The 569,161-nt window shown below is 41.0% G+C and overlaps 43 protein-coding genes and 1 long non-coding RNA gene across 81 annotated transcripts in view; 27 read left to right on the forward strand and 17 right to left on the reverse strand.

Annotated features, from left to right (window-relative positions):
- Positions 1-25,464: 25,464 nt before the first annotated feature.
- Positions 25,465-33,728, reverse strand: ythdf3 (YTH N6-methyladenosine RNA binding protein F3). 4 transcript variants are annotated; one of them, XM_078280213.1, is made up of 6 exons: positions 33,621-33,728; positions 33,299-33,522; positions 32,849-32,873; positions 32,417-32,496; positions 30,408-32,081; positions 25,465-26,140 (listed from the first exon to the last, which is right to left on the reverse strand). In XM_078280213.1, the coding sequence occupies exons 2-6, from the start codon at positions 33,320-33,322 to the stop codon at positions 26,117-26,119; spliced, it is 1,827 nt and encodes a 608-aa protein (XP_078136339.1). In that variant the 5' UTR covers positions 33,323-33,522; positions 33,621-33,728; the 3' UTR covers positions 25,465-26,116. The 4 variants fall into 4 exon arrangements, with proteins under 4 accessions (XP_078136339.1, XP_078136336.1, XP_078136338.1 ...); XM_078280210.1 differs by lacking the exon at positions 25,465-26,140 and adding an exon at positions 26,147-26,526; XM_078280212.1 differs by lacking the exon at positions 25,465-26,140 and adding an exon at positions 26,147-26,526 and having other exon boundaries at positions 33,606-33,663.
- A 1,255-nt stretch (positions 33,729-34,983) lies between these two features.
- abhd10b (abhydrolase domain containing 10, depalmitoylase b) lies at positions 34,984-39,510 on the forward strand. The gene is made up of 5 exons (XM_078280910.1): positions 34,984-35,096; positions 35,536-35,722; positions 37,055-37,166; positions 38,489-38,626; positions 38,741-39,510. Exons 1-5 carry the CDS (start codon positions 35,003-35,005, stop codon positions 39,080-39,082), a joined length of 873 nt encoding a protein of 290 aa, XP_078137036.1. The 5' UTR covers positions 34,984-35,002; the 3' UTR covers positions 39,083-39,510.
- Positions 39,511-41,947: 2,437 nt separating this feature from the next.
- Positions 41,948-43,907, forward strand: tagln3b (transgelin 3b). The gene is made up of 4 exons (XM_078280653.1): positions 41,948-42,148; positions 43,005-43,179; positions 43,300-43,402; positions 43,510-43,907. Exons 1-4 carry the CDS (start codon positions 41,969-41,971, stop codon positions 43,649-43,651), a joined length of 600 nt encoding a protein of 199 aa, XP_078136779.1. The 5' UTR covers positions 41,948-41,968; the 3' UTR covers positions 43,652-43,907.
- Positions 43,908-45,843: 1,936 nt separating this feature from the next.
- Positions 45,844-47,203, forward strand: c1qtnf9 (C1q and TNF related 9). Its single transcript, XM_078280734.1, has 3 exons — positions 45,844-46,030; positions 46,141-46,203; positions 46,434-47,203. The coding sequence occupies exons 1-3, from the start codon at positions 45,844-45,846 to the stop codon at positions 47,201-47,203; spliced, it is 1,020 nt and encodes a 339-aa protein (XP_078136860.1).
- Positions 47,204-48,338: 1,135 nt separating this feature from the next.
- Positions 48,339-63,671, forward strand: spata13 (spermatogenesis associated 13). The gene is made up of 13 exons (XM_078280264.1): positions 48,339-48,834; positions 54,555-56,117; positions 57,813-58,286; positions 58,951-59,095; positions 59,285-59,412; positions 59,672-59,851; positions 60,438-60,617; positions 60,857-61,036; positions 61,132-61,364; positions 62,009-62,138; positions 62,274-62,649; positions 62,802-62,876; positions 62,993-63,671. Exons 1-13 carry the CDS (start codon positions 48,826-48,828, stop codon positions 63,172-63,174), a joined length of 3,855 nt encoding a protein of 1,284 aa, XP_078136390.1. The 5' UTR covers positions 48,339-48,825; the 3' UTR covers positions 63,175-63,671.
- Positions 63,672-63,750: 79 nt separating this feature from the next.
- Positions 63,751-74,387, forward strand: tmprss7 (transmembrane serine protease 7). Its single transcript, XM_078280268.1, has 18 exons — positions 63,751-64,099; positions 65,034-65,238; positions 65,367-65,497; positions 65,589-65,656; positions 65,836-66,029; positions 66,105-66,140; positions 66,228-66,456; positions 67,560-67,684; positions 68,209-68,321; positions 68,412-68,518; positions 68,780-68,916; positions 69,345-69,452; positions 69,536-69,643; positions 69,729-69,845; positions 72,613-72,805; positions 73,486-73,754; positions 73,917-74,053; positions 74,177-74,387. Exons 1-18 carry the CDS (start codon positions 64,028-64,030, stop codon positions 74,336-74,338), a joined length of 2,511 nt encoding a protein of 836 aa, XP_078136394.1. The 5' UTR covers positions 63,751-64,027; the 3' UTR covers positions 74,339-74,387.
- Positions 74,388-75,209: 822 nt separating this feature from the next.
- Positions 75,210-84,841, forward strand: LOC144536924 (suppressor of tumorigenicity 14 protein homolog). Of its 2 annotated transcripts, none has more exons than XM_078280266.1 (19): positions 75,210-75,588; positions 76,179-76,365; positions 76,488-76,612; positions 77,713-77,780; positions 77,920-78,113; positions 78,513-78,608; positions 78,820-79,039; positions 79,361-79,503; positions 79,709-79,806; positions 80,014-80,123; positions 80,326-80,459; positions 80,620-80,724; positions 80,901-81,011; positions 81,092-81,205; positions 81,358-81,477; positions 81,581-81,764; positions 81,842-82,113; positions 82,238-82,374; positions 83,440-84,841. In XM_078280266.1, the coding sequence occupies exons 1-19, from the start codon at positions 75,511-75,513 to the stop codon at positions 83,605-83,607; spliced, it is 2,664 nt and encodes an 887-aa protein (XP_078136392.1). In that variant the 5' UTR covers positions 75,210-75,510; the 3' UTR covers positions 83,608-84,841. The 2 variants fall into 2 exon arrangements, with proteins under 2 accessions (XP_078136392.1, XP_078136393.1); XM_078280267.1 differs by having other exon boundaries at positions 81,095-81,205.
- Positions 84,842-85,328: 487 nt separating this feature from the next.
- flt1 (fms related receptor tyrosine kinase 1) lies at positions 85,329-143,317 on the forward strand. Of its 2 annotated transcripts, XM_078280194.1 has the most exons (30): positions 85,329-85,917; positions 98,471-98,567; positions 99,520-99,725; positions 102,204-102,328; positions 105,669-105,834; positions 105,981-106,117; positions 107,463-107,634; positions 107,795-107,912; positions 108,260-108,429; positions 108,531-108,678; positions 114,337-114,460; positions 115,309-115,417; positions 118,267-118,566; positions 122,602-122,748; positions 122,823-122,954; positions 123,996-124,102; positions 124,455-124,590; positions 125,048-125,152; positions 125,246-125,359; positions 125,521-125,609; positions 126,028-126,112; positions 126,207-126,304; positions 126,416-126,538; positions 127,303-127,414; positions 127,555-127,654; positions 127,808-127,913; positions 128,050-128,147; positions 128,447-128,516; positions 128,696-128,787; positions 137,786-143,317. In XM_078280194.1, the coding sequence occupies exons 1-30, from the start codon at positions 85,860-85,862 to the stop codon at positions 137,952-137,954; spliced, it is 3,813 nt and encodes a 1,270-aa protein (XP_078136320.1). In that variant the 5' UTR covers positions 85,329-85,859; the 3' UTR covers positions 137,955-143,317. The 2 variants fall into 2 exon arrangements, with proteins under 2 accessions (XP_078136320.1, XP_078136321.1); XM_078280195.1 differs by lacking the exons at positions 114,337-114,460; positions 115,309-115,417; positions 118,267-118,566; ... (15 more) ...; positions 128,696-128,787; positions 137,786-143,317 and adding an exon at positions 110,715-111,026 and having other exon boundaries at positions 85,334-85,917.
- Positions 141,320-161,997, reverse strand: pan3 (poly(A) specific ribonuclease subunit PAN3). Of its 5 annotated transcripts, none has more exons than XM_078280198.1 (19): positions 161,838-161,992; positions 161,337-161,695; positions 159,790-159,911; positions 159,418-159,490; positions 159,247-159,317; positions 158,965-159,109; positions 158,549-158,766; positions 157,928-158,032; positions 157,778-157,835; positions 157,184-157,345; positions 155,708-155,824; positions 155,171-155,272; positions 153,729-153,894; positions 152,707-152,794; positions 149,885-150,024; positions 147,571-147,700; positions 144,846-144,910; positions 144,622-144,760; positions 141,320-143,788 (listed from the first exon to the last, which is right to left on the reverse strand). In XM_078280198.1, the coding sequence occupies exons 1-19, from the start codon at positions 161,855-161,857 to the stop codon at positions 143,648-143,650; spliced, it is 2,421 nt and encodes an 806-aa protein (XP_078136324.1). In that variant the 5' UTR covers positions 161,858-161,992; the 3' UTR covers positions 141,320-143,647. The 5 variants fall into 5 exon arrangements, 4 of the variants coding, with proteins under 4 accessions (XP_078136324.1, XP_078136323.1, XP_078136325.1 ...); XM_078280197.1 differs by having other exon boundaries at positions 161,337-161,698; XM_078280199.1 differs by lacking the exon at positions 161,337-161,695 and having other exon boundaries at positions 161,838-161,989.
- A 674-nt stretch (positions 161,998-162,671) lies between these two features.
- On the forward strand, positions 162,672-173,031 carry LOC144536887 (receptor-type tyrosine-protein kinase FLT3-like). The gene is made up of 24 exons (XM_078280196.1): positions 162,672-162,780; positions 164,114-164,196; positions 164,738-164,889; positions 164,990-165,114; positions 165,242-165,353; positions 165,496-165,635; positions 165,860-166,038; positions 166,218-166,356; positions 166,492-166,669; positions 166,865-166,965; positions 167,180-167,303; positions 167,436-167,632; positions 167,722-167,834; positions 167,960-168,092; positions 168,403-168,507; positions 168,596-168,706; positions 168,870-169,026; positions 169,201-169,310; positions 169,448-169,569; positions 170,439-170,561; positions 170,668-170,779; positions 170,890-170,989; positions 172,003-172,108; positions 172,204-173,031. Exons 1-24 carry the CDS (start codon positions 162,753-162,755, stop codon positions 172,411-172,413), a joined length of 3,060 nt encoding a protein of 1,019 aa, XP_078136322.1. The 5' UTR covers positions 162,672-162,752; the 3' UTR covers positions 172,414-173,031.
- A 1,718-nt stretch (positions 173,032-174,749) lies between these two features.
- On the forward strand, positions 174,750-176,186 carry urad (ureidoimidazoline (2-oxo-4-hydroxy-4-carboxy-5-) decarboxylase). 2 transcript variants are annotated; one of them, XM_078281085.1, is made up of 3 exons: positions 174,750-174,879; positions 175,153-175,502; positions 175,670-176,186. In XM_078281085.1, exons 2-3 carry the CDS (start codon positions 175,322-175,324, stop codon positions 176,017-176,019), a joined length of 531 nt encoding a protein of 176 aa, XP_078137211.1. In that variant the 5' UTR covers positions 174,750-174,879; positions 175,153-175,321; the 3' UTR covers positions 176,020-176,186. The 2 variants fall into 2 exon arrangements, with proteins under 2 accessions (XP_078137211.1, XP_078137210.1); XM_078281084.1 differs by having other exon boundaries at positions 174,750-175,502.
- An 85-nt stretch (positions 176,187-176,271) lies between these two features.
- pdx1 (pancreatic and duodenal homeobox 1) lies at positions 176,272-180,053 on the reverse strand. Its single transcript, XM_078281083.1, has 2 exons — positions 179,654-180,053; positions 176,272-177,093 (listed from the first exon to the last, which is right to left on the reverse strand). The coding sequence occupies exons 1-2, from the start codon at positions 180,051-180,053 to the stop codon at positions 176,708-176,710; spliced, it is 786 nt and encodes a 261-aa protein (XP_078137209.1). The 3' UTR covers positions 176,272-176,707.
- A 1,340-nt stretch (positions 180,054-181,393) lies between these two features.
- LOC144537354 (uncharacterized) lies at positions 181,394-184,549 on the reverse strand. The gene is made up of 3 exons (XM_078281027.1): positions 184,410-184,549; positions 183,825-183,899; positions 181,394-182,682 (listed from the first exon to the last, which is right to left on the reverse strand). Exons 1-3 carry the CDS (start codon positions 184,433-184,435, stop codon positions 182,346-182,348), a joined length of 438 nt encoding a protein of 145 aa, XP_078137153.1. The 5' UTR covers positions 184,436-184,549; the 3' UTR covers positions 181,394-182,345.
- Positions 184,550-185,374: 825 nt separating this feature from the next.
- Positions 185,375-197,129, forward strand: lnx2a (ligand of numb-protein X 2a). Its single transcript, XM_078281049.1, has 11 exons — positions 185,375-185,473; positions 187,834-188,392; positions 191,357-191,592; positions 191,733-191,870; positions 192,062-192,261; positions 192,668-193,081; positions 193,205-193,378; positions 193,854-194,031; positions 194,123-194,348; positions 194,711-194,869; positions 196,342-197,129. Exons 2-11 carry the CDS (start codon positions 187,989-187,991, stop codon positions 196,475-196,477), a joined length of 2,265 nt encoding a protein of 754 aa, XP_078137175.1. The 5' UTR covers positions 185,375-185,473; positions 187,834-187,988; the 3' UTR covers positions 196,478-197,129.
- A 117-nt stretch (positions 197,130-197,246) lies between these two features.
- On the reverse strand, positions 197,247-199,544 carry gtf3ab (general transcription factor IIIA, b). Its single transcript, XM_078281050.1, has 9 exons — positions 199,431-199,544; positions 199,201-199,295; positions 199,012-199,108; positions 198,797-198,885; positions 198,631-198,704; positions 198,481-198,561; positions 198,159-198,391; positions 197,586-197,639; positions 197,247-197,494 (listed from the first exon to the last, which is right to left on the reverse strand). Exons 1-9 carry the CDS (start codon positions 199,542-199,544, stop codon positions 197,360-197,362), a joined length of 972 nt encoding a protein of 323 aa, XP_078137176.1. The 3' UTR covers positions 197,247-197,359.
- Positions 199,545-205,120: 5,576 nt separating this feature from the next.
- rpl21 (ribosomal protein L21) lies at positions 205,121-210,149 on the reverse strand. Its single transcript, XM_078280100.1, has 6 exons — positions 210,056-210,149; positions 209,272-209,350; positions 209,069-209,130; positions 207,974-208,086; positions 206,034-206,184; positions 205,121-205,244 (listed from the first exon to the last, which is right to left on the reverse strand). The coding sequence occupies exons 2-6, from the start codon at positions 209,336-209,338 to the stop codon at positions 205,155-205,157; spliced, it is 483 nt and encodes a 160-aa protein (XP_078136226.1). The 5' UTR covers positions 209,339-209,350; positions 210,056-210,149; the 3' UTR covers positions 205,121-205,154.
- A 282-nt stretch (positions 210,150-210,431) lies between these two features.
- Positions 210,432-216,223, forward strand: usp12a (ubiquitin specific peptidase 12a). The gene is made up of 9 exons (XM_078280098.1): positions 210,432-210,810; positions 211,863-211,943; positions 212,029-212,242; positions 212,468-212,703; positions 212,925-213,001; positions 213,307-213,390; positions 213,484-213,681; positions 215,150-215,228; positions 215,348-216,223. Exons 1-9 carry the CDS (start codon positions 210,763-210,765, stop codon positions 215,447-215,449), a joined length of 1,119 nt encoding a protein of 372 aa, XP_078136224.1. The 5' UTR covers positions 210,432-210,762; the 3' UTR covers positions 215,450-216,223.
- Positions 216,224-216,950: 727 nt separating this feature from the next.
- gpr12 (G protein-coupled receptor 12) lies at positions 216,951-223,008 on the forward strand. Its single transcript, XM_078280099.1, has 2 exons — positions 216,951-217,200; positions 218,107-223,008. Exon 2 carries the CDS (start codon positions 218,119-218,121, stop codon positions 219,142-219,144), a length of 1,026 nt encoding a protein of 341 aa, XP_078136225.1. The 5' UTR covers positions 216,951-217,200; positions 218,107-218,118; the 3' UTR covers positions 219,145-223,008.
- Positions 223,008-234,596, reverse strand: wasf3b (WASP family member 3b). Its single transcript, XM_078280097.1, has 9 exons — positions 234,462-234,596; positions 230,058-230,214; positions 228,177-228,311; positions 227,642-227,795; positions 226,637-226,754; positions 226,243-226,424; positions 225,844-226,119; positions 224,901-225,214; positions 223,008-224,101 (listed from the first exon to the last, which is right to left on the reverse strand). The coding sequence occupies exons 2-9, from the start codon at positions 230,188-230,190 to the stop codon at positions 223,944-223,946; spliced, it is 1,470 nt and encodes a 489-aa protein (XP_078136223.1). The 5' UTR covers positions 230,191-230,214; positions 234,462-234,596; the 3' UTR covers positions 223,008-223,943.
- Positions 234,597-235,843: 1,247 nt separating this feature from the next.
- On the reverse strand, positions 235,844-244,129 carry cdk8 (cyclin dependent kinase 8). Of its 2 annotated transcripts, none has more exons than XM_078280733.1 (13): positions 243,669-244,129; positions 242,167-242,242; positions 241,585-241,695; positions 240,832-240,972; positions 239,482-239,539; positions 239,259-239,390; positions 239,021-239,164; positions 238,176-238,245; positions 237,894-237,966; positions 237,634-237,731; positions 237,361-237,439; positions 237,064-237,222; positions 235,844-236,890 (listed from the first exon to the last, which is right to left on the reverse strand). In XM_078280733.1, exons 1-13 carry the CDS (start codon positions 243,794-243,796, stop codon positions 236,765-236,767), a joined length of 1,395 nt encoding a protein of 464 aa, XP_078136859.1. In that variant the 5' UTR covers positions 243,797-244,129; the 3' UTR covers positions 235,844-236,764. The 2 variants fall into 2 exon arrangements, with proteins under 2 accessions (XP_078136859.1, XP_078136858.1); XM_078280732.1 differs by having other exon boundaries at positions 237,352-237,439.
- Positions 244,130-244,733: 604 nt separating this feature from the next.
- rnf6 (ring finger protein (C3H2C3 type) 6) lies at positions 244,734-252,800 on the forward strand. The gene is made up of 4 exons (XM_078280478.1): positions 244,734-244,832; positions 245,947-246,102; positions 246,308-246,472; positions 249,122-252,800. The coding sequence occupies exons 2-4, from the start codon at positions 245,961-245,963 to the stop codon at positions 250,972-250,974; spliced, it is 2,160 nt and encodes a 719-aa protein (XP_078136604.1). The 5' UTR covers positions 244,734-244,832; positions 245,947-245,960; the 3' UTR covers positions 250,975-252,800.
- A 1,515-nt stretch (positions 252,801-254,315) lies between these two features.
- Positions 254,316-304,433, forward strand: atp8a2 (ATPase phospholipid transporting 8A2). 13 transcript variants are annotated; one of them, XM_078281222.1, is made up of 37 exons: positions 254,316-254,545; positions 260,671-261,025; positions 261,794-261,938; positions 265,282-265,381; positions 266,156-266,254; positions 266,398-266,443; positions 266,677-266,717; positions 268,158-268,231; positions 268,701-268,770; positions 269,181-269,308; positions 269,741-269,852; positions 270,225-270,393; positions 270,511-270,638; positions 270,742-270,819; positions 271,432-271,520; positions 271,817-271,861; positions 272,079-272,151; positions 272,260-272,448; positions 272,525-272,574; positions 272,666-272,735; positions 272,821-272,905; positions 274,526-274,665; positions 275,679-275,817; positions 276,639-276,703; positions 284,573-284,745; positions 289,149-289,332; positions 291,813-291,923; positions 293,453-293,527; positions 293,876-293,998; positions 294,559-294,637; positions 294,760-294,821; positions 295,330-295,386; positions 296,789-296,896; positions 298,706-298,794; positions 298,992-299,096; positions 302,249-302,340; positions 302,957-304,433. In XM_078281222.1, exons 3-37 carry the CDS (start codon positions 261,838-261,840, stop codon positions 303,049-303,051), a joined length of 3,444 nt encoding a protein of 1,147 aa, XP_078137348.1. In that variant the 5' UTR covers positions 254,316-254,545; positions 260,671-261,025; positions 261,794-261,837; the 3' UTR covers positions 303,052-304,433. The 13 variants fall into 13 exon arrangements, with proteins under 13 accessions (XP_078137348.1, XP_078137344.1, XP_078137345.1 ...); XM_078281218.1 differs by lacking the exon at positions 260,671-261,025 and having other exon boundaries at positions 261,761-261,938; XM_078281219.1 differs by lacking the exon at positions 260,671-261,025.
- A 1,470-nt stretch (positions 304,434-305,903) lies between these two features.
- Positions 305,904-312,476, reverse strand: shisa2b (shisa family member 2b). Its single transcript, XM_078281232.1, has 2 exons — positions 311,507-312,476; positions 305,904-307,277 (listed from the first exon to the last, which is right to left on the reverse strand). The coding sequence occupies exons 1-2, from the start codon at positions 311,808-311,810 to the stop codon at positions 306,715-306,717; spliced, it is 867 nt and encodes a 288-aa protein (XP_078137358.1). The 5' UTR covers positions 311,811-312,476; the 3' UTR covers positions 305,904-306,714.
- A 3,037-nt stretch (positions 312,477-315,513) lies between these two features.
- spice1 (spindle and centriole associated protein 1) lies at positions 315,514-321,784 on the forward strand. Its single transcript, XM_078281038.1, is given in 19 exon segments — positions 315,514-315,655; positions 315,929-316,024; positions 316,250-316,297; positions 316,506-316,646; positions 316,842-316,944; positions 317,127-317,245; positions 317,852-317,940; positions 318,107-318,215; positions 318,217-318,250; positions 318,374-318,499; positions 318,627-318,901; positions 319,436-319,567; positions 319,653-319,767; positions 319,857-319,970; positions 320,071-320,504; positions 320,908-321,094; positions 321,210-321,279; positions 321,471-321,534; positions 321,625-321,784. Coding segments are annotated over 18 exon segments (2,313 nt in total). The 5' UTR covers positions 315,514-315,655; the 3' UTR covers positions 321,682-321,784.
- A 21,676-nt stretch (positions 321,785-343,460) lies between these two features.
- boc (BOC cell adhesion associated, oncogene regulated) lies at positions 343,461-368,224 on the forward strand. Its single transcript, XM_078281186.1, has 18 exons — positions 343,461-343,688; positions 355,255-355,383; positions 356,106-356,378; positions 359,607-359,753; positions 360,582-360,725; positions 361,298-361,591; positions 362,450-362,722; positions 362,811-363,079; positions 363,201-363,366; positions 363,583-363,648; positions 363,959-364,168; positions 364,508-364,683; positions 364,810-365,032; positions 365,144-365,329; positions 365,415-365,620; positions 365,703-365,788; positions 366,815-366,966; positions 367,179-368,224. Exons 2-18 carry the CDS (start codon positions 355,272-355,274, stop codon positions 367,346-367,348), a joined length of 3,153 nt encoding a protein of 1,050 aa, XP_078137312.1. The 5' UTR covers positions 343,461-343,688; positions 355,255-355,271; the 3' UTR covers positions 367,349-368,224.
- Positions 368,225-368,549: 325 nt separating this feature from the next.
- On the reverse strand, positions 368,550-378,384 carry usf3 (upstream transcription factor family member 3). Of its 4 annotated transcripts, XM_078281183.1 has the most exons (8): positions 378,271-378,384; positions 378,032-378,085; positions 377,656-377,770; positions 377,537-377,568; positions 377,314-377,396; positions 377,092-377,188; positions 371,997-376,969; positions 368,550-371,023 (listed from the first exon to the last, which is right to left on the reverse strand). In XM_078281183.1, exons 3-8 carry the CDS (start codon positions 377,697-377,699, stop codon positions 369,227-369,229), a joined length of 7,026 nt encoding a protein of 2,341 aa, XP_078137309.1. In that variant the 5' UTR covers positions 377,700-377,770; positions 378,032-378,085; positions 378,271-378,384; the 3' UTR covers positions 368,550-369,226. The 4 variants fall into 4 exon arrangements, with proteins under 4 accessions (XP_078137309.1, XP_078137308.1, XP_078137310.1 ...); XM_078281182.1 differs by lacking the exon at positions 378,032-378,085; XM_078281184.1 differs by lacking the exon at positions 378,032-378,085 and having other exon boundaries at positions 377,656-377,801.
- Positions 378,385-378,613: 229 nt separating this feature from the next.
- naa50 (N-alpha-acetyltransferase 50, NatE catalytic subunit) lies at positions 378,614-382,541 on the reverse strand. 2 transcript variants are annotated; one of them, XM_078280855.1, is made up of 5 exons: positions 382,334-382,541; positions 380,913-381,046; positions 380,439-380,558; positions 380,290-380,356; positions 378,614-380,070 (listed from the first exon to the last, which is right to left on the reverse strand). In XM_078280855.1, the coding sequence occupies exons 1-5, from the start codon at positions 382,339-382,341 to the stop codon at positions 379,893-379,895; spliced, it is 507 nt and encodes a 168-aa protein (XP_078136981.1). In that variant the 5' UTR covers positions 382,342-382,541; the 3' UTR covers positions 378,614-379,892. The 2 variants fall into 2 exon arrangements, with proteins under 2 accessions (XP_078136981.1, XP_078136980.1); XM_078280854.1 differs by having other exon boundaries at positions 380,913-381,049; positions 382,334-382,540.
- Positions 382,542-384,322: 1,781 nt separating this feature from the next.
- atp6v1ab (ATPase H+ transporting V1 subunit Ab) lies at positions 384,323-393,113 on the forward strand. Its single transcript, XM_078280548.1, has 15 exons — positions 384,323-384,438; positions 386,936-387,038; positions 387,276-387,404; positions 387,955-388,169; positions 388,260-388,397; positions 388,495-388,646; positions 388,735-388,897; positions 388,976-389,084; positions 389,540-389,662; positions 390,334-390,448; positions 390,545-390,608; positions 390,712-390,915; positions 391,073-391,167; positions 391,342-391,513; positions 392,395-393,113. Exons 2-15 carry the CDS (start codon positions 386,957-386,959, stop codon positions 392,485-392,487), a joined length of 1,854 nt encoding a protein of 617 aa, XP_078136674.1. The 5' UTR covers positions 384,323-384,438; positions 386,936-386,956; the 3' UTR covers positions 392,488-393,113.
- A 517-nt stretch (positions 393,114-393,630) lies between these two features.
- Positions 393,631-406,830, forward strand: gramd1c (GRAM domain containing 1c). 2 transcript variants are annotated; one of them, XM_078280327.1, is made up of 18 exons: positions 393,636-393,806; positions 394,398-394,500; positions 395,061-395,184; positions 396,294-396,394; positions 397,135-397,230; positions 397,321-397,401; positions 399,349-399,467; positions 399,553-399,709; positions 399,791-399,953; positions 400,050-400,193; positions 400,373-400,491; positions 400,678-400,820; positions 400,903-401,006; positions 401,715-401,885; positions 402,941-403,007; positions 403,162-403,281; positions 405,108-405,210; positions 405,502-406,830. In XM_078280327.1, exons 2-18 carry the CDS (start codon positions 394,411-394,413, stop codon positions 405,565-405,567), a joined length of 1,968 nt encoding a protein of 655 aa, XP_078136453.1. In that variant the 5' UTR covers positions 393,636-393,806; positions 394,398-394,410; the 3' UTR covers positions 405,568-406,830. The 2 variants fall into 2 exon arrangements, 1 of the variants encoding a protein (XP_078136453.1); XR_013503793.1 differs by lacking the exons at positions 402,941-403,007; positions 405,502-406,830 and having other exon boundaries at positions 393,631-393,806; positions 405,111-405,201.
- A 1,032-nt stretch (positions 406,831-407,862) lies between these two features.
- zdhhc23b (zDHHC palmitoyltransferase 23b) lies at positions 407,863-418,118 on the forward strand. Of its 5 annotated transcripts, none has more exons than XM_078280146.1 (6): positions 407,863-408,049; positions 413,981-414,135; positions 415,011-415,700; positions 416,143-416,310; positions 416,841-417,110; positions 417,615-418,118. In XM_078280146.1, the coding sequence occupies exons 2-6, from the start codon at positions 413,999-414,001 to the stop codon at positions 417,835-417,837; spliced, it is 1,488 nt and encodes a 495-aa protein (XP_078136272.1). In that variant the 5' UTR covers positions 407,863-408,049; positions 413,981-413,998; the 3' UTR covers positions 417,838-418,118. The 5 variants fall into 5 exon arrangements, with proteins under 5 accessions (XP_078136272.1, XP_078136270.1, XP_078136271.1 ...); XM_078280144.1 differs by having other exon boundaries at positions 407,864-408,114; XM_078280145.1 differs by having other exon boundaries at positions 407,864-408,110.
- Positions 417,778-430,723, reverse strand: ccdc191 (coiled-coil domain containing 191). Its single transcript, XM_078280152.1, has 17 exons — positions 430,491-430,723; positions 429,819-429,857; positions 429,467-429,602; positions 429,188-429,346; positions 428,170-428,348; positions 427,805-428,028; positions 426,623-426,767; positions 426,294-426,514; positions 425,854-426,103; positions 424,829-425,268; positions 423,813-423,904; positions 423,385-423,467; positions 423,165-423,266; positions 422,866-423,009; positions 420,015-420,167; positions 419,633-419,787; positions 417,778-418,375 (listed from the first exon to the last, which is right to left on the reverse strand). The coding sequence occupies exons 1-17, from the start codon at positions 430,560-430,562 to the stop codon at positions 418,234-418,236; spliced, it is 2,736 nt and encodes a 911-aa protein (XP_078136278.1). The 5' UTR covers positions 430,563-430,723; the 3' UTR covers positions 417,778-418,233.
- A 315-nt stretch (positions 430,724-431,038) lies between these two features.
- Positions 431,039-440,242, forward strand: qtrt2 (queuine tRNA-ribosyltransferase accessory subunit 2). Of its 2 annotated transcripts, none has more exons than XM_078280150.1 (8): positions 431,039-431,599; positions 431,694-431,749; positions 432,691-432,767; positions 433,406-433,615; positions 434,470-434,669; positions 437,038-437,207; positions 439,007-439,121; positions 439,258-440,242. In XM_078280150.1, the coding sequence occupies exons 1-8, from the start codon at positions 431,382-431,384 to the stop codon at positions 439,496-439,498; spliced, it is 1,287 nt and encodes a 428-aa protein (XP_078136276.1). In that variant the 5' UTR covers positions 431,039-431,381; the 3' UTR covers positions 439,499-440,242. The 2 variants fall into 2 exon arrangements, with proteins under 2 accessions (XP_078136276.1, XP_078136277.1); XM_078280151.1 differs by having other exon boundaries at positions 437,038-437,189.
- Positions 440,243-463,385: 23,143 nt separating this feature from the next.
- Positions 463,386-477,577, reverse strand: drd3 (dopamine receptor D3). Its single transcript, XM_078280499.1, has 7 exons — positions 477,252-477,577; positions 473,208-473,320; positions 471,139-471,275; positions 469,104-469,297; positions 467,629-467,694; positions 465,729-466,101; positions 463,386-464,410 (listed from the first exon to the last, which is right to left on the reverse strand). Exons 1-7 carry the CDS (start codon positions 477,537-477,539, stop codon positions 464,214-464,216), a joined length of 1,368 nt encoding a protein of 455 aa, XP_078136625.1. The 5' UTR covers positions 477,540-477,577; the 3' UTR covers positions 463,386-464,213.
- Positions 477,578-481,491: 3,914 nt separating this feature from the next.
- Positions 481,492-483,242, reverse strand: LOC144537371 (thiosulfate:glutathione sulfurtransferase). The gene is made up of 4 exons (XM_078281048.1): positions 482,998-483,242; positions 482,304-482,426; positions 482,058-482,220; positions 481,492-481,702 (listed from the first exon to the last, which is right to left on the reverse strand). The coding sequence occupies exons 1-4, from the start codon at positions 483,224-483,226 to the stop codon at positions 481,648-481,650; spliced, it is 570 nt and encodes a 189-aa protein (XP_078137174.1). The 5' UTR covers positions 483,227-483,242; the 3' UTR covers positions 481,492-481,647.
- Positions 483,243-486,577: 3,335 nt separating this feature from the next.
- LOC144537245 (uncharacterized) lies at positions 486,578-489,848 on the reverse strand. Of its 3 annotated transcripts, none has more exons than XR_013503836.1 (3): positions 489,670-489,848; positions 488,882-489,031; positions 486,578-488,552 (listed from the first exon to the last, which is right to left on the reverse strand). It is a non-coding gene; the product is annotated as an uncharacterized LOC144537245 (long non-coding RNA). The 3 variants fall into 3 exon arrangements; XR_013503834.1 differs by having other exon boundaries at positions 489,510-489,848; XR_013503835.1 differs by having other exon boundaries at positions 489,485-489,848.
- Positions 489,849-490,140: 292 nt separating this feature from the next.
- On the forward strand, positions 490,141-491,954 carry LOC144537244 (cystatin-B-like). The gene is made up of 3 exons (XM_078280808.1): positions 490,141-490,278; positions 490,391-490,492; positions 491,616-491,954. Exons 1-3 carry the CDS (start codon positions 490,207-490,209, stop codon positions 491,742-491,744), a joined length of 303 nt encoding a protein of 100 aa, XP_078136934.1. The 5' UTR covers positions 490,141-490,206; the 3' UTR covers positions 491,745-491,954.
- A 2,006-nt stretch (positions 491,955-493,960) lies between these two features.
- LOC144537212 (cystatin-A1-like) lies at positions 493,961-494,844 on the forward strand. The gene is given in 4 exon segments (XM_078280737.1): positions 493,961-494,120; positions 494,123-494,157; positions 494,257-494,358; positions 494,539-494,844. Coding segments are annotated over 4 exon segments (321 nt in total). The 5' UTR covers positions 493,961-494,083; the 3' UTR covers positions 494,686-494,844.
- Positions 494,845-498,284: 3,440 nt separating this feature from the next.
- LOC144537381 (cystatin-A5-like) lies at positions 498,285-499,518 on the forward strand. The gene is made up of 3 exons (XM_078281061.1): positions 498,285-498,533; positions 498,619-498,720; positions 499,273-499,518. The coding sequence occupies exons 1-3, from the start codon at positions 498,426-498,428 to the stop codon at positions 499,393-499,395; spliced, it is 333 nt and encodes a 110-aa protein (XP_078137187.1). The 5' UTR covers positions 498,285-498,425; the 3' UTR covers positions 499,396-499,518.
- Positions 499,519-503,766: 4,248 nt separating this feature from the next.
- mix23 (mitochondrial matrix import factor 23) lies at positions 503,767-507,466 on the reverse strand. Its single transcript, XM_078281095.1, has 5 exons — positions 507,376-507,466; positions 506,557-506,682; positions 506,307-506,453; positions 504,183-504,242; positions 503,767-504,088 (listed from the first exon to the last, which is right to left on the reverse strand). The coding sequence occupies exons 1-5, from the start codon at positions 507,424-507,426 to the stop codon at positions 504,038-504,040; spliced, it is 435 nt and encodes a 144-aa protein (XP_078137221.1). The 5' UTR covers positions 507,427-507,466; the 3' UTR covers positions 503,767-504,037.
- A 758-nt stretch (positions 507,467-508,224) lies between these two features.
- On the forward strand, positions 508,225-511,691 carry fam162a (family with sequence similarity 162 member A). Its single transcript, XM_078280275.1, has 5 exons — positions 508,225-508,396; positions 509,170-509,268; positions 509,864-509,975; positions 510,534-510,642; positions 510,832-511,691. Exons 1-5 carry the CDS (start codon positions 508,354-508,356, stop codon positions 510,946-510,948), a joined length of 480 nt encoding a protein of 159 aa, XP_078136401.1. The 5' UTR covers positions 508,225-508,353; the 3' UTR covers positions 510,949-511,691.
- A 269-nt stretch (positions 511,692-511,960) lies between these two features.
- On the reverse strand, positions 511,961-520,002 carry kpna1 (karyopherin alpha 1 (importin alpha 5)). Its single transcript, XM_078280273.1, has 14 exons — positions 519,920-520,002; positions 519,070-519,203; positions 518,706-518,819; positions 518,495-518,594; positions 518,032-518,126; positions 517,699-517,830; positions 517,420-517,508; positions 517,204-517,303; positions 516,843-517,006; positions 516,554-516,632; positions 516,318-516,443; positions 516,066-516,193; positions 515,297-515,472; positions 511,961-513,930 (listed from the first exon to the last, which is right to left on the reverse strand). Exons 2-14 carry the CDS (start codon positions 519,193-519,195, stop codon positions 513,743-513,745), a joined length of 1,617 nt encoding a protein of 538 aa, XP_078136399.1. The 5' UTR covers positions 519,196-519,203; positions 519,920-520,002; the 3' UTR covers positions 511,961-513,742.
- Positions 520,003-520,117: 115 nt separating this feature from the next.
- Positions 520,118-523,963, forward strand: LOC144537134 (uncharacterized). 2 transcript variants are annotated; one of them, XM_078280590.1, is made up of 9 exons: positions 520,118-520,272; positions 521,447-521,644; positions 521,755-521,868; positions 522,025-522,169; positions 522,274-522,387; positions 522,754-522,898; positions 523,002-523,150; positions 523,260-523,396; positions 523,607-523,963. In XM_078280590.1, exons 3-9 carry the CDS (start codon positions 521,769-521,771, stop codon positions 523,756-523,758), a joined length of 942 nt encoding a protein of 313 aa, XP_078136716.1. In that variant the 5' UTR covers positions 520,118-520,272; positions 521,447-521,644; positions 521,755-521,768; the 3' UTR covers positions 523,759-523,963. The 2 variants fall into 2 exon arrangements, with proteins under 2 accessions (XP_078136716.1, XP_078136717.1); XM_078280591.1 differs by having other exon boundaries at positions 521,525-521,644.
- Positions 523,964-528,868: 4,905 nt separating this feature from the next.
- Positions 528,869-540,194, forward strand: LOC144537203 (uncharacterized). Its single transcript, XM_078280724.1, has 17 exons — positions 528,869-529,192; positions 529,726-529,769; positions 530,163-530,227; positions 530,320-530,465; positions 530,903-530,963; positions 531,080-531,284; positions 531,433-531,522; positions 531,754-531,825; positions 532,353-532,526; positions 532,942-533,645; positions 535,413-535,937; positions 536,200-536,731; positions 536,822-536,892; positions 538,700-538,840; positions 539,329-539,489; positions 539,635-539,725; positions 539,914-540,194. The coding sequence occupies exons 1-17, from the start codon at positions 529,169-529,171 to the stop codon at positions 539,994-539,996; spliced, it is 3,189 nt and encodes a 1,062-aa protein (XP_078136850.1). The 5' UTR covers positions 528,869-529,168; the 3' UTR covers positions 539,997-540,194.
- Positions 540,195-568,112: 27,918 nt separating this feature from the next.
- Positions 568,113-569,161, forward strand: part of vipr1b (vasoactive intestinal peptide receptor 1b) — a 49,319-nt gene continuing 48,270 nt past the window's right edge. For both annotated transcript variants that reach the window (XR_013503845.1, XM_078280991.1), the window contains exon 1: positions 568,113-568,317. Coding sequence is in view for 1 of the 2 variants with exons in the window: in XM_078280991.1 (XP_078137117.1) it covers positions 568,264-568,317 (54 nt within the window). In the remaining variant the exon portion in view is untranslated. The remainder of the gene's footprint in view (positions 568,318-569,161) is intronic.

The following is a 569,161-nucleotide window of genomic DNA, read 5'->3' on the forward strand; positions in this document are numbered from 1 at the left end:
ACTGTGGAGTTGTTTAACTACCTCAGCAACCTCCACCAGGGAAATTGATGCCAATCCCCTCTCATCCTCCAGCTCTGCCTCTACCATAGAGGGCGTATTAGTCGGATTTAGGAGTTCCTCAAAGTGCTCCTTCCACCGCCGTATTACCTCCTCAGTTGAGGTCAACAGCGTCCCATCCTTACTGTACACAGCTTGGATGTTTCTCCGCTTCCCCCTCCTGAGGTGGCGAACGGTTTTCCAGAAGTACCTTGGTGCCGACCGAAAGTCCTTCTCCATGTCTTCTCCGAACTTCTCCCACACACGCTGCTTTGCCTCTTTCACGGCAGAGGCTGCAGCCCTTCGGGCCCTTCGGTACCTTGCAACTGCCTCCGGAGTCGTCTGGGATAACATATCCCGGAAAGACTCCTTCTTCAGTCGGACGGCTTCCCTGACCACCGGTGTCCACCACGGTGTTCGTGGGTTACCGCCCCTTGAGGCACCTAAGACCACAGCTCCTCACTGCAGCTTCAGCAATGGAAACTTTGAACATTGTCCACTCGGGTTCAATGCCCCCAGCCTCCACAGGGATGCACGAAAAGCTCCGCCGGAGGTGTGAGTTGAAAGTCTGTCGGACAGGGGCCTCCTCCAGACGTTCCCAATTTACCCGCACATTTTTAAATTATTATATATTTTCCTAAACGTGTTTGATGATTTTTTTTTTTTTAAATCACCAGCACCAATATAGACAAGTAAAAAGCCACAGTGGTCACAGTCTTGTCCTGATCATGTATTTTGATGAAAATGTTGTGGTTGGCGGAGCAGCTCGAGCTCACATCCATGGAGACAATGCACTCTCGTCTCTCCTGTGGTTAATCGCTGTTCATGTTACTCCAAGTGAGGCACCCCTTCCCTATATCAGCCCTCAGCCAATTTACATCTTATTATGTATATCTGAGTGTGCTGAGACCTAGTATCTCAAATAGAGAGGAAAATTACTCTCCATTTCTGGGGGAAGTAGTGACTCGTTCTTGTCACCCCAACATTGATGCATAAATTCTAACCATGCAGTATGGACATTGTTCCATACTCTCACTCCATTATTAAAACCGTAATGTCATTAACCGCACAAATTAATGGCTAGTTTGCAAAATAACTGAATGATGGAGGGTGAATTTAGCTCCTGCATCAAAAACCCACATACAGTAGAGGTATGTTAGGTGTTTCACTTTAAATCACTTGACTTTATTTGATCTGTGCTCATATGTTTGAGGAAATGATACTGAGATTGAAAGTTATTTTTTTTCTTTCTCTTTCATAATATAAAGTAAGTAAATTAGAATATACTCACATGCCAAGTGTTAAACAATTATCTGCGCCACATTTCCTACATCATTTTTATTATTCACACATCTTGCAGTGTTTGCATTTAAGTCACGTTTGAAAAACAGTATTGACTATTATTAGTATTTGACTGCTAGAAAGCAAAGACGTTTGAACATAGTCATCCTTATATAGCATGTGTTGGAAACCAACGTTCCCATACAAGTGAACGTTCTCCTCTTTGATAATTATTGCTTAATTAAACCGATTTCATGTTGCAAACAAAGCCAACACTTGAATGATGGATACTTGTGTGTTAGATATCTGTTGGTTAGTTAGATCTTGCCAGGCTTTGTGTTTAAGTCATGAATTTGTGATGAAGTACTGTATTAATAAACTTGACTGAGAGAGGAAAAGCCCTCTGATAGAACAATTATTTTTGTTTTAGGCAGCGTGCATGTGGGAGGACAACTCCGCCACCTCGATTTCCACTTACCAGAATTGAGTGACAAAGCCTATCTATTAAGGGCAGCTAGAATTTTATCAGCGTTCACAATCAATCGTGTGCCCTGCATGGCCTATAAAATAATGCATCGTAATGAGGGGTGGGGACCTTTGATGAATGACAGAAAACACTGTCTAAGTGACATCCCAAAGTTGTAGGATGTTTCGATTTTATTCTCAATTTCAGGCGCACAGTAAAGCATTCTGTTATAATTAAATTTCCATCAAACTCCCGCGTACACATGACTGTCAGTGACATCCCAATCAGTGTTGGAGACATTATTCCAGACGAATGTCTTAAAAACATGCAAGGGTGTTGAAGACGCTGTAATTGTTTCTGATAACTCGATCAAATCGTAAACATAAGCAAATAAAGGGGGTTGCAAATAGTAAAACATGGCGCACATTTTAAAAGTTTTGATGGCATTGTGTGTTATTAATTGTAATTAGTTTATCATGTTTATTGATTAACGTACATACAGTATAGCTACATTAAACTCATAAACATGTATTTACTTTACTATCAACTACATCATACTATTCAGATTTCTGAAAATATCACTTGTGGAAAAAAATGTTGTAGCTTTATTGACTTTGGGCAGCTATTAGATTGCATATGTTCGCTCTGTCTCTCTCTCATCTACATGTTCACACACACAGCGGTGGTGAGATGGGATCCTCTGATTCAGCAAATCAAAGGCCTCTCCTCCTGTCCATATTATCAATGCTGCTGGAGGGCCGTCGAGGATGCCGGGGCACAAGGCAGGGTGGGGGTGGGAAGAGCTGGCGGATCTGTGGGGGGCAGGGCAGGCAGGGCTGGAGCTGCAGATTATTCTGGAAATTGCCAGCTGCAGTGTCTGCAATCAGGATCAAACCGGTTCCGGGTGGGGGAGGAGGAAGTCACTGTCGATTTTTGTCAAGCCAGCCCGTGCCTGTGTGTCTCCCGGGTGAGTGGGATGACATTCGCGAGGGCGACGGTGGAAATGTCCCACCACCTCATCCTCTCCTTAATAATTCATCCGCCTGCCTGGGCTCTCTGCAGGTCTGTGGCTGTAGCCATGCTGCCTGCCTTTTAATGGAGCTGCTGATTACAAACACCGACATCTTAACATTTAAATAATACACAGACACCAGGCCAGAGCAAAATCAATAGCACATAGAGTGTTATGAAGAGCACAGCACATCCATCAGCCATCTTGCCTACTACAGGATATACACAGCGCGTAGATGCAAAAACACATCCAGCGCTGCTTGCTCTACACGCTACCTCCCCCACCCTATTCCCAATGATACTATGAGCTCTTCTTCTTTTTTTCTCTCATCCTCCTCCCTATATCCTGCCTCTTTTACACTCCTCTCTTTTTCTTGTTTCTTCCTCTCCTTCTATCTCTGCTTCTCCTGCTCTCAGGATTGCAGGGCTCCTGAGGCGAAGCAGCAGAGCCCTGGGACAGACTCTGATTAAAACTGCCTGTTAATGACAAAGGCCCCAACGCTGCAGCTCACGCTCTAATCCTAATCTGTATGCATCCGCAGCAGCACACATTTCCTCCCTTGCTCAGTCCTCTGACACCAGACAAACGGAAACACAGAGGCAGCCATTTTGGAACAGCTTCATAGAGCTTCATGTAATGGAGGACCCAGGACACCAACGTAGAAAAAAACGCTACAACAAATCCACTTGTACTTGTCTGTGACCACGTTATGCTCTTCTCATCCCTCCAGGTCCATGGGTGCCAAATTTGTTGCTACATAAGGAAAAAAAGGGAGCACTCCACCGCAAGGTGCATGATGTTACCCTGCAGCTTTTAGCTTTCAGTTGTTTTAGCGGGTTGCTCGAGTCAAGCATAAGCCGCCATTTCATTTGCACTGATTTTAAATGGCATACAGAGGAAGCTTGAGAGCACAGGAGAAGCAGCCGTTCACCTGAAAGCAAGACTGATGGGTTAACAATACAGGGAGAAGGTGAGCAGTTTACTTTAGCGGGGGGGACACTGCATGTCTCCAGTGATGCAGGGATGATTTCTTTCGGCAGGCCTCCGAGTGCCCTGAGGCGAGAGGGATAAGGGCCATAGAGGAGAGGGGAAGAGAAAAAATCTGGCCTGGAGAGACTTTGCAACATGAGGGCGCTGGAGCCATTAAAATATAATACGAGATGAGTGTAACAGTGTATATTTAGCTGTGGAGAAAGAACCCGCTACGACTTGTTGTGTATTACGCTGGTGGTTTGTATCTTTTGGTCACTGCAGGAGCTCAAATCAAAGCAGAAAAGCGGTGAAAGATGAAAAACAGCGAAGAAGCAAACGGAGGTGTTTATCAGTTGTTGTTGCTGCTGCTGGTGTGTAGAAGCAGCACATCACATCTGTGAAGCAACAACTTGCACCCAGTGCAATAACAAACAATGGAGTTTTAAAATGGACAGGGGGATTGGCTCAGTGCTTAGAATTATGGATGCTGGGAAAGGATCTTGGCTGTGGGAAAGAAGAGAGGGGATTATGAATTTCAGCAAATCAGAGAAAAGCATGTGGAGAAATCTCAGCATCTCTTTGTTTTTTATCTCTCCATTCTTCCCTCCTTTCTCACTCTTTAATTTTCTCTCCCTCGCTCCTTTGTTATTTATTCCAACCTCTTAATTCTCATTCTTATAAAATCATCAATCTGTTCAGCTAGCCTGGTTCTGTCCAAAGCCAGGCTAGCTGTTTCCCCACTGCTTTCAGTCTTTATGCTAAGATAACTATCAGCTGAGCTATCAGACAGATTTGAAAACGGTATCAATCTTCTTATCTAACTCTTGGCATGAAAGCGAATAAGCACTTTACCCAAAATGTCAAACTAGTGAATAGAACTGGTCATTACGTCTCTTCATCACACGACTGCAATTTTTTCCCCATTTATTTCACAACAACTTTGACTGATCTTTTATTGGTATTTAATTAAAAAAGAAATCCGCACACTACTTACAGTACAATCATGCTATCTACCAGGATACAGAAGTCCATCATACTCACAGGCATTTTCATTCTGTCCACTGATGAATAGGAGATGCTACTTGTAATTACAGGGTGCTTTGCACAGTGTGATTGCAGCGCACTGAGGGACAGCGAGAGCAAGGTTCAAGCTTCTTGATATTTCCCAGGGAAATAAATATAACCAAGAGGTGTGCCCGGGTTCCTGCGGATCACAAAGCAGAGGTCCCCTCTGTGTAGCCGCCTTTGGCTTCAGAGAGTCAAGGTAATGATTATCTGAGATGGCTCTGGGGTGCTAGAAAGGTAGTGACAATCACAGAAAAATTAAAGGGTAGAGCTTCTTTAATCCACGCTGTCGGCAACCTCTGTACGGCAAAGTGTATGGAGAATTGAGCAGATTGGTTTGGAGCCAAAAAGCGTTGTGCTGTATCAGCCGGGGGTTTGTTCTCTCAACGCGAAGAGGTTCAATAGGTGAAAAAAAGTTTTTCCTCTGAGCCAGCTAGGTGGAGCACATACTGTATGTTTGGAGCATGACATGTCGCTAAAAGGAAGACTTTCTGCTTCGAGAGCGACATTATTCTCTCAACTCAAATTAAGCTAATTTAAAATGACTCCTGTGAGCAGCGTGCCTCCACAGATAATACAGAGGTGTTTGGTGCATACCGGAATCTCCATTTTCTAACAAAGCACAAGTGGATCTCATATCCTCTTCTTAACAGCAATAGTGGAAACATCAAATATTGAACTTGATAATTTGATGTTTAAATTGCATGAACTTCTAGATAGAGGCAGAAGACAAGCTCTCATCCTACCTCTTCACATGTGTAATTTAAATCATTGGTCGCCATTCTCTTACTCTCAATCTGCAATCAGGGCTGAGGGTTGTGAAATATTTTCAGCTCTAACCTGTCCATTTGAATATGAATAATACACAAGGTAGAGTGCATTATGATAATAGCCTAGATATCTGCATATCTACATTTTACTTCTTGAATGGCGTGGAGAGGAGTATTAGACTTCTGAGGGCACTCTGTACATGAGAGCAGCATGAATGTTGGAACGTCATTTCTCTCCTGCCTCCGGTCGCTTGCTTAGCATCACAGCCTGCTTCAATCAATATCAATGAATTATCACGGCTACTTCAAAATGATAAATGCTTTTTATCTATCACTTCACAAATCAGTGGCTTCACTGTTACCATGCTAACATTTCCCTCAATATCTGACTCAATCAATTGAAAAGTCACAGTGGGCAATTTACATTGAAGATGTACGATGATGATAATATTATTAGTAACGAGAGTAAAGGGGAGTGTGATGTCTGTGACGAAGAATTTAAGAACAGGCTTTAACATCAACGACTCTTAAATTGTGTCACAGTAGATCAAAAACAGAGTGACCCGCATTGATTATAACAATGTCCTTGTCTGGCCTCCGTGCAGCCATACATCACAGCTACTGTAATTCTTAGACTTTGCTCAGGTGGAACATCTGACAGAATGTTAAGTCAAATGTTTATCTTTACACACTGGACATGTTTTCCTGTCATGCAGCATTTGTAGCTCATGCCTGGTATGGAGTTCCCCACAGATTTCTGTGACCATGGGATCAAGAACCCAGTGACCTGCTGTAGATGGTGTCTGACCCCCAGGGTCAGGATGTACGGGGTGAGTGTGACAGGCGACGCCTCTCCTTGACGCTATACTGCTGACCTTTAACATTTAGTTTGAAAGCTTGGCTTTCAAGAGTAGCTGCATAAATCTTTACGAGAGATGCTAACGTTCGTTTTTACAGTATAGGCTTTGCAGTTATTTAAGATGAGGGCGTATTGTCCCAGTTACTTGAATCACTCAAATTCAATTTACCTTTTTGCCACTGCAAGCAAATATATATATATATATATATATAAAATGTCACCCATATAACCAGTGGTGGGAAAAGTACTCAGATCCTTTACTTGAGTAAAAGCACCACTTTTGATACTTAAAGTATTAAAAGTAAAAGGACTTACTCTGCAAAAACAAAAATGGCATCTGTGAGGGATATATAATTAAGTATCACATTATTAGGTTTTGATGAAAACTTTGGTGAACACTTCCTTTTGTTTGGCTACAAAAATGTATATTCATTTTTCAGACTTTTTTCTAATCCTTCTCTAATCTTAGCTATTTTTTGTGTGACGTGTTTATATCTTTGGGTCTCAAACTGTTTTTAAATAACAAGAAACAAAAAGTTGGGAACCACTTGTTCAATCTTTAGCAAAGCATTGTATTTTATAAGATTATCTCATATTTTTTATGTAAAATTGGGTGAAGTAAAAGTATGAAGTGGCAGAAAATTGAAACACAAGTAAAGCACAGGTATCTCAAAATGTATACAGTACTTATATATACTTACTTAGTTACTCTGATGACTTTGGTGTGAAGTACTTTTTTATGCTTTTGCTATACTACAGTTCCATGCAGAACAAAGAAGAATATATAAATATATAAATAAATAATAAATATATATCAAACATCAATCATGGTATAGACAAGCAAATGGTGAGGAGTGTTTACTATAATTAGCTCCTCTACAGCATTGTTCTCTCCTACTTTAGGATCATTAGGGATGGAGAGAGCTTCAGCTTTACATTCTGATAAATGTCATTATGCCTGAAGTGGGCAAAAGTTTCTCTTTTTGCTTTTAATGTGAGAACACTGTTTTCTCCACACAACGCGTTTAGGTCTCTATGCATATTTGCTTAATTTGGACGGAATAATTGTCTAATTACTATGATTATACATGTTTCTATGGAAACCCATGAGTTTAGGTTTGATTTATTATGTTTTACCTCTCAGGCAGTTTTAATTGTTGTAATGCGAGATAAGAAATGGCTGTTGGCATTTTCATCTACCCTACAATTGGCTTTTAACAGCTCCATCGGAGTTGCACGTTGTGTCAGCCAGGTATTACAATGTAGCACCCACACACCTGTCGAGGAACCAGTGGATGATTATTCCAGCAGTATAGGGATGTAAACTTTACTTGATGTAATGTGTCCTGCATTACATAACAGCTTAATTCTGATAATGTATCACTAATCTAATAATAGGTTAAAAAAATATATATATATATATTATGTTTACCTTATTTTATTATTTATAATTTTTGTATTGTAAATTCTATATACATCTTTTGATAGAAGCTTTCAGGTACATAGAAAGATATCCCTTTTTTTAGTTATGATGCCTGTGTCACCGAGCCTTTATATGTTCTGAAATAATTAAACTATAATAGAGCGAACTATGTTTCCAATTACAGCAGTTTGTATTGAAATATATATAAAAAGTCACTTAAATGGTCAAATTGAAAATATATCTCACATTCTACACACTTATTGCTTGTGTTCCTTAACTTTCTTCCAAAGTAATTACACCATGCGAGTCCCAGGCGAGCAGTTTCCTTCACAGCACTTTGTGTCCACTGATTCTTCTGCCTCTGAGTCCACAGAGGACAGGACTCAGATCCTCACATGTAAGGCAACAGGTCTCAATCAGTCACGGTGGCTGGAGTGTGGACCTGGACACACATCCCTCGCTATTACAGAGCTATTGGTCCTTTAATTACACAATATTGGTCAAATTTCCCATGAGAGATGACACTGTAAAAAAAAAAAGGAGTGAGTCAAAACAAATAGATGACAGAAGAAAGTTTGAGAAACTTTAGAAAGATTACTGATTTATCCGCACATCCTGGCAGATGAGCACTAATTTTAATGTTGCATTACATTAGTGAAAATAACCATAGTCTAACTAAAAAACTAACCATTTTAGTCATACCATATAACATGGTATGACTTATGACTCAAAGTTAATAGTTGCCTCAAGTGAACATTGATGTTAGTAGCTGAATGTAACTGAGTGGAATATTGCTCTGAAAGCTTGTTATATAAACTCCTTTCTGTGAATTGTGTGTTGGAATCACTGTAGGCTGTTTCAGAACGTTCTCCAAATCCCTCATCTGGTGAAAAGCTTTCAGGCAACACAAATATGCAGTTTCTCGTCACAGTGTGCTACCTGTGAAGCAAAGGTGACTGAATAGTGAAATCCTAGCTCTGTTATTTATGTGCTCTGTCCCTCCCTGTCTCTGTCTCCCTCGGCTGAGCTATTTTCTGCTCTCCCTCTGCAGCCCGGCCCTAGCTCAGGCAGGCTCCGGCTCCTGGCTCTAATTCTGCAGCACTCACCGACGTCCTTCATTTGACCTTGGCGCACCACGATGCCCTCTGCCGCCGCCGTGCTGCGAGTCTCACTGTGCCCCTATAGCTCACCAACGCATCAGTACAGACACACACTCACACATATTGCCATCCCGCTAATCAATAGTGCATTGGGCTCCAGTCACGTGGAGGGGGCCTCTGGGGAAAAATCATTGGATTTGCAGCGCTGTGACTGGTCACACATGTATGCCTGTGTATGCTCACAGCTGCTTGTGTGTGTTTTCAGTAATGAGTAGGGTGCAAAGGCTTATTTCAATGATGACCTGTTGGTTGCTTCACCGTTTTGAGTTTGTGTATGTGGGTTGTTTGATCACATATATGGTTTGCTGTGTGTGTTAACATAATGTAGGCTTCTGCACCTCCTCTATGGAGGTTACACTTCTATCATTTAGTCCTCCCCCTCCACCTCGCTGTGCCCTGCTGCTGAACAGGAGCACTTAACACCCGTGTGTATGTTTCTACCTACCTTAACTGCTGGAAACAGAAAACCAGCTTTTTGCTTACTGTGACTCAAAACGTTGAGCAGCTGCTTGCAACATTGCAATGTGGCTATTTCAGTCTTTGTAAGAATTAACCCCTGCTCATGCTTGTATACTGCTTACTGCGCATAGATGCAGCATGTTATGCAGAGCATAAAAATGCCAGTGATTAATATAATATTACATGAGTCTACATTTTAACAGTACTCATTATTAAACTGCATCTGTATAAAAGGCTGACCAGTGAGATAGAAGAGTGCGTGGCATTCGGCTCTATCTTTACCGCTCCATTCCACTCATCTGTCCCTAGGGCCAGAATCAGAGCGGCGGGATCAAAAGTAAAATCAGAGCGGAGAGCTGTATCCAATCGTGTCAGTCGGAGAGGTCTCTCCCTCTACTGTAGTCTGGCAACGTCCAGGGCTGAGGGCACTGATCTCTATCAACGAGGATAAATTCAGTCAAGCCTCTAATATTTGTGGCGGTGGACCTCAAGTGATTTAAATCATTAAAATGAGGCCAGCTGCATCATGCAGTCGGAGCACGAGGTGGGGGCATCCAGTAGCCTGGTACAGAGAGAAGAGTGCCATCATCTGGCCCCTGCTGATACATCTATCCCACTGCAGAGTGCCTGTGTGTGGAGAAATGCAATAGCAGATCAGTGTAGGCTTTAGTGTAGGAATTTGAATGTGTATGGGGATATAATAAAAAGGGTTTGGTCTAGAGAGTTCTTAGACATATACACCCATCTTAAAGGTACAGTCTGTACCTTTTAAGTAGAAGTACTCGGAAGTCTACATGCATAATGGATGTGTCCAGTGCTGTACAAGAAAGAATATATCACTGTCATCGAAGTGTTTGCTTTTTAGTTTGAGGCCCATTCTAGGTAATCTGTGTAAAAGCACGGTTGTCAGTGCAGATTCAGTGTGGAACGTGTGTGTTCAGGAGAAAAGGTGCACTAGCCTGACAGCATCTTAAGAAGGAACCAACAGCTTTTACCCAAGACAGACAACAATCACACATCAACTGTTCCATTTTGCAAATAATAGAGCAGCGCCTCCTGCAATCATTATATGGGCCTGCAAGAGAGTGTGTGCGCCTTGTATAATTGTAGGGTTACAGGCATATGTTTGTGTTCATTCTGCTCATTGTAAAAGGGTTGTGAGGTGTTGATTTACCGTTCAGCATGTAATTGAAAAAGAAAATCGCTACAAGTCACTCGCGCTTGCGGTCTTCAAGAAAAAAAATGTTTTTGGGGAGTGAAATGAACCAACTTGCATTAGTGCTCGACTCAGCTTTCTCTGGCTTTTGTGCTGGCAGTAGACAAATGTCTACACAGCGCGGCTCACGGATTTAAACTTTTAACAGTTTTATGAAATGTACAATGATTTTAGCAGTCTCTTTTTAAACATAGCCTACTTGCGTGTTTTCTTTGTCTCCTCACACACACACTTAAAAATAAAAAGAGAAACGTAAGCAAAGCACAGTATGTCCCAATGCAGAGAAAGCTTAAAAAATCACATCCTTGGGCTTCATGAAATCTTTGCTAAACTTGAGTGTCCTGCTAACGACCGGAGCAAAACAAACAAAGGTGGAATTATCTATGACGCTAGCAGACAGCAAAAACACACAGGAGCATCTCAGTCAATCAGCAATCACGCCTGTCCCGAGCATAAACACACCTATTACACACGCCAAGCGGTGTCAGTGTAAACAATGCAGAACAATACACTCTGCATTCCTAGCTGCAGTGGCTCCTCTGATTGGCTGGATCGATCGTAGGAGGCATTTAATGTTATAGGAGGAGAGGCGAGGCATATTGATCGAAGGATAATCAGAGTCAAGCCGGCTTGGTCCTCTTCAATAATTCAAAGGAAGGATTTGGGGTGAGATTCCCTTAGATCGGTGGTGTGATGTACATTTCATAGCCTGAGAGTTTGGGGATCTGCACGTGTGTGTGTGTGTGTGTGTGTGTGTGTGTGTGTGTGCGTGTGTGTGTGTGTGTGTGTGTGTGTGTGTGTGTGTGTGTGTGTGTGTGTGCGTGTGTGTGTGTGTGTGTGTGTGTGTGTGTGTGTGAGTGAGTGAGGGATGGGGGGGGTGGAGGTCACGTGAGCTCAAACATGAGACATCTTTTAACCAATCGCAATAGTGAACTAATGCTGTTCTCCATCTTCTACAACTATGAAAACTATAGCGACAAAAAAATACCATTAATTGTATCTTACATGCATGTGCTTGCATTTGTGTGCTCGTGTTAACCTACTTAATGTACATATTTCCCACTTTGGAGGCTTTTTGCAGCATTCCTGAGGCAGAATGTAAACCTCTTTACCTCACCCAAAGGACCTTACACTGCAATCCAACCATTGATTTTCCTCTAACACCTTCAGCTCTGTATGTGTGACTAAGCCAGTTTTACCAGCCGTGATATTGCTGTGAAAAACAGAACAAGCATAAAAATGTTACCTACTTTCTTTCGTCTTCGCTGTATGCATTACATTTAGGATCAACACACTGCTTTTGGAACCCAAATTAGATAATTGTTGAACTTGTTGGAACGTCAGTTTGCATCAGATCAGCGAGCATGTTGAGTCGAATTAACTTTGATTACTTGGATGCAGAGTTTAAAGGTTTAGTTATGGAGCTTTGATCATATAACTCTGACCTGTCTACGTGTGTGTTTTTGTTGATCTGTTAGAACACGTTTCTTTCCTTAAAGGATGTGTTTCCAAGTCCAGTTTTCAAACAAGTGCAAATGTCACAGAATTTTTTCAAATATCAGTTTTTTCATAGAATAAAAAATTGCTACCTGGCTGCTCTCTGGACAATACACGGTGTACATAGAATACTTTACATCACCACAGTATAGTTACATGAATAAATTAATTCAGTTTGTATTATTTTGTCATGCAAACAACAATGCCCAGCCCACATCTTACAAGACACCACAAATGAATACAAGCTGGATCCAATATTCTGCAAAAAAGAGTTTTAAAATAAAGAAAACCAATTTAAATACATTAAAGACAGAATTTTGTCTTCATGTGTACAGAAAAATTCATAACTCACTTACAAAACTAATGATGTTTATTAGCTGCCTTAATTTCCTCTATGGTAAGTAATACTATTTAATTAATTAAAACAGTACTTGGTTGCTCATAGCTAAGTAGCATACCTGACTCATAACATTTTACCCATTACATTATAAGCAAGGTAAATGGTAAAAACAACAGTGTGATGCTATGCAAATGCTATCACACAATCAAAACGGATTTAGACTTGCTGTACATTCTACACATCAATTTAAGATAATAGCGATACAATATTAAAAAAGATGTATCTTTTCCCAGCAGACGTTGTGTGAATTAATTTGCATTCAAGGAGAGGATTGTGGGAGTTGTGTGAAAAATACCAGCCAAGAGACATGAGTTCTGGAAAATAATTTTCGGGGAGGGTGATACCACCCATAAAGTTGTGAACCACTCTCTACTGAGATTCTTGAAAACATTTGGCCTGTGACCATTATTATGGTGTAAATATAACAGTTTCAGCTGCTTGGAAATATCTTTTGAAAGCCAAGCTTAAGGTACTTTTGGGGTGAAGACCTGCAGTGGCATTAGTGTCTTCATATTTTATACCACCATGACCTGTGCTGTGGATCTATGTGGCGCTAGTCATACGTGCCTGGAATCAGACTGCAGCGATGCTTCTGCAGCCCTGGCGAAAGGTCACACAGGGGGCTTCCTCCACAAAGCCTTGTTTTCTCCCAACGCTTATCTCCTAATCACTGCAATTACTATGGCAACACTTGTTTGTTTGTTTGCTGGAATGGTGCATTAGTGTGATGTATCCCGCTGACCGGTGCAGACGTGTCAGTCGGGTGTCTAGGGAGGGACACTGCGGTTACAGGCTATATGCTGACTACAGATGTGGGATTTAGATGAAGGAGCTGCCACCCTCATCATCATCTTTAACATCATCATCTTGATCTTGTCTCTCTATCATGTCTCTCTGACTCAAAACTCTCACTGTCAAAGTGAAGCACATACTGGGGAATTACTGCACCAGGTCATCTGTCAGTCTCCGTACTGCACCACACCCTATACACCAAAGATGCTCCCTAAAGTGTATTGAGCTGTTATGGTTATGCCTTGAGGCTATATGTTTACAACCAGCCCTTACAGTACATTCCTCTTCTTTACTGTCTTTACATTTTGCCACTAAATCTTTCTTTACTCAAATTTTGTTGTTCTCCTCTTGTCTATTTTTTCAACCTACACTGGAGTCTTGTGATATCTTGTTCTTATGCTGCCGCCCTTTGTCTTGCTCAGCCTCCGACACCAGCGGTGGTGAGCATGTAGACAAACGTCCTCTCCCGTGCTCTTTGTCACCTCTTACCTGGAATCACATCTCCATACACACTCTAATTATCCCATTTGGTGAGAAGCGGGGCTACTCCGCTGCGGCTGCTGCTGCTGTTGCTGCTGCTCTGGCTCCAGAGCCTAATGTCTTCAGCCCTAAGGAAGATATAAGGCCTCTCTCCCACTCATTGCTGCAGAAGATACCTGGCTAATTACAGTCCTGTGCTTCTGTAATAGAGACATACCTGGATAACAGGGTGACTGGGAGTAGCAGAAATTGCTGGAAAAGAAGAATAAGGAAGAGAGATTAACAAAGGCATCAGACTGCTTATCAGACTTTGGAAGACATTAGATATATACGATCTGGCGAAGACATTTTATTTTTAGTACAATTTTAAATGTATTATTTGTAATTTTGGTTTGATTTTTTTTTTTATGGTTTCTTGATTTGTTGTTCTTAATTCAAACCATATTTCACAAAAAATAGTTAGTTTCACTCATTCCCAGTTAATATAAAAATATATTCAGTCCCTGAATTCTCATAACACAATGTGAAAATCAAAGTGTGAAGTAAAACATAGCATCCAGAGCTCAATATTTTTTGGATGGAAGAGGTGGTGCCAACATTAACTAGCATTTTCTATTCCAACCTACACAGTGCAGAGCTTCTCGGATTATTTCCGCTTGACCTTGATCGGAAAACTGTAGGTGAGCTGGCACGGCAGGTTCAACACACACATACACAATGTACCGTGTGTGTGAGTGAGGGATGGGAAGGGGGTGGAGGTCATGTGAGCTCAAACATGAGACATCTGTTAACCAATCGCAATAGTGAACTAATACTGTTCTCCATCTTCTACAACTATGAAAACTATAGCGAAAAGAAATACTATTAATTGTATCTTACATGCATGTGCTTGCATTTGTGTGCTCGTGTTCACCTACTTAATGTACATATTTCCCACTTTGAAGGCTTTTTGCAGCATGTGTACGTGTACATCTTCTCTATGACCTAGCATGTCTTCTTTCCATCATCTCCAGTTTTTTTCCCTCCCATCATTGTAATGGTTCTCTGCGCTGCCTCTCTGGGTTTATGCAGCATCATTCACAAACATCAACCCAGTTCTCCTCCTCCATGTCCTTCCCCTCACTCACTCCCTTGTCCTCTCATTCTTTTGAAGTCCTTGATTCACGTATATTCTCCTGAAGAGCTCCTATATGTCAGCCCACCAGCCACAGAGACAAAGGCAGGCCTGAGTTAATTACCTATCATTTAGAGCAGATGGCTGCAGATGATATGTAAATGCTTGTGTGTGCGTATGAATTTGAAAATGTGTGTGTGTATCTGTGTGTTTGCTCCTGTATATGTGTATTTAAGTGATTGTGAATATGGTATTTACATCCAACTATTTTTTCTTATGTATCAAAAAAAAACTACATTCTCACACACAGGGATGGACAGGAAGGCTTTTAATTTCTGCGAAGAGATTTGGAATTTGAATTGTGTTATGAATTGCTTTATTCCACCCAGATAAAGTGTTAATGACTGAGACCATAATTATGGGTTGCAATTTTTCTGCAATTACTCGCAGCCCTCTTTAGGCTGCCTGCATATTTATTCAAATGTTTAACAATCTGTTTCTTCATCTAAGAATTATAATACTGTGTTGTACATATGCTTTTAATTATTTGAGCTCCATATTTTGCACCCTGATCGTTTCACACATAACGGATGAAAGATAATACGCAAATATTTTTTTTAGGAGGTATCCGCTCTAAATTCTAATGCTCTGAGGCTGCAGAGCACTCATTTGTATCTAGGCCATAGTAAGTCAATGGAGGCGTTTGTTTTTTAGTCTATTTTTGTTTGTCGGCTTCTCATCTTGAGATTGTTTTATTTTTAATTTTTTTTGAGAAGCCAGCTCACTTGATGCCAAATATATAAGCTGTGTCCTGTTTCTTAGCATGAAGCAAGAGGCACGTTAAATCAATGATGAATGTGCAATGAAACAGAGATATATGTTACAGTGCACTCCATGACACAGGAAGCAATGTAACCACAGAGGGAGGGCCGCAAGAATGGCGAGGTGAGGGTTGGGGGTTCTCAGTCAGATCAATAGTACTGCTCGAAAGACCTGTCCGTTTGTGACTTAACACTAAATTAAGCCTTCTCTGTGCCAACATTTTCTCAGCAGCGAGTGTGTGAATTAAAGTGTATATGCGAGCTATAATGCACCCTTTTGTGCATTGTGCTGTAGCTGCTGTAACGTGTGTGAAATAATCTGTGTATGTTTATTCTCCACCAACACACCCAGCAGGAGTCTGTGAATAAAGTCAGCATGTGTGACTGTAAGTTTGCAATGCCACAGATGGAGACCCACTAATTTACTCATTATGGAGATTTAATATTAGAGAATGCTGCTACAATGATCAGATGTAACTAATACACAGCATCGTCATTCAATTTGAGCTTGATTCACATTCAGATCCATCTGCCCTCTAGCTGCATTTCTCTTATTTTATCCAGTCATAAATGCCCCCAAAATTAAATAATTTTCTTTTTCTATTTGCACAGATTTGTTTTTTTTTTTATGCTCAGGCATGACACGATCAGTGCAGCAGCAGCAAATGGAGCCAATTCATGTGATGGTTAGTCCCCTATTGGCTCCCTGGTGAGCAAAGCTCTTTCACAGCTCTGAGAAGTTAACGCTGCTTCAGGCCTTTTATGGCATGATGGCAAATAGAGCAATTTGGCTTCATACAGTACATGTTAAGAGTCATTTATTAATTCAGTTGGTCTTTAGATATAGTGCACTCTACTGTTCCATCATGTCAGCATGTTAAATCAGATTATATATTTTTTTTAAATTTAGCAAACATAGAACATTAGGAATTGTGCAAATTAACTCAAACAGAATACAAAGAATAATTGCAATGGCTTGTTGGTACTGCAGGAATTATAAAATGTATGTTGAAATATTAGATTACGAAAATCTAATATTATTAAAGTTAAATCTGTGAAATGTGAATATTCGGTATGACATTTATTTCAATGCATTTAGAGGCATTGAATCAGCATTGTCTCTGGAATCAAACCAGTGTGTGGCTGCTAGAAAATGGAACCGACCATCGCTGAGCTTTATGTTATAACAACGAGGCCCTCTACTGGCAACAAGAGCCTCTGCACCATGTTACAATGTGACATGAAAAATACAACCAGGATCTCCTCTGTAATTCTTTTCAGTGCTAGTCCTTAGGGATTTTTTTAGTTAGGGTCCTTATTTATCCCCGGTTTAGCCTCAGTCGCAATACTACTGACTGGGGTAAAAAAAAACACTTGTTATCCTAATTTTACATTCTGAAGACATTCTCACTGTTTCTGTCCACTACTGCTGAACGAATGTAGAGGAAACACTGATATACACCAAGGACACTCCTGCAATTAGCATACTTCATGTGTCTTTCAGTCTAAATATATCTGCTCCAAAATAAAATGTCCTATTGTGGTAAAATGATGGCGACCTCATTAGTCCATTAATAGCACTGCAAAATGAGGCAAAATAGGATTCTGATTAACCTTTGGCTCTAACTTTTTGTGTTAGTTCGGCTCTTAGTTACATCCTTCTGAATGATAGTCTGATGCATTTGAGATTGACTGACTGCACATGTTAACTCATTTTCACACGTTTTCGCACAAACGCACAGTAGCCCTCATATCCCCCTGCAGAGAAAAGTGTTTGCACCTTTGATCTGGTCCTGCTCGTGGTCTATATCTCTCCTGAAGCAGAAATCCATTACATACACTTTGTGTCCAGATACACTTGTCATGCAATGGGGAACTCAGATCCCAAGAAATCAAAGGTGTGGGTGATGCCTCCAGAACCTGCATTAATATGCATGAGAGTGGGAGCTGCCCTATGATGTAATTGCAGTAGCGGCGAAGGTCAGTGCCTTTGCCCAGCCTGTGCACAATATCAAAGCCCAGATGTACACACACCAATTAGGTTTCTTTATGGTAATCTCCATGCATTTTGAAGACGGAGGATGACTCTGCTGATAGGGGTGTGTAAATAGACGAAAATCTGTTTTTAAATTGTGTTATCGCCAAACTTTTTATGCTCTCAGGGATCTGACTCCCATTATAATGTGGCACTCTCATGTTCTCTCCTTGGACACACCTCACAGCGAGCCTCTCATCCAGGGAGTGAAGCTGTGTACAAGCCTCCCACCCACCCATGTGGTCCTATTCTCAAGACTCTGCCGGTTGTGAGTATAATGGACCTTCCTTTTTATTCATCTTCCAGCTCTGGCCCTGATCTGGCCCCAAAGATTCTACTGTATATCAAAGCATATATATATATATATATATATATATATATATATATATATATATATATATATATATATATATATATATAATTGTTAAATGTATAATATGCCTTGGAAGAGAAATCCAACATGTTTGCCTTTGTAGTGAGTGATTCATCCTGTGGTGAATTGATGTAGTTTCAGTTATTCTCTCTCTGTATTGTTTCCTGGTTGTTTGGGGTCCTGTGAATCCCTCACTGGTGCAGCTGATTGATAGAACCAGGACAGGGAGAACAACTTCTATCACACAGCTATGACTGCTATCAGACCCAGTTCTGTCACCACATATGACTTTACTTTAAATAAATAACAATATGTATTACAGTATTTATCATGGAATCAAACTTGTCCTTAAGGCATGTAGAGTTTCCATTCAGTCAAAAAGGACTATGAAATGATGTCAGTCAAATAATCAGGCCAAATCTTTGACTTGATGACCATCATGTAAATTCAATTCGAGACACTCAACTCACACAGCTGCAGGTTTATTTGATGTCAACTTTTTCTTGCATATAATGCCAAATCAGTTTTGAACGGCGGTGTAGAGGACTAAAGTCAGGACGAATATACAGTCATGCTAGCGGCTCTTTAAAATTCCATGGTAATCCATTCACTAGTTTTCAAGACATTTCAGTCTAGACAAAAGGAGTAGACCGCCAGACCAGCGTGGCTAAAAAACTTAAAAACTGACCCTTAAGGTACCAGACGGCTTTAAGATAAAGAGTTTCTGATAGGGAATAGGTTGCCAGTTCTGTGGAAATCCCCCTGAATTAGCAGCATAGAAGGACACTTCCTGTACAGTTGCAACTAAAAAGATTTCCATGAGCCTCTGTCAATGCTAATAACCACAGTGGTCTCACGGAAAGCTCCCCAAGGGCTATTTGACCATGCAAGCAATGGGAGGGGATGATGTTCGGAGAGGGGGGGTAGTCTATGGGTTTGAGCTGATTCCTCTCAGACTGTCTCAACTCATTTAGCTCTTCAAGGCACGACCGATCCATCTCTCTCATGTAGAAATAAGGCTCATCATAACCCTGCTGTGTTTGGAGATGACTGGAGATGGTGAGAGCACAGAAGTGAGGAATGGGTAAAATGCGTGAGTGGACAGAGAGGCCGGAAGACAAAAATACAGACAGACACGCAAGCAGATATTCAGAGGCTTGCCTAGGGGGTCTCAGGGTCTTCTGGGTATGTCCCAGTGCTGACATCAGCAGAGGCAAAGCAACCTCCACAGAGCACCGTGAACCACAAAGGGTGGGCGAGAGGAAAAAGAGAAGGGAGGGGCAAGGAGGAAAGAAAGATGGAGGGGGAGGGGATAAGGATGGGGTACAACGCTTGTAATCGGATCATTGGCTACAGTGGGTTGAGTCGATGTGATCAATAGAAACTGCACATGCAGCAGAGAGCCTTTAATGGCCCTTAATCTCCATCAGGCCTGAACAGGAGGGTGGAAGAGGAAGTCACAGGAGCAAAGGCAGCTTGCATCACATTACACACTCAACCTGTACTTGCACAAAGCTGTGCACTTAGATTCTCTCTCTCACACATACAATATACACACACATACATATACAGCTGAGTATAGACCGGTGAGTCCCAGGACTCCAGGCCATGTCATATTTCATTCCTCTGCACCTTTCCATTTCATTTCAAATGCATTACATTTCAGACCCTTCCATTCCGCGCTATACCCCCTGCGATGCAAAACATTGCCTTGAACACACTATCCCAGAACAGGACATATTCCAACCTTTGAATTCAATAAGCAGCCTGACCACAGCTAGTGTGTCTCCACTCATCTCTGCAGCACAAGAAAGGTTGCAGTCCAGTTATGAAGTATAAATGTGGTGCCAAAGCGCTGCATGCAGCGCTTTCTCTTATTCCTTCAGTTCATATATTTTACTCATCTGGTCCATAGATTAAAGATTCATATTTATGAGGCCCTGCGCTGGGTGTAGCCAAATGTCCTAAAAGGGCAATGCAGCATAATATACATACAGATAGAAATGAGTGAATAATAAAAAACAGAAGCAATCCTCTCAATCTCTTCTTCTTTATTTTACTCATGCTTTCTCTCTCCACTTTGCACTTTATACCTCCATACTGCTTTTACTTATCCACAAATTAAAGATTGAAGATATTGGACTGACAATAACCTGGAACGTCAAGGCAGAACTGTAAAATGAACGATGGCCCAGATATGCTCTGATGATCTTAGATAAGACACCTTTGGAATTTGCTCCAAGTATGGTTTCTTTTGTTTGTGCATTATCTCTGTTTTCCCCCCCACCATTAGCCATATGCACTCACTCTCCAGTAGATTTTAAAGCATCGTAAAACAGGATTGATGAAAGCTGTCTTTTCTCAGGTCTCTTTAGTGTACATTTTAGATCTCTGAAGGACAGCAGGAAATGCAAGTATCTTAACTGCAGCGGATACACAGGCACTCCTCTTTACACAAAGACCTATCCACTTATATTAGTGATACACAGGAAAAATGTTTTTCTTACCCAAGGAGTTGCATCAACATTGTGGCATTGATTTGATAGGTGCTTTGTGTTGCCAGGAAACATTTGAAGAGATTAATAACCCTATAGGCCTTGAATTATTCCCTGTTGCTTTGAACACTGCCTATATGTATTACATAAACATTTAATTTGTCCAACAAACTTAGAGTTGTGAAGAGTGCTCTTACAGATTGCTGACTAACACACTGCATTAGTTAGTCCTACTGAAAAGCTTCATAAATCAAATGAATATAAAATACCTTCCTTGTATTTGCAGTATTGGTTTAAATTGTCAGTTTCATCCATGCTTCCAGTTGAGTAATGCAAATAATAGTCACCCACGTATCATTTGTGTGCTGTACTTTTTTAAGGTTCTCTAAAATCCTTTCTTTAAGGGGTAATCCACACCATTTTATGATGTCATTAGGGTTATCTCGGCTCGGTATTGAGACTTAACATTTTTAAAAGAAATTGCGTTACTAACTGTAGGTGTGGGGTTTGAAAGAAGTAGGCATATAGAAAGCAGTGGGGGTCTAATAAAATGTTGTTGCATCGATTATGGATTTTGGAGCTTGACCCATACTGGGGACTAAAGGATATCATGGCCTCTGCTGCTTTGCTTTTGGTTGGGGGTCTAATAAAATGTTGTTGCATCATGGGAAATGTAGTGTTCAGCGATTTTGGAGCTTGATCCATACTAGGGACTAAAGGATATCATGGCCTCTGCTGCTTTGCTTTTGGTTCTAAATTGAGTTTTTTTTTTTTTTTTTTTATCTTTTTTGGATGTGTCTCTTCTGAGTGCCCCAACTTTATGGAAGTACAATAATAAGTAGTACCCTTGGTGTGAGAAAGTGTGAGATATATGTTAAGGTGAACATTCAAGAGTCTTAGACCCCTTAAACTCATCACTAACTCCCATAGTTGAGGGCAAGTTCTCTCAAAGTTATATATCTAATAATCTCTAAATACGAAGTGAGACATACAAATGGATATGTACAAACTCCTGTATCATGTATATGTATGTATGTTTAAAAAATGTATGGCCTTATAGAAGTAGGTTTAAGTCCGTTTCCCTTTAAAGGATGGCGCCTCCCTGTGGGCATCAGAGACAATAACAACTCTTAAACCAAGATGTGCAGCATAACTGCTCTTTGAACCTTCATTCTTTACTGTAAAAACAGAAACAATTAAAAAAAAAATATGAAACATGATATTAAATAAAACCATGTAGATCTATTCAAATCAGAATGTCATTTATGTGATAATTATTTGCCCTATTCAACACCTGCATTTACAAAATTACAAGAAATATTAAGAAAAAATCGGATTGCAAATCTTTCATTTCGCTTTCATTGTATGCAGAACAATCAAGCCATCCCAGCTTAGATCTACATCATATCATTGTGTTCGGTAAAATGCTCAGCCTCTACTTTCAGTTCATAGCTAATGATATAACCATGGCAACAGAGACACCTTGGAAAAGGGCAGGAAGAAAACTTCGACATTACTGTCAGTCAGAACCCATTTTTTTCTTATTGAAAATAAAAACAGCTGATCATTTCACCTGACTTGCTGACTAACACCTTAAAACTTAAATGTAGCTTTGAATATAAAACTCAACTGTGAGTCCCATTACATTAATCATTGTTGATGTTCTTTTATTTTTCACTTACCCCACCTTGCACTGACAACTTTAAGCTACATGTGTAGACGCTTCCCTACAATATACAAACAATGCTAATCAGCAAACCAGACACACATATTTAAAATAATTTCAGGTTCCTCTGATCAACTGCATGTCAGTTAACATAGTCATCAATAGGACTAATGTTCTGTGAGGACTGATTGAGTGACACGCCATGGCCCAGAGTGTGAAAACCTTCAAAACATCGAAGTGATGATCGAAGTGCCAACCCTGAGACGTGCCCTAACCTTGCCTTGAGCCATGTGTTGATGAGTCTTTAGTGTGACTGAAATTTCAAAGGCATTTCAGCTCACTAAAGCAGAGGGTGCTCCTTCTCTCTCATCTTCACTCAACTGAATCCTTCTCCAGAAAGACATTTTGATGGCTTGCAAAAATAAAAAAATAAAAAAAAAAGAAGGAAAGGTTTTCTTGGCACTTTCTTGGAACAGCTATGACCACTGTGGATGTGGGCAAATTCAATTCTGCTAACATTAAAGTCGTTAACCAGTTAGTTTGATCCTAAAATGGTTAACAACAACATGACAAGCCATTGAAGTTAGATGAAAGAAGGGAGTGGGCTTGCAGTGCATATATTTTCCTATTTAATTTCTTGATTTAAGCAGTGTACAATATTCATGATAAAGCAAAAAGACCTGGAAATAAATGTTATACAGCACTTTTCATTCCATAAACAAAGGAAAATCAGCATCACACCAGAGCACTCTAATTAAATCAGTGTTTTGCATATTTGAGAATTTGTACAGTTCGGCACCATCAAACACCACTAGTAATGGTGAGGGCGTTGTGAGGCGAATAAATAGCGAGTTCCTTGTTTAGTTTTGTGTTCACAGACAAATGAAGGCAGGAAAAGTGTGATCTTTTCAAAGGGCGCCTGCAAAAACCTGATGGATGCACAAATTAAAAGACAGAGGAAAGAGGTTGCAATCCAAAGCCTCCCATGTTATAATTACAGCTCTTTCTTCCTCCTTGACAAACAAAGAGGGATTTTTCTCACTCCCCGCTCGCATCCTCTTTCTCCCTCTCTTCTCCACCTCTCACTGCACAGCTTGGCGAGCTGGCTTTAATTGCCCCAAAGAAGCTGTGGAAGCACAACAAGTACTTCTCATCCTGGTATAATTGTGTCTGTATGATTTGGAGGGCTTGAGAAGAAAGAGGGCTTTGCTGCTTAGGAAAGGCTTTGTTGTATGTCTTGGGAGCTGTTTAAAAGAACCATGATATGATGGCGCACTCTGGTGGGCAGACAGTGAAAGTAATGTTATTCATTTCAGGGTGAAATAAATGTGTACGGAGAATATGAAAAGCAAGTCATACATAAGAGTTGTTTGATATGATAAAATCACTCATTGTACAGCAGAATCTGGGAGTACTAATTAATAATGTCAATTTATTTTCCTGTGGATTAAGAAAAATATAATACAATACATAACATGCACAATAGACCCCAACATGTTACACAATTTGTCCGCAAGCTTAATGTACATAATAGATGGGATTATCAGAAATGTACCACTTATGAGTTTGTAATGTAACAATACGTCATTACAAGTAAAAAGTCCTGCATTCAAAATTCCATACAACTAGGCTACAGAAGCATTATCAGCTAAATGTACTTTAAGTATCAACTAAATATATTCATTATGCAGAATGGCCCCTTTGACTAATGTATTATTATTATTATATGTGACAATATTAGATTGTTAATATTGATGCATCGTCATAAGCAGCATTTTACTGTAGCAGTTGGTTGAGGTGGAGCTAGTTTTAACTACTTCACACACAGTTAGATAGTTTAGTTCAGTGGTTCCCAATCTAGGGGTTGGGCCCAAAGGGTCACAAGATAAATCTGAGGGGTCTTGAGATGATTAATGGGCGAGGAAAGAAGAAGAAAAAGGTCCGTTACACATATCTGTTCCCATTTTTTTGGACTTGTCTTTAATCTTTGTGTTTTTGTGAAATATTGGATAATTATATTTTAATAAGTTATTTAAATGAAACAATCTGAGAAGTTTGGAGGGGAAATTTCATGGGCCAAATAGCCTGCAAACAACTGGTTCAATCTGTAACAATGCGTTTGTTTTATACGATTATTGTATGTTGTCTGTTTTTTTGGTTTATCATAACCTTGAAAGTGACGATCAAATAAATGTGGTGAAGTAAAAAGTACATTGCCTCCGAGATGTGGAGTAGAAGTATAAAGTGGCAGAAAATAGAAATACTCAAGTAGAAGTACCTCAAAATTGTGCTTTAGTACAGTACCTGAGTAAATGTACTTAGTTACTTTCCACCACTGCCTGTATGACCATGTCCTTGTCACACATTTCAATATTGGTTGTTAACCCTGCAGTTGTACTGTGATGCAAACCCCCTTTAGGCTGGCAGGGCTACCTCCCACATAGCAAGCATGTTGATGTGGTGTCATCTTCAAGTCTATTTATTGTACACCTTTGACTATATGGTCAAACCCTCCCCCCTAAACACCAACACACGTTACACTTATTGTTAGTTATATGCTGCAATGCAAAGCAGATGTGGAAGTGGAGCTGCTATATACACTCGCTTATTTAGAGGCCCATATGCCAAATAGAAAAGGGAGGATCTGCTTGTGCTGCAAAAGTTTACATGTGAGTGTGTGATACTGTGAAGCATAGAAGTAATGCATACATTTCTGAGGCAAATGAGTAAAAACACAAAAGCACGGTTTGCGCTAAAAACATGGGTCATTTTTATTTAGCTAGTGAGTTACCTAGAGGAGAAAACTGTCACATCCTTGCAGTTGATGTCTTGCCGTTTTGGGAAAATCCCAGTCAAGCCAAGCAGGAGGAGTGATGGGATTCTCCCAAAAGTGCTCAGAGTTGTTGAGGACAGACAGTCTGATTGAGCCTGAGGTACGGTAGAGTACATCAACATCAGAGCAAAGACAGTCTACCACAGGGCCCAAGGAGGCCACCGCTAGTTCTACCAGAGCAGCAGGTTTCTCCTCAGACAAATGCACTTAAGAATGACAGAATCACGAGAGAGACAGTGCACTGGCCAGTACTTGCCAGCCTGCTGCATAATTGTAATCTTTTGGTACACAGAAACAGATGTAGAAAAGGAAGGGTAGAGGGAGGATACATCCAATGATTGGCATGATTGTGGCTGTTTCCTAATTATTCCGTCCCACCTGTCAATCATCCAAACCTCTGTCTGAGGAGGATCAGATGGCTGAATACAGATTCAAGTAATAGATTAATTCATACAGATCATCTATAATTCTCTTCAGGAGCTGAGGAAGCTCACCAATATCCCAACATTTGAGGCATTAAAAAAAATTACAAATAAGCCTGATGAAATCTGACTACTTCTGTTAGTCAGTTAGTTGCTCACAAACAAAATCAAAGAAGAACACAGAGTTAGAGAGTTAAGGGTATTGGTAGAGGCTGTTTAGGACTGAAAGTGCTTTAACCACAGTTTTTAAAGTGGTTTACGTTCTTTTTCTTGTGAGACAGGAACACAGGGTTTGATGCACCAGTCAACAGATACAGATGAGTCCATCTACTGTCATGTTCAAGTGTTCAAATACATTGTTGTCTTGAGCGGAAATTTGTGAGAGCCTTTCCTCCTTGTGGTTAAGCAAATTTTGTTTAAGGTCCTACGTCATTAGTGTTGCAGTTCTAGCAGAGAGCTTGCTTGAAGGTTACTGTTTATTTCTATTGCGCTCCTGGCGAGAGAGAAAAAACAGAGATAATCAGTAGATGGTACTGAACAAGAACAAGGGACACACACAAATGTAAGCAGTAGCTAAAATTAGGAAAATGTAACAACTTAATGTTTCATTCACACACTCTTATCACATCGTAGGAAAGCACATTGCTATCGCCAGATGAGTGACAACTTTGTTTGGCTGATTTTCTGTAACCAGTGTATGATGAAGGCACGTTGGGTGGGTGGAATTAGCAAGCTAACATTAGCTAACGAGCCAGCAGCAGGCAGTTCGAGCTCGGTCACTCCACTCCCCAACGTAGGGAGAATTCTTTGCGGAGAGAACGGATGACAGCCTGGGCAAGGGACAGTCTAGTTAGCCATCTCCCGGGGTCCGCTGTCGTCCTGCGGGTAGTGAAGCAGAGGGATGTAGACTCTGTTCTGTTCTGCCGCTGTTGATTCAGGCAAACGCTGTTTGTTGTGGGTATCATAGCAACGTTTGTATCCGGTTTCCTTTTTTGAATGACAAATAGATTACCGCCGTCTGCTGGTATGGAGAGTTATTTTCTCTTACGCAGGCGCAGAACGTACGTGGTATTGGGCCATCGGCTGTAGTCTTTGCAGTGTGTTCCAGTGCTAATTTTTGGCCAAGACAAAGGCGACGAAGGCCGATTGTGGCATCGCCTCACGTCGGCCCACTAGTTCCTGGCCGTCAGCTTGGTGTGTCAGGGCCTTTAGAAGATGTGACACTTGATTTGTGAGTCCTAAAGGTGTGATCTAGTGTCAGAGATGATCAAAAGCCATTTATGAAGGCAATTGATATTGATTTTACTCCTTAGAAGAGATGTATCGAATTAATGCCTTTTTGTGTCCATCTGCACTCAGCAAATCTCATTAATTACTTAGGATTTATTGAATGTTTCTATTTTGAGTACATTCAAATGTGCTTTTTGAATTATACATATAATAATATATTATTTGTAGGGAACTTTTTTTTTTTTAAATCAATTCCAACTCAAAGTCTAGTAATGAGTTAACAGCATCAGTCAAATTGGGGACTGATTGCTGCTGAAAGTAAACTAAAAATAAATGTTTTTCCATCAATTCTGACTATTTGAATACAGCTGTCACTTCAGAAGTCTAAAACTAAATGCATTTTTCATGTCATGTGTTGTTCTATTTTGTACAGTTTGACTTTCTGTTCTCTATAGAAAGTACTGGTTTCCAAAGCCAAATTATGTTATGTAAATTTTCCCGAGGATTAATAAAGTATTGTATTCTATCTATTGTTCGTCTCAAAGATTATATTCCAATATGAGCACAATTTAACTTAATTAAAGACATCTCAAACAATCATGTAAAAATAAAAATCATGGTTTGTCATTTACAGAAAAAAGCATTTACAGGCTCCTCAATTGAAAACATTTTAGGCATGTCAATAGTTCTCACTGTTGATATACTGCGTTACACTACACTGGCAGGAAAACTAATCAATCACTAACGTAAGGATACCTTTACTTTTTCTGTTTAGTGTTAAAGTTGTAAAATAGGTGAGACACGCAAGCGCAAGAGAGTATCCGCTGTAAGAAAATCAGAGAAAAGGCCTCAGGTATGTACGAACCAAAATGTTCGGATGTGTTTACACTGCAGCCACTACACTAAGCTTGTAGTAACGTTGGTCAGCCTTGCGGATAAACACAACGTGCTTACTCAATGAAACATAAGTAATCACAACGCACCTCAAATATCAAATGTGCAAGGGAGTGTCATGAATTACAATAAAAGAGGAATACACCGTCCTTTTTGAGGAGTGGTTGTCCATGTCAGCGGTCTGGGAAAATCCCTGTGAGACCAGTGTAACTCTATCCTCAGAATGGCTGCTCAGACTGGGCTGTGGCTCTGGGGACAGCAGGCTGATATTCACCCTAACACAGCATGAGCTTCCTTATTACAGTGCATCCAGGGGAAGGAAGGCGCTTACCTCTAAGTATTAATTGCCAAATTAGCTATGCTAATAAAATCCTGCAACAACATTTAGATCCAAAGTTATCTTTAAAAAAAACACTTTGGGAAGGTGTTATAGTGCAGGTAGCTGTGCTGGTTTGACACCTCTCAAAGTTCGGGAAGGACAGGCCAAACAATAGAGAACAATTAACCTTGTCAGGCGAAGGAGGGTGAGGCCTCGGCTGAGCCGATCCTGTCATGTAGGAGGTCAGGGCTACAAAAGCAGCACAGCGCTATGCCTGCACAATGCAAGATGAAACAGGCTTTCTACTGACAGGTTGTTTTCAGAAGCCTGAAAACATTGAGTTGAAATATTTATGAGAAAGTAACCCAGCGCATATTAACAAGGTCAGCACAGAGGAGTCAATACAGCATCAATGGAGCAACAGCAGTGGGGGAGTGGGAGGAAAGGAGGGAGCGGGTCATGGGGGGGGGGGGGGGTTTCTAAACACAATTAGATTAGCATACTGGTGAATCTAAGACTGGATGCAGCAGAACGCTAGTAGTGAGAACATGTTATTCTCTCCTTAGGTGCTTTCCGGCCGGATAGTACTTGTACTTTTTAGAGGAAAAGTACACTTCTAAGCAGTTCTAAGAACTACTCTCCCCCAAAATCTTTTTTTCCGTTTGCATTCCCACTGGCCAAGTGGCCATAGGGACTGGTAGGAGGGGTAAGGGAGTGACGCAAGCACGGCAACGGTCTTTATAGCATCGTCACTAGACCTTAGTGCCACATACAACAACAACAACAACAACAACAAAGCAGCGTTCTGTCCATTCTCGTAGTAATTCACGTAATGTTTTCCTCAACACAGACGGGGCTTTATTATACTCGGAACAGACCCCGCCTCTGCCTGCTGCGCTGTGGACGTGTGGACGTGTGTGTGTGTGTGTGTGTGTGTGTGCGACGGCCGGCGAGTCGCAGGACACGCTTGTGGAGTTTAACTCCGAAAAGACAGTTAACCACAGGTTATGTGTTGTGATATTTAAATAAACGAACCGTCAACGGTGAAATAAAAGCCTCTTATTTACGAGAGCGGTCTGAGAGACCTCCAGCTCACAGCGAGGTGTCTGAGCATGACTGGCCGAGCGACGAGCTAGAGGCCGGGGCAGGCGCTTGCTGGCTGTCGCCTCACTTCATCGAGCTTCTCAACTCCGAAAACTTTGAAGCAAATTGTCAATTCGGCATCAATTTTCGCAAGACTGCCTATATTCGAAATCTAAACAGTTAATTTCTCGCCTAAAACGTTGTCAGAAGTGAATTTAATGATGAATAAGATGGTGAAAATTGTTAAAAATGTCCCGTTGTTGCTCTGTCTGCAAGTTCCGTTGGCAGTGGGCGTGACTTATAAGTTCGACCAATCAAGTACACCTAAGAAAAGGGAAAAGACCCTGCTCTGAAGTAGGAGCTAAAAAAGTACGCTACTGCGGCCAGAGGAACTTAAAAATCCCCAAATTTTTCCCGTCGGAACACGATGAAAAAAGTGTTCTAGCAACGTTTAGTTCTAAGAACTGCAAAAAATCCCTCCGGTCGGAAAGCCCCTCTTGGCTGCTGTTTTTTCACAGCAGTAGCATCCCACAGAGTTTTTACCACTTAGACTAACATTTGTGGTACACCACTGTTATTACCAATGCAACATATTTAAGTTTCCCCTCGGAGGACGCACACAGACAAATGTAATCATGCATTTTTATCATGTTTTTTACTGGGAAACATTTCTTTTTAAATCAACCATTTAGAACATCTGAGGCAAACTGTACCAACTCTGAGGTACGTTGCAGCCAGCATGCAGGCCGAGGGCTTATGTTGTTAAAGACTAATAAAGCATGAGGAGCCTGTGGAAAGCAGAGCGGCTTGGCGTTCAAAGGGAGATCAGAGCCTACATCTGCCTCTGTCTGAAATGAGGAATGCCAGGAATGTGGGCTATTTCAGGAAACCTCTATGCATCTAACTCCACTTGGGAAGATCGTCACAATCTCAACAGCACAAGATGGCTGATGAGGAATCAGGGTTTCCTGAACCTGCCTATGAGTAACGGTGGCATGTCAATCTGCTGAGAGGCCTCTGGGGACTTCCATTTACACCAGGCTGCAACAGGATGTTACAACCTCTGTCTAAAGAGCAGGTGGAACAAGATCAGCTGATTACACTCTGGCTACAGCCTGTAGCAGTGACTCAGGGAAAGCTACATACCTTTAAAGGCTAACTAAACTGATACTCTCATGTATACAAACAAGCTATTTACAGTTGACAGGGCTATGTTATTGTATGTTTATCTCACCTTCCTCAGAGCCTCCTCCTCTTCCTGACGTTTCTCATAATGTGCAAAGTCATCAAAGATTGAGGTGGTATGCTTGTAAGCGGCGATAATTTTAAGCACTTGTTTGGCCTTTTCCAGAGGCACTTCCTGAGTGTCCCTGGAGTTGGTCACTGGCTTGTTGTCATTGTTCTCCAGCCGGATGTGTCGCAGCTGGTTGTTGGGCACGTCTTTGATGAACGCCCACTTCACCTCAAACTTGCCCTTCCACTTGTCCTGAGACCAGACGCCTGCATAGGCATTGTAGTCCACCGGTGAGCGCATCTCAGCCACGCCACAGAAGTGCCCACTCCCGTTGACACTGAACAACAGATACAGGGGCCCCTTGTTGCCCAGTGAGCGGTAGGCACCATCCAGACGCTTGTTGCCATGTTCTGTACTGCACCAGATAGAGTACTTGATTGAGCGGTGGATGTCATCTTCAGAATAACTCTTGATGATGAAAACACGTCCATTTTTCAAGTTCCAGTCGAAGTCTTTGGGGTTGTAGTTGTTGAGGGCACGGAGTTTCTCCAGCACGGGATGCACTTCTCCAGAACAAGGAGAGGCACTCAGTGGGACTCCCCCACCCAGACCGAAGCCCTCACCCCGGTTCCGGGGAGCCACCCAACGATTGGGGGGTGGACCAGGCTGCTGGGGTTGTTGCTGATGAAGGGGATGTGGGGGGCCAGGTTGAGAGGACAGGTGCATGTGTGGAGGGCCAGGGGGCATAGGCTGGGCGTGTTGGGAGGACTGGAGAGAATGGAGCTGGAAGGGCTGGTGTTGGTGTTGGTGTTGGGGCTGGTGTTGGTGTTGGTGTTGAGGCTGAGGGGGCAATGGGTTCTGCAGTAAGGGCTGGGGCTGAGCTAGGAGAGGCTGCTGCACCATAGGCTGCGGGGGCATCATAGTCTGAGCTAATGGGGGCTTGTTCAGAGAGCCTTTATCGTCCCAAGTACCAATGTTCATATTGTGCTTTATGGGGGGTGGGGGAATGGCGCCTCCCCCCATCCCCATGTTGGCTTTGGGTTTGACCTTGGGCTGTGGCTTGGCCGGCTTCTTGGCAATGGCTGCCCAGGAGGCAGGTTTAGGTGCGGATGAGCTGACCGACAGAGGGAGGCTATTGGCTGCCATACTGCTCATACCTGCTGTGCCTCCAAGGGGTGAGCCCACGGTTTTGGTGACAGCTGCCACCATGTCCGTACCCAGTTTTAAGCCCGTCATACCTTGCTCAATGCTGTTCAGCACCGGGACTTTAGTATGCTGGTTGTCGCTTCCAAAGCCTGCCTGTCCGTCCGTGATGGCCCGACCCAGCGAGCTGGGGGCGTACCCATAGCTGTTACTGTAGACTGAGCTCTGCGTGGACTGACCCTGAGAGACACTGGTACCCCAGGTGGAAAAGTCTGCATTACCAGGGAAGAAGTTGAAGCCATGCTGACCCAGGAAGGGAGGGGTGTTCCCCAGGGCACCTGGCTGGCTGAACACACCATCAGGGATGAAGTGCGGCTCGCCATTGCTCATCTGTCCATAGGTAGTTAGGTAGGGCATAGGAGGGTCTCCTGCTGTGGACCAAGCAGCCTCTCCCAGAGAGTAAGGGAAACCAATGGATGGAGCATAGTAGCTTGGCATGTAGGGGTCAGACATTTGTGGATAGCTGTTACTCTGTGAGGCATAGGGAGAGACAGTTAATGTACTATTCATGATGACAAGTAATACAATTAACAAATAAGCAAATAATTAAACATGATAACATCATATTATGAACAGTAAAGATAGAATGTGAGTTGAGTTATAGGAACATTTGTCATCTTTAGGAACAAACAAGAAAATCACAGTGACAGTGGAATGACTGTATTGATGCGTTTCGTGGCTGACACCTACAATATGCAACTAATTTGTCCATAACATGAGGTTTTAGGCTAAATACTGGCCACAAGCACTAGGTGATGCATTGTCAGTCTGGACAGAACATATTATGGTTTATTGTAGGACATTACCTGATTTGTCTGGCCGCTTAGATAAGGCTCAAAATCATCATCATTCACACCATCCTTTTGATGCATTGATCCGTTTTGCACTAAGAATGGAAATAGAAGACAGTAATAATACTGTAAATGGGAGTCACAAATAGTTCAGGCTCAAGATGTCAGCTCATTATGTTTGGTCATGGGTGTGTATTGGTCAAATCTAAAACATGACAGGATCTCAGTGTGGTGTAACATTATAAAACAAAAGCAGAATTAGGTCAGTCAACAATGGGAACATAAATAAGCTGCAGTTTAGGTTACAGTTCCAAATCACAATCACTAAGCAGATAGCATGTTAGCTAATTAATCAATAATCAAAACAGACGGTACCGCCACACTGAAAAACAATTTAAAAATAAAGGGCTTGTGCACAATTTAATCATCAGTGTTAAAAAGCCTTACCTTTATTTCCTTGTCCTTTAGGTCTCTGAAATAATTTGCAGCACAGGAAAAAAAAAAGAGACTTATCAGATCACGACAGGAAACGAGAATCACACAGAGAGCAGGCTGTATCCTCCTCCGTTGATAAATATAACAGTCGATAGTAGTAACCTAGGCTAAAACCATCAGCCCGGATGTTAACATTTAACTACAGGTTGCTTCGCGTTGTTGACCGGATGTCAAACGCTCTGACATCCAGTAACTAAACGGTGCCGCAATGGCAACCGGCTACAGCTAGAGTTGGTTGACAATACAGTCGGCCTACATTACCGCTAATAGCTACAACATATCAAAGACGTTTTAGCCTCTTTGATCTGGCGTGCCAAACCAGATCAAACTGTTGTCGGCAAAGTTTCATTTCACCGCACCGCTAATACATTTATAGCATCTTTCGCCTGTCAATACACGAACCTGATCGACTGTGGTCGCAGACATCCTCCAGGAACCGAAACTGATAGCTGTTTGTGAGACTGTCCACTGCTTTCTTCTGCCTCTATTTGCACTTGGGTGCTTTCCTGGCTCGTCTCTCGGGTTGTCCAATCACTCTGTTACGGGTACAAGGCGGCGTTTTCCTCCCGTGGTGAGATCTGACGATGATCTGATTCTTCTGGTTGTTACAAACGGCGACTTTATGTCTGTGGAGAAGGCGTCAGTTAAAATGTACGATCCTGCCACAGATAGTATTTTACAGTCAATCTGAAACTGTCTAGTGTCTTACTGGAATATCCCTTACCATTTTCCACAATGGCGGACAGGCTTTTTACTCCCGCTTCCGTTCCGTTCTGCTGCTCCGTGACCTTCCGCCTGTGACGCTCTGAGTCATGTTACAAACTGACACTTCACATGACAGTCACAAACACACAAGTTCCCTGCTACTTAACATTATTCTCAATCTTTATACCGAAATAATCTTTTTACATAACAAGTATTATCCTATCTGATATCAAAACAATAGTCACCTCTGCATTGGGGAGCCTCTTTTAGCGTAGCCACCCAGTAATGCCTGAATTCCCATGTGGATAAAATAAAATAACAATAAAAGAAAAGAAAATGCATGCAAAAACACTACTGTACTGTAGGTTACTGAAGTACAATTTTGAGATACTTTTATTTTCTGCTACTTTCTATTTATATTCCACTGCATTTCATCAGGAAATATTGTAGGCCTACTACAGATAAAAAAAAATCTAAACATATAACTTATAAAATATGATTTAGCCTATTGTTATAGATTATAGCCAATAGTATATAAAGTACATAAAATTAGCCTCACCTCAACCACAACATTAAATTGACCCTTATACATTAATGCATCAATATTAAAAATGTAATATCATACATAGGCCTACAATAGAACACTAACAAGCCATTTTGAATGCAGGATTCTCACTCAGAGTATTTTTATAGTGTGGAATTTCTAGCCTACTGTTAAAGGATGTGAATACTAATTCCACCACTATCTATAAATTGTCAAAATGAATTAAAAAAAACACTCATATAGACTATATTGAAGAGTAACTAAGTCCGGGGTTTTTTTCACTTTAGGCTTTTTTTTTAGGCTTATAATACCACGCAAAAGGCTACTACACTTAAGTTGGCTACAGTCTTGAGGCATGTTGAGGCTACTTTACTTTTTCATTTTTTGCTACTCCACTGCATTTGTCTAAAGGCTGTAGTCACCTTCTTTTGCATATACAAAACATATGGTCAGATAATGAGATATGATGAATTGTGAAGATCAACTGCCCGACAGTATATTAAATCAGCTACAGCATTAAAAGGCTGCATACACATTTATGTATCAATACAATTTAATTAATACTGTTATAATAAAGCATTGGGCAAGGGCCATTCTGGCATAATTTTTCTTTTTATACATTTTTTGATAATAGCCAGCCTACTTACGCAAAAGTATGAATGCAGGACTGGAGTAGTTCTACTTTTTCACTGTAGCATTGCTACTTTTACTTAAAAGATCTGAATACTTTCACCACAGAGCTGTGCTGTTTGTAATGTAGGCCTAATGGACTACAACCATAGATTAAGAGAAAGACTACAATTGATGTGCTCTGTGAGTGACTCTCGCGATACTTCCTCAGTGGGTCGCGGAGCAGTATGGCAGCCGTCGCGCTGAGGTCCTGCCGCAGAGGACTTTCACATATTTTAAGTAATGGAGGGCTCGCAGCTTTGTCTTCACAACGTCTGGAAGGTTTGTTCAAGTCTCCGCTTTTGGCACAACTAATTAACAACGTTTAAGTCTCAAAAAAGAGTATTTAAACGCAGAGGAGGGGGTGTGGCTCACACAGACTGCGTCGTCTTAAAAAATTAGGGCATATAAGTGGTTGGGGGTTTGCGCTTGTTCATGCTTTTGTGCCGTCTACGTTGATTCTCTTAGTTTATGAAACCGCATCGACATTAATTGGCCTCATTTAGATGTGTATGTGGCCAAATGTTTGGTATCTTTGGTCGATGTGAAAAAATTAGCACGCTGATTCCCCAGTATCCATGCGCGGTTTAAGTTTGCGTCAAGAGAAGCCTTGTTTTATAAAATGGAGTGTGTGACATTGTATTTAGCTGTTGTAGTACTGTGAATCATTTAACGTTACACGTTTTTCCATAGCAATAATACTTTTCACTGTGTCAACCAGGAGTCAAGAGACACAAGTCCACAGTTCAGTACGCTTCACGACCAGACCTTCCCAAGCTGGCCTACAGAAGAGTGAAGGGGAAGAGCCCAGGTGTGGTCTTCCTCCCAGGATATGGCTCCAACATGAATGGGCAGAAAGCTGAGGCACTGGAGGAGTTCTGTAGGTCACTAGGGCACGCATACCTTAGGTAAGCTATCCAAACACACCACTGACGAGTGTGCATACTAAGACCGTGCCATGCTAATTTAATACTAAATACAGAATAGATCAGATCAAATAGATATACCTCATACGTACAGTGTTGGTCTTGAATGTCCATAGGTTTTGAGAAACACCTGCAGTACCTTCAAAACAATACAGCTTTTGCGCTCAGCAATTAAACTCGATTCATATAGCTCTTAAAACTGAACACGGATGATCCAAAGTGTGTTACAGATTTGCATGAGCAAAAATAAAATGCATGAAATGGAAAAGATGCATGCACCCACCACACACCCACAGTTACACTTCTACAGCCTTGATCAAATAACAGGAGAAGCACAAGTAGACAATATTTAAAACAGTTTTAAGCGGTTTGTTCCAAACCTCTCATTGTCATTCAAAGCCTCTATTCCTGAGGTGATTGGATATAAAAGGCATGGCTCCATCATACTGAATGCTCAAAGGCCTCATCTTATGTTCAGTGTAGTATATAACTGATTTACTGTACTCATAATGTCTTAAACAAATCTAAACTAATGGCTTTCATGGCTTGCCTTTGTTTTACCCAAGGGGGTAAGCCAGCCTCCACAAAGCGTACCTCTTATGGAGCCATTTTGATGCTAACAAGCCATCATCCCCCGTTAGCATTCCATTGACTGCCATTTATTTTGACGTCACTTTGACAACGAATAACTTTACATCTGAAGCATTTAAAGACTCTATTTGTCCATTGTTTTTCTAAAGAAACACGACAATGTATAAAAGGCTCCATTACCTTGTATCTCACGTTATGGCTCCGTAGCAGACGTATTTGTATTAGCCTATTTGTATTATTTGTAAAAAAAAAAATAAAAAATAGGCTAATGATTGTGTCATAACCACCCGACTTTCTGTCGCATAGTAGATAAATTACTGTATAGTACAGGAGAAGCTTGCAGGCAGTTTCAACTTAAATTAGCTGTTTAAGTTTAATTACTAATGTTAACTAGCATTTTAGTTATCAATAATTAGCCTGTGCCTATGTTATCTCCTTACATATACCTACGCTCTTCCTCTCAGTAAGATTCGGAATGCTTGAGATTTCTCTTGGCACAGCTACCAGAAGACTTACAACTTTCAGACAGGTTGCTCACGTCACATTTACGTCGGCAAGCTCAGTTTGAGGCTGCGTAGTAACGCTCAGCCATCACCGGAAAAGTGCTTCTAATGGCCTTCACTGGTCTCCGTCGAAAACAACGGCGTCACTTTGTCCATTTCTTTTACTGTCTATGGGTTTACCCTCTGATACCCATGGGCTGCTTTATTTATGTTTTCCCAGGTTTGACTACACAGGACATGGGGCCTCAGACGGGGTGCTATCAGAAGGAACTATTGGTACCTGGAAAAAAGACGTCCTTTTTGTGTTGGATGAGTTAGTAGAGGGGCCACAGGTAAATATTTCCTAGGGTCATCATGCCTCTTTGCGAGTTTCTGGTGTTTAGTAATCAATGAAGTTATAAAAACTTTGCTCAGTTGGGATGGGTCAATGAGTCAGTTCCCATTTAGAACAGGTTTAATGTCAGAATTCATGCTCTCAGGAACGAACATTGTCTTAACTTTTCATTTGAGACTAGCGTCATGAAAGGAAAACCTTAAAATGTATGGATGTGATTTAACAAGCTGGAAAAGGGCAAAATGCAAGAATATTAAAACATTGATTTCAGTTGAATTACAATTACAGGGTTATAGTTGTTGAGTATACATGCATTAAGTTACAAGAATATGATGCTTTTATTTAACTTATAGCCAAATGGTGCGTCCTCCCCCAGTAATACAAGTGTATCTTCTAAAATCAACTAGTAAAAATGTTTAGATACTCTATGAGAGAGCCACACAGGCACGCCTGTGAAAAGAGAAACCAAAATGGAAAAAATGGTGTTGTGCAAACACACTATAAATATTCTAATGTTAAAATCTGTCTGTAGTTCTACTAGCACTAGTGAATTATTGCATTTTACTTAGTTTTTAAGTAGATCTTAAATAGTTTTTTGTTTGAAGATCCCCTTCAAACATACTTTAAGACCTATAAGAATTAAGTTTGATATGGTTTTTCCACAAAAAAAGTTACCAAATACCTACAAATACCTCGTTAAACTATTGAAATGACATCTAATCATTTCCCCTAATATATAAATGGCCATGATTAGCTCCAAACAAAATCCTGCTGGTATGTTCATGTGTTAAACTCAGATGTAACGTGAGTACAGAGAAACTTAAGCAGATGAATGTAAAACACAGCCTTCTAGTATAAAACTCTGCATGTTAATCATTCAGCACAGTGAAGCTCAAACATCAAAGTGACGCAACAATATTCAAAACACATTTTTTGAGTGTGGGGGGGCTTTAAATGTTTGTATTTTATATTATATGTTAATCATCAAGCGATACAATTAGCAAACCATAACTCATCTTGCCCTCAATAAATTACCAAAAAAAGGGCAACAGCAGAATCCATGATATAATTGTAATAATGAAGTCATCAACCCCCATTTTTTGTATTCATTGTATGTTCCACTACGTCTCCAGAAGATGGCACTGTGTTGCCACATTTGTGGTCTCATTTTCCACTACCATGGTTGTTCTGCAGGAGTCTGGTGTTGTCTTTATGTAGTGTTTTTTAATGACATTTGTAATATATTATTTTTCATTAATCAGTAGACCAGTTGGTCTTTTTTTTTTTTTTACAGTCTATGGTGTTTTTGCTTACTTGTAGATAATGGTGGGTTCCAGTATAGGTGGTTGGTTCATGCTTCTTGCAGCCATTGCAAGACCAGAGAAGACTGCAGCACTGGTGGGCATCTCCACTGCTGCTGATCACATTGTCACATTGTTCAACTCTCTTCCTCTGGAGGTAGGAACATAGAATATTATTACATATATCACCTTTTTTAGCATTCTGTTTGAAACTTTGCAGGCATTTACATTTAAATGTTTTTCTGATTTGGATTTGTTCATGTTTGTGCAGACACGCAAGGAGTTTGAGGAGAAGGGGGAGTGGACACTGCCCACCAAACACTCAGAGGAGGGTCATTACAAGTTTAGCATGGACTTTCTGAAAGAGGCAGAAAATCACTGTGTGCTCCAGAGTCCCATCCCCATCACCTGTCCCGTACGCCTCATTCATGGGCTCAAAGATGAGGACGTCCCCTGGCACATCTCTTTGCAGGTTGCAGAACGCGTCCTCAGCCCTGATGTGGATGTCATCCTTCGACGACATGGCCAACACCGCATGTCTGACAGGGATGACATCAAGCTCATGGTCTACACTATTGATGATCTCATAGACAAGCTGACCACTCTGGTCTGAGTTAGGGATGGATGGATGAGTGAGCATGAGAGGTTGCTGAGATAAGGAGAGGACTGTGTTTACTGGGAAGTCAACCTTCAAGAAATTTACCAAACAATGGCATGTTTGTCTGCCAAATATGACCTTTCATCCATCTGTTTTTCTCCCCCGTACTTTATCTGTCATTTGAACATGCTGTTACAGTGCATACTTTTTTAAAAGGGAGCTTTCCTGCTAGCTGTTCCCTTTATATATTCAGGTTGCATTTGTATGTGTTCCAGGTTATCATATGGAGTGTTATGTTGGCCTTAATTAGGTCCGCGGTTGCTGCTGTGCCAGCCGCCTTTCTTACTGTTTGACTGTTTTTCCCTCCCACTTATTTAGTCGCATAGTTTTCCTGTGCCTTTTTGAATCACCCTTTTTGGCCAATAAAACCTCTGCACACTAGAGTGCAGGTCTCCGTCTGTTACCACAACTAACCTAACATAATCCACAACAGTTTTTATGAATTAAAAGAATTAAGATGTTGAAATGCATACACAATACTAAAGTTCTAAAAGTATATACAATTTTAGGAAATCTTTAGTTAAAAGTTAAGCGCTCTCAAGTGTTGTGTTTTTTTATGAAAGTGTCAAAATCAGACCCCAATTCAAATCACCGTGATTACTAAACAGATAAAAAGGGTATTTCAAAACTAGGACATTTCTTTTACACAAATCCAGATGGAGTAAACCGTAGAACACTGAAGAAAAACACAATTTGCCAGGCACTAACATGTCAACACAATGAATCATGGTTCTATATTATGAGTCCAAATCATCAAGGGTTGTTGGCTGCAGCCGTGGGAGGTTTATGTTTGTTAGAACATTCTGTTACATGACTCCTCATACCTGTTGGCCTTTAGCCATAGAGAGGCCTGCTGAATGGAGCCACTGGACTGTTGATTATTAACATGTGATTGGCCACTATAGCTGCACTATGCTCAATGGGGCAAAACCAACCACTTAACTGCAGCGGTGACCTTTAACTCATGGTTGAGCTATGTAGTCCGTTATTTTGTGTGTCAAAACTAAAGTCAAACATCAATTTATGGGAGCGTACAACACGACTGCCATAATGCAAGCAGAAGAGATGGTGCAAAAAAGGCATTGCATATGCCGATGTTTATGGGCTCCCTTTGCTATAGTTTTTAAATAAAGCATATTTTTGCACCACAGATATTTGTTTACCACCAAAAGCTTGTAAGTACTTGTCTTATTGTCTAGCTGTGTAAAATAAGGCAGCAGACTTTCCATATTGAGCCGTAACACTCAGCAAACAGCATTTCTCTTATTCAACATTTATCCACCACATTAAAACTCATAATTTAGTAAGCGAAAGAAAATTGTCTCATCACTGAAACTAAGAGACAGATGCTGTAACAAGCACTAAGGCTTAGTGTTTTCCTTTTGTAGAAGCCAAACAAACTAATAAGTCAGGAGGGAGACCGGTTAGAGCAGATATTCTAACAAGATAACATAAGCAAACATCCACTCTGCTTAAGTACAATTGAGCAAGTCACTGAATCTACAAGTCACAGTGATGTAAAAGGGGGATTTTTAAATTGTATGTGGTGGGTTGATATCCAGCATTAACTTGAAGTCTCAGCCAAGAGTTTAAAAAGAATTAAGTTAAGTTAGCACCATCATGTGCCGGTTTGCTAAGGGTCACTTCACGCTTCCTAAAGCTGAGCATGCACCACAGTGACCACTGTACGGAAGCGGAGTCACGTCGCATTCTGTGTTGAGACTCTCGGGACCCCTCCTTGGAAGCTGGCATATAAAACGAGTGACCCGCCCCTCCCGGACAAATGAGATCCAGTCCGGCCCCACGCGCCTATGCTGCGTTTAATGGATGCTTCAGCAGTTCAGCATCCTCAGCCCTGCCCAGCTCAGCGGAATTGACACTGTGACTCGGCCAAATCTGACGGCTCTCTCCTCTTCAGTAAGTGTAGTCTTTATTGAATAAAACAGCTTTGAGTGCATGACAAATTGGATATAATATTTATGCGTCCAATTCAGTGTCGCAGCTAGTGTGTGAGCTTTGCGCAGTTGCCTTTGGGTTTGTAAAATGTTTGTTTTAAAAGGCTGCAGGATGCGCAGCAATGTGGTGTCGTCACATTAGATGGCGGGACTTTCTCTGAATTTACTGAATTTAACTGACAGAATTGCGCCCAACAACAGATGCAGTAAAGACGCTGAAGAATGAACTCAAACCTTTAAATGCGGCACACAGGGCTGACGTAATTTAATTAAACGGTATTGCAGGCTAAATATAGAACTGTTGTACAATGTATGAATGCATGTTTTGTAAGAAGGAAAACTTTCTGAAAATAGCCTACATGTGATTATTTAATTCGCGTCATGATGACTGCCAATTGGAGGTCATACTTGAGCCATCATCTTATGCAGCGCGTCACTGCACACAGCGTGCCGGAAACTGGCTTGGCTGTTACCATAGCAACAAGAGGGTTTGTCCCTGTTCGGGACAGCATCCATGGACCACACCCTTCCCCGCTAAAGCCTCCAGAGATGCGCCTGGGTGGACTGCTGAGCTGTAAAGGGAGAGACTAAAACCTTGCTTTTCTTCAAACATTGACATGGTTTATTTTAGTGCTCTAATGCTATAGATTTTCACTGTAGTAAACAAAAAGAAATTAACTCTAAAAAGAATCCATGAAGCCATTTAATCAGGATACAAAATAGTCACTAAAAACTTACTAATTTACTAACATGTTATTGGAAATTTGAGTTTTTTTGTCAGAATATTTTTGTAGTAATGCTATATTAGCCTCATGGGTAGCTGCTATTTGTTCTCTTCAGGGCTACTATACGCTATATACTGTACTAGAGTGTTGCGAGAGCTGCCATGGCGAACAGAGGGCCCAGCTACGGACTGAGCCGAGAGGTGCAGGAGAAGATCGAGCAAAAGTACGACCAAGACCTGGAGCAGCGGTTGGTAGACTGGATAGTTGCACAGTGTGGAGGAAACCTGGAGAGGCCACAGACGGGCAGGGAGAACTTCCAGAAATGGCTGATGGATGGAACAGTGAGTGGCTGCAGTACCTGTACTTAAAATAGAAGTTACCATTGAATTATTTAAGATACAACATAATAGAGCTCTGTCAGAAGAGCCTATGAAGTCAAAAGGCTAAAATAAGCAACCAGATATACTGTATGTGCCCAGTTATTTGTGAAAGCTTCAGTAAAGAATAATGTTCTGCATTTATAGTATTGAGAAATTATATTTGGTAACTATTTGGAATAATAGACCATTATCATCACGCCTAACAGAAAGAGGGGTCCAACTGATAGTGTAGAAAAGAGGACTGTGTTTTGTCTTACTAAAAAATCATTTTCAGCAAACAGTGAGTTTTAAATTGTCAACTGTTGTGGTACTTGCTTTGCAAATGTAGAATGTTGTACCTGGTCATTCTGGGAGCCTTTGTTAGAAAGCTCCTCTGACTTCCCTCAAAATTCTTGGTACTATAAGACTTAATTGACAACCGATTATAAAATGGACCCTGCATGATGCAGCAATATCCTCTTACTGTACTTGACACTGCAGCTGACTAATCATTCAGAGAAAGGCAGAAACATCAATTTCTGCACCAGCACGTTACTCCCCAGACAATAACACAAATGCAGCCATGAAACATGTCGCATTTTCACTGATGGAAATGACTCTCACAATTTTATAAATGCTATTAGCTTTTACAACTAAATCCGAATGCCTTTTTTATACCCCCGCAATAACAGCATAACTACCCCTAACCCTAACAAAAATATTAAGCATGACAAAATAAAATTGTTAGGGTAAACTAAAACCCACAACTGTCATTACTGTGTGGTCAGTGTGTCAGTTTAATATGATCAAGTCAGATTTCTGACCTCCTCTGTTGCAGATCCTCTGTAGGCTTATCAACAGCCTTTATCCGAGGGGGAAGGAGCCTATTAAGAAGATCCCAGACACACAGATGGCCTTCAAACAAATGGAGAAGATCTCTCAGTTCCTGCAAGCAGCTGAAGCTTATGGAGTCACAACCACTGACATATTTCAAACTGTGGACCTCTGGGAAGGTAATTTTACCTCTGACTCCATCTACTGCTGGAGTGATATATGTTAAAAAAAAATTTTTACGATGATAATTACTTTTCACTACACGTCATGACAAAATGATCCTTTTGTTCTGGCTATAGGAAAGGACATGGCAGCAGTGCAAAGAACTCTTATGGCTCTGGGGAGTGTGGCTGTCACTAAGGACGATGGTCATTACAGAGGTGACCGAGACTGGTTCCACAGGTAAAGAGAGACCTCACTATAACAGAGGAACTTCACATTTTCACAACTGCATGCCCATGATGCTTCATGTGCCGCTACCTCACCTTGTTACTGTTGTTTATGTGTAGGAAAGCCCAAGGGTATCGGCGAGAGTTCAGCCAAGAGCAGCTTCGCCAAGGTCAGAGTTTGATCGGCCTGCAGATGGGCAGCAACCGCGGGGCTTCCCAATCTGGTATGACGGGCTACGGTATGCACCGTCAGATCATGTAGACTACTTACTAACCTGCTGCCCTGCTTCCAGACCTTGTTTTCTACTAATACCACAAAAGGTGTAGCCCCAAAACCCCCATATCCTTTGTAGCACCTGCCATGTTAACCTCAATTTCCCTGGAATTGCTGCTTTCCCTAACAAAGTGTTCTATCTTTAAAAAAATGATGTCAAATGCTGTAGATCTTCTTCTTCAAACTTTCTTCTTGTTCCTCTCTACCCTTTTGCCATGTGCTGTTCCCCCTCTAGCTTTGTTTACTTTCCATGTCCAAATTATTACTTAATGTGAAACTCAACATCAATTTAGTCTTACATCTTAAAATCTCTATACAAAACAAGCCATCAGTGTTATTCACATTTTAAATACTGTAAGCCACTGTTACAACATGCTATATGCTATTTATTTGTATTTATATACACTTTAATTCACATTTATCATTGGTCACTGTTTTAGGATGATCTGTTACTGTCAAAGTATTTAGCCTTAAACCTAATGGAACTCGATGACTGACGATGTCTCTGCTATCTTGTCTGAAGACCTCACCTTTGGGCTGGTTATGGGACTACAGAGACTGGGTCATGATATATTGGCTTTACATTTTAAGTAAGTTGCATTCATTCTGAGCCATACCCTTGTTATTTGTTTGTTAGATTACATCTTTGTCCATGGTGTGTCCATTTTGTGTCCACGCAAGTAAATGTGCAGCAGTCAACTTGTATGACAGTGAAGTTTCCATATCTGGTGCCAGGTAAAGTCATTGAATGTGCACTTTTATGTATTGTCATGTTTATATTTTTAAATATATTTATATCTGGAGGCTTGTGAGAAGAACTATTGAAAAAAATAAAGTATGTGAACATATATTTGTGTCTGTTTGTGTAACACAAGCTGGGTATCTTTATAAGTGGGAAGTCAGGGGTGTATGCTGTGTTCTCAGAGGGTTGTGTTTTTTTTTCTTATCTTGGTTTTATTGACAGCTCCTCCCTTGTGCCCATCCCTCCTGTCTCTCCTCACTGTACACAATCTAATAAAGGGGCAGCAGCACGGCATAATAATTAGGTTGACGGTCCCTTTACCAGATTTCCCTTGTGATTCAAGCCTGTGTGCCACAAAATCTTTGCTTCGCAGACCCTGAGTAAGATATTAAACCCCTTGCTGATCAAGTAATGCTGTTTAATAGCTGATCTTACCTTAGTGGAGAGTGTAGCAAAAACAGAAGAGTCACCAAAACTGCTAAACAAATGTTTTTAAAACCCTATAATGTACTGTAGTTGTGGTTCTCTATTTATTTTGCATGGCTTTTACCCTCCTATGGAAACTCAGTAATCAAATGTCCAATCTAAACATGGTTAACATTAAAATCAGTCTAGCAGATAACATGTAAAGGGCACTGTCATTAAGATAAGCAGTAACCTTTGTCTAAGAGGCATGCCTGTGAGGTTGGGCTTTGGGCCACAAAAGGTCACATTTTTATGTCAGTGATCCAGTTTATGGGGTCAATTGTTCCTGACTGTTGATATTTTATAAAGCACATATGAGAAAAGCAGGCATGAATTAACGTTTTAGTTTGATGTTAGTATCCAGTGACTAAACAGAGCCCATTACAATGCTATCCTTAGAATCTTGGACAAAAAAACTATACTGCTAATATTATTCTATAAGGCATCCATTCCTAATGCCATGTTTTTATTGCTCAATTAAAAATGAGATATTCTGCCATGCAGACAGAATGTGATCATTTGTTAAAATATCCTGTTTGCTTCACTGTATAGGAAAGCAGCACATGTGAAACTGTGGCCTTCTGCATATCTGGCCCTGACACACACTCTATGCTTATTATTAGCCTGAGCTAAACTGGAGAAGCATGTAAAGGGGCACAAGTAATGTGTAACTGACAGACACAATAAGTAAGCCACAAACCCAGTCGGACCAATGAAAGGACTGAGTTCACTCTTGTCCAAAGTTCTTGTACAGCATTTGTTTTCTTTCTTTGGTGTCTTGGTTGTCTTTTGTTCCACAGTGCTCCTATTGAGTAGGCCTGTTTGAAGACAATTTGATTCATTGCTGCGTGTTCGCATATGAGTAGGGCATGTGGTTATGAGGCAAACTATGCACTGGCTTTAACTTCTTTTAGTCTAAAAGTTGTTAACATAGTTGGATATTAGTTTTTTTTAGACAGGTGCATCAGGTACAATGTTGCAGATGAGGCTTAGAGTCACTCTCCTGCTCCTTCTATTGGCAGTCAGGTGTGTAACACAGGAAGAAACCCAAATTAAAGGCTGTTTTTGTGGACACCCTGGAATACCAGGCGATCCTGGACACAATGGTACACCTGGCAGAGACGGCCGAGATGGACTCAGAGGTGACAAAGGTGATCAAGGTAAGCTTAGAAGAGAAGACTTCTCCTTTAGAGCTTGACTATATGAACGTTTTCCAAAATGTCTCATTACAATTTATAATAACAATCATTTATAAATCACCCATTAAAAGGTCAAGTTGGCCCTATTGGACCAGCAGGCAATGATGGCCTTAAGGGAGACAAAGGAGAACTTGGTATGTATCTTCAGAATTAACTGCACCACTGTAAAATAAACAAATCTGTAAAGTAACCTGCGTTAAAACAATCAATTATTACCAACTTTATATACTTTATTTGCACAATGTATTCATATATTTGTTGTCCCTTGTCTGGCCTTCTAAAATATGTACTGTATGTAGGTCACTGAATAGTAAACACTGAGCCTAGTTTATGAGCGGGTTTATTGTGTGCGTGTCATCTACAGGTGCAGTTGGCCCAGCAGGGCTCAAAGGAAAATGTGGAGACAATGGAGAACGGGGGCCTCCTGGGAAAATGGGGCCCCAAGGAGTCCAAGGGCCCATTGGCCTGAAAGGAAATAAGGGAGAGCTTGGGCTGCCTGGACCCCAAGGACCTAAAGGTGATTTGGGGCCTCTTGGACCTGAGGGTCCGAAGGGGGAAATTGGTCTTCGAGGTGACAGAGGGATTCAGGGACCACTGGGACCCCCCGGCAGGCCAGGCCATAAGGGTGAAATTGGTTTTCCAGGTCAAAAAGGCAATATCGGTTATCGTGGTGACAAAGGGACCCAAGGAGAGAAAGGTGATATAGGTGAGAAGGGAGATGCACCTGTTATCCCTAAAAGTGCCTTCTCTGTGGGACTCACAGCACAAAGTAAACTCCCAGCAGCTAATGCACCGATCCGGTTTGACAAGATCATTTACAATGTACAGAATCACTATGATTCACAAACAGGAAGATTCACATGCTCTGTAGCAGGAGCCTATTTCTTCACCTACCACATCACTGTCTTCTCCAGAAACGTGAAGGTAGCTCTAGTGAAGAACGGTGCAAGGATCATCCACACCACGGATACCTACCAGAGCAGCGAGGATCAGGCAGCAGGGGGCGCTGTGCTGCACCTTGACGTGGGGGACAAGGTGTGGCTGCAGGTGGCTGGAGGAGAGCTGTTCAATGGACTCTTTGCTGATCAAGATGACGACACTACCTTCTCTGGGTTCTTAATCTTTGGGTCTTAAATTAGGCATAATTTCTTTATATTTCTTATATCTGGAGAATGTTTCAGAATAGAAATCAGCTCGCCTCTAAACTTTAGTTGATTGTATAATGCATTGTGCAATGTAACTACTAGTACTCCACTACTGTACTTAAGTACAAATCCATTTTATGCTACTTTAATACTAACTACTAGTACTTCTACTCACATCATACTTCTTACTCCACTGGATTTATTTGACTACTGTGGTTACTTTGCCAATTAAGATTGTACATGTAAATCATATGGCAGGCTTATAAAGTACAATTTATTGTTACAGGTGAACAACCCAGAATATACAGTACTTCAAAACAGCTCCAAACAGTAAAATATAATATAGACAATACAACACTCACATATACAACACTCACAGGGGCAATTTCACTGCAGTACTTTTCTTTTTGATACTTCAAGTAGGCTACATTTTGCTGAGAATATTTCCATTCTTTTACTTTAGTACAATTTTAAATACACTGTTGTATTACTTTAAATGTTCTCCCACTGTTAACATTGTGTGTGCATTATGTGGTTAAATCAATTAAATTAGCTTTCTTGCAGGATCTTGAGCATGTAATTCTGTTGACGTGAGAGCATCAGCCTGTAAATGAAAAAAAAAGCGACATTAAAAAGATGAAATACAGGTGTGGTGTCATTTTTGTCACAGGCAAAAATCAGTTTTGTTGTTTTCCATTCCACTATTTTGGTTGTTGTTTTAAAATACAACATTCAATATGTAATATTTCCTTTGGTATTTGGGGATGGACATGCACAATAGAAATACCCGAGACATTACTTGTTTTGGTATGATACAATGACATGACACGAGGAAGACAGTGCAACACAGACTGGGCATGATACAATGACATGACACGAGGAAGACAGTGCAAAACAAACTGGAAGATCCAGTCTTTTTTTGTCTTCAAAAAGCCGCAGGAAGTGAAGAGCAGCATTCTCTTTTTTTATTCTTCAATGAAGAGCGTTCCACCTTGGGCGTGGTTTCGGGGTCACGGACTCATCTACTTAATTATGATTGGCTGTCCGCCGTATGGTCACGTTGTGGTCAACCAGTAACCTGGATCGTAACCTCTCGAAGCCCCGCCCCTTGGAAACACTGCAACAAGTGCATTAATGATGCTCGCTCTCTCAATGCTTCAAGAAAGACCGATTTGAACTGGACTAATCAGCGAAATGAGGAGCTTTTCTTGAGTAACTTCGGAAGATATCGCATGACTCAGTATTTATTTTGTGCACTTGAGTCACTTGGCTACCATCAGGTTTTGCCGGTTGGTGAAAGCGAAATAAAAAACCGCAAAGCTTGCGCAGTTTAGAAGTTTATCAGTGAGCTCGTTAGCTAGCTCGAGTTGCTAGCCCAGTGTGTTTAAGAAGTCAGCCAGCCATTTGTCTTAATATGTTGCGGGGTAACTAGTTAGCAGGGGCCAGCACAGTTGATGTGGTTTTTGTACCCGACATGTTTTTGCGAGAGGACGACGAGTGCGAGGCAGCAAGTCGTTGGACCTCGGAGAAAGTACTTCACTATGGCTAAACCACAAAAACAGCTGCTCTGTTGATGTGAGGATAAAGGTGAGGAGGACAACATCAGCGACTATGAGCAGGGTGAGCAAAAGTTTTAGTTTCTATTAACTGCGCAATGACTGCTAATTCAATTTAATTCACAGCAAAAAACAAGTGATAATATAATTCCTTTAAATTATTCATATTACTCGTGTAACGTTATCATATTACAGTTGTGGTGATTTTCCCTCTTCTGTTCTTATTTGAAATGGGACCAGAGGGGGGGGTTATTGTAGTGCATTACAGCCGTGGTTGTTATAGTGATGTGGGAGATGCCAGGCTGTGCAGGGAGTTGGTGAAGGAGGGGTTGGGGGGCACCTAACGTTACTACAAAGAGCTTTATGGCCAAAGAAAGTTAATTAATGCAGAAATAAATAAGCAGTTTGGCCCCGAGTTCTTTATGGACTTAGAAAACTACTCAGTGTAATCCCCTTCCATAGCTCCTTGTTTTCAAATTCTGCTTCATTCTTAGCACTAACTTAGCTACACTAACTGTAGGAGTCTGCAGCCATCACAACAGGTTACTCACAATTAATTAGAATAGAATATATCTTTATTTTCCACCAGGGTGGCGATTTGTCTTGTTTTTATGGCTCCCCAGATGAGATTTTATACTAGAGGTAAACTGTGGTGTCTAGATCATTCAGTGTTAAATATTCACAGGTCACAGTCCTCTGCTTTATAGAACTTTCAGTATTGCAATAAGACCAAACAACTGTAATAATATTTTACAATATGCTACCTTTTATTTCATACATGGTTGTAATTCTGTCTCATGGGACACAACATTGAGCTTTGTGTCTGTAGTTAATGCAAATATTCTGCATTAGTTTACCTTCTTTTTGTACTTCAGTCCATAGACAAAGACAACAAAGACGTCACTTTAACCAGCCATTTTTAGTGCTGTGACTCAGTCAAAAAGGACATTTGCGCAGGGAAATACTGTGTGAACTATTTCAAGCTCACAAACCAATGTTTAAGATTGTCTCATATCCCTATATACTATTAGTGGATTTGTGCTCTTGAGAAGCTTTCTGTTTTCATGGTTTTTGAATGTTGATAGAGCAACCTTTTGGTTAATGTTGCATTGCTGTCAGGTTACACTGTTGACTATTGACAACGAGGCTCAGTGGTGTTTTGTCCTCTCTAAGCCTTGTACACTGTGTGGTGTTAGATTTCTGTCTTCATGACAGTCCACAGCAGATCAGGTGAGTAAGTGGCTGCCTGTGTGAGAGTGCTGACACTCCCTGCTTTACCTGTACTTCCCACGGTCTATTAAAAGGGGAGTGGCGTCCCCAATGTTCTTCGATCTGCCAGATCAAAAATGAGGAACTAGGTCATCAAAAATATGAGCCTTAACCCAGAAAACTGAACCGGTAGCATATTTGCTCACCTAATCCAGATGGGACATGTTGTCTGTTTCAAAATCATGTGACCACAAAAGAGGTGACATATTTGTTATCGATAGTGTTTGTGGAATTTTAGCGTTTATCTCTTAATTTTCACTCTTAACATGTAAAATGCACATTGCCAAGTTGCCCCCTAGAGTCAATTCCTGGTGGGCTGTTTACAAGCTTTGGGTGTCACTCTCAGTCAGTGCTGAATAGCCTGGTTGTCACCCTGATTAGGCTATCCTGTATCGATGAAACCAGTCCTGAACACAGACTGGTAAAGCTTTGCTAATCAGATTATTACTGGGATGGAAGAGAAATAGGCTGTACACACACAAACACACACACACTCCCGCTCCCACACACTGTTCTGAGTTTTCTTGCTAACGCTTTAATCTTTGCTAGGAAACAGACTGTAAGGTCAGATAACAAGCATCAAGGCTAAAATGATGCTTTTACAACCACAAATGTGAACTCATTCACTTGAAAGACAAAATTCAATGAACTTTTTTCTCTAGTACTGAACATATGTGCAGCCAGAACCCTAGTTACGCACACTGATTTAGCTAATCAGCCAATCTTTTCTTTAAAACATTATGGCGTGTTGTTTTAGGACATCATAGAGGTATGCCTTCCTCACAGCTTTCATTCCTCGAGACAAATAGACGACCAGTAAAGTGACAGCTTACAAAGGAATGGCGATGTTGCTCCGGGGTGCTTGTGTTTGTCTCAGAGTTAAGCCAGAGAAGGGAAAATGACAGAAAAACGTACTTTCACTTAATACTCTGTCTGGTGGTTTTTCAATTTAATGCTTAGTTCATTTTGGCCGATGAGTTTCATCCTAGCCTCAGGCAGGACATACTGCAGAGGTGAACTATGGGTAGGTAGGAGGTCACCTTATCCCTATGCATTTATGACTCCTTACATTAATGCCTGGGTTTTCTAGCCAAACAGGAAGGGAGGCAATGTTTTAACTGCCTTCCTCCCTTCTCAGCTCTGTGCACGTATGCGTGTGAGTGCACATGCACACACATGGAAATGGGCCGTGCACTGTGAGAAAGGATGCTCTAACTAATTGTGCATGTGTTTTTGGAGTGCATGCTTTTAGCCCTTGTATACAATGTATCTGGGTGAGTGTTCATTGTGTGTGTGTGTGTGTGTGTGTGTGTGTGTGTGTGGGGAGGGGGTGTGTGGGCTCTTAATTAACTCTGGACCAGGTCACCAGTGCGCCGCTCCCATCCACAGCCAAGCAGGAGGACGCTGGAGAGCAGCAGTGATCCTGGTACACAGGCAGAGCAAAAATAATATAGGAAAGTTCATAGTAAAAGTGATCTGCTTACAGACAGTAGGGCGTGCTAATAACTTGTATGTAAGTAATATTTGTCAGGATGTTGCTACATGCATAGCTGTAGACATGGACGTATCATTTACATAGTTTATTTTTCTGTCATTTCAGAAAATATGGAGGAAAAGAAAATGATGCCAGAGTTTAGGTTTGAGATAAATGAACAAAATGAAAGAGGTTTTCAGAATAGTATACCATATATATATTTTATCTCTGAAAATAAAAAACGCTTTTCATCATTAAGAAAAGTGTGTGTGTCAGTGTTGAATTTGCTTTGTAAAATTGGTAGTTATAGATTGCCAGCAGACCTGCCGTTTCACCAGTAAAACAAATGCCATGCACATCAAAGCGAACATTGTCATTGAAGTTGATGCATTGAGTCTAGACTAGAAATGTAATAAGGCTTATAAATCCATCACCAGTTTTAAAGGGCATAGTTAAAAGTCACGGAAACGAAGCTGTACAGTTAACGGAGTAAAAACCATATTGCATATAAGTTGAAGTTTTTGTGAAAGTCACCACCTGCGTCAGCTTGGTTCGGCCAAGTATTAGTAGATGCCAACTGGCCTGTGACAGTTGGCGCCAAGTTTAGGGAGAAGGCAGAAAGGTGTTGAAGGATAGCACAGTTGGTAGAACGGGCGATAAGACAAGAGTATTCAAAACAAAAACAAGCTACTCAAGCTGCAGAAATTCTTTTCCTATCTTCAGTCGGTCTGCTTGGAAAATAGATGGAAAAATTGATCCTGTCTTTTTTTTTTTTTTCCTGTTGCTACTTAATATGACTCTTCCCGTGGCCAATGCGGAGAAAGTACAAGAAGACAATTCAGCATAGCTTTGAAAGCAGCACATTGTTTGCAAGGAGTGTTTACTGTCTGTCAGCAGCGGTGCTTGGCAGCGGTGGCTCTGTGTTTACATAAGTGTTCGGCATGATGGAGAGAGCTGGTTGGAGTGACAGCAGATTCCACAGAGAGTTTGACTGAGAAAGCCCATCTGCTGCTGGACACGCATGAGGATGGGAGGTTTGGGAACGTTCCAGGATCCCTGCAACTCCCTGCATGTGTACATAGCAGACAGTGGAAGCAAAAAATGGCTTCAGTTTGTGTTGTGACAAAATCACAACATTTTAGTTGAATACCTAAAAAAAATATGACAATATATTGGGAGTGACCTTTTTGTTGTTAGGAGACAGTTTTCTTGTAATAAATGTAAAACAATCAGCAGTCATGTCATCCCCTATTTAGCATTTATAAGCAGTGTATAATTAATTAATGGTTTATAACGCACTGTAATGTAGTTGTAATGTCTTTAAGTGTATATTGATGATGTAGTTTATCATCTGTATTTATCATTTATATCCTGCTTATAAATAATAAATTGTGTTGCGTGGGCGTGGGTGTTGAAGTAAAATAATCCATAAAAATGTTCCATTTTAACTGCAATTTAAAATATTCAAGCGGTTTGCTATATTATGTTACCCTATATTTAGTCTGTAAGACTATTCATATTTGCTTCACTTGATGCAGGGACATGGTGAATGAAAACTTGCATGTAAATTAGCAAGTAAAGCACAAATTGTTGTTTTTAGAGATTTATTTGTAGGTATGGAAAAGTATATGGGATGATATTTTATAGTCATTCATTCATACTATATTGTTATTATTGTCAATATACTGTAGTCTCTATAGACGAGTCATTTTATAGTTAAACTTTTGTTTTTATTTTAGATCATTTGTAAGTCAGTTGGCAAGTTAGAAGTACTTTGATGTGTCATTTTGTGGCCTTTTGAACACACTTTTTGAATTCAGGCATAAAAGAAACCTGGAGACAGGGTGACACAGAAGACATTTTGACATGTCTACGAAGGAAAAGCACGGCTGTAAATAATAAAATGAATGATGCCTGAATTCCATTTAGCTGCTTCAGTTTCAGGGTCCTGGTATTGTGCATGCTGACTCACTGTCAGTCATGTCATGGCTTACTGGGACACTTGAATAGTACAGAGCCGTTGTTAATGTTATTAGTAACACCTCTTCTTTTCTTACTATGACATGCTAAATGTACTCCGTGAAAAGGCCTATTTAGTATATATGTATTTCTCCAAATGATTTGTATATGCGACCGGAAGATGTCTGTTAAATAGGTTTGTGGTGTCTTGTAATCCCATATGGGATGGGCCAAGTGTTTAGCATGACACAGAAATAAAATAAAACTAACTAAGTATGAATCCTATATAGGCAAACACTGAGGACTCGGTGTATTACTATGTTCACTAATTTGAAGACCACACAACCCTCCCCTCACCGTCACTTTATCTTCTACATAATCTGAAGAAAACTGGGCAATTTATTGCATTAATCACAATGGATTAGCAAGTTTCATTGCTTAGTCACGCTCACAAAGCCCCACTTCAAAGGCTCAGCTGCATTTACCACTGCCCTGAAACACACACACACACACACACACACACACACACACACACACACACACACACACACACACACACAGCTGAACTTAGCACAACACCACCCCGACCTGGGCCTCAGCTCTATGGACATTGAAATACAGCACCAAGGACAAATGCATGTAGTGTTCTCGGCGAAAGATGTTTTACTCCTCTGGATCCTTGCACACTGAGGGATGCGTCTTTCTGTTGATCTGTGTCTCTCCCTTTCTTCTCTCTGTTCCTCCTCTCTTACATACAAACACAGAGGACACTGTACTGTAAACACATAATAGTGCATTCTCATACTCCCATCCCTTTAGGCATTCTGTATGTCCTTTTCATGCTGTTCTTCTCAGGATTGAAATTTCCCAGCCTTCCCTAAAACATTCTTACTGTAAAAAAATCTTTTATTTTATTCAGTTCATTTTGAAAAACAAATACATATTTCTTTTTCAGTTATCTGGAGTTGTCGTATCTGCTTTTATCTGATCAATTTCATTTCTACGTAGTAACCTTTGAATTGGACCTTTCATTCTTCTATAATGCAAAGATTTCTGAAATGAATCTGTGTTTGGTTTTGCAGACAGAACAACAGGACCGAGTCTTGTCCACAAGCGAAGACTCTCTTCTGTGCCTCCACCACTGTAAAGCTGACCCGCTGATCCGAAGCCGACCCCTCAGTGACATATACCCATTCCACAGTCATGCTGACAGAAGTGCAGTCCCATGTCTGCTGTCTGGTTGTGTTGCCCAAGTACAGCCGATGACCGCAGGTCCAGACGAAAACAGATTAAATGGCATCAACTCCTCTGCCTGGACCAACCCTGTTATAGGTCAACCTGAGGGAAAGCCTTACTCCTCAAGAATTATGAGGCTTTTTTCTAACTCGAGGAAGGGCCCTGTCCCTGCTCACAGTCCAACCACTGACCGTACCACCTCAACCGACAGCAGCGACAGCAACAGCGTCCCTCAGTCCTGGTCAGGACTTTCAGGACTGGGTGTTGTGGACTCCTTCAAAAAGCTCCGCTCCTCTGTGCTCCAGGGTATACAGAGTAGAGGGGCGGTCACCCACGATGGAGAACATGACCCATCAGATCAGGAAATGACTAATGGCACTGGTGTGCCCAACATTGACCCTGGTCTAGATGATGCAGCAAATCATTTCAATTTTGCAGAAGGATATAGTGTGTCTAATGGAAATTTTGCTGGCCAAAAGTTGGCTGTGATAAGCCGATGTGGATCAGATATTGAGGACTACGATGATGAGGAAACTGATGAAGGAGATGGGCTCACGCGGAACACACGATTGTCAAGGAGTATTAGGAGAGCGTATGGAGCAGGACGCATCTCTTTACTCGACACAGGGAACAGGAGACTAGCAGGAAGGAGCACAAATGAAGCTACGGACAGTCAGAAACCAGATCAGACATCCAGGGTCAATGTCCAAACAAAGAACATGAATGACAACACAAATGTGAAGGTGGTGAGCAGACTGAGCAAAAGTGCAGAAAATCTTCATATATTTAAGGCCCCTTTTAGACGTAAAGCCCAATTTCCAGGACCTCCTTCGCTCCAGGAGGAACCCAAGAGGACTAGCACGTCAAGCGAGACACCAAACATCCAGAGGACAGCCAGCGCCTCCTCAGTGGACCTCCGGGACCACGCTGTTAGCCGCAGGAAGAGCCCTGTGATGACCAAGGGGCCGATGCTAAAGTTAGTAGGCAGCATGACTGACCTGACTGTCCGACGCAGGCGAAGTCCCTCCCCCAGCCCCACCTCACCCTTGTCACCCCTGACCCGTCTCCATGACGACTACTCCCGCCGTGTGCCTTGCCTAACAACCAGTGAGCGACAGCGCCGGCCTTCGCCTGTCAGAGCCCGGGTCATGTCTGTTGAGCACACCCCTCTGGTTCATCTACAGCCTGAATCCGATGCCAGCCCACAGCAGCACCAGGTCCTTATCAGCCAGGTTTCTATGGAGCCCCCAGTGGGAACAGAGCAGACTTCACCTGCTCAATATGAATTACTGACTGTGGCCACAACAAGTAGCTATAAACAGACAGCAGAATGTGATTCATCTCCTCTCTGCCAGAAAGAACATTCCCAACAACAAGAAGAGACTGAGGTTAACATGCTACCAAACGAGGTAAGAGAGGAAAATCATGTGTGTAAAAGGTCTGATGTGAATAATTTAATTGTCTTGGCACATACTGTATATAGTAATTATATATAGAGTAATGTTTCTATTAGCAGTCAGTATTGCTCCACCTATTTCTCCCTGCTTATTAGCACAGAAGATGCAGATATTCTGACACAATGCAGGACGTGTGTAAAACACTAACTAAGACATCAGCTAGGGTACTATCTTTTGTGCAACTTGTCTCTTTGATTACAGAGCTTTTCACTGCTTACATATATATGATGTGCTGCAGCTGAAAGAGAACAAAGCTGCAAAATGTTTTGCACTATCACACATTAGCAGCACCTTTATCATTGACCTCGGAACATGGGATTGGAAATCATTAGATTACAGGCTATCTGTAAACTTTCAGAGCGGAAGGAAGTACTGATATCTATCTATAATCTAGAACATGAGAGCATGATCATTAATGGATTCCAATCTTCCAGTTGAATGGCATTGACCCTTGTCTTTGGAAATAAAGCATCACACCTCTAAGAAGTGATCTTTGAATCTGGCATGATTCTAACCCACTGAGATAAGTTCTCATGTTAACGTGATGCTTGTCAGTATTGTGCTTGTATGATTTAAAAAAAAGGTGTGTGTGTCCAAAGTCCCCTTCAGTGTCAAATAAATAATGACGTAGGCATAAGTTGTTCTTCACTGTCCTTTTTCCTGTCAGTTGTGTATGAATTACTGACTTCTGCTGCAGCAGGGTCACATGCTGAAGCCAGCTGTTCTGTGCTACCAGGCACACTGAAGAGGCAGAGTTAATGATTAGGCTTTGTTTATGATTAGTGGCTCTTGCGCAAAACCACTCCATAGTCCTGTTGCTATGAGTGAGCACAGCCCTCCTCACATCTCCCCTTTCCCTCTAGCTGAAGTACAGTAGATCAAAGTCCAGCACTGAGGACACTGGGCCTTGGACAGCTAGCAGCACCACCAGGTAGACAGGTCCGTAAACACACTGTTATAGTGATGTGTTTTAGTCTAAAAGTAGGATTTTGCCTTTAAAGATGATGCGGAACAATCTGATTTTGTTTACTTTAAAAATCAAGTGGCTATTAGTAGCCTCACAAAATAATTAGGTCTTGGGGACACATGTCAGTCTGTGTTTGATTGGTTTCACAATGGTGCTAGTCCATTGTGTGCCTCTCCAGTGTATATGCCGGGGACCGGACCCAGATCGAGAGAACCAAGAGGTGAGGTTTGATTGCTGGCTGAGTAAGAAAGACTTAGACCAACAATTTCCAAAAGAGTAACCATTAGCCAATATTTGACCGTGAGTATACAATACCTGCTGACATACATACAGAATGATAACATTTGATTGTGGAATATTTGTGGAATTTCTGTTGCAGTTCTTGTTTGAACTTGAATACTTTCACATGATAATAAAGTTTCTCACGAGAATCCTGATAAAGGTCATTGAAATAGTTTCCCATTGATTCTTGTGGGTTCTGCATTGAGATCCAACCAAGACAGTTGCTTCGAGTTGGAACTTTTGAGACTGGCAGTACCATTTTGGTCTGTTTCTGATTAACAGATGTTCTTCCCAGCAGACATTATGTTCTACATATTTGTGCTTTGCTTATCATTGAACAGGAGAAAATTAATATCATCAACCTTATTGAGTTTTAAATTTGAGTTTTTGATCCCTAGGCAACATCAGACCAACAAGGTCCAGAAGCATTCCTCCAAACAGAGGAAGTCTCTCCAACAACCAGCAACACCCCTCCTATCTCTTCAACATGCCTTTCGGAGTCACCCACATCGCGCACATCACCCACATCGCGCACATCACCCACAGATGCATCCACGGAAATGGCCTCCGTCAAGCCCAGACGAAGGAGTGAGCGCCCAAGACCTCGGCCCATCTCTGACTACGGGCAGCTCATTTCCAGGAAGCACTCCATTCCTGAGGAAGTGGCAGTAGTGCACGCTGAAGAAAGGACAGCAAATACATCATTGACTAAAGACTGCAGTGGAAATGATGCATGTGGGAATGGCGATATCCCTGAGAACTGCAGCATAAACAGAGACGTTCAAGGCATGAGGCAGCGTCCAATATCAGTGATAGGAGCTGTGGATCTGTTCTCTTCTGATGCTGAGGAGAAGGACGACCGCTTTCCTTCTGTAAGCCTTTACAGTTTAAACCTACAAGAAGTGAAAAGGCTAAGATGAATTCCCATCTGGTGTATATAAACTGGAAATATGGTTGTGTACATTTTGTTTCAATCAGTAATGAGGAATCATGGTTGGCTTCAGGCTAATATATTTGCTAATAAAAGAGTCCAAATAATGAAATTTGCAGTTATAACTATATTTGAACTATGTCTATCCTCCAAATTGTTAGGGAAGAAAACAATATTTTTTCCTGCCAATGCTAGCCATGTGAGTGGTGGTTTATACATAAGGCTGACCGTTTTTGTTTTACAGTTTCACTGAAAAATACATCTATCTATATATAATTTTAAAGGGAGCAGATCAGTATGTATACATTAATTTTTTTTAAAAACATTTTCCTGCCTTCTCTTCAACTGATTAATGCTAAATTTAAAAAAGAAAATAATGAGCACTATTAACTGTACAAACAAAGACAAGTAGCCAGGGCGTCCCCTTGTTTTTTTTTGTACTACTGTCTACTGAAATCCAAAATAATTGATCTTGGTTATGAATGTTATCTGTCATGAAGTCGCTGACTTTATTTCTATGTGACATTGTCACCAGGTAGGTGGTGAAAGCCTGAGAATGTGAGCTCTTCCTAAATCCCAGGATGTTTCTTGTCTCTTCTCTGCAGCCCCTGTCGCGGCCGCCCATCCCCTCCCACCAGGTTCCCCCCTACAGAGCAGTGTCTGCCAGGTTTCGCCCCTCCATCCTCTCCCAGAGCACTCCCATCGGACTGGACCGTGTTGGACGGCGTAAGCTCCACAGAGTGCTCAGTGGTGAGAACTGGCGTTGTTGTTGATCACAAATTTTAGTCTGTGGGAAAGCTGACTCTGGGAATGTCAATAAGCATGTTGAAGGAAAATGTTGGTGTGGGTGTGCCTCCATCTGCGGCTTGTTTCTGAATTATTTAGTCAGAATGTTCTCAGCTCCATACATTGTTTTTAACCTCTGTATATGTGTTGCAGATGGTGCGTCTGAGTGCCTGGCGACACTTGATGACAGCGTGAGTGAGGAGGAGGAGGGCAGCTTTGATGAGCTCACTGATGTCACCACCTACCTCCAGCCAGGGGTGGAGCTCTCTGTGCTCAACGAGGTAAGGCTGAGGAGGGAAACTTGTCATGTTGCAACACTCAAACATCTTCTCCAAAGATGTCTTTTGAATTTACAATTAAACATTTATCTTGTTGCATGCGTGCCTTGTGAACAGCAATGTGAAAATGTGTGTTTTCAAGATGTTTGGCAGAACAGACAACCATTGCAGTATCTATAAGTCTAAACATAATCTTACATGTTAGACATGGGCTTAGCATGCATGTAATTGTATCTTTATCTTATCTGTGTGTGCTACTCAGTGGATAAGCTCCGGCCACACAGTGTATGCTGAGGCTCTCTGGGACCATGTGACCATGGAGGAGCAGGAGCTGGCCTTCAAGGCGGGAGATGTTATCCATGTCCTGGAAGCCTCGCATAAGGACTGGTGGTGGGGCAGGGGTGCTGACAAGGAGTCCTGGTTCCCTTCCAGCTTTGTGAGGGTAAGTGGACTTCCTGACCTATGTGTTTAACGCATGTTTGCTCTCCAGCAGCACAAAAAAAGACCCGCAAACTGGCTTAGGTCCAAATAAACCTCATCAGCCCTCTTAAAAGTGTGTGTGGAAAGGTTCAAACCTCAGAGGTTCAGCTGGTTTCTGTGGTTACCAGAGCTGATTGACAGTTAAGTCTTAATTAGACAGGCTGTGGTAACCATAGTGAGGTTATTTGATTGGCAGATGGCCGTCTGCTGTGTAATTGCTTGGCGCTGAACCAATGTTGCTGAACAAGAGCTGGTTAAACTTGCACATGTTGTTACCATAGTAATGTGGAGTTGTTGTAGTCTAAGTAGTTATTGTTCTCCTTTTTGTAATGTTTATGTCACTTATGAGCTTAAAAAAAATCTTATTTGATTTTATTGAACACATAATATGTTCATAGGGGCCATATTCGTTTTATTTGTTTGATATTGTGGGGACTGGGGGGGGGGAATATTTGGATTTGAATATTGGTTAGCTTTGAGGAAACACACTTATTTATGATTTGATTGCTGCTTATGAGGACCCATTCTGTGTGGTGGATGTGTTTTAGGTGCGAGTGAACCAGGAGGGCTCGAGTGCAGAAAGTGTGGAGAGTGTAGCGGACCAGGAAGCTCCAACTCCCAGGGACACACACAGCGCTCAGCACAAGGAGCAGATGAGAACCAATGTGGTTCAGGAAATTATGAATACTGAACGCATCTACATCAAGCACCTAAAAGACATCTGTGAGGTACGGGCCTTAATATTTACATCTAGGGCTGCTGCTTCTAATCGAGATGTAATTCACAGCTCGCAAGCATTCCTACATTCTAATGAATGTCAACTCTTTGTAATAAAATATTTAGAATAAGCTACATTTGGATTTCAGAAATTACTAAACTGTTTAGCACCTCCTGTTGGCTAGTGTTTGAACTGTTTTCATACCTTCTGTTAGTGTAGTCAGCATACTGGTTTTGTGTTACTTTTTAGGGTTACATCCGTCAGTGCCGTAAACACCCGGACATGTTCACTGAGCTGCAGTTGAAGACCATCTTCAGCAACATAGAGGACATCTACAGGTTTCAGAGGCAGTTTATCAGAGACCTGGAGAAGAAGTACAACAAAGACCAACCACATCTCAGTGAAATAGGCTATTGTTTTCTCTTGCAGGTAACCTTCCCCAATTGACTTAATCACTGTGTAACTCATTTATTTACCTGATTCAGTTCTAAATTTTCATTGAATGTTTCTCTTTTTTTAATAAGGGAGAGGGCTTCTCTATCTACTCAGACTACTGTAACACTCATCCAGCAGCCTGTGCTGAGCTGCAGCGCCTCATGAAGTCGGGCAAATATAAGCATTTCTTTGAGGCCTGCCGGCTCCTCCAGCAGATGATCGACATTTCCATTGCAGGATTCTTGCTCACGCCCGTCCAGAAGATCTGTAAATACCCCCTGCAGCTGGGTGAACTGCTTAAGTACACCCCCAAAGACCACAGGTACTCCTCTGGAAATTTATAACTTTACTATTTATACTACTCTTTTCCTCTTTGCGCTTATTGTACATTTTGAGAATCTTTATATAACTTCTCTCATACACACTCTGGTGCAGGCATGCAAAGATGGCAGCTTTACTGCACTCTAGCCTACATTATTATTTTTCAACCACCCCACATTAACATATAAAATAGAATATGGGTCATAAGCCATCTACTTCAGTGTTGTCACTTCTGGACCCAACGATGCTTGTCGCTTTGGATACATTAAAATCTACAACAACCACATCTTATACCAGTTAATCACATAATGTAGATACCTTGACTCAATGAAGCTGTTGTCTGTCGAGCATTACTTTATCTTGGCTGTACAATGAAAGCTATAAGCAAATGGCTGCAATGCTACTTACAGTGTGTATATAGCCTAGCATCAACAAACATTAACCAATTTAAAAACTGTTAATGGTCCATTCATTCATTCACCTTCAAATAAAGAATTCATGGTGGTCCCAATGGTTTGATTACTTATTTTTCACGATTGAGATTGAAGTAGTGTGTCTATAAATGGAAATGTGTTTCAATCCAATCAATTTTATGGTTAAGGCGGCAGACACTATGCTCATTGTTCCTTTGCTGATTTATTGCAGTGACTACAGCGGAGTGAGCAAAGCGTATGAGGCTATGAAGAATGTGGCCAGTCTGATAAATGAGAGGAAGAGACGGCAGGAGAGTGTCGACACCATTGCTCACTGGCAGGTGGCAATTCTACACTGGGAGGTGATGATGACTAATCAATATTCTTCCAATTTGTTCTCTGGTTATTCATTAAAAGTAGCCTATATGATTTACCAACATTCTGTAAAGAATATTATATACATCTTGACTTTGTATCTATGTCATTGGTTGTTGCAGGGGCCTGATGTGCTGGAGCGCAGCTCAGAGCTGATCCACTCTGGTGAGCTGACTCGAGTCATCCGACAAGGCAAAATGCAACAGCGCAGCTTCTTCCTTTTTGACCATCAGTTGGTCTTCTGTAAAAAAGACATCCTGCGCAGAGACCTGCTCCACTACCGTGGACAGCTAGATATGGACCAGACCGAGGTGGTGGACGTGCCCGACGGGCGGGACCTAGACCTGGGCCTGACCCTGAGGAATGCTCTGCGCCTACGCAACGCATCCACTCTGGAGTTTATGTGTGTGCTGTGCTGCAGGAAGGCCCAGGACAAGCAGAGGTGGTTACAGGCCTTTGCCAAGGAGAGATTCAGAGTCAAGGAAGACCAAGAGATGGGTGAGTCGTGCAGAATTCCTTTCTTTCATGACGCAAAACTGATACTGTGGGTAGATGTCAAATGAAAGATGAACAGGGTAAGAAGATTGTTGGAAGAAGGGGGTGGTTGGAAATGTTTTGACCGGAGGGTGTATTTGTGTGTTTCTTGGCAGGAATGGAGATCAGTGAAGAGCAAAGAAGACAGGCCATTGTTAATGCCAGAAGAGCCAAACAGAAGAAGAGCAAAAGTAAGGAAATATTTTGCTTACTGCCGTTTAGCCTCTTCATTTACATTTTTTATCAACTTTTTTATTCTAATTTTGATTTTCACTCATAATTTTTGTTTTTCCTGTTCACCTTTTAGCCATTGGTTACTCTGGTTCTATCCCCCCACACCACCAAAACCTTCACCCACTTCACCAGCGTCACATCACCATTCCAACCAGCGTGCCTCAGCAGCAGGTCTTCTCACTGGCCGAGCCCCCAAAACGAAAGCCTTATCACCTGTTGTACAGCATCACCCGCAATGCCTTCTTCAGAAAATGAGGCTTTGCTCCCTCATCTTTTTTCTACCTGTGCATGCTTAGAGCCACCCAAACTGTCCTGAAGACTCAAAGTACACTTTACTTTTTTTCCTGTATTTTTCCTGTAAAGTTCTGTTTTTGTGCCTCATGTGTCTTTCTCTTTGTTTGTTTTTTGTTGCATCCTGAAGTCCAGTGCCTACAATTTGGAAGGGGCATGACAAAAGTGTTAAAATACTGACTGTCCATTTTGTTGGTGTGTTAAAGATGCTGCTCATTTAAGAGACTCCCACCCCTTTGTCTTTTTAATTCCAACTGAAATATATTTTTTTAAATGTTAATTATTACAACAATGTATATTCTGCTTTTACGTTGACATACATGGTTTTAGTTTATTTCACAGAGGCTGGCATTTTTTGCTGCGAGTCTGTCAACTCTGAGCACAAAACAGCCAGAGAATAAATTAACTGACACAGTCACCTACCTTGTTAACACTGTAAATAAAACTCTTGTACAAACATACCTAACAAGATTGTTGTCACTTTAAGATAATTGTGTTTACTTATCCAGTTGTTTTGTTTTTTTTTAGAGTTTTTTTAGTTTGTGGCTGTTGAATATTGGTTTATGTAAATTTGATGGCTGCGATAGAAGCTAATGAATGAAACATTAGCTGTGGGACTGGAGGAGGTACGTTTTTCCAACACCAGGATTTGGTTTCACACACCTGTCGACATCCAAACACTGTGCTGTGTGGCTCTACGTTATTCGTGGGTCCGCTTATTTTATAAGGCAGTTTTTGTTCTGAAGGAAAAAAGAATGGATCTTAAACACCGGAAATCAGGAATTAGATGATAGAGGTTTGAAGGGATGCCTGTGTCATGGGCACAGAGCGAGAGGCGAACGAGACGACAATCGGAGATGAGGATGTCTCTCAAACAGACGCTGCCAGTGTAAGTAAGATGTATCCTAATGTAGTGTTATTTTTTTAAAAGCATGGTGACTTAAACTACAACATTTTAAATCCTGTCACGTTTGAAATGGGAATAAAGCTGTTTCTCCAGATGAAACCCTGGAGATTTAAGTGGACATAACATCAAAACCTTTTAACTCACATCTTTTGTCCTGTTGGTTTAAATATGTGTAAAATAGATTAAACTTTTTTTTCCCCCGTGGGAATCTATATCCTGCTAACTTGTGATGCCGCTTGCACAGTATGGGATGACACTGAATGAATAATATATGTGCATTGGGTAACTCAATGAGAGCCGAGCGCTGCATCTGATGGAGTAGCTGTCAGGCATTCTTCACAAGCTAAAAGTGACCAGTAATGGAGCGTCATTACCTGTAGACACAAGCTTGCGTCATTGTTTTCAGACCAACAGCTAAATGTGATGGTTTTGTTTAACTTTATCAACATTGATGTTCTTTCAGTGTATGCTGTGACCCTGTACTATGTAAACACTTGCTGGCCAACCATCTCTGTGCATTTGGGACTGATTAGCTTATTTTCCAACCCACTGTAATCTAAACTAACTGACCTGGATAAGGTACAGTGATGCAAAGAATGGTAGAGGCATGGTTATGCCCTCTTGATGTTTTCCGCAGTAATTTAACCTACTTATGGTCCTCAAAGAGAGCCAGCATCGCTCTCTTGTGCCCTTTTGCCCCAACACTGAATCCTGAGATCTCTAATACACTTGATGAAGGATCTACAGTATCAAGAGACACTTGTTTGTGCTTTTCACATCATTTCAGCATCATTAACCACATCCCTATTAGAATCCATACAGATTGAAGTGACAACACGAAAGGGCAAGTAGAATTTACTGCTCCCATATTGGCATTTTGCATTAGAGTGTGAATGTGTTCCCTCCCTGGCTGTAGATTGCAGATGTGTCTGTGGAGGTGGCCACAGTTGATCACACTCTGCAGAGGCTCTACAGGAAGTACAGGAAGACGAGACGTAAGCCCAAGGGACTCAAGAGGCTGTGGGCCTATCTGCTGAGCATCAGGCACCTCACGGTCATCATCACAGCAGTGGTGTTTGTGGTGGTGGTTATCATGTGGTCGCTGCTATGGGTCTTCATATGTAAGTGAGAGGATTCTTTTAATTAAATCTCATTAAAAAAAAATGTATATCTTTCCAGTGCATAATTACAATACTACATTACACTGATACTGCACCATATAATGCACATTTTGACAAGATGTCTTTAGTTCGCAGGGAAAGCAACAGTGGAGTGTATTTTGCCGGGATGTTCCGTGTTGCCAACGTGGAGTTTATCCCCGAGTACCGCCAGGAACAGTCCAGTGAGTTTGTATCCATGGCAAACAAAATACAACACGTGGTATGTATGGCTGTAACCCAGTTATTTACATGATGGTTAGTGCTGAACATGAGATCTGAGTGTCTTACGGTTAATTGCTGGTGTCTCGTAGGTGAGCAATGTGTACAAGGTGTCCTCAGTGGCCAGACTCTACAAGCAAGCTGTCATTTCAGACCTCAGGTAGCCTACAGTGTCTGTTAGTCATCATCATCATCATCATGAAGCAAAAAGAGGTCCAGCTGATATTTATGATTCAGATTGTGCTTTTGATGCCAGTTTTAAGCATCAAGACTTATTTACGACTGAGCAACACACCCTGTTTTTAAAGTTCAAATGTAAACTCTGTTTTCCTCACCCAGTAACAACAACAAGGGCGGTGTGCTGGTTCACTTCTGGATGGTGTTTGTGGTTCCTCGACTGAAGAGCCCAGCAGTGTGTGAGGAGTGTGTAGGAGCCATTTTCAGAGACTCGGTCCACACCAGCATGATGAACAGGTCCTCTGTAGGCTACCTGCTGGGTCTCCCAGTGGATATCGACTCCATCCTCATCAATGGTGTGTCAGTGTGTTTACATGTGCATCCTAAAACTGTGTATCAATGCAGAGATTACTAATTGTGTCTTCCTGCAGCTGTTCAGCGATCAGATTATTCATCAAATGGAGCAGGTAGGTGAAAATACTAAAGTTATATAAAAGTTACACTGTATGTCATGTAGTGTGTCCATGAGTTTTTTTTTCTTCCTCTCCTCCAAGGCTCTCAGTGTGTAGATAAGCTGTATGCTAACCTTCCTGGGGCGAGTGTACCTTTAAACGTCTTCTCATCATGGGGTGGTGTGAATTGCCATGTAAAACTCACCGCTGCCCCCGGCTCACTGATCCGTCTGACCGTCACCTCGCTCCTCATTGAGCCCAGCGACTGTGTGAATGATGCCCTGACTGTGTACGACGCTCTGCTGCCCATGAGAGGGCGCATTCTGCACAGGTGAGTGTAGCTTCCAGACAGCTGATTTCTCGCCTTATGTGATTAGGCAGGCCTGTTGCCTACATGACAACGGCCTGTTTTCCCTCATATTAAAGCTGCAAGCAAATCAAAAGGCTTCTTGCCATATGCCACTGTATTTTTTCTAAAACATAAACCTTGAATATACTAATACCCTAACATTCAAAAGTCATGTAAAAAAGGTGGCAAATAAAGTTAAATTCAATTTGCAGAATTGTAATCAAATTAGGCCATTTCTTGACACCAAAGCTGCCAAGTTGTTCTTATATACTATGATCTTTTCACATATTGAGTATTGTTTTACAAACTGGTCATTAACTAGCATAACTACTCTTAAAAGCATTGAATCTCTATTTAAGAAAGCCATAAAAACCTTTGATAAAAAGACATTGTCATTTCACCATTGCGATATCTTAGAGAGACATAAATGTTTAAGCTTTGACAATTTCAAACATTTCAAGTATGTTTGTTTGGTATATAAAGTGTTACATAATCTTGCCCCCCCCCCCCCTCCGCTGCATGGCTTTTTCCAAAGACTTGAAAGCGGAGGTAGTACACGGGCCTCTGTAAAAGGGGAATGTGTGATACTATTTAGACACACCACTTAACCACTTCTCAATAATAGGAGGTAAACTCTGGAATAGCTTGCCCCTCCCAATAATAGGGTGTGTCCTACATTCAACACCTTTAAAACTCACTTAAAACAGTGGCTCCTAGAAAACCAGAGATGCACTCACTTTCAACTGTCACACATTTCATCACCCATACACTTTCACTGTTAAATTGAATGCAGTATAGAGGTGGATGAATAATGTATTTTTGTTTTTGTTTTGTTTGTTTTGTCAATGTATATGTCATCATTATGTGTACCTTTTAATTTATAGTGAATAAGTGCTGTATGACTGCTGGCTGTCTCTGTGTTAGTCCTATGTCACCTGCCTAGGGACTGCAGATGTAAAGTAGTTATTTTTACTAATTCTGGCATATTTACATGGTGTTTTTTATACAACAATGTTCATAAATATGCATGGTCCCTATCAAATAAACCAATACAATAAAAAATAATGTGTATCTCTGTGCTGCAGGCTGTGTGAGTCAGTGTCCAGCTCCTTCTCCCTGGTGTCTACCTCCAATGTCATGTTGCTGTCCTTCAGAATGACCAATGGCAACAAGAGCTTCAGAGGACACTTTGAGGCCATTGCTGAAGAAGGTATGACACAATTACATTGTTACTGTATATGCCAGTGGTTTCAAACCTTATTATTATTATTATGTATGACCCCTCCACACAGATTAAATGTCTATGATCTGTGAGCAGTTGCATAAAATGATTATTTTCCTTCTCAAATGTTTTAGTTTTTTTTTTTTTTTAAAGGCCTGATTGAATAAAACTACCTACAATTTCACAAGAAAGAAGGAAAATAATTTTGAGAATAACAAAAACGTTTTTGACTCTCCCTTGTTTTATTTATCACTTTGCATGTTGCACTTTCATTTGGCTCTTTGTAGTTTGGCTTATTTAAAGCTAATGTACTTGCACTTACTACTGGAGTTTGTACCTTCAAGGTTGAAAGCACTTAATTGGAAGTCGCTTTGGATAAAAGCGTCAGCTAAATGACATGTGATGTAATGTAATGTAATCATCTTTTCACTGAGATTTATCTTAAGAACACTGCTGGCCGGGCTGAAAGTATAATCCTTAAGTCTGTCTCTGTCTGTCTCTGTCTGTCTCAGTGTGTATGTCTGAAATTGAGACCCACATAAAGCCTGACGTCACTGGTCAAATCTACAGCCCCTTCCACCCCAGCCTTCTGCCCCCACAGTGCTTCTGCACCTGGAAGTTTGAGGTAGAGCACACACACACACATACTGTACATGACAAACTGAGGTATAAATATCTTTTATTGATTGTGTATTCTGTTTGTATTTTATTCTAGACCCCTAACAGTGCTTTAGGAGTTGCTCTGCAGTTTCAGAACTATGTATTGAAACCAAAGGCCATGGAGGGCTGTGAACACGGCTGGTGGAAGGTCAATGAAATCATGTATGTGGGTGCAGAAGAAGAAGAAGACGACAGACTTTAATGATCCCCAAGGGGAAATTACAGCTGCATGCATATAAAGGAAAAATCCAACTCAAAACAACATTTACACTCAACTATTTCATATATTTTTGTCCATTTTTACAAATATCTACAACCATAGATAATGTCTTTGGATATATTATTTAGTAGATAAGGTATTTCAACATTGTATTCACAACAACATCCTGTGATGGTTTGTTGATGGTTGCTTTCCCTCCACAGTTTCTGTGGCAGCTACGTGGGACACCACACGGTGTTTCGGATTGCTGACCACAGCCCAGAGGTGGAATTTCGCAGCAGCTCACGTAACTCTGCTCAGCCTTTTCAGGCGTCTTACAGCAGCTACAATATCAGCCAGCGTAAGCACTGCAGGCCCAGAGTATGACTCATTGTAACAGCCTGGATACACTGCAGTAAATGACAGATCATAGGTGTTTCATTGTACTCCAGGGTGGATGTGAGTTAATGATTTTGTTTTTGAAGTGTAATCTAAAAAATACAATCTACTTTACAGAGTAAAAACATTGGAAAAATAGACATAAATACATTGTACGGACATTTTGAAACTTCATGTGAAACATGCACAGAGAAAAGATGAAAATAATTAAGTCAATTTATTTTGTCAATGTTTTTGTGTCATTCACATAGTTAGCATAACCATTGAAGCACCTTGTGGTGTCATTTAGTCGGTCACTAGAGTAGAAATGAAGTGCAGCAAAGGCAACTTTTGTTTATGCACTTAACTGGTCTATTTTAACCTCTCTTTCCCCACTCATGTGTGCACCAGCCTGTCCAGAGAGCCACTTCCTGTGCTCCACAGGACTGTGTGTAGAGAAAAGTCGACGTTGTGACGGCCTGGACGACTGCCAGGATGAGAGTGACGAGGTCTTCTGCTGTAAGTCGTCGTACAAGTTACATAGTACTGGTTGTTTAAGAACAAATGGCACTGCACTGGAAAAATGTTGCATATCTTTACAGCGAGGCCGACAAAGAACTGTGGTGGCAACAGTCCTCTGCATCCTTTGTATGTATGCAATGGAGAGACAGACTGCACCAATGGAATAGATGAGATCAACTGCACTCAGGGTATACTTTTTTTTTTATTTAATATGTATGCCCTTTCACTGTTTAACCACTAATAATTATATAATATGTTCTCTACTTTTGTCAGAAACAACCTGCTCTGAAATCAGGTATCAATGCAACAGTGGCTCCTGCATCATGAAGAAGAACGCAAAGTGCGATGGTATCCATGACTGTCAGGACCACAGTGATGAGGCCAATTGTGGTGAGCGCTCTGCATTATACTCCATGTGCGCATCTTGAAGTTGCAGCAAAAAGAAAAGAAACTTCAATAATATCACTACAGATTGTTTTATAATCCCACCTCCACCTTTTTTTCTAGTAATATATAATGCAACTTCATTATCTTTAAAGTGACTCCAGTGCCAACATGTTGTATGATGCAATGGTGCAAAACCGTTTATCCTTTGTAAGACACTGCACTCACAAGATTCATTTTCTAAATTTTAGAAAGCTCACCATTATGCATCAAACATCTTTCATATTTTTAACAACTCTTAACCGTTTTGCTCTGCGTGATTTATAATGTAAGCATCCAGTTTTAACTAAATATATGATGAATTCTGGAGATAAGATGCTGTTAAAATGCCATTTCCTCCAGCTTTTATCACTACCGCTGCCTGTCAAGAACATGTCTTCAAGTTGTTTCACTAAAGAAAATGGTTCAATGATTTATCAGCTTAAGCCACATCAACACATTTGGTTATGTCCCACCTGAATGGTTGGCTATTTACATTACATTACATGTCATTTAGCTGACGCTTTTATCCAAAGCGACTTCCAATTAAGTGCTTTCAATCCTGAAGGTGCAAACTCCAGACAACAAGTAGTAAGTGCAAGTACATTAGCTTAAGCAAAACTACAAATATGTGTGTGTGTGTGTATATATATATATATATATATATATATATATATATATATATGTATTATTTTATTTTTTATTTTTTATTTTTTTTCTTCCATGTTTATTCGAGGTGTAGTCGGAAGAGATGTGTTTTTAGCCTTCGGCGGAAGATGCGTAGGCTTTCGGCCATTCCACCATTTGGGAGTCAGGACAGCGAACAGTCGGGATTTTGTTGAGTGATTAGTTGTCCCTCGCTGTGAGGGGGCAGCAAGCAGGTTGGCTGATGCAGAGCGGAGTGGACAGGTTGGGGTATAGGGTTTGACCATGTCCTGGATGTATGCTGGGGCTGATCCATTTGTTGCCCTGTATACAAGTACTAGTGTCTTGAAGCGGATGCGCCCAGCAACTGGTAACCAGTGAAGAGAGCGGAGGAGCAGTGTAGTGTGAGAGAACTTGGGGAGGTTGAAGACAAGTCGAGCTGCTGCGTTCTGAATGAGCTGCAGGGGCCGGATGGCACATGCAGGCAGGCCAATCAGGAGGGAGTTGCAGTAGTCTAGACGTGAGATGACTAAAGCCTGAACCAGAGCCTGAGCCGCCTTCTGCGTTAGAAGGGGACGTATCCTTCTGATGTTATGCAGCATTTATCTACACGATCAGGTAGTTGCAGCAATGTTGGCAGTGAAGGAGAAGTGGTTGTCAAGTGTCACACCCAGGTTTCTAGCAGTCTGGGTGGGGACTACCACAGAGTTGTCAATTGTTATAGTCAGGTCTTGGGTAGGAGAGCCCTTCCCTGGAAGGAAAAGGAGCTCAGTCTTGTCAAGGTTGAGTTTCAGATGGTGTGTGGACATTCAAGAAGAGATGTCAGTCAGACAGGCCAAGATACGTGCTGCTACTTGAGTTTCAGACTCCGGAAAGGAGAGAATTAGTTGGGTGTCATCTGTGTAGCTGTGATAAGAGAAGTCGTGTGAGTGAATGACAGACCTGAGAGAGTTGGTGTACAGAGAGAAGAGGAGGGGACCCAGGACTGATCCCTGAGGAACCCCAGTTTTGAGTGGGCAAGGTTCTGAGGTAGATCCTCTCCAAGTTACCCGGTAGCTTCGGTTTGTCAGGTAAGATGTGAGCAAAGAGAGTGCAGAGCCTGAGACACCCAGATCCTGGAGTTTTGAAATGAGGATCTGGTGGTTCACTGTGGCAAAGGCAGCAGAAAGGTCCAGAAGGATGACGACAGAAGAGAGAGAGGTTGTTCTAGCGATGTGAAGCTGCTCAGTGACAGCAAGGAGGGCAGTTTCTGTGGAGTGGCCAGCCTTGAAGCCAGACTGGTGGGGATCAAGAAGGTTGTTCTGGTGGAGATAAGTAGAGAGTTGATTATAAATGGCACACTCAAGAGTTTTGGATAGAAATGGTAGAAGGGAGATGGGTCTGTAGTTATTTACCTCAGACGAGTCTACTGTACTGTGGGGCTCTTAATGAAGCAATTGATACATAGTGATTATACTGCCACTACACTGCCAGTTATCTGCCAGATCCTTTATGTGGCTTCATGAGAACATTATTTTATAATCCACTGGGCAGCGTGCTCCAAATCTGCTGACCTGCAGCACTGAGGTGACCCAGCTGTAATAGCTCTCTCTGTTAGCTGTTATTTTATCATGATGGGATCTAAAGGTGATGGGAACAGTCTTGTCTTTGATCACTCACTGATACTTGGCAATACTGTTCATGGGCATGCGTGTGTGTGTGCACGCACATATCAAAGCTCTACTTTTTAATAAGGCGGCAGTAGACCTCTCTGTCACGGTAATGACTCAGTGTGTCAGCATAGAAAACACACACTCATATTGTAAACTTACACTGATACAGGGACACTGTGCACACATAAACCCCTATTAGAGCTATAAACTGCACATAATCACAATAATAGTAATATTAGTATAGTATAATAGTATCTCTCACTGGGGGATACTCTTTTGTTAGTGGCAGTAATGTCTTGAATTTTAACGACAGTTTGACAATATGTAATATCCTGCACATGTCCATATATTCTGCGTTCTGTGCTCCAACAATAAATCCAATGCCCAGTATAATTTAACCAGTAAAACAACACAATCCCTCTCTGTGTGCTCCTCAGCCTGTGGTCATCCCTCCTTGAAGAAGGTGGGTTCATCTTCAGGAGCTGAGCGTATCGTTGGTGGAGATAACTCTGTGGAGGGGGAGTGGCCGTGGCAGGTCAGCCTCCACTTCTCTGGTAACCTGTACTGTGGGGCTTCTGTCCTCTCCTCTGATTGGCTCATCTCAGCAGCACACTGCTTCAGCAAGGAAAGGTCAGTCACTCTCACCGCTGATTAACAACTTCCTGTAATTGTTATATGATCACTGTAATGGCTAATGTATGAAAAAAAAACAATAAAAAAACACAGAGCAGTGCAGAAGGCTCTGATAATACAGTGGTTCCCAATCAAACACCCATGACATGTTATGCTTTTTGTGTGGACATGAGTTGTGAACATTTCAACCAGTGTTTTTTTCATTCTTAGATTACTTTATTTAAAAAAAATTAAATTAAATTCAGATGCCTAACAATGTAAAAGTATGCAGTATTTCACAAAAAATAAAAGACAAAATCAGAAAAAACTAAACATAATTTTGTGTAGAATAAATAACTTGTATTTACTATTTTTTAATTTATTTTTTATTCATCTTGTGACCCTTCAGATTTATCTGGGGAACACTTGCAGGGTCCCAACCCTCAGGCAACCCTCATCTGGCAGTTTATTACGTCACCAGTCACATTTCAACCCATTTATATCATTTTATCATATCATGACATATTGATTCATCTGGTAATTATTACATTATCAGGTAAAAGGCTTCTGCCTCATATTTTTTTGAACAAACTGCCACTTACTGTTCATATCAACTCATCTGTTTTCAAGTTTTATTAGACACAGTATATTCTACAAAATGTCCTCCTTCAGTATTCCCTGATATATATCTCAACCAGGCTGTCTGACCCACGATACTGGAGCGCCCACCTCGGCATGCTGACACAGGGCAGTGCCAAACACGTGGCTGAGATCCAGCGGATTGTGGTGCATGAGTATTATAACACGTACACATTTGACTATGACATCGCCCTGCTGCAGCTGAAGAAGCCCTGGCCTCCCTCCCTCAGCCCGCTGGTCCAGCCTGTGTGCCTGCCACCCCCCTCCCACACTGTCACAGACAACCACCGCTGCTTGGTCACCGGGTGGGGATACCGCTCTGAGGAGGGTGAGCAATGCCTCGGATAGAGCTCAGTTACTTTTATACTTTAATATAACTATTTTATCGCTGAGGGGGTTGGTCTGACAGGGCTGGTTTACATGCAGTGTTCTAAAAACATAACAGTAATATGTCAGTTGCATGATATATGTCCACATATTGCCCCTGCAGACAAAGTGCTGCCCTCAGTGCTGCAGAAAGCACAGGTGTCCTTACTGAGCCAGACTGACTGTAAGAAGAGCTATGGACCTGTCTCCCCACGCATGCTGTGTGCTGGGGTCCCCTCTGGAGAGCAGGACGCCTGCAGGGTGAGCTCCCATCTGACTGAATCACCCACAATCACCTGTATTTAATTTATACTAGCAGATGTGAAGCATTAAAAGTTTTGAATGTGTGTTCTTTCTGCATCAACTGCTCTCTTTGTGTCTCAGGGCGACTCAGGGGGTCCTCTGTCCTGTCAGGCAGCGGGTGGGGGTCGCTGGTTCCTGATTGGCATCGTCAGCTGGGGGGCGGGCTGTGGCAGACCAAACCTGCCTGGGGTCTACACCAGGGTCAACAAGTTCACCTCCTGGATCTACAGCCATATCAGCTGACACAATGAAACTCTTATTCATCCAGTGACAGCAGATACCTAATAATAAAAGCATCATCAGATACTGTGTATTTTTTTTTAAAGCCACTTGTTAAAGGTGTCTAAGTCACACTTTTAACATATTTCTCCTATGCAATCACATTTCTTATATATCCCAGCCAAGTTATTAACACATTTAAAGCTCTGCCACTGGCAGTCCCCAGCATTGCAATTAGAATGCTCTATCACATTCTAGTGTGACTATTTAACATAAACCCTTGTACAACACCGACATGACTACTGAGAGCAAAGACAAAAAGACAAAAACCATCAAGTATTTCAACTTTGTTTCTGTATTGTAACATGTATTGAAACATTAAGATTGTAACTTTATTGTTTCAAAGATTGCTACTTGCTGGAAATGCATTCATACATCATTCAGTAACATTTTTAGAGGCAACATTTTTAAATGGTAGAAAGATACAACCCATTCCACAATTGTGACAAACCTTAAAACACACCTTTTCGCCTACTTTTCCATGAACGTTTTAATAAATAATGATTGATTATTTCAAAGGGTTAATGACACATGATTTTGATATTTTTAAAACTCGGGATTAAATGGGTCAATAGCACTTTGTAATATCAGTAAAGGGGAAGCAGGAAAAGTGCCTTGAAAGATTTTAATTCCCTTCAGGTATCTTCTATTCCTCCATCCAAGTCTGGGACTAAAGCCTAAGAACATGTTATGTCCTGTTACAGCCTTTGTGCCAAAATTTGTAATTGCAGGTTCTGTCCTGCTTTGCCCCCCTAGCATCCAAAGGCACAGCAGCCAAACTCCAATTGTAATACCTCGCACACGTTTCCCTCAAGCACCCCTTTGTCCCTCCTAGCTTTACTCCCGCATACACAGCGAGGAAGTTTGCCCACAATATCTGTCGCACGGACGGTTGTGCGGATTGTATCCCTTCATAGAGCTCCCATTGTCCCCGCACTGCATTCTGGGGCTCCGTGTGACACCTGCCGCCCAGTTCAGGTAAACGGGAGGCGGTGAATGCCCGCCGCATCCGAGCCGCTCAGGTCGGATTTCTGCGCTTTTTTCAAGGAAAGCGACAGCGGGGGTTTCCTCTCTCTCCATCGTTTCTATGAGGTATTGTTGCATATCGCCTCTCCGGAGCTAAACGGGACAGTGCTATGAGGACTCTCCCCAAAAGCAAAACTTGCGAAGTGTACTGCGTCTCTGGGCATGGACATTCAGGCTGCACCGCACAGGTAAGCCTCCACTGTGCTCTTTTCATTGCGCGTAAAACGACGATTGTGCCAATCGGGACTTGGGAACTATTTTCTCAATATATTCTATATGTATATGGCGAAATGAGTTTGTTTATTTAACTTTGTTTTTTTTTATTGCAATACCTGAAGGATGCATAATAATCAGAACCTATCAAACCGAGTCAGCCATGGTTCATCTTAATTGCAAAAATCCGTCTCTATGGGTATGTGGGTGTCTTTCTCATGAATGTCCATATCTGGGTGAGCCACTTGATTGAGTGCTGACACCGCAGAGCCAGGCCGTGGGAAAGCAGACTCGTCTAGCCACGCTTTGTCTGCTCCCCCAGGGAATCCTGCCAACCCCTTAAATGTTTTAGGAGATCCTTTCAGCTCAAAGATGTTCACCGTTACTGTCCCTAAATCAGTGTCTGCTCCGCCATTAAATCAATGTCTCAGTGATTTGGGCAGACAGGCTTCATTTTCTTTATTGCCGTGGTCACATAAGAATAAAATGCCAACAATTAGAAGCAACTTGAGCACAGACATCAAACGCTGGTATGATATTTGAGTCATGTCCTTGTCTCTGGAAGGGAGAGGGGCAGTTGAAGGAGCCCACCCAGTCACTGAGCCCCCCCACAAAGCCTAAGGATCAGGCAGAGCAGAAGGTAGAGGGGGGGCGACCTCCAGCCTGTGGCTCCTGGAGGAGATGGATGTTAGGTGTCCTGCCTTTCTTTCCCTTTGCTGCTGTCATTGCACTGACTCTCCACTTCTTTACATGTGAGTACAGATCTGCTTTGGTGTTTCAGACATGTCTCCTGTCCTTAAAATGTATTTATTTTGACGTACACCTACAGTCACACAATTGCACCTGTCTCAAATCTCTACCTCCTTCTCTCCAGCTCCGCCCTCCTCAGTGTTCTTCCTTGGTGGCAGCCTGGAGTTCCCAAACCTGAGCTTCTCCTCAGAGCTGACTGACTCCACCTCCCCTCAGTTCCGCCTGCAGGCTCAGGCTTTGAACCATTATGTAAGTGGAACGATGGACTTGTCCGTTAGTGAATGACACTTTAGATCAGGCCTGATCTTGCTGCTCTTACTTGATATGGTTGACTACAGCAGCTACTAGTGTCTTTTCTGCTGCCCTGTTTCTCCTTTCCATCATCCTCTTTTGTTGTCTGTCTTTGCATTCTTATTTGTTTACTTTCCTTTTTAGCAGCTTTGTCCTCCTTTTTTTTCCTTTCTTTTTTTGCACACCACTTTTCTCTCCTCTGTCCCTCGCTCTGTCTCTCTCTGGTGGTGTTAAATGTAAAGCTGAAACGGGAGCTGGGCACAGTGTGTGTGCGAGTTCCCGAGACCCCCAGGGACAGGGCCCTTTCAGGGCTGAGGACAAGCCTGGCATTTGTGAGCCCAGCTAGGCCCAGGCAGCAAGAGTGAGAGGAAGAGCAGGCCTTCAATAAAAACATTGTCTGTGTACCTTTCACACAATCAGCCACTCTGTGTGCCGTACACTACAGAGAGGAGGTGAACCTCAGTTTGACGCTGGGGTTGAGAGGGAGAGACAGGGCAGTAGGGCAGGCTGGGGGGAGGGATTGGGGGATGGACAGAGATATAAGAAGGGGAATTTGGATATTGCAGCAGAAGGTCAGATGCATGGCTGAACATTCTTGCTGAGCAGTAGAGAAATGGCGAATTGGTAGGTGTAAATCCCTGAAAATCTACACTGACATAGTGTAATGCTCCTTTAATCAGGGTGAGTTAGCAGGCTTGTTAAATGGTTAGAGTATCTGTATGCCCATCTGTTCATTAAAGAACAGGTGAACTCAAGGCTAGAAGTCCATACCACCCAGGGTCCTACCTCTACACGGCCACCAGGTAGAGACACAATGGAGCTCTGTGCTGCTCAAAGTCAACACACACACACATACACAAACACACACACACACACACACACAATGCTTAATGCTTTGGTTGAACTCTGGCTGCATGTTCGAACAGGTGTGTTCATGTGTTGCTTACACGAGAAAAGTGACCTCACTTGCACTACTGTGATGTCACACCTACAGTACTGTAGTTTACAGTATGTGGTCAACCCTCCTTTTTTGCCTTTTTGTATTTTTTTGAAAACAGTTCTCAGAACTCTACGATTCCTCACCGTGGAGCTCTTACTACCTGCACTCAGGAATTACTGCCTTTAGGTATGATGCACCAACAAAAAGCTTACTGATGAAACAAAATGTGCAGCAGTTCATACATAAAAGGGACATGCATGACAACAACATACTCAGCTGTATGTCCCCTGCAGAATAGCAACATTGTAAACCCTTTGTGTGACAGTGAAGGAGCGGAAGGGCTCAATGTCTTCTACTGGAGTAAATTCTCTGCCCCGGACAATGTTGCAGTGGCGATCCGGAGGTCCGGCCCAGAGAGGCTGCAGCGCAGGCTTCCTGGCAGCAACAAGGTGCTGCGGGACAGCCGCAACGAGCAGCGCTATTACATGGAGCAAGATGACGACATGCTCCACCTGCTGGGTAGAGACTCTCACTGTACAGTACATGCATATTAACCACACACATATGCACATGTGTAGGTTTTTGTCTAAAACTTTTGGGCTGTGTAGTTTCATCAATATGCATATATTAGCATATATTACACTATACAATAACTACTAATACATAGGTTAAAAAAAGAATCATACATACATTTAAAAACTCCACAAATGCTTAACACAGCCTCACATCAAATAGAAACACTAATTAACGCTTTGTAACTGCTTTATAAATATTTTACCCATGTTTTATCAGTTGGACTTAATTTTATAAATAAGCATTAATTATGAATTTCTATCTGTGCATTGCTGTAGAGTGATACTGAATTTCAAGAGTATGTTGACTGTATGTTGAGCTGTTGTGTGTGTATTGCGTATGTAGGTTTGGACCCTGACGACTTTGAATCAGAAGAAAAATCAGACAAGAGTAAGAATCCAAACAGCATCCAGAGTGGGAAGTGGCAGCTTGGCTTCCAAGGTGAGTAGAGCATACGTCCGACATTATGTTACAAAACGTAAAGATCTGGTTTCTAAAAATAAAAAATCTGAGAAAAAGTGTTATTGACCACTTTTATGGTTGCCATTAATGCAGCTTTCAAGGCCTGCATGCCAGGTCTGCTGACAGGACAGGAAAAAGTGCACTAGACATCATTCATCTTGTAAATATTTCCATCCCTTTCTCTATCTAGCGATGTCCTTTGACCTCTATGCCAAATATGGCAACAACCGCACCCTGAGCCTTGTGAATCCCAAGAAACCGTACTACCAGTGGCGTCTTCGCGTGCCGTCAGGTCATGTGGTCCGACTGGTCATCCTCACCCTGCATGGTGCCACGCCAGGAAGCTGCACTGCCCACAAGCTCTCGGCTTACGACTTCTTACTTCCATTACAGAACAAGATCATCGCACGGTAAAGAATTTTTTTTTTTCTCTGGTGTTGCACTGAGCTCATCTCTGTAATATATGTGTGAATTTATGTACATATGTGTATGCATATGAATATGTATATTATAATTTCTTTACAAACTTATATCTGTACATCATAGTCAAATGTTTTTGTTCACCCTGTTCAGCTTTGTTGTTCTTATTTTTTTAGCCGTTATGTGTATTTCTTTGTATGAACTTTGAGAGCAACAAAAAGCCATAGTCAAATTTCCTGTATGTGTTATCACTGACTCTGCCAAAATAACATTGTATGTATACATATCCTGGATCCATTTACCTGTCGCAGGTGGTGTGGGCTGCCTATTTCAGGTTCATCCCCTGTTATGAAGCTGACATCCTCTGGAAATGTGATGTTGGTCACCTTCTCCTTCAGCAGACAGAGGGATGGAGCAATCTTCAAAGCTTACTTCCAGGCCATCCCAAAAGCAGGTTTGAGTGCTCTCACAAACAGACAAAAGCATGCGCAGCACTGTCTATGTTCTACAAATTTTGTGTGATATGTTCACGTTCGTGCTGGAATGATTTATTTCCACTGATTAGCATATATAGAGCAAAGTTGCCTTGGAAGGGGAGGGACTTAACCTCTTTATTGTGTATTCTGTGCACTTGACTGTGTCACCATCTCCCCCTGCAGGTTGTGGAGGGTCGATTTCCTCCTGGAACGGCTCAATTTCCTCTCCCTACTACCCTTCCTATTATCCTCCTAACATAGACTGCACCTGGACACTACGGGTGAGTGTATGCATACACAATAATAATAATACTAATAATAATAATAATCTCTCTTACATACCTGTGAGTGTGAGGTTTAACAATGGAATAAGAAAGAGAAAGTGGAATGTAAGAGAGGGAAAGAGTGAATCATCCCTTTGTCATTTGCCCGTCCACATTCCAGCATGTGAGCGCTTTCTTCTTAGTCATCTTTGGTTACTTTATCAGGCGCCGTTGCCAGGATACCTGATCTCCATGACGGTCGTGACGATAGATATTCAGGATTCCTCGTCATCAGACGGCTGTGAGAAAGACTGGCTGGACATCGGAGGGGTCAAGTGAGTTGTGAAACTGTGGCCCATCAGTAAGGGTTAGGGTTAGCATTTCATCCACATCAATCATATAAAAAAAATGTTTACACTTGCTGTAAGTGACATGATCTCATTATCTCATAATTGTTTAAGACAGTCCATGTTTTTGTAGCTGCATATGAGTAAAAAGTCAAATTCCTTACTTTTTTACTCTCTATTCTGCATCAAGACTGTGTAATCCAGTGTCAGACAGCAGCAAAAAGCAAGTCTACTCCTCTCCTCTCTCCCTCCACTTCCATTCGGACGAATCTCTCACTCACAAGGGCTTCTACTTGCTCTACCGAGCCTTCTCTCCAGAGGGCAGTAAGTAAAATCTGACACTTTCAAATAAGTAGCCCTCTCTCATTGTAATTTGCTAAGTAACAGGGTTTTTTTTGTTTCCTAAGCTCTACACATATCCACATCTACGCCAAAATTGTAATTCCAGAGAGTACATTTGAGTTTCATCCCTGTCTATCTCCAGCCTGTCCTCGCCATTTTCGCTGTGGAGATGGACGCTGTATCCCTCTGAGGAAGGTGTGTGATGGAGTAAAAGATTGCTTAGATGGACGAGACGAGGCTAAATGCTGTAAGTCTATTGCCTAAAGACACTATTGTAGATACAAAAGGGCTGTACACTTGACCCACACAGTCTTTTATTCTTAACATTTAATCTGAAAGACATGACCTTTGTGCTACACTCAGATTTGTATGCGTTTGTGTGTTTCTATGTGCATGTTTTGCACATATGTGTAAAACATGTAGCATCCTGCAGGCCAGGTGAAGTGCTGTGTGGGAATGGCCAGTGTAAGCCTCAAAGCAGCCAGTGTGTGAGCCAGAGCAGCTGTGCAGACAGCAGTGAAGAGGGCGCCTGTGGTGAGTAGACTGTCACCGTCGCAACACATGCATGTGCTTGTTTGTAGTTTGATGATTAAAACGTATGTGTTTGTTTCCAGCAGGTAAATGTTACCACGTGTGTCCCAACAATGTCTGTTTGCCAAAGTCTTCAGTGTGTGATGGTGTTATTGACTGCAAAGACCGCAGCGATGAACTCAACTGTACCAGAGCATGTGAGTTTTCATGACGTCAGACATCACTAGTTACACTGACTGATCGATTTAAGTGTATTTTATTGCAATATGTTGTATTTATAAGTACATTTCTCTTTATTTTAAATGCCATTTTTTTCACACTGTCTAATTATGTCATTCGTTCTCTTAAGACCTTAAAGGCTGCTCCTCATCTTCATACAAATGTGCCAACGGAAAGTGTCTAAGTAAGGTTAACCCTGAGTGTGACGGAGTCAAAGACTGCGTGGACGGCTCTGATGAACTGCGCTGTGGTAAGTTCTCACTCACAAAACAACCTAGACTCCTAAAAACTGAAAATGCTCTAAATTTCTATCATAATTTTTGTCTCCTCCTCTGTCTCCCTGTGTGTCCCAGGCTGTGGCACCAGGCCCAGGAAGCGCACTAAAATAGTGGGTGGCTCTGATGCTGTGGCTGGGTCATGGCCGTGGCAGGTCAGCCTCCAGATGGATCGCTACGGCCACGTATGTGGAGCCACACTGGTCGCCAACCGCTGGCTCATCTCTGCAGCTCACTGCTTCCAGGACTCAGATGCCATTAAGTAAAAAAGACACCTGGAAGGCTCATTATGTTAACCATAATTCATGTGTGATGTCTTCATGCATGTTGTGTCTGCAGATACTCAGATGCCCGTGCATGGCGGGCCTACATGGGAATGCGTGTGATGAATACGGGGAACAACGGCGCAGCCACCAGACCAATACGCCGGATCCTCCTCCACCCGCAGTATGACCAGTTTACCTCCGACTACGACATTGCACTTCTCGAGCTCAGTGCTCCTATCTTCTTTAATGACTTGGTGCAGCCCGTCTGCGTCCCCGCGCCCTCACACACCTTCACAACGGGGACCAGCTGCTACGTCACAGGCTGGGGGGTACTCATGGAGGACGGTAAGACCTGAAGTTTGTTTTGAAACAAACGTAGATTGCGGACAATATAGACAAGCATCACGGCATGGTCAAATGTTTCATAGTACCACATGATGTTTCCATTTTATGTTTGTTTTAATTATAGGTGAACTGGCCTCTCGCTTACAAGAGGCCTCAGTGAAGATCATCAACAGGAACACTTGTAACAAGCTGTATGATGAGGCTGTCACTCCCAGGATGCTGTGCGCTGGGAACCTGCAGGGAGGGGTGGACGCCTGCCAGGTGAGTGTGTGCATCACTGAACTTTTGGAAAAATAACTTGCCTCAGTGAATTCAATTTCAGTTTGATTTCCCAGAGTTTCTCTCTTAACCACAACAGAATGTCTACAATCAGAACAATTAAGACATTCATATTTCTCTTGGTCTTCATGCTCTACGTCTTCTGCATTACTACTTCCAATACAGGTTGAAGACTAAAGTTGGCCAATGTGAAACTGTGAAAACATTATTGGACAACAAATGTATTGATAGTATCATTCCGCTCCCAGTTTCTGGGTTAGCACTCTACCAATCAGATGGAATTTGAGTCCGACTGCCGGCAGTGCCCGCCCCGCTGATTATACGTGTCAAATTGGCCAAAATGAAGGACGGCGGCCCGTCAGACGGATGACTGCACGGAACACACCGAACAGACTCGAGTCACAGACCTCGCCAGACTGTCCAACGGCCGATTATCGGCTCTGTGTGTCCGGGCCTTAACGCTACATACAGACACAAAATCAAGCATTTTATCTGTATCCGTATAGAGATATCTCAAAGTAAAATTCCCATCAGCTCGATCTGGGCCGCTTGATTGCATTTGGCATAAATGTCATTATATAATTGGTGCACAACAGTAGTAGCATCAGCTGATATAACCATGCGAGTGACGGCTAGTTTGACTGCAGTGCATGATGGCATGGCACTCCTGATCTCTGATAAACATAAATAATAAGAAGAAACAATCTTTTCTGATAACAAATATCAGCAGTAAGCAGCAATTACCAGTTAGCTTATTAAGAAATCACAATAAAAAAAAAGAACCTTTATTAAAAAAGAAGCCTACAGATAATGCAGCTATAAGTGCATTTGTGAAGTAGATAAAAGAAGTGCTGAAGCTACCGGCTGGTGGCAGAATACTGCTTATGATCAAGTAGCTCACATATTCTCTCATTGGATTTCTCTCTGCTTGTCTTGAACTTTCTGTTATGAAAAGTCACTTCAGCTGCTCTGAAAATGTTTTAATGTCCTTTATTTTCATATTTTTTTTGTCTGAATGTGTATCACTGTGCATGTCTGTGGTCTCAGGGTGACTCAGGAGGTCCGTTGGTGTGTCTGGAGCGAGGCAGGCGGTGGTTCCTGGCGGGGATTGTGAGCTGGGGTGAGGGCTGTGCGAGGCAGAACCGTCCCGGTGTCTACACACAGGTGGTCAGGTTCACTGACTGGATCCATCAGCAGACTAAAGGACAGGTGTGACTGAACACCACACTCACATGAATAAAAAATGAGACAGACTTAACACACAGGACCATGGTTTCAGACTTGGAGACCATCTTCAGATGGTTGTCATGATTGCATGACAACACATTCAGTCAGTTTTTGGAAGTGAGTCCATGGCAACGACCAGCAGGGGCATCATCCTTGCTCCACACCAACCAGCTTCCCCTTACAATCTCCAAAGATTGACAGTGGCTATGTTGACATGCACAAAATGCAGTAACTAACCTGGTTATTAAACTAATGTTGAACCTGTGCAAATTACACATGATACTTTAAAATAAAAACACTCTATTAGCTTTTAGTTTTCACTATGTGCACAAATGTAGACTGAACTATGGGTCGATATTTATGGCTCTACAATTTTGACAGAGAAAGCTTAAGTCTCCTTAATCAAATGGACAGATGAGGCCAAAGTACAACAAATAGCTAATTTATCCTGTGCATGTAAATGTAGCCAATCACTTCCTGTTTTCCTACCCACCCTCTTATTCCTGTCACAGCTATATTTTTCACTACAGAGGTAGTGACCATGTCAGGTGTTACAGACAAAAATCACAACAGTCCTTTTATTGAATGTGGAAAGAGTTCTCTCCTCACACACATGTAACCGTATATTTGTGCCCTTATCTACATTCGTCCATGTACTGTATATGTGTGTTCATGACCGACTGTATGTGTTTAAGAGTTGTTATTGTGCTGTATGTGTATGTATGTGCATTTGTATATCATGAGTTTATTCTTATGTTCAATATATTCTGTAACTGTAGAAAAGTGAATAATCCCTCAGTAGGAGGTGATAATATATTTTGCATTTCACTTTTACTGTGATTTAATTTATCTTTATGGTGCCACCTTTGCACTTGATGCTCCATGAAAAGCATGATAACAGCTCCCCTTACAACCATGATGCAGTGGATGCTGACATAAGGAACAAATAAATTAATCAGGAGAAAACCTTACCAATCTTTGTCTATGCAGACACCCATGCATGTTCCCGTGTCTCCTGCTGCCCCTCACATCACCACCTGGTGGCCAATCTGCGCCATTGTTCATTTTATGTCCTGAGGGAATGATGCGCCTTACACCCAAAGGATTTAAAACATACAGTTTGCATAATTGTTTTATGATATCAGATATGCTTTTACATTAAAGACACAATTTACCAACGCAGCAGGTCTCCAAAAAACTGTTGCGTTTATTGCTGCATTTGTGTTATGACATTTATATTTTTTCGTTTTTTTCTTACTATAATGTCCAACAGTGAAATTTGCCTTTTTTACCTTTATTAATGTAATGTTGGGCTGGTAAATCTCTATTGCTTCAGTTGTTATTGGTGCTTTTGACTGAAAAGAGTACAATATGCGAGGCGCCTGTACAGTACAGCAGTTTGGAGTCAGTACTTTTATATAAATCATCATCTGATGACGTTATGGTGCGAGCAAGACGTCACCTTTAAACTAAGGTTACCTGTCTAAGTGGTGAGATCAGTATTTGTCTAGTTGTGTAATGTGTGGTATGCTCTTCCAAGCAGAAAACTTGTTTATTATCGTTTTGGAGATAAAAAAAAAAAGATCGCAGTTTGAAATGTGAGCAACGTGACTGTCAAGTTGTTGATGAGGACAAACCCGTTTATTCCCATGCCTACGTGCTGATAATCCCGTGCACCAACCGAGAGTACACAAGATTTAAGCACAGAGCTGCCCAGCTACGCATCTTCTCGGTATGGTGCCAATTTCAAGCCCGACTGGAAATAAGATCATTTGCAGATTATTAGATAGGAAGTGGCAATTTCATGTTAAAATGAACATGTTTAAAAGTGTGTCAAAAAGAAAGGGTTATTTTGGACCGTTTCTTTCATTAACACCTCACTGGTCTATTGCTTGGGGAGAACTAAAAGGGGACTGCTGTTACGCGCCTCGGGTGTGTCAGTGGACGTGACGGAAGTCCGCTATCCGGTGGCTGCACTGTGGGAACTGTATAAAACCGCGCCACTATCCAAAACGATGGGAAAAAGTTGCACTGGAGTTCAAGCGTGGTGTCCTGTTGCGTGATCTCCCGCAGCTATCCTCAGGAAACCAACAATCTCTATTCACTGACGATCAGCGCTGAGCGCCACAGCCAAGTGCGCTGTTTTAAGTCTACTCTGGAGGGGGAAAACCAACAGCAGGAATAAAACTGGTTTCATAATTTAGATTTGAAACCCGCTCGCTGCATCGGAGTCACCAGAGATGATGAATTTTATCCCCATCTGCCTGCTATGTGGATTGTATGGTGTTCTTGCAAAAGGTGAGTAACACGTTTACATGTGTTGATGCAACACCGCACAGAGCACCTGCTGTAATCATTTGAGCTGGTGTTGATAACTTGTTTAGCTAGCCTATTTAAAGTTCTTATCGAGTTTTTAGTTGTTAGTACACTCCAAACGGCTGTAAACTGAAAAGGAAACTAGTTAACCTTTAGTTTACATTAATTGCATTTTACGCACGAGTTTTTTTATGGATATTATTTTCCATAGAGGGTCCTCTAGGGTCAAAAGGCATCTTGACGCTCTTTAAAAAAGAATTTTATTTCCATAACCAAGGAACAGTCTTTTCTTTGAAGAAAAAAAAAAACTAAACAAAAGATGACTCACAAATGCGCCTCTTTATTGTGGCGAGCTGTGGTGCGGCTGCTCATTTAATTGGTCAATTAAGTCGTCGGTGCGGTCGGCTGTTTAGCTTGTAAATCTATATTAGCACCGAGTGCAGTGAGGGAGATAAGCGCTATCCTGCGGGACACTTGTTTGGATAATGCGGACCTCTGTGGCCCGGCTTCTTTTGCGCTTGGCCCCGGTTAAATGGACACACGCAGGGCGTTGTTTCCTGAGACTGATGAGTGTGTCTAATGAAAGTTCTGATTTAAAAGAACGAGGGGTCATGACCGACTGAAGGAAAAATATCCATTGGGCAGGAACCGGGGTTAATCTGTGCTTATTGCTGAAAACAGTCGGCAGGTTGCTTTTATGTGCCCTCTGTGGTATTATTACGGTGGCCGACAGGGGCAAACGCCCTGCAACTTAAGAAAACACACACAAATAGACAAAACACAAGCAAATTAAGAAAACAACTTAATTAATTTGACAACACATGCGCAGCATTCAGCAAACGCGCTGCAAATACACACAACCAAATACATAAACGCACTGCAACACAGAGAGAGAGAGAGAGAGAGAGAGAGAGAGAGAGAGAGAGAGAGACAGACACTGTAAATATTAAGTCTATGTTTGAGATATGTTTTCTCTTGTTTGGTGGGTGTGTCTCGGCTCAGGTCACAGGTGATAATCAATCAGCAGAGACGTCTGTAAACTCGTGGTAATAAAACATTTAAAACTGTATCAGCGTTTAACGTTGACGTTTGTTTAAGCCATATTACATGAGAGGGTTTCATTTCGAGGTCCGAAAGGCGCATTACTCAAGTGTAATATTGTGATTATACAACAACGGTTACCAACAAAATAAGTGATCAATCTGTATTCATATTGTGGAGCAATTCGCTCTTGAAATACAGAAAACAGACAGGATTTATAGTCCCTCCCTGTTTAGTAAACCAGCCAATTTACCGTGGGATTTATCAAACTGAATAAATCCCGCTCGCACATATAAAACACAAAACCGCTTTGCTAACTCCAACGTGTTGTAAGTAAGACATCTGCTGAAAAAGTTACTGTATTCATTAGCATGATTGCCGTACTGTTTAGTTCACAAACATCCAACACACCAAAGTACTGTAATATACCGGTCGGTCAATAATTTAAAATACTGTAGCTCAGTGCTTTCCAACCCTTCTGGTCTGAGGTTCCCCCACAGCCCTGTCATATAAACTCACATACCCCGCCCTATCAATTCCCAATGTGTTCACACTATTTATCATATTAAAGTGAATATTCTTACATTTTCATGCAACTGAACTGTAAACATTTAGGTTGGTTTGGTCAGAAATTCTACTAACTAGACCTTTTACTTGAAGTGTGGTTAATGTTTCAAAAGTCATCCATTACTTTTAGCTAATCATTTCAACTGTTAGCTAAGTCAGTAGGCCACTTTTAGCTATTTTTTTCTACCATTGATTACTTCGCTATATGTTTTAACATATGTGTTGAGTTGTTTTAGCTATTATATTGTTTTAAATCAATCATAATTCAATTATTATTTTTGATTAGTTAAGCTGCTCCACAATCTTTCCAAGTACCCACTGGCTACAGCAGAGATATCCCTTGCTGGGGCATCACTGGGTGCAGCGCGATTTGAAGCCACTGCAGTGGGCGTGGTTTCCTTGGGGATTTGAATATTTTCTAAATATTTAGCTTTACACTTGGCGACACATTTAGATATAACATTTAGATTTAACATTTAACATTTAGATATATATTTAAGATTTAGATATAATATTTAGATATATATTTTAGATTTAGATATAATATTTACATTTAACATTTAGATATAAATTTAACATTTAGATTTAGATATAACATTTAGATTTAACTTTTAACATTTAGATATATATTTAACATTTAGATTTAGATTTAACATTTAGATATAAATTTAACATTTAGATTTAGATATAACATTTAGATTTAACATTTAACATTTAGATATATATTTAACATTTAGATTTAGATTTAACATTTAGATATAAATTTAACATTTAGATTTAGATATAACATTTAGATTTAACATTTAACATTTAGATATATATTTAACATTTAGATGTATATTTAACATTTAGATTTAGATATAACATTTAGATTTAACATTTAACATTTAGATATATATTTAACATTTAGATGTATATTTAACATTTAGATTTAACATTTAACATTTATATATATATATATATATATATATATATAATTTCTGTCTCAAATGTGAGGAAAATGCGCTAAATGTGAGGAAAGTGAGCTAAATGTTGAAAATTTATCAGCTAAAAAATTGTAACCAAACTTTTACATTCGGCACCCCATAGAGGTCTGGAGAACTTCTGTTGTGTAATCTGGATGCTGCGTTTTTTTGTTGCATTTGTTTTCTGGGTTTGTGTGCTTTTCTTTTTGCATCGTTTCATATTTGCAGTGCGTTTATCTATTTGGTTGTCTTGTGTGTATTTGCAGTGCGTTTATCTATTTGGTTGTGTGTATTTGCAGTGCGTTTATGTATTTGGTTGTGTGTATTTGCAGTGCGTTTATGTATTTGGTTGTGTTGTGTGTATTTGCAGTGCGTTTATCTATTTGGTTGTGTTGTGTGTATTTGCAGTGCGTTTATGTATTTGGTTGTGTTGTGTGTATTTGCAGTGCGTTTATCTATTTGGTTGTGTTGTGTGTATTTGCAGTGCGTTTATGTATTTGGTTGTGTTGTGTGTATTTGCAGTGCGTTTATCTATTTGGTTGTGTTGTGTGTATTTGCAGTGCGTTTATCTATTTGGTTGTGTTGTGTGTATTTGCAGCGCGTTTATGTATTTGGTTGTGTTGTGTGTATTTGCAGTGCGTTTATGTATTTGGTTGTGTTGTGTGTATTTGCAGTGCGTTTATGTATTTGGTTGTGTTGTGTGTATTTGCAGTGCGTTTGCTGAATGCTGCGCATGTGTTGTCAAATTAATGAAGTTGTTTTCTTAATTTGCTTGTGTTTTGTCCATTTGTGTGTGTTTTCTTAAGTTGCAGAGCGTTTGCCCCTGTCGGCAACCGTATGTCATTGGTCTTTGGTCGCCAAAAGGGGAAAACAAACTAATTTAGTTTTTTCCCAGCAAAACGAAATAATGATTAACATCAATCAACGTCAAGTTAACAACTTCATACGCATAACCTGATATTTTAACATGGTAAATACAGATATGTCAGCAACACAATCTGTGACTTATTAACTATTAATTTATTTTTAAATATTTGTTTTAAATGTTGTCTCTGTTATATATATATATATATATATATATATATATATATATATATATATATAATTTTTTATTTTTTTTATTAAAGTAATCAAATTATGACGAGATCACGTGACCGTCGAACTGCATGGCTGTTCGAGAGCTCTACGTCCCATCTCTGTATTTTTATTAAAACTCAGGTCTATTCTTTTTCATTCGACGCCAATCCTTTGATTTGTCACCACGGTAACTTAGCAGAATGCCTGCAGGAGCGAAAAAGCAGACCCCGCTGCAGTTTAACCAAAGAATTCTGCCAACGACGCTAGCATGGCGGCTAGCGAGGTTTCTAATGCTAACGCGGATCTACGTATGGAGGAGGCCATGGCCAGGGTCCTGGAAAGGCAACAAAGCGGACTTCAATCAGCGGTACGCATCGCGGTGAAGGAAGCGTTGGCAGAAATTGACACCTCGCTTCAACACATCAGGACAGAGCTGGAGAGGCAGGGAACTAGCTACAGTAAGAGATCTATTTCAGCGACTAGACGAGGTGCAGAAGCAGGGGCGGATCTAGCTAGAAAAATATTTATGGGGTGGCGAGAGGGGGGCAGGGATTTTTGAGGGGTGGCAACATATGGCAGACGTATATATACTGAATTTTAATCACAGTTATCACAGTTTGATGATAAATAGTATGTACACTACAAAAGGGCACAGGCTGCCATTTACAAACTCATACAGACAAACTTAATCTCATGCAATCAATGTCTTGCATTTGAGGTTTCATGCGAAACAGTTCATAGTACCGCAGTTAGAAGTATGATAGAAGTAATGGGCATTATCACAGGAAAGGCATTAAGGTAAGACACAGGTGATGAGTGGCAGATGTGTGAGAGGGGAAGCAAACAGTTTTTGACTGTGTGAAAGAGGCAGCATTGCAGGCAGCATTTATACAAAAAGAAACTATACAAAGAAAAACGTAACCATAAAGATCTATGGAGATTGTTGGTGATGGCCCAGGCACTCTCTTTTCCCTTTCACTGTCTGAGCCCTGCACGTTATCTTGTCTCTCGCTTTCTCCCTCCTCATCTTGGTGATGCTCTCCCTTCATATCTTCACCGCTGTGGTGTTCTCCCACCTCCTCCTGTCCCTGGTCGCCTTGGCCATGTATAGTCGGATAGTTAATCGTTTTTTACCTCTTTCCTCATGTCTCTCCTTTCCTTGCGACTCCTGGCTCCCTCGCTTCGCGCCACTCAGTTTTCCAAACAAATCAGTCTCTTGCCGCTATGGCGTCATCTTGTGCTGCATTCACTGCAGTCGGACATTGGAGATTCACGCTCGTAAATTGTCAAATTGGCCATAACTTTTAATTCGTTGCTGCCAACTGGGGTGGCAGCAGGGGTGGCAAGGCTTTCTTTTAGGGTGGCATTTGCCACCCTATGCCACCCCGCTAGATCCGCCCTGCAGAAGGACAACAGACAGATAAGAAACACAGTGAAAGCCTGCAGAAGAAATAACATCCGAGTCACTGGGCTGAAAGAGGGTAGCGAAAAAGACGATCCAATTGGATTTTTGCAAAAACAGTTGCCAAAGTGGATTCCATCCTTACAGAACAGGGCTACCATCGAAATTGACAGGGCACACAGAATCTACAGCAAGGGGACAGCAACACGGACGCTGATACTCAGGTGTCTAAGATATCAGGACCGCCAAGCAATTATTCAGGGGGCGAGGAAAGTACAACAGGAAGGTCCAATTCGTGATTCCAACGCAACGCTGCGCTTTGAGCCTGACTACAGCACTTTCACTGTACAACGGTGCCAGAGATTTATAGGAGTGCAGAATAATCTGCATGCTAAAGGCATCCCAAACTTTCTCATTTATGCGGCAACTTTGAGAGTGAACCACAGAGGGAGAACGCTCACATTCACTGCACCCAAGAAGGCGGACAAGTTCTGTCGAGATTTGGAGATGAAGGAAGGAGACGTGGCGCTCACACTGAGTGCCATGCGACCGGACTGGGAGCTGTTATCGGGCCCGGAGGGCGGTGTGCGGGCCTCCGGTGCGGGAAGCTGAGCGGACGGACCCGAGGACTGTGGATTGGCGTATCTGGAAAACTGTGCAAGTTTAACCGAGGACACTGCATGTAAGTTTAGCAAACTGACTTTGGAGGGATCTTTGATGAGGCTGAAAGCATGACGGACATGGACTGCTTACTTTACACAGCCTAAGAACATAATAAACACTTATCTTATAATCTATATTACCACTCTTACATGGTTTGTTTCCCACATAGTCTATTTCAGAGCGTAATAGCTGGTCGAAATTATAGTGTATGAGCTTGGGAGCCGAGTTATAAGGAACATCTGATTAGACTACATTTTATAATCTATGTCTTACTTACTCCTACATGGCTGATTTGTTTTTTATACAGTTTATTTCAGAACTTAATAGATGGTTGGGACTTAGTTTCAGGGTTTTTTTGTAACATTGTTCATGTTTAACATAGGAAAGCATTAGACCTGTTTCAGTTAACCTGTGACTTTAGACAGGAGGGGTAGTTTTGAGCTGGAGTTTTTGTGCGAGTTGCGTTTGATGCGGCCACGTATCCTACAGAGAGGGAAGGGGGTCTGCGGTCTCGGAGGGCTAAGGGATTTATTTCATTTTTTTGTGTTTTCACCACACTGTGAAAGATCTAACAGCTCACCCTTTGCTACAGATTTATCAGTGAATTCCGGTAAGGTACTTGAGACATATATACACGTAAATTTTGAAAATGGCTGAACTTTCAATTCTTTCTGTTAACATCAGGGGGCTAAACGGACCGATCAAACGAGCTAAATTCCTGGACTATTTAAGAAGGAAGAACATAGACGTGGCGCTTATTCAAGAATCACATTTGTGTAAAAGAGATGTAAATCGTCTACAAAATAAATATTTCAAAGTTGCTGCTGCTGAACCAAGGGCTCCATTGTTTTGCTGTCACATAGCTGCACACTCACCATAGACAAAAGTAGTAAAGACTCTTCAGGCAGGATAGCATATATATGTACTACGATAAGGAGTAGGAAAATAGCGTTTGTCTCAGTATATGCACCGGCTACATATGATGAAAGCTTTTTCGCGCCTAACCAATGAATTGCTCTCTATCAATGAATACTCATTAATTATAGGGGGAGACATGAATGCGGTACTGGACTTGAATCAGGATAGATCAGGGGTCAACCACACGAAAGCCCAAAAATGCATATCCGACATGTTTAATGCAGTTGTGGAATCCCACGATCTTACAGATATATGGAGAATGCACAATCCTACTAGCAAGGATTACATGTTTCTTCCACACATCACCTCACCCACTCCCGCATTGATTATTTTTTGTGCTCCAGTGAACTTAAGGCAATGTTCCACACAATAGCAATGGAACCAGCAATCCTGTCGGACCACAATGCACTGATAACCACATTCTGTTGTGATATGTTAGGCGAAAAATCTAGAAGGTGGCAATTCAATAATTCCCTTCTCCAAAACACAGCTTTTGATACAGAATTTGGAGCCAAACTAGCGGAGTTCATATCAATCAATACTGACTCAGTTTTGGACCCGGCGTACATCTGGCAAGCCACTAAGGATTTATTAGAGATTTCACATCTTCCTTTGCAGCAAATTTGAAGAAAAAGAGAGAGGCAAGGATTGCGGAGTTGGAAGAACGTTGTAAATCGTTAGAGCAATCTCTCACACAGTCTCTAGTCACAAATCGAGCAGAGCTAAATTACTCACAATGCACAGAGTGAGGCAAAATTACTATTTTAATGGTTGTAAACCAAGCAAACTGCTAGCTCTGAAATTAAAACAAAGCGAGTCCAGAGCTGCTATCAGTAACATCCGCACGGACCAAGGTATCTCAACGAATCCTAAAGAGATCACTGCCACTTTCCAATCCTTTTATTCAAAGCTGTATGAATCCTCCTGCAATCCAGATCAGACACAGTGCCAAAAGTTCCTAAAAGGGCTAAACCTGCCTTTTCTTGACCCAGAGGAGGCAGAAGAACTGGATCAACCTATTACGTTAGAGGAACTCAAATCAGCATTAAAAACAACTAAGAAAGGGAAAACACCAGGTTTGGATGGATTTCCATCAGAACTCTTACTACAGTACTTTGGCACACTATCATTTTACAAACTTTAACCTCGGCCATAGAGAGGGGCACCTTTCATCAACAAACCAACACTGCACTAATTTCGGTCATACACAAAAAGGGCAAAGATCCTACGGAGTGCGCAAATTACAGGCCCATTAGCCTCATTGGGACTGATATTAAGCTTTATTCTAAAGTCTTGGCACTACGTCTAGAATGCTTCATCGAGAAGCTAGTCCACCCTTACCAATCAGGGTTTATACCAAAGCGTCAAGCTGCAGACAATATACGCAGATTACTCCATGTAATAGAAGAAGCCAAAAACCTCCCAACAACAGCAGCAGTTTTATCACTGGATGCTGAAAAGGCTTTTGACCGCCTAGAATGGAACTACTTGTGGCAAGTAATGGAGAGGCTTGTTTTGGGAGCCAAATTAATTGACATGGTAGTACTTTATATGCGAATCCCACGGCCATAGTCTCAACCAATGGCCTGCATTCACAACCATTCCCCATCACGCGGGGCTCGCAACAGGGATGCCCGCTCTCTCCCATGCTATTTGCAATCTCTCTTGAACCGTTAACCCAGGCAATAAGGCAAAATAAAATGACAATATGTAATGTCCAGATTAAATCTAATAACAACTCAATATCATTATTTGCAGATGATATTTTACTGTACATATCTGACCTTGAAGACTCTGTTCCAAAAATCCATACGATCTTTAACGAATTTGGCTCAATCTCCAGCTATAAAATCAATTGGAATAAATCTAATCTGGGGAACATGTGACATCAGCTATTAGTGATACAATATCAACCAAAAGCAAAATTACATATTTGGGCATTACCATTCACGCATCGCTACAGCGAGTTGTCCAGGACAACTATGAAACTATATTAAGTAGTGTTCAAAGGGATCTGACTAATTGGTCTGCGCTGCCGACATCGCTACGGTCCAGGATTGCGGTTGTTAAAATGAACATAGTTCCTCGAGTGAATTTCTTAAGTACAATGATCCCCTTACCCCCACCAATAAATTTCTGGAAGAATCTTGATACCGTAATCCGGCAGTATATTTGGAATAGTAAACAACCTAGGCTAAAATACTCTACCTTGCAGCATACCACAAACACGGGAGGCCTGGCCCTCCCCAACCTTAAAGTGTACCACAGAGCTTTTCAGGTACAGGCCCTCAGAGTGTGGATGGACCCCTCATCTACAGTTCCATGGAGAGAAATAGAGCAAAGCCTCACTGGAAGTCTAAGACTGCAAGACCTCGCCTTTGCAGGTGTGTGTCCAAAAAAGTGTATGCTAGCCTATGGCCCTATTATCACCAACACATTGACCAACTTTAAACAGGTGGAGGAGCAACTACGCTACACCAATAAGTGGCATTTGAGCACCCCAATTTGACACAACATGCACTTAATGTCTGGTAACAAACCTTTTGTTTGTAACCAGTGGAGTGACAGAGGTATTTATACTCTAGACCAGTTATTCAATGGGGAAGGTATGTTGAGTTTTGAGGACCTGAGAACTAGCTTTGAGATCCCTAGGACATCCTTTTTCCTTTATCTTCGTTTAAGATTAGCCCTAAAATGTTATGGCGTACCATGGGGAAACAGTCTTGAGACCCACCCAATCATTAAAGGGCTTGTTGATTTTCCTGCAAGAGGATTAGTCTCCAGGATTGATGCTAAACTGATGCAAGTATCTGTAGGAGAACTCCCAATAGTAAAGAAATGGGAGTGAGAGCTGAGCCCAGAGGGGAACGTCATTAATTGGGAGACAGTTTGGGACAACATTTCCCATTGTTCCAAGAACCCAAATCACCAGCAGATCCACTTCAACATATGTCATACTTTGTATGTACTGTTACTTAATGACGACTCTAAATTAAATCTGCTTGGGAGACAAAAGAAAGTTTGGTTAGCCGGCTCAACCGCGACCAAGAAAATGATAGCTTAACGCTGAAAAAAAAAAAGAGAGGAAGAGGGATGAGCGTTAAACTGAGTAATATTTTCCTAAGTGCAATACCAGTTGGTATACAAGGTGGAAAAAGAAGGCAGAACACAACAGAAATCCTCAGCTCGCTTGCTACTGTACATGTGACAGGGGACTACTGAGCTGGTTCGCGATTAGGAAATTATACTTGAGCAATCTATTATTTGGTTGTGAAACATAGACCACTGCTGTTCCACATTTTGTCATGTTGTCAAATGATGTAACTGGGGAACTGTCAGCTGTCACCAGGGCAACGAGTACACATATAGCATCCTTTTGACCCTTTGAGGTTTTGCAATTTCTCACGGTATAGTTAAACATGTGTGATTGAAGTAGAAGGTTATGAGACATGAGAAAAATCTGATTCTGAGCAGACACAGTAGAAGCAGCCGGAAACGCAAGCCATTAGCATTTCACAATCATGTATCTTCTGGTCACAAACACAGTGACAAGTGAACAGAAAATGATTTACACAAATAAAGATGTTTTAATGTCTTGCATGTTTTGTAAAAATTGTATCATTCACACCTACATTTGAGGAAACATTCATTATAAGCAAAAGCTTGAGATTTTTTGGAATTGTGATGTTTACTTACTTTTCAGGGGACAGTAGCAAGCATTTTAATATCTTGTGTGAGTTTAATGCACTGCAGCTGTTGGAAAAAATCCTAATGTTAACAATGTTAGATACAGTCAACAAGAGACCAACCTTTCCCACCAAAAATAACTTTAAAGGCAGTTTATATGGTTGATTAAGTTCAGGGTCAAAAATGATTAACATGCAGGCAGACACACTTGCAGGAATTGGAGTGGAATGGCAGTTTCCCAATGAATTTTAGTGATATTCTTCTGTGTTTTTTATTTATTTATTACCCATGTTCTACTGTTTGTTTTAATGTTTCGTGTGTTGCATGTTATGTGGTGGTCTACAAAGTTTTAAGGATGTCCTGCCTCTTAGACTATAAACCTAGTTTACCTACGGGTACCAATAAAGTAACCTGAACCTGAAAAAAAAAAAAAAAAAATCTATCTCAGGCCTAGTAGTGTAATTTAATTAGGCAAGATTTTAGGGAACTAACGTTAATTATATACATTTTCGATATGCATTTTGTCAATGTACTGATCTGTCAATCAACAACTATTTTTGGGGCAATTACTGCAATAAATATATAATGATGATAATAATTGGCTGTTGAGAATGCCAGGAGAGAGGTTTAACATACATCATCATACATTCATATGCATTTCAGATGGATACTTATTCATCTTCGTCAGTACCCATCCCAATGTCCTTGTTGCCATTGTTAAGATATTACAATAAACCTTATTAGTTTTAATAAAGATGATAATATCTGATAGAAGACCATTTTTAGAAACCACTCAATATAAAATGCACACCTAAATGTGACATAATACGTATATATTGTCAATTTATTGACATTTTAATTATTATTACTGTAAGTGTTTGGCTCACTTGTTGCATGATCACATCAAACTGCAGGAACTTGAAGGTATTAGATTAATTCTCTAGAAATTATTTCCAATTATTTTTTTGAGTTTACTTGCAGTGATTTCAGTACAAAAACCTTGAGGTGCATGTTTATTCAGTGTTGAAAATCACTTTTGTATGATTGTATTAACATCTGTGTCATCAAGTGTTTCTTTCAACATTCCTAATAAGGTATCGAAGGTATTTTCTCCAGTGGTGATGAGTGAGTGTGTGGAAAACTGCCAAAAAAGAATGATGGGCGTTTCAACAGAACTTTCTAGTTTTTAAGCAGAAAACTTGTGTGTATATTGCCTACTCACACACTGTGAAATCCAAGGAAATAGTATAGGAAGTGCTAGCAGTGTGAGTATTGCTAGATCTGCTCAATGGGGAATCCACGGAGAACAATGATGCTGACAATGAATGGTAATAATGGACTTTAGTGATAAACTAACTCGCTACTGTACAAATGATTTAACTACTGAGCGGTGAGACAGTTGTGTTCTGAGGAGTGTTTTGAGCTCTGTGTTGCACACTCTGTAAGAAGCAGTCACAGAGAAGGACGGACTTCCCTGAATGATGTTTCCGCTGTTGGAAGGAAGGAAGGGCGGACAGTCGTCTTCATTTCTCATTAATAAACTTCAGCGATGGAGTGGAGAAATGCCTTTATTTGATAAACAAGAGGGACACTGCTTACGCATTTCCACACAAGTTGTCAAGTGGCCTGAGTGAGGAGATGTGGAGGGGGTCACAGATACTGTATACTGATACTGGATGGAGTACGTGCTGTGGAGCTGGGACTCACCAAGACGGGTTCTGCAATCAGTCAAAAGTCCGGTTTAGTCCGGTTTGTAATGGGCAGAGTTAACAGAAACTGTCCAAGATATTTATTGGTTGTAAAGTGTTTTGTCTTCCTGAATTTCCTTGGAAAGTGATCTCATAGAGATCTGAGTCACCACAAAGGGTGGTGTACCATTCATGACTCCCAATCATATGATTAGAATTTAATATAAAAGCATCCAACATTTTGCCATATTAATAAACTAGACATTCTGCTTCAGTGGAGTCCCAGTGCTCAAGCCCCCAATTCAGAAAGTAAACATCCTGCCAGATGTCCCTAAAGAATACTGTATAATGAAGTCTTACAAGCTGAACTTGACCTCTGACCTCTCTGGAGATGTCCATATGTTGATGAATAAATCCTTATCACCTTATAATTATTAGTATCTACCCATACTCCAACTTGTTTAGTGATGGAGTTGCTGCCACTACAAATGTCTTCTGATTTTTCATCCTCTTTCCTGCCTCTGCAGACAAAGATCAAAAGGGGAAGTACAGCGTTCCTATCCTGGATGTGAAAACCCGGCAGCTGGTCCTTGACACCAACCAGACACTACAGCTCAGCTGCAGGTGAGTTTAAGGTAGATAGATCCAGGCCATGAAAACCTTAATTTGGGCAATGGTGAAGCATGGCAATCACAATGATTGATACCTGTGAATCAAAGCAAACACACCCCTTAAACATTCCCATCTTAAACCTTAATAACTTAGCATTAATAGAAAAATCATTGTCAAAATCACCACCAAGACACTTATTAGAATGTAATGTTAGACACCAAGACGAGGTAGAAGCAATTTTCTGACCTTTTTACCAACTTAAATCTTTATTGCTAAGAGATTTGCAACATTAAATACTATGGTAACAGAGAACATTCACATTTTTTTCCATCATTCATGCAGTCTTATTGATGGATTCATTTTTAGCTACATACAGATATTTCTGTTTTGAATCTTGTATAATGGCAATTCTTCCCATTGTCCTTCCAGATGTGCTTCTTGTACTCTCAATATATACGTTTTTCTATTTTCTTCAGCAGTTACTGCCCAGTGGTGCTGTGTCAGGGAAGTTATTCGTCCCCAGCTCGTCTCAATATCTTTTTTACTTGCATTTGATAGTATTTTAGCCAAAAATCTGTTCCTTCCTTACACTCTCAAAAGTGTTGTTCTCATTTTCCACACTCAACACAAAAAACAACAAAATCAGAATGGGCGCCCGCTCCACCAGGTGAGCTACCCAGGCGCCTACCTTTATAGCATATCTTCATTAGCAGAATGTGAATGCACATACAAAGACGGCCAAGTTTTGGGTGCCCTGGTAGCTCTGGAGTACCATTAAGGCTTACTGCAGTGGCACAGGTTCAAGTCCAGCCCAGGGCCCTTTGCTGCATGTCTTCCCCTCTCTCTCCCCCTACCTTTCCTGTCTGTCTCTCTCACTATCAAATAAAGCAGCAATGCCAAAAAAATAATCTTTGCAGAAATTGTTTTCTAAGCAAACTATCAACCCCTTGTAACTTTTGACCAGGGGTCGCTGGGAGCTGACATGGGCGTTCCCATCAGGTTTGGCCAGAGATCAGGTGCAAGTGGAGGAGTCTCGCTGTGGGAGGACAAGCCAGCAGTACTGCAGCCGTTTGATGGTCATCAGCACCCAGACCCAGCACACTGGCCTCTTCCGCTGCCGATACCGACACCGAACCCAAAAACAGACCTCCATCTATGTATATGTCACAGGTAAGACACTGCTGCCTGAGGTCAAAAGAACAGCACTTATTTTCTTATCTGTCTTTCTTTCTAGCTGCACTCATTGAGCAGCCCCTCACACCTTCACCCCCTTATGCGTATTGTTTATATCAGGTTAAACAGGATGTGGTGGGTGCTAAATACAGACCAATGCCAGAGAGCCAATTATATCCAAACACTTTTTGTCCCAACAACACATCCTTCTAGATGACTCTGGCACAGTTTCACCCACCCCCACCCCCTCTCCTCCTCTTTTTTCAACCCGGGCCTACCTCCCTGTTGTCTATATATAATTCCTTTTTTACTTTCGTTTACGTGCTACCTCGAGGCCAGGAATAGCCCAGCTGCTGAAAGGCTCAGGCCTGGGCAGAGTTTCCCAGGGCATCAGCCTTATCTGCTCTGCTCAGCCTTGCTTGAAGCATCCTGTGCTTGGGGGAGGAGGGGAAGCGCTTGAAGGGGGTGTGCTGGGAGGGGATGTCGCTGTGTCTCTACAAGGTGGTGGTGGGGAGGTGTGTCGAAGTTTGTGTATGTGTGTGTGTGTGTGAGGAACTGAGAAGGATAAGATGAAGGCCAGTGGCTCAGTGGTATCAAGGGGCAGAGGAGGCACGATGTCTACCCGGCCCGCTCCTCCCTGTCCTGGAGGGTGGCTCTGTTCAGGCTGGGCTGTGCTGGGCACGGAGCTGGGCTGGAGGCCAGGGTCACAGGGCACGCTACTGTTTGGCCAACAGGACCCTCGGGGGCCATCAATTGCTCAGGTCACCATGTCCATTAAGCATCAGACTTGGCCTGCGGCTCTGCTCAGACATTGCCTCCCTCCCCGAGTCCTCTATTAGGAATCAAAGCAAGAGAAGGAAGCCCTCAGTCCGTTAGTCCTTTGGGTACTTTTGTTCGAATGTTCAGAGATTTGCTTCTTGAATAACACCCTACGGTAACAAACAATACAGTGAGCAACACCCAGACTTTTCAATGGCACAGAACTATTACAGTAGTTGAGCTGGGAGGAGAAAGTTCAGCGAGGCCGTTTGATGCTTCTAAACAATCTATGTGTTTATTGTTGACTACAGGCTGTCATTTGCTGAAAGGGTATTGAATGAATGGGTGTGGAGGACAGAGTATGTTTAGGAGTGTGTGTCTGTTTGTTTTTGTTTGTTGCTGAGATTGATACTTGGGAGTGTGTGTGTGTTTGTGCATAAAGGCAGGTGATTTGTTTTCTTTCCTTTCTGTGTGTGCATGAAATTAAGGGGTCAGTTCACAGAAAATTACAGATTCTTTTTTTAAAACTGAACATAGGGCTGATCAAAGAACGTGCAAATGTTGTTCTTTAGGTTAAAAAGAAAAACAATCTGTCAAAGATAAGATAGTGAAGCTCAGTGCACTTTATATTAAATATGCAAAAACACCACACACACACACACACACACACACACACACACACACACTTCTGAAACCAAACTTGCCATGCTGTATGATTGTATTGATTTTAGGAGTCCATATTTTGAGATATTTGTCTTTTTTTATTTCTATATACAACAGCAGCATCTTTTTTTTTGTCTCCTTGTAAAACGTTTCAATGGAACTATTCTCTACCAGAAAAATATGTTTTATAAAAACTGTTGGCAGTTATGTCGGTGGATTATCCAGAGTAACCAGTTTCTGGAAAGAGATGTTCTTGTTGAATTTCTTAAATGTCAGTTTTCAATGCTGTTAAAGCTGGAGTGGGTAGAAAGCAAAAAGAAACCCACCAGAATTTGTAGTAGAGTGAGACATCTTCTTGCAGCTCTCCCTCTCCCCTCTGTCACACGGGCTTATACATGTGCAGAACAGCCAATAGGAACTTCCTATTGGAATTTCTGAAATGACCTGTGATCGGTCCGAGTCTCCTGTCACAGGCTAGATTTTCTAAAGCCTTAAAACCAGAGCTAAGAAAGGTGCAGAAGTCTAGTTTTTTTCTCAGACCACGTGAATTACAATATCCTGAAAGGTTATTATGAAGTTTTTGCCAACATTGCCAAAAAAAAAATTCCTACCACAGCTTTAAAGCCTAAAACCTAATTTTATTCACCTCCTGGTATGGAGGCCGAAACAATGAATAGAGCTGAAATAATGAATCAATTAATTGAAAAGTCCATCTACAAAATGTTTATATATGCACTAATTTGGATAATTGATTAATAATTTCTGTCCTTTTTCCAGCAAAAAATATCAACAATTCTCTGTTTCTAGCTTCTTAGGATTTTCAGATTTTCTCTCTTTTATATCACTGCAAATGTTATATATTTCAGTTTGGTTGTAGAAAACAAGACATTTGAAGATGTCAACTTGTGATCCGAGAAGCTGTTATGGGCATTTCTGTGAACTGACCTTTTAAACTGTACACATGGTTGTATACTTTAATTTATGTGATATTAAAAAGAGTCATGCTTATTATCTGTACCCTATGTGTCCCTGACCGCAGTGTTTGGGTTTCAGACAGCCAGCAGCCATTTGTGGAACATCCGGGTATGAGCCCAGATGTGTTGTACATGAAGGAGAAGCAGCCGCTGGTCATCCCCTGCCGGGTCACCCACCCTAACACCAGCACCACACTGGTCAAGGTCAGTGCAGGAAATATGAATGAAATGACAAGTGACAGTTTGAATATCTTTATAAATTCATGTTTGGGTGCAGAGATCTGCTCTGCATCATGATCGCCACATGTAGTAAGTGTATATTTCTCTTCCCAATCACACCACTCACATTCTCTGCATATTATCACTTCCCAGTTTTTTCATCGGTGCTCACATATGCACACAATGCACCGTCCCGTTGTTTCCCCCTCTCCAGATCATTCACCACATTGTTCTTATCTTGGCAGCCATTTCTCTGTGGCGTGTGGGTCCGTTTGTTTGTGTCCGTCTGCGGATATGTGTGAAAGTGTGTGCGGATATGGTTGTGAGTGTTGGTGCTTGAGTGCTGAGTGATACTAAGTGCAAAGGGGATCATTTAGAGTGCTTGTTGTCTGCATGTGTGTCTGCTTTTGTATGTTTCTGTATGGATTTCATTTGCCTGTGAATGAAGCAAAACCACCTGTCTGCTTAAATCTCCAAGGAAACCTTCTGCTCAAAGATGCCCCTTTCTTTACTTACTTTTTCCGATGGAGCGGCGCCCACAGCGTCCTGTTGGCACTGTTTCTACCGCTGGAGACAGGACATGGGATCTGGAGTGCCCATTTGGCCCCTGGCCAGCACCAGTTTCCACATCTCATCATCTACCTCTTGTAGTAGGAATCCTGGCTGCCAACTTCCCCCAACTGATGCTTTAAACAGCTGGTTTGTCAGAAGGAGGAAGCAGAGGTAGCTACTGTTGGCCCCAATAGATCAAAGTAAAGAAAATTCCCTTTAATCACGAATGCTGATCATTAATATGACGGCCTGTGCGTCACTGTGAGAAGCTTATTATAGTATAAGTACAATAGAGTAGTTGTAAAACATACAGAAGGCTCTGGACTAGACTGTATTTGTATGTATTAGATGCACAAGACACTCCAACAATGTAGCATCACACTTCTATAAAGTGTAATGACTTGCAAGTGACAAATTAAAACAGAATGGTCAAAATTGTTGCAGCATTTCCTGACTCTTAGACGCTAGTATGGTTTAAAGTTACATCCTAGGTCATACACTTTCCATTATACAACTCTAAACTTTGTTAGACCCTCTCTGCCTGGTAAATGTCTTTCAAACTCCTCACCACCACACACTTTCTTTTAATAATTAGTTATATCAAAAGTCTGAGGATTATCAAAGTTATTACAATTCATCCTGAGGTGGAACATGAATGTCTAAACTAAATTTCATATGAATCCATCCTATAGTTGTCGAAACATTTTTTTTCAAAACTACAAATGTACCTTGTGTTAGGCAAGAGGAAAAGTCAGGGGATGGTCAAAGTCGGAAGGATTCATTCTGGTCTGAACTAAATTTCATGGCAATCCATTTAATGGTTGTTGAGATATTTCAGACCAACATCGCCATCCATAGAGCCACAGTGCTAGTATGGCTAAAAGACAAGAGGAAATCTGCAACAGGAGGAAATATCTCGGAACTTGAATTTCTCTGTTTTTGGGATCCAGGAAGTGCAAAAACATCATTTGGACAAACCAGACCATGCATGACATGTCCTTCTAGTTCTAACTGTGATCTGGTCCTTAAAATAACATGGCTGGACACCAACACACACATGTGTTTTTTGTCTAGCTTCCATCTCCTCACAAATGCCTGGAACCTCAAAAGTAATTATTCTAAAAATAGCTGTTCTCCTCCTTTGTCTCCCTTTTCTAACCCTGTGCTGGCCCAACCATAATTCCACTGCCTGTTACACTGCCCTCTGGAGTGTTTTTTTCCTGGAGGGATTTTGCACTTTGTCTGGCTCTCTAATATGACCCTTCTCAGCGGGAACAATACCCAGGAGGCTCTGCTCTCTCGCTCTCACTGTGAAAGTGACCAGGAGGTCCGGGATGATGGGGTTGACCTGGGGTTCCAGTCTAAATGTCTATATCCTGTAGTAACAGGATGCGAGGAGATGGACTGGAGTCACGTTGCTCATATCCTGACTCCTTTTACTAATTCGCTCCTCCTCCTGTTTCTCCACCTCCACCTTTGCATAACCTCCATGTAGGTTTGCTGGATGAGGGTAAGAGGGGCAGAGAGGGTACTAAGGGTGCTCAGACTGGGGGGTGAGTGAATTTGGGAGGACGGAACAGTGGGAAGCATCTACTTTACAGGACGGAGAGAGGAGGCGGAGCTCAGTTGCGTCTGAGAGGATCGCCTCATTCTGGGAGGGGGGATATCAGCCAGTTCACACTGGGAGTGCAGGAGTGGGGGGAATGTGTGTGTGGTGGTTGTGTGTGTGTGTGTGTGTGTGTGTGTGTGTGTGTGTGTGTGTGTGTGTGTGTGTGTGGGGGGGGTCACCTGTTCCCTTGAGAGTGGGTGGGAGGCTTCCACTGTGTCACAGAAATTCTAGTAAACATTTCCTTGAGGCTGCCTCTGAGAAAACAACAAGGTTACACAAGTGTCCATGTCAAGGTAGCCAAGTATTATGAAACCAACACTGTGAGAATACAGGCAGCATCATCTGGGGTTTCATTTGACATATTTTACTCTCTGATTCCAAACCGGACCTGCGGCTGTCTTAATACAACCTGAGGTGGATTGGTCCAGTAAAAGTGAAAATGAAAACTCACACCGAGCCAAGAGGAGCTGGATTTGAGCCCCTGGAACAGTGAAAAATAAAATAAACAGCACACACTTTGAATATTTATAATGAGGTCTATGCATTAAAATGATGCATTTGTGAAAAACACAAAATACAGCTTTGTGAGGAAAATCTTCAAATACGTTGTCATTTTAAATTCAATATTCAGGGCCTGAAAGACGTGCAGTTGACTTGGCATTTTTTTATGAAGACTTGTGCCTTCACTTGAGACTTGCTTTTACAAGACTTAAAAATTGACTTGGACTTTTTTTAAATTATTTAAGATTTGAGGTCCATTTAGTAGCTGTTGTGGAGTTTTCAATCATACTTGAGATTTGACTCCAACTTGCCCCCCAAAAGACTCAATGGATTTTTTATTGACATGTATTGCTTGCTTTTGGGGGTAGAGGCAATGCATCTTAGGATTTATTTTCTGTCTGGCAGCAAATAATGCAGAAGAACGCGGTTTTCTCTTATGTATTTTTTCACCGGTAGTGTTGCACATCACATGTGACCATGTTCCTTCCCTATTTGCAATGTTTTAATGTTTAATCATTGGGATGGTTTTCTGTAGCTTGTTCCTTAATTTCTCCACTTGCACAGTACAAGTACGTGAGATTGGTGTAAGTGTGTCCTTGTTGGCATGCTTCTGGTAGAGTAAAACATTTGATGGGTGTTGTCTTCTCCTCCCTCCTCCCACAGTTCCCCAATCACAGCCTGAGTCCAGACCAGAGGAACATCATTTGGAACAGCAAGCAGGGCTTCACCATCCGAACTCCCACCTTCTATTACATTGGCCTCTTCTACTGCCAGACAATCACTGACGGCGTCACACACAAGTCACGTATATACTTTGTACACAGACCAGGTCAGCAGTGCATGAATTCCTTTTAGATATAAACATACATAAACATGTATGTATGTCTCAGTGGTGTCTATGCAAAAACCCTAGTCCACTCTGACTATATATATACATTTTAAACATAACTATATATTTTTTCTTTCTTGTCACAGTGAGTAACATCATGGAGGTCTATCTGAACAGCACTGGACCTGTGCAGGCCCTGAAGGGAGAGAGACTAGTCTTGAACTGCACTGCCACCGGGGAGTTGAACACCAGAGTCAACATCACCTGGGACTACCCCGGAAAGGTCAGACCTGCATTAAAGTCTGCAGAGACAAATTACCTTTGGCAGAGACTGAGCAGCGGTGTATAGTTCTATTAACATTCAGTTCCTATTCAAGTAAACAGACTAGTTATTTTATTGATATTTAAAAGTAGAAAATACTTATTTAAAAGTTTGTTTGAGCAAAAGTAAAAGATCACTCATTTAAATGTAGCGTAAGTAAACCAATTCGAAATAATCCACAAAAAGTGCACAATTTAAAGAAAGCAAGCTCACTCTTTATTTACTATCAATTCTTTCACTTCAATTTTTCGAAGTTCACAGAAGCTGATAACATTTTTATGTTGCAATCGATGTGATCTTAACTGAAGTACCAGTGCTGTACCACTTTCTAATAAGGCCTATGTCATTAGGGGTTTATTAGTCTATATCCACAACCTTCCACTTCCGGAATTGCCCCGTTCCTGCCGGAAATTCCGCCATATGTCCATCTTTCGGCTGGATGTCCGTTACCTTCAGTTTTCTTTGTGTTGGAATTTTAAACTCCGGTGGACTTATGAGGACTCCTCAGATCTCTGCAGAGTAAATCCAGGCAGCTAGCAGACTACCTGTCCAATCTGAGTTTTCTCTCGCACGACTAAAACAACTTTTGAATGTACACGTTCCACCAAAACAAGTTCCTTCCCGAGATTGTAAAAAAATATTATATTAGATTGACTACATGCTGCAGAGCATTTTTTCCATTATTAACAAATTTACATTTACAACTCGGAACTTGATAGATCATTACAATTAAAGAACCTTTATTAATGACTTGCCCATTATCTAACAGGCTTTTAAGTAAGTCATTTATAAAGGCCTGTGGGTTTCTGACTAATAATAATATACTTTTTAATAATAAAAATCTTACTTTTTAATCTTTCTTTGATAGTTTGACAGTAGAGACAGACAGGAAAAGTGGGGGTAGAGTGAATGGATGACATGCAACATCAAGTGGAATCAAACCAAGGATGTGGTTAAATAAAACGACAATTTCAGTTATGCTAGATGAGGATATGAATTGTCTTTATTGATGCCATATTACAGGTGTATAAGAATTAAAACTTCACTTATTAACCATTAATAAAGCATTTAATTACAACTTTTAAACCCTTTACAAACTATAATTTATCAGAAAATGGTCCTTACATACCTTAAATAAAAAATAAGAAACGTAAATGTGAAAAATTCAGTCAAGAGGTGACATGCTGCACTGTTGGTTAAAAAAGTTACCAGCACTTGGGTTCAGATGTTTTCAAAATAGATTTAAGAACACACAGATGAGTCTTCAGTGTTAATTATGTGGCTCTTCATCTCTCTGCACCTTCAGAATAACAACACAGGCTCCACTTCCAAGAGGCTCTTGAAACACAGAACGCATATGTTGTTCTACAATATTCTGACCATCCCGAAGCTCCAGCGTTCAGACCGAGGCCTCTACACCTGCCGCGTGACCAGCGGGGAAAAATCCAAACAACAGAAAGTCACTGTTACAGTCTATGGTGAGTGTAACTGACTCACCCTGACATTTATGTGATTCAACCGCAGACAGATTGTCTGGAGTGTGGTGGATAGATGTCACAACAATGATCAAACTTTTCCATTCACTTTCTTAATCTTACACAAATATGTGCATGTTTTTCTTAAATTTTTAAATTTTAGACCGTCCGTTTATTCGCCTGAAGTCCAGACATGGATCTATGATGGAGGTACAGGCAGGACAGAAATCTTACAGAATCTCTCCCAAACTACGAGCGTTCCCTACCCCTGAAGTCACTTGGTAAGAGATCACCTTGATCCCAAAAATGAAACCTAACTGCCTTGTTTTTTGTCTTTAGTTTTTTTTTGCCTCCCTTTCCTAATGTCTAAATAAAGCTTGTTTGCGTACCGTATCTATTTTAATCTCTGGCACACTTTCTCAACACAATTTCCTTTGAAAGGCCTTGGGATGATGTTTGTTTTAGCAACCAAGCATTGCTCATCATATTACATGTATTAATTAATTAAAATGATTGAAGTAATTCTGTAATTTTAGACTTTCAAATGATTTTCCTCCTTTAAACTTTGGTTTATACTGACAATCATACAGTCCCTGAAACTTTGCTCAGAGGTCTTTTTTTCTGACAGGTTAAAGGATGGCATGGTGGCAGCAGAGCAATGCTCCAGATACCACATGGATGGGAATTCCCTGGTGATCAGGGATGTGGCAGAGGAGGATGCTGGGAAGTACACTGTCCTGGTACGAATCCAGGAACATGGACTCTACCAGAATCTCACACTCACTCTTGTGGTAAATGGTGAGAAATTAAATTCTTCACCCACCAACGACCTTTAGCTTTGTCTTCAACTTCCCTCAGTGTTAAAACTTTTGTGTTTATTTGGGCTTCTTGTCTGACAGTGAGTCCTCAGATAGGGGAGAAAGCGGTGTCGTTGCAAGACCCGGGCTCGGTGCCACAGGGGAGCAGACAAGCCCTCCATTGCACATCCCACGGAGTCCCTCCTCCACACATCCAGTGGCTATGGCATCCCTGCCCATCCAAAGGCCTGTAAGTAGCCCAGAAGACTAAATGCAGTGCAGTGTGCACATTCAAATCCTGCCTCTACAATGAGCTGTAAACCATTTAAAATTGCACCAGCTGGAATAAGCTTCAATATAGTATAAAAGTCTTAAAAAAAAAAAAAAAAAAAAATAAATATATATATATATATATTATTTTCAAATAGTTAAATTCATAAAATGGCACATTGTTGCTGTTTTTAGTTGATATCAATTTAAACTTTCAATATTTTGTACATCTTTTGGCTGCAAAGGCTAAAAATAATATCAATGCCATAATGTTACAAACATCACAAAAAATGATGTCCTGCTATGTTTGTCGGCTTTTGGTGTTGGTGTTGGTGTGTTGGTTGTGTTGGTTGTGGTGGTGGTGGTAGTGGTGGGTGTGTGTGTGTGTGTGTGTGTGTGTGTGTGTGTGTGTGTGTGTGTGTGTGTGTGTGTGTGTGTGTGTGTGTGATTTTTAAAAATGAGACATGTTTTGTCTATTTCAGCATGGGTTCAGACAGCATTTCCTTCTTGTAACCAGAACAGATGCCTTTGGGGGCCTTTTGTGTGCGCGAATGTCTGAACATGTGTGTGCGTTTATTTGTGTGTGTGTGTGTGTGTGTGTGTGTGTGTGTGTGTGTGTGTGTGTGTGTGTATGTACATGTATGTGTGTGTGTCTCATCATGTCTGTGTTTATATGTTTGCTTGTTTGTGCAACTCTTTCATATGTTTGTTCTCTTACTGTCCGTATTTCCATTTTTTTGTTTGTTTAAGTGTATACAAATGTGTAGTGTGTGTGTGTGTGTGTGTGTGTGTGTGTGTGTGTGTGCCTGGTGCATTCACAGACAGTACACCGTGTATCTTAGACTTGAAAGGACAGAGAAAAAAAACACACTTCAATAGAAGCCAGTTCCGTGCTCTCAGTCACGATTTGTTGGTTTCTAAATCAAACGCTATGATTTAATGAATTTCCTGTCCAGGACGCAGGGTAAGAGGCCTGTTTATTATTGTGATTGCACACCGCATCCTGTGATGCCTTTTCTTATATCTGACACACACACTATATATAAAGTTCTCATGAGAAATGGCCCAACCCAGTGATACCGAGGGACAGTCATTTGGTCAATAACACACACGAGTACTCAAGCAGGCACTTGGCAGAAACATTGATTGAGTTGTTCTTGGAGGTCAGACACTTATTGTGTTGCTTATGACCAAGTCAGAAAGGTTAAGTATTACCTGAGAGCACCACAGCAGCCGCCCATACTCTATTCCCCCTCTGAGACACACTGACATCATCAGTGTACTTGACCCTTAACACCGGCACTCTCATATGGCGCCATGCCGTGGTGCCTCCAGTGTGGTTTAATCTGTCCGTCTCTGCCAAATGTAACCTACACAATGTACATGAATATCTCTTTATCACCAGCTGGTGATGCTTAAGTATCTGATATTTATTCTGAATCTAGGTAGAGTGATATAAACTCTTTATCCTGCAGAAATTTCAACCTTTACCTAGAAGATCTGTTGCATATTCAGAAAATATATTTAGATTTTCAGGTAAAAACTATAATGAAATTTTGCTTCTGTTGTACCTAATTATGGTTTCATAGTGTAGACGCACAGTATGTATGAGAGCAGAGTTGATCTTGTTTCATCATGATGAGAGTCACATGCAATCTGCACATGAGAAAAAACTGCCAATTTTATAATTAATTTGGTGATTCAGTGCTTGATGAATCAATTGAAATTGATTCTGATTGCGGTGTAAGTCAAATTTCAATTTGAAATGTATTCAGTCTATAAATTACACAAACAATTTGGCATAAAAGAAAACATTTCACTGAAGCACTGAAGCTGCAGTTTATTAACATTAAGGAACTAAAGTATAATTGCACATTATTATGTTCCAGCAGATTACATTTGGTCTCTTCACTGGCTGATTTACGGTCCTTTGTAAAGCTCTGTTCTGGTTCGCATTGAGTGTATTTCTTTAGTTAGTTTTTGGCTGGATCCTCACAAGGCCCTTGTTCTTTGCAGCCCGGCTGCACCACAAGCCTGACGCCGCGCTGGAGAAGGCCCAGGGATAGTGGACCAGGCTGGGCCAGGCTGATGGGGGGCCTCACGCCTGGGCCCTGGGCCACTCCTGGGTCTGGCCCTGGGAACCGCAGCGCTCTTATCTGGCCTGGGCAGGAGGCGCACTGGGCTTCCTGTGCAAAAATCAGAGCGCTTTTCCTCTAGTTGTTTGGCTTCCTCTCCGACGCGAGACGCTTCCCAGCAGCGTGATTGTCCCTTCGTCTTCAAACGTGGCACAGTCCGCTTCCTCAAGAGCTTGATCTATTCTTGAGAGCCCCCCCCACACACACACACACACACACCCCTTCCCCCAACTCTGCTGCCCCCCACACATACATCTCCAACCCCTTCCCTCACCAGTTCTGCCCTTCACCCCAACCAAGCATCAAGAACAACTCCCCATCGCCTCCCACCCTGGAGCCCATCCCCTCCACCACCACCACCTCCACACACTCATCAGTGCTTCTCCACAGCAGCCAGAACCCTCAGTGACATTACCAGTGATCCCATATGATGATTCTGTGCTTGCTAAACTGGTGTGGAAAGTGAGGAAAGTGACTTGAAACACTGCTGAGCAGTGAAAGACCAGGAGACAAAGGAAACAAGGGGGAAAATCAGCCACATCACTAAGGATATAAGGACACCTGCTTTACTGATTATTTATTTCCTTCATTTCCCCAATTTAAGTCATCCCCTCGCACCCAGCCATGCTGTAGTTTTATGCTTTTTTTACATTACACAGACATTTTGAGCCAGAAGAAGTGCAATTCCATTCATCCACCAGCCACATTTCTGGAGCTGCTTTGCTTGTTTTTTGTGTCCTAGAGTGGTACTATAATGGGTGTATGAACCGTGCCTGTCCCAAGCCCTAATCTGATTCTGACATCCACAAAAGCTGTGAGTTTCTTTTCCGATTTCTTAGCCACTGGTAGAAGGTCAAATGTGCTCACCTTGGACGGGCAAAACAGGAGAGAGGACAAGCTTTGTGTTGTTCACTATGGGATGCTTACAGTTCTCTATTATTAAAGACTGACGGTCAGCAGACGCCTACCATGTAGGAAGTCTCCACAGACCAGAGACTATGACCATCCTCTATCATATTATGTCATCCTTTGTCGTCTAGTGTTATCCCATGTCAAAATGTCTTGTTTGTCAAATGATGTCAGTATAACAGCCTTGTTGTCTTTGTATTGAAAGTTTATTAATGGAAAAAAGCTTCCGCACACTCAAAAGTTAATTAAAACCTAATGTATGAGTGCCATAAGTGTTTTAGTAAAGTCCATATCTACAGTGTGTGTGTGTGTGTGTGTGTGTGTGTGTGTGTGTGTGTGTGTGTGTGTGTGTGTGTGTGTGTGTGTGTGAGTGAGTGAGTGAGTGAGTGAGTGAGTGAGTGAGTGAGTGAGTGAGTGAGTGAGTGAGTGAGTGAGTGAGTGTGTGTGTGTGTGTGTGTGTGTGTGTGTGTGTGTGTGTGTCCCATTCTACGGGTGTCTCCCAATGTGATCCATTCCTCGTATACAGATGTTCTATGAGTAATATATTAATCTAATATTTAATAATTTTATACAACTAACTTACATACGACAAATGACAATATTTGCCAACTTTGTATGAATCTGTATTGAAGTGTTATATCAGTTGTTTGTGTTTTTGCATTAAACTTTGCTTATATTTGTGTATTGGTTTATACTGCAGTGTGGTTATTTTGGGGTTGAGACAGAAACGGACAGGGACAGCGGTAAAAGTGTATTTTAGGTAGTGAAACAAGACAGGAAGAAAAGGCAGGAGATGACCCCCACTGATACACAACTCATTCATATTTCCAGGCGGCTGCTGCTTACCTTGTTCAGAGGCACACACTGTGTGAATGTGGTTGTGGTATGACTGTGTATATATGCATTTTCATTATCTGTTTCTAACCACATGTACTGTATGTCCACACATCTATCTGACTAATCATATTTGTGTGCAACTTTGATTGAGAAAGCTTTTCCTGGGAAGTGTGGGAGTGTTAGCTAGTGTAATCTGTGCCTGTGTGCATGTGTGTGTGTGTGTGTGTGTGTGTGTGTGTGTGTGTGTGTGTGTGTGTGTGTGTGTGTGCGTGCGCATGTGTGAGGCCCGTGGTGTCATGCACAGGGTGGGTCGTTTGTGCAGTCGCACACTATATGCCAAGAGGAAGAGCAATCAGGGAGCAAAGAGGAACCAACCTCAGGGAGGATCTCAGAACGAACAGAAAAGGATACAGACAGAGATAGGGAGTAGAGAGGGGCTGTGACACATCCATAAACAAGCAGAGGATCAATGATCATAGTGGAAATTACAGTTTACAGTAGGGATGATGGTCTGTGTGGTAATGTCTAAATAATGATAAATTAATTTCATTATGAGATCTGTCTACATTATACTGCCAGATAGATAGATAGATAGATAGCATTTTTGGCCTGCCACAAAATGTATCCCCTCTCTATAATATATCCCTGCTATCAAGTTTTTTTTATTTTGTATATACTTCAGATCATGCCTAAAAACCTTGGTGAATATGGATACTGCATTTTCAGTCTGTATCATCTGTGCTTTATAGAGAGGGGATACATATTTTGGCAGACCGAAACTGCAGTCTGAAAGTATTTGTATCATACTATAATTCTTGCTAGGACTAAGTAGAAACTTCTCCATATTAACTTAGGTTATTATGCATAATTTGAAGTATGAATAAAATAAAATACTTGATAGTAGGGCGTCATCTGTGCATTATATGTTTTGGCTGACTTGAAAAATACAGTCTGAAAGAATGTGTATCCTCCCAACTTTTGCTAGAAAAAAAGAAACTTCTTCATATTCACCAAGGTTATTAGGCATGATTTGAAGTATATACAAAATAAAATACTTGTTGCTGTAGATGGTACTTGCTACATTTTCATTACATTACATTTATCATCATATTTGATTTAGATAAACAGTTCAGCATTGCTTATACTGTTATCAGACATGGAAAAGTAAATTAAATATACACCTTTTCCCTCAACTTTGAAAATAATTGATCAGGCATTGTGTGTTTTAGGCCCCACCCCAGTTCCTGTATGATTTCAGAGTTTTTCATCATAAGGAGATGTGCATAAATAAACCGCAAAGCAGTCTGCATGAGCTCTAGTTCCCACAGTTCTACTTGTGTGTAACCTATGGATTTAGACTTGTGAGAGTCATTGAGAGGGGCAGGAACAGGAACTATTGTCCTGGAAATGTGGGATGAATTGTTAAGAACGGAAGGAAGTTGATCCACAGCATTACAATACCACCTCTGCATCCTCTATAGATGAACAATCCAGAATGACATAGCACTCCAAAGATCCACTATTGTCAGCCTGCAGGACAGGGTAAGAGGATGTGATGTTATTGATAAAAATGGTTTGGTGATGATGATTATGTGAATGAGAATAACATCATGCAGCCATGATCAAGGCGTTTCCCTGATGTTCTGGTCTTCCTCCTGCCGAGCACAGCTGGGAAAAACACACACACATACACCTGAAGGCAGCATAAAATGACTTGTGTCAACACAGCTGAATCCCTATCGTCTTCCTTCTTCAAGGTGTGTGTGTCCAACATCCTCCTCCCTTTGGAGCCCTGTTACAGAGAGGGTCCCTGCCACGTTCACAAGCAACCACATCCTGAGTATTACACACAGACAGGAAGTGCTTCAAGGGAAGAAAAAGGTAGGTGAAGCACTGAAAGACACACTGTGACTGACAGGAGAGCCATGTTGAAAATGAAGTAAAAAAACACAAAATAGCATACTGATGTGGATAAACTCAAAGGTACAATAACTACAGTTGGTCCTGGAAAAATATTTGAATCAATTATAAACAGACAGAGGCGTCAGACTGGGGGGAAAAAGGGGACTAAGTACCCAAGGCCCTCATGTGAGGAGGGCCCAAAAATATGCAAAAATGAATAGCTGTGGATGCGGGGAGGGGCCCAGAATTTTATGCTACGCCCCTGTAAACAGATAATAACAGATTTGATGGAAATTGGCCAAGAATGCACCAATCTGAATAGAAGGTGGATGTCACAACTACCATAATCAGAACAGAAAAATACTTTACACATCTATAACATGAGACAGGTGCGTCAGAGAGGGACGAGTAGGTCAAAAGTAGCAAAGAAACTCCAGCACACTGCCCAACTTGCAAAGATAAATTTAATAGCTGGCAACATTTCGGTGTAGACCTTTGCCTGATTAAGGTCTTTCTCTCACAATATCATCTTTACTCTTACTGCCCTTCTTTGCTCACTCTTCCCACACTCACATATTCACTTTTATTAATATGTATTGACAGCTTGCATGTTGAGCTGCCCACTGGGACAGGAGATCTGGCTCAGAGAACCCTATTGTCTGTTCAGTGGGCCCATGGAAAATATGATTCCTGCCATCAGTGGCAGAGGTAACGGGCCTGAACCTTAAATATGTGCATGAACGTGTGTGTGCATGCTTGCGTACATGCGCGTGTGTGTCTGTTTTTCAGTGCTGGTTTGATAATGCGGATGTTTGTGTTTTCTGTAGACAGTGGGGGTCCTGACTGTGGCAGAGGCCTTTGTGTCTGGAGTGTATCGCTGCACTGCCTCTAACTCTGCAGGCACAGACCAGCTAGACCTCCACTTCTACGTCACAGGTGAGAAATCATCTCCTCAGATATACACCATGGGCGGTTTTTTTGTGCCCACATATGGGATTTTTAAATAAGAAATTACAGTGAACATCTATTTTCCCTGCAATCTTTTCCCTACAACATTCACTTCCCAGAATATTAAATAACTAGTTTCTGTCTTCTTCCTGTCATATGCTTTTTCCCACTTTTACTCCCTCCTCAGTTTCAAAATGTCAGCTGATCCACTTGATGGATTGACAAATCATTTTTGTACTGATATTCTATTCAAAATAATGAGTGACGATGGGAAATAATACAATAATTTTAATTATTCTGTTCGGTGAGGATTATCTGTTTAAAGTTTTACTCAGTAAAATAATTATGCAAGAAATTCTTTTTCAACATGAAACTCATTGATAGGATGTGTTTTTGTAAAGAACATACAGGTGCTGGTCATATAATTAGAAGATCATGAAAAAGTTGATTTATTTCAGTAATTCCATTAAAAAAGTGAAACTTGTATAATGTATACATTCATTCCACACAGACTGATATATTTCAAGTGTTTTTCTTTTGATAACTGACAACTAATGAAAACCCCAAATTCAGTAGCTCAGAAAATTAGAATATTACTTAAAACCAATACAAAAAAGGATTTTTAGAAATGTTGGCCAACTGAAAAGTATGAACATGAAAAGTATGAGCATGTACAGCACTCAATACTTAGTTGGGGCTGCTTTTGCCTGAATTACTGCAGCGTGGCATGGAGTTGATCAGTCTGTGGCACTGCTCAGGTGTTATGAGAGCCCAGGTTGCTCTGATAGTGGCCTTCAGCTCTTCTGCATTGTTGGGTCTGGCGCATCGCATCTTCCTCTTCACAATACCCCATAGATTTTCTATAGGGTTAAGGTCAGGCGAGTTTGCTGGCCAATTAAGAACAGGGATACCATGGTCCTTAAACCAGGTACTGGTAGCTTTGGCACTGTGTGCAGGTGCCAAGTCCTGTTGGAAAATGAAATCTGCATCTCCATAAAGTTGGTCAGCAGCAGGAAGCATGAAGTGCTCTAAAACTTCCTGGTAGACGGCTGCGTTGACCCTTGACCTCAGAAAACACAGTGGACCAACACCAGCAGATGACATGGCACCCCAAACCATCACTGACTGTGGAAACTTTACACTGGACTTCAAGCAACATGGATTCTGTGCCTCTCCTCTCTTCCTCCAGACTCGGGGACCTTGATTTCCAAAGGAAATACAAAATGTACTTTCATCAGAGAACATAACTTTGGACCACTCAGCAGCAGTCCAGTCCTTTTTGTCTTTAGCCCAGGCGAGATGCTTCTGACGCTGTGTCTTGTTCAGGAGTGGCTTGACACAAGGAATGTGACAGCTGAAACCCATGTCTTGCATATGTCTGTGCGTGGTGGTTCTTGAAGCACTGACTCCAGCTGCAGTCCACTCTTTGTGAATCTCCCCCACATTTTTGAATGGGTTTTGTTTCACAATCCTCTCCAGGGTGCAGTTATCCCTATTGCTTGTACACTTTCTTCTACCACATCTTTTCCTTTCCTTCACCTCTCTATCAATGTGCTTGGACACAGAGCTCTGTGAACAGCCAGCCTCTTTAGCAATGACCTTTTGTGTCTTGCCCTCCTTGTGCAAGGTGTCAATGGTCGTCTTTTGGACAGCTGTCAAGTCAGCAGTCTTCCCCATGATTGTGTAGCCTCCAGAACTAGACTGAGAGACCATTTAAAGGCCTTTGCAGGTGTTTTGAGTTAATTAGCTGATTAGAGTGTGGCACCAGGTGTCTTTAATATTGAACCTTTTCACAATATTCAAATTTTCTGAGATACTGAATTTGGGGTTTTCATTAGTTGTCAGTTCTAATCATCAAAAGTAAAAGAAATAAACACTTGAAATATATCAGTCTGTGTGGAATGAATGTATACATTATACAAGTTTCACTTTTTGAATGGAATTACTGAAATAAACAAATTTTTTCATGATATTCTAATTATATGACCAGCACCTGTATATAAGAACATATTTTCCCTAATACAAATGCTAGAATCACCCCAAACCATTTTTATGTCAGATTGAAGTAATGCAATCAGGCATAAAACCCAAGTGACCCTGCATATTTGAGCATTTTCCATCGAAAAATGTGAACTATCATACCAGATACAATAACTCAAATAGATGTTTTAAATACTGGAAAATTGTTAAGTGTTACAGAAGAAGTACACACACATTAATCTAGGTTAAAATCCTTGGCACAACAAAGTAGCATACGTGCACTGGGTACATACTGTTGTTTGTGTGACGTGAGGTTAGATTTGTTACTAGGCGTACAGGTAAAGGTCTTTTTATTGTGTTTATTTGTGTGCTTGAGTGTGTGTCTGTGCATTAGGCTGTGCTGAGTTGTTAGTGTGTGAGCAAGAGCGAAACAGGAACCTGGTGCTCTTATCGTTCTACTTCCCTGTGCAGCGCACTTCCTTGGACTGGCAAGTCGGCTTTATTTCGGGAGGCCTTGGGGTGTTCGGGAAAGATAAACACTATCTGCCATCAGGAAACTCTCGAGCCGTTTCCACGGGAAGTTTCAAATGGCTAAAGTAAATAAAAAGGCTTTTCACTGTATTCTACTAGCTGCTTTTACCCACAATAGCCATTCAACATTGTCGTCAAAGGTTACAAAAATGGAGGATCCGTTGGATCAGCTCTCCTGGTTTCAGGCACCAGACAGGATCCACATACACTTGTCGAGAAACGGAGAGGGCTTATTCATCATACAGGAGATCAGTGAAGGTTTACATTTGTTCACGTTCCCTCTCCCTCACCTTTCTTCAACATCTTTTCATCTCTGCTTCCCTCAGATGTCCCAGGAGGCTTCAGTGTGAGCCAGAGGGAGGAGCCTAGAGAGGGTGGAGACCTCCATCTCACCTGTGTAGCCAATAAGTACCTGTACACAGCGTTGTCCTGGCAACGAGTGAATGACACAGAGGGCGCCCAATCCCACAGCCCTGCCCTGCAGCTCACATTGGGGGAGTTTTCCAGTTCTCTGGTCCTGTTGCTGAGCAACCTAACAGCCAAAGACTCCGGCGCCTACAGATGCTCTGCCCACCACCTGATCATCGGACAGGAGGCACACCTGGACACACAGGTGGTGGTCACAAGTGAGTAGTCGCAGCTTTATGATCTCATCTTCATCGTCCATCTATAAGCCTATAGTCAATACTGTGCATTTGTGGGGACACTTACTTTAAAAGAAATTAATCATTCGACTTTGTTACTTTTATAAACAATAATAGATGAAGTAATTATCTCATTTATATCAAGCATTTTTGGATTGTGTTTTTAGCTTGTTGTCTGCACACAATGATTGCTATTATCTGATCTTTTTTTTAGATTGTGCAAAAAATAAATATTCCTAATTACATTTTTTAACAACTAAATTTCAAATGTAGATTTAAGTTGCACTCTCTCGATTTAAAACTCACAGCCTCCCCATGTTTTCTGTGAACATATGTTGCACACACATACATACATACATACATACATACATACATACATACATACATACATACAAACAAACAAACAAACACCCACACTCTCTCACAGAGTTTCGCTGCTTGGGAATTGGGTCCCCTTGACTTCCTGGGGCCCCACCCTGCCTTTGCTCTTGCGCTCCAGCTCAGCACCTCTTTCACGTGGGAATGAGCTCTTGTCTGGAGGAAGAGCACACAATGGCACTTTCCACAATGCCACATTTACAGGCCCCCACACAGGGCCGGAGTAACAATCAGCCAATCAGACACTGTCAGACCCCAGCCCCGTGGACAATCATCAATTGTTGACCAGGAGGAAGATAGGGGAAACAACAATCAGTCGCCTTGGTTAAGTGACTTTTCGTCATGTATTTTACTGCTGTTATACAATCAGGGCTCAACATGTCAACTTCCTCCCCTGGGACCCCCACAAGGGAACTACTAGAGAGACAGGGTGACCAGAAAGAGAGAAGTTGGGGAGCTAAAACGAGAGTAAAGAGGGAGAATGTAGGAAAAAATAAAGCATGGGAATAAAGAGACTCAGGGGTGATCTGATCTAATTATAGTGTACGAGTAATGTAGTGTAATTATGGTGCATGAGAAGGAAACATAAAAACTGCATTTAACGCATTGTGTGCACTCATATGCCAATAACTGCCCACATGATGAAATACTACATTGTTGTTGTTTTTTAGAAATGGGTTTGTATTGCAGGGTATTTCAGGGTGAGTAAGTGGCCCAAGAGAAACGTCAGCTGACCCACAGGTTGAAGCCAAGGCCACTCTTCTGGAAAAATGTGTCACTACCAGTGCACGATTATTGTCCAAAAGTGGCACTGGTCCAGAAAATAGTGGGAAAAAATAGCACTGCTTTCACTTTCACAAAATCGGTTTCAGTCTAACTACAACTGTAATAAGTTATTTCAGGTTTAAAGTATCAAAAGTAAAGTACTCATTATGCAGAATAATATTAATATTATGCATTAATGCAAAGGTCAAGGAGAGACGGAGCAGGGACCCCCACTATATATTGTATGAAATTTTGTTACATTTTAAACTGGGCCCTACAATAACGTGTTGGGCGGCATAAAGCTTTTACACATACCTTTTTATGGTGCATACAATACTAAGCTATTAAAATAATAATTATTGACATACTAATATATTTATACATCATGTTATAATGTTAAACATACATGTAGCACAGTGAATCCTTAACTGTGTCTGTGGATGGCTTAGTGGCTACTTTACCTACAATAAGGACAATAAGCCTATCATCAATGTTGTGTAAAACAAATCACAAATAGGCCGATTTATCATTGCTATAATATGTTGGATTCATGTTTATGTATATGTTCAGACATTACTTTTTGAAAAAAATAAAATAAACAATAACGTGGACGCCCTGCAGTAACTATGAGGACCCCCTGATAAAGATCTTTACATTAATGTATTACTGTATATTACGCATTTAGTTGGTCAAAGTGGAAATAGTTTTGACTACTTTGTATTCTGTTCTATAGTGGAGTAAAAATGACAATATCCCCCTGAAATGTAGTGGATTTGAAGTATAAAGTGGCATGAAATGGAAATACTGTAAGTAAAATACAAGTACCTTAGAATTGTACTTAAGTGCAGTACTTGGGTTGGGTTAGTTACATTACAGTTTTTCACGACCGCTATGACAATTTTTTCAATACTTTTAACAACGCACCAACACACCTACAACACACAATTGGCAAAACAGTAAATTTCATGCTCAAAATCACACATTGTAAACATTGTTCATCTACAGTATATTGTTCAAATAGGACCTCTTTCTGTATGTACTACCATATGATCATGCGATTGAAAGAACCTCAACACCTGAGTGTGTTTCCCAGAAGGGAATCAGCTGTGATTGATCTATTTGCATAGCTTCAATCAGCTGTTTCTCAATAAATGCATGTATAAAATGCAGGGGATATATTTGTGTTTCAATTTACAATATGAACAGCTGTTCACTTTGACTTTAGCCTATAAGTTAGGTTTAGAACATGATGTCATCTGTTCTGACATACAGTGTGAAAGCATTTGTAAATTTGGCAATAAAAATCCATTGTTTTGGTCTTGGTGGAGCTTGTGTGTAAAAGAAGTTCATCCATCCATCCATCTTCGTCCACTTATCCGGTGTCGGGTCGCGGGGGGAGCAGCTCCAGCAGGGGACCCCAAACTTCCCTTTCCCGAGCCACATTAACCAGCTTCGACTGGGGCATCCCGAGGCGTTCCCAGGCCAGGTTGGAGATATAATCCCTCCACCTAGTCCTGGGTCTTCCCCGAGGCCTCCTCCCAGCTGGACGTGCCTGGAACACCTCCCTAGGGAGGCGTCCAGGGGGCATCCTTACCAGATGCCCGAACCACCTCAACTGGCTCCTTTCGACGCAAAGGAGCAGCGGCTCTACTCCGAGCTCCTCACGGATGACTGAGCTTCTCACCCTATCTCTAAAGGAGATGCCAGCCACTCTCCTGAGGAAACCCATTTCGGCCACTTGTACCCTGGATCTTGTTCTTTCGGTCATGACCCAGCCTTCATGACCATAGGTGAGGGTAGGGTACGAAAACTGACCGGTAGATCGAGAGCTTTGCCTTCTGGCTCAGCTCTCTTTTCGTCACAGCGGTGCAATAAATTGAATGTAATACCGCCCCCGCTGCGCTGATTCTCCGACCAATCTCCCGCTACATTGTCCCCTCACTCGCGAACAAGACCCCAAGGTATTTAAACTCCTTCACTTGGGGTAAGGACTCATTCCCTACCTGGAGTAGCCCCTCCACACCCAGAGCCTTGAGCATTTCTGGACGGATCTCATCAATCCCAGGGGCTTTGCCACTGTGGAGTTGTTTGACTACATCAGTGACTTCTGCCTGGGAAATTGACAACAATCCCCCATCATCCTCCAGCTCTGCCTCTAACATAGAGGCCGTATTAGTCGGATTCAGGAGTTCCTCAAAGTGCTCCTTCCACCGCCCTATTACCTCCTCAGTTGAGGTCAACAGTGTCCCATCCTTACTGTACACAACTTGGATGGTTCCCCGCTTCCCCCTCCTGAGGTTTTCCAGAAGCACCTTGGTGCCGACCGAAAGTCCTTCTCCATGTCTTCTCCAAACTTCTCCCACACCCGCTGCTTTGCCTCTTTCACGGCAGAGGCTGCCACCAGACGCTCGCTGACAAGCCCTCCATCTGGGCCTGGCTCCAGACGGGGGCCCCGGGCTTCCTCCGGGCAGGGTCACTCTATCTCTTCTTCAGTCACTCATAGGGTTTCTTAACCATTCTTCGTCTGGCCCCTCACCTGAGACCACTTTGCCTTGGGAGACCTTACCAGGAGCACAAAGCTCCAGACAACACAGCCCTCAGGTTCATAGGGACACACAAACCTCTCCACCACAATAAGGTGATGGTTGAAAAGAAGTTCAAGCGTTTTAAATTTGTGTAACTGTATGCATTTTGTGTCAAAGCAACAAGAAATGTGTTAATTGTATAGCCTACACAGACAGATGTTGTGCTAACTGTGTTAAGAGTTTAGGAAAGTTGTTAAAAGTATTGGAAAAAGTGTCATAGTGATCGTAAAAAACTGTAAACCACTAGTAATTTGCCAGTTCTCATATTTCTGTGTGTTTCTCCTTTCAGTTTTGGAGCCTCCAGTGCTGCTTAATAATCTGACAGATTGTACTGTCAACCTCAGCAGCTCAGTAATCCTTAGCTGTCCCTCTGAAGGAGTCCCGACCCCAATCATCATGTGGTACAAGGATGAACGTGCTCTGTCTCAGGGATCAGGTAAAAAGAAATACCATAAACATGCAAACTGTAGCTGTATTCAAGTGAGTAAGAGTTTGTGCCACCATCTTTAGGTATTGTGATATCAACAGAAGATGGGACCCTCCATATTGATCGAATCACAGTCGAGGACCAGGGCATGTATACATGCCAGGCCACCAATGAGAGGGGATCTGTAGAGAGTTCTGCCTATATATGGGTAAACCGTAAGTATCTGTCAACCACTGGTACTTTTCAATTACATTTTTTGATCTACTGTGTTTACTTCTTCTCAAAGATAGGACTCTTCCATATATGGGTATGTCTGAATGTCTATTGTTCCCAGTTCTGTAAATAGATATATAGTCTGGATGTACAGACATATAGCACTATGTATCACATTGTTTTTATGGATGTAGTATTTATAACCAGAGGCATGGTGTTTCAATTCTATTAATGGAAGATGATATGTCTGCTTATCAATTCCTATGTAAACACGGATCAAAGAACGTCTTAACATGTGGGACACACTCCTTTTGTCTAGTTTTTTTCATTTACACACCCACACACATACACTCAGTCATACATCCGGTGGTGGTAGAATAGGGAGGCCCCCGTGTGGTTATACCCCACAGTTTGAGCATCATTCCCTGGCAGAAGTGGTGGACACGATTCCCAGTCAGGGTCTGCAGAGAGAGGAGTGGCTGTGTGTGTGTGTGTGTGTGTGTGTGTGTGTGTGTGTGTGTGTGTGTGTGTGTGTGTGTGTGTGTGTGTGTGTGTGTGTGTGTGTGTGCGTGCGTGCGTGCGTGCGTGCGCGTGTGTGCATCTGTGCGTGTGTGCGTGTGTATGTGTGTGTTTTGTTCTGATCACTCAGGAAGGAAGCTGTCTCCCGTTTTTATTTCCTCCAGAAGGGCCCAGCCTTCATCTCAGAGAGGATTTAATAAGGAAGATGAATCATAGTGTTTCTGGATTATGGCATGACAGTAAAACACAGCCCCCATTTGGAAAGGTGGAGAAACATTTAAACATCAAGCACCTTATTGAAATGATTTACTGTAATTCCCACCAAGTATCTCTGATGTATCTGCAATTTATTTCTTTGATGCTCTGAATTGAATGAAAAGTTTTATTTGTTTTTGTTGTTTTATCTAAAGCTGATTAAACACTAATGTGTGTGTGTGTGTGTGTGTGTGTGTGTGTGTGTGTGTGTGTGTGTGTGTGTGCATGCGTGCGTGCGTGTGTGCGTGCGTGTGTGTGTGTGTGTGCAGGTGCCTCAGAAGCCTCATTTCTGGAGATTCCCACACTTACCTGTACCTGTGTGGTGGCCACTCTGTTCTGGCTTTTGCTGACGCTCTTCATACGCAAACTGAAACAGGTTAGAGGAAACCCAATAAAGTTGTTTTCTGGTACAATAAAACAAATATGTTCAGGTTTGTATATGTACAAATATTCTTATATTTATTTTAACTGGATTGAGAGTTTAGTTTTCACTATGTAATTTCACAATTCCTGATTAATTCATTCAGCCTCCGATGATTGATTTTTTAAAAATTTAAATAACTCATAAATACAATGTTTTTCAGATCTCACTGTTGGAGTTTCCCATAAGCACCTGAATGCATTAGCAGTCCCTGCTTACAACTCTCTACAAAATACTACGAAACTACGCTGTTAGTATAGTACAGATATGGGTTCTAATTACCAAATACACTCTTCTTTCTCCAAAGCCCAACAGCTCAAACACCAAACCAGAGTACCTGTCAATCATTCTAGACAGAGGGGAGGGGCCAATAGAGGAGCAGTGTGAGAGACTACAATACGACCCCAACCAATGGGAGTTCCCTCGGGAGCGGCTTAAATTAGGTACCCTAATGAAAATAAAAAATGCATAAATGGATGTTTTTAAGATGAGTGACTTTGACTTGATGTGAAACTTGAAGGATTATGGGAATGTAATGCTACCAATGGGAGAGAGGGAAGGTATTTAAGATCGCATAACAGATAGAAGGACTTTCTCAGTGGTCTTATCAGATTATTATTGGGAGTGACTTTCATTCCATTTATCAGACTTTGTGTTGTCTGTGGTGAGCTAATCAACTCCAGCAGAGGACTGTAAACTGTTGACTGGAACTAATCAGCACACTTGGGTGGGATTCAGTTAGATGAACTGTTGATGGGGTCTAAAGTCTTCGCTTATCAGCATCTCACGTCCAGGATGGATAATAATAGTAATTAATAAAGTAGCTCAATTAGACACAAAAACACACCTCCATTCCCCCGTCAGTCTCAATCACAGCCTCACTCTTTCTTCCTCTCTCAGGGAAACCTCTGGGCCGCGGAGCCTTTGGTAAGGTGATGCAGGCAGCTGCGTTTGGTATAGACAACGACACCAGCTGCAGGACTGTGGCTGTTAAAATGCTCAAAGGTACAAGATCGGGTCCCTGGTATACTGAGAAAATAAGATTGCAATTCTGTGTGAAAACATTTGTGCCACTTTTTTCTGCCTTTTGTCCACCAGAGGGAGCTACAGCCAGCGAACACAAAGCTCTGATGACTGAACTGAAAATCCTCAACCACATTGGACATCATCTTAATGTAGTCAACCTACTGGGAGCCTGCACCAAGCCGGGAGGTGTGTATGTTTCCTACGCATTTGTGCTCTACATATACCTAATGATATATGTACAAGATCCTTTTTGTGCATATTTATGTGTACTATGAGCTAGTACTGTATTTATGTGTGCCCTCACACTTGTCACAACTATAATGTGTATGTGTTTTCTGTGTGTGCAGGACCACTGATGGTCATTGTGGAGTACTGTTGCTATGGAAATCTTTCTAACTTCTTGAAGGGCAAGAGAGAGGTGTTTGTGCACAACACGGTGAGTCTACAAACATACTTAAAGATGGTGTCATGATAGCCGTATTTCCCACAAAACAGGACCTCCATGACGTGGAGAAAGATTTCACAGTAAGAGTACCTGCACTTCTCCTTGCACTTGAGAAAGAAAAAAATCTCCCCTTTGTGCTGCACATAATTACAAAATCATACACTCAAAAACTCACTTCTGCAATCTGTTTGAGGTTCAAAGATGTTATCAGTTCTCGAGCAGGCTATCTACTTCCCTAATTTCTTCACAGGTTTAGACACAACTAAACCCTGTGGCCTCAAAGGTCATTTCCTACAGAGCAAAACATGTTGCACAAAAAATATCTGAAGACACATAAACCTAATTTTGTCCTAATTGTCACTCCGTCAAACAATATTTAGAACAACTAACTGATTTCTCCCCTTCTCAGCCGGCCGGAGGAAAGGATGGAGGGCCAGGTTGTTTCGGCAGCGTGTCTGAGTTTGATGAGAGAGACAAGAAAGCGAATCAACTTGGTAAGACAGGAGCTTAGTGAACTTTTTTTTAAATGTTTGTGCATAATCAAAGTGCTTTATTATACCTTTATGCCCCCTCTCTTTTTTCCTCTAGATCCCAAATCTGCCTCTAACTCCCCTTTATTCCTGGAGGACCTCATCTCCTTTAGCTTCCAGGTGGCGCGAGGAATGGAGTTTCTGGCCTCTCGCAAGGTCTGCGTGATTGCGTGCATGCGTGCGTGTATGCGTACATGTGCGTGTGTGTATGCAAGTACATGTGTGTTTCATTTTTTATGTATATATCTCTGCTTTTTTCTTGATCAGTGTATTCACCGAGACCTGGCAGCCAGAAATATTTTGCTTTCTGACAATAAAGTGGTTAAGATCTGTGACTTTGGCCTGGCCAGAGACATCTACAAAGACCCTGACTATGTCCGCAAGGGAGATGTGAGTACATGTGAGCAATGTGGTTCCAAAATCAAAATCTGATAGTATTGCACTTGCATTTTGTTGCAAAATCCTAATTAAGCTCATTAATGTAGCAAAATGTGGGGGGTTCAGTGCGTTCTTTGCATTTCTTTCAACATATAAAAATGAATTGAATTGAATTGAAACGGAACGAAAGATCAGTAATTTCATTAATAGTTCACATTAAGGGCGACCTCTAGCTCACCCGGTAGAGCGTGCGCCCCATGTAGGCTGAGTCCTTGGCAGCAGTCTGGGTTTTCTGCATGTCATCCCCTCTCTCCCCCCTTTCCTGAGTATCTGTACTGTCTAATAAAAACCCATAAAAAGCCCCAAAAATAATCTTTAAAAATATATATAAATAGGCTGTGGATTTAGCATTTTATACCTGCTACACTGAGTATATTTACAAAATAAACTGCTTTTGCAGTCACTTTCTTAAAAGAAAGCGGGCAAAAAGGGGGTTTTATTCATAAATCCCTCTGTAAATTACAATATTTTTAGTTATTCATGTGGTTGAAACAGGACTATACATTAAACCACATTACAAGACTAGTTTTAATAAATCTTAAAGGATTTATGCAACCATTAACTTCTTCTACTTCTACTACTTCTGTTTTGGAAATATTAAGCAGCAAACATCAACTTTTTCCTCAAAAGGATCTGTGGCCTAATGACTTTTCAACCAGAGTTTCCTCACAAATGGCTTTTTGTAACTCTGCTCCTGTGATCTGATTGGCTGACAGGCCCGCCTCCCTCTAAAGTGGATGTCTCCAGAGTCCATCTTTGACAAGGTGTTCACCACGCAGAGTGACGTGTGGTCCTACGGCATTCTGCTGTGGGAGATCTTTTCTTTGGGTAAGAGCCCTCTCACCACAGTTTTGTTAAATACTTTGATCTGATACCTTATGATACCTTGTGTTTGGATGATGCATATCCAATTATTTGGGTGTGCAAGTTCACATATTGATGTATTGACATGTGTGTTTGTCCAACAGGAGCTTCCCCTTACCCTGGTCTTCACATAGATGAAGAGTTCTGCCACAGACTAAAGGGGGGAACAAGGATGCGAGCGCCTGAATACAGCACTCCTGAGATGTGGGTAGATAGGTTTTCAACACTGTTACTGAAATCAGTAGGGGGGAGCAGGAAATAGAGGTCCAAAAAGTAGGAAGGTCCCAAGGGGGAAAAGCATCATTCAAACCTTTATATCATGTCTCCTTATGTAGACCTGTATATTTGTGTTTGCAGTTACAGCACAATGCTGGCATGCTGGGAGGCCAGTCCCTCAGATCGACCCACCTTCACTAACCTGGTGGAGACCCTGGGAGACCTGCTGCAAGCGAGGGTTCAGCAGGTCAGGCTTTTGATAGATCTTACTCCTTCAGGCTTATGATTTATTTCTTGTCCAGCAAAATGTTTCTCAACATATGGATAAGCTACACAAAAGGACAGGATGTCTTACACCCGGATTTGTTCCCTCTCTTTAACAGGATGGAAAGGATTATATTCCTCTGGGATCTTTCATGACTGGAGACACTGGTCACAGCGAGACCTTCAAAGAAAACCTGCTTGCAGTCACAAACATGAGGTAAGAAAACATGAGAGATAAAATAAAAACACTATGCGATTTAATATACAGCATGGCGGTTTGAGTCTGAGTCAGTGCACCTTGACTGAAGATGTTATATATGATTTATCAAATATGGTAGGTAAGTGCTGTAGTATAATGAATACAAGAAAAGGGAGAAAATGGGCATGACAGGTATAGATGTGAAAGTGATGAGAGCTGTGTGAGGTAACTGAAACTTAATTCAGAAACAACAGGAAACAGGTTGAGAAAGGAGAGAAATGTCCAACTTTTAATGTTTTTAATCTGAATGTATGTAGTTACATGAGGGGTATGGCCACACTTCAGACGTTTGAGGAACTGCCCTGCGAGGAGCCAGACAGCCCTGACGTAAGAAAACACCTACACTTCTGCTTGCATACAGACATACAGGGGATGAGACAAAAATGCATTCTCACTTTGTCGGAATTGATTACTTTCAGTGAAAACAGACACAAAAATATAAACACAGACAATACAAACCCAGTAACTCTCTGATAAGCTGCATGTTTGCATTCTCTCTGCTTTAGGATGAGCAGAGTGACAGTGGCATGGTCCTCCCATCTGAGGAGCTAAAGCGTCTGATGTGGAATAACGGCACCAAGAACGGGAAACTCAGCAGGTGGTCACCTCTAATTTCTGACCTCTAAACCCTTGACCTGCCTCCTTACAGTCCAGACATCTTGTCATCTTTAAATAATTGCACGGCAGAACACAATACATTTTTGTGGAAAAAGTGTGAAAACAGTGTAGATATGTTGATTCTATGAGGCGACTTTAATCGACATATGACTTTTTATGACTTTTTTCACATACTAAACTATGACTTTTTTTCAGACTTACTATACTGACTTTTTTCGACTTTTTTGACATATGATGGCTGTGGCTCAAATGGTGGAGGAATCATCTACTAATTTGAAGGTTGGTGGTGTGAACCCCTTGTCCTATGGTCCCATGACAAAAAATATGACTTTTTTGACATACTATACTGACTTTTTTTCGACCTTTTTCGACATGCTATACTATGAGTTTTTTAACATGCTATACTATGTTTTTTAACATGCTATACTATGACATTTTTCGACATACTATGCTATGACTTTTTTGACTTTTTCAACACACTATACTATGACTTTTTGACTTTTTTCAACATACTATTCTACTATAATATGATTTTTTTCAAAATACTATATTATGACTTTTTTGTCAATATATAACATTTTTTGACTTTTTTCGACATTACTTTTTTCTTTTTTCAACATACTATACTATGACTTTTTTAACATACTATACTATGACTTTTTTAACATACTATACTATGACTTTTTTTAACATACTATACTATGACTTTTTCATTTTATACTATACTAATAAAGAAGGAATGCAACACAGCAACAATTTTCTTTCAGAATATTTTATTTTCATTTTTTTTACAAATTACAGAACAGATGCACACAAGAAATACTATAACTTCCTTTCGACATGCTATACAGACCAACTATACTGTCTTTTCAACATAGTAACATGGTTGTCCTACCAGGGATTTGAATCAGCAGCCCTCTGGTTCCCAAGCCAAGTCCTGACTGAGATACAGTACTGTGTTTTTTTCCACTTTTTTTCAACACACTAAACTATGACTTTTTTCTGACTTTTTCAGACTTTTTTCGACATACTATTCTACTATAATGTGATTTTTTTCGAAATACTATATTATGACTTTTTTTCGGAGCCCCTAAGGGGACATGAGCAAAAAAAAAATGTAAACTTTAGTTTCATGTGCTCACATGAAAGTTTCACTTGCACATGAAACTAAACTTTTTTTTGCTCATGTCCCCTTAGGGACTCCGTATGAATGCAACACAGCAACAATTTTCTTTTGGAATATTTTATTTTCAGATTTTTTATTTTACAAATTACAGAACAGTACACAAGACACTTTTTTCTACATACTATACAGACTGACGATACTGACTTTTTCTATATACTATGACATTTCTTCCGATATACAATACGATGACTTTTTCTTTTGACTTTTTTCAACATTTTTTCAACATACTATACTATGACTTTTTGCCACATACTATACAAGGACTTTTTTCGACATACTATGCTAATAGGCTTTTTTTTTGCATTTTTCGACATACTATACTATGACTTATTTTCACATTTTTTTCAACATACTGTACTATGACATTTATCGACATACTGTACTATGACTTTTTGCGACTTTTTCCGACATACTATACTATGACTTTTTTTTTTTACTTTTATCAACATCTTTTTTTCTACTTTTTTCGACATATTTCGACATACTATACTATGTTTTTTTGCGACTTTTTTCCGACATACTATACTATGACTCTTTTTGACTTTTTTCGACATACTATACTAGGACTTTTTTTCAACATACAATACGATGACTTTTTTCGACATATTTCGACATACTGTACTATGACTTTTATTGACTTTTTTCGACATATTGTACTATGACTTTTTTCGACTTTTATCGACATACTATGCTATGTCTTTTTTTTTTTTACTTTTTTCAACATACTATTCTATGACTTTTTCATTTCAAACTATACTAACAAATAAGAAATGCAACACAGCAAAAATTTTCTTTTGGAATATTTGGTTTTGGAATTTTTTTACAAATTACAGAACAGATGTACACAAGACATACTATAACTTTTTTCTACATGCTATACAGACTGACAATACTGACTTCTTCTTGCATTTTTTCCGACATGACTTTTATCAGCTTTTTTCATCATACTATACTGTGACTTTTTTCGGGTGCGTTGCCACATGGGTGGCAGTGAAGGTCAGGGGCCTCGACGGACCAGACCCGGGCAGCAGAGGCTGGCTCTGGGGACGTGGAATGTCACCTCTCTGTGGGGGAAGGAGCCGGAACTTGTGCGGGAGGTGGAGCGCTACCGGTTAGATCTGGTGGGGCTTACCTCTACGCACAGTCTTGGTTCTGGAACCATACTCCTGGATAGGGGTTGGACTCTTTTCTTCTCCGGAGTTGCCCAGGGTGTGAGGCGCCGGGCGGGTGTGGGGATACTCACAAGCCCCCGGTGAAGAGAGGGGCGGAGCTGTCAACCGATCACCATCTGGTGGTGAGTTGGGTCAGGGGGTGGGGGAAGACTCTGGACAGACCTGGTAAGCCCAAACGGGTAGTGCGGGTAAATTGGGAACGTCTGGAGGAGGCCCCTGTCCGACAGACTTTCAACTCACACCTCCGGCGGAGCTTTTCGTGCATCCCTGTGGAGGCTGGGGGCATTGAACCCGAGTGGACAATGGTCAAAGTTTCCATTGCTGAAGCTGCGGTGAGGAGCTGTGGTCTTAGGGTCTTAGGTGCCTCAAGGGGCGGTAACCCACGAACACCGTGGTGGACACCGGTGGTCAGGGAAGCCGTCCGACTGAAGAAGGAGTCTTTCCGGGATATGTTATCCCAGAGCGACTCCGGAGGCAGTTGCAAGGTACCGAAGGGCCCGAAGGGCTGCAGCCTCTGCCGTGAAAGAGGCAAAGCAGCGTGTGTGGGAGAAGTTCGGAGAAGACATGGAGAAGGACTTTCGGTCGGCACCAAGGTGCTTCTGGAAAACCGTTCGCCACCTCAGGAGGGGAGCGGGGAACCATCCAAGCTGTGTACAGTAAGGATGGGACGCTGTTGACCTCAACTGAGGAGGTAATAGAGGCGGTGGAAGGAGCACTTTGAGGAACTCCTAAATCCGACTAATACGCCCTCTATGGTAGAGGCAGAGCTGGAGGATGAGGGGGGATTGGCATCAATTTCCCTGGTGGAGGTTGCTGAGGTAGTTAAACAACTCCACAGTGGCAAAGCCCCAGGAATTGATGAGATCCGTCCAGAAATGCTTAAAGCTCTGGGTGTGGAGGGGTTGTCTTGGTTGACACGCCTCTTCAACATTGCGTGGAAGTCTGGGGACGGTGCCTAAGGAGTGGCAGACCCGGGGGTGGTGGTTCCCCTTTTTAAAAAGGGGGGACCAGAGGGTGTGTGCCAATTACAGGGGTATCACACTTCTCAGCCTCCCGGTAAAGTCTACTCGAAGGTGCTGGAAAGGAGGGTTCGGTCGATGAGTCGAATCTCAGGTTGAAGAGGAACAATGCGGATTCCGTCCTGAGTCGTGGAACAACGGATCAGATCTTTACTCTGCAAGGATCCTGGAGGGAGCCTGGGAGTATGCCCAACCAGTCTACATGTGTTTTGTGGATCTGGAGAAGGCGTATGACCGGGTGCCCCGGGAGATACTGTGGGAGGTGCTGCGGGAGTACGGGGGTGAGGGGTCCCTTCTCAGGGCCATCCAATCTCTGTACGACCAAAGCGAGAGCTGTGTCCGGGTTCTCGGCAGTAAGTCGGACTCGTTTCAGGTGAGAGTTGGCCTCCGCCAGGGCTGCGCTTTGTCACCAATCCTGTTTGTAGTATTTATGGACAGGATATCGAGGCGTAGTCGGGGTGGAGAGGGGTTGCAGTTCGGTGGGCTGGGGATCTCATCGCTGCTTTTTGCAGATGATGTGGTCCTGATGGCATCATCGGCCTGTGACCTTCAGCACTCACTGGATCGGTTCGCAGCCGAGTGTGAAGCGGCTGGGATGAGGATCAGCACCTCTAAATCGGAGGCCATGGTTCTCAGCAGGAAACCGATGGAGTGCCTTCTCCAGGTAGGGAATGAGTCCTTACCCCAAGTGAAGGAGTTCAAGTACCTTGGGGTCTTGTTCGCAGTGAGGGGACAATGGAGCGGGAGATTGGTCGGAGAATCGGCACAGCAGGTGCGGTATTACATTCAATTTATCGCACCGTTGTGACGAAAAGAGAAAGCTGAGCCAGAAGGCAAAGCTCTCAATCTACCGGTCAGTTTTTGTTCCTACCCTCACCTATGGTCATGAAGGCTGGGTCATGACCGAAAGAACAAGATCCAGGGTACAAGCGGCCGAAATGGGTTTCCTCAGGAGGGTAGCTGGCGTCTCCCTTAGAGATAGGGTGAGAAGCTCAGTTATCCGTGAGGAGCTCGGAGTAGAGCCGCTGCTCCTTTGCGTCGAAAGGAGCCAGTTGAGGTGGTTCGGGCATCTGGTAAGGATGCCCCCTGGGCGCCTCCTTAGGGAGGTGTTCCAGGCACGTCCATCTGGGAGGAGGCCTCGGGGGAGACCCAGGACTAGGTGGAGGGATTATATCTCTAACCTGGCCTGGGAACGCCTCGGGATCCCCCAGTCGGAGCTCGTTAATGTGGCCCGGGAAAGGGAAGTTTGGGGTCCCTTGCTGGAGCTGCTACCCCCGCGACCCGACCCCGGATAAGCGGATGAAGATGGATGGATGGATGGTTTTGGAATTTTTTTACAAATTACAGAACAGATGTACACAAGACATACTATAACTTTTTTCTACATGCTATACAGACTGACAATACTGACTTCTTCTTGCATTTTTTCCGACATGACTTTTATCAACTTTTTTCATCATACTATACTGTGACTTTTTTTGACATACTATACTATGACTTTTTTATTTCATACTATACTAACAAATACGATACAAATACAGTATTTTGACATACCGTACTATGACTTTTATTGACTTTTTTTGACATATTGTACTATGACTTCAACCAGCGACCCTCCTGTTCCCAAGCCACGTCCCTACTGACTGAGCTAAAGTAACGTCTTTTTAAAAAAAATGTCAACATACTATACTATGACTTTTTTCGACATACTATACTATGACTTTTTTTTCAACTTTTTTCGACATACTATACTATGACTTTTTTTTCGACTTTTTTCGACATACTATACTATGACTTTTTTATTTCATACTATACTAACAAATACGATACAAATACAGTATTTCGACATACTGTACTATGACTTTTATTGACTTTTTTCGACATATTGTACTATGACTTTTTTCGACATACTATACTGTGACTTTTTTGCATTTTTTTTCAACATACTGCACTATGACTTTTATCGACATACTGTACTATGACTTTTTTTCGACTTTTTTCGACATACTATACTATCTGACTTTTTTCGACTTTTTTTGACATACTATGCTATGTCTTTTTTTTTTACTTTTTTCAACATACTATGCTATGACTCTTTCATTTCAAACTATACTAACAAATAAGAAATGCAACACAGCAACAGTTTTCTTTTGGAATTTTTTTACAAATTACAGAACAGATGTACACAAGACATACTATACTAAACTTTTTTCTACATGCTATACAGACTGACAATACTGACTTCTTCTACATACTATGACATTTATTCGACTTGGTCCGTCTGGGGACTTGAACCAGCGACCCTCCTGTTCCCAAGCCACGTCCCTACTGACTGAGCTAAAGTAACGACTTTTTAAATTTTTTTCAACTTGCTATACTATGACTTTTCTCGACATACTATACTATGACTTTTTTCGCATTTTTTCCGACATACTGTACTATGATTTTTATCGCATTTTTTCCGACATACTATACTATGACTTTTTTCGCATTTTTTCCGACATACTATACTATGACTTTTTTCGACATATTTCGACATATTATACTATGACTTATTTTTGACTTTTTTCAACATACTATACTATGATTTTTTTCGACATATTATACTATGACTTTTTTATTTCATACTATACTAACAAATACGATACAAATACAGTATTTCGACATACTGTACTATGATTTTTATCGCATTTTTTCCGACATACTATACTATGACTTTTTTCGCATATTTTCCGACATATTATACTATGACTTATTTTTGACTTTTTTCAACATACTATACTATGACTTTTTTCGACATATTATACTATGACTTTTTTATTTCATACTATACTAACAAATACGATACAAATACAGTATTTCGACATACTGTACTATGACTTTATTGACTTTTTTTGACATATTGTACTATGACTTTTTTCGACATACTATACTATGACTTTTTTTCGACTTTTTTCGACATACTATACTATGACTTTTTTTCGACTTTTTTCGACATACTATACTATGACTTTTTTTTACTTTTTTCAACATACTATTCTATGACTTTTTCATTTCAAACTATACTAACAAATAAGAAATGCAACACAGCAACAATTTTCTTTTGGAATTTTTTTACAAATTACAGAACAGATGTACACAAGACATACTATGCTATAACTTTTTTCTACATGCTATACAGACTGACAATACTGACTTCTTCTACATACTATGACATTTATTCGACTTGGTCCGTCCGGGGAACCAGCGACCCTCCTGTTCCCAAGCCACGTCCCTACTGACTGAGCTAAAGTAACGTCTTTTTAAAAAAAAATTCAACTTGCTATACTATGACTTTTTTCGCATTTTTTCCGACATACTGTACTATGACTTTTATCCGACTTTTATCAACATACTACACTATGACTTACTTTTGACTTTTTTCGACATACTATACTATGACTTTTTTATTTCATACTATACTAACAAATACGATACAAATACAGTATTTCAACATACTGTACTATGACTTTTATTGACTTTTTTCGACATATTGTACTATGACTTTTTTCGACATACTATACTATGACTTTTTTTCTACTTTTTTCGACATAGTATACTGTGACTTTTTTGCATTTTTTTCAACATACTGCACTATGACTTTTATCGACATACTGTACTATGACTTTTTTTCGACTTTTTTCGACATACTATACTATCTGACTTTTTTTCAACTTTTTTTGACATACTATGCTATGACTCTTTCATTTCAAACTATACTAACAAATAAGAAATGCAACACAGCAACAGACATACTATACTATGACATTTATCGCATTTTTTCCGACATACTGTACTATGACTTTTTTTCGACTTTTTTCGACATACTATACTATGACTTTTTTTTTACTTTTTTCGACATACTATACTGTGACTTTTTTCAACATGCTATACTATGACTTTTTTATTTCATACTATACTAACAAATACGATACAAATACAGTATTTCGACATACTATACTATGACTTTTTTCGCATTTTTTCCGACATACTATACTATGACTTTTTTCGCATATTTTCCGACATATTATACTATGACTTATTTTTGACTTTTTTCAACATACTATACTATGACTTTTTTCGACATATTATACTATGACTTTTTTATTTCATACTATACTAACAAATACGATACAAATACAGTATTTCGACATACTGTACTATGACTTTTATTGACTTTTTTTGACATATTGTACTATGACTTTTTTCGACATACTATACTATGACTTTTTTTCGACTTTTTTCGACATACTATACTATGACTTTTTTTAGACTTTTTTTCGACATACTGTACTATGACTCTTTTTCAACATACTGCACTATGACTTTTTATCGACATACTGTACTATGACTTTTCTCGACATATATCTTGACTTTTTGATTTTTCAACATACTGACTAGACTTTTTTTTGACATACTGTACTATGACTTTTTTTCGACTTTTTTTGACATACTATATATGACTACTTTTTTGACATACTATGCTATGTCTTTTTTTTTTTACTTTTTTCAACATACTATGCTATGACTCTTTCATTTCAAACTATACTAACAAATAAGAAATGCAACACAGCAACAGACATACTATACTATGACATTTATCGCATTTTTTCCGACATACTGTACTATGACTTTTTTTCGACTTTTTTCGACATACTATACTATGACTTTTTTTTTACTTTTTTCGACATACTATACTGTGACTTTTTTAGCATTTTTTTCAACATACTGCACTATGACTTTTATCGACATACTGTACTATGACTTTTTACGATATACTATACTAGTGCGTCAAACGCCCTGGCCCTGCACTCCCACAATATAAAAATACTATGATTATTTTTGACATACTATACTATGACTTATTTTTGACTTTTTTCAACATACTATACTATGATTTTTTTCAACATGCTATACTATGACTTTTTTATTTCATACTATACTAACAAATACGATACAAATACAGTATTTCGACATACTGTACTATGACTTTTATTGACTTTTTTCGACATATTGTACTATGACTTTTTTCGACATACTATACTATGACTTTTTTTCGACTTTTTTTCGACTTTTTTCGACATACTATACTATGACTTTTTTTTTACTTTTTTCGACATACTATACTGTGATTTTTTTGCATTTTTTTCAACATACTGCACTATGACTTTTATCGACATACTGTACTATGACATTTTACGACATACTATACTAGTGCGTCAAACGCCCTGGCCCTGCACTCCCACGATATAAAAATACTATGATTATTTTTGACATACTATACTATGACATTTTTTCAACATACTATACTATGAAATTTTTTCAACATACTATACTATGACTTTTTTCGACATACTGTACTATGACTTTTTTATCGACGTACTATACTGTGACGTTTTTATGACCTTTTCAACATATGCTATGAAGGCTGTGGCTAAGGTGGAAAAGTCTACCAATACTATACTATGACTTTTTACAAAAATATCAGTCAATACATGGATGCAATATTTTATCTTAATGCATAATAAACAAGATAATAACTCTTAATTTGTATGTTTTTAGGTTCTTTGCCTTCACTAACTGCCGGGACAACCAGGTGCCTTTCCTGTGCAATGACATCACAGGTGTCTGTGATGACAAGCCGTCTATCTTGCCGTGTGATTGGGAATCTGACGAGGGTGGCTCCCCTCCTCCGGATTACAACTCTGCTTTTCTATACCCCTCCCTCTAGCATGTGTTCCTGAACCGATTTACACATGGTATATATTTTCTTGCTCATAATATTTAGTCAACTGAAACATAATCTGCTTTTCAACTTCAATCCTCTACCTCATTATAATATCTGCATGTATTCATCTGTCCTCCTTTTCCTCCTTCAGCCAAATTCAGAGATAATTTCTCTAGATTTAACACAAAACATCCCTTTGTTTTTATTCAGTTCCCAAAACCATATGCTTACATAAGACTTACCAAGTATTATCTTGCATTACAACACACAACCCCTTCCAAGAGCAGCTAAGTATTACCTGATAGTACTTATCATATGCAGTTATGCAGAATGTATTTACTGACCTACAACTATTAGAGCTTATTGTATTGGTACCTCATGTGCTGAGCTTTGTGAAAAGGAACACTGCTGTATGAAATAATAGTTCCTTCTACACAGCTACTATATGCTGGAAAGAAAGTTATTATATACCGAATTATAGTATGTGTTAGACAGGATGTCTCAGTCTGTATTTATTGTAATGCTGTAATCATTTCATGGATGAGGCTGCATCTCACTGTGAATGTTAATATCCACTCAGTTTAATTTTGGTTATAAGGTTATAATGTTCAGTTTTACTGAAACAAACTTAAAAAGGTGATGATTTGTCCACCCCAATAGTATCAATGGAGGTGGAGGTCTCAGTAATACAAACTACAGTCTGCAAAATCACCATAGAGTTGAATAATTTCTCTAAAACAGCTTCAACAAAAACATTGTAAGCCTCATAAACATAGCATGAATTTCAGGGCTGCTATATTAGACTGCACTGCATAAATAATGAGGTGGCAACTGATTGGATATTTAATTCTATATTAAATTATCCTTCGATATAGAATCAAGTCAAATTATTCAGATTTGACAAAAACGTATAACATATACACTTCATCAGGCAGTTTTTTGCTATACAGGTGCTGGTCATATAATTAGAATATCATGAAAAAGTTGATTTATTTCAGTAATTCCATTCAAAAAGTGAAACTTGTATAATGTATACATTCATTCCACACAGACTGATATATTTCAAGTGTTTATTTCTTTTACTTTTGATGATTAGAACTGACAACTAATGAAAACCCCAAATTCAGTATCTCAGAAAATTTGAATATTGTGAAAAGGTTCAATATTGAAGACACCTGGTGCCACACTCTAATCAGCTAATTAACTCAAAACACCTGCAAAGGCCTTTAAATGGTCTCTCAGTCTAGTTCTGGAGGCTACACAATCATGGGGAAGACTGCTGACTTGACAGCTGTCCAAAAGATGACCATTGACACCTTGGACAAGGAGGGCAAGACACAAAAGGTCATTGCTAAAGAGGCTGGCTGTTCACAGAGCTCTGTGTCCAAGCACATTAATAGAGAGGCGAAGGGAAGGAAAAGATGTGGTAGAAAAAAGTGTACAAGCAATAGGGATAACTGCACCCTGGAGAGGATTGTGGAACAAAACCCAATCAAAAATGTGGGGGAGATTCACAAAGAGTGGACTGCAGCTGGAGTCAGTGCTTCAAGAACCACCACGCACAGATATATGCAAGACATGGGTTTCAGCTGTCGCATTCCTTGTGTCAAGCCACTCCTGAACAAGACACAGCGTCAGAAGCATCTCGCCTGGGCTAAAGACAAAAAGGACTGGACTGCTGCTGAGTGGTCCAAAGTTATGTTCTCTGATGAAAGTACATTTTGTATTTCCTTTGGAAATCAAGGTCCCCGAGTCTGGAGGAAGAGAGGAGAGGCACAGAATCCACGTTGCTTGAAGTCCAGTGTAAAGTTTCCACAGTCAGTGATGGTTTGGGGTGCCATATCATCTGCTGGTGTTGGTCGACTGTGTTTTCTGAGGTCCAGGGTCAACGCAGCCGTCTACCAGGAAGTTTTAGAGCACTTCATGCTTCCTGCTGCTGACCAACTTTATAGAGATGCAGATTTCATTTTCCAACAGGACTTGGCACCTGCACACAGTGCCAAAGCTACCAGTACCTGGTTTAAGGACCATGGTATCCCTGTTCTTAATTGGCCAGCAAACTCGCCTGACCTTAACCCTATAGAAAATCTATGGGGTATTGTGAAGAGGAAGATGCGACGCGCCAGACCAACAATGCAGAAGAGCTGAAGGCCACTATCAGAGCAACCTGGGCTCTCATAACACCTGAGCAGTGCCACAGACTGATCAACTCCATGCCACGCTGCAGTAATTCAGGCAAAAGCAGCCCCAACTAAGTATTGAGTGCTGTACATGCTCATACTTTTCATGTTCATACTTTTCAGTTGGCCAACATTTCTAAAAATCCTTTTTTTGTATTGGTTTTAAGTAATATTCTAATTTTCTGAGATACTGAATTTGGGGTTTTCATTATTTTTCAGTTATCATCAAAAGAAATAAACACTTGTAATATCAGTCTGTGTGGAATGAATGTATACATTATACAAGTTTCACTTTTTGAATGGAATTACTGAAATAAATCAACTTTTTCATGATATTCTAATTATGACCAGCACCTGTATATTATTTACAAAAATATTGAATGTACTATGATTAATATAATTAAATGTTTTTCCTTAATGATGAAATGATTAGTCCATAGATAGAAAATTTACTATTTTAACAACCAATTTGAAAACATTTTTCAAGCAAAAATACCAAACATTTCCTAGTTCCAGCTTCTCAATTGTGAGATTTGTTGCATTTCTGTCTTACGTGACACTAAATTGATTTCTGGGTTTTTCGACTGTTAACAGATGAAACAAGACATTTGAAGATATTTCTGACAAAATATAGACCGAATGATTAATCACAAGATAAATCATTTAAAACAATTAGTTGCAACCCTATAAAACATAAAATCAACAGATACATCCACTACAATATTGGCATCTAACCCACTTCATAAACATCTGCTTCCTGACAGTGTTAACATGCAATCTGTCTGGATAGTGAAAACACCATTGAACTGCATTTACATGTTTTTTAGATAAGGTATCCAGATATAGATTGCATGTTAACCCCATTCAAATGCAGTCCAAGTGCCACAGTGACAAGTAGGTGAGAATGTTATATACAGTTAAGGATGATAAAGCCATCTCACTATGTAATAAGTGAGCAATGACTACATTTAAAGATTTCTAGTACAAAACAATGTTTCTGCAGTCTTGGTAAAGTGTTTTCTATTTGCTTGTATTTTCCATGGAAAGAGGATTAATCATTGAAGAATTGTTAATTTAGTAAAATCCTTCCCATATGTTGACAGTGTTTTTATAAACTTGTTTTAAAATATTTCATTTAGAAAAGCTGTAATGTACCCAATTGCAAGACAAGACAAGACCCTGCATGTATCAGTTTTGGTATTCTTTATTAAAATACTGCTGTACACACAAATATTGCAAAATTTGAGACAATGAACACAAGAGGGGCATAAAACATACTATGATGGTGAATGTTGGTATGTTGATGTGGGGGAGGAGAAGAAGGTCATCACTAATTTTAACTGGAGTGTTTGTGTTGTGATGTGGAAGTTAGTGATATGAGCACTGACATTGTGTGGACCGATTTAGGTGGTGTGTGTGTGTGTGTTTTTTTTCCCCTAATGCACCACATTCACCAAATATGTTTTAGTCTGTTCATTTCACTGAAACGGAGGAAGTAGTACATGATCCAACACAGCCAGCTCCCTGCAGGTTGGTTACCCTCAAGTACAGACCACTTCCATGACAACTTATGTTTACGTAAAAGCCAAAACACTGTTCCTGTTTACACCATCCACCTTAATTTGTCTCTTATCTGACAGTGTGCTTCATACATGAGACCCTGTTTTTCTACAGTCTTACGTATGTACACGCTTGTCAAAAGCTACGGAGAACTAGGCTAAGGCAGAGAAATCAAGAACAGTGGTTAGAGCTTGGATTGATCTCTTTATCTGGGTGAAGCAGGTTTGCACCAAATTTATTTTTAAGAGATTCAAATCATCAACGGAATATGAACCGTACTTTAGGGCAACATGAAATCCCTCACAGCGTGATCTCCACAGTGCCGCTTACTTCCTAAAACCTCCACCTGAAGACGGCCCACCCACTCCACTGTAGCCCATCTGACTAGACAGGGGGCGACCAATGACAGCCAAACACATTCAATCATTGGGCCCCACCAGCTGTTAGTCATCCTGAGAGAAATCCAAGCCATCCGAGTAAATGCTGGAGACTGCTTTGTCTCCAGCACGTTTGTATTTCATGATCTTTAAAAGTCAAATAAAACAAGACAAAAAAAAACTTGTGGTGCCTTGTTTCTCCTTCGCCATCCATCCCTTCCCCTTTCCCAAAACCCCTGCTGGATTTGGTCCACAGAATAATAAAGTTGAATTGAGGGAAAAATGAATTTCCCTCCCAGTTCCCATCATGCATTCCTGCACAATGTCTGGCAAAGAGAAAAACTAGCTAGAAAAATCACAAAAAGTGTCACTTTTTTCTCAAATGTAGAGGGACCAAGACCCCCAAGGGGAAGGGAAGATTGGGATAAAAGCAGGAAGAAGAGGGGAGAGTAAGAGAGAGACAAAGAAAGGGGAGGTTGGTGGAGGAGGACAGGTGGGGGACAAAATAAGGACATTCCACAAAGAGGCAGCTGTGGCTCCACCTCAACAAGAAGCCCCACCTAAGGGCTACGACCAAGTGCTGGACAGCCAAACAAAAATGATCCATCCTTAAGCAGTTCATGTCACGATAGCGTCCAATAACCAAAGGTGGTTGCTGCATATGTAACAAACACCTGTTAGACAGCATCCGGAGAAGACACGCCTTCCTCAGTGCCAACAAAAAAAACATGTTTTCCCCTCCAAATTCCAGTCCATGATAGCCCACCCATCCACACATATGAGCAGGATGTTCCACAATCTCCTGAACTAAAATGTCAGAAATCCATTGATCATTCTAGTTTAAACACCCCCCCAAGTGGTTTGTCCTTTCTGAAGGGGAACCAACAACCAAGGCAAAGGTGGGCTGGCCCATTTTATGAAACAGGTGCCATCCTGCACCAATGCAAGCCTCGAGTGGTGTATCCCGTCTCCTAGTGCGTCAGAATGAAGGGGTGTGGTCTCTAGCCGGGAGAGAGACGTAGGAAATAGAAAGCTGGATTTTCTTTTTGTTGTTTGCTTGTTTGTTTTAACTCTTAGTCTGCTCTGGTATTTATGTCTGTGTGTGACTTCAGCTCTCTGTACACCCTGTAGGGCACTCACACATATTGATAAAAATAACAAAAATTAACAAAAAAATTAAAATCTTAGTGCATCCTCCTCACAAAAATAAACCCCAAGTGTAGAAATAAACAATAAAAGCCAGAAAAAAGTTCCAAACCACATGGTTTGTTTCTTGTTTTGTTCCCCAAATCTAAAAAAATGTCATCATACTCGTTCGTCACAGGTTCCGTTTTTGTCCATTAACATTATTGTCCTTTTGTTTTACGATTTTCAGCTGCGGGGTTTAGGAAAACTAAAAAAAATACACTTTAGAAAAAGCCTTCCAGGTGGACACGGTCAGTGTATGTGACTGAGGTTCACGAAGCCCTGCCCCGCTGCCTTTGCCATGCTGATGTTATCTCCATGAGCCTGGTCCTCTGCTGTAGTGCAATAGTGTGCTCCAGGTACGGACAGTACCATCCTGGGCCCAAAGAGGGCGCTACAGAGAGCCGGAGGCTGCAGCCTGCAGCTCCTGGAAGGTACTGTCGAAGCAGCGCTTCAGGTCCGAGTAGGTCACAACCAGGACGCTTTTCTCATCCCGAGACACCAGGCTGATCTTCTCAGGAACGCCCGCGTCCAGCTGCGTCAACACAGGAAGATACAAATTGACATTTGGATTTAAATATTTTTAAGGATTTTAAGTAGAACTGCAACCATTAGTTGATAAGCCAATTAGTCAATTGTCAAAAATCATTTTGCAACTATTTTTAATTGAATCAATTAAAGTCATTTAAAAAAATCACACTGAGCTTTAGGAAATTGTGATTTTTCAGTATTTAATGACATTCTTGGACCAAACGATTAATCAACATTTAGCAGATTATTCAATGATGAAAAACAATTGTTCGTCAAAGCGATAATGGATAACTTCTGTATACCCAGATGATCTTACAAATCTAAGATAAGCTATGTAGATTCGTTATTGCTTGTAGAGTCATGTAAAGGCTTGTGAAGTATAGAAGGTCACAGCTTTAACGGTCTCCAGAGTTAAAAGAGGAACAACAGAAGTGAGAAAAGAAAAAAATGTGTCAAATATGCTAGGGCTGCTTAAGGATGTTGGTTAAATTTGGAATTTAAGATATGGCTTGTTTGTATAATTCATAGTTCAGTAACATTCTGAGCTTTCTGTTGGTTTTAATTATTAGCAAAATGCTGCCGTTTAACGCAAAATTCTAAACAATTTTTTGGTAGCTCTGGAAAGCTGCTCCTACCCATGACCAGCTGCGAACCAAATACCAAATAGAAGTACCAGATAGAAGTAGGCCAATTATAGACCTACATTTACTCTCTGTTCTGCAATTGGTTGGTAAATGCGTGCACGTTTGACTAATTCATAGGCATAAACAGTTGATTAAATAGACAACTTATCAAATGTCCGCGTAAATAAAAAAGAAGAGAAGAAAGCTCACTGACTTTGTTGAGACAGGAGACGATGTGACTGAGGTCGATCCATGGCGTCCCAGCTTCTGTCACCTGGTGAAACAGGTGATCCCGGAAAAGCTTCAACAGGTAGCGGTCGCCTGTCTCCGACCACGTTGGGTCCTTCTGAAACCTGATTTACATAACACAAGGTTACAGAGTAGTAACAGAACCACAAATCACCCATACAAGTGCATCTTTGTACAAGTGCTACTTACTCTGGCCGCTCGTTGATGGTGCCCAGTTTGGCCAACAGCCGGAAGAGACGACCATTTTGCACCTCCTGCAAATAAATGATGACTGACATCAACCAACTTTTTATTTTTATTTTATTTTTTTTATTTTAATTAATTAATTATTTATTTATTTTTTATTTATATATATATATATATATATATATATATATATATATATATATATATATATACACATACACACACACACACACACACCTTTATTGGACAGTCAGTAGTGAAGAGGTAGGCAGGAAACAAGGGGAGAGAGAAGGGTATGCCATGATGCAACATGTCCTAGACCAGAATCTGACCGTGGATGTTGCAGTTATGTGGCATGTGCCATATAACAAACATCTTTTATGTTAAAGGCAGAAGCATATGTGACAATTCCTCCTTAAAATGGACCCCTTTAAAATAACAAGACTACTCATCCCTGCAGGGAAACACTGTCAGAAACGTAAACCTCTGTCACTTGACCATTTTCTCGCAGGTTCCAGAAGACACTTCCTCCTTACTGAAAGTCAACCAGAAACTGCATTTTACAACCTGCATTTTCTTTTGAATACATCTATTATTGTGTGCAATCTCATCTGATTATTATTGGAAATCCAAAACAATATTCACAAGCTCTAAAATCACTGATGAATTCAAAAAGCTCCTTAACATCAAAAGCAACTGTGAACAGATGTCAGCTAACTTATTTGAATGTTTAGCTGCAGTCATATTATAAAATATGAGCAACTCCAGATGAAAATGTCTGTTTTTGACTCCATATCAGATTACCGTCAACAAGTTGTAGCTCACCTTTCACCTTTGCAGATATAATTTACTCCTGCCTCTCCCTTTTCTTCCTCCTCTCTGCCTGTCTCACCCTGTCAAACGATTTCTGCACTGTTGGACAAAGTGAAAATTATTGAAAACCAATCCACCGATTATGTTGGCATCCTCCAACACTAGTTGCTCTAGAATTACTTGTGTGGAAACAAGTTCATCAAAATTGGATATCTAACGACAATTTAAGATCTTACTTTTCAGTACAGATGGTGTCTTTTTGGAGCCAACATGGCTGTTACAACTGCATCCCGTGATCCTTTGCTGCCTGTCAATCCCCTCTCACTCTCTTTTTTCCCCCCTTTCCTGTTTCTGTACTGCATCTAATTAAAGTGCATAAGAAAGCCCAAGAAAAAAATAATCTAAAAATAAAAATAAAACATTAGCTGTTTTATGACTGTCGTGACTCCAAGTTTCTGCTCATTGATCTGCTCTTGTTACAACGAAACAAGAAGACACAGGAGTTGACTGAACAGTGTGAAAGTTCTACTTTTGTTTCTACCTTCAGATATCTGGATGTCAAGAAACAGCCAGAATAGGTATGTGTGGAGACTTCCCTGCTCTATCTGAGCTGAAACTGATTATTTAACTGGATGTCCGTGATCTACTTAGTTAAAGCATCTAGCACTGACAGTCCATAGCTGTGTGGGATAATCTATTTTTTTTAATGTGGACAGCAATGACAGCTTTGCAGGTGGTGCATGTCTTTTATTATTCTTGCTCAAATTTATTTGTTTGTAAAAGTCAAAAGCAGGGCTCAGGACCATTTCTTGAGACAGTGCGAGTACGGAGTTCCGAGTACAGCGGAGGACTAATCCTTTTACAACTACTCGCACATGTGCGACCTGCAAATTTGAAAACTTTTTCTTTTTTTTATTTCATGTTGAAAAACAAGGAGAGAGTCTGCAAGAGTTGGTCAATGTGTGTGAGAGTTAGGGTCCGTGAGCGATTAGTCAACTGTGTGGGTAACACATGCTTCAAAATCATGATGTTGCAGTCCATAATCCATTTATAAGTGGTAGGGGTGGTACGGTTCACAAAATCCACGATTCGGTTCATATCACGGTCACGGTTTTCAGTTCTGTACGGTTCTTATTTCTTCTTTTAATCTTCAACACTCCAGAAATATACTTCAGCATATGATATATAGCTAAAATTAGCATATTGAATGCATTTTGCACAATATATGCACACAGTGGCAGTTCTATTATTTTATTTCCACTGTCATCATAGGTAACATACTGTCTATGGTCCGTGAGCGTGTGTGTGGTGCGGTTCGGATGTTTTTTCATGAACCGTACCACCCTTAATAAGTGGTGATCAGCAGCTGAAGTTCATCCATTTTGTTTGCTAAAGACTGTACATTGCAGCAGATCACAGGCAGGTTTGGCTACCCTATTTTTCTAGTACAGTCTGGCATTTTCTTGTTCTAATCATTAGTTGTTTTCTGAACTTATGTTGCCAATATCTTGTGAGACCTGCTGGACATCTAACAAAGGCAGAAACAGAAATCATTTGCAATTAGGAGGTAAAAACTAACACAAACTACTTTGTTTAGTGATTGCGTACAGAGTCGGGAGGAAAGGGGAAGTTAGGGAATAAACGAGAAGAAAGATGAGGTGATGGTCTGTTGTTTCACACATTTTAATTTCTATCACAGCTTAGACTAAATTCAAGACAAGACTGCAAAGCCTACAATGTACTGTACAACATCCTGTGTGCACACAACTTCCCTCTTAGCTGACTAAACCAAAGGACTATTTCCAGCCACCACCCGAGAATACTCACACACGATTTCTGCTCTATGTCTTGTGACATACAAACTCTGTGTTTTTTTAAAGTATTGCTGAACAAAAATGCAGAGTCCTTCACATACCTTGGCCAGGTCCTCCTCAATAACATCATTTCTCATCTGCGATGCATCCAGTTGTGTGTAGAATCGAGCTCCAATCATTGGCATAATGTCATTGACGCTGCGCAGACGAGACTGTTCAGTCAGCAGATACCTGCACAGACACAAAAACATCAGTTTGCCTTCAGGTGAGGCTGGATCATAGGTGTAATTTACAGGGGGGGGTTACAGGGGGCCAGTGCCCACCCCAAAAACCCATTATAGTTTCCTTTACATAAATAAAGACATTTGCACCATAAATTGATGCAGAAAAGGCACAAATTGTTGCAGAAAAAAATTCACCAGATTGCAGAAAATGAAGTGTTTGACGCACTGTTCAAAAGTGGAGCTCTCAACCCCCCCCCAATGTTGAACCCAAAGTTAGGCCCTTAAGCTGGATACCGCCTCTTCCACGAGGAAACACTGCTAAAACTTGACAGGTTATATTTTTAACTGGCAGTTTCAGACTCATTTTAATGGATCAACTATAAACTAATGAAGTTTGACACCTAAAATCCTTTCAAACATATACTGTATGTTAACAGCATTGCTAGTGTAAAACCTGAACTTAGCAGGTATGCCTACTTCATTTAAAAGAGCAATGTTACTGGCCAACCAGATTCAAGCTTGTTACACCTAGCATTGACAGATTTTGGATGACTGGGTGGCTATAAATTATGCACAACCAAATCAGGTCTAAACTCAACCAACCCAAATCTAAGAAGTACAGTGAATTAATCAAACCACCTTTAGAGGTCGTATAAGCACAGTGATCAGAAGTTTAGGTGTAAAAGCTTAAATATATTAGTGTTGTCAAGACAAAAATGTCAATTTTTAGCTCCTCTACAGTACTTGAGACCCTTCGCACACCCTGAAATGTGCACGGACATTTCCTGCATGCCAACTTCACCTCAGGACCTAACAACACTCCATGGAAAATTATGGAATGCTGTGGTGTGACTGCAAGCAGAGACATTGCAGGGATAAGTACTGTTGGGCTGTCATTTCCCCCCCATCTATTCTGGCATTGCCATGGCAAGTGTGAAGAGGTGCGAGGCAAAAAAGTTCCTGAATGTGGCTGCATGTGTAAATAGTGAAAATCACTAGCAGTGCCTGAAAGGTTATCCCAGTAATTTACTTGAAACTATGTGTGAAAGAGGCTTAGAAGTGCTGAGTCAAAGGCAATTGGATTTACAATTTAAATTTATTTATTTAATAAATAATTTGCCTTGGACTTCGCACTTCTAGATAAAATCACTACTGCTGATGCAATGACCATCATGAACTACACAACTGATGAGGGTGTATGACAACATAATTAATCTGAGTTCCAGGAAATAGACATTGATATACAGTATTTGTGACAGTATATAGTCACATACTGTATATCAATAACGGTCTGAAAATAAACTAAATAATATAACCTGTATCCTAAGCCACAGTATTTCTGAAACCGCATATTGATTCTTTGATTATAATTTGACGGTTAATGCTGTTGATTTATGGCAATATTTGTTATAAAACTGGTGATTTGTACTGCATCTTACACATTTATTAAATGATATCCTGGGCTGTCATGCGAGAGTGAAACAATGGGATAATTTGTGGCAAAGTTACAGCATTACTGCCATGCAAACATGGGACTACGTCTTGTGACCTGAGGAAAATTAATCAAGTTGCTTGTTGCCAACAGGTGAGGAAGTGAACTGATGCGTTCGATCATGTGGATATGGGGAGGTTAACAGATCTTTCCTGTTAACATGCTACATATACAAGGACATTGTCCGAAACCTGAGCTGACTAAAGCCAGGTAGTAGGCATAAACTTTTTAGTCCAACTTTAAATCAGGACAAGTCTCGATACAAAAATTGTACAGGCTGTGTCTGAAATGGATAGGGCTGTGACGGTACAGATTGTTTCTTCACCGCGGTGAAGTTATTGTGAAATAATTCACAATAATCGGACACACAAAAGAAATCCTCCATATATTTAATGGACTGTCCATCCTCTTGTGTAAAGCTGAAGTTTTTTTTACTCCATAATCTCTTGAATATAGGATAGACGACAGTCGATGAGGATAACTAAACAATGATTGTTTTCATTATATTTCATATCACATAACATCTGTCCTGTAACTTTCACCAGCAAAAAAAATTTAAATAAAAAAAAAAAGAATGCGGTGATGATGTCATCACAGCTGTAGAGTCACGTCACCGCTGGTATGGTGATGCAGTTATCGTCACAGCCCTAGAACTAGATAACACATTCTGATTCATGCTGCACCCCCTCCCTTTCTTACAGAATGAGGTTCTTGAGGTCTGAAGAGTAGTTGATAGATACCAGCTCCATGGCCTTCTGCAGGTTCTCCCTTTGAATACCAGCCAGGGAGTTACATGCCAACGCCAGCACCACCTTGCCCAGCGACACTAGGTCTGCTTGCTATAACAAAAACACATCACAGAAATGCATATATCAATGATATAAAGTCTGATTTTGAAAAGTGCTTTAACCACACATGCTGAAGTTAAGTACATTACATGTCATTTAGCTGACGCTTTTATCCAAAGCGACTTACAATTGCTATATATCAGAGGTCAATCACCTCTGGAGCAACTAGGGGTTAAGTATCTTGCTCAGGGACACATTGGTGGATGTATCGCAGTGGGAATCGAACCCAGATATAAGGTTGGCTAACGTTAGCTAATCTCCCTCTTCTTATGTCACGTCTGATGAACAATAAATTACGGGAGTGAGAAACACAAGGCATTGTGAGCTAACGTTACGTACCGAGTAACATTAGTACAGGGGGGGGAGTGACAGGCTGCGGCTGGAAAAAGGATGGGAAATAGTTTCAACATGACTTTAAAATCGACATCCACCGAGCCAAAATGCTTATGTTATCAATAGTCAGCTCGTTCTGGTTTCCTAACTACATCGCAAGTTAAAAAGGAGCTTAGCCAGGAGCTTCATGGAGACAGCTAAAGACTACGTTAGCTGTCCTACAGCTTTCAGAGCTGGCTTCGACTTTATATTACCTTATAACAGCTGTATTCTCAGTAACGTGACAATCTGCAAGAAACAGGTTGCTTTTAAATCACTAAAATAGTAGTGACAGCACGGTTTGGCTTAGTTGTCAATGCCGTTAGCATCGTCGCTAACACTTTTGTTAGTGTTACTTAGTTTATGACAATTCGTTTCGGCTGACCGAGCAACGTTAGCCTTTACAACAGAGTCGCTTCAATACACTTGTTAGATAATGTTTCATTACAGAGTTTTCCATTTTGTGTTTGTCGCTGTGTGCATGGTGGAAAATAATGTAAACAGAGAGTGGCGTGCCAAAAATGCAATGCGCCATGATATAGATCCCCTTCAAGGACAGGCTGATGTTGGAAGTCCCTCTAGTGGACAGAACGTGTAACAACAACCACATGCTTATAGTGGCATTGACAATGCATAAGCCTTAGTAGTGTAGTACATATTTATAACAAGCTGCATATGAGCATTAAAGGGGTGATAGAAAGATTATATAGGGTATTTCACACTGTTCCTTAAGGTCTCCTAATAGGGTACGCAACATTGGTTGGGCTGAAAATTGCCCGATTGCTATTTTATGGGCCCTTAACTACCCTGTGAATATGGCCCCATTTGTAACAAGAGCTTTTTTTCCAAATATGGTATGCTCATGAATATTTAGATGAGCTGCGCTCTGACTGGTTTGAGCGAACCACATACAAACACACTGGAGACGAGACATCAGGTCTCATATTTCAGACACTGCAAAGTTATACATTGTCTACTATTTCGTTATTAAATTCACTTCTGAGACTTTCATGCGAGAAATCAACTATATAAAACTGATGGCTAATTGCAAATTTGGTAAGACATGTCGGACTTTAGGAGCTCCACAGTCTGACGAGAAAGCGGCAACCTCCATACCCAGTAAAAGTCACTGTTTCTCGGTTAGTGGACTACCGGGGCTCCGCGGAGCTGGCCGGTTGCGTATATTTAGGTTGAGTATATTTACAGTTTGAATTTCATCACACCACTTATACTATAGCTACCTCAAGGTCTTATAAAGCTAACAATTGTGTCTGAGTTCAATTTAATGCATTTTTGTGAATTTCAGAGGTCTAGAAGGAGGCTAGCTAGCTCTCATTGATAGAGCTCTATCAATGAGACCCGCGGACAAGAGGCGTTTATTTCCCCAATAATTTTTTTAAATAACTCAACACACATCCATTATAAGATTAACTGGAACCTGTGGTAAGAGATTGCGGGCGTAACAAGCTCGCTGACCACACACACACACACACACACACACACACACACACACACACACACACTTTAGCAAGAAGAGGGAAGCTGCAGGCCCTGGAGCTCTGTCAGGGCAGCGGCGCTTGGTAGTCCACTAACCCAGAAACGGTGACTTTGTGCAGGTATGGAACACCGTGGGCTGCCAGCCGTGACAGAGCTCCATCTAGCTCACAGCAGGCCGGGGTCTGTGAAGGAATACAAGCCGGGCGGCGAGGCAGCAACCCAGGCAGCACAGGCCGCTGAATTCCGACACACAGTCGGACAAAATTTGCAATTAGCCATACATTTTCGTAAAACGGCCCATATTTGACTTCTACATAGTTCATTTCTCGCATAAAAAAGTCTCAGATGTGAATTTAGTGGTCTGCGCGACCTATTCAGAAGACTACCTGATCTCAGATCAGTGGTGTAGCCTATGTAAATGTTGGGGCGTGACAAAGATAGAGACTAGAGCCAAATGAGGAGGAGCTCGTTGAGATCTACCGTTTTCAGAGGCAGTTTCAAATTGTGAGATTTACAGAGGAAAGAGGTGTCAATGGGATTTTGAGGTTCTATGTATGTCCTATTTACCCACCAAACAGTCGTTATTCAACTATGACAAGGTAAAATCGGTTTTGCATTCTATCACCCCTTTAAATATTTGAACATAAAAAATTACAAATAGAATTTGAATGGTATTATAGAGGAAGACTGACAGCTCTAATATATATATATATATATATATATATATATATATATATATATATATATATATATATATATATATATTCATGTGTAATTGACCACAAACTATATCATGGAAAGTACCTGGTACTGTGGCATTAGGGCAAGATGATTGGTCTGACTGTTGTCAAAAGTTAAGACATCAAACACCCCAACACAGTTCACCCGTAACCTGCAGAGATAAGAGACCATTATCATCAATAGTTTATGTGCATGTCTGAGTGTATTGAGTGCGCACAACCACATGGTTGTGGAAAAAAGGAAGCATCAATTGAAAATACTCTTCCGCTTGTAATGTATTTACAGTTAACATCTACACCTTCTGAGCTGGAAATTAAAATTCATGCTGTTCATTACACTATTTATGTTATGAGCTATAATCAACAACATTCATCTACCCATGCTGAATGATAATGTGTGTGTGTGTGTGTGTGTGTGTGTGTGTGTGAGAGAGAGAGAGAGGACTGTTGGAACAAAATCCAAAAGTCAAATATAAATAATAAATCAAATAAAATCAATACTAATCGAATGCTGAAATTACTATTCTAATGTGATTTTTTTATAAATATGTTGGCCAACGTTAGCTAATATCCCTCTTCTCACCTTGGCCTACCCACATGTGAAAACGAAATGCTTTTGTCACGTCTGATGAACAATACGTTGGCGGGAGTGAGAAACACAAGGTGTTGTGAGGTCTTAACATCACGGAGCACGTAACGTTAGTACAGGGAGAGTGACAGGCTGCGGCTGGAAATCGGAAGAAGGATGGGAAATAGTTTTAACATGACTTTTAAATCAACATCCACTGAGCCAAAATGCTTATGTTATCATTAGTTAGCTCATTCTTGTTTTCTAACTGCATCGCGAGTTATAGGAGCTTCATGGAGACAGCTAAAGTTAATGTTAGCTGCGCTACAGCTGTCAGAGTAGCTTCGACTTCATATATTACCTTCTAATAGCTGTATTCTCAGTAACGTGACAATCTGCAAGAAACAGGTTGCTTTTAAATCACTAAAATAGTAGTGACAGCACCGTTTGGCTTATGAAATCCGAAAGGTATTATAGAGGAAGAATGACAGCTCTAGTGTGTGTGGATGTGGGGGTACCTGGTCTTGCCAGTAATAACAATCTTGCTGGGGTCCATGACACGGCAGGCCAATCCGGCAGTGTGGATGGTGCGCAGGGCCGAGCTGAGCTGGACAATGTAGGCCCATATCAGAGACTCTGGGAGCAGACCTGCATGCTGCCGTGGCGGTGGGGGTTCATGTTGTCCTACACACGGAGACATGCTTTATCACACAAACGCAGCCTGACGTGTTAGACATTACTCATGAACTAAACCATCAACTTCCCTCGAAATTTTATCTTCAAGATAAACCGTCTCTCACGGCTGTGACGTCAGTTAGACATGTCAACTCCAGTCAATCTAACCCAATCATTTCTCTAACCTAAGTCACGCCTAACCTAATCTGCTGATTGTTCTCTAGAAGGTCAAAACAGTAAAAAGAAAATACCCATCATAATTTCCTAAAGCCCAAGGTGACATCTTGAAATTAATCATTTTGTCTGACCAACAGTCCAAAACCCAAAGATATCCAATTTACAATTATATTAAAAGTGAAATCCTCACAGTTGAGTATATGGACCTTAGAGCTGTTTGACATTATTAAAAATGTAAAACAATTAAATGATTGAAATATGTAATTTATATTATAATAATTGCTGATTCATTTTTTGTCAATTGTTTTAGCTCTAGGATGAACAAAACAATTAGGAAATTCAACTCACTTTTTCCAGAACTTATGTTTATCAGTTCAGAACTTTGTATTGCTTGTAATTTTCTATAACTCTTACCCAAAACACTCAGGTGACATGTGGCGAGTATCAGGGTGTGTACTACACAACAAACACCACAATTTCACACTGACAACGCTGTGATGGCCAATATGTTTCCCTAAAGAAATTAATTTGCACTAAATGATCCAGTGCTTTTGAGGTATTTTTTTGTATGTGTGCAATGCTATACAACTCACTTATTGTGATTTGTTATCAGGGTTTGCTACTGACTAGACAAAGCCCAGGGTCTGGATGGTTTTGCTTCCTCTGTCTAGATTCCTGTAGGTAGGCCTGACAGCACCTGCCCTAGGATCAGTTTCAGCCACAGTTTCCTCCAAGTTCCCACATCTCTCTCGCACAGATACACACATGCCAACTGTCAAACTAGGACATTTCACAGACTCCTAACACATGAATCTTTTTGAAGCTTCAAGACATCTACAAGAGTAGTTTTAGACCTTTAAACTTCTTGGGGAAATGTTTTTTTTTTTTTTATTAAGTAAAGTGGTTTTGTATATACAGTCCAAGCCATGAAACACCGGATGAGAGCACAACTGCAAGCAATGCAAACCTGAAAATGCACACCCAAATAGACACAGGGTTGATGACCTCATTAGCAAACAAGTAAAACAAACTCAAAATGTGTGAAACAGAAGGGTGCAAATGGGCGTAGAGGTGATGCTTCAGTGCGAGTGCGGGAAGACCAACTCACCCCACTTCCTCTTGGTAAAATACGAGTCTGCTGCTGGGTCATTAAAGTGTCTGCTGAACATGGTTTCTGCACCCGCATGGAAGTCATATGAGAACACCAACGCTAGGACAAAAAGATGGAAACGAAACAGTCTATACATACTTGTATTCAAAATATTATTGACACTTTGTCCTGCATTGTACTCCCTAACGTGTTTGTCTTTCCCATCAAATGGGAGAATAAAGTACAATATCTAGTTTCTTTCAGCCAGCTGGGTACTTAATCACTTCTGCTAACTTCTGAAAGCTAAGAAAGCAAAAATTTGGTGAAAATGTACCATTAAATAGAGCTTGAAGGCAAGATTAAACCATTCCACCTTATATTTTAGCATTTTTAGTTGAATGCCAAGAACGGTAAATGTAAAACAATTATTACAATTGTGAAGCAGGTTAGGTCTGGATCATGTAAAAATGTACCATATCAAGAGACACAAACATGAAATTAAATTTGCAAACAAGTACTGTACATACAAATTGCTTATACACAATACACACTCACAGTGGTCTCCAAAGGCCTTCGTGGTGAAGACCTCCCTCAGTGTTACAGAGTTTGAGTGCTGAATCTTCTTCCACATGTCCACCAGCATCATGCACTTGGTGTTAACAAGGCGGAAACCTGGACACATAAAGATACACAACAGACATACAGGCAATTAGAAATTAATAAAATATATCTTCCACTATCACAGCATCCTATGCCACCTTTAAATATGATAACAGCAGTGACAACACATGAATTTCATGTTTATTCTAATGCAAGTAAGGGCTCATCACACGTCCTGCACTGCTCAACAAAAGTTACTATTAATAACTTAAATCTTAACTTTTATGCACAACAGCAATGCATTATTTTCCCTGTAAAAGGGAAAGCCAATGGGGTTTTCTTCCTGACAATAAAAAAAAAAAGAAAAAAGATAAGGGCTTATCTATTTCTTTTATTAAAACAAGTTAACATTATATCAAATCTGATAACTACTTACTTTCAATGCCGTTTTAGTTGCTCAAGCTATATTTCTGAAAATATCCATCAATGTGGTTGAAAAGGGCTAATTTAAGAATGATTACTTCACTAGAATCACTAAAACTTAATTTAAAAAGAAAAATGTTGGGTATACTTTGAAAGCAAGTAATTATCTATGCCAGCAAGTTGCTTTTATACTTATTAAATAGTTAATAATAGGGAATACTTCACCCTCAAAATGACCATTTGTATATCAATTACTCAGAGTGTTGCCTTAAAATTATAAAGAAAACTTATTGTCACATGCCTCTACGGTGAACTCAGAATCAAAAAACGGGGAAAAGTCTTGATGCATTAAAGTAATAGGGGTCCACGATTAACAACAGCAAAACTACATTAAACATCAGTTTACAAACTCACAACTCGTGCAGTAACTGTCTACAAATCTTCTGCTACTCATCTGAGAAGCGTGTGCAGGCCACTAATCGTCTGTGCAAGTGTGGATAAGTAGTGTGCATGCGCAAGCTGGAGACTATGTGGAAGGGTTGTAAACAGTAATGTGTATGGGAAGTACAGAGCATACGACTGGCTAAACTAGACTTGAATAATACTGCATGAGTTGTGTGAGAGCTTGTAAACGGATGTTTTTATATAGTTTTGCTGTTGTTAAACATGGGACCCTATTACTTCAATGCCTCAAGACTTCTCAATTTTTTTATTTTCCGTTCACCGTGAAGGCATGAGACAATAACTACATTTTATTCATGAATTCATTTTGAGGGTGAAAAACGTTGGTATTTCGCGTATTGGGTTAGGGTTAGGGGGTTAGTCTGTGAGAGCCGTGTGAAGGAAATCCCAGCCTGCTGGTTTTATTTTTTTTTTTCTCAGTGTTTCGAGTACAGCCCCTTTAAGAGTCAATACACAATTACATAATTTGTCACACTGGCTATTTTGTTGTGGGATATCTGTGTTATGATTCTTTGGAAGACAATTTCTTATCGCCACAATAATTACCGTGTATCCTCCTTAGGCAGTAAGGCAGGTCATCCTTGCTGTTGACCGCCTTGTAGCAGGAGGTAATGTAGCTGAAGTTGCTGGTCTTCTGCATGCGGTTTGGTGGGGGGAGGGGCTCAAGGGGGAAGAGGCTGTGGTAGCTGTCCACCTCAGATGGTACATCTGCCAAAGACAAATGTAGTTTCAGAAGAAGGAAAAAAATGTGCGCACAAAAACACAATCAAAAATGGATCCAACAACTTTAAGTAGACTATGGCATAGCCCATATGAACAATTACTTGTACATTTTCACAAAATTCACAATTTTAGCCCTTTTTTGCATGCCTGGCAACAGACAAAAAAAACTGGAAGCAAAACCCCTAAAAACCAAAAACATTTCAACACACTTACACAATAACATGAGGAAATTTGTTTAAGTAAGCAATGCCGGTTTGTTATCTTGTAAACCAACAATAGCATCAAAATGGTCCTTTGTTCAATACATAGCACACTTTTCCTAAACTGTAAAAAAAAAAAAATAATAATAATAATTTGCAATGGTTATTATACAATTAATAACAACCCCTTGTTGTGATAACAGAGTAGACCCTTTACCTGGGTTCTCTGAATGGTCAATCTGGGCCATGGTTATCAGATGTCTGTTTATCAACTCCTGGAGGACAAATAAGAGGACATCACATCAGACACTACCAAGACAAGGGAGATTGTTAGTGGGAAAAAAAAAGTTGGGGGGGGGGGGAATACCTGTCGAAGTTCATCAGCCATGAAGAAGGACGGGGCGTTGGCTTTTGGCTGCATGTAAGCCACATGGGGCGCAGTGGGAGGATAGATATGGTAGGTAGGAAACACCTGTGAAGAAACCAATAAACACAGCTTCCTATTTATTGAGAAATAAAAACCAGTGGGATGTTATTTTTTTTCAGCTCATAGCTATGCAAATGAATGTGATGGAACAAAACTCTTATTATGATTTTAATTAAGTGTTAAGAAGGTTACACAATGCCACCTGTACCCAAATTATACCCCCTTATTGGCCACATTGAGTGTGGTTTTCTTAAGATTGTGGAGTGTCTGCATCAAAAAAGTACAGCTCACAGACTGAAGTGTAGGGTAATGTGCAGGAATTTAGGAGTCAAAGCTTTTGCTTCTCAAAAGCACCTAAGATCAGAGCAAGATTTAAATGTAGTCAGATTTAAATGCAGTTTCCTTGTTTACAATGCATTTCTACAAATGTGATGAATTATGTGATGTTGCTTTTTTTTGTATGTTTGGTTAGGATTTTAAAAGTATTCTACAGTATTCCCAGCTTTAGTCTGCAATTATTTCCAAACTAAAATAAAGAGTAGCACAGTTTGCAGCACATACCATCCCAGCCATTGGTGCTGGGGTGTTGTCTGTGTAGAAGTAGGTGGTCCCCCCTACAGTCTCTTTCTGGATTATGTGAGTACCCTGGTCAGCTGCAGTGGTGGGCACCATATAGTTGGCAGGGTTTGGGGTGTGACTGCGGCGACGAGGAGCAGGTGAGGTGTGCGGTGTGATTTTTGGGGAGTGGAGAGGAGAAGATCCGGCAGACAGAGACATGCCTAAAATTGGAGACAAAGAGAGTCTGCTTTTGTTTCATCAGTAGCACGTGGTGCTGTCCACTAGAAGGAATTTCCAAACTTGCTGAACTATACAATTTTAAAGCTAAAGATGGAAAACAAAACTGAGCCATGTAGAATGTAGAGCAAAGCAGATATTACAGGGTGATTTCTTTGTTGGTGATGCTCCCAAAAACTCACCAGGAGCAAGTGCAGCAGCTGTTGAGCTGCTAAGGCCAGGATGTGGGAAGAGAGGCGAGGGGAATGCCTGGACAGTGGACTGAGCCATGGTGGCCATTCGTGGAGCTCCCTTAGGGATGAACTCACTTGCTGTAGGGTTTGGAGTCTGGTAGCACAAAAAACATGTAAGAGTTACATGAAATCTACCACTCCTGTTAGAAGCAATAAAGACAAAGATGGAAATTAAACGTATCCTAGTTAAGTCTCAAGTACATGTCTTGGACGGGATGCTTGTGTGTTCACCTTTCTCCTTTGGGAAATGCTAAGAGCACCAAAATCACTGAACAGTGAAGATGTCGGGGAGTTCACTGGATCTGTGGAGACCAAAGAGTGTAAGGAGTTGAGCAGTGGCACTTTCAATAGTCAATAGATGAGTACTGAACACATCTCAACAGAGCACTCTAACAGTCTTACCATGAGTGCTGTGGCTAAAGTTTTTGGCACCATCGTTGAGAAGACTGGGAGAGCTGCTGCTGGTAGTCATTCGCTAGAGAGGACAGCATCAAGAACAGATGTGTTACAGAAGGTACTCTAATGTGCATTTTATCAATAAATTAGCACCAAATATTAGTGTGTTATGATAAAATGTGTGTATTTAATTAAAACATTGTAACTAGCTATATAGTAAATAACTACATACATGCAAAGGATTTCAATAACTAATGTCGTGCCTCAGTTTATTTGAGGACCTTAAACAGCAATGTGACCACACTAACATCAACTTTCAAAGCACTTTTTGCCACACTGAATGTTAACACTAACTATATATCTACAGCTTCCCTTTACCTGCATCATTGAGTATTTAGACTCTGCTGGGCTTCCAAACCCATTGACCCCAATAAAGCTGCTGCTGAAGTACGAGTTTGTGAGATTGGCATCGCTCAGGGTTGCGCCCTCCATCCCTGGGACTGTGGATGACAGAAACTAAAGTTTAGCAAATACAAACTGCAGCAAGATATAAAATAGCCAATTCTGTGATTTAACAGAGACCAGAAGGTAAAGAATGCATGTTAATGTCAGCACTACCGCGTGTTTACTAAGACAAAAAAATCACAGATCCAATTAAAAAGCATGTAAACAGTTCTACAACTGCTGCAGAATGAGCCACTACTAATGTCAACCACAGGCAATATCCACTAGCTAGTATCATCTAATAATAAACGTTTAAGTAACAATGGTTACAGGTTAAAGATGACGTAGTTAGCGTTTGAGTTGCATGTCAATTTGAGTAAACGTTACTTGTCGTTTGTTTACGTTGGGGGGGGGGGAAACACACGCTACGCTAATGCCGCGTTCTATTTACCTTAGAACTCGGAGCTGGGAATGACGTCAAACCCGAGTTGAATGCATTCCGTTTAAAAAGTCGGATTTTCATTGTTTTCATTAGCTCTAGCCCGGTTAGCTATTGTCAGCAATACAAGTTGATAACAACGCATTACGCCGTTTTTTGTGCATGCAAATAGCGTAACAACATGTCCACAGATAGAAGTTGAACATGCCTGTGTGAACGATTGATTTTGTGACACAAATAAGACAGAAGTGCTTATAACTTTGTTACTGCAGCTTTTCACAACTGTTGATACAGGGGGCAGCCATGTTGGATTCTGAACTCGGGCTACTGCGAGGTTGTACGAGTTCCGAGCTCGTAAATCCGAGGTCAGGGGGCGTGTTTACGATTTTGACCTCGTTAAAACCGAGTTGCGAGGTAAATAGAACGCGGCATAAATAAATGCCCCGTGAACAACTAGCGTGGCTAACGTTACGCTAATGTTAGCAAACATTAAACTTAAGCTACATCTTAACAGTAACACTACAATACACATGAACAAAATTTAACTTGAGAAAAACTAACGGCACTAGTACTAAAATTGATAACGCCTACCTGAAGGCAAAGCCAAACACATTAAAGTTAGTTAAAGCGGCCAATTTAACGCTAATTTAGCTAACGCTAGCTGGCTAATAGCTAGCTACACTAGCTAGTGTGTCGCGGATTGTGCCCACTCACAGCTGTCATACAAAACAGCAGGCCTCCTCCGTGTGAGCTGCAACAGCATGGCTAATGTTATATATTGTTACAAAACATAACAATACAACCTGAAGACAAAGCTAACGTTATTCACAGGACAGCTAAAGAGCACGTGTTTGCTGGCTGCATACTGATGGCTTTAGACAATGTTTGGCAGGTAAATGTAACGTTAACCCACGTTGTTCAGGGGTGAAGAGGCCTCACTGAATCCTCGGACTAAATTTTAACAAAGCCCAACAAGGCCCAAAAGTAAAGTCACAGTCGGCCACCTCGTATAAGGCCTTGCCTTACTGCAATTGTTACTCACTGGTTAATAGCTGCCCCTCCAGAGACGTGCCTGCAGGGCCCAATGTTTCGCTTTTCTTGGACACACCAGTCCCCCCGCCACCCTGGCAGGCCGCCGCGGAGCTGCCAAGGGAATACACCGCTGGCGTCCCGCCACCCCCAGCCATGGACAACGGGACGGGGCTACCGCCGCCGTGCAGCGACAGGCTTCCCATGGACGGATCGTCATGCAGGAACTGACACTCGTCTCCATAAAAGCAGGTTTTGTCTTTCGCGTAATATCGGCAAAACTTCACCTTCACATTGGGTATCCCGGCACCCCCGAGCGAAGCAGCTGAAGCTGGGAGTCCACTGTTCATGGCACCGCTGCTGCCGCCACCGCTGCTGCCGGAAGACACTCAAACATAGAGAGACGCAAATAGCTAGCGAGCTAGCCAGCTAGCCTGCAAACAGTTTTCCCTTAAAGGAACGGATTTAAATCACTTCAGCTGGTGAAGAACATTTAAAACGCTACAGTACTCACATTATAAGGCTAAGATGCATTTTGGTTTGAGATAATTCTCTGCATGCGTGAAAGCCTGGTCGTCAGTGTTGTCGCTATCCATGCAGCTGCCTTCTTCTCAGAGTAGCCTGTTGTTGTTTTTTGCTCGCAGTCAGGCTGCTCTGCTAGGGACCAGCTAGCATAGCTTTGCATTGTGGGTACCGCGTTTGGCAACGTTTACTAGCTGCTGCAAATGCAAGCCGCACTGAGATATTGTGAATGCAAACGAATGTTGCTGAATGGTAGAGGTCTTTTTAACCAAGTTTGCAGGATAAATGCTCTTCTGTGCTTTCATGGGTTAAAATGATTAGTTGTAGTAACCGAAGCAGATTATGATTATTGCTACATTTAACTTAAAGTAAGTTGCAGCCTGCACAGAAAAAAACAGATGCATGAGAATACAACTGCAGGACAAAAACCAAGGCATGGGCTAAATAATAATAGGCAGGAGAAGTAAGTATAGCCTAGTGTCCATTGAAACTTTAACTCAATTAAAAGTATTTGAGATATTTTATATTTCACCATTTTACTCAAAGGGGGAAAACAAGCAGTCACTACTGTATTATAAAATATTTTAAAATAAATCCAAAAGGGACTTTAAATACGACTTTATAACACCTTCAATGTACATTTTTGCATTTGTATAGTATTTTTGCTCCCATAATGTTAGAAAAGTCTATTCATTGTGATATTATAATAAATAGCCTAGTTTCTTTCACATTTTCGGTTATTCTTCGGTCTTTTTACTATATTGCAACCAGGCGTGGCTGAGAACGTCACGGTTCCAGTTATACTTCCCCTGTTTAAAAGGTAGGCTACTCGCACACATTTTTTACATCAAAGTTTCGCTGTCTGACCCGGTAATGAGTATGTGACACTGACAGAAAGAAAGCATAAATGCGGAGGCAGAGAAATATGATTGCGGGTAAGTTAGACCGCTTCTAGTTTCTGTTCTGTGGGCTGAGTAATTGGCCGTGTTGGCAGAGTGAACTAAAAGAAATTGTCCGGATTTAAGGATATTGATACTGTAGGCTACATATTTTATTCGGCTGTTTAGCCTAATATTTAAAAAAATATATATGATAGGACATATTGCATTTTGGGGATTTAATCACTTGAGAATCGTCACTCTACCTTGGAACCAAATTATGAAACATTTGGTTCAAAGTCGACATGCAGCTGTAATTCAATAATACAGTATAAGGGAACCTTTTAGATCAAACGTGTCTAACATGTGGTCAGAGGCTGACATTGTTTGTTCATCATACAAAGTGAACATGATGCTCTATTGAAATAAAGAATTATCAAAAATATAAACCATAGTTTCTGAGTGTCCCTGTAACCGAATGAGTTATCAGGTTTTAAAAAAGTTTTAAAAATATAGTCTATGTATTATTTAACCCTTGTGTGGTGTTCATATTTTTGTTACACAGCCAATGTTCCCGGGTCTGGTGGACCCACCACATTATTAGGCAAAAACAATTTATGTAAAAAATACTTAACAGATGTTTCCTTTAGCTCAATTACCAATGATATATATACATCATTTATGGTTCATATTTGCCATTTGCCTGTGAGATCACATTTATGATTTCATTTTCGTTTTTTGTGAGAAAACAAGGAAATTCAATTATAAAAAAAAGGTAGAAACAAGATTTTTGATTATTATTGGTGCTTATTTCTTAGAACTTGACCAGAACAGGTGAAAGTGCTTGAAATGTAACAATTTTGTAACTTTGTGTGGGAATAGCAGGTGCAGAAAGACAACATTCCCGCACACAGACACCTACACTCAGACACGCACACATACAGACGCACAGACACACACACAGAGACACACACACACACACACACAGCAGGCCCGGTTAGGAGGAGGACACTGTTACGTTTCATAGCACCTACAATTATTACACTCGGGTCCAGTAGACCCGAACACCTCATATGTAATAGTTATATGTAGGGGGGGTGTACCGTATGCAGTCATTGAAAATAAGTTATTTTTTATGTTCTTCACAGAAAATGAACCAAGGCTAATGAGTTTGAGTTAGAAGAAATGAAATATAATAATAATAATAATAATAATAATAATAATAATAATTACATAATAATAATCTTTCTTTTAGCAAAAAAAGACCCAAACAAAGCAATTTACTTATCTTTATGACAATTTTGTTTTTATGATTGCATTTATTTTGTGTTTCTTTAAAACACATTTTTTATTGCATTTGAAATAAGGTAAAATGTTTCTGTCTTTGTAGTTGTCTTACTGCTGTGCGCTGTCAAGCTTCACTGCTCTGATGGTGTGTCAGAGCAGGATCAGGACTGTGTGCCCAGTCATGAGGTAAAAGCTGATGGAATCCTTTAACTGAACAATTCAAATACATTATACATATACAGTATGCATTAGTCTTTTTGAGTTACTGTATATTTCTGAAACATTATTGAGTTAAGGGAAACTGTTATTCCTTGGTAAGCTCCAGTGAACATGCTGGGACATACAGTACATTTAGATGGCAGGTTTTACAGATCATAATGTTATTTAATGTTTGTTTTTTACAAAGTGCGTTGGTCCAGCATATACATTGTTGTCATGAATGTCATTGCCAGTGTCTTCCATACATACAATCATATTATCAGACTAAACAAAGATACTATACTTGGTCAAAAACTATACTATACTTTGATTGTCTTTTAGAGTGCACAGAATGGATTCACTTAGAAACAGACAAACTATACTGCAGAGCAAAAAGAGGTTGTGAAACATCAGAGAGGGAAATGGCACAAACTTGACTTAATGTACTTGTTTTTATTTCTGCTCATCCATCCGGTTATGTGTCATATAACCTTTAAAAAGGTGGTTAATGGTGAGTCATATTTTTCAGGTGGCATGTTTTGAGCCAGCTGACTATTTGAATGCGTCTGGTACTGTGGACGTAGAGGTGTATGTTGGTAAGAAACTCATCATCTCCCTGAAGCACTTCTCTGAATACCCCGTCTGCCACTGGATCAGAGGAGCACACCTAGTACAGACAGTGTAAGTGTGTGTGTGTGTGTGTGTGTGTGTGTGTGTGTGTGTGTGTGTGTGTGTGTGTGTGCGAGAGATTAAACTGTGGCTTTTTCTTAAACCTCTTCAGTAATGGAAATCAGTCCATAGTCCTACCGCCGCTTTCTGAGACAGATTCAGGGGAGTACACACTGTGCTTTGAAACTAGCAATGGGACCAGGTCCTCAATGACCATATCTCTGCATGTAGTAATGAGTAAGTAATAGCTCTCTCATATCTCATCACCTTTTTACTACAATGCTCAGTCAGCGCTCAACACAGCAAAAAAACACTAGACTGTTTGATGCTGATAAAACTATGTTAACAATTTACTTCTTTCTAGAACGTCCCACAAAACCGAAGCTGACACTGGACAGAGTAGATGTCAAAATGACTTCCCCTTCTTTCACATGCATCTCTGAGGGCTATCCGAAGCCCACACTTAAATGGTCCGGGTAAGATGTTATTCATTACATTTGTATGCATGATTCAGAGAATGTTTAAATGATAACAATGCAGTCTACTGACACTAACTTTATCAAAAAAATATATTTTTATTGTGATGATTTTCTGAATAATGATCCTCATTTTGAACAGAAACAATGATGGGATAGATGTTCCTTTAAAAGGTGGATTGGCAACTATTACAACATCCAGTAGTGCATATTCTGAGAAAGGAGTGATGTGCTGTGCTACTAATGCTGAAGGACAAGAATGCTCCCAACTGTATGACTATGGTATTTAAATATTTTAACAAATTCATTAAATTCATCCTAAAAATAGTTTAATCATAATAAATGATCACATATGGAAGCTACTTTGCTCAGTTTTCACTTCAACCATCTGAAAAGGTTGGAGGAAAAACAGTTTACACCCCAGGGACTAATTAATCATGCCATAGCAAAGACTTATTAGAGTAAATAAAATAAATGAATTAACCTGAGGCCCCACTGTGTTTCAGACCTAGAGAGTGACTTTATGAAAAATGATGAGGTATCTAATGTTACTGTGAGCCCTGGTCAGTCTTTACTTCTTCGCTGCCGAATACAACATTATGGGAAGCTGTCACTTGTGTGGGAGAGTGGCAGCAAAACAATGGATGCCGAAACATTAGCATGCTCTTCTAAAGTGAAGAAGGAGGTACAGTAATTCCCACTAATACCATTGAGATTTTCTTTTCATTTTCATGTGAACAAATTAGAATTTTTTTTCCTTTATGTTTGTCTTAAAACTTACTTACCATTTTCTTAGGCTAAGACACAAATCACAAACTACTGCAATAATCTTTCCCATTTTAATCAGCTATTTTTTTGTCCCAGATCTGCATTAAAAATGACCGACATAGTGAAAGTCAGATGACCTACCTGTTCATTGAATCACTTCATGTGAACCACAGTGGCACATACATCTGCAGGAGACAGAACAACAAAACAAAGTCTGTTAACATTCATGTCCAAGGTTATTAGAACAAGTTTCCCTTATTTTCTCTCTCTATATGTGTAGTAATTTCAACTGTCACCAATGAATGGCTGTTTCTTAGTTAGTCCTGTTTGTACTGTGTCATGTACTGATTTACTTCTTGTGTTGCCTCAGCTGAGGGTTTCCTCTCTGTCCAGCTGGATAAGAATAGGATAATACCAGCTCAGAATGCATCCCACTCCTGTTTGGAAGCCAGTGTTTCCTACCACCCTGTGCTCCAGCACTGTTCCTGGGAAGCTCCTGATAAAAACATGACTAAATGCATCAGGGACACTTTGGTAACAAAACACAGGTAGTTGCATGAAGCGATATTCCTGGAGCTGAACTCCTTAACATGTTGCATAGTTGTCTATTAATGCTCATACACATGTGTGCATGCTGATGGTCAGTGAACCAGCCTTTTGGAAAATATAATCATATGGTATGACGTGTATTATTAAAGAGGTATGACTTTTGGACGGTTTTTAAATAAGTGCTGTCTTCTCAGGACTGTGAAGCTATGTGGTGTACTCAAATCAGGAGATTATAAATTATATTTGGAGGCTGGAGGACAAAAAGAAACAAAGACCATATCAGTGTGTGTTGTAGGTAAGAGATAGTTATTGTGTGCGTCTTGTATTTTTCACATCTGGTATTAACTTAAGCACTTTGTGACTGTCTGTGATAAGTGCTATACTGTATAAATAAACTTTACTTATTTAACGTCTGTACAATTGTATCACTTTTAAAACATTATAATTAGATTTAAAATTTTAAGTTGTTGCAATTGTGCAAGTTTTATTGTCCACTGACTTTGTTTCAGGCGAACCAAAGTTCACATTCAGGAATAACGACCCCTACACATCACTACCCTACACAATTGAGACTGCGAGTCTTGTGCCAGCAAACTATACCTGGAAGTCTTGTTCTTTGTCCAACAATGACAGGTATGGTCACTGTCAGAGCATTGCATTGTAGCCCTGTTGCGCACACACACACACACACACACACACACACACACACACACACACACACACACAGATTCAGATTTCCTCAAGTCCCTGCTCTTTGTCTCAAAGCTGTGAAACTGATTCTTCCTGGATGGAGATCCCAGGTGCCTCTCAAACAGACCCTGATGTCTTTTGTAAGAAGACAATCAAGAGCTCTGTGAGCAGAGATCTAGTGGAAGGACGCCATTTAAGGTTTTGCCTGACAAACTCAGTTGGCTCCTGGTGCCAAACTCAATACTTAACATACTCACTCAAGGTCTCCACAGGTAGCAAGATTAATTTCACATCAAAATCATGAAGTTAAATAGTTGTTTTTTTATGACTGGCTTTAAAAACTGTCCATCATTGTTTATAGGTGATCCAAATATTCATAATGGCAGCTTGATGGTGCTAAAAGTAGGCAGTACGCTTCTGCTCCTGGCTTTGGTGGTAGTTAGCGTGGTGCTCTTGTACTTTGTCAAAAAGAAGGTATGCATTATATATTAACACACACACACACACACACACACACACACACACACACACACACACACACACACACACACGCAAACACTCATGAGGACATGATGCCAACCCTTTTGTGTTTCCAATAGAAACCCAAGTATCAGCCCCAGCTTCAGATGATTCAGATGGTTGGACCCAATGACAATGATTACATCTACATCAACTTTGAGGAGTTTGGGTATGACCAGAAATGGGAGTTTCCCAGGGAGAACCTGGAACTGGGTACGAACTACACCAAGCATTAGATATGATACCAGAAATACTTCATTACAAGCAATTTGTAAAAGTAACAACCCTGCATTTAAAATCACACTTAGTACAAAAGTATTACCAGCTTAATTTACTTAAAGTATTAAAAGTAATTATTTACTCATGTGGTCCAAACATAGAATACACATCTTAGCTGTCGTAAGATAAAGGATGGGAAAGGAAAGAAGAAAAAACTAAGTTTTGCTACACCAATTGTATTGTTCCGAGTTTCATTACAATGTGCCTGTAATGGTAATATGTTTCTGTGTGTCACTTCCCCCAGGTCAGGAGCTGGGTTCTGGGGCCTTTGGCAAGGTGGTCCAGGCTACAGCTTATGGCATCAACCAGCCTGGAGTCTCACAGCAGGTGGCTGTCAAGATGCTGAAAGGTCAGTATTTCATATATTTATTCCGCGAGCGAAATGCAAAATGTTATGGAGGTCATGTCAGTAGCTGATGTGATATTTGACGCTGCAGAGAAACACCAGACAGTGGAAAAGGAGGCTCTGATGTCGGAGCTCAAGATGCTGACTCACATCGGTCACCATACCAACATTGTTAATCTGCTTGGGGCATGCACAGAATCAGGTTCAGTTACCACTGCGAATTACACACATGCACAACAAATGTGTATACGCTCATTGCATCTGATTTCATCGCAAGTAGGCTTTTGTCATATAGGATGTTGGCTAGCGCCATGATTTCAGTTAATCTTGACCACCCCCATTTATTATTTGTTTTCCCCGTACAGGACCCATATACCTGATTTTCCAGTACTGCCGTCATGGAGATCTACTAAACTACCTAAAGACAAACAGAGAGTGCTACCACAAGTCTGTGACCGATGCTTTCAACAAGGAGTATTTCAGCAGCCTTTACCACAACCTGCAGCCCAGGAAAAGCTCTGGGTGGGAACAATGGGAAACAAGGGGTGGGAAGAGCAATAGTGGGAATAATGTGGTGATAAGGGTATATCAAACATAAAGACACGATTCTATATAAGTGCAGGCATATTTGTAAACCGAATCTGTTGAAAGTTTTTACTTTGCAATAATAATCACGTCATATTTGTGTTTTCTCAGTGAGCAGGTCACAGCAGGGGGAAATTACGTGCCCATGTTCAGCTCTACCACCAGAGGGCAGGAGGACATCGCCCTCCTCACCATCAGCTCTGATGACATTGACGGTGAAGGTGAAAAAATACCACCTGAAGAACATGCATGTTGTCAAACAGTTTTGCTAATATGTTAACACCTTCAGTTGTCAGAGCAGAGAGTAAGAGATCCCTCTGAGCCGTGTCGATCCTAACTGATCCCAGTTTATCTGCAGACCCAGCGACCTGTGACGACCCGGACGATCAGACAGATGACTTGCAAACCCTGACCTTTGATGACCTGCTCAGCTTTGCCTTCCAAGTGGCAAAAGGCATGGAGTTCCTCTCCTCCAAGAATGTAAGAGACCAAGGGCCACACATTGTAGAAACTCTCCCCATTTATATCTGTCAACCCCACACTCTTGACAAAGACAACTATTTTGATGATTGATGATTAATAATCATTAAGAACATTTATGGGTGGTGATGGCGCAGTGGATATGACACATCCCTTTGGTGTGGGAGATCTGGGTTCAATTCCCACTGCGATACATCAACCTATGTGTCCCTGAGCAAGACACTTAACTCATAGTTGCTTCAGAGGCGTGCAGCCTCTGACATATATAGCAATTGTAAGTCCCCTTTGGATAAATGCCTCAGCTGAATGACATGTAATGTAAAAGCAAAACACCAAACAGTTCCTACTTCTGTCTTCTCTCTTTTTTTCGTATGACATCGGGCATAGAAAGTTAATCTATAGTTCGGGGGTTTTGGACAAATAATCTGACAAAACAAGCTATTAAAGACATTAACTTTGGTATTTTGCAGTATTGTATGGCATTTTATAGACCAAACATTAATCAATGAATCTAGAAAATAATCAGCATCTGTATTATTGTAAATTGCAGCCCTTAACATCACACTTTGAATAAAAAGAATTTTTGTGAAAGTTTGTGAAGAGATAGTTTACCAATATGTTCTCAAAATATACAGTTTTGGATTGTAGTTATGAAAACTATTTTAAAAACATTTCTAACCTATTGTATCTCCAACTGCTGGTCTGTTTTAGCCAGATATTTATGGACATTATAAAACATGAATGTAAAATTGTTGTTAGCCTCCAAAACTCAACAACAACAGAACACAACATGTTCAAATGTCAAACTGCAGTCACAGGCTTGGTCTTGGACCATAATTGAAGTAAACATTGGTCCTTTTTGTCTGCAGTGTATCCATCGAGACCTGGCAGCTCGAAACGTGTTAGTGACAAATGGCAGACTGGTGAAAATTGGTGACTTCGGACTGGCCAGGGACATCGACAACGACTCCAACTATGTTGTTAGAGGAAATGTATGTCAGATGATACTTTTATTTTACAGCATTCATTGGTTGCTAAGTTCTGTATATGTTTTATCACTTCTCTCTCTCACATTATGTGGTTGACATGGCTTTGCAGGTGCGTTTGCCAGTGAAGTGGATGGCACCAGAGAGTACCTTTCAGGGGATCTACACCATAAAGAGTGACGTCTGGGCTTATGGCATTCTCCTCTGGGAAATCTTCTCACTTGGTAGCCTTTGCCAGCACTTTCCATGAGCAGTAGCCTACATTTAGAAAAGACAAGCACATAATCAATTCCTATGCAATGATTGATGCTAACTCTGTCTGTGTAACTTTCAGGTGTTACTCCATACCCTGGCATGAAGGTGGATCACACGTTCTATTCAATGATTGAGAGAGGATTTAAGATGGAGTGTCCATACTACGCCAACGAGTCTGTGTAGGTGTCTTCTGTCTGTATGCAACCATTATGTTTCTTTAGTAAATATATTTAAATCGATTTTAGACACTGCCTGAGTATATAACAGGCTACATCTTCGAGCAGTGGTGGAAAGTAACTAAGTATATTTACTAAAGTGCTGTACTTTAGTACAATGTTAAGGTACTTGTACTTTTGTACTATTTTTTGCTACTTTATCCTTGTACTTCACTACATTCCAGAAGGAAATATTGTCCTTTTTACTTTACTACAGTTATTTAAAAATGTTGTTTTTGAAGACAGGTTCATATGGATCAAAAACAGGTTGAACTAAATACACAGATGTTTTCGCTTAAACAAAATAAGGTTTTCAGGACCCAATTGTAGCCCAAATTGTATAAGATTGGGACATTTCTACTGTTAGAGTATAAAATAGTTAAACTAGCTCCACCTCAGCTACCACAGCAAAATGCTGCTTACACATACAGTACTAAAGTAAAGATGATCCAAAAATATAATACAGGTGCTGGTCATATAATTAGAATATCATGAAAAAGTTGATTTATTTCAGTAATTCCATTCAAAAAGTGAAACTTGTATAATGTATACATTCATTCCACACAGACTGATATATTTCAAGTGTTTATTTCTTTTAATTTTGATGATTATAACTGACAATTAATGAAAATTCAACTTCAGTATCTCAGAAAATTAGAATATTGTGAAAAGGTTCAATATTGAAGATACCTGGTGCCACACTCTAATCAGCTAATTAACTCAAACACACACACACATATATATATATATATATATATATATTACTATGAAATCCACCATTTAACGGTACTTTTGATGCTTTACGTAACTTTTGTTGTATTAGTACTTTCACTTAAGTAAAGGATCTGAGTAATTCTTCCACCACTGTCTTTAAGACGAAACACAACAGTGCAGCTTCCTTTGACTTCTAGTTATGATGGATAACTGATAATCCAAATACAGAAACTGTTACAAAATATGTTATCTTTCTTCTCCAGGTACGGAATGATGTGTAAGTGTTGGGCTCTGGATCCCTGCAACCGGCCATCTTTCTCCAAACTGGTGTCCTTTATGTATGATCAGCTGACAGACAGAGAGGAAAAGGTAGGCAGAGTTTTATCCTTTTCACCTCCCAACTGGACAGACATGTAAATATTTGTATCTGATCTACAAGGAGCATTATATTCTTCCTCTTTCAGCTCTACCATAACATGCTCGACCAGACATCCAGCGAATACCAGAACCCATCGGCCATTCTGGACATTTCCGCCTTGACAAAACAGAATGAGAACAAGACAGCCAATGATTACTGTCAAACCCATGCGACTGAAGAAAGCAAAGCAGAAGTGTCTGACTCAGACACTGTGGCAGCTGAGGAGAAGCTTGTGAAGCCTTCTGATACGGAGTGATAACATATCACTGAATGCATGTTGATCAAATGTTCAAACCATTTTGTCTATATATTAAAAAAAGACAGTATTTAAGATTATTTAAGATTTTTCACATAGTGACAGTAGAATGCACTTGCTTTTTGTTAGAATATGGTAACAAAACAAGGTTTGAATTATGTATATGGAATTTCGATGAATTATATTGTTACTATGAAAATGGGATCTGAATGTAAAAGAAAATAGTTTATTGTGCAGCTAAAAATGAAAGGTTTAATAAAAGGATCCTAAACAGTCTCAAGACTAGACATGTAAGGTGAGTTATAATTTTTTTTTTCTCCATTAGGCCTTCATACTGTGTAGCAACTGATCATCTTTTGGTTTTAGATTTGATCATATACATACCATATATCATATATATATATTGTTATGCAGTTAAATGTGATGGTAATTATTTTTGTTGTGGTCTCTTATATTATGTCGATAGCTATTACTTGCAGATTAAACCCAATGTTTGTACACATTTTATATATATTTTTCAAAACAAGCTTTCCTTTTTTGGAATATTTTAGTGGATCTTTTTATTATGTGTATTTGTTTAAGCATTATACCTGCAATATATGTGATTTTCACTTCTCAGATTGTTTTATATGAGTTATTTCCAAAAGCCTAAAGAGGAGTAACTATTCAGAATTAAACAAGAAAAGAGAAAAATTACAGAAATGATTACATTCTAACATGACACACACCATACATATTTACTATATACACACTATAAATCAGTGATGGAAGACATATTCAGATTCTTATAGCAATACCACACTGTGAAAATGCCTTAGCCCCTGCATTCAAAACCTTATTCAAAGATATGTAAGTATTATCAGCTAAATGTACTTAAACATCTTTTGGATGAAGTGTCAGACTCAATCTGAACGCTCCCAGGAGATTGAAGTTGCTGCAGAAGACATTGCTCAGTCAATTACTGAAGTGAAGAGTTTAAACGGGACAGATGCTGCAGACCTAAGTCCAAGATCCGAACTGAAGTGCAAACTGTCTACAGTATGAAAGGACTAGGAAGCAAGATCGAGACCTATTTTTGCAAAGCTCTTTGCCAAAGTTTGGATTCATCATATGTTGGTGCAACTGAAGACCAAATTCTACCAGGATTCCAAATTTGAAAAAAGGCACTCAATGCTAAAACTCAAAAGCTCAAACTCTCTGTTTCTGACAACTACAGGGTGGAAATGAGGTTTCTGTGTTGTGAAAATTGAAGTTCCCAGGCCTGACATTCACACGGGAACTTAGTGATCTCCTCCCAAGGCACAGAGGCCATCATTCAGCATCCGTTTGAAAGAACATGGGCTAAAATCAAGGGTGTAGATTTTGATACCACCCCAAAAACTTAAAAACCTCTACAAGGCCATTTTCCAGGACATAGGTGCTGGTCTCTATGAGGTTAGAGAAAACTTTATTTCCTCCTCTGTCAAAGATTACCTGATGGAACCACCAAAAATGTGTAGCTGCAGGTTCTTCTCATCTTTGGGCAAAGCCATCTCAAATTTCTGCAGATGTATAGACATTGGTGTTATGTGTTGCAAGTGGAATGTGCTGTATCTACTTTGCAAGGGTTTTCTCAATTAACTTGTAAGAGTCCATTAAAGAGAAAAAGAGAGAGAGAGAATAAAAACCTTCTTTAAGACAACAATAACCTCTGAAGAACAATTAAGTAGCCTAGCCAAAGCATTCTATTCTATTTGTATTTCATTTAGCAAATAACTAGAGATCATTTAAAATAGATTGTTTTATCATTGTTGATATAATTATAGAAAATTGAGCAGTGTTTTCTGGTAGCACTCAACTTATCTCACTGTTGTTTTGTTGCACTGTAGCAGACACGCTTTGAATGTGTTATTTGTTCAAATTTCAAGTAAAACTCTGTGTTCAGTTATTTCATTTGTTGAGTTGAGTTCACTTCCTGTTGAATTATATCGGAAGGATTGCAACAACTGCTACCTTTAAGTGGCGAAAAATCAGTTAATGCAGGTTAAAGAGGTGTGACGTGTTTAATGTGACGTCAGGGTGACTGAATATACTAGAGAGGTTAAGTTCATGAATGAATTGGGGGGGGGTCAGGACTCCTGACTCACAAAATGTGCTAAAAAAGAACAACAAACGACACAGAATGAGTACAAAATATCCGAGGCACAACATGACTACAGAGATCCGACCACAAAGACGTTATGACAGAAAATAAACCAAAACATGTAAGCTACTCAGTGACTACAAAGAGTAGTAAACTGTGGACAGCAGGGGGCGTAGTTTTACCGTCTCTCAGAGCAGTGAGAGCTCGTGGAAAATACAGGAAGTGCAACTGGAAAGGCTGCTGTTGCAGACGGTGGCAACATTTATGAATTGTCCTGGATGAATAATTAGAAATACAATACAGTAAACAAGCACGCAAGTAGCCTACTTATAATGTATTTAGAAGTATGGACACATTTGTTTCCTCTGTAAAATTAAGTTGTTTCTAAGTTTGATGGTTAGCACAAGTAGCCTACTCTATAGTGATTTTACAGGGCGGTGTTGTGAATGTATTAGTGTTTTCCACCATAGAGGAGCCACATAGCCGCATGTGTGCTGGATTTCTTTGTGTTTGTCTTGAACAATAGGCTACCTGTTTCTTTTTGTTAATTGGAAACCATGTATTTCAGTGGAAGCCGAGCTTTATTTTACTTTTTATTCTGCCCTTTACCTCTCCAGCAATCTCCTCTTTTCAACATCAAATGATTGGCAGTTGATCTGACATGTATAACCACAGCCAGGCGGGGGTTTGTACTGTGTGTCCAACAGTGCATTAACCCTTGTTACAAAGCCCTGTCCGAAGATCAATAAACGTTGCCTGTCCAACTCCTACTGACGAGAACCCCACATGAACATGGATATCGCCACAGTAAATGCTCTTCCTTACGAGGATTTTGTGAATATTTTGGGCAATGTGGTGGAGAAATGTCCCATTATAACAGCTGCTGTGTGGTCGAGGCGTCCCTTTGTGAACTTGACTGCTTTGGAGACTGCAATCAGCGAATTCATCGATGCTCTCCCAGAATCAGGTGAGTCATACAATACCTAACCTACATTTCGTTAACTTTTCATTTCCTTTGTTATATTTTGTATTGTGGGTAGCTTCCTCAAGGGTTGTTCGGCCCTAAAATTTGATTTAGGCTAATCCACACTCAATGGCACTGATAAGACATTACGTATATCCGTTTGTGTCCAGGTAAAGAGGGGATCCTCAGGTGTCACCCGGACCTCGCGGGCAGGGATCTCCAGAGCGGCACCCTGACCCGGGAGTCGCGCGAGGAGCAGGCAGGATCTGGGATGGATGCGCTGAACTCCGCGGAAGCCTCGCGCATGGCCCGGCTCAACGAGGAGTACAAGGAGCGCTTCGGTTTCCCGTTTGTCATCTGCGCCCGGATGAACGACAAGGCGAACATATTACGGCATCTGTCCGAGCGCTTTCCGAACGAGCGCGGGGTGGAGAGGGCGCGCGGCATCGAGGAGGTGAAGAAGATATGTCGCCTGCGTCTTCAAGATATCGTGCTCATTGACGCTCCTAACAAGTTATGAACCTTAACAACGAGTTTATACTCATTTTTTACTGTGCCTGTTCAACAACCCGGATGTCCTGAGGACTGTAGGCCTATAGGCTGTGTGATATTTGCTTTATTCCAAATGTAATGTGCTGGTATTCATGCATCACACTGTACAATTAATTATTTAAACAATAGAATATGTGTAGCCTACCTTTGATTCCAATTTAACAATGTACACGATAATAGCTTAGGCTTATATACAAGTGGCAAATATATTGTGTTACGCATAGGCCTATATACATTCAGAAACTTGATTATACTCACATGTCTGAGATGAAAAACAATTCACTGTAAAACTTTATTAGACCATGCAACAGTTTGTGCTGAGCCCATGTTGCTGGGGGGCAAGGGGGGAGGGGTTAAGAAATGTCCCTTCAGTCCAGTAAATGACAGTGGCAGTGGTAGGATATCCCATAAGGAAGAGGTCCCTTCAAGGGGATTCCTGGATAAGGAGCACTTTATTTAAATGTCATAACTCTAAGAGAGACTCATAGGTTTCACTCTCCAATATCGCCCTATTTATGAATCTAAGGATTCTTAAAACATATATATCCTCAAATAGGACTGCCTTAAAATGTGGATTTGAAGTCTATTTATATTTGTTTCCATCGGAACCAATTAAAAAGATCCTTGCAATATGAGTCTCAGAACCTGCTGCGGGTCTATGCGAGCTCCCTGGCCTTAGGTGCGGAGAGGACGGGACCGTGCAGCGGGGAAACGGGGGGTGAGGTGGTGTGAGCTCCGTTCGTAGAGGTGACCCCTCCCGCGGCCTCCCCTTGGTCCCCAGAGCTGATGGAGGAGTCCTGGTCCGGGTCAGCCCCCCTCGCCCTCCTCCGGTCCTCCTCCTTCTTCCACTTCATGCGCCGGTTCTGGAACCAGATCTTGATGTGGCGCTCGGTGAGGCTCAGGGTGAGCGCCAGCTCCACGCGGCGCGGCCTCGAGATGTAGCGGTTGAACAGGAACTCCTTCTCCAGCTCCAGCAGCTGGGCTCGCGTATACGCAGTCCTCGTGCGTTTATTTTCCTCTGATTCCGCAATCACGTATGGGCCTGTAGACAAACAGATATTTAGTGTTCTCACAAATGATATACAACTTCATAGAAGTCATTTGTCAAAGGCATTTGAATGTTTATTATTAGTGTTTGTTTGGTCTAAATTCCAAGCAATGTCATTATAAAGTCATTTGATTAATTATCATAAAGGGATTTTTACTGGAAATGACTATAGGGCTTATTAGAAGTGCATGGATCAGATTTTGACCCTCTCAGCAGGCACCATAGTGCATAATTTTCTTCTTATAGCCAGTAAAATAAACATGTATTCACTTGTAGTTTTACAAGGAATTCACAATTAAACTACTTGAAATGTACCCAAAAATAAGGCTAATTCCTTAGTCAAAATTTGACATTTGGAAGCCAGGTGATATGAGGACACGCACGTTTGTTTGTTTGTTTGGTTTTTCAAGATTATGGGGTAAATTGTTCTGCGGATTGAGATTTTGGTAAAGGTATGGTCAGGGTTCAAAATTAGCACCATCCACCAGCCAAATGCTGGTAAAATATACAAGTGGCTTGTAGATTTGCTTCACTCACCACCCAAAAAAACCCAATTGTAATCCATTGAGTGGCTGGTAAAATTTGAACATTCACTTGCCATTTGACTGGTGGACGAAAAGGTTAATTTTAAAGTCTGGGTAAGGTTGTGTATAGGTTGTTGTTTCCTCCTACTGCAGACAAATACTATATAAAATAACAGTCTAATATTTTCCCCAGCTGTGTAGCCTACAGTGGTGAACCATTTCAAATGTATACCAGTGATCTGATTTTACAAATATGATAGATCAGTTTGTGAGATCTGAGATCCTTTTGTTTTGGCTTAGTCACTGAGACTTTCACACATTTTTTTTCTATGGCTGAATTGCTGCAGTAGGCTATGTTTTTAGAAGGCAACGGCGGTGAGTGTGGAACAAGTAGGCTACCCTAACATTTTACATGCCAAAAAGCCACCACATTTCTCCGTGGTTTCTCCGTAACGTCCTCAACTGATGAGGACCACCGTTTAGTTAATTGACTCAGTTCAGTAATGGCCTGTCCTAAATTTTACCGATGGCTTCAACATTTCACCATATCACATATCAAAATCAAAAAATAATTTATTCCATTATTTTTTGAAAGTAGCCTACAAATAAATATAGGCTGCTGCATTTTGCAGTTAATCTTTTTGTCATGCATCAGTTGCTTTAAAATTGTGCACTCTATTTTTTTGCCTGTACAAACCTAAAATCAATAAACGAATCACTCAGCTATACTGTAAGGACTAGCACTGTAGCAGGATAGAAGAGTGCATATGTGACAATATATATTTAGCCTACCTATAGAAATGTATTTTTGTGTTGATTCAAATTGAAAGTTAAATGGAGACTATGTCCGAACAGTTAGATATACTTTAGCAATTTTTCAAAAATTATAAGTAGGTTGTATAAGTTTATTTATAGGTTTAATTGCAACAATTTGTGTGAATGCAAGCCATTAACGGTATAAATGCCCAATTTATCAAGGCACGAATGACAGCTTTGACCCTTGGCATCCAGCTAATGGGGATCCTAATAATAATAATTAGTCTTGTAGGTTTTGCATGTCAGCCTCTTTGTAATGAACGTGTCATCTTGTTAGTTTCTAAACTTAAGTGTACCTACTGGAATTATGCTATTAGCTATTTATATCATTGGCATGTCTTCAGTACACGTAACAACCACAACAACTGTGCGCAAAATAAACCAAAGGTAGGCCGTAATGTCACAGGTGAGGACACGGAGTACAATATGAATCAATAAAATGTCTTAAACCAAATCAATGACGCAGAATAAAAAACAAATGTTGAATGGTCTGAAACTTTTCTCTGATTTGAGAAAAGTCTGAGAACTTCATAAATAGATATTTTAGTTTAAGAAACTTTGTAGTCTACGTTCACATTTTTCTCTAGAGAAAACATGCTTAAACGAACCTGAATTTGGTAGGCCTACTGCCTAATTAATGCTACTTTATTTAAAATGCCTCCATGTGAAAGAGGAAAAAAAGCTAACTTAAATGATTTAGTAATTTAATTTAAACATAAGATTTGGTGAAAGTCTAGCAATGCATTGCTAATATAAAATATTTATTACCAGGACCACATCAATCAGAACCGATAGCGGTAGGTGTGTTTTTTAACGGCCTATTATAGGCCTACTCTATTATACAGGCTATTGATGGTTTAAGATACGGCGATTTGTGAATATGTTTTGTATAGACAAAACCCACATTTTTGTGACGATAAGACCTGATAAAAGCAAGCGCTGACCTTCTACAAATTGACTGACAAGGTAAACTGAAACAACCAGGATCATATTGTTGGGCGCATGATGTCATTGTAGGGCCTCAGTGCTATGACTACATAGTAGACTAATGCTGTAAACACACCTGTATTTTTAAATAAGATGATAAATGATTGCAGCCAAATCTGCTTTGAGAAGCAGATTCAGCTTTCCATTCAGTGATTGCCTTTGTTATTATGATCTGAAACACATGACATTTACTTATTTGTAGCGGTTTGGAGAAAAAAAAATAATACCTGCCCACTGTCCCTTCCAAGTGTGTGAGTGAGATTTTGTGGTTTTCATCCAGGGGAAAGGGAGGTGATATGTGCTCTGTTCCCCCGTGTCTCCATAGCCTGCAGCAGGCGGGAGAGGATGCTGCTGGAGCCCCTGAGGATGGTGGAGCTGAGGCACACCTGGATCTTCCCGCATGGGTATACTGTAAGAGGGGGCAATGTCAGGAAGGCTGGCCTGCTCCAAGGCTCCCATGGACGGTGGTGTGTAGACAGAGTGGACCTGCCTGCTCATGTAGAGGCAGGGCGGCGGGCTGTGGCTGTAGTCCTCGCCGTGTGCTCTCTGGTAGGCACATGAGTCTTTAAAAACCTGAGAAGGATAAAAATGATCTTCCCGATTCATGGCGTCCGCGGACCCGCACATGTACCGTACCTGCGCCCTGCCTCGGCGTGGACCTTCTGCTCTACCGGTCTCTGGCGCAACTGCGAGGCCCTACAGCTGTACACAGGTGTGTCCCTCTGCCACCATGTGACTCTGCAGCGCCAAAGCCATTGGTTTCACTGTTTGCAGACCTATAGCCCTCAGTGCCCAGGATATTCTGCAGCTTGTGGGATTTTTCAGTAAATTAAACAGGACGGCAGTCAGCGCGTAAATCAATGGCACTCTGTAAATACCGCAACGTTTACCTGGCTGGCACCCACCTGTGTTTGCCCCCACAGCAGCAACAGACAGTGAACAGGTGAATCTGTGAGACCCTGCCTCCAGAAAGAGGTCCCAAATGGTCTAGAGCGCACGACACGTTGTAGGACACGTCGGATTGTCCTCAAACAACGTGGCATCGACACTTTATATGGACATATCTCTCGTCTGCACTCTGCGGCTGATAAATTGATATGTATGGGCGCAAACATTGGTTGACCTGCCAGATAAGAGACCCGGATGGAGAGACAGTTGTCTTGGATACTCGGGCGAAAAGCTCAAACACCATACTTTGTTTCCACAACCTTTTTTCATTTGTCTACACCTTTCTGACTTTTAAAATGTACCCATTACAATTCTGTAAATGCATCATTTAACACCATTTAGCGCGCGTGGGCATACGGTCCCTACACGAAGTGCCCTCGGCGATAACAAACACAGAGCCTCTGCGGTCGCTGCACTCTCGCCATGTTTGCTTGCCATTAGCCTTTAGCAGGTGTGTGTTCGCCCCATTAAACAACAGCTCTCGTGGTAAACCAATTAAGGTTGGAGTGAGCAACAGAACTCAATTAACCGGTGTGCGCGTGGAGCGTGTCTCCACCACCCGCGAGCTCACCTGCGCGTTTATGCAACAATTTGAGCCTCTGCCACGCGACCGGAGTGATTTACCTATTTTTCATGTAATTTGAACAGGACGTTTACCTTTACCTTGATAGTGTGTATCAATAGACTATTTGCACTGAGTTCTTCAAAAGTAATTATGGCACTTTCCACGGTATCTTAATGGGGCACTCAGCGATGCAATAAAGTTCAAGTAAACCTATTCTATATAAATCGCCCCCTGCACTATGGCTTAATGGCGTTTATATTTGATCACTGTTTCAAAGAGGAAGGAAACAGTTAACCCAAGCTATTCTCCACTACAGTGGAGCTGGACAACGTGATTTATGAAGCATGAGGGGCGTTAAACGCATTTTAGCTGACTTTCCAAGCAAAATTTGGCGTAATGGCTCGAGCGAGGATTTAGATAGCTAGATCTATGGGTAATCATGACCAAAGAGAACGACAGTTTCCACGTTTATAAAACGATGTGTAGAACAATAAAAGAGTGAAAGCTTACACACATGGAGACAGGCCAAATGGGATTGATATAAACAGCAGCAATTTCTATGCTTGAGCACGTCCATCTGTTGTGCTGAAACCCCTGTAAAACACGTGGAAATACCGCATGTATGTAAGAGTTTAATCATTAGATTATGTTTAATTATTATTTTATTGCTATTGTTGTTATTACAGCCTTATTAAATTACTACTAATCCATTGCTGGAAACCACTTGTTCACAGAACACATAGGAGTGTCAGGAAAACAACATTTGTTTTCTCCTTTGGCAAACGAAACTGTTTCTGATAGCCGGTATATACATGTCCAAAAAGTCGGACACGCGATAAAATACTGCTTACTCAGTGGCGACACGGCATGGCTTATGTAAACATTATGGCTGTGAATAGTGACAGAAGAATGGTAATGTCATTATAATTGAAATCAAATCTCTTCTACTGTAGGTGAAACAGAATTACACCAAAACATAAATCATATGAGAGGCAAGGGCATGAAAATGTTGGCTAATAAAAAGTTCTGTGAAAAATCCTCCTGATTTCCTGGACTATAAGGGCCACTTGGACGTTTATTTACTCCAATGTAGGTAGAAAATCAGAAAAGAGAACTTAATCTTGGCTACTGGCTTTATGAGCAACACATATAGCTAACCAACTACAAAATTGTTGTTAATTCAAAAGTGAACTGTCAGGAAACTACAATGTAAGAACATCCTCAATCAGCACAAACTTAAATGACTGTCTTCTCAGATAGGGGACAGGACAGGTCTCTCGGTTTGCTAGCAGTTCTGTAAGGTGTGTTAGCTAGTCAGAGAGCAGTTTCAGGAGTGTCCACCTCTCTGCTGCCTGGACAGGGAGTGGCTTCTGTAAAATCAGCGTTCCTCCCCCAGACAAAAGTCTTTATTTATGAAGTCTGTCTTTGTCTCTGTTCTGGCCATCCCTCCCATGTCTCCGCTCCCTGTTGTCTTTGTGCCTGTAACTCCTCTCCTGCTTCTTATCTTTGTTATTGCAGCTGTCTCTGTGATGATGTTTATGGTCTGTGTGGCCTCCATTACTTCTGTGATCTCTGGGAGGTGTTCTGCTGCGGTCGCGGCTTCTGTCTGGGGACTCGCTGCTCCGGCGCCCTCTCGTGGGGGGGTGTCTGTCTCTGGACTCACTGGGGCGTCGCTGCAGGCCGGTGGAGCGCAGGGTGTTGAGGAGGAAGCGCTTGTTGGTGCTCCGCAGGGGACACTTTAACCTGACAGTGTGAACAAACAAACCTTTAAACTTTGACAGTTGTTGCACTTATCTCTGAGACCTATAGATGGTCATCACTGGCTTCTAGAATGCATAATGTCTTTTTGTTTAAGCTGACTAGATACCCGGAAATGTAACATCCATTCAGAGCTAATAACAATGACACCAGATCACAAACATTTAAAAGTTGTTGTTTTTGTTTTTTTGGTTGTTTTTTTAATTTTTTTTGAGGGGGAGATTACATTCTACGATTAAAAAACTAGCTTGATTTGGCTTTGAATAAGTCATATCTTAGTATTATTTCATTTTGAGAAATACAATCTATAAAGTATATTGAACAGAACAAATTAACAAAACAAAAAAAAAATGATCCTGATGAATATGACCTTGTTAATACAAACTGAACAGGAACAAGACCAGTACTATACACACTGTAATTATTGAAATGAAATGCAACACAACCTGAAGTTAGAGACACTCATTCTTCTGAGGGACCTAAAAGTTCTAGTGGTTGATATTTCTAGAAATAGTATTGTGACTGAATAGTTTTGTTTTGATGTTGTACACATGTAATTTGCTCTTAGGTTTTTTCTTTTAAAAGGAGATATTGATCTCAATGAGACTTCCTCAATAAATACAGATTAACTAACTAAAAGCAATCCATTCAATTTGGTTTGACTATTTTAAATGACATATACACCAAGACAAAACAACAAGGGTGAGAAACCAATGCATTTAGCTGTGTATTCTGGCAAATTCATCATTTATCTGTATCATTATGGAGACATTTTGGGAGGTGGCCAATATTAACACAATACAATTTTGACAAAACACTGGTAACCTGGCTGTAATCATGTTTATTTCACTCATCTGGAACAATATGGTAAAAATGGTATATGATATATATTTTAGGTAAACATGCTGTTTACCTAAAATATATATAAAATATAAAATATATATCATATTATGTGGAGCTATCTTTTGTACTATAGTTAGTGTAGTTTTGTCTCAAAACACCACAAATAGGCGACAGACAACGAACAAAAGTTACCCGAGTGATAGTACAGCTAAACAGCAGTCAGATGTCCACAATGTCAGATGTGTGCAGGCTGATACAGATGACATGTCAAACACAGTGCTCACCATCCTGCAGGGCCCATGGTCTCTGCTCTCACTCGAGCCCTGTCAGTCTCCTTTAGGAGCTCCTCTACTGCACGCCTACATAGATAAATAAAGAAACGTATGAATGATAGTGAGTCATGTGAATGAGAGGAAATAGGGAGAAGTTGAGGACAAAGACAGTACAACACCTGAAGGGGGAGCCAAGGGGAGAATCATTTAATTAAGTGAAAGAAAACAGAGTGATGCAGAGTACAAAGGGGGAAAGTGAATCATTAGTGAGTGAATGAGGGACAGCGGCAGTGTCCTGGTTTGACCCGAGCTGCTGAATCAGCAGAGTATCGGCAGAAGAGACTCACTCATTTAGCCGACCTTTAACCACAGAGCACAGGCAGCTAATGGTAGCTGTAATGGTGGAAGGGTTACCTTACAACCACTACACACTATTCTTACAACACAGTAAATACAATAGCTGTCGACCAAAAATAAAAATAAAAATTCCCACAGTCCCTAGTGATGGAGGAGTGTTACGGTTTCGGCAGAAAACTAGCTTGAATTGTAAGCAGCTGCTTACGTTAACTGAGGATTAACAGTAGAATAGTTACATACCTTTCTAGTTCATTATCCTCTGACATCGTGTCGTGATGAATTGCACGTTGGAACAAAGTTTATTCGACTAAAATCGATGATTGTAGTTTAATTAACGCTGGCATACATATTTTTTTCTGTTTACGTCTCTGCGTGGTCCTTCAACCGAGGACCCTGTGTTTTTAGCTGTCCTTAGCGATGCCTGGAAGTTTCCAACATCCACTTTTAAGCCTTTTGCGACACAACTAACTTGATAAATCATTTTAAGGATCACAAATAGCCTAAACGCCTTAAATGCTACTTTATACTCTAGTTTTGAGTTTGAGTTTTGTCTAGTGCAGTTTAAATCAAATACAAACGGTGGTGGAAGAAGTATTCAGTAGCCTATTCCTTTACCTAAAGTAAAAGCAGCAATGTTATACAATTCTCACAATAAAAAAAAAGAAAGAAAGTTTTTTACATAAGTAAAAATAGGTTGAGTAGACTACACATTATCATTATTATTGGTGATGCATCAATATGTCAGCAACGTTAATGTTGTTTAATGAGCTATGTTAACTAGCCTACTTTGGACAGTTTAATATAGGCCTATCAGCTGCATCGTATTTTAGAAATTGACGTTTATGTTTTGTATGCAAATTTCTTAATCTTGAAAGTAACTAGGCTATAACAATGCACATTATCAGACACATCCTATTAACATGCATAACTGACAGATAAACTAAAACCTTTTATTAAAAACAACAACATCACCATTACCAAAAAACTAATCTGCAATATTATATTTAATAAATGTAAAATTGTACAACATTACAAAAATCCCATTGTTGGGATTTTTATTTTTGAGCAGGTCTTTACGAGCCACCCCTAAGTCTGCTCTGGCTGGGATTGACAGCCACAGGCCCCGCCCAGGCCAGTTGACGGACAGTAGTAGGCGGGGTCAGCGCCGTCAAAGGCACGGGGGCGTTTTCGTGCGGGTTTGCGGAACGAGCCGTTGCAGTGAATGCGTGATTGAGGTCCCGCAGCTAATAATCATCCCCCTTTTTGGGGCCGGACTGCACGGCGCGGAGGAGCGGCCGGAGTAGGTAATGTTACATCTGCTTATATTCAGTGCCTCTTTGAACGGTGTCAGTGTGTGGCTGCATGGCTTTGCATTGATATTGCCATTGTCGCTTCATCTGTCCTAGCTTTTCCGCTTGTGGAGGGTGGGATGGAGTCAGACAGATGGGGGCAATGATTTCAAAAATGCTCTTGCCTAAACAAATGTGTTCAACGCCTTCGGGTATCTTATAAATCATGACACTTCAGTTGGTTCGTTGCCATGGTAAATTAGGACTATGACAGTGGAAAAAAATGATTTGAATTATCAATTTAATCAGTGTCAGTTTTTGTTGTTATCACTGAATGTCTGACTGTTGTGGGGAAAAAAAAGCTGCTTATTGCAACAGACCTCGCAGAGCAGCAGGCCTGTGCAAGTGCGATCAGCCTTTCTAGATTTTGTTAAGACAAGAGACGATGAGATGGGGGTTTATGAAAATGTAGGCTAAGCCGACAGGACCTAAGATTTTAAATCTGTGGCCTAAAACATCATCTCATCATATTTGAAAATGCCATTCCTGCAGGCGAGATTGTTCATGGCTTGTCTTGTGTTGTAAGATTAGATTGTCATCTCTGAAAAATAAAAAATAAATAGCAGAGACAGGTGCAGGGCCAAGTCTGGTATTTATTCATATAGAAAGCAGTGCAATGACAATAACAGCATGGCCTTGGACTCACACACACACACACACACACACACACACACACACACACACACACACACACACACACACACACACACACACAGAGGGATTAAAAGAGAGATATTTCACAAGCATTTGCTAGTCTTCATTTGACTTGTGTAAAAGAATCTGTTGCTACAGAGTCCAGATATGTTTAAAATAGATTTAAGTGCTTTTCATGGCTGGGCTCTAAACTGCTGCCACAGTGAAAACCTGAAGACTTTACTTATTAATAAAGGCTTTTAGCAGGATCTGGTACCTAAAAAGCTTGAGCATGATGTGTAGGCCTATGTGTTTTTGCTTATAGACTTATACTTGCATGTCTACAAGTCTGTGTGTGAATGTGTGTGTGATGTGGTGATGTCACATCTTTGTTATAGGAACAGAGAAGCCTTGTGTCCTCATGATTAATTCATGTCCAGCTGCGGGATAGAGACAGAAGCAGCCAGTCACACACAGACAGGAGCACGTACTTAAAGGAGGCTGAAATAAGTAACTACCGGTCCAGTAGCCAAGGAGACAGGATCAGACAGGTTGTCACAGAAATGGGTAGCTACAGAGATGAGACGAATAAAGCAGCTAAAAAAAGGGGGCTCTCATCATCGTCTGCGCTCTCTGACAAGCTTTCAGGCTGTACCAGGGAGGAGCAGAGCATCCTATTGAGAGAAACGCATCTCTTGTGTGGCTCCTCTGCATCCTTCTCCGGCTACACTCTGAATGTCAAGCCCCACTGAACAGAACAGGCTCCAGGTCGTCATGGAGACAAGAGCAGACCCCCGCTGCAATAGAGCCAGGTAGTCACTGTGGCTTGGCTGGCCTGCTGTGAGCTTAGGCACGCCCTCTGCTGTCCACTGATTGCATCATGCCCACAGGGGCTCGGCTAATAGAGCGTCTGAAGGTCTGAGTAGCTTTGGATGCGAAACACTGTGGAAATGATGAGCGCACACAGTGCATTAGCTCTGGGGACTCACTCCCCTCGTGGAGTGCTATATTTCAAGGCTTTGCTTTAGGCATGTTCTCTTTCTGTTGCAGAGGAGACTGAGTGCATCTACTGTTCATGGCTTGAACCAGAAATATCAAGTGTGTAAAGAATTTATACATTTATCTTCTTGTCTGTTTTGTTTTCATCTCTTTCATGGATGTGACTGCCTTTCAGAGCCTCACACATCCTCTCTTCTGTCTCATTTTCCTTTTCTTGTTTCATGCCTCTTTCAGATTTTTACATTCCACTTATCTCTTTCGCCCCTCCTCTTATCTCTTGTTCGTCTTCCTCGCTCTGCCTCTGCTCCTTTCTACCCCTGGTTGGTTTCCCTCCCTGTTGCTTTTCCAATCCCACTTCCTCTGATCTGTGTCCTCTCTCTGCCTCAATTCCAGATAATTCCCTCTCTGTGGAATTGGAAGATTGCAGCAGGCGAGAGCAAAAGAGAGATTATACTGCCAGATTAGTGGACAGGAGCAGCAATACATAATCTCAGCACACTCACTGACACACACACACACACACACACACACACACACATTGCCACCCTCGATCTCATGCTGACACGTGGGCCCACGTGCACAAAGCATTTGCCACATAAATAAATGCACCAGCACATAATCAGACACTTGTTGTTTTTCTGAAACAGCTGTTTAACCCTCTTTCGTTGCCCTCTGACCTGCAGGGTGATGTGCCATCAGCCACTGGGGGGCATCTGTCCTCTCTGAAACTTCTTCATTCTGTGAAGCTTATGGGATAGGAGTGCCTGTGCCCCTTCCCAACACTGCAGCCCCACTGGAGTCATTTGTGCCAAAGCTGAGTTGTGTCAAAGGAGCAGAGATGGGCAGCCCAGGCTGCGAGGTGGGTCTAGCCGGGCCAGTGGAGCCAGCCTTAGAGGCTCTGTGTCCTGAGTGTGGCCAGATCCACCGCAGCTGGGAGAACCACCTTTACAACTACCGTCTGGAAGTGGACGACGACCTTGTGTGCCACATCTGCCTGCAGCCACTGGTGCAGCCACTGGACACGCCGTGCGGACACACTTTCTGTGCCCGCTGCCTGCGTAGCTTCCTTCAGGAGAGGGACTTCTGCCCGCTGGACAGGACACGGCTGCAACTACAGGCGTGCCGCAGATCCAGCATACTGGTGCACAAGCTGCTGGACAAGCTGTCCGTCTCCTGCCCTTTGACCCCAGTCTGCTCCCTCAGCATGCCACGATGTGACCTGGAGGCACACCTCAAGCACAGGTAATAAAGCTTACATACACGCATAATAGATTCATGCTTTCATGAGGCAACCAGGATTTCATAAGCCTTATACAGATAATGTAGCTTTATTGTAGCTGTATTGGAATCAATCAGAAAATTACCAAAGACAATAATTACTAGTGTTTACCTTCATATCTGAAAGGATTAGTAAATGAATCGATTAGTCGATCGACAGACAATGAATCGGCAACAGTAGCTAATGATTACTCGTTTAGGTTTACTCACAAAAATGCCAACAATTCATTGGTTCTAGCTTCTGAGGAGTGTGAATTTGCTGGTTTACTCTTCTATAGTAGTAAACATTTTGGTTTTGAATGGTTGGTCAGAGGAAACAAGCAAGTTGAACACATCACTTTGGGCTCTGGGAAATTGTAACGTTGTTCCATTTTCTAAAAAAAACATTCATGGAGAAAGTAATTGACAGATTAATTGATAATGAAGACAACTCTAGTAACCTTTGTATAACTTTGAAAAGTTGCATTCGAAACCTCTCCATCCTCACGATTGGCTTGTTTTTGTCAGGAACTTTTAGAGATGTCATAGTTCTTAGTCCAAAATGGTTAGACTTACCCACCATCCTTAACCTCAAGGGGTTCACTCTTTGGCTTTTGGCCCATTTGGACCAGGTGCTGTGAGACCCTGAGGGGATTATTTGGCTGTAGGTCATGTGACGGGGGATTAGTGGTTCCCTACAGCAGTCATGGGTTGGCTGACCAGGAGCTCCATGTTCTCATTCTGCAATCATGCTGAGCAACTTCAACACCAGGGACCTTTTCAACCATTTCTTCTGTGAGACAGCCAAAGGCAACCCTGGCCTGTGGTGAGTGTGGATGTGGGTCAGCGGGACTTGGGATGGCACAATGGCACCATTCTCTCACTGGTCTCCTCTACATTTCCTTCTGTGTGTCTCTCAATTTAATTTATTTCTTGCTCTCTCTTTCTTGCGTTCTCTGTTGCCCTGTCCTGCACTGAAATGCAAGATGTGTGTGTGTGTGTGTGTGTGTGTGTGTGTGTGTGTGTGTGTGTGTGTGTGTGTGTGTGTGTGTGTGTGTGTGGCCATAGGGTAACCCAGGTTAGGCTGTTACATGGATGGAAGTAGTGTAAAAGTGCTTGGAGAATATACGCAGCATAGAGCAATTTTACTTTGCTTTACTATAATCACCATTATTGATTTGGGAGCAAACTTCTATATAGTTTTTTTTTTTTTTTTAAGATGGTGTCTGTTGCTAAGGAGCCATTGGTGTTTTGACGCTTGCTTATTGATGGCAACACCTTAGTTAAGTCAAGGAGATTTAACCTTAACAAGCTCACACTAACAAGCTATCACTAACAAGGTGTTAAAAGCTTTTCTGAGTCAGCTGTTTTTACAGGAGACCGCTGCCACTTACGGTACTTTGTGTCCTTTAAGCGAGATAAACTTTTGCTGAATGACGACCCCTGTAGCTACAAGTTACAATTACGAAACAGTAAATGGTAAAACATAGTGTAACAGTAGAATGAGTAGAGAAGAGTTATTTAAACTGACTTGGTTAATAATGGTGGTAACACAGCAATATCTGTCTAAATTTAGCCAGCGTTAGCTGACATTAGCCACGATAGGGATCGGTCACTGGACATTAGATTAAAAGACGAGAGTGCCAGCCAGACCACAGTGTTCCACGGTGGTCAAGGTGGGCAGGTTGATCTTGTTACTGATGGTGTGTACGTGTGAGAACTGAGGCGCTTTCACTGTTCCTGAACCAAAGAACTGGAATTGAAGCCTTAATATGAGCTCAACCTGTCAAGCTCATTACATATTGGTTAAAAAAGTTTCCTCTCAAAACTATTTCTTCTTCGCTTTGGAAACGGTCAAAGGTACAGTAGATGTGAAAGAGAGTTAGAAATTAGACAAGAAATGGTAAGCGTAAAATGGCCACATAGCATTACAACACCTGTGGTTGACTAGTTCTCTAGTTTAAATATTGCAAGGGAAAATTATTGTGGGACAGCAATATCTGTTTTCCATGGTCCTGTTTTTCTTAGAAGCATTTAATAATGCAACCAGCACATAGCGGCCACTTACAGTAAATACTTCAGAGTCAATTAAGGGTGAGACCACATTGATCCCTTGAGTCTGTCTGAGTTTATTTTTAATTGTCTTTCAGTGAAGACTTTCTATTTGTGGGACAGAATTGATGCATCCGTCTCCTCCAGAGTTGTTTGTTTTCATGGAAAGAACATCTCTGAGTGGCTGAACTTTTTGCGACTGACCTATTATATGTTATTATCCAATCATTTAAGTAATTTATAATAAGCAAAAATGCCTAACTTATGCTGGTTTTAACTCCTCAAATGTGAGTATTTGCTGAGTTTCTCTGTTTTATAGCATTGTAAATTGAATATCTTCAGGTTTTAGATGGTTGGTTAGTCGAAGCAAGCACACTCACAAGACATTGTGGAGTTTGGAAAATTGTGATAGACATTTGTCACTCTTTTCTAGTATAAATGGATTGATTTATTAAAAAAAGAATTATTGATAGAAAACGTGTTTTCACAGCCTGCACATGTACAGACGTGTCTGACATGGAAAGCATAAAGATATACGCAATATACACATGGTCATATATGCACATATATATATATATATACTTGTATGATTTTTTTAGTCAAGCCCAACATCAAATGTATATAAAGAAATCAAGATCAGAGCAGCAATGATCTCTCTAATCCGTGACAGTTCAGTGTGCCTCCACCATTGGGAACTTTCCTACAAAAATTACTTTTTCACTTTACTCACTGAATCCCTCCCAGCTACACGTGACCCTGCACTCTGACCTTCTCTAAGGAGAAAATAGACTCTCCCTGATGGGATCAATTGCATCACATTAAATTAACTGATGCTGAACCTGATTTTCTTTACATGTCAGATGGACTAACAAACTGACGCCTGTTGCTTGGTGAAAGGTGTCCCGGGACGAGGTGTCAGCAGACGAGCGTGGACGGCCCGCGATGTGAGAGCGGGGATGAGCGAGCAATGGTATCCAGCCCTCCCAAGTCTCCCCGCTCCCCACAGACAGACCTAAGGGGCCGCACACCCTCTCCACCCTCCGGACCTAATAACACCAGCGGCAATGGGCCCGTGTGGATGGACGACGCCGGCCTCGACAACCCTGCCTTTGAGGAGAGCACGGAGGAAGAAAGTGAGTGGACCCACTGTCCTTTGTGCGAAGTGAAGAGATTTAGATTGTCAATAATGTCAATACAGTTTAGACTGAGAAGAATTCTATTGATAAGACCCAGCAGAAATGGCATCCATCTCTTCATGTCGATCTGTCTTTAGGTGTGGTAGGGTTGGAGTGTGTGGTCCCCAGGGTGAAGCGGCCCCTCAGTAATCCCTGCATCCACCTCCACCGCTCTGTCAGCTCCACCTCCTCTGGCTGGGACTGCCCTGAGTCTCCGCCTCTCTCCGCTGAAGAGGGTATGACATCACTTCCTCCACTTGACTGAGCATCTTTCTAAAGGGCTGAATACTAGAGATCTGTGATATTGCAGCTTCTTGCAATTGTAAGAGCTGTAACGACAGGATAATCACATTCAGGCAACATTAGGAAGATGTGGAAATTAGATTCTGAAATGCAGCTGTGTGATGTGATTTGTGTGTCAATAAAGGCTGTGTGAAGTTGCCCTCGCTTCCTGAAGGAGAGATAACTGCCATAGAGGTCCACCGGGCAAACCCGTATGTTGAGCTGGGCATCAGCGTCGTGGGGGGAAACGAGACGCCTCTCATTAACATCGTGATTCAGGAAGTGTACAGAGACGGGGTCATTGCACGAGACGGGAGGCTGCTGGCTGGGGATCAGATACTACAGGTAAAACCAATCGCTCTACCTTATTTTCATACAAGACTGGAGCTTCCAAAACATTCTTTTGGCTTCACTTTAACTATTAGTGGTTGTTTTTACACAATATTCATGTTAACAGTAGCTGTTAGGGCAAACAGTAGTATCAGTTTATAGTATTGTATATTATATTAGTAATTTACTACCTTTTTTATTTGTTAAATTGAGTTTTATTATCTGAATCATTTCTTGATATTTTTTCTTTCCTATACCTCACAAAATATCTTGTTCACTTTTTTCTTAAATCAACTTTCTATTATTATTAATATATATATTATATATATAATATAATGTCAATGACCAAAAAAAAAAATCAATTAATGCAGGTTTGAACATTAATTGTCCATAATTTCCTTTGACATATCTTTATTACAAGGTGAACAACATGGACATCAGTAACGTCCCCCACAGTTTTGCTCGCTCTACACTTGCACGTCCTTGCACCACTTTGCAGCTGACTGTGCTTAGGGAGCGTCGTTGTGCCTCCCGGGCGCCTCCCTCCTCTTCCTCCTCCACCCCAGCTGTGCCCCACGCCCCCTGCTCCACCCCAGAGGGTGCCCCGTCCAGCCCCGCCACCCTGAGAATCACCCTGCACAAGCGGGACTCAACAGAGCAGCTCGGCATTAAGCTGGTACGGCGAACAGATGAGTCAGGAGTGTTTGTGTTGGATCTGTTGGAGGGAGGCCTGGCAGCAAAGGATGGCAGACTGCGGAGTAACGACCGCGTGTTGGCTGTCAACGACCAGGACCTACGCCACGGCACCCCGGAGCAGGCTGCACAGATCATACAGGTGGAGATGCATTTGGTCATTAAGGCTTCTTTTGGTATTGTTATTTTAAGTTAAACATGAACAACAAAGTAGGAAATGTGAGTGAGAAATAAAGTCCCTAAAAGACTAACTCTGTCTGCCTAGGCCAGCGGAGAGCGAGTCCACCTGCTGATTGGCCGACCCACCAAACCAACTCCTCCTCCACCGCCAAAATCAAGCTCCACCAGAGACCTCTACTGCCTTGATCACTTCCTGCCTAACCACAGCTCTACTCCAAGTCCTGTGCCCTCACACCTCTCCCGCACCAGCACTCACAGAGTGAGCAGAGTTTAATAGTGATCCCATTGATACTCAAACATTATGAACGTCCATGACTCTTTCCTCCACATTGATTGATTCAGGCTTTGAAACTGTCACCCAGGCGTCTTGCAGTATGCGTCCCTATCTGCCTATCTATTTATTGTTGAATCATTATCGTTAATATAAACATTAGCGTGAAAATTAGACCTTAGAACTTGAATTTGTATTAAAAAAATTTTTTTGCTTTTATACATTTTTAGGACTACATTTCTTTACTTTTTTATTAGTGGAGGTATTTTTCTGAGATGAAAATCAGTTTAAACTAGTTTAAAACTAGTTTAAACTAAACTTTTCTGGTGAAAATGTCTTGGTGAAAATCTATAAAACTGAAAATGATGTGCAAAGACTGTAAGTAGACTGAAGAACTTGTGAATAGACATTTTCTGTGACTGAACCTGTGTTTGTGTGTGTTGCCTCTTGTGATTATACCCAGGACCTTTCCCAGTGTGTGACCTGTAAGGAGAAACACATCACTGTGAAGAAGGAGCCCCTCGAGTCTCTAGGCATGACTGTCGCTGGAGGGCGGGGCAGTAAGAGCGGGGAGCTGCCAATCTTTGTGACCAGCGTCCAACCACACGGCTGCTTGTCGAGGGACGGGAGAATCAAACGAGGTGAGCACTCCCTCCGAAATGACGGTAACGAGACCAATTCTGATCAAACATTACATCAGAAATTGCAGCGTCTCCCTCCTCTCTTTTTCAGGTGATGTCCTGCTGAGTATCAACGGGCAGGACTTAACCTACCTGAGCCACAGTGAGGCCGTGGGCACCCTGAAGGCCAGCGCTGCCTCGCCCTCAGTCCAGCTGCGGGTGCTGGAGGTCAGCATGGTGGAAGAGCCCGACCATGACGAGCTGCTGCCTCACACACATGACAGTGACTTTGATGCCAACTGGTCCCCCTCATGGGTCATGTGGCTGGGCTTACCCAGGTGAGCACATATTTGTCTTCAAATATTGTATAGTTCTGGATTTAAATGTGCTTTTGTCACGTGTGAGTACTATAATGATGAAATGCTTTGATGCATTGCTATGACTGGATGTCACTTGATAATTATTTACAAATTGCAAGACGTGCATTTATTTAGAGGACTTCAAACAACTGATTATCATTTTAAAAAAGGGTATTGTGGTTTAACTGGCTATACTAGTACTTGCTTTTAGAATTTTTTTGAAACATGTTTGGAGGTGAAATTATCCCACTTACGTAGATAGTTGCAGTGGGGTAAGCGGATATTTTCCCATCTGTTCCCATCAGCCCTCCTTCACTCTGCTCTCTGTTTTCTTCTTGCAGCTACCTGCACAGTAGTCATGAGATTGTACTGCGCAGGAACCACCCGGGCAGCTGGGGCTTCAGCATTGTTGGGGGATACGAGGAAAGTCACGGCAACCAGGCGTTCTTTATCAAGACCATTGTCCTCGGCACACCTGCGTACTACGATGGTCGCCTCAAGTGAGTGATCAGTTGTTCTTCATGTGTCTGTCTGTGGCTTCTGTTAGCAGTGACATAGTGGTGAATTAGCAGGTAGATAAACTGTGACCCCCAGTAGTTAATTGTTAAGAGTGGCGTGATGATAGGCCACGCCTACAGAGTGCATTACAAGAACAAAGCCGTATTAACTATTAAATGTACCTTTTTAATATGAAACAACTGCATGATGACCATTTAGATTCAAGATAGAATACCAATTTGTTTGAGCATTTTCTATTAGTAAATAAGGTTTCATTTATATACTGAACTTCATACCAACTCTGTCATATATTAACTATTGTCATAATGCAAACAGCTACAAAGAAACCAAATTTGATTCTGTTTGACCCTATCTTTGTACACATGGGATATGAATATGATATAAAATGATATGAATACATTATCTATTGTAGGTTAAAATCCGGCTAAACCCTGTTCTGCATTTCAAAATGGAGATGAAACATTTAGTAAATGGGCACCTCTGCTCTCTGGGGGATTCTCTTATTAATCTGAAAGTTTCAGAGCATGTCCCAAAGATAGCATTTCTGTTAAATGTAATTTCCCACAACTAAACTGGGGTTACATTTAACCCCTGGGTCTTCCTTTTTTCTGCATCATGTCTGTCCCTGCAGTATAAAAACTATAAGCTATAGGCCATTCTCTTCTAAAATAATCTATATATTTACTATTGCCATCAAATTATACGAAAAGACCAAAACCAGCAATACATTGTTCCTACTAAGTACTGTCTGTGAAGCCAAAGCTTAACTATTATAATAAACATGACCACTGTAGTTTATTTTGAGTCCATCCTTCATACAACGTCCTGCTGCTGTAAATACTCACTAGAATACTAAATGTGTATTAATCCACGTCTGAAAATAGTCCAACAAATAAACTATTTACTCTTGTTTGAGTGATGTTTGCTATAACGGACTCAGGGCTAGAGAGAGGATCGACCAGTGCACAAATGCATTTGTGGTTTACTAACTGCAACTAACAATTCTTTTCAATATTAATAAAAGTGCTGATTATTTCCTTGATTCATTATTGTTAGGTCTGTAAAATGTCAGACAATCCCCATCACAATTTCCCAGAGCCCAAGGTGATGTCTTCAAATGGCTTGTTTGATCTAATTAACAGAAATATATATTCACTTTACTATTAGAGAAGACTATAAAAAAAACAGTAAATATTGAACCATCAACCTTTGGTATTTTTGCTTATTCACTGTTCATTGATTAGTTGACTAATATCAGGGATAATTGTCGACATTAACAAATAAACCTACTTTTTGCTGTATTTTCAGCCTTCCTGTCACACCATATGTTTCCGTCATCTTTAATGTCTTCATATGATGTTCCATAATGTAGAGCTATTTGGATGGCACGTCACTCCAAGCTGTCAGGTCCTGTTTATAATCCATACTGACCTGTCTCTTGGTGTCACCCTAGGTGTGGTGACATGATCGTGGCAGTCAACAGCCTGTCGACAGCAGGAATGAGCCACTCAGCGCTGGTGCCCATGCTGAAGGAGCAGCGCAGCCGGGTGGCGCTTACTGTGGTCTCCTGGCCTGGCAGCCTGGTGTAGCTGAGCCAGACTATAAGCAGCCTGCGCACCACACAGAGTCCACCCAGAATGTTCTATATTGGGAATGACCTTGGCCAAAGTGAACTGGTACACGCTACTGTACATCGCTCCATACCGGGCTTAATCCAGGACCAAAAGCATTCAGAACTGTAGTAGACCCAGCAGGACCAAGGCTGTCTTGACCAGGTGGGAACTGATCCAAATCGTGCCACGTCACTCGACAGACTGCACTCAAACACACTGCTGTGTTCATATGGTCATGTTGTCATCACTCCCGCTGGGAGAAGTGGTACTGCAACTGTTAACAGGCGATCTGTGCTGTGTTCACCGCACCAGGCAGTTGTAGAATCCAGGGCTGTATTCAGGTGGATGCATCGTTGCAGGTAGAGATAGATTAAAAATTTAAAAAGTAGCCGTTATCCTTTGTCATCTAGGATAATTACCTGTAATCACTTTAATAATCAAGATTAATTGGCAACACCAGCGCTGTATCCAGCTGAATAAGCCTCAGGCCTTATTAGAAACCTGCCACACCCTGGGGGCTCAACTGCCCTTAGGCCTCATCACCATGACAACCAGCGGTCCCATCAGCTGGAGTTTTATACGTGTGTCAGTGTGTGTTCTGTTTGTTTAATAAACATTTCCTTCCAAGGACTAATGGTTCTTCAGTGCGCTTTTCCACTTTGCTTGTGGGAATTGTCTGTTGGAAGGCAGTTATGAGCAGGAGGCCGTTCAGTAACTGGAAAGATTGCTAGTATGGTACTGCTGTATTAATGAGGCTTTATTTTCATATTTGCACAAAAAAAAAAATAAACAGAAAAATTGTGATTTGCTTCACCATTAATGAACACATCCAAGCCGATTTAATACAATTATGCAGCCTCAAGATTTGTTATCCTTCAAAGTTGTATTGTGCAGCTTTGCAGCAAGCTTGTCGATCTCCGCTTGATTGGCTGCAGCTGCCTGTCTGACCTGCTGTGCCACACGCCAGGGCTGATTCTTTTTAGGACGCAGTTTCTGGAAGGGGAACAAATATTTAAAAAATGTGTACTACCAAAAAAGGAAAGTCACATTTACTATAAAGAAAAAGTTGACAAGGACACATTACCTTCACCTTTTTCTTTGCTGGGTCATGCACTGCTCCATGTCGCCACAGGTTTTCCTGATTAACAATGAGACCAGTTACCAACTAAACTATTAGAAATTACAAACAACCTCACTTCTCATGGTGACTAGCCATGTATATAGTTCAGTTTTTGTGCCCTGCTTTTTGAAATACTTACCACCCAAGTATAATGACAGTTACTTGAATTGAGTGTGTGTAGTGTTCAAAACACTACAAAATTTGAAAATTTTGTAAGCTGTGCACCTTGCCAAAAATCAATTCTGTTACACGGTTAACCCATTCCCTCTGTAGAGGAAAATAAGCCATACAGCAAGGTCTAGATTATCCATCGCTGCAAGGAAATGTTTCTCATCACTCCGAGCGCCACAAACTAAATTCCATTCTCCTCTTGTTGTATTGGGGTTGCAGCAAAGTGTCAACATGCATACAGGAAATCATTTAGCAAGTAAATAGCCAAACTATCAGCATGACTGGATACCACTAGTTTTGAAAGAGTAGTTTGTGATTTGACACATTTAACATTCAATGTGTCAAATCACAGAAGTGCAGGTTTACCTTCATGGCGAAGCTCTTCCCACAGCCAGCAAATGCACAGCTAAAGGGCTTCTTGCCCTCATGGTCTCCCAGTACGTGACTCTCCAAGTTGAAGCGACGAGTGAACTTTTTATCACACCCTTCCTTGGGGCACGACAGCTTCTTTCTCTCCCCAGAGTGGACACGCAGCGCATGCTGGTGCAAGAACCAGGTGTTGTTAAACTGCTTTTTGCACTCGCTACACGGCACCTTGACTGAGAACAAAGACGACATTAAAATATGCTTGCCATTTGTGCAATTCAACAAAAAAAAAGTCTAACACTTCCCTGCATTACATTCATACCTTTGTGTTCTTTTCGGTGCTTCAGATATTCTGTCCACGTCTTTCCCTGAAAAGAACATGCTTCATTCTCACAAGGGTAACCTGCAGCAGAGAGTTTTGTTAACACAATACAATTAAAAAGAAATAAGAGTGGTCTGTTTATCGACCAACCTTCATGCACTCTCTCATGATGCTTCAGTTTACCACGAGAGGGAAATTCTCTTGTGCAGCCACTGAAAGTACAACTACATCAAGAGATAAAGTTCAGATTTGAGATGGCCAAGGACAGATAGATACAAATTTCAGTTATTCTTGCATCAGATTTGTAGCCACTCACTGAAATGGCAGAATCTGTTGGTGCTCACACATATGGGCTTTCAGTTGGTTCCTCTTGTTGAAATCCTTTCCACAGCCGTGATGGTCACACTGAAAAAGAATAGGAACAAAAGCAAGCCAGTACATCATTACAGTAAACTCCATACTACTTGTATACAACAAAGTAAAAAAAAAAAAAAACACCCCAAACAAAAGAAAACTTCAGGATTATTTTACTTTATATTGCTTCTCCTTGTGCTGGTGAACTCGAGCCATGTGGTTCTTCATTCTGGTATTTGTGACAAAGGCCTCAGAGCATCCATCCGCCAGACACCTGGAGACCAGAGCGGGTAACTGATCAAGACAGACCACCATGGTTACATTTTACTGATCCAAGTCATTTCAAATAGGAATCAAGTGGCTTACTTGTGTGGCTTTTCCCCACTGTGAATGAGCTCATGTCTGGTGAGTTGATAACGAGTGCAAAAGCTCTTGTCACAGTTCTCACAAGAGAACGGTTTCTGAGGGGAACATTTGACACATAATCCCAACAATGTTAACTGGAGATTAAAACACAATATCAACTGTTATGGGTCTACTCTGTACTTGTTATATAATTTGTTCCGTTTGCCTTGTAACAGTTCAGAGCCACTTACCAATCCTGTGTGTTTGCAAAGATGAGCCTCTAGCTTCCACGACTTACTAAATGTAGCTTTACAATCAAAAAAAGAGCAAACGTAGCTTTTTTGACATTGCAACCTCTCCCCCATCTTTAATACGATATGTCAGATGTGGTGTTGTGGTCACAGACAAAACTAGTAGTAAAGGGGCAGGACACTTACTGGCCTACAACCAGCAGCCCACCTGTGCTTAATTTATCTTATTGGAATGTACCAATTAGAGCAGGAAAAGGGGGTGTCCTATCTCGCTGAAACTAAAACATATGCAAGAGATTTGATATTTTAACATTTTTACTACAACAAATGCATATGATTTTTTTAAACCTATACTTATAAAACCTCATGTTCAGCAGTGACCTACACTCGATGATTTAGGCCCCATGAGTTTAATAGTGATCCAATTGATACTCAAACATTATAACGTCTATGACTCTTTCCTCCACTTGATTGATTCAGGCTTTAAAAATGTCACCCAGGCTCCTTGCAGTATGCATCCCTATCTGCTGTGTGTGTGTGTGTGTGTGTGTGTGTGTGTGTGTGTGTGTGTGTGTGTGTGTGCAAGCAGGGAGAGAGGCGTCTGTCTCCATTAATCACACACAGAATTTACTGCTCTAATCTTATCAACCCTCCAATATTGTTTTCTGATATGTGTGCTTTATTGTTGTCAGAACGTAATCTTGAGTGAGATCCTTTGTGACCCACAAACCTGAAACTAAAATCAACCTTTCTCAGCCCTGCACAATGTGACTATATAAATGGCCCATTATTTTCTCTTACAAAAGGAAAATGTAATTCATTAAACAATAAGAACCACTATTTTGCTGTATAACACACATTACTTTGTCACTTAGCTAAATCGCCCGTAGGCACAGTGGCAGTGGCCGCTGTTCAGCAATGGTTACACAGTCTCACATTAAAGCTAGACTAACTTTAGCTGAACAGTAGCCACTGTGGCCACAAGTTACAATTACTATATAGGAGAATACTGAAGGAAATGCTAAAACTTAGTGTAACAGTAGCACAAGTAGAGAAGAGTCATAGAAATGTGACTCAGTAACTGACTCAGTTATTCAGCAATATTCAACTAACGTTAGCTAACATTAGCCGCCGTGAGCTACTGGTCATACCAGATGAAGTGGTTATAGCAAAACTCCTGAGTGTAATAAACTGAGCAAGTGTGCCTTTATTATTTAAATGCAATTAACTTTTAAATTGTCAGAAGAGGACATTTAGTTTTCTTTTAAGTTACATACCAGTAGTTTTGCTTTAAGTCAATGTAAATGCTAAAACTACCATTTAATTAAATGGTTAATTAAAAAAAAATTAAATAGCCTATTAAGGATTATACCAAACTGCTTAAAGCGAGACTTTGTAACTTCTGGTTAAATGCCAAAACATTGTGTAACAGCAGTACAACTAAAGAAGAGTCATAAAGTCAACAAAACAAACTGTTAGCAATGTCTGATATACAGTAACATCTATTTTGAAAGTTTGCTAACATTAGCTAAGACTAGCCACCATTAGCTACTGGTCATACCAGACCAAGTAAGCCTGTAGCAGCAACACCCCTGAGTGTATTAAACTGAGCAAGATTGTGCATTTGTTTGAATTAATGAATTCAACTTTTCATTTGTATGAGATATTCTTTCTATCGAAACATACATAGATTCGCTTTAGATAACAAAAAACAAACATTTTAAGACTCTAGAAAAAAGACAGAGACACTGACAATCCAATCACACTATCTGCTTGTCCAAACATTAGAGATCACCCTCTGAGCCCATGCCATGCTCTCATGTGAAACCTTTGACTGACTTTTGTGAATAAGGCCTATTGAGAGCCTGTTGGGGCGTTACCTTGGTGCCCTCCCACGCTTCAGGTAAGCATGCCTGGGTCAGTTGACACCTTTATCAGCCTCCTGCTCTTCTCATCTGCCCCCCACATGTCTGCTGTCAGGGCCAGGATCAATACAGCTGGCCCAATATCCACATATATGACCATGCCTCCCCCCCCGTCTCTGATAACCACACAGACTCTATCACTCCACCTATCACACACACAGATACAGCATGCACTCTGTTTGACTGCAGTGGGATTTCCTTGTGCCTTTGTCAAATCTCCAGGCCTTTCCCAAACACACACACACACACACACACACACACACACACACACACACTGTGTGGGCCTAGACACTGTCACACCCACACTTTCATCACAGTCACAAAAATGACTCTGAGGAAAAGAGTTTAAAGGGTTGGTTCACCCAAATTACAAAAAACATATTTTCTCAATTACAAAATGTGTGTTTAAAAAAAATTAAATTAAAGACTTAACCCCAACACAAAATAAATTAATGGAATTCCATATGTGGTGGAAATTGAAGGTATTTGTAGTTTACCTCAGTATTTCATTTTATGTTAAGTACTTCTACTTCATTTCCTTTTTAAATTAAATCCCATTTATTCCCATTGTCCTCAGATTTTTCAGATGTCTTAAAATCTGGGCACAAGGCCCAAAAATATTTATGTGGCTTGATAACACTAAAGATTTGTGAAAAAACATGTTTTTGTGATTTGGGTGAACCTGCCCTTTAAATTAAGTGTAATCAGGTGAGGTAGCAAGGCTGATAATTGTGAAATTTCATATGGTGCAACATTTCCACACACTACTCCTCTTGCATCAGCGGCGTTCATATCCAATTATCTACTGTGTGTGTGGTTAATATGTTACAACCTGGGTCGATACGGCTGCTGCCTGAGCTGACAGACTCAATCTGTGTGTGTCAAACATGTGTGATTAAGGAGTTCATAGTGCTCCATGGCTTTTATCCACCATCCTCGTCTTTTTGCCCTCCTTTTTGCCTAGCTTGTTTTCCTTCTCTTTCTCTCCCTCTCTGTTTACTTTTTCCTCCTTCAATCAGTAACTTTCATGAGTCAGTGCCACACATGACACTCTGGTGTATCTGTGAGAACACACACAAATACAAAGGACTTACTGTAGATGTATAGGCAGGGTGGATCAGATTATGCTATAAGGAGAATACAGTATAGATTCATACACACTTGAAAAATAAAAATTGAAGCACTAAAAATGCATGATAAATTATTTTCAAAGCAAATTTTTTTATTTTGAACAGGGTTGCTAAAAGTTGTGGGGATATACAAAAATGTAGAGGCACCATTTGTCTTATCTAAATACTGCTGGCAAAATCCAGATCAATACCAAGGGCTTTGGCTGCCAACTCGCTCATTGATTGATTGCATTTTATTCTTCCATCTGTTTCTCCTGGTTTTATCTCCTCAGGTTGTTGGATACTTACTACTCTGTCATGATAAGACCTGTGTCTGAATTCCCTGACCTCAGGCCTACAGGGTTATAAGGGTGAAGAAAGACAACCTCTGCAGGTTTATCTTGACACCGTTGTCTAGGTGGAGATTACAGCATTCATTTTGTGTCTTTCTGTCTTTTTTGAATAAACTTCACTTCCTCCACACATCTCTTCTACTCCCAAGAAAATTCAGATGCATCCAAAGAAATTAATTATAATCCTTGGACTGATCCACTGTTGGCCTTCCCTCTCCTGATCTCGCACAAACACACACACTTCATCCTGTCAGCTGCTCCCTATCTCTGTAAACTGGTCCTAATTCGTGTAAATATTGGGTAAAGTACTGAGGTGCGATGAGATAACCTATTTGTCACATAACCAGCCAGCCATTCAGCCTCTACTGATTAAACAGCACACATCAAGTGGTCCACACACACACACACGCACGCACGCACACACACACACACACACAACTGAGATATATAAAAAATGTATCCAGAAGAAAATACAAAATTAAAAAACTGGTCTCGCAAAAATATGGTGTACTTAAAAAATTTAAGAATGTTACCACTATGTCTCATTAAATGGTGAACCCTGTAACTTAGCAAATCTCTTATGATTTTATATATCTTTTATCAGTCTCTTATTCACAAAGACGTTCATTGCAGCTGACAGATATTCAATAGAGATATAGTTACATAACATAAAAAAGTAATTTTATAATGGTATATCAGAAGTAGATTACGCATGTTTAGAATTACTATTTTTTAACTATATAGTTGAGAGTACAATTGCCATTCTCACTTGTATAAAATGTAAATTTCAATCAATCATTCAACATCAAAATTGTAGATCCTTTTATGCAGCTAGTATCCATGTTCCTGTTTTTGTTGCATTACATTTCACCTTACACTGGAAAGCACTTTATGCTACTCGTGTCAAAAGTTCTATACAAATAAAATTAGTGCATATATATATATATATATATATATATATATATACACACACACACACACACACACAGTGGTTAGGTGGGAATTTAGAGAAACTGCTGAATCATGGTCTGCCCAAAACCCAAACATATGTCAACTAAAGTTGAGACAAGTCGTAGCTAAACCATATCTGTGGCTATAATCAAAACAGGGTTTACAATTCAATAAAGCACAATCATTAACCCACTCACATCCCAATGTAGTAGTCTACAGTAGGCTTGCTATTGTACAGCAAGGGTCCTGTTTATTCTAAGCTTGATGCATATCCTGGTGCACACTGCCACCTACCGCACAAGCACAGTAGAAACTCTACCTGTGCCATCCACTACAAGAATGGGACTGAATTATAGGTTTATTTAAATATTAAATAAAATGGCACTATATTGCTGAAATACATTCATAGTGCAGGAAAGTTGGCTTGGTTCCTGACCATTTGTTCTTATGGATATGAAATGTTCCAAGAGTTGGCCTATATGATGACACTGAAAAAAATATTTTTATGGTTGCACCATCCAATAAGTTTCTATTTTGTTGCACATCATTCGATACATATTTCTCCATAATTTAGGATCATGTGTGGCATCTTTACAGACTTCAGAATCTCCGATAGTTTTGTGGGTTTGAGCAATGCAAAGACAGCGCGAGTTTGTAATGGCTGTCCCACTGGTACGGAGGTTTGACTGCAAGTTGCGCTCTGAAACTATGGACATCGTCAATGCTGTCTTGAGTGATCAATTTCAAATGCCATGCACAACCACACAGCGGTTTTCAATAACTATTTGATCAGACCTCTACGCAGATTACGGTTGAGCATCAGTCAGTCTTGAATGAAAAGAACAGGTTAAGGATACCATACCATGGCTCTCATCTATTAAAGTGTTCCAGTAAGACTTGTCATTAAGCCAGCATGCACAATAAAGTAGCTGAATGGAAATCAATGAATAATGTAATTTTTATTACTTACACCTATGCTTTGTTTTCATACAACTAGTCAAAATGTCTTAGGTGAAAAAGACCTGTTACAATCGACATGATAAAGATGTTGCATAGTTCTGCTTTTGCCTGGGTACATACCTTTGAATTCACCCACTTCAAAGATGGAAACCCAAATTCTGTCAGCTATCAGGTTAAATTGACAGTGCAAATTCAATTAACCTTGTAGACCCGACAGGATTTAAGTGTCGGGATGTAAAATGCTTGTGACACATGTACCAGTCACTCTCAGATCACCGGTGAAATAAAAAGTGCATTTGATTTCATTTAGCAATCAAAAGAAGAGAATCATCACAGTGATAGCACATCATTACACTTAATTCAAATGTGTGAACAGATAACATGACGAGCAGTGTGTGTACAAATTTTTTAATTTTGGTGAGCACTTTATGCCATGAACTCGTAGGGGATGGGCTCCAGCAGCTGTGGCTCGTTTTTCTTGGTGCTGACGAAGTGAGCATCACGAGGAGGAGCAGGCTGTGGAGACGAGGAGAATTTATGAATATTAAATAAAAAGCGAAAGCGACCAATTAATTCACCACATACTCTAAAGCAGTGGTTCCCAACCTTTTTTCCTTGGCGCCCCCCCTACTCATGTCTAAGAAAAGCTGACCCCCCTCACCGAAACCAAAGTTGAGGTTACTCTCGAGATAGAGCTTACTTTCTTTTTTGATATAGGAGTTATCAGCAACGTTTCTCCGCCATGTTTCATTCATAAAACAGTGCTGCCGTGGCAGCAGGACAAACGAGGATGATAGCAGCTAGCAGCTGACCTGATGACAGCAAGGTCCCAGGTTAAGAGGTCCCGGAGGTTTGGCCTACTAAGTAGCCTGCCTACAATTTTAAGCGAGGACAAAAAATATAGTTTTTATACAGACTTTCATATATATATATATATATATATATATATATATATATATATATATATATATATATATATATATATATATATATATATATATATATATATAGTGCATTATCATAATTTGTTTAACATGTGCACTTTTTTTTTTACCTCAACCTCTAACCAGATAAAAACTTGCGCACCCCCTGTGATCTTTGCCACCCCCCTGAGGGGTCCCCGGACCCCAGGTTGGGAACCACTGCTCTAAAGCATACCATTGGAAATCCATTCTAAATGATTTAATTTGATGTACACTAAAGGTGACCGTAAAAATCACTGAACCTGAATGACTTCATAAAAGAATGTTATCACCATGACATCTTAGACTTTCCATTTTTCAATAAAAAAAAAAAAATTCATACCTGTCGCTTCAGTTCCACCCAGCTGCCCTTCTGCTTGGCCTCCATCTTCTTGGCCTCGTTTGCCTTGACCCGCTGCAGGAAACTGTCCCTGCTCTTTGAGTGCTTCACATGCTCAATACGCACGTTAATCCTCTTGGCCAGGATCTTGCCCCTGTGAGAGCCAAAAACATGAATGAGTTCATATCAAACAGAAAAATCAAAAACAACTTGACAGCTTTAGCTCAAAATTCAAAGTAATTCCGTTTCTATATCTGCACTTCTTAGCTGTCTCCTCAACACAGCCCCAGGTCAAACACGAGTTTTAATGGGGTGCTTAAGGATGAAATACTTTTCCCAACGTGAATGACCACTGAGGACATGAACAATCCTAGTGGCAAAGTGAAGATGGGGTCACATCCGTCATTCTAGATTAAGTCTATGAGCAAGTACACACCAAAGACTGAATCTAGGATTTATAACAACATTTAAAAGACTTATAAACATGCACTCATCAAAACATTTTAATATGATATCTCCCCCAGGAAATTTTTTGTTAAGACTTAATTTCCTGCATTCCGATACATTTTTAGGCACAAATTTGTTGAAAACGTCTTTGTCAAGAAACCGCGCCCCCCCCCCCCCAGTTGAAAACTGTAGGAGTGACAAATAAGTTAACTGCTATTACTGTTGTAGCCAATTTGTACAATACAATAGTGTTATGAACACAAAATATGTTGAAATGTAATGTTTAATATTTTTGAAATATATTGTATTGATCAATATTGTCAGTGATGTTGAATATACAGTAGTGTAACGGATCGCCCTTATGGTTTGGCATGCATATGAACCGCGGATTAGTTACAAATGTCACCATCATGGTGTGAAACTGTTTAACTGCCGCTGCTACATGAATGGGGCTCAGCGCAGTCTGGGTAATGCCGACAAATCGCTCGGAACTGTGGTTTTTATGCGTAGGCTACTCCTGTGCCGCTCTAGCAACTCTCCGTTGGCTTGCGAACAGGAAAAACCCAATTCTGGTCAGGCCAATCACATTGTGTCTTGAGTAGGTGGGAGGGCTTAACATAAGGACAGGAGAGCTGCGACGGTTCTGCGTGAATTCCCCGCTACCTGAAAAACAAAGAAGATGGCTGCTGCTGGCGAACAGCGGTCTTTCGAAGTGGCTTCGGCTGCGACTCTAGAAGACTTGGAGTTAAGCACTGAAGTCTTTCTTAAAAAAGGAAGATGTGTTCGGAGTTTTGCCGACCGGACACGACAAAAGTTTACTCTATCAACTAGTGTTGCTCTGGTTGGCTGTGAGTGCAGAGGGAATTTGAAAGAGTTTATCCCGCCCCTCGGATTGAGCCATGCCAATGGCGAGTTCCCAGGCTAGTGCGGCTCGCATCAGGTGTTAAAACCCAACTGTACCAAAACACGGAATTGGTCTACTATTTAAGGCGACTAAAAGACGTTTTGACAGGTTATAAAACTTTCAATTTGAAGTCTCGATCGGAGCTCCGCGCCCATCAGCAGTGGCTTCTCGCTGCGCTGCTGGTCCCCCGGTGCAGCATGGTCACCGGGAGAGTCCGGTACAGCCTGACTGCAAATGGAGATCCCATTAGCGCTATACAGTGGCGCTTTCAGATCTAGTCAAATCAGCATCAGCTGCATGTGTATATAGCAGGTGTGGATGAAAGGAGGCTGGCTGCTGAAAATCAGAATGTTTTGGCACATTTTCCTTTGAACCTCTCTCTATGCAGGAAAAACCCTACATTGGCCTACGCAACCCCCATCAGGTTCACGATGACACAACTGGTATCACCATCCTGTGTGCATAGGGATGGAAGGTTTTAAATAATTGATTATTAGTGTGAGGAAGTTAAGTCCTTTGGTTGGTACCAGTCCAAAATTACACAGGCGTACACATTTAAATGGTCACAAAATAAATGCTGCTTCATACTTACTTGACCTGCTTGTTGACAATAATGCCGACAGCATGTTGGGTTACGTTGTAGACACGTCCTGTCTTGCCATGGTAGCATTTGTGAGGCATACCTCTCTGAATGGTACCTGTGCCCTAAAAAGAAATCACATATAACAATGTATTTAGCAACAACTAAGTCACCTTGTTATTAGTCACCACTGCATGGAACCAACAAGTTCCACTGTGAGTTTAGGTAAAGCCGTCCCAATAACAAAACAGGGCTTGACAAACTTTGAGGCACTTGTCCTTTGGGCAAGTACGTATACGTTTCACTTGTCCATGCACAAAAGTCACTTGTCCGGGTAAAGGATTTTTTCTACAATTTCACTTTCTACCCAGCAGAGGCTGATTTACCAAGGGATCCATTAAAAGGTGTAGCTACTTTACAGTTGAATATTAGCCGATGTTTAACTACGTACATTTAACCGATACAAATGCCGCTAATGCTTGCTAGGTACGCAGCTGCCGACACTAGCTAGCTAACGTCACTTACTTGTCAGCCAAGTTTCCCCCCGACCTGAGATTTTTTTTTTTTTTTTTGTAGGGTGGTAGGAAGACTCATCACCATTTGGCTCACCTGACATTCTTAACCTAACCATAACCAATCCCACTCCTCTTGCCTAAACCTGACCAGAGCAGGCAACGAGTACTAGCCATTCAGGGATGAGTTCCCTAATGAATATTCATGAGTCTTCCCCTACCATCCTGCAAAAAAAATTAAATAAAAATCTCTTCCACTTGCCCTACAAAAAAAAAAAAAAATCCACTTGTCCCAGACAAGCCTTAATGTCGAGCCCTGAAACATATCTCCCATTTAGAACGTTACTGTGCACCTTTCCCAAATCCTTGTCTGCTCAACTTTTGGTTTATGTTCATCCAGATAAATCATTGTAATGTCACATTTTAAAGCACATTTCACTGCAGCCTCTTAAAACTTCTGAAAGATGACTCAAGATAGAGTGGACAACCTAAGCATAAGATTAAAATTCCTGTAAATATTAAGTTAGTATTGTCTGGCCTAAATTTACCATGCAGTTTAACAAGAACATAGGCCAACAAACATGCTATGTCTTACCTTGATGTCAACAATGTCACCCTTCCTGTAGATGCGCATGTATGTGGACAGGGGAATTGGGCCTGTAAAGTAAATGCAACCAGTTAATTCATGTTATTTTGCAAATATTTGACAGTGGCTCTAAAAGCCACACACCATTAATAGGAGGATTGCAGTCAAAGTGTGGTCTGATATAAAAAGCTACCCTTTAAATATGTACTCACCATGCTTGCGGAATGGCCTGCTGAACATGTACCTGGTCCCCCTCCTCTTGCCTCTGGTGTTCGTCATGATGCCTGATTACTAAGAGAAAATATAACGTTACTTGTTATGAGTCATGGTAGTCTAAAGATTTTCTCCAAACGTATTTTATATCTGTTTAAATGGACGGAAAATGGCACGTCAACAAAGTATATCCGTCATAAAATCTACTATATTTTATAAACCATACGATAAAAAGCACGATTTGACTGCAGTAACAGCCCATGAACGCCAATATAGCTAGACCCAAGTTAACTTAACACAGACTAAACATGAGCTAAATGTGTTTAACAGCACATAATGGATATTTGTGATCAAATTGAGTCAACACAATGTAACAATGCTGCTGATTACACGAGAAAATATGCTTACGTAAAGGCTAGCCACAAAACGCATGTCTAGCACAGGTACCACTACGTTAGGCAACACCGTATCTGCAATATTACGGTCGAATTTCTACGAAAAAGTCCGAGTTAAGCTTTATTACAGCGGGTGCAACACGGTGTTGAAAGAAAACACTTTCCACTAACGTTAAACGTTTCTCTGCCTGCAAGGCCCACATGGAGAGCCACGCTGCTGGTCCTGCTCACATTAAACGGAAAATATCACGCAATTTAACGTTTTTTTCAGGCTTAACCACGACACTTATATATAAGGGGAAAACTGCGGTGCATATATGAGTATACTTATGTACGAATAATACGATAATAAAGTCAAAAACAAAATTTAAAACGGAGAGGATCTTACCCCCGGTGTCTACAAGATGGCGGGTACGGCGGAAAGAGAGATTAAAAGACCCAAAACTCCGCCTTGTGAAATACAATTGAGGCAGGCCGCAATATTGCCTGAACCAAATGAATGTGACGCTAAAGGATTGAAAAGCGTGTTCAGCAGATCCTAAGTCAGCTCACTCACAAATAACAATCCCGTACAACGTACGGTAACTGGTCCTAGGTCAGTTGTGATCTATAACGTTTCTGCGATTTTAAAGGGAAAACATATGACGCGGCTGCTAAAATGCAACTATTGTAAAAAATATATATAAAATAATAATAAAAATATGAATAATACTATATAAAACAATTCGTTATCATTCATAGCTATTGATTATACGCATGCGCAAAACTTCAGCAAGGCTAACCTTTTTTGATGAAATAGTATCTGTATCAATGATTTTGACATTATTTGATTTGACTTCGAGAACTGAGCTATAGGAATGTCCGAATGTGTGACACGCATATACCGAAACGAAGCGATCAGCTGTACCAACCATTATCGTATGGACAGTCATTACGTGAAGGCGGAAACAACAAGCAGTGCATTATCTCGTTTTCTTGAGCTGTTAGACCTTTCGTCGCGAGCTCAGCAGCAGTATAATCGCCTGCCTTTCCTCACGAGGGGAGCCAGCCCAATCTTGTCAGCGCGCGGCGGTGGTTGAAGATGGCGCTAGCCGAATGGAAATCCTAATGACAGTTTCCAAATTTGCCTCTTTTTGTACCATGGTAAGTGTACGGCAGTCTCATACTGACATTAATCGGGCCACAGGTTGATAAGGAAACCGTGATCTCACTCTTATTGGCTTTTAAACCGTGTAATTATAGATAAAAACAGTTAATTCTGGTGTCCGTGCTAGCCAAGCAATTTTCCGACCATAGCAAAGCCAGCAGACACCCACTGCCTTCTCCGCTCTGGTCTTTTAGCTAACGACAGTAACGTCAGATGGACACTCTTTAGTATTGATTTTTTTTTTTTCAACTCGTACGTTGGCGATTTATTCGGTTAATATGTATCACATACTCTTTGAGCACAGTGCACCTGCTGCAGCTGAGATTCACAGCTAACTAACCTAGCTATGGTAAGGTAGCTAGCGTTAAAGCTAAACCAGTGTTACATCTTGCAAACAGCTGGATAATAGATGGCTTCAGACTGGGAGACCATGAATCTGCAGTATGCTTAGAGAAGACGTGAAAAAAAGCTAAGTTGACGTGTTGGCCTTTACTACCAGACATTATTAACGCAGGCAATGACGACATGGTTTAACATTAGCTGCGCAGTTGTGGACCCGCTCCAGGTCCATGTCCACTCTGCAGTTTGCTGCTGTCAACATATTGCATCGTACTCTATTAACCCTTACCAAATCATAGCCGCCGCGGAGTCCTGTGCTGACTTCAAAAACATCTGCGTTTGAATATTTTCTATTCGAACATATGTAATTATGTCATCTCAGCCGAGTTTGACATTTAAACCCTTTTCTGGATGAGTGTAATCACTAGCTAGGAACAGCCTAACTTTGCTGTCCCTTAAAGATGATGTGTTTAGCTCTAGTGGCATAGAATGGCAGCGTGGAAGGGAAAATGCCTATTCTTGGACCCTTTAGTTTTTATTGTTTTATCTGTGCAACAAATTACCTTGGAAATGCCAAGTTGCTGCCTTCTAATTATTTGGCAGTTAATTACTAATTCAGTAGTGGTGTTGGTGTGTTTTGTCATCGTTTTTTCAAAATTATACCTGAACTTAAAATATGTCTGGGTTTTTTGGCTTTGTGCATTTACAGGGCGCCAATGCATCTGCTCTGGAGAAAGAGATTGGATCTGAGCAGTTTCCGGTCAATGAGCACTACTTTGGCCTGGTCAATGTAAGTAATTGATTCAGTGTTTTGTGTACACCTTTACTTGACTGGTACTCAGACTGATTTGACTGCATTCCATCATTGATTTTAGTTTGGAAACACCTGCTACTGCAACTCGGTGCTGCAGGCTCTGTACTTCTGCCGGCCGTTTCGGGAGAAGATCTTGGCGTACCGCAGTCAGCCTCGGCGGAAGGAGAACCTGCTCACCTGCCTGGCTGACCTGTTTCACAGTATTGCCAACCAGAAGAGAAAAGTGGGCGTCATACCACCCAAGAAGTTCATCACACGGCTTCGCAAAGAGAATGGTGAGAGGAAACTGATAAACGTAGGGGGATTAGTGTGTTCTAAAGGAGCTATAAGCAGAGTGTCATCACTTTAAAAACGGCTTAATTTCCTTAACCTTTTTGTTTTCCCTAATTGGCTGCTGACTCCTGGAGAGCTTGAAAACAGCATACGATCCTAAAGTACCTGCTGAACATGTAGTATAGCTGAATTGGAACTCTAAAGCGTCTCTGCACTTTCTTCCTCAGAGCTGTTTGACAATTACATGCAGCAGGATGCCCATGAGTTTCTGAACTATCTGCTCAACACCATCGCTGATCTGCTTCAGGAGGAGAGGAAGCAGGACAAGACCAACGGCCGCCTTGCCAATGGCACATTGGACTCTCAGAACAACAACAGCAATGCCACGCCCGCTCCCACCTGGGTCCATGAGATTTTCCAAGGCACTCTGACCAATGAGACACGCTGCCTCACCTGTGAAACGGTAAGATGTCTCTGCTGACGAGGAGGAAGTTTAAGTGGCTTACACAAAATGTCTACTACCGTGTGGCACCAGAATCTTGTTTAAACAATGTTTTAGGTAAATACAATAGAATTGCCATATGGCTATAGCCCTATATTATTATATTCCAAACTGAGTATTTAAGTTCTAGTATTTCGAGTTTAGTTGCGTTTAGCTTAATTTGATGTGATTTTTCTCTTCAGATAAGCAGCAAAGATGAGGACTTTCTGGACCTTTCTGTAGATGTAGAACAGAATACCTCCATCACACACTGTCTCAGGTAAAGTTAATGGCATATAGAAGCAAAGCTGAAGCAGGATTAGTAGTTGATTGACTGAAAATGAATCTACTATTATGATAAATACCGAAGATTTTTTTTTTTTTTTAAGCAAAAATGCAAAACATTTCATGGTTCCAGCTTCTCAAAGTGCTACCTTTCTTCATCTAACACTATAATAAACAGAATTACTTTGGGTTTTGGACTGTTGGTTGGACAAAAAATACAGTGTTTTGAAATTGAATCATTCATTTGTAGATGTGAACAGATTGTCCATTGACTGTTTCTCTCTTTGTGGCTCCTCTCAGAGGTTTCAGTAACACAGAGACACTGTGCAGTGAGTACAAATACTACTGTGAAGAATGTAGAAGCAAGCAGGAGGCACACAAGCGGTCCGTATACAAGTTGATTCTTGAACGTGTGCTTTTTAGGTGTGTGGTTGGTATTTAGATATAGTGTCTGACTCTGTAATATTTGTGATGTAGGATGCGTGTTAAGAAGCTGCCAATGATCTTGGCTTTGCACCTGAAGCGCTTTAAGTACATGGAGCAGCTGCAGCGCTACACCAAGCTGTCCTATCGCGTCGTCTTCCCTCTGGAGCTCCGCCTCTTCAACACCTCCGGGGATGCCACCAATCCTGAGAGGCTCTACGACCTGGTTGCCGTGGTGGTGCATTGTGGGAGGTGTGTAGGTGATCACACAGCCGGAATACAACACCTTATATCTGTCTCCACAGCAGCCAGAGACAGGCAGACAAATCATTGTTCTAATATTAAAATGCATTTGAAGCCATTAGCACAAGAATAAAGGTATATTAGAATCTAAATCACAGCTAGCAGGGGAAAACGCAGGCCCTCATCCATCATGTTCAGCTGTGCTGTACTGTTTCTCAGTGCCGGTTTTGACCCAGTTTGAGTGCAAGTTTGTCTGTCTGTGTTTATACAAGGTGTTTCACACAGCATGCTGAAACAGGCTCCAGCACTTCATTACTCTGAATAGAAATGTATTAAAGAAAGTATGTTCAATTTATATGGAGTTGAGCAACTGAGTTGGGGAGTCTTACAGATTAAGTTGTCTTTTCTTCTCCCTTTGAGCTTTACTCCCATTTAAGATTCCTTTTGCAGGGTTATTTTCAGAGCAGGGAGACGTATCATGAAATTGATGTCATGATTTTAGGGCATATATCATCTGGGATCATAATGTCATGATAGTGCTTAAATGATACAGTACTGAAAATTGCTTCAACTGAGTGAAATTAACAAATTTCTCCCCTTTTTGGCCAACATTTCCACGCAACAGGGCATAAGACAGTCTAGTATAGACCATAATACTATATGTATCCTGATACAGGCTTCATGATATTATTCTTTTCAGAATACAGTATTCGAACAAATATAGTATTTGACAATCCGCTTTAGCAAACAACTGCAATAGTGGTGGTAGTAAAAAAATACATATACACATGTATTTTTTTTTTTAACTTTATATATATATATATATATATACTTTTTTTTTTTCTCTGACGACGTAATTGCGCCATCCATTGTTGTATTTCGTTCCCATTTTCTCTCGCCTTGTGTTTCCTGTTTGTGTCTTTTGTATCCTGAACAATGATTTTAAAAAGTTTAAAATGTAAAGGCTGTCTAGAAAGAGAGCTGATAACTTTTCATACAAAGCACAGATTAACAAGTTACAGTAAGGAGAGTGAAGGGTTATCGCTTTTGTGTACGCGGATCAGTTTTACACAAGTTAGGGAAATAATTGCATATGTACTGTAAGGTGTAGGAGAACCTCCCATGTGAAGGTAAGTAGTGCCTAATTTATCATGCTGTCACGCCACAGGAATTGTTGGTTAATGCCTTCATGTTGGAAAAGCAAATAGAAGTCCTGTGAAGTTGTAAGCTAGTTTAATAAACGCAATACAGAGTTAATGTTTTCTAACATGAGACAATTGGTCCATTGTCTCATGCATACACATTACTAATTATTTTTTCAGTGCATATTAATCACGACTGAAAACACTTATTTAACAAGCTTTTAATATTTATTAATAAAGTCAACACTGCCCAGCTCCAGTCAGATTCAGTGAGTCAGATATTAAGACCGTAGAGGCTAAAGTTTACTATAATACAATGTTCTGTTTCTTTTTAGTGGTCCAAACAGGGGTCACTACATTGCCATTGTGAAAAGTCATGACTTCTGGTTGCTGTTTGATGATGATATTGTAGAGGTAAGCGAGTTCATTTGTATATATGTTTGATTTAGTATTAGTATACTATATATATATATATATATTAGTATACTTTTATTTTGCTAACCCTGCTGTGTGCCGTCTTTCTGTTCTTGTAGAAAATTGATGCACAGGCCATAGAAGAATTCTACGGTCTCACTTCTGAAATCTCCAAGAACTCTGAGTCGGGCTACATCCTCTTTTACCAGTCCAGAGACTAAATGTGGAGCTGAGTGTTTCACCACAGAAACCAGGAGAAATGCTCTCTTCCCTCTTAATGAGGAGCAGCGGACCATAAACGCACCATAGCAGCCCGCGTGGTGTCCCACCTGCCGGCACAGCTGTATTTCATACTTGTGCTTTTACGCACTCAGCACTGCAGCTCAGCCGTGTAAGTTCCCCATACTTACCAGCTGTCCATCCTTGCCCCCATCATCCCCTTCACTCTGACTGGACGCTGCTGCTGTCGGGACAATTAGACGACGAATGAAAATTGTGTCAAGATTGTTTTTAAAAAAAGACGTTGAATGAGGGTTGTACAGATATTGGTTGGTTGTATGAGTGGCGTATTAGGTTTTCATTGGCTGTGGGGTTGAATGGGTATTTAATAATTCATCTGATGTAACATTGGCCTGGTGTCTTCACCCCCCACACTGTTATTCTGCACTGGGATTTACTGTGGAGTGGATCATGTTTTTGATCATTGTCATGGATGTAAAGGAGGATGGGTGGGGGGGGTGGGGTGCCCCCTTTATAGGGCACACTGGGTTGTGTATTTATACAGTGTACAGAATGGTATTTGTATAAATATTACAAGAAGATGATAATATCATAGGAAATTGTTAGAGCTTAAGAAGATGTATTAACACTATGGTGCACTTTTGATACCGTTTTGTAGGTGTTGGCAAGTTTAATGTGAGGGTTTGCTTGAAAAGGCCTGTTATAAAGCGATCATTTTCTGTTTTAAAGAAAAAGAAATAAAGCCAGTAAGATTGCGGCAGGGTGTGCTCTCTTTTCTGTGCCCCACAGGTAGGCACCAGTAGGCAATGATGACTCATAGGAGCTCAACATTGCCCCTTAGCGGTGCTACCTGCAACAGGAGCTATTTTTAATCCATTCAGATCCAAAAGCCAGGTGCTTTGGAAAAACGCACATAGCACATAATGCGCACATCAACCAGTCACCCGTCAGTTCCTCATCAGTAGAGGTGTCTCGTAGTCAGTGCTGCAAGGATGGAGAGAAGAGGCAGAGAAGATGGAGGACAGGGGAGAGGGAGGAAGGGAGGGGAGGAGGTTGCTGTTAATAGAACAGACAGGACCAGAATAGCAGGGCGTCGCAGAAGAAAAGCGAGTCTCTGCATCCAGCATCTTCATATCTGAAACTCCAGTCAGGCAACATAAAATCACTGAAATTAACAGCTTTAAGTCTTTTGCAAGTGCTGTTTAAGTGGGCCGGAATCAGCTTTATTAGGAAAGGGACAAATGTTGCAACATATAGTCATGCCTGAAATAAGGCATGTTTGACTGTTACGATAAGCGACTACAGGCATGTGAAAAGATACCTGGAAACCTAACCCCCCCCTCTTCACACACTTCTGTCTTTGTCCTTGAGACAGCACGGACCACCAGACATTTAGCTCTTTAACGGGGTTAAACCGGTCTCTGGTGGTCTGGTCCATTTGGGACTCCTCCTTTATCATCGATCCCCTCCTCCCCTACACACACACACCTCGCTCTCTTCCTGCTGCTCCCTGCACAGCCGCAGTCCACGGCGATGCGCCGTTAACGGCAGACCCGCTCCGCGCTCTTTTCTTCTCCTCGCATCATCCCCGCTTCCAGGCAGAGAAGACCAGCATCCTCCTCCCCGGGCTGCGTCTCTGTCCGCCGGCGCTGCACCATCCTTATCAATAACATGGAAATAGAAGGCTGTCGTTCTTCCATCTAGACGGGAAGTCTCACCTTACAGAGTCAAGGTAGGCTGGGTTGGAATGGGATTATTGAGCATCCTTGACATGCATGAAAAAATGCATGCAAGCCTGTTTTTTTCCCTCTAGCATCCTTCTGCTGACGTGGAGTAGCCGCTGTGTTCCTCTGATGCAAGGTGCAGAGAGGGTAAAGCAGCACCATATGGCCACCAGTGTGAGATGCATGTATGGCGTTAGAGGATATATTTCCATGATGGGTGCGGTATCTTCTTCTATGGAAAGCGGCACTTTGTCCCTGACAGCGGCGTAAATTATTACCGGTTCCAGTTTATCGATACCTCTTAGGAAATGTGGCCTGAAAATTGCTGCAAAGCCTGCTTTGCTTTTCTATTAACCTCTTTCATTTCCCTTGTACATATATAAAAGGCTATAGAGCTCTTAGGTGTACCCTAGAGGCCTCTGTTATAATAGCCTGAACGTGTTTTATTCCCAGAGGAAAATACATGACCTGTTAACTGTCTGTGTCGGCTAAAATGTACATTTCTATTGCAGCACAGTGTTTCAGTATTTAAAAAGAGAGAACCAGAATGAAAGAGACTAGTTTTAGTGGAGCTCAAGGTTTTCGTTCCAAGTTCTCGATGCATAATGTGCGTTCACAGGCCTACAGAGTAGGATGAGAGAAGAATCTTGACAATGACAGTTTATGTTGTGGAATGAGTGACTCTGGTGTCCTAAAAACAACACAAACCCAGTGGCATGCACAAAGGTGGGGTAGGGGCAGGAGGGAAACAGTCCCCTCTATTTCTGTCTTTAGTGCTTGAAATTGTAAAGCTAAAAATATGAACCAAAAACACATAATAGAGACAAGTTATTTATGGTCCTCCTTGTCCCTGGTTAGAGCTTTTGTATTACACTTGGATATCATAACAGTGTGTTTGTTCGTGTCAATTTCAGACGGGGGGCACAATGAGTGAAGAGCCGCCGGTCACCTCCAGCTGGCTGACCCCTGACCCCACAGCATGGGCCAGTGGAGGCGGGGGGCCGATGGACAACAGCACCAGCTTGGGGACATTTCCTCCAGACTCCCTTCCACCCAGCCAGCTGCCCCTGCTGATCAACCCCTGGGACATTGTGCTGTGCTCATCGGGGACTCTGATAGCCTGTGAGAACGCCCTGGTGGTGCTGGTGATCTGGCAGAACCCAGCACTCAGAGCTCCCATGTTCTTGCTTATTGGCAGCCTGGCGCTGGCCGACCTACTGGCCGGCCTGGGCCTGGTGCTTCACTTCACCTGTGCCTATTTGCTTCAGTCCGACTCGGCCCAGTTGCTGACTGTTGGCCTGGTGGTGGCCTCCTTCTCCGCCTCCGTCTTCAGCCTGCTGGCCATCACTATTGACCGCTACCTGTCGCTGTACTATGCCCTCACCTATAACTCAGAGCGGACAGCAGCCTTCACCTACACCATGCTGGTGCTGCTGTGGGGCCTCTCCCTGTGTCTGGGCCTGCTGCCCGTCACAGGGGTCAACTGCCTGGCAGAGGAGGCTACATGCAGCGTGGTGCGGCCACTCACAAAGAACAACATTGCCGTGCTGTCCGTCTCCTTCCTGCTGCTCTTCGGCCTCATGCTGCAACTCTATGTCCAGATCTGCAAGATTGTGATGCGCCACGCTCACCAAATCGCCCTCCAGCACCACTTCCTGGCTGCCTCACCCCACTACGTCACAACACGGAAGGGCGTGTCCACGCTGGCCATCATCCTGGGTACCTTTGCTGCCTGCTGGATGCCATTTACTGTCTACTCTCTCATTGCTGACTACACCTACCCTCCACTCTACACCTACGCCACGCTGGTGCCTGCCACCTACAACTCCGTCATCAACCCGGTCATCTACGCCTTCAGGAACCAGGAGATCCAGAAGGCGCTGTGGCTGGTGTGCTGCGGCTGTGTGCCTGCCAGCGTGGCCCAGCGTGCACGTACCCCTAGTGACGTCTGACCAAGCAGACCAATGTGGGAAGAGAGAGGCGCCCTAAGTCAGCTTTGCTCCTTACTGGATGTGTCTGGTGTATAATAGAGCAGCAGCAAGGGAGGTCAGGGGAAGTGGCAGAGGGCTGTGGCTTCAGTTCTGGCTGGAGATGTTACTGGCAGTGGCAGTTTTGTTTGAATTTGAATTATCCACTGCCCACCTGGATGGATGGCGTTTTTTTATTTTTATTTTGTTACACTCACCAAGGTGTCTCACTGTCTTCCCTAGTAAGGCGGACAGTGCGCGGGCAGCATCCCGCCCCCTCCCGTTCAACCCGTGCCACGCCCTTCCTCTGTTCTGCAAAAAGCGCTGAGTGCATCACATGTTACAGGCAGCAGCTGTATGTGCATATAGTTAACAGCACTTGAGCTTTGGTTGACACGTGCTTGGTTTTCTTTAAATAGGGAGGGATTATTAGTTTGTGCGCCTGCGTAAAAGCGCACGGCAGATTAACTAAACAATGTGCGAAGAGAGCAGAGGCCGCGGCTGAATATGCAGGCATTTCCACGTAAAGCCCGTCTGAAGCAGCATCCCGGCGCTCTGTTGCTGCACTCTGAACGTGAGTCGAAAGCTAAACAGCCGCGGAGAGCTAAAAATAGACCCGGCGCTCTCTGATCCGCGCCCTGAGTCCTCCATAGACGCCGAGATAGAACTTAAGCCGTTTCTTCCTCTCCAAATGTATCAGTCTTCTTTTCTCTCTGGATCGTGCGTACATGTGTTTTAGTTCATCTCGCGTCTGGGAGTCTCAAGATAAAGCCCCAGGAGACCCCACCAGTAACCCCTCCTCCATTTCTTTTCATCATTACCGGGAGACCAAACTGAATAGAAACCTATCGGATTATATAACCACTTTAAATCGCCCCTCTTTCACCGTTTGAATGGAGATTATATATGTTTTTTTGAATGTGTGGAGATTGTTTTATCATTTTCAATTGAGAAAACCCCAGAAATTTGATCGATCATTTGAATTATCAGGTGTTTTTTTTAAAAGGATAACACAAATTTTAAATGTATTATCCCTCAAGGAATACAATAGGATATTAAATTAACATGCCTATGTTTAGATCACTACAAACCTGTAGACAAAAGCCCAACTAGCAAAATAATACAAGTGATTTTTGTTGGTGAAAATCTGTTAAATCTGAATGCATTTCCATTTATTTGATATTTTTGGCTCCATGCAGTGTAATTGGCATGCAACATATGCCCTTTTCCCCATGAGTTCAGTGTGGTAGGTCACAGGCCATGTGTCATGTATACCCTGATGGCATCATAGCCTTAATCATTTTGTTTATGTACATAGTGTATCTCACATTGAATGAGCTACAATCATCACTTGATGGTCACGAAAAATGTTTTTAGAAAAATGTTTAAAATATTTTGCTGCATAGTGCGGATAGTTTGAAGTTTAGAAGCTGCTTTGATCATGATTTGAGTTGGACTTATTGTGATTCAATGAAAACCCAAACTCACAACACCTACTAGCTGCTCTGAGTTAGTTCTCATTTATTTTTTTATCTCAAAATTAGTTTGCAAACCTGACAAACATGCTCGCTAATCCCTCATTCCTTCATATCTTGTCAGCAATAACTAGCCTATGAATGGTAGTTATTAATTTTTTTAGATGTGAAGCAATACTCAGACAGCAATAACATCCACGTCCCACCATGACTTCTTCCTGCTGCGTGAAGTACCATAATGGCCGCTCAGGTTAGGGGGATGTGTTGTAGTCACTAGCATCATGTAGTGAGCTACTGTGATGCTTCAGTGATACATTTTCAAATAGGTGGTAGGATAATCACTCCTGGCCTGTAATGTGGACAAGATGAAACAACGTCACGGTGACACCACTGCCTCATTCCTGCGTAATGATTTTTTCTTCCGACTCAAAATCGGGCTTTGATTATTTGTCACACCAGGATGACATTTTATTTTGTTGCCTCTGCCTTTTGTGATGAACTGTCCTGAGTATCGTAACCTCATGTGTCTCATGTGTGATTTGGGACTGTTTTTCGTGCATAAGTTGCATAGCCTCTGGGTGTGTGTGTGCGTGGGTGTGTGTGTGTGTGCGTGCGTGTGTGTCCAGCAGCTAAGTAGACCATAATCTGTCTCCTTGTAAGGGGGTAAAACAGGTCTGAGGAATGTAACTTCCTGTTGACCCCCTGATGTTAGAGGATAATGCTGCCAGTCTTCCTGTCAATTCGGAGAGAAGTGGCGTTGTTGCGTGTTTGTAGAGCTTTTTTAAAGAGGGATAGGACTAGTACGTAGAAGCTCCAGCACTTCAAGCCAAAATGAAAGGGACTCTGAATGAACTGGATCCTAGTCCTTCCGTGTGTTTTCTGTCTCCTATATATTAGTAATATTCTACTTTAAAATCAATCTAGTCTGGTCGAGGCAGGCGTCCGCTAAGTGACCTCTGAATGATTCTATGAGCTAAAAATCACTTCCAAACACAAAGACACTGCTATTTCTTTCCTTCCTTGCTGCCTCCCCTCTCAGCGAGCCTGATAGAGGCATTTGAGCAGTTCCAATCTTCATCTTTCTGGCCTTAGATCTGGTGCAAAAAAAAGGGGGGATGAGTAAGGAAAGCAGAGGAGTAGCATTTCTGATCATTGGAACGTGAACTTGTGTGCAGTGTCAGACTGAATCCTGTTGTTATTCGATGAGCACCAACAAGTCAGGCTGGCACATCACAAACCATTACAAACTCGTATTCCTTTACCTTTGGAGAAAAGTCTATTTTGTTATATTCATTGAAAAGTTCTATTTTTTTCCACTTAAGTCTGGCCTAAATTCTTTCAGATTCTGATGTTGTATAACGGCGCTGTAAAGCCTTTTTCTGAATGTAGTAATAATCAAATTGTTTAACTGATATCCCCTCCTCTTGACTCATTTTGTTCCTGTAAATATAGCATGCTAAAGAGGAGGGACTTTATACCACCATGCATGGTGCTACCAAAGCCAGTCCAACTATGGAATGAGTTGGGTTGCACCATTTTTTTGAATGACATTTCTCCACCTCGGCTTTTAATGTAGAATTTCTTCTGTTAGGTTCCACTCTTCTCGCTTCAATATGCACCAGTTTGTAAAGGCTGGTTAAAGGATAGTTCATATGCTACACAGACGGGATTGTTATAATATTGTTATATATTATAAATTGGTACACAACGTTCTCTGATTGGTGAATGTTTTTCTCTTGTGCTGCCGACAGTATTGTTGAGATTTTCATGAACAGGTGTGAACAAGGGCTTTGTATCCAAGAATAGCAAAAGACTGTGATGTTGGATGTAATACTTCTCTGTATACACACACCTGTTAATCTATAAATGTTTCACAGTGTAATAGTACACACAATTGTGTACAAAGCAACTAGGGTTTTTGAATAAATGTGTAGCCGATCATGGGCTGTTAGTTCAGCGGAAGGAGGTGTCTGTCTGATGGTTACTAATCTTGAGCTAAATATCAAAACATTCAAGGGCCTGTGAATGTGTGTGTGTGTGTGTGTGTGTGTGTGTGTGTGTGTGTGTGTGTGTGTGTGTGTTTTGAGGTGGGGGTTGGAGATGGGAGGGCGCCACAGTAACAGCATCTTGTGTAGACGTGTGCGTAGTTTTTAATGTGAAATGCACTTTTTGGATGATAATGGCACAACAAATTATCTGCAAAATGAAACATATTCACGATAATCGACATGCACTAACTTAACTGAGATATTGTAAAAACATTTGTGTGAACGTGGTGTCTATTTTTCCAAGGTGTAAGTTGTACTTTTTATTGCTTTGATTAGTTCACTCAATTGAGAGATCTTGTTAATTTTGTATTAAAAACCAAATGTGCATAAAACTCCTGCCTTGACTAATTTGTTCATCCTCGCTCTGGCTCGATGCCCCCCCTTTTCACACTCTTCTGTTACCCTGGTAACTCCCTTCTTAGCTGTACTGTTACCATGGAAACTGAAGTCTTAGAGCCAGGTATGTGTCATCATTATGACAACTGTGGAACACAGACATGGCAGCCCAGCCATGATCCTTCATTCATCATTTTATTTTTCTCTGGGTCAAATGTTACATAACTCACACTAGCATATACAGAACCCCCCCCCTCCCAGACAGCAGTGATTGATTGCAGATGCTGATGTCTCAATCAATTATTGTGTTTATGATCAATAAGACTTATTTTACTCATCCATCTTTACCACAGCATTTCAAATGCTCTCCCCATTCACTTCCTCAAAGTCCTGAACCCATCATCAGTGACTCCATTACTCCTTCACTTCCAGTTATTGACGTAGTAAAAACTTGCCTCATGATCTACAGCATACGTAAGTGTTTTAGTAAAAACATAAAAAAAAAGAAAAGACAAGTACATTGGTTAGCTCAAGAGGAAAGTTTCTAATTCTTCTAACACTCTCAAGCTTTAACTATACATGACATAAGCACCTTCACAGGGTGTCTATAGTGTTATAACAGCCACTGGGGTGTATTCAAAATGCTTTGAAATATACTGTATTTGTCAAACTACATGTTAATGTTTCAGAGAGTGGTGAGTATATGTCTTTACAGTGTTTAGGCATCTTGAATACACCCCCACATTTCCAGTTTTGGACCATTCAGCTTATATCAACCTACAGCATGGGATTGTGTGTAGGTGTGTGTTTTCAGCAACAAAGTGTGTGACAACCCGTGAGTGTGGTAAAGTGGGCATTCTAACGTGTGTGTGTGTGTGTGTGTGTGTGTGTGTGTGTCTTCAGTGGTTATCCAATTGTTTGTGTGTTAATCCGACCAATCGTTCTCCTCCAACTCGGAGTCGTCCTCAGAGTCGGAGTACTCCACAGCGATGCGTCGCGACAGAATGGTGGCCACGTCGTTCCCAACTGGCTCCCTCTTAGCCTGCTGCTCCTGCTGCTCCTGCACCTTCTTCAACTGGATGCCTGCAGGGAAATAAGGGATGTGTTGTTAACTGACACAGTGGCTTTCACAATACAGTGTATAGATCATTGGAGAATCAAAAGTTGCTTCGTTTTAGTGTTATTTCCTTCATTACAGAATCATTTTCTTTATTAAATCACAAATTCTTCTGATTTGGGTCTTTGGTGGAACACTTTATAAGCAAAATATAAAAGTAGATCTTTGAATGTTAGCTTGAGCCACTTAATTATAGTGCTCAAGATCTTGGCCATTCCCTGTCACATCGAGACAAGACCCAATAAATAAATAAAAGACCCACAAACATTTGCTTACAAATATTTCTTCTTTTGTTTCTTCTATTCTGTATTTACAATGAATATACAATTATACTGCATGAGGTTTTTAAGCAGTACTAAGCAATAAATCTATGTTCAGACCCATTCACTAATAATTATATTTTTTACTTTTTAATTTCGATACTGGCCTACAAAAAGTACTCACCCCCTTACAAGTTTGTTATTAATTTATATCACTTTGTGAAGATCGGTTTTCAATTTCACATTCAATGGTCTTTTCCTGTTGATCATTGTCAAAAATGCAACATTAATTCCCTTTTTGATTCAATGTTGTAAAACAATAAAACATGAAAAGGCGGTGAATACCTTTGATAGGCACTGTATATGATAGTACTATTGCATTTTTACTATAGGTTGTTTTAAACAAATCTTCTCTTGAAAGTTAGTACAAATGCATTAAGTTCTAAAGAAGATACGCATACATTGATCTTTATGGGCACACACATACACACACTACAGCTCTTACCCATACGTATAGCAGCCAGCAGATCACTGCGGGCATCATTGACCGCTGATGTCTCAGCAGGTGCAGAGGAGGACATCTTGCGGGTTGCGGAGTGGGAGGCACCGGCTGATAGGGGAGGAGGTGGAGGACCAGGGGGAGGTGGAGCTGCCTGGGCTCCACATATAGGTGGTGGAGGCGGAGAGAAGCCACCAGCGCCGGCCATTGGCCCAAAAGGCATTGGGCCTCCGGGAGGTAAGGCAAAGGCAGTTTGGGCAGAAGGGATGAGAGGGGCGGAAGGGGGAGGAGGAGGACCAGTGTTGGCATAGCCATCCATACTGCAAGAGAGAGAGAATGAAAGGGAATTAGAAGGGTAATCATTTTATCGCACAGGTGTCTGCACTTGTTTTAACTGATTTTGTTTGTTTCGTGGTCTCTCCCCTTTGCTGTAAAGCACTTTGAGCTACACTCTCTGTATGAAAGGTGCTATGTAAATAAAGTTTATAATAATAATAATGATAATTAGTATTATTATTATAAAAGTTATAGCAGACTCTACTTTGGTTCGCTATCACAAGTACAGTCATCAGGGTTTGAGAGTGAAGCAAAAGGACACTCACCCACTAGGTGGCAGCATTAGCTCAAAGTTCATACACAAAATATATTGTGGGCACATATAAAGACTTAAAATCAACAATGAGCAAGAGCAGCAGTAAGGGACATATACAATATATCATTTGATTAAGGAAGAAGGATAATGGACATTGTTCACCCTCCCCTGACCCCCCCCAAACTGGTTGATATTGTAAATGTGCTGTTAAATAAAAAATAAAAAAAACACTTCACACCTGTCACAAAGAAACATAGAATATAAATATGAATAAGATATGAGTGAAAAAAGCATGGAATACAACATTGAGAGCCTGTTAGAAAAGTTTGTCCCATTGACTCTGGCTTGTATGTCTACCTGTAGTCCATTGGTGGGAGGGACATGGAGCCACCGTTCATAGCCTCAGTGGGTGGAGGAGGCAGCGGGGCTTGGTGGTGGTGAGAACGGCCGAGTGTCCCACCCTGATAGGCCATCATGGTCCTGCCTCTAATATCATGTTCACCTCCTCCACGAGGGCCGAGCCCTGCAGCCATCTGGGCAGCCAGGGCGCTTGGCGGTGGGCCGGAGTAGGTGTGGGCGTGGCCAGCATGGTTCATGATGTTGGGGTAGTGGTGCTGATCAAGACCGTGACCCCTGATAGAGACAGCAGGAAGGAGTAAGAGAAAAAGACCAAATTAAAATGTTGAACTTGTGAGTTTTTACCACGCTGGAATTATGCAAATATATAATGCTTCGTAAAAGAATGTAGTGACCCACCTGTTTTCCGGTGACATCGAGCCCTCAGAGGAAGCCCCTCTGTCCCGGTGTATGGTGTGTCGATGGTCCGGCCTCAGCTCTTTATCCAGAGCCATCATGTTCCACTCCTGCCGACGGTTCCTAGCCTTCCGGACCTTCTTCACCTCCCTCTGTAACGTTCCATCCACACAACGCCTCTGCTCCTAAAAGAAGGTGAAAGAAGGAAAACATTTAGGCTATTTGGTTTTGTTAAAATTAAACTATTAATGGAAACTTCAAGGGCTGTTTGTGGTCCTTCCTCATGTATTCCTAATTAGTTCCACTAAGAAGTTACATATTCTGTGTATATAAATAAACTATAATGGTGTATTAAACCATAGCATGATCTGTGAGCTCCTCATGGAAATAAATGTACCTTCTGCTTCCTCTTCTCTTTCCTCTTATCCTCTGTGTCCTGCAGCATTTTTTCCTTCCACAGGTCGAAGAAGTAGGAGGGATCAGTGTAGAACTTAAGTGCTTCCTTGTGGTCATCCCTACAAAAACAGACACATTGACGGTTATACAAGTGCACAAATGTCTTTGTGTAGAAACATGTATGACGTTGAATGACAGAATGACAAGATAGACAAGATTTGGCTCAGTGTATCTCTGTGGCTAAAAAACATGTGAAGCTATGAATATTGCAAAAGTGGAGGTGATGGGAGAACATGGGTGAAATTATGAGTGGGGATCCAGCATAACTGGATGAGGCAGGATGGAGTGAAAAGGCAGAGAGACAGAAAGACTGGAGAAAGAGAGAGAAAAGTGTGCTATGTAGTCAGGGTCAGGAGTTGGATTCCCACTGGAGCTAGCCATGCTAAATATGTAATGCACGTAAAGTACTGGAAAGCACACTGGATAAAAGCAGCCACCAAGTAGCAGTAGGAAATAGCACCAAATCTGCTGTTTCACTGTGAATGTAGGTCAGAAACAAGGAGCCAAAATCAAATCAAGAACAAGGGATGACTTTAAGTATTACTGTTAAAGTTATAAAGTAGAACACATGGTTGGTTTGAACTTGAAATGTAAGCTATTTAACATGTTTGTTTAGTCTCATCCTGAAACTGCATTGTGTACAAAAACATGACTTCTTTGTTTCATACTGTTAAAACTAAGAAAAAAAAGTTTCAAATGTTGGTGGAAATACTATGACCCAAAATGATATGATAGTCAAGAAATGTTAGAATCGTGACTGCAGTCATCATTTTTAGCATTGTGTTCATGTTTTGCACTTTAGGGGATAGGAAAGCAAAAGAAGCTCTTGATTGAAAAGCCACTTAAAACATTCTACAGAACAGAGTTCAGAAAATACGGCTGTGAGTATGCTGCAAGAGCATAAGAGAGAGTGTTTGGTGAGTGTGTATGCATCAACATTACCAACCTGTAAGATGAGAGGATGTTGAGTGGCGGAGGCTTGTCACTCAGATTGTACATCTCTTTGACAGGAATGGGCACACTGCTCTGGGACACCACCTGCTGGTCCTGAGTGGTGGAGCTCTTGAAGGCTTTCCTCATGTTGATGTCTTGTAGTGAAACTGAGAACATAAAGAAGAGGCCAAATGAGTAGGTAGAAAAGGCAGAAAACATGAGACTAACAACACTTGGACAGTGAGTTATGACTTCCTGTGCTTTTCCCTCTAAGATGCGTAATTATGGATCCAACTGCAGATCTAGCCAAGACCCGTCCTTCAATAGCATTCGAGCTCTAAGATTGGCCAGGCGTCCATGAGGTCGCGTGAGGTAACGGAAACTGATTTGTTCAGGTCCTATCCTGTGACCAATTGGCTATCCTAACCTGAACTACTCAAGGTCAATGCCTAACCTTAAGCAATCGGGCTGCTTCATAGGGCGGGTCTTGTCTAGAACTGCAGTTGGATCCATAATTACACCTCTCAGACCTCTAACCTCTGACCCACCTTCTTCTACGGTTGAGTCCAACTGTGTGACCTTGACGGCCAGCCGGTCGATGCGGTCCTGGAGAGAGTTGGCGCGCACATAGAAGGTGTTGGCCTCATTAAACAGCTCGCCAAATATATCCTCTGCATGTTTACCTGGAAAGGAACAGCAAAAAGATGGGAAATTTGAGAGAAAGAAGGAGACTTGTAATCATTATCTGGAGCCAAGCGAACCCCCACAGAGACTGAAGTGCAATCAATACAATGGTAATGTAACACAATGTCTGTGAGTCAGTGCAGGAAATGGCATCTCATACAGCTCCATATAGCAGCATTCCTCATTAATAAATAAATATGCACTGACTACAGAAATCCTACTACATTTGTTTATTGAAGTTAGTCAGCACTGCCGTGTTATTGCTAGAGACTCATCACCTCAGAGTTGCCAGTTCAAAGCCCTAAACCATCTGAACAAATGTAAGCAGGAATGAAAATAACCATCTCTCCTCTACATCAACAGCTGATGCTGATGTGCCATTAAGCAAGCCTCATACTCCCATTATTCTGTTAGTGTTTAGTGTCTAAAAATAAAATATTAAACCCTAAAGAAAATCGGGTAGCTTAACTATAAACTCTGGGCATTGGGGGTCTTAGGAGTGTAAAAGGCTTTTTACTAAAATATTGCTAAGCTGGGCAGAAATGGAAAGACAGGGATAATGCCCCACCTGAATGTCAACAGGTGACAACCCAGCCAGAGTAGTTTAATAACATTGTTTAATTATAAAACACTGTGTGTAAAAAGGTGGCATGGCAAACACACACAAACACACGCCAAGGGCTATTTCTGTCCCTCTTGCTGACAGGATGTACTGCAGGAAAAATATTTAGAGGAAGGAAGAATCACAGATCCAGCATGCTGAACCCCGTTAACTCTGACCCTCTCCTGAGGATTCTTATGGTCCACTTACACACATACATGTGCACACAGACATGCACAGTGTATGCAGTCCATAGACATTCCCCTCCAGGCCTGTGTGGGCATTTATATATAGCCCCCACAGCTGCTGTTTAAAGGCCCACTCCCAATGCAGGAACTTGACACAATAAGAGACAGACAGAGAATGGATATGACTGGGCCAAAATGTAGAGGGTCAACAGCAAAAAGGACTGGCTTAAATGTATGCTGTTGAGGTTCAGAATGAACTCTCAACAGAGCAAGTATAAGAAAGAGAAAATTGGTGCAACTGAGAATGAATGGGTGAAGGATAACTGTCACATAACAGACAACACATAACACACTGTGGACAGGTTATGAAACAAGGACATGGGAATGGAAGATGGATGGGGAGATACGGTAGATGCCTTTGCTGCTGTGAAGGCATATACAGTGAGCATAACAATCAATATAAAACAGTTCAGCACACAAACACAGTTAACACACACCCATCCAGTCATAGATACAAAAGCACACTGAAATACACACACAGTCTAGCTGCACACATGCACACAGCTGTCCAGATAACAGATCACTTTTGCAGAGCTATCTAAAAGGATTACATGTCAACCCTCCATGCTCCAGTGCAAGGCCGCTGTAAGTCTGCTGCTAGCCAAGTGACCCCCAGGCCCTGTAACCATGACAATGCCTAAATCAATCACAGCTTTGGGATTACTGATGAAACCATGTGATCTAGACCTGGTACAAAGAGGCTACACACAGTGTAAACAGTCATCATACTGAAGTTAGGGGAGTCACAGCCTAAGGATGCTGTAGTTTCAATATGTTTTTAATATTACACAAAAACTTCTATTTAAGGCTTTTAGCTGCTGTTTTCTTCTTCCAAAGGTTGCAGTGTGTTTGTGTGTGTGTGTGTGTGTGTGTGTGTGTGTGTGTGTGTGTCTTACTCAGGCTGCTGAGCTGACGGATGATGGCAGAGAGCGTGTTGTTCATCACACACTCCAGCTCGCTGCCGATGCCCTCGGGGAGCTCCCCTCGGCAGAGGTGGCGGGGCTCGATGTTCCTCTTTACCAGTGGCATGGCGAGGCCTCACACCGTCACAAACTGCAGGAAGACACGAGGTACAAGCACACACTGTTTAGACACAGGTACACTGGTTAGAGAGAATGAATGGAGAAACTATAGCATGCAGATGCTGGCCTACTGCATCTGGTCTGCTGTCTGCTGAGCATACAGCCATCCCTCACTGGCTGTGGACACACACACCACTGTACACATCTGCCATAGAGCTAGGAGAAACATATATCAGTATATAACAGAGGTTGTGATAAGAGGCTAGATTTGTGTGAGATTTTGATCATCATAATGCAATGATGTAGTAGTATAAATTAAGGCTACAACTAATTTATTTTATTATCAATTTCCTGATTATTTTCTCAATTAATTGATGAATCATTAGTTTTATAAAAAATAGCAAACATTTAAAAATAGTAAAAATGCCAATCACAATTTCTAATTTGATATATTCAAAGTGCTTGTTTATTCCGACCAAAACTTAAAGATATTCAATTTTCCTTTTTAAAGCAGCAAATTAAATTCACATTTGAAAAGCTCAACCTGCTCTAGTCCACACTGAAATAAATGACAGTAACCATGAAGTCAAATGCAAGAAATATTACTTCCCTGTTTGAGGTCACATCATCTATCATCGCTATAAATTAATTACATTTTTGTGGGTGTAGTTTGCATTGCTGCTGTTGTTGTAGTAAGGGAGAGCATTTTATTGTGAGGTGTTTCTAGTTTTCTGTCCACCCTCTGTATATACAGTACGTTGTACGTAAAAACAAAGAAAACATGGGGTGAGCCGGTGGCCAGAGAACTGTGATGACCAACAGTGTCCCAAACACTTGTGGCGACCAGCAGAGAGATTAAAGCATTAGGGATAGGAAGATACAGCATGCCAGCTAATCCCAGGCCGGCTTGTCAGTGGCCCAGCTGGATTCCTGACACAAACAGAGATTCATGGATATGGTCCTACAAACATTAAAAAGGCAGAAACACGATAGAGCACTCCAAAGCTCCCCACGTTCTCCGTGTAAACTTACACATTTGCTCCCCATAGCAACTCTGAACTTGACTGTCTAAATTAAACCCCCGTTGGCTCTTCGACCAGACAATCTAAACTCTCTGTAGTTCAAAGGACTACAAACAATTACTCAAAGCAGAAGAAATCCCAGGGTGCATCAGAGCAGCCATCTTATCAGAGCTTCTTCCTGCTTCCTGTTTTTGCGGTCTCAGCCTGACTCCTGTTTCCTGGTCCTCCCTGTGTCACATCTCTAGTTCCTGTCCAAACACTTGGCCAGAACAATACAGCTATGGCTCAATAAGCAACCGAGAGGACGGACAGGGAGGCAGATGGAAACATGCTCACACAATTTTTAGATTCACTGATCAAATGATTCACTCCTAAGTACAGTTCCAGACCTTTTTCCTGTGTAGCTACGCCACTTCAGTGAAAAGCAGGTTGGTAAGACGCAGGAGCTCTGGCAGTGACAGAAGGATAATAATAGCCGACAGGTACTAGAAATACAACTCATGTTTGTTGGACCTCTACTGTAAGATATTCATTTATGATCACAAGAAATTAGATTTGATGGGAAGTAAGTTTTAAAATCCTGCTTATCCCATCACAACTACAAAATATAGCCTAGGCCTTCTAAGTGGCTTACAATGTTAATCTTTTATTCTTTGTGAATCCTTGTCTCACAAGAGACCAAATACAAAGGTGAGCTTACATCATCAATACAATAACTTAGGAACAAAGCAAGAAGCAGTGCTGTGCAGTGTCTCAGCAGGAAATTACTGTAATTACAGATTGTGTCATTTCAGCTGTCCAAGACAGAAAAAAGACACTTCTGTTCACTGAGGCCAGTTCCCACCAACAGAGTCCTCATCTGGCCCCGTTTTCTCAGCTAGCGACCCCCTGCAAATCCCAACAGCCTCACGCCAATAAAGGAAAACAAAGGGTTAAATTACACCATCATGTGCTGCCACAAAGGACACTAAATGCAGTCTATATGGTCTGGTTTGAAGTAAAAAAAAAAATCCAACTCTTTGGATTTAGCAGTCTGCATGAACAGTGTACTTCTTATAGCATAGGATAGGAGGGAGGTGATGCAAATGAGAAGATTGTATGTTTTTGCTTTTACTGTCTGGCTGGCAGGACAATCACATCAATGAGGCGAAATAATGAGTGACTAGGGGGCAAGCAGAAGGAGGGAGGATGGACGGGGCTTGCCTGCTTGTGAGAAATGAAGAGAAAGTAGAGGCAAAGAAGGGTGCACGTGAGATACACCAAGTGGGATAAGAGTGTGTGACATGAAATAAACAGTGAGTGAGACAGTGTGTGAGACAGAGAGAAAAGGCTGTCTGTAACACTAAGAGGTGGACAAAGTATGTGTGTGTGTGTGTGTGTGTGTGTGTGTGTGTGTGTGTGTGTGTGTGTGTGTGTGTGTGTGTGTGTGTTATGTGTTTGTGTGTGTGAGGGAAAAAGGATGTATCGGATGGGGGGAGGGGTATGAACAGGGACCTCGGGGAAGCCACTGAAAGGTTCCCGGGACAATAGAGCTCCGTTCACACGGCAACAGCACTAGCTCTCCCATGCATCCTCCCCCTCCTCCTACTCCTCCTCCTCCTCTTCGACCTTCTTTAAGGCCCCCCTCTACTCTTGCAATGAAAGCGTAGCAAGCGAGCGCTCCTCAACTCACTCAATGAGCAAGACAGGAGCGAGAAAGGGAGAGTAAAGCCTGAACATAAGCCAGAGACACCAGAGAGGAATGTATTCACTTGTGCTTTTAAACATAGATTCTCACTCTCATGCTTAGTGTTTCTCACTCTTCCTTTTTGTCATGTTTTTGGATGCTTAATTTCTTACAACGCAACATGCACACACACTTAGGCATTCAGGCATACAAACATGTACAAACACACAAAAACACACCAGGTAGCCTCTAAAATGTCCCATTAGCAGTATGTTAACAGTCCCATCCGCTGCAAAAATGTCTTTGATCCTCAGAAGGGTGACATTCAGGCTGCGTTCAGGGTAAAACCCACTTCCCCTGTGATTTGTGCAAGATGCTCACATCTCTACACCAACATTTACTACAGATGTGAGAAACTCCATAAAGAGCTGAAAGGGAGATCATTACTAATTTATGAGCTGAGTACAGCTTCTTGTGTTGCAGGCTGTTTTGCTTGCTCTGATGTTATGAATAATGCAGCCTGAATTACGTCAGGTCACACTGCCCTAAATATGACGTAAAACACTTCTGCTGTGAGTGTGCGCCTGTCCTGGAACTTCTCCTTATCCCAATATTGCTCAGGGACATGGTGAAACATTCAGGCACTCTGGGTAAAAGTATCTGAATAGTGAATCCTCACTGTGTACAGAGTAGGCCAGGGAGCTTGGCCATAACTTTAACCTTCTGTTTTGCAGCCAAAAAGTATATAATAGTAAAGTGATGATATAATCTGATCATCAGATCATTATACAAATGTATGTCAACATTAATGATTCAGAGCAAATTGTAATTGGTAATATTATATTTGCTATGAATATAAAGTAAGCTGTCATTATAATATCAGTATATATAACGAAGTTGCCATCATTTATATTTCATTAATCAACACTTAATTTGGATTTCAGGTCAGGTCAGATCTAAATGTTATCACATGAATGTCATGCTCAAGTTATAACAATGTACTATTCTGATGTTTCATGCCTTAAAATTCCCAGTTCATTCATGCACACACTCCCTTTCTCTCCTCCCCACAGGCTGATAGACACACACACACACACACACACACACACACATACACTCGCTCGCGTGAACTAATAGCAACCGCAATCAATCACTGTTCGGCACCGTCGTTTCCCGTTAGGCTACTGATGGACTGACCCACATCTGTTCATGCACCTCGGTTCCCGTGAATTTATGTCAGTTTTAATCTTAAATTCAACCAGCCGTTTTTCTGTGTAACGTTAGGTGCTTGACAAATTTATTAACATGCCGGATTACAACCAATATCAATTATCTGGTAAAAAAAAGCTTTAAAGTTACCCAGCTACAGGACAATATTGAATGTTTAAGGCAGGTTTCGTCTACGGAGAGTCCGCCTATTATCCTTAACTGGGGGTCCGCAACAACTGACCACTTGGTTAGCTAGCTTATGTCCAGTGGTCGAGTTCTTAGTTTGGACAAATGAGACTACAGTAAACAGAAATAGCCACGTTTCACCATTTAGATAAAAGCAGTCATTAGTTGTTGTAAAAAGTACCATGAGACCCTCACCAGCACTTGAAATATTAGAAGAAATCAGCCCGTCCGCATGTCCCGTTAGATACTCCTATTAGCTCTTCCATCCTGTGTCCCCCAGCCCGTCTGGCCACTCCGGGGAACAATCCTTTGAGGACGGGGACACGCCCATCGGCCATATGCGCCAATCAAATGGCCAAGCAGGGGATTTAACGCATGATGGGCGTTCACGTCAACCAATGGTATCTCTTGAACGGAATGAGTGACAGGGATACTCCCTAGCTCGAAAGCAGTGTTGCAAATGAGGGAGGCGGGGCTACGGTTGGGCGTTGCTAAAGAGCTTATGACGGGGTTTTTTTTGGCAATTGGGTCCCATTCCTTGTCAAAATGGCTTTAAATTCATCTATTTGACCTATTTGACTAATTGTAAGCTATAAAGGTGTTAAGGTGTTAGAGACATGCTTCAGGAAGTGATGCTGAGAATGAGCAGAGATAGTATTGTATAACAGACTGAAATAGCTGGGCCAGCATCCTGCAGGAAGAGGTTCAATAAGAGGACCTGCTATACTTAGATCTGTGCTTTACTCTCCGAGGTGTGTTTGAAGACAAAAACAGTCTGAGGGAGATGACAGTCATCAAAGCATGGAATGGGAGAAGAGAATAGTCTTTAGACTGTAGACTGGGTCCATTAGAAAGTGAAAGGGCGTTTCATTATTGAAAATGCACTTCTGTTCCTGGACAAGGAGGAAAGCCACAGCCTGCATTTGTTTTACAGCTGTCAGTTAAACATATTGATTTAGCCATGAATACCAAAGCACACATGTACAGTATGTGACTATGTAATAAACAGGGGCAGTTTAGACAGAAAAGACTATTATGACATACTTGGACTTTACAGCCAATATATGACTTTTTGTTGATTCAAGTTGAGATTCTGTGCATCCAACAGAAATACTGTAGATTTCATAAACATTAGTGCGGAAACAATTAGTCCATCAACAGAAAATGAATCTGCAACAATTCTGATAATATATAAATATTCTCTTACAGATTCTTTGATTTGCTGCTTTTATATTATGTCAATATTTGTAGATTTTGGACTGTTTAGAAATCAAATTGTACTGGCCTTTAACCACTGTTTTGATGTTCTACAGACAAATTGATGATTGATTCATCAAGAAAATAATTGTCAGATCAATCAATGATAAAAAATTATCTTAAAATAACAAACAATAATATATCAACAGGCCACTGTAAGTAAGGTGTCTAAGAATTTTGGAAAATGTATTAAGCTTTCTGTGACACTGAGTGTTGTTAAAAGTAAAAAGATAGATGGCAAAAGAGGTGCAAAAGGGAAATACTTGCATAAGTTTGCATCCCTCATCAGCTGCTTGCACATACACACAATTAACAATATCAAAGTTTTTACTTTTATTGTCAGGATACTTGCTTCATGTAAAATATTTCAATACAGTACAATGCATGTTCCATCTGCCATCCTCCATGCAATTGGTTGGTTTGTCATCATGTTCTAAGGCTTGCCCACAGCATACAGCAGCTGCTTTCCCACACTTGCCATGAAAACAAAACCATGAAAACTGATTAAATTATAAACTCCTAAAAAAATTTTTTTGTCCTTTCTGAACAAAAACCCTCAACGCCACAGCTGTGGGGGCTCCACATTCCCTCCCAGCATGCTTCACAGCAGCTCAGTTCAGTCCTCAGCTGAGGCATCACAGGGGCACACACACACACAAAATAAACAGACAGACAGACAGGAGGACAGGAAATATCTGTCACTGCTGGCAGTCACATTGCTTTCAGTCTCATCCAAGCTTCAACAAGAAGAGGGTAACTGGCTGGGGTAGGGTGTAGGTGGGGGTGTGGAGACAGGTGAAGAAGAAAAGGGGAGGAGATGACACAGCAGATTAACACGTGTCACCCCCAAACCAAGCCATCTTCTCACGGCTGGTTTGATTACGTCTGAGTAACAGAAACAGGTTGGATTTCACCATAGTATCCACTCTTCTCATTCTCCCGCCTTGTGTTTCACCCATCAGGTTTTGCTCTCTAGCTGTGTTTTTAATACTGGGGGGGTGTCATCTTGAAGAAGTGTAGATTGCTGTTATTCTGCCCTAACAGACTGCTGCAGAGAAAGTGCCCTCTGTGGGGTAGAGCGGACATGCCTTGGACATCCCACATCCCTCAGTACATTTGTTCAGGTGGGTGGGCATGGTGCGGGCTGGTTATGCGTTTATATATGTGTGTATAAGTGTATGTACGTATGAGTGTGTGTGTGTGTGTGTGTGTGTGTGTGTGTGTGTGTGGAAGGGGTGGTCTCAGTAGCGGTGGGTCTGGTGGGAGTACTGGGGCGGCTGTTGGGAGGTAGAGGAGTATCCCATGCTGCTTTGGGGCAGTGATGTGCTTGGTCCAGGGTTCTGATAGGCAGCATGTGGATTGGAGCGCTGCAGGGAGGAAAAAAAATAAGAAGATATTCATTAAATCCTTTCAACTACACTCTTTGTTTCGGCCTCAAAACTTTAGCGCCCTCTTGGTTTCCAGGTTTATTAGGCAGACATGCCAAGCTTACATGAGAGAGCTATATTTTCTTCCAAAAAAAGAGGGAGGAGAGACCTACCTGGTAGTCTGAGGTCATGATGAGGCCACCTGAGGTAGTGGTGGGTGGGACAACCCGCACTTTCTTCAGAGGCGGGCCCTGGGCATGGCTGTTGTCAGGGTTGCCAGTGTGCCCCGCCCCATTCGTGTGGTTGTTTCCCTGTTGCTGCTGCTGGTTTTTCTAATAGTAAAAAAATAAGAAAAAAGACTTGTACGTTGTATTGTACGTGTACATTTACTACCTCTTTGCAATGTTTCCCTTTCCCTTTTCTGTATATATTCTTGAAATAGGCGAGACAGTATGTCGCACATTTCTTACTTTGTCCGCCTTGTCCTCTGGCTCCTCCTCTGTCAGGAACTCCCTCTTGGGGTAGGGAATCTGGCAGCCTGCAAACACACTGGAGAAAAAAAATGGAAAGAGGCTTGTCAACTTCAAACATTTATTCCCATGACTCGAAGCTAATTAGCTAGGGGACCTGTTCAACGTGATAGCGACCCTAGGGTCATGTGACTCAAGCCAAGGACTAGCACAAGATAAATAAACTGGATACAGACTGTGAGTATGGGTGTGTGTATGTGCGCTGTGACTCACTCAGAGGTGGGCAGGGGCTCCTCCAAAAAGTAGGGGTCCTGCATGGCCTGTTCAGACGTGATTCTACGGATGGGGTCCATGGTCAACAGCTTCTGCAGCTTTAATGAATTGCACACAATGTCAGCCTCAAACATAACGACAAAGCATGCTTCATTTGTCACGGAGATCCAAACTAAAGCTTCTATTATAATTGTACCATAATGTCAATAAGTTATAGAAATTCCATGCAATTGCCATATTACCGAGGCATTTTAACTCACCAAGTGGAATGCTTTGCTGTCTGGCTTGACTTTATGTTTTTCCATGTACTTTATAAGGCTGCAGTTCGTGTATCTGTGATAGAGAGGGAGCGAATTATATTAATATCATGCCTTCCGTGCAATTACTAGGTATAATAACATGCAGTGTTATTACATGGTTAAGTAAGAATTGTGTACAATGCTCAAAAATGTATTTTTGCCAGCAGACATGGCACTCGGCTTTGCTCTAACTTTGTTTCTGATCTTTTAGAAAACTAGGACAGTGGTACTCTGCAGACTCACGTGTTCCTTCTAAAGTCTTTCATCAGTGTGGAGTGTTCGGGCATCTTTTTGATATCCTCCCAGTCTTTATCTGTCAAATGAGGGAAAACAGGATTATACCATGTCACATCCTCCCTCCCTTGAAGAACAGATTATTTAGGTTGAAGAGTCTGGAATATAATTGTTTTCAGTACAATGATTCCCCCACAACAACTGCATGTTACATCAAGGGCATATTGAGCTTTGGTTGTGACTTACAGGTTTAAGATTTATTTATTTATTTTGAAAATGATGTTAAATTTGCCCCGAAGCAAAATTTGTTCAGCTTGATTGTCCTGCAAAATCAAAACAAAATCCATCAGTCAGACTGGTGAATTACAGAACTACAGCAGCAGAGATGATAGAAGGAAAGGGGAAAAAAAAATAAAAAATAAAAAAATAAATAAAAATCAGAGCAGCTTAAGTGAACTGGAAAAAATAGGCCCAAATGTAGCCCTGCAAGTAAAAGTTTGTGTTTGTGAATGGGCTTCATCTATTGTGTCAGTGAATTGGTGTTCAGAGCCAACAGACCACAGTACAGCCTAAGGAATAAAGGGAGCTTGAAAAAAGACCAAGCAAATAATCTGCCTCCGTTAGGAACGGAAAAATGCTTATCCCTCCACAGCATTTTTCCATTATAAAGGCAAGACAGCAGCTGTGACACTTTGGTGTAATAGCAGCTGAATGACATTTTATTGTTTTATTGTGTACATTGTTTGAAAAATCAGAAGTACTTATTTCACTTAATGTCACAAGCAATACATCCCTTTTTGAAGCAATTATTTACAGTATTTCATGCCCAAAGTCTGGCGGCACTAGACTCTCACCAGCAGGGAAGCCCATGACGTTAAAGATGCGGTCCAGTTGGTCATGGTGGTAAGGGTTACTGGTCTTGATGTCCTCCTGGCGACAGTGGAATATGGGCTCAGATGTTAGCAGCTCCGCAAAGATGCAGCCAATCGCCCAGATGTCTGAGAGAAAAGCAGAGCACACACTAACTTCAACTGTCACTAAAGTCAGTAGAACTGGAAGTTGCACAGACAGATGTGGTTGCACAATTCTCACCGATGGCTTTGGTGTAGTGTCGAGCCCCCAGCAGTAGTTCAGGTGCTCTGTACCAGAAGGTGACCACGACAGGGTCGAGATCGGCTAAAGGCTTCAGCGGTGAATTGAAGAGACGGGCAAACCCCATGTCCGCTGCAGAATAGACATTACAGTCAATAAAGTAGTAGCAAACTTAAACAATAAGTGAACTTTAAACATTTAAAAAAGAGGATATTATACATACCAATCTTTACTCTACCCCTCTCTGGCCCTTCCCCCATCACTAAAATGTTAGCTGGTTTCTGAGGAAAAGAGACGGATACACAATTTTTAACATGCTTCAACAATCCAAACGTTGACAGCAAAATCACTGAGATTAAATCAGCTTTGCCTGGCCCAGTTGTTGCGCTCATGATTTACGCAGTGTTCACCACTTTAAACAGAAGCCTTTTTAAGACCACATAGAATGCAATTTCATGCCTGTTTCACGATCATACCGGACAAAGTATGATGGAAAACCACAATCAGGCCTCAAATTAGTTATAATTATATCACATTTTCAGTACTTTCCAGCAGTATATAACAATAATTCCTATAATAACAATATAATATTTTTTTTTTTAATGAATTAATGCAACCATGATAAGTGGCATTAAATGAGAGGATGGATTAACCAATTTAAGTTTTTACTAAAATCAGCACTTGTTCTAATGAGACGATGAGCTTCCTAGCTACTGTAGTAAGCATTAGTGACAATATTTACTTCACGTCTGATAGCGCTGACTGACACAAAATCCATTGTCCTAACATTACCACTTTTAGTGGTACACTTTCAAGTGTAATTTCATGCCGACAATCAGATACAAAAACATTTTTATAACTAACATCAATATGCTTTTTAAAATTAAAATGAAGGCTTTTTTTTTTTTTTTAAATCAATGTCATTTTTTTCTTAATGTTGAGATAACTGAATACAATGCTTTTCAAACTTTTCAAGACCTGCAGACACTGAACTACAGTCCTGAATGTGGCGTGTCTCTTTTTTTTTTTACTGCCCTCTAGTGGACTTGATGTACACACTGCATCCCACAGGAGTGGAGGTCTACCATTTCCATCTCACTGTGGTTGTAAATGGCAGATAATGTGGCTTTCCAATCACACAAGTAAAACCTGTTAAAAATCTGAGACAAATATTTTTAAATTCTTATTTTACAGAACAAAATGCAACACTAGAAACAAAGCTTTCCTTCAGAACACAACTACTGCAACTATTTGAACGTTTTTATGTAATAACCTTTCACCCAAACAACTATAACATAGAATATTGTAGAAAATTTGTATATGACAAATGCGTGCTAATCTTGGTCGACTTAAACCTGTTAAATCATTCATCTACGAATAAAAAACATTTAAAATGTGAAAATAGGTAGAGCCATAACTCAAAACATGCTTCACATGCCTCAGACTGATTCTCTGCCCAATAATCTTCTACTCTCTCATCAACTGCTGACTTGTTTTCCCTTCTACCAAAATATTTTCTCTCTCCCCCATCCTCTCCTCCCCTTTCCCTCTCTGCCCTCCTCAATCCTCTTACAAGGTCTCTGTGGAGGACCCAGTTGGCGTGGAGGTAATGGATGCCATCCAGGATCTGGTAGAGCAGAGACTTGACCATTCCTCTGGGCAGCTGAAGTGGCTTCTTGTTGGCCTTGGATGCTCTGTGGAACTTAATAATGTGCTACAGAAAGACAAGATAATAGTAATTGTGGTGTGCATGCGTATGTGATGACTAAAATCCATCATTTTGTGTGCTTTTCTACATTTGTATGGTCCCAACTGTTACGTTTATGCTACAGGCAAGATGAGTAAGGCTGATGTTTGTGGCATGTGTTTCCACTTCCTTGGGAGGGGAATTGAGTGTGCAGCTTTGTGGCAGAAAATGGCATTTTAACTCAGTTCTTATACCCTGCCAAGTGTAATGCAGTAGAGGTTTGACTACCAAATGTTTAATACTTTATGGTGTATGTGTGTTTTAATGAGACTTTGCAATGCACAATTTTGAGTTTTTTTTTCCCTTACAACTGGCTTATGGTGAATGTCGGTGGTTGTGTTGCTCATTTAAAACTAAAATATATATAACCCACATAAACTCACATAAATGGGTGGGAATCTGCAGTATGTCAATGTGTGTTGGTCTAAAACTATTAAAGAAATGATTATAAATGTATGATACAGAAACGATGTACAAGCATTCCCAGTCATATTGGCATATTCAGTGGACAATGTTGCAGTATGTTTGATAAGTCATGCCATGCAGCTCCAGTGTGTGTTGTGTATGTGTGCATTTTACCCAGAGATCGTGTTCGGCGTAGTCAAACAGCAGCCATACTTTACGGTCCGCGTGTGACAGGAACACTTTCTGCAGTGAGATGACGTTGGGGTGCTTCAGCTCCCGCAGCAGCTGCAATATACAAACCCACTCAGAGGACCGACACACTCTTATCGCAGAAATCAAGAATGACTAATAGCCATTTTGTTCTAGGTAATGCTGCTATTAACGGCTAAAAGTGGGGAAATTACTGTACTGATTTCAATAAATAATACCAACAAGGACAAACACAATATCACCTGTACAACTGAATGCATTACAATAAAAATAACTTGCAACTATTAACACTTTTTTTTTAAATCATATGTTTGATACTGAGGACATAGTTTATATTAATGATATTGTCTACCCTTTGTATGCATTACATTAATGTCTATTTTATTGTTCTGTGATTCATTCTGGCTCTCTTGTTTTATGCCTGATGTTACTTTACAAAAGCTACTTTGTGAAGGTGATTCGGTTATTACATAAGCCACCTAGGAATGGCATGAGGGTGTTGAACAGAGATCAAACAAGGAACAGAGTAAGTCAGGCAGTTCTTACTGCAATCTCTCTGCAGGCTGACATGGAGATGCCAGTGCCTTCAATCTGCTTGAGGGCGTAGTCCTTATCATCCTTCCTACAAACAGAGAGGAACAACATCAACACCAGACCAAACTGCGGGCCCCCTGAGAGCTGTCTGCACAGAAACATAAAGGGGGGCACTTGGCAGCTGGCACAGGGACTCTGAGAAGAGGCCGAGTTGCATTCCTCCCAGATTTGTGTAATCAAGCTCACCTCTGAGGCTCAAAACAATACAGGGGGAGAGGAAACAGGTCCTGTCTGGCAGCTGGCGAGGGACAAACAGAGCACTAGGACTGGCTTTCACTTGAATAAATTGGTTATAACCCCTCCCTCCCCCTGGCCTAAATCATCTCATAAACCCATGCTTTGTGTTTCCTAAGGCCTCGTCCAACTGCTGCAGCACAAATGATCTCACAGAGTCTAATAAACAGCCACCTCTTTAAACACTTTAGGGTTGTTTTGTATGGTTCTGGCTGCCAGTATGTCCAGGCTACGATAATGGGCCTAGTATGGGCCTTGTGGCTCAAGCTGCCTTCAGTACTCCCCAGCTCTGGTCCAGACACATGTAACGGTTTCATGGACTATATTAGAAACAGTTGGGAGAAGGTAAACACATACAAGGTTAAGAAATGAAGGTAGGTTTAGGGTTAAGGTGCTGACCACAAACCACAGAGTATACAAAGTTCAGGTCCAGCTAGGGACCTTAGTTGCGGGTCATTCCCCATCTTCCCCTCCCCTTATTTCATGACATCTCTCCACTGTTGACTAAAAGGCAAAAAAGCCACAAAATGCACAACAAAAGGGAATGAAGGTGGGCTGATATTAAGAGTAATAAGGACAAACAAGAGCATATAATCAACATGGACAAAAATGTAGGCATGTTAGAGAACATATTTTATCATATACACTGCTTTGGTTGACAAAAGACATGTTCGATTCCTTTTCAAATTAACGATTTTTAATCATTCTCACAAAGCATTTTGGGAGATGGCAAAATTCATATAGGTTGGTGTAGAGATATTTTCCTTGAGCATTATAAAAGCAACCCCCTCCCTTTAAAAAAAAAAGACCACTGACACCAAATGCCTGCACATGCACCTGAGTATCCTACATCACCTCATCACCTGCTAAGGCTCTTACGTTTACTAAATTAAAAAAAATGCCTACTGTTGAGCAACAACAAATGACAAAATATATGCTTCAGGAATGAGAAAGGTCACAGAAAGGGAAGCCACGTTCACAATGGTAAACCTGTTAGACGACACAAAGCGTACTCAACATCCTGACAGGGCAGGTAATTGTAATACATGTTAAATGTATTACTCCACATACATCTCTAACTATGCCTTAAATAGGCCAACCAGTGGCACACCAGCTTTGAAGAGAAAATAAATGAGAGAAGTAATTAAAATGTATTTGGGAAAGGGAGGGGGGCTGGCAAAGGGTTCACAGGCTAGAGGCCTTGCTGGTCATCAACTCACCCATCTTTTCTCTTCGCCTTGTATACATGACCGTAGGTGCCTCGTCCCACTTTGCATCCTTCGTACTCAAACAGGTCCTCGACACGCTCTCTTTCGCCGGTCAGCTTCACTTTAAAATCATAGTCCATTTTCACCACTGTTTGGGCTCAATATATCCCCTCCTTTCTTTCTTTTTTAAAGCGTCGCTTGGGAGGCAACTAGGCTACTTCAACGAGCTCGATTTAGTAATTCGGCTAGTTGCCGTCCCCAGCGTAGCCCTTTCTTCTTTCAGCCTATCTTCCACATCGAGTTTTTGGATTAAATTGTTTGTACCAGATGGGATGCGCGGTGCCCGGAGATAATCCAGATGAAAAACGAGCCCGAAATATATTCCTTTCTCTTGTTGCTGCGTTTCTCTCAGCCGGTATCTGCTCCAAAGAGACGCACTTCACTCGGTAACGACGCCGTATTCGCGCACGGCACTGTCGCAAAACGTCGTGAAGACAGCCCTGCAGCAGAGAAAGAGCTAAAGGAAAATGGGTAGACAGACTACACCACGTGGAAATTCACACTATAATAATTAGAGATGATGTATAAGTTTATTCAATCATAACAGCCGTATGTTGAAAAAAAGTATATATTTTTGCCCTATTGTGGCATTAGTGCTAAAATACAATCATTTTGCTATGCATAACATAATAAGTAGCCTACATTCTAGTATGATATACTAGAAATACAGTGGATGCCCACTGTTCCTAATGCTTAGAATGGGTTAAATGCAGATAACTGATTTCACTACGTTGTGCTGTGTACGATTGTATGACTATACATTTTACTTATATTTGAAGTTTTACAATGCATGTTGTAGGTGGCCTGCTCTACTCCATAGTGTACCAGCAGCATCATATCTTTATAGAACGGCAGTAAATAAAAGCTGCACTGTTTGCCATAGTATAGTTTCACAAAAGGGAACTAATAACTAGAGTAAATTTGTTGCGCTCAGTGTACCCTTTTTGGACAACAAACATTGAGCTATCATGTTGCAGATGTTGTGTTACCTAGGAACCAATGTAGCCAGGGAGGTTGTTTTTGACGGAAGGTCTAATGTAGCACCACTGGTCCCATCTTGGTTTGTGAGAGAAGGGAGAGCAAAGCAAACCGTCCATATTATCGCTGCTTTGTCAGGTAGTACATTTATTTTAATATCATTGTCATCTCTTGTAAAACTATGCTAGGGTTAAGTGTTAACTTCTGTATACATCAACTGCTTCATAAAACAGTTTGTCACATTTATATCTGAAGAGTTATTCAGCCTCACAGCTCACCTAGCTAACACTAGTGTCGACGGACTGCTATTCGCTAACGTTAGATGTGCTAAATTGCTAGTGCTCGGTTAGCAACTAAAGCGTTGCGCATTCAAAATGACACTCTGCATGCTTTAAAGGTCCACAGATGACTGTTGTGTTTTGGTGGAAACGCAGTCAATCATTGCCAGGCATTAACATCTCGTTTATCTAATTCTGTCATAAAACTGACACGATTCTTTGTCTTTCCTTCTTTGCCCTGCGTTTACATGGACAAGACCTCCGTTTAGTTGATCGTGGCCCTCCTTTGTAGAGCAGTGATTGGACGCTTAGTGTGTCCGTCAATAACACTAGGCCGGTGATTGGTGGCTAACCAGGATGACAACGCCAGTTTTGTTGCTTTATTCCGTGGCCTTCCGTAGCTACTGTTGGAACTTGGCTAACATTAGCTCACATGAAGACTACGTTGTTATTAGGATCATGATTGTCTGTCCCTTACATTGAATGAATTGAGCATTTATCCACATGCTAAATTACATTCATTTACGGCGCTAGTCTTCGGATTAAACGTTAGCGACGTTAGCAAGAATACTCAGTCTCTTGCTGGTGGAGTCTTTCGATAGAAAATGGATGGCATTGTCTTAACTCGTCATTGGCTAGCGATTATTAATTGTAAGGCTAAGGTAATCAAACAAATCTAACTTGCATTTGTTTTCTGCTCTTATCTTAGAATCTAATAAAACCCAGGAAGAGATATAGAGCCGAGGAAAGCATATGCTCTTTATCTTTCCAAACGATAATCAAATAGTTGCTTAGTAAGTTGATCAACATATTGTAATCACATATAAGCATGTCCACTTGAACAGTGGAATTGCAGAGGCTCAACGGGTGACTTCAGCCCTTATTTTATGAATGCTAAATGTAAAGCTATAGTGGGTAGCTTTAAATGACATTCCACCCCTGACTGACTCCCTCACTCATCTCATGTCTGCCAGCACTTTTCACGGTGATGGACCCTCCTGGTGGGGGAGACGAACGGCGGAGGCAGGCAGAGCGTCTTCGTCGGGAGGAGGCATACTATCACTTCATTAATGAATTGAGTGAAGAGGAGTACCGCCTAATGAGAGACAGCAACCTGCTTGGCACCCCTGGTGAGGAGAGACACATCTTGTTATGTTAACACAATGATTGGGATTGTCAATGTAGGCTTACTTAACATGTAATTCAAGCAGATGAAATTAACAACGAATACAATATGTAGCAATAATCTGCTCTCACTATAGAAACAGGGCTAATTCTTTGTGACCTATTGCTGCTGACGGCACATCACAGCCTGCATGTTCATATGTTTCACAGGGGAGGTGACTGCTGAGGAGCTTCGGCAGCGGCTTGATGGAGCAAAAGAGCGCATGTCATCTCAGCCTCGTACTGAGCAGCGCTCGCAGACTACTGATTCTGGAGAACAGCAGGGCAGTAGTGGTGAGGGAGAGGAGAGAAGAGCTGGAGGGAGACGAGGAGCAGGTAGGGAGGAGGGTGAGGGACTTGTCTCTATCTGATCTTTCCAAATTTGGCTTTCACTAGTCTTGATTAATAAAAGAAGTCAAAAAACAATAACATGACAAAAAGCTCTCATCATAAATTCTTTGAAACTGGATCATTATAAAGAAATAGGGTACCAATGAAGAGTTTTTTAGCCGGCCCTCGTTAACCGATCATTAACCGTTAACAGACAAGCAGGGAACGGTAGCCTGGTTGACACCAGACCCTTCTCAGTTGTAACTGAGAGTGGGTCTGGGCAAGCTTCATTCGCAGCTCATTTCCAAAGGGGTGTCACCAACGGACGCCGCTCAAATGCCTCTGGGCGCATTGGATAGTCCTTTAACCAATCGGACCAACGATCCGGGTGACGTAGCGGCGACAGCAGCATCAACGGGTTGCTGCGCTTCGGAAGCCGTCATGAATGTAAACAAAAAGCTGCTCACCGTCACTGCGCTATCGTCATTTTGTAAAGCCCGCCTCAACGGTTGTGATTGGTGCCTCGATTTGGAAAAATTGGAAATGGGCCTGAATGGGCTCTTGGCCAGACTGACTTGCAGAGCAAATCTCAAATTTGCCGGAAGTTCGTCAGGGTTTTCCCAGGCTAAGGCAACTGAGTCCCAGTTTACCCATCCGGGAGGCTCGGACATACTTACCGCATTCTGCGGACTTGTACCGGCCCTGCAGCCACGATCTTCGGAGCATTGTCGCATGCAGCCACTTTCCCGAAACAGCGTGCACAACCGACACAAGTACACAGCGGTCCGCAGCGTGTATGTCTGAGCATTTATCTACCGCATCAACCTGCAAGTCAGCCTGGCTTACTCTGGCATATGTATAGGACGGCCAATTTAACCTGCCAGTCCTCATCGATATAGTTTCATGTATAGATTGTACGTCATGCAAAATCGTGAGATAACTTTTTTATTTTTATTTTAATAATATTGTTTTTAACTGTTTAATTGTTAGTTAATTGGTCAAAAATGGTATTGTCGGTTAACAGTAAAACGGTTAATCATTAACATGCCTATAAAGGAATTAAACTGATTGCTCCTGAAACATTTTTCATACATTATTTAGGACAAATATTGATGCTAGGTTTAAACAAGGTTGCAACTAGGGCTGAAACGATTCCTCGAGTTATTCGATTACTAAAAATCATCATGGCAAAGAAGGCTTTGTATAATCCATTTAACTACATATATACAGCCCACTGCAGGGCTCAACGCTAACTTTTTAAAGTGGTTGCCGGCTTGGCAACCAGGCATCAGCTTTTACGGTTGCCATGTTTTAAACTGCCTATATTTGGAGCAATTCATTTCTTATGTAACTATACCACACATTTTAATAATGAAACAATTAGAGAATGGCTTGCAATATCATTTCCCGTCCCTCTCAAATAGGGGTGCAACGGATCACAAAACTCACGGTTCGGATCACGGTTTTGAGTCACGGATCGGATACATTTTCAGATCAGCACAAAAAAGGGGGCAATTTAAATGATGATTAAAAATGTAATAACATAACTTTTAACAATAATTACTACTTTCACCAATAAATTGCTGTTAAAAGACAAAAACAGATGAGAAAGGGGTATTCTACAATAACTTTGAATGCACCCCGAGGTTTACCAGTTTTAAGTAAACGCAACATTTAGTCCCGTCTGTGTTGATTTTTCGACAACAGCAGTGACCAGTGCTAGTTTGTGTCTTTTAGCTCATAGCTTTAGCGGCAGACGGTTCTACATCCTGCTGTTGGAATCATCTACAGTGAAATACAGTCACACTACACCGTTTAGCTGTCAGCATTTTAACCGTGTTGAATCCAGTTACTACTGTAGCTAACGGTAGGCTTATGTTACCTGCTGCCAAGTGTAATGTGTTGTTAGTGTTTACTAGCGTGACATGCAGTGAAGTTTCTGTTGCCTCTAACGTCTATTTCAGAGCGTCAGAGAGCAGGGCAGACATTTAGATGGCACCGTAATGAGGCACCGAAATTCGCATTGCTATTCCGTCCTGTAGATACCGGGCACAGGTGCCATATTAGCACCGGATTTTAACATGCGCCGTTGACGTGAACAGAAAATTGCGTTTCCTGCATGTTTTCACGGCAAATGCGCGTGCATAAATCCCACTTTAGGCAGTGTCCTCATTTAGGATCTTGGTGCCCTGAGGGTAGAAGCTCCTTCTGGCCTGGTGTATCCGCTACCTTATTCCCGACCTCAACAGAAATGGCTGTTACCTGGGTGGTTTGGATCTTAAATTATTCCTATAGCCTTTTTCTTGCGGCGCCTGTGTAAATATCCCACTATTTACTATTGCTTTTTAGTAATGCAAAAGTATGTCTTATCAGATTACTCGATTAATCAATGGAATAATCGGTAGAATGCTCGACTACTAAAATAATCGATAGCTGCAGCCCTAGTTGCAACACAACTTTGTTTGTTCAACTGTGATTCTGGTTTAGCCTGGCAGCAAATAGCCTGGAAGTGCAGGCTTTGAGTAAGGTATGAAACAGACTGTCAGTATTGTAAGTGGACACCAGGAAATTGCAATCTTTCATTAGGGTGAAGAGAATAGATTTTGGGATGAATACATGTTAGTTTACAGACTTACCCATGTTTGTTTTTTACAGGGGGCCCAGAGCCTGGAGCAGAAACTTCTAATGGTGACTCATTACTGGAGTGGCTTAACACTTTTAGACGCACTGGTAATGCTACCCGCAGTGGGCAGAGTGGCAACCAAACATGGCGTGCGGTCAGTCGGACCAACCCTAACAGTGGAGAATTCCGCTTTAGCCTGGAGATCAACATTAACCATGATCAGCCAGAGCCGGGAGAGCATAATGACACTGCAGACACTGCAGAGCTGCCAGTGACTGCCCCAAACACAATTTCACCTTCTATACGTACTGCGTCCTCTTTTTCCAACCCTCGCCCTTCAACCACGCCAAGGCCAGTCCCGTACCCCACCCCCCGCCCAGCCCTCAGTAGGAGGATGCAGACAAGGCGCACACGCAGCAGCACTACCACTCTTTCTATGAGCCCCCCTGCACTTTCTGCACCAGTGGCCGCCCCAGCTGATGCTCAGAGGAGAAATGCCACTTTGCACTCTTTAGCACCACCTCCTACTGTTCCTAACCCTCCTCTTGAGCAAACTACACCTTCCCAACATCCACCTCTGAATGTAGAAGTAGAGCAGGGCAGTGACGATATGTCTGCTTCTATAGACTGTCCCCGTGTGTCACCACAGTCTGGGTCTCATGCCCCAACAGTTGGACACGAATCACGTGGCAGTAGGACTCGATCCCGTGGTCGTGCACGCAGAGCTGCAGCAAGGGGCGGGGTTTCATCCCGCTTGTCAAGGCGCAGCCGTTCCCCCTTGCACAGAATACCTGTTGCCAGTACCACTCCACCATCAAGCAGTGCTGTCAGTGGCTCTAGCATCCACACTGCTGAGCCAGGCAATGGCACAAGCCCTGTTTCCATGGAGACCGGGGAGGCTGTTTCAGAACCTGCAGCTCTAACAGAGCCAGCTGTAGAGACAGTAGAACGCGAAAGTGAATCGCATGTAGTAGGAGCAGGAAGTTCCGCAGTGCGACGGCACCCAACCATCATGTTGGACCTGCAGGTGAGAAGGATCCGACCTGGTGAAAACCGCGATCGGGACAGCATCGCCAACAGAACGCGTTCTCGTGCCCGGGTTGCTGAGAATACGGTCACATTTGAAAGTGACAGTGGTGGATTTAGACGCACCATTTCCCGCTCTGAGCGAGCTGGGATCCGCACCTATGTGAGCACTATCCGTATTCCACTTAGGCGCATCAGTGAGACAGGCCTGGGGGAGCCCAACTCCACCGCTCTGCGTTCCATCTTGCGCCAGATCATGACCGGATTTGGGGAGCTGAGTTCCCTAATGGAGACAGAGGCTGATTCTGAAACTGTTGCACCTATCCACACAGATGCTAGTGTTTCAAATAGTAGCACCAGCGCACCTGGTCGTCTACATACAAATGAGAGCGAAGCTGGCCATGTTGGTACAGGTGGGGTAGATCAGGAGAGGGTGGGGTTGGTGGGTAGTGAGGAAGACCAGGGTGGGCAGGCCAGGCTCGGAGGAGGGGTACTAAGCACCACAGAGGGACGAGCGACAAGCAGAGACACCAACAACCTGGTAGAAAATGGTACTCTACCCATCCTGCGGCTGGCACACTTCTTCTTGCTCAACGACGAGGAGGATGACGAACACCCGAGGGGCCTGACCAAAGAGCAGATTGACAATCTATCCACGCGTACCTATGGTCAGGCAAACCTGGAGGGGGAGATGGGTCGTGCGTGCAGTGTTTGCATCAATGAGTATGCCCAGGGCAACAAGCTGCGCCGCCTGCCCTGCTCCCACGAGTTTCACATCCACTGCATTGACCGCTGGCTCTCTGAAAACAACACCTGCCCCATCTGCAGGCAGCCCATACTCGCAGTGCATCATGACTGACCTATTTCCTCACAAACACAACTATCAAGTTCCTGGCTGGCTGAACTGAGCAGACCCAAGTGGGCTTTGCATGTACATAGCGCTTTCATGGTTTAATTTCTTTGAAAATATCCATTGCGTTGAAGTTGAAGAAGGTTGAACCAAAAGTGCGGAAAAGGAAACTATAAATGCAGAGAAATAACAAAACTTTATTTTTTTAGACTGTGTTCAGCAACCTATTACTGTTTTATTTCCTTCTTCCTATGACCTGTTTCACTGGTCTCTGTCACTAAGCTTAAGAGGCCCATGTCAATGGATGGCATTAATGCTTAAGGAGCTCCTGTAGCTGCTGCTGACTAGTCTCACTTTAACTCTTTAATGTCTGATACATGTGACGTCTCTTTGTCACAACTGGACTACACAAATCACTTCTAGACTTGATTTATTCAGTATAAGCTGTAAATAACGCACCACTGCTTGTATTTAAAGGTTTTGAAGCAAGCTGCTCCTCACATGCCATCTGTTTAAAATGGAAGCAATTTTAACATTCACCATTTTAAAGCTTCAACATTCATTTTAAAGTGTCCCTTTACAATTGGTTAAGAAATGTATGATTTATTGGAATGTGTGTGTGAGCTATGTATTTAATTTTGAAATAAGTTTTATTCTGTATGTCTAGTAGTATTTGTTTAAGCCCTTTCCATACACTTGTTCCATGTAATTGCAATACAGAATTCATCCATAAAAGTCACCCACTAAAATCCACCACTTTGAAATCTTTAACATTACCCAAATGAGCAGCACAATTCAAATAAAATGCAGAAGGCATGTGATAATCAGGAATTCAGAGATGTAATTTAGTATGAGTTGTGCAATACAGAGAGAAAATACAGTATTGTTTGTTTAGCTGTTCATTGATGTTTACATTGTCATACCTGATTATCATCTCCACTTAAAAACAAAGTCTTGTTTAACCTGAAATTAATGTTTCCTCTTGGTTCCTGTTGCTGTTCCATGCCTGACAGACACCCTGGGTTCTGTGTCATGAAGATGCATTGAGTAGTTAGCCTGATGCATCAGCTGATCAAAAACCTGGAGCATGGAATTAAAGGAGAAAAAGCGATTTTCAAGAGTGTTTACAGTTGTCAACAAGCTAATTCCAAAAGAAATTGTTGATGTTTGGAGCATTTGCTGCAGCTCTGGCTCCAAAACTACATTTCCTATCACAGTACTATGGTTGCACTCTATTTCATTGCCAGTGCAACACCTGAATGAGGCAGTGTTAGAATGATAATCCTGTACACTCTTTATGGTTTGTCTTTACATTACATGCACATATATTGGCATTTCTAGTGTAGCACAGGTGAATCGTTTAGCTGAAACACCTAGGCAGTGTGTTGCCACCACGGTCACTTTGTACATCAACAACAGTACACAGGAATTACTACATCTCTGCAGTTAACATGTCACTAATAAAACTGCGGGAATTATGCAGTATAGTATGTGAGAGTGGGGTTAGTTTGTATGGTTTAATTGTGTGTGCATGTGAGTTTGTGCGGGTGCTGAAGGAAAGGGCAAGTGTCCCAGTAAACCTGGTTCTCAGAAGGCACCACTTTGGGAAGTTGGAGAGGGTTGTGGCCATTGAATTCAGAAGTGAATATTTATTCTATTCCTATTTAATAAGATGGAAATCAACTTTTGAAATATGAATATGTATTATGTTACAATGTGATGAGAGTAAACAGTTAAGATAAATATGTTACTATGTAATAAAATTAAGACATGGGTTTTCTTCTCTGCTCCTTAACAATGGAATAAAATGCAGCTTTGTTATGCCTGGAAATCTGGTGGATATACTGTTGTGTGTGCGCACGCGTCATTGATTGGATAAGAGCGCTGTGCGCGTGAAGTTGTGAGTCTATGGTTTTGAGCGACAGATGTCAAAACGAGCCAAAAAATTCAAATACACGTGATTTCTCAGACGTAAACAACACGTTGATTTTTCACGTGATTTTGAGCCATTTGGCTACTTCTCCAGTTTGAATGGGTGAGTGTCCTAAGTTCCCATTGGCTGCTGAGCAGTAGGGTTAAACCATTTCTGTAAGCCTGTGGGGGGGGGGGGTCGCCTACCACTATTTAACATGCAAGGATCCTCTCGTTTCTTCCATTTTCTTTTCTTTCTCATTTCTTCTTTTTTGTGTAGCTTATAAAAAAATATATTATTAATTTCGTCCCCGTAGCTCAAATGAACCAACTGAACAGGCCACACAGGACAGGAGAGGAAGATTGGCAGTTGTCCTTCAAAATAGAGGTTCACAGCTGATTTCTTATAGGCATTTGAATTATACTTTTGAACTCATAGACTGTTAACTCATGACAATAATATTTACAGTCTATGGTTGAACTCACTTGTGAAATGCATGGTAGAAATTGATTGTTCAATTAATTATTTGGTTTATAAAATCAGAGAATATTGAGAAATGATCTTTGCAATTTTCTAAACCCAATTAAGTTGACCTATTGTTCTACGAATTGTCGAAACCCCCCATATATATTTATTTAATTTACAATAGTATAAAACTAAGAAAAGCAACAAAACTTCACAATGAATAGGCTGAAACCAAGGAACCTATCATATATTTATATTTAGGCTGGAAAGAGTAATGTTTTGGCATTTTTGCTTGACAAATGACTGAAAGGATTAATTCACTATCGAAATAGTGTCTGATTATGTTCTGTTACTGGACTAATTGATGAATCAACTAATTAATTCATGTCTAGTTTAATGTGACTAAGAACAATACAGTAGTGTCTCGAATAGTACACATCAGAAGAAGTACATATAGTAGGCTATTACACTAATTAAAGTGTTGTATAACTTACAAAGATATGTGATGATCATAAGGTGATACCTCTTGATACATGGTCTTTTTTAAATGCTTATTTGGCTTAAAGTAAATACAGAAAGATAGATCTAATTGCTTCACAAAAAGAGTAATGTGAGCTATTTGCCCTTTTGTGAAAACAACAGTGACAGGCAATAGATGTGTATGTCTTCAGATATACAGTAAACTGTGGCACTTTTATCTGCAGTTTCCTCTTACCTCTTCAGCTTTTCTGGGCTGTAAATTGTAAAATATTAAATGTTTAAAGAAGTAAACTGTGGTACCCTATTTTGCCAAAGAAATTGTTTTAATGAAGTAGCCTGTAACTTTAGCGAATGCGGCTAATTATATCAAAACGGATCGTGACAGGAAAAATCGCATTTTAATGAAGATTTATTACGTTCCCCTCGAGTCTTTATTACGTACTTTATTTCGAAAACAGTGACCGGAAGTAGCACATTCTTTATTCCGCCTGACTCGGTCTGGCTCGATGCTCCCCTCTATACGTTGCTCTGCGGTCCAGCCCAGAAAGAATGGTCCCTGAGCAGCAGCGGCCGCAGCCTGAGCCCGAAGCAGCATTCCCCTGCTCTCGGTGAGCCATGAGCATGCCACCGCTCCGGCCTCCTCGTTCAAGCTTCATCGACAATCGTTTACCACCACCAAGATGTATTTCAACCGGAGGGCCAAGAAGATACACAGTGAGGGAGGTAAGCTAAAAAACAAAAACAAACAAACACCGTATTTAATCTTTGGTCAATCGAGGTTCCGCTCGCCGCCTAATTAATCATCTGTCACTGTAAAATCGTATTTATCGGGTTTATCTCAGTGTTGATAACAGGCCTGTAAATATAGAGGTTATAGCGGCCTGTATATACTCGTGCGTATTTGATATGTGCTCGGCATAGTAAAGGGATCGGTGTTGTCCGAGACTGCGGCATGCATGTGGGGTGATTTGCTGTATCGGTATTTATCCTCCAGTCTCGCTCGTTTTTTTGGCACCAGTTGGGGATGCAAGGGCAAGCAGACTGCAGGTGCCTGCTTCAGGTAGCGCCGTCTGTCCTGTGTATTTATTATATAGGCCTATAGATAAGTAGAGGGACCCGTGCTGTGCCTTAACATCACGAAAAGATAACAACGTATGTATTCTTGATAGGATGAATGTGCGTCTGTTGTGTGACCTTATAACTGTTAATGGAATGTAGTATATTTCCCATGGCATCATTGGTATTATATAATGTAGCAACAGCCTCATGTATCTAGACTTCCTGAATCGCATCATATGGGACATCGTATGGATTGTCTCGCCTTAGTCATGCCATATCTAAATATAAGAAGGTATAAACGTTTTTTTGCATTTCAAAAGTCAAACCCAAGCTCATATAAATCAGTCCAAGAACAGCCTATTACCTCACAGACTTAAAAATCCACGTGACCGTCTAATGAGCGCTCCTTATTCTGAAACAGTCCAGAAATTAATCTGACCTGACCCGAAGGCCATTCACATCCAGAGCCTATTTACATCACAGCTTTTTACACACTCATGTGTTGGAAAGAGATGGTGAATGAACCAAGGCTGTTCATTTAAATAAATCCCCCATGACAGACTGTACAGTGAGGGCTATTGTCTTTTTTGGGAGAAAATGCCTCAGAGTCTACTCAGAGTAAGAGTTGGAGAGAGGATGGGGATGTTTAAACACAAAGCTGCATCGGACAATTTCACACATGGCAAACAGACATTGGATTGTCCTGGAAGAGAGGAGCATGTGTTTGGCTCATCCAGTTGCTTTTAATAGTGACTGGCACATATTGTAGGGCTGCTTTGCTGCAGATTCCAGAAATAGAAAACAGGCAAATTGTGAGCAGAGATGAGCGCCAACTGGGCCACACTGTCTTCAGGCCAGACTTTCCCAGATATGCATTTGTTGTTAAAAAAATAATACACCACTGGATCTTTTGACACTGGGGCACATTTTGACCAGAAGACAAGGTCAAAGCGTTCACAGCACTAGTTTCAAAAGGTATAGCATATGTTTTTGACAGTATAGTGACAAAAAAAGTACATAAGTCTTCCTTTTAGCCATCATATTTGTATTTTTCTGTTAATAGAATATCAGATGGCCTCACAAATGAGCCACCCCACTGTTGTCAGTTGTTTATTATTGTTTTGTCTATTATGTGATATTGACCTATCATGCAGCTAGAGCTTCTGTTATGATTTTCCCTAGTTTTCTTCATGTTTGTATCAGATGAATTAATGTGGGACTTTCAGTAACTCTAGTGGAGACTTGTGGGGTTTATGGGGTCTAAAGGTTGTATAAGAGTGTTTATCAGTGCCATATTGAAAGCATGGGTGGGTAAACAGGAGGGATGTGGAGGGTTACTGCAGTATGAGTGTCAGACTCAGTATGTACATGTGTTCCCTCCTGGATTTGCATTGCTGCCTTTACTGTAATCTCTTGGAGCCTGACCTCTTGATTCTTTGCTCCAATTAGCTGCCATATCCCTGGAGATGACGTCTGCAGCTACCAATCTGTCACATTTACTCAAAAATTCCCAAACACATCCACACACAGAGTAATATTTGTTTGTATTTAAGAAGACTATAAATAGTAGGTGATACAAACTCCAACATTAGAGTATTTTGTCATGTTTCTAATAGCACCTTTAACACACAAGTAGGTTCTCACAAACACATAAAGCCCTTCTCACATTGGTTGAGAAAGCACATTGTACCTCAGGAAAAAAAGGTATTTTAGCATTCTGTCACAATATGGAGCTGAACAAACTGTAATGAAGATGTCTTACAGTTTTTGCAGATTGTCTTGGACAGCTTATAGGATTTATATTTAAATGTAAGGGCACATCTTGTCCCTGTGTTGATTGTATGTAGTTTATGTGAGTCATGCAGCTCAGCCAACTGTCAACAATACTTCTGTTTTGAAAAGATAATGACTGGTCGCCATGGCTGCCAAGCCACTGAAGATGCCATTTGGGAGATAGAGGCCTAATTAATTGCAGCAATGATGCATTTACATAAGTTGGACACAGGGGGGCACTCCTGTCCAAGCTACAAGGTTTTGGTGAAGTCCATGTCTGTGAGCATCTCTTCAGGCCTACAGGCAGGCATGAATCCCATCTCACTATTAATGCTTCCAGCGACTGCCACATGCAAACACATTTACAGTTCCGTTGTTGTGTGCGGTATGTTTATATTGACTTCTTGTCTTGTGTGTGTTGTTTTCTCCTGCCGCGGCCTCTCTGGTGCCCACAGAGCAGTTAGTGTTGACCACCATTAGGCAGGAGGCTTCTGAACTGCAGGACCCAGGCGAGGGCGCCGGCGCTACCATGCGTGCCTGCCTCACAGACAGGTTTGACAAAAGTGAGTTTGCTCGAATTAGACTGGATGATGCCCCATTTGTGTCCAGAGTCCCAAAGGTGCATGTGGCCAAGCGGCTAACAATTAGGAGCAGGTGTTTCCCAACCCCTGGCCCTCAAGAGCTACATTGTCTAGTTACTTACTAGAGTGTCTCTGGTTCTTATCTGAAAAGGTTAAGACATGATATTTCTGCTGTGGACCCTGAATAATCTGTAGCTCATTGGGGCCTGGAGTGATGAATGCTGAACAGGCATTAAACCTTTCACTGCATGTGCTTGTAGAAAGTGCGGTGGCAACTCATGTCAGATCATGCTGATGAAGACAGATCGATATGCACTGGGGTCTTCAAGCAAAACTTTCAATGTAAACACATATGCATGCTGTTGAACACAGCACATGCTTGTGTGGACATGGCATGCCTGAATAGAGCATGTACATGAACACTGCTGCATCTGTGTATGACACATAAGTGACTGAGCTGGATTTATTTAGAGAGGAAACAGGGGAGTAGCAGCATGTTGGGGCCTTGCATGTTTTTTGGCAATAAAAGACGAATGTTCACCTGTTTGGGTGTGTGTGTGTGTGTGTGTGTGTGACGGAGTGCCCATAAAACAGTGTCAATGTGAGTGTGTATGTGCATATGCATACATTAGTGTAATGTGTGTTTGTGTGCGTGCTGCAGTGTCACCTGTAGGATTATCAGGTTATGGATTAGCAGCAGGTGAAGTTGCAGAGCAGACACAGAGGGGATTACCATGCTTGTTCACTTGGCTCGTAAGAGGCTTTCTTGCAAATGCTTGAGGCTAGGTCAACCAGGACCTGCAAATGCTTGAGGCAAGGTCAACCAGGACCTGCAAATCGGGCCTGCGGGTCACCTAGGAGACCAGGACAGCCATGGGACGTAGGGTTCACCCAGACAGACGACGCTCTGTTGGTAATGCTTTTCTGACAACACAGCAGGGTTGGGGCTGGACAGATACATATGGGGAAAGATAACGTATTGTTTTTAATTGGCCATGTTTCCAAGTGAGGAAACAAAACATGCTGGGATAAAATATGCACAGTATATGCAAGATACTCTGATTTGCCATGCTCATTTCAGCTCTCGGCTGTATTTAGAAAGATGTGAAGTGCATCTCTATTAGACATGATTTAATTAAACATGTAAGCTTCTCCAAAAGTTATATTTGTGCATTGAAAACACAATTCTGGCAGTTGCGCAACTTAACACAGTTGCTGAGAAAGACACCATGATAGTGACTGTTTCTTGAGTGAAGACTAGGGCACAGCACCAAGGCAGAGCGTCTGGTGAAATATGTTCTGCCATACTGGAAAATGTAGATGAATTATGCAGCCTGTCTTCATTCATTATTCAGTAGCCTAGCCTGCTTTTAACAGTGAAACTTTGGCTCCAGACCAGGGCAGCTTTGGCTCAGCCCAAAACCAAAAGTCAATACTCCATATTAAGATACTCTGAAGCTTGTGATTAGTGACATCTTCTTCCAATGACATACATGATGGATTTAATTGTCTGCATTTTCCGACTGCATTGCCCTTGTTCTGCTTACTGAAACTGGTGATTTTATCTGCCCACTGTGTAAAATGTGTTTGGTTTAATAGGCTTCTAATGACTAGTATTCATGTTAGAGCGATAGTAAAAGGGCTATTAAAATTGTATACATATGGATGGAAGTTTGGCTAATTGATGCATTAGATTATTTTTAAGAAAGGAAACACTTCTTGCTTTGACCTCACCAACCAAATGGGTAGCCGGTAGAGTCTTGCTAGCAGGGTATGAGATCAGTGTTTGTTGTGGGCAGATCAGTCTAGTCTTACCTGTTCTGACCGCAGGTTATCAGACCTATGGTACCTGTATGGCTAGCCTGGGTGCTTCATGTGTAATTGACCTACCTGTGCTCTGCTGGGGTTTGCTGCAGACTCATTGGTGGCAAATCAGTAATTTGTTCTGGAGGTGACTGCGTCTCTATCTACTCCATCAGGGATAAGTAACTGATGCATTGATCTTCTCAGAAATGAATCACAGCTGAAGTGGGCTCCTGAGAAATGGATCTGCTTTGAAAGGTAGAGACCAGAGGGGTTAAAAGTTGGAGGTAAGGGGGGTGAGGAGTACAATTTTAAAAAGCTCTGTAAGAACAGAAGTAAGCAACAAGATATAGAAAAAGTAGTCAATTCATTAGGCAAGAGAAACATGTTTAAAAAGTAAAGAGGACTGCTTTCTGACAGAAAAGGAAAACTGACATTACAGGTTACAATGTGCATCGCCCTTCGCTACATTTTAACCTTGTATCATCCTTAATCATTTCCTTACAATCACTCGTTATCTTGATTGACACCAATGCCATTTGCAGTGTGGAGTGCTGAGCTGTGATTGTGACTTATAGCTCTGTAGGTCCAGAGGTAATAGCCTAGTCAGAGACTTAGAGATGAGGGATAGGCTGCTTATTATCATTTTGTGTGGATTGACTTTGACCCGTGCTCTCTGCCTTGTGCAGACACTTTGTGGGCTGTTGTGGGTTTTTTTAACGGTGTTCTCAAGATCTCATGCAGGTTTCTTTTGCAATGGTATAATGGCAATGAAGTATTCTACAATAAATAAACTAAAAGTATACCTCCTAATAAATGCAAAAACCAAATAAATGCCTCCCATTTAAATGTAATTATTATAGCTGTTTCCTGTAAACACACACATCCTAATGTCTCTTTAAATAGAAAAATTGAAGTCTGATGTGTCAATAGTGATAATGGCACATCCAGTAGATAAGCCTGACTGGTTTTTGTCTGGGTGTTTTTACAATTCCTCGCCTACTTTAGAACAATAAACTTGAGTGGAATATAATGATATTTTGGTTATTGATGAGGGGAAAGAATGACCCGGATTGTAGTGCTTTAGAAATAGAGTTTCAGTGCTGCGGAAATTCAATCTGCTAAACCCTGGCAGTGCTTATTTGTTTCTAAATTATTTATTCAATTAGCCTGTTGTTGTTGTTTTAACTTACAGCCTCATTCACAGACAGACACACACACACACACACACACACACACACACACACACACACACACACACAATGCACAGATGCCAAGAACTGAAACAACTATCCCACACAAAAAATTAAGCCTACAATAATCCCATAATACAGATCATCATATATTAACAGTTAAGCACTGCAGGCACACTTCAAGGGCTTGTGGGAATATAATTATCAGAATAATGAGTGGCTTACCTGTGGGTTTTCAGATAAATGCATTCTAGACAATATTCTTATATTTTATCTCATTACTAGAGATGCAGTATGAAACAAACTATCTGCATCTATGCAAACTAATGAGAAAGATGTAAAGAAAAAATGAAGTGAGTGAACACTGTTGTTGCACATGCATCACAGTGGAGGGGAAGCAACATGAAGTGATCTCCTGATGGATGGTTCCTGCTTTTAGGGGATGTTATTTGACCCATCTGCCTGACCACAAGAACTTAAGACGATATCAGGCTTCTGGCCCTTTAAAAGTGGAGTCCCGGCTTTGCCCCTCCGCAGCACTGAAGGAGCTCCATATGGCTTCCTCTTGTTGTCTGCACTGGCAGCAGTGAGTCGCTCAGTCGGCATCAAATAGATGGAGGAGATCGTGCAAAGCGCGCCCGATAAAGGCTTCTCGAGGCGGCAGGTGGCCAGATGACACGGCTGCGGAGCTTGGCGTGCCAGTATCTTTCACCAGGGCCGGGAGCTTCCTCTTCAGCAAGGCCGAAGGAGGAGAGAGGAGGCACGGGCGTGCTGCTGCATCTGTCCTCGCCCAGGTTCGCCGTTGTTGTACCAGCTGAGTAAACTGTGGCGTCCAGACCTGTTTGCATTGCTCTCACTAACCCCACAATGTCCCTGCAGAACTATACATATACACATTATCCCGTCATTAGGCGCACTCGAGGAGTAAAAATGTCCCGCTCCTGGAGCTCATGCGGGGGTGAATGAGCGGAGATCACGACGCTTTAAAATGGTTGGAGATGACAAAGCCAGGCGGGGTGGGAGGCAGGGAGTCTGCAGGAGACGCGTGTTGCATCCTATTCTGTCACTTCTGGGGGTGATCATTTTTTGCCTTAATGACAGCCGGGATGTGCGCCGGGTCTTCTCTGTGTTACATGTAGACAAGTTGACGTGCTGATAAAACAGACAAACTCGGTGTGTTTGTTCGCCATTGTGCATCCCTCAGCACATCCATTATACGCGGGGGGTCCCGTGGGCGTCGCGAAACGCGCGTGTGCATTGACGGTACCTGCATAATAATACTGAAAGACAAGGGGGTGTTTATAACGGAAAACGTCATTGAATCGACCCCGGCTTCAGCAGACATCAGCATACAGTAGCCTCTAGTACTAATTGGTCGCCTTCGCTTTTGAACCGTAAACCACGTCTCCCGTATATCTCTCTCTCTCTCTCTCTCTCTCTCTCTCTCTCTCTCTCTCTCTCTCTCTCTCTCTCTATATCTCTATCTATCTATCTCTGTCTCACTGCCTCACTGCCTCGCACTCACTCAGCCTCGCCTCTCTCCCATCAATCCAACGGTGCAGGAGCTGCTTGCTCGTCCGGCGGTTACCGCAAGGCAGATGATGAGATGTCCGGGACCACTTCCCAGGCGGATCCCATAGACGCCACCGCGCGGACGGTGCTGCTCAACCGGCCACAGAATACCAAGTTCTGCGACAACCATGTCAGGTAGGTGTCACTCTGGACTTTTACCTACAGAACGTTTTGTCGTGATGCATGTTGTGTGGCTTGTATCATGCACTGATTTGCACGGTGTACACTGGAAGTCAAATAGTAGCCTACTTGATGAATAGCCAGTAGACAGAGTAGATCAAAAGTAATTTCATGTTTTAATTGTTAATTACCATAGCAAAGTATACATATCACCAGATTTATGAAACCTCTGGTCATCTTATCTGATACTTTTGTTTATTTTGTGTACTCAGAGGGTGATATATTTACTTTAGTTGTTTGCCTGCCTGAGGACAGAGTGCAGGGTCCGCTTGTAGGGATTCTGTTTTTTGCTAAAGGACACTTAAGCATGGTGGATATTTGCTCAGAGGGTCTTTACACCCATGTTGTCAGGTTGAAGGACAGCCTGTTAAAGCCTGTTTAGCCATGTCTTTCTTTCTGGCATGCCATATGCGTAGTAGTCGACTTTGGACCACTGAGAATTTGCTCCTCTTCTTCTCTCCCTCTTAAACATATCCCTTTCTTTTAGTTTTGCCTTTAATTATAGTAACTTAAAAGAAAAAACAAGATGTTTATAAGCTTTAGTTTTGCAATTACTACAATTTTACAGGTGAAACTATATTGATAAGGCTATTTAATAACTCACCTATTAAGTTGCAACTCTGCAGCGGCCTGACGGGAGAGGCTGATGTATGTCCCTGCCTGAAGTCCACTTGAGAATCTCAGTGTTGAAACGTGCTTGGCTTAACAACTTAACATGACTGTGTTGCTTAATCAATATGTCCTAATGAATATTTAAGGCTGCCAATGAAAGTAAATACACTTACACTACACTTGCAGGCATTTACATACATTTCAGAAAGCACCGTAGCTGTGTCTGATTTCTCAGACTTTGGAGGTGTCATTTTTGTGGTCATGACTTTTTGTGGTCTGAAGTGAAATACAAATCTTGGACCACACTAAGAGTATCATTATTTCATATATTGTGATGTGGATTGGAGTTTGAATTAGGCAGATGCCATTTTAATTTGTCTCTTGTCCGACCTTTTATTATTCCTATATAACTGTGCCTGGCGCCATAGGGAGCACTGGGCTCATGTTCTGTGAGTTGAAGGCTTGTCAGCTGACATTCAGTGGTCTGCCATTACTGTCGGGAGATTTAATTTCACTTTTAAAAGAGCCTATTTCAGCTCTACGAATAAGATTAAGGCAAGTGCTCCCTGGCTCACCTGATTGGATCACATGTGGTGTTCTGCCCCTCGCTTTATGCTGATTGGAGAGTCAAGAGCACTCTGGCTCCAGAGCAGTGCCCTCTGATGTCCCTGTGTTCCTGTAATTCTTTAGTCGATGTTTGAAAGGTTCAATAGCATTATTGATTTTTCTGAGATTAAGGCCTTGTAGCTTTTATCTGTGTACTAGCCTCCTCTCCACTTCCTAGGTCCTTTTTACTTCCATATTTCATTGTATGCAGTTGTGTTTGCACTGAGCATTAGTGCTGCTCTCCTGTGCACAGATGCAGTAAAGTAACCTGCTCTATTATTCTTTGGAAAAGACATGAAATAATGTAAGTAAATAATGTTTAGCTGAATCACAAGTTCCATTCTATTGATACATCAAAAATTAAATCAAACTTGTCGCAGAAATTAAAACTGACAATTACTTAACAAACAGTTGTATTTTCAACAAATCTACCTGCCTGTGTTTTGCTTGTGTTCTTCCACTTGGAGGGATGAGTCCTCTCTGACTTCAGCCAAGTGTTTTCTTTTGGCCTGTAATATAGGAAGAACACTGACCTTTTTTAATGAAAAACATGACAAAGCCACATAGCAGCAGGGGAGCCTCACCCCTGCAGCTAACAGCTGCTAACACCACCAGCAAGTTGGACATCTATAGTATGAAAAATAACTGTGTGTGTGTCTGTGTCTGATATCAATTTTCTTTGATTAGATTAAGGCATCTTTATCTGCTGGATCATAGGTGTAGTATCACTAACTCGGAGGTATCCAGAGCATTAGGGTCAGGACACTGAGTGTGTGTGTGTGTGTGTGTGCAACAGACTAACAGCTGTTGCTACTCTGTTTTGTGTGTAATGTCCTGCTCTTTGTAGTTTTGTGTCTGTGTGACTGAGGCAGACGGAAAAGGCGGTTACGGGTGTTAAGGAAAAACTCAGGAGCAGCACAATTCATTCACATACATGAAGAAGGTTCAGGAGATTAATGACTTACACAGAAGCATTTAATGAACACTCAATTGAGGAGACAATTAGGCAGGCAGTACAGTTTACCCACGATGTTTAACGTGCTCTGAAGTTCCTGTCTTCCACAAGGTGTATTTAAACTCATGCTGGAGAGGTTACGTTTAGCTGGACCTTAAACAAAGATATTGCAGTCGCCGTAAACACAGATACTAAAGCCTAGTTTATCTCTCTCTCTGGAAACTATGCTAAAGTGTGGCTGGCCCACCGACCTCCGAAAGGAGACAGTCCTGAGACAAAACATTCCCTTATCATGTAGCTGCCTACGTAGACACGTTGAATCTGTAGATAGACAAACAGTTGTACAGGAAGAGGTTTGGTTGTTAGAGACTGGCCAAATATTCTGGTCGCCTGAACTGTGACAAATGAATGACCTAATGTTGTCTAAACTTTCTCTTTTCATCATACCAAAACATGGTGTTTCTGGAAATTCCACTACAACGGGTTCATCTCCTAGGAGATTCTGAACTGTGATGGAGGTTGTTGTTTTTTTCCGACTCAGTGCATGCACTTAATGCACTCACGCACACACACAAACACCCACAAACACACAACATCCATTATATAAGTTCACCAAGAGCATAAAGAAAAAAACAAGGCCTGACTTGAAGGTTGACTTTTTTTTCTTTTTTTTTAATTGTCTCTCTAAAAGCTCTTACGGTAGTTCCTGGCTATAACAAGGCTAATCAATACAGTTGTCTGATCAATGCAGTTGATTGACAGACAAGTTGAGGTCCCCAAGGTTTCTTGCACCTATTTTATGGGATGCAGGTTCTAAATTTAGATTGCTGGATTTAAAGTATTGGTCTATTTATAGGTGTGATGTGTGTGCACCCCATAATGGCTCTGTTTGCTCTCTCTGACCATTATTGAGTGTTTCTAATAGATTTTCAAGTGCTGCAATATTAAAACCTAAATAGAGTCTGTTATTCATTTAAGGTAATGCTGTTTGAGTGTGCCATGTGAAACAAAAACAATCATTAGCACACAATTTATTCATGAATTCCTATGTTTGCTAATGCACTACCTGGCTCTGCCTCCATTTGCCTCAAGTTTCCTCTCTCCTTGTCTTCTCTTCTTCTGCAGTACCACCAAGTATGGGGTTCTCACTTTCCTGCCCCGGTTCCTGTATGAGCAGATCCGACGGGCTGCCAACGCCTTTTTCCTGTTCATCGCACTCATGCAGGTAAACCCCAGGCACAAAATATTAATAACAGTGATCAGCGCTGTTGGCTCGATGTGCTCTTTGGTTTAAGTTGAATTAATTCTGTGGCCCACACAGGCTTTATATGACACATCCTGAAAAGTCTGTTCTAAAACATTTCAGGACTCCCACAAGCCCAGCTATTTTTTAAATACCGAGTTATGGATTATTGAGAGTTGTTGTCGAGATGGCAAAAGTTAAGATTTGGTACTTTTTTTCAGAAAGCCTGAAGGATCAAAGTACAAGATAAATATGAATCATGAACATTTCACAAAAGTGTCATATCACAGGCTTGTGTCACAATGAATATATCAATATTAGATAATACTAATTGACTCATTTGCAAAAAAAGAATTACACATTTTTATTCGGCATTTTCCTTACAACATGTTTAGTCCTATGGCAACTTTCAGACTGTTTCTCAACTGAAAAAAAAGAAGAAATTTGATCATTAGAGATAATCACTAATCCCACTCTGTAGTTGCTATCTGATTGGTTGACAATATTGTCTTCCCCAAGAATGGGAGGAGAAAACGGGCACTTGTTTTGTTTTTTTTCCTCTGCGCAAGCCTCATGAAAAGTTGCACTGCCTTCCATCATGAAAGATTCATTATACCCTACACTTACTATACTCCACTGCCTTGTCTAATGTTTATCTATGCCATCACAGTATTAGTCTATTATGGGTGCTTTATGCTACTCAACACTCCCTATCAGTAATTATTTCTGAGTACTGCCTCTCTTGACTCTTATTAGCAAATCCCTGATGTATCACCGACCGGTCGCTACACCACACTGGTCCCACTCATCTTCATCCTCACTGTAGCCGGGATCAAAGAGATGATAGAGGACTATGTGAGTACCACAGTACCACCTGCTATATGGGCTGACTTTACTACTTTTTTTTTTTTTTTGCTTTAGCTTTTTTAAAGTGTAGGAGATGGAGACATCATATGCTTATCTTAAAAGCTAATGCATATTTATCTGTGTATTCACAGAAAAGACACAAAGCAGACAACACAGTAAACAAGAAGAAGACAACAGGTATCGTCTGCGTGTCTGTGCTTGGTGATGTGCATCAACTGTCGGTGCGCTTTTTCCATGAGTGTGCTTACGTCTATTTGTGTGGGTTTTGTTTTTCTTTCATGGCTGAGTGAATGGCTGTTGTCTGTCACTCACTATAGTGCAGGCCCCAGACAAAAAGTTGAGTTGCTATGAATACTGAATGAGTGCTGCTCTATAGGCTGACTGATGGCTGTGTTGTCCTTGTCTCTCAGTGCTGCGCAACGGAGCCTGGCAGACGATCATCTGGAAACAGGTATCCCAATCATCACAGACTTCATCTTTGTTGCTCTCTCACTCATCGCTCCTGTGCTTTGCCTTTCTCTCTAGCTCGCTTAGTTTTACAATTCAAGTTAACATACTTTATTGGCATGAATGATGTAAAATAATACTGTAAGAAGCATCTAAGAAGTGCTAGCTTAAAAATCGAAAACAATAGTAGGTAAATTAGCAAACTAAACTAGTTAAAGCAAAAACATTCAAATAATAATGTAGATATAAGATAATGCAATTAGTCATAAAACAATGGTCTAGTTTTGTAAAATTGGGGATTAACATCAAATCTTTTGGCGTATTTTATTAAATGGTTACATTTGTCTCAATCTCACCTGTTGTGAAGTTATTCCATATTTTCTCCTCTTTTGGTTTCCAGGATTTCTCGTGTTCCACTTCTTGTGGCTAGACTGTAGTCACTCAGTCTGTTTGGTGAGGGTCTGTCTGTGCTTTGGGTTCCTGACAGTAGAAAGATACTCTTCCACTTAGTATTTATAATGTTTTAGGGCCAGATAACAAGTGAGTGGGTGATTGTTTTCCAATATTCCACATAGGCACGTCTTGTTTGTTGAATAATTAGGTTTTCTGCAGTTCATCTGAACCTGTGAGTCTAATTGTCCTTTTCACACAAAGCTTTTTCTTCCAGTGCAATCTCTGCCAAGTTAAAGTTGCCTAAACAAAATGAACCCTCAGTACAATGCATGTGCACTGTATGTTCTTGTACAACAAATGCACAACTATTTACTTGGGATGTGGTCTTCATCTTGAATGTACTCATCAACTCCAGTCCAGCTGTGTGCAAGACTGTACAAGTACAGTCTTGCTCCAGCAGGTCAAGTCAAATCAAATCAAATGTGAGTCCTTGTTATGTGGTGTAGAGCAGGAATGTAGCCCTTTTTTGTTATTCAGGCTCAGAAAAGGTGAAGGAATTTGTTCCAGCTGCCCTGCTAACTCAATTATTTTCAGGGTTAAAGAGAGGTGGTGACAAGTAGTTCCCTTGAAATGCTGAATTTTCTTGAAAGGTCATATGAATTGTTTAACAGTTTTTTTTAAAATGTACTATTCAAAAGCTACAGATTTGTAAAGTTAATATTGAGTGGCTTCTTTTTTCTCTGCTCATTCTCTCTCTTTATCTACATGCTTGCACTCTTTACATCTCATTCTGGCCTGCCTCTGTTGCAGCCTAATCAAAAGACTTAATGCTATGCACCGCTGTGCTCACTGTCTCTTTAGCTCAAAGTCTTCTCTCTCTCTATTGGCTGCCTCTCGGTTGGTCACTAATTAACCAACCACGTTTCCTCTCTCTCTGTCTCCCTCCCTTACCCCTCCTATTACCCTTTACCCTCTGCCTTAACACCCCTCTTCTTCTTTCTCCCCACCTTTTCTCTCTCAATCTGTTGCACTGCTGCATCCTGTCCACAAGGTGGCAGTAGGAGACATAGTGAAGGTGACCAATGGCCAGCACCTTCCGGCTGACATGGTTATTGTGTCCTCCAGGTCAGACGTCCGTGTGTATGAGTGTGTGTTTGTGTTTGTCAGCACCCATATCTATTTATGTACATTTGTCTGTATATGTGTTTTAATCATTTGTTGCGTTTTATACTACTTTTTAGGACTGCAACTCATGATTATTTTCATTATCAATCAATCCGTCGATTAGTCTGTTGATAATCATTTAGTATATGAAATGTAATGATAAAATGCAATCTGAAATTATGGGAATCTAAATTAGTGTCTTAAAATTGATCAACAGTCTAAACCTCAAAAGTGTTCATGTCAATGCCATCATCATGTAAAGGAAGCAAATATTTATTTTTGAAAAGCAAATATGTAATAATAATGATGTTAATGAAGTTAGTATTAGAAGGACAATTCCTTAATTGATTATTAGAATTGTCGCTGACTGATTTCCTGACGATTATTGGATCAATCATTTTAAGCATGTTTTGATGCATCTTCTCCACAGCGAGCCACAGGCCATGTGTTACACTGAGACCTCCAACCTGGATGGAGAAACCAACCTGAAGATCAGACAGGTATGACACAGGAGCATAGCGGTCAGTTTGTCAGATTTCTCAGTGCATGAATTCTGCACATGGTCAGCAAGGAACTTCATATTTAGGTTTTAGTAGCGAGTATGTGTTGTTATTAAAAACATCTAATACTTGTTACAGTTAAGATGCAAATGAACAAATTAATAAAAGATGAAACAATGTTGGGATTGGCTTTAAGGACTCTAGATCAAATTACTTCCCTAACATTTGCATCCACATTGGTCATGCATAAGATCTCATCATGTTTTATGCAGTTCTCTTTTTATCTCCTATTTTTATTAGTGTTTGACCCGTTCTGCTTTATGAACATTGCTTTTCTGTGATGTACTTTGTGATAATCCTGTTTGGTAAAAGTGCTCCCTCAGTATTTAAAAAAAAAAAAAATTTTCTAGGGTCTCTCGCTCACAGCTGCTTTTCAGACCCTGGAGGATTTGGTTGCGCTGTCTGGTCGTTTGGAGTGCGAAGGCCCCAACAGACATCTGTATGACTTCACTGGCACCCTGCGGCTAGAGAACCAGAAGTGAGAGAGAGAGAGGAGAGAGACACACACACACACACACACACACACACACACACACACACACAGTTGATCAGTTATTTATTGATTGCAAGTGTATTGTCAGTGTAATCATAGTATCTTTGTATAAAACAGACCTGGCCAAGACAGCAGGATAAAGCTATACATGTCATAGATTTTAGAGTCTTATCCAGCACAAAAGAGATACAATTTAAAAGTCAACTAGAAAAGTGAAGGCTATCATAGTGAAACATTTGCTTTCTTGATGAAATGAAATGAACCAAGGGTTTTATAAAGTATACATTTTCAGTCAAATAAAGTCAAACTTGAGAAGTGACTTGAAGAAAGAAAACTTTGACTCACAAATGCTGGTCGCCCTAAATTTGCATTCATTTCTCATGTTTTGTTACTGATTACCTCCCTTGTTCTACTCAGTCCAGCCCCCCTGGGTCCAGACCAGGTGTTGCTGCGCGGCGCCCAGCTCAGGAACACGCAGTGGGTTGTGGGAATTGTTGTCTACACTGGCCATGACTCCAAACTGATGCAGGTAAACTCAGTGTCTTGTCAGATGTGTGAAAAATCCTGCCTTCAAAACAAGTTTATTTTGATATTTATTCATTAGAATATTCCTTCCTTGTAAACTTCATAGGAATAATTTAGAGCTTTTAACTTAGTGACACATTTATAATTGGGAGCACATCCAAGTCTCAGTGTTTGGATTGCTGACACTCTTCTGCCAAAAATGATTTTGTAATTGTGTATGACAAATTGAATTAGTTAAGCAGAAGTGTTTAAAGGCTGCTGCAAGTGGATTTCTTCCCACAGAAACCATCATAACTCAATGAAACTGTGCCATCACCCAGCAGCATCTTGATGTGAGTTTCTTTGTGTTGTATTCATTGACCTGTCCACCTGCTAGAACTCCACCAAGGCACCACTGAAACGCTCTAATGTGGAGCGGGTGACCAACATGCAGATCCTGGTCTTGTTTGGCATCCTGCTGGTCATGGCCCTGATCAGCTCTGTGGGTGCTGCCATCTGGAACAAAGAACATACTGAAGAGTCCTGCTGGTACCTGTCCCGGGCTGGTGAGAATACACGCAAACATACCACATCACAACCTGTGACTTAAGTCTTGGTAAGGAATTGGGATGAATACACAATTTAAGGGTCAGTAAATGAGTGAATATTGTCTGTTTATGCAGGTGACATCTCCACTAACTTTGCATATAACCTGCTGACGTTCATCATCCTGTACAACAACCTGATCCCCATCAGCCTGCTGGTCACTCTGGAAGTGGTCAAGTTCACACAGGCCCTCTTCATCAACTGGGTATGGTCCATGTGTGTTTTGTAATGCATGTTTTCAAATTAACTTACTGTAAGTAGTCAAATATTCCTGATCACTTTGTTTGCTTTTTGTTCCCCCCCCCCAGGATGAGGAGATGTACTACGCAGAGACAGACACACCGGCCGTGGCTCGAACGTCCAATCTTAATGAGGAACTGGGCCAGGTCAGTTCCTATCCCTCCTCATAATCAGTGGCTTTAGGATGATAAGATAAAACTTATCTTAACTTGAGCCCGACACAGTTAAAATCTCGTTTTTTTTCTCATACTAATGACACATACGTTTATTTGTGTGGAAATACCGCTTTTATTAAGCAGCTGTAGGAAGGCATTCGGAAATGTCAACAGATGAGCGCATCAGCGCACACGGGGCAACAAGCGCACGTTAACACAGGCGCGCACCTACATAATAAGCTTTTTTAAATTTAAAATGTTCAATGCCTTATCGCGCTGATGTGACCGAGCCCGACCCCGAACATCCTTTCTAAATATCTGTCCGAACCCAGCCCGGCCTGTTGGTTCGGGTATCCAGCCTCTAGTCTGTTCACACAGAAAATGTTCTTGCATCGTCTGCTCCAACAATCAACAGATAACATTAAAAAACACAAACATCAAAAAATATCTGTATGGTAACCCAACAAACATCTGACACACCTTTCCGTCTCTCGCACGCACGCACACACACACACACACACAAAGTAGGAATGCCCAAAGTTACCGTTGCATACGCGTGAATCAATACACCTGTCTTTCCGTTACCCGTTGTCTCTTTTCCAGGTGAAGTATCTCTTTTCCGACAAGACAGGAACACTGACCTGTAATGTCATGCACTTCAAGAAGTGTACCATTGCGGGAATTACATATGGGTCAGTCATCTCTTTTTTTTTTTTTTGTAAAGTCATTCATGCCTCTTAGCTTTACCTGTGAAAGGAGCTACCTACTAAAAGAAAATGAGCTCAGAATGCCACTGAATGCACTTTAGTACGGAGTAACCTTTTAATCTCTAATTGTTTAACTAAATAATCATCTTAGACTAACTTGTAATGAAGAATTAGCTGGTATTAATTAAATTGATTGAACTCTTGCATGCTTGATCAAATGAACTAACCAACTCACCGACTGATTGATTCCTTTTCCAATACAACCTTAATCATCACTGCAGCCACTTCCCTGATCTTGACTGTGATCGTTCAATGGAGGACTTTGGGTTAGTGACCTTCTCATCTGTCTTCCCCTATCTGATATTCTTTTCTCCATTTTAGGCTTTGCATGTTTTGAGAAATCAATGTACTGTGTAGAGTATGTGTTGATCAGAAAAATATACAGAAAGTTGACAAAACTCAGCCTGAAATGCTATTTGAATACCAACAAAATATCTCTACACAATATTCTCCTGCCATAAATGTATTTTTCTTGTCTCACAGCAATCTGCCGCCCGCCAGCAATAACTCTACAGAGTTTGATGACCCAACTCTCGTCCAGAACATTGAGACCCATGTAGGTGTCACTGAAGCTTTTCTTATATTTTTTTTTATTTGAAACAAAAAGCCCCAAATGACAAGAGGATGCTGTTAAGAACCATGTCCACTCTGTGTGTGTGTTCAGCCTACATCACCTCAGATCTGTGAGTTCCTGACAATGATGGCAGTGTGCCACACCGTGGTCCCAGAGAGAGAGGAAGACCAGCTCATTTACCAGGCCTCTTCGCCAGATGAAGGAGCGCTTGTCAAAGGGGCCAAGGGGCTCGGCTTTGTTTTCACTGCAAGAACACCGCATTCAGTCATAATTGAAGCTGTAAGTGTGTATCTGTGTTTTTTTACTTAGCTGCATTTTGCAAAGTTAGGAGCTGACATTTTGTTGTTTATTTCAGAGAGAAAAAGAGATGAGCTATGAGCTACTGAATGTGCTGGAGTTTTCCAGGTAATACTCCCATATATGTTCTTCAATGCCATAAATAACTTACATAAGACTGTAGTGTGTTTTGAAACTGAACCCACTGCTTCCTTCACAGTAACCGCAAACGCATGTCTGTCGTGGTCAGAACCCCCAACGGGAAGCTACGGCTGTACTGCAAAGGCGCTGTATGTTTATCTCATTATAACTGTAGTTCAGCACTCTAAATGTCTTTGAACCTTTTTCATGAATGCTTATTTTGTTGTTTTGCAGGATAATGTCATTTTTGAGCGTCTGACTGAGGCGTCCCAGTACAAAGAATTAACTCTTGCTCATCTGGAACAGTTTGCTACTGAAGGTAAAAAAAGAAAGAAAAGAGAGGGAGAGGAAGCCATAGTTGAGTTTCTTTTTGTTTAAAACATACTTGTTTATTTCACTGGAAATCCATTTATCTTTGTGTTGACTTCCTTACTCTTTTACTCTGACTCAACTTTACATTTATTGCTCTGTATAAGTATTATGTCTGTTACACACCAACCAGACAGCCGACCGTCGGCAAAAAAGGTAGTCGGACTGATCAGTCGGGTCCCCAAGGTCCAAAAAAATGCCTCAAAACACATGGAGGCGACACCGACTTGAGCGTACGCTCTGCGCGTGCGCGAAACGTAATACGTCTCCATAACAGTAGGCGGCGCTTCTCTGTATTGTTTCCCAGAAAATGAAAACCGGCAGCTGATAGGATGAACGCGTCACGTGGGTCTTTTTTCTCCGGAAATTCACAGCCAGACTGTCATGGCGGCTTGTTCAGAATACGATCTCATATTGTACTGAAATAGTTCACCGAAACGTGTTTCTGAAAACATTTTAAGCGAGAAATAGGCCATGCAGTTGCTGAATCTGTCTTCATTTCAGATCAACAAAGGTCAGTTTAAAAGATTTTCGTCAGATTTTGAGAGGCTCATCCGCTCGCCATTTCCGGGTGAGTCCCGACTGCCCTGTCTCTAACTGAGCATGTCGGGTCGGCCAAAATACACGCCGGCAGCTCCTCCGAAGGACGATGGCACGGAACACACCGAACAGACTCGAGTCACTGACCTCGCCAGACTGTCCAACGGCCGATTATCGGGTTGGTGTGTCAGCGCCATTATAAGCCTCGTCTTGGGACTGATCTGAATTTAGTTAGGTTTAAGTGTCAATACTTGGCATTACTTGGTTGAGGCTTAAAAGAAATCAGAACTATCCTTCCTGAGACTACATCCACACTAATACGTTTTCGTTTTAAAATGCAGAACGTTTGCTACGTTTACGCCTAGCTCCCACTACTACTCTGGTTGCGTTTTAGTCTGGATGGGCAGAAACGGAGATCTTTTATAAAAAAACATTTAAAAAATGATGACGCAGAAATCCACATTCACTCCTTGATTGGGTTTTATCAGTCACAAGGTGTCCTTCCTTCATTCATCACGCTGCTATCATGTGACCCTTTTCAGGAAGAAAACAAACAGCATCACCCTGGACTACCAGTGGTTAATTTCTACTTTGATAAAGAATTAAAGCCATTGCTGACCTTGTTATTTATGCTAGCAGCTGCAGTGTAATTCTTCGTTTTATAATGCTACTACTGCCTACAATGCGCAAGAGGTGAGCAATAATTTGAGCGATTTGCAACAATTCCCGTGTCCTGCTGCGTTCCTTACGAGCGCATGCCCAGCGTACGTGAATGGTCTGTGAAAGGCGCTGTCGGGCATGTTAGTATGGACGGAGATTAGTTCTGAAACGGTGCGCTTGTGAGGACAGAGATCGTTTTTCTTTTAAAACGCTGTTTTATAGTAGCCTATTTCCTCCTATTTTATAGTAGTTTCCTCCATTCTATCTGCTTCTTAGCATTCCAACCACTCACTCCCAGTTAGAAAGGTAATCTATTCTCCATGACACCACTGATCACATTGATCGTCCTATTCTCCTCCCATCCGTCCAGGGCTGAGGACTCTGTGTTTTGCCTATGTGGACCTGGAGGAAGATGCCTACCAGGAGTGGCTGAAGGAATACACTCGTATCAGTACTGTGCTCAAAGACCGCGCTCAGAAGCTAGAGGAGTGTTATGAACTACTGGAAAAGGTAAACGCACCATCTCTTTCACTGTAGTGATGTGTATTGTTGATCTCCAACCTTATGTGAGATGTCTTGAAATCAAAGCAGATACCTGAAAATTCTTCATGTCATAACATTTTTCCTGATACAGACTCTCACACACTCACATACACACACTCATGTTTGCCAGCAGGTGGCAGAGTGGCTCCATTGATTCCCACACTTTAACAAATACAGTGCTCCTCCATTACTCATTACATCCGTAAATCACAATACACAGTCAGATTTCCCTTTTTAAGGTATCTGTCTTTTCTTTTAGCAGAATGTAAAGACAGATACTGCTCCTTTTAATAAAAGGATGACATTGTGGAAATCTTGTATTGGTTGATCAGAAAGCTGGCTCTGAATGGGGAATAAGACAAAGTAACAGAGATTTCAGATGCTAGGATTTTCAGAAGAAAGTTGAACTAGGTGGGAAAACCAAGGATTTTAGAGTAGAGAGTCTAGGTGAGAAAAGTAAGTGAAGAGGGAAAAAAGAGGAAGCAGGAGGAGGGGAGCTCAGACTGGGAGACCACAAGGGTAATTACCTGCACCAGCCTGCCAAAAGCCCCATAAAACTGGAGTCAACAACACAGTAGTGTTAACTTGTGTGTCTGTGCGAGTGTTTGTGTGTGCGTCCGAGTGTGTCTAATGAGGGTACACATGCATTTAAATGCTGAACAAATTAAACCGAGGTGGGGAAAGGTAATGGGTTACTTCTTGGCACGAAGACACAGAGTTGGTACAGAGGTCTAAAATGAGCTGCTGTACCAGCTGAACTGAACTTGCTGGCATCATTCTCATCCTCTAACTAGATATGGATGATGTTCTCTGGAGAGAAAGAGCCCTCACATACAGGCTGGGGAAGTTTGGCTGAATTTGTTGCCTAAATATGATTTATTTTAACCTGCATTCCTCCTTTGGGCCATATTTTGTTCTCACTGTCTTTTTGAATCTTACTTCTCAAATTATCTTGATCTGTCTTTCTGTTTCACCAACAGAACTTACTGCTGTTGGGCGCCACAGCCATAGAGGACCGTCTGCAGGCTGGCGTGCCAGAGACCATCGCCACTCTGATGAGGGCCGACATCAAGATCTGGGTCCTCACTGGAGACAAGCAGGAGACTGCCATCAACATAGGTGAGAGGAAAGCACTTAAAAATAGACACTATGGCCAAAATGTGAGTTTAAGTCATTAGAAGGACAGTTCTGCCACAAGCAGATGGAAAGTAAGAGCTGTGAGGGTGCTTTTAGTGAAGTATGTGCCAGTAATGCAGGCAAATCCAGTGATAGTGTCCCCTTGAGAAAGTCCCCTTGTCACTGCAGCCTGTTGTGCAGCAACGTAGGAAACTGTATGTATTGTGGAGTTTTATTGAATCATGGCTAGAAGAATAACGGCCATTATGTGGGCTGTGAAATGCCAAACATGTCTCCAATCTCTAAGTGAAATTTTCCAGTGGCCAGGGTAGAAGGGTTTACATTTGCACAGAAATGACATTTGTGCGTTTGGTTTCTCTTGGCAGTTGTGGAGGATGTTTGTGGCAGATGTTCACAAAAGCAACACTTACAAATAAAAACAAAATTTGGTTTAAAAGTTTGGACACCCTCTGAGACTGAACTCTACAAATTGTGTTTGTTTTTCACACACCTTAATATGATTGAACTGCTCTCTACACCTTTATTAGTATTCAGTATTCAATTGTGAGTGAGTGGTTTTGCTGTGTTTAGTTTCTGCTTGATGTTGTTGAACTATGCATTAATGACTACAATAGAGATATGATGATGGCTGGAGGCTGATGGAGGAGAATGGAGTCAGATAGCTGTGTGAGAGAATGGAGCAGGACTTTGCAAATCCAGTCGAACATGAGACCCGTTTTTCACCTGTGTTTTGGTATTGAGTACATCTAATCTCTCTTCCATCCCCCATTCTCTACCTTCCACTGTATGTTTCTGTTTCTCAGGTTACTCCTGTCGTCTGGTGACACACCACATGTCCCTCATCATCGTCAACGAGGACTCTCTGGATGTGAGTAGACCGTCCTCTTCCTACTGCAGACCTCCTTCATTCACGTCTGTTTACACTTCGTACAGTATTGGGACTATTTGTGTGTGTACAGGAGGGAGAGGGTTATGTGGTGGGGTCTTAAACAAGTTACTGTGGGAACTAGGGTGTGGTCCACAGCCAGATTGGTGGGTGGGGCTCTTTGTGTGCTCACAGGTGCAGGTAATTAAAGTCTCTGGTGTCCCTTTTGGAGAAAGGAATGGAAAGAAACAAGTAGTGAACTATCACTTCTTTCCCTCTCTTCCTTTTTCCTCTCCTTCTGTCTCTTTCGTAACAGTCACATACAGTACCTGGCTATTAATGTCAAACAGTGTTCCCACACTATGTGTGTCTCTTTAACTAACCAATTTCTAGCGAAATGCAAGCACGGTGCACAGACTGTATATGACATGTACGTATGTTCCTGTTGCCATTTAGTCAGATCTGAGATCTTTAAATAAGATTTCACAAAGTTATGTGTCTTTGCATTCAGGTTTCATGTGTGACTGCTAACCTGAGTGGCTTGATTACTGTCATGTGTCTCTGTGTCTGTCTCTCTTTCACACACTCGCACACACTGACTGACTCCCACGTGTGCTTACACTCAAACACACATACTGTGCACATACAATCACAATGTGTTCACTTTTACAGAGTTTGTTTATATGTGAGACTGGGGAGATTATACCTCATAAAGTTTTAGTGTTGGAACTGTGTGTGTGCTTGTGTGTGTATTTGTTTATGGGTGCCTGTTTGTGGGCCCAAATAGAGATTTTATTAGTCTATGGCATGATCAACACGACATTAGAGACCTCTATGTGGTTAACATTGCATCCAATTGGAATCTGTGTGATGCATCAAAGTGGTGTCTGGCTGGTCAAAAGCCAGACAGCGTTCAAGGCCACTAGATGCTGAGTAAACTGAGCTGGACAGGGTGAACATAGAATGTCAGGGTAATACGGGTACTTTAGCCTAAGAATTGTCCATGGCATAGACAATGATGTGATTAGTACAAAAGGGTGAAAGCTAATACAGTTAGCACTGTAAGTGCATTCGATCTTAATAAGGTTTAGAAAATGTAGTTAGCAGCCTGTCTTCTGAACTTTTTACTGGATCAGTACAGTATGTGATAAAACATTCACATACTGTACTGATCCAGTAAAAAGTTCAGTCTGATTGCTGTCTGGTCAATATAGTTTGGGTCAGAGGATGAAAAATTTGGCCCTAACAGGTGATGACATCAAAAAGTTGTTTCTTTCATTTCTTATACATATTTGATATGTATAAGCTGTAATTGCAGCCACAGGGAATGTTATACCTATCTTCCCTTTGGGAAATTCTTCTACAGAAATTACAAATAGGTGTAGGTAGATCCAGTAGCACATAAGACAACAGGTTTATGTTATAACAGTCAGATCATTTTTTTTTTTGCCGCTACACGTCAGAAAAGAAAACTTTCATTACAAATATTTTCAGGCAGAAAATCTCTTCTCCAGCTGAATGACTTGTAATGAGGCAGGATGTACTGTAGCAATGAAGGATTTAGGCCAGTGCTAAGAGTTGCTGTCTGATGATGGGACTTCCAGTAGGGTGGGAATGTTAAGTAAAGTGGCTTAGCTGATAAAGTGAACATTTCTAGAAATTACACATTTTTCAGACAAATCTATCATCTAGAGTTGAATGAAAGTGAATGCCAACTAAAAACTCGCATAAAAGCTGTTTCTCTGATAATGGCATGACTGACTTGACTTAACACTAACTATAGTCTCGCATTGCCAGACCTTCCTTCACAGCGCTGCTGAGGAAGGTCTGGCTAGTCCACACAGCATTACGGGATGGGAGAGAAACGTGCTCTGGTTTATTGTCATGTCTTTTAAACAAATCACAATCATCTTTGGCGGAGCTAAGCGCCAGACAGAGCCCGGTGCCGCTGCAAAATAGCCTCTGGAAGGAACTTGTTTTGGTGGAACGTGTACGTTCAAAAGTTGTTTTAGTCATGCAACAGAAAACTCAGATTGGACAGATAGTCTAGCTAGCTGTCTGGATTTACCCTGCAGAGATCTGAGGAGCAGGTAACCATAGTCCTCAGAAATCCACCGGAGTTTAAAATTTCAACACAAAGAAAGCGGAAGGTGACGGACATCCGGCCCAAAAGAGTGACATCTGATGGAATTTCTGGGAGGAACGGACAAATCCTGGAAGTGGAACTTCGTGGATATAGACTACACTCACTATGACTGAATTATTCTCATATGATTTTGTGTGGTGCAGTTTTAGTATTTTCTTATGCAAAATGCAGACAGAGACTTTCCGTTCAATACACTCCATTTAGCAGCAACTCAAAACAACTTGGTGCAGCAGGAATTAGGGATCCATCTTTCAGCTGGAAAGCCTGGCCTCAATACAAAGAAATGGCAAACGTCCACCCTGCTGATGTGTCCTTGAGCGTGTTTTTATGTTTGTACCAGCTCAGGGTTATCACTTATTTTGTAAAATAGTTAACTAACACCTTTCTGTATGGCACAAAGAGACAAGGAGGAGGAGAGGGACAGCTGTTCATGAAACAAACCATGTGTCAGGAGTGGAATTTTTCCTGTGACAAGTTCATGATCTACAGAATGCTTCAGAGCCCGGTGCATTTGTAGCACACTTTCAAGTGGGTGTAAATGCAACACAGCAAACATGAGACGGAATAAACAACATGAGAAACTGCTGCAACAATGAAAATAATGAATGCTGAATCTTGTACACAAATACAGTAACGGCGTCCCGAAGACAATCAGATATTTGTCAGATCAGATATCCAATATCTGCTTTCTTTAAAAACACACGTCTAGATCTTTGATATTTGGACAGATGCAAGAGAAGAGACATTCTCTTATATGAATTTAGCGTGCTTGTGTGTGTGCACGTGGTGTCACAGTCATGCCTGTCAATCAAGACAACTTCAGAGAGCTCTGGTTGTGACTGGTGGTCGGTGTGGATGAATTTAACACACTCTTCAGTACAACACTTATCTCACACTCAAAATAACTTGCACTGGTTCTTTATGCTGGTGGTTCAAGTGAAAACTGCTTGTGAGCAAAAACATAACCTGCTTATCAAAATCTCACCTCGAGGTGAGACCTCTTGCCCCCATTTAAAAAAATTTGTTCCAACTTTTCACTCTATCGCATTCTCTTATTGCTGTTATCAGTGTGAAGGCTGATCTGTGCGGTGGATCTTGCATTTGCCTACTACAACCACATTTGTCAGCACCCTGTGTTTGCACAGGAAGCGACTAGTGTGTGTGTGTGTGTGTGTGTGTGTGTGTGTGGAGTCAGGAAGAGCATGAACAAGCAACAAAATATGTGTTTATCTTAGTGGAAGGAGTGTGTTCGTGAATAAAAACGGGGAGTGTTTATTGTGCTTCATGAATGAGATAGACAATCTGGATAGAGAAAGAAAGGGGGAGGAAAAAGGGGGCCAAACCATGTGAGGGCGATGAGTGAGTGGTAATGCGATCTCCTTTTGGTGCTTCTCCTCATCAAAACAAACCCTGTGAGCAATGCCTCCTGGGTAAACGGTTTGCGACCACTGAAGCTGTGACAAGTGCCATCTGTCACCGTCAGATCACATGCCACACACAGACTCACACAAATCTTTGCCTTGTCTCCTTCTGTTTAGTCAATACTGAAGGACACAAGCATACACATGTAATGTCTCCTTTTTTCCCTAGTATACTTTTGTCTCTGAAGCTCACACACACACACACACTCTATTTACCCTAGATGCAGTGGCACATGACACTGTGATCAGCTTGATAGTTCCGAATATACATTACATCTAACTTTCCCACAATCCCCCTATTCCTGTCACGCTGCCCGCAGTATAACTCTTAAACAAACAACATCTCTCTTCTGCTCATTAATCATCTTTGTGTACACACACACACACACACACACACACACACACACGTTGTAGCGCCTCAACTTGCATGCTCTATTGTTCTGGCTTTTTTCAATTTTTAATAGTTTTTCAACATCAGGCCTCCCACTGTTAAAGTCCACGTGGGTTTCTATTTTTTGTGTGTGTTTCTGGCTCAGGCAGCAGATGATGTGGGTGTTTGCACAGATGCTCTGTCTGATAATTAAATGGTATATTAAATCTCAGTAGTGACAGAATCTGCACTTTAGATATGAGCATGTCTTTCTCCGCCTTCTTTTCACTCTGCAGCGCGCTCTCTCTCTCTCTCTCTCTCTCTCTCTCTCTCTCTCTCCCAGTCTAGTTAACACTCCTTGTCCTTCGTCGTCCCCCTTTTCTTTGTACCTTTTCCCATTTATCTTGCTTAGTGCTTTTTTGTATATCTTATACTCTGCCTATGTACATTTGTCATGATGGCACTAGCAATTGAGCTCTCTTTGAATGGAGAGGGTGGCCTGGATTGGATCAACATTTGGCTTTCCCCATTTTATTATATATATATATATATATATATATATATATATATATATATATATATATATATATATATATATAGGGTGTGTGTGTCTTTTCTATGGTAAAGTATGTATGCAATGAGAGAAGGTGACCTGTGATATCTCAAACCGCCTCCATGCCCTTCCATTTTGTGATCTAAATTTAAACCTGATAAAATTCCTGAGCCTGTGAACATGGTTTACAACGTGTGTGTGTATGTGTCTTTCCGCCCATTTTGAGCTCAAATGCATATGAAAAATAAACATTTAGTTTGGAACATAAAAATCTTTGCTAATGAGATCTGTCATATTGCAACTGGTGCAATCAAAGAGTTAAGCAATCTTTTCCTCTAAAGCCTCCAGAAATAGCAGGTCATTTAGCGTGAGAAAGATGAAAGTTACATAGTAATGGATTTTTCTTTGGTCCCATGTTTGTTCTCTTTGAGAAAGTGTTAACAGATCATAGTGGACCTTTTGTGAGCTGTTTCTTTTCATGTTAAGACACTGTTCTTTCTCATTAGGGATACAGTTAGGTCTGGACTTGCTGTACTTGAGTAAATGGCTGCCTGTTAGCTTTAAGAGCTAACTAGTGTTTGTACCTTAGTTACCTTTTTAATCTTCTATAGCTCCTTGCAGACTTAGCCTAGTTATTATCCCGGGTTATCTTAGCCGCCGCTAAAGCTTTGACTGGACCTGCTGTGACAAGTTGCTGTGTTGTATTAGCAGCTCACTGCTAGGCTGGTGAACTGTTTGCATTTACTTGTTTGTGACTCTCTCCTCTAGGGTCTTTTTATAATGTTGATTTTAGGCACAACTAGCAACATTGCCATTATTATAGTCCTCTAAATAACTCGTATAGTCGGTGGAATTTGAAGCTGTCCCCTCACATATCTGCTCATATCATGTTGGAAAGAGCTTTACAGAATCAAGATCCATGCAGAAAGTTGTGCAAGAATGTAAGCATCAACACCACAAATATGTGTCAAGTGCAGTGTTTTTATACAATAATTTTTCACTTACGTGCTGTTTCCTTAGTATTTTGCTACTGAGGCTTTTTGTGTCCATTCCTCTGTGATGAGGTGAGGACAAGCAGGGAAAAGGGTTTTTTGTCAGGTTCTCATCTCACACATGCTGGGCATGTACACATACACACAACCCCTGTGCACCTACATGCAAACAGACACACTCATACATGCATACACGTGTTTTACTCCTCTGTAAAAACACATGCACATCACACACACACATAGACAGTTTGAGTTTTAGGACTCTGACAACCTGTAATCTCCTTTAATCCTTTCATTATGTTTTTGTTTTCCTTTCCGCTGTTTGGGGAAAAAGGTGAATGCAAACAGGAATTCCAGCATACAAAGAAAAACACACAGCCTCAGGCTGAGAAAACAAGAGCAGGGATTTTTTGGGAAGAGCAGGGACACGTGTGTTTGTGTGCATCGCTATTTGGCAAGAAGAAGAGAGACCGCATTGTTCTTATGATTGTGTTACATACATGTATATGTGAGCGTGTGTGTGTGTGCTTGCTGTGTTGTCTATTGCACATGCTGACCTGTGGACAGCGGGCTCATCTCTCTGCGGGTCACTGGACTCTCTCAGGTCTGATGGCCGCCAGTAACCCACTGTGAGAGAGACTGTGTAGATTCTAAACGCAGCCACATTTTAAAATGTTTGTGCGCGTTTGTGTCTAGAGTTTGGTCTTGTGTATCTGATTGTCATGTGTTTAGTTGGATTTCCCAAATAGTTTCTGTCATGGGGCATTTCATTTTGCGTCATTCCTTGTTTATTATGCATTTTAAAGCATAAGCTGAATTCCACATGTACAAAACTGTCCCTAGATAGACAGTTAGTGAGTTGTTATCTACAGTATTGAATAACACTTGATTGATAAAACATCTGCTTAGTGTTGGAGTCACTTTAATAGGCTTTAACCTGAATTCACCAGGTGATCGCCTTAATGTAAAGAGCTTTTAGAAACATGAAGTCAGCTGGAACTGTTAAGTCCTGTTAACCTTATTTTTCTCTGTTCTTACATGGTTTAATGACAATTCATAATTGAAAGCTAAAAGTTTTTTAATTTCTTATTGGATAATCAGCAGAAATTCTGTTGTACATCTAAAAGGTGTGTGTGTATGTGTCTAGTAGCTTGTAGCGGGGTGTGTGTGTGTGTGTGTGTGTGTGCGCGCCTAGTAGCTTGTAGTGTGCCTGCTCCTCCACATGGAATTCATTACAACGCTGTGGGATGTTTATTTTCTCTATTAATCCCTGTTCCTCTATTATCAAGAGCTCAGTCTGCCCCCAAACTTCTGCCCTGCAGACAAGCTGGCATATACACAAACACACATATACACATACACACACACACACACACACACACACACACACACACACACACACACATTTACACTTTGCTGTTAGACATGAATGATGCATTTTACCCCGCGACATTAGTCCAGCTCATTTCTTTCTTTTTTTTTTTTTTTCTCTAGTTGTGTGTTATTTTGCATATTCTCTCTCTCTGTGGTGTGATCTCAGATGTGATGTCATGGTTCAACATGCCCCTGGGACCTTGTAGCATCAGCGTGTTGTGATGATGTCTTGAACAACTGTGAACTTTATATTGGCATTCTTTATTGTTTAGTGTACACAGACGCAAATTCTTTCCCCAGATGAAAGCATCCCGTTCAACCAGGAGCATATGTCTTCCATTTACTGGCAGTGGTTTTGACCTTTCAACAAATTGTCAGCGTGTTTTTTTTTTTTTTAGATCAATTTTTTTAAATTATTTTTTAGCCCCATTTATCATCCAGACATACAGAACAAATTCCACAATATGTGCCAGGTAATGTCAAGTGGTGCAGATAAACGGATAAACAGATAAACATAAATTGAACAAGAGCAAAAACCCTCTCCCACCCCCCACCCTCTGCGGTCTTGAAGAAAACAAATTGTCTGCGTGTTTTGATGTGTGTGATTTGTATTTCCACCACTTATATTTCCACAAAAACATAAAACCTGAAAATGCCATCACTTGAAAGGGCCACTGCCGGATCGCATCAGAAAAACATACATTTTCAGGGTGAGATTTAGATTTATGATTGGTTAGGGTGCGGATAAGGATTGTTAGTGGTTAGGTTCAGGGTTAGAGGTCTGGTTTTCACTGTAAGCCAACAGCATTTCCTGATCCACCCTTATGAACACTGATGTGTTGTATGTTGCTGACTTGAACCAACTGTGCAAAAGCATGCTGATGATGTGTGAAACTGTCGAACTAGTCCCTGAAGCTTAGTTTTGGGAGGGGAAATGTAGAATATCTAGTCAATCTAACTTTAAAGATCTAAGAAAGAACCCAAACCCTCGTCTCTGTGTCTATGTCTTCTTGCAGGCTACTCGTGCCACTCTGACAGCTCACTGTTCGTCCCTGGGCGACTCTCTGAAGAAGGAAAATGAGCTGGCGCTGATCATCGATGGTCAGACGCTGAAATATGCACTGTCCTTCGAGCTTCGCCAGGCCTTCCTTGACTTGGCGTTGTCCTGCAAGGCTGTCATCTGCTGCCGGTAGGGAAGACTCAATCATCACACACATACAAATGCATAAGCAAACTTTGGTTTATTACAGAGTATCTGCACAGGTCTTAAAAGCAGGAAATGTTAGGAATTCTGAATTTACAAATAATAAAAATAATAAAATTCAGTGCTTTACCTTGGGTCTATCTTGACCAAAAACTTGTGACCAAAAAACTGAAACAAATGTGTCTGCAAGAAGTCTGGACAAAGTCTGAATTTTAATCTGTTAAAAGGTCAAGCACCCTTTTATTAGAATAGTTTTAGAGATACACAGGATAATTGTGGTATTGTAGGAAAACCCCTATGTACAAAGAAAAAGAAGAGGTTGTCTGCACACTCAAATTTGCACATTTCGACAGCAAAGCCTTGCTGTCTATTTGCTTGTTGTCCTGCACCTGTATCCAAGGTTTTCTTTAATTCTACTCAGACATGACAAGAATGACCACAAATGGTCTTCCTCAGGCAAAGGTGAGGGTGTGAGCTGTGATGACACCTTGGACATCATCTATGAAATTAATCCTGATGACTGTCAAAAGCTTGATTGCATGTTAGCAGGAGAAGGTTGGTGAGAGTGGGTGTCATTGTGGTTCAAATCCTCAAACTGCTCTATTTAATAAAGTAAGCCAATCAGCAACTGGAGGCACCTATTTAAAAAAAAAAAAAAGATCCATTGAGTCTTACCATATACAGATTCATTCACACCCTATTGTTTGCTTGATAAAGAGGGAGAGTGTCAGTGTGTGTGCATGTGCGGGTCTGTATAGCTGCGTGCATGTATATAAAGGTTGTCGGTTGCACACTGTCAGCAAATGAACGAGAATGATAAAAGCCTGTCCTGGTGCACAGCAGGAGTAATGTAATACAATACGCCGCTTGGAAATGTCAAAGCAATGACTCACTTACTGTTGGCACCCCAGGAATGGGGACCAACACACACAGACACACACAGACATTGCCATTATACATTTCCATTCATACAAAGTGCACTCTGTTCATAGAATGTTTACTGCTTGTTCCCTTTTTTGGTCATGTTCCACTCAGCACCATCTGTGATGTTTAACAAAAGAGTTTCCACTCTCCTATGTGTGTGATCGTACGCGTACATGTGTGTGTACAGCCAGGAGGGAAGTAATTGACTCTCCCTTGCATATCCAGGCCATATCCGGACTCAGGTCTCACAGGCCTTGCAAACAGCCTCCAGCTTCCTTTCCTCTATCCTTCACTCCATCGCTCTCTTTATGTGCACATCTCTCCTTCCCTATTTCCTCCTCCCCTTCACAGCTCTCTCTCTACCCTGGTTAGGGCTGGGTATCCAACATCAAATGGTCTGATTCAAAGGGAGTTCCTGATTTTAAATCAAAAATGTTGCCACTTTTAAAATGTATCCAAAAGAGCAAACTTGAGGTACTCAACTGTAGAAGAGCATAGTGGAGTTTGGATAAAAAGCCTTTATTAGGTACATAGCTTATTCATAAATGAGGTCTTCATCAGGGTGCTCCTCTACGTATGAGTACCTGAGGTTTGCGTTTTCGCACATTTTGAAGGTTTTAACCCTTTTTCAATAGGAGCACCAGCATTACTTTAAGTGCATCCCAAGTTTTGCCCTTTGAGCAAAACATTTGGGATTTTTTGTTTTTATAAGCAGTTAGTTCTTGTACAGCTGCTTGTGTTTAGACAATATTTAACATTTGAGGGATTTGGCTCCAACCCTGCAAGGGTTTTGTAGAAAAAAAACTTTTATATTTATCAAAGTAAGAAATCAGGAACAAATCTTGACTCTGGTAGATATTTGTATTTTGTACTGTAGGTTGGTGGTTCCCAAGGATTTTGTTGCTCAGATTCTTTAATTTGAATAATTATAAGAGGCCAGATGAGATAAAACTGAACCAAAACAAAGAAAAGTTGAATCTCACGATGCCTTGGGAGGTCCCGACCCGCATATTGCGAGCCACTGCTGTAGGCAATTCCTGTTGTGAGTGTGGCACAATACTGTTAATAAGGTGCCTGTACATAATGAGCTGTAACTTTGACTTTTAAGACTTTCAAGTATCTCACCTACTGTGTGTGTGTGTGTGTGTGGTGTGTGTCTCAGGGGCGGGTGCACTAGTACGCATGGCTTCCTGACTTCACTGGGCGTTTGTTTATAGGAGGACTTAGCGGCTGCTTATTTTCTGCTCAGTTCCACCACGAAGAGCACTGGGAGCCTTTCATCTCTTCCAACGCCACTTTACACAATTCCAGACACTGTTAGCAGTGTTTAGAGGAAAGGTAGAGTGAGACAGAGAGAGAGATAAAGAGAGATTTGTGGTCAGAGGCCAAGAGACGCACAGGCAGACGCACACATACACACACTTCAGACGCAGAATCGGAAAACACAAAGAGCAGAGGTTGATCCCATCCTTCTGCAACGACTACACAGGCGAAGACTGTAAGGTGTGTGTGTGTGTGTGTGTGTCTGTGTGTCTGTCTGTGTGTGTGTGTGTGTGTGTGTTTTTCTGCACATGCCTATCTATGAATACTAAGCAGACCACCCAGCTCTGTGATTTCAGCTTGACCGGGACTTGATCCTTCTTACATATTCATAGAAGATGGACCGTCTTTATGACATGTGGGCTCCAGCCGGATGTGTGTGTGAAGGGTCATACATCTGCTCATAATTTCATTTTATCATATCTTCATCAAAGCATCATGCTGCAATCTGTTTGCATGTGACGGCTCATGCAGCTGCACATAATTAGATTTTATAATATCATTATCCGAGCACTGACGTACACAGTGGGGATTTGATGGAAGACTTAAGAGTTAGAGCTGTACTTGACACACGCAGAGAAACCGTCATTGTGAAAGTGACTCCTCCTCTTTCTAGGAACAGTTTGAAGTATTGTCCACACAATAGCCCAGTGTTGATACTCAAATTACTTTCACCTAATACATCACTGAGGCTCAGGTAATTACTATAATCAGGGAAATGTAATGTAAATATTTAATATCTGGATTTCGGTTAGTCTCTTCTAATGCAGCCAATAGACAAATGGCCTACTGTAACTAACTAATAGACACCACGTTTTATATCAAACACGAATATGCCGTCTTATGGTGAAATGTTTTTGTCTCATACTGCGCTTGTGCGCCTACAGTTGCAAGTCCTGTACTGTGGGAAATATAACTTGCTTTGTTATTTAAGTTTAATCCCAGTCCCAGTATCGGGTTTCTCCCATGTCTCCTCCTTTGTAGATATATTTGTTTTCACAGTACAGGTTGCAGGTAGTAAGAACAAGACTCACTTAAGCTGTGTGCATGTGAATGACAGGCAGTAGGAACGCCTCCTCATACAAAGCATGTTTTGAAAGCAGAGATGAGGACAAATTTCCTGATATATCTCCCTGGAAAAAAAAAAAAGAACTATTATCCAAAGCTGAACTTTTAACTATAACTTTTCAACTTCAAATGCACATGAGAAGCAGGATTGTATAAATATCTTAATAGCTTGGCAAAAAAGAAACCCTTCTCTCGTCACTGCTTCACAAAATGAACAGTGTGAGCCGATCAAAACCTCCAGAATAGATACTAAATGGACCTTGTGGTACTGTTTCCAAAGTCAAGAATGAATTTTGAATCAGTTTTGAAACCAACATGGATGATAACTCCTTAACATGCTCAGAAAAGAATGGTGGAAGAAATTAAGGATTGATGTGGGAAAAGAAACCCTTCCAAAACCTCATTAGTAAAGCCAAACTAGAAAACCAATACAACAGAGGGCATTGGTTGGAGCTGTTTTCTCATTTGTCCGCAGGTGTAACACATGGCACCATAAAATGAAAGAATATCCACAGTACTTCAGCAAATGCAGCATAACGCCTCACTATCGTCTCTCAGTGGCCCCGAGGGAAACGTCTGTAATTGAGCCTCCCTTCCCTGGGTCCTTCATTGTCACTGAAGAGACAGAACTGGTTATGGACAGAAGGATCAGTGATACAGGTCAAGAGGGTGGAGTACCACTGGAAGCTTTCTGAACACACACACACACACACACACACACACACACATACACACACACACACACACACACACTCTCTCACACTGAGGCACTCACATGTATGCAGATGTGCATAAACACACACCGCTGTAAACCTACACATGTGCGTGCGTGTGTGTGTGTGTGTGTGTGTGTGTGTGCGTGTGTCAATTTTTCGTTTCCCTTTCAACTGTTTCCCACTCCTAGCGTTTCAGGCTTTATTCTTTCCTAATTGCAAGCATCTTTGTTTATTTCCCCTCCATCTCAAAATGTATTTCTTCTTTTCTTTCTTTCTCACAGTATTCTTTTATCTTCCCCAGTACAGCTGTGTACACATAAACCAACCATCTCTGTCTATCTCTTCCTATTGTTTCTGCAGAGTGTCTCCGCTGCAGAAGTCTGAGATTGTGGATATGGTGAAGAAATACGTTAAGGCAATCACGCTGGCGATAGGCGACGGTGCCAACGACGTGGGCATGATTCAGACGGCTCATGTTGGAGTGGGGATCAGTGGCAATGAGGGCATGCAGGCCACCAACTCTTCTGACTACTCCATAGCACAGGTAGGATGCAGACATAGCATGGAGACATGCAGAAGACAGTAGTTCATGCTTGGTTAGGGTCATACAGATATGTTACAGCAGGGGTCATCAACTACATTTTTCCAAGGGCCAGAATGTTTTTAAGCAGACACTCCGGGGGCCGGACTTACAAATAAAGAAAATAAAATGAATTTATACCTAATACGCCCATTCTTGTTTGAAATTTTCACTTTCTTACTGAATTAATGCTATATTTAATTTTTTTTTTTTTTTTTTTTTTTACATGTATTAGTGTGAGCAAACTCCTAAAAAACATGGAAACTCCATAATGATAACTAGCTCTTTAACTAGAAAAAGATCTCAGACTAGGAGGCAGTTCACTGAGGAGTGATGGTTAAAGTCTGTGATTAGGGAAACATGGTTGTAGTATGCAGCGTCCTGATTGGTGGAAAATGCTTGCAGAAAGAAATGGCTGTTGTCAGGTAATGGTGAATGATGAATGGACTGATAAGCAGGCTATGCATTCGTCATGTATGCCCCATTTGCAATGAAACAATGCTGTTGCAAAATAATACAACCAGCATCATCATCAACAATAAAGAACGCGAACATAACGATTGCGTCATTCACGTGCATATTAAGTAGCCACATGTATCTGTTTTGGTCTTATAATACATCCATAGGTTTACAGCTCCAGCGGAGACGATGGCTCGTTCAGCCAGCAGTTAAGTTTATAAGAATTTGTCCAAATTTCAAGATTCCCAGCAAACTAAGATAAACAGTTAGACTACAAACAGACAGCTTTTGTTTTAGCTTGTTTGTAAAAATTTGCTATTTGCAGAGTAGGCTAGAGCTGTGTTCGCATAAAACAGCGCGGTGGACAAGAGTGGACTGAGCAGACAGAGCAGATTGAAATATCGCTTTCTACATGTTTATGCCTGTCTATACAGGTGAGTGCACTGCTAAGTATTGACTTTTTACTCACAAAGTTTTTATTGTAGCCTACCTACAGTAACCAGACTAGCGTGAGTTGATCTGCCCCAGCGGCCATTGGTAATCCTCTTTGTATCGTTCCCAGTCAGGTAGTGCGTGTTTTAACGCACATCTCGGCTCAGCTGTGTGTTTGTGGAGCGCGGGCATCGCTGTACAGAATCCCGGCATGTGAATAGAGATGCAAATACAGGGGGCTGGGTTTGTGCTCTACTTGTGTAATGTTACCTGCTGTAAATGCTTGAAATGCTAAATAACAGAATGCATTTTTTCCTCTTCACATTTTCTGAAGTCATGATTAGGCCTATTCTGCGGGCCAGACTAAACGCTTTGGTGGGCCGGATGTGGCCCGCGGGCCGCCAGTTGACATTGGCTGTGTTACAGGCTTTATATAAACGTAGATAATGGATTCATGCTTGGTTGTCCACCCTGCTTAAGTGTCTTAAGGCAAGACACTGAATTCTTACCTGCTCACTCTTCATCTGATCCTGATCTTTGACCTCCCTGGAGGGGGACAACTGAAATGAGAATTTACTTACAGAGGTCACTCAGTATCATGAACGAACAGCTCATAACAAGTGTTTCTATTCTTACAACAAAACAAAGAATTCCGGAAAGTCCACAAAAAATCAAAACATTTATATGCTCTTAGCAGTGTCAGAAAGTGGGTTAATTGTATACAAACAATTAGTCCTTTTTTTTATGCTAAAATATATTTAATGTTAAAATTTAAACATGAATCACTTGAAAAGAGTAATAATTTAAAGAAAATGTATTTAGCTCAAGGCATTATTATCCCCTTTTCCCCAAATTTCTCAATTTGTTTAAATAAAAAGATTGTCCAACAGGACAGCTAAGAATCTCCCATTAGTGCTGAGAAGATTAGTTGATTATTTAATTTGACAGGAAATTAATTGAAATTCTGATGGTTGTTTAATCATTTCAATCATTTATTAATAAAGAATGTCAGACATTCTCTTGTGAATTAAATATCTTAAGATGTTGCACTGTTTGTCAGACAAATCTAGTTGTTAGAAGATGTCGCTATGGGCTCCGGGAAATTGTGATTTTCCCTATTTTCTGACATTTTATAGACTAAACTACCGTACTAAACAACAAACAAAATAATAAGATTATTTGATAACTAAATATTTGTTATTTTCAACCCTAGTTACCATTATCTTTATGACCTGTAGTGACAACTTAATGCAAACGTGAACTGGATGAAATGAACCAGAGGGTTCTCCTAATTACTGAGGAGTCTTATCTTTTCTGTCTCTGTCTCACACAAACGCATTCTGTCACTTTCACTGTTTGTGTTGTTTATCTTTCAGCCTTTGGGCATCTTGCATAACTTATCTGTATCAGTGGGCCGCCTCTTTCTTGTCTCCCAGTCACATTCTTAATATTCTCTCGGTTCCCTTTCTATCTCAGATTTTCTTTTTTAACTCTCTTCTTTCTTTAATTATAGTAATGAATATCTCTCTCCTCTCTTTTTCCCTAATTGGTAGTTCTCCTACCTAGAGAAGCTGCTATTGGTCCACGGGGCGTGGAGCTACAACCGTGTCACCAAGTGCATCCTCTACTGTTTCTATAAGAATGTGGTCCTCTACATTATAGAGGTAGGAGCTTCACCACCACACCCTCTCTGTTTCTCACACACACACACACACACACACACACACACACTAACAGAGACATTTTGCAGCTGTTTGTCGACATGGCTGACAGTGATGGAAGAGGTACCCTTCTGGTGTCTGCTTTCTGTCTCTTTTGCACACACAGAAAAAAAAAAACGTGTGTTTAGATCAGCAGTGACAAGACCTTGGCTCCAAGGGTCGACAGCGGTGTGTGTGTGTGTGTGTGTGAGTGAGTGAGATGAAGGGGCACACTGCAGCCCTGGCCTGCCTGTTATGAGGGGTATGTGTCAGCTGTGCTCTACCCCCTGCTCACCCCTCTGTCTCACATTAAGGATGCCGGCAGGTGCAGGACCTCATGGAAGACTACTGTCCCACTCACACCACCACTCTGTGCCTGTGTATATGTATATGTGTGTGTTTCCATGATTATCTCACATGATTGGCTGTCTGCAGGGCACACTAGGCCAAAGGTTAGAGACTGTGTGTGTGTGTGTGTGTGTGTGTGTGTGTGTGTGTGTGTTACCCCCTAGGCTGTATGTCACAACTCCCACCAGCGGCCCAAAACATCTTCTCTATCTGCCTTTCAGATCAGCCTACGTCTGCCCTGTGTGCATGAAGGTGTTAATAAAGGTTTCCCCTGGAACAGAGTCATATTTAGACACTGTGTTTTCAGTAAATTACGTTCTATAAAATCAGAAAGTGGTTTCAGAGGCAGCCACAACCTGCGTGAGGAATGCATTTAAAACTTCCTGCCAGAAGACTTAATGGAGCTACAGGAAGTGCAACTACTATAATAGCATATTTTATATTTAAACATTATTTCAACATTGCCAGATGAAATATTGTGCTTTAGAAACATTACTGTAAACACATTGGACCACCATCTGTTTAGCCTCTCACATCAGTAGTATTGTTGTTAGCTCTTGTGTTTCTCAAAATTATGACCACAATTCCTATAAACCCCACTTATTTCTATCCTTATTCACTTCTTTTCTTCAAGATGTTAATGGAAGAGGATAAAATGTTGAAAAAAAAATTAGTAATAAAAATACATTTACACAGACATTTATGAAGAAAGAGTACTATTTCCCAGATCTCTGACTTGAATTCACCAACAGAAATCACCCATTGCGAGGAAGTCTGTACAGAAGGAATGCTTGCTCTCTCCCTATTTTGTGCTATATAGTGATGTAACAAAAAGTTCTGGCCCATCATAGAGTCTTAAGTCTTGTAAACTATGACAGACCTTCACTCACATACCTGGATGTTACCTGATGAAGGTAATTGAAATGTCATAACTAAAATAAAAGTGACTGACAGTGTGCAGGAGTTTTGGTTTCCTCTGGCACTATAAAGTACAAAATGTTCTACTGAAGTTGTTTTTATTATGTGTTCATATATATTTTGCTAACTCCCCCTGCTGTTTCAACTATCAGTACCTCCCTAAGGCAGATTTACCCTCCGCTATTGTTTCTCTCATCCCCTCTCATCCCTCTCTCTTTGTGTCCCAGCTCTGGTTTGCCTTTGTGAACGGGTTCTCTGGCCAGATCCTTTTTGAGCGCTGGTGTATAGGCCTCTACAACGTGGTGAGTAACTGCCCTCACTCCCTCTCAAACTCCCTCTTTTCCATTTCTCCACTCTCTGCCTAAGTCTCACCCCCTCCCTGTTTTACTAAATCTCTCGCTCTCTACCTAGCTAATCGATCTATACTTTGTCTTTTTATCACTGCTCTTTCTGAATGCCAGAAACAGTTGTATGCATGTGTGTGTGAGAGTTTTTTTTCTGTGTGAACTTATGTCTGAATGCAGATGCCTTCAAGCTCCCCACTTTTAAAATTTTATGAAGTTCCTTTTATGCCACTGCTGATATGAACACTGATTGTCCAGCGAGTCAAAGTGTATACACGCTGCTCTGTCATCTTGTGTGTGATGCAGATATTTACTGCACTGCCTCCGTTCACTCTGGGGATATTTGACCGACCGTGCAGCCAGCAGAACATGCTCCGTTTCCCACAGCTCTACCGAATCACCCAGAATGCTGAGGGCTTCAACACCAAGGTACATGCACACACACTTACAGTCCGCATGCACATGCACACACACACACACACACACACACACACACACACACACACACACACACACACACACACACACACACATACATGTACATGCACATGTGCTGCATCTTAAGTCAAAGCTAAGCACTCTGCATTCGACTTGTCATGCCTTGTGGCTCATCTGTGGGATTGACGAGTGATGCCTGCTGTTTGTTTGGGACGCCGGTGAGTAAACAGGAGTAGCATGGAGACTGGGATGTTTCCATGGCAACTCCTAATAAGATTCATAGGGCCAGAATAAGGAAGTCTTTCATTTTAGAGAGTACACCAGCAACCCAACCTACTGTATGTGTGGGAGTGTGTGTTAATGTGTACAGTTCAGGAGAGCACTTTTGATGGCAAGAGCACAGTGGAAGTTGTGTGTTACTGTGAGGAATTGCTGTTTTTGTACGTTTTTATGTGTGGTGGCATATATGTGCTTTCACTCACTGATGTTTTTCACTCTTTTCTCCCCTCTATCTCTCTTTCTGTCTCTCTCTCTCTTTCTCTGTCTTTCAGGTGTTTTGGGGTCACTGTATCAATGCACTGATTCATTCAATTATTCTCTTTTGGTTTCCGCTTAAAATGTTAGAGCATGGTAAGTGACATGCCCGAGTAACTCCTCTACATTCCCATAATTCCGGCTGGTAACCCTTTGTCATTAGGTGTGTGTGTGTGTGTGTGTGTGTGTGTGTGTGTGTGTGTGTGTGTTCCCCGCAGACTCGTCGTTCAGTAACGGTCAGGGAAATGACTACCTGTTTGTTGGAAACATGGTCTACACAGTAAGCATCTTACTTGTATGTTTGATGTGTTTATGTGTCTTTTTGTTTATATAATTCAGTTTTTATTTCTGTGTCTTTTGGCATGCATTTTGCATATGCACATTATTTGTGTACACACCGGCACTATGCTGCTTCCTCAGAGACGTTATGAGTCTCCAGTCAATCTTGTTACGTCTAGCCAGTCTGTCTCTTCTCCACACTCATCCATCTGTTCTCTATATTCACTTCTCTATCTTACACTCTCACTATTATTTTACTCCCTACATTCCCATGTGAATTTTAGTGGTGTTTATTTGTTATGTTATGTGTATGTAGACTACAGGGGGCTGTATGGGTCCTGAGTTTTTTCACTGACATTGCTAAGTTTACTATATAACATTTAATGTTTATTATCTCCACAGTCGCCAGCCAAGTAATCCTGTTTCTGTTTTTTTATTTGCCTTCCCTCCCTCGTGTGTGTGTGTGTGTGTTTGTGTGTGTTTTTGTGTGTGTGTGTGTGTGTGTGTAGTATGTGGTAGTTACAGTATGTCTGAAAGCTGGAATAGAGACCACCGCTTGGACCAAGGTAAAAACATTAACACACTAATGCGCCACACCACATGTGCTGTATTTTACTCAACTGTTGATAAATTAAGAGGAGGGGGGAATACATGGGAAAAGATGTGGTGTACCTTGATCTTGTGGTGGAGGTCTGAAGTTCCCTAAACAGCAGTTGCTTACACCACCCACCCAACCAGCTTTATTGTGGCTGCGTTTCTTTCCCATAGCTCCTGTTCAATATTTCAAACTTACAAAAAACTTTCCATGTCCAAGTGTTCATAAATTAACACTTCCTAACCATTCAAGTCAGGCATGTACTGTGAAGCAGCTGCAAGAACTGTTGAATAAAGTATGCTTTAACAGATGAAACTTGCAAGGATCGTATGGACACCGTTACTGCACGGCAAAGGAGAAAAACAGACCAGAAAACAGTGAGATTCCCATCTGTTAGATGAAGAGTAAATACATAAGAGCAAAACAGATTTAATACAATATAGTTAACCTAGAGCCCAGATGTCCTCATTCCTTTCTAATAATGTTTGATTCAAGTCATGAGAAATACATTTTTACACTCTAAATGGTTTTTACAATCTAAATGGTTACAGTCAAAAGTTGAACACACAACATTAACATCTGTCGGCTTGAGCTAGCTAACATTAAGCTTGCAATTTCAAGGATAAATGGCAGTTTCCCTTTCCCTGATATCCTTTACCGGGACTACACAAAGTTATCGCCCCGAGAGCTAACTCGGTTGAGTGTGTAGCATTTTAAGTCCGCACAGCAACTTGGTTTTGAGTCCGGCCCAGGGCCCTCAGCTGCAGGTCTTCCCCTCTCTCTTTCCCCCGTTTCCTCTCTGTCTAAATAAAGCTTAAAAATGCCTGTTTATTATCAAATTATACCACATACTAGATCTTACGATAGTGCAAAAATAATATTCAACAGCTATTGTTTATAGGTTTTAAACAAGGTAATATATGAACAAAGAATAATTAAACAAAACTAAGAATCCAAGTATTTGGTTCAAATGTTTTGGAACAAAGTCAGCAGAGATGGATGTAGACTTTAGGACAACAGTAGCTATGATTTAGCTCATTTCTACTGTTTGAGAGAGTAAGAGAGATTGGCAGGATGGACAGAAGGGCGCTGACACTTTTGTCCGTTCAGCTGTCCACACAACAGCCTGGCAGTAATGAAGCAGGGTTCCACTGGAATTCACACAGTGTCCCCTTTCAGCAGATCACAGAGAGCAGGACCAAAATATGGGAAGGAGTGAGGAAAAGGTTGTGTATATTCGGATGAGCTGGATGTAAACTATTTGACCTCACGCTGTCTTCTTCTCCGTCTCTTAATCTCCATCCTCTCCTGCACTCCCTCCCCTTGTCTCTCTCTCTCTCTCTCTCTCTCTCTCTGTCTCTCTCTCTCTCTAGTTTTCTCACCTGGCGGTATGGGGAAGCATGGCACTCTGGATGGTCTTCTTTGCTGTCTACTCTGTCATGTGGCCCACCATCCCCATCGCCCCTGACATGCTTGGCCAGGCAAGTCCCTCTCCATATAAACACATGTCACTCATTTCAGTAACGGGGTGAAAGGGGTTAAAATAGCCCTACCCTCTACATCTCTTTTCTGCAACCTCCATCACCTGCCCCTCCCTTGTTCTTGGTTGCCAATACATGGCGCCTATCTGACTCACCTCTTGGGTGTTCCACGTCTGCACTGCTGGAGCCCCAGGGGAGATTTATGCTTTGCCAGCCCCTCTCACTAGGCTTCCTGCACCTGCTGCGTGTCACCCGAGCCCCATTTTTTTACTGCCCTCTGTGGAGGTGTTGACTCAAGATGGTGGGCTGCTGCTGCTGGTGATGAGAATCCAGTGAGGGTGAGGAGAGTATAGATGGAGACCCCCTTGATTGAGAGATTTGTTGTAGAGTTTGGGGATCCGGTGGGGGTGAGGCGAGCTGCCCCACTGAGTGGGTAGAGAGTCTTGGAAGGGGAAGGGAATAGGGCTGTCTAAACTCCCATCGGCCCATTAATTCAATTTGTGTCAGAAATCAGGAATGCGGTCAAATATCTCTGCAGCTGCTCAGTCTAACTGGGGAATGGTCAGAGACACTCAGCCACCACCCCCACCCCAACTACCCTATTACCTCTCTTATTTCCTCTGCTCCCGCTATCTATATTTCCATCTGTCCATGGGGGACGGGGGATGGAAAAGAGCTGTATATTTCTGCTCAGAATAACTGGGTGTAAGTCTGTACATGTGAGAATTAATGTGCTATGTGTGTCCAGCTATGTGTTATTTGTGTTGATTGTAAAGTAGTGGAGACCAATAGTCTGTTTCTATGGATATAACAAAGCAGAGAAAATCATTTAGCATTCCTCCACCCTCAGAGTGTATAAAGACCATGTGATATAATGTGTGTCCAGTGCTGTGGAAATTAACTGTGTTTAGGTGTTTGTGACACAAAAAGCCGTAGAGTACGTCTGTGTCCAGTTGGATCATCTATGACTTGGTTGTGATTCCAGGTACTGCAGAGGATATTTCCTAATGGTTGTCCGATTTATTTCCCCTATTCCCCATCCTCTGGGAACCAAATTGTCTCTATATATGTGGATCCAATCAAAGGAAACCCATGGTATAGGCAATACAGTAGTAGAAGTTAAGGAAGTTCTGGTGCATAAAGTGTTTGTGACTGTTGACTTAAACGTTAACGCCTAGAGACAAAGACTTAGGCTTGTGAAACACCACAGAGCTCTTGCAGATAACTAAAGGTATTTGGTAATAAAGGGAAAATTCAGGGATTTACAGTAACAGGCGAGGACAAGCACCAGAAGATACAGTCACTAATAATGAAAGGAAGTTGTGAAAGGGTAAGATTGGAGCGAACCACAGGAGAAACGTGTAGGAGTAAGAGGCATGGAGACAGACAGACGGACAAATGGAGACAGTGGTTAGATGCATGATTAATCCCTGGAGACAGACTGAGGATGAGGGTCAAAGGTCTATGAGGCTGTTTGCAGCTGGACTGCAGAGACAGGTAGGGGGGATATGTGGTTACTCACTAGCATTTTTTCCTTTTAGCACAGAAGCATTGTGTTTCAGCTGTGGAAAACTGTGTTAAATCCAGTTTGTTGTGTAGATCCTGGTTGTGAGAAAGCTGTTAAGATGTTTGGCTAACATTGGGGTTATTCTCACTGTGCTGTGAATAGCTTTCAATGTGCTTTGTCTCACATTTCTCTTTGCCTTTTCCACATGTTTTTCTCTGCTCGTTGCAGAGAAAAATGACTTAATACTCAATTCAAATTAATATACGAGCGAAATAAATAGAGCCTGTGTGTTGTCATTGCAGGCTGGCAAGGTGATGCAGTGCTGGCACTTCTGGCTGGGCCTGGTCCTGGTGCCTACTGCGTGTTTACTCAAAGACTACGCTTGGACCGCGTAAGTAGAACACATTTAATATAAATACATGGAAAATCCATACAGAGAGTATTTAACTTAACCGAGGCGTTTACATAACCCATATTGAGTCTATGTCAACACTTACGCACACTTTATATTATGAATCACATGTGTATGCAAAGTAAAACACTCAAACTTTCCCTCATGGGTCTGATGAGCTTATTTCTGCTTTGTAGCACACGTCGCACTGTGAGGAAGTCTTTGCTAGAGGAGGTGCAGGAGTTGGAGGCTCGGGCCGTAGACCCAGGGGCAGCTGTACTTCGGGATGCCAGCGGCCGCAGGTATACAGGATGCTAAAAAGCATCACAGGATCTCACCTACATTCATATCCAGTTTTTTTTTGAGTCATGAATCAGTTTAATCTTATTAATTTTTTTTTGTGTCTTTTTTATGTAAAAACAATAATAATAATTCGGTCTTTTATTTTAGGATTTCTTTTTTTTTCTTTTTTTTAAGAATAATCCATTATTATCAATATTAACACTCTATGTACATGTGCAGATTCAGTATACAACTGTAATATACTCAGAGGCCACCTTATTGGGTATACCTGTAAAATGTAATGCAATTCAACAACAGCGCAGCCATAAATTCTACCTTTACAAAGATAATAGTAGTTTTTATTGACACTGTCAGAGAGATTTTCATTTAACTATTAGTTTGATACTGAGGTTTTAGTTTGCAGGGATGTTGAACTGGACTGCATTATATTCAGGGGTGTTTTTAATGTTTTGCCCAACCCGTTTACAAATGCGAGCGAGAGTGATTTGAGAAACGTCACCACGAACTACAGCTGCAATAATAAACAGTGAATTAGCACATCTCGGAAGGTTTTAACAAAAACTGGGCATTCTAAGCTTCATAAAGGAAGAATATGTGGCAGAGCTGTTGTATTGAGTTGCATTAGATCGTATAGGTGTAACTAATAAAGTGACCAGAGAGTGTATGTTTCTGTATGTGTGAAAATAAGGCATTTCTAACTCCCCCGGTGGCACCGTCCACAGGGCCGAAGCCAAGGCTGAGGTCCCGTAGAGCCAGAGCTGTCCCATGCTTACAGAGGTAGTTTCTGGGTTTGCACTGTCCCACTGTGTGAACTGTGACCTCAAATGACCTGTGTGCCCAACTGCAAGCTGCTTTGGACTGACCTTTGCTTGTTTTCCATTAACTTAGTTCACACCTCTCTCTGTTTATCTTTTTCATGTCTCTCCTTTTTCCATTCCTCCATCTGTGGATTACTTTATAGGTGGATCAATTTGAACTGCCGTACAGACCTGGTGTGTCTTCTGGATTTGTCTGTAGTTCTCTCTCTGTGATTTAATTGTGTGGTGTCACTAGAGCTGTGTTAGAAACGGTGTCATTGTGTACATGTGGACATTTTTCAAAGTTATAGATACAGTATGGATCGTAGAGGTTTGACTGTTTGCTATCGGGTGGCAAGAAGTACTTGTACTTTACTTGAGTATTTCCATTTTATGCTGCTTTATATTTCAACTTCACAACATTTCAGAGGGAAATATTGTTATTTTTTACTTCACTACATTTATTTGACAGCTTTAGTTAATTTGCAGGTTCAGATTTCAGATTCAAAACATACTAAAAAACACCAAAACATGATTGTTTTTTTTATAGATCAAAAAACAACTAAACCGCATATAAAGTAAAAAAAACAATCAAATAATACAATACATAGTACATACATACATAGTATAGTACATTTTTGAATGCAGGACTTCTTTTTACATGGTGATAATTATACTTTTATTTTAATAAAGGATCCGAGTACTTCCTCCATTGTTTGCTAGTAAGGATTGCAAAGAGTTGTATAATAATCTGCTTCAGGGTCAGATGTGAGTGAGTCACCCGGATAAGTTGCTTTCTCTGAGCAGTTTGATCCTTGAAAAGAGGCAGAGGGAGTTATGTTTTTAAAGGTGGGTAACCACACTGCTGTGCCTAACCCCTACTCAAGGCCCTGTCCTTGACTGACCCTGCTTTTAAACCCAGGAAAGCAGGACTGGGTCCTTGTGCCCTCTCCATTTAGAATAAGAGAAGTGAAGTAGCGGTGCACAGAGAGCCAATGGAGCAAAAGGGAAAAGAGCACATCTGTATTTGTAGTTCCTGGGGAGGTCCTGGGGTAGGCATGGGAAAGGGCTGGAAAGGTAGAGTACAGGAGTGCCTCGAGGGAAGAGTTCAAATGAAGCACATCCTTGGGCCTTTTTTATCTGATGTTAGCCAGAAAGAAACATTATAGAAGGACAACTTAGTCGCACTGATGTATGAGCCTTTCATTTATTTGTCCAGCCACCATTTATTCTTTTATCATTCACTCTGCACTGTCATCTATCTAACAGACATCATTTTTGTTGGCCAAAAACTTCTTGAGCATACTTTAGCCCCTCAGCTTTTTCTTCTCTTTTTTTTGACAAACACTCTAGTGAAGGTTCCCAACAGTCACATGCAGTATTAAGAATTTCCTAACTGCCTGATCCAAATCTTAACCTTGGACAGGCTGGCTCTAGTCCATAACTACTCTGTTTATCATCACAAGTGGCAGGGAAACCCCTCCTGTGTGAATGTAATGCTCGATTGGCAGATAAATGTAGAAAATATATTCTGTCAAATTAAATTGGCAAAGAGAGACTTTTTGATTTGGCAATCCATAATACCGGTGTCCTTGCATTTACATCCAATGCCTCTGCCTTATGACTTTAATGGCTGTAATGATGGTGATAAGAGTGGAGAGAGGTATCGTTTGTTTTGTGTGCGTGCGTGCATGCCTGCATTTGTGTGCAATATCTGGAAAGGGCTTAGTTATTTTTGGTCACAGGAGGAGAGGAGCCGTGACGGCGTGTGGTCTCCGAACAGAGGAGCCAGTCTTCTTCTTGGAAGGGGGAAGAAGGAGAGGAGAGGAGTGTTGGGGGGTGGGGGGGCTGAGGAATAGTTTACTGTGGATGTCCTGTTACCCTGCAGTCAGTTTATGACTTTTTGTGAGTTAAATTACATGTCAGAAGCAGTCAGTATCCAATCCACTTCATACCAACGTTCTGCTTTTAAATCCACTTACATTTTGTTTGCTCTTTGTGTGTTTCTGTGTTGATCTGTGAAAGAGAAATGTACTTGGCTTATATCCTTCAGTGTTTTGCTCCAGGACAGTTAAAGGTTGACGACTGTCTTTGATTATCCTGCTGCCTTAAATCTGGGTGTAGTGAAGACATTATATTTTGACTTTAAAAGCAGTTTAACCTGCCACTGAAAGCAAAAAAAATTACAAAAGCACTGAGAAATATGTGCACTACTTTAAGAAGTATTTCCCAGTAGCTTAAAATGGTGTTGTGCTTTAGTGTAAGTAGTCGAGAGCCTCTCTTTAATTACCAATTATTAAGTGGCTATGTGCCGTCACTGTGGAGTAACTGATCTTTCTTTCCTTTCTCTGCAGTCTAAACGAACGAGCCCATCTGCTGACAAGAGTATTTAGGAAAACGCCTTCAAGCGTAGGACGTTCAAACTCGGTGCAGCAGACTGTGTCGCGTGAGTGTCCTTTCCAAACACACATACTGTAACGTAGTCCTGCTTCAATACAGGCCTTAAGAGAGCGAATTGTGTTTCAGTCTTTCTCTTGTCCCTATCATCACATGAAAAAAATGTCTTAAAAAGACATATTAAGCTTTTACAATCATTGCATATTCTACCAAAATAAACTAAGGACGTAAACGAAGAGAAGCTCTGTTTTCTATATATTTGCAGAGTCCGATTGGTTTGGTGGTTTCTTTTGTTGTTTTTTGTTTTTTGCTTATGTTTTTATTAAGGATGTCATTTGAACAATGCAGAGAGAGAGAATACTTTCTATTTTATGAAACCCAGAAACAACAAATTGATTCATAGTATACAGACAATATTTGGCCAGGAACACATACACTGACCAGAAAAATAGAAACCCCTGTACATAGCTAGGCAATCCAGTATAACAGTCCTGTAATGAAAACCACATTTGTGAAACTCGATTCAACTTTATGGTTGCAGTGTCTGCACACAAACACCCAATGTACTGAATAAAAACTGAAGTAAAGTGCTGCACAGCAATACATCATACAGGTGTTTCAACATTCATTTAAAATGTTCCTCCCTCCTCTCTCTCTCTTTGCAGATGGCTATGCCTTCTCTCAAGAGGAGCATGGCGTTGTGTCCCAATCCCAGGTAGTGCGCTCCTACGACACCACCCGCCAACGCCCCAGCCTCTAGCCCTACCCCTGACCAATGCTTCTGCTCACCGTAGCAACGGTTATCAAGGTGACAGCGGAGACAGACTTATGTGACACCCTCACGCCGCGTGACCGACCCCTGCTGTTGCCTTACTGGAACTATGACCTGACCCCTCGCCGGGGGTGGGGTTAACGGTCAGGCGTGGTGACCGTTGCTGGCGCATAGAGGACTGACTGACTTGAGAGAACGGACCAGGCCGATGTTATGGAAAAAAAACATTCTTCAAACTCAAACAAGCTGCACAGGCATGAGCAATCATAACCACGCACAGGCATGACAAGTCAAACTCAGAGACTGTTACTCATATCTGTATACCCCACAGACTGGGTTTGCTTTATGCCACTGTGTTTATCCGTGTGTTTGTGTGTTTGTGTGCGCGTGTGTGCATTCCTGTGCGTCTGTATCTGCCTGTGCATGGTATGTCTACACGCATTGTGTTTGTGTGCATGTGTGTTGGCCCGTGTGTGTTTGCTTCCACGGTTCTCCCTAATCTCTCTCGTGTCTGTCATCACATGCCCATGTGGGAGGGGAAGAGATGTAAAAATAAACACACACACACATGCACTGATGAATTCCTTAAAAAGGGATGGAGGGAAGCAAAGACCAAGGTACGACGAAGCCCGAATCCCAGCTACAGCCCCCGTCCCATCGCAGCATCAAGCCTCACTGCCAAACACCACAGAGATGCCACTGAGGCAGAACGCTCATGCCAAACTGGAACACCACCCTGCTGCAGCCCCTCCTACCCCACTGGGACTTCCTCTTGCTTATCGCTCCTTGTACCTTCATTTCTTCCTATCTCTCCATCTCCTAGCCGCTCTGCAGCCTCCACGTCTCTCCTACTCTAGCACACCTCCTTGTCTTGGCCAGTTTTTAAAAAATCCACTTTGCTTCCTGTTGTTTCTGATGGCTCCTGTGATTCCTGATGCCGCCTGTCGAGCATCGTCAGCTGACATAGAAGCAACGAGCCTGGCATTAAAGCTTTCTCCTTCAGTTTTGTTGGATTTCCATTCTTTACTGGACTGTTTTTTTTTTTTAAACATTAAAGTGGACATTAATGTGTATGTGTTTATAATTTGTTTTCTCTCTTTTCATTAATGCCTGTTTTTGTACTCATACATGGAGACATGTCTTAGAGGGAATATTTTTACTTGAACTAGTGCTAATAGGCATCCAAACAGAAGGGATCTGATTGAGACTCGCATGGATCATGTGTTTTTCTGGCTCTGGGATTTGTCTGAATGTAGAGTCCATTGTGTGTGTGCTCTGTGTTGAGGACACTCTGGTTCAGGAATGCAAGACTGAAAGGGTGGGAGAGGTCCATCTGAGTCCTAATCATTAAATCTAATCAATCCATGGCCTGACTAATGTCTCCGTCTCTTGACTGTAAGCTATCTACTCCTTTAATCAGTTGGCTTTTTATGAGTCAAACTGTGGCTGGAGGGTAGTAGGAAGAGTTGGGTTTGCACTTTGCTTAAAAAGGATTTTTTTTAAAAAAGGCTTGATTTGTAATATACATAAGATGCATATTATTTCATACATTACCAGGATCAAACCTGTCCCAAACTCAGGAGAGTCATTAAAGATAGACCATTAGATGATTAATACAGTCCCTGGACACGGGAGTCCAACTGGAGCTCCCTTTTCCCACCGACCTCCCTGGATTTGGCCCAGCCCAAACCGACTTCAGCTGCTCCAGTATGGAGAATCCATCGGCCCAAGCAGGAGCCAGGGAGCCATTTATGCTTTTCAATTGGTCCCCAACGACCCACTCCGCTTTCCACATTACTGTAGTTTTTGGAGGAGCCTGCCAAAACTACACCTCCACATTGTCATAGTTTGAAACTGCCCATTGTTGTGCTTTATTGTTCCTCCTCTCTGTGAGTCGGGTGATGTGACAGGTATTTGGTCTGTCCACGGTGGGTGGTAGAGCTGTCGGTGAATGTGTGTAATTAGTGTTTCTTATAGCTTAACTGTGAGTGTGTTTGTGTTTCAAGGGGATTAAGAATGTGAGACAGTTCTTTGTGCAAAACCCATTCACCTCACAGATTAGTTTTTTGTTAACCAAGTTTCCAAGTGTGTGTATGTAAATCTCACCCATCCAGAGAGGCAATGGAAACCAAGCATTGCTACAGTTGTTTATGACCGTAGAATGTGATAAAACACTGAAACACATAAGCTCTCAAAACACTAATTTCTGTTTAAAAGTTGTTTATTTTTTTTTTAGAATTCATATGAAAAATGTTACCCCTGCATGAAATTGGACCAATTTTCATACATACTTTTCCATTTACTCTTATTTTGACACACAAGCTGCCTATCATATCTTACTAGACGTTATGCTCGGGCATACAGATGAGGTACACACAAACATACCAGTTTCAGTACTTTGGGACATTTCAGGCTGCACGCTCAGTGGAGCAGCACATTCCTCAAGTTGCATGTTACTGAGTTACCAGGGACCCAGCTGAACAGTACACAGAAAAAAGTAAATTTGACTAATTCTTTTTTTTTGTTTTTTTAATAAGCAAAAACTACCATTTCTGTGCTGTTAAGTGGTAAATAATGAGTCGAAGGTGCCCCGGAGCTGCCTGTGCCCTCAGCATACACACTGAACTGTGGTAGTGTTAAATACACACACACACCTCTCACAGGAGAGAAGTGAAGGGGGCAGTTTTCACCGTATAATTAACTCGGTAATCTTCAGAGAACTGCCTCTCACTCCTTCTCTGTCACACACACACTTCTCGTGTACATTAACTGCAAGCCTTGCATAAATATTTTAATTTTATTTCGGTCTGTGTGTTTCCGCTCAGGGCAGTTGCGGGGGGGTTGTGTGCTTTTTTCTTTTTGGGTGGCAGGAGGGGGGTTGTATAGTAGGGTGGAGCGTCACAGTCTATGTCCTGTGTTCACTTCATTAGAGTTTAAATGGTCTACAGGGAGATTGCGACTGCCTTTCACATTACACCACCTGCATTTCCCATTACACACATCCGTCCACTCCACACCAACTCACACATACAGTACAAACATCTTTTCGCATGCTTTCTTTCCTCACACTTTCAAAACAAACATATTGTACTGTATAAACCACTCACAAGCATTCACAAGTGCAGATGTGCACATGGCATAAACACAGCATGTGGTCATAACTTTTTTTGCTTGAATATTCACTTTTCATACAGTTCACTGCTATAAATCATCCAGTCATCACTCATTCCGGCACATATAGGCCAACAAATATTTTTCTCATTCTCAAATGCAAATACATGCATACACAAACACATACACAGTTTTATTTGAGCTGCAGGCTGCAGTGGGCTGTGCATGATCAACCATCTCGACTGTATAACCCTCCTATATGCAGTTTTGTCTTTGCATCAAGACAGAAAATTGTTTATGCATCCATCATAGGCTGAGCTTAGCTCATTCCAACTTGCCAAGAGATCATATGACACGCTAAACAGACACACACCACACAAAATAGCAAGGCAGGCCCTGAGCCAGCAACGGCTTTGTGAGTCTGACTCCCTGCCTTTCTATTTTTCCACTCTGGCAGCGTCCCCTAAAGGTCTCTGGCGCAGCCCTCACAGGTTAAACTTCACAACAAAGTGGCAGAGTGGTCTGCGGGTTGGCCCCTTATCATACAGTCACTGCAGGGTATTTCTGGTCACTAGTAAGACTGGAGCCACCAATGGGAGGAGGGCAGGGGGACTGGAGGGGTCTGTATCCTCCCTGAGTGGGGTCCAGGAAGGCTTGGGCAGGGTGGGCGTAGCCGATGTACTGCGGGTGAAGAAACTGTCCCTGGTGAGGCATGATTTGCGTGGCCTGCTGGCAATTAAGTACGGAGAAGTTAGTGGGCATGTTGACGAAGACGCTGGCATCAGGAGGCAGGCAGCAGGAGGCCTGAGCCCGCATGAGTGGAGGGGGAGCAGGGCGGGGTGCAGCAGGCGGGGCAGAGGAGCTGGATGAGGTGGCTGTACTGGACTGCCGGGACGATGAACCCCTGGAGGTCCCCACGCTGGCCATCATAGGGATGGTTTCCAAGAGGCGACCAGCACCAGCACCTCCTCCTGTTGCACCTCCTGATGACAGTTCCTGTTTGGGCCGGAGGCAGCGGCAGCAGCACACAGCAACCACAGAGCCCACCAGGATGAAAGCTACAAACACCGAGCCCACAATCAGGAACGGCACATAGATAGGCACTACAGAGAGAGAAGAAAATTACACATTCTCATAAAAAAACAGCTATCAGATCTGCTGTTGTGGAAAAAACATTGACATCTAAGTTAAACATTAACCTTCAAAGCAGTACCGCCTCACACACACACACATACATATACACACACACACACACACACACACACGCACACGTCTCTTGCTTCCCTGCACAAGCAAATCTCCTACATATGAGTGGAGATTGGGTAAAACAGTGAAACAAAAGACAGCAGAGAAGAGTGTTTGGACTTGGGTAGAAGAATGAGAGGTACACTGGGACTGAGTCCCCAGGGAGTCCCAGGCTCTCATTAGCAGTTATTAACTTTGTTTTGATCTGTTTTAATCCTCAGCACCCTGCTGTTTCCCCAGCCTCCTCGACCCTGCAGACCTGTGTGTGTGTGTGTGTGTGTGTGTGTGTGTGTGTGTGTGTGTGTGTGTGTGTGTGTGTGTGTGTGTGTGTTTGCATGGGTGACATTCTTAGGCCCGGCTGCCAGCAGATATTTGTGACCCTTCTTTTTCTTCAGCTATTTATGACCAAACCTTTGAAAATGAGTTACTCAAGCTGAACTACAGTACTTGGCTTCTGCTTAAAGAAGGGTATTAAAGTTGACTGATTTAATGTAGCTGAATGGGAGCTTATTCAGCCCTTAAATCAGAAGAAATAGCTATTTCTTCTCGCAAAGCTTTTCTTACTTTTTGTTTAAAACAGCAAATCAGACCGGTAAGAAAGTACTTGTGTAACCGTTCCACCAATCACTCTGTGCTCTTTGCTGGGTCAAATAGCAGAGGCATTATTAAACGAGTACATATCTTGACATTTTTATATGTTGGATATCTCTACATTTGCTAAGTGAAAGGCAAGAGAAGATCCAATAACAACTTTGAAACATGATCAACAATAACTTTCCTCAAGAAGAAATAACAGTTTTTGTTCTAATTTCACCTTTTGCCCGAACAGTGAGGGCACAGAGTGAATGTTTTTGGCAGAAAGAGGGCGACAGGCGAGATGAGGTCACTTCTTAGGTGTTTTCCTCACTGGTTCATTCCCATGCTCACTCACACAAACACCTTACAAACACAATAACGACCATAAGTGATTAGTTGTGTTTTATTGTTCTCACTGGGTGTAGTTATTTTCTGCTCTGAATGTGCCCATGTGTTATGAGGTGTAACTGTATGCCAAGGAGAGAGGTGGCAACTGGCTCCAGTTTCCTTTTGTCTCTTTGAAATACATCCATACCGCCTTGAGAAACTTTTCAAAATGCTCATCAAAAGTAGCAGGGTATTATAAGGATTACTGCATGGAACCTGTTAAGAGCTGGGGGACATTCATTGGCTGAGGCGGTAAGTCCAGGTGACAAAAGACACAGGCCAGCGGCAGAAGAGGCCAAGACACGGTGACATGAAACAGACTAGGACCTTGACCCATTTCCCTTTGACAAGAATCGGTGTCGACTTCAGGGGCTGATGTAGCCTACCTCACAGCTAAACACCTTCCAGTAAACAGGTTTTAACAGGAACTCTGTTATGGCAACACAAATAAAAGTTACAAGTGCAGAAATGTCCCAGTGAGACTTTGACTGTCCTTTTTTCCTGCACTTATATGGCCTCCACCTCAACATCTCTGCTTCCACTCCCTTTTTCTGCATGGCAGATGAGGATTAGTAATTGCAGAAACTTTTGTCTGGTTTTACTTCCCTACTTTGAACTGCGGGGCTCCTTTCCAAAACACTGTACAGTAAAACAGTGATGGAGGGGGGAGCACCAATTAAAGTTCAGCAAATACAGTGGTGGACGAAGTACTCAGATCTTTGTGCAAGTAAAAAAAATACTTAATTACAAGTAAAAGTGAAATGTATTGAAAGTATCAAAAATAAAAGAACTAAATATGCAACAAAGGGTGCTAAGGGTCACAAGATAAATCTGGGATGTTTGGAACAGGGTAGGAACGAAGAAACAAGGCTGAAAGTCTACAGCCATGCTAGCAGCTATCTGATGCTGTAGCCTACAGATGTTGCTTTGAGTTAAATGCTAATATCAACATGCTAACATGCTCACAATGACAATGCTAAAATGCTAATGTTTAGCAGGTATAGTGTTCACCATTTTACTTTAGCGTGTTAGCATGCTAAAATTTGCTACTTACTTAGCACTAAACACAAATTGGGAATGTCATTACTACTGCAGAATTTTGGCCATAAACCAAAGTACTATTGGACAAATTTAAACTTTAAGTTTATGATGACACTAAATAAAAAGCTATGGTTTCGCAATTTATCCCGAGGGGGACATAAATGTTCTTGAGATTTCATTATGGACCAAAGTGGTGGACTGACTTACAACATTGACATCCATAGATTCATGCCGCTAATGGTTAAAAACTATACTTTGCTAGACTAATTTGTAAAAAAAAAAAAAAAAAAAGTTTGGACTTTTAATCTTTGTTTTTTATGAAATGTTGGAACAGTTATATGTTGTACCTTTTGCTAAGGTGTGATTTTCCACATGGTGGTTGAAACCCTCCTATTGTTCCCTGTCACTCCTCCACACCTGTTGCTGCAGTTGAGCTGTGGCAGCCTTGCCGCAGTAACAGCAGCCCCCTCTCTTAAGCTCTTGTTTTGGGCACAGTCTTTGTGGCTGTGCTGGCTGGAGTCTCCCCTCATTTATCCCAAGGGTATTCTCCTGTTCCTAAATACCATATGTTCCTTCATGTTGAGCACATTAATAATTTCCTGCCTGTTATCCATTGACATTACAGTGTGTATCTTTCCTGGATGATTAATAGACTGCAAGCATATGAAAAATATATGAAATGCACAAACTGAACTAGGCCTTCCTCTTTTCTTAGTGAGGAAAAAGCTGCTTTTCTTTATATTATTTTGGCTGGAGGCCACTGAATGAAATGTATACCTCTTCCTGCAGTGATAGGGCATGATTGTCTTAGCAAATGACAGATTATAGCTGGAGGGCCAAAAGAGGGCATACTATTCTCCAGGGAAACATGAACTAAGCCTGTGTTGCCTTTCTCTCTGATGTCCAATATTTGCTCTACTTTTCTGGAGTGCTGTTATCTATGTTGATCTTTTATTCAAGATATGATGCAGCTTCAAGAGGCTGTATGGTAGATTAATTTATGGGAATGTAAACCATGATGAATGGGGAGCCAAGGTGGAGACAGAAGTTTGTATTGTTACCTAATCAACTATACAAATTGGAAACCATGGGTTATATTTTGCCTTAAGTTTTGGTAATGATGTCTCTCTGAAATGCAGTGTCTATGTATGTATGTATGTATGTACTCTATATGAGTGTCTAGTTTGAAGATTGTGAGTGTGAATCCCTTGAAAGCCCACAGACACCAGAGAGACTGCAGTGGGGGATTCCAGGACGACAGGGACTCCACCAGCCTGGTAGGAAATGATACATAACGTGATTTGTGTTTTTTTAATGAGCTGAGCTGTCAGCGCCTTTGGTGAGCCACTGTCCAAGATCCGGTCAAGTCCAAACTTGATCCCCGTGGGGACAGCGTGATCTGAGCCAGGCCCCTCTTGCACTGTTACAGGCCAGAACAAACACAGCTATTTATAAGTGCAGTATAGGCACAGTTTGCCATTTGTGAGTGCAGTTAACTGCTTTTTTGAAGGAGTCTGCTGCTGTCTCCTGTGCAGCTGTCGTTGCCAACCAGGACAGGCAGCAGATGAGCCTTAACAGGGAGATACTGTTGAACTGTTGGGTTTATGAGGGGAAACCGAACCTTGTAATAGGTCCTGCAATTTACAATATCAAATTTAAGACATCCTGTGCCCAAGGCACATGGACATGCCGTCAACACGTTATATTAATGTGAGTCACTTTCAATTACAGTCATTTGGAATAAAACTTAAAAACAAAGGTACACTACACTGACCCCTGCGCTGGTCAATTAGTTTTAGTACCAGTTTTCCTCTGATATAAATCACAGTGAAGACTACAGTATTATGTGCATTGTTGGGCTTTTACTGTGACAATCCCCATACTCCAAAACGACCCCTAACCTATAACATATTTTTAATCATTCTTGTATGTTAATCAATTTTTTAATTGCCTTTGCCCTCTTTTGCAGTGTCTTTTGTTGTTTTAACTGTTTTTTTTAAGACTATGTAAGCTATAATGATGACTGATTATGAGCATACATCATATTTGTGTTAGAAGTTGCTGAAACAGTAGAAGTGTATACCTGCACCGGAATCCTTGTTCTCCTTGCTCTCTGTCCCGGGCTCCTGAGCTTGCTGGTCGTTATCGCAGCTCCCCTGATCGAGCCGTGCCTCCGTGCTGGAGCAACAGTAGCGCAGCTCGCATTTCCCGCAGCAGATTATCGAGTCCTCTCCGTCGATCTTCTCCGGGCACTGGAACCCTTCTTTCCACGCGCCCTGGGAGTCGCGCCACCCGTGGCAATACTCCCCACTGGCTTTCACGTCAATAATAACCAGGAGCAGAGTCACAATCGCGGTGACAGACATCGGGAAACCTCCTCCCCACATCCTCGGCCAGGTGGCCCTCGGCCGCACGCTGGCGCACTAAAAGAGATAGAGAGGCTTTCACTCTCGGTGTCTAACCTGGTGAGGGGACTGATACGGTGGATCGGTGTGATACAGGGAGCTGAGGGGATGAAGTGAGGGAGCAATAAACCACTCAGAAGCTGTCATCTGTTAGAGGAAATCCGTGCGTAATTCAGATCCAACGTCTTCAAAAGTGACTGCAGTATGGGTGATTATCCAAGAGTTGTAGAAAAACAAAACACAGAGTATGCTATTGAAAGAAAAGCTGTAACAGAAATTATAACAGATCTAAGCTTAACTAATACTCCAGTTGTACACCTTAAGAGCTCTTGCTAAAATCCAGAATGGGAAGACTAAATGATCTCCTCTGGCACTGCAGCAAGGCTGTTCATGTCTCCTCACTCTTCAAATGCCTTTCCACAGGGATGCAGAGAAACCAACACTTGTAGTCTGATCCATGTTGCTGTCACTCCTGAGACCCCTCACCGCCAGCCCCGTGCGCAAACATAAGATTTCAAACTTCTGGGGCTTGGTCTGCATTGTTGGGCGTCAGAAGTCAGTCAGCCAGTCTGGGACAGTGTAGCACGATTGAACTAAAGCGTGCAGAGTGTATCCTACTTTGCGTCAGAGTGAGAGGGGCGTGTAAAAAGTCAGATGCAAATACACATCCCTCTTAAATGAGTAGGTAATAAACCGTCGGAACTAGCAGTGGCAAGATGCAAACCGTAAAATACAACTTCCGGTTGAAACTAATAAAATAAAAGCCTATCGCAGAATACAATAAATGCATATTGAAATGTATGGAGTAGGCTACTTTTTGATGAAGTAGTCAATTAAAATGAGAAGATAATTCAAGACAGACCATTAAATGATGTATTATATAGAAACTGCTATATCTTTACCGGCCCAGACCTCAGCCAACAGCTTTGAGATTTTTCAGCTCTATCGTTTTTGATTGGCTACACCAGCTATCAATTATGAATGTATTTGCTGCCAATCACTTTCATGTGTCACTGTCAAATTGTGAATTTATTTTGAAAGGAAGCTAAGCCATTTCCGGTTGCATTTCGTTGATGACTTGAGGCCACTTCTCTTATTCTACATCAGACATTTGATTGGAGAGCCCCAAAGTTCAGTTGAACTTTTCCAGGCTGATTTTGTTCTAGTTGTCTCCTGGTGAAAAACAACTGGGAGTTTGGGTAGTTTGGCGCGTGCAGGCGTCTCTCCTCTGCTCTGCCCACCAACAGGATTTAAATGGTGACAATGCCATCTAGTGGAGTTACCAGATGCTTGCTCCTTTGCGAACATCTGGTAATATCACTAGATAAACTCGATAAGAACACGTTTGTTTTACAAAGACTTGGTGGGTGTTCCAATATAATTATAAATGTTCGTGTATTTTACACAATATCCAGTGGTTTAATAGGCCTAAAGTGATGTACTTTAGTTCAAATCTGAGGTAGGCTACTTTTACTTTACTTGAGTATATCCATCTATTCTACTTAATAACTGCTGCACCAGTTTTGGAGGCAAATGTACTTTTTACTCCACTATGCCTAACTTCTAAAAGTTACCAGCTACTTTGCAGATTCAGATTTTTATAAAACCTACCATTTTAATATGATGCAACTACCCAGTGTCAGAGGGGTATGCAGCAACAATTTGCCAAAAACAAGTGCCGGACATCATCATGTATGGGCTTTAAATAATAAAGGTTTACTTTAAAGTATATCAGCGACGTTAACGGTTGCCCGGTTAGGTTGCAAATTGCGACAATTGGAAACCTAATCATCACCCCTGGTTGATGTGATTTGAGTGGTGAGTGGCTTTCCATCTCTGTCTGCACTATTTCTTCCCCCAAAAAGGACACAGTGAATAGGTTGGTCAACAGAACTTCAAACCATACTGTGTGGTCTAATAGAACTCCTACCTGATGTCATCACTGGTCTCATCTCTACTTGATGCCATCGCCGACCTCATGTCTGTCTCATTCACTCCTTGCCTGTGTTCTTCTCCACTAAGACATAATGTCAAACAAACATTATGTAATAGATTTTTCATTAGTTTTTCCATATCAATAATATTAAGAAATGAATCTGTTGGTATCAAGTTGCTCCCCCTACACTTCCACCTAATGTTAGACCTACCTGTTGCCTTCCCCTGTCTTTCCTGATCCACTATCCTCACACCTGAATGAAATGAACTCACTGTTAAATATAGCAGCCTAAATTCAATTCTTAAATCAGCCTAGTGATGGCATCAGAGAAGACAACTATTATGCAGTAAGGTTGTGCTGCTGTTGAAATTACATTCACATTTTGTATTTTAAATTTATTTTTCTTCTTGTCATTTATTGTGCATGCTACCTTATATTTACCAGTTGTTATTTTACCTTAATAAAATTGAGATATGTCATGCATTGGATTGGTACCATAGGGTTTAATCAAAATCTAAATGTAGCTATCAGCAACATTGGTTTGCATTAAGCTAGCCGTAAACCCCACTTTAGCTGCTAGTGTTTGCAAACACTAGCTAGTCTGACAACAGTCTGTTAACATGAATATTTGCAAGCCTCCAAGTTTGGTAGCAAATCTATGTATGATTCCATGGTAACCCCCCCATTTGGCTGCTACATTCCCAGTGTTAGCAAACGCTAGCTAGTCTGTTAACATTAATATTTGCAAACCTCCAAGCACAGACGTCACACTTTAAATCCTACCTGTTGCCTCTCACCATCCACTTATTTAACTGCTGTCGCATCCCTGGACATGTCATCTCCGTTTCCCTCTTTCTTTTTCTATTTTCATCCCCAACAGCTGTTTTGCTTTGCTCTTTTTCCATAGACGGCAACTTACTACTCGTACGCTCGTACCTGCTCACTCAGCGCTCACTGCGCCCACCCGCTCCCCTCCGACTTCTATGTCAACATTCTATGATGGAATCTTATGAGACAGGGCGCCTACTCTAGCCTGTTAGTCCTCTAAAATGTTATATAATAACATTGAGGAAATGTAGAAATTATTTTTTTTGTTTTGTTTTTTTACCATCGCTTTGGCGCCCCCCATGGTGCTGCGCCCCTATGCGCCGCATATGGCGCATACCCACTTTTTGCGCCACTGATGCAGAGAACGGGTAAACTATGTAGGTCTACAATTGCCTATATGTACACAAGTAGTTAATATAACCTCCACCTCAGAAAGCTAAAACTAAAAAGCTGCGGCAATGCATCTGTAATAATAGGCAATACAGTAGACTAACATTTATTATCATTCTGCTCCATGGTTTTTACTTGTGATATCTTAAGTATATTTAGCTAATAATACGTCTGAATACAGGGCTTTTACTTGTAATGGACCATTTTTCACTGTATATGGGTACTGTTACATAGGTAAAATATCATAGGCTACTTCTTCCACCACTGGTTATGAACACACGTTACCCAGCAGCATATAAAGCAGTTTACTCCCACTCAACCAGCGAGCTACAATATAATAATGCTGCTTAAAACGCTGTGCATCAGTAATAATGATTAAAGGATGTAATCTTGAAGATATAACACTCACGTGCTCTATTTTGCTGAATAATGTATACTTTTTCTTCCACCGCTGATTCTCCTTGCTCGCCAGTACTTCATATCCCATCATGCTTCAGCGTGAAGCGGTGTCCGTAGCAACAGCACAGGAAGTGGCGCGCAACTGTTGAAAAACTGTCACACAACAAACTGAAGCGGGGATTTTGATGCTGTTCAACTTCGTCAACCGCTAGCTGTGTTGGCAAAGTTACAACCCGAAGTGCTCTTCTTTAAGCTTGGCTTACTAACATAAAACGTAAGTGCTATTTCAATATTTGGCTAGCTTTGTATGAAATAATATTTTAGCTAACGTTAGAGTTAACGTTGAGCAACCTGCGCTAATGGAGACCATTGAGAACAGATAGCTAGCTAACGTTGACGTTACTGGTGCACAAATATCTGTAACTATTGTGAAGAACAATAGGACACATTTGTTGGTGCATTAAGCTAAGTGTGGACATGTTACAAACAACTCTGTGTTTCTACTGTGAAGCCATATGACTAATAATTTCATATTGTCTGTGTACAGATGTCGCATGTGAGAGTTGGGCGTCCACAACAACATACCAAAGGAAAAAGACCTATTCGCCCCAAGAAAGCAGCAGCTTCTAAAAAAGACTGGGTGGTGAGTACTGACCACTGACATTTGTTCCAGCCTCCACCTGTTGACTAGAAAAGTATGTATTGTGTCATGTACTTTGTTAGTTATATGCTGCACAACTAGGAGGATAGTCCAGTTTGCTGTGAACATTTTTCCCTCATAAAGTAATCTCCTTCTCCTCTTTAAATAAAGAACATATCTCGTTTTGAAAGTAATTAAGTAATGACAGCCCTCTCTTGATGGTTTCAGAGCACTGTCAATGACCTGTCTGTGCACAAGCTGTCACCTGCTGAGCTGGTAAGGTGTTTGACTGTGTTCTCATTCATTGTTGTTTTGTTAGTAGTGTGACATGTAAAACTGAGAAGCAATTCATACTGTTTCATCTCATGCTATGCATTATAATAGCACTTGAACGTCATTTTTAGATTGAGATGATAGTACTGAAACAATTAAAACAGTTATTACAAGTCCATATTTGCTTTTTGATTAATCGCTTCTGCTGCAGGACCATCGGCATGAGATTCACAAGTCCCACAACAAGGCAGCGGCTCAGTGGGAGCTGAGAGAGAAAGCCCTACAACGCCGTTTCAGACGTGCTGGGAGCCCTGCACCTCTAGACCACGCCAGCCTCAGCATCATCAGGGAGGTGTGTCTGATGATGATTTTCCCATTGCTGTTAGTGTCTTCTTTACTTAATCAATGTGTGTTTGTTTTATACAGAAACAAAGTATTTATATATATATATATATATATATATATATATATATCTTACTGAAACTCCTCCCTGGTGCTGAGTTTATCACAGGGTTTTTGCTGCTGGTGATGTGTTTTACTGCTGCAGGTGTTCTCTGACCAGCTGCTGCTTCAGGATGTGCTGGCTCGCTCTGACAGAGCCATGGCTGTGGTCAAAGACTTGTTTGGAGATGCTCCACGCAGGCAGGCTGGTAAATGTACTCAACCTGTTCCCTGCTTGTAGACCTAAGCGGGCACAACACATATAAGATATCTTCCTAGAAGATTAGATGTTAATCACTAAATATAATGTACATTAGTATATTATTTCTTCCTAAGATTTGAAGGCTTTTTTTTAAAAAATTGTTTACAGTGTGTTTGTGTATTTCCGCAGGGCACCCCAGTGTGACAATGGCTCCAAACTGTGACTCAGACTCAGCTCTGCCTGTGCTCCAAAGACCAGATCCTCCAACTCAGCTGTCACTGCTCAGCCAGTCTATGATGGACCAACAGGTGTGTGTGTGTGTGTGTGTGTGTTAAATTTGTGGTTTGGTACCTAATGTTTTCACCAGCTTTTATCAATTTATGTCTAATTTGTTCTCAATAATAACTCACTGTACGTCTGTGTCTTTTTACATCCTGGTTTTACTTTCTTGCATAAAGATTTTGGTCTATATTACAGCCCAGTCTCATGGCAGTTCGTGAAATGGTCACTTTATTGAATTGTGTACTGAACACGTTAATGTCGTTATTTTTGTGTGGTGAGCACGAATTGTAAAGTAATGTATTTCAATGGGAAGCATATTTTGCAGGGATGTTGGTCGGGGTGGTGGATGGGTCAAACAACACAGGACTTTCACCCCAGAGACCGGGATCGCGTCCCGAGTGTTGCAGTTCCTTTCCGCGTTATTCTCTTCCTAACCACAACCGTCCCGTCGTTGTGGTCGGCGTATGGCGTTTCATTTTCCCGTTGTTGCGTGCCACGGAGACCACGGATGGTGTCGAAAATCGTGACCTGTACACGAATCAATAAATCAAAATAACGTGACCATTTCACGAACTGGTGTGAGACCGGGTTGCATATTAACGTGTTTGCATTTGTAAAATGTTTCTTTTCAGGCTCTTAATGAACTAGAAGCTTCAGAGGAAGACCACAGTGATGAAGATACCTATCATACTGGCAGTTCAGACCATCATGTAATCCATAGGTAATATTGCCTGCGAAATACTGTACATGCAAAATATTACACAATCTGAGATAAGAAACTGACTTGTGTTACTTGTTATGGGGAACATATTATACATTCAAAGCTGTTCGTTAAGTTTCTGATCCTGCTGACACCACTACATTGCTTGTGATACTTTTCTTTGCAGGGCCAATGTACGAAAAATTGATTCCCAGTCTCGGTGTAGAGTTATACAGCAACAGAAAGTCCATCGTCCTAACTCTGACCATGCAGACAGAGACAATGTTCCTGTAACCCCCATGCACATCAGGCAGAGCACCAGACCACACAGGTAAGATGAGGACAGAACAGTTTAAGATTATTTATTTCATGCAGTCATCACAAGGAAAAATGTACTTTTTAATCAGATGTGAAATCCTTTTTCCGCATACAAACTCATCTAACCTTGTTTCAGCTCTCAATGCCACGGTGGCTGTTCAGCGTGTTCGTTCCAGACAAAGCCAGTCAGAGGAAGGCAAGGAGGAACCGACAGTCCTGGTTTCTCAGGTCCTGAACCCTGATCTGCCTCTCAACCAGTCAGGTAATATCAGGAAGGAATCTGTTTTTTCATAATGTGTCACTCTGTGAGAAAAATGTAATCATCTGAACGGCTAAATACTGCAATAAACAGAAGAAATTAACCGTAGTCTCCGTATATATTTTTTTAGGCAGGATCAGTAGTAGAACCAGCAGGAACAGGAAGTGTGTTTCTCAAAGTTCATGGCTGGATGGTTCCTCTGTTGCCTCTCTCAATGGGGACCAGTCCAGTCTGGGCCTGCTGCAGGCCATGCTGGGTCAGGTGGAGGCAGACTTGGATACTCTGAGTCCTGACACTGTACTAGCTTCAGCACAGAGTCAGAAACGGCAAAGAACACAAGGTCTCACTGGATTCTCTGTCGCCTTGGTCTCCACTCTGGGACGTTTAGTGCACCTCCTCAAACAGGTACTGTAATTGCTCCAGTAAAGTCTTTATTAAACACTTTTTTATAGACCGATACAGCCAACATGCATCACATTACAGGAATGCTCACACAAGCATCTTATTTCTATTGATGTCTTCAAGGGGTATGAAGTCTTTTGAGACATACAATTTAATTAAAGGACCATACCAGTGTTTCTGCATGTTTTAACCCCTTTACTAGGAATAACATACAGTACACTTAACATTTCTGCTCATCACTTTTCCAAAGCATGCCATAGTTTTATATTTATGAAAGTGTTTCCTATTTTCCAGGCAGGCTTAATTTCATTTTCATTCATTATATTTTTTGTCAAAGTTACAATGCACAGTATTGCCTTGATGTTTGACACTGTCCTTTTTTGTGATCAGATGTTTTTTTCTTGAAGAGAGCAATGAAAACACACACACATCCAGTATACACGTAGTACAGAGGATATACAACATTTGAGAACGTGTTTGACACTGTCCTGGAGCATTCTTAATTTCATGACGTCCATTTAACGTAACTGTCGTCAGAGGGAAGAGGAAGCTCAGGAAGAGGCTCTGGAGAGGAGGAGACTGGAGGAGGAGTTGAGAGAGCAACGTGGGCTGATTGATGCTCTCACTGCTGAGATGATGACTCTGAGAGAAGAGGCCACCGCCCTGCAGGTTAGACCGAGTTTACCACATGGTCTGTCACTACATTATTGTCCAGATTCTGACTGGCTTTTTCTTTCTCTTTGGCTCCTCTCAGGCCGGGTTGCAGCAGCAGACAGCAGAGCTGGAGCAGAAGTTGGACACAGTGGTGTTGGTGATGGGGGGACTTGGACTACTGGAGGCACACATTGACCCACCCCAAGAAGCTGCCGGTTGTGTGTGTGTGTGGGTGTGTGTGGGTGTGGTTGCGGGTGTTAAATAGTGCATTAGTGCCTAATTGTTTTTTACGTGTCGTAAACAGTTAGGCAGTCTGCACCAGTTGCTGAGCGAGATCCTGAACGTCTACAAGCCTCTGTTTCTCCTGCTGTCTTGCTCTCCCCCCCTCGACAGAGAGACAACTGGCAACAAATTCCTGGTAACAGCCTGGTTCTCTGTAGTTATCTAATTTCAACTGCATGCCATCTTACTCAGCCAGCTGTAAGAAGCCTAATTTAGCTTTTCCCCCTGTTCTTTAGTGCCTCATCCTGTACCACTGCACCAGGAGCTTCCTCCTGTAGATGTCCTGCGTTCCCGTGAGGCTGTCCACTCCTACAGCTCAGCCTCTAGCCTCACCAGCCTTCCTCTCACCAGCCTGCCCTCTACGTCCTCATTATTACTGACCTCTGACCCCCTTAGCTCACAGCTCTCTCCAGAGGCCATGCTGGCTGAGATCGCTCAGCTGAACAGACAGAACGACCTGATCAGGGCCCAGCTTTGCCAAGCTAAGGGCCTGGGGTCAGGGGTCGGACAATCGCCTAACAGTAGCAACGAGCAGAGAAGGTTGAGCTCCAGCAGCTCAGGAAGAGTCACACCCCAAAGTGCCAGAGAGAGGAGGACATCAGTTTCCAGCAGCACGGGGAGGAGGAGTCGGCATGTGCAGGCTGCTGAAGGAGAGCAGCTGACTCATCAGGTGAAATTAAGTAAAGGTGTCCTCCACAAATGGCCTACAAAGACAGATTTATACATTTGTAAATAAAGTATGCCAAAAAATATCCTTTTTTTTTTTTTTAAGATTTTAACAATTAAATTCCTCTTTTTGAAAGCCTACATAAAGTGTTTCATAAGTCTTCAAGAGTCTAAGTAATGAGGAGAAAATATAAATGTTGCTACAAAGCTATCTTTAGGGTCATAGAGCATTAAATAAATGTTCTTGCTGTTCTTGAAATGTGAAGCTTTCTTTACTTTTTTGAAAAATGTTTAAAAGCATTTTCAAGAAACACAGGGATTATTGGGAGAGAGAGTTGAATAATATGCAGACTTCTCCCTGTCATCAGGGGGGATAATGATTTGTTTATCTCGGTCTTCTTGCTCAGGCAACATCCCCTAACACCCTCCATGTGAGCAGTGTGGAACAGCGCCTCCTGGAGCTAAACAGACAAAGTGCAGCGGCGAGGGGTCGACTGCTGGAGCTTATTGAGCAAGAGAAGCAAAGTGACATAGCCAAAGTTTCTCCCTCTGATTCCCCCACCCCTCCTTCTGCCTTTAGCCCACATTCAGCAGGTATGGTGGCTCAACCTGACATGTTTCTGTCCATATGTGTAATAGCCTGTCACTGTAAGAAAAATCATTATCTGGAACCATTGTGTCATGATTATCTTTATCATATCATTCTCAGTTGGAGGAGGAAGTCCAGAGCTGCTGGCTGCACAGGAGCTCCTGCCACGCACTGGTGGTGGTGAGAGACGGTGAGTTGCTTTTTTAGATGAGACGGATTTTCCCTGGTGAGGCATGGGAATTAACTTTCAACATTGCTTTTGTGGTTCTTGCTAGTACGCTGGATGTTTTTCAGCATGCTTTTTAACAGACTTAGTTTCTTGCAAGAGACTAAACCCATATTTTAAGCACTAACATTATTATATGTATTTCTATGCTGCAGATATGTTGGTTTTGAAGTGTCTTCTCACAGTCTTGGAGGAGAACCAAGGGATGGCAAAACCCAGGTACACAAACTATAGATTGCATGGACGTACTGAGGTTTCTCCAAACTATTGCTACTTGGATCTATAACGTCTTTTCTTTTTCCACAACAGATGGAGAAACGGAGAGAGAGAGAGGGGTGGTTTGCCTTGTCCGCTCATATGAGATGACAAGAGGAGTAATTATTCAACCTGAGGACATTTTAAAACCTGTGTTTTTAGTATTTTATCTATGCAATTTTAAATGACTGAATTAAACATGTTTTTAAATTAACTTTGTGTTTTTTTTGTCATTACTGTTTTATAGCACACACTGCAGTAGGAAAACCTTGATATATACCAATGAGTGATTTGTGAGCAGATACAGTAAAATATCCAGAGTGCCTGTTTTCATTCAACCTAATTGAGATTTAAGAGAAAAGTCTGTGTGTATTATGCACAGTTTTATGTACATGAGTGGAGTTGACTGTCCAAAAACACACAAGTCATGTGTGTGGCTGAGTGGCCATATGGTGTACTGGCCCCCTAAACATTTTAAACTTCAGCTACATCAAATCCCACATGAAGGTCCAAACTAAGCGTGGTCAGGCAGTCTGTCTTTTTTTGTTTCTATGCTTGTGGTTTGGTTTAGTTATGGTCTGTTTCCATGTCTTTGAGGAACGTTTGATATCACTTAGTTTCAGTGTGTTTGTGTTTTTTAAAGGGAGAAGGGAGTTGCGTGCCAATAAGTCATGCAAGCGAGCGAGGAGAAAAAGAGTTGCTTTAACCCACTTTTAGTCCTCTCCACTGTGGCTTCAACTAAAGTATGGCCACCGGTGGCTGTTTATGGTACACAAAGATACGACACATTTTTATTTTTTCCCGACTCTTATATCTGAAGTCTTTGTTCTTTTACTATGACACTTGTTTTTTTTCTTCTTAAGAATGCATACAGACAATTTAATTTAACTGTGATTTACTGGCCCGATCATATTTATGAAACAACTGGAATAATCAGTGTTTCTCTCTTTCTTCTCTAACTCATTTTCTTGTCTTGCTTTTCTACATATTTACTTATACTTTGACTCCAAGTACATTTTTACTAGTTTCCAATTTAGTTTTTACTTTGCTGTAGCCTGGCAGCATCATGACAGCCCTGCAGGACTCTCAACCACCACGGATGTCTGTGGACGAGGCACTGTAGCCGTGACCACAGATTTCTGCACATGGTGATGACAGGACCGTAACGTCATCATGTTTTGTTTTTCATTTCTTGTTTATGTTGTGTCTCTCTCATTTATATCATGACTGATGCATTCATCTTTCCATTCATATCATGTGTTGTGTTTGTGTATGCAAGAGAAAATGTTGCACCGCAATCCAAAGTCAGCAGATGGCAACCTGGAGTCAATTATTAGAGAGACAGAGCTGGACTCTGGTGCCTTTCAGACTGCGGAAGGCAAACAGTCACTATCTAAAAATGACTTTGAATATCTTTTAACAGATGTCAAGTGGTGTCGTATTTTTTCTCTCTTTTTTAATACAGTTGATAAGCAAGTTGTAAGCAGAGAGCAACTAACAACATGTCCAGCTTAACTTTAAGGAGGTAGGATTCAGTTGTAACACCCACCATCTAACAGAGCAGGATATAAAAATAAAAGTGCATATTTCAATTAAGGCCATTTCTGGGATCAGTACTGATTACACATCCAGGTTGCATTGTAAGATTTAAATTGTCTACAGAGTCCTACAGTAACATATAGCTGAGCTTATTGTAGGAAATAAAACAAATGTCATACAGCTATTAAACAAAACATAAAGTAGTTGGGACACTTAATGGAATTGAGCCAACATTAATTCATTTTATTAGTAACACCTCTGCTTTTCCTGAGAAGACAAGTTGAAAAGGTCTCTTGTAAAAAAGGTCTTAAAGACTTTGATCTGTCGGTAAATTTGTTTGATCATTTTGTTTATATTATTTATTATGTTTTCCTTATTTTAAATGATAGAATTATTATTTTATCAGTTGCATTAGTATCATTTTGTTGTTTTCTAAAGATTCATGTCTTTTTGCATTATAATTCCTAGTGTTGCACTGCATTTAGATTCATTGTAATGCTGAATGTAATCTGTGTTTATGTGTTAACTGTACTCAACAGAACTATAAACAAAAACATTTCTGTTTTTATCGGTACTGAATTGTAAAGCTACAGACAGAAAACAAACGCAGAGAGAGGGGTATTACATGTGGTTACATGTAATGCATCTTAACCACAAGTCAGCCTTCTAAAAGCACTTCTGTGACTTTGCCCATTCATTGGCTGCTGCTGCTCTTCTGTGCAGCTCCTTGTGGCCTAAATCAAAAAGCCATAAATAAGTGGTCGCAAGCGGGCTCATTTTTACTTCAGGTAGTGTTTGCTGAGGGTTTCAAAGTTTCGGGGGGGGATGCTGGAGTGGGAACGAGAGCACTTGAGTTTTCCAGTCAGCCAGGAGTGCCGTGTGAGCGACGACAATGGCCAGCAGGGAAATCAAAAGGAGTAAATATTGCAGATAATAACAGGATGGAGGCATAAAGGGGCCAGGGAAAGCAGCTGTAAATGTGGGGTCAGAGGTCACCGTGGAGATGCAGGGGGAGGCGGGTGGGGCTTATTGTGCCTGACCCAGCTGAGTGAAGGACGGGGTGAATGAGGATTAACCCCACCCCAGTGCCTCTCAATGCCCCCCTCCACCACAGTGCCTGGGTAAGGTTCCCGTGTGACTCCCCCCCCCACCACCACCACCAACATCACCACCTTTATCTGGGCCTCTCAGCAGCCTTAACACACCTCCTTTACTCATACACACATGCATCATGCAACTTATAGCAGAGGGAAATAACTCAATTGATATTAATTAGGAGTTTTTCAGTTTAAGAAAAAATGTGCATCCAATGAGACTGGAGTAAAGTCACACACACACACAATGGAAAGGGGGTGCAGTGGGGGCGTGGAGGGGGGTCGTTTTCTTTACTCATTTAAATCTGCTCCCACTTCACCTCAGTAAAGGAGGCTGAAGTCACTCAGAAAAACACACACTAAAGCTTGTGCACACACTCACACATTGGCTCATACCAATGCCTTTGATAGTGTCTGAAGTGACGTAGGTGCTGTCAGATAGTCTAGACTTCAGAGCGACCTGTGCGAAGAGAAAGGCGTTTATAGTTCTTACTGCTTTTCTGGTTTGAATCATTTGAACCATCATTTTTCCTGAGCTATCATGAAATCAATTCATCACATTGGACATATCTTGTTTTTTTTTCTGCACAGTCAGTCAAGTCTTGTGTTTCTTGAGTAGTTTTTTTTATAAGATTATTTGTAATAATTATACCAAAGCCTATTAATCCACTTAATTACACTACCTCTGTATTTTGAATTAAAGAAAATTCAATTTATAGATTTATAGAAGATAGTTAGTAAAAAAGTGTAATATTTATTCTTTAATGTAACTTTCCCTTAGCAGTGTGGTTATCATGCCACCAGAGGGCAATATTAATGTACTGTAATAGCTAAATTTTTTCCCTATCAAATTTCTCGAGGAGTTTATGTAGAACCATTTTTCCAACTTCTTTTTCATAATATTTTATTAATTAAATAAAACCACAGTGCACATAACACTAACAACAAAACACTTTTTTCTCGTTTTTACAAAGAAAGTAACGGTAACATCACAGCATCAGTCAGTTATGTACACTATTTCCTCAACTTTTAAAATAGAAATTGCAAAAAAAAAAAAAAAAAAAAATTATAAAAATGTGAATGATCACAGCTATTGTGACACCTCAGTGGTTTAATTACCACATTAGCCACTGGGACATTATAAACATACATATGGTTTTATAATGTAATGTTTTGATGCAGTTTGTTGTCATGTGTAGAAGCCATTTTGTGAATTCATTCTGCTGCTTTCTCACCCAAAGTTCCTTTAAAATGTCAAGTTTTAGAATCAGCGTGGTGTGACATGTGCGTGATGATAATGGTTATGTGTGTGTGTGTGTGTGCCCATGTGCACTCTGCAGCTGTGTGAGGTTCTGATCTGAAGTAGGCTGTTGCTTGCTGTGAAAATATTATTGCAAGTGTTTATTATTGCTTCAGTGTGAAACAGTGGGAGTGTTGTGTGTGCTGCACGGGCTGGTGGAGTACGGAGTGTTTGTGGAGGGATAGTGGTGGTGTGTGTGTGTGTGTGTGTGTGTGTGTGTGTGGGGGGGGGTCCTCTCCCTTCTCCTTCTCTCTGTTTCCCACCGGCCAGCCCCTAGCCCGTGGCCCATTGCACCCTGGGTAATGGGGAGGCCTATTGGAGTTGATTAGTTCCGGCTGGATCCCAGATAGAGTTCTGACAGGCAGGAGAAACGAGCTCTCAGCGTGACCCCCCAATTCCCCCACGCACCCCTGTCTCAGGCACAATGGGCAAGACAGGGGAAGGGCTTATTAAACAACTGCAGCTTCACTCTACTCCGCTGCTCCCCCCGAAAACTGGGCCATTATTACTAAAAAAAAAAAACAACACATTGCACTGCTGCACAGAGTCAACCTTTACTGCTTCTACTAGCCGCTATAAGGACTGAGCATGTGTGCATTTATCAATCTTTTCCCTCTTTCTTTGTCTGGACAAATGAAACCAATCTATCTATCAGCTACACTATGTCACAAGTCCTTTGATGAATGTTATGGATGCAGCATGCACAGTGTGTTGCCTATAGAATTGGTTACATACACCAGGATCAGCCACAGTGCATTGTATTTCCTTGACAAACCATCTCATCCACCATGATGGACACCTGTGGCATAAACTGACATCCATTAGACACATTCCTCAGCAGAGCAGCATCATTCACACACTTTCCCTCCGCAGCTTCATCCACTCTATCCTATTTATTTCCAATTCCACCCCCTCAGATCCTCTCTTTCTTCTTCTCTCCTTTTCCCTCTCCCCTCTTTCTCCACACATAATTGATTAAGGGCCGTTTTCATAAATCAATTTGGGACGCACATCAGTCAGCCCTGAATGGAGGAACCCCCCTCTGAGCAGCGGTATTAATCTACCTCAGCATGCCCTGCCACTCTCACTTACACACACACACACACACACACACACACACACACACACACACACACACACACACACACACACACAGATCTGTATAGTTTCTTTACTTTAGGTTTTGGCCGTTGCAGGTCGCCAAACATGAAATATGCAAATGTTTTCAGTAGTTTTGCAGACACGACGACCTGGAACAGGCGATCTGATAGACACATACACACAGTTTCCACTGAGTCTGAACAACGCTCGCTGTTATGAAGAAATTGGAAGAGAAATGTGGGTGTTTAAAGGGGGTTGGAGGGGTTGATGGATTAGAGAAGACGGCAAAAGCAGAGGCAAGCAAAAAGAGTCTTTTTTTATGGATGTGAAAGAAGTCCAATTCTTTCCACATGTCTTTGCTGTACATCCCTAAACAAACAAATATGTTGTTTGTACACTCACTGTTTCCAAGACAAATGTGTCTTACTGCTGTTTATAATTACACTGATTTTATTGTCATTACTATTAAGTGATTTCATCTTTCATCTTTCTCTCTCTCTGTGCCTCTTTCTCCAATTCAAAGCAGTTGTTTTGATATTAATGTAACCATGACACCACCCTTCCTCATTAGAAGAACTGTGCCAAGTTACAATGGATTCTGGGAACATGAGACTGCAACAGCTGCAAGTGATATGCCTGACTTTCCCCCTCAGTCTAGATTTTCTTACACTCTGCCCTTTTTTCCCTCTAACGTTTTCCTTCACCTTGATCTTTTGTTCTTTTTTTTTATTACCTTCTTTATACCCCCGTTGCTCCAGCTCTATTTGTTTCTAGTTCTTTTACCTTCCCTCCATCTTTCCCCCCTCACTCCACCGCCCCTCTCCGTGCTCTAGGGTGTTGGCTTTAGTGGTAGTGAAAGCTGCTTTGCCTTAAAAAACAGTTTGTCTTAATGAGAATGGGAGACCAGGCAGGAGGGAGGGGGCGGAGGGTCACAGCTGAAGCCAATTGTGTCCCTTTCCTGTCTGAGGTGCTGCTGGCCGGGGTCAAGCTCAGGGTCACACTGCCTCGTCACTCCGGCTGGGTCCTGGTGCCGGTTCTGAATTGCCGCCAGCGTGTGTGTGTATGTGTGTGTACAAGACAGCGTGTGTGTTTTTGTACGAGTTAAGAGAAGAGGGGCAGGAGGCACATCTGTTTCTGATCCCCCAGAAAGCCTTGCTCTCCGGACCTGGAGGTGCTGGCGTGACTGTGGAGGACTGCAAAGGAGAAGGAGGGGAGGAGAGGGCGAGTGAGCGGTCACACGCACACAGTATGTGTCGGGTACGATGTGGTGCGATGTGGCCTGTTTTAACGGCCACCTCCTCCTCCACTTCTTTCCACTTCTGCCTCTTTTACACTTACATTTTCAGAATGTAAGCAATTTAAAGTTGTCAAATATAGGACATCATTTAAATCTCATTAATGGTCTTGAATAAACCACAGCCAGCAGCCGGTTAGCTTAGCATAACGACTGGAAGCAGGGGGAAACAGCTAGCCTGGCTCTGTCCAAAGCTAACTTAATCTGCTAACCAGCACCTTTAAAGCTCACTCAAGTCCCTTTCACACAGGCACTGCACCCCTGAGCTTATCTAAACATTACCCAGAGGAGCTTTATGTGTGTAAAAAAAAAGTCAAACTATTGCTTCAAAAATGTGTCAGATTAACCCTTTAATGTAAAGTTCCCCTGAAGTTGATATTAGATTGTGAAAATCATCTTATAAGAAACTGTCCTACAGTATCTGTTTATTCTGTATCATCCAGCTGTTTTTTTGAAGCTTTATGATGTTTACTATTCAAACTGAAACTCAATTTTTTAAGGCTGCACCGTTCCATCAAATAGAAGTCTTCTATGTGACTTTTGCATCATTTTATACACATTTTTCCAAAATTAGCCTGACCCGCAGGACCCACAGAGCTGGATCACACTGCTCTACATACACACACACTCCTACATCATGTCTTTGGCATTATATAGTTTTCTTTCTTTTTTTTTTTGGTCTCTCAGTTGCAGCTTTTCTTCATTTTCACAAACGTTTCATGCATGATTTACTCCAGAGTGGTTTTTAAACCTTTTTGAATGTTTTCCTCAAAGGATAATTTTAGTTCACTTTAACTTGGCTCATAGTTTCTATCGGTTGTGATAAGATTGTAGGCCACTCACCAGAGTAATTGCTGAGAACACTGAGTCAACAACAAAGTCTGTAAAAAAGACAAGAGAGGTCAGATGATCAGACAGGTTGTAAACAAACCAAACGTTTAGCCAGATAATCTGGAGGAAAAATGAAATGTGAGGTCACCAAAATTGTCACTGAAAATAATAATTTAACAGTAAAACTACTGCAAGTACGTGAGGTCAAAGTTCAACCAGGAAATCTGCAAACTGTGTTAGCTAGATATCTTGGGTCATCATTTTACTGGTTACTGTTACACAGTCTACTTTTAAGTCTACACTTTTATGACTAAAAGAAATAATTCAACATTTTGGGGAATAAACTTTTTTGCTGTCTTGAGAGAGACGAAGATTGATACCACTTACGTTAGAGAGTGGTATCAATCTTCTTATCAAACTCTCGGTAAAAAAAGTGAATCAGTTTCCCCAAAATGTTGAATTATTTAGTTAAGTCTGACTCAAGCCTACAGCTCACTACTTGATTCCTTCTGTCGGTTTTCATTTTCTCTCTCTCCCTTGGTCCTTCTCCATTTTCTTCACTCATGTCCTCACATGCACGCATGCACACACACACACACACACACACATACACACACACACACACACACACATTTTGCTAGGACACACACCAATATCCCCCAGTAACCATTTCACAGTCCCAGACTCTCCGCCTGACACACCTGAGCCAATAAAGTTGGGACGTTTTTGCCAGGAAAAGCTATTTCATTCTGTCTCTGCTCTCCCCCCTCTCTCCCCTCTCTCCTCCCCCCTAAACTGCCTCCATTTGAGTCCCTGAGGCCCTAAAAACTGCCCCGTACTTAACTTCTCCCAAACCCCTGAACACCACCATGTCCACCATAGCCCCCCAACCCTTCTCCTGTTCCCCGATTCCTCTCTGGCTTCATCCCCAAGGGCCTTACGCTGCCTAGCATTTAACTCCTCCCTCCATCTCCCTCTCCTCCCCCATTTCTCTCTCCCCCTCTAGGCTACTCCAGAGAGGTTCTTTACAGCCCTGTCATCCCTGCCAGAGCAGTAAAAAACACATCTGGAATCGCACTCTACGTTCTACGCTCTCAACCCATGTTTAAGAAGCCCACCCTCTCTTACCTCCCCATTTATCCTCCCCCAATCCCTTTCCATCACACACACACACACACACACACACACACACACACACACACACACACACACACACACACACACACATACACTTACTGCGAGGGCCATGCCGCAGGAAAAACACTCCCATAACAAGCTACAAACACTGAAATAACACTGTTACCCTAAGTGAGATGTTTCTGTTACCCTAAGTGAGATGTTTCTAATGAGGGCTGGAGAGGAGTGTGACATAGTCACCAGAGAGGACGGACACACACACACACACACACACACACACACACACACACACACACACACACACACACACACACACACACACACACACCGTGAAACAAGACTCAGGCATATTGGATTTGACTGTATTCATCCACCCACACAGGCTGAGGCCATTTTGGATCTTGGTCAAGCTTTTAGCTTCCCTCCATGTGTTCTTTCATAAGAGGAGTTTGTTGTACGACCCGTGTTCACTCTTTTCGGCTTTTGTGTGAGAAAGTGTCTCCTGGTCTGAAGCATGACTATATATACATTTAATAAGGGCCTGTGTGGTGTAGTAATGGGCGGTTGGGCTCGGCTATGGTACAGGGAGGAAATGTCAGCAACAGATAGAGAGCTAAGAGAGCGGAGAGAAAACAAATTGATTCCCTGAAATTGCCACCTCATCTGCTCTGATTGAGACTTGTGTGAATAAACTTTGCTGCAGTGTTTTCATGCACAGTAAGTGTGTTTGTGTGTGTGTTTCCAAGCTTTTGAACCACTTTACTATCTGTGTGAGAAAGTCTGAGCTATTGTTCCCTCTCCCTCTGTCTAATTTGACCTGAACTGGCTCCAGAGATGCATGATAAAGGCTCAAGAAATCCTCGGGCTATTTTACTTTCCCTCTTTCTGTCTTTTTTTACTGTGCAACTTAATCAGGCTGAGAGAAAAGAGGGGTATGATTGGGGGGACAAATGGAAAAATATAACTCCTCCTCTCTCGCATTTTCTAAAATGAAAGTTTTAGAAATGAGAGGAATAACTCCACGAGAGATTGGGTTACATTTGGAGCCAAGAAACTTTTAACCAAGACCATGTGCCACTTCTTGGCTGGTTTATGTGTATATATGCATGTTCATGTGTGTGTTTCAGAGAGAGAGACAGAGGGTCAGGTTTCGGCGCTGAGGGGAGGTGCTCGGTGCTGTAAGGAAAAGAGAGCAGTGCTGCGGTAGGTAAATAGGGCTCTGACCTAGGCCTGCTAGTGGAACGCTCTCTTCTCCCTCTGCCAGAATCTTTTTTGTTTTGTTTTTGTGTTTTTTTCCCCCTTCTTCTTCTTCTTCTGCAAGACTTTGGAGGGTGAGGTTGGGTGAGGGTGGAGGGAGAATGTGTGTGTGTGTGTGTGTGTGTGTGTGGGGGGGGGGCTGGCTATTAACAAGCACCATCGTTTTTCTAATTAGTGCTTTGGGGAATATTTTCTTAAGGACTGTCGACCCTCCCTGCAGAGCTTTTTGGGGCAGAAATGTGTGTGAGTGTGTGCACGTACGTGTGTGCGTTTCTGTCTGTGCATGTGTGTACAGTATGTGTATGTGTGTGTTTGAGTTTGTGTTTTCATTCTGCGGTTTTTCCTTTTTGTACAGAAACTTTGCCGAAGCTGACTTTATTTTCTCTCCTCTCAGTCTCAACTCTACTTATTTGTGACTTTAATACATTCACACATGTCCTTGTCACATCCTGAAAGGTATTGATGGACACACACACACCCTACACCCCCAGTTCATTAAATCGAGGGGTTTCAGATTGTCTCTCCTTCCTGTATTCTCAGAACTCAAGAGCAAAGAAAATGTTCCTTTCTCTTTTCTTCCCTCTCAAAACCTTCTTTTCGCCTTTCTTCCCTCTTCTGCTGTTTCTTTTCAGCGAGTGTGCTGCTCTCGTCCTCGCTTTGATACCACCCCCCCCCCCCACACCCCTCCCAGGGCCTCTATCCAACTCACTGGAGCGGTTTCCTGAGTCTGCCCAGATTAATGAGTGTAACTTAGTGTGTATGTGTGTGAGAGACTAGGAGGGAGAAAGAATGCCTCAGTGTACCACAAATTGTGAGTGTGTGAGTTTGCATACTGTACAAGCCTCTGTGTGTGTGTCTGTGTGTGTGTGTGTGTGTGTGTGTGTGTGTGTGTGTGTGTGTGTCTGTTTGATCTGCAGGCTCCAAACCAAACTTTATTTTGTGGAGTTTTTTCAGAGATCATCAAAGTAAGTGATTCCACAGAAGGCTGGCTTTCGCGTTGCATCTGGGCCGTTTTTTAAAGAATTGCCCAATCCCGAGGATACCGTGATACGATTGCAATGAAGCGGCAGGCGCCTGCAAAAGAAACCAAAAATGCTCCCAAACTCGCCTCTGTGGCACTGTAAGGGGTCAGTTTGAAAGGCCAGGGTTGAAAACTTTATTTACATACTGAGAGTGTGCAAAACAATCACAATACTACTGATTAGAATTCCTCCATGAAAACTCAAAGTGCTAAAAATAATCCCATGATTGGAGCCATGTGTTGAATTTGAGGTGGTGGAGGTAAGTGTGTGTGTGTGTGTGTGTGTGTGTGTGTGTGTGTGGGGGCGGGGGTGGGGGGGGGGGACAGTGGGTGGTGGTTGGTGGGTGGATGTACTGCGGTGGGTCATACAGAAAGGCAGGAGGCAGCAGAGGGTGGGATGAATCAAACCGGAGTTTGTCTTTTCTCTGAGCTCTGATAATAACGCCACGTGAGTCCCTGCTGCACAGCGTTTATTTACTCTCACAACTCACAGTGTACACACTTTCGCTCTCACACACACACACATACACACACACACACACACACACACACACACACACACACACACACACACACACACACACACACACACACACACACACACACACACACACACACACACACACACACACACACACATATCAGCACTTCAGACAAACACATACACACAGACGCCTTTCAGCAGACTTACAAATATGGACATAAACATGTAATCACAACCATGCATGGTTCAGTTTCTCACTCCTCTCCTCTTCTCTCTGACACACACACACACACACACACACACACACACACACACACACACACACACACACACACACACACACACACACACACACACACACACACACACACACACACACAGGAGGAGGAGGAGTAATGGAGGAGAGGGGGCTCATAATGGCCAGGTGGTTTTAGTTAGGATGTAGTCCACCTGAGAGCATATGAAATAAAAGAAAAAAGATAGAATTAATTAGTTTTCTTGGCCAGGTAAATTTCCAAGAAATTCAACTTGGGTGGTTCTCATGTGTTACAGTAAAGTGACATAAAATCTAAAAGTGGTAGACAGAAAAGTTTAGGGTTGAAATTCAAGCAAACTTTTAAACTCTTTAAGCCCTTTTACTCAAGTATTTTTTACTTTTACTAGATCCTACACAACAACCTAGTGTCTTTTATCATATCCTAAATGTTGGATAAATTCCAATGTCTTTCAAACTCCACACTCATAGTTTGTAACTGAGGCTCTGTATGATCTTTAAACCCAATCTGAGATAACTCTAGTGACATCACTTTGACATCATCAGGGTTATTTTTGTTGTCATGGAATTATAGATGCTCAAAAATGAACCTTGCATTTCATTTATTTGACTGCGAGGAAAACTCATTTACTCATTTTACAAGAGATGTAATGGGAATGTTGAGAAAAGTAGTGTTCAAGAGGTTAACGAGTAAACCAAGTGTGTGTGTGTGTGTGTGTGTGTGTGTGTGTGTGTGTGTGTGTGTGTGTGTGTGTGTGTGTGTGTGTGTGTGTGTGAGAGTGAGTGAGTGTGTGTGAGAGAGAGAGAGAGAGTCCGAAGTACAGTACTCATTCTTTTACTCTGGAGCTCTCAAGTGTTGACTCATAAAGCCCTCATTGTGGAAGCCACCATCGGCCCTTATCTCTCTTTAATAACTAAGGGGGCTGCCATGGCAACAGAGAGAAAACACTGTGTGACATCTGCTGTGTATGTGACTGCATCTCTGAAGACTGTAAATCAGACACATCCACACTGGTACTTTAAAGGAGAATGTTGATTATTGCAGTTGTCAATCAGGATCTGTGAGTAGTGTGAGTGGTTCATTTAGCTGTCAATCATCATGAACAAAGCAGAGACTCCACATCCTAGAGGAAAGTAGGCGGGATATCCTCTGGGAGCGCATGGTTGGATAGCGGGCTAGGAGGCAGTGTCTGCTTATTTGATAAGAATTCGTCCGTCAGGAAGGAAAATAAACAGCCGAGCGTGCTGCTACTGCAGAGCCAGAGGAAAAGCACTGGAGCACAACACAATATTTACACTGCTGGACCGACACACATCCACATAGATGCACTCACGCTCACAGCACATATACCTGCACACTTGTGGGGGCGAACAAACACTGAGACGTGTACACATACACAAGCACAGAGGGGAAACAGGTGATGGGGATTGTGGGGATGCATACGTGCACTTGAGTTTGTATGTGTGGATCTTTTCTTCCTTAGTGCTAATGGACCATTTAGATCACTGGTTCCCAAACTGGGGTTGGGATATCGAAATTGAAATCAAAATGTACATAACTAAAGCTAAAGCCAAAACGCAACAGCAGCTAGAAATCTACTTTTGCTTTTCCAGTGGTTTAACTTCTCACCTTGCTGCAGTGATGTAGCTGTGTACCCCAGGGTGTGTCAGTACACTGTGACATCACTGTTAGGTGTGGTACAGGTGCATCAGCCAAACCATTTGTGCTCATTACTCTTCTGCATTACAAAAGAATAAAGACATAGTAAACGTGAACTTCAAAATACTTCAAAACAACTTGTGAACTTGTGATGGGAATTTCCCACTATTCTCTTACATTTAAACTATAAGCCAATTAATTGAAAAACTATTAGCAGGTGAATCAATAATTAAAACCTAGACAGGTGCAACCCTGATCAACAAGTGCCAAAGGTGTTGATTCAACCATACTGGCATTTTTGAGGGCATAGTTCGAGGTATATTGTTGTACTGTGTACCTTTGGAAGGTGTTCATGTCATTGTGTCCATCCTGCTGTTTTCATACTCTGCCTGTATGTGAGAGCATCTCAAGGATTTGTTTGTTTAGATAAGGAAGGAGGGGAGAGCCGAGGGACCGTGAGAGCCCTGACCTCCTGGCTCTGAGCCCCGCCCTCTTGCTGTGAGTGACAGATAGCATCAGTTCCGCTCCTTATCAGCTCCCTGCCCTCTGATCTGGGATCTGCCTCCCAGCACTGCAGCTAGGAGGAGAAGGAGGAAGGGTGGAAGGAGGCGGGTGATGAGGGGGGACATGCCAAGGTAAGAGGGCACACAATACACACAAACAGTTATGCACATATGGACAGGTAGGGTTGTGTTAAGGAAACCATAGTATGTTTTGACATATTGTTTTGTGATTTATATGACTCCTTTTGTTCTACATATGTAACGTAATTAATTAATTAATTACTACAGAGAAAAAAGGATCAACAGACATGGTGTATAGTTTCTGTTTAACCAACAACCAGGCAGCTTTGTTACATGGATTCTTTCTCTCTCACTTTCTTTACTTTCTTGTCAGAATTAGTCATAAGGAGAGTTACTGTCGGTGGACGCCTTGCATAGTGTGTGTGTGTGTGTGTGTGTGTGTGTGTGTGTGTGTGTGTGTGTGTGTGTGTGTGTGCGTGTGTGTGCATGTTATTGCTCTTGGATAGTAGGCCGTTCTGTGTTTGCGGCCTGTGTTTGGGAGTCTCTGTAAGTCATTTGGTGTGTTTTTTGGAGGGGGTGAGATCATGCTTCACTGCTGACACTGAACATAAAGAGTCCTTGAGTGGAGTGTGGACCATAGGCCAAGTCTGGAGGTACGGGAGAAACAGGGATCTCTCACACACACACACACACACACACACACACACACACACACACACACACACACACACACACACACATTCTCTCTCAGGGCAGTGAGTGTAGAGGGCTCCCGAGGGCCAGGGGGACTATCGTTTTCCCCGTTAATTATGACCGTCTGGCAGGCTGGAAAGCAGGAAGTCAGAGAGGGAGAGATGGAAAGAGGGAGGGAGGGATGGTAGATAGATGATAGGAGGGAGAGGGTGGAGGGTGAGTTAAAAAGCGACTCAAAATAAGGGAGGAGAAGGGAAGCCAAGATGTATGATGGGAGGAATGAGGGAAAACTATGAGAGGGGGAGTCCAAGAAAGGATGGAGGAGTGATAGAGAGACAGATCCAAAAAAAAAACATATTGGGTTTGGATGATAAAACCAGGTGCCTGATAAAAGGTGGAATGTCAAATCTTTTTCTTTCTTTCAGCCATGTCAAGTTTTTGGTGTTTTCTCTTCCCTCCGCCGTTCTGTCTTCTGGCGTTTACTCCCCGACTTCTGATATACTACAAGGCTTACACTCCCCAACCTCAGCTTTCATTCAACCTTGTGACCCGTTCAGCAACACCGACTTGTGCCTATAACTTAACTTTACTATCCAACATTTCTCACCGTAGACCTCCTCTGATGGGTCATTCTCCATCTGAAAAACAAGAAGAGGTAGATGTAGCAACACAGCAGCCGTATGCACAGATCTTGATGTGTGTTGTTTATAGAGTGAAATGCTGTAAGGACAGTTCAGGCCAACCCGGGCCAAGCAGCAATGTGAGCTAAGCTGAGCAGAACGGGTCCTGGATTTAACTGGCTCCAGGTCCAATTAGGACAGTCTGCCGCATCTGGACACAGTTAGAGTCAGAGTCAAAACTCACACTTTGCTCCAATAGGGATATAAAGTCACAACTTTTAGACTACAGGCCAGTGAAGCTTTATAACACAAAGAGCAGAGAATATTTACAGCTCTGCAGCAGTCATAACATGGCTAAACAGATAAAACCTGAAACGAGGAAAAGGCAGCGTGAGATGGAGTGAGGCTGGTGTGCTGCTGTCAGATTGTGTCAATAAGAGAATTTTTTCCATGTTGCAACATTATGTTTGAGGCTTTAGCTGAGGGCAAACAATTACTGGAAAAATTGTAAGATCTCTACACTAACAATGCTCTGAGTTTTGCCTTCAAGTATCCATTAAGTGTACAGACTTGGGCCAAGAAACAGATATGTTCTCCACATACCCATGGAACACACACATCGATCATGGAAAGGTTAGATTCAAACAACTGTTTTTATATATTTCTTCTTTTTTTTTATGTGGAAACAGGATTCATTTCTAGCCTATTTTTTGTTGTTAAAGTAAAATTCTGTGTTTTTTTGTTTTTTTTAAACCTTTGGACAGCATCAGGCTAGTTGTTTCCCCGTTTACATTCCTAATGCTAAGGTAAGCTAACTTTTTAACTACAGACATGAGAGTGGTATCAATCTTATCATCTATCTCTCGGCAAGATTGCAAATAAGCATATTTCACAAAATTGCAAACTATTCCTTTAAATTGAACCTCTTCTAGTTTTCATCAGCCTTTTTTAATAATGATGGTTTAAATCAATGTCAGGCTTTGTCACAGTCCTCTGCACCAGATTTAAAAAAGAAGAAGCTTCTAAATGAGGTAGCAAAGAAGCCAAACAGATATTGCCTTAAGATGAAAATAATACCAATAAAACAGGATCCAAACAGAAAATGGAAAGTTACAGATTTCAGCTTCAAGCTGTGGCGATGACCTACATTGACATAGTGGATAGGCATCAAGTTGCAAAATCTCTGGAATAAACAAGTAAACACAGTAAATCAATAAATCAAATGAATCTCAACAAACAGATGCCATCACTGCTGCAAGAACTCTGGTTCAATAAAAAACAGTTGCAGAAAATTGCATCCTACAGTCCCAGTGGAGATATGAGGCCGCCTTGCTTCAGAAAAACAACATCTAATCAGAGCAGTCACACAGCACATTCCACATCATGACATACAGTAACTCAGCCTGAGGTCCGACCCCACCTGAGCCGGGATCTCTGTCTCAACAGCACAATCACACTGGAATGAGAACCAATAACAGCCAATTACCAAGAATGAAAAAGAACAATAAAATCTCCGGATATGAAAAGCTCCTGAGGCAACAATGCACGGTTAAAGTACAAGATGCTCTCTCTGTGTGTGTGTGTGTGTGTGTGTGTGTGTGTGTGTGTGTGTGTGTGTGTGTGTGTGTTTTTGCACATCTGAAAGAAGAAGATGCCATAAATCTCTTCTTCCCGAGCTGTACTGAGAATTTTGATTGTGTGTCTTGATGTGAAGCCCAAGGCAGAGTTATCAGCGTGTATCTGTAGGTAAGGAATAGTAAAGTTTCTTTATTCCAGTAGTGTACAGGTACTTTATTACTGGACATACTTTATTGGACTTCATTACATTTATCTGATGGCTGTAGTTCCCAACATGTACAGTACACTTTGCACAATCAGGATTTATGCAAAACAAAACAAAAAGCTCATAGTTTCACTACCTTTTTAAAGAATCTCGCTGGTTTGTTATTAAGGAACTAATTGTACATTTCCAGTACAGACTCAGTAGCTATTTGTGCTTTACTTTACTTAGGGGGCATAAAAAAGTTGAGACTTATAAGTAAAAACTATTTTTTTAAACGTATTTCTTAATGAGGAATTACTTGATAACCTCACTGTATGATGCAGCACTATTGTTGAGGGTGCACAAAATAGTAACTAATGTTTTAGTAATAATTACTGTATATTATGAACACCTTTGTATATTACATGTTCCTTTTAAGGAATAGTTGGACATTTTGGGAAATATGCTTATTCGCTTTCTTGCCAAGAGTTAGGTGACAAAGGAAACTAAATGTACCTACCACCCCTGAAGCTTACTTATGAACATGTTATATCTTGTTTATTTATTCCGTACAAAAGTGTACCTTTGGACAGAGTCAGGCTAGCCATATCCCCCAGTTTACAGTCTCTATGCTAAACTAAGCTAAGCTAACAGCTGTAGCTTCATATTTACCTTACATCTCATCTAACTTTAAACAAGAAAGCAAGGGTTTAGAAAAGTCGACTACCTCTTATGTGAAACTAACCATTTGGATTATCTAAAGAATGCATTGTCACAAAGCTGAAAACTAGGCTGTTTCTCTTACTCAAGTGAAGATTTGTGTACTTTCTCCTCCACTGGATTTTACATAACTCATGTGCATGAAGCTGCAGTTCAGAGGTCATAAAACACCATCATTCAGTTTTCTATTAAGACATTTTCCCATGAACTCCTTCTGTGAGCTCCTATTTTAATTTAGGAGCACTGGAATGAAAGTTAGAAGAAGCTGTGGAAAGAGCAGCTCACTCTTGCTTTGAATCCCTCATTGGACAGCTCTGACATGGAAGTCCTGCCACTGTGCTGTTGACTCTACCTCCCATTATGCTTCATTTAATCCTTTATACAGATACTGTAATGGTATTATGTGTCGTGAGTAGGAAGGCATTCACTGGGCTGATATAGAAACACCTGTTGTTTGAATGTCTGGGATATTGTAATGATTTGAACCATGACTGAGGGTGTTTATGCAGCGACCAGCGGCACATTGCTCCAGTCAGTGGTAATGAACCCTGAAACTCCCACAGAGCTTTAGGTTGTTGTTGTCACTGACAAAAATCAGCTTGTCACTTTAAAGAATAGGTTTGGATTGTTTTCAGGGTTATCTTAATACAAAAATACAACAATAAAGTCGCTGTAAAGTCTTCATTTTGTGCAAAATGTCACTGTAAAGGCTCATATACACTGTGTAATAGCAGCAATCTTGCATCTTTATGTCACATTGTGTGAGGTGGGTTTAATAAAATCTTGGTCGCAATCTGTTGGACTGTATAGTGTCAGTTTTTGAGGAAGGAGAATGCAGTGAAGGCCTGGTGAAACGTAGTACTGTAATGCAAAAAAGTTGCAAGCAGAGACATGTCAAAAACCTGCATCATCTATCTGCACCTATGTTACATTCTGAAATGCAGCAAAACAAAAACAAGTTTTGGCCAACAACCAAGAGAGTTCTTATAATAGCAGTAGCACTGTTTTTTTACATTTACAGTTGTGCTTATCATGTTGGTCATTCTGCATCATTTCATGTCAGAAGCAGCATATAGCATACATCGGTCTGGCCAATTTAAGGTGTCAATATGCTTCAACTGAGGTGCATGTGTGATGTTTGTACCTCTGTGCCCTTGAGGAAAGATTGTCCAAAGGTCTGCTATTAACTGCATATTTAAACAATTATCACAACTCACCTCTGTCTATGACACCTGGCTTTTCACCTCGCCTTCGAGTGTGGTTGTCTGGAACAGCAGTTCAACAGTCCAGTTCAAACAGTTCAGACAAGTCGTACAAACTGCTTAATTTTGAGCATACCAATACCTTTATCTGGTTCTAGTCTTGGGTCTCTAAAGCTCAGCTAAAGTTCAGCTAAAGCTAACATGAGACTAAAGGCGCTGACACACCAACCCGATTATCAGCTGTCGGACGTTGTCGGACAGTCTGGCGAGGTCGGTGACTCAAGTCTGTTCGGTGTGTTCCGTGCCGTCATCAGTCGGAGGAGCCGTCGGCGTTCATTTTGGCCGAATTTGACTTGTTGAACCGGCCAGTGGGCAGTCGGACTCAATGACCAATCTGATTGGTGGAGTGCTAGCCCTTGACTAGCGAATCAGTGCGACATCTTTCTTCTTCCACAAGAAGAAGCCTGAGAGCTGACAACGCCAGTATCTTCTTATTACTAGCCATCGTATTTTCTTCCGTTCAGCGAGTAATGACAACAACGATCCTTCTTGACTACTATCAACACTCTCTGATGAAAACAATGGCTGACGACAGCGTGCTCTGTGTTTACTAGGTCTAGAGAGATGTTCCGTCATTTCCGGTTTTCATTTACAATACAGATTAGCGCCGCCTGCTGTTATGGAGACGTATTACGTCTCGTGCACGCGCAGAACGTACGCTCAAGACGGCGTCGCTTCGGTGTGTTCCAACTTCTGAGGCACTTTTTTGACCAACTTGGGGAGACGGGAGCCGACTGATCAGTCCGAGTGCTTTTTCTGCCGACGGTCGGCCATCGGGTTGGTGTGTCAGAACCTTAAGATATTCAAATTAAGTGGTGAAGAAACACCTTTCAAGACAGACTTCTGTACAACAAAAGACTTTGGTGGATACCCAAACGATCCAGTTAGTTAGATCCAACAAGTCCAATTAGCGTAACAGATCCATGAGTTTGAAGGTTTATCAGGCGGCAAAATACTGCACATACTGTATCATACTATGAGAAAGGATTTGATGTCACAGAGACAATCACTTTATCCTCTGTTAGGATGACTGCCAGGTAAAGTTTGCATGTATTTGATTGGCTAGCACAGTACCTTACTGGATGATGTTGCTGTGCATTGTGGCAAGCTGGGCCAATTGTAGCTTCTTTTCTTAAACAACCCTGAATTTTTTGCTGGTTCCCTCTGCATCAGCACATCCACTGTACTAATGAAGTGGCCCCATTGAAATGAATGAGGGAGCTGCACTTTTACATTGAAGTCGCACTAGGAAGGGATCACTTTACGGCCATGAATACATCTTTCAATGTACATATAATAAAAATGGACCTACCCTTTAATTTTCCTTTTTGGAATTTTATATTAACAACACATCCAAAATGATCAATAACAGTGGAAAAAAGAGAGAGAGATCACAAGATTCATCTTCTGTCTTGCTTTTATGAATGTGAGGGAGTGAAAAGGTGCTGATTTAGTAATTGTATGTGCCACAAAGCACAAGTTATGTGTGTGTGTGTGTGTGTGTGTGTGTGTGTGTGTGTGTGTGTGTGTGTGTGTGTGTGTGTGTGTGTGATTCAACCTGGTTTTGTCCCACTGAGGAAGTGACACAGCTGCTAAGGTCAGCAGGATACAGAGAGGGAAGGAGAGAGCGGGTCGTTGTCATGGCGCCCAGATAAACAATAGCGTGAGGAGGTTGGAGAGGAGGCAGCATTGCATGGTTAAGACCCTTGAGGAAAAATTACCTCATACTCTACATACACTGATGAACTATACACCGTTCAATAGTGAGACACACTGGATGAGTTCACACCTGACAGCCAAAAGCCAAAACTCACCCTGCGCTCTCACTCCATCTAACTCTTTGTTGGTAAAACGCACAAATCACAGCACATCCACACACAGCGCTGACACCCCCGTCTCTCCTTCTCACTCTCCATTACTTTCATAACAACATTTATAATCATCTACATGACAATCTGTGTGGGGCTCTATAGTGAGGCTCGGGGTTGACAAGGGTTAGCGCTGAAGGGAAGCAGTGCATGCTGGGATTGCGGCCTGCTGAGAGAGTGGCATTCTGGGAGGCGGTGTCCTGCGGGCAGGGCCTCTGGGGGATGCAGTATGGTTAATAGGCCTTTCATGGCCGGCCCACAAAGCCTTTTGTCCCGAGCTAATTCATCCAACCCTGCATGGAGAGATGGAGAGGGGGGAGGGGCACCATGAAGGTTTTTTTGGGGTTGGGAGTCCCCACTTTTTCTCCTCTCTCTCGCTCTACTTTGCTGGGCAGTGTATGGTGGCGCTAGTGTGAGGAAGCCACATACAAACAGAGCCCTGCTCGGAAGCAACAACACCAAAACATTGGCAGAGCTTGCAAAGTGCTGGCAAACTGCAGCACAACACTGGAAAACACCCACGATTAATCACTCCTTGAAGACATCTTGAAGCTGGAGCATCCTGCTGGGTATGACGTGCAAAATCAAAGGGATGTGGATATTCTAATGTTTGGGTTTAATTGAAAAAGCTGAAAAATGTGCCAACCGTCCACACATAAACACACTTTCACCTGAACAAGAGCAACAGGTGTCTTTAAATGCCACAGCGTGTCAGTGAATGGAGCCTGGCTGAGTTGCAATAACCCCTCAGGTACATCATGGTGGGAGTTCCTGCATTCACAGAGGCGAGACGCGACCAGTTTCCCACCATCAGACCCCCCTATCAAACCCTGTGATCTGGGAATAGCCAGTTATTAATGAACTGGACAGGAACGGCTCCCCTCGTTTTAAAGTGTGCTGATTGAAGTGGAGAAGAGAATTCCAGAGCGTGCACAGGGGGGGACCGAGCTGTGATCACTGTGGTATGACTGTGTGTCTTTGTGTGTGTGTGTGTGCTGGCACTGCACAGTCCTGACTAGACCTGTCCAGTTCACAACAACACAACACAGCACTGCACAGCTGCACTGGAGGGCCTGCAGGCCTCAATGGACTGGGGTCAATACAAACCCTGTGGGGACCAACGCATACCAAATCAGGGGGAACAGAGCAGGCGGAGGGGGAGGGGGCGCACGTTTCTCCTCCAGGACACCGTAGTTCTTCAGAAATTAGGTTTCTATGAGTTTTTTTTATTCTTAAACATACATGTCTGTACTGTATAACTACTGATCAATGTTCTGGTTTTACGCACATCCTCTGGAAAGTCCTAATGTGTTGTGAGTAGGGATCTGAAGTCAGGAGAAACGGCGGTGCAGTACCCAGCTCTGGGATTTTGGGAGCCAGTCCCTATTGTTCAGATCCCTCCTCCTGCTTGGGAAGTGGGAGGACCCGAAAAGGCGTTGCAAAAGGGAGAATTGTTTGAGAGCTCAGTCATCCAAAAACGGCCTTTCAATGTGAGAACTTGGGGAGCCGAAGAAAATGTCGGTGGCATCGCAATAAATTACTAAAGCAGCGAGGCTTTAGAGGGAAAAGTAAAGTAAAATCTGTTGTTTTTTGGGGACTAAAACTCACCGCAGAACAGAGGCGAAAAGAAGATCGGTCGGTTAAAACGAGGTGTGAGCACCAAACACAGCAGTTTTGGTAAGTTTTATCCCTTCATGCGGTCTATGTTTTGCGGTGTTACGCTTTGTATTAACATGTTTTACAAAGTTATAGATGAAAGTAGTAGTTTTGGTGCCTGTTTACAGCCTGACGGGAGTCGTTACCAACTTATTTGTTACTATATTTATAAAAGAAAAGTGTGATTTAGGTGTTTGATTACTACCTTATTCTGGTGACTATTTTGATAGCCAGATTTGTTTTGTTTTGTTTTTCAGCTCATTTATGCACCCAAACTTCGCTACAAGCTTTCTCTATCGCAGATCTACATTATTTGGACGGAAGTGTGTGTGTTTCGGCTCTCGGTTTTCAGACTTATGCTTCTTTAAATAAGAAACGTTAACTTTGCTTTCGGACTTATAGCCTGTTGTTGATTGGTTGAACTCTGCGTCCATATTTTTCCAAAGTTTTCTTTAACTTTCTGCCCGTATCCGCAGACTAATACAATACGACACATGTATGGGGAGAGAAATCAGCTTTGTGTGACACGTTGCAGAAATACATAGCTGTTTTTAGACATACGTTGTGTTTTTAGGGGAAATGTTTCTGCGTTTTGCAGGCCGCAGCCTATAGTCGCTTCCATAGGGTAACAGAAAACAGACATGGTGAGCTCTGCCAGATTTACCCCTATATTATCATCGGGGAGTGCAGCAATGTAGGCTGGGAAACCGTGACCATCAGAGGCAAAGCAACAAAAAGAATGATGTTCAAAAGAAGCATGTTTCTTAATGATGCTACGTCTTAAATATGTATCACCATGAATATCAGAACTTTTTTTTGATAATACATTCTGTTAATGCACAAAATGGCCTGCGCAGATTTAATGATTGACACAGAAAAAACCATAACAACGCTACCTGAGTGCATTTCTGTAGTGCCTCCCCCCCCCCTCAAATCAAAGCCTGGTGTTAGAATAACCTAACTAAACCTCACGTAAACTGACTGCTGCTCAGTGCAGCCAGGAATGCAGCATCCTGCCTCTCTGCCAGGAGATCTCTCCTGATATCATCCCCTCATTCAGGTTTGATTTAATGAGAAAATGTTTGTCTTAATCCCCGGGCTGCTAATGAGTGTTTGGCCCGGGGTGTCACTCACCGTGGGGGCCTGGTAGCGAGGCAGAGGAGGGGGGGGGGGGTACACGGACATGGAGGATGCCATGCAGGAACAGCCGCAGGGGCTCAAGTTTCCAACCCCAGGTGTCGTTTTGTTATTTGGATTACATGTTAGCCTCCGCTGCTTTGCATGGAGGAACCTAGGCGATTCAGTGACAGACATGGCATCAGACAAGAGGGTCTGCTTGTTCCTACTGAATCAATGTCACTTGGATTAAAAGTCGAAACGAATGGTCCGGCCTCCTCCAATTAGGCGCACAGTTTATAGGGGAATTAATTGGTCTCAGGAAAAAAGAGCCTCTTGTTGTTTGGCAGCAGTTATTGTTGTTGATCATCTCTGGCAGTCGGGTGGATCAAAGTTGGACTAATTGATTCCAGTCTGATTATCTGCCTGTTTCTCACACTGTTTGGTCCTTTTGATTAGGTTGTGGAACCTGGAAAAACATAATTAGGAGTTCCTAATCAATCTTGCAAGATATTATGCAAATGTTCAGAGTATTTCAAGGCTATGCAGCTACTGTAAGTGGTAACTATGAAACATTACATCCTAAAGTCATACTATAGGGGACTAAACAATAAAGACTATAATACAGTAGGCCCAATTTGTTACTGAATACCACAGGCACACTTTAAATCCCTGTAGGAGTTTATAATGATCAGATACTGAATGAAAAGCTTTCAGTGTGCATTATAGCCAAAACAATGACTGTCTGGAAGTACAGTAGTTTTCCTTCAATACAGAAATCCAACAGCAAATTAATCAGCAATTCTTTTGATAATCGATTAATTGTTTATGTAATACTTTGCGCATAAATGCTGAACATCTATCTTCTCAAATATGAGGATTTGCTGCTTTTCTTTATCTGTTTTGGTCATAACTTGAATATCTTTGGATTTTGGACTGTTGCTCAGACTAAATAAGCACTGAGAAATTGAGCTATTGTCAGACTAATTGATAATTAAATTGTTAGTTGGAGCCCTATATTACAGTAAAGTAGACTCAATCCATTACTCATTACCATAGGCACACTGCAAGTTCCTATAGGAGTATTATAATATCATGTGTTTACTCTACAGGACATTGTGATGAATGAAACGCTTTCAGCCTGCAGTCCCAGGCCAAAACAACAGCTATTGCCTGGAAGTAGAGAAAACTGCCCTTAAAGGTGTATAATACTCCGATAATATCCTGTATGTTGTGGATTTGTAGGACTGAAAATGTGCATGCTTTTAGGCGAAAGAGACCTCTAGGTCAGGACAGGAAACTAACTATTGTCTTTTGGTTAAAGCGCCTAATATGAGTTAGAATTTAGGAGCCTTTTTTGTCTTACTGTTACCAACTGGGCCTTTTGAAGCTGAAACTTGAAATTATATGTGATTGATCTTGGTTACCTGCCAAACAGAAATGTAGTGGAGACAAAAGCTGCCAGTTTTCCAGTATTTGTCCAGAAGCTGGTGGATAGTTTTTCATCCTGTCTATCGGAGCTGTGTTCCAGCTTGTACAGAAAAGTAACGGTGTGGATTTAGGTAAGCGGCCAATAGCAATAGTTTGTCACTCATATCTTCCAGCCATATTAAACTGAGACATAAGATATGCGTTGAAGGATAGGATTTAAGTTGTTTGACTGTTGCCTGGTGAGTTTTTACATCTGGATGTGAATCAATGTCTTTTAGATGGATTTCAAGATGCATTTTGAGATTACAAACAGCCAGCGGTTCCATCAGGACTGCTGTTGCCGCTCCGATATCAGTGTTTGTGAGCCAAATTTCCAGAGGTTTTTGACTCTGGTGCTGGAAAGCAGCATTGTTATTGTAAAGGGTGTAACATTGGCTTTAATTGACAAAGGAGAAGAAGGAAAAAAAATCCTTCCTGAGGCCATGCTTTCATCTCTATGACAGCGGGTACACTCAGGCAGATGTAACAGCCTGCAGGCAATCTGTGGGCCTTTGCTGCACAGATGTGTGTGTGTGTGTGTGTGTGTGTGATAGTTCCTGTCCAATCAGGATTATCTTTTTGCACTGGAATGTATTGCTTGTCATAGTGGTCCTCAACTGGCTTCACCTGCGAGGTCATTTTGAGATTATTGCAATAAAAGAAGAGGAAAAGACTATGAGAGAAAGAAGGGGGGTTGTTAAGACTTTATAATTTCAGGGAGTTTCTCTGGATTCATTTTCATAAACTAGCAAGGAACACACTCATCCCCAAATAAGGCTGGTTCATTTCCTAGAGCCGGACATTATTGGCTCATTGACATGCAGTGCATTAGTCCTCCAGCGCTGACAGATTGGTGGCTCAGACTCAAGCCTTGTGCCCCCAGGAGGGTTTCTGTGACCAGTCAGACATCGGATAACCAGGGAGGGACACCTGGACCGGCAGGTGGCCGGGTCCAGGCCCCTCCCCTGGGGTTGCATACCTCTCTCCTCCTGATCCTCCCTGTCAGCCAGGACCACAGAGAAAAAGAGGTGGAAAAATGTGAGGGGAAGTGAAGGAGAAAAGTTTTTGACAGAGAGTTGGAAAGGCTAATTAAACAGGCCACGATCAAACAGAGTGAGATTATTGAGGAAGGGATGAAGATAAATGGGACCTAAGGAAAGGAGAGACGGGAGAAAGAAAGCTGTTGCAAGAGAAATACGCTTTTTTTTTTTACAGAGTGGTATGCAACTTTTCTGCATTTTTTTTTTTTTTTCAGGTTCAAAATAATATTTGGGAACAATATGTTGATGCCTGGCCAGTATCTGTATCATAAATATAATCATGCTCTCATTAGTTGTTTTAACAGCCTAATGGAGATTATCTAAAGCCTTTAATCCAGCTGAGTTGATTTGTTCCACTACTTAAAATAAAAGTTAAGAAGCTCTTGATTGGATAATCAAGTTACCCAAGCCATACTTACACTCTCTCTCTCTCTCTCTCTCACGCACACACACACACACACACACACACACACACACACACACACACACACACACACACACACACATTGTGAGTCTGGAGTGAGTGCTGTTAGATCGATGATCAACTCCAGACATGGGTAAGAAAGCAGTGTGTGTGTGTAGACAAATAGCCCTGTGTGTGCAAAGCAGATATTTGGACAAAGATTAGGGTGTGTTATTATGAGCCAAAAGCAACCCAGACGCTCTAATAGATCATTCACACACAGGCACAAGATTGCACTCTGACTGGGGCTGTTCAATTTAAACCTCGGTCAGTCACTCTTTCTCTCTTTTTGTCTCAATTGCACACATTTTTTAAATCTGCGTCATTTGGTTAGCTTTATTCGACTTCGCTCAAGGTCTACCAGTTAGTTCTTGTGCACTGTAACTCCTTTTATGTGCTGTTATATTAACTGAATAATGTATTCCTGTCTGTGAGCGAAACAATAAAAGTACTAAAAAACGTCAAGGAATCTGGGTTGTGTTCCAGGGCTTTAACCAATAATCAGATGTAAAGTGTTGCCCCAGAGAATTAAAAACTCATCATTGAAGAATGTCAAACTGGCAGGAGAAGACATGATTCAACAGAATAAATCACTGGGCACCAGATTAGTTAGTTATTGGGCCCCTGAGGTTATCACAACTGGAATTTTCCATTGACAGCGCTCCTCTATTTTCTGTCCAAATCGTGTGTGTGTGAGGTTTTATTTTATATTTCAGAGCTTTCCCTTTAGGATAATGCACATCCGTGGCTCTGAGTGACAGGACAAATGGTAGCTCTGCTATACCACACAAATCCAGCTTCTGACACTGAGAGCTGTCTTTGAAACAAGCCTCTTCCAGCTGTTTCTCCTCTTCTTAAGAAACTCTTTCAGACCAACAGCTTTCTCTTTATAACAGTGGAGTAAGAAAGTTGGTTGCACCATCTTGAACACAGTTGACGCCCCACAAGCCTCGATTTCTGTTTAATTTCCTGTCTCTTTTCCATTTTGTAAATCCTTCTCCTATCTGTTTTTCCTATAACGTTCTCCTTCAGTCGTTTCATATAACTTTACAGCCTTTCTCCATTCCCTCATCTCTCTTTCCGTCTCTCTTTCTGCCTTATCTCAATTTCCTAATGCCTCTTCGTATCTGTTTTTCATATAATATTTCACTCTCTCTGCTTTTCTCTTCCTTCCTTCGTCTCCCACTGAGAGTTGTAGGGTGTCTCTCTCTCTCTCTCTCTCTCTCTCTCTCTCTTCCCCCCTCCTGGTTCCTGCTGAATAATGGGGAGAAATTGCTCTTGATTTATAATTGGTTCCATTCACTCTGATGCATGAGCTGCCAAAGGAGTTTGGGGCCCCTTTCACCCGCTCACATCCCTCCTCCTCCTTCCCTCCCCACGATGCAGGAACACACAAGGAGCAAGCTGCAGATATGTACAGCTAAGAAAGTCTAAGCATGCACGAATGCAGTGGTGTGTGTAGTTTATCTCTAGGGCTGGGGAGAAGTGGTAGTCAGTTTTTTTGTGTTGACATTTGGTGTTGGAAAAACTTCCTGAGGTCTGCATATTTATGTGCCTCTGTGAGTATACTTTTACGTGTGTGTGTGTGTGTGTGTGTGTGTGAGAAATATGTAACTGCATGCGCATGTTTGTGTGATGAGTACTGTGAAATCCTGGGTATAAGTTAGTTTCCCAAGTACTGTATGGGAAATATTGTGTGTGTTATCCATGTACTGAGGCCCTTGATGCTCACTTAAAGCTTCCCAGAAAGATGAGTGTGTCACTAAAGAACACATACTGTATTTTCTTTGCATAGTGATGTTTTTAAATATCTTGTTTTGTCCAAAACTAAAAGATATTCTTTCTTATGTGAGAAGCTGTAATCAGAATATGTTGATTCATCAACATGTTTGCATGAATGATGATAACAAATGTATACAGTTTGTCTTTAATACAGTTTTAGAGTTAGAGTGGTCAACGTTTTTACTTCCTACTATCCTCTCTTAGATTTTATTTTATTCTAGTTTTTTAAACTGCAACTGTCTAGCTATGGTATCTATCTATCTATCTATCCATCCTTTGTTTTCCATCTTTCAATCTATCGATCCTCCCTTCTTCCCTTCTATTTCCATATTTTCAGTTTTCCTTCTATCGTTCCATCTGATCATCCATCTTTCCTTCTCTCCATCTTGGTTTCTTTCCAGTCTTCTTTCTATCCATCCATCCATCTTTCTTTCATCAATCCCTTCCTCGGATTTGATTGGCTGATGCTACCTACATCACTGTTTGGTCCATCTATCTGGCTCCCACTCCCCCGGCAGTGGTGATGATCCGGTCCTGTTCCCATGGCCCTGATGGGCACGCTGGCATCCCACACCAGGCAGAGGAATGTGGGTGGGTGTATTCACCGTGACACAGTAATTAGCTCTCCGTGGTTAATTCAGCTTCGTTATCTAAATTATGCAAATGCAGCGGTGCCTAATTGATTAGACCGCCCCCTCCTCTACATCGCAGGCCTGTCCAGAGCCCTTGTTAATCCTCGAGACGCTCTGTTGTGTGTGTGTGTGTGTGTGTGTTTCCCAACCTCGTTAGAGATGCTTTTGATGTGTAATTTTATTGCATGAGAACGAGTGATGACTCGAGTGGAGGATTTGGATTGGCCCCCCTCTCCACCTGCAGTTTTTCCATGCCAAGATGAGACTCCAGAAGGTTCTCTTGTGTCTGACAGATAGATGGGAATAGATTTAAGTGCCAAGTTTTTGCTTGAGTGAAGTACAACTGAGAAGTACAGAGATTCTCCGCTTCAGTAGCATTATCTGTTATACTTGGTAGTAGCGACAGTTGCATCCAGCAAAACCATCTCTATGCTTTCTATGTATTTTGATATGATGATACCTGACAAACCAGTTTCTTTCCCTCTATTCAACTTTTTATCCTCTATTCATCTTGTAAAAGCCAATATCAAACAAGCAATGACATATTGATAACTATAGCAATTAATTACCAGTTGCATACATTTGTGTACTGATTAAAGGGATGGGCATTTTTCACAATTTTCTGAAAATGTATAGACTAAACGCTTAATCAGAAAATAATAGACAGATTGATCAATAATGTAAAAATCATCATTGCGGTCCTATCTATGATTACCTATTCTTTCCTAAAAATCTTCCTTCCTCCTGTTGCCGTCTGGTTGCTCTTTCCCTGTGTGATGGTCTGATGGCAAACCGGGTATGTTGTTTGTTTGATATGCAATCTCCAGGCCCTCTTGGTCCTCCTCCACTCGGCACAAACCCGGGCCAAACCGAGAGACCAGCAAACACATTGACAGAGTGAGGGGAAAATATGTTGGGACATTCAGCAACACTCCTAACACACGCTCTCTCAAACACTCCCTCTTCATTGACGAGGCCCTGCTCTCTCCTCCTGCTCGCCCATCAGTTGACATCCTCTCTATTAATTTGAGTCGCTGTTCTGCTTTCTAAGTCAACTTCTCCACTCCCCCCCCCCAATGCCTCCATAAACCCCCTTCACCCATCTCACATCAATCCATAAAGGCATTGAACCCCCCTGCCTCCCCAAACTCACTCCACACTACTCTCAAACCTCTTGGTCATTGAGCCCCCCTTCTCTTTGGTTATTGAGCAGGGCCCATCAGCTCTTCCCCGGGCCCTTCAGAGTAGCGTCTCCCCTTTCTCCAGGGGTCCACGGGGTCTTTGTCCCTGCACCGGCTCACTGCTTTACAATGACTCTCCACTCTATTAAGGTGCGTTCTGCCTGTTAGCGTCACCAGGGGCAACCGGCCTCCCGCATGGCAGCTATGCGGCATGGCATTGTGGGCGGCTGGCCCGAGCGGAGCAGTTGAACCCCCGGCACTCCTCACACTTGACACCGCATGTGTTTATCTAAAGGGGGGGCTTTGTGGTGTTTAGAGAACCTCGAGGGAGGGGGCGCACATGGTGTAAAAAGACGTAAAACTGGGGGACTAGGGAGGGAGATTGGGGAGGTGATAAATATTCAACAGCTCAGCTCCTCAGAAGGAGTTACTACTCTGCTACCCCTCCAGCACCACCGCCCCTCCTGTGTGTCCTCTCCATGCCAGAAAACAGATGGAATGTGAGAGCTCAGGGAGGTGGCTCCAGTCTGGTTTTATCCAATTAGCAGGGTTGTCAAAATAAATTTATCCACGGAGGCAGAGGGACAATGGGACTGGCAATGGCCCGGGAGAACAGGGGCCCCGGTGTCTTTACTTAGCACGCTCACAATGAACTTCTGTCAAGTGACTCTCTCTAACTACGACATATAATACCTATACCTACTGTCATGATGCATGCCTGCACACCATCGCCACAACCTGGGACGCTCTCCTAGTCAGGCTTTCCCCTCGTTCTCTCTATGATATCTACACTTTTAAGTCTTTTTTTTTTTTTCGATAACAGTGCAATACATTAACAGTTTCAGTACTGATTGACTAGACTTTTTTCCCCCCCCCAATACCTTAACTTACTAAGTTTTTCCAACAATTTTTTTTTTCCATTTAAAAATGCCTAAATGTCAAACAACAAACTATGATATTGGACCAGACATTCAATGCCAACGTTTCACAGCAATAGACACATTTTGATTGGTTACCATAGCAGTTTTGAGGTATTCTTTATCATCCCAGGAATTTACTAAGTCAAAAAATAAGAGGAGTTTGGGAGTCAAGTCTTAAGCAAGTCAGATCTCACAGTAGTCAAGTGTCAGTTCTTTAACACAATTACACAATAGATTCACTCCCCTTTTAATCATAATTCTGCACTGAGCACTAGATTGTGTGCTCAGATTTGAGCAGTTCACACACTGACGTATGTTTTAATTCCACAAAGCTGTGTTCGCCATGCAGCGTTGTTCCTCACTGGTAAGGCTGTAACAAAACAGTCACAGGAACACATTAACGCACACATTCCCTCGGTTCTTAATTTAGGAGAGCTGTCTGTGTGTATGATCTGGTTTTTATCAGCCTTGCTGATGCGTAGGAGGCTCTTCTCTCTCCCTCTTTGTCTGTGACTTCTCTGGGAAGGATGGATGGAAAAAGTTGGACATGTCAGGCCAACTTTTCATCTTGAGGCAGGGTATCCGCTAAGCAAACACAGGACCCAGCTGACTAATGAATCAGATGGACAGACAGGCTCAAAGGAGTATGGCTGTTTTTAGGGAGTGATGATGTACGAGGGGCCTTCTCATACCGCTGTTCTAACAAAGCTCTATCTCTGTTTCTGTCTCTTCTCCTGTCTTACTGTCACTACTTTTATTTGTGTGTAAAAGACAGAAATTGGACAGGTAAGAGGTTTCATTGGCAAGTAGTGTGTCCTGCTGTGTGTCTGGTTGGCAGATTGACTGGTGTGGTTTACGGTTAGTGACTCTTACAGTTGGGACAGGTGCTCCATACAGATGTGTGTTTTTCATGGGCAGCTGTCCCGGGTTGTGTCCATACAGCGACCGGCCACTGAAGCCACAGACCTTCAGCTTAGCTTCCTGGTTCCACAGCAGCTTGCTGTTTGTTTACTGAGTGAGCCCACTACTGATGGGCCACTCTGAGCGGACAAGTGAGTGAATTAGACTGTTCATGTATGTAGGGCTGCAACTAAGGATTATTTTCAATGTCGAAAATGCTGACTGTCACAGTTTCCATCAAATCGCTTGTTTTTTTCTAACAGTCCATAAACAAAGATATTCAATTTGCATGAACGTGAATGAGTGAAAAGCAGCACATTTGAGAAGCTAGAGCCACCGTTTGACATTTTTGCTTAAAGAGGTTATAATACATTAATTTATATACAAAGAATTACAACTCTTTGGTGTCTTGGTTTTTGGGCTTGCAAATGTATGGTTTTGATTCAGTCTCACGGCTCTCATTAGCTTTGTTCAGTTGCAACTAGTTTTTTGCAAAATTACTCTAAAAAAACAACTGAAGTGAAATGCTCAGAACTAAATAGCAGATAGACAAAGTTGGTGAATTGCTGGTGATCATACTTAATAATTTAGCCGCTAAAGAGCAGAATATTTCCCAGTTGGTGAAGACCAAAACCAGAGCTAAAATAGAGTGAAAATCAAACTTAAAATCATCAGGTGGTCAGAAATACAACTCCAAATGAATGCTAATGTTGCTTCATATATGCTGGATGTGTAAATAAGCAACTGTTGGCTAACATTTTAGCCATATAAACTTAAAAGATAATGTCAGTGTTGTGTGTACAGATTGTTTCTGTTGCCCAAAGTGGCCAAATAAATTAGTTATTGCAGGATTAATGAATAAAAGAAATGACTCACATTGATTCACAAAGTGAATAATCAACTAATCATTACAGTTCTACATTGCGCAATTTGGACTAGAGTTCTCCATAGCTGTTCATGTTGTGAGAATTAATAATCTAAAAGTGTTTACACACAATTATAATATGCAATTAAAATGCAGGCCTTGTGTTGTTTGTCTTAAACAGCTGTTTTTCCATCAGCCTGCTGCTTTGCTCATTTTCATTAAATATACCAGGGAGCTAAACATTTTCTCTGCTGTCATTAGATGATGAAGGTGCACTGTAAGATTTTTCCATGCATGCGTGCGTGCAGTCCCTAGTCTCTTTGAGCTTCATTAATCATTCCCTTGCCATAATAAGATCAGGACAAATATGTATGAGAAAGTTGTGTGCTTCCATTTTTACAACATCAGGACAGTTGCCTTGGGTGTGTGCATGTTCAGCGACATGCATTTATATGAGAGAGAGAAGTAGAGTTTCACTTTTGCAGGACCACCCTCCGCATCCTGACGGGAAGTTGTTAGTTTAACCTGACAGGAAAGAATTTGGGAAACTTGGCAGTAAGCGACAAGGGAGAGAGAAAAGCACCCCTCTCTACATTAACTGTTAATAGACTGACCATTACCATCGTCTTCTCCATTTTCTTCCCAATAGATACTGCAACCATAATACAGCCCTCCTCTCCTCCATCTTACACGCAGTCCTCGCTGCTGTGATGTATGTTCCCCCTCCCTGTCTACCTCTCATTAGTTGTTCTTTGTCCCGACTCCTGAATGCAGCCTGTGTGTTTTCCCTTCTCCTCTCCTCTCCCTCCCCCATTCCTCCTCCTGGACCCTCTACCTGTATCGGTTACACCTGAGCGGGAAGGTAGAGGGGTCGCGTTACGGCCTGCAGAATGAGGGCGCCCCTTTGATGAAGGCAGGCTGTATCGGTGCGAGTACAGGCGGAGGAGATGGGGTCAGCGTAGAGATGGGGGCTGACAGAAAAGAAAGGCTTTATTTGTGTCTGGAGTTTGGCTGCTGAGGGTACCGCATAGTTGTGTGTGTGTGTGTGGCTTATGGCTTATGTTTGAATCAAGATTGACTGTTTAGATGGATGATGTATGTTTCCAAGTTTTGGTGTGTGTAAATCAATCAGAAGAAAGTGATTTGTGCTGCTATTTTTGAGTGTACCAAGTGTGTAAATGACCTTCTGACCTTCCTCTGTTTGTGTGTGTTTTTAAGGGGGTAGTGTATGGAAGATGTCTGGAAAGCGAGACTGGACTCCGTGGATGAAAAAGAGAAGGGCTCCAGTGTTGTGCGCTCTGGGTGCAGTACTACTGTGCTGCCTGCAGAGCGGCGCCTCTCTCACCGGTGAGTAGACAAACTCAGATGGTGAAGAACTGCATCTTTAAGTAACAATCTGCAAAGTTTCCATTTTTGTGCTTTCTGTCACTGTTTCAAAAATGTATATTACTGACTTGATCTCTGCTCTCTTTATGAATGCCTTTACATTAGTTTTTCCAAACACCTGGTGCAGGATAAGTCTAGCCAAGGACTAAATATTCTGGCTCAGTCACAGGGAGGGAGGTATTTTTATTTATTTATTTTTTTTATGCGTCCTGGCAGCAGCAACAGCAGTTTATTTAAAAATGAACTGAAGAAATGGGTAGTTTGCATGAGCGGTATTAGCCACCATGGGTGAACTCAAAAAGAGAAGTATTGTATGTAGAACTGAAACGACCAACCCACTAATTGATTAGAAGATCGAAAGAAAATGAATTAGCAACTATTTTGATAATCAATTAATTAAAACATTTATTTATTTTTCAAGAAAAAATGCCAAACCTCTGATGTTCTAGGTTCTCAAATGTGAGAAGTGGGTGCTCATTATTATTATTATTATTATTATTATTATTATTATTATTATTTTTGCTTTTAGACTGGTCGATAATAAAAAATAATGACGTGAATGGCAGCCATAATTAATTACATGTCAAAATAAATTCCAAGACAAAATGTTTCACACTGCTGATTAGGTAAGTGTCAAGATTTATTATTTGCTTCTAATTACTTTGTATGATGTTTTTCCTCAGATGAGGTGGTATTGTTCAGTGAAGAGCCCATGTCTGTGGTGCAGAAGCTGGGAGGCAGCGTGAATCTGCGCTGCAGTGCCCGACCCGCCTCCGCCAACATTAGCTGGCGCCTCAACAGCCAGGAGCTGGTGGACGGATATTTGGGTGTCGTGCTGGGGCCCAACAGCCTGTTCATCCCCACACTCTCCAACCTGACTGTGGGCAGATACCAATGTGTGGCCAGCACCGGCGCAGGAGCCCTGGCTAGTGTGCCTGCTAACGTCACTGCTGCCAGTGAGTAGCCACCCACATAAAGCTGAGACAAATAAACACAAACACACAGACCCCTTTCTGGTTCGTCAAAGTATCCAAAGAACGCCTTTGACTTAATCTTAAAGTAAAACAAAAAAAGTGAAGGGGCGGTATTTGTTTGCTTAAAATCCTCACCAATACAACACTGTAAACCTTGTACTTTTCCATTGCTGAGTCTAATCTTTACCAACTACAATTCTGATCATGGTGAGAAACTGTTGCACATTATTGATTAATAATACCTCCACATAGTCAGGCAGTATTCACTCTGTGTAGTTGGATACAACAGCTGCTTTTATGTAGTGTCATATTGATCTAATGGAGTTAAAGTGAATTATTCTCACTGCTGACTTTTTTAGTGTGCTGGTCTGAGTGTGTGGTGTTATATTTGATATGCATCATGGGACTAAGAGGGGGCCTGAAGCTGTGTAATTTGAGCCAGAGGAATGGAGGGGACCCAAGGGCCGGTCAGAACGGGGAAGAGGGGACCAGGACTCCAGCCTGGGGGCCCCCTGCTTCTATCGGCCCCTCTGCTCCACACAACACCACATTCCTCTCCACAGGGCCCGACAGCATGGCTCGCCAAAAATTATGGCCCCGTAATTGAGTAGAGGGCTGGGGGGGGGAATAAGGGTGTTGTGTGCATATGTGTGTGAGGGGGTGGACAGAGGATATGGCTCACTAGAACACACCATTAGGTGTGCTGTTAACTGTATTGTTTTACATGTAGTGATGTATGAGGCTGCCATAGCTGGAGAAACTGAAGGTGTTTTAGGCCAGTTGAGACAAGAGCCTCACACAAGATGAGACGTGATGTCATATTCTCTGTCTCCTTGAGGGCCTCCATAACCTTACACACACACACATTTCTCTTCCTTTGCACATTTTTCACTCTTCACCCTGTCACTTTCTCTCCTCTTGCCTCCTTTCATTTTCTTTCACTTTCCCTCCTCTTTTGTCATCTTCACCTCCATGTTTCCCCCCCCCCTTTTTTCAGAGCATGCTCAAAGGCAGTAAAAGTTATTGATAGTTCCAATAGTGGATGAATCGTGTTAAGATAACCACATGTGGAGCCAGACTGTTTGCCCCGCCTCCCCCCAAAAACCTCTCTAATTTAATAACCGTCTCTCTCCTCGGCCACCCCCAAACCGCCTAAGGAATTGCTCCACTGGGAGGGTGTACGTGCCTGTCTTTCCATGTGAGCTCTCTTAGTTCTACGCACATGTTTTTTGTGATCAGGATAGGTTGATTCCAGACCCTTCTCGCTATCCGACTTTTTTGGCATAAGTTAAAAGCTCCTTGCTTGAATTCTTGTGCAGACAATCACCCTCCCCCTTTTGCTGCAGAAAACAGAGGCATGTATCTACACAACGTGAACACACAACACATTGCACAAACATGTAATAATTCAGACACACACACGCACAGACCTCCTACTGCTACACATAAAGATGATGAATGCACCGTCTCTCTAGAAATATTTAAGCCTGCCTTGCCAAGCAGTCCTGGTGCGGGAGGTCTGCTTCACTTTATGAATACCATCAATCCTCCATCCCTGCAGGATACACACACACACACACAGGAATACATATGCATGCTCACATGCACATACACACACCTGAGAGGCACCTATGCGGGGTTCTTCCTGTGAAGAATGTGGGGCGTTAGAGTTGTGTGTGTGTGTGTGTGTGTGGGGGGGGGTTAAAAGGTGGAGGAATTTGGTAGAAGCAGGAGGAGGAAGGTGGGATGGGTAGATGTAAGGGGGAGGCAGGGGGGAGGTGGCTGTAAAAACAGCACCTGATTGATTTAGCAAATGGAGCGCCACACGGTCCCTCTTTAAGGCTTTTGACACACACACACACACACACACACACACACACACACACACACACACACTCTTTTCATTTTTCAGAATAAAAGCTGAAACTGAGTCGGAAAAGGAGTTGTGTTTTAGTGTGTTTGTCTGTGTGTGTCTCCCATTAAAGCTCCCTCAGACACAGACGGAGGGACAGATCCAACAGGCATGTTGAATAAATCAGTTGCCTACAGTGAAGGTGTTTGTTCAGTGCTTTGAGTAAATCACTGTGATGTCCCTATCAGTAGATACAGTGGCCTTAACTAAACTTTACTTATTGAATTAGAGCAGTATACAAAGTGCCATCAGCTGACTGTATATACCAGCAGGTTGGTCTTGTTGCCAGAGAGAGCGGCTGGTCCAAGAAAAACACACCAGTTATAGCACCTCTGGAAAGAATGGAGAGAGGCCGTGTTTGTTAAGAATAAATCAACAAAGACTGGTAGAAGTTTAATTACGTTCCTGGAAAAGTTTTATTTATCTTTCATTTCACTGCTCGACTCCTTCATGACACATTTCTCCAGTTGTTACTTTGTTTTCCCCCTTCTGTGCTGCTCCCTTCACTCTCATTTTAGTTTCCCTCTGCTTCAAATCTATGAAATGCCAGTATCCCTCCCGCTACAATTTTTTTTCCCCCTGGCTTCTTAAGAGCAGAGTTTCGCGGTTTCCTCCCAAACCCAAACTGGATATCTTTCTTTGAAACTCTATAGGATGGACACCTCACCTTTTGACCCCTTGGCCAGGCCTCTGGGCCACTCAGGCGGGGGGTTTAGGAGGTCAGAGGTCACATGAGTGTCTGTGCCGTGTAGACTGTGTGTCTGTGGGACACAGTCGCAGCACATGGCCCCAGTAATCCCACTCCACCCATTTCCCACAGAACCGGCTCTAGTCCCAGTATAATGTTTGACAGGATTAATGACACCTACTCGAATGTTACAGACACCACTTTTAGGCTTTGGACTTGTCCAAAGTGACATGAATTGAGTTAAACAGAAACATTAGCTAGAGATATAACATGCCTGTCACTTGAAACAGATCATAAGACAAGCAGAGTGAAAGAAATTACTAAATGAAGGTTTTGTTTCAAAGAGAAGGCACATTGGAGAAGTTGTGGGAATGTGGTTATGATACAATGGGGACACCAAATATGAAGAGACACCCAGTATGGAAACCGCACAGTTATTGTAGTGTTTATTATTCCTCAGAATGTTGCGGTTTTCTACTTCTAAAGCTGAGGACTGACTGTATATATGTGCAGTTAGATGTGATGTTAAGATGATGAAAGAATGGTGAACTGTGTTCAGCGGCGATGTGACGGCACTGATTCCCCCCCCCTTTGCCTGTGTGTTTTTTAGAGCTGCGGGATTTTGAGCCTGATGACCAGCAGGAGATCGAGGTCGACGAAGGCAACACGGCTGTTATTGAATGTCACCTCCCGGAAAGCCAGCCCAAGGCACAGGTCCGCTACAGTGTCAAACAGGAGTGGCTGGAAACATCCAAAGGTACTGAGCTGATGATCTCCCATAATCTCTCTTTACTTCCCTCTTAATTCTCCTACTATCTTCATAATTTACCAGAATGCTATAATCCTGCTATCTGGCCCATTATAAAACCGTTGATAAGGGTATTATCTCGAGAATGTTGAGACATGGGAATGCAGTTGTTTATTTTTCAAACTATTTACTTCTAAGTTGCCTGGCAGAGAATAAAGGCTCCAGTGGTTTTGTGGCTGGTATGCTGATGATGCCTGGGAGCTGTAGGTACTGATATCTGCAGCTTATCTGTGAGGAAATGAATACCACGTTGACGAGCGTTCACTGACTGGTCTCGGTCAGACTCTGGGGTGCCACCCTGTGGTCTCTGCTGACGGTGCAAACATGCGCTGGAATGCACATAGTACTCATATTACATTGTGTTTCACAATATAGACTCGATTCTTCTGCAGCTCCTCTTTGTCTTGGTCATAGTCATGTATTTCCTTATATAATTCCAATTACATATGCTTTTAAGTTATAAAATAAACCTTATCTCATGTTATTGCTGTAACATTATTGCTTGCCAAGCACATTGTCCTCTGAATCCTTTTTACCGCCCTGCATATTTGTGTGTTTTCTTTACAATTGTAACATATGTACATTTTACATTCTGGAAAAATGGCATAACACCTTGTAAACCACAGTATGCTGCCTTGCATTTTGTTGCACATATTGTATGAGCAAGAGACAAATAAAACCTTTTGAATCTTTGTCTTTAGCCCATTAAAAGCAATAACTGCCCCTATTGAAGCTGCCCATAAGTAAATAAGCATAACATTTGTTTTTTTCCTGCAGGGAACTACCTCATCATGCCGTCAGGGAACCTGCAGATAGCCAATGCCACGCAGGATGATGAGGGGCCGTACAAGTGTGCTGCCTACAACCCCATCACTCAGGAGGTCAAAACGTCCATCTCCGCTGACCGCCTGCGCATTCGCCGTGAGTCATCACCTCCAACACTCTGATGTTGACAAAGAACACAACGTTTTTGATTAGCATTGCTGGTTCTAATGAAAACACCATTTAAAGATGTGCAATAAGAAGTCATAGGTCATACTGAAATATAAAAAGGTCATTAAATGAGTAACGACATGAGAAAGGACAATATTGGAGAGCTTGTAACTGTTACTGTAGAAACGTGTTCAGAAAAGGGTTTATTGCCACAATAAGTTACTTATGTGGAATTTGTCTTGGTGAATGGTGCATACATGAACCAACAAACAAACATATGAAACAAACAGTAAATACAGAAACTAATGTATATATGTGTGACTTTCATCATCCGATCCTGCCAGGACACTTTAAGTCATAGGTGATGACGTGCCCAATTCATGCTTTTGCGTCTTCAAAGGAAGAGATGAAAGTGCTATGTGTTCACATTGTGATTTAAATTCTTTGTATTAATTTCAGCCACAACATGCATACAAGCAATTTTAAAGAAATGGAGAAGGGTGGGACTTTTTCACATACAGACAAAGTAATCACACCGTCACTATCCTCATCTTTTCCAGGCTCCACCTCAGAAGCAGCTCGCATCATTTACCCACCAGCGTCTCGTTCCATCATGGTGACCAAAGGCCAGCGGCTAGTGTTGGAGTGTGTGGCCAGTGGCATCCCCGCTCCACAGGTCATATGGGCAAAAGATGGGCAGGACCTGCGATCCCATAACAACACGCGCTTCCTGCTCAGCAACCTGCTGATCGATGCGGTGGACGAGGCCGACTCGGGCACTTACATTTGCCGAGCGGACAACGGCATCGGCTCAGCCAGCTCTACAACGGTGCTTTATGATGTACAAGTGTTTGGTGAGTATACTGGAAGAGTGGAGTAAAGAAAAGTTGTTTTGGCATGTCGTGTGTTGGCTGCTTTGGGCTTGTATATGATTTGTTTTGATAGTCTTTTTGAAATACCTTGAACTAATCTGTTAAATGCAGATTCCCGTTTAAAAAAAAAGGCTTTTAATAGTGAATGGAGTTTTTGACTGCAATGATTTTTGTTTTGTTTAGTTTTGTCTGTGTCATGGATTTAATAATTATACTGACTCCTGTTTGGCGGACAGAGAGGACAGGGGGCTGTATGTGTCATTTGTGTGAGAAGTATGTAAGCCCGGGTGGTGTGTTGTAGGAAAGAGTTTGTAGAGACAGAGCTCTCTATTCTGTAGCGCGACTTGATTGAGTGTGTCTAGGTTATGGATGACTGTACAGTGATTTGTGTGTGTGTGTGTGTGTGTGTGTGTGTGTGTGTGTGGTGGGCTTGTCTCTCTGCAGCTGGCTCTAATTAAAGCCAGAGAGCTGCTATAGCTGTAATGAGCTCTGTCTTTCCATGATTCACAAGCAGCCAACCATCAACTGGCTGCCCTGGCCCTGCCTTCCTGGCTCTATACACCCCCCTGTCATATAGCCTTTACACACACACACAAGCGCATGCATAATTGTGCCTTTACTCACACATGTTACACGTGACATTGTTGGAGCTTGAACTGAAAAGTTTAAAAATTGTAATTTCTAGAATATTAATTTTAACGATTAATTGCCTGGGCTCTAATGAAAATAATCGTCAGTTGCAGCCCTAGACACACTGCACAATCACACCTGTGCACACATACACATTCATACTACTTAAGGTTTTGAACCAGCCTCTTAACTTTGTTCTGTCTGCTGCAGAGCCTCCGCAGGTGACGGTGGAGCTGCAGCAGCAGGAGGTCGTGTACGGAGAGACGGTGCGCTTTACCTGCCAGGCCCGCGGCAAACCCACTCCCTCGGTGATGTGGCTTCACAACGCCCGTCCCCTCGCACCGTCTCCTCGCCACCGCCTGACCTCCCGGGTGCTGCGTGTCACCAACGTGGGCCCTCAGGATGACGGACTCTACCAATGCATGGCTGAGAATGGGGTGGGCAGCTCACAGGCCTCGGCTCGCCTCATTGCAGTATCAACCGGTAAGTCAGATAGTTATTCGTTAGAAATTTAGTCTTTTTTTTTATGTCACAGCCTTCAGATTTCATGACGTATGTCTTTTCATCCTAGGCATTTCATCCAGAGGGAAGCTGCCCTCGCTCTATCGGCCGCTCAGCCCAGATAAGGTGCTGAGAGAGCAGCCGCCTGTGAGGCCTGGGGCCACGGGTGCCATGTTGCCTCTAGACTGCTCTGAGCTGCCGGGACAGATCCTTCCGGCAGACGCCCCCATCATCCTCAGCCAGCCACGCACAGGCAAGGCTGACTACTATGAACTCACCTGGAGGCCGCGGCATGAGCGAGGAGCTCCTGTGCTGGAGTATATGGTTAAATACAGAAAGGTACTGCAATCAGTTCACTGCATTCACAGTTAAAAGCATAAATACAACATTATCTTTTTAGTTCCTTAACAACTATGTACGCATTCTTTGTCTGTAGCTCACTCCTCTGTCTCTCGCTCAGGTGGGAGACCCTCTAGCAGAGTGGACCTCCAGCAGTATCTCAGGTGCCCTCCACAAGCTGACTCTGGCCAAGCTGCAGCCAGACAGCCTGTATGAGGTGGAGATGACTGCCAAAAACTGTGCAGGTTTGGGACAACCTGCTATGATGACCTTCAGAACTGGCAAAGGTAAAAACGGTATCATGTTAGCATTGTCGTTGAGAGCAAGTTAGCACACTAACATTAGCATTTAGCTCCAAGCATTGCTAAATGCCCAAGCACAGCCTCACAGAGCTGCTAGCACGGCTGTGGAGAGAGGAGGATTCATCTAAAGTTTGACGTGGCTCAAAAGGCAGTTCCTTAATTTGAACTCTGATCTAACTGTTGGTGTTTTTCTGTCTTCAGGTCGCAGAGGTCTAGGGCAAATTGACCCACCGAAAACTCCTGCTGTTCCTTCGCCAAGCCTCTCTCGTAAGTATCCCTCCAGTCCTGTAACCTGCCCCTTTTGAAAACTCTACCTCCTATCAACTTTACTAACTATAACAAAATCACTTCTACTAAAATAACTGTGACGTGATATTGTTTTGCAGCAAGATCCTGAACTTTTAACCAATCTCTTTTTGACTAACATGGAAACTTCTCTATCTCTTTTTTATTTCTGTCTCTGAAGGATGAGCCCTCAGTAAGTGCTGAATGCAATGAGTTTTTCCTTCACTGTCATAACAGAATGTTGTCTGAGAGTGTATGTCCTCTATCTGACACCATTCCTCCTCCTCTGCAGCTCCCGAAGCCCCTGACAAGCCCACAGTCTCCACGGCAACGGAAACGTCGGCATATGTGACTTGGATTCCTCGCGGTAACCGCGGCTTCCCCATCCAGTCATTTCGGGTGGAGTACAAGAAGGTGAAGAAGGCAGGAGAGGACTGGGTGACAGCGGTGGAAAACATCCCCCCATCACGACTCTCTGTGGAGATCACGGGCCTGGAGAAAGGTCGGCCATTTTCTTTAAACACTGTTGTTATTATTCACAGCAGTTTATTCTGACTTGGTGGAGTGGGGGGGAGAAGTAGGATGCCGTGCCATATAATTACAATGATGATGTCCTGCATAATTACATTCCCACGGCCTGTAAATTCATCAGCATAATGAGTGTTGTTGCAGTCATTTCAGTAATTGCTGCCATCAATCAAAACCATAACCGTATTGCGCAAAAGGAAAACATAAAGTGATGTGAAGACAAACATCATTAGGCAACACAATGTAGAGCTTTATTCTAGGCAGCGTGTAGCCCCCAGAGACAGATCAGTAATGGTCAATCCTCTCCCTGTAGGTACGTCCTACAAGTTCCGTGTTGTGGCGGTAAATGTAATCGGTTCCAGTCCTCCCAGTGCACCTTCGAAGGCATACACAGTGGTGGGTGGGAGAACCCATGAACGCCCTGTTGATGGACCCTACATCACCTATAATGAAGCCATCAATGAGACGACCGTCATTCTCAAATGGACGGTGAGTGACTGCAAGAAAACATAAAAAATATGTTTCTGTCTACTATTAAGCAGGATACAAATAACTTTTTTGCAATGTATTTCAAGTTCATTGTGATTGCAACATGATTTATTTCTCTCTCAACAGTACACTCCCGTAAACAACACACCCATCTACGGTTTCTACATCTACTACCGACCAACAGACAGCGATAATGACAGTGACTATAAGAAGGATGTGGTCGAGGGAGACAGATACTGGCATTCAATCACTGACCTCCAGCCTGAGACCGCCTACGACATCAAGATGCAGAGCTTCAATGAGAAGGGAGAGAGTGAATTTGGCAATGTCGTGATCCTTGAAACGAAAGGTGAGGTCATTGTTTTTCGGGCTATAACATACAGGTTGATGTAGATGTATTCAGAGGCAGCAAAGTCTGAGCTGTTTTTGAACAGATTTTTCTACTTTTTTGTCTCCTCAGCTCGGCTTAATCACCAGCGGCCCGCTCCATCAGAGACCCCAGACCACGGGCTGGGACACTCCAACGCACTCGTGCCTCGGCCTGGCGACCTCCCCTACCTCATAGTTGGTATTGTCCTGGGAGCCTTCGTCTTCATCATTGTCGCCTTCATCCCCTTCTGCCTTTGGAGGGCTTGGGCCAAACAGAGTGAGTGCTCCTCATGGTTCCTCTTTGCAGCCATTAAAGTATTTGCCTCTACATCTGTGTAATTCTCCGTTTGTGCTTATTTTAGAGCAAACATCCGACTTGTGTTTCCCTGCCGTGGCCACCCCTGTGTCGTCATGCCAGTACACTATGGTTCCCCTCCAGGGACTTGCCCTGGTTGGCCACTGCCCATTGGACAGCCACATGCCACATGGCGTCTACCATGCTAACGGCGAATACACTCCAAACGGCAAACCTCACCACCCCACACACTGTCTGCCAGGGCTGCAGCAGGTAAAACGAACACTTCAATATAGGTTGTTAATGAGCTGTCCATGTAATGAATATATTATCTAGACGCTCTTGTGTTTTGCAGGAGGGTGACTGTGATATGGAGTGTGACACATTGTTGCCACAGACAGTGTCAAATGGACATCTGCCCGTTTACCACTACTCCAACAGGTATGTAACATATAAAACTTGTATATACTGTATGTAATGTCAGGTTGACAGAACATGGAATCATGCAAATTGTTAAGGGATTGAACATTAGTTTTTAAAGACTTTGTTGATCTACCATTTAAATGATTTTCACGATATTTGTTTTAATTAGAATTTTGACTGACTCAATTTAAGAATTTGTACCTAAACTGGTGCCAAAACAATCAGTCAATTAATCACAGAAAATGTATTTTTTTTTTTTCATTTTCTTTTTTATTATTGAAGTAATTAGGATAATCACATCAAATCACATTTTTCTCTTTTTATTTTAACAAAATAAACAGTACACTCCGGTACCCTCCCACTGTGGTTCAGGCAATAACAGTGTGTCTATTGGAGAAACCGGAGGTTTGTGTGGGAAGGATGGAAATGTCTTTTTAATAAAATTACGGATTTGTAAATACCTAAAGAGGTCCGTACTGGGGACATTGAATTTCTCTTTCATTTGCTGAAACGTGGGAAAAACGCTGTCAATAAATAGATCATTGATTGTCCGAATTCCTTGTAAATGCCAATTGTAAAATGATAAATCGGAAAGTGACGGAAGGAGTGGTTATATATTATTGGCATTAGCGCTGAACAACTCTGCCAACCAAAGTGCCTCTGAACTTGGGACCAAATTTTAGTGTGAAACAGTTGGGTTTTTCATCTTAATCTTTGGCATTGGTAGAGCAGAAAAAAGTATTGCTCCTAAAGAGGAAGTAGTTAGTTAGTTACATCCTTGCCCATTCAAATGTATTTATTTTTGCTAACAGATTAATCATCTAAGTAACGTTCATCTCATTGTAAATAGAATACCGATCATGGGATGCGTTCAGGCACAATATTGAGTGAGGTCACCCTCGTTTTGTCAGCGCTCAGAGCCCAAACCACAATCACTGTGGTTTTGCATATAAAACAGAAGACGTCACCTTATTCTTTGTTCTTCGAAAATAATCATAAGTTTCAGTCATAATGTAAACAGTTTTTTTTTCTCGTCTTCCTTAGTGGCCCAGATCATCATGAACAGAGTTGCTGTGCTCCTGATGACTCCACTCTTCAGCTCCTCCACTCTTCCCATCAGCACCTCGGTTCACAGGAACTGCGAGGTGATGGCAACTTCTGTGGTGGAGATAAAGCAGAGGATGGCATCACTTACAGTATGTGTGGATTCTTTCATTTAACAATCCTTCCTTTTTCTTAAATAACACATTTGGAACAAAGCTTTTCCTATATGTGACGATCCTGCAATGCATATGTTCGATAATGTAGGTTTTGGTGCTTAATGTAAAACATTTGACCTTAGAATCCATTAAACACTTCAATCAGCGTTACATTTGCTGACCAGCTCTCATTCCCTCATTCTCTCCAGAGCCAGCATCCTTTCCTCTTCTCTCTCTAGAAGATGAAGGGATTTTCACTACATCATCTTCAGCAGCCACAACACCCCAATCCCAAGACATAACAATACAAGAAGTGAACATCCTCCCAAATGAGGCTTCCCCTGAGGACGAAGGGACAGCCAACACAACAGATGCATAAGATACTGTTAAACGAACAGAAGAAAACAAGAGAAAATATTTATTTTTGTATCACAGATATTTATATATTTATGCTTTTGTACATACGTGTCTGATATACTGTATATAAGGTTATTTTCACATTGAAAAAGATTCTTGCTGAACTCTGTATTTCCTAGGGAGGGAAATAAGTTTGAGATGTTATTCCTTGTGTGACGAAGATCAGTCAGGGGACCTTTAGTCCTCGGTTCAGCACTTCATGTCTAGACCCTCCTCACTCCTCCCGTCATTCCTCAGATATATTCTCCATCTTACACGTTTGGACCTTAGGTACTTTAGCTTTATGTACAACAGAAACAAAGGAACCATTCAAACCAGACTGATGCTGTAATTAAGAGGTGCTTCATTGCTGTTTAGTTCTGTTGCTGTATCACGTTTTCGAAATACAACTGTCATTTTGTATAGCAAAACACAAATGTATTATGCATTGTTCATCATTAACAAACTATTAAGTGTATGCAACATAAAATCGTGTTTCAGTAGTGTACAAGAGGTTATATATTGTATAGTTATTTATTTTTTTTAAATCACTGAATGGGAGAGATTCTGGAAAAAATACCTTAAACTCAGTCATTGATAAGCTGAACTTTATACTGCAACCGCTTCTGTGTTTACTCATTTGCTGGTTACCAAATGACTGCCAGGTGAGGGCTCTGTGACAGGTGTGTAAGTATTATTCCTCCCTCACAGGTTGGTGCATAAGTATTAGTCTTTGCCAGAGACATCTGCAATCAAAATGAAGGAGATCCTGAATCTACCCCCCCCCCTTTATTAGTGTAGCCGTTCTGTGGTTGCACATGCTGGAGCACTATTGCATGTAAATAAAAGCGTATAAAATTGACAAGTGTTTGGTGCATCTTTTCAATCTGGGGACATATGTGTGGTAACTACAGTCTGCACTGATTAAAATGCTTTCTTCTATGCTTTGCTATGTTTTACAGAGAAAACAAATGATTTGCTATGTAATTTCCTTCTACAGATGTGGCAATTTAGTTTAAAATCCACTGTTGTTGGAATGAAGCCACCACTACCACCACTAACTTTCATTGTTTCTCCCACTGGTAGATTTTACAACAACCCCCAAGGAGCCACAAAAAACAAGTTAGTGACTGAAGTGCCATCTAGTGGTGCAAGAAACACACAATTCTTTAGTCAGCAGCAAATACAAATGTCACCTTATAAACTTTAATCAATTTTGTATATACAAATACATACATAATTAACAATTCTGATATGAAACACTGGTATTTACAAAATAGCTTTTGAAAAGAAAAGATTATGTACAGTACAACCTGATAAGTTAGCAAATTACATTGGTAAGTAACTGTGCAGAAGGTTTCTTAATGACAAAGAAAACATTAAATTAAGGTTCTAAACCTAAATTTGATTTTGTTTTACCACCAAACAGAGCTATAAAACGGACCACATTTTCTGGTCACGTTAAATTCAAAAGATTTTTGAAATATTACAAATTATAACGATATCTACGGACAAGGATTAGGGGCCACGTGAAAAAATTGATTACGTTCTGAGTTTAAAGTCAGAATTCTGAGACTCAGAATTCTCAGGAAAAAAAAGTCAGTCTCAGAATTCTGACTTTAAACTCAGAACTCAAATACATTTTTCACGTGGCCCTAATCCTCTTCCGTAGACATCATACATATGCCAAAAGGAAATACATTTGAGATTTAAACTGTGCGAACATGTAAACAATCAGACAGACATGGTGTCGTTTCATTAGGTGCTTCCCCACCACCTTCTGAACTTGTTGAACATTTAAAAGAACATATCTCAAATTGAAAGTTAAACTCTTCACTTCAAAATGCAGCAGGAACGCTCATCACACAGCTGAGCTTCCGTCATGGCCTAGAATGTGGCTGATGTTGTGGGCAGGACGATTGGGCTGCTTGCCAGAGTCGGCAGCCGAGGTGTTGGAGAGAGACAGCAGGGGAGACATTGGCATGGTCGAACCATCAGTGGGCATGCCTGTGGCGATCTCGGGGAACAGGGAGGTGAGGCTGAAGTTGGATATGTGAGGGGTGATTCCAGATGAGTTGGCAATGGGCATAGGGGGCATATCTGGAAGCAAGGGGAAGCTGGCCTGGCCAAAACCCACAGGGCGAGGCGGTGAGAGGATGGAGCCAAAGCGGTTATTGAGTGGAGGAGCGCTGCCCTTGTCGGCACTAGGGCTGGTAAACATTTGGTTGGGAAAGTACTGGAGGGTGACATCGCTGGGAAGGCTGGGGTGAGCAGCTGGAGAATAGGAAGGGTAGAAGGAGGGTAAAGTGTTCTGGGGCTCCACAGGCAGAAGGGACGGTGTACGAGAGGTGTTGGGCTGGCTGACTGGAGGGATGAATGTGGAGTTAGCATTGATGGGAGGAGGATTCATCCCTCCCTCTGGAATAAAGGGAAAACCAAAGTTTTGTGTTAGGTGTTGGTCAGGAATCAGGTTGTTGTCACTAGGAACCTGAGCACTATCTGCCATAAAGCGAACGATAGTGCTGCGTCGTGCCTCTCCTCCAGACTGTGGTCTGCCCAGCAGCACCCCTCCTCCCGAGGGCAGAGGCAGGTGGCCCTCAGGCTCAAAGGGGTTGCTCTGTCTCAGAGTACCTGATCGAGGCCGGTCACCAGGTCTCAGCTTGGTGGGCTGACTATCTCGGGCGATGTGGCGGGAGTGCTGGCTAACAGCAGTGGGTGGTCTGGAGGGGGCAGAGGAGCGGCCTGGCTCAGAGCTGCTGTGTGGGGTTGGAGGGTGGGTGAGACCTGTGCGCACACCTGGGCCTCCATGCATATTACTGCTGACCTGAGAAATATGGCCCTTGTTGCCCTCTCCAATCCGCATAGCTGGGGCCTTCTGTGTCTGGGGCACACTGGGGCTGGAGGCCTTGGCCTGTATGTCTCCCGAAGAGCTTCCAGGCACACAGCTGTACTCCATGCTGACTGGGGGACAGCACTGCATTGCTCGCTGGTGGTTGCTCTGCTCAGGAAGGTGGGGGGAAAGGAGGCTTTGCATGAAACTCTGGTGACAACCTTCTTGCTCCCGGGGGAGGCTAACCTGTACTCCCTGTGAGCCGGGATGAGCTGCACTGTAGCGGTTCCTGCTATCTGCTGGAGGGCCAACACCCATCCTGAATCCGCCCTGCTGCTGCCCCTGAGGGCCCCTCTGGGAGGACGGCACTGACTTAGGGGTCATGTCACTCCCACGAGACACCTGAACATCAAAACCACCGAGTTGATGTGCTCCTCCTCCCATGACCTTGAATGGCGGACACTCTGAGACCCGCTGAACATCAGTGGATCCCGGATGGTCAGAGGGCAGGCGGTTCTGTGGGTTGTGTGCAATGTTGGCCTTCCCTCGTGATGTGTCCAGGTAACCGCGGAGGTCTGGCTGCTCCTGTGTGGCACCGCGGCCAGGCTGAAGGTGGAGACCCATGCGCTGCTGCTGTTCACCACTGGTGGAACTTTTACCGATGAGTGCCTCTGCAGAGTAGCTGGAAACGCGGTGACGTTCCTGCCGTGATGGAGCACAGGCCAGGTCCGACGAACGGGACACGGGATTGCTGGGAGGAGGGATGAGCTGCTGCTCCATAGTCCGAGTGCTCATCATCCTCTGCATAGCGTTATGGTCTTGACCAGGCTGAGGGAGAGAAAAAGTCAAAATGTTTCAAACAAAAGTCTTACTAATTTAAAATCGTATTAATCAATATAATCAATCTTAAACATTTTTACAACTGGCAAGATATTACAATAATTGTTTGTCACTTTAAATAACTTACAATCTTGAATTTTCATTCCTCTGTCTTAACTGCGGCTATGGGGGCAGGGCTGCTTCTTCACTGCAACGCCGAGGACAGAAAAAAGCTCCCAGGCAAGCATTTTGTTTTTAGGATTCTTTTTGCTGTGGCAGTGTAAATGTGGTCTGCTGCGGTGGTTTGCTACAACTACGTCTTTGTAATTTACTAACCAGTTCCAAAAAACACCAGCATAACAGTTTAACTTTCTTTTTTTTAAGATTATTTTTTGGGGCATTTTCGGCCTTTATTTTGACAGGACAGCTGAAGACATGAAAGGGGAGAGAGAAGGGGAATGACACGCAGCAAAGGGCCGCAGGTCGGATTCGAACCCAGGCCCTCTGCGTCGAGGAGTAAACCTCTGTATGGGCGCTTGCTCTACCTGAACCTCAACTGAGCTACGCGGGCGCCCAATAACAGTTTTAACTTTGTTTACCCATTTGGCTGACAGATATCTCACACCTGATGACTATTGGTGTTGTTCTTAAATCATGTAATCATAATTAATACCTAAAGTAATTAGAAATGGCCCTTACAAGTTCCTAGTATTTTCTATTTGCTACATACACACTCAGAAAAATCAAGCCAGTTATTGCAATTAGGTTGTGAACAGCCAATTTTCGATATGGTTTAAATGGTAAATAAAACTCAATTGAGAACTTTGCTGATTACTTGGTTCCACAATTAATTGTTTATCAAATATCACTGAAAAGGCCGGTTAAATAAATATATACAGAGACAAGATCAACCTAGGTACCACAAGTGGCACTGTACTTCCGATTCCAATCTTATTAAATCTGACACTGTCATATTATGTACCTTGAGGTGCTCCTGCTGGGCCAAGTGGCTGCTGTGGTGGGCCCTGGATCCTGCTGCCTGGGCTTCACAGCTCTTCTCCTGGTGTCTAAAGTGCTGCTGCTGTTGGATCTGCTGCTGTAGATGCTGCTGGTGTCTGGAGTGAGAGCTCTGCTGCTGCTGTAACTGCTGCTGCTGCTGCTGTTGGTGTTGTTGATGCTGTGCCTGTGGCTGCTGTTGATGCGTTTGCTGTTGGTGCTGTTGGGGATGAGACTGTTGGTGTTGTGTTGGCTGTTGATGCTGTTGTGATTGTTGGTGCGACTGTTGTTGATGCTGCTGTGTGTGCTGTTGATGCTGTGTCTGTTGTTGTTGATGTGAGTGCTGCTGCTGAACTCCAGACTTCTCCAAGTGGTGCTGCTTCTGTTGCAGGCCCGCAGATGAACCAGTTTGACTGCCTCTGACAAGTCCCCGCTTCTTCTGCACATGCTGCTGCTGCTGCTGCTGCTCCTGCTGCTGCTGAAGCGCCCTCTGGTGTAGCGAGTGGCGCTGTGCAGGGTCAGGCTGTGTTAGGTGGTGTTGCAAATGATACAGATGGTGTCTCTGCTGCTCTTGCTGCTGCTGTTTCATGTAAATGTTTCCTCCCAGGTGCTGACCAGGCTGGGTTGCAGCATGCTGTGAATGACCCTGGGGCAGATGAAGCACACCTGGCTGGTTCTGCTCAGGTGGTCCCTGAGGAGGACAGTGGCCATCCGTGGGCCGAACTATTGGGCTCATGAAAGAGTTTGTGGAGAAGAGGGGGCCTCCACTTTCTGAATTAATCCTTGTCATGACAGCTGAGGACGTGGGGGGCAGCTGTCCCACCATCATCTGGCTGTGGTCTGGTGCTTTCACGTCCATATGGCTAACCGTGGTAGCTGATGGAGGGCAAGGCTTGGGCCGTTTTCCAGTGTTTAGCATCACCTCCTCCTGGGCCTGCCGCTTGGAGATGATCTTCACTTGTCGCTCACCTACACCAACTCCAGCCTGAGCCCTCATTAACGCAGTCTTTAAGGGGGTGTACTCATTCAGTTGGGCTGCACCTGAGCAGGGTGAGAGGGCGTTGTTTGGGGGTTGTGATATGTGGGTTGAGGTCCCTACAGGTGAGGGAACTGAGCCCTGTTGGCCAACAAGACTGGGAGAACCAGGGTAGGGTTGCTGACTGGAGCTGGGCCTGATCAGGTTGTTGACGCTAAGGCTAGCCACAGTGCCACTCTGGGATGAGCTCTGAGACTGGACCTGGGTCAGAGACTGGGAGTATGACATGTTTTGTGGATGTCTGCTTCCATTGGGCCCCTCCCCAGCATGTCCTCTGACAGATACCTGGACAGTGGGTTTAACTGTTACTGTGTCCATGGGTTTAGTCACTTTTGCCTGCTGTCCAGTTGGGCCCCTTTCTTTACTGCTGGACACTGCTGGGGTTTTTGGGGGCTCCCATGCTGCTGCAGTGGGGTTTGTTGAAGCAGTGTTAACAGTGCAGCTTCCACTCCGCCTTCCTGGACTGTCCTGTTCTAGCATGGCCAAGGCCAGCATTTCTGCCTGCTCCGAGGTGAATGTATATGTTCCAAAGGAGCCAGATGACGCACCAATAGTGTGGCCCTGGGGAAGCATGGATGCCACAGAGAACCCTCTGCCTCCCCCTGCCCCTGAAGACATGGGAGAATCTGTCTGTCTGCTAGATATCATAGGGTGCTCTATAGTTTGATCGTCAAGGTTAGTGTACACCTGTTGAGTTAGGGCAGAATCCTTTCTATAAGGAGTGCCAGAAGTCGCTGCCACTAAGCCGTCTTTATCTGCTGCTGTGGAGTGTCTCTCTACCTGAGCTTCCCTGTCTCTTCTAGGGGGCTGGGCAGGTTTGACTTCAGCGGGATGGCAGGGGGAGAGGTTGGGCATATTCACATCAGTCTGCTGTGTTGGAGCTCTACTGGTTGTGACCCTTTTCCTAAACTCTGAACTTGTTGTAGGGGCTGTGATAGAGCTGTGTGATGCAGAAAAAGTTGCAGCAGGTGATGAGAGTGCTACAGTTGTGTACACCAAGGGTGACGTGGTGGGCTGAGACTGAGGTTTATTACAGGGCAGAGGATCTTGGGTATTCGATACCTGGGGACGACATACTGAAGTTGGTTGTGTCGCCTGATGTAAAGATACTGGTGCAGTTGCTGGGATACTGGTGCAGACTGGTGTCAGACATACAGTAGAAACAGTAGTGGAGGTGTACAGAGTCTCAGAGTCTGTAGAACTGACCACAGATTTGCTCTGTTTCGAAACAGCAGTGGTGGCAGCAGCAGCTGACTTACTATGTGTTGTGCTAGTTCCTGCACTGGTGGTTGGCTGTTTAACCTCTTGAACTGGGAGTTTGGTTACAGTTGAGTTGTTGCCAGAAACTACAGCTGGTTTACTCTCAATGGCCACAGCTGCACTAACTGTTGGCTTGACCGATGTGGCATTGACAGTTGGAACTGAAATTGCCATACCACTAGTGTTAGTATGACTGAATACAACATCAGTCTGAATTGCACTGACAGAGCTTTTGCTCTGTGGATGGGACTGACTAAATACAGGTGACTCACTAGATGAACTACACACAATCATCATCTGAGTATTTTGTGTAGAGGTGACATTCCCTACAGCTTCACTACAATCTGTAGTTGTGACAGCTGTGGTACAAGTGGGGAGGATGTCTGTGACCTTTACAGTCGAGGACTGTAAAACTTGACATACTGAAACTTGAACCGTCTCTCCTGCAGCAACCACTGGCTTGGCTGAAACAGCAACAGCAGGCGGTGCCTGACTAAGCTCTTTTTTCTTGGCTGGTTTAGTCCTTTTAGCTGTTGCCCTCTTTGTATTTAAAGTTGTGCGAAGCCTCTTTCCTGGAGGTATAGAGGCATTAACCATCAGCCCTGATTTGACTGGGTTCAAACAAGGGACCTGTAGCTGGCGGGCAGGTAGAGCAAGTGTGGTGCCAGGGACGGAAGCTGGAGCAGGAGGCTGCTTCTGCTGGACTACTGATGATGGAGCAGCTGGAGGCTGACCATTGTTCTGGCTAGAAATGGTAAGTGGAAGGCCCTGAGAGATGCTCTGATTGAGACTGCTGAGTGCACCTAAACTGTTGAGGGCCACATTAGTAGTTGGTTCTTCAGTGGTGGTGGGCTGGACCAGCTGGAGTGTACTCTGGCCAGCCTGGGAGCTGGATTTGTCAGAGGTCTTCATGGGCTGCAAGGCAAACACCTGGCCGTTCACAGTGATAGTCTGTGGGGTTGGAGGAACAGGTGGGGAAGAGGAGGCCTGAGTGACCTGAAGGGGATGGTTCATATGAGGCTGAACAGGGCGTGGGAGAATGTGCACCAGTTGCTTTCCCCCAACACTCTGTAAGGAAGTAGCAGATGTTGAACTGCTGGCTGTTGGTACTTGAGTAGACACAACAGGTACTGCAGTGGGCACAGAAGCAGGCACCATGCCAACCTGAGGATTCTGAGGGGCAGGTGCAACCTGAGTGGGGGCCTGGATGATTACAATATGCTGACACGGTGTCTGATTGGTTATTTCCTCCCTTACAACTGACTGGGTTGGGCAAGAACTGGCCTGCTGCAGGATGACCACACTTGGGTTGTTGGTGTTCTGTGGTGCTGTTACACCTGAGGCTGTCCCTCCAGTTGTGTTGACCTGCAGCACCTGCATGGTCTGAAGGAGGGGCAGCACAGTGGCCTGTGGCTGGGGCACCAGGGCTGGCTGAGCAATGGGCTGAGGCTGAGATATGAGGGCTCTCGGTGGATGGGAAACCAACGATGCTGGTTGAAGTACAGCAGACTGGGGCTGCGATGGCACGACTGCAGGGTGGGCCACCACACCTGGTTGGGGTACTATGGCTGAATGGGAGAGAACAGCACAATGTGGTTGGGGGGCTATAACAGGCTGAGGCTGTGCCTGGTTCAGGATTGCTGGCCGTAGCTGGGGTGCTCTCTGAAAGGGCTGTGCTTGAATGTGGGCTGTAATGGGTGCCTGCTGTACAGGCACGTGTGGTTGCATTTGTATTTGAATGGGCTGAACAGAGGGTTTGTTGCCCATTGGGCACAGAGTCACCTGCTGGACAGCCTGGGTGGTATTGATGACCTCTGGGGTGGGGAGACTCTGACAGACTGGCTGCACTGTGTTCCCTGCCATCTGCAGCGTTGTCCAGGTAGTCTGTGTGCTGCCTGCAGCCCCAGCCCTAAGAAGGGCTTGGCTGTTGGGGATAGCAGTGTAACTTACAGTCCTAATAGCAGGGTCCTGTGTGACCCAAGAGCAAACCTCTGATGCTGCTGCTCTGGATGTGGCTATAGCCTGGGTAAGTGTGGTGAGATTGGACATGGGCTGAGCAGGACTTTCAGTGGAGAGCTGTGAGGCTGAGGTGGCTGCTATGGTGAGGGTCTGGACTGGGGCTGCAGGCTGCGGTTGTTGGGACAGGGCTGTGGTGGCTGCAGGGATCTGGAGGGTGATGTAAGACACAGAGGGTGGCAGACTGGTGGCTGCAGTCGGTGTCTCGACCACACACTGTTCTATCATTCTCAGGCCAGGTGTAGACTGGATGGGTGTGGCGGTCGACCCAGGGAGAAGTGCAGGGGTGGATGAGGAGGTATTAACTTGCAGCAGTGCTCCATTAACCCTCAACCTAGCAGTGACTTTAGGAGGCTGAATAATTAATGTTTCAGAAGGTTGTTTCGCTGGGCTACTCTCCTTCCCTGCTGGGCTACTCTCCTTCCCTGCTGGGCACACCACATTGCCATTGGAATAGACGATGATCCCCTTTGGGAGTTGGTGAGTGGGGGTCACCTTTGCAACTTTGGCGCAACGCTGATTTCCCTTCCAATGAACTGTGGGGTCTTCTAGAATGTTAATATCATGGGCTTTGAGGAGCTCGATGTAGTGAGCACTCTCCCTCCTCAGCTCCTCCATCTGACGCCGTAGCCGACGGATCTCCTCCGCTGCACAGAGACCAAGCACACAAAATGTATAGTCACATTTTCATAATTTCAACTATGAGAAAATCAAGGTGTGCACTACTGCAAAAAAACATGTGTGAGGTGTACTTATTGTTAAATTTTACCTTGGACTTTATCACCTCCTTCCAGAAGCAATGTATCATTTTGTTTCTTCAGTTCAGTGATGTAGCGAACGGCCTGGTCCAAGATCATGATCTTACTCTATAGATGATCAGATAAAGGTTTAATATTAAAACACAACAGCAGTTAACTGGCCTGTACAAACACTAATTTGACCACAACATGTTACTGAGAAGGCAAAACAATAATGCCAGCTTGTCTCTTACCTGTTTCAGTGCCTGGGAACAGGGCAGAAGATTACCAATGCGGTTAATCCCAGCATTAATCTTCTCTTTTCTGTGTCTCTCAACTATATAGAGAAGAGTTGAAACTTCAATGTCCAGTTACATTTATAGTTACCACCAAATAAAGAAACCCTCCACAATCAATATATGTTCACTATTAAGCAGCAAGGTTTGAAAAGAAGCATAACAGAAGATATTATTTCACCTGCATTGTGCGATTCTTTGTTTTTCTTCTTTCTGCAAAATTCAAACACATTACAACTATGTACATATTGTGCCTCTACTGATAATTTGGTAACAACAATAAAGAGCAGATATCCTTACTTGGGTTTACGACCGGGTGTTTGAGATTCAGTCATCTCTGGCATTATGTCCTTACAGTTATAAGGTACCAGTCAACAAATTAACAGCTGGACCTTAAATCCCTTCCGTGCCCATCCTGCAATGAACACATAAAACATCCGGACAGACTATGCATTTTAAATAAGTATGATGACACAACGAACACCAAAGAGAGAAACATTCAGATGCAATTATCCAGCAGTTATGTTGTAATATAATTTGGTACAGCAATAGATATCAAATCAAAAGCATTGCTGAGCTTCCACAACTAGATGCTAACCTAGCTTTACAGCTAACCTCAACTCATTTACATGCATATTACAGCATAATTATAACATGTTTAACAAATTGCACTCACAGTCCTGGTTTACGTTGTTCACATCAAGTGATTTTCAGATTATTATCCCGTCACCTAACCAACAAAAAACTAACGTTAGCAACCTGAACAATTACCTATTCAACTAGCTTTCTGCTAGCTAGCTGGCTAATAGCTAGCTTACTTTACCGTTACGAACATAATTATTAAGCAAATTAATGGCGGATTTTTTCGCGTCCCTGGTGATAAAAGGCTGCTAATGGATGGTAGTTTCCACTAACCTCTAGCCTCGGCATTTTTAGGGACTATCTGTCGCTGCAAGTACCTTGAGATTGAAGGCTAACTGTTGGTTAGCAGAGCATTAAACTCAACTCATTACTCAAAACAATCTAGATGCACCTAGCTTGTGCAGAAAGGGGAGGGCTCTGGGGGAGCTGACAGCCAATAGTATTCCAGATGTGGGAGGTTTCAGCCAATCACGACGTATGAAAGGGAATGCACCTAGACATGTATGCTGTACATTTTTCTATGCAGTAGTGTTTTTAAATACATTTTCAATTATAATATGCATTTAGCTAATAATTCACCATGTTAATGAAACAGAATAATACAATTAGCAACACATTTACTGCAAATAGTAATCCTTTATTTAGACGTTAAAAAGTCTTACAATATAGAGCTCCAGAAAAGATAAAATTCTTCAAAGAAAGGAAAAAACATGCGTATACTACAGTAGAGAGGACACAACTCTCCTTGCATGCAGAGGGGACAGAGCTTCCTCTGGGTTAAACACAGTTGAAGAGACCATACCAAAACTTTAGTGGAGCTTCCAAACCAATGGGTGTTTAACAGAAGCTGAGGCAGGTAGTTAGAAAAGACCAATTCTGAAAGATGTTTAAGGTAAGATGTCTCAAAACACCTCCATGTGTTTAGAGACACACATCCTCCCACACCTTCATTATACTACTGAAAATAATGCCCATATCCAATCCCAAACAGCCAATCTTTTGTTATTCAAACATCCCACAAGATGATGTGGTGTGCCTTTCTCAGAAACATATTTAATACAATATTGTGTTATTACTTTAATTCTTTGTTTTCACTCTTAGTAGTAAACCCAGGAGAACCTCTGAACCATTTGCCATTTTAATGTAAAAAAAAACAAAACAAAAAAACCATTGAAGGGTAATTAAATTAACAGGCTGGAAAATAAAGTTATTCAGAAATGATGAGTGATGACCACGTTTTCCCACTACCTCAAAACAGTTCAGCTTTCTTTACGTCAGAACCAAGGGGATACATTTCTGCTTTTCCCCTCTGGACATGACATATCAACAAGCTGGTCAGACTTATTTCCCATAAATCCCAGGGTTCGGTGGTGAGGGAATAGAGTTGTGACCTTTCCATGTAACAACTCAAAGCATCATTCCAAGCTGACCAGCTGTGACTTGTGTGTCAGTGATGGTCTTTCAAAACACTTACAGCTTTAAACCAACTTTTTACGTTTTCTTTTGCTCAACAGTATAGATATGTCCCCATTAGCCTTATAACCGCATAAAAACAACTCAAACACAAACAGTATGCTTTGCAATCACCACACCCTCCCCTAAGTCTAAAACTGTCTGAAGTTGGCAACTTTGTCAATTGGAGCACTTTTGGATACTGAGCTTTTTGTCATTTTCAATTACCTGTATGAGGAGAGGGGAGCAATAAAATATGCAAAAAAAAAATCAAAGGGGACTCCTTTGCAAAATAAATGCAGCTTTTTTTTTGTACTTTAAATTTGTTTTCTCTTTTTAGCGTCCTTTGAAGAAAGTGTTTAATGTGTCGACCCTGGGGCATTTGTCACAGTTCTGTTTCTGTAGAGGCGGGCACATCTGTGCTCTTTCCAAACGCTGTGCCCCTACTCTGCCTTCTGAAGCTCTCCGGTGGGCGGTGCACATGGGCTGCGCAGACTCTTCTGCAACACATGGGCATCTGCGGGCTCTATCCTCTTGTAGTAATTCTTTTTTGTTTCGATGATCTCAAAGCCAAACTTCTGGTAAAAGTGAATGGCTGACTCATTGCTGATCTGCACATGACTGTGGAGAGGGAAAGAAGACATTTAGTTAGGGTTAGAACCGTTTGAAGAATTGCTCAAAAAGTAAATGGAATGAATTGATGCGTTTACACTACGGCGGAAAGACTCGATCAGTTTAAGTACAAATATCTAATTAATTTATACTGTAAATATGTGTTTGTAGAATCAGCCAAAGCTGCTATGACATCTCCTCATACACCTTCTGCAATTGGACACTTACAGGTAAATGTTGTCAAAAGTGCCGTCCTTCTCACAGATGTTTAGCACGTGATTCAGCATCTTTGTACCTGGAGAAAAAGGCAAAGGCAAAGTTGGAAAAACAAAACACAAGATCACTGCAGCGTCTTTTAGAGATGCAGAACTCCTTACCAATTCCAAGTCTACGATAGGGTGCTAGACAGCCGAGCGTCATGATGTACAGTCTCTTCTGGTTCTGAGAGTGGTCCACTCTGCAGCACACAGCACCCACTGCAATGTCATTGAAGTATGCTGCAAGACAAAGCGGTAAGACTGAAACAGCACCAACAGACAGGGAATCCTTACTTTCTTCTAACTTAAGGAGTAATGATTGCTAGACGGGGAAATGTAAAGGTTTTCATAACAACGTAATTTGATTAGTCAATAATTGGCTGTGTATTGGAGTACTTTTTCTACTTCATGTATGGAATCCAAGCTGTTAAAGAATGCTTTTCATCCATGTGGCTATTAAATCCCTTACATAACACTGACCAAGGACTGAATCCTGCAAGTGATTTCACTTTCTAATCTTTCACTGTCACCAGAAATGCATTTACTGCATGCTATAAAAATAAGTTAGTAAGTTAGATGAGTGATGTTTCTTACCTAGCTTTGCAAGCTCTCCAACTTCCAGTACATCTTTGTAAAACTTGTCGTTGTAGCTGACAGGGAAGATGACCTGGTTCAGGCGTTTCAGCTGCTTAATGTTGTGGGGCGTAACATCCCCCAGCTCGATCCGGCTACTGGAACAAGAGCAAAACGGTCAAATGGCTGACAACGGGTACACGGTTATATTTAGGATAATTTGACTCAAATGCAATTGGTAACTTTGAGACTGCTGAGTGCTTGACATATTTTTCAAAACCAACCACTTGAATGCAGTTACTTATTACTTAAGTCAATCAACAGAAATGTTAGTAATTTTTCAGACTGCTGAACATTATTGAGCTGCAGATGATCGGCAGGATTGTTAATTTTATTATTTGTGAAGCTGCAGCCTCTACGTAAAATTAATCCCTACAGTCCAATCAAATGACAGCCAATCCAGATGTGGTGGAAGCTGTGCCACAATGACATACAAATGTCACACACAGCACAATGGGATGTCACACACAGTATTTCCTTGCCAGACACAAGCCACTGTTTCAACAAAACATAAATACCTAGCCAATCATTTTGATATGCTTGCCTTATATTTACTAAGAAATGGATATGGTACCTGCTAAAATCAAGAGTCAAGAACCTGGGAATTTGTGTTATAGTGATTTAGTAAGTAATCCAAACAACTCTTCAGCTCTTATAAGTTGAGGGGTTCACCGTGGTATTTATAGGATACTACACATCCAAAAAACAGCTGCTGGTCACGTGCTTAGTTTATCAAGATACAGTACCAGCAGCATCCGTCTAAACTTCAAACAGTCTCTGAAATCCTATCTGAACACAGTTGAGCGTTAATCGCCCTGAGGTTATCTGAGAAACCACACCGTAGCCAAAAAAAGTGTTAGAACGTCGAGCATCACTTTGACATGTCAAGTTACACTGGGCAAGCTGGAACAGACTCTGAAGTGGATGTCGGGTGTAACGTTTTCACGGGGTTGACCAACATCTCAGTATGCCAGTAACTTGTCTAGTCAATTTATTAACTGACTTGGCTACCTTACTGCATCTGAAGTTCAGTTGAGCTCGTTGTCGACTTTATCGCGAACATACACATTACTTGAGATCTAGGTCTGTCTGTTAAAGCGGGTTTACTGACTCAGCTTCCCAGTTAGCAGCTAGCTAGCTAGTTAGCTCCGTTTGGTAACAACCTAAACGAACCGACAAGCGGTTTAAGCTAACGGGAATATCCGTGACAGAAATGTTTCGGTAACGGAGCTGTCGCTTGTAATTTTTGTCCTACACCTAAATAAAAGTAGCTTAGCAAGCTAGCTAGCCTAGCCGTCTTCTCCCCTTGTAGAAAAAAAACAGACATGAAAAACTTTACTCTTGCTAAGCTACTTATTCGTGACTCAGAAGCTTACACTCACCCTTTCATTGTAAACAGATAATATTCCTTATATTCGACGAGGCTAAACTTTAGAGTTGTTTTGGGTAAAAAAGAGGGATTTTGACAGAGTTAGGGTCGGGGATGCTTCCCGTTTTACCCTCCACATGTAGCTAGCTAGTTGCGGTGGTTGCAGTTAGCTTAGCCGCCGCACTCCTTCCACGACTGTGTGGAGACTGTCAACCCTGACCCCCGCATGCGCACAAGCACTTCTGCAAATTGTTGAAATTTATAATATGAAAGATATTGATACCCTGAGTTTTGGTCTTTCAGGATATATAGTGTGCCCGTCAATCAAGAGGTGAGCTTTGTTTAGCTAGTTACATTAAATGTAATGCATCCATGGATACATTACATCATGTTAAAACAACCATATAGGATCATTTTGATAAACGTTTTTGACGTCAATTTTTAAAAGAGAAGGTTAGATTTAGCTGGGCCATGGTTGGGCAAGATCTTTGCCAAGATCTTACAATCATAGCAAACGAGGCGGGATTTGCTAATACATCCATGGGGATTTGTCATGGATGTATTAGGAAACCTAAGAGGAAGCACAGCCTGTGAGGCAAGATTCAGGGTATTACATTATTACCCTCTTAATATATTCACGTACAACTGGTTTAACCAAAGATCCTAAAAACAGTCTCTGGTACAACTACATTTTGAAGCTGTTTCAGTAGTTTTGCTATTTATTTTTAAAGGCAAATGCTTTTTGATACACTGTCACGAAAACAAAATTAAAAACATAAACCTTGCCTTACATACATAACCAATAACCAGACATAGCGAGAAACAACACATATAACATCAATAAATACAATTCATGGATATAGAACATTTATTTCCTTTAACATCGCCACATTTTAGATTATGTTGTGTGTGTATGTGTGTGTGTGTGTGTGTGTGTGTGTGTGTGTGTGTGTGTGTGTGTGTGTGTGTGTGTGTGTGTGCGCGCGCGAAAGAGAGAGAGAGAGAGAGAGAGAGAGAGAGAGAGAGAGAGAGAGAGAGAGAGAGAGATACTTATTTCTGATTCGTGATAACGCCTCCATTTTGGCTCAAACTTTGCTGTAAAGATCTTCTGCACGTAAGAGATAGGCTCCTCCCTCAGAATTAGAATCAGTACTTTATTTATCCCTGGGGGTTACGTTACAGTTGCACCAATTCTTGAATAGAAATATATAGATAAATTAGAAGAAATATAGAAATAAGAAATATGTATGTGAAATATGTACATACAATATATAACAACAATATATATAAAAAATAGAAATAAGAAATACATTACAAAAAATTATTTACAATACAATATAACAGAGTACACTATATAACAACAGCTCAAAAAATTAAAAAGGGATCTATGATTAAGTGTGTTAAAATGTAAGAAAAGTATAAATAAGAATATTAGTTGAAATGTACAATAAAAATGCTGTAATAATATCTGAGTGTAAATTAAGTATGTTCAGTCTAAATAATATAATCTTAATTACAGCCTGCCAGCAGGACCCATAGACTGTATGTAAAGAGCAGGACCACTAACTACATATTTTTTATATATACACTTTTACTGATGGTCTTATACATTTATGGTATTTTGATTTAGTATATACAAGGAAAAAATACTCAAATGTTATTCTTGCGCATGCTGTAGACGAAAATTCATCTGGAGGGATCGATCACCAACGTTCTGTAAACTCTTTGCGGTAGTCCCGGGGGCGGGTATTTATTTCCATAGGATGACAAAGGCATGTCCCGCCCTACTCTGCCTTTATCTGCCTCTGATTGGCTTACCTTGACATTCTTACACTAACCCTTACCAATCCCACTCGTCTTGCCTAAATCTAACCAACCCAACCAGAGCAGGCAACGAGTACTAGCCAATCAGAGAGAGAGAGTAGGGTGGGTCATGCCTTCGCCATCCTAGGAATACAAATTTGGCGGATCCAAAATGGCGGCAGGTGCAGGGGCCCAGCAGTAAAACCAAGCAGCGAGTGAATGAAGTCAGCTGATCTCTGTTTGCTGTCACGCACCGCAGCACCCATCGTTTCTCTCTCGAGGCAAGCCAGTAAACCACCACTTCACAACCAGACGGTAACTATTATATTTTTCTTTAACTGTGTTGTCGATATTATAAACTGGCATTGGCTTCGCTGTGTGTTGATAATATAATGTAGATAACCCGTTGCGTCAAAACGGTAGAGCCAGCAATTTCCAGCCAGGCCGAGCAGTCTTGCTATCGTTTTCATAACACCGAATAACCTACGAAGCTACCTGCCGTTGTTTTCAGTGCTAAAAAAAGTGGGATTCAGTGGAAATGACAGTCATACCTCAATGCAGGTATGATTTATCTGCCTGCATTGAGGCCAATTTCAAAGCATATACGTTATACCATGTAGCCTACAGGCCACTGTCATGCCATTTTATCTTGACTATTGTCATGTGGTTCTCCATTAAAACAATATAATTTAGCTGCGATCAGCTACCTGCATTTCAGGAGTTTGCAATTAACGTCACTATGGCAGGATGTCTTGCGTCGTCATCTCACTTGCATGTAACATTTCTGAGACTATTTTGGCGCAGACACCAATACATGCCTCTTCTCAGTGTTGTTAACCCGCTTTCCTTTAGAAAATACAGGTACAGTAAACTTGTGTCTGCCTGGTTTACAAGCTATGTTTCACAGTTGACCATTACCAACTTTCTTCTCTGTCTACTATCCATCACAAATTAGTCAACATAACATCTAAGGGTCAGCAGTATAATAATTCGACTACGATTATAATCGTCTTTAGGCATGCTAAAGACTATTATCTTTAGCATGCCTATTTTCTATGGAGGACTGTAGTCAGGTGGGAGAATTTCTCCAGTGTGTCCACACACAGTCATAATTTGTACTTCCCAGTTTTGCACCATTCTAGTTTTCCACTTCCTTAAAGAGACTCATACAGAGAGGCCAATCAGTCATGTGCCAGGATCATATGATCAAGTGCGAGGTCTGTAGCCAGGATTTTTTTTACAAGATAACGTGGCCTTAACTGCTTGTAAAGAGGCTTGTAACAAATATTGCGATATGGTCATAACAGATTTTTCAAAGGTTTACAAGTAAATCTAGTTTGATTTGTAGTATTTGAATAATATTTGAATTAATCATCAGAACAATAGAGCCTTCCCACTGTATGCCCCTATTTGGTGGCTCTTTAAAAAACATCAGGTAGCATTGATAAGTCAATCTGTAAATATTTAAGGTGTGCTCAGTTTGTCCTCGAGATGGGAAACACAGAATTACCAATTGAAATCAAGCAAATGTTGTATGATGTTTTTTTTCTTCATAAAAATGATGTGCTGGAAGAACAGTGAAGCCTTAGGTGTCATTCTTGTAATTCCTGCATTGACCCATTGGTGGAGCTGCTATTTTCCTGCACAGATGGGTTAAGCAGCCTAGCGTAAACAGGAAGATCTGTACATCAGTGGGAAGGACAAGAAAAGGGCATGGTTGTAGAGTACTGTATGTGTGATATGATTGTCAGATAGACAATGAGAAATACCAAATATAAGTAGTATGAGCATGTTGACTGGATCTGCTGTGTGTGTGTGGTGCACACATTGTATTGCAGATTCTCTGTAATGTGTGCAGAGCATCTGCAGTCAGGGATGGGTTTATGTCACGACTGATGACAGCTTGTTATTCCTGCGTGTAGCCAAAGTGAATCAGGATAGTATCTAGCAGATATGTGATGTGAAAATGACAGAAAAATATTAATAATGTGAGACCGAAACATTGAATGCAAAGATGCACCCCATGGATACGTTTGTCAGCCTGTATAAAGGAGCATGTTTACATACATGTACTGCCTGTCTGCACACATGTGAAGGAAAAACCGAGGAACATGCTGCTCTGTGGCATGCCCCTTTAATGTTAGCCTAACACTGTACTAGTGCACCTGAAGCGAGTGCAGCCAAGCAGGAGAAGGAGATGAGGGGGGATCTCCCAGATCAGGCACCGTGATGCTGCGAAATAAAAAAGTCACTACCAAGGTACCAGAACGGTGCCACGCAAATGTTTTTCTGCCTTTTATGATGGAAAAAAATGTATTTGGTGTTCTGAATCTGTTGTGAAAAAGCCATTTTATGTTAAACATCATGCTGAAAATGATGCAGAATGAAGAACTTTACTTTTACACAAATGTAATAACAAACTGTTTTCTGTTTGATTTAGCATCAGGATTTAAAGTCGGAAAATGCGATAGACCCTGCTGCATACAGTGATTCTCCTGTATGGCCAAATCTAGATTTCATTCTCTTCATATTAACCAGTTGGCTCAGTTCTTAAACCGATTGGTAACACTGTGTGGTCTTAGTTGAAATTAACTGTAACAGCAGTAATCAAAGCACTCTTACTCACAGTTGCTTAATGACTGCTAATACAATTTCTCAATAATTACAATGTAGACAGAGGTTATTTTCGTAAGTGACCATTACAGAGGCGAGGATGGCCTCTCCTCCAGTCCTCTGGTGAATTTTCCCCTTTCCTTCTCTGTTGCCTGATGTCTCCCTCACATTATCCCTCTCCTCTCTGCTCTCCTTCCAGTTAGACTAATAACCGGTGAAGATGGACATGTCCAAGCTGCCCAAGCTCAGGGATGAGGAGAGGGAGAGCGAGTTTGGATTCGTTCATGGAGTCTCTGGACCAGGTTGGCCACCACAAGTGCATCACTACCAAGCTCTCTCTCCACTTTGCTCTTATAACAGAACAGAATTACTACAGAAGCCTTTAAAACAGACGCAGGCTGCAGGGTCATCTTTACAACAATATTTGAGCTGAGACCACAAGAAAAAAAGGACACACTTGTTCACACTTTTTGGCTTCACAGGGTTTGATTGTTTAACTTCTATTCAGTCTGATTGTTGACACTTGTTTGTTTGCATAGTGGTGACAGCTACGGCCATGGCAGGAGCAGCTATGTATGAGCTGGTTCGTGTCGGCCACAGTGAGCTGGTGGGAGAGATTATCAGGCTGGAGGGAGACATGGCCACCATCCAGGTCTACGAGGAGACATGTATCCTTTTGACCATTCCCTGCCTTTACTTGATGTCACAGCTTACATATGGTCCCATTGGATGGCTGCTACAAGGTTTACTTTTATTTTAAGCCGTCAGGTTGAGTCAGTCAGGGGCCAAAAATAACACGAGAGGAAAATGTAAGTTTCATATTCTGATATCTAACGGCTCTTTAAGGAATGAGACAGTATAAAATAGGAACATTTAATAGACAATATTTTGAATGCAATACAACAAAGGTTCTTTTTAAAAACCGAAGTACATAATGAAGCAAATATCTTTATTCTAAAGTGAGAAGGAAGAAGAAAGGGGGGGGGGAAACAAAAATGATGATAACCCTAAGATAAGGTCAGCAATTTTTCTGTCCCATAAACTGGGAAGAGGTAAACAAATAGTAATACAGTTCCTGGTCTGATTTGAAAGTGATTTTCTGATTTTCAGACTAATGTTGCCGTCTTACACTTGAATGCATTGTAGTCCATATGTGAAAGTTAATATTAGAAATAGTCCTACATTCCCGTCCAAACGTTTTCCTGAGCTTGAATCCAGCCGGCGTGTCTGTTGGAGATCCTGTGCTGCGGACAGGAAAACCTCTCTCTGTGGAGTTGGGTCCAGGAATCATGGGGTCCATCTTTGATGGTATCCAGCGACCACTAAAGGACATCAATGACATCACACAAAGCATCTACATCCCCAGAGGTGTGAACATCGGAGCCCTCAACCGAGACCTCAAGTGGGAGTTTTCTCCCGGCAAGAGCCTGCGGGTGTGTGTGTCTGTGCAGACTTCAGCTTGACATGTTTAAATGGTCAGATGTATGTCAACTTCTTTTTTTTTTTTTTTGTATCACTGTTAGGTTGGCAGTCACATCACAGGAGGAGACATCTATGGCATGGTGTACGAGAATTCCCTCATCAAGCACAAGATCATGCTGCCTCCCAGAAACAGAGGCACTGTGACCTACGTGGCTCCACCTGGAAACTACGACGTCTCCGTGAGTTCACCACACCTCCAGTCACAGCTGTCCAGACTGTTAGATGTTGCTTTGTGTTGATTGTGTGTGTGTGTGTGTGTGTGCGTGTGTGCATCAGGACGTGGTGATGGAGCTGGAGTTTGAGGGGGTGAAGGAGAAGTTCACCATGGTGCAGGTGTGGCCTGTCCGACAAGTGCGACCCGTCACAGAGAAGCTGCAGGCCAATCACCCGCTACTGACAGGACAGAGAGTGCTGGACGCCCTTTTCCCGTAAGTCTCGCATCCTCTTAACCTTTTCACTCGAGACATGTTGAAATTGTTTCCCCCATCTGTACTCTCCTCTGTTCTCTGTGTGAAGATGTGTTCAGGGAGGAACCACTGCCATCCCAGGAGCCTTTGGCTGTGGAAAGACCGTCATCTCTCAGTCCCTGTCCAAGTACTCCAACAGTGATGTCATTGTCTACGTAGGCTGCGGGGAGCGTGGTAACGAGATGTCAGAAGTACTGCGAGACTTTCCCGAGGTGGGTAGAGACAGCGGTGGCGTTGTAACCTAACTTGACTGGTGTTCAGAGTGACTGACAGTGTTGTCTGATCAACAGCTGACCATGGAGGTCGACGGCAAGACAGAGAGCATCATGAAGAGAACAGCTCTGGTGGCCAACACCTCCAACATGCCTGTAGCTGCCAGAGAAGCCTCTATTTACACAGGTATATACTCTTTGATCACTTATGTTAAAATAAAGAGTCTCATTCATGCTTGCATGTAGTCTCGCATTGCCAGACCTACCTCCACAGCGCTGTGGAGGAGGGTCCACACAGCATTCCGGGATGGGAGAAAAACGTGCTCTGGTTAATTGGCAAAAATTTCATTTTAGTCGTGCGAGAGAAAACTCTGATTGGACAGATAGTCTAGCTAGCTGTCTCAATTTACCCTGCAGAGATCTGAGGAGCAGTTAACCATAGTCCTCATAAATCCACCGGAGTTTAAATTTCCAACACAAAGAAAGCGAAAGGAAACGGACATCGGCTGAAAAGACATTCATCCGGCGGAATTTCCAATGGCACCGGAGCTATCCCGGAAGTGGAACGCCGTGGATATAGACTAGTTTGCATGTAGATTAACACACACGATGAATGCCTACTTACTCAGTTTGTTTTGGCAGGAATCACGCTGTCTGAGTACTTCAGAGACATGGGATACAACGTGAGCATGATGGCCGACTCAACCTCCCGTTGGGCCGAGGCTCTCAGGGAGATTTCTGGCCGTCTGGCGGAGATGCCTGCTGGTAAGTTTGAAGTCTTCTGGAGATATTAATAAAAGCTAAAAGCAGATGATTCAGGCGCCGGTATTTCTGGCATTTGGTTAATTCCAACTACTGCTGAAATGATTTACCGATAAGTTGATTGACTATTTGAAATATAAAATGAAATGAAGCAAAAATGCCAAGTCTTCTTTCATGGTGAACTGAGTTTTTTGGACTGTTTGTCAGACAAAACAAGTAATTTGAAGATGCCACAAAGGTCTCTGGGAACTTGTGATGGATATTTTTCGTATATTTAGTGTGTGAAATTTATAGACTAAACCATGAATGAAGAATATAATCTATGGATTTATCACTATTGAAAATAGTATCCAACTCAGCTTTAGCTGCAGTGCGATAAAATGTATACTAAAAAGCACAACACTCAGTGTCTGAGGTTAAAATGACAACTTAATTTAATAGTCAGGGTCATTGATGGTCGTAAAAGTAAAGTAAGTGAATTGGTCCGCAAATGTGAAGACAAGCTTTAAGCTAAATACACCACCCGGCACATGTTTACATTTCTAATGCTTAAATTCCACTCTACAGTAGTTGGAGCTAGTGCCTCTTTTTCTTTTGTGTAGTCCTGTTTACCTAGTAGAAAGCATAAAGCCTGTCACCTGTGTACAAAAAGTATTTTCTGTATCTGCCCACAGACAGTGGTTATCCTGCCTACCTGGGTGCCCGTCTCGCCTCCTTCTATGAGCGTGCTGGAAGGGTGAAGTGTCTGGGCAACCCCGAGAGGGAGGGCAGCGTCAGTATCGTAGGAGCGTGAGTACAGCTTTATTCCACTAGAGGGAGACATTACTCTGCACATCTTGTATGGACGGTAACTAACTTAAATTGAATGGTTTGTTCCTTTTTCAGTGTATCGCCTCCTGGTGGTGACTTCTCTGACCCTGTTACTTCAGCCACCCTTGGTATTGTACAGGTAAATGATCAAAGTCAGCTCCCATTGCCACTCTGATTAAGCTTTGTTGATTAAAGGTGCTCAGTTCTTTATTTTATTATGCTGTGGTTGTTTCCTCTCTCAGGTGTTCTGGGGTCTGGATAAGAAGCTGGCTCAGAGGAAGCACTTTCCTTCAGTGAACTGGCTGATCAGCTACAGCAAATACACTCGTGCTCTGGATGAGTATTACGACAAGCACTTCCCCGAGTTTGTGCCCCTCCGTACCAAGGCCAAGGAGATCCTGCAGGAGGAGGAGGACCTGGCTGAGATTGTGCAGCTTGTCGGAAAGGTAATTCAGCATAAAGTTGGCGGCAGTGGTTTGATCTTTGGGTGAACTCTCCTTTCCCTGTATGTAGCTTCAAAGTCAGATATGCATTGAAAGACATGTATACATATTTATTCCTTGCTTCAACGCATTTTTTCATTTAAATTCTTTTTTTTAACAGGCATCACTGGCAGAAACGGATAAAATCACCCTGGAGGTGGCCAAACTGATCAAAGACGACTTCCTGCAGCAGAACGGTTACACGCCTTATGACAGGTAACGTCATACCCATCGTATCATACCCTCACTCACTTTAATCAGTGAGTTCAAATAGATGTTGGACACCCTGGAGAGAAAGTGAGGTGAAACTCCACTGTGGCATGTTTTCTGTGCATGTAAATCTCACTGATAACTTATTGAACTGTACTTTTCTCGTGTCCATCTCCTCAGGTTCTGTCCCTTCTATAAGACAGTGGGCATCCTCTCCAACATGATCTCTTTCTATGACATGGCAAGGCACGCAGTGGAGACCACAGCTCAGAGCGACAACAAGATCACTTGGTCCATGATCAGGGAGCACATGGGAGAAATCCTTTACAGGATCAGCTCAATGAAATTCAAGGTGTGTGTGTGTGTGTGTGTGTGTGTGTGTGTGTGTGTGGTCTCCTCTGCCTTATGTGTTAATTTAGTGGTTCTCTGGTTAATTCTAAGTTCATAGACTAGCAAATGAAAACATATCTGATTTTGTTTTTTTAGACTTTTCACTTGTTACTTTATTTCTTGTAAAACTATGGAATAGTTTTCAAGCTCAAAGACTCACAATCAAAAGAAATCGAAGAAAAAAAAGGGAAAATACTTTTTATACAAAGCATTCTGCAGAGGTCGCAAGGTAAAAAGGTGGAGAATCAAAGTCCTTTGATCAGATTTTTTGATTTGACTTTTGCCTTATCAACAATGCAGTGTTCTTTGTTTGTAATGTGTGGCAGGAAGTCTGCCTTTACATCAGATGAAGAGTCTCTGTGCTGATTCTTGACAGGATTATGTTGAGCTTGTTGACGTATTGTTTGCTGGAATACACAGAGGACATTTAAGAGTTGAGACAATCACAATAAGAAAGAAAGTTGAATTGCTTTAACTATACCTGCAAGGACCCCCACCCATCGGGTTTTCTTTTGTCATAGTTCAGACCTGGAAAAGGGTAGCATGAAAACTTTGTTACAACAACAATGCAAACAGCATAAACAAACAGTATAGACGATATCCAGTTGAAATGAATAAACATTACATTTTTATCATCCAAAAGCTCTGACAATTTTGTCAGAAAGTCTGTACATTGTTCCAGCAGAAAAAGGGGCTGTGTATTTAAAAGAGCTATTTTTGGAAAGACATCTGTAGGACACAGTGAGGATGACGGCCATAGCTTAAGCACCACATACAAAGCACAGCGCCTAGGCCTCCTGTTTTCTGTTCACGTTGTAAGAATGTATTTCTTTGTTGGCACAGGACCCGGTGAAGGAAGGCGAGGCTAAGATTAAGGCTGAATACGCTCAGCTGGTGGAGGACATGCAGAACGCCTTCCGTACATTGGAAGAATAGGCTCCCACCTCTCACGTTTGCAGTTTTCATCTGACCCCTCCACTGCAGAATCACATTCCACCTCCTCGTATCCCCAGAACCCGCGTGCTCCCCTGTGCTCCTTTTGTGAGTGATTGTGTGAGTGTGTGTTTGCGCAATTTCATGTGGAGGGAAAAGAGAAAGATGTACTGTATTCATTTATTTTTGTTGCCTCCATATCGCCGACTCTGGATCCTCTGTATGGTCGTTGAACATTGGGTTTGTGTGTGTGTGTGTGGGTGTGGATTTGATGTGTGTACGAAAGAGGGATCTCTTCCACCCCGTTTCTTCCTTTCTCTGTTTACATGATTTCTTTGTGTATCCGTGTTGCTCTTCCTGAAGAGGATTGTTCGGTTGATGTATTGTAATTGATAGACCAGATCTGTACAGAAGAGTGTTGAATATAAATTTAATAAGATCAGCCTATTTATTGCCAGCATTTTGATGTGAAGGCTTTGTTGTTCTTTTCTTTTTGTTTTTATGGTTGTGTTTCCCGCTGTGCAGTGTTGTGTACTTTGCTGTGTGAATGCGTAAAGAGTCGACGCTCTGCTGTCCGATACGTTCATCATGTTACTCCCAAAGAATTAAAACATGGGGAAAAAGAACAACATTGTGTGTTTGTCTGTTTGACGTCATAGTTTCTGATGTCAGAGCTGCTGAACTGGTCTCTCTGCATGTCACTCATTCTCTCCTGCACCCTGTCCTTAGGATGCTTTTGTTATTGAAGTTTTTTTTTTAATATATATATATATATATATATATATATATATATATATATATATATATATATATATATATATATATATATATATATATATATATATATATATATATAAGGTCAGAGCTTAACTTGGTGATTGCAATTAATGAGAAGTCGTGATGAACCGTTGTGATTAAAAAATAGTGTAAATGTTTTAAATAAAAACAAAAAAAAAAACTTTTACATCATACTGCAGTAGCTTGTTCACCTGAATACTTGGGATACAGAAGTACTTGGCTGTAAGTGGAATCAACTCCTAATTAAATGAAGGGAGAGGTCATTTTGGAGCCATTTACTAGTTCTGTGAAGACCAATGAGCGTCACCGATGAGATGACAACTCCCTAAAGGTATGTTGCTCCGGCCGGATGAGATGCACCTGCAACAAGACGCAGGAGCACAACATTAAACTCATCAGCAGAGGTTCAGAGCTCTGTGGGACTGCCGATTTTTTGCCTTTTAAAAAAGCAACGAAAATTGAACTTCTTTTTTAACTTGGTCGCACTACAACAGAACAGCAATCCTGGGTCCACTCCGTGCTAGGTAAGTGACAGCAACAGTTTAGTTTCAGATAACCCGCGTGTGCTGACAAGTTTCAGCACGCCTGCCTGCCTGTGTCTTCATGGCGCTGTGCACAAGTATTTAGACACGTTAGTCGGCTTTGCAGATCTGATAGTGACATTTAATCATTTTAGTTTTTTTTTTATAAGACTTGACTAGATAGTTCCCATCGGCCGCCACACTCTAACGTCACACAGCCTAAGGAGTTTGGAAGTGTATAATGTGGTGACATTGGGTCGCTGTGATATCTTTTTCTACCATTATGACATAAATCCATTATTTTAACGATACTTAACAATTTAACAAAAGAGTCCCAATAAGTGCATAAGGGGTTCTGCTCATTGACATGACTACGCTTCCTTCAGCTTAAGGCTTCTAGTCAAACCAGTTCTGTTGCAGTAATAATGACTTTCCCCTGTGCTGCTGCTGGATATCTTTGTTTCATGACAACGAGATTCAGATCATGTTCCCTCCAGTCTCTCCTTGTGACACCACTGGGGAGATTGCAATTTGCAGGTTTAAAGAAGTTTCACAAAAGCACATCATTTTTTTTTATTTTTTATATTTGAGCAGCGCAGCAGAGCAGATGGACCAGGTATCCAACCGGTCAATAGTGGGCAGTGATGATATAACAGATGAGTCAACATCTGTCAGGTGGAGCTCTGATGAAGAAGAGGTAAAAAAAAAACACTGTCCAGGTTAACATAAAGCTATTGCTGCTTGTATATGACATTTAGACCGTCATATAATTAACTTCATCATGCACTTGTAGTATAATTTATACTAAACTATGACACTGAACTCTTGTGGGTCAGATTCTCTCTCTCTCTCACACACACACACACACACACACACACACAGCATACACGTATTAATGTGAAAAGATGTCAGAATGATGGGTGGTGGGCGTGCGGTGACTTGAACCGACTAATCTCCAGTTTCAAGCCAAGTCCCTGCGGACTACACCATCATTTCACCATGCTTCACATCACACAAGTGGGATTGCTGTTGCCTCTCTGATGCAAAGCCCAAAATGCTGATTTCTAATAATAATGCTGTTCATCATCTGCTCAAACTCCCAGGAGATGTAACTCATTTTTCTATCTTATTTTGTATGTCTATTTTAACCTCTGGTCAGAATCAAACACAGCTTATCATTTGTTCTCGTTTCTATTACACAAAGACTAATTCATGTCTCAGTAGGCCTATCTGTAATGTTCCCATCTTCTCCACCAGAGCTATGAGCCTCAGGGACAGTGTCTCGCGGCACCTCAAGCTCCTCTACCGACCTACAAACAGAGGTTGGATGAATTTAGGAAGTTGTTCAAAGAACTGCCAGAGTCAGAGAGACTCATAGTGGGTGAGTTACAAAGACTGCTTCTCATAGTAATCTATTATATAGTATATAGTCTATACACAATAGTGTTCATCCATGATCCAAATATTGTTGTACAACAATTGTTTTATATTAGAGTTGATGATATTCTTTGCTGAGATTCAGTATAATAAATAAAAAAAAAAGATTTATTAATTCCTTGTAAAGTAGAATTGCCTCTGAAAAAAATATTTAGACTTACAAATGACAAAACTGAAAGAAATCCTTACAGGGTGATTCATATCCAAGACTCTGTTTTATAGCTATACTGTTGCATTAAATGGAAAATGCTCATGTTTAGTCACATGACCGTGTATTGTAACTCAACATGACACTGATAGCATAATTGGAAACCACAACGTGACTAGAATTTAAGATTAATTAAAAAGTATTTTTCCATTCAGCCCAAGATTATTTGTTCTGGGAGATGGGTCAATCCTAAATAGGATGGATAAGCACATAAAAAGCTAGGTCCAGACTAGTTTAATGATAGCCAGACAGATTATTTTAAAAGGATGGAAGAATGAAGGGGTGCCGTCAATCCAGTAGTGGGCTTGTGAGATGGCTAGGGTGGCGGTGTTTGAAAAAAAACCCCGTCATTTAAACGGTTTGCCAGAATGGATATCTATACTAGAAAATGGGGTTAAGTACCTGAGCTTTCTGGAGGGCTCCTAAGAAGCTTTGTGCTGGGGAGAGACGTGTATGATGGTATTGTCATTTATACACATGCTTTTATGGTTTATTTTCTATTTTGTTACTATTTTGTTGAATGGTCTTGAATATTGTGGTTACTGTGTCATCTTTTCTTAATTTTTGTCTGGGTGGGTGGTGATGATGAAAAGGGTGGGGGAGTGTTCATGTTGTGAGTTGTATGTTTTGTGTGTTGGTAAGAAATAAATGTGTTAATCACAAAAAAAGATCAGTTTTATCTAGATAACTAAACTGAATTATATATGAACTGAAAGAAGGTACATCACACTGTGGTTCCCACAACATTTTAATACAGTGATCTGTTTTATAAATATAGTGTCACAGAAACACCTCAGGCACACTCATTTGTAAGGATGGTTTGCCTGCAATATATTTTTCCTCAGACTACCCGTGTGCCCTCCAGCGGGACATCCTCCTTCAGGGACGCCTCTACCTCACAGAGAACTGGCTCTGTTTCTACAGCAATGTGTTTCGAGGAACGAAGGTAATGAGAGAGTGGAGGAGGATGTACAGCCTAGAAGCACACTGTTTACATTCATGTATCTGCAAATGTGTGGATAAAGCAACATTTAGTGCAAGATTATAAGTTCATATAGCTAACGCTTTGCATTATTTTCCTTTTTAATATACATCTCTAATAATGATGGTTCTATTTACTTTAGTCTAAACAGTGTGCAGAATTTTAAAGGGAAAAATCCACCCTAAAGCATAGATTAAATGTAAACAGTTGTAAGTTGTAAGAAAACTTGCATTTCTGAGCCCCTTTTTGTTGCTTTGTTGTGTTTTTGTTATTACCACAGTGGTGATGATAAAAATATAGAGAAATCTAAATGTTGAATGTTTTCAGCAATACAAAATATTATCCATAAATATCAGATTTTGGTGTCAGTTCCTAAAATACAAACGGCAAGAAATTCAAGTTTGCAATCATGGGCAACATATGAACAACTGCCAAGCTACAACACTAAAAAATAACAAGGAAGACACAATAATTGCAACACTTACGGCAGTTCCAGTCTGCTCTGAGCAGGAAGTTCACAAGAACCAAGTTCGCCTCTTGGGAGTTGCTAAAAGTCATAAGATGTCATCACAAAAATAACTCCTGAGGGGAGGAGGATCTATCTGAGGATGTAATGGTATCCAAGGGTGGGTTTTTTTTTTTCTTTAGCATTCTTTGATAAGCATGTGTGTACTAACTACTGTAATCTTTCACCTTTTTAATAGATTACACTGACTCTTAAAGACCTCATTACTATGACCAGAGAGAAAACGGCTCGTCTGATTCCCAATGCCATCCAGGTCTGCACGAGCACTGAGAAGGTAAAATGTGTTAGAAGAGAACAGAGTTTATTTTACATTAAATTAACACAATCGATTACTGTATATCTCTCTTTATATCTTCACCTGCAGTTCTTCTTCACTTCCTTCACGGCAAGAGAGAAAAGTTACCAAGGTGTTTTCCGCATGTGGCAAAACACACTGTTGGACAAGGTATGGCCCTCCTCCACGTATCTGCTGTTACCTTCTACAGTCTCCTAATACAGACACTCATCAGTACAATGTTCAAACTCCATGTGGAAGGAGCAACAGCTGCTCATGCAGATCCAACAATAGTCCTGGTTTCATACCTAGTCATTTGTATCACAAACACTGTCAACACACAGACACAGACACACTTGTACAATTACTTTCCAGCTGTGACTAAATGCCTCCCAGAGCACCAGACTTTGCCCCATTTTGCAGCACTTATCTGAGCGGTCCAGAGTACATACTGCCCTGTCTTTCTATGAGGTTATTAGTGCTGCTCTGCTATCGCATGCAGGCTAAAGATCTGCACACAGCAGCACAGCAGGGTTTGCATTATATTAAGTTACATACCTTTAGCTGACATACAATAAGTGCATTCAACCATGAAGATACCACCCCAAGAGTCCAACAGACACACTCGTTTAATTGTTCCACTACTGTGAGGTGCTGTGTTTTGAAATAATTTGCCCAGATGCATGTAAGGAGTTTAAAAGTAAACCCACCACAGCTCATCCACCTTGTTGTGTTCACCAAACACTTTGCTCTGTAAAAGTGAGCATAATAAACAATAAACCAGAAAAGTCTAGTTTAAAAAATTGCAGGCGCAAACACTGTACGGGTTGAAATGTATTTAAAGAATAAGTGCCTGTGAGATGTTGTACAGGAGTTGAAGTTAAAACAGTTTTGAAGCCTCTGTTAAAGTGTAATTGCTGAAAACGTTTGATGCAATTGTAAGCACCATGGGCAGTTGAATTGGATTCCAGTCACTAACAATGAAAACTACGACGTAGAAAGGTAACGACATGAACACATTGCATGGCCATTGCGACAAAATATAGTATCAAAAACGGGGTTTGATTTCATGAAACTTGTGAAGATTACTATATTATTATTATTATTATTATTATTATTATTATTATTATTATTATTATAAACAATGAGTTAAAAGGGTCGGTTGATGTGTAGGCTACAGGCACTATGGCAGCCTACCCGCGGGGGTGAGAGTCTGCTGGGATCTGGAGCACAAACACCTGTAGACCTATTATACAAACATCGCCGTCAAGATTGACCTCTGGCGCATCAGACAGTTTGTTAACACAGTCGTGGCCATGACGGCTGATTTACATTCTACGAGCTGACTCGAAGCTGAAACTATTAACGGAAACACGTCATAGCAAAGGAGTTTGTCTGGTCGTCTGAACCGTCGATGGACTAGGACTTTCGACTGCTACAAAGATCTTTTATTTGCCTTTTATCACGGAGTAAATCTGGGCGGCGCGTCTTTACGCCCAAACTCGCTCAAATCTACTAGGACTTCCTGAATGTGCGTCCAGGTTACAGATCACTGTCTGACAGCCAGTTCAAGCTAACAGCTGCGGCGAAATGTCCTCTGACAAGTAAGTAAAATCTGTGTGAATGGATCTTAAACTTTCTCTTGGTTTTTAGATGCGCTAAACCATATGTGCTTCCATATGGCAAAACGCGTTAATTTCCCGTCGGAATAAACAAGCCTACAATAACAGACCAGGTTTATTACGTTATCACTCCGCCATATGGAAACGCATATCTTGTTTTTGTAATTTTCTAAGACTGACCTTCTGTTGGTTGTCAACACAAAAGTATAAGATGACTATCCCAGCGGTCGAGAGAGAATATAAGGTTTATAGGTTGTTTGTCACCCATGGAGATAAGACTGTAAATATTACTGCATGGAGGCTAAATGTTTGTGGTCACCTGCAACTATTTCAAACTCTTAGTCAATATGAGTTTATATGGTTTATATCTGTCAAAGCAGAGTCCTTATTGTGCAAGAGGAAGAGAGATCCTCTCTACGGGAGCTAGTTTCCTAACAAGCCTTTGCTGTCGATGTTTCCATGTCTTTGTGACCTCTCTTTTGATTACCACTTTCAGCCTCTGACCAGCTTGGAGTTGTGGCAGATAATTAAACAGCATTATGGGCATGACCTGGGCCTGAGCCATGAAGACATGGAGAGCTTACAGTTATCAGCAGAACCAAGCAAGCAGACCATGTAAGCCCCCTCCCACCTGCATGTCCATCCTTGTATCCAAACACAATGTGCTGTAATTTGATACCACCTGACTGTCTGTCCGCAGCCTGACAGCGAGGCCTGGTGGCGATGAGGGTCTACGGAGGCTCGAGCGCCCGCCTTCCCTTCACCTCCCTGGGATGGAACATGGGCCTTTAGAGACCTCCACTCCTCAAGGGGAGGACTTGCCTTCCCCTCTCGGCTCACAGACCTCTTCTAACGCGGTATTAAAATGTTTTCCTTTATTGTGTGATCTGTGCATGTCTGAATCCTTTCACACCTCATTTTTTGGTCTCGCCCTCCAGCAAGAAGACTCTCGCAGCACCCTGTCTCAGCGGCGCAGCCCTGCTCCCTCGCTGGACCGCCTTGCCCCAGAACGGATTTCCAAGCACTCTTCGTTTTCTCTTGACCTGAACGCCAACAAGAACAACATGTCTGAGCAGAGCGGTTCAGAAAGCATCGAGGACGGTAAGTTAGAGGAGGCACTGGAGGATGCCTGAGCTTATGTTTTGTATTTTTGTGGTTTAATATTTTCCTCTATGTCAAAACCTGTTGCTTCATCAGTGGAGGAGCGAGTGGGTTTGTCCCAGGTGCACGGTCGACTTTATCTAAACAAGGTGTTCCACATCAGCGCCAGCAAGATGTTTGAGCTGCTCTTCACCGACTCCAGCTTCATCCGCAGGTTCATGAACGTCAGGAAGACAACCAGTAAGTAATAAACCTTCATCTGTTGCCTCTTATATGTTTGTAACAGTGTTTATTTTTATGATCCCTGATAAAATAAATTAATACAATTATGTACAGTCATTCCGGAACTTATTTATCCACCAGTTATATCTAATAAAAGCTTTCACGTGAAATATTCAAGTTGCCCTTTGTGTTATCAGACGCCAGCTTTACTGCTTGGCAAAAAGACGATGTGGGAAACATGAAGAGGAGTCTGAACTACACAATTTCCATCAGCAACCCTCTGGTTGGCAAGTTCTCCACTGCTACAGAGAACCAGGTGTGTGTGTGTGTGTGTGTGTGTGTGTGTGTGTGTGTGTGTGTGTGTGTGTGTGTGTGTGTGTGTGTGTGTGTGTGTGTGTGTGTGTGTGTGTGTGTGTGTGTGTGTGTGTGTGTGTGTGTGTGTGTGTGTGTGTCTCTGAATGGATGCATTACTGTGCATTTGTACTCTTAATTTATGTCACAGATACTGTACAAAGAATCCAGAGAAGGTCAGTATTACGTCATGGACTCCGAGGTGTACACTCACGACGTTCCCTATCATGATTACTTCTACACTCAAAACCGGTACTACATTATAGGTAACTCAAAGCGGAAGTGTCGACTAAGGTAAGATATTACAATTATATCAGTTTGGCTTATAACACAAATATTAAGTGACTGCCATTAAAAATCTCCGTTGTGCTGCCAGGGTCTATACCGATGTGAAATACAAGAAGCAGCCATGGGGCCTGGTCAAGTCCTTCATCACCAAAAACTCCTGGAGTGGCATACAAGATTATTTCAGACAGCTGGGTAAGAAGAAAGCCGTGTTTGCACAGTTTAGAGGCAGAAAAGAGCACCTCCCTTTTATCTTTCCTTAGCTTGTGGTTTATGTTATTTATGATCTGATGGGAACGGTTTCCTCCAACACACATCAGGCTCTATATCAGTGAATCATTTCACAGCTGCATTTGCAAGGAAGGAGAACAGGATTATAATGAACAATCTGGCCTGCATCAGTTATCAGCCTTTTAAGTTTAGTTTATTTTCTATTTTGCACAATTTAAAATGACAAATATGACAAATAAAACAAACATAACATAGTGTACACTGCATGGAAAGGGCAGAAAACCCAAAGGGCTTATTTGAAGCCTCTACCTAATTTTTTTTTTTTTTTGCAATTTCACAATATTACAAACATAAAATTATCATACAGAAAATATTGACTAGATAATAATGGTGAAAATAATAAATAAATAAATAAATAATAAAAAAAATAAAATAATTTTATATATATATATATATATGAAATAAGAACAACAATACCAAAATAAAGTGCACTGAGTTTGAGCAGGAAACCATAATATAAATGTAAAGTTTTTCCACTGTAAAACTTAATGTAGTACTTGAATCAGTTAGTGTCTAAATACACAGACACTTTCAGGACATGGTGTTTTTACTGTCTTAACCCCTCTCATTCTTCCCCATATATGACTTTGTGGCCCTGTGATGACTGTACAGAGGCAGAACTGCTGGAGGAGGAAGCGGAGCTGAATCAAGCAGGTGGAGACTCTGGGAAGATGGGTGGGCTTCGGAGGAGGAGGCGGACTTATAGCCGGACTCTGCCAGAGCACATGAAGCCCAACAAGCAGTACGGGCAAGACCCCGAACAGCACAGAGATGGCAACATGGGTACATGACGTTATACTGTATATAATGGCTTTAAAGGAAGGAATAGATTTGTGGTCTGTCGGTTAAATGTAAAGCTACAGCCAGGAGACAGTTAGTTTAGCATAAAGCTTGGTAGCAGGGGGAAACTTAAGCTCACTAATTAACAAAATATATTCTGTTTGTATAAAGACTATACGTTGTGTTTTTATAGGGTGTTTATGCTTGGAAGTATCAACTTTCTGGAGTTACCATGAGGTTGCTAGGAAGTAATTGTGCCCAGCCAAGAAATAGTCCAGCACTGAAACTATAACGTGTTGTTTTTAATACCTCAGTTTTTGTACAGAACAAAAAAGACATAGTGTTAGCAAACTTTTGTGGTGCTGGTAGGCAAATTTTGTTACCTTCGAACAAAACCAGGCTAGCCATTCCCCCACCTCCCCATTTCCCTCCAGTCTTTATGCTAAGCTAAACTAAGCGACTCCTGGCAACAGCTTCATATTTAATGACCAGATTAGAGTGTATCGAACTTCTTATTTAACTTCCGTATGCCAATTTTGAACTAAAATGACAAACTATATATTTTTAAGGCTGCGTGGTTGTGAACAATTTACCATTTTTTTTTCAAATAACTTAAGTATTTAGTGATGCCAAAAGTGTTTGAATGAGTTGTTAGTCTACAATTTTCCTTTTAACATCGCAAGCATGTACATTTTAAACCTTGTTACACATTTCCTTAATTTGACTGAAGTAAACTACATGTGTGTGGCCTTCAGCCCTTTCAAAAACGACCAAAACATTTAAATGGAGACTGTAGTGCATCAAACATCCAATTGCTCTGCACTCTGAGAATTTCTTGCTATATAGATGAGTGGAGTTATGTTACTGTCTCATTGGGTTGCACCCTTGACAAACCCACAAAACGGGAGCATTTATATCTCAGGGCATTGCAAAATGTTGCACATTATTGGGAGGAAATATCTAGCAAATGTTGCAAAACAGTGCAAAACTTCACATTGACCGCAACCCAGTTTTTTTTAAAAATCTATAATTTATTGATCCGTCCTGCTGTGTTTCAGGCCCCATAGAAATGAACGACCTGCACAGATGGAACACCACGACAATAGTGGCTGGGATGAGTGTGATGTACGTTAACAACCCGGAAACACCCCTGTTGTGTGTGCGTGCGTGTGTGTGCGTGCGTGTGTGTGCGTGTGTGTGTGTTCGTGTGTTCGTTCTCTCTTGTGTCACTGTATTCACCACTGGTCAAAATAAACTTGGTGCTTTTTGTCTCTTTCAGTTTGCTGATTCTGACAGTGATGAATCTGGGTCTGTTTTTCAAGTTGTGGGCCATGGAGGATGTAGTCCACCGCATGTACCTGAGCACAAAGCATCGGCTGAAGGAGCAGAGTCAGGCTAGGTCGGATAACTTTCTGTTCCTTTGCCAAATGCATATTTCTTTGTATTTCCCCCCTTGATTAATCAGCTGTCATAGACAGTTTGTTTCCATGATCACCCAGGAAGCAGAAGTGTTGGTGTGGGTGGAGAGGTGGAAGGGGTCAGTCTTCATTTTTCTTTTGCCAGTGGCATATAAGCAGCCCACATAAAGAGAGCTGTTGTTTTAATGACTCGGTCTGCCTTAAGGCAGCTACACACCGGGCTGATAATCGGCCACTGGACAGTCTGACGAGGTCAGTGACTCGAGTCTGTTCGGTGTGTTTCGTGCCGTCATCTGTTGGAGGAGCTGTCGGCCTTCATTTTCGCCGACCTGACATGCTCACCCGGAAATGGCAAGTGGGATGAGCGTGACTAAGCCTCTCAAAATCTGACGAAAATCTTTTAAACTGACCTTTGTTGATCTGAAATGAAGACCGATTCAGCAACTGCGTGGCCTATTTCTCGCTTAAAGCGTTAACTCTCGCCAAAATGCAACCTAGGGTCTTTTTGTGAATGTACCCGAGTCAAACTTTCGTTTAAAAGCATATTTAGGACGGAATCGCCACTTTTAAGATTTACTGTATTTTCGTTTTTCGGTCAAATGGCAGAGTGCTAGGGGCATTTTTATGCTAGCCTCAAAATATCTATTATTAAAACACTACGAAGGCTCGACACAACATGAAACTTTGCTCGAAGTATCACCGGGGGCTCTACACCTTAACGAAAGCATTGACAACATTGTTTGTGTACCCAGAGTTTACTAAAAAAGGTTTTGAACAACTTACCGTAGGTCTTGTTGTTTCTGGCCGCTACCACCTCGGCAGTCATAACGAGTCGATATCTGAATGCGAATGAACGGACTCCATATGAGGCTCCTTTTTCAACTACGAGGTCAATGTTGTTTTTCAATAACGACAAAACAGGAAATAATCTGTGCATTTTTATGGAACTAAGCTTTAGGAGCTTTCCATCTTTACTCTCCTCCCTGTTATGTTGCATTCGGAAATCGATTGTTTTTGACTGATAAAATGGCTGTGCAGGAAACAAGACCTATGGTGAGTTGTTCAAAACTTCTTTTTAGTAAACTCTGGGTACACAAACAATGTTCTCAATGCTTTTGTTAAAGTGTAGAGCCCCTGGTGATACTTCGAGCAAAGTTTCATGTTGTGTCGAGCCTTCTTAGTGTTTTAAAAATAGCTATTTTGAGGCTAGCATAAAAGTGCCCCTAGCACTCCCATTCAAAAGGCCATTTGACCGAAAATACGATAAATCTTAAAAGTGGCAATTCCATCCTAAATATGCTTTTAAACGAAAGTTTGACTCTGGTACATTCACAAAAAGACCCTAGGTTACATTTTGGCGAGAGTTACGCTTTAAGCGAGAAATAGGCTATGCCTAGTTGCTGAATCTGTCTTCAGATTCAGCAACTGCATACTGGCAAGCAACTGGAAGCAGCAGCCAGACCCACGTGACGCTTTTGTCCAATCAGCTGCCGGTTTTAATTTTTTGGGCGACAATACAGATTAGCGCCGCCTGCTGTTATGGAGACATATTACGTCTCGTCGCTTTGGTGTGTTCCGAGGCACTTTTTTGACCAATTTGGGGTCAACCGTCTGGTCGGCCTTTAGTAACTGTGGTTATGTAAGTGACATTGTGCATTGCATCTGTGCTCCTCCACTCTTAGCCCTCTTCTTACATGTCCTTCACTTAGTTTCTGCCACTGTTCTTGTCTTCTGCTACCTTTTTTTTATGTAGATAATGTGAATATGGTATTTTGCACATAAGAAGAATCACTTTCTTTCTGTTTAGCAGCTTGGCCTCTGAATATGGGCCCAAACAGAGACCATGGTTTAGAGAGGATGCACAGCTGTTAAAAACTGTACTGCAGGACTCCATCAACCTTTTAGATCAGGTAGGACAAGCTGGGAATGCACTACATAAATTAAAAGTATGATTGTTGCTCCAATGTGGCCATTATTGTGAAGATTCTGCATTGCTTTGTGCAAAGTAGACCAATTCATTATAGACTTTTGACACGTTATCTTGTAGTAAGAAAGCAGAGACATGCAGCTGTCTTTATTTATTTGTTTATTTTACAACCAGCAGAAGTCTATAACATAAATTCATAGCTGTCTTGTAATTCAACTTTTAAAACCTAAAGCAGGTGTTCTAGCTGCTGAGTCAGTTCTTCTTCTCCTCACAGCTTCACAGCTCTCTGGTGGTGCTGCAGCAGAACTTTGCTTTGGCCAATCACACAGCAGAACCATAGTGATGCTCGACACATGGCGACTACAGAGGGCCTGTCCCGGCCCTGTGGAGGAACAAAAAAACTGCAGTAGTGAACTGCCTCTGAGGAAATCCCTGGGATGCAGTGACGTTGCCATGAAGATGTCCCCAGACCCCTGACATGCCATGTGTTGCCAGGGGTTACACATCCCAAAGCCTGTGCCGGGGCATCAGGTGCTATATATATATATATATATATTTAAAAAAAAGCTGTGTACTGACTGCTACGAGGACAAAGTTGCATCAGAGTCAGACACGCATCGAGCAGCAGGTTTAGATTTCTGTAGGGTGCTATTGTCAGCTCACTTGGTTGGCTTCTTTTTCACTCTTTCCTTTAATTGGATTTCAGAGCCTCATGCCACACCAAGTGAGCTATTGGAAATACTTTTATTTTTGTTTTATTCCAGGGATGTGAATCAATATGATTTAAAACTATATTCTCTATTTACATTTTTGCACAGATTTTAATTTTTGCACAAGTGCCTTTTACATTGACTGTGATATTTTTTGGGATTTTTATTTTTTTCAATAAAAAATTGTAGAATCAGTGACTCAAATTTAAAGGTCTGTCCTCCTCTTTTGGAGTCATGATAAGGCGTCTTTTTTTTTCTATATGTAAACTGCATGAGTGACTGCAACATTAAATTTACAAATCGCAAATAGAAAAATAACCTGCATTTTAAAATACTGTATGAGCCAAATCTGGTGTACAGAAGATACTGCTGATGTGCCTTGTTTTTTTTTTGTTTTTTTTCAAACCACATTCAATACATATTTGATTAATTTTCCTCATTCACCTGTACATGTTTAATCACAGTTTTTTATGTACTTTCTTTTTTCTTTTTTTCTACACTGAACCAAGTTTAAAAAATAATGATTTGGTGTATTTTTAAATATGTGTAGGGTCAATGAGACTATCAGGTTATCTATACCATGCTCTCGCACTGTCAACACTACATACAAGTTTGTTCTATGATTTCCAAGTAGGCATGAACACTCTTTTTCTTTTTAATCAAATTGTTAGTGATAACAACACTAATACCGTGAACCTTGTTTGATGTTTACAGTGTTGCCATTACCCTTGTCTGTGTGCATAATTTTGTTCAGCTGTTCTAACTTTGAACCACTTCTGCAAGTGACCACTTTTGCAATGTGTCCACGTTTAAACTTGGTTGCTGTTTTGTACATTTTAAGCCGTACTGAAATTCACTGTTAAAATAAACAAGGTTTCTTGCCCGAATCATTACCTATGCTGCCAACATTTCTAAGGTACAATATATTAGAGCCGCAAACAATTATTTTCTTGAATTATTGTCTATACAAAATGTCATATTTTATAAATGTCAAAATGAAATGGTGAAAAATGTTATTCACAGCAGCTGACATATTTTAATCTCTTATTTTGTTCGAAAAACCCCAAAACATTCAGTTTAATATCATCGGAAACCAGCAAATAGTAAAAATTTCGAAACTGTAACCACTGAATTTGAGCCATTTTTACTTAAAGATACTAAGTATTAAATTATCAAAATACAGACTACAGAGAGAAACTACAGGCTGAAAACAAGGTCATAATTATACATCAGCTATTAAATAGTTATATGGTTCTTTTGCTGGGAATTAACTTTTCTGAGCTGAACTGACAAAGTGATATAACAATTACTCTGAGTCTGACTGGACTAAGAGCAGGCTACTATAATGTATCCCATTAAGTTACTGTTTTTTTGTTTGTTTTGTAGATGATGTTGGGACCGTTACACAGACCGTACTGCACACTATGCTGCTATTTGAAACCGAAGCAAAATGTGTCTTGTTCCTTTGTCAAAGCTTAAAGACTATCCAGACCGTCTTTAATTATTGACCAGTAGCCTGTCCTTATTTACTCCTAGAGGATATTTTATATACCTTTAATTGTATCCATAGGACATAGCCTATAGCAATTATAGCGTATCTGCAGTAAGATTACAATTTACATTGAAATGACACTGTTTCCTGTTGTATACTGATATCCCTATAGGGACTTCATACACTTTTATTGTAATATCCAGTGGTTCAAAGAAACTAAGTATATTTACTCAAGTAGCCTACTGTTTTGAGGCACTTGTACTTAAGAATTGTAATTTTATAATATGCGTTACCATAGACTGTAAACAAAATAAGAGTTACATACATGCACGTATAAAAAGGTTACATGGCTGTCCTGTAAGAACGTGGTAGGCTACCATAGACAACGTTAGTGTTAATCCATGACATAAACGTGTCCTGGGCGGGGAGAGTCTAGCTCATTTGACGTCAGGAGGGAAACTGGGGGCAGGACGAAACCCGGTAACAAGATCCCTTTTCCACCCCGGACACATGAACCCAGACTGGTTTTTGACCAGCTGCTATTGTTATTTTGGAGACTTCCGCGACACACTGGGCGTCATGCAGCTGTGAAAAACACCGGATACGACAGCCGTTACCAGGTGAAAGACGGTCGCCGGGGGTGAACCGTTTCAGTCGATATTTACTCGAAAGCAACGGCATGTAGGTCAGTTTTTATGTATGTTAAGGCTGTGTTTTAGCATGTACTGTGTGTCTTTGGCGCCACATTTAAGCTGTGTTTGACGCAGCGGCTTGTTGACCGGTGTCGTACCAAGGTATAGCCAAAGCCCGTCTACGGAAAGCCGTTCCACTCCCTATTCAGCCCCATTGTACCTACTTTGGTTGCAGTTCCACCAGAGTTCCACTGGGGGTGATCGCGGTCCAGTGCTAAATGAATGGGACGGCTGATTACGATCGGAGATCCCACTTGACGGCATCCGAAGCAGAGCCAGAATGTCAGAGTGAATATTTCGGCGTGGTCTTTAAAACATTAGCAAACCTCTTTCTAGCACGTGTATTAACAGGGAGAGGCTAACCTGTCAGCTGTGTTGTCGATGCCTCGAGAGAAAAAAGAGCTTGCCGTAAATAGTATCTCTGGTCGTATATGTGTATGACGTCATTGACATTTTAAAAGGCTTTTTAGAACAAAAAAGCGACTTTAAAAAAAATCTAACACCCAGCAGTGTGCATTTTCTTAGCCTCCCCTTTCGAATGCAACATTCAAATTACTAGACAAAAAATTATATCCTGAGAAAAGTGGATTTTGAGGAGTATAGCTCCATAGAGTCCCATTCATTCTGCACTGGCCTGTGAGCGCCCCCTATCTGGAACTCTGGTGGAACTGCAACCAGTTCAGAAGCCGGAAGTAACGAGGGAGTGGAACTTCTTCCCATATTAGAAATTCTTTGGTATAGCCAAGGTAGGCTACTATCCCCGCCAGGATTTGTATCCCCTGGCCGCGGGAGCGCGCTTGCCCTCAGAGCGGAGTTTAACTGCTGCACTTCGAATTCACCTCTTAAATGGAACAAATAGCGACGTGGAAGACTCGACAGGGTTTTCCATAGTAACAACGGTCTAATTTATCTACATAAATACGTTTATTTGTCTGTTACATTAATGCGTCGTTTATTATTGTGGATTAATCGACAGTGTTTTCCAAAGTTCCATATTGACATGCACCTTAGCTACATAGGCCAACTGATAGGCCGATCTATGTGAGTCATGCAGGTTTATGAACAATATTTTTTCCTCGTCTTCGCTAACCCATCCCTCCCTGCCCTCTAACGTGATTTCTGTTTTAATTTAAATTAGTTTATTATTGCTTTTCAATTAAACGCTTGGTTCACCTGTCTACCATATAAGTTACAGAGGGGATACACATTATATCAGGCCGTTTTTTCACCTGATATGTTGTGTATCCCCTCCCCTAACATGCAAAGGGTCTGTACTGTCATCATGTGTTATTGTCTGTGTTTACCAGGTCACAATGAACAACCTGAGATAATATGGAGATGTCTGCTGTTATCTAGCAATAGTTACATAGGGGATACACAAAATATCAGGCCGTTTTTCACCTGATATGTTGTGTATCCCCTCCCCTAACATGCAAAGGGTCTGTCCTGTCATCATGTGTGTTATTTTCAGTGTTTACCAGGTCACAATAAACAACATGAGATAATATGGAGATGTCTGCTGTTATCTAGCAATAGTTACAGAGGGGATACACATATCAGGTGAAAAACGGCCTGATATAATGTGTATCCCCTCTGTAACTTTATGGTAGACAGGTGAACAAAGTGGTTAATTGAAAAGCCATATTAAACTAAATTAAATTAAAACAGAAATCACGTCAGAGGGCAGGGAGGGACGGGTTAGCAAAGACGAGGAAAAAATATTGTTCATAAACCTGCATGACTCACATAGATCAGTCGGCCTATGTAGCTAAGGTGCATGTCAATATGGAACTTTGGAAAACCCTGTCGATTAATCCACAATAATAAACGACGCATTAAACAATTTACACGTCGCCTTAATGTAACAGACAAATAAACATGTAAAAATGAGACCCTTGATACTATGGAAAACACTGTCGCGTCGCTATTTTTTCCATTTAAGAGGTGAATTGGAAGTGCAGCAGTTAAAGGAGAATTCCGGCCAATTTTTACGTTAATCTTGATCGCTATAAATATGCGCGTACTTTCGATTGAAAAAAACCCCGACCTGAATCGGTGCAGGCAACACAGAGTAGCTGCAGCTACGTGTATGATCTTCCCCTGAGCTAAAACGTCAGTGGTCGGGGCAAGTTTTAGAGTGACTTTGTGCCTCTTAACAGACATAAAATGCAATTAAAATGTCTGTACCACATGAACAGGGCTCTTACGTGTCAACAAGATGTGTTTTCAACTCAGACATTGTTTAAATTCACCTACCCTGGTCCCTGTCTCGATCCTGCTGGTAGCTGCCGTCTGGTGAGTGTGTTCAGCCAGGCTGTGATAATCATCCCGACAATAATCCACGGAGCGGCGGTGCTGTGGCTATGTCCTCTTGAGGACAGGTCATGTCACGTCTTGAAGTTTATTCCCCCCTAAAAAAAAAAACAGTAGTGTGGTAGTAGCTGCTAGCTGCCGTCCGGTGAATGTGTTCAGCCAGGCCGTGATAATCATCCCGACAACAATCCACGGAGCGGGGGTGGTGTGGCTGTGTCCTCCAGAGGACAGTTCATGTCACGTATTTAAGTTTATTACCCTCTAAAAAAACGGTAGTGCGGAGCGATCTGCACACTGTTTCCTTTTCCTGCTACAACAGGACTTCAGCGCGAGGCTACAGCTACCTTCTCTAACGCTATCACTGTGCAAGCCACAGACATCATTTGGCCCGTTTCCATGTAGTTACATAGTCACTGATATGGTCATAACCACTACATTGCTCAATTACCCTATTTTTGAGGGTAAATAAACTTCAGGTTTTCATCGCGAAGGCATGACCTGTCCTCTGGAGGACATAGCCACAGCACCGCCGCTCCGTGGATTATTGTCGGGATCATTATCACAGCCTGGCTGAACACACTCACCAGACGGCAGCTACCAGCTACTGGCAGGATCGAGACAGGGACCAGGGTAGGTGAATTTAAACAATGTATGAGTTGAAAACGCATGTCGTTGTCACGTAAGGGTCCTGTTCATGTTGTACAGACAATATTAATTGCATTTTATGTCTGTTAAGAGGCACAAAGGCACTCTAAAACTTGCCCCGACAACTGCCGTTTTAGCTCAGTGGAAGATCATACACGTAGCTGCAGCTACTCTGTGTTGCCTGCACTGATTCGGGTCAGGTTTTTTTTTCAATCGGAAGTACACACATATTTATTGCGATCAAGATTAATGTAAAAATTGGCTGGAATTCTCCATTAAACTCTGCTCTGAGTGCACGCGTGCTCCCGCAGCCAGGAGATACAAATCCTGGAGGGGATAAGTACTAGAGATGTTCCGATACCGGCTCCGATACTGCCTAAAACGCTGGTATCGGTATCGGGAAGTACTGGAGTTTATGCACCGATCCGATACCACGTAATAAAGCCCTAAAGAAAATCTACGTTAAAGTAGTTTATTTATGTTCTTTTTCCATTATAACGACCGTCAAACTGGATAAAAAAAGAAAGTTCTGTGGCATTCATTGTTTGTGCTTGTTCATGTTTCACAAAGAGTTTAACTTGAGCCAGACCGACAACAAAGATAGAAATAATATCACATCCATACAGGGATAGTAGTATACAGTTGTTAAAACGTAATATAATATATGACACACTGGTATCGGATCAGTACTCGGTATCGGCCGATACGCAAGTTCAGGTATCAGAATCGGTATCGGGAAGCAAAAAATGGTATCGGACCATCTCTAATAAGTACCATGGCACGACACCTTTATGATAAGTACAAATGTGGGTCGACAGTAACGTTACTGATTACTCAGTGCCTCGTTAAAGTGCAAGAAGCCATCTTGTCAATGTCATTTTTAATCAAGACACAAGTTGCAGAGGCTGTAGACCAGACCAGTTTGTCATGTTGATAGAAGAAATAGGTTTCCGGTCTTTATGCTAAATAGAGCCCGACCGATAAAGGATTTTTAAGGCCGGTACCGATACAAATATTTGATGATTTTAAAAATCCGATAAGCCGCTATATCGGCTGATACTTTTTTTTTTTTATTCCAGAAATGCGTAACAAAACAAACAGATTTCCCTTACATTAGTTATTTGTAGTTAGTTGTAGTTATTTTTAGTACTAAAATAATATGATAATGCAGTTTAAAAATAATAGTTGTTTTATTGTCACAACAGAACAGAGGAACATCAAAATATATTAAAGTTCTGATAAATAAAATGTATAAAAATACAAACTTAGTCCTTTGAACAAAAAGACAATAACAACAAAAAATCAAAGATTGTTGCCAACAGGGACGTTGTAGAGCGCCCTCTGGGGGACAAACTATGCAACACCAACACTCAGAACATGGTTGAAGGGTGTTTCATCAGTTTTTATTTTATTTTTTAATATTCAATTATCAGAATCATTTGTCATTATAAATGATTCTGATGAATGAATATTGAAATACCGATACCGATAGTTTGGAAAATGCATAATATCGGCCCGCCGATATATCGGTTGGGGTCTAATGCTAAACTAAGCTAGCAGTCCCATTGCTGTAGCTTCAGGGTAAAGGGTTCAATCTTCTCATCAAACTCTCAGAAAGTGTCTCAAAATGTCAAACTGTTTATTTAACAAAATCTTCAGCAGGTTAACTTCATTGACGTTTGTTGCCTCTTACTTTCTTGTCAAAAAAATGTAATGTAAAAAATGAAAACGAAATACAAATCACAATTTCCCAAAGTTCAAGTCGACATCTTCAGATCCCTTATTTAGTTTAACTAACGTTCATTGTTTGAAACCTAAAGGTATTCTGTATACTATCACATAAGCACATCCTCACAATTTATAAGATGAAGTAGGCTATCATCAAAATAGTCGTTCATTTTCTGTCTATTTAATAATCGATTAATCAACTAATCATTTCACCTCTATGTCCCACCTACAAAGTTAAACCACGGCACTCCTTCTATCCCTATAGACAGAGTACATGATCCATCCTGCATTACATTTTTACAATCAATGTCCTGCAGCAATTGCAAGTCAAACTGTATACCACAGAAAGTGGCTCAGTGTTACAACAGGACATTAAAACAGCTGAGCACCACAGTCATGCTATGAATCCTTGCAGCAGTATTAGTTTTTTTTGTCAGGGAGCAGATGTGCTAGTTGGAGCTACCACACACCCACACACTTTTTTTCAGTACATTCAGCCTTCTGTCTTCTCTTTAGGCCCTAGAAGGACTCGCCTGTTAAGTGTGGTGGCCTTTCCTGCGCCTGATGTCCTTTTTACCATGTTAGTTTGATCAGTGGCTGACTAATAATAAAACACCAGGTCATGCTTTGATTTCCTGCTAATCAGAGGCTCATTCAATTGAGCCAGATCCCCCCCCAGAGACAGGTTTTACTGAGCTGAAGGATTCATCCCACTTAGTGGTTTACTAGTTTTGTTCACTGTGGTGGAGGGGACGCCGAAGACCTGCGATTGTTATAAAAGCTTCCATTGCCCCACCTCAGCCCAAATCCATCTGTGCAGTCTAAACAAGCCAGCAGGCTGCATTGACGGGACCATTCTGTTCCTGTAAATCATTAAAGCATGACAGATGTGTGCCAGATGTGGGGGTAGGAGGTGGACTGGGTAGGGTCAAATAAGCAGCCTTTGCAGTGGTGGGAATCAGTTTGAAACCGCTCCACCAAAGCACGTGCAAATAGCTGGTAAGCTGCTGTGTGCAAATGAAATTTCAGCAAAGTGGGCTTTTAGAGGTATTTACAGGTATTGTCTTTCGCTTCCCGTCTCTTATCTGCCAATTGTTTGTCTCTGAATCCTATTTTATCTAAAACACAAATGTAAATAACGGTACAGATAAACCTTTTTTTATAATCTGATAGGCTGTGAGGCTGTCCATCATGAAGAAGCGAGCCAACAAGGTGCTGGAGGAAGAGGAGACCTTGTGCTGCTGTGAGTATGTGAACAGACTCGGAGAGCGCAGTCATGTGGTAGCCTGCTGCTGTGACTGTGAGGACCTGGATGACGCCTGTGACAGGTGAGAGACATTAAACTGAAAAACTCTGGGGCTGCAACTTATGATTAGTTTTACTTGACATTTGATCTATTGGTTATTTCTTAAGTTAAACGATTAATTTTCAGTCTTTAAAATGTCTGAAAACTGATGCCCTTTACAATTTTTGTGGAGCTTAAAGTGGCATATTCAAATTGCTTGTTTCGTTCAAACAACAGCCCAAACCCCATAGATATTTAAATTACAATGATATAAAACAGCGGAAAACAGGAAAGCCTGGTATTTGAAAAGCTGGAACCAGCAAATATTTGACATTTTTAGCCCTGCTTCTTCGTGGCGATGACAATGTTGGTCTGTTGGTTGGTCAGTAGGATCACCACTTTGATCCAGACTGAAATATCTCAACAACTAGGATTGCCTTGGAATTCTTTACATTCATGTCCCCAGAAGAATAATCCTACCTGCTTTGGTGATATAATCCAAAGCAGTTTTTGGTGATTCTCAGCATCTTTTCCTATAGCACCAACAGCAGTTCACAGTTCTCAAGTGCAGATATTCCTGTTCCCTCAGGATGAATTGTGATCATTTTGGTGATCCCCTGACTTTAGCATGCTAAAGCAAGATAGTGAACTTTATACTTGCTAAACCGCTAGCTGTGTAGTCATTGTGCGTATGTTAGCATGCTGACGTTCGCATTTAGTTCAAAGCAACATTTGAAGTACAACCTCAGAGAGTCGTTATATTGACGTGTCCTTGAACTAAAATGTCAGGTGTGAAAAAAGTTTATATAGATTTTTTTTTTTAAAACAAGTTAATTATTTGTTGGCTTTACCAGATGATGATGAAGAAGTTGTTGATCACCTGAAGTAAACATATTTCACCTCTTTTTACTTTTTCAGGTTTATGAAGAGGGAGCCTCAGAAACCTGAATCCCTGTCTCATGTGGCTGAAGTCTTCACAGACCGGATTCGTATGCCCTGGCTCTGGGGCGGAGCCCGAAAAGTTGACCTGTCCATCATCCCTCCTCTTATTCTCCTCCCGGTCCTGCTGCACTTAGCTGCTCTCCACTTCCTGCTCGGCATGGTGATTCTGACAGCTCTGCCTGGCCTGGTGCTGTGGTACTACTATTTCACCCACCGCAAGAAAGGACAGACACTCTTCTTCCTCAGCCTGGCACTCTTCTCCCTGGCGTACATGTACTACTTGTTCATCACTTATGTGCTTCCCAGCGGGGATGTTAGCCTGATCCAGCTAGCGGTGGTTACTTTAGGGGTCATACTTACCCTGGTAGCTCTTGTCCACACCAAGAGAGAACCCGGAATTGTGCGGCCAAACAAAGAGGCCGTCCACAGCACGGTGACGTATTACAGCCCTCTGGCAGACAGAGACCCTGTCATCAACGGGGGGAGGCAGGATGTGACGATGACAGTAGCCAACCGGGCGGGATTGTCGGAGCATGCGGGAGTGGAGCTGAAGGAAAGCAGCCAAAGGAACTGGTGTCCGGCGTGCAGAGTGGTGCGGCCCCCGAGGGCGGGACATTGTCGGATCTGTGGTGTCTGCGTGCTGCGTCTCGACCACCACTGTGTCTGGTGGGTTCCATTAAAATGCCTCTCGCTTGGCCTGTCATCACTGTTTCTTCCACTTTGTCTCACCTCTCAAACACTGAGGTTGTCTCGTTTGTCATCTGCTTGTTTTTTCTACACAAACTATTCAATAAATCCAAAAAAAAGAAGTCCTTTTTAATTTTCAAAACAATGCTCTTAAATGTCTTTCTTCCCAGGATACGTAATCAGCTCAAACTAACCATATTTGTATGTTGTGTCGAGCCACCATCACACACTCATTAATTACAGCTACAAGTGAACAGTTCCTTGCTATCATCCACTCCTACACATATATGTGTGGTCCTACATGTGTGTAGTGTAGTGTAACCCCGGTCTCAGTACAATGTTTTGTCTGCCTGTGTGTATGTGTGTGTGTGTGTGTGTGTACTTGTGTGTTTGTGCGTCCCCTCCGTTGGTGCCCGGGTAGGATAAACAACTGTGTCGGTCAGCTCAATCACCGCAGCTTCCTGCTTACGCTCGTCCTCTTCCTGTTGACGTCCCTGTACGGGATCAGCCTGGTGCTTCAGAGTGTGTGTCCAAATCAACACCTCCTCACCGCCCTGCTCTACTGCCCGGGGGTCTACAACCAGTACAGGTACTGAGAGCAAAGATCTCCCCCTCTTACACTCTGGGCTGGGTAACTTTAACATTATATTCCCTTAAAGTTACAATTTACCTAATTCTGAAGCCCCATTCTAATAATATAGGTTTAATTGAAAAACAATACACCAATTCTTTGTCTGTGTTGCTTTCATCCCATTTATTGTTATGTTCCCAGGTTAGAAGCTTTTGGGTCAGTTTGGGTAAAAAAAAAAAATCCTTATAAATCCTTCATAAAAACTATAAATATAACGATGAGAAAGAAAATGATAATATCTATCTATCTATCTATCAGGTCTTAATACAAGCAAGTAGAGTCCGACCCATACATTCACACTAATATTGATAAATATAAATGCATTACAGATATGGATATCAGTGTACACGTCAATGCCAACAAGTAACAAGAAATTGCAGTACAGAAATGCCAAAATTACAATTTATTTGTAATCATTGCATAATTTACACACCAGAGACCACTGATGAGTATTTTTCATTTACCATCTTAGCGTATTGTTGTTTCAGCGCTGCACTTTGCTTCACCTGTGCGTGGTACAGCGGTGTCGTGACCTGTGGGCTGCTCCACCTGCTGGTGGTGCAGGTCATCAACATTAGCTACAACGTAACTGAGCGTGAGGCACGCATTGCCCTGCGAGACAAAACCGCTCGCAGGGCCTATTGGGGACTCGTCGTGGACACCGGCGTCTACTCTCGAGGTTTCCGTGGGAACTGGGAAGAGTTCATGACCATGGGAGAAAAACTGAATCCACCCTCTCCTGTCCCAACAGAACTAGTGTAAGAGACTATTGCCCAACCCTGATTTAAAAACCCCAGACAGCATGGATTCCCAGTAATAAAGTCTGCAGCAGCTTCATGAGTATTAGGTCTATGTTGCATGTGAATGTACAGCACAAAACCTACAAAATGATAAATTCTGTCCTGTGACAAGTTGATGCTAACATCAGGAAAACACCACAGTAACTGTAGAAAGCATTGTGTTGTGTCAAAGTGGTGTTGCTGTTCTTGTTCATGTCCAATGGATGGCAGCATGGCTCCTTTCACTCTAAGTCCTGCCAGGACCTTTATCGCTGGGTTACTGCAGTTATTGATTTTGACTTTGACACAGCCATAACTACAAACCCCAGATACAGTCACATGAATGTCATTCACAACTGGAATCTCCTCTATGCAGCTGTATCTACTCACACAGACCTTATCAATGTCTGCTGAACAAATATCACAGTTTCCTTCACACTGACCGTCTTCCCTGGACTTGTCTTTATGTCTTCTACATTCTAGTGCCTTGCTGGAAGTTGACATACAAGAAACATCTAAGAATGAGTTATCTGTTCTGGTCCTCCTAGGGACCTTTTTTTCTGAGCACGGCGTCAGCAACAAGATGACACCTCTGGAGTTGGTCAGTCCTGCACCAAATGTGCAAAACATTTTTTTCCAAGGATGGTCTCTCTGCACACTCCTCCACAAACACTTATCTGCAGTGTTCACAAAGGAGGGAACCTGACCTGGATTTGTGAACTGTGTCATGGATATTTATCACATATGAATCAAACGTCCTGGCACAAGTAACATAATTAAAGTTCTACAGCTCACCATTGCAACATAATAAATGATTGGATAGTATGAATATGAATAGTGACTTTTATTCTCTTAAGCTGGTTCAAACTGATTCCTGAATAAATTAAAAGCACATTAATGTCACCTTTTTTGGTATCCTAAAGGTTGTATGCATCCAGTTGTGTGTTTGTAAGAAATGAAATGTATTTAAATGAATGTGAGAAAGTTGCATGTGTATTCATTTTGTATTTGCATGTGTGCCCTCTGAGTTATGGAGATGTTTGTGTGTCGTCAGTGTGGGTGTGCAGTTTGTCTTCTACAATGTCCGTTTCTCCCAGAGGCTTTACAGTGGATAGGAGCAGAAATCAGGCAGAACCGCAGTCACTCTCCGTCCCAGCTTCTCCCTCTGCTCCTCCCTCACTCTTTCCTTGCGCAGCAGACAGGGAAACTGCCTCCAGGCCAGCAAACATCGTCGCAGCACCCGTCTGAAGTGCAGACAGATGGAGGTACAGACGGGAAAAGCAAGTGAGCAATAACAAACTGAATTATAGGGACCTCTGGGTTGACAACACCTAATGAGTTTTCACATGATGTTACTGGGGGCTTATTGACCATGGCAGCTGGGCAGCAGGTGGGAATTCGCCTACATGCTTTGGTCATTTAGGTGACAACTGAGAAGCTAAAGTTTATTCTCACATTTTGTATCAATGATGGTGAAATCATAGTTAGACCAGTGCTACAGAATTCATTTTGTCCACAATGGGAAAACAGAAGACCACATAATAATGTTATTAAGCACAATCGAAACCTGAATGCGTTTGCTGATTTAAAATTTGCAATTTTGCAAAACAATTTAAATGCAAATTAGAAAAGTCACCAAACAAAGTCAGCCATGCTAGCAGCTTGATTCTTAGGATGGCAATGACGGTCTGTCTGTGCATCACTTTAGTTCAGACTGAAATATCTCAAGATCTATGGAGAGGATTGCCATCACCTTTGGTTCACATCGGATGAATCTTATGTGATCCCCTGACTTTGCCATCAGCAGGTCAAAGTCTCCACTTATCCAGTGAAATATCTCAACATCAAGATGGATTGGTAAAATTGACATTCATGGTTCCATGTTTTTTTTTTTTTATTATCCAGGGCTAGAGACCAGTCAGGCTACAAACATTATGCTATGCCAGCTAGTTTAGCCATATCGAAGTTTCTACTTGAACACCACAACAGACTCCATTACTCATAGTTTGAAGAGGCATTTACAGCTAACAGCAGATTTGAGGCACTTCACTGGAGTTAAGGTGATGATGGTGGAGTTTATAATCTAATGCATAGGCAGTTGCAGTCGAAAAAAGCAAAAGCTCTCACATTTCATATTGGTTAATGTTCAACAACGGCTTCTGCTCAAATATGCATGTTCCAGTTGGTAACCTTTATCATATTCCGTAGTGTTTGTTCATGAATTAACTATTTTTATCGCAAGTCAATCTTGAAAGTCTTAACTTTCTTATTAGAATAGACCTTAAAATGTCTATAACATAAATGATTATGTTTGATACAAATCAAGGCATAGTGTTTTTTTTCTAGCATACCATAACCCAACTTCTCTTATATTACATTTCAACTCGTAATTACACAAGCTGTTGAATTTAATTTGACATCCTGGTAGTTGGTTGTATCACTGGGGGAGCACACTGCAGCATCCACACACTAAAGATATGGGAAAGTCACAGCTTGCAGACCTGTTATTGTGTTCCTGAGCCAGCTCCTTACGGTCCCACTCCACCAGCCTCTCCTGGGTCACATGGTCCAGCAGTGCCAGCAGAAACCTCCTCAGAGTGCGAGTGCGATAGAAACGCTTGGCTCTCTCCTCTTGAATCATCCGCCAGTCCTTGAGCTGAAACAGACAATATTCACTCAGAGAGTTTCAGCATTTTAGTGTGATGAGGATGGCAAGTAGAAACTGGTTAAAAAAAATTTTTTTCTTTAAAGAAAACATGATTGATAACAGGTAGAAGAGCTGATTAGGAAAAGGTGTTGCTCTAAATCTCTGGCAGAAGATGGGAAGACTGCAATCTTGATTGAGTAACTGTGTTTGTGATTGTGTGTGCGGAGTGTACACACTCTTTTCCAGCAGCTTAAGCTCCTCCGAAGCAGAAAGTGCTGGTGCAGTTGGTCAGCGGAAGCTTCTTTCTCAGTAAGGGACTCTCTTGCTGATTGCTGCCAGCCTAGTGTGCACCCCCTCAGGAGTAAGAGATTGTGATGACTCTCAGCCAGCTGGCAGAGATTGAAAAGAAAAACGTTGATGCACACTGATGAACGCATCCAAACTCAATCATATGTATGTGCCAGGTTGGAACAATGGAGCGCTATCAAATGATGAAGCTCCTGTCTTCAACTGAATCTCACAATTAACAAAGAGGGTTTATATATAGCTGTGAAATGTATGCACACAAGTTTTTGTGTGATGCTGTGCAAAGAGAGGAACATTTTGAAGATGAAATGATGATACTGTCAAGTTGTCACATGCTTTTGTTTGAAAATGTTCCTACTACCGCATGTTCAGATCAAGAGTTTAAGAGTGTTATTGGTTGGTGGGTTTATGTTTTTCGTAGCTTAGGTCTTTTAAGCTGCTGAGTGAGTATATTTAACACAGCAGTCTGCTCATTGCGCAGTCTATTGAATGTGTTAAAATAGGTTGCCTGTGGATACACAGCGTGTGGTATTTTGTCATAATAATAACTAACTTTCTATAGCACTTCTGAAAATCAAAGTTCCAAAGTACTTCACAATAAGGGAAAATACAGCACCAATGGACAGATATTATAAAAATGGAACAAAAAAAAATCATCCCTTTAATGATATAATAAATAAATAAATGAATACATTAATCAGCCAAGAAAAAAGAGAAATTGAAGTGCCAAATATTCTGCTTATTATGGCCTTTTTAGAAGTTATACTACTACATTTTTAAGAAGTTATTTATACTATTGGTTAAAAAAAAGGTGTGTTATGAACATGTCTGAGCTTCAGTTAAGGGGACTGACAAAGAAAAACATGTATAATCCTTTTAGAATTGCTCAAATTTAAGACAGATTAGTCGTCATAATCATCAGATGGAAAACGATAAACAAGCTTTTTAGTATGAGAAAATTGGGAAGCATTATGTCCATCAAAGATTTGAATTATAAAAAGCCTCTCATTACACACATTGCCTTTAAGCGACTGCCTCCAAGTCAGATAGCAGACGCACATGCAGCACTCCATGCAAACAAGTCTTTAACCTTTTTATTATTCAAATCCATGGCGTGGACTTGGATTTACCCTTGTAGGTCAAAAATTCCTCCTGCTTAGGGACCATTTGGTATTTATGGAATGGACCACCGGAAGAAAATAGGGGAGGGTCATGTCTTTTTTATTTTCTGTTGAGGGGAGGGTCACCCAAACTGTTTTAGTGCAGGAGGAGGGGGTCACCCAACTTTTGTATTCATGAAAAGTGGCTTGTTTGATGCATATTTTTTCATGTAGCTCTTAGTCTCTGCCCTCCTTCACTACCAGATGGGTCTGACCCATGAGTTTGCTGGTGGCTGAAACGGGTAATTGCATTGTTTAAAAAATAAGTGGAATAATTAATTATATCTGGCATGACCAGATATTTTATAAATATCTTAAATAACACATCACATCAGATTTCATATACTGCTTTAGTAAAAAGAATATTACCTGGCTGACGATGGGAGCAGCAGGACGCAAAAAACGAAAGTTACTGTTGCACTATGTCTGGACATCTTATAAATAAAGGTTTCCTAAATGCCATGTATATACATGTGATGTCAGCTTACTAATTGATTGCGGGTTTTGTGTAGATTTGGACTTTTATACGTTTATTCCACTTTGTTTAAACGGCGAAGTGGAGAGGCCTCGTTCACCTGTTTGGAGCCGGCTGGTGAATGTGACGCCTTGCTGGATACACCGTGACTCTGTTGGTGGATCTACTAATCGCTGTGGATTACTTTTTTTTCGTGTCATTGGATTACGGCAAAATACGGATTTTTTTTCTCAACGTGTCTTAAGGTTTTATGGTGAGTTTGGAGAGGCATCTCAACAGACTGTAGGTCCAACACTGATTGTTCTCCGTTACATTTTAGTTGAATTTAAGCGTCTGTCTATTGCGTTCCAAGACAGCCGTGCCACGATTGGATTTCATAAGGGTGAATTGTTAAATTATTACAATGTAATTTAAAATCTGCTTTAAAAATAAACATATATGTTTTGGAATATAATGTTCAGCTTCGGCAGCTTTACCTATGTGCTAAAATATACGACTGAGGAAGCCTAGTGACGAGTCCATAGCAACCAGTGTTGAATTGGTTATTTCCCAGTTTCCTTTGCTGAATGGTCTCAACGTTTTATTGTTTTATTTCATATGAATACTAGTTTACTAGAGGAGTAACTTAGTATTTGAAGTAATGCAGTAATGCATGAAGTGTGCATTTAGTTTCCATGCTTATTGTGTTTTCACAATAATGTTAGTGAGTAAATCTACTGAAATGGCCACCACACCATAACAGAGGAGTGGGATGCGTAAGATGAGAATGCAGAGGTTGAGATGTATTTCACGGCTGTAAAAAAAAATCAAATGGCATTTGTATATCTTTGCTAAGCGCAAGCTAGTATATAAGGGGAGGGTCATGCTTCTTTTTCATATCATTTTGGAGGGTCATAGAAAAATGATTACTGGCGAGGGGAGGGTCAAGTCTTTTTAGCCTAAAGGTCCCAAAACTCCTCCGGTGGCCCCTTAAATAAATAACCAACAGTCCCTTATTCAAATTGGATTTTAAAAATCAAAGAAGCATCAAGAACGCCTCCTGGGTTCTTAAAATGTTGAGTTGGAGGACTGAGGGCAGGTTGAATACGGCTGATAATACTCTACTGCTGTAGCTGACGACTGAAATAGACAAGACCAGTGATTCACCTGTATGTTGGCTTGTCTGAGCTGAATGAGGCGTTTCCATGGCGCCAGGCCTCGCCGTAGCAGCAAGTTTCTGTGGTAGTGTTGGTGGGCCAGCTTCAGGAGCTCCTGTTGCCTTTTCAGTTGCCTCTGTTTTTCCTCTTCCCTCTGCGCACGCACACACACACACACACACACACACACACACACACACACACACACACACACACAGAAAGAAGTGACATTATACATGTTGCTCAGTGTTACCATTTTCTGTATTTTGACTGATGTTTTTGGGAACATCCATAAAATATGAATCTCACCTCTCTTTTCTGCCTTTTCTCCTCCCTCTTCTTTTCGGCTGCTTTGCGTTTCTCCTCCTCCTCCTCTCTCTGCCTCTGCTCCTCAGCAGCTTTCATCTCAGCCTGAAGAGTTAAATTAAATTTATGTTTTAAAAAAGAATATTGTTTCAGACAATTACAACTTGCTACTCACCCTACAAAACAGTTTGGAGGTCCAGAAAACAACTTATCAATGTCTTACCAGTTTTTCCTCTTCCTTCTTTTTCTTTAGTCCCTCAATCTCCTTCCTTCGCTCTGCACGTTGACGTGAACGGGCCTCCATGGCTTCAAAGAGAGGGAGATGGGTGAGTTGAGCACAAGGTATTCCTCTGGTACAAACAGAGTCTCAGAAGTGGATATGTGGATGTTTATGTATGTATGCTTCAGCCTTCATATTCTGAACATGCAACTGAAAGGAAAAAATTAGTGCTACTGTTGTCAGACTATTGTGGACTATAGATCTATAGGCTTTTATTATGCAATTGTTTTGTCTCCATATGCGTGAGAGAGCTACAGCATTCTATGTTTGGAAGAAGATATGTACCTGCTGTGTGTTTATATGTATATGTGAGTTTGTGTATTTCGTCTTCTGCTTTTAAGCTCTCAGAGTGAAGGACCTTGCGGACTGACCCGTGATGATTGGATGGTGGCATGTCTGTCGTGTGATAGCTTCCCTTGGAGGTGCACAGAGACTTTCAAGTGTTCCGGTAACTCTCGGTGCTCTTCAACAGTAACGATCACAGCAAGAAGCACAGAAACACAGCCCCGTCATTATAAATTTCTCTGCATATTCACATCTTCCTGATCCTTACCGGGCAAACTTTATTCAGATAGGTATCGAACCAATCAAACTCAACCGACATGCATCAGACATCCATGCATCTGTAAATTAATTTTAGTGGGAGGTCAGAGCCAGAGGTTTTGCTTTTACTCATGAAAACTATATGTTCAAGGTTGTTTAGACTTCTGGGAAAGCATCTGTAATCACATAAATATCTAATTATAAGAACTATTAATGTACAAAATATTGGCTTTTAAATATCTAATTATAAGAACTATTAATGTACAAAATATTGGCTTTTGCACAATCTCCTGCTCCTCTGTTCTCTCTAAGCTTTAAAATCACTCTGTAGCTGACTGTATATACTCCTACATGACTTGTATTTAAAAAGAAAAGCTATTAACGGATGACTTTCACCCCAATTTACTGTACCTCGGTGTAGCTCCTGAAAACAATAAGTGCCTGTACTATTCTAGATTTTTCTGTAAAAGCCCATGTTTACCCACTGGGGTGTACACAGACAATGTCCTGCCAATATTAGTCTGCACTGTAGAAAGAGAAGTGAGCTAAGCTAAGTGATTTTTCTTCATCTAAAGACAGTTTTAGAGCTAACAGCACGTTTGGGACGTGTAAATGGAAAAAGTCCAGGGGTTGAAGTGAGAGGCCAGGCTAAGAATAGATACACATCACACACTGTAGTGTACTTGTTGTACCCAAAACGTCCATATTCCTAATCTATTTTTTAAAAAGGTTTATTAACTATTAATAAAGCCATTAGTTACAGTTTTTATAAACGGTTATATAGGGTGAGGTATGAGAGAGTGGTGAATATGATACACACACATCTGGAGTTTTTGTGCCTTACATTGTGCAGTGGGCCTTCCTCTGCTCTGTGCGGTCAAAGTTGAGGCTCTTTGGTCTTGAGCCTCCAATTACTGATTGCTGCTTGAGCTGTGTGGTTTTCTCCATTTCCAGCTCCGACCCCGCCACGCTCTGATCCTCCTTCAGCCGTGCAATCTGCTCTTGCTGCTCCTTCAAAAGCTTCCTCTGCTGTGTGATGATCTGCTGCTGGGCGGCGTGTCTGTTCTCAAACTTGCTGCCCGGTGGCACTGTGCTTTTTGAACAGGTAAAGCCACCGCCCTCACATATCTGCCGTGCCCCTTGGAGCTCAGCAGCAGTCGGTGCTGCATGCTGTCGGGTCACCTGCCATGGCTGAGTGGGCTGGGCCACAGCACCCGCAGGAGCGGGATTCTGATGCACTGCAAAGGCATTGCGGGCTGAAGTGCTTGACCTGTGGTGCTCTCCCTACAGAGATGAAAACAGAGCAGATATGAAGATGGTAATAGGCTATATATGAAAGAAATTCCCCCCTTAGGTTTATGAAAAACTTAAGGGAGATAATATAGATACAGTATTTCAGTCCAATTTAATCTTCACTGAGCTCTGGAAAGCCTGATATATACGCAGCAGGAGTATGAGAGCAAGTCAGTCCTCTTTATTGACCCCTCCAGCAACTCCAACTTTATCTCCTGTTCCGTTTCTACTGTCCCTTGAGCTCTGGTCCACTATCCTAAACCTCTTATTTCTCTCTAGTATGCTTTCCATCTGCTCTATACATTCCCGTCCCCTATATATTAACACCACTCTTTTCTTGTTCTCACTCTCCAGAGATGTGAATATTTCAGCAGGAAAAGTTTTTCTTCCTGGTTGACTTACTGAGAAAGGTTCAATTTAATTTTAGCCTTTATCACCACCTGCCAAGGATAGGGCTGATGTTTTAGTCATGATTCCACTCAGTGTTTAAACATGTGATTTGCCAGGTTGTTCTCAGTGGGAAGCATCAACAAAGATGTTTAACTATTAATAAAATTATTGCAGTGCACTTCTCACCTTTTCCGTTGTCTCTGGTTGGTTAGATGCCTCAGGTGGGGCCATAATTGGCTGATAAATTGTGGTTTCTGTGGCCTTGAGTTTGCCTGTTGATGCAGCATTGATTAAGGCAGCCATCTTGCGCCGGGTCTCCTGCTGCTGGGCTAAAAGCTCTCGTTGTTCCTTCTCCATCCGACACCATAGCTGCCACTCATTCAGACATCGCCGAAGCAACCGCCTTCGGTCACTCTCCACAGCCAGCTGACATCGCCTGGAGGAGGGAACAGGTGTGATTGTATTTTTACCCCTCAGTTATTGCTTGATTGGGGTAACGGAGATGATGGAGGGTGTCTTCTAGAAATACTGCCATCATTAATAATTCATTTTGAATATAGGTTGTAATTTACATTGTATAATTTGTGGTAAATGGCAGGATTTATACAATGATGGGTTATCAGGACCTTTTAACGTAATTCCTTTGAGGTTCTTGCCTGTTTTCAGCTCGTAGATCCTCCTCTGTTCTCGCCACCTCTCGCTGCTGTTGTTCTGCCCACACCACTGCCCGCCACGCTCGCCAGGCTCTCAGCTGCCGCTTCCAGTCACAGAGGGCCATGGCTTTACCTAAGCGTAGCCTTCTGGCCAACACCACTGAATACCATTTGGAGAAATGCCTCTGCAGACACTAAAACATACGAAACATGCACAAACATGCATGCCCACAAGTTAGAGAACTCACATTGATACATTTGCTGTACCAACCTGCAAGTACAGCCACAGTACAGGAACCAACCTTGAGATTACCCATGAGAACCATGGTTTGAATTTTCTGTTCTTTATAAAGTTTCTCTGTGTCCTGCGGCTGCTGTTTTGTGGGAAGTGGAGGAGCTGACTGGACGCTTCTGGCTGCCCTTTGCCCTTCCACTCTCTCCCTTTCCCTGTGGAATAACCATACATACACTTCTTAGTCTACCAGGGGCCCATAAAGAATAGCAGTCATCTCTAAAAGTTGCAGTAAATAAATCTTTTTTTTGGGTGTGTATAAACACATACTAAACACGAATATGTGGTCTTTCATAATTGTACACCGTATCTCCTGGAACTGACCCAATTGGTTATTTTTCTCTTGCCAATCTCTGTTAATTTTTTTATTAGATTTTCAGAATTTAAATTCAGTAGAAATACCTTAATGACAAAACTAATGCCCTGTAATACAATCGTAAAACATTTTAGCTATGCTAGCAGCATGGCTCTATAAATGGCAATGACGGCTGGTTCGGTCCACCGCTTTGGTCCAGATAGAAATACGTGACATTTTTTTGGATGGACTGCCATTAAGTTTTGTACATTTGACATTCATGATCCCCAGATTATGAATCCCCTGACCACGGGTTGACAATTGTGGATCTGAGTGAAATGTCTCCATAACTATTTTTAACAACTTTTCATCTAGCACCATCATTAGGTTGAATTTTTCATTTGTCCAATACTTGATTTATGACCAAAAACCTGCAAATCCAATTACATTCTCATCAGCCTCGGATGATGGTGAACATGGGAAACATTATACCTCCTAAACATCACCATGTTAGCATTGTCATGTTTGCATTTAGCTCAAAGCACCGCTGTACAAGTATATCTAAAGGTCTCGTTTTTATTTCCGCATGGTGACAGCCATTGATCGCTTTTAACAAAGGATGTTGTACCTTGGCTGCTACACACTTTGTAAGAGATGACACAGCAGTCTCACCGTGCTGGACATGAGCTTGTGTGCAATGCCCTTCACAGGGACCCTCGTTTGGGTCAGGGAGCTGGCTTACTTCTCAATATGTTACCATTAATCCATTCAATCCACTATAGGAAGGTGGAAGAGGCAAGATCACGTACGATGCAATCAGACAGGAGACTGAGGGTTATTTCAGATTTGGGCGATAAGCACTTCAGCACAGGCCGGTGGTTGCTGTGGATACCATACCTCTGTCGAACCAGCTGTTCCAGGCCTCTCCTCTCCTCCATCTGGCGTCGCAGTCTCACCATCTCCTGCTGCACCATCTCCTCCTGTCTGCGTCCCTGCTGCTTCTTCCTTGTGTCCTCCACTCGCTCCCTCCTCTTTGCCTCCTCTATGGCACCCCGCCGGGCCTCCCTCTCTCTCTGTTGCCTTTGCCTTTCAGCCTCCTGCCGGGCCCTGTTCTCTCGCACCTTCAGTGGCAATCAGTAGCAATTAATTTAAGTGAGAACACAACATGGGTGCCCATCATTCTACTCATGGTGACAGTTTCCCAACCCACAGCATTCACGCCTCTTATCTCGAGAAAACTGAGATTCACTTTGGTCACATACCTGCAGGTGTCGTGCTTCCATGGTGACAGTCGGATCTCTGAACTTCTTCCTTGTTTGTCCAACATCCAGCGCCAGTTCCTCCATCACTCCAGAGTCCAACACCTCTTGCTCCATCAGGTCCTGTAGGAAGCTATTAACGGCACTGTGTTCTTCCTCCTCGGCCAGGCAGTTGTACAGATCTTTGCACGAGTGAGTGTAAAAAAGAAGTATTATAACTGAGGAGTTTTTAAAAGGACTGTACCAGTGATTTTATTTTTTATACCATTAACATTTGTACTATAAATTACTGCTGACAGATTTGCAAAGCATATGTTTTCAGATTGATTTGTTGCCCTTTCAGTTCATTTCCCCATGATGTGAAAATCAATGCGCCGAGACTCAAAACACTTGCTTGAGATAATCTTTACAGAAAGCATTTAGACATACACACATTATATATGTGCTCTATTGTTTAACTCTATTGTAGTGCAGTTAATAGTTTTGTTTTCAAACTCAAGGAAACTCCTACATCTAAGATGTGGAAGTCACTTGTTGAAAACCATTGCATTCACAAGTTATGTTGTAGGAATATGAAACTTAAATAAAATACCAAAAGACAGGACATTGTGAAAGGAAATTGAAATTTGCTAGCCTCTTGGTTTTAAAACATTGCAGTTTGGCATTTAACTCTGAAGTCTTAACATTCAGACTGTGAATGCACAAACAAAAGAAAACATCTATACTATGATAACTTAACTTTGACAAAAAAAGAAAGTTTATAAAATGCTCACTGTGATCAATTTCTATTCTCAAGCAAGTTCAACATCTCTGCAGTGAAATAAATTCCAATCAGTGAGTTGGAGTTAAGATTACATGATAATGACTAAATCTTCCTTTGTGGTGAACTAGTCCTTTAAAGGTGTTCTGCTCCAACTTTTGACATATTTAACTACAAACCTTAGCTTTAACTGATCTTGATTAATTCAAATAAAGAGGAGGTTAGTTGGATAGGTTATATAGTTTTTGTCATGCTTTGTACCATCAAAGTTGCAGTAGTTAAGGGCGGCAGGCTGAGCACCTGCCAGTGCAACAGAGCTTCTCCTCTCACTGGAGCACATCAGGTCATCTTCCTCCTCCACTTCCAGTTCCAGTTCCAGTCGCAACTTACTGCTCAGCCAATCACCAAGAAGAGCCTGAGCTGCAACAAGCAATCACCCAAATATTATTGTTCTGTCTGCTGCTGCTGCACAGGATCAACTCTGTTATATAGGTGACATTTCTCTAGAGACCTCTATTGTTTTTTTATAGGCTGACCTACCTTCACTGCAAGCATCATCATGATCTCTTATCTGCTCAGTGCTTCGCAATGGTACAACTAGGCTGTTGGTTCCTAAATGAGGTTTCTTGTGGGGGAAGACTTCCGATACAGCAAACTCGGAAGCCACCTCTACGCGCTAAAGACAAAACAATAGAAAAACTATTGATTGTTTTCATTATCAATTAATGTGATGATTATTCAATTACTTGGTTAATGCCCATCAGTCACAGTGTCATCTTCAAATAGCTTGTTTTTCAACAGTCCAAAACCCAAAAGAATACATGCAATGATACAAAAATGCATCATGAAAATACACGTGCACACAGCTGCACCTGAAAATAAGTTATCTCACCTTCCTCCACTGATCGATGTTACCATTCTTCACATGCATCTGTTATTGGAAGAAAAAAATAATAATTTCAAGTGTAAGCTGATAGTGTTTTGCAAAAGACATCATAGGGCCCATGAAAATGCCCAGCCAAGCTCACAGACACAGACACCTTGAGCTGTGGGCTGAGCCAATGCCTGATGTCTGCTGATTATTAGGAAAGCTCAGCTGCTGCCTTAAATCAGCATATTACTTATTAAATTATTTCCCAGACATCCAAAAGTCTGTGCTTTACTAGCAGCGATCCAGCTATCTCGGTCTCGTCAGACAGGAATCATATGAGACTGCAGGCATATGAATATCTAAGAAAGGTCATCTGTATGACATTTCTAAGCCATCCTCTGACATGAGCCATCCTTCATCCGTAGTAATAACACTGATGCTGTGCTTCTTCTTCATTCATAAATCCAATAGGGCCCTTTTGTACAATTATGTTATATCTCTAGGGGATTTGATAATCCTGGGGAAAGGTCTACAAAATGAAAATAGTTGGAAAAAATATTTGATGTAAGAGAAAGTGTTGAGGTGAGCCTGAATGTATTATCTAGAATAGGCAGCCACATTTTAATTCCTTTTTCCCCAATTATAATTGGAAACCTATACCTCTCAATTGTACAAAGACAAAACTTAGCCTACCTTGTCTGCAGTTTTACTCTTGCCGAGCCTCCTCCACCTAAACAGGTGAGGATTGTGACCTGGGAATGTCATAATCTGTTTAGTTATAGACCGCTGCTACTATAATATATGCCCAAACATCATTACTCTTCTACCAACAGCCACAAAAGCCAACTTTTTTAGTATTTCAACTAAAGGTTTAGAAGTCGGCTCAAAGAACCTTCGCACAACGCAAGACCTGTACACATAACTGCCGTCGATTTGATCACATAAGATTCTGGGTAATGTAGTAAATTAACCATTTTTTTAGGCTAACTGTCGCGTCAACAAAGGATTTTAGGACTACATGGCCCACTACACCTTGTTTGTGGTTTTTGGTAACCATAGCAACGCTGCTCACTTCTCTAAATTTGCTTTTAAAATGTAATAAATCGTACAAATATAATTAAAGAAATCCAGTAACACTACTTATTTGAAAGGTTGTATAAAGCACATTACAACAAATTGGTGTTGGCTATTGGCTATTTGTAGAAGCGCCGTCGCGGCCGGTGATGACGACATATTTCGACGATTTGTAGTTCCTGTCAGTCAGTGAGTTTTGTAGGGAAGCGAAAGAAGAGATGCTCCTAGTTACTTACACGTATATAATTCAAACCAGCACAATTGTGAATGGGTAGGTTTCCTTATCGTCTTTTAAGAGCAGTAAGTAACGTTAAACACCTCAACTCACCGAACGCTTGAATAGAGTCGTTAATACGTGAGTGGTTAACGTTAGCTACGTGGCTGCTTCACGTGTGTTTTGCTAACGTTAACGTAAGCTATCTGAGATCTATCATTGAAACTCGTGGTGGTTTAGGTACTGTACGTTAGTGTAGTTCAGTGAATCTTTTTAGAGAGACTGCAGCTCCTGGTATGGCTGGCAGCAGGATGAAGCTGGAGCTAACCCGTGTGGTTCAGGGAAGAAGTCGGCTGGGTGTACTGAAGGGGCTCGGCAGGACGGGACAGCACTCTCTGGAAGTCCCGGGGTGTCTGCTGCACACACACGTAGGCACAGTGCCCCACCTCACCCAGGACACACTGCACACCCTGAGCAACCTCCCCTCTGTCACTCAGGTTACCCTGTCGAATATGTAAGACACACACACACACACACACACACACACATACATACACATACACATACACATACACACACGAAGTCTAACTTTTTTTTCCTTTCTCAAGAGCAGAGCACCAGGAAGTGTTGGAGGAGTTTAAGGATGGATTCAGAAAGTTTGCAGGTACTTTGGATCAATCACATTTGTATTCTTCTTCCTCTCTCCTCCATCAGTGGCACTAGTAATCAGGAGAAGAGCGAAGAAGATAAATTGGGACACAACATCAATTGCATTAATTATGATAACACCCAATCTATTCAGATTTATTCAGTATGATTAAAAGGTAATCCATCATCATCTTTTTAACTAACTGAAAATCATGAAGTGTTGTATTGATATTAATGCAGTAGAGCTTTATTTACAGCCACTTTTTCTTTCATTTGTATAAAATAGTTGGAATCAGTTTAATATGTTCAGGTAAAGGCATACGACTGCAAAATAGTATGGACAGGTGATGGTAATGTGCAGATCTGATAGTCGAAATTGGTCAAAACATTGGACCAGATATTAGGAAATGTATAGTAGCAGCATATATATTATATGACAACAGTAGCCAGTCAGTGCTGAAATGCTATTTTAAGCAAAGCGTGTTCATACAAATAGTTTATTACTTACTTTTATTATTATTTAATACTTTTTATTTTGAGATTTGAAGTTCCTTCTTGAGCTTGAAAACAATAGATGACAAAAACAGTCTCACCACGTGGTTCATCCAGTAGCTGTTCTATTCCTTCAGTCTCAACTTTAAAGCCAACATGAATGAGAAGTCCGTTAAGTGTTTGTGATACAATCGAAAACTCCATAACAGCTACTGAGTTCTGAACACTTACATAACAGCAGCATTTGCTGCTATCAAGCCTTTTGTTTTCTCACCTTTTGATCTTCTGCTGCAGCTAGGTTTGCTGATAAGGCCACACCTCATTCCTCTCTCCCGACCTGGAGTCGTCACATTAATAACATGCAGTAATGAAGTGGCTCACTCCGTCAGCTCGTTTCGTGCTGACTGTAACCCTTTGTCTGATTTTCTTCCCTCTGTGATATGCATTGATTTTTGTTTTGTGCAGGTCTTCATGATACTGTGTTGTACTGCTCGCTTCACGACCCTGCGACCCCCTGCCCAACAGGTTACACTACTAACAAGGTAAGATTAAGCTTCTGCTTAAAGGAGTAGTTCCACATGTTAGGAAAGCCACTTATTCCTTCCATGTCGCGAGTTAGTCGAGAAGATCAATACTACTCTATCTGTGCGCTAAATATGTTAAAGCCTGTTAGCTTAGCATAAATGCTGAAAACGGGGAAACAGCTAGTCCCACTCCGTCCAAAGGTAGCAAAATGCACCTCTAAAGCGTGAAAATTATGAAGTTGTAGTTTTATGGGGTGTTATGTGTGACTATTTGTTGGCCTGAGAGCAATTGCTAGGCAACCAGTGAAGACTATGCCCAAGAAATACTTGCACATAACACACAACAATGGGTTAAACCGCACTTCGTTGTTTTTGCATTTTGTTTTTGTTAATAAGTGAGCTAAGAGAGGCTGGTGGGTGAATTTGTTACCTTCAGACAGAGCAAGGCTAGCTGTATACTCCTGTTTCCAGTCTTTATGCTAACTTAACCAGCTGCTGTGAGATTGGTATAGATCTTCTCATCTAACTCTTGGCAAGAAAACGAATAAGCGTATTTCCCACAATGCCAAACTATTTAAAGAGAGAATTGTCTCACCAAAGCTGTTTCAGCTCAAGCATCTTTGTACATGGAAATGCCCTCTGTGGGTTGTTATTAGACGGTGTCAGTGTGGGGCAGCGGTGGGCGGATCGAGCTGACAGTGGCCAAGTTTATGGCTCTCCAGAAGACCGTGCAGCCAGACTGGTACCAGAGCATGGCAGACGGAGAGACGTGGCAGACTAACACCTCCCGCAAAAGGGTTCGAAAGTCGGTGGATCGAACTCTCGCCCACTTGGATGAGTGTCTGCTAGTTCACCAAAAATCACAGGTACACACACGCAAGCAGCAGTCTAAACACACACCGCTGTTTTTTCACAGTACATTTGTGTATCAGTCATGCATGGCACGATTACACGGGACAAGGATTGATGTTTGGTGTTTATGTTGTCACAGGAGCCACTGTGCGGCAGCTGGAAGCACATTGAGAATAGGAGGAATTCTTTATCAGTAGTTGTGTAGGGCTCAGCATCACGGATGAATAATGAAATCAGCTGTTCTTTCTTTTAAAAGCAGCTACCTCATTTCATGACAGATAAAAGAGAGTGGCTCTGATCCACATAAAGAGATGCATGCATGCATACATATGACACCTTAACTCAGATATGCTTCAGAAGAGATAATATATTTTCCAAACTGTCTGTAGCTTCATATATAGGAAGTAATTTACTCCAAGTTTGTTTGGGTTGCATTAATCTGAAAGTATGTCTTTTTAACACAGTTTTTTATTATGTGTACATTTCACTGCCTGTATGTCTCTTCTGTGTATTTTATTGCCTGGCTGCAAACCAAATTTCCCTTGGGATAAGTGTAGAATGATGTTGAGCAAAGGTAAAAACAAGCAACCGCGTGCTGCAGGTAAATGTCAGCATTGTCCTGACTGAGTGAGCTGCTTGATTACTACCGAGCTCCACTCCCCACCCCCCACTGCATCTTTCCTCCTCGTGATGTGAAGTTAACTTCATGTCGAGTCATCAAAATCCAGATGGTCTATGGCAAGAATAAAACCTTCATTTTTATTTTTGCACTTGAGGAACATTTCCCATTGTCCCTACACACCTGATAATGCTCCATAAACTTTTCTTTCTATATTTCACCAATCACCAAACTGTGTGTCATTGCCAGGAGTTGGAGGGAGTGGAGATGTTTGGGGTGGTGGAGGGAGGAGACATCCTGGAAGAGAGGGTGCGCTCAGCCAGGGAGACAGCCAAGAGGCCGGTGGCAGGATTCTGCCTGGACGGCCTGCAGACGGGCTCCATGGACCAGGCCCTGAGGAGCCAGCTCATCACTGCTGTGACCAAAGAGCTGCCTGAGGACAAACCAAGGTCAGCTTCTGACTGTGTGAGAAATGTGTTAATTCATCACAGAGATTTCTCCCCCATTAATCATACACTCTAGTGTTTCATTTGAAAGTACTCTGTTATTTACTATCTTGACATCAATAAGACAGCTGTAGCACAAAGGCATTTTAATCACCCGTTTAGGAACAGCCTGTAAATGCTCTACAGTAAATCCATACAGAAACAAAAAACACCCGAGGGGCTACAACTAAGGACTTTCATCATTTCATCATCATGAAAAAGTCATTACCATTTTAAAGCGACCAAAATCCAACACCTAAATATATTCAGTTTACAATGATATTAAACAGAGGAAAGCAGCATGTTGGAGTCTCTTTTTTTGCTTGAAAAATAAATAATAAATGATTCGGGAAAAATGTATGCAGATTAATTTTCTGTTAATAAACAAATCAATTTGTTGACTAATTGTTTCACCTCTAATGCAAACTCGAAGGAAGCAAACACATCTTTATATTTGGGAACCTCTAACTAGGAGATACTCAACATTGTTACTAGTTACCAAAATGATTATGCAGTTACCAACACTAGAATTTATTAATTATTTGCTGATACATGAATGAATACAATTTTAATTCATTTGGTTCCTTTTTATTTTTAGTAAATTAACAAACCAGTGCAGCAGTGCAGTGTGATTCAGAGATGGAGAGTGGTCCCAGTTGGTAGGTCCAGCTTATCAGTTAACGATCCTGCTTGATTGATTAGAAGTGAAAACCCAGCAGCTTCTCTCTGTTTTAAATAATTAAGAATTGAATATCTTTGGGTTTTGGACTTTTGATTGGACAAAGCAAGCCATTTTGAAGACGTCACCTTGGGCTCTGGGAGTTGCGATAGATGCTTCACTGTCATTTTATTTATTTTTTTAAAGATTTTTTATGGGCATTTCCGCCTTTTAATGATAGGACAGCTCAGACATGAAAGGGGAGAGAGAGGGGGAAAACATGCAGGAAAACCGTCACAGGTCGAACTCGAACCCTGGACCTTCTGCGTCGAGGAATAAACCTCTACACATGTGCGCCCGCTCCACCAACTGAGCCAACCGGCCACCTTCACTGTCATTTTATATAAACGACTAAACAAATAATTGTAAAGATAATTGACAGTCATTTTAATGAAAAGTATTGTTCGTCGTAACCCCAAATATAATCTTGGTTTAAGATTAAAACACTCAACTTGTACATATAAGCATAATGATGAAATAGAAAGATGATCTAGCCAATTTTTAATCCTGTGAAAGGAATACTGTATAATGATAAATGATAAAATGCTTCTTCTAGAGATATTCAGAAGAACCCCAATTCTCCAACAAGACTGAATACACTATCAGTACGGCCAAACTTTCTCTAGATGTTAATGGCTCTCCAAACATAACTACATAAGCTGCCTTTCAGAGGCTTTTCATTGCCTGCCTTCACTGGACCACATGAGCGCTCTTCTCCTGGAGATGATGGAGGATATGGCAGTGGCTCTGAGATTGGGAAAGAGGACCTGAAAGAAGCAGTAGTCTGTATCCAGGAGCTGCATTTGAGCTCGTCTGGAATACAGAGGGACGCCACCGTCCCTGCTGTTAGTGCTGGCTGTTAGGAGATACTGGAAAGTGGAGTGGAGTCATTATCAAATGCTAAATTGGGCTTGGCCTTGATGCCTGCAGGCAGAGAGTCAGAGGGAGCCAGTTTACTGAAAGCCCACGAAGAGCACAAACACACACATATGTTGTAGACCCTTGTGTTTATGTACTTTCTAGGGCTGTCAAAATAACGCGTTAATTTTGATTAATTAATCTGACAAAAAATAACGCGTTAAAAAAATTAACGCAGATTAATCCATTCCATATTGACGTTTGCATACAGACGAAAATCTGGTGCCACTGATATGTCTGCGCTTCTCTCTGCTGCTCTGAAACAGATGTTACAGGAAACACAAACCCCGCTGCATGTGACGCTAGTTAACACAATACTCAACAGCAGCTAACGTTAGCCTACCGCTAGCTAGTAGCTGGATTAAACACGGTTAAAATGCTGACAGCTAATGCTAAACGGTGTAAAGTTTGACTGTGTTTTATTGTTATTGTTATACATTATTATTAAATCATTTAATTTTGACCATATGGCCTTAGCAATAAACAAGCCGTTCTTTAATGTCACCAACTGTTGTTTAGTACCCTTTTTTTTTGTCTTTTCTTTTTTTACTTTCTTAAAAAGTCGGTTCAGACACCGTTAATTATGTATGCGATTCATTTCGATTAATTAATCACAGAGTATGTAATTAATTAGACTATTTGTTTTAATCGATTGACAGCCCTAGTACCTTCTGCTGTTTGTGCTGTGACTGTCAGACTGCTGCAGGGTGTAGGACAACCTGATGAGGTGCTGGCGTGCGTGGAGGCCGGTGTGGACCTGTTTGAGAGTTTCTTCCCCTTCCAGGTGACGGAGCGAGGCTGCGCTCTTTGCTTCAGCTTCGACATTTCCCTGGACCCGGAGCTCGCAGGTAGAGCCCTCCATGCAGGTGTGGTGAATACCTGTGCTAAGGAATAGTTTTGTTACAACTTTTTCTTTTTACATGTTACATCATTTAGAGGGTAAATCAATATCTCTGATAAAGCTAAACCACAAGTGGTAAAAGAAAGTTTAACTTAATTGGCAGCTGTGGTACGCTGATAGATATTGATCTAGTAATTTATATATGTAGTGCTTCAGCACCAAACGCCATTTAAAAAAAAAAACGAACCTATTTTATTGTTAATGATTTTACTTGTTTTGTCTTTCTCTTGTACTCCAAACTAATTTAGATTTTGTAACATCAATGAATTGAACATATCTGCAGATGCAGATCAAGCTTGTTAACTTTCGGCTGCTCTCATTCCCATTTAAGTTGCATCTAGCCCCCTCCGCTTTCTTGTTCTTTCTGTTGTTGCAACTTATGTAACTGTTTCTTTAGACATTAAGCATTTAAATGAAAGCTCACAGAGGTTTAATTCCAAACTTAAAAGGGAACAAGGTGACACTTCTGCTGTTGTCAAACCCAGTAACCTTTCAGGTAAAACAACCTTGCCCAAAGCCATATAATGACTTTTTAAAGTGTGATGAAGGAAATTACCCCAAAAAGATGGAAAACACTGGCTTTTCTTTTCAACAGCTTGCATTAGGGTTATGCCTAGAGCAAACTGACATGTCACAATGTAGTATGGGAGCTTAGGTAGGGGGTCTCTCTCGCTATATGGGCCGTTTTACGAAAATTGATGGCTAATTGCAAATTTGGTAAGACGGTGTCGGACTTCCGTTTCTGGTGTCGGTGACTTTGCCCTGGGTATGGAGCGCCGCAGAAGAAAAGCTCTCCTTCCAAATAGGGCCATTCCACAGGGTAGCCTTAGGGCCCATAGAACAGCACCTGGGCCATTTTCAGCCCAACCAATGTTACATACTCTATTAGGAGACCTTAAGGAACAGTGTGAAATACCCTATATAATCATTCTATCACCCCTTTTTAAACGGAAAAGAAAGATGCTTGAAAGACTTTTTTTTTTTTTTTTTTTGTGGTTGTGTTTTCTCAGCAACCTTTTTAGATGTCCAAACATCGATTGCACTATCCAAAATGTTTCTTTTTTAACAATCTGTCTAAAAGGCATAACATTAAGGTTTTTAGCAATGTGCTTCACAGTTTGGTTAAGTAGCCTGTTTCTGTAGTTACTGTTCTCTGCTTTTGTAAGGCAGAATTGCTCTTCAGCGCAAGTTACTTTGGTCAAGCCTCATTTTGTCTCTTAAACTAATTTTCTTTTTTTGCTTTATTGCACTCATCTTCACCTTTCAGTTTGCACTAAACCCATTTTGCTCTATTGTTGCATTTTAATCTCTATACTTAATCATGTGCATTGCTGTGGACCACTTTCTTCCTTTTTGTCTTTCCCTCTTCCCTGTCTTTTTCTTCTCTCTTATATCCATTGTGTGTGTTGTGGTCTACCCTCCTGTAAACAACAACATCCTTCCTGATAAAACAAGGCTCTTCTCTGGTTTAATTATTAATTAAGTAAAGTCACCTTGCAGTGAACACCCATCTGTGTAAGACGGGCTTTGGTTGGCATAACATAGCCAGTACGTAATTATATTATAATGGCGGAGATAATATAGGACACAGCAGTGTTTAAAGGCGATCAAGCTACAGTATTTGTTCCTGTTTATTTTCTCCGCCGGGCTGATAGAGCTATGGTTCTGTATGTAGGTTTTCGTGCTAAATAATGAGATAATGCTGTGAATAGTTTGTGGTGTGCTAGGATTAATGGATGTATGGATGTATGTTTGCTTTGGCAGTGCTAGGGCTGGATGAAGAGAGGGACACGGCGGGAGAGACGCAACAGAATGGAGATTTTAATCTTGAAGATCAAACGCAGATGACATCCTTTGAGATCAATCTCAAAGACAAAAGGTTTGTGGCAGCTATAATAAAACTCCAACGGGTTTCATAAGTAGCAGTGCTTGCAGAATCATGAACACTTGATTAACTTTTAGGATGCCTGTTCATGAATTCTACGTACTTAAACTTTCTTTGAACTTCTATCCAGGTACCAGGACGACTTCAGGCCCCTGGTGGAGGGGTGTGGCTGCTACTGCTGTAAGAACCACCAGAGAGCGTACCTGCACCACCTGCTGGTGACCAATGAGCTGCTGGCTGGAGTCCTGCTCATGATTCACAACACAGCCCACTATCATGCCTTCTTCGGTGCCCTGAGAGAAGCTCTGGCCAATGATAAACTGGACCTTCTAAAGAGACGGATACTTAGGGAAAGAGGCAGGCAGACATAAAGAAAGGCTGATACGTGGAATGATAGGAGAGGGATTGATCCTGCTTTTCCTCTAAAGGATCACTGGACTGACTTTGCCAGACGCAATCAAAGCTTTGTCTTACCACTGCAGAGACCTTGAGACAGAGCCCCTCCATATATGGAATAAAAAGACAAATGAAAAGACAAAAAGACACCCATTTGATGTTTGTCCCTTAGATTTGGGTCCTGGTTTCACAGCAGGAGGGACCGCTCCCTGAAGCTTGTGTATTGATCTGAGCAGATAGCCAGGAGATGAAGTCAGCGTTAGGAGCTGGATAGGCGGTCAAGAGGAATTTACATAAATAGATACATGTAAGGATGGATGGTGGTGTACTATCGACTGACTAAATCCATGTCTGCCTTCTGTTGTGGTGTGATTGCAGGTTAGCAGATGACTAACACCCTTTGGACTCATTGATACAGTAGCATAGACCAGAGGGAGAACCAATTTGGGTAACCCAAAAAAGTTCCCGCTTTTCTCCTTTCATACATTAAAACATCATGTACTAAGATTTCTTTGATGCATCCTTTTGTTATTTCATATTGGTCTGTTGTCATCCAGCCATTCATTTGTTCTTGTGCTCCAGGAATATTTTTAATGTTTCAGTTGGATGAGCTTCTCACACACGTAGACTTTGACTTCATGTTGCTGTCAAACCCAATGACTAACCAGCATGTATGATGAGATTGTGTGTCGCATTAAACACGGCGCTCTCAACATGCAGATGGTGGTGGTTGTCTCTTGTGAGCTCTGGGGAGGTTAACTGAAGGTTTGAGCTGACAGCTTTACCATTCCCACTGCTGAGGGAGGATAAAGATCAAGGAAAGATATGTGTCTCTACTGCCTCCCGTGCAGCAATGGAGAGAGGCTTTTTGAAGGTGAGGAGATATAATTGACTGCCAGACCGTGCAGATATCTGTGGGGGACAAGGGACAGACTGAGTTGGTTTAATGGGATGGTAGTAGACAGAAAATGGTGTGGAGAAGGTTGTAAAGTCAATCCCCCAGATTAGCCAGTAAAAATAGAATGAGTAGTGAACGGATATTGCCCTCCTTTCCCTGGATAATGGCTAATAGTATTTTACTCAGAAACTTCTCAGTGGAGGTGTTCAGCAGCTAATCCAAAAATAATGTTTCCTTGTGTATCTGACAAACATTTGTATAAAGTAATTGTGACTAAATCTATCCTTGGTAAATACGCACTGGTTAAAACAAGGTTTCCGTCTGTTTATTGCAATAATTAGGCCCCTTTTGAAGTGGTTCTTAATGACGGTTGATTAAAGCTCCTAATAAGATTCCAACTGATTATTCATTTTGACATATATTTCTCAGGTTTGTGATCTTCAACTGCAAGAGAAAGTGGAACAAAAGTGATTGCAAAAATGATGAGATACAGCACAATGAAATAGAATATAAATAAGCATGTAGCAGATGGGGGTTGGTGTCCCCAGCTGACCTATTGCTAGAGTGTATTAAGTAGAAAAATAAGAGTTTGAGAACAATATGTGGATTTAGAGCATTTAGGATACACAGGAGTTTATACCCTTTACGTTAAGAGATTCACACAAGATTCCTACAGACTGGACGTGTGATATTAAAACTATTGATGTGGGATCCTCATAGGGAAAACGCTTCTGTTCAGGTCAGTTTGCTCCTTCCAGCTCATCTCAACTATGCTGAAAATAACCACGGCTCATAGGTTTGATAGATTATTATTGTATATTAGTATAGTATGTAACCGTAATTATTTCAAAGTTGTGAGCACACCTTTAACATTATGGGAATTCATTTCCAAAATGCACTTGTTGTAGATAAACTTAAAGCAGGGTTAATTTATTTTTTTGGCAGCTTAGACGCTGTTCGAGTGGAACATTCAGCTAATGTGGACGAATATTATCGTTTGTGTTTCTGGTCATCTGGAAAATGTAAATCCAATATTCACTCTCCTTTTAAGGTTTGTTTTTAGTTTCCTTCATAGACTATAATGATATAATGAACTCTTGAGAGAAGTATCTAGCTCTTTAGCTGTTAAATGTCCCACTATGTTCACCAGCTAGTCAGTAACTGCTAAGCAGGTGTGCAGTGAGTTTATCAGAGCATTTTCACTGAAAGAATGCCTGCTGCAGCTGAAAACAAACGTTTTGGGCCATAAAAGCAAAACGATGAACAGAAAGATGCTAAAACGCTCCATAGAGCTGAAGAGAACTGCAGTGTCAGGTGATAATTCTGTGTGATTTATCACTGTGAGTGCCCCCCCACACACACACACACACACACACACACCACATTTCATACAAATATATTTATTAGTGCAGCTTTAAACTGTCAGTGCTGCACAGGACACCATGTGGCTCTTTCTCTCTGCTGCACTGAGCGACATTGGGCACAATTTCCATGTAAAGAGCTCTGAATGACATAGTCAGCTGGCCCTCATAGCTCATTTCAACCAATTATACAGATGGAAAGTGCCATTCAGGCTGTATCGCTACACGTTTCTTTTCTGTCTCTAGTCTCAAGCCGTGCCTCACATTAATCCCACACTCCACGTGGCAGCTGGATTGTTATCTGCTCTGTCATGGCAGCACAACATGAAAAAGGATTAGATCAGCTTCTCTCCTAAGACAACAGAAAGTCTCATAAAGTCAGCAGTGTGAAGTGCATCGGGTGTTATTGTGGAGGAAATGATGGCCAGAGAAGGGTTTCATCAGTGAGGGATTGTGTTATAAGAGCAGAGCATCCAGAGTCTTTACAGGAGTTAAAAAGTGCCAGCATTTGTCATTTTGAGAGGAAAAGTGTCACGTTGTAATGCTTTGGAAGCTTAAATCATTGATTCAACAAGGTGTCACAGCTTTGATTAATGGGTTACTCAATGGGACTACTGGGCACAGGCCTGGGTGTCACCTGAGCAGCTTCTGTTTGTGATTAACATCTTGTTGAAAATGTTATTGAATGATTACAAAGAGACACATATCAACTACAATGAGACACAAAACAACTACAGAGAGACACAAAACAATTACAATAAATATGCCAAAAAGAGACAAAAAATGACCACAAAGAGAAGAAAGTATCTCTGACAGTCTTCTACGTGTCCACGGGGCCTGTTGTCTCATAATCTGTCCAAGGCTGTAGCTCCCTTTTTAACTACAGTCGCTCAAAATAACATCATTCTGTCAGCTTACTTTACAGGATGTCGTTCTTCATGTCACCCAATCATAAACAATAAGGCTACAACAAACCTACGCTGCGACGACTCCCTCAGTAGTTCCTGACCCTATCCTCAGTCCCCTTGGCCACCCTTGACCACCAGCGAGGGGCAGCCATGATTCTTGCCACTTTGCTGGCTATGAATGATTGCTCACTAAACAGGAGGGCAAATGCCTTATTACCTCCCTGATGTATTTCAAGATTCATTTATTCACATAAATCATCGGCTGACAATGTTTTAAATCAGCGGGGACCTACTCACTCCGTTGGATGCCCTAAGTGAATATTTCATCAGGGCTGTGACTCTGCACTTCATAATGTATAAGTCTAAGTTAAAGTAGTCTGAACTATAGAGATAGAGGTCATAATACATTAATGCTTCAGACTTATTGGTTAACATCCCTCATGACCTTCTGCACCAGTGTCATGTGTAAATTTAATGGGATGTGATATGAAACCAGTATCATAATGTTTGAAAGACATTGCAACACGTGTGCAGGTTTTTTCTGCATATCATGCCCCATTACTGTGATTTTATACTGTACAAATCCTGGGGATGACCCCATATTTTTCTTCTTCTGGTACCAGTTTGCTCACTGCAACACCAGTATGGAGTTCTATTCAAAGAAGAACAACCCAAAATATATGCACTACAGCCGGTCCTTTGACTTTGTTGAACATTTGCAAGCGATGGTGTTTTTCCGGGTTGGTGAACGAGGCTGTCAATGAAGTGTAGTGTAGTTTTGTGCAAATCCCATCCAAACGGAAAATGTTTCGACCCTCGGGTACCAGTAAATAATCAATTTACCATCATAGAAAACAACAAAAAGTACCAAATTATTGAAACCAGAGAAACTTTGATTAATTGTTTCAGCTGTACTAATTATGCTTACTCTTCTTTTTGACTCACAAATCCTCCTCTTTGCCTGTGCACACACAAATGAAATGAAACATACTGCCAGAATAAATAAAAAGATGTGCAGAGAGGTTGGCTGGGGTTGCCCAAAATCATATTTTATTGAATGAAGCGTTTTATTTGGTTTGCCTCTGAGTCAGCAAAAAGCTCCCTACAGTAAGAAACATGGTTGGAATTTTTAGAAAATATTAAAAAAATGCTTTTTCTTACAACTTACAGTATATTTATCATACCAATCAATAGCAGAACAATACACACAGGGAAATGAGGGTAACAAGCACCTTTACATTTTGATGCTCTGTCTGTACAGTGGTTCAGTTACTAAACGCATGATTATTGTGGGATGTTAGCTAAATCCTGAGAGAACATAATGTCTCTTTTTTTGGATCAAAGTAATTTGGAAAATATGTGTTAGTTAATTGAGGGTTTATTTAAAGGACACCAAATGTTACAGAAGGTCGGATGAGCTTTTGCTTCTGTAGTTTCTGTGTTTCACTACTAAAGCAGGCTTTTCATTTATGTTGCTCTTCTGCTCTAGAGGTCACAGGAAATTGAACGAAAGGTCAGTTGTGTAGTCAGTGTAGTGGGACAGCGGATGGATGAAAAGGCCACGTAGGATTTGACCTTTACTGCTGAGCATCACCAGTTAGGGCGGGGAAAATGCAGAATGAACTCATTCAGCATTATTTCAGGTCTGTGCTGTTTGCTGTTTGTAGGAAAGAGAGACGAGAAAAGGAAAGAGCGTTAGGTAAAACATTAAACATTAACACTTAAAGTTTCTGTGCAGCTGCATCGTATCACTTATTACAGTACAGTGAAGTTGCAGCAAGTGATTTGCTGCACTTGAAGTATTTACAGCTAAAGTTATATCCAAGCATGCCTCCCTACAGTGTGTCTGGATAGGCAGTAGTTTGAAAACGCTTTTACACAATGAGTGATTGAGGGATTCATCTTCCCCTAATGGCGTGACGTGTAATATAACCTTGTTGTTGTTTATGAGATTCCCTTAAGGATCTTGTGGGGTAATTTGTAATGCACCTTCTAACCAGTTATATTTTATCGCCACTGTTGTTGATAGCTTATGGGCCCCTGTTTGAAAGAGCGAAACGGTAAAGAAAGACATAATGATGGTGAATTTATGTGATCATCATGCCATCAATCAAATCGCTCATGTATTTCTGCTGCAATGATCTGTTCATATACATGTCAACCATAATTCAGGATGTTTTTTTTGTTACTAAATTCATTATTTCTAAATTAAAAAAGCAATATAGCCTCATTTTTCATATTAGAAATTCTCTTATATCTTTTAAAGTGGTTGGATGAAGAAGAATGGGTCCTAAGGCTGCAAAACATGAGCATTATCAGCTGTTTAAAGAGATAGTTCACCCTAAAATCAAAAATACATATTTTCCCTCTTACCTGTAATCAGAATCAGGAAGGGCTTTATTGCCAAGTACGTTTTTGCACATACAAGGAATTTGTCATGGTGTTGTTGGTGCATGTCACACATTCAAATATAAGAAGGATAAAAAGAATATAAACAATATAAGTATAATCATATACAAACAGTATGTATTAATAACGATATTCTGATTCTGATTCTAAAGGGATAGTTCACCCTAAAATCAAAAATACATATTTTCCCTCTTACCTGTAATGCTATTTAGCAATCTAGATTGTTTTAGTGCGAGTTGCCCAGTGTTGGAGTTATCAGCCGCAGAGATGTCTGCCTTCTCTCCAATATAATGGAAGCAGATGGCACTCACACTCGGCTTGTGGTGCCCAAAGTGTCAAAAAACACATTTGAAAGTCAACAGCAATGTCTCTTTCCAGAAATCATAAACCAGTTACTCAAGATAATCTACAGACCTGCTTGTGAGCAGTTTCACGTAGCAACTTCATTCTTTCTACCGAGCTACACTCTCAAATCGTAGAGTTTGATTGTAATGACAGCTTTGTTCCCAAGAGTGTGACTGAACATCTTGATGGGTTTACATGCAGAGCCTTGATTAAATAGTGATCGCATTCCATGAAGGTTGTGGAGATGGAGTGAGGCATTAGTGGAGGCTTGTCTTCTTCGCCTTTCAGGCACAAACAGCGTATTGGCCAATGTTACCATAGCTACATTGAGGCATGTGTGTGGCATTATTTCTGAAGCAAACTTTGAGACATTAGTAGTATTTCTTTTCTCTGAATAGCTGTGGAACGTTTCTCTATTTTGCAGAACTAGCTGGGTAATCAAAGCATTGGACAGGTTATGAAAAGAATAAGGACAAAAAAAATTACATCAGCCGTTGAGAGATCAGGCAACCAGTGGACAGAAATCCAATTGTTCCTGCTCTTACAAACAAGGTTTTCCTTCTTCTTGCCTGTATAAATGGAGACAGCTGATAGCAGAGATCTATAATGTCATCTGGATTTTGAAGGAACATCAAAAGCAGATTCGTTTTAAGTCACATCACATATCTGTTGCTCAGCATGGGATCACTGCAAATTCTGGTGCTTTTGAGAATATTTCCTTTAAATATCTCTTCTGGATCAATAATTATTATTGAGAATTCCTGTCTTTGAATAGCAGCTGCCTCAGACCTCCCACTCCACCCACCACCACCGCTGGTCCGCTTAGAACTAGCCATGTCATTTAAAAGAAGTCAAGCTGATTTTTATTTGTGCTCAGAAATAACAAGATTGCAGATTATAAGAATTCTGCTGCTGCCATATAAAACGTTTACTGAGCTGAGAACTTGCTTACACTTTCATAGACATAGAAACATCGTAGTATCTGAAAAAGTGAGCTGAGCAGATTCTAACAATTTGTGATTTGTGTCTGCACGATTACAACTGAAGGCATTATTAGACTGACATGAAGGACTCTAACCCTAACTGTGTTTGTTGGGGTTCACCATACACAACACGTTTTAAATTGTAGCTGACCACCTTTTTAATATATGAACACTGTTAACACACTATCTGATTCAATCTGTTAGCTAACAATAGCTGATAGTGGCGAGCTAACAATATTAAAGTAACCTAGGAAATATGTTCTATGGAAAATGATTTCTTATGAGGGTTTGCTTAATTTTGTTGCCTGAGGATAAATAGATTCAAACTTCCAAATAAAATCCATCTTTTCTGTCTCACCATGGTATTCCTCAGCTCTGGGTCATCAATCTGTCATGCACATTTCAAAAGATTAACCACTTGACACAGGCTGTCTCCAACTTTTCTGAAAGAATTCTGTTTTTGGACCATGATTATGCTGCCACTTTTTGTGATGTCACAAATCATGCACATCTACCACTGAGATTTCATGACAGTACAGAGAAACCTTTAGCCCGTCAGCAGCTGGAAAAACTTCTGTATACAATCTGTATGCAGTCAAAAAAAACGAAAGAAGTAGCTCTAGCAAAAACACATTTTTGAGTGGAGGGGTCTTTGAGGCATTCCTCATGATATTCTGGGTTTTTGGCTTGTAAACCAAGAGTGTGATTGGTGCTGCCACTGTGATAGATACACTGACAATCATTGAGTTTGAAGGCAATTTCCTTGTGTCTTGATTAAATCAAGAGACGGATGTCCTGGTGGCTCGGTTGAGGATGCTATATATTCAGCCTATAGGACCTGTGTATGATTGCTGCCCTTTCTCGCCCTCACCTTTTACTTACTCTGTTTGCTCTGTACAATCAGTTAGTAGAATCCCTCGCCTCATTGCTCCAGGCTGAAGGGAGGGTGGGTTTCTTTGAATGATGGAGCCGAAACTCTCATTGAAACTCTGGCGTTAGTCCAATGTTTTGATGATGTTGATGAAAAGGCTGTCAGGCAGCCACGCGTAGACACAAATCTCTGCTGCTGTTCACCTCTTTACACCACAAGTATTGAGCATGCCTCAGGTACTCACCCTCACTTGGGACATTTAGCTGAGTAACTAAACTGTAAGTAAGCAAACTGGGATATTTGCCTCTGTTTTTCAAGCACATCCATCCATCCATCCAACTAAAGTCATTTGCAATGCATAACATGGTGATGTTGTGTCCAATAAGCAGTATTCCACCTGCTTCAAGTATCATTATATAATGATAATGTATAATTTACTGTATGCGTATGGTGTTGATTCAAGAAACATTTATATTGCAGTTAGGTTAATGGTTCAGGGTTATATAAAATGTACAGGAATAAAATGTACATGTGTGTCACCTAAATTTGTATAGTAGGACTAGTTATGCCTACAGTGCTTTACAGAGGCATTATACACAGAAGTCTTATTAATAGTTGTAATTATTTAGTTCCATATATATATTGATCCACTTATAGAATAAAATCAGACCTTTTGGATTAAAAGTGCACAAAGAAATGCACAAATATTACCACAAAGTAAAAGAAATCAGAAATGGTGATAATAACAGCTCAAAGTACAGGAGCTGAAACAAGAGCAGAATGTTATTATTTCTCACTATTTCAATTTCATATTCAGTTTGTCCCTCAGGCCACATGCCTCCTGGATACTGGTGGCCTTAGCCACAAGGGAGCCTGCATTTGCATTTTTTAATCCACAGGATTATCTGCATTGCTACATTTTCACATACACTCCACACATTTTCAATGCCTATAGTTTATGGATCAAACAATTTATAACATGTTCATTTGTAAGCTAACAAAGGTTACCTTTGTGAGTTGTTTCTCTTTCCAGGTTTTGTCTAAAGGTAACAGAATCCACCTGCCATAACCTCTACCACAATTTATCATTTTTATTTTAGAGATTATCTTTTGGAGGTTTTTAATTTAATAGACAGTGATAGTGATAGACAGGAAAGGACCACCAAATATGACAAAATTATACATGAGTACTCCACTGTATCTTCTGCGAGTTGGACTGTATGTGTTTCCATTCTTTGCATTGTTATTATTACATTATAATATGATTTCTAGCCATGCTATTGATGTGGCTCTAGAAGTCTGATAGTTGGTCGGCCCACCACGTTGGTCCAGACTGAAATATCATACCATAAAGTTTGGTACAGACATTCATGGTCCCCAGAGGATGAATGCTACTGACTTAGGTGATGCCCTGACTTTTCATGTAGTACCATCATCAGGTCAAAGTTTAAGTTGTCAAATACTTTAATTTATTACCAAATTACTGCAAAATCAGAATCAAATTTATTGCCAAAGTAAGTTTTCACTTGCAAGGAATTTGCCTTGGTTTGTTTAGTGCATACAATACAACATAAGGAAATAAACAATAAAGCAAAGTACTGCCACAGTCAAGAACATATACATATATATATATATAGATTAGAAATATCCCATTGAAAAATATGTAAAAGACACTATAACAAATATTTACAAATAAACTTAAGGAAAGGAAAGCTGTACTATTTTGTGCAGAGTGTGCAAAATGATTGATCCAAACCCCTTCCATCAGCCACAGCTGTAATAGTGCTAATTTTAGCAAATGTTAGCATGCTAACATCCTAAACTAGTCTTGTTACTATTAGTAACTACTAATGTGTAACAAGAGTAAGAGTCTACAGCCATGCTTTTGGCAACTGCCAAAACAGACGTGTTGAACGTGGCGCCCTGTAAATGTGGATGGATTTTGATTGACTGTCAGTCTCTATCGTGATTGACTGTCAGAGTCTCTATCGTTTATTAAATCACTCTCAAAGTGATCTCAACAACACTGTCATTGTTATAGTTGTGGTGTGGACGCCGCCATCCGCTTGAGTTAGAGCGATTTTTAAAACAATATATTTATAGTTATAGTTATCGTTCCAGGTATGGACGGCCCTTTAGGCTTAAAATAAGTCTTCATTATTGAGAACTATACTATAACTACAACTAGTTCATGTATGAATGTGTAGAACTTCTGGTGGGTCACTGATGACATCTTTTCAGGCACTTTCGGACTATTCCGGCTTTTTTGAGAGAGATTGTTGTGTCTGTGATGATTCACGGCCATGTTTTCTCTGTGACTTTGCGTTTCAGTGTTGTTGTGGGTGCTGCTGATGTTTGAGCCAGCTGGGTCGGGTTGTTGTTGCTGGAGATGGGGAGGTCAGACACATAGTTAGCTGCAGGGGTAAAAGAACAGCTGGGTGAACTGGGATACTGCCTGCAGCTAAAGAAAGGCCAGGCACCCCTCTGCCTACCGAGTGCACTTAGTATGTATGTGAGTGCACATGTGATCGTGCCACACTTAATGCATGAATATTTGTCTTCATTTGTACATGGTTAGGCACAGTTAACCTAATTTGCATGTAACCTCTGTTCTGTTCCTTGTGAATCATCAGTAACGTTGGTCTGACTTTGGGAATGAGATGACAGCCGCTGGTTAGAGTAAACCTCCTCCGCTACACATCAGGTAGTAGGTCTCCATTAGAAGCACTCGCTTTCCTGATTTAGCTGACATATCAACAGCAAAAGAGGAGAGTTGCAGGGAAATGGGGTTAAGTCAAATTTTGAAAAGAACATTTTAAGCACAGAAATAACAAAAAAGAGGTGTTCTACGGTAGTGAAACAATTTACTTGTTGTAACTGAGGGAGAGGGAGATTGTAAGCATTTAGTGATTGATTGAGATTTATCTTGCACTGGTCTCTTTGTAATTGTACGAGTACACACACTCACTTCTCTCAATTGGGCCAAGGATTGGGCTAACAATATGGGAAGAGTTGTGTGGAATGAAAGTCATCTATTTGTGCCCATCGATTAAACATTGTTCCCCACGGGTCTTTCAATCTGCAGATTTAATTAACAAGTTTCACAGGACCAACATGCAGCTGTGAGACTGGGAGTGGATTATGTAGTGAATAAAAAGCAGAACATTAAAGAAAGGGAAGGTGTGAGAGACAAAAGGGAATTGATATGAGAAATTGACGGGGCCATCGGCAACAGAAAAGAAAGGACACTATTAAAGAAGTGATAGATTGAAGTGTGAAAAAGAATGAGCACAAACGATTAAAGGAGTTTCAAATGCATTAGCACACATCAGTCATACACAATAAGGAATAAAGGAAAATGCTCAAGAAATATGCTTATTTGCTTTCTTGCCTAGAGTTTATGGATCAAACTAGTTATAATGTGTTCATTTCTAACAAAGGTTATCTTTGTGAATTGTTTCTCTTTCCAGGTTTTGTCTAAAGGTAACAGAATCCACCTGCCATAACCTCTACCACAATTTTATTTTAGAGATTATCTTCTGGAGCTTTTTATTTTAATAGACAGTGATATTGATAGACAGGAAAGGAGGGAGAGAGAGAGAGGGAATGACAAGCAGCAAAGGGCTGCCGGCCGCTGCTAAGGACTCAGCCTACATGGGGCGCACACTCTACCCGGTGTTTTTTGTAGGGATTAAACAATATTTATTAGTAAGCTAACAATGAAGCAACAGTCAACAGCCAGTTAGCTTAGCTTTGTATTAAGACGGAAAATGGGCGGAATCAGCTAGCCTGCTTAAAGTTAACATAATCCTGATGAGGTAAGAAAATATTTTTTTTTAACCTTTGTTAGCTCATTAATGAACACCAAAAATATCAGGTTGTGATAGAGGTGATGGTAGGCCCTGGTTTCCAGTCTTTATGCTAAGCTAAGATAACTGGCGGCTGGCTTTAGCTTCTTATTTAGCATACAGATATAAGAGTGGTATCGACCCTCTCATCTAAATCTTGACAAGAAAGCAAATAAGCAAATAATTCTTTTAAATCAAATATTGATTCCAACCACACGTAGACTGTGGGAGAAGTGTGCAGCTTCAGACCAGTCAATATTTCCCTGCAAGAGCAACCACCTGTGCATCATCACTGAACAATCAATACATGTGAGCCTGACACACATAAACAAAGCACGTGTGATGGCAAAGCAGAGTGAGCCTGTAATGGAACAATTAGGAAGGACCCAAGAGAATGCAAGAAGAAAGTAAGATGTGTGCGTGGTACCAGTTTAGTTACTACTACTACCTACTCTTAAGACTGTAGCTTGGCCCTTGACTCACATGTGCAGAGTATCTCACCCGGCAGAGAGAGGAAACACGGAGCAGGGGAAAATTTAAACTGCAAAGGGAGCAGGGTATAGCAGGGAGGTCTACCAGGAAACAGAGAGATAGGGTGTGTGTCTATGTCCTGATTAAGGTAACCGGTTTCATCCAGGTGCTTGTGAGGGTGTGATAAAAAAATGGAAGTAAACACAGACTCTTGAGGTGTAGTAAGCTTTCAAAATTAGCAGGACAGAGGAATGATTTTTCGTTGACCTTTCCAGGCTCTGGTGAAGTATTTTCTGTCAAAGCATCAGCAGCCTACGTAAAATGGACGACGAGCATGAGAACAAAGTATGTAATTAGTAGTCATTATAGCAGTTTAGGTCTAAATTTGGCGTAATTATACAATATTTAATGCTGCATGTGTATGTGTTTGACCCCTATAGAAAGAAAATATAATGACCAAGCCTTTACGTGACCACCTTCCTCTGTCTCTTTTGCTCTGTCTCACATGCAAGCACACCCTCAAGTGAATGCACATTTTTCTCATAAACTACTCACACGCAAGTCACTCTCAGTCGTCCCTGCCGAGATGGTAGGGAGGTGTTGCTTTAATTGCTCAACAGATTAACAGATTAAGGGGAGCCCAGGTGTTGACAGTCCAGAGTGAGAAAGGTATGACCATGCATTGAATGCATTACTTATGTATGCAACTCCTGATACCTTATTGAATGTGTGCCTCTATTTAAGGAGCACAATTCCCCCTCTGTTATATATATTCTAAGGCAGAGATGTTCACAAGTCATTTTTTGGAAGTCCAAGTCAAGTCTCAAGTCTTTGAGCTCGAGTCCAAGTCAAGTCTCAAGTCTTTGAGGGGCAAGTTCAAGTCAAGTTTCAAGTCTTTTGCCACGAGTCCAAGTCAAGTCTCAAGTCTCTGGCCATCTGATCTGTCCCTAACACTGTATTGTTAAATCTTATGAATTCAAAGCATGTCCTGTAGCTGCCATCCATACAGTACAGTATCAAAATCAGTTGTGGGATAACTTTATGGGGTCTACTTAACACATCCCTCTAGCCCTTGGACCTGGTGAAATATTAATCTAAGTCTGTCACATCTTATGGATACAACTATAAAGATACAATGTGCCTGTTCCCAGCATTAGCACAATACTTTGCGATGGTTAGCTTGTTACCTGTGGTGATATATGCTAAATGTAACGTCTCTTTCACTCAAAAAAAATCTAATGTCGAAGTGGAAATCAAGAGAATAGTGGCAGTGCCACACCAGTTAGGGAACAACATGCATCTCAGTGTCCGTCCAAATTACGCACAATAAGCAGTTTGAACTCACTGATCTAATGCAATTTAACTCAGTGAAACTGAGTCCAGCGCGAGGGAGATCCGACTCAGAGGAGGAGAGGTTAGTGAGGCCAGCGTATCCACGGCAGGTGACAGTGCGCACGGATCCGCTGCGCCACGCATGGATGAAATAATGAAATAGGACTACGGTAACAGAAATATGTGCAGAATTAAGACAGTCAAGACGGCCCAGTGTTTGGTTTACCGGGTACACCTTGTTCACTTAATAGCCCACAAATCATCCACGGGATCAATTACGCATCACATGAGTTTGCCCACCCGGCACAGCGTTTGTTCCTGGGGAGATAGATCCGTGCGTCCCGCGTCCTGTGCGCCATGGATGTCTGAGCCTCAGCAACTACTAACTATAAAGATACAATGTGCCAGTTCCCAGCATTAGCACAAAACTTTGCGATGGTTAGCTTGTTACCTGTGATGATATATGCTAAATATAACGTTTCACTTTCTTAGCGTGTGAGTGACTGACCTGCCTGGGTGCGTTTTGAGATGCCTGATGAAGTTCGACGTTGTTGATCCGGCATAATTTATCTTGGTGCCACACACCTTGCATATAGCTGTTGGCTTACTGCCTCTGTTTACCAAGTTATTGAAAGCAAAACTAATGACAAAAGGCACAACTCCGGGAGGACTTGGTGTCGCCATCGTCAATGCATTTTTATGTGTGAGTGTGCGCACATAAGGCATAACGCATGCGTTACGTTGCACATTATGGCAAAGGGCAGGTGACATGCAGCGCGTCATACATTTCCCCAATGTATCTGCGCCAATAAAAGAAACTAGAAATACATAAATACATTTAGATTTAAAAAGCTATAATTGCATGAAAACATGTTGTTGACGAGTCTCGAAGCTCGAGTCTGAAGTCTTTTGGGTCGAGTCGCAAGTCAAGTCTGAAGTCTTTTGGGTCGAGTCCGAGTCAAGTCTGAAGTCAGCTGTTTGTGCGACTTAAGTCCGACTTGTGTCCGAGTCTCAGACTCGAGTCCCCATCTCTGTTCTAAGGATATAACATTATATACAATTTCCTCCAGAATTAAATTTCTCAGGGGAAATACCGGAGCTTGTGTATTGAGGGAGATGAACCTGTAATTTTTTAGGGCAGCAGCGTTTGCCCTTTAACCTTTTCCACAGGAGAGAATCCAAAGGCCCTGACACACCAAGGAGACCGTCGGCCGTCTGTCCAAGTTGGGCCGACGGTGAGCGACCGTCGCCGTTGTTTGTGTAGTGTGTCCCGCACCGTTGCCACACGTCGGCCTTCGTCTGCCTTTTTCGGTGTTCAGCTTGAAAACGAGAGTGAGGAAAGAAAACAAACGACATTGAGAGGCACACACAACACATTTTTCCATCTCATCTGATCAATCCAATAGACATCAGAGCTGTCAAAAATGGTAAAAAATGACGTTTAAATGTTCCTTCTAAAAAACACAGGTTTGAACGATTGGAATAACTATTTCTGCACATTATGGCCCTAAGATGGCAAACATACAACAAGATATACATAGCTACTTGTGTTGGTATATTTATTCCAACAATAACATGTCTTTTAAAAGATCTCTACATACATTTCGAGATCTCTACATATATACAAAATAAACTAACGTTAATTAAATTAATATCCTTTACCATGATATTTAATATAAAGACCGTAATAGACCTCTCTCTCTATGCACCGCTAAACAATTAGCTCCCTAGCAAGCAGGCTAGCTTACTAGCCAGCCTCTACACGCTCTTGTCACATCCATAACAGTCTATGGTCACATTGTAGGAAAGCACATTGCTATCGCCAGATGAGTGACAATTTAGTTTGGCTAATTTTTTGTAACCAGTGTATTATGAGGGCATGTTGGGTGGGGGAAATTAGCATACTAACGTTAGCTAACAAGCCAGCCGTACAGCCACTCTGCTCCCACTATAGGGGGACTTCTTTGCCAACATATTTGATAGAGAAAGAAAAGCCTCATTCTATGCATTGATTTTTAATTCACTTTGAAAAGTCTTTTGAAACGTCCCTTTTCCCCTCTTACAAACTGCATCACTAACAATCTAAAACAAATTTTATCTAATCATGTTAAATAGTTAGGCCTACCTCAAATCCTCAGTGCTTATGAATGTTAGTCACGAAACTCACAGAACATTCTCCTCTTGAGGCTTCCATTCTCCCTTCCTCCTCTTGTTAACTCCTTATCACAGGAGTGAGATAAATACAGCTGGAATACATAAAGCAAATGTGAAAGGTTCACATCTTTCAAGGAGTTGTTTGCAAAAGAGTGTACAGGCATTGCGCATACAGGAGCATGTAGAGATTTGCATGCTCTCAGAGAGTGCCCAGAGTCAGCTGCTGAAGATTAAACATAAAGTCCAGTCATGTTTGGTTTTAACACTCAAACGATGATAAGTGAACACAGGATTCTGTCGCCTTATATATATATATGGCAGCTGCAACTAAGCTGGTAAGTGGGATTGGCCATTAATCGTAATTAATCATAGGTGGTTTGATCCCTGTCTCCATCTGTTCACATTTTGTCTTCAAGGACGACATGGAGCCCAAAACTGTCCCAAATGTATGTGTATGGGAAGCATGGAAGTTGTTTTGGACAAAAGTCTATTCAATTTCTGCCAAGAAATGAAAAAAGTAATATTTTTGAGATATTAAATTAAAAGTATGAGGTACTAATTCAAATGGATGAAATAGCAAATCAAAATCGTGAAATTTTAAATAAAAACTTGATTTTGTATCTCATAATTTTGACTTCCATCAAGTGTAAGATTTAGAAGGACTAAATGATGGGTAGCCCTTAAAGCTGTATCGGGACTCAATATACAGTGGGGCAAAAAAGTATTTAGTCAGCCACCAATTGTGCAAGTTCTCCCACTTAAAAAGATGAGAGAGGCCTGTAATTTTCATCATAGGTACACTTCAACTATGAGAGACGAAATGAGAAAAAGAAATCCAGAAAATCACATTGTAGGATTTTTAATGAATTTATTTGCAAATTATGGTGGAAAATAAGTATTTGGTCAATAACAAAAGTTCATCTCAATACTTTGTTATATACCCTTTGTTGGCAATGACAGAGGTCAAACGTTTTCTGTAAGTCTTCACAAGGTTTTTATACACTGTTGCTGGTATTTTGACCCATTCCTCCATGCAGATCTACTCTAGAGCAGTGATGGTTTGGGGCTGTCGCTGGGCAACACGGACTTTCAACTCCCTCCAAAGATTTTCTATGGCATATGGCTAGGCCACTCCAGGACCTTGAAATGTTTCTTACGAAGCCACTCCTTCGTTGCCCGGGCGGTGTGTTTGGGATCATTGTCATGCTGAAAGACCCAGCCACGTTTCATCTTCAATGCCCTTGCTGATGGAAGGAGGTTTTCACTCAAAATCTCACGATACATGGCCCCATTCATTCTTTCCTTTACACGGATCAGTCGTCCTGGTCCCTTTGCAGAAAAACAGCCCCAAAGCATGATGTTTCCACCCCCATGCTTCACAGTAGGTATGGTGTTCTTTGGATGCAACTCAGCATTCTTTCCCCTCCAAACATGACGAGTTGAGTTTTTACCAAAAAGTTCTATTTTGATTTCATCTGACCATATGACATTCTCCCAATCCTCTTCTGGATCATCCAAATGCTCTCTAGCAAACTCCAGACGGGCCTGGATATGTACTGGCTTAAGCAGGGCGACACGTCTGGCACTGCAGGATTTGAGTCCCTGGCGGCGTAGTGTGTTACTGATGGTAGCCTTTGTTACTTTGGTCCCAGCTCTCTGCAGGTCATTCACTAGGTCCCCCTGTGTGGTTCTGGGATTTTTGCTCACCGTTCTTGTGATCATTTTGGCCCCCACGGGGTGAGATCTTGCGTGGAGCCCCAGATCGAGGGAGATTATTAGTGGTCTTGTATGTCTTCCATTTTCTTATAATTTCTCCCACAGTTGATTTCTTCACACCAAGCTGCTTACCTATTGCAGATTCAGTCTTCCCAGCCTGGTGCAGGTCTACAATTTTGTTTCTGGTGTCCTTTGACAGCTTTTTGGTCTTGGCCATAGTGGAGTTTGGAGTGTGACTGTTTGAGGTTGTGGACAGGTGTCTTTTATACTGATAACAAGTTCAAACAAGTGCCATCAATACAGGTAACGAGTGGAGGACAGAGGAGCCTCTTAAAGAAGAAGTTACAGGTCTGTGAGAGCCAGAAATCTTGCTTGTTTGTAGGTGACCAAATACTTATTTTCCCGAGGAATTTGCAAATAACTTCATTAAAAATCCTACAATGTGATTTTCTGGATTTTGTTTTTCTCATTTTGTCTCTCATAGTTGAAGTGTACCTATGATGAAAATTACAGGCCTCTCTCATCTTTTTAAGTGGGAGAACTTGCACAATTGGTGGCTGACTAAATACTTTTTTGCCCCACTGTAACAGTAAAACGACAAATCAGTCAGTCACATTAGCACAAGCTAGCGTTAGCAGGCTACATTCCAAAGGCTCACGGGTTAGCATTAGCGGCTTAGCATTAGCTATCAGTATTAGCAGTGGTGTGAATACGGTTTTAAGTCTACCACCTTGTGGGGATTCAGTACAGCAACACACATTTGATTCGCTTCATTGGGGGGAATTGGGCTCTTGACCTCAGTATTTCTGAATTCCTGATTACGGCATGGTATTAATATGTTGATTTGACAATAAAGATGTTTCTTATTTGTTTTCTGGTTTATACTGTGGCTCTTGTAGCATCCTGCAACATAGCAGCTGAATGAATTTTAAATAATTTTATTCACAAACCCAATGATGAAAATGTGACTAAAAGCATTAAAAAAGGTGTGTTGATGTAGTTTTTTTTTTTTTTTTAGTTTAGTTTTCTTCTGCTTTTTGTATCATTTTGAGTTATAATGATGTTGGTAAAAATATCCCTCAACACTGGCATGGTAAAGTACTGGAGTGGAAAAGTATCATGATTATGCTAAATAAAATCTAGACTTGGTGAACCTTTACGCACGCACACGCACACGCACACACACACACGCACACGCACACACACACACACACACACACACACACACACACACACACACATTGACGTAATTCATTCCCTAGAGACTTATCCTTACCTTAACCATAATCACAACATGACTAACCATTACCTTAACCTAATCTTAACCTAAAACCAAGTCTTAATCCTAAAGTGTTATGGTAAAAGGAATAGTTCAACATTTTGGGAAATACGAAAAGGTTTTCCTACTCCTCCATGCTGCAAACATTGCGTTAATGCAGTCTAATGATCACATTATATCCAGTTTCTTTAATCTGTATAAAAACCAAAGTCTCTGCTGGTTGCTTGGCAACCTCACATTTCCCCCCCCCCAAATTTTGTTTGTTTTTTTGTACGGATTAAGCAAACAAAACACTTAATGAGTGAGCTTTTGGGGTGCTGGTATGTAGATTTTGTTTTTGTTAGACAGTGCCAGGCTAGCTGTTTTCCTCCTGTTTCCAGTCTTACAGTAATGTGCAGGACCTAATGCCATAGAAAGTTTGACGGACCTATTTCAGTGTTTTGTTAATTTTGTTTCTTTAAGCAATGCTGACAGACTGCTGCTTTGAACTTTATCTACAGTAAAGTATGTGCAGTAAAATTGCTAGAACTCATTTCCCACCACCATTTCATTCTCACACATGACCCCTTAACCTCAAAATGACATCAAATTAACAGTAAAGGCAGCATGTGTATAAACGTCAGGGAGTGTCAGAGAGGGGGAGGATGATTATCAGGTGGCTTTGACAAACTAGTGGGAGGAAAAAAAGTGGGAGGCTTTGGTGTCTGTAATCAACATCTTTATCCATCATCATTAGCCGCTGCTAAAGTCTGCAAGTGCCCATAACATCTGTTCATCCACACACAGAAATGCACAAAGCCTCTCATATTCATGAAGAAAAAGGAAAGAAGCAGAAAAAGAGACACTTTTAGTCATTGAGTTATTTTTGCCCTGTGTGTTTTGTCTCCTCAGTCACATATTGTACATGCAAAGCAGGTCTAAGGGATTAAACAATATGCAGCCATCACTCACGCAAGCATCCTGTTCCTTCTGAGACCTGCTGATAAACAGCAGCTAAAAGAACTGCAACTTTGCAGAGCTCGATCAAAAATACCCGGAGGCTAGCTGCAGGTGAAGCATTTGATAATTTAATTTTGATAATGTCAGGTAACCATCCTACATTATTAATTTAATATGAAGTAGGCCTATTTTATTAGAAGCATTTTCTTTAAGTTGAAGTAGGCCAATAACTCATTAATAACAAATGCTTCAATCAATAATAATTATTACATATACTATGACTTTTTTCATATTTTTTCGACATACTACTATGCCATGACTTTTTTTAATAATTTTTTTCGACATAGTATACTGTGGCATGTCAAAAAAGTGTAAAAAGTCATGGTCTAGTATGTAGAAAATAAGTCATAGTCACTATAGACATACTATAACATGACTTTTTTCCGACATACTATACCATGACTTTTTTTCAGACTTACTATACTATGCTTTTTTTGACTTTTTTTTGACAAATTGTACTATGACTTTTTTCAACATACCATACTATGACTATTTTCGACATACTATACTATGACTTTTTTTCCGACCTACTATACTATGACTTTTTATGACTTCTTTCGATATACTGTACTATGACTTTTTTCGACATACTATTATATACTATGAATTTATTTTCAACATAGTATACTATGACTCTTTTTGACATACTATACTATGACTTTTTTTGACATATTGTACTATGACTTTATTCATGTTTTTACGACATACTATACTATGACTTTTTTCATGTTTTTACGACATACTATGACTTTTTTTCGACGTTTTTCAACATACTATACTATGACTTTTTTTTCGATGTTTTTTGACATACTATACTATAACTCTTTTTGGACATACTATATTATGACTTTTTCCGACTTTTTTCGGCATACTATACCATGACTTTTTTTTTACGTTTTTCGACGTACTATACTATGACTTTTTTCGACATACTATACTGTGACTTTTTTACGACATACTATAACTATGACCTTTTTCGACATAGTAATCAATTACTTTTTTGACTTTTTTCAACATACTATACTATAACTGTTTTTGAGACTTTTTTCAACATGCTATACTATGTCTTTTTTAAACATGTTATACTATGTCTTTTTTAAACATATTTTTCGAAATACTATACGACTTTTATTTGACATACTAAACTATGACTTTTTTTCGACTTTTTCGACATATTATACGATGACTTTTTCATGTTTTTACGACATACTATAAACTGACTTTTTTTCAACTTTTTTGACATAGTATACTATAACTTTTTTTCAACTTTTTTGTGGTGTACAGTATGACGAAAAAGGCGTAGTATATTATGTCTAAAAAAGTCGAAAAAAAGTCAAAGTGGAAAATATTTGGAAAAAAAGTCATAGTATAGTATATCGAAAAGAGTCGAAAAAAAAGTCATATAATAGTATGTCCATAAAGATAAAAAAAAAAGTCATTGTATAGTTTTTCCCAAAAAGTTGAAAAAAAAGTCGTAGTATAGTAAGTCGAAAAAAGTCATAATCTAGCATGTCGGAAAAAAAGTCATAGTATAGTATGTCGAAAAAAGTCATAGTATGTCGAAATAAAGTCATAGTATAGCATGTTGAATAAAAGTTGTAAAAAAGTCATAGTATAGTATGTCGAAAAAAGTCATAGTATGTCGAAATAAAGTCATAGTATAGCATGTTGAATAAAAGTTGTAAAAAAGTCATAGTACAGTATGTCGAAAAAAGTCGGAAAAGTTATAATATAGTATGTCCAAAAAAAGTCATAGTATAGTATTTCGAAAAACATCGAAAAAGTCAGTACAGTTTGTCATAAAAAATGCATAATTTATTGTCTGGTGTCCGAGGCTGTCATACAAGGTGCCACCAGCTCATCACATAAACTTTCACACACCGATGGCACAACATCCGGAGCAATTCGGGTTCAGTGTCTCTTCTACATTGGACTGCAGGGCCAGGGATCGAATCACTGACCTTTGAATTGGTAGATGACCGCTCTAACACATAAGCCACAGCCGTCTTAGAACAGCATGTCAAAAAAAATAGTATAGTATAGTATGTAATAACTATGTCATAGTATAGTACATAGTCATAGTATTCATACAAATGTCATAATAATTCCCACATTATATTTCCCACATTTATCAGATTCATTCAACATAATTCTGCTCCATATAATTTCCCCAGTCCCGCCCCCCCCACAATGCCACCCTCACCGGGCTAGAATAGAATGAAATTCTAAAAAAAAAAGATATTCATGGTCCTCGGAAGATAAATTAGATAGAGAAGCATGAAAATCTAACCAGTAAAAAAATAGCTGACCTTTGACCTAAAAATTAGTAAAAAATATATAGTATGCCTTTTGTTATACGAGCAATGAAACTTGTGTGTTTCAAACTGGATCGATCTGACTTAGTTGAGAGTTAATATCAAAAGTATAGACTACAAGAAAATTATTTGCATTAGATGCATGGGGCTTTAGGATGGAATGCACACAGAGCACAGCATGTGTATGCGGGGGTTCCAACAAACCAGCAGGGGTGCAGCGATAAGGACTTTGAACACTGTCAGTACCCAACACTGAAGCTGAGCCTCTATAAGCCGCTGGTGGGCAAGAACATTGTCTTTGCACCTATGTGCCTGATGCGTATTTAAAAAAAAGATAATTTCAAACAAGCTACTTTGACGTTTAACGCTTTATTTTTCTGGTGTGTAATTTCCTATTGATTTCATATTGTTTCCTGGAAAGCACCATGTTACTAATGATAAGGAAAATAGGGACTTCCTTGAGTCAAAATACCATTAGATACAAATGAATATTCAATCATTATGTTAAACATAATTCTACATATGTGGAATTGTGTGCTTGCCTGTAGACAAACTTCATATTTATGTTCAGCTGACCTGCTGTGCACTGACTCACTGATTGTCTCTAGATTGTGCAAGAAATTAATTGGAATTATCTTCCTTATAATTACTTGATAAAACACGATGCAGTGCCACAATCAACTTATTTTGGAAACAAATATTCTCACTATACTATCACAATAAGCCACACAATTTTAGACACTCAATAAGCTCTCCATGTGCTTTCATCACCTTCAGGATAAAATCAACTTTCACACAAGATGGCTTTCAATGTAAAAAGCTGATTGCCATGAAATTGGATAAGCACATACAGTATATTCTCCCAAATTGATAAACTCTTTTGTTTTTAATGACCCTGTCATTTGTCCTCTAGCAGCATCCACATAACACGTTTTAGCCTCACTACTGATAAAGATGCAAAGCAATATCATTAGTATGTCCTTAGAGCTGCTTCCTGGCCTTTGGGGTTTTGGCTCATATGCAGTTCATTTACAGTAAGATGATTTTATTATTGTCTCAGACTCTAAATAATCTCTAATATATGTGCACAGCTGTGCATTATTTACATACTTAAATGGATCTTTAATTAAATTAATTCACATTCAAATTAAATTAAAGAACAGAAGAGCAAACACCATGGCATCTCATCCTCAGTTTATGTCCTGATTACACTATTAAGTGTCTACATCTTAATAAATATTAATTTCAGTTGCAAATGGATTTTTTCTAGAGAAGGAAAACATAAATTAACACTACGGGTTAGTAGCGTTAGGATGATCCTAAACTGGAGGTTCCACTCATATCACAGTGTACACCCATGAATAAAGTCACACACACATACATGTGGTGCATCATCACCATAAATAGTCTCAATGGAACAAGGCCGAGTCGACGCAATGGCAGTGTCAGGGGAGCAGGTGTTTATGCCTCTCAGAGAAATAAGACAGCTTAAATTGTAGACTGAAAAAGGCTGACCCCCCCCCCTTTCCTTCCCTTGTGCCGCTAGCCTCAATCCATCTCCCTTTTCCCCCGAAGATATCTTTGATTTTTGTTCTTTTACTTAAATTCTTTTCTTTTTGGCTTTACTCCTTCCCACTCCGCTCTCCCTTCATCCTCTGTCTCATATTGTGTTTTTTATCCTCCTTCGGTGTCAGTGTTGCTTCTTTTTTCAGTGTCTAAATCTCAGAAAATGCTCTCCACTCAGCTTTGTTCCTCTTGTGTTCCTCCCAGAAAGCTCACAAACGCTTTAATTCATCAGTATATCATGGTGTCTCCCATCATCAGCAACATTCATATACATGCATACATTTGTAATAATCTGTGTATAAATAGCCTGGAAAACATTTAATCATTTCTTTTATTTACAACGCACTGCAGTAAATGTTGTGTCTATGACAGACCTGCCCACCACACGGTTTATAATCCTGCTCGATTTGTTAGGATCACAAAGCTCCTCTGTTATCAGCGCTTCAGAATAGCCAGCAGGCAACTCTAAATCACAGGGAGGTTCGCCAATAAACAGACACTGTGCATTACATAAAAATCTCACATTTCTTTTAATTATAATGAATCCACACTGAGCACAATGCTTCCACATCAATATATATATATATATGACAATCTTTAAAATGATGTGAGGCTTGGCAGGGACCAATATGATCCTTCTTGCACAATTCAAGTGAATGCCCTTGAAATTTGATGTGTGCATGCACTGGAGAGTAACTGATGGTGATGAAGTAAGGGGTGAGTGGGGATATGAGTAACATCAGTTAATCCACACAGTGCGGTGGCAGCGGGCCTCAGGACAAAGTGGCCCGGAGCTCTCAATTTATCAGCCTCAAAACTTCATCTTGAGTCCAAAGAGCTTCCAAACTTACATCAATTGGAAAGTACTGTGCCAAAGTGCAGCATTCATACTGTACAAGACATATTCAACAAGAAAGTCCAACACCTTGTGCTATCAATAAGACTGTATGCATGTGAAAATGTAGGTAGAAGTCTTATTTGAGAAGTAATATTGTTTAAATGGCGTCTCCCAGCCCTGTTGAGAAAGAAAATCCCCTTTTGTTTGTATTTATTGCATACCACAGCGTCTGTTGTTTTTCATGCTGCTACTGTGTAATTCCTGTAGAACAGGTTTGCTTATATGAATCATGAACAGCGTACATCTGTGGTCACCGTTTACCAAATGCACCACGCTTGAGCTGGCGCACAAGTGCACAGCCTAATCTCCATTTGAATTTCCTGGTGCGCTGTCCTCCTCAGCAGCTCAGGATCTTGATGAAGGCCCGTCTGAACTCGATGTTAAAGGTGGTGTAGATAATAGGGTTGAGGGCACTGTTGACATAACCCAGCCAGGTGAAAGCACTGTAAAGCCCAGGAGGCAGGTAGCATGTCCTGCAGTGGGTGTTCAGAATGTGAGTCACAAAGAAAGGCAGCCAGCAGATGAGAAACACCCCTGGAGCAGCCAGAGAGCAGAGAGGTATGAAGAGAGGACGAAACAAAAAACATAAGAGCAGATTTGTAAGAAACAGTGTGTTTGTCTGCTGTAACATGAGCTGCATAAGCTAGCTACCAACAGTAGTAATCAGTCGTTACTTCAAAAGTTAGCTAATAATAATTAATGTAGTCATTAGCTAACTACATTAATGATTATGCAGGGTTACGGGTGATAATGAGTTTATAGTAACAATTGAAAAAGTTAGCATGCTGAGCTAACTATCTTACTACCTACAGTAATTGTGGGTTACTTTTAAAACTAACAGTTAGCCAATAATGCATAATAATTTATGTAGGCCTAGACATTAGCCAACTACATTAATCATTTTGTGGGATTGGTTTTGAGATTTGAGGTTATGCTTGAACATTCCCTAAAATGCAACTGTAAAACTAAAACAAATTGTCTAACTACAGCTGATAAACTTCTTCTAGCGACGGTTATTTCATCCAACAAATTCTGCAGTTGCTGCTATAGTTGACCTGCCTTTGTTGACTTTTGTGTAAAATCAAATACCCATTGCTTCAAACATTACTATGAATTTCAAATTGTAAATCTGCTGCTCGTTGAAAACTGCCTGTGTGCCAGAATGAAACGCTTGACAGGCTTAGCAAGGGGTCAATTAAAACACTTTTGGTTCCCAATTAACCTTTATGTGGTAGTCATACTCAAGTCTTGAAGTCACTTAATATGCCCAGCAGCAGCCAACAGGACATAGTTTATCATGTATAAACAACTATAAATGCAGAAGCATACTAAACACTCATTAAAGTCAAGCACTATAATTGGGGTCACAACATCAGAGCAAAGCACTAGTCAGTTGGGTGAAAAGCAGGTGGGAAGTGGGCGGGACTGAGATGTGTGCCACAGTTTTTCACTGACACCAGTGTAACGTAATGAGACACCTCTGATTACATTTTTGTCAGTGAGATCTATGCTGTGCCAGAGCTAACTTGAACGGGCTTATAGCAACCTGGCTGATAACTGAAGCGTGTGGAAGCTGTGTCAGGAGCTAGAGCGTGTGTCTGGACACACACTGTGAACCCGAAGCCAGCCAGACATTTTTAACATTTCAACTTGATTTATTGTGGCGCTGCAAAATAGGAAAATGTGCTGGTGTTACCATCGCCAGGCGAGAGATCAGTACAGGTGACCGGGTACATATGGCAATCAGGAAAATGTCAAAGGAGTTGAAACAGAATAAACAACTATCTATGTTAAGTGTTACCATGACATTAACATTTTCTTTCCTCAGCTACTTAAGACAATCTCTACTCACCAAGCACAATGGCCAGCATCTGAGTGGCCTTTTTCTCCCGTGCGTGCATGCTCCTGAATCGTGAGCTGTTAATGTGAGAAAGCGCCATCGATTGCAGTGACGTGTGTGTTCGTCCATTTGACAGATCCTTCACCTCGCAGCTCATCCTGACAGGAGCCCGTTCACTCTGGTTGTTCTCCTCCGCCTCCTCCTTCCCTCGCTCCTGCTCCAGATCCAGCTCGGTGCGGCCGCAGGAGGCATGGCTGATGCTGCAGCAGTTCTGCATGTCCACCGGGGGCAGCACAGAGTTCTCCACAGGTCCTGTCTTTGGGCGTTTGCGCCACAGGCAAACTGACAACAGGTTTGGCTTGGAGGGACCTGAAGGCTCTACACTCTGTTGTCGGGACAAATGACACACAATAACAAGATCAGCACACATGTAATCATATTAGTTTTACTATAGGCTATGGTATGTCATTAAAGCTGCACTAATTCATATTTTTATATAAACAATAGATCAAATGACTATATGTTATATCAAAGGTGTTGGTTGTAGGGACCAACCTAACTCTGTAGTTCCCCTCAGTTCTACGGAGTGTTTTGGCGTCTTTCAGGTCATTGTTTGGGTTTTTTGGCCTGCAGCTTTAATGTTTTGGTTCACTTTCACAAATGGCAGACAAAGTTAGCAGCTATCTGGGGAACGTAGTGGAGCATTTAGCTGTCTGAAGAGCTGGATATTTTTCTTGGGAGTTAGGGAAAACCAAAACAGAGCTAAAAGGACTGAATATTGGACCTTTGTTAGGTGCCAAGAAACACAGGTCTAAATGCTGCTCAGTGTAATTGTTTACTAATTACTTAATTCGGTGATAATGAGTCAATGTTGTGTTTTCAGCTAGTTCTGCTGTCTCCAATTGCAAAAGAAAAACAAAAAATATTGCAGCTTTAACGTTTCAATTTAAAGATATCACAGTTCATTGCTCTGCCTTCCTTCTTATCTTCTCTTTTTGTATTGAAAGATTACCGTCATCTTATCCAGCCTTGACCTCATGTGGAAAATATTAGAAGCTGAGTGCTACTCCCCTGGCCAACACAGTGGGGAGCATGACTTAGAAAGTTGGACGTTATGGCCAATACATCTCAGAAGTGCTGTTCAGACAGACTGAAAAAGGTGGAAAAGCTCCTCCTGCACCTCTTCTCCTTTTTTAAGTTTTTAAATCACAGATGCAAAGTTAGTATTCAGCATATATCAGTGTGACTGCAATATCTGGTAAATACAATATTAAATTTTTTATAGCCTTGTACCAGCAATTACTTACACTTTCTAAAACATTGCAAATTCAGCAACTACAGCTCCAATGAGCTTTTCCCCCTTGGAGCAATAACAAGCATCATTAACTAGATTTAGGAATTGTGTAATGTATATTTCTAGTATAGCCAGAAACGTCTTGGCTATTTTACTTCGTCTTCTTTTACTAACACACTCATCTCTTTACACATTTTCCTTTAGGTGAAAATTATAGATTGTTATTCCCTCTGCCTTAGCAGTCTGTGGATTATGCAGGTGCTATAGTTTTTTTTTGCAGTGAGCCACCCACAGACTTTGTTCAGCTGACAAGTGACCAGGTGATGAAAGCCACGCTTCAGAATCACAATTTTCAGCTCCTTCTCAGACTCCTGGGCTGCGACCACACAGCGGAACAAAAATAACTCAAGTGTGCATGAATATACACGCTGACAGACTCCCATGAAAAGCTAAAAACAGAACCTCCTTGCTTGCCACCATGTCACAATACGCCAACACAGTCAATATGAGAGTTAGTCAGGCATTACTGTGCTGCATTCAGCTAAACTAAAGCACTGAAAAAAATCTATTCAAGAATTTCACAGTTGTGTTGGATCTCTAGTTTAAAATAGCACCCACCACTTTAATCCTTATAGGTGACAGGTCTTGCTTTGCCTTGGGAGTCTCCTCTTGTAGACAGGTCTCCTAGGTTATGAGAGGGATAGAAAAATGTTCAGAGAAATGCTGCCCCTACCCCATCAATATACACATACATAAACTCTCTGCCATTCATTTGGAAAGTCATTGATTCATCTCTACAGTATGCATCTCAGTGTCTCCCAATGCAGACATGTATACCGATTCACATCTGTCATGTTTTCAGTCGCTTTCACTCCTGAACCAAACGCTGTGCGACTCAATTAAAGCTCACAGAAGAAAACAAGCCTCCTTCTTCATATCAGTATCCTCATATCCTACCCTATTATGTTATTTCAAAACATGTTGCCATTATACCAATCTCAGCCTCTCCTTCAGCTCCAGGACTTGGATATTATCTATATATCTATCTATCTGTCTGTCTGTCTGTCTGTCTGTCTGTCTGTCTGTCTATCTCTTTATACAAGATAAATAAGAGGGACAGAGAAGACTCCTCCAAATTAAATTGACTATATTTAGCGTGACAAGCCATTTTAATTAAGAACAACTTCATTTTGACAGTGACAGTCGTGTCAGCTGCTTATGAACCAAACTATAAATCTTTTCTACATTTCATCTTTGACCATCAGAGAGGCCAATTGCACTCAGCCTACATTTACATTTTACAAAATGATATGGCTTTTTTCTCCTATTAGAGGAACACAATATTCCTGAGATTATTCTGACATCTCCTCCAAACTCTTTTACCTGCAAATGACTTATAGGAAATTATGCAAATGAGAAAACCGGCTTTTACTTTGGCAATTTTGCAGAGTTTCTCAGACTCTCTCATGCTATAATGGAGCCAGTTATCAGGCTTTGGGGGAGGTTTTGCTAGTGAGGTATAACAGAAAAGGAGTAATATAAAGGTAAATTGTAACTTGCAAGTCATTATGGGAATATATAAATTGGGGGGATGTGAATGAGGGAGAGAGCCTGCATTTACATGAGAAATATAAAGCCGCAGAGAAAAACGTGTATCTACAAAGAGTCAGTTTATTAGGAGCTAAACAAATAGCAGCATTATTCTGAGCTTGGCCACCATGAATTAACTGTATACAATCAGATCTAAAGGGTTTTATAATGGTGGATAATAGTATTTTTCTCTGTATAATTCAGATGCCACGTTCTAATAAGACACCCTTTATAAAGGATTAATAAGTTGTAACTAATGCCTGTATAAATGGTTAATAAAGCCTTTACTAATGTTAACAAGTTAAATAAATGATAATAAAACATAAAGTCTGCATCATGAATGTCATATAACATCAAATATCACATAAAATGCAATCATATAAGTCTTCAGTTAAAAAATGTTGTAAGTCATAAATAAACGATAATAAACCATTATGTGTGCCATAATTCAAAGTACCATAATTCAGCAAAAGTGAAAACACTAACAAAGATAATGGTCTCACCACAGACGGCAGAGTTGAGCCTGGCTGCACCTTTCCGCTGGCCTGGCCGAAGGTGATCCTCTTCCGCCTCATCCTGAGGAAGACGTAGATGCGGATGTAGACCAGCAGAGTGACAATAAACGGCAGGTAGAAGGACACCACCGAGGAGTAGATCACAAAGTCGGGGTTGGAGATGGAGCACACCATGGGGTCATCTGAGTAAAAAATAAGAGAATAGGCGTAATTTATAGCCGACCTCTGAGCCCAGTGCTGATGCTCTCCACCTGTAAAATGACCTTGATGGCTTGTCCTCGTTCATATTCGCCATACATACTTAATCATACAGCGATGATTGTGAGGTGGAGGCATGATTGATTTGACTGTAATTGCGCTATTATTTCAGAATAAGAAACCATTTGACATCATGACAATAATAATATTGTACAGTATATATCAATTTTTCAATCAATATCTAGCGTTAAACATCTATCAACTGAGCAAATAGTGCTGCAAATTGAAATTTGAAAAAAAAAAAAAAAAGACCACAGCTGTGAAATTAATAATGCATATTGCATGTCAGTGGCATGAACAAACAGAAGTGATTTGCATTTATTGTAAGTAGACTAAACTAAATGTCTGTGTCTCTGTGAGTAGCTTTACATTGTGTCTGACTAATGTTTCTAATTGTGTATGTGCAGTCATGCATCGGTGCTGTTGGCTATTGAAATTGAAATAGCTCCTGTCTCTGTCCCTTTTATTGTGTGGTGGTTCATTCTTCGTCACACAAATGCAGAAGATGTGATTTCATCAGCAGAGCAAGTTAGTTATTGCTCAGTAATCCCTCCATCTCTCCACACATGGTAACCTCATTTAACCAGAATTCAATGCAATATTTGAAAGATTAACAAATGTATGCATTTTCACTTTATTGGGAAAATGCCTTCTTTTATTGCTGCTATCACCACTACTCCCTCCACCTATACACACAATATAATTCTAAATAAACATAAAAATAAGACAACTCCTACAGTGTACTAAACCTCACAGATAAATGATATACATGTATTACACAGCCTTGTTGAATACTTGATTCTAATTGGTCAATCACAGGTAAGTATAACAGACTGTTGCCATGGACGCAGTTCTGATCATGGACTCTGGTGGACCATTTTTAAATCAATAAAAAAATTCAAAATCAATATTTGTGCTCATACGGAGCTCGTACCTCTGATCAGTGGATCGCACATTTTTGTTAACAAGTGAAACCACATGCAAACCGATGGTGTACAACTCTTTTTAAATTTGCTGAGTCAAATATATTAGTATAATTTTGGATCTTATTTATTTGGATTTTATTTAGCAATAGTGGCTTTTCCATCCATTTTGCCACAGATTTGTTGGGTGTTTGGTGTTTTAAGCCCCCAACGTCATTTTCCAGGTAGCGCTGCCTAGAAGGCACTAGGATTAGGCAATGGTTATTGTTAGGTGCCTTGAAGTCGATGGTCGCAGCGCTGCCTTGAAGTTGACGTTGGGGCCTTAAAACACCATCGAGTGATTTGTTGACAGCCAATATCGGTGACTTTGGATTACAACTCCATGGCTTTCTCCCACTCGACTGTTCCTAATTACGGCCTGAACGATATGACATTATTAAACGTTTATCATGATGTATATCATTCAAGCTCTATGTTTAACAGACTCTCTGTTAAACATGTTACTTCTCAATCCCATCATCAGTGGTGTGTTCTCAGGCTTGACAAAGCTCAAGACAGAGTCACAAAAACATTATACAACATTTCACAGGCTGAGCAGTACAGTCCATGACTAGTAAATTGGCATGCTAAATTGGTGGAATGCACCTTTAAATCCCATTTTAGAGTGCATGCCATGTCCCACTGCTGACCCTACATGGCAAGTAGACTGAATTTTGACACTCAATTTCATATTAACACGGTGCCTTCGTGCCTTGCATTCTATTTTGTATCCTGCATAACCTGATTCTTTGCTACGATGCATCCAGACAGGAAGATAGGAGTCCTAATGTTGTTGACCTGACCTGTGGTGTTGAAACCAAACAGCAGCGGACAGGAGACAGTGAAGGCCAGGACCCACACAGTGGCAATCATCACAAAAACTCTCTTCCTGGAGCGATGGGTGGTGTTGTACAAGACGGGCATCACCACTGCTGTGTACCTGCAGACACACACCCATTAGAGTCTGTTTAGCTGTGAAAATATGTGTGTACAGGGGATAGGAGAATAGGTGGTCCAGAAAGCTGAAATATCGGACACTGAGAACAAAAATATGTCAATATCATGTGCAATATTACTTTTATCACTTTTTTCAATTTCATGCACAATATCTTTAGCTTACTTATTTACTAAATCTTATAGGCACTGGTGTTAGAACATAACTCCTTATACACTTTACATGTATTGTTATTGTTAGGGTTAAGGATTAATAAAGTTCTATCTTATCGTCTCTTATTTGGATGAAGACAGAAGTGCTGATATAGTAAAGTTAAAGGGAATAATTAGAGTGAGAAAAAGAGTGCCACTGAAAAGATCTTAAGGATGCCAAGAAATGCACTGCTGAGAGAAAGCAGATAATATAAAGACCAACAATAGAGCAGCAAAGTAGGCATTTCTATCTAGAAAATATTTTGGTATTCAGCAATAAACCAAGTGGAGCTTTGATTTAAGAGTTAATCAGCATACTATACGCCATGAGTGTATAATGAGCCCGGGAAAACTAGGCTCACATCAAGCAGCAATTATGCTGGACCCCAACCCAAAATGGATGTGATGTTATGTAGTTTAAAGCTAGATAACTACCATGATTGTTTATCCTCATCAGAATAATTACACTGCTTCTTCTCTGGGAAAAATGCCGGGCTAAACCCGGAGCACAGAATTCACTAAAAATACTCTTCCCTTCTGCCATGATGCTGTCTGGTTTAATAAAAGCAGAGATGAACAAATGGAGTAGGTAACAACTAATGTACATGATTTATTGATAAAGTGCTGTTTTAAGTTACACATTTAATTGAGGATGAAAACAGCTGCTGCTCTGAGAAGCCACTCAAACCATTACCTACGCCGTAAGTAGGCCTACTTCACAATACCTTCACCATGAAGTTTAATGCAAGAACTTCCATTCTGTTGTATTTTTATGCTGCCTTCCGAATAGCCTGGTTTGACCTTCCTTTTGACAGACGATGAATCTTTCCTGCTATCATAGCAACGATTGCTATAAACTTATAAATAAACAATGCTGTCACAAAGGTTGAGTGGGTGTGTTGAACACTATCAATGACACATAATGCCCCTGGTGTTTTGCTTTAATTTAGCACCTCACAAAGCGTGTGTTGCTGCAGCGTTGTTGTTGACACGTCTAATAATCAATCACAGAGAACCGCAGGGCTCCAAATATCTTGATCCCTCAGAAGCAAATTGTGCATTGTACGTACAAACATAGTGTATGTACCAGCAGGCATGTAACCATGTGCAATGAGAGATAGAAAATGTGGGGAAAAGGGATTTTGTAACCTGTTAGGGGGCCCTGGATCATATTGCCTCTAAGTTCCCATTAAGACCCAGCCCTGACTGCAAGTTTTTTGTTTATTAATTAATTTGTGGCAATCTAAACCGTCAGCCAATTGGAGGCAGCAGAAACTGACTTGTCATCACTTGTTAAGTTGGTATGGTGAACAAACAGTTGCCTTTAACACATTCAGCAGTTACAAAACAACAATCATTCATTTGGAGTCGTGTTGTGAATAAAAGTCCAATCCTTTCTTTTAGCTCCATTTTTGGTCTCTACGAACTCCTGAGGGACATTTCTATCTATTTCACTAAAAACAGCTGCCTGCTGCGGCTGAAAACAACACTATGAGAGGAAGTGAGTGTGAACCAAAACAGTAAAGTTTAAATGAGCTGAAACTATAAAGCTCTGTGAAGCCGAGGGGCACTGCAGGGTCACATGATAATCCTCTGTACCTCCATACTGGAGGTGTCACGGCAAATTTCTGTAGTCATACACAGTAATTGCAGCAAGAAGGTACACACACACACACACACACACACACACACACACATACATACATAAACACACACACACACTCACCTGTCAATGCTGATAGCACACAGGTTGAGGATACTGGCGGTGCACATCATCACATCTAGCGTGACAAAGACGTTACAGTAGAGCCGGCTGAAAAGCCAAGCGCCGCCGACCACCTGCACAGGACAGACAGGCAGATTATCAACGCACACGTTTCTCTTTCCCTTCTTCACCGTGAAGTGTGACACACCTATTGAGTGCACACATGAACACAGACACTTGCACATGTAAAAGAAAGGCAAGGAAGAAGGAAATGCATGAAGACAGTTTGGACTTCATTAAAAAGAAGGATAAAGAAAAATAAGGTGCCAAAAATACTACCATATTCACCTTGATATGTTGAACTTAAGCGGTTATGATAATAGGGGCATTAATTAGGCTAATTTATGCATGAATTAAATATGTTTAAGTCACTTGTTTTCAGATAACACTAGCTGCAAAGGGCAAATGTGAAAATGGCCTGTGATGATGCGTCATGATAGATACAAGTCATAATGTTGTTAAATCTAATTATCATTGACATGACATTTACCAACAGGCTTTCACTTAGGCTCCATAATGCCTGGTATTACCTGTCTGACAAAGATAAATGGGATCCAAACTCCATTGCTGCTGAATCTTTTGTGTCCATGAAATGAATATATGCCTATACCCACACAGAGAGGCGGCGGGCACACATGGGAATACGCACGGGCAAACAAACATACACACACACACACACACACACACACACACACACACACACACACACACACACACACACGGATGTTGAATAGGCAGGGAGGGTGTAAATAAATATACTATACAATTGCCAGTGGTGGAATGTAACTATGTACATTTACTCAAGTACTGTACTTAAGTACAAATTTGAGGTACTTGTACTTTACTTGAGTCTTTTCTTTTCATGCCACTTTCTACTTCTACTCCACTTCATTTCAGAGGGAAATATTGTACTTTTTACTCCACTACATTAATCTGACAGCTTTAGTAACTAGTAACTTTACAAATGGACGGTTAAACACATAACTGTTTTGATCGTTTCCAGTTTCTAAAATGTATTATAAAAGTATTTTTCTGCATTGATTACTTTTACTTTTAATACTTTAAGTACCTTTTCCTAATGGACAGAAATATCTTAGAAATGGCAAAAACAGTATTCTATTACAATTAGTATATTACTGTATATACTGTATACACTGAGTTTGTAGTATGGAATTAGGACACAGCATAGGGAAAATGTTCTATTTGTGGCATGCAACTATCATCACTTTAATATTTTGTAAGGACTTCTCAAATATAGAAATGACGCCAATATACACAATATAGACACTGCATGTACACAGTACATGTTTGTACTCAGTCACCCCCTCACACAAAAAGGCTGAGGCTCACATATTGAACATTATGTGCACAGTGTGGGAAATTATGGTGACTCAGTGGGGCTCTGCATACACCTTGTATCGACTGTTTGAGCGAAATGTATAAGATCTATACTTTTGCAGCAGTTAATGTGCAAAATGTCTCAGTAAAAAGACAGCAGGAGCAGCAAATGTTAGGACCCGGGGACAGGAGATAGAGTATCTGTCAGAGATCTGTTTGTGTTTCCACTGTTTTCTATAAAGTAAAAATAATATCATATTCTGTGACAATAAACTTCTTTTTGGAAATTATGTGAAACAGGTGCAGATGATAACAAACCAAGTTTTGGGAATTTTTCTTGGCGAAAGGTGGAGGAACAAAGTGTTGACCCAAGAAGAAATAATCCGCATGTGGATTTATTTATTTATTCTTGTATGCAGGAGTACATTTGTACCACTTAATCTTACATTTTCTGTCAGATCTACCTGTATTCCATAAAATAAAACACCACGAATAAAATCTTGACCTTAAAGAGGGGTAACCTCCACACTACCAATGGAGCTGTTTCCGAGTCAGGCTGTATATTTGCTGAGGCTGAGCAGCATCATTTAGGATAATTTGTAGAAAGTGAGCTCTCTGTCATTGCTGCCAATACAACCACTTCCTTCAAGTACAAGTCATACATCAACTGTACCATGCAGGGATAAGATGGCTTGCTCAAGGGCAAATGATTGATACCTGCTGAGGGGTGGGGAGAGAGATACTCAGTCACTTTTCCTGCCAAGACACATCTGCAGAAGCAAACCAGCAACCCTCTGGTCAAAACAAGCTAATCCCCCATCCTTCAGATTCTAGAGCTCGCAGGGTGATGGTTCCCGCAGTGTCTTGGGAGTTGAAAGTCTTTGCCTCTGACTAATATGTTTTCCCCCCAGCCCTATATAAGATATTGACCTTTAAATTCCTGCTAAAATAATAAATATAGTACCGATTATTATATTTGTATCATACTATATTTTAATGATTAATCCCTTATGGGTTTAGTGATTTATTTCTTATGATCTGAAATGAAAAATATTACCCCCACACACACACACACACACACACACACACACACACACACACACACACACACACACACACACACAGAATCCTGTGCGCTTACACAAATTGGAAACCCCTGCAGTGCATTGTCAGTGTGCAGAGTATTACTTTGATGAAATGTGGATGCCTGAGTGTCATGTACGCCAGTACAATTAATGGATTTACTGAACAGCACCACAAGGATGGAGGCTGAGAAAATGAACAATAAGCATTAGTAAGTAATTTGTAAAGTGTAAATAAAAATGAACAGCAAACAAATCTCAATTTGCTTCAAAAGTTTTGATAAAAATGAAATTCACAGGTTTGCAGTTGCCTCCACGTATTCCAGCCAATTACCCAAAGCAGTCATTATTTCTTAATACTCAATATGTCCTTCAGCAATTATGTATAATCTGTAGGAATGGTGAAGCACTATAAACCACCTGATATCATCATTACTGTCGTCCGATCACCCACACAGCTTTCACTTTGTAATAAGCTCCAAATTACCCTCATCTTTTTTCTGACTGTAGCTCCATTTTCCTGTTGCAAAAGTCCACTTTGTCTCCCACCCAACTTTCTGTCCTCTCTTCGCCTCTCCAGCGTCAGCGCACTGCCAAGCATCTGTATTTCAATCTCGTTCACATCCTCCGTGCTTCCTCTCTACTTCCTTACCCTTCTTTCCCTTCAGAGCTCTAGAGATGATTCCCAACCAGAGGTACCTGCAGCACAAGCGGTACTTCTACAGTGTTGTTGCTGGGATGGTGGGTGGAAAGAGATGAGGTAGCTCAGCCAATTTAAAAAAAAATAATTTTTACATTTTATAAATTAAAACTATAATTTTGAGGTACTTGACAATTTTATTTTTCTTTACACTTCTAATCCACTACTTTTTGTAGGTAATTTTTGGAGGTATTTCACTTTTATTACACTACATTTATTTACCAGCTTTAGTGCCTTTGCAGATTTAGATTAATAAAAAATAAAGATAGACTAATAAATTACGATGTAATATTATAGGAAGAGCTACGCAACAGTATATGAAGTAATCCAGTAGTCCAGTAATATACATTATTCAGAAATGGGTCATTCTCTGTAAAGGTGTAAAAGATCTAAATACTTCTTCCACCGTTGCCTGAAAGTAAACACTTTGAAATAGTTACCTAAAAGTAGCTTTTGGATAAACGTTTGAAATAACTAGCTACAAGTAATGGATCAACTCTTGAAATAGTTTGCAACAGTTAGCTAACTTACAGTAATTGAGTAATTAAAATAGTTAAAAATAGCTCAAAGTAGGCTAATGGATAAATGGTATAAGTTCCAGCTTCTGTCACAAAACCGTGTTAGTTATGCAAACTTGACCAAACCAACTGTACACATTGACAATTCAACTGTATGAAAAAAAATGATTGTAACAACATCCTCTGTTAGCCTTTGTAATGCGCTTGTAGCCTATGCGTTACTTAACATCCACTTTGAAATAAATTGAAATGAACTGAAATGTAATTTAAGTCAGATAAAAAAAAAAAGGATTGGAAACCTGTCTACATTAGATCAATGATCCCCCTGTACACTAACATTTAAATACAGACACCCTGAACTCCTCACCTCCAAGTACACAGCCCAGGGCATGACCAACGAGGCCACGAGCAGGTCGGCAACAGCCAGGCTGACCACCAGATAGTTGGTGGTCGTCTGGAGGGAACGCTCCCTCAGAACAGCCAGACACACCAGCACATTTCCAAACACGATGCCCAGGATGAGCAGGGAGTACAGCATGGCGTAGTAGTTACGCTCGTCCTGCCCTGATTCCCCTGAACTCTCATTTCTCTCTGAGTCCCATCCGAGTCTGTCTGATTCGTTCCAGACCTGCTCTGCGCTGCTGAACATCGCCATGGAGACGCCACGGTGACATGGGAGGTGAGATGTTTGGAAGACCTACCAAAGGAAAAGAGCATAGTTTGGGGTTTATCCATTCATCACATAACTTCCTCTCATTTGGTTCCTATACAGATAATCAAATCCATAACGATGCAGCAAAAATTCATGCTCTCTACAGCAAATTTCATTAACAGCATAATGCATTTTTGATTGTTACAGTCAGCTTCTCCCTTCCTTCCTGAACAGAAACTCCAAAGCAGAGATGGTAACTTTAATGAGAGGCTGGCAGTGTGCCTTTGAGCAGTGTCAGTGAGGTTAACTCATCAGGGAGGGGTAAGAAGTCTGTGATGCCACCCTGAGAGGTTGGCTCTGGTCCCGGGCTCTGCTCCTCGCACTCCATCCTTCCTATCACTTATTCCTAATCCTCCCTATCTGGCCTGAATCCAGATAACAGCGCTGCTGTTGTAGTGCTCACACTTGTGTCTATAAAGTGGTCAATCTTATCCAGCTCCAACCCTCCTTTCTCTTTCTTTTACAAAATATAGAGAATGACACGACAAACTAGGATCATTTTTAGATCTGGTTCAAACCCAGGAGGCTTTTAAAGATTTTTCCTGGTCTATAATCCCACTCAGTGCCTCAGTGGCACCAGTATCACAAGATTGTCCTCAAGAGAATCTAGAAGAAGCAAAAGAAAAAGCAGTACCAATACCAGTCTCCTAATGGAAGTGAGTTTATCACATAATCAAGTGTGACAGGTCACAAGGAATGCAAATAATAAAACTACTGTACATGCGCAGGCATTTTAATTTTTAATCTGAGGACACTGGTTATGTGATACAGGGCTGCATAGTGCTCCAGTGAATGGTTTGTTTCTGTATTGTAGATAAAGGGCTGATTACAACTGATTTCCCTCTTTACTCTTTTGTTCCCCCTCATGTCAATATGCAGAGCTCTGACCTCCTCCAATCATTGGACCCTCAAATGCACACATGCATGTGTGCATTTGAGGGTCTAATAATGCTCATATTGTTGTATGCTCTAACGCAATTAGGGAGGATGTAAGGGTGTGTTACTGTATTTAACTGCATATAGGAAGACATAAAGCAACGTAGTTACACAGTATTTAATCAATGTTAACGATAAATTAGAAGCATATTAGTTAAGGGTTATGCAGCAAAAGGCAATTTATTGGGGGTATTTTTCCTTCCAAATCTAAATTGGCTGCCAAGTCAAACCTTAACGTAAAATTCAATTAAATCCCGTAATAGAGCATCTATTCAGGCTCCACAATCCTGCTTCCCCACACGATCAACTATCAGAGCACACGCACAATGGAACAATTAGCAAACAGAAGCATAAGAATTTAACACTGGAGCAGAAACATGAAAACTTCAAAAGGGTGTGAAATGATGCTGTGGTGTTTATTATGATTTTTAAACCAATGAGGCAGAATAAGTAAACACAATTACCTGTTACGGTTTCCCAGAGAAGAATTCATCAGATACCATCGAGGATAAAAGCAACATCCGTGCAGAGTTAAAAGTTATCCGGTCATCGCGTCCAGCACTGCGAGGCGAGCAGCAGGAAGAGCGCTCGGTGCTATTGCGCACAGGCGAATGTGAATGTGGTAAGCTCGCAGAAGAACCACTCACTTTCTACATGTTCACCAATGCTCTGTGGCTGTGTGACTGCCGGTAACACGCGTTGGGATTTTTTTAGACCTTGATTTTGCAGCCACACGGGAGGCGCGCGTGTACGTGGGTCGTCAGCAGTCACCCTTTGCGTGTTTGGTGATGCAGTGACAAATGAAGGGGACTAATTATCACAACCCCAAAAAAAGCTATTTTAATGTCAGAATTAACTCATTTTTATATTTAGTTTTAATGAAATGTCTATAATACAACTGATCATATTTCTGTTACATTCACATGGGACTGGACTGGACTGGTTCAGGGTCATGCTGAGAAGTACTCCTCCTCAGTGCCGTGCTTTGCTGGAAGTGACATTGCACAAAAATAGTTTAATGTTGGCCTCATACAGGACCAATAAAACATACAGAACATAAATTAGGACAGGCTGGGTGTATGCAATAAAACTGATGCACTACTGTGTTTCTGTATCTTACTGATCCCATTCCAAACCCCATTTTCCACAAGAAAACAAAAAAAAGATTAAAAAAAAAAAAGTACCTACAGCCTAGTGTCTTATATCTAACAATTGCAGCCAATGTGCTTTGTTTTGCTATCTTCAGCATGACATTTTAAGATAAGAGTACTAAGCCCTGCAGAAGCCAAACAAATGAGATCTGGACCAAACAAATGAAGTGTCCCAATGGAATATGTTGTTTTTCCTCTATGAACCAGTTCCAACTTGCAAAGAAAAAAAAAAAACAGAGACAATTTAATAGACGTTTCTGTAGCACATACTGTATAAATACATGTTTTCTTTTTTTAAATAACATGTCAATTGGTAGGCAAATGAAGACCCCATAGCTCACATTTCCAGATATTTCTATATTTAACAAATTACAGCACATGTACTCAATGTAGATTTCATTACAAAGCCTCCCATAAAATGCATTTTAAAAAAGCAGTGAGCAGCAGGATGTTGATGATCTGTTCCATGTAACCGCATGCAGCTGACAAACAGCCCTAACTAATCATTTTTCACCACCAACCTGGAGTCACATTGTGTTTGACCTAATGTTAAAGTGCCCAAATGTCCTTGGAAATTTGGGCCATTGTTCTCCACAGCAGCACGCTGGTAAAAAGCTCCTGTACACTACAGAGCTAAAGAGAATACTAATACACACTGTAGCTGGCATGAATCCATACATTTGAAACTTGACAAAATTAATGGTGTGACATCCATAACACATGCTGAAATTTGACTTTGAATGAGTGGTTTGTAAAGTCATTTGAAAACATCCAATAAATATGTCTAATAAATCCAGATTTTGCTTCATACATTTTAATACATGTATATTATACAACATGCCAGCTACTGGAAATGTGTATTTTTTCTCTGGAGAGGCTATTGAATTTCTGAGTTAAACATGTACAAAAAATTAAGGTTTTTTGAATAGAGGCACATCCAAATTTCTTTTTCACGGTAAGTGAGAGGATCAACTGATGTATAAACCCTGAGGGGGCCATTCACTCTATGCAGAGATCATAATAACACACACACACACACACACACACACACACACACCTGCTGTATCGTTGATGTTTTGCAAATAACCCAGATGAGGGAGGATAGGATGGAGGGTGAAGGTGAAGTGGGATTTGCTTTCCCTCTGTATGAGGCGTCTATGGACCTTGTGCAGATTGGGCTCCGGACAGCTACTCACAGAGCTGTTACTCACAGGATCCATACCTGTCTAGACCAATACCTGTGTGACTGTCAGGCATGTGAGGGTTTCGCTCCAATAATAATAAAAATAAAGGAAAGTGGTAGACACAAAAGTTGGACTTTGTTGAAATGTTGCTGCCATCTACTGGTCCGGAGATCTAACTGCTTTTATATCACACAAACTCACAAGCTGTGTCCCAAATCCAAACTACACATTAATTGAAAGCAGGTTTTGAGTATGTATGTCTGAGTATGTTCACACTCGAAAAGAGACAAAATAAAGTGCACTCAAAACAGTCTGTATGCATATTAAAAACTTGCACAAAAGGAAAACTGGGATGGTTGGGTGGGTTGGGGTGTGTGTGTGGGGGGGGTATCTTTCACATTGGTTAGTATCTGTATAACACAGCCATACTATTGCTAAACAAAAAAAAAACTTGCACAAAAGGAAATGGAGAAACTGGTTAAGGATGCGGATATTTTTAAGACGCTAACTACAAAAACAGTAAACTACGACAATTACTACATAGCTTAAAAAACTGAAGAAAGAAAAATAGTGTGTAGTATGAATGGGACAAACTGCAGGTCTACAAATACATTCAAAGACAAGTTGAAATTTGTATATAATTTAATGTGAATCTGATTTGTAACTAATAAACAGTCAAGTCAATGTTGCTCAAGACATCGCTCATTTATATTCTGTAGTTTTGTATTAGTATTATTTTTGATACAAATATGGCGGTAAAGCGCAGCACTTAGTCCGGATTCATTTTCCTTCTTGCTCTGCCCACTCACTGTACCCTCCTTTATAATGTCTCGCCCTGAGAAAAAGAAGCATAAAGAGAAGAGCTTAGTCTCTTATCACTGTTGTTTGTTTTTCTAGTAAAAAGGTCATACAGCGTTCAACACACCAAAGCAGTGTCAGAGGACATTGTACTCTAGTCCCAGCCCCAGGACTGATTAATAATTACCTAACAACACATAAAATGTGTCATTTATAGTGCTACATATCGCCACTACAGCACATTGTGTGTGTTTTAGCAGGGTCCATATTATCTAGCATGATTGAAATCAGAGAGTTTAACAGTGGAGTCACTTTTATTTATTTTAACAGGCCATGTAATAATTGGAGTACTGACGTTTCACTTGTATACAATAACATCTGCTGTCATTTACCTGCTAAATCCCAGCTGACGGGCGATGTCAAGTGCTTTGGCGCTCCTGTTGCCACTTTTGCAGTGAAACACAATGTTGTCGTCATCTTTCCCAGGAGCCTTCACTTCAAACGTCTGCTGAAAACGCTCTGGGGACAGCTTCAGAGACTCCTCCAGGTTGCCCACTGATATTCAAACACAAACAATATGAGAGTAAAAACAGATAGAAAACAACTCTTCTTCCCACTTTGCACGTGTTAACACTTACGTGGGATGTTGACAGCATCTGGAATGCGCCCAGCCTGGTATTCATCAGGATTTCTTACATCAAACAGCTGAATGTCTCGGTTGGACAGCATTGTCTTCAGCTGAGAGTAGGTCACCACTGAAGCTGAGGGGGAAACATAAAATATATACACTTTACCTATTAAGTTAAAAATCATCAAAAAATGTTTACCGATGCCTAAACAAAACCTATAAACTCACCATCCATTGATTCAATGATAACCTGGGCTAATTTAGCATATAGTACTGGTAAGTGCTGTGAGGATAAACCAGACCCTTTCCCTACTGACAGACTATTGTGAAGACCATTTGAAACAAAACTGCCAGTCAACCAAACTCTCTGTTTCAAACAATCACACGAAAAACACTACATACACACTCTACAGTTCATTCAGTTTGACAAAAGGCCTACTGGCAGGAGCTTTATGCAAAATGCAGCCTCTGATAATGCCATAAACCACTACAGTGATGACTACACATATTAGGTAACCACCAACATACGACAGCAGTGGTAAACACTCAAATAACTCTTTAAAGCGACTTTTCACAGCTGTAATTATGATACCCAGCATATAAAGAGACAGTAATGTAACGTTAGGCCAACAGTTAGCTATATTAAGGTGATTAGTGTTGGACACAGCCAAAGTATAACAGGATTTTATTTATTTATTTTTTACCGCTGTCGGATGCTTCTCCGCATTTGGGACTTGAGGTTGTAAAAGTGCGTAAAACTGAGCCAAATGTCGGGTAAGACCTGCGGTTCACTTCCGCAACAACCTGGCAGAAACCTCGAGACAGAACACAAGAAAACATCGTGAAGACAAACGGCCCGTGCAGACTGCTGCTGAGAAGCGAACACATCCTACTCATGGAAGAGAAACTATGCCGCGAGACCATCTGCATCATATTGTATGCGCGAGACTTTCTTCTTCTTCTACTTAAGAAATGTCCCACAAGAAGCGCTGCATTTGACGCTTAGCAACTTGACACGCCACCCTCAGGTTGGAAAGGTTATAGCCTAGGTTTCATCTTTTTCTAATTAACTAGGAGGAGTACCTCTGCCCCATCTCATACACATGTCTGTACAGGGAGCATTCATGTTGGTTGAACTGGTCGCAATTCATAGACATATGCAATGTGGCTAAAAAAGGTTGGGAATCAGTGCAGTAGGCATTTGGGGCCATTGTAAAGTCAGGCACTTTAGCAATAGAATTGTCAAAATCTTGATTTGGTTGGAGCTGGGTTTTCTCCATAACTCCAGGGTAGATATGGACATGCTGGTCATCAATGTGACTGGGAGGAGCTGTAGTATGTGAATCAGCTTTCAAATTCAACGGAGAGCCATATTTGGTCATTTGGGGCCAGTGCAAAGTGTTGATTAAAGATTTTTACTTCTTCCAACCAGACTACTAATCTCTGCTCACTGCATTCCTTCCAGCCAAATTTTAGTCAAAACTGGTTTATATTCTGAATCCAGAGTTCTGGGATTCTTCATAGGCGTCAGCAGGAACCGATTCAACAGAAAAGCCTAAAGACAGTGTTGTAAAACTGGGTCAGGTGGCTGAAAATGGAACTGGACATATTTTATTCTGTTTTACACTGATGGATCCATTTATCATGATAGATGAAAATCACACTCGTGCAGCAGATGTGCTCATCAGGTTTCTCATTTGTTCGTTTGTACATTTCCATCATGCAGTGGTCAGAGAAGTCAGCTGAATTGGATCATGTTATTTTATGCACAATTGCCGGTGAAATTGAACATGATGGAAATAAGGTATGCCTTCCAAGCTCGGTGTTAAGATGAATGGAACGCTTGATGAAAAAAAAATGATCAGAGGTGTTACCCAACCTTAGATTGTAGAGAATAAATGCTATACATAGACGTGTGGAAAGGATTTCATTTACTCAAGTACTGTACTTAAGTACAATTTTGAGGTACTTCTATTTTACATGAGTATTTCCTTTTTCTGCTACTTTATACTTTTTACTTCACAACATTTATTTGATAACTTTAGTTATGGTTACTTTTCAAATTCTGATTAATAAAACAAAATATAATCAACAAATATACAGATGTATTATTGCAGGTTTATGATAAGATAAGACTTTATCGATCCCCATTGGAGAATTTACAAGCAGTATAATGTATAAAGTAATTTAAATTAGCCCCATCAATAAGTATAATCCAATAATACATTATTCTGAAATGGGTCCTTCTGCATAATGAGTACTTTTACTTTTGGTACTTATTTAGATGCTAATACTTTTGTACTTTTACTTAACTTTTGAATGCAGGACTTTTACATGTAACAGAGCAGGCTACCTCCTCCTCCACCACAAGCAGTTAGTAGAAGAATAAAGGGATACAATGCAAATAGCTTGTAGGCTATAGGCCTACTTAAGTAAAGTAGACCTACAATCATCCCAAAATTGTTGGCTACTTAAAATAGTAATTTAGTAAATGTAGGCTACTTGGTTACTTTCTACAACCAAATACTGTGGAAATTAAGTGTAGAAAATAAATAAATAGAAGATGAATCATCATATCTGGCCTGTTGAGTGATTTATACCCTATCAAAGTTGTTGTTTCAAATGTGGAATTGGAGATATAATCCTAATCTGAAATTTAAATCAATCACTTACTATGACAAAACCTGTTTAGTGAATGTATGGAAAGTGTTTAAACCGAAACTGGACTACAGAGAGGGTTTTAATCCTGATGCCGTTTAGCCTACTCTTTTTTGGGGGGGAGGTTATCTGCTGCACAGCAGAAATGACTATTAAAAGAGGAAACACAAGGAACACAAATTTTATGATTTATGAGAGTCCAACCAGTCTGTATCATGGATGTATAGGCCTAATAAGTATAAGTCTGTACTGGCTGAATTGGCTGAATTGAGTCACTTCCCAGCAGTGTTTTGAACGGGATAGTCAGCTGTCACATCCAAACACAGCCACGCCTCGGACTAAACCATATGGCTGTATGAGGGAGAACAAAAATATATATTAAAATATATTTAAGAGACTTTCTTCCTGAAACTTTAAACGATTAACACTAGAGATATAAAATTAGTTTTAATAGTTTATTTACGACTCGGATAGGCTATTTGTTGTCTAGTCGGTTTGTGACATCATTTGAAAAGTAAACACCCCTACGCCGATGGTATGATTCAAAATAGCAAAACAACAGCAAAACTACGCAGAACATCGAGATTCATAGCATCATTTTGGTTCGCAGCAGACGAAAAGCTCTAAAAACCCAGTGTGCACTCCACTATCTGCCCAGCACCAAACAGCAGACAGACACAAAACATAGTGGAGCATTCAGCAGCTAAAGAGAGGGAATATTGGATTTAACTACATTTTTCAGGGCAACATTTCAACATAACTTCAAAATAAATGCTATAACGGTGATACATGTCTGCTGGATGTATTAACTATTTGCTAATAAGTTAGACATATAATACGATCAGTGTTGTGCTTGTTATTTCTGCTACTTTTTTAAATGGCCAAGACCAAGATCTTCTGTAACTTTACTTTTCCTTAAAGTTAAAGTTCATACTAAAAGTGGAGGCTATTATTTAAAAAACTATCAAATCTAATTGTGATAATTAACTTACCACAGAGACAGTTGTTTCTGTTATGTGTTTGACCGCATACATTTTTAGGTACCCTCATTTCTACTACGTCATAGAGTTTGAACTTTTTAATTTTTTTGTTTCTAAACCTACAAAATGATGACCCTAAGACGCTATTTTCCAAGCTACTATAGCGGTCATATTTCATCAGACCCGCGTGAGCTCGGTTTCCATAGGAAATCAGCTGTTGAGGCTTTCCTCCCCATTTGTCACTCTGGCTGAGGAGTAGGGATGGATGGATCAATACTGTGGGATCAATACTACTCATTTGGTATTGATTCCTTTAAACAATAATTCAATAATAAAATATTAAACAAAACGGGGCTAGCTGCATCACATTTAAACGTTTTCAGCACTTTTGTATAATGTTTGTGCCAAAATAGCCTTGAGTCCCGTCACATGACTGTGGAAACCTATGTGACAGAACTAGTGTGCACTGCGCAGCCGTGGCGTGCCCGCACAGTTCCGCATGTGGAGATACACTATTTGTGACAAAAAAGTGGCACACAGCAGCTACAGCAGCAACATGTGTAACCTCTTCAACCATTTTAAAACAACACACCCTGAAAGTTGGAGGCTGAACAAAAACATGAAGAATGTAAAAAGTTTACTTGCTTTTTCATGTAGGTACAGAAGATTAGAAAATCTTCACAAAACAATCAAAATGTTTAGTAACTTGTATTTCACCTATAGTGCAACGTCAGTAAAGATGTGGAACAGGCTAATCCATATTATATGTGTGCTGTCATTGAGTGTGATATTAAATTACTTTTCAACCTAAAGGTCCCTTCAAGAGTGCATTTCAGGAGAAATATGGACTTCCAAGAGGTTAAATGTTGACTAAATGTAAAGCAACATTTTTCAGAGTGTAGAGCCATGATATCTGCCCTATAACAAAAGTGCAACATAGTTGTGGCTTAGAAGTGAAGATGAAGTGCTGTAACTTTATACCACAGTAACAAATGTACAACAATAATCACAATGATGAACATTAAACATATTTGAGAAGACATTATTGCTTTTTCATTTCCAATACATAGTCAACATGTAGCTTAAAATAAAATGTGTATTCTTTAATGAATTTGATTATTTACACCAACCACTGCATCATTCAAAAGTAAATGTAGTTAGTTGCATTATAAACCGTGTTTCAGGCTTCATACATAGCTGGTGGAAAATGACCACATATATTAAACAAAAGTGTTTGCTGTGACCCAACCCCGCCTTTAAGACATTTGGATGAGTCGTGCAGTCTCCACATACCTCCATATAGTTTGAATAATACTGTGTAAACTAAGCAGACATTTAGGAATCACACCCACTGCACTGGGTTCGGTCGATAGTCGAATCTCAGGTTGAAGAGGAACAATGCGGATTCCGTCCTGGTCGTGGAACAACGGACCAGATCTTTACTCTCGCAAGGATCCTGGAGGGAGCCTGGGAGTATGCCCAACCAGTCTACATGTGTTTTGTGGATCTGGAGAAGGCGTATGACCGGGTGCCCCGGGAGATACTGTGGGAGGTGCTGCGGGAGTACGGGGTGAGGGGGTCCCTTCTCAGGGCCATCCAATCTCTGTACGACCAAAGCGAGAGCTGTGTCCGGGTTCTCGGCAGTAAGTCGGACTCGTTTCAGGTGAGAGTTGGCCTCCGCCAGGGCTGCGCTTTGTCACCAATCCTGTTTGTAGTATTTATGGACAGGATATCGAGGCGTAGTCGGGGTGGAGAGGGGTTGCAGTTCGGTGGGCTGGGGATCTCATCGCTGCTTTTTGCAGATGATGTGGTCCTGATGGCATCATCGGCCTGTGACCTTCAGCACTCACTGGATCGGTTCGCAGCCGAGTGTGAAGCGGCTGGGATGAGGATCAGCACCTCTAAATCGGAGGCCATGGTTCTCAGCAGGAAACCGATGGAGTGCCTTCTCCAGGTAGGGAATGAGTCCTTACCCCAAGTGAAGGAGTTCAAGTACCTTGGGGTCTTGTTCGCGAGTGAGGGGACAATGGAGCGGGAGATTGGTCGGAGAATCGGCACAGCAGGTGCGGTATTACATTCAATTTATCGCACCGTTGTGACGAAAAGAGAGCTGAGCCAGAAGGCAAAGCTCTCAATCTACCCGGTCAGTTTTTGTTCCTACCCTCACCTATGGTCATGAAGGCTGGGTCATGACCGAAAGAACAACATCCAGGGTACAAGCGGCCGAAATGGGTTTCCTCAGGAGGGTAGCTGGCGTCTCCCTTAGAGATAGGGTGAGAAGCTCAGTTATCCGTGAGGAGCTCGGAGTAGAGCCGCTGCTCCTTTGCGTCGAAAGGAGCCAGTTGAGGTGGTTCGGGCATCTGGTAAGGATGCCCCCTGGGCGCCTCCCTAGGGAGGTGTTCCAGGCACGTCCAGCTGGGAGGAGGCCTCGGGGGAGACCCAGGACTAGGTGGAGGGATTATATCTCTAACCTGGCCTGGGAACGCCTCGGGATCCCCCAGTTGGAGCTGGTTAATGTGGCCCGGGAAAGGGAAGTTTGGGGTCCCCTGCTGGAGCTGCTACCCCCGCGACCCGACCCCGGATAAGCGGATGAAGATGGATGGATGGATGGACCCACTGCACTGGAGGTGAATCATCAACTTGTTGACTTTGTTTTTATAGTATGAATATGAAAAAAACTATATACATTTGATCCATCTTTCTAAAAATATGTCATGACGTTTTAATTCACTGCAATTATTGATTCATTTGTTTTAAGGTATATCTATCAACCTCTTTAATAAATAACTATTCTGTAAGTCTATTATTCTGGTACGCAGCACAGGCTACACTGTCTTAACCCACAGGCAAAAACATACAATCACATTTATATTCTGCACTCGGGTGCTCTCACATAAACTAATCTGCTGACCAAGCTGACTAAACTGTAGCCGTCTCTATGACTTTGTACCTCTATTCAGTCAACAGTCCGTCAAGCTCCTGAAGTTCGCGGACAACACCACTCTCATTGGACTCATCTCTGGTGGGGACGAGTCCGCCCACAGGTGGGAGATTAACCACCTGGTGACCTGGTGAAGTCAGAACAACCTGGAGCTAAACGCTGTGAAGACAGTGGAGATGGTAGTGGACTTTAGGAAGGATGCAGCCTCACCCGCCCCCCATCACCGCCCCAGTTGTAGGCTTAGCACTACTGCTTCAAGTGCATTGTATTCATGTTATTTTCTATTAATTATCGCATTCTATGTCTGCTTATGTCATGCAATTTCCTTATTGTACAGTAGGCCTATTTCTTGTATTGAAGGCACAGTACAAATATTATTTATACAAAGTGTTACTGCTTTTAACACATCATAAATACCTGCAGACTCATTTCAATGAGGCTTGGTAATCAGCTGCATGAGTTTCAGATTCAGAAATTTGTGATCTGTATCATGATTAATTATATTAATGCTTACATTTCGCAAAAACAGAATTTCTTCTAAAGAAATCACACATACAACTATCTATTAAATAAAACGTATAAATAAATATTAATTGACATTAGTTATATTACTCAGGCCTCCGAGGGTCGATCTCACCATGTTCACTTCAGTTTTTCAGACAACTGGATGGCGGCGAGGATTCCCCGAGGGCAAGTGCTTACGTGAAGTGAACGAGGGCATGTTGAACCACTATTGAAACGTAGCCAAAGACTATGATGGTGCACTTCTACACTGTCATCATTGAGTCCATCCTCACCTGTTCCATCACCATAGTATGTAGTATCTGTTGCACAGCAGAAGACTGTAAAAAGAGGAAACACCAGAAACACAAGTTTTTCATGACGTTTCCCAGTCCAACCAGCCTTTATCATGGATGTATAATAAAACCAGTCTGGCTGAATTGGCTGAAATGAGTCACTTTCCAGCAGCGGTGTTTTGAACAAGGTAGTCAGCTGTCACGTCTAAACACAGCCGCGCCTCGGACTAAACCATATTGTCTTTAAGAGGGAGAACAAAGAGATATATTAAATATATTTTAAGAGACTTCCTTCCTGATACTTTAGACGATTAACACTAGAAATACAAAAACATATTGTAATAGTTCTATACAAATCAGAGACGGTATATGTTGTTTTAGTCAGTTTGTGACATCGTTTAAAAAGTAAACACCCCTACGCCGATGGTATGACCCACAACGCAGAATCATATGACTCCTGACTATTTAACCGCCTCACTGACTCAAAGCACATCGTTTTCTGTTTTTCGCTGCTTTTTGCAACTTAAAGCTGACAAAATGCCGATGATTTGTGGAGGAACTTCCCCTCCGTCTGCTGCCGACGAAAACATCCAGAAGATTTGTGATCACGTAAGTAGATAAAAAGGAATAATACACGTTGACTTTCTTCTCTCAAAACTATCCCCGCACGTAAACACGACTTGTATTATTTTGATGTTGCCATGATTTCATTTTTACTCAGGTAAAGGCCAGTGCAGAGGCAAAAGCAGGGAAGACTTATGATGTTTTCACAGCCAAGAGCTACACGCAGCAGGTAGTGGCCGGGACCAACTACTTCATCAAGGTAAGTTTTCTTTGCAAAAAAAGCACAATAGCAAAACTACGGAGGCTTTTTCCTTTTTCAGGACTTCTGACGCTCCCTCCAAAACAGACCAATGACTAGAAACCACTTTTACTCTGTTTCAACAAGATCAAGTGATATTTAAAGCGACTGCAGTCAATATTTCTTTTAAATCAACAATGGATCACTTAACTAATTTTATGTAAAAGGGGTCGCTTATGAACCCACAGGAAAAGTCACCAAACCCCTCATTTCTATGATATAGTGAGTTCTGGTTCTGGTTTTCTGGCCCGTAACTTTAATGTTTCATTGGTTCACTCTCACCACTCGAGACTAGCATCATTTTTATTCGCAGCATGGTGAAAAAGCTCTAAAAACCCAGTGTGCACTACCAAACAGCAGACAGACTCTAGCTGGTGAACATTGTAGGATCTATTTATGTTGGTATTTAGTTGTTACTAATGAGTAGTATTGTTTGATTGTTCTAGAGGTTTGCTTTAGATTAGTTTTTTTGATAGTATTTTCTTTTGCTAGTTGTCTAGTTTTTAATTATTTTCTTGTTTTAGAATATTTATTAGTTTTTGCGTAATTAGTATTTTGTTTTGTTTATGAATTGGTCACTGGGCACTCGGTTATATAGTTGGGTACTTCCACCACAGTACAACCAGCATGCACCTAGGTGGGCCTATGTTTTATTTTAAATTTTTACCAGTTTAAGAGAGGCAGCAAGAACCATGATTTCTTTATTCCTTTGTTTGCTTACTTGTTTTGAGAAATAAATCATAAAAAACTCAGAACTTTGCACAGAAGGTGGACTTCTTTTGCCTGTGTACACCACATGCCCATAGTGCATTTATTTTGATTTTACTGACAAATGGCCACTAGTAACTTAGTGGAGCATTTAGCAGCTAAACAAGATATCTTTACTCAGACCACGACAGAGCTTAAAGAAAGCAAATATTGGACTTGCATTCTTCAGGGGGACATAAACATGACTTCAAAGAAATGCTAACGTTGCTGTGTCTGCTGGATGTATAATTAGACATAAAATCAGTGTTGTGCTTTGTTTCTGCTACATTTTAAATGGCCAAGATCTTCTGTAACTTTACTTTTTTCTTCCTTGCAGGTCCATGTGGGAGGAGACGAACATGTTCACCTCCGTGTTTACAAAAAACTCCCATGTTATGGAGGAGACATAGAGCTGAGTAATATGCAGCACTCCAAGAGCCACCAAGACCCTATTGAGTACTTCTAATGGGATCCTGAATGAAGCATCAGTGCCTATAGGCTGCCATCTCATTATAATCAGTTCTGATCAAATTATCCTTAATGAATTATATAAAACAGTGCTATATGCAGATCCCTTTTTCTAACATGTTTGAACAGACTTTGTCATACTGTAGATCATGCTGTAATGTGTCCAAATGGAACTATGTTGTACGAGCTGAATAAATGAAGAATCAGATTGGTTGTGGTATTAAGTGATGCTTGTCTTTGTGAAACGGCTGCAGTCCAGGGCGTACGTCTTGCTGCAGCCTTCTTTATATTATATGTGGGGAAACCCAGAAGATCCCGTCTGACATAGTTTACCTAGATTTGTGTAATAACATTGGGCTACAACTAACTTATTTCCTGAATTTAAACATGCCTGTTTAGGCAAGAACTGTACCCACAGAACTTGTTTTAAACTCTGGAGATCCCCAAAGTTTCAAATGATGCAAATATGGCAGGCTGAATTTGGGAAAATGAGTATACCCAAGACGTTTGAGCCTTTTGTTATTGAACACTGTTTCCTAAAGTATTCCTCAATCTGAACACTAGTTCACTGTTTATAATTTTAGGTATATTATTCCTATAATTTCTGTTTAACATGTGGTACATTTTGGTAACTTATTTCACCTATACATCATGCAACTTCAGTAAATATCTGGAACAAGCTGATTCGTATAGGTGTGCTGTCATACAGTGTGATATTAAATTACTTTTCAAACTAAGGTCCCTTTTAAGAATACATTTCAGGAGAAATATGGACTTCCAAGATGTTAAATGTTGACTAAATGTAAAGCAACATTTTTCAGAATGTAGAGCCATTATATCTGCCCTATAACAAAACATGCAGCTTAAAATGTGTATTCTTTAATGAATTTGATTATTTACACCAACCACTGCATCATTCAAAAGTAAATGTAGTTAGTTGCATTATAAACCATGTTTCAGGCTTCATACATAGCTGGTGGAAAATGACCACATATATTAAACAAAAGTGTTTGCTGTGACCCAACCCCGCCTTTAAGACATTTGGATGAGTCATGCAGTATTGTTCAAACTCCACATACCTATGTGGTACGTGGAGTTTGAACAACACTGTGTAAACTAAGCAGTCATTTATGAATCACACCCACTGCACTGGAGGTGGATCAACTTGTTTCATAGTATACAATACATGTATATATGAAAATATGTTATGCATTGTTACATTGAATTTAAAAAATGTCAATCTATGGCAATTATTGATGCATTTAACAACAATGAAATTACTTTATTAACTTTATCAATTTGTTTTAAGGTATATATTTCAACCTATTTAATTAAGTCTGTAATTACTCAGTATGCAGCACCGGTATAATCTCAACCCAAAGGTTGAAACATAGAATCACATTTATATTCTGCACTCGGGTGCTCTTACATACATGTAACTGTTGAACAAGCTGACTAAACCGCCTGAGACTTTGTTTCTCCATTTTCCAGTGAACGTTTATACCAAAAAAATGCAAATATTCCTCAATGGAAATGATTTTAATTAAGTTAACTGCTAGTCTAATTAAGCTAGTCTGCTTTTACGTGTCTTGAGTGTTTAATTTGTGTCCACATATTTGCTGATTAGTCACCATGATGACATACACAAACGATGTAGTGTAGTTCATCAGATGCTGCAACTCTACTGACCAAGAAACTCTCACTTGATGAGTAATTCCCACAAGTGGCATAAGATTTCTTTAAATCCTCAGTTCACTAGGGAGCAGTGGAAACAGGCTGGAACACGACATTGACATATTCATCACCTTATACTAGTATTATTTACTTACTTATAATATTTATTATGGCTAATTAGTACACAGTTAATTAGTACTACAGAACAGTTGCCTATTTAAACATCCAGCATACATGAAGCAACATTAGCATTCATTCGGAGTCATGTTTCTGGCCACAAAACTGATGATTATCCAGTCCATTATTCTCCAATGAACTCTCCTTTGTTTGGTGCTGAGCAGCTAGTGAACAGTGGGATTAGCAGAGGTTTTTTGTTGCTGAGAACAGCTGCCTGTTGCACCAGACATTCAGAATTACACAATTTGAAACATACTGTTTTTGGGACGTGCCACAGAGAAAGCTTGAATTGGGGAGTAATTCATGAAGAATGAACAACACTAACCACACATGTAATAGCTCCACCCAAAACGTCATGCAGTAGAACCACCTTCCAGTCTGCATCCAGAGATAGTTACACAGTATAAATACATTTAATAACCGGCTGAAAATTAAACACTCAAGACACGTAAAAGCAGACTGTTGCCTTCTCTGTTAACTTTAACAATGACTAGCGTAGAGCTTGGAGGATGGTCTGAGGTGCAGCTGCAACTGAGGAAACTCAGAAGATCTGTGATCAGGTGAGTCTCAATCTACCTTTATTCTTCACAACCTCTACACACACAACTCTCTGGTTTGCATTTCAGTCTGGATTTACATCATACTTTCATTATACACAGGTGAAGCACCAAGTGGAGGAAAAGACAGGCAAGAACTATGTGGAATACAGAGCTGTTGAATACAGGAATCAGCTTGAGAATGGAGAAACATTTCTCATCAAGGTAAATAATATTGTAAATAGATGTGTCTTTACAGGTTGAATTAATTGTGACATTCAGTTGAATTAAATGTCATGTCAAATTCATGGCAGGACAGTAAAGACCAGTTAAACACATACCTGATGGTAGAAGATCCTCACTGTTCAATAACAACAGGATCATTTTCCATTTTTTTTCCTGCAGGTTCATGTTGGAGGAACGGACTACATTCATCTGAAGGTCCACCAAATAATTCCTCTTGTCAGAGACGTGCCGAGCCCAGAAGATATTCTACAAGGTGTAGAGCAGCACAAAACCAAAGATGACCCCCTCGTACCTTTTACAAACTGATTAAACAACCTGTTTCAACAGTGAAATACTTACAGGCTGCAGTCTCATATTAAAATGCTCTGCTTCTTTATTCTGAAATGATTTGACGTTGATTTTGAATGTATTACAGATAAAGATATTTGGTGGAATGCATTACATGCTAAAGAAACAATAAAGATTGAAGCATTAAAACAATCTTTATATCTCTTGTGGTTCTTATATGCATCATTTTGTCTTTTGTTAAGTCTGATTACTAAAATAAAAGTCGCCTTGGCTGCAAAAAATGATTATAAATAAATTAAAAAAGGTAAATCCATCGCTTAAGTTAACACATACCTTAATAGGCATTTTTTAACCTTCTGATTACCGGGAAACACTTTCTTAGTCAGTTAGTTGACGGGTGCCCTCGAGGAGGAAAATGTATTTTTATACTTTCTTCTGAGATTACTGAGTGAGGAGCGTACAGAATGTAACCAAATGAGGAAATACACTGACATTAAGTCCTGTCTGCCAATTTTCCTGAACGAAGAAAAAACAAAGAATACTAACCACGTTAAGAGTCTACAACCTGCTGTACAACATATGTCAATCCACATGACAGTTGTTAAAGGTCCAGTGTGTAACGTGTTTAGTTGTTGTCCTTTATCTGTAGCTATCCCATACAAGTATTTTCTGGAATGACTTTAGTTTAATTTTGTGCACTGTGGATTACTCTATGCAAAGAAAGAAAGAAAGAAAGCCTACTGAAGCATGTTGCATGTTGTATTTTCATCTTGTATCGCGGTGAACCCAATCTTATTAATAATTTATCAGATCATCTATTAATACTACTCAAAAGTATTTTTTTTTTTTTTTATGTATAATATCTGTATAATAATATAGTCCAGAGTATCTCCAAATATCAGGGAAGAGGTGCTGCTGCAGCAGCCAAAGCTGAACAGAGTAGGCAGATGTCTATCTGGATGGAATGGTTACAAATAAATTACAAAAGGTAAATAAATCCCTTCAGTTTGCACAAAGCTTTTGCACTGGGATGAAAAAAATAAATAAAACTTCCTCATGTTTTGAGTTCTGATTACACAAATCAGGCAACATCTTCTTACTTTAACTTCCTTGGCGGGTGCCCTGGAGAAGGAACATATTATAAACTATGAACTATAGTAAACTATAAACTGGAATTAAAAAGGTAAATCAATTGCTTGCTTTGGCTGCAAACCGTTTTCATACTTTCTTCTGAGGAATTAGTCCCAATGAAATCTGTCCACAGTGAGTTTTGGTGGATCCTGAGTAACTGGGACACAGTTTCTGTAAATTACAGTAAAATAAATATGACACAATTGGGAGGAAAAGTTTTGTTTTGTGATTTGGGAACCTCAGCCTGACGAGGAGTGTCTTTCAGTGAGCCTTCCAGCATATTGCTCACATATTACAGCCTTGTGGTATTTGGAAAGTACTTTTTTTAAATAATTGTGTGATTTTATTTATTGCAGGTGAACATTGGATACAGTGTGAACTGGTTAATACAAGCAATATATATTTTTTCCATTGAAATATGTTACTTGAATATTTTACATTATATTTTTTCTTCTATATGCTTCAAAAGGTTTGAATAACATTTGCCCCCCTCACGTGTTAAAACAGAAATTACACTAGTCATCTGAAGTTTGGCGTAGGCTTTGATTTACCTTTTGTTCACTAGTTATTTTCTAGGTCTTTTAATCATTCTTTTCTAAATCTCAGATTTTCATTTCGTCATGTGTGTTATATTACTTCTATTTCTATACTATAAATTCTCACTAGATGACTGTTGTTCTAAAACATTGCCCCCAGGCGTCAGCTAACTGGGCTGAGCCCCGTTGTTTTTTGATTATTTGTATGGATTTATAGGCCTACCTTTGAGCACTAGATGGAGTATGAGTGCTGTCTGTTGTTAAGGACTGCTAAGTTTTTGTCCTGGCCCATACATGAGGTGGATTTTTAATAACATGCAACATTATAGCTATGTGTTTATTTTAGAGGTAGCAAATGGCCATCACACTTGGACAGGAGCAACATGTTTGTACGTTTATAAAACCAATGTATTACTTGGAAAGTAACTGCTAGTATATTTGGCATCAAAATAATCCGAAGCTTTGATTTCCTGTAAGTAATCCTAATGTGTGTATATATATATAGTATCTCACAAAAGTGAGTACACCTCTCACATTTTAGTAAATATTTCATTATATCTTTAAATGGGACAACACTGAAGAAATTACACTTTGCTACAATGTAAAGTATTAAGTGTACAGCTTGTATAACAGTGTAAATGTGCTGTCCCCTCAAAATAACTCAACACAGAGCCATTAATGTCTAAACCGCTGGCAACAAAAGTGAGTACACCCCTATGTTAAATTCCCATAGAGGCAGGCCAGTTATTTCATGGATCCAGGATACTATGCATCCTGATAAAGTATATAAAGATATAGTATCCTGGATCCATGAAATAACTGGCCTTTAAAAATAAAAATCTGCCTGCCTCTATGGGAATTTAACATAGGGGTGTACTCACTTTTGTTGCCAGCGGTTTAGACATTAATGGCTCTGTGTTGAGTTATTTTGAGGGGACAGCACATTTACACTGTTATACAAGCTGTACACTTAATACTTTACATTGTAGCAAAGTGTAATTTCTTCAGTGTTGTCCCATTAAAAGATATAATGAAATATTTACTAAAATGTGAGGGGTGTACTCACTTTTGTGAGATACTGTATATATATATATATATACATAATATTACCCTTAAATTCTTGGTTCAAGCTAAATAAATAAATAAATAAAAGACATCAGTGATAGGCATATTGTAATGCGACCTGTTGTCATTGTTTTTATGGTCATTGTGTAATTAGGGACAAAGTGTTACTGTTGGGAGACAAATGTCGTCCATGTTCTGGTACCAGAGTTGATTCTGAGAGCTGTATCAGTGTTCTGGTTTCTCCAGTAGCCTACATTTTAGATTGTTATATTAACTGCTGTGCTGAGATGAATGTCGGTTAAGAGAGATGTCTGAACAGTTTTGAAAAAGTTAACTCAGTATAGAGAATAGTGAGTTATCAATTGTCATTGTTGTTGTGAAATAGCTGCATGTGAGGGCGTTTCAGCTGGCAAAGAAGAAAAGTGAAGAAAAAGGAGTTGGACAAAGACATAAGACACACAAACAAGTCCAGGCTTAAATGCAGCTGTTGCCATCGCTCCAGGTTCTTGAGTGATTTACGATCTTAAGATTACACCGTCCCTTTATGCAAATCATATCTAACAAACTAATAAACAAGAAATAAGTGATAAACACTGTAAGATATGCTCAGAATCGGGGTTATAGAGCATTGTAAGCCAACAGGAAAATCTTCTTATTTTTAGATGTTAGACTATCAATATTTATTACCATTAAACTCTGACTTGTTGAGTTTTAACTGTTCAATAATTTGTCTTAGAGTAAAGTTTAAACCAAACATGCTACTTTAGGTTTGGACATACCCTTTTTGAGAAGTGCCACAGAGAAAGTTTGAATTATGGAGTAATACATGAAGCATGAACAACACTAACTCTACCTGTACTGTAGCTCCACCCAAAATGTCATGCAGTAGAGCCACCTTCCAGTCTGCATCCAGAGGTAGTTACACAGTATAAATACATTTAATAACCAGCTGAAAATTAAACACTCAAGACACGTAAAAGCAGACTGTTGACTTGTCTGTTAACTTCAGACTTCAGACTTGTGACAATGGCAACCAAACTTCCTAAAGTGCCTGAACGCCAAAAGCCTGGAATGCTTGGAGGACAGAGTGAGGTAAAGGATGCCACTAAGGAAATTCAGAGGATTTGTGATCAGGTGAGCTTCAATCTACCTACATTCTTCAAAACCTCCACACACACAACTCACTTGAATGCATTTACATCATATTTTATTTACACAGGTGAAGGGCCAAGTGGAAGTAAAGACGAAGAAGAAATATGTGAAATTCACAGCAGTGAATTACACATCTCAGTCTACGAATCCACCTAAACTCCGTATCAAGGTAAAACATTGTGGTTGGTGAAAAGGAAGTTTGAAAGCATCAGATGTCTGTCTTTGTATAGGCCAATATACAGGTTGAGTTAATTGTGACATCCAGTAGAATCTAATGTCATGTCAAATCCATGGCAGGACAGTAAACACCAGTTAACCCTCAAGGGTCTGGGGGTATTTTCAGCCACACATATGATTTTGGCATGCTCTGATGTTATCAACTTGAACAAATCTAAGCAGTATTTTCAAAGTCACATGGATTTTTCTATTCAGCAAAAGTTCAGATACAATAACATCTAAGTAGAATGTATTTTCATGATTGTAAATGATGTTTTAAAACTGTGCTGAAATTTGTCAAAAAACATGACCTTACATTGTGACGAACCGTTTTAGTCACTTGAGGTGATTCAGTGAAGTCTCAGGTTTGTACCAATCACACTTTCATCTGCTCCACTGTTTTATATAATTAAACAGATTACTGATGGTAGAAGACACTGTTCAGCAACACAAGATCAAGATGGATGTTTTTCAGATGTCCACGTTACCTCTCTTTTTCCTGCAGGTTCACACTGGAGGAGAACACTACATCCATCTGATGGTCTCACAGTCACTTCGCAATGGCAAAGAAGAGATTGAGCTGCTCGGTCAACAGGAGAACAGAACCAAAGACGACATCCTAGTCTGATCACACAATCAGTTTCAACAGTGAAATACTTACAGGCTGCAGTTTCATATTAAAATGCTCTGTTCTTCATTCTGAAAGCACTACCTCTTAAAGAAATAATAAAGAAATTCTTTCAAAATTCTATATTTCTTGTGGTTCTTATATGCAGCTTTTGCTTTTATTATGTGAAGCCAGATTTCTAAAATAGATGCTGTCTTGGCTGGAATGGTTGCAGACCAGGAAACATTTTCTTACAGTCAGTTACTTGACAGGTTCACTGGAGGACTCGGAGGGAAATATATTTCATAGAGAGAGAGAGAGAGAGAGAGAGAGAGAGAGAGAGAGAGAATAGTACCCAACAACAGTATACAGTCAGTGTTGTGGTACCAGAGTTGATTCTGAAATCTGAGGCAATGTGTTTTGGTTGCTTCAGTAGCCTACATTTAAGATGTTGGAGAAATGTCATAAAATCTCAACAAATCTGATTCATCTTGTACAAAATTCATGAAAATAGTTCCATTTTAACATATTTCTTATACCATGATGGACAGTAAGATACAGTAGTTTTTACATGCTGCAAAACTGCATTTAACAACCCCGCCCCACCCATCAGGATCTGCATGGCCACTTTATATAAAAGAAGACACTCTTCCTTTATGTTGCACATTTCAAATATCTTATCTTTAGTTTTCTGTATTGTTTGATTTTGCCTTACAATTGCACTATTTACTTATCTTTCTTTATCTTATTTGTACATATTATCTTTTTTAACTTTATTTGTATATATTTCTTATCTTTTAGATTATACTTGTTGTACGTGTCCTTATTGCAGCGTGGGTCGGAGAGAAACGTATTTTCAGTTGTTCTGTATGTCTGGCACATATTGCAGAATTGACAATAAGGTCACTGTTGTGGGCAACTTTGTCACTTGGAGTGAGCTGAACCACCTGCAGCTCAATGTGACAAAAACGAAGGAGCTCGTAGTGGATCTGAGGAGGGCAAAATCATCTGGGACCCCTGTTTCCATCTAGGGGGTCCCTGTGGACACTGTTGAGGAGTACAAGTACCTGGGGGTGTACTTAAACAATAAGCTGGACTGGACTAGACACGCCAAGGCTGTCTACAAAAAGGGCCAAAGTCGACTCTTTTTCCTCAGGAGGCTGAGGTCCTTTAACATCTGTCGGACGATGCTGAGGATGTTCTATCAGTCTGTTGTGGTCAGTGCTATCTTCTTCACTGTCACATGCTGGGACAGTGGGATGAAGGTTGCAGACACCAACAGACTGAACAAACTGATCAGGAGGGCTGGTGATGTCGTGGGGGAGGAGCTAGACACATTAACGACCGTGGCTGAGAGGAGGATGCTGTCCAGGCTTCAGTCCATCTTGGATAATGTCTCACACCCTCTCTACGACACACTGGCCCAGCAGAGGAGCACCTTCAGCAGAAGACTCCTCTCACCCAGATACACCACAAAGCACCACAGGAAATCTTTCCTGCCTGTGGTCATTAAACTTTACAACGCCTCCCTCAGAGAGTCACACACCCCCTCTCTGTAACATCTCATCTCAAACATAGACAATCACTTCTCTTTTTTATTGCAATATAATCATCTTAACAGACAATCATTTCTCTTTTGTATTGCACTATTTGCACATTAACATTGTACATTTCATATTTTATATATTATTACTGTATATTTGTTTTTATTATATATGTTAAAAGTCTGGATAATATATGTTGTTTGTATATGTTGTTTGTATACCTGGAGTGGTAACAAAAATAATTTCCCCCCTGGGATTATTAAAGTATTTCTGATTCTGATTCTGATTCTGACTTGACTTGACTTGTTTTATATAATGAGTCAGGATAACAACTGTATGTGTTGTTTTTCTTTCTGTGGGAATTTGTGAAATAGTTGCAGGCTAAGGCGGTTTTAACTGGCAGGCAGTGTGCAGAAAAAGGGTTAGGCAAAGAAATGTTTCCACAGACCCAATGAAGACACAAACAAGTCTATTCATTGTGTGGGAACATGTTCCAAAAAAAGTAAAAAGGCAGCACAGCTCAGATTTCAAGTTGGGGAGGATAAAATACTCACATTTCACTCACGAGACTGAACTAGAGCCCGACCGATATATCGGCGGGCCGATATTACCAGCTGATATTAAGCATTTTCCAAACTATCGGTATCGGCATTTATAATGGCCGATAAATGAATATTTAATATTTAATAATAAATAATAATAATAATAATAAAAACGGACGATACACCCTTCAACCATGTTATGAGTGTTGGCGTTGCAGTTTATCCACCAGAGGGCGCTCTACAACTCCCTGTTGGCAACACTCGTGTTTAACCCTTTAAGTTTCATATCTTAAGTTTGTATTTTTATACATTTTATTTATCAGAACTTTAATATACAGTATTTTGATATTCCTCTGTTCTGTTGTGACAATAAAACACTATCATTTTATTTTAGTGAGGACTCATAAATACCTACAAGAAATCTGTTTATGTTATGTTACGCGTTTCTGGATTTATTTTTATATATATATATTGCCCAATATATCGGAATATCGGATTTTTAAATCACCAAATATTTGTATCGATATCGGCCTTAAAAATCCTCGGGCTCTAGAACGAACACTCCCATAAGTTGTTTGTTCAAGCAGTAATAAGACTCATATTTCTGTGTATAGTGACGGCACCCTCTAGTGGCCTTCTGCAATTATGACGTAAGCAAAACAGTAAGTAAGGTGAAGAAGTTTTTTTATTCTTTTTTTTATTGCTTTAGTTTAAACAGGAGCAGTACAGTAAAAATCTGTATTACAATGTACACAGTTATCACTGCTATATCAAGAAATATAGTCAAGAAATACAGTGCAGGAATTTTACATCAAATAAATGTAAAGATAAACAAATAAAATAAACAAACAAAAATTAAATCTTTAAAAAACTTTCAGGTCTGAAGTAGCCTAGTTGAAATCAATTTGAAATGTCTAAATAATCTTATGCCTGCTGGAGCTGCTACCCCCGCGACCCGACCCCGGATAAGCGGACGAAGATGGATGGATGGATGGATAAATAATCTTATAATTTTTGCCAATTTAGAGCTCCTGAGTTTTAAGTTTTCTATGTTGGTCAGATGGGTTTCAAAATTTGTATTTAAAAAAAGGGGAGAGTATTTTTTTAAGCCAACTGTCCTCCCACAAGACGCTAAACGACCTATATGGTCGTATAGTTCGGAGTATTTTTTGTCTTTTGATTAGTTAGATTTAGTTCCAAAAACAAATGGCCACTGTTGACATTGTTCCAGATTATTGATGGCTATGTGTGGAAAATCACAAGATCCACTGTGACATATTATTTTACATAGTTTTGTGCGATAACATGGGGGTACAACCCTACTGCCTTGTGGACTAAACTCCTGCTGTGTAGTTGAACATTATTCAAACAAACCCACAGAACTTTATTTCAACTTCTAGTGGAGATCCCAAGTTTCTAATGATACCAAATGTCAGGTTGAATTTAGGAAAATGTTAAATAAATATAGCCTATGCACAATTTCTCCCCAGTCACTGAATAATATAATCATTAATATTGTTAAATGTATTACTGAATCTTAACAGTTAATACTTAGGCTACAGGCTGCAGTCGAATATTAAAATGCTCTGCTTCTCTTTAAAAAAAAAAAAATGTATTAACACTCAGATATAGATATTTGGTGTTGGGAAGCAGCAAGTTTAATGCACTACCATCTAAGAGATAATAAAGATTAAAACATTAAAATCTATATTTCTTGTGTTTCTTATACATTTTGTTTTTCTTTTGTGAAGTCAGAGATCTAAATAGATGTCATCTTGGATGGGATGGTAACAAAAAAGAAAAAGGTAATTAAATTTGTATAGTTTACACCCACCTTACCACAGACTTAGCTTTTTAACCTTCTCATGTTGTGAGTTCTGATTACACTGTGGAGGAAGGTCTGGCAATGCGAGACTAGATTACACAAACCAGGAAACAGTTTATTAATGTCAATTACCTGATGGGTGCTCTAGATGAGGATAGTATATTTCATACTTTCTTCTCAGATCAACGAGTGGGGAACATACAGAATCCAACCAAAATCAAAAACAAAGAAGACTAACAATATTAAGAGTCTACAGCCTGCTAGTAGCTCTGTGAGGCTGTACTGACATGCTCACATTGTGTCATTAGGATTCATTATCTGGGAACCATGAAGGTCCAAGGTCCAATCCACTTGACATTTGTTGAAATATTAAAATCCGTACAAGAATTTAAGACTGAGAAGTCAAAACGGTATCACTGCATTTAATGTAGAAAACACGAAGTTCATCAAAAGACTTAAATGATTTAAATCACAGACAACACACTTGAAAACATTTAATTTCCTTTAAAAAAAAAAAAAAAAAAAAAGTTTCTCATTAAAGCTGCTCACGGATGACTGTTTTACAGCTGTGGTAATACAATAGTATTGTAATACAATAATCACAATGGAATACAAGTGTGTTGGAGAAGAGGTCTGAGTGGTCTGGATGGTCTGTAGCCTGCAGTCAAGACTCCGCAGCAGGTCACAGTTTCAGCTCCGGTCTGGATTCAAACCTCTCGAGTGAAGCAGCTCCTCTCATTGGACCTTCGTCTTCACTTCACCTTCGGGGGTATGTAGTGGATTCTGCACCTTTCACTGAAAACCTGACCACAGGAAATCGGGAATAAGTACGATATAGGATAATGACAGAGCATTTTTTTTGTGATTATAGGACATTACTAATAACAGTGAGCATACCTTCAGACTTCTATCATTGACGACCTCTTCAACATTCAGCTCTGATTGCATAAGCTTTAACTGGAGACGTGGAAGAAAAAATACATTACTTAATTTATTGTTTTTACTCAAAGTATGATGACAGAATTGTTATAAATATATATTATATACATTTCTGTCTTACACAATTTTTTATATAAATCTATTCCACACAAAAACATATCCACTATCAAGCTATAAAGATAGTTTTATGGATGAGACAGAGGGTCAGATTTTTATGATTATGTCCAAGGTTTGAGATGCACATGTCTAAAAGTACTCCAGTGATTTGATAAGTTAGTGGATTAGCATGGGACAAATAAAGAAATGGTCCTCATTTAAGCAGCAGAAGCCAACATATTCTGATTTTACTCCCTACTACAGGTCAAACCCTAAAAATACTTAATTCTAAATTTCCAATAAGAGATCTTGATAGCACTTTTCATTAGATTCCTCCCTGCTAGGCCTGTCGCAGTGAAGGGATTTTCCCTGTAGTGATTTAGGGTGGTGTAAAAGCGTGGTGTGCTGTATTATTGCATATCCACATATGGAATATAGATTGATGCACATAATGCGGAACCACAAGCGCAAGTTCTTCTGCCAGTAAACGTTTAGCTGCCGCTGTTAGCAACAGGTGCTGAGGTTAGCACAACAAGCTGACTTATGTGCGAGTCAGTCACTGTTGCGAGTGTGAAACGCCAGAGCTGGCACATCAGCTGATTCCTGGTCAGCTACAACAGCAATGGGGAGAGAGTTGTGTATAAGACGAAGATGGTGTGTCACCGTTGCTCCACCGTCGTAGGTTCTGGAAATGGAAACGCATCCAACATGCTAATGCACATTAGACATCATCATCCAGATGTGACAATCACTGGAACGAGGAAAAAAAAACAACCTGGAGCCCGAGTCCTTATCTCGATGCTTTCTTTAGATGGAGCAATTAAATCCTTTCGTTAAACGCCCTCTTTTGTTTACTCTTAAATTACACTCTTAACTCTGAGTTAATAGGAGTGTGAACATAGCGGTTGTGGCGGTTGGCCTGTGCGTGGTATTATAACATTTCCTCCTAAATACCCACGTCTTTTAAACTCCACCCCTCATCGTAATGCAGGCTTTCTATTAAAATATATAAAAAGTATTTGTTCTTTATGCCCAATCCGCGACAACCCTAACAACATCACTATGTCATCATCTGGGTTATTTTTTCAATCTTTGGAAAATTCCCCCTATATACTAAAGCCACAGAGGACATTATACAACTGTTTTACCAGGCCGAGTAATAAGTAAGTAAGTAATACTTTTACTCCGATACATTTTTTATGTGCTGCATCATTACTCGTTACAATTGTAAAAATGTTACGAAACATTCCAAACCCACATTATCACTGCCAGAGCGGTAGATGGCTCCGTCACCAGGTTTGATGAAGCTGGCTCATCATTGAGTGAATCAAGCGATCAAGCTGTCTTATAAGAAGACTGTGCGTGCCCCCGTTCTGCCTTTCTCTCTGCTGCCTGCCTGCATTGAGAACACTTGAGCTTTGTTAGTTTGTTAGTTTGTTTCGAGATGGAAGAACCAGAAACGCCACCGTCAACCCCCTAACTTCGAGTGATCGTGGCGGTGAGGGTGAGGAAGGAGACCACCCCTGGCCCTATTTAGAGTCCATGTTTTCATTTGTCGGAGTGAAAGACAATTCATATAAAATGAAGTGCCTACTCTGCTTCCCGAAAGATTGCGAAATAATGGCCTTCAAAAATTCACTGTTGAATTTGAAGAAACATATCAATGTAAGTTACAAATATAATTGACTATAATTTGACTGCTTTCTTTAATAACTACATAACACAATACTTGTACTTTTACTTTCAGTACTTGAGTAGTACATTTTAAAATAAACTACTTGCAATATTTAAGTACAAAAAATTTTGAATACTTTAGTACTTCCACTTAAGTGTGGTGCTTAAAGAGCACTTCAACTTCTACTTAAGTCACTTTTTTGATAGAGCACTTGTACTTTTACTCAAGTCTGGGTCTCTAGTACTTTTCACATGTCTGCATCTACAGCTTAGTGGTGTTTGGAGCCCACTAGTGTTACAAACAGGACTTACTTTGGTTTGCTCTTTTCTGAGCTGTTTGAGGAGTGTCAGGTTTTCGCTGTCTTTTGCTCTCTCTTCACGCAGCTGTCCCACCACCTCAGATGTTTGGGCTATACAGGACTTGATAGCTTTGTCTCGGGTCAGATGGGCCTCCATCATCTGTGGAATGCATGAGATTATTATAAGAACTGCTTCAGCAATTTTATGAAAAAGCTAGGAGGAAACTTGGATACACGTTATTTTAGTCATGACTGTCACTCACAGATTCATATAGTTGTTTGCATGTTTGTGTGGCATCCACTTTCCCTGAGAAGGAGACTGTGGGCACGGTGGTGTTCAGAGAATGGACGATGCGGTCATCTATGGTGCGCATCAACTTTAGCACCTCCTGAGAAACACAGTGTGGCAACAAGATATGCAGCAGCTCAGTTCAACATTAAAGCAAGGTCACAAAACGTGTTATGCTAAAATACATGGCATGTTTTCTAAGTTATCTCTGGTTATCAGAACATAGCCTGATGTCTTAAAAATCACATACTAAATCTGCCAACACATACATGTCTCCACATACTGTATTTGTGCTCAGTACAAATGAAACAGAATGGGAACTGATGACCTTTCTGGCTTAAGGAGAGAGACAGGTGCTAAAACAGAGCGTTTCAGACAGAGGGTGAATACAGGTATGATAAAAGGTATGATACATTAAAGGGTGTATAGGCTACATGTTCTTGTAGAAACCCAAGCCACAAGTATGAACCTGAAAATGAGCATAATATGGGACCTTTAAACAACTTCAACAGGTCAGGTATCACATGCTGGCCGGGTATGTTTATCTGGAGACCCGTGACAGTGACTTTCAGACCATATGCTGTCTGTTTTCAGTCCTGCTGATCCAGTCTGGCTCCTAAAACTCTTACAGAGCAAAAGGTGTGAACATTAGTATCAGGAGTCACTCAACCACTGGTTTACAGAAAATAAACACGACATGTGAACTTTCACACGGTTTCACACGGTTACGATTCGGATCGCTACCAATCCGTGACAAGTTAGCACTGCTCGATTAAGCCTTCGTTAAAATTACCTGAAACATTGAAAAGTCCTCACAGTTTAAAGTTCCACCGGGCGCCGCCATGGTGGACTGCAGGGTCCTCTCTACACAACGCTAGTGGCTGTTCAAGACAGTGCCTGAATAAAACACTGCGGTCCATAACGTATGATATTATATTTATCGCGGTTAACTGGAGCGATACGTCGACGCGACCGCCATATTGGGACGGAGTAGCTATGCCTCCTATGTCTTTGGAGGCAGATCTAGTCACAATTAAAATCATAATTTCTCGCTGGATTTTTAACCGATTTGCTTTGTTACAAATGTCAGACATGTAGCCTATGTATAATATGATACTTGGTTTAATTAAAATGGTGGTTTTCATACCAAAATCCATTATCTGGTGTACTTTATAGCTTTAAAACAGGTGATCAGTATATAAAAAATCACCTCTGTAAAGTTGTCATAAAGCTATGAAATTAGCTAAAGAGACCAAAGCCGTTTTTGTACTAGGCTGTAATCGTGCTTAATTGTTGGGATGTTGGGATGTTTTAACATTGGGGGTCTATGGTGATTGACTCGTCTCGAGGAAAAGCAGTACAGCTGCCACAGGAATAGTAAAACTACATGACAAACATAATTTTCTGCATCGTACTTCTATATATTACTAATAACTGAAATAAAAAAAAATACTTGTCCTTACATAAGATAGCATTACCTAACCATATATTGCACAAAAGTCTGTTTTTTTCTATGAGTCTTATGGTCAGCCGTAAACCCTACTCCGTCCCAAAATGGCGGCTGCAGAGACGCATGAGACACACAAGCCAAGACGTGTATCATTTTTCGATCAGGCATACAGTAGAGGCTCATACGCTTATGTGACGGGGTCCTGTTGGGCAAATGGTAAAAGGGCAGTTAGTTCACATTCAATACCTGACGGGGGACTGAGTTACGCAGTTTAATGGATTGATAGACACGTTATATCTTATTTACTTTAACATAAAGAGCATGAATTTCGTCAGATCTCGGATTTCCATTGGCAACCTTATAGGTTCGTATCGGTACATTTGATTTCTGTGTTGTTTTTGTTATCTGGCTAGTTTAGCATTACCAAACCTCCACAACGCTGTGGAGTAACGTTAGTAGTCAGTATCTTTCTCCCACTTAACTTAATCGTTGTAACCTTAGTAATTGTATTATATATTTGGTATTTTTCCTATTCGTTCTTTGAATGTCAAACGTCATAATTCGATTAAATTATTCTTACGTGGCTATAAAAGGTGTTAATAGGACTATGGCTTGGTATCATTCAAAATGTTCAATACTGATACCTGTACCGATACCTTGAATTCGATACCGGTTCTTTAACGAAAAATATAAAAAGCCTTACTAAAAAACTTTGGCCTAGCAAACTTTTAAAAATTATTTTTATACAATATTTCTAGGCTTTGTTATCCTGACACACCTCCGTTTTATTATGAAAGTGGCCAGCACACCTTATTATTATGAGGTATCTTGTGGGCACTTTTTTGTTTAGTTGTTGTGATATTTTGGCATGGATTAGTTCAGTGTTTTATGATTAGAGCTGAAATGATTAGAACACAAAATAAATCAACAATCGCTTAATCATTTAAGTAATTTTACTCAAACAAAATATTTTGCAGTTCCAGCCTCTTAGTTGGGATTATTTACTGCTATTCTTTGTCTTATGTGACCATAAACTGAATATCATCATTAGTTTGTGGACTGTTTGACAAAACAAACAACTTCAGTAGGCCTAAGTAACTTTGGGATATATATTTTTTTTTTTAAATGTCTCAACAGGTCAGAGGTGCAGACAGGTCACTGAAACATGGAGCCATAGAGGGATGTGCAATAAACCACAGGAGGCCAAAGCAGAGCCTCCTGCAGCTCCAGCACAAGGTAGAGTTTGGGATCATAGGCAGACATCCTTATTAATTTACTACCACACATGTATTCTGTTCACCTGTAATTCAGAATACTATGTATGTGTGTGTGTGTGTGTGTGTGTGTGTATATATATATGAATGAAAACTGATGGTGTGTGTGTTTTCCCATCATCATTTATTTGTCTTGTAAGTCATACATGCTTCAATCAGACAAGCAGTTCAGTCCTACAAATTCCCACTTAATCAGAGAAAGGGATCGCCAATCTTACAGGAGCATGGAGAAGAGGTTTTCATTTGGGATGAGCTGTAACTATTTTAAGTTTTAAGAAAGTGATATTCCTTAGAATATCACAGACATATGAAACATCCCCATAATGATTGTCATAGGATTTTGTACATCACAGGTCACTTGTTATCATAGCAAGTGTGTGAAAGTTTTCTTTAGTCCCAGAGGGAGGAGGGACACAGGAAGTGAGGTTACAATCTGGGGTGATGGAGCTAATGAATGGGGCTTGTGAAACTGAACTCTGTGAATTCTTTCTTCAAAATGTGGATTTGTAAATGTAAACTTAGTTTGTTCTTTCTAACGTGTGCTTTCTTTTATACAGTACCTCGAGCCGCGTTCAGACTCCCAGGCTACAGACCCTCAAATCTGGACAAGAAGATGCTGGTCTGGTCTGGACGCTTTAAGACAGCAGACCAGATACCAGAGCTTGTGTCGTAAGTAGCCTCTTCCTGTTTATGCCAGACCACCCAGCACAATCACATCTGATTGGCTCTTTGCGTGATTTAGTTAAGATGCATCACAAGAACAGAGCTAACTAACTGGATGAGCGGTGGTGCTGCTGTGGGTAGCTGATGTTCCAAGATGGCTACAGGTCAAACAAGGCGTCTGTCTTTGGCTGGAGGTAATTACTGTGGTTCCTGAAATCAGGGTGGAGATCATATCTGATCTTCTTCAGTGATAAAAGACCTTGTCACGCATACAAACTGCAGATCTCCGTTCTCTTGCATACACAATGAACCAAGACAGGGAAAAAAAATTTAATTAATGTTGACGTAAGAGACTGAGAGAAGCATAAATAGCTGGTGGTGATTGTTGCCATTATGGTCATTGCACATTACTTGTGTGCTGAGCTTAAAAACAGCACAAAGTATCAACAGAGCCTGCTTGTTGATGCGTTCCACATTGTTTTTGATTACAATATTGTTTTTTGAAGCATTCAAATATCTGGCTACAATGACATTGGTTTGTGCACCTGCCTGTGTGTTCCACAGGTTTGAGATGATTGATGCTGCCAGAAACAAAGTCAGAGTGAAAGCCTGCTATGTGATGATGGCGACCACAATAGCGGCCTGTCTGTTGATGGTGTTCCTGGGAAAACGGGTGAGTGACACTATATGACTGCATTGTGTTTGCAGACATTGTTTTTCTCCAGTATCTGTTTACAAGGAGGGGAATCTTAGTTGAATGGTTAACAATGTGAAGGAGCAGTTTTGTCCTTGCCTTTATTGCACACAAAAAAAATTCCAAGTTTTTCAGATCTCATCTGTAATATGTCTGATTTTGTCGCAGGCTGCAGGCAGGCATGAGTCCCTGACAGGTCAAAACATGGAGAAGAAAGCTAGATGGAGGGAGGAACTACAAAGAGAGAAGGAAGCTGCTATTTCCCTGTCTGAGAAGGCTCAGTGATGGAAGACAACTAGTCCCTGCACAACCCCCCCCGCCTTCCTCCCTCCAACATTGGGCCAATAGAGTCCCCCTTCTTACTGTATATCATAACATCAGAGCTCCCCACTCCCATCCTAGAGAACAACCAACAGATAGAGCAGTAAATACTTTAGTTTTGCAGCTTGCAGATTGACCTCCACACACAACTATAGATTTAACAATTTTTGAAACCTAATGTAAGGTTTTATCTTTTCAGTGAATATATTGAGGTTATAAACTGAAACCTGTTTTTGAGGAAACAGCCCTAACAGTTATTGTGTCATCAGTATTTGGTTGTATCAGAGGAGAGTGGAAACACACTGACTTTAATGTGATGGAGCTTTTAGGAGTTTTATAATGAATTCCTGCCGCAAAATAATTACTATGCAGCAAAATAATGATTTTCAGACAAATTAGTTTTAACAAATGCTCCAATTAAGTTCTCTATCTAGCAAACTTTCAACACATACATAAATGCCTTGTGTCCTGTCTTTTAAATTTGCCTCAGAGGCAACAGTCTTAGGAAGAAAGCCCTGAAGAGTTTCAAATGGTTTGTTTTCTTAAGAGAACTTCAAGAAAGAGACATGATTCATCTGCACAATGGTCTGTTGTGTCCTGCTATTCATGTAATTTGGCAGGTTTGTTCATGACTGTTCATGTTTGTATAGAGTGAGCACCATAAAAAAAAAAAAAAATCACTTCAATAAAGTATTGCTTCTTGAGAATTCCCATCTGATTTAATGACCTGATCTGGTTTCATATAAACTGCAACTCTTAAGCCAGAGGTCTGAATAAAAGTTATTTTTCACTGTAGACCAAACGATTAGTTGAAAAAACACTCTGCAGATTAATTGATAATATAAGCATTAGTTGCTGCTTTACCCACAGGTACATTTCTTTAGCTGTATGGCAGTAATTTGATCAAGGAAAATGCTTTTCAAAAAGATTCACCCTGTACATAAACTACAATGAAACTGATTCACTTACACTGTGGTTCATGAAACAGCTTTTATGCAAATGGCATAACGAGGGACAGTTGCACAAACTCAATACAACAAACAGTAATTAACATATAGAGCTGGTCATCTCTTGCAGAGATTGATAAAAGTAAGCAATGTTAAGAGAACTTGGTAAACATACATTTGCTAAGGTAGGTGATCACCAGTATTTAAGCTTTTATCTGGATTTTTGTTTAAATTATCTAGGATTCCTGTAGAATTAGGATTATGGCACCATCAGCAACATGGCAGATGCTAACCCCAACTAAAAAAAAACATTGTTTTTAAAAAAAAACAACTTTAGACCAAATAGCTGTTGTGTAGATATGGCATGATCAAATTGGAAAATACTACCTGAACCGACGGCTCACAGCTAAACAGACAATTTTCTGAGAGTCTGGTTTACATTGTCACAATACAGTTCTTCTAGCTTTGCTGAGGCAGCATGATCTACTGGTTGTAATTAGTGTGCTAAGATCTTCAGTGGGAAGGGTAAAACCGTAAAGTACATTGTAATCCTTGTCATACCAGAAAGGGACTGAGGATTCAGACCACACATCTTTAAACCTCGCTTCCTGAGGAAGCGTGTCATGAACCAATTAAATAGTTAACGTAAAAACTACGGTATATTCTCAAAGAGCAGGCATCAGTCCTGAACTAAAGTGCTGCAAATGAAATGCAATTATGGTAAGATAATACAAATTCCCGCTGGTCTGCTGCTGGACAGAATCCAGGGTTAAATAGTCTGTTTTGTCTCGTCCAAGTCTGTGTAATGGTCTCAGTGCGAGGGAAGACTCAAATTCCCATGGTTCCATGGGGTTATTCACATCACACCACAGGCAGTCTAAACTCTTCAGGATGAAGCCTGTGCAGGTGGAAAGTCCCATTACCGGATATAAAGGAATGCATGATATGAGATCCAGGAGGGAATGCAGAGCAGCCTGGTATGTCACTGACAAGCTCCACCCCTCAGCGACACAGTCAAGTTCCTAATTTGTCCATCTGTGGTCACTTATCCAATGGCCAGAGAGGAGGTGATGGAATTCAACCTCCATTTTTGAGTCGTTGAAGTGCCTTCTGTAGAGGTCTGTAGAGTCCTTGGGTTGGGGTTGGGACTGGCGACATGGCCCCAGTGTGGGCAGTTCAGTCTGAAGACCACAGTCAAAAGTGGTCAACGTCTCATGGTCAGTCCAGTGTTTAGGTTAGATCATTCTTCTGTGTGTGTGTGTGTGTGTGTGTGTGTATAAGGGGGGTAAAAATCACGTCCATGTTTGTCTGTCTTGTGAGTCATTAATGCTTCAATCAGACAAGCAGTGCAGTCCTACAAACTCCCACTTACTGAAGACAGGGATTGCCAATCCTACGGCAAGAAGTGCTTTTTTTGGGATGAGCTGAGGAAATCCACAAAGTACAACAGAGGTGGTGTTACAGGGACAATCTGCTAGTAGGAGATGCCGGGGCCTGAGCAGGTAGGTGGGGTTCAGGCGCAGAGGTGAGCTCAGCGCAAGAGCAGAATGATGAGTGAAACCTTTACAAACTGGCTGACAAGACTGCAGAACTTCACCCACGTTGGACGTACGCACACACGTGCTCCTGTAATGTTACATTTTTCATAATCATGATAATGATTAAATCAAACTCTCTGACGATGAGAAGGGAAGGAGGAGGGCAGCTGAGAGTTTACTCGTAACCCTTGATCGTGGCAGTGGGCAGAGAGTAGGGAGAAATGAGCAGAGGTGAGGATGAAGGTGAAGCACATGGGGAGGGAGGATTAAGCATTATAGCTGGAAGCCTTCCATCGGGGCCTCGCACTGCTGGAAGAGGAACTGCTGCTGCTGCAGATCAACGGCTGGAGCCAGAGACGGGTCCTCGTCTTCTGTGTTGAAGTAGCGCTCGATCAGATCGAAGGCCTTCTGGTAGATTTCCTGGTTCTCGTGGCCCTGCAAGAACTCCAACTTGTCCAGACCTGAGAGGAAGGGAGGTAGTGCTGGATTAATTAACTGCCAGCAATTAAAATCATTTCAGATTATTGACTTTTCTGCATCAAGATATAATCTTCCATACATTAAAACTAACTTAACTAAACTAAATGTTCTGATCAAGGTTATAATCGTTAACGAAAACGAACGAAATAACGAAAACTAGGTGGGAAAAAACAGTGTCGTTAACTGAAATAAAAACAAAAACAAGGCATTACAATAAAACGATAACTAAACCAAAACTGTAATGTCTTGTTTGCAAAACTAACTAAAATAAAATAATAGAGTAAATGTCCTTAGTTTTCGTCTTTGTTGATGTCTTTCATAGAGCAAATAACGTTATATATTTTCGAACCATGACATTTCCCGTAGACATGTATAGTTTCCGACTGGGAACAAAGAAATCCCGACATTCCACGTCAAATTGAACACAACATGTCCATGCCCCTCACCTGGCATCATAGCGGTACCGAAAGTTGGAAGAAAGCGGAACCTGTTTGATTATGACTGTGTCAGATAAAAGCAAGCGCCTTGCAGTGGAAGGTGGTAAAATATTACAGGGGAAAATCCCACGAATTTGAAAGTACATTTGAGAAGCGCACACAAGCTAGAAGGCTAACCTAGCTTACCTTAACAAGGTTAAGGAGAAAGCAAAGCCCCCTTACCCTGAAACAGAAGCTAACCCCGGTAACGTTACGGGCATGGATGTATGGATACAGGGCCAGGCAGCATGACAGAGACAACAGCAGGACAGAGAACACTACAGGAAGGCTTTCACTGGCGACCCGATAGCTGCTGGTTAGTACATACGCAGGAACACCAAAAGCGGGAGGAAGCGTGGATTGATACTGGGATGTCTACACAACAGTCTGTTGGCTATTTAGTTTTTTTCCTGGAACACGTCACTTACACATTTTGCACTTAATGCGGCGTCTTGTGTAGACTGTTTACATATGTATGACCATATGTAGGCTACATTTTATGTACTGGTGTTATTGTTCAATACATTGTGAATACATATTTCTAAAATTGTATGATGTTTTTGTTGAGTTATTACAAAATACTTTTTGAATCCCCCGACAAATAACCCATATTACAAAAAGACTAAAACTAAGACTAAAAGTAATAAAAACTAAAACTAAGCATTTTCAAAAACTAAACTAGCAAACCCGCTTTAAAAACTAATTAAAACCAAACTGAATTTGAATTTCGTTTTTGACACAAAAAGTCAAAAACAAAATAAAAATAAAAACTAATGAAAAATGCAAAACTATAATAACCTTGGTTCTGATATGCCCACTAACAGAAAGATTGATTTGATATAGTTTTGCTCAGAGTTGCATGGACACTTACCATAGGCCTCTTCAATGAGTGCACAGTAAGGGTTGATGCCTCCTCCCCTCTTGGCCTCCAGTTCTCCCAGTCGCAGGATGTTTTCAAGGCCATTTAGAGCCACCTGAACTATTTTGGAGTCCATAAGTGTGAGCAGGTCACACAGAGGTTTTATACAGCCGAGATCCACAAGGTGCCTGCAGGGGGCAGTACACACCCAGATACAGAATCAAACTTCTCAAAAAACAACTTCAAAGTCTTTGGCTCAACAATGGACACAAAGCATGATGCGTAAACCACACATACTGCATCAAAAGCTAACATAAATATCTTAACGTCCGTCGGGCTCGGGCCGGGTTCGGCTACTGCTCTGTCGGACGCGGACTGGGCTCGAACAGAAAAATGCTGCCCGATCCGCATTCTACTCCCTAATGCCTTAAAAGATTAATACAAGTGTTCATTTTCCTATTCAAGTTCCCATTTCCCCCTATCATTTCGCATAGCATGCTATATGTAGTTTTTTGGGATATTGTTTGTAGATTTTCTCAACTTTTAAATACAAACCCCTTGCTGTGACTTATTATAAAACAATGCCCTAAATAAAAAAGGAACAGACTACTACATACCTTTTATGAGCATTACTTCTACGTATGTGAAAGAGCCAAACGCTAACACTGTATTATTTCTGATCTGTGGTGTGAGTTAGTCAAGGAACAAGCCACAGTCCACTGTATGGAAGAACTTGGATAAAACTGTCTGTATACTGTATGTTAAACTGCATCAGTCTTACCTAATTTGCTCTGCAGAGCCTCCTGAGGTGGCATTGGTTATGGCCCAGGCTGCCTCCTTCCTTGTGCGAAACTCTGCTACCTGCAGGATAGTGATGAGAGGAGGCAGCAGGCCTGCATCTATCACCATCTATTAAGAGGGAAAAACGACTTGATTAGATCAGGAAATGCTAATGCTTAATATTCAAGTTATTCTGTACACACACACACACACACACACACACACACACACACACACACACACACACACACACCTGGATTTGTGCTCGGTTCCCTGCAGTGATGTTGGAGATTGTCCAGCAGGCTTCCTTCTTGATGGACTCCTTGGGGCTACTCAGGAGGTGAAGTAGGGACTGCAGCGCTGAACAGTTTAAAATCACCTAGGCAACCACACAAATTACACACAAAGTCAGAAATATTCATCTATAAGTATTAAATTACCTTCTCCAAAAGAAGTAGAATTGTATGTGTGTGTACATGCTGCCATTACCTGTGTCTGCAGATCATCTCCAGTGACTATGTTTCCAACAGCTCGCAGTGCAGGGGATACCACCTTATAATCAGAGTGCCTGCAAATAAGCAGAATTGTAATGTGTGATCACTCAGATGTTGTTTACGAAGCTTGCTCCAGTCACGACACACCCACATCTGGATTGTCGAATGGTACACATGGGAAATTCTGTATCTGTCTGTGTAAGAACATCGCTCTTCTCCAACAGTAAATATCAAAGTTGCGTCTAATCTTTTAGAATTTTAGTATACAGTATGTGTATTCTTACATCAGCAACTCCACCAGCCTGCGACAGACTCCTGAGTCAATAACGGCCTGGATTTTGTCATTGGGGCCATCAGATAGGTAGGAGAGTGCCCAGCATGCATCAGCCAGGATGTCTGTGTCATTGACGAACAGCAGCCAAGACAGCACACTGAGACACGGAGACACCTGGGGAAAAAAAGAGACATGGTGGCAGGGTTAGAGCAACATGTTAGTGTTAAGTCCAATGGGAGTGACGGTTTTCCAGTTTAGATATATAACTTAATTTGTGTCAGCTTGTGTCCTTGAAAAGTGAGATATGATGTACTTTAGCAATCTGAGAAGTGTGCTATTGCCATAGTGATATGTTTATCTTGGCAAATTACCTTAGTGAAGTCTGGAGGTGGGTTCTTTCCTCTGCACAGGTTTGAGAGTGCCCACACTGCATTCCTCATCATAGTTAGACGATTCTGTTTGGCTAATAACCTGCAAAAGCAGCATATTTTACTGAGAATACAGGATTTAAGTTGCTCTTTATTAATTTTTTTTACATGTAATAAGATTTAAGATGAAGACAATAAGACACTGGAGTTGCTACTTACTGCACCAGGGAAGGCAGAATGTTGCAGTCTATGACAAAGTCTCTGCATTCTGTGCTATCTCCTGCTATGTTTCCCAAGGCCCACACTGCCTGATGGTCAAAGCAATTATTTAGGGCAGTCAATAAACAACATTCAAATGTACAATATTCGGCAGGTTAACTAAATATATGTTATTTTATTTACATCAAAGTTACAATTTATCAACATAATAAAAAGATGAAGTGAATGTCAGTGGGGAGACAATTGGCTAAACCACTGGTATGTCTGAATCCTCCCTACCTGTTCCTGTACGTCTTCGAAATCCGAGCTGAGCATCTCTATGAAAATGGGCACAGCTCCTGCCTGGATTACCACCCGAGTCTGATGGGATGTACCTGATGCAATGTTGGTCAACACCCATGCAGCCTCAAACTGAAACAATATATTTCATATATTAATATAAACAAATAATTTGAAATTGATGTATTATATATTGATCACTCAGATTAGATATAAACAGTTAATGTGCAAGAAGAGTTCAGATAAAAAAATGCAAGGAAAATAAAGCAGCTTTAAGCATCGCCTGTTCAGTGCACACCTGTGCCATTACTAAGACATACTGAGGAAATGTACCTGCAATGTGCAGTTTTCTCTCCTCTTTAGGAACTCCACAAAGCGCTCCACCACCCCTGGAGTGGCAATGACTTCATCAATGGGTGGGTTGGGCTCTGTGTGGGACATACAGTAAAGGTGGACAAGATGACAAAAATGAATAAAAGTAATACTTATCATAGCATTATCTTGATAACAAGAGGTTAAAACATTTACTCATGTATTCAAAACAATATAAAATGTTCCTTTCATAGTCAAACTGTATTTTACTATAGATGAAAATAAGTCTCTTACTGCTGCACCAAAGACAAGCTGGAGTGGCAGTTTCTCAAATAGTTTCGTTAAAGAAAACTGATTTACTCCATTTATATACTGTATGCATAAAATAATGCATAATTTCCTATGCTAAAGGCATTTAATTGTCATCCAGCCCTTGTTGAAATCAAGTTTCTATAGGAATAACCGCTATCTACAGCACTCTTACCTTTAGAAAGAAGCTTCCTAAAGCGTTGAGTGCCTATAAGCTGCTGCTCAGGAGTACTGGAGAAGATCATTTGAGTCATGTCTTCAGAGATCACCCCACCCTGTACAGCAAAGAAATGGAGATTTGATAAAACACAGATGAAATGCTTTCACATCCGACTTCATGCGTATATTCAATGCATGTAGATGAGTAGCAGGATTTCTCTTCTTACCGTGAGTGGGTCCATGTTGTTAGCCTGGGACTCCAGATAGCCACTATCTGCCATCCCATCGTCCTCCGGGAGGCCATCATCCTCCACTGTGGCAACATTCCTCCTCTTGAAAAGCTGCAATAGAATAATATTTAAATAAATTATGTTAGTCCAAGTATATTTCCTCTTCACAATACATCAATAGAAACACAGCATGGGTTCAAGTTTATTCCCTGACATTAGCAACACTGCCAGGACAAAATTTTGTAATCATTAAGGCTGTTAAAATGCAATCTACCCTGAGGCCAATTCTACCTCCACAATAACACATTTTAAAACGTATCCTCTGCTGAGGTCTAAATTACGTCCTCCACACTTTGTTTACCTGTTCATCCTTCTTCTGCTTGCGAAGCTGTAGGCCTTCCTCTTCCCTCCTTCTTCTCATTTCATCTGTGTTAAGGGACTTGTTCTTGTAGCTCTTGAGTCGTGCATTGTCCTTACCCTGACTCATTGTGCAGCCTAGAGAGAAATATACATTATGTAGACAGAAGGTTTGGAGAAAATGTTTTACCTTCCCAATCTGGAACTGGCTATTGTAACGTTTCTGATAGATGGCATAAGCATATTCCACACCACTAATTGTAGAACAATGCATGTATGTATGTATGCAACTTTAGCCAAAGTATATTAGAGTTTGAGGTAAGTAGGGCACCCTCTACCAGTTTTCGGCATGTGTCAATTATAAGGATTACCAAAACAATCACTAAATAATGTAAAGCTACCGTATGTAAACGCCAATAGTGCATTATCCTCTCAGCAAACAGTTCACACAATTGGGACATCTAAGGATACCTGCTAGCTAGCTAGCTGGTTAGCTTCATGTCTTACCTGCGTTATTATATATCCCGCTGCTTTTACAAAACAAATCATTATAAGTATCCGGTGTGCTGCTTCCCCTTATCGATTCACAAATAAGCAAAGCACAAACAAATATTTAATTAATGAAGCACAGGTATACGGGAGGGCTAGCTACACTTTGTCAGCTAGCTAGCTAATGTCATAGCCGTTGTTAGCTAAATTAGCTAACGTTAGCTCTGAAATGTAACGTTAGCTCATGCGACAGCCCAATGTTTTCCAAATTTTGCCGACATTAGGAATTGAATTAGCTTCTGATTATAAAGCGTTATCATACATAGACTTCTAAATACATGTAACGTTACTTATTATTAACTGACCTGTCAAATTGGGCTCTGTAATCCCCTTGTTGTTATTCGCTAGGCCACCGTTTGTACTGCCGTCGCCGGTATGACACTGCGCATGCGTGATATCAAACGCAGCCCCCCACCCACAAAATTCCCCCGCACTTTATTTACACTCCGCCCCACCCACGCGACGCTTCTGCTCGCTCACACACACACACACACACACACACACACACACACACACACACACACACACATTTGTTTTGCAACACTGCGCTGGGTGCAGACTTTATTTCAAGGTCCAACCGCAATGGAAGTGCGCACAGCACGCAGCAACATAAATGACCTGTGCAGGTGACCATAGCTGGAGCCAAGCATTCAACAAGGTAGGACAACTTCAAGGAGAACTGGATGGGTCCGTCGAAGTTGTAACTGTTTTAAAGTGGACCAAACACACTCCATGGCTCGTTTGTGCAGCTACACAGACAACAAATAACAACACATGAACACAAGCGATAGACAGATAGGCTACAACAAGCATCATAACCTCATTCTCTTCATACCTCCCTCTTTTTCATCAAAAAATTACAAACAGCCTATTCACAACAAATGATGATGAGATGTGATAAAATAGCGTAACAACTAACAGGAACAGGAAAGAAAGTAAGGCAATAATGTGACAACATATTAATTAAAAATCATCATATCCTCTTCTTTTGTCACATGATCACATGCCTAATCATCCATATTGTTGAAAACAATTGTTACACACATTTTAATAGTAAAGGGATAGGCTATGGTAAAAGAGCAAAGCAAAGTCACAAGGGTACTGTTGTAATGTACTCATTCATAATTATAAAAAAGCAAACAGATCTAGTTCAGCTGCTTTGATAAGGTGATACACTTCTGCTACTTAATAGGCAGCCTGGGAAACAGAACAATGACCCTGCTGAGAGTTATATCATAGATCTTATATTGTTGGATTAATCAATGCTTTAATGTGTAAAATGCATTTTAATGTTGTACCTGGCTCAGGAAGTGGCTATTTTACCTTAATCATACCTACACGTTAGTTTAACAAGAACAATGTGACATATTCTACTCTATGTGGTCGTCATATGTCTTTTAATAAAAAATCCTAATCTGTGATGCAACTAGAGTAAAAAATACAATATTTCCATTTGAGACGTAGTGGATTCAAAGTATGGAAATAGTCAAGTAAAGTACAAGTACTTCAAAATGGAACTTAGATACAACACTTTTCACCACTAAATACTGGTATTTAGTGGTGAAAAGTGGTATTTAGTATTTAGTGGTAAATGCCACGCTTCCATAATACAATCCAGCAGGCAACATTTCATCAAACTCTTAAAATTAAGTTCTTCAAAGGTGCGATGATTCATTGAGTACCTGGTCTCATCTGCTGGGCCACAAACTGATTTGATTGGGTGAAATATACCTGTTACCAAACATGAATACTGAGACAAAGTCCATCTTTTATAAATGTTATGCATCAAGTAATTAAATCTGAGGTCAGATTTTTATCTTTTTTTAATTCAGATACATTTAGTCCCTCATTTGGAAACAAAGGACACAAGGAGAAAGTCTGCAAACACTGATGATATAAGTTTCAAACAGGTACACGTGCTGAGGGGCCATAAAAGCCTTAGTGTTACACAACCAGCCTTTTTAATGCAACAGAAGCCCCTTCGCTACAGCATTGTTTGTTCTGCTTTCATTCAAGAAGCACATTAAACGGTACGTCAAAAGCTTCTTTATTCAACCAATTTTAAGAATGAATTATCAACATGGTATGTCCAAAGCCTGTTTACTTTATGTGTTTTAATTTATAATACTTGTGTTTTTAGATAACCTTTCCACGATGGCAAAACACAACATTAGCCTTGTGATTGCCATTGTGCTGGCACTGCTTTTCTTCATCATCACTATGGTGTTCACTGCTCTGGCAGGGCTGGGAATATGTAAGTTTTAATGCTCTATTTGGGATATAAGATTACGTTATTTAATAAAAAACTGTATAAATAATGTTGCAGCCTTTGACCTTTCAAGTGTGTCAAAATACCTTTCAGTAAGTAATTCTGTATCTATTTGTATTTTTTTAAATTTGTGTCCTAAAGATCCATTTTTGGAGACCACCAGTAATATTTCAGATGAGTTTGTAACCCAGATCACCCCAGCAGGATGGACCTTTACCATTTGGTCGATCATTTACATCTTTCTGGCTTCAGTGTTGGTCTACGTCCTCTCCGGCATCTTTAGGAAGTAAGAACCAGAAGGAATTGAATTTTCATGGTAATCTTTGCCTCCTAGATTGTATCTGGTATGCTGACGCAAACATTTACCTCTCTGTGATGTTCTTTCTTTAGGAACGCATATGGTTACGTCTACTGCAGCCCGGCTATTTTGCCACATGGGTTTTTTGTGGCTTGGTGCTTGAATCTGAGCTTGAATACTGCATGGTTGTTCCTGTGGGACAGAAAGTAAGATAGGACATTTTCTTCATTTACTTCAACTGGATTCAGTTAGCAATTTATTTCAATGTACAGTATAGAGGACAAGTTGAGTAACAAAGTGAAGGAATATACTGTATATTTCAGACATACAGCTACTTGAATGTTTCTGCCTCTGGATTTTTTTTTTTTTCCTTATTTGAACTAAGGGTTTACAGATAGTCAGTGTCATATGCTGTACAGATTGTAAGGCCCTAAGAGGCAAATTTCTTATGTTATGAGCAGATAGATATATAATACAAAATGGGGGGGGTAGCACAGTTGTATGTGACTGGATAATGATTTTCTGTATCATTGTAATAAAATATACATTATTCTATTTTTCATCCCTATCAGGTTGATGCCTGCTGCACTGGCTTTCCTCATCCTAATTGCCTTGACCAACTACGTCATGATATTCTTCTCCTGCCATGGTCTCCACAGCTATGGCGCCTGGCTCAACAAGTACCACAAAGTAGACCTGTGGCTTCACCATGTGTTGGTTAGTATGGCGGCTCTATTGCAAGCTTATGTTTACCTGTTTATCTCCTAGCAACATCATTTGTGCCAGCTAAGCTAAGTCTTTTCTGTTGTCTCTATTACAGGTTCAGAATGGTGTTGCCATATATGCAACATGGACAACCATTGCATCCCTAATTAACCTGACCATCGTGCTGACTTATGATACAAACATGTCCCCGACGGACGCTTCCACCGCCTCACTCTCTGTTTTGACTGTTGTGTTGTTTGTGTGGTAAGTGCAAAGGAAATATTTTTGCAGATATTTCTGCGTTATCTTTAATAAGTTCATTAAAAAAAAAAACTATAGTATTTCGGGAGCAAATGTATTGTATTTCTTGCAGGTTTTTCCTAGAAAACTTTGTCCTCGACAAACACGTGAGGTACATTCTCACCATTTACCCCGTTGTGATCTGGGCAGTGGCGGGGGCATTCATGAAAAACAATGCTGCAGATCCTACTCGCAATAACATCTTCACTAGTAAGAAACTTTAAAAAAAAACATCTTTAATCTGAATTACATCAGCTGGATGTTTCATGTCTTTTTACATTCACTGTTCTACAAATATTGCATTAACTATGATTGATTTTTTTATAATGCAGTTACATACATACAGGTATTAAACCCCACTACAGGGGACAGATAGTATGCACACTAATGCCTCCCTCTTATATTTTCTTTCCACTATAGCTGTGCTGTTGGCTGTAGCCTGTGCCACTTTTGCTGGACGGCTATTTTTGGTCATCTATAAGCACATCAAAAAGCCATTTTACGTTGATCTCAGCCCAGAGAGCATGTCCCCGATGGAGATCGCTGAGAAGCAGAAAAAGATATTTAAGTAACAATGTTGAATGACTATTTTTATGATAAACCTTTCTGTGTAGATGCAGTATGACGTGTATTTCTAAATGCTTTGTACTGTATATATTGTAATTTATGACTTTTGTGCCAGGGAGACACTGCTGCCACACGATGAAGCTTCTTATAATAAATGTGATATTAAATGATAAGATGCTGAAGTCCAATTTAAGTTGTTTCACTGGAAAATACATTAAATGCTCTCTGAGTTGTAATAACATGCTAAATTCATTATTTATTTTACCTACATTTTTTTATACAAATATGACAAATGGGGGTTATTATCTGTTTTTGTTCATGCGTTTTGAGTTTTATTTTGTATACAGTTCAAATTCCATACGTCTTTCCCTCAATTTTATGCTTTTGAAAAATGATTTTTTGTATATATGAGATACAAAAAGTTACTACAATTATTAAACTGTACAATAATGTCCCTGGTAGGTTATGAGGTGCAGTAATGACAACATAAAGAATCATTTAATAAGAACCGCTGCAAGACCAGGTGATGTCAATCTCAAAGGTTTTAAATGCCCAGACTCATCTGACCTTGCCCCAACAATCAGCACCATGGGTTCTTCTAAGCAGTTGTCTAGAAAACTGAAACTGAAAATAGTTGACGTTCACAAAGCAGGAGAAGGCTATAAGAAGATAGCAAAGCGTTTTCAGATGCCAATATCCTCTGTTCGGAATGTAATTAAGAAATGGCAGTCATCAGGAACAGTGGAAGTTAAAGCAAGATCTGGAAGACCAAGAAAAATATCAGACAGAACAGCTCACAGGATTGTGAGAAAAGCAAGTCAAAACCCACGTTTGCACAATCCATCCAGAAAGATCTGGCAGACACTGGAGTTGTGGTACACCATTCCACTATAAAGAGATACTTGAACAAATATGGTCTTCATGGAAGAGTCATCAGAAGAAAACCTCTTCTACGTCCTCACCACAAAAATCAGCGTTTGAAGTTTGCAAATGAACATATAGACAAGCCTGATGCATTGTGGAAACAAGTTCTGTGGACCGATGAGGTTAAAATAGAACTTTTTGGCCGGAATGTGCAAAGGCATGTTTGGAGAAGAAAGGGCACAGAATTTAATGAAAAGAACCTCTGTCCAACTGTTAAGCATGGGGGTGGATCAATCATGCTTTGGGGTTGTATTGCAGCCAATGGCACAGGGAACATTTCACGAGTAGAAGGAAAAATGGATTCAATAAAATTTCAGCAAATTTTGGACGCTAACTTGATGCCATCTGTGAAAAAGCTGAAGTTAAAGAGAGGATGGCTTCTACAAATGGATAATGATCCTAAACACACCTCAAAATCCACGGTGGATTACATCAAGAGGTGTAAACTGAAGGTTTTGCCATGGCCTTCACAGTCTCCTGACCTCAACATAATTCAAAATCTATGGCTAGACCTTAAAAGAGCAGTGCGTGACAGACAGTCCAGAAATCTCAAAGAACTGGAAGACTTTTGTAAGGAAGAATGGGCGAAGATACCTCAAACAAGAATTGAAAGACTCTTGGCTGGCTACAAAAAGCGTTTACAAGCTGTGATACTTGCCAAAGGGGGCAGTACAAGGTATTAACTCTGCAGGGTGCCCAAACTTTTGCAGACGCCATTTTTTGTTTTCTGTTATTTTGAAAGTGTAAATGATGGAAATAAAATCTAACTTTTTTTTGACATATTATAAGAATGTCTAATCTGTCATTTGATGCCTTTTGGAGATTTTTCCATCTTTTCTTGGCTTTTTTATGCACATTAATACAAATCTTTACCTGGTGTGCCCAAACTTTCGAGCCCCACTGTAGATTAATTCATCGTGACACCAACACAATTTAAACTTGATATTCCCATCTCACCTAACAACAAAACTAGATCTTTATACTTTCATATCCCATCATGGGTTCAAATGTCAATTTACATGACTTTTCAAATATGACAAATATGTCATCAAAGTTGTAGATTTTTTTAAATAAAAAATGAGCATACACAAAGTTTATACATTGTCATTCATTCAGGAGTCAGATATATGAATGCATTTCATAATTATGGATTATATGGGGAAGTTAGTCTTTAATTATTCACTGCACTTTGGCAGAATGTATATAAGATAAGAGGTGCACGTGATGCTTTGAGTGGTCGTAAACCTCACTCTTACACAACTAGCTATTTTATACAATTGGCAGTCCCCCGTCCTCTGCACAGTTACTCTTGTTCTTCACACTGAGTCAGCTCACAAAGAGAAGAGCCAAGAAAGGTTCTTTATCAAGTCTTCATCACGTGGGCACTGTTTTTGTTTTGCTGCCAGCATTTTATTTTCCTGGAGGAAACTCAACGTGCAGCAGTGGCACGTGGACCTTTCTGAAGTTACACAAGTAGTTTTGAAACTTGAAACTTGAAAAAAAAAATGTTTTGATAATAATTTACTTAGAATGACAGAATTTACGGTTTTTATGATGGCAATCTTAAAAAAAAAGACAGCTGGTGAATGGTGAGAACATCACAACTTAGTGAAATTGTCTGAAATATTGGATATTATCACTTGCCAAGGTCAGAGGTCAGGTTCAAATGCAGGTCATAAAGTATGAAGGGATTACATATCTCCTTCAAGGACACATATTTTTGAACAAAACACTGTTTGCTCATTCAGTAAAAACACTACTATGTACCGAAGTAATCTTTTCTATATATTGTAAGTCTTTCATTTGTCTTCTTTTCATATGATGAAATATGATCTATGTGGTGATGAGCAAGTGTTTTAACTTATATATTAAATATTTTCTATTTTTTAATAATTTTCATTGATCACAGTAGACCACAATGGGAAAACATAATCTTGGACGTCTTGCTGCGATAGTGGTGTCTGTTGTCGGCTTTGCAATAAGTTTGGTGTTCAATGGGTTGTCTGAAGAATACCACAAATCAGACTTGTGGCTCCTCCGTGTGTTGGTTAGTATGACAAATGTACAGAATTTGTATTATTAAGTGTATGCTAATGTGCATGTGCCAGGATATATGAGTCTATTGTGGTCATATGTAGTTCAACTAATTGGGTTTAAGTGTACTGTGTTTAAAGCAAAAAGTAAAACTCTATAATACCATATTTGCAGGTTCAGAATGGTGTGATGATATACACAACATGGACAACCATTGCAACACTAATTAACCTGAGCATTGTACTGACTTATGATGTAAAGATGTCCCCAACGGATGCTGCAACCATTTCGTACTCTGTTTAGGCTGCTGTGCTGCTTGTGTGGTAAGTGCTCTTCACTTGTAAAATTGTTATTAGAGAAGCAATGTGCAGCATCATCAGTGAGATTCTGAAGCAACTGTGTTTGTGCAGCATGTTTCACAGGTTTGTTTTGGAAAACTTTGTCCTTGACAAACACGTGCGGTACATCCTCATCATTTACCCGGTGGTGATCTGGGCGCTGTCGGGAAACCTGGACAAAAACTATGACGCTAAATCACCCAGCCGCAATGGCATCTTCATTGGAAGGACACTACTGTAACTCCATATTAATAATATGGCTTGTAAACATCACATTAACAACATTTTTTCAGACTGATTTCCTGAAACATGATGGAAAGTAATATGAGTACACAATATTGATGAAAAATAATTAAGCACTTGTACTACTAAATACTAGTTATTTTGACTTTTTTAGTAAATTACATCCACAGTGAAACAAGTAAAGAGTTATCTTTTTACCTCCAATGAATGAGGAAATATTATAATGCTAATACCTGTTCAAAAATGCATATAATCTCGGTGAACACAAACATCTGTTAAAATGTACTAACTAGATTGTCTTCTCTTAGTTGTGCTGCTGGCGTTAGCCTCTGTGCTGTTTGTCATCCGGATTGTTTTGGTGGTTTGGAGACACATCAGACAGCCGCTCTACACAGACGTCAGTCCCAAAGCCATGGAACCGATGGAGATTGCTGAGAAGCAGAAAAAGATTTTCCAATAAACATTTTTATGAAATAACACATTGACATTTGATGTGATCTATCAGAAAATAGTTGTGCCATTATTTGGCATTACTTTGATGATACTCATTAGAAAAATTGTGTTGTTGTAAATTTTAATAAACGTAAAATTCTGATCACAGCAAACTAATTCAATTAGCAATATTCTTTCCAACTTTGGCTGACTGATATCTGAACCTTTTATGGCTCTTTTCTAACATATTGGTTGCTAACGCAACACATTAGTCTCTGATAAGAGACTATTGCATCACTACTCAGAGGGACAACACTAATCCACCTTACACTGTATGTTTTTAACATTTCCCATATGCTACTTTACAGTATGTTAGTTTTGTATCAAATGCCAACTTATATGGCAATGTTAATTGTAGTTTTCTTATTTTGAAATATTCATGCAATTTATCATGCGTTATACCAACTGTTTTAACAGTTCAGCAGTGTGGGCTCTTATAATGTGGCAGTTTAACAAGAATATCACAATTCAAGCAGATGTTTTGTTGCTTCTCCAAGAGTCTAAACATCATGGACATTATCAAATATATTTTATATTTATTTTTTTGTTTGGGTTAAAATCTTTTTCAAAATATTACACAGTCATAGATGTTGGGTGAAAAAGTTCAAAGTTGATGATGCAACACAGCCAAACTTAATAGAGAAAATAAAACAAAGATTATTTGATTTCTTGTTCTTTTTGCTTTATAATCTGCATAGATTCAAAACAAACAAAAACATTAACTAAAATGGCTCTTTCAATAACCATGATTAACCTGTAGGAGGCAGCAACGCGAAGCACCAGCTGTAGGCTTAGTCTGCCGGAAAATTCGATATAGAGGAAGAAGAACACCCTGTCATTTGGAAGATTTAGTTCCCTGAATTTGTCTTCCAGGCATCCATGTTATCTTAATACATCCATGATATCAATCCAAAACGTTCACAAGCAACACGTTCCATCAGTCGGATAGTTGCGGTTATGGTTTAGTTTTACTATACCCAAGTTGATGTTATAGTTCTAAAGCACAGGTTGCTGTAAGCATCTGCCAAATTAGCAATAGTGCTGCCTGAGAGGCTAAACGCAGGGCAGTAGACCCCGGGCTCATAGTGCGCGGGTTATTTTGTTATTTACAAATAGTAAACTGCGCCGTTTTGCTACCGCTAACGTTTGTTATCAAACGGGCGATATAGCCGGCTCACCAGATTTTACATGACTACATAGTGGTTCCTTACTTGATTTTAGAGAGCGGATTCAAATAAATGCATTTCTGGGGCTAACCGAGTAACGTTAAGAACAGTTATTAAAAACAAAATGATAGCTAGCTAACCGTTAGCATAACCTAGCTAGGTATCGCTGTCGGAAACAGTCGTCTAACGTCTAAAGTTGGCCTAGCTAGCTAACACAAATGGAGACAAATTACCCTACCTTGGTAAGTTGTTTTGATATTGTTTTTATTTCTGTTGGTATACTGAGGAAAGAGTGCTGAACATACATGTAACGTTAACGACATCCGAAGGGGGGGGGGTGTAACTTAACGTTACGCTCATTTGCCAGTTTGCAAAGTAAAGTTAGCTAGCTAATGTTACAAATAACGTTTTTATAGCAGCTAACGTTAGTTAAAACCAACATCCATGACATGTATAGTTATAGTTATAGACAGGTTATAGTAACGTTAATGTTCAGGTTTTGGTGAAACGGTTTCAACTTCGTGGTCATTTTGGAGGCTGTAACGTTAGTTTGCGATGCTGTTAAATGGTAGTGGCCAACGTTATCACTGAGGGGTGTTTCTAATATATTGCCACATTTGAATAGAATAGAACACATTTGCATTAAATAGTAACTTGGTTTTACTAGTAATGTTTTAGCTGGTAATCTTTTTTTTCTTCTAATTTACAAAGGAACCAAATTACAGTAGTCGCTACCGTTAGCTAGTAACTTCCTTTACATTTTGTCTGTTCACAGAGGAGACCGAAGAGGAAACTCTGCTACCTTACAAACAAGGAAAGGTACGTTTGAAACAAATGTATGTAACTTACTCTCATGGATGTATTAAGAGAACTCTGTGAGTAGCTAAGTGTTTTAACAATAGAGTAGAAACTTAGTTTCAGTTGCATGTTATACATATAATAATGTTTTTCAGTGTTTTATATAAATTCTATATCACATGAGCTTGAGTGTGTTATTCTTACATTCAATACACTTTCTGGGTGTAATCCCACTAATCATATTTTGTCACAAATAATGTATATGTTATGTCTTTCCCACACATTTGCCTTTAGGGAGTTTTAAATAATTTGTGTGTAATACCTATTCAATGGTGTTGAGTGGCTCAGCAGTTGTGGTAATTTTGAAATGTTGTTCTTACAGCAATCGTATTAACCCAACCTATATGTTTTCAGTGCATCTAAACAATGGGAAGGAACGCTGACATTGGAAGACATTGATAGGATTTTTGATGACTTGGGTGAGTTGAGTGTGTATTTGTTTTGCTTTAATATTTTGCTGTTTTGTTTTGCATTTTGATTATGTTAACCTACATTTACCTCTTATTTTCAGATCCATCCTCACATGATAATGATGACCTATTACCCCCATCTACTCTGCTCCAAACCTTTGATATTGAGACAAACCAGTGTAAGAAAGAGACTTCACCTGTCCCCCTGGAACGACAACTAACGGAAAAACTTCCAAAATGCCAAATGGTAATGTACAGTCCATCACTAGAGGGACTTCTGCTAATATTACATATAAGTAGTCAAAACGTGTTTAATTCCTATGTTGGATGATGATAATAAAGGCGAAATATGTGAGAGGCAGTTTGATGCATCTTTTGAATGTAGCAGACACGTCTCTGATGGTTGATTTTAACATGCAGAGGTGCTTAGTTTTTTTTTTTTTGTCACTGATAAGCAGCTGTTCACTGCTGTTATGTCTTCACATGGGAAAGGGCTGATGAGACAGTAGTTATACAAATTTCTTTTTTCCACTTTGAAATTTGATTTATTTCATCTGCCAGGCAGTCCCAAAATTTCCCCAAAACTTTTGCTTGGTTAGTAAAACGGAGGACTTCCACTTTCTGATTATGTGCTTGTTTATAGACTCAGCAGTGGTGTGTGTTAAGTCTTTATGTTGTCTTTAGGGTCCTAAAGGAGATGTACTACAACCTGCAACAAGGTCACTCAGTCCTAAACTAGATATTGGTAAGAGACTCCAACCTGTATTTAACCGAGAAAAACTCTAATTTCAACACATTAAATGTTCAGACTTGCAGTCTTATTTTGTAGAAATGTTAAAGATGCTGCTTTTGTTGTTGCAGATTTGGACATCCCATTCAAAGCACATAGGCCAGTGAAGACATCCAGCCCTATTGAAGAGAATATGGTTGTTGTAGAGCTAGACAATGAAAAAGGCCGAGTTGTGTCCCCACTTCTCTTTGCCTGTGAAGATGAAGGAAAAGAAGAGGCAAAGACAGAGCCTCTACTCATCCAAAACCCCCAGTGCAATGGGCATGTCACAGAGGAGTAAGGAATTATTACTGCATTCCATGCTGGAAATATGTTGTTTGTATAAAGTGTAGGATTCTAGTCAACACTAACATCAAAAGTCAGTTCATTTTCACTCTGTACTTTACAGCACACTTCTTTCAATAATTCTCCTTTCCTTTAAAAGAGACGACTCTCAGTTGGAGTCTCCTCCAAGCAAGATTGTTTTAAGCAAACCGAAGATGTCCAGTCACAAAAACAAGACGGAGGGATCATGGTAAAGGCCTTTTTAATTCTGAACTTAATGATTAGTTTGCTGCAAACACCCTAACGCTCCGTCAGTACCTGATGATTTCAATTCACAAACAAGTGTCCATTGCATTATGAAGAGTCCATTTTGTGTTTTGATGTTCGACATTTAATTGTCTGGTACCTTTGTTCATTACTTGGATGTTTGCCTTTTTAGATTTCACACTTATTTACATGCAATGTGTATTTTTTTCTGCAGTCCCTCAGTCAAAGAAAAAACACCCAAAAAACCTCCAGCACCTGTTTTGGAAGGCAAAATTAAAACACCAAGGTAAGAAGTGCAGACTTTTTATTGTAAAGTTACAGTTATTTTTGTGCGTTCACGTTAGCACTAGTGAGTTAACAACACTGGATAGTTAAAGGCCCATATCTGCATTTATTACCTTGTAGTAAGATTTACTATTTGCGTACCATGTACTGGTCGATATTCAAGTTTGGCATCACTTGAATGGATGGTCATTAAAGAGTTGTTACAAAGATATTTACTTTGGCAGAATATTTTATAGTTGTACAAAAAAGTAATTATAAATATGTCAGTAAGAATATATGAAAAGTATCATTGAAGTATAATTATAACATAATACAGTATATAATTTAATGTATAATAAGCGTTACTTAACTGTAAATTACATTATTGTTAATAGCTACAGTATAAAATACAAATGGCAACAAAAATGGGATAATACATTGAGTCAGAAAAAATAAGTGTCAAAAATACATGCATGTGCAGCCCAAAGAGTTGTGAAAGATGTCATGCATAGAATACTAATTGAGTCATTTCTTTTTGTCTATTCCCAGGCAAGAAAATGCAGGCCCACCTGTGTTAGTGAGACAGGAGCCTGAACTTGCAGATCCTAAGAAAAAAATTGAAAATGTTCACATGCAGCCATCGGTGGAGTCCACCCGTGTGGGAAAAGACATGCCGGCGTTTCTTAAGAAGCTTAGAGATGCTGGACAGCCCAAACCTGCATAGTGAGTTTGTTGCTATGGTGCCTTGTAGGGCTGCACGATATGAGGAAAATATGTGATATGGTTGTTAAATAATGCAGTAATGATATCCCTTGCGATAAATATTATTATTGTTATTAAAGTGTACTCAGTTTAAAACAAACGAACAAATTGAACATTAAATTGTATATTAAAGACACCACTAAAAAAAGAATGACAGGCTACACTTTAAAGTGTAGTTTTCTATTGATATTTTCTTTCAACGAACAAAAAAATCTGAGTGTCTTTCGCAATGTGTATATTGCGCCAGTTGATATCGCAATGACGATATATTGTGCAGCCCTAGTGCCTTCCTATTTGAAAATGGAAACAAATAAATATATGTTTATAAAGTAAAGGCTCTTGTACTAATTAATAATCCATTATTTTGTCATTTTAGTTCCAGGAAGTCACCGGTGAAAGTACCCACTCCTCCTCCTGAGCCAGAGGATGATTTCCTGATTCTGGAGGATGATAGGCCACTTTGGTTTTCCATCCCAAGTAAAACTGCAACCAGTAAGAAACGGAGACAAAGCAGAACTCTCATCAACGACAAGGACAGCTCAACAGACAAGGGCGCGAAGGATAGCCCACTAGAGACTGCACAAAAACTGCAGGATTCTGAACAGACAAAGAGCAAACTGGGAAGTCAAACTGTCAATCAGAAAACAAAGACGATGAAAGAGAAAAATGAGGTGATTGAGCCTGAAAATGACGAGGATGAATTGCCCAGTCCTGAGGATCATCCTGCAGGTGACGTAATGGAAGAAGAGAAACCAAACAAAAAGAAACAAGTTAAGAAGGTACCATCCGAAGAAAATGACAAGGAAGAGGAGCAACCTGAAGACGGAGTCAGCAGGGAAATGCATAAAGATAAACTCACTCTGAAAATGGAAAAGAAGTCTTCTGACATGAAGAGATCAAAGTCTTTAAAAGATGGAAATGAAAATGCCAAGAAAAGCAGGGCTACTAAATTGAAGGGGGCCAGAAAAGTGACGCAGGTGTCTGATGCAGCAAAAGAGACAATGTGTGTTGAGTCTGCGAAGGAACAAAGTGAGAGCAGCGAGAAGCATGCAGAGGCTGAATACCTTGACTCTCTTTCAGGTAAGGACCTCCGACTGTTAAAGTGCTCATGTTATGCTTTTTAGCTTTTCCCCTTTCCTTTATTGTGTTATATATCTTTTTGTGCACGTTATAGGTTTACATAGTGAAAAAGCCTAAAGGGACTTACCATCTGCAACAGAAAACACTGTTCACAAACTGCCTCACTCTGTAGCTAAAACTCAACACACAGGGTGAAAAGAGGAGCTGCAGCAGTGTGCAGTACAACAAATATATCGTGTTTTCTGAAAATTAAACCACATAAACCTATTCTGGTACAACCTCTAAATACAATTATGAACCTGAAAATGAGCATAATATGAGCACTTTTAAAATCTCTGACTGATGTTGACTTTACATATTTCTGCTAGTGTTTATCATAGGTTAAGCAATGTTGATGTTGCTCCTGTATCCCCCAAATGTTGACACACATCATCAGTATGTGTGAATAGTACAACTGCTTTAAAGCTGGAAACTAAAAGATGTAAAACTTTAGCCCCATTGACATTTAGGTAGTGAAGTAATTGGTATACTCTGAATATTTGGTTTCAAAATTTGAACTCTAAAGAGCTTTTACTTTTAGTAGAAGAGACAGCCGTGACTCAAATGCATGGCAGACATCAATAATATTTTACCAAAAATTATCTGGGATGAGATATTACAAGTTTTTCATGATTTGGTGAAACCTAATTCTTTTTTTGTTTTGATCCCCATTAACTTCTATAAATGTGGTTTCTAGGTGGGGTCCACACCAAACAACAATAATAAAAACTTAAGTAATTTTACATAGGAATCGGTAGACACTAGAAACTTGTAATGGCAACAGAAAACGCATTTTTGAAATAAAAAAACAATGAAAATGAATGTATTTGAAAATATTTGATTAGAGATGCAGTGTGAAATATAGCTTTTAAAGGGGTGATAGAATGCAAAACCGAGTTGACCTTGTCATAGTTGTAATTATGACAGTTCGGTGGGTAAAATAAGACGCACAGAACCTCAAAGTCCCATTGACACCTGTTTCCTAATGCAAATCTCACAATTTGAAACTGCAGCTGAAAACGGGCAAATCTCAACAAAGCTCATAGTTGACGTCAACTCGGTGGCTGTACCTTATTAGGATCTAGTCTGTACCTTTTGTCACGCCCCAAAATGTACATACAAACCACTGGTCTGAGGCCAGTTGGTCTTCTGAATCTAGGTCGCGCAGACCCTGCTGTGAGCTGGCCATGGAGCTCCGTCATGACAGCGGCATTTGGTAGTCCAGTAACCCAGAAACGGTGACTTTGTGCCGGCTGTGGAGCGCCGCGCAAAGTCACCGGAGCCAGCTCACAGTCAGACTGTGGAGCTCCTGAAGTCCGACACAGTCTGACCAAATTTGCAATTAGCCATCAATTTTCGTAAAAACGGCCCATATTTGAGCTCTACATAGTTGATTTCTCGCATAAAAAAGTCTCAGAAGTGAATTTAGTAATGAAATAGCAGACGAACAATGTATAAAATGTGTGTGTGTGTGTGTGTGTGTGTGTGTGTCAACCAACCAATCGGTGCGCAGCTCATCTAAATATTCATGAGCATACCATATTTGGGAGAAAAGCTCTTTTTTTCATCCAGGGCTTATTCACGGGGTTGCATTAGGGCCCATAGAATAGCACCCGGGTCATTTTCAGCCCAACCAATGTTACATACCCTATTAGGAGACCTTAAGGAACAATGTGAAATATAATCATTCTATCACCCCTTTAATGGAACATTGGACATTTCCCACAGACAACGAATTCATGAATTCTGAAGTACAGACAGAAAAGGATTTAGCAGGTGGAAAGGACAAACACAACAAGCTACCGGTTGTGTCTGAAGGGAGTTCATCTGATGACCAGATTCTTGGGAAAAGGAAAAGGAGGCAGCCTGGACAGTGGTGGTTGGACAATTTGTTCACCAAGGAAACAAAAGTTATGGACAACCAGCCTACACTCAAGAAGTTAAAGCAGTACAGCCAAGAGCCCAGCGCAACAGTACCTTCACCTGTGAAGGCTAAGAAGAACAGAGTTTTAAAGAAAAGGAATCCGACACAGCCTGCACCTTCACCCAGTCATAACACAAATAAAGCTAAAGAAAAGAAAACCAAACAGAACAAAAACAGAAAAACAAGAGGAGACACAGCAGACAAGGTATTTCACACGAATAAGGCAGAGCAGTTTGAAGAGCAGGAGCAGCAGGAGGTCGCGGACCAGGACCTGGATGACCAGTCTAGTCCTTTGGACCTGACACACAGAGACCACAGCCATAACTCAGGTAAGGTCAATGGTGGGGGAGCTACTCCGATCCTTTACTTAAGAAAAGTACCAATACGACTATTTAAAAATACTTTAAAAAATTTAATTACTTTAATTACTAGTTAAAGTGCTGAATTTAAAATCCTACTTAAGTAAAAGTAAATAAGTATTATCAGCAAAACGTGCTTGAAATCTGTTGAAGTAATACCTACATTGGAGTTTTGTAAACATAAAGACCAACCAATAATCTCTGTAATTTACTAAGATGTGATGTTTTACAGGGCAGCAGGTATTTCAAAGAGTATACCGTCACGTCTCTCATGAAAAACTGTCCACGCCACAGCCTGTCTCTCCCAGAGGATCTTGGGAGCAGCTCTGGTCAGAAGAATCAGGGAGACGGAGGAGGAAACCTCCCGGTAACTGGTGGGTGGTTGATAACAGGTCTGAGGACGTGGAAAGCATCTCCTCACAGCCGCAGAAGCTGTCCAAACAGAACAGATCTGAACTTGGAATCCCCAAAAATGGCAAGATGACAGTCTCATCAAAACCACTAGGGGGATCTCTTGTGCCTCTTTTGAAACCGAAGCCATTGTTGACTCCAAAGACTGTCAAACGCTCTCTGGCCACATTTAAAGACATTTTCACTACAGGCACAGAGACCCCGACGGTGGTGAGCAGCAAAGATGCAGGTAGGAAGAACAGATGTAAAGTCACTGCTACTGACTGTGCAACATTCAGTAAGACTGCCAAAGATATACCCAGTATGGATGCTGGTGAATCCTTACAGGACAGCACGTGTCAGTCAGAGGGCAGGTAAGGAAAAGTCTAAATGTTACTCTTAACGCCTCCCTCTTATTGACTGTATTAGTAGTTTTAATAATTATGTTCATTATTTTTTGGCAGGTTAAAACCCCTCAGAAGTGGGCTGTCCTCCATGATTGTGCTGGAACATTATGAGGAGGATGTGGACTTGAGTATGTTCTTAAACATTGAACAAAATAATGCATAAATTTACTTTATGATTCAGACATATTTTGTAATATGTATATTAACTAGGGCTAGGACGATATGTTTTTGTCCTGATTCGATTATTTCACAATACATGGGTGCCGATTCGATTTATATTGCGATTTTCATTTATTGCGATTTTAGAAGTATTGCGATTTGATAGTATTGACTTTTGCGATTTCCTTTTCCTTCTTTAATAAAAAAAAAATTTAAAAATACACTTTTAGAGACAAGATATCATGAGACATTTCTGATAACTAGTTGTTTTTCAAAAAAAAAAAAGAAGTGAGTCAGTCTGACATTTATTTCATTTGTAAAGAAGTACATGCAATACATGCACTTTTAGCTGGAAACGGATATGATGTAGAACATCTACTGTATAAACAGAAAACATTTAGGTGATCATTGGTAAAATTAAGTAAATAAAAAATATCCATTCCAAAAAAAACTCAAAAGGCATATGTGAATTGATTTTTATTTTATTATTTACTTCACTAACCTATTTATTTTGAGTGTTTACCCCACACATTTTCTTGTTTAAATTTGATGATTTAACCATTTTTTTGTTTGTACAAGTAATTTATACAACTCTTAAACACCACTCTTTATGCCCCTGAAAACAAACATTTTGCTTATTGTTTTGGACAAATTATCTGTTGTAGGTTGACTAAATATGTGTTTGCCTTTTTGTCTTTGTCCTCTTTGACTCTGATGAAGGCACAGCGGTGTTGAAACATTAGTCTGTTTGCACAATTAAAAGCTGCAAACCAATCCGTGTGCTCCAGTCCCTTTCTCTTCCCTTGGATGTTGTTTTGGACCGCCTGTTAAAATGAACAAACGGCATGTACTCACATGGCTGTAATGAAAGCAGCCCAATGCCTATGTGTATACTATGTGTTACTCCAACTCAAAAAACAGGGTTGTGACTTACCATTGGGAACAGCAGAAGCCTAAAGCTTGATTTATGGTTGTGCGGAGGCTCCACGCAGAGCTTTCGCCGTAGCCTACGTAAATGGCCTGAAGTTATACTTGTGCGTTAGTGTGTGCGTCGATCTCTGTAACAGAATAGCAGGGCCAGCGTGTGTGTGTGTGTGTGTGTGTGTGTGCGCGTAGGGAGTGTTTGGTAGCGCGATTGACGGCGATTAGCTTCGGAGTGAGTGCTGCCTCTAGAGTCATAGTGGGAGAAACAAAGTGTCTCCCCTGTGCTTTCTGGCCACGGTGGGAAATCTGTAGCAGGAAAAGTTAACCCTCTCCTTGATATCAAGGAGAACCAGGAAATGAGTAGGGGGGAAAGCGACGCTACCCAGCCTGAGCCGAGTGACGTGCGTTGCCGCGACGTGTAGTTACATTTTGGCTATGGCTTAGGGTCCGGCGTAGGTTTTTTTCTCCGCGTACCTACGTACGTAGCCATGGCGTAGATTTTACGCAGAAGTATAAATCATGCTTAATGTTCATTGTAGACACAGTAGAGATAAATGCCAGTATGAGCTCAGTCTTGGATAGATAAAATGAAAATACCACCCTTGACAGTTCTGTCAGGCCCAAAATGTGGGCAACCCGACTGCAACATTTACACTGAACCCTTTCACCTTCTGCGGTGAATAAAAGATGCAGCAGCTGGTCCTTTCACGTCTGGATATGTATCTCAGGTCACCAGTTTAAACAGTGCCTTCTGGTGGTTTCATTGAAAACTGAATTTTCTAGATTAATAGCCAAGCCATCCCTTAAAAAATAAATAAAGATTTAACTTATTTTATCTTTACTTTGTTCCAGTTCTGCCACCACCCAGAGTCCACGCTGCTCTCTCTTTATCAGATCTGTGTGCTCCTCCTCTCAAACCGCTGGTCTTACAGCCGCAGGATAAGGCCAACCTGAGAGAGTGGTTTAAGAGTCTCTGGCCGATCCCTGATGACAGTAAGGAAATACGTCTGATAAAAATCAGTTTTTAAATAATTTATAGATTTATTTGCAGTGACTTTAATAGATACATGAAACAAGTAGAAAGGACTTAATGCTGTTTCTTAACAAAACCACGAATCACCTGGTATTTAAATGATCAGGCTGTATGAATGTGGGGTATTCGCCTCGTCTCATTTCCATACTTAATGGAGCTGAGCAGGTTTGAACTTGAAAAATGTATTTACGAAATAATGTGCAAAGTAATCTTAATTGCACTGATGTCCCATTGCATCAAAATATATAATACAACTAATATTCACATAATACACCAATATCTCAATTTTTTTTTTTTTTTTTTATAAGGTTTTGCTTTGTCTCTGTAATGTAGACATTATCTGTAATGTAATGTAGAATTATCATCAAATTCTTATGAAAGGGTATAAAACATAAGCAATGATTGGCCAGACCTGTCACTGAATAATTGTTTCTGTTTAATATTGCAGAAAGTCCGGACATCACTCCAGACCATTTTGATTGGTACTCCTATAAGGGCAGAGCTATTGGCTTCCTGGTGGACCTGAACTGTGGCTCTTTCTGTAGTGGAAAAATCCTGCTGGGCTCCTACATGAAGAAGCCTCTGTGGGTGGATCACAGTGCCACAACAGTCAGTACACTTGTCATTTACTTCTCATTGTGTGCCACTCCTGTGTTTTATGTCATCCTATCGTCTCCCTCTCTGTCCTCTTGTACACCAGATATCTTAAAAGTGTTTTATCATTAATTATTTCTTATAATTGTGTTTTTTAAAGGCTTTTAATTTATTATCAAGCTCAGTGAGTGTAACCATCAACGGCAAGAAATCACGCTTCTATCCCGGACCATCCTTTATGGTGCCATGTGGTAAGAATATCATTACATATATTAAGGCGAAATTAAAATGTTTAACTGTGTTTTAGTTGATTGCTTCTTCTCTGTCATTGTTGTGTCCATGTATCCTCTAAACATTTGAGCTGTAATTTACAGCCATGTTAGAGATGTATACCTATGATGATTTAAGTCTTTTTGTTTGTTTTGCTCTGTTCACACAGGGCATGCTTACAGCATCCAGAACGTCACTGCTCAGCCTGCAGTTCTGCACTTCACCAGGGTATTAGCAGAAAGTTCAGATTGAAGTTGTCAGCTCGGTGGCTGCTGGATAACCAGATATATATGTACATTTTAAATACACGACTGAATATGTGTGACATCTGAAAGAATTAAAAGATGTAAATGGACTTTTTTTAGTTTTTCAGTTTAATGAATTTGATCCTTAGCTGTGCTTGTAATGATACAATTCTGTTAAAACAAATAAAGATAACTTGTAAATATGTTTTTTTGCTTGTATTTACTAGTTCTAATTGGCCATTTCCTACGATTGTTCATGTACTGTTTCCAGCCTCTAAGGGAATAGTGTGAACAGCTGTAGTCCAATTCTCTGAACCAGAACTGTATATTCCAGGATATTGTATACAGAGTCCAAAACATTTTTACAACCATATATACTGTAGTGACAGATGTATTCCGATTCTTAAGCTAAACTAAGTAAATATAGTGTAGTACTATAGTGTAAAAGAACTCCATTAAAACAAAAGATCTTCTTGTGGGTGCCCAGATAGCTCAGTTGGTAGAGCAGGCGCCCATATAGAGGTTTACTCCTTGACGCAGCGGGCCCAGGTTTGACTCTGACCGGCGGCCCTTTGCTGCATGTCATACCCCCTCTCTCTCACATTTCATGTCTTCATCTGTCCTGTAAAAAATAAAGGTCGAAAATGCCCAAAAAAAATTATCTTTAAAAGTTCTCCTTATGCCAAATGGTCCTTTCTTTACCTCTTTTACCTGAATCTACTCCTTTACATAAGAGGCACAAACTAGGAGTAGTAGACACTTGTACACTAAGGCCCTGGTTGTATCATTCACATAACTTGGCACAAACTTAATCAATCCTCATGAAACATTAACTGACCTACTTTATAAAGACTGAATTATGTTTTTTGTGTGATCTATTAACTTTTGTCCCCCCCATGCCACTGAATAGTTTGATACACTAATACCAACATGTTACTTAAACAAGAACATTGGGATGGGATTGCTCTCTGATATTTGAATAAGCCTTAACCTATTCTGCAGTGATTTAGCTGTTATAGACTAGCCTTCTCAAAATGTTCAGTCTGTTTCTGCAGGCTACAATGGCCATCACTGATGCAGACACCCTGAAAGAGCAACTCAAATTAAACTAATCCCACATCCCTGACTTCAATACAAACCAAAGAAAAGGAGCGTCCTCTCCAAAGTCAAGCTTCAGCAGCTTGCCACTTTGATAATTTAGCACTTTTGAATGTCTAGTTTTAGCTGTGCCTGGTGCACCAGCACTCTGACTTGCCTCTGGGCAGGATTCAGTCATGATGTTTCAACCTCCAGAGTATACTGGCACGGCCTCCCAGGTCTTGAATTATACATTATACATTATGTTCTGTGACCAAATATGCTGCCTGTCACAACATCTGTACAGTGAAATGGGCTGAAATACATCTTTTGATTCTGTTCCTGTGAAAGAAAAGGAGAGGGAGTGAATTGTTTGTGAAAGATTTAGTGTTCAGAGTGAACATTTAAAGATGAATGTGTTGGATTGTTTAAATTGTGTTAGTGATTTCGAGAGGCCTTTGTATATAGAAGGTACGACTAAAGGAAGCAAAGAATGTCCAAATAAGTACATTTAAAATAAGACTATGCTAGCCGTTCTGTGAGGCTAAATGCTTGCTAACACTAGCATGCTAACATGCTCACAATGAACACTGCTAATGTTTAGCAGGTATATGAACCATGTTCACCTACTTAGTTTAGCATGCTAACATTTGCTAATTGAGAATGAACACAAAGTTTAGTTATATGAATGCCATTAGTTTTGCAGTTCATCCTGATGTTGACATCAATGTGTCTAGCAAATATAGCAAACCATTAATTAAGCTATGTCTTAAAACATTTTCCTTTAAACCACAAATGTTAATCTCATTCTGGAGCGAAAGGAAAGATCCAGGAATCACCTAAGTTAAAAGGGTTCATCCACTGGGGAACATGGATATAAGTACAACATTTCATAGCAAACCGTCTGGTAGTTGATGAGGTATTTCAGTCTGGACCAACTGGCAGGCTGACCATTGTTATCCAGAGAGCCATGGATAAAAAAACTGACATAATCAGCAAAAAAGGGAAAGAAATGGGCTTTGTAGTTTTGTTTGCTACCTTAACTTGAGGTCAAATGCAGAATCTCATCCTTGGATAAGTAGTGAGACAGCCACTGAATAATGTATTCATGAGAGTATGCTTCACACAGAGCTTAATCTCAGCCCTCACCAACAGAACGCACTTTCTTACATCGCTTTCCCTTAATGCATCTGTAATTTAAGTGAATTTGACACAGTAATGACTCATTTAACCACCAGAGCACTGCGAAGCTGTAGCCTGTCACAGATGGCAATTAGTGACAGTGACAGTGACAATACAGTTTTTGTTTTAATCTCCAAAGATATTACTCTTGAAATAAATGTGTGCGTACTTTGATATATTTCAACCACAGATTTTCAAGGCAGCAAAAGCCTCTCAGCAAATATTTACATTTCTGCATAACAAATCACTGCATTGTAAGCCTGAAGAGGCAGGAAGAAACAATGTTGCACTAAAACCTGGCAGGCCGGTGAACACTTTCAATAATCAGAGTATATTAATTACACAGTATTTACCGTCGCTAAGCTTTGCATGCCATGAAAACATTTGTCCCCACAAAGGCTATACAACTTTTCTGGGATTAGTCTCAGTTCTTGGAACAGACTTCAACATTGAATATGATTTCCTTCCTTTGTTCAAGTTGGCTCTGAACGTTAGTATTGGGGCCAACTAGCACAAGAGTGAATAATACACTCTTTACAGTGGAAGTGTTGTGTGTTACTCTATGAATCATCCTCTAATCTAATTCTTTCAGGTCGGGTCAAATAACAGGAAATTATTTTGTAATAATTATTTCAGCATTTTCCCACAAGGATACAGTACCATTAATATAACAGGAAAATTAAAGGCATTTGTGCAACTTTTACACTCCAAATATGCATGCTGAATTAAATAACAGACAGCAGAAAGACCTGCATACCCAGGATAAACTCTAGTGTTGCTTTACATCCTGGTTACACCCTTGTTGACAGCTAACAGAAGATACTGACACTTTAGGCACAACAAGACTTTGAATAAATTCCTGCACTGCTAGTGAGGATTTCATTGATTAATTATCTACATGAGTTAATTATTGTAAACAGGCTCAATGCTCGAGTCATGAAGACAATAAATGATATACACGTCCATTGTGTAGTGTGGAAATACACAGAGGAAAGGCAGCGCTGTAATATTGTTTATATGAGTTTGTTTAGCATTGGACCGGACATGAGGTCCTTTTGGTTATGTGTTGCATCTGTTGAGACTGAACATGGGTAGGGTTAAGTTTGGAGCAAGCTGTTGAGTCTTCTCAACAAGAACGAATAAAGCATGGCCCCCCGTTGATAACCTAAATGCTCACTTAGCCTGAAAGGTAGCCCAGGTCTTGGATTACCAAACGGGCAAAATGGGCAACTGCCCCGATGTCCCAGGGTAACGGTGTGGCAAGTTTACTCTGCGTTTGGTAGTGTGGAATGTACCTTGACCTCATGTTGAGGACCTGTCTTTTAGTGGGTCCCTGTATCAAAATCTATCTTAAATACATTCAGCATTTCAAATGGTATTATTTATTTCTATTCTTTTCTTCATTATTCTTAAGCAAATTTCTGGTAATCCTATCACAAGCTATCATGGCGGAAGTCTGTTGCATGGTAGCATATCATTCTATAACACGTTAATTTGGCCCTTTATGTAAGTGCTATATGATGAGAGAACAATGTGATTTGATGAAGAATTTTTGCAAAGGTTAGAACATGGGAAAAACTACTGTAGGTAACTACCTGTTGAAAGACACAATTAACAACAAAGACACAATATAAAGCAATGAAAGCAGTTATACTTGTGAATTATGAACACATTTACAATCATTATGGACCATGAACATAATTTCTGATGTACAAAAAACTGTGCACACTTTTTTGGGCAAATAGACAGTAGTAAAAACTACTATTACTATTACTACTATTACTTTCATTTGATTCCAACTTTTGATTAGACTTCAGCCAAATACAGAAAAATGAATTAATCTGTTTTAGCAAGAACAGTGTGTAATAGATGCATTTTTTTTTAAGTATGCTCAATGGATGACATTAAATTTGACACATTTAGTACTTTTAATATGGTTCAATTACTTTTGTTGCAGGGGAATGGAGATGTGGAGAAAAGAACAAATCCTTTGATACAGTGTAAATGCATTTTTGACTAAAACTATGGCATTATAAAAGCTGCCAATAATGTAAAATGATAGCTCTTTTCAATGGGAATCAACTCCATGTATGCTGCCGTAATTTAAACATCACATTGTTAAGCATTAAATGACTCTGTGTTTGAAAAGGTCACTGTGATACAATGACCTCTCCCTTGCCACTTTAATTTAAATCCTTACATGTCACCTTGATGACCCCTACCTGACCACCCAATCTCATCACATCCACTCACACATCTCCCACGCTAATTGAATCCTGGTCCTCTGATCCTCTGTTGCACTTAATGACTACACAGAGAACACAAAACACACAGGGTTGATTTATTTTGGACCTGAGTTTTTCATGAGAATGAAAGGAAATAAATTGTACAGGGTCATCTACAGAGGGTTACAGTCTTGATGACACTTCTGGGAGCAAAAACAGCCTTTGAATCTAAAATTCCAATTATCTTTTGACAGCTGGTTTAGTGAAGTTCCTCTGTCAAACTAATAGGCTTGTTAAGAATTATCGCTTAAAAGAAAATCAATGAACTGCCTGTGGGCTTCCTGGGCTCTGAGATATGAAGCTAGAGCAGGTTTGAGGAGGGGGAAATATAGATCAGACATATATCAGACATATAGCACACATACAGAATATACATGAAATAATTATATTAAAACTCAAAGAAATGTAGACATTTTCTAATACTTTCTAATAACAGGTTTGAGTTTTTCCTGAATATATTACATATTAAAAAATAGGGCCTTAGCAGGATTTTAGAAATGCTGAGGTCAAATGACATGACTATGTACAATAAAATAAAATAAAGAGATAAGATGCATATAAATATAATACAATTAAGAATCATTTAATAACATTTATTAACAAAGATAATGAAAAGATAATAAATTAACAAATAAAAACAAAATATTACTAACAGATACATATGTGAAAATAAAGACAAAACTAAATATAATAATAAATAAGTAAAAACATGAAATAGTGAATCCAAGTCCAAGTTTTTTTTTAGAAAAAAACAAAAAAAGACATTTCTTAACTATTTTCAACTATTAACTTTTTAAAAATGGATAATTAGATCACAAGAAGATACATATGTTTATTTAATCATCCAATTAGACTTAGTCTGTTATAGATGAAGTTCTAAATTTGGTTTCAAAGCCTTCTCCATGCTGCCTGGAATTCTGCTGGAGAAATAAAAAGCCTTTAATGCAAATTTGAAAATAGCTTTTAGAGTCATAAAATATCCATCAAGTGTTTAACTGTGTACAAGTGGACAGAGAGATCTAAACAGTTAGATGGTCAAATGCTTGAAACTGCTAAAAGTGATGATACGGGTTAACACATCAAGCTCCTGCTACTCGTGCTGAATGCTAACTTGACCAAGCAGGGCTCAACATTGACAGTTTGATTTGATTGTATGAAAATATTGATTAATCAATAAGTAAGTAATAATAAATAACATTGACTTTAAAATAAATCAAACAAGACCCATAAAATATTAAATTTTTCACCGGTTCAGATGCGTGTGCACATTTTCACGCAACTTTAGTGTCTCAAAAATGCGGTTCGTTAGGGAGAATAATAATAATAATATTAATAATAATATTAATAATCAATTTCAATAGCCTTCGCTGGCCGACTTTGTTGGCGCTCAGGTAAATGTTTTGAACGTGACATAAAATGATGAAATAATCTCAGTGTCAACATGCATCATTTCTCCTGTTGCTAATCAGATCCATTGCATCATCACCAAAATGATGTGGAAAATAAAATAAATCATTTTCAAAATATCACATATGTTGGCAGCAGTTGATTTCACTTAAGTATCAGTGTCCTTCCACTGTGATACACGTACATGCTGTTGCATTTGTATGAAATGTGGTTGTTGTTCTCCATCTGCTCCTTACATTTTTCTATTTCTCCACTCCCCTTACCATTTTGCAATCAGACTGTGTTGTCTTCCTGGTGGCGTCATCGTGGCTGACCGCCAGAACAAACTTTATCTCTCTCTCTGTCTGTACTTTTTTATGGGTGCCTGCCAAGAGGAAACAGTCTCTTGCAAAAATATTTAAAGCTAGATTTGAAAGAGAAAGATGAACAGCTTTAGCCAGAGGAGTGGTAGAAAAAAAAGAAAGAGAAACAGATTAATTGGTGTTTTTCTGCTACGGCAGTTCCCTTCTATGTGCAAAAACAGCTAATTGGGTGTTTAATGGTTTAGAAGAAGTCTGAGTCTGGAGTGTCTATTTCTTACATTTAAACTAATCAAAGTGACATGCAGCCATAACATCCCAGATTCACTTGAGCCTCAGAGCATTACTGCGTGTCATCTTACTCACTTTCAATGTTCATGTTCCTCTTTGCTATCACAATCCAGTAAAGCAGAAATACCCAAAGTCACCTTTTAAAAAGTAAAATGTTTCTCTTTCTCTTCTTTTTCTTTTGTAGTACTTAGTACTGGAGCATTTCTCTCCATTCAGTTAGATCTGTAAAGAGGTGATTATTGAAGACAGAAGCATTGAAGATTTATAAACCGTTGCAATTTAACTTGTTCCCAATATTCTATTTGTAACCAATTTAAAATGAAAGATGCTGTGAAAAAGGCACTCTTTACAATATAATTAAATCTAATAGCTCTGCAATAAATGTGTTTTAAGTGTTGCTGTCACTGTATTAGAGAGGTATTGATTCAAGTTAATTAAATGTCATTTTTTAAGGGTGCAGTTTTTGTTTTGGGTGGCATAAAATGATATTCAAGATTCAGCAACCCTCCCCATCCCAGTCATTTTCATACAGTCCCTTAACTCAGTGGTTCTCAACCTTCGAGACCCCCCACCCCTCTTGACGATGAGAGAAAGAGCTGCAAACTGTTGCAAGCAGTGTAAACTGCTGTTTCACGGCTCCCCCTGCTGATTTTGAGTGATTATTGTGAATGCTCTGATTAATACATGTAAACAAACAATGCTTTGCTTTAATGACAGTTTACTTTTAGCAGCTAGCACCTACCCTTGTCAAATGTGCTCCAGGCTCTGTGGATTTTTGATGCGTTTGTGATTTTTTTCTCTCCCCTTAACCCGCCGGAACAGCACCCTGTCTGTGTTTCAGGACCTCCGGATTTACAAATGAAGTTCTGAATATAAGACATGAAATCTACCAGACTTCACACATTAATGTAAAAACCATTCATCAGGTCTAAAATATGTTATTTCTTTATTTCTCCCCAACCATCTGGCGACCCCCAGAAATTATCTAGCGACCTCCTTAGGGGTCCCGACCCCCAGGTTGAGAACCACTGTCTTAACTGACTGAAACTTTTAGGTTTAATGTTCAAGACCACAAACTAAAGCTTCAAAAATACCACAGAGTTGAATCGCCACTTCTGTCTGTCCGTCTGTCTGTCTGTATGTCCGTCTGTCTGTCCGTCCGTCTGTCTGTCTAGTATATTTTTGTTCTTTCAGACTCACTTGAAAACTTGACTTGAAAACTGACTAAGTCATTGCACAGTGATTTAGTGACTAATCATGTTGGCAGGGTGCATCCTATTTATCTCACTGAGACAGGCCTGAGAAATGTTAGCAGTAAGTCCCCAGAGGACGGGTGGAGAATCACAAAGTAGATCCGGACAGTTCAGCTATAAATCCAGCAATACAATCTGTCATGCTATGGAGCTCTAAGCTGCCAATGGCTATTTTCTGTGAGCTATACTTCTGTGGAATGTGACACTCATACTAATACTCTTAAAAATGGCGCATGAAGGTCAAATGTGATTGGAGAGAGATGTATAGTTTTTAAGCTCAATTTATCCACAGAACAAAATCAATGAATGAATGAATTTAAAAAATGTATATATTAATATTGGACATAAAACAAACAAACAACAATATGCTGTCATTGAATGTAATCTGGGCTCCAATATCACTGTTTTTTTCTGGTCATAGGGTTGGTAATACTCACTAGAACACCAAATGCGTATTAATCCGCGGTTGAAAATAGTCCCCTACAAACGCAATATTTTCTTCTTTTTGAGTAATTGTTTTGCTGATATTCACAGTGTCCAGCTGTTTTAGAATTAATTGAGTAAATAAAAAAAATGAAAGTACCTATTTGTAACCCGCTTTTTAATGTATTTATTTATGAGGACATTAGGAACCAATGAGTTTGGAGCTAAAAGCCACAACAGGGTAGGGAAGTCAGAAAGTGTTGTTGTCTTCTCATGACATTGGTTAAAAATATACATTATCACCAGCTTCATCCCTTAATCAAATATTCACATTTGTTTTGTGACTTTTTGAATACTTTTTTCCCCGGCCCCTCCCCTCACACCTGTGTTTCTAGACAGGATGTTCGTGGTAGCAAACTGAGGACAGGATAGTCACGGCCAGGTTTATTTCTGGCTACAATCAAAGCCCGGGCAGCTGGCGCCCTGTGGAGGGATATTGTGTGAGGTGGCTCGTCAGAGGCTCTTAAAGGAGGACTGCCCGCTCACTCTGTCGCACTCACAGAGCCACCAATTAGTGTAAAAGCTCTGCGGATCTTCCCTCTTTCACCTTGTGAATGTGACATTTGAAGCTGGATATAATGGTGTTGAAAAGCAGCCAGTAGCCTCTGAAATCCATCTAATAGAGTAAATGCGTCAACGGCAGACGCTGACTCAGCCCTCTCAGGTGCCTCCTGTGTACTGATTCAGGAGCCTGAGATAATACATTTTAGAAAGATTTGTGTTATTAAAGTGAAAGAGGACGATCCTCCCACTGCTTTTAATGGTTTATAATGGAGACAAAGTTTAAGAGCAACAATCAGTTGAATCAATCACACTGTTCTCTATCATCAATCTGTTATTTTATGATGGAGTGTTTCAATTTATTCTCAGCCAGCCGTCCTTAGGGGTAGGGATCTCCTTTATCGACAACCTCCAATGACGGACGTCGACTTGTTGCCTTTAGGTGTGTGTTACAGGTGTTAGCGCAACAGATTCAAGGCTCAAATTGATAGAACATTCACAAACAACATAAAAACATGCACCCATGGATAGACTCCTGTTAAATATCAAGTCTTTACCTCACCTCATCCATGGACTGTCAATCATGACTCCACTTTCCAAAGATTATATAACTCCGCCCTTCAGGCCTGTGACACTCTTTTCCCTCCAAACCAAACCACACCAGGCAGAACGAAGAAAGGATTAATATTGCAGAGTTCAATCCTGTTCAAAATAAAGAGAAATTGAGAACATTTTGTGCAGATTGTGGATGCATTAATGATCCAAAATCATCCATCGTCCACCTGCAACCAAGTATAAACCAAATGTAGTGACAGTCGATTGGGCCTTGTTTAAAATGGATATTGCAGTGGGAATAAATGTAAATACTGTTTTTTGCCCAGAGCTGCTGCCTGATGGGAGCAGCTGATGCCCTCTGTTGGGCCTTTTTGCTGACCCCGTCCGCATGTTGCGTGAAGGATAGGTGGTGGTCGATCTTAGTGACAAGGTACTCAAACATCTCAACCTGTTCCGCCACCTGCGCCTCCAGCCTGAGTTTCAGGTGCCCGATAATAGATAGCCAGATAATTAGGCAGGAAATTGTATTGTTTGTGTGACATGCCCAAAACAAATCTTAACTGATAAAGAGCAGCTGCATTTATAATTTCCTGGTAAACGTCATCAAGTCACAACATTATATTTTGCGGCAGGCAAAATCCACCTCAAAGGCATGTGTGTTTCCTGCTTTAGAAGGTTATTAATTTTTGATGATGTTGTATTTCCTTAACTGATCCACTGTGATGTCGTGTCTGTTCCATTCGTAAAGGGTAAATTAAACTCTTAGCGATCATTTTATAGGATGTTTCCCCCCTGGGTGCTCTAACAGGAGTAACATAGGGACCAGCATGTGGTCCTTATGCTGAGTGTGAACTCAGAAACGATATATAAAGCAAGCAGTAGCTAGTGAAATCATTTTACTAAAATGCATAAAAATCCAGTGTAGTGATAGTCTCGCACTGCCAGACCATCCTCCACAGGAGGGTCTGGCTAGTCCACACAACATTCCGGGCATTTGGCAATGCAAGCCTAGCATTTCTTTAAACCAATCACAATCGCCTTGGGAGGTGACAGACGGAGAAACGGTGCCTTTGCAAAATAGTCTCGGGAAGGAATTTGTCCTGGTGGAACAAGTGTAAGTTCAAAGGTTAGTTGTGCAGCAGAAAACTCAGATTGGACAGATAGTCTAGCTAGCTGTCTCGATTTACCATGCAGAGATCTGAGGAGCAGTTAACCACTTGGGGTGACAGAGCTTTCACCATTGCAGCCCCCTCCCTCTGGAACTCCCTACCCATACACATCCGCGACTGTACTGACCTGGACACATTCAAAACACTAATCAAAACACACCTCTTCAGATTAGATTTCCACATACAATAATCTTACATTTCTCCCATGATAGTTACTGGTTTTATTGTTTTTTATTGCTTTTAATATGCTTGTTTTATGTGTTGGTTTTATTGCTTATCTGTTTTTAATGTGCTATATGTGCTGGTTTTACTGTAAAGTGTCTTTGAGTACCATGTAAAGTGCTATATAAATAAAATGTATTATTGCTTATAAATTGACCGGAGTTTAAAATGGCAACACAAAGAAAGCGTAAGGTAACGGACATCTCGCTGAAATAAGGGACATCCAGCGGAATTTCCGGCGGCAACGAGGCAATCCCGGAAATGAAATGTCGTCGACATAGACTAGTGTAGTGACAACTCTTATGCTTGTCACCATGAGCGGCACCATTCACATTGTCATTTCATCTATTGTTGATAATGATGTTTTTTTTAAAAAAAATCCTGTACATTTTCATCAAATGTGATAACCATTTACACCTTGTGAAGACAAGAATCAATGATCAACATACAGCGGTCCAGAAGCAGGAAGCTGTAAATTCAGTAAGTGCACATCGTCTTGTCTGACCACAATTGAAGTGACAGGTTGCTCAAGCAATCTTCCAGCCCCTCAGGTTAAGCTGTGGGGGTTTAACTGATGGTGATGATGGGTGAACAGTGTGCTAATTCAGCAGCCTGGTCTATGTGCACAATGAGAAATGTCTTTTTATGCAAGTATCTCCATGCACATTGATATACTGGATCATGCTGGACACCTGTTGTGTAAGCAGCAGGTTGTGAAAATACATTTATTTCACAGTCTTCTCAGTGCTGCTGAGCGAAGGTGCATGAGTTGTATATGAGTTCTGGTTGTGGTGATAAATAGCAGTTTCATTTCAGAGCCGGCATCAAAGGCTGCGCAAGTTAATATTCTGCCCCACTTTGTATGCTCGGCCATGTACTGTCAGGCAACAATTTAAACTAAATGAAAGAAGGATAGAGAAGAGAGAGTGTCGTAAAATAAAAAAATATGTCCATCCACAAAACGCATTACTTTGTGAATTTATTCACATTGCATCACACATTTGCATTGATATTCTGTGTGTAGGTTTGGCTGTATGTCGTCATGGTAAAGGGACGTCTTTGATGCTTTTTATTCAGATGCTGCTGCAGTGGCAATGGTGCCTTTTGAAAGACCTAATTTCAATACAATTAATCTGACTTGCAAAAGGTTTTTAGAAAGTGGAATTTTAACTGAGTTGTTTTACTGAGTAAAATAATACAAATTTAAAAAAAGGTTCAATTAAAGATAATAAATAAAGGGTGCAATGCGTGTGGAGAACAAAAAACCAGAAACTAGAGTGTTTGTCTGGATGTGGCCCAGAAGGATGTTTAAAAAAAATAAAGCAGTCTGCTGTGTTCAGAGTCCATTCTCTGGCACCAAAACAGTATTGATCTATGATGTAATCAGTCTAATTCAATTGGTGTGAAGATAAAGGACCAGGATGGGTGATCTCTGGGGCTGCACAGCACCAAACAAAGCTTCTGCATGAGTGAGGATTCTGGTGTGAAAAAGCTGCTGCATCTTTTACCAAACAGCTGGACATTAACAAATAAAACGATAGTTACATTCTTTATTTTTTACAATTGTGATGCTTTTACCTTACATGTCTTTATCTTGTTTTTCTTTACAAACCTGCTGTGTACCGTTCATAAAAGCATGTCAACACACCTGTCACACATTCTGTAGAATTTGAACTCTTACTTGCAAGTTAGTCTCGCTTTGCCAGACCTTCCTCCGCAGCGCTGCGGAGGAAGGTCTGGCTAGTCCACACAGCATTCCAGGATGGGAGAAAAAAGGTGCTCTGGTTTATTGGCATTTCTTTAAACCAATCACAATCGTCATGGGCGGCGCTTAGCAACGGTACCTCTGCAAAATAGCCTCGGGAAGAACTTGTTTTGGTGGAACGTGTACGTTCAAAAGTTGTTTTAGTCTTGCGAGAGAAAACTCAGATTGGACAGCTGGCTGTCCCTGCAGAGATCTGAGGAGCAGTTAACCATAGTCCTCATAAATCGACTGGAGTTTAAAATGCCAACACAAACAAAACGGGAGTAAAGGGACATGTGGCTAAAAAGAATGAAATCCGGCGTAATTTTCGTCGCCAACGGAGCAATCCCATTAGACGTTACAGAGCCAGCAAATGTGTGTCTATCACTGTACTGTTTTGTAACTATTGTTTTAAATTGATTACAGCTGTGTGTATTACTATTGCCGAAGCAAAATTTACCCCTGGAGACAATAATATATCTTTTTCTATCGTATCTTATCTTAAAAACTCAATGGCGTGTGCCCTAATTCAAGAAATAGATTTTTTTTTTTTAAACAGTGATTTTCTCTGCTGCTTTTAGACAGATGAGGTGAGGTGTTCCGCTCTCAGGCGGCGTTGGAGTAATTTAGAGACAAGTTTATTCACTTGATCAGATGAACCCTTCAATTCAATCTCTGTAATTAAGCTAAGGAGGTCTCAGTCAACAACACTAATTCAATACACTTGACTGACATCATAATGGTGATTCCTTGGCATTCTAAAATGTATTTATTCATGCATTTAGTTAACCTTTGCTTTTATATGCAGCTTCTAAATTAGCACTCCAACATGAGCTCTTCGACTCAGCTAAATACATGCAGAATTTATGTTTAACAGAAAATGTATTGACACTATCCATTTTCTCCCTGCACAAGGGACACTGGTGTAATGTTAATTCATCACTATTGGAAGAAAAAGAGGAAAACCTCCTGTCCTCATCGCTGTTTGTATATGCCTAAATTAAACTCTGTAGACTTTCAGTAACTCCTTTTACTCACTAATAGGAAGCTGAGTAACACTTTGAAAATAAAGTGTGACCTAACACTTTAAACACACTGCCTTGTCATCGTGAAGCCTCTCCCAGCATGCACCAGGCAGGGAAACACCCTGGCTTGTGTATGACAGCTCTACTTTGATTGTATTCTGCATAGTAATTAAGAGTAAATAAAGCTACTGCCTGTAAACAGCATATATTCTCAGGTAACCGACAACTCTGAAGCTACAGGCTAACACAGGCAAGGTTTATTTTCAGTTCAGAGACTATAGAAGTCTGTGATTGTATTCACTCAGCCTTTAGCTCACACCAGCTGTCTGTGGCCGGGGCTCAACATGCCTGCAGTCAAAATTGTGAATTTTTTTTTTGTTTCCCCGGAGATTAATGTGATACAAGAGAATCCCATTAGCATATTGTGTCATCCCTGCTCAAAACAGAAAAATACTTGACCGTGATTTTTTTTTTTTTTTTTACAGAATATCATGCTACTCCTGCTACATGCTATGGATGCAGCTATATGCCACTAGATTCACTCTGCTGGTTTTGACACTGAAGAGGTCAACCCATTCTCACTCTGAACTCGTAAAATACGGACGTTTGGACAGTGGCTATCAGCGTCTGAAGCAACGAAAAAAAGCACCCTTCAGCGAGTTTGTAGAACGTACCAGGGAGAGCAGCAGCTACACGGGGTTTGAAGATGACGTATACTAAGAGTGACTACAGTAGCGAGTAGTAGGCTATGAAAGGCCGAAATTTCGTGCAGGGAGGTTGGTTAACCCAACACAGGACTTTCACCTAGGAGACCGGAGTTCGTGTCCCGCGTGTCACATTTCCTAAACCCAACCGGTCGCTTTTTTCTTTTCCTAAACCCAACCGTCCTGTTATTGTTTTCCTGAACCCAACCGTCCCGTTCTTCTTTTCCTAAACATAACTTTCTTCCCGCGTGTCACGGAAACGTAAGCCCACCCACGACCTTTTCCTTAACATAACTGCATCAAAAGGGACGCCAATAGTCCCGGACCAAGTGCGTTTAGATAAAGCATGTTATATGACGCTAAAGAAGACTTTTAGCGTCAATAACAACGACAGAGGCACCTGACCAAGCGTCCGTATTTTACGAGATGGGAGTGAGAATCTGTTGAAGAGGTAGAAAACAATCACAAACTGTGAAAAGTCCTGTTCTCCAATTTAAAGCTGCACAACAATGCTTCTCCTTCTGAACGTCACGCTTTCTGTTAGAGACTGGACGCCATCACTCCGTGAAATGTCCAAGTTCATGCCAATGATCTGCTTCTGGAGGCTGTGCAACATTCACAGACATTTAACTGAAGACGAAAGATACACAAACAAGACTAAAAGAGTCTACAGCCTTGCTAGCAGCTCTGTGAGGCTGCACTTTGGCACAATGGTGATTTCAGCTGAATGCTACAGTATATGTTAACATGCTGATGTTTTGCAGGTATAGTGTTTACCATCTTTGTTCAGCTTGTTAGCATGCTAGCATTTGGAATTGATTTATTTTTATTTTTGCTGCACTTCTTTCTATAAGTTAGAGACAAAGGACCAGTTTTAGGTGAACTAGACCAACACTGACTGATTGCGATGTTCTCAAAATGCCAACCTGTGTAAATCCTTTACCTTTCTATTTTATGAAGCCTGTCTCAAGTCATTTTTCCTCTCGTCTCAGGTCTCTGCTGGCCTGCTGCTCCTAGACGACTCTGTTGACGCTTTGTGGCTTAAATATGTTTTACTTACCAGGTGTCACATTTCACATTTCATATTGTACTGCAAGATATTCACTTTACCCTTTGCAATATTCTGACTTTGAAACCTGGACACAGAAACATACTGCACTGTTGCAATCCTGCTGGTATTTGATTATGTAGTAAAGGATTATGAGGATATATCATTTTGTAATTGGTAAGTGATTGGGAGAATCAAAGGCTGCTCACACAGATGTCATAGTATAGTTACTAGACTTAAATGTTACCAGTTTTCTGTCAAAGCTGTGACAAATGAAATCTGTTGAACAAAGACTTTCAGCACAATGACTCCTTATCCAGCAGCGCTGAGGTTTAGAATTTGACCAATTTCATTTTGATTCCCAAGGCTGCTCTTCAGGTGTGCAGAGTGTGTTCTGTTTAGATCCTCATGCTAATGTTAACACATATTGAATTGTACATGAATTATAGATTATTATGTTATCAAAAGGGACTGGCAACTTGGAGCATAAGAAATGTAAAACAAATCTCTCCAGTCTGTATAGCAGTGCACATGTGGGTGTTTCTATATGTGTTACCTTGATCAAACTTTCAGTATTTAGCTGATTTTCTTTTACTTTAACCTTTTAATTTAACAAACATTTAAAGAACAAATTTTATTTACAATGGCGGCCGCATGATTCTGAATTTTGCAGCAGCTATAATTACAGTTTAAAATCTTTTTAACTCAAATGTTCTCTAATTCTGGCGCTATTTAACAAGACTAAGTCTACAGCCTCGCTAGCATTTCAGTGAAGCTGCTGACACAGCAGTGCTTTGAGAGAAATGCTAACGGCAGCATGCTAACTTTGCTCACAGTAACAATGCTGACATGCTGATGTTAAGCAGGTATGACAATTGACATGTTAACCATCTTAATTTAACGTGTTAGCACAACATTCGCTACATGTTGCAACTTCTGCTGATTTGCACTAAACATAAAGTCGAGCTGAGGCTAATGGGAACGTCGTTAGTTTAGCAATTCATCCTGAGGAGAGCATGAATGTATGTACCACATTTCATGGCAATCCATCTAACAGTTGTTGCGATATTTTAGTCTGGATCAAAGTTGTGGACCAATGCACTGCAATCCCTCAATCTGCTAGCGTGGCTAAAACATGCACTGATTGTTCTGATATGCCACATCAACAGACACAGTTTTTCCAGCCTGGTGGTGGTCTGAACATCTGGTTAAAAAAATTCATGGACTCCTTCCTGTGAAGGTATTCTGGGCACGATCAACTGGGAGAAGAACACACTGGAGGGATTATGTGTTCCATCTGGCCCGGATCCCTAAAGAGCAGAAGGACATGGCTTTGCCTGGAGGCAACATGACCTGGACCCGGATAAACACTAGAGACGGTTGTATGGACGGAATAATATTAAAGGCCTTTACATTAATTGTAGCACAACTGATCAGATTGAACTGCGTAATTTGTGAAGTATATGTTCACTTCTTTAATTCAACAAACATAAAATCTTAACTGCAAGGATTTAGGAGCACCAATAACATTATCTTCTGCCCTACATCACTTCTTCTCCAGGCATTGTGAAAGGTCCTCCACTTATGTTTGAAGGCCATAACCATTTTACACTCCAGAAACACAATGATTACATTGGGGCAAAGGTGAGGTCTCAGTGTGAAATAGCATTCAGCTAACTTCACCTCTGGGAGGTGTGATTGAGGAGCAGCTCTGTGTCGAAGATGGACACAGATGTACCTGGAAGAATGGATTAGTTTTTGTGGAGGATACAGTGACACTGACTTTGTTGCAGTCACTTCGCTCCCACTATGTAGGCATCATTTTTAAATCATTCAACCAAGTGACAGATACTTTCATCTTATCAGGACAGCGGTTAGGCATTTAAAAGCATCTTGTTCTGATTGCAGATAAATCTCATGCTGTCTTTCTATTGGGTCACTTAGCACTGATGACCTCAGTGGTAAAAAAACATAAAACACACACTTTAGCAGTCTGATGAGTTCATGATTGTTAATACCCTGAGAGCAAATTAAACAGACGAAAAGAGGCTCTCTGTTTGTCCTTGAGGAGATGAGGCTGTCATTCCACCATTCAGGCTCAGATTGCTTACCAAGTCATTGCAGATTGTGTTTTGCCAATTTACTCGTCACACTGAACTCATCTCTGTCTATTTAGATCCTTTACTTCAGTCCCTCCAGGATTTTGCGATGTTGCGATAGCGCCACTTCACGCAAATTCAACCAATCACCGTGACTTTGGTGCGACTCGCAATTTTGACCAATCACCGCAACTTTTCCACAAATTTGACCAATAACCGTTGTTTCCTGTGACTTCAACCAATCCCAGCAGTCCCATGTGCCAGACTTTGCGTCAGTATAATGTGACTCTGAGTGCCACTGACCAAGCGGGAGTGAGAGAGAGCTTGTTTCCAATATGAAGACGAGACTCGAACATCTCACATTTACCAACAAAACGTACAGCGAAAGACCGTGCAAAACATTTCAGAACGTCCTGCCAACCTGTATAGATTTTAACATCAATGTACGCTGTAACGTTTATCACTCTAAAGCAGGGGTGTCAAACTCAATTTCACTAAGGGCCACACTGGAAATGACGATCACAATAAGGGCCAGACATGTTGAGTTTATTGACATGCTTTTATTTTGCATGTCTCATATAGCTTTCTCCCATACAATTTGGTCGACATAAAACCATAAAAAAGTCAGCAAAAAAGTTTCTTAGCCATTGTAGAATTTAGTAAGTCATGAAAAACAAACATTACATTTTTAAAAGCAGTTACCACCCAGCCTACTCACCACAACACAAATGTCAAATTCTGCACAGCAGTGTCGCATAATTACAGTATGAAAAACAGTTTCCTAATTTTTTTGGTGTGGAGCACAACTAGTCGAGCCAAAATTTGCTGTGAACCTAAATTGATATGATAATCCTGTCGGCTATCTGCAGCAGGTGAGGGTGGGGCTGCTGCTCATACAGTACCCCCGCTACTGATGCGCGCGCACACACACACACACACACACACACACACACACACACACACAACACACACACATACACACACACACACACACACACGGTGGATGCAGGAAAAACCGGAGATGAGACGACACAATGACCTAAATTGAGGACAGCTACGCTCGTTATTGTAAGTGCAATGATAAGTTAAAGTCCAATAAGTACTTTATCAAACCGAATGTGTCCCAGGCCAGGTTAAGAAATTAACAATGTAAAGATCAACAAGCCACTGACACATATGTTCATATTTGATTCATTCAATACATTATTATTTTTTGTCTTACTGTATGCACACACCACCACCGACTTGAGCTTCTAAAGATATCGGAAGTCATTCATATTCAATGGAAGCTGCAAGGAGCGGCAAATCTGTCTGCTTCGCGTTTTGGCCGTTTTGAGCGACCAGAGCGTCAATCAGAAAGTTGAAAGTAGGTCAACTTTATGGTAATGAGCTATGACGCAGTTCAGTTCTCAGTTCCATGGGTTCAGCGGCAAGCAGCAACCAATCGGAATATAGACGTCCTTCGCGCTGGCTGATTCCAGAGAAACATACGATGTAAACTTTCGTTCCTACAAAAACATTAGTTTCGAGAAAATGGAGGAAAAGTTAATCATCGCCTTTGCTGTTTTCCCTATCATTTATGATATGACGTTGTTTGTGTATAGGGACCAGTTAACGTTACCTGCTGGTCACATCGTCTCTATACAGGCCGCTCACAGTGAAGTCCTGCACGGATCAACAGCTGCCGGCTGCTCGCTCTGCCTGCATGCTGCTGCGGTTCAGCGGCTAACGAGCGAGTTAACTACTAACAGACAACGCTGCGACCATCAACCAATACAAATTCCGTCATTATATATGTAATTTATAAAAGGTTTCTAGTGTCAATGTATTGGCCATGCAGTGGCTGCTTGTGCTTTTTCCATGATCGAACATCAATGCTGCTACGTCAGAGCGGCCAAAGCGTCAAACAGCTTCCCCGTACTTTTTGTCAAGCGTCCTTGACCGGGTGGCAGCGGTGGTGTGTACGTACGGTTAAATCCACCAGTCATTTTCATATTATACCAACATTAGCAGCATCCTGAGCCTTTTTGGTAAGGTTACTAGGAAAACTCAGCCCAGAGTAGTTTTAGGCTTCATCTCACAGTCTTAACCCTTCCCCTTACACCTACTCCCGTGAGAGTAAGTGCTGTCCCAATACTCATTTTGGTCGAGGGATATGGCTAAGGGGAAGGGCTATATACCCCTTAACGCCAAGTAAGGACGCAAGCTTACTTGAACAGCAAGGGGTATCCAGATTCATTGCGCAACAAGGAACATGGCTGCCCGGTCGACCAGAGAGATCCATAAATGTAAGTATTTTCGGCTTGTTTTGTGCTCTACACAGTCCTGTACATATATATTTGCAACCATATTTGTAATTGAAACATTTTTAAAAATCGCTAGCTTGTTATTCTAACGCTAACGCTAAAGTTAACGTTAGCTACATTGCTTATTTGCACAACAGTCCTGCATTTCTCTGCCTTGAATGGATATTTCCTGCCTCGTTTGATATCAGTGTATAACACTACTTGCTTTGGAGACATTGATAATGCTTTACATATACCGTCCTGTATCACACAGGGACGCCGGAGGAAACCCAGCAGCTGATCCACTTTCTGGGCTGAAAACGAGCAGAAGTTTCGGCGTTCGTGTTGTAGCCATTCATTATTGTATTGGTACTGTATTATTGTAACATGTGTAATTCATTCCTGTTCATACAGGCATCAGACTGGGGTCTGGAATTTCAGAATAGCTGTAGTTTTTTGTTTGGGGTCTTGTGTGTCTTTTTTTAGTTTTATACATTTGAGTGCCTTTTTTTATATGTGTGTGACATGTAAGTTATGGTTCTAATAGTTGTAATAATGTTTACTTTATTGGGCAATAAAGACAGCTTTTTGTTAACAAAGAAAGTGTTTCTGAACATCAATGACATTCAAAACAGTGATAACTGAAACAGATATCCAACACACCATGCAGTGTGTATACAAATATTTATTGCAAACAGACCTAAGTATGTATGATGATGTAACCAAGTGGCGTCTCATTTCATAGGGGTATGTTTTCACTCCTACCCCTTACCCCTCGTTTTCGAGGGACAAGAGCTAGGGGTAAACTAAGGGATAGGGGTAAGATAGAGAAATGGGATTCAGCCTTATTCTCCCTGAAACAAGTTTCCTTTTTATTTTTAAAGAACTATACAAAAAAAACTTTTTTTGCAACTTTCACTGTCTCCCACAACGTCATTGCAACAAACATACAAAAGACATTGCAATTTTTATTGCAATTTTTTACAAAAGCTCCCGTAAAATCAGGCATTTTGGGCCGCAACAATCTCCAAAAAAATCAGCGAAATCCTGGAGGAACTGTTTACTTGAGTAAAAGTAGCAATACTACTCTGTAAAATAAAAATGTTATTTTAAGCCAAGAGAGGGGGGCTGTAAATTGGGAAGAGAGGACTGTGAGTTTGCAGTGTGTTTAGTGATTGTTGCCGTAATTCTAAGCCAATAAAGTGTGTTCAGTCGGGTGGAGAGGACGGCAAGGTAGTGTTATTTTTAGCGGTTCCTACCGTAATTCTAAGCCTGTGTCTCTCTGCCGGGTGGAGAGGATGGCGAGAGTGTTGTGTTTTTAGTGGTTCCTACCGTAATTCTAAGCCAAAAAGGTGTGTCTGTCAGTTGGGTACAGAGCGCCGTGTGAGCACGGGCTTCTATGACTGTCAATATAGCCAGCATCTAACGATGCTCCTTCAGCGCGCTTTGGAGGAGGGTCTGGCAAAGCAAGACTATGGATGCTGCGGTCTCAGCCTGGCAATCTCTGTGAACTTTGAGTCTGGGGAGGAAGGGGCGAGGGAGACAACTCTCTCCAGTATTTTGAATTTGTACTGCAGTAACTATTTACACACTAGCACTAGCTACATACCTTTAAGGCAAAATGGTCTCTGTCAGAATGTTGTTGCTATATATTAAACTAATGGATAAACTCATAATTATTGATAAAATCCTTTAATCCCCATTCAAGTTAGCCGTAGCGCTAAACCGGAAATAGCCGACTCAGCCAGCGGAGGTCTCTAGTGCGCGTGCTCTATGGTCCCCATCGTGCGGAAGCAGCGCAAATCATCCGGGTAATTTTATACACTGAGTTGAACGTTTTTGGCTTCAAGCGCCACTGAGAAACTCCCATAGGAATGAAAGGGTTGAACGCTGTATCCAGTTCTTATTGTACATCTATGCATCTACCACCCCCACTCCTTCATCGTTTGATCTTGCGATATAATCTTGCGATATACAGCTAAATGCCTAACAAGAAATGTAATAATTGGTCGTTATGAGCTGCTTGCTTTCTGGGTTAGGACGCTCTGAGCAAAACATACAACATTTCACTCTTACATATTTTAAAACACAGGTATAAAGTAACATTTAATTGAAATACTCAAGGTAAGTACACATACCGCATGATTGTTACTAAATGGCTGCAGTACTTTAGTGGCTGTACCTGGTTACTTTCCACCTCTGGTTTTGGCTTTGTGTTTGTGCAGAGACAAACATAAATGACAATGTATAGCTAGAATATAAAAATGACAGCTGAGTGGCCGTACCACAGCTGGCAAGCTGCTCTTCCATACCTCACCACAGAGAAAATCAAGTTGGCTGTCAATGTGATTGCTGTCACCACACAGTACCGCCATTATGATGCACAATGCTCATCATGTTTTCACCTTTTGCTTTTTCCAGCAGCTTGCAGCAATGTTTAGTACATCTCCACAGCAAACAGCACAGAAACCAAAGCAAAGTGCAAACTACCCTTTAAGACATGAGAAGCCTTTAAGCAAAGAGAGCTTCTCCTAAGCCTCCAGACCATGCGGAACGCTAGATATTGAGTTTGGCAATCAGACAGAAACGCGTGCCTTCATTACTGACATGCAGAAACTCGCCACAGAGCCAACTGCCTTGAGCTGTGTGTATGGAAGTGTATCTCTTTTGTAAACCAAACAAAAGCTGAGATTTAGTACAAATACAGCAGGGAGAAAAAGCTTATATGTAATGTATTTGTCTTCCAGAAATGTTAGCATATTTGTTACTTTGTGCATCACTAGGCTGATCTTTTGACTGTGAGCATCACCCAGGGGGCAACCTGGCCGCTGGAGCAAATGCTTTAATTGCGTAACTATACAGGAAGCAGCTCTTCACTCTGCACTGATTGCAGCACCTCAGATAAAACCGTATTGATTCGACAATTTTCCAAAAACTGTGTGGAGTATTTCTTTGATCTTTGGATTGATGACATTAAAAAAAGGCCCGAGGGCTGCAAGCCCCCACATGATTCTTCTTCCTCCTCTTTCAAGCCTTTATTATGCTTTTAGATTCGCAGTCAGCACAAGTGCCTGAAGTACAAAATAGACTGATGAATGGAGATGTGACTGACAGCAATAGTTACAATATTTACAAAATCCTAAAAAACAGCTTAATGTTGGATTCCAACGGTATTGATTTGAATCTCATCTCAAGTTCCTGTTGCTGCCCTCGGCTGTGTCTCTGCTGTGTAGCTGAACAACTAATGAAAAACTTCCTATTCAAACCCAATACAATGTATTTGATTATTTCCCATAGTTCACAGCTAACCAAGTGACGTTCCTAGGTTCAACTTTATTGTTATTATACAGGATTGCAAAATGAAATGCTGTTGTCGCAGTGAAATATTATTATTATATTAGAATGAAATAAAACAATAAAATACAACACAATATATGAAAGTAGCACTAAAGGAAGAAATAACCAAATTATATTTACAAGGACAATATACAGTTACGTATATATATATATATGTATATATATATATATATGTATATATACTCACACACACACACACACACACACACACACACACACACACACACACAAAAGAAAATATGTAAAATATGTGTGTGTTGGCCAAAAACACAGGTGTGGAAACTCACTTACAATTTCCTCTTGCTCTATTCACTCCGACCCGGCTCAGTTGGCGAACGTCCTGTCTGCATGTGTTTGAATCACAAGCTGACAATGGTACTCACATACATACACACACACAACATAATACACAGTACACACACTACACTAATGCTCTCACCTTCACCTTGGGTTAAGGCTTTTTTATTAATGGAGGCAGAAAAGAGATGTTGCCTGAAATGATGAATAACAGCCACAGTGGTGGGAGGATTCCTGGAAAAGCATTGTGAGGACATAATAACAGGGGTTATAATGATGACAGACATACTGCAACCCCAGTTTCATTCTGTAACATTGTCCTTCTTTATTGTTGAAACATAATGTGGATCCGCTTGAGGAGCAAAACCCCAAACACATTTATTAATATTTTATATTACATTTAGTTAATATCATGCCTACAAAAACCCCTTCACACATTAACATGGCTGACTTGCTTGGATAGTAACTGGCAGGCAAAGATGAAATGAGAATAAAGAGAAGTGCATTTAATATTTGATAAGACGTTCACTGATAATCATCAAATTTGAAAGAGATGGAATCAAGATTATCATGCAAAGTACGTACCTAAATCCCACTTGCTCCACTTTCTTACTTTCGACAGTACACTATAAAAAAGTTGTTCTATATTTAACCTTTGTAGGTTTGTGTGCTTCAGATATGGCACCACACAATGGTTAAATATAAAACCATGTTACAACACTTGGGCTTCTTTAAGCATTAAAAAGTGAGTTAAGTTCACACAAAGACTTAAATAATAATAATTATTAATATAATAATCATCCTGCAAATACTTTATACTTAATACTTTTTTGACATAATAAATACATTTGTTTGACAAAAATTTTATGTAATTGTTTGCTAAACATTTAATGGAGAGTTTATTTTCTGTGCAGATAGGATGTGGCCTCTTCCAAAAGTGATAAAATGCACCTTCCAGCAACTCAAAAGTTTTATTTCAATGCTGTGTTAATGTAGCTACCAGCAACAACCTGTAGTTTTGCCTTCTTTCAGTTGTGGAGGCCGTAGCCTACGCTGTAGCCTGACGGAGCCTAATGCAGACCACAACAACTGTGATTGGTCCGCTTGATAGCATGGCATTTCTTTGTCCATGTTTCTCAGTAGCTGAACAAGCACAGAAAATTTGCCTTGTTCTGCCTCAGTCGTTTCAATGGACGTACACCATCTCCTCCGATGTCTTCTCTCTTTTCTGCGTTGCAGTAATTTCAGCAAAAGTAACGTGACATAGAAGTCCCAGCGCCAAATAGCAGGGTTTTTTTTCAGTGTAATTGCAGAGTGACTCAGACACAAGTAGCATGAGTTTAATTCAGTATAAAATGACCTTGTTAATAACCTTGAGTTTTCAATGGTAGTCTGTTATAGTTTAATACATCAACTTCCTGGATGCAAAGGTCAAATGTCTCAATTGCAACTAAAGAAACTCTAGATTTATTTTTCATTTTTATGAAGAATTAGAAAACAAAACAAAGTACATTATATAGCTTGTGTTGTTATATATTTTTTACTTGTTACATGTCATATACACAGCATGCTCTCACCCCAACATTCCTGTTATACTATAGCATTGAGTGCACATAGATACATGGGAATAGAAAGTATTTTAGAGAAATGAAAGACAACATATCATTCAGATTAGACTTGGACCATGAAGTGAGGTCCCACAACAAAAGTAACCTGTGATCTGAGGAAGATGAAAAGATTTGTTTGGCTTGTGCAAAGAATACTTTCCATCAATATTAATGGGTGGGCTCATGCAGAGAAATGCCTCGCAGGGTGAATGTGGCCTGTGAGGTCCGGTCAGCTGTGAGTGGAGGTCGATCAGCAGTGACAGCATGAGCGTGGGACTGAAGGAGATGGAGGAGACGTCTGAGGCTGCAGCCAGTAATAAAGGATGGATGCGGGGGTGCAGTGCAGGGGACAGAGGGTTGGAGAGGTACAAGGGCCTTAAGAACATTTTGAATTCCTCCCTTTGACCCAATATAGCCAACTTGTCCTCTGTCAGCACCTATCTCAACTTTTCTTTGCATCTAAGTCACATAAATTGCAATTCACACACAAAATGGTCACAAAATTTGTCTTCTCAAAATGACAAAATGTTGATGACTGATTTGGATTTGCATAACATCTTATTCTTCATTACACTTTTCTCATCTTTATGCATTAGCAACTGCAAGAGGATGCACCAGTGCAAATTAGGAAGGCCTAATGGATTTTTTGTCATACAAAGCAAGCAGCTGTTTAGTGGATGCCTGACTATTTCTTACGCCTTGCTTCACAAATTGTGCAGCTTTATTCCCACATTATAGCAAAGAGCTGCTGGACACCCAGAAGTTCTTCTAGCTCTGTGCCTCTGATTGTCATTCTCCAAACTGTAGAAATAAAGAATTTGGGAATTCTTTTGGAAAAATCTAGTTTGTTTTCCATGATTTTTTCATTTATCCAAAGACTTTTCACAGGACCAGTGAAAGATGTTTCAAGGAGAGCATGCAATCCAGCCTGGAGTTATTTGTTTTTTGCTGTATGTCACCATTGCACTAATTTTTGTAATTAGGAACACTCACAGTGGCACTGAGGCTCATAAACCTTGTGGGAACTGTGTTATTATTGTGGCAGAAGAAAATACTGTGATCACTGAGGACACTGAGGTTATGTTTCTTTTTGTTGTAGGCTATGTACAAAATCCCACCAGATCTATAGGATACTTTAGACCTAACTGTATCTGTTTTTATGCACATTTTCATTTTCAGCAATAAAAAAAAAAAAAATTAGCTAAAATTTAAAAGAAAAAACTATCACAGAAAAACTTTTTATGCTTGGCTGAGGTTGAGAAGTTCAATCAAAGTAAAATGCAACAAAGTTCAATGGAAACAGACTTAGCGAATTATGTTTTCTACTTTTTTTAAAAGCCATTGGAGATTAGACTGACGCTATTTTAATTTAAGGGGGTAAGCGAGGATCCACAAAGCACACCTCCTATGGAGACATTTTGATGCTAACAAGCCATCTCCCGTCGTTAGCATTCCATTGACTGCCATTCATTTTGGCGCCACTTTGAGAGCGAATAACTTTACATCTGAAGCGTTTAAAGACTCTATTTGTCCATTGTTAATTTCTAAAGAAACACAACAATGTATAAACGGATCCATTACCTTGTATCTCACGTTATGACTCCGTAGCAGACATTTTTGTAAAAATAGGCTAACAATTGTGTCATAACCACCCGACTTTCTGTCGCATAGTAGACAAATTACGGTATAGTACAGGAAAAGCTCACAGGCAGTTTCAACTTACATTAGCTGTTTAAATGTAATTACTAATGTTAACTAGCATTTTAGTTAGCAATAATTAGCCTGTGCCTATGTTATTTACTTACATATACCAAAGTCCATTTACAGAAAGCCATTTTACTCCCTATTTAGCCCCATTGTACTGAATTTGGTTGCAGTTCCACCAGAGTTCCACTGGGGGTGATCACGGTCCAGTGCAAAATGAATGGGACTCTATGGAGCTAGACGGCTAAATTTGCCTCTTTCGCCTGATTGTCGTTGAGAAATCTCAGATTTGATTGTAGTTTTTGCAAGTTCAACATGGATTATAGGTCGAAAGTTGAATGAACGAGTACTTGTGTCCTTTCGATTTGTTACAGGTTGAGCCGTTGTTGCTCATAACATGCTAGCATTCTGCTAATGGATGCTGATTGGTCAGTGAAGGACTGATTATGACTAGAAGTCCTGCTTGACGGCATCCGAAGCGGAACCAGAATGTCAGAGTGAATATTTCGGCGTGGTCTTTAAAACATTAGCAAACCTCTTTCTAGCACGTGTATTAACAGGGAGAGCCTAACCTGTCAGCTGTGTTGTCGATGCCTCGAGAGAACAAAGAAAGTGACTCAGAGCTTGCCGTAAAGCAATATCTTCGGCCGTATGGTGTGTATGACGTCATTGACCTTTTAAAAGGCTTTTTAGAACAAAAAAGCCACTTTAAAAAACTCTAACACCCAGCAGTGTATATTTTCTTAGCCTCCCCTTTCAAACGCAACATTAAAATTATATCCTGAGAAAAGTGGAATTTGAGTGGTATAGCTCCATAGAGTCCCATTCATTCTGCACTCGCCTGTGAGCGCCCCCTATATGGAAACAGTAGAACTACAACCAGTTTAGAAGCCGGAAGTATCGAGAGAGTGGAACTTCTTCCCTTATTAGAAATTCTTTGCATATACCTACACTCTCCATCTCTGCAAGATTCGGAATGATTGAGATTTCTCTTGGCACAGCTACCAGAAGACTTACAACTTTCAGACAGGTTGCTCACGTCACATCTCATCAAGCTCAGTTTGATGAGATGTCGCTTTGTCCATTAATTTTACTGTCTGTTTTAATTAGGCTATGTCATCTAGTCATTCATTGTCTTCTTCTGCAGTGGTTTAGGCCTAATAGCACCTGCCTGGAGAATTAGCGCCACCTACTGCTTATCCCGACGAAGTCCTTATATGGAAACAGCACATATATTTTCATTTTCAAAAAAGTCGGTTAAAGTTTGCACTACATTTGGTTGGAAACCTGGTTACTGACACCACCAACGACGAGTCACGGTTACACAAGAATTAGGCCTAATTTTAGGCCCCTTTAACCACGTTAATCGGTGACCAGCAGCCTGACAGCCTTGTTAACAAAGTGCCTCCTGTGACACCGGACCCGCGGTGTGTGTGGACTTGTGAATGAGCGGGGGGGGGCGGTACTGTCAAACAGATGCAGCTCTCCTGCTGGAGGAGCGCACAGAGAAAAAGCGCAGTCCGATGGAGCGGCAGCAGCTTACCTCACACATCTGAACATATATAGGCACACACCTACACACAGCCTCGCTTCATCCACACACAACTTTACATATTTACAAAGGAGTTTTGCAGATATCGAGGAGCCTTTATTAAGAAAACCTCAAAAACTAAAGACAGGATGGATGCCTCACAGCTGTTCCTGGTATTGCTGTTCTACGGATATATGCAAAAAGTAAGTAGGCTATCCTTTACTTTAGCAATATTGTTTCTTTATTTTAAAAGGAAAACTGCCTTTTATGGTTTTTGGCGAAATGTTAGTTGCAGCCTCAGTTCACTAAAGCCAAAAACAATTAGTTAATTAGCCTATAGACATTAAAGCCACTTCCAACACTGTGAGCGCATCAGGGACCAACACGTTTCTCACAGTCTCATTCAATTTAGATGAGTTTAGAAATCCTGATTCAGCTTGTTGTACGGCTGTTTTATGAATTGATTCATATTTATATTTATTGTTTATGACCGACAATACATTTTGCATGATCCAAAATAAAACCTATTTATTTTGCAGTTACTGACAATGTAAAAAGTGTTTAGTCCTTTTATAGTGATATATTAGCCTAGTCATTTTAACCTATTTTGTTCGAGGATGCTCTCAAATCACGGGGTAGCCTACATCTCCTGAGACATCTGATTTTAAGAAATCAGATATTTCATCCCAGAATTGAAATTTTCAGATTACGTTTTTTTTTTCTTCAGGTATGTGTCTGAGTTTAGCCACTTTTACCTGCAGTCTGAAGTCAATCCCTTTATATCAAAGAGTTGTATTTCGCTATATGAGATTATTATGTGATTAACACAGTTATCAATTTTATTGACAATCTAATAATTGGTTGATCAGAATCCTTTTCAATGGGAATAGCTTAAGTACATTTACTGAAGGGAATGCTGTTATATAATGTAATACACACAAACTTAGTATCTGGTGAGTAGCCTACAAATAGCAAATAAGTACTGACATCTCATAAATATTGTTACCTCTCTTCTCCTATGTACAGTAATTTAACTGAACTAAATTC

Source organism: Sander vitreus, chromosome 22, assembly GCF_031162955.1.
Source record: "Sander vitreus isolate 19-12246 chromosome 22, sanVit1, whole genome shotgun sequence".
Taxonomy (NCBI): Eukaryota; Metazoa; Chordata; class Actinopteri; order Perciformes; family Percidae; genus Sander; species Sander vitreus.

Bases quoted from the DNA above. Each gene is read 5' to 3' on its own strand.
- gramd1c (XM_078280327.1), top strand. From the start codon at position 394,411: ATGGACCAGGTATCCAACCGGTCAATAGTGGGCAGTGATGATATAACA. The intron at 400,821-400,902 runs GTAAGATATTAC...TTGTGCTGCCAG, and splicing joins AAGCGGAAGTGTCGACTAAG to GGTCTATACCGATGTGAAAT. The intron at 403,282-405,107 runs GTCGGATAACTT...CTTTCTGTTTAG, and splicing joins AAGGAGCAGAGTCAGGCTAG to CAGCTTGGCCTCTGAATATG.
- pdx1 (XM_078281083.1), bottom strand. From the start codon at position 180,053: ATGTGCGGGTCCGCGGACGCCATGAATCGGGAAGATCATTTTTATCCT. The intron at 177,094-179,653 runs GTATTATTTTTT...GTTTGTCTACAG, and splicing joins TTGGAAGGGACAGTGGGCAG to GCCCATACGTGATTGCGGAA.
- LOC144537203 (XM_078280724.1), top strand. From the start codon at position 529,169: ATGGAGACAAATTACCCTACCTTG. The intron at 531,285-531,432 runs GTAAGGAATTAT...TTCCTTTAAAAG, and splicing joins AATGGGCATGTCACAGAGGA to AGACGACTCTCAGTTGGAGT. The intron at 535,938-536,199 runs GTAAGGTCAATG...GATGTTTTACAG, and splicing joins AGACCACAGCCATAACTCAG to GGCAGCAGGTATTTCAAAGA.
- rpl21 (XM_078280100.1), bottom strand. From the start codon at position 209,338: ATGACGAACACCAGAGGCAAGAGGAGGGGGACCAGGTACATGTTCAGC. The intron at 206,185-207,973 runs GTAAGTATGAAG...TGGCTCTCACAG, and splicing joins ATTGTCAACAAGCAGGTCAA to GGGCAAGATCCTGGCCAAGA. The intron at 205,245-206,033 runs GTATGAATTTTT...TCGTCTCCACAG, and splicing joins GGGTGGAACTGAAGCGACAG to CCTGCTCCTCCTCGTGATGC.
- drd3 (XM_078280499.1), bottom strand. From the start codon at position 477,539: ATGGCGATGTTCAGCAGCGCAGAGCAGGTCTGGAACGAATCAGACAGA. The intron at 473,321-477,251 runs GTGAGGAGTTCA...TGTCCTGTGCAG, and splicing joins CCTGGGCTGTGTACTTGGAG to GTGGTCGGCGGCGCTTGGCT. The intron at 471,276-473,207 runs GTGAGTGTGTGT...GTGTGTCTGCAG, and splicing joins TGTGCTATCAGCATTGACAG to GTACACAGCAGTGGTGATGC.
- atp8a2 (XM_078281218.1), top strand. From the start codon at position 254,503: ATGTATTTCAACCGGAGGGCCAAGAAGATACACAGTGAGGGAG. The intron at 266,255-266,397 runs GTGAGTACCACA...GTGTATTCACAG, and splicing joins AAGAGATGATAGAGGACTAT to AAAAGACACAAAGCAGACAA. The intron at 298,795-298,991 runs GTAAGTAGAACA...TCTGCTTTGTAG, and splicing joins AAAGACTACGCTTGGACCGC to CACACGTCGCACTGTGAGGA.
- urad (XM_078281084.1), top strand. From the start codon at position 175,322: ATGAACATGGATATCGCCACAGTAAATGCTCTTCCTTACGAGGATTTT. The intron at 175,503-175,669 runs GTGAGTCATACA...GTTTGTGTCCAG, and splicing joins CGATGCTCTCCCAGAATCAG to GTAAAGAGGGGATCCTCAGG.
- flt1 (XM_078280194.1), top strand. From the start codon at position 85,860: ATGATGAATTTTATCCCCATCTGCCTGCTATGTGGATTGTATGGTGTT. The intron at 125,153-125,245 runs GTACAAGATCGG...TTTGTCCACCAG, and splicing joins GGCTGTTAAAATGCTCAAAG to AGGGAGCTACAGCCAGCGAA. The intron at 126,539-127,302 runs GTGAGTACATGT...ATTGGCTGACAG, and splicing joins ACTATGTCCGCAAGGGAGAT to GCCCGCCTCCCTCTAAAGTG.
- LOC144537134 (XM_078280590.1), top strand. From the start codon at position 521,769: ATGGCAAAACACAACATTAGCCTTGTGATTGCCATTGTGCTGGCACTG. The intron at 521,869-522,024 runs GTAAGTTTTAAT...TGTGTCCTAAAG, and splicing joins TCTGGCAGGGCTGGGAATAT to ATCCATTTTTGGAGACCACC. The intron at 523,397-523,606 runs GTAAGAAACTTT...TTTCCACTATAG, and splicing joins TCGCAATAACATCTTCACTA to CTGTGCTGTTGGCTGTAGCC.
- wasf3b (XM_078280097.1), bottom strand. From the start codon at position 230,190: ATGCCACTGGTAAAGAGGAACATCGAGCCCCGCCACCTCTGCCGAGGG. The intron at 226,425-226,636 runs GTACATTTATTT...ACCTTCTTTTAG, and splicing joins AAGAGAAGAGGAAGCAGAAG to GAGCAGAGGCGTTGTGTGGA. The intron at 224,102-224,900 runs GTAAGAGCTGTA...ATTTCCCTGCAG, and splicing joins GCTGGCTGCTATACGTATGG to GCATCCAGTTGAAGAAGGTG.
- usp12a (XM_078280098.1), top strand. From the start codon at position 210,763: ATGGAAATCCTAATGACAGTTTCCAAATTTGCCTCTTTTTGTACCATG. The intron at 212,243-212,467 runs GTGAGAGGAAAC...TTTCTTCCTCAG, and splicing joins ACGGCTTCGCAAAGAGAATG to AGCTGTTTGACAATTACATG. The intron at 213,682-215,149 runs GTGTGTAGGTGA...GTTTCTTTTTAG, and splicing joins GTGGTGGTGCATTGTGGGAG to TGGTCCAAACAGGGGTCACT.
- LOC144536924 (XM_078280266.1), top strand. From the start codon at position 75,511: ATGAGGACTCTCCCCAAAAGCAAAACTTGCGAAGTGTACTGCGTCTCT. The intron at 76,613-77,712 runs GTAAGTGGAACG...TTTTGAAAACAG, and splicing joins CTCAGGCTTTGAACCATTAT to TTCTCAGAACTCTACGATTC. The intron at 77,781-77,919 runs GTATGATGCACC...TTTGTGTGACAG, and splicing joins TCAGGAATTACTGCCTTTAG to TGAAGGAGCGGAAGGGCTCA.
- tagln3b (XM_078280653.1), top strand. From the start codon at position 41,969: ATGGCGAACAGAGGGCCCAGCTACGGACTGAGCCGAGAGGTGCAGGAG. The intron at 43,180-43,299 runs GTAATTTTACCT...TTCTGGCTATAG, and splicing joins AACTGTGGACCTCTGGGAAG to GAAAGGACATGGCAGCAGTG. The intron at 43,403-43,509 runs GTAAAGAGAGAC...GTTTATGTGTAG, and splicing joins GACCGAGACTGGTTCCACAG to GAAAGCCCAAGGGTATCGGC.
- LOC144537381 (XM_078281061.1), top strand. From the start codon at position 498,426: ATGGCAACCAAACTTCCTAAAGTGCCTGAACGCCAAAAGCCTGGAATG. The intron at 498,534-498,618 runs GTGAGCTTCAAT...TTATTTACACAG, and splicing joins TTCAGAGGATTTGTGATCAG to GTGAAGGGCCAAGTGGAAGT. The intron at 498,721-499,272 runs GTAAAACATTGT...TTTTTCCTGCAG, and splicing joins CACCTAAACTCCGTATCAAG to GTTCACACTGGAGGAGAACA.
- qtrt2 (XM_078280150.1), top strand. From the start codon at position 431,382: ATGGCTGGCAGCAGGATGAAGCTGGAGCTAACCCGTGTGGTTCAGGGA. The intron at 431,750-432,690 runs GTACTTTGGATC...TGTTTTGTGCAG, and splicing joins TGGATTCAGAAAGTTTGCAG to GTCTTCATGATACTGTGTTG. The intron at 434,670-437,037 runs GTCAGCTTCTGA...TGTGACTGTCAG, and splicing joins CTGCCTGAGGACAAACCAAG to ACTGCTGCAGGGTGTAGGAC.
- LOC144537244 (XM_078280808.1), top strand. From the start codon at position 490,207: ATGCCGATGATTTGTGGAGGAACTTCCCCTCCGTCTGCTGCCGACGAA. The intron at 490,279-490,390 runs GTAAGTAGATAA...ATTTTTACTCAG, and splicing joins TCCAGAAGATTTGTGATCAC to GTAAAGGCCAGTGCAGAGGC. The intron at 490,493-491,615 runs GTAAGTTTTCTT...TCTTCCTTGCAG, and splicing joins GGACCAACTACTTCATCAAG to GTCCATGTGGGAGGAGACGA.
- pan3 (XM_078280197.1), bottom strand. From the start codon at position 161,857: ATGCATCTTAGCCTTATAAT. The intron at 159,912-161,336 runs GTGAGTAACAAT...TGTCATCCACAG, and splicing joins GGAGGGGCAGCTATTAACCA to TCCCAGGGATGGAGGGCGCA. The intron at 143,789-144,621 runs GTCAGTGAGCTT...GTGTTGACGCAG, and splicing joins TCGTCTCCTGTCTCAACAAA to CTGGACGCGGGCGTTCCTGA.
- rnf6 (XM_078280478.1), top strand. From the start codon at position 245,961: ATGGACCCTCCTGGTGGGGGAGACGAACGGCGGAGGCAGGCAGAGCGT. The intron at 246,103-246,307 runs GTGAGGAGAGAC...TATGTTTCACAG, and splicing joins CAACCTGCTTGGCACCCCTG to GGGAGGTGACTGCTGAGGAG. The intron at 246,473-249,121 runs GTAGGGAGGAGG...TGTTTTTTACAG, and splicing joins TGGAGGGAGACGAGGAGCAG to GGGGCCCAGAGCCTGGAGCA.
- spata13 (XM_078280264.1), top strand. The intron at 56,118-57,812 runs GTAAGAGAGGAA...TTTGATCCCTAG, and splicing joins TTAACATGCTACCAAACGAG to GCAACATCAGACCAACAAGG. The intron at 60,618-60,856 runs GTACGGGCCTTA...GTTACTTTTTAG, and splicing joins ACCTAAAAGACATCTGTGAG to GGTTACATCCGTCAGTGCCG.
- LOC144537354 (XM_078281027.1), bottom strand. From the start codon at position 184,435: ATGTCAGAGGATAATGAACTAGAAAG. The intron at 183,900-184,409 runs GTATGTAACTAT...TTATCTATGTAG, and splicing joins GAGGATAATGAACTAGAAAG to GCGTGCAGTAGAGGAGCTCC. The intron at 182,683-183,824 runs GTGAGCACTGTG...TCACACTGTCAG, and splicing joins ACCATGGGCCCTGCAGGATG to GTTAAAGTGTCCCCTGCGGA.
- fam162a (XM_078280275.1), top strand. From the start codon at position 508,354: ATGAATTTCGTCAGATCTCGGATTTCCATTGGCAACCTTATAG. The intron at 508,397-509,169 runs GTTCGTATCGGT...ATGTCTCAACAG, and splicing joins TTCCATTGGCAACCTTATAG to GTCAGAGGTGCAGACAGGTC. The intron at 509,976-510,533 runs GTAAGTAGCCTC...TGTGTTCCACAG, and splicing joins CAGATACCAGAGCTTGTGTC to GTTTGAGATGATTGATGCTG.
- boc (XM_078281186.1), top strand. From the start codon at position 355,272: ATGTCTGGAAAGCGAGACTGGACTCCGTGGATGAAAAAGAGAAGGGCT. The intron at 363,080-363,200 runs GTACTGCAATCA...TCTCTCGCTCAG, and splicing joins ATATGGTTAAATACAGAAAG to GTGGGAGACCCTCTAGCAGA. The intron at 365,330-365,414 runs GTGAGTGCTCCT...TGCTTATTTTAG, and splicing joins GAGGGCTTGGGCCAAACAGA to AGCAAACATCCGACTTGTGT.
- LOC144536887 (XM_078280196.1), top strand. From the start codon at position 162,753: ATGCGGAGGCAGAGAAATATGATTGCGG. The intron at 164,890-164,989 runs GTAAGTGTGTGT...AAACCTCTTCAG, and splicing joins GCACACCTAGTACAGACAGT to TAATGGAAATCAGTCCATAG. The intron at 168,707-168,869 runs GTTCAGTTACCA...TTCCCCGTACAG, and splicing joins TGGGGCATGCACAGAATCAG to GACCCATATACCTGATTTTC.
- zdhhc23b (XM_078280146.1), top strand. From the start codon at position 413,999: ATGAAGAAGCGAGCCAACAAGGTGCTGGAGGAAGAGGAGACCTTGTGC. The intron at 415,701-416,142 runs GTGGGTTCCATT...GTGCCCGGGTAG, and splicing joins CTCGACCACCACTGTGTCTG to GATAAACAACTGTGTCGGTC. The intron at 416,311-416,840 runs GTACTGAGAGCA...TTGTTGTTTCAG, and splicing joins GGGGTCTACAACCAGTACAG to CGCTGCACTTTGCTTCACCT.
- ythdf3 (XM_078280210.1), bottom strand. From the start codon at position 33,322: ATGTCTGCGACCACAGTCGATCAG. The intron at 32,497-32,848 runs GTAAGGCTTTTT...TTCCATTCTTAG, and splicing joins TAAAGGACAAGGAAATAAAG to TGCAAAACGGATCAATGCAT. The intron at 32,082-32,416 runs GTAATGTCCTAC...TATGCCTCACAG, and splicing joins TAAGCGGCCAGACAAATCAG to AGTAACAGCTATCCACAAAT.
- gtf3ab (XM_078281050.1), bottom strand. From the start codon at position 199,544: ATGGGGGAGAGGTTGCAATGTCAAAAAAGCTACGTTTGCTCTTTTTTT. The intron at 198,392-198,480 runs GTATGAATGTAA...CTTTGTTCTCAG, and splicing joins GCACCGAAAAGAACACAAAG to TCAAGGTGCCGTGTAGCGAG. The intron at 197,640-198,158 runs GTAAACCTGCAC...ATTGTTAATCAG, and splicing joins GGAAGAGCTTCGCCATGAAG to GAAAACCTGTGGCGACATGG.
- kpna1 (XM_078280273.1), bottom strand. From the start codon at position 519,195: ATGAGTCAGGGTAAGGACAATGCACGACTCAAGAGCTACAAGAACAAG. The intron at 517,831-518,031 runs GTACATTTCCTC...ATATTGTTTCAG, and splicing joins GAGAAAACTGCACATTGCAG to TTTGAGGCTGCATGGGTGTT. The intron at 516,633-516,842 runs GTAAGAATACAC...GCTTATTTGCAG, and splicing joins AGGCTGGTGGAGTTGCTGAT to GCACTCTGATTATAAGGTGG.
- c1qtnf9 (XM_078280734.1), top strand. From the start codon at position 45,844: ATGTTGCAGATGAGGCTTAGAGTCACTCTCCTGCTCCTTCTATTGGCA. The intron at 46,031-46,140 runs GTAAGCTTAGAA...ACCCATTAAAAG, and splicing joins AGGTGACAAAGGTGATCAAG to GTCAAGTTGGCCCTATTGGA. The intron at 46,204-46,433 runs GTATGTATCTTC...TGTCATCTACAG, and splicing joins GGGAGACAAAGGAGAACTTG to GTGCAGTTGGCCCAGCAGGG.
- cdk8 (XM_078280732.1), bottom strand. From the start codon at position 243,796: ATGGACTATGATTTTAAAGTGAAGCTGACCGGCGAAAGAGAGCGTGTC. The intron at 240,973-241,584 runs GTAAAATGCACA...GTCTTTCTGTAG, and splicing joins ACGCCGAACACGATCTCTGG to CACATTATTAAGTTCCACAG. The intron at 238,246-239,020 runs GTGAGAGTCTAG...CTCATTTGACAG, and splicing joins CGTCATGGGCTTCCCTGCTG to ATAAAGACTGGGAGGATATC.
- shisa2b (XM_078281232.1), bottom strand. From the start codon at position 311,810: ATGTGGGGAGGAGGTTTCCCGATGTCTGTCACCGCGATTGTGACTCTG. The intron at 307,278-311,506 runs GTATACACTTCT...CTCTCTCTGTAG, and splicing joins GAACAAGGATTCCGGTGCAG to TGCCTATCTATGTGCCGTTC.
- lnx2a (XM_078281049.1), top strand. From the start codon at position 187,989: ATGGGCAGCCCAGGCTGCGAGGTGGGTCTAGCCGGGCCAGTGGAGCCA. The intron at 192,262-192,667 runs GTAAAACCAATC...CTTTATTACAAG, and splicing joins CTGGGGATCAGATACTACAG to GTGAACAACATGGACATCAG. The intron at 194,870-196,341 runs GTGAGTGATCAG...GTGTCACCCTAG, and splicing joins TACTACGATGGTCGCCTCAA to GTGTGGTGACATGATCGTGG.
- gpr12 (XM_078280099.1), top strand. From the start codon at position 218,119: ATGAGTGAAGAGCCGCCGGTCACCTCCAGCTGGCTGACCCCTGACCCC.
- abhd10b (XM_078280910.1), top strand. From the start codon at position 35,003: ATGGCAGCCGTCGCGCTGAGGTCCTGCCGCAGAGGACTTTCACATATT. The intron at 35,723-37,054 runs GTAAGCTATCCA...ATGTTTTCCCAG, and splicing joins CTAGGGCACGCATACCTTAG to GTTTGACTACACAGGACATG. The intron at 37,167-38,488 runs GTAAATATTTCC...GCTTACTTGTAG, and splicing joins AGTTAGTAGAGGGGCCACAG to ATAATGGTGGGTTCCAGTAT.
- naa50 (XM_078280854.1), bottom strand. The intron at 380,559-380,912 runs GTAAGAAACATC...TTTGTCTTGCAG, and splicing joins TGGAGAGCTTGCAAAGCTAG to CATACTTCAATGACATTGCA. The intron at 380,071-380,289 runs GTAAGTGTCCAA...CCCTCTCCACAG, and splicing joins ACTTTTGACAACATTTACCT to TCATGTGCAGATCAGCAATG.
- usf3 (XM_078281182.1), bottom strand. From the start codon at position 377,699: ATGCCAGAGATGACTGAATCTCAAACACCCGGTCGTAAACCCAA. The intron at 377,569-377,655 runs GTAAGGATATCT...TGAATTTTGCAG, and splicing joins ACACCCGGTCGTAAACCCAA to AAAGAAGAAAAACAAAGAAT. The intron at 371,024-371,996 runs GTACATAATATG...TCTCTCCCTCAG, and splicing joins CCCAGCAGGAGCACCTCAAG to CCTGGTCAAGACCATAACGC.
- atp6v1ab (XM_078280548.1), top strand. From the start codon at position 386,957: ATGGACATGTCCAAGCTGCCCAAGCTCAGGGATGAGGAGAGGGAGAGC. The intron at 388,398-388,494 runs GTGAGTTCACCA...TGTGTGCATCAG, and splicing joins CTGGAAACTACGACGTCTCC to GACGTGGTGATGGAGCTGGA. The intron at 388,647-388,734 runs GTAAGTCTCGCA...CTCTGTGTGAAG, and splicing joins GTGCTGGACGCCCTTTTCCC to ATGTGTTCAGGGAGGAACCA.
- tmprss7 (XM_078280268.1), top strand. From the start codon at position 64,028: ATGGGCACAGAGCGAGAGGCGAACGAGACGACAATCGGAGATGAGGAT. The intron at 64,100-65,033 runs GTAAGTAAGATG...CCCTGGCTGTAG, and splicing joins CTCAAACAGACGCTGCCAGT to ATTGCAGATGTGTCTGTGGA. The intron at 74,054-74,176 runs GTGAGCTCCCAT...TTTGTGTCTCAG, and splicing joins GAGAGCAGGACGCCTGCAGG to GGCGACTCAGGGGGTCCTCT.
- mix23 (XM_078281095.1), bottom strand. From the start codon at position 507,426: ATGGCGGCGCCCGGTGGAACTTTAAACTGTGAGGACTTTTCAATGTTT. The intron at 506,454-506,556 runs GTGAGTGACAGT...TGCATTCCACAG, and splicing joins GCAAACAACTATATGAATCT to ATGATGGAGGCCCATCTGAC. The intron at 504,089-504,182 runs GTATGCTCACTG...TCCTGTGGTCAG, and splicing joins TCAATGATAGAAGTCTGAAG to GTTTTCAGTGAAAGGTGCAG.
- ccdc191 (XM_078280152.1), bottom strand. From the start codon at position 430,562: ATGACATTCCCAGGTCACAATCCTCACCTGTTTAGGTGGAGGAGGCTC. The intron at 429,347-429,466 runs GTAGGTCAGCCT...TGCTTGTTGCAG, and splicing joins TGATGATGCTTGCAGTGAAG to CTCAGGCTCTTCTTGGTGAT. The intron at 425,269-425,853 runs GTGAGAAGTGCA...TCATCTCTGTAG, and splicing joins AACCAGAGACAACGGAAAAG to GGAGAGCACCACAGGTCAAG.
- LOC144537371 (XM_078281048.1), bottom strand. From the start codon at position 483,226: ATGATGCAGATGGTCTCGCGGCATAGTTTCTCTTCCATGAGTAGGATG. The intron at 482,427-482,997 runs GTAAAAAATAAA...TTTCCCCCTCAG, and splicing joins CGGAGAAGCATCCGACAGCG to CTTCAGTGGTGACCTACTCT. The intron at 482,221-482,303 runs GTAAGTGTTAAC...TTTGAATATCAG, and splicing joins AGATGCTGTCAACATCCCAC to TGGGCAACCTGGAGGAGTCT.